Source organism: Melopsittacus undulatus, chromosome 9, assembly GCF_012275295.1.
Source record: "Melopsittacus undulatus isolate bMelUnd1 chromosome 9, bMelUnd1.mat.Z, whole genome shotgun sequence".
NCBI classification, from domain to species: Eukaryota; Metazoa; Chordata; class Aves; order Psittaciformes; family Psittaculidae; genus Melopsittacus; species Melopsittacus undulatus.
In genome coordinates, this window is record NC_047535.1 from 29,078,180 (window position 1) to 29,582,536 (window position 504,357).

General features: G+C 42.5%; 1 protein-coding gene across 1 annotated transcript; it reads right to left on the reverse strand.

The window, feature by feature from the left end:
* Nucleotides 1–79,269: 79,269 nt before the first annotated feature.
* On the reverse strand, nt 79,270–418,414 carry MAGI1 (membrane associated guanylate kinase, WW and PDZ domain containing 1). The gene is given in 25 exon segments (XM_031049169.2): nt 79,270–82,132; nt 85,776–85,914; nt 87,221–87,364; nt 88,242–88,302; nt 88,423–88,513; nt 93,273–93,476; nt 96,418–96,711; nt 99,976–100,168; nt 101,104–101,195; nt 103,834–103,911; nt 109,710–109,926; nt 117,830–117,861; nt 133,886–134,069; nt 134,071–134,507; nt 135,349–135,531; nt 138,040–138,132; nt 139,146–139,234; nt 141,506–141,563; nt 145,773–145,808; nt 149,014–149,096; nt 152,226–152,436; nt 155,284–155,490; nt 167,940–168,059; nt 248,286–248,402; nt 418,061–418,414. Coding segments are annotated over 25 exon segments (4,350 nt in total). The 5' UTR covers nt 418,347–418,414; the 3' UTR covers nt 79,270–81,431.
* Nucleotides 418,415–504,357: the final 85,943 nt, after the last annotated feature.

Below are 504,357 nucleotides of genomic sequence, written 5' to 3' on the forward strand. Positions count from 1 at the left end.
ACTTACAAACCAGATTCTTTCACGAGCTCCCATAAGGTGACCAGTGGAATCAGTTTGACCTCAAAAATCAAAGTTTGCCTTGTAGATGCAAGTTAATTAAACGAAAGAATTCATGAATAGAAGCACTGAGAACAGGCATCCACAAAGCATTAGTGGCAGTGTATAAACCACATGGTCGCAAGCGAAAACATGATATAGAAGTGACATAAAAGCAAGTGACACAAAGAGAAAACCTGGAGAATCCTGATACCACGTTTCAAGCTGAGACTACTCCATGCATGTTAGGGGGTCTGTACAGAGAAAGATGAACACTTGAAAGAAAGCAAAGTACCACAGTTTTCCAGTACTTCCTCCAGTAACTCCATAGATGGGGTTACTCAGCACTTTGCATTATTTCATTCACACAAAGGAACCAAGAAAATACCATTCTAATAAGTTAGCTTTCTGTCTGCTGCTGCAGCAGGAAGGGAGGAAACTTCAGTCTTCGATGCTCCAGGTGTTCAAAGATTTAATAGCTTCCATTAGCAGCATAGTGACTGCTTAAGTTAAAATGAACTTAATAAATAAAAATTTGTGTAGTATCAAAGGTTTCAGATTAGGAATTTAAATACATGGTTACTGTGCATGTTCCTAAGAGAAGAGTCACATAGCGGAAACCTGGCAAGTCTCCAAACTGTTTGCTTCTCTAAGACCACAGGATTACTAGAACAGTCTGTGCTGTGCCCCTACAGCACTTAAGACATTCCTCAGGAGCAGTGAGTTAGGCTCAGGCTAGGCCAACCCAGATCCAAAGAAAAGGCATTAACTCATGCCATACAAGCCCTGTTCTAGGTAAGCAACTGGGTTTTGTTTCCCTGCTTAGCCCTGGTCTGTCTCAGCTACGCTGCCTTCAGCATCTGAATCAGCAACCTTTTTTTCCCACTGCTTTATATTGTCATACTTAAGTCTAAAACTAAACATGCACTGTTGATTTTCTGCGGTACCTACAGCATTACTTAGCAGTTATTACATGTATCAGAGAAAGAGAGATGTGCCTAAGGTGACTTATGTAGGAAGCTTGGGTATGGCCTTCTGTTTATTCACTTTCACTGGCACCTAACTAAAAATGAAACTGAGGTGAAACAAATTTAAAATGCCTAACACATGAGTGAGTTTAGCCTATGCACTGCCATCAAGTGTGTTTGGGGGTTTGGGTTTTAAGTTAGAAACAACATCAACCATGGATTAGCATTAAAACATTTCCAAAATAACAGTATGAGGTAAAGACTAACTGAAAAATGTTAGGAATAAACACTACGCTTTTGCCTAATTGCTCAACACAGCAGCTTTTTTGCAGAGCTGTCTGCAGGCACTCCTTACAAACACCAGTCCATAACCTCAAATATTAAGGTATTGAAACTCAAACTCGGTTCTTCCCCCAGTTTGAATCCCATTTGTGGACTCCCGATGTCAGCACTGCTTCCTTTCCACCACATACCATCAGCTCCATCAGGCTGGAAACCCCCTTCTCTCAAGTGGGCATCCACACTGCTCCAGAGGACAAATCTGAGCATTTGCTTCTGCTTAATGCTATGTGTAAGTGAACATTTCTACTGATTCACAGTTGGTTTTGTTCCCTTTATAGTCAGGAATCAGTTTTTAGATACAGTCTGTGGATGAGTTTGCAGTAAATACGTACTCTTGTAGATACTTGGCTGATAGGGTTATTTTACATTGGAAGAGTCCCAGCCTGCTCATGATCTAATCACCCTTTCACAGTTAGTGGTAAGGTTTTAATGAAAGAGACTATGTCCATTCTTCTTAGAGGCACTAAGAATATTTAAGCATTAAAAATAACTACATAACTAGTTCTCTTGTAAAGGTAGCAGACATATCTGACAGCAAGCAAATCATATTCTCAAAACTACTAAATAACTGTGCTTTTTGCCCCCATAACTGTATGATTACCAACTTCTATAGATCTTGCAGCACCCACCCAGTTAAACTGAAACATAAGCACACATGGCCAGTACAGAACAATAACCAGCAGTGGTTGGGTACAATTACAGGGTATTTCCCAAGAGCAGAGTTCACCTCAGGATACAGTATTCAACCCAGCCCTACATTGTGCTTCAGCCTTTTGAGACAGACAAAGGAAAACTTCATCTGAGAAAAGCAGAGTCTCTGCAGTCTTCATAGCAAGTTACACAGAGATAATCATGTAGTGCAGATAGCCCACAGTGACTTACGGCAATATCATGACAGCGACCCCCAGTCCACCCCATCTGTGAGGATTTTAGAGTTGTGTACACTCAAATGGTTCACAAATACCTGTCCTGAATTATCTGAGTTTCTTTTAAGATCAGTGGAAAAGGCTGTTCTTAGTTGATTTTCCTACCCTACCACTGTAATCTGTCTGTGTTTCATGCTTTTAGTGTATTTATCACTAACAAACCATTCAGATACCCTTCTGTTCAGCAGATAGACCAAGTTTTCTATCTGACTTCAAAGATTATTACCTTGCCTTCCAGAGATGTCACATCATCTGCATTCCCCAGTGAATAGAGGGAATAATCCACGCTTGCAGAAAGCAGCATTCAAAATACCTTTCACTCACTGCAAAAATTCAGTATGTAGCAGCTAACTTAATACCCAGCATAGTAAGTACTTAGAAACAATTCCCCAGCCCAGTCTTTTCCACTGCTAGGAGCACTCCAAATAAATGGAAGTCCTCCTCCTAGCAGAGCTGGAGCAGGAGACAAGGTTCAATAAACCTCAGTCAGGGACTTCATACAAGATAATAGGATAAAACAACATAGCTTTGGCTGATAACACCTTGCTACAAGGTCATACAGCAGAAAAAGTGGAATAGATTCTAATCACAGTAGAGGAGATAGATTTATTTCTGTGGGATCTTCTGAAATGTGGTCATGAACAAAGCATATCAGCTTGGCCAAGTTGTTAGATTGAGCATCCACTACAAAATAATTGAGATTTTACTTCAAAACTGTGGCTTTGAAGCAAATATAGCAAAAAAGTTTGCACATTTGAGTGAGATCCAGATGAACAAGAAATAAAATATTTGTGTTGAAAGCTTTGGGTACAATACTGCAACAGAAATAAAAATATTTAGATTTTATATTACAAACATCCAAAATTCTGGGGACAAAAGGAGAGAGAAACTAATTTTCAAAGGACACCACAACAAATGACTGAAGTGTCCATTGCAAAGTCATAAAACACCAGTGTGCGCTTGGCCAGAAGTGCCCAGCCATGCTCGTTTTTATTTGTCAAATATAGTCTGGAATTAACTGCGGTTCTCAAGTTTCTGCCAAGGTTTATACAAAACCTGAACCTCAAATGTAATGAAAGAAGGTTGAAAGAAGAGATCTGGCAACAACCTTTCAGGTTTTATTCAAGTAGGGCTTTAATTATGGAGGAAAGTGGACCTGGACATCTCTCATCACTTTAATATGGTGTCTTCGAGTGCGACTACATTGTTTAACTCCTTTGAACCAAATTGAAATGTTTATTTTGTAACATCACTCAGAAGACTTAAACAGAATTGGTGTCTTGTGGCACAGAGAAAGGAACAGATTAATCAGAAACCAAATCTAATCCGAAACAACTCAAGATCCATCCCCTCTTGAAATTTTGGCTTCTAAACAAAGAAATTGAGATCTTCCTTTAACAGGTCTTCTCTCTTATTAAGTGCTCTTTTCCCTTCTGTCTCTATAAACCTTTTCCATGTTCCACTATTTGAAACTTGCCCTTGTTAAGCATTTTGAAGTTAGTATCTTAGAGATACTTGGAACAAATACACTAGAACATTTCTATTTGAGCTAGAGTCAGTGGTTTAATGCTGCATATGCCAACCTGCCTTACTCAAGACAACTTCTTCAAATTATACAGAAAGACCCAAGGACTATGAACAATAGGAGAAAGCCTTCCAAAGCCCTCACTCTCTGAATACAGGAGAAATTATGTGTGAATGGAAGATTGGCAGGGGAGAAAACAGAGCTTTTAGCTAATATCTTTCCTTTTCTCATACTCAAACTGTAACCTGCAAAATAACTAGAACTGAGTTTCACTACATTCAGTGCTTAGAAAAGAGCTTGGGTGAGCAGCAGAGCTCTTCCTCTTGGCTAAATGTTTCATACTGCAGTGGTGGCACCTTGAGCCAGCTCACCAGTGCCTGCTCTTGGTGTCTTGACTTAGACTTGAGTGGTTCTCTAATTAATCTAACTGAGGCTTTCTTCTCCTGAATTATATGCCTTCTTGAAAACATTTCCATGTACCTTTAGTGTCCACTCTCCTAAGTATCCCTCCTATTCTTCGCTCACCTGGCTTCATCATTGGCACATCTTCAGTCCTATATATGTTCTTCCCATCTCCCATTGAATTAGTCACTCCTCTTATATCTGAGAAGAGCTGTGCTTTCATTAGTTCATCTTTAATTGTTTCTTTCCTATAAAAGTAGTACCTTATTCTTCTCCAATCCATTCTCCTCCTCCCCCATTGGTGGGTAAAAGAAAATTAAGGCAAATCCCCAATGAAATTCATTTTCATCACCATTGCACTTCTATAATTGATTGCAGCTCTCACTCCATTGTTCTAATGAGAGAGGCAAGAATTCCTTTGCCAGTAGATGGGTTAGGAGATCCTCAGGTTTCCTCACTTTATTAGTAGGATTCTGCAAAGGAAGAATGGACTCCTTCTTGCTCATCTAATATTGCCCAGGACATTGAATCAGTTTCTTTTCCCCTGTAGCAATTGCCCCCATAGGTTTTGGATAAGCCATCCTTGCAAGGTTGGGTAGTACTGAGCATCCCTGAGCTGTGCAATCAAACATCCTCTCTGCTGCTGGAATAATGACCATGATTCTCTGTGCATGGCCCAGACCATAGCCTGGATGCAGAAGAAACAGCAGTGCCATAGAACAATTTCTTGCTTCAAAGAGCTCCTTCACACCTCAGAGTTGTCCTGCTGGCTGGTCCCCTACTTTCACATTGGACCTGTGATAATGATAAATAAGGTGTGGGGGGGGGAAAAGCCTGTTTTCACCACCTGGCAGGCTCAAATGGTAATGTTCCCATGGTTATTTCTCACCACAGTTTCTGTATGAAATATCTTGTGCTTTCTCTCATTGACACCTCAGGTGGACACTCCAGCCAGCAATGTTCTCTCCAACATTCAATTATCAAAGTCAGTTACATAAAGCCTCACCTGGGTTTTCTTTGTAAAAGAAATCATATGCTTGATTAAGCGAACAAATCCAAGGGATGCTGCAGCTTCTCATTCACCTAAGGTTCAGCACACTATTATAAACCAATAAGTGAAACTGGAGATACATTCATGTCATTACACTGCTGGTATCATCACCAACAGTGTAGAAGGCTCTGGACTAAGCTCAGGACCAAGGCTTCAAATGAGACAAACTGCTGTCATGATGCTCAAAACAACTAGATCCACCGTTTTATAGTCATCCAGTGCTAATTTTTCCAAAATATCAGCATTTTGCTTATTAAAAACATTGAACCTAAGCAACCACTGCATGAAGAGCTTGTTTAGCTGTTTGAGAACCATTTTAGGACATGGGTGATTTCATAGGAGGAGATTAGGAGTGTGGGTACTTTGTGTTTAATAGAGAGGTGCATCTGCGCTAAGGGTTTCTTCACCTCAAACTCCAGACAATAGCTACTGTGCCCTCCAGCTGAACACTTCAACATAGGGCTGCTGCTTTGAAGAGCAGGAGAGCACACCAGAGAATCCACAGTGGATTCTTCTCAAATGTAAATCAGAGCAATTCAGAACATAGTTTACATTTTTATTCGGTCATTTCTAACTATGACCATATTTCTTGTCATATGTTTTACTTTAAGCAAATTGCATTTGTAACCTGGTCAGGTCAGTGCTTTTGTGGAGTAAAGCAGACTGACCTCAAGCCCCATTCTGGGGGAATATGTAAAGTTGTGTGATTGATGATACTTCAGTACAGTTTATTGTCTGAAGAGTCCTGTCTGGTGCATGTGCTTCAACTATACAACATACAAACAGCTGTACTTGACAAGGTACAAGGGTCTTTTGTAGACCCTTTGTTCCTTAATTAACATTACAGAATAGCAACATGATAGTCTTTAAAACCACATATGGCTTTACAGCCTCAGTGTCAGGGAAGAAAGTGACTCAGACAATAACTTAACAGAAAAGTCAAAGTATTTGTTTTAAGTCAAAGGAAAACAAACATCCAAGCTGGGATTAAAACTCCAGAGGATACTGCTCTCTCATGGGTGATCTGCATATGCATATGATTTACTGGAAACATTTGATAAAATATTATAGAGCACCTTGTTACTTTGAGATGTTATAATCATGTGCTTTTCCGTTTATGACAAATAGTTGTATTTTCCACTGCACAAAGCCTGTAAATATATAAGTTGTTATAACCAGGAAAAGATACCATTTCCTATGTGGTTGCTCCCTTCATTAAAGGAATAGACCCTATGTTCAACACTCCCCAGCCTGATCTCCAGTGTAACCATCAGACCCTGGCACTACATTGCACTGATCACTATTTTTAATGCACCCATATGATGCTCTTGAAGCATTTTTTTTTATTATTTTCAGGCAGTTCAAGAGATTACTTTTAATGGAGATGTTAATCACAGGCAGCATTTCACACTGATTGATGAAATAGAGAGATCATTTTGTGTTCTTCACTGAAGTATCTGAAAGCCTCTAAAAGCACATCTTGCATCATGAAATGCACTTGGAACAGCTACTTTATCTGTACAAATCACCAGGAAAATGTTAATGCATCTACTCTCCGAGGAAGAAAGGAAAACAGACTCGAATGTTTGCTCCGCTCTAAATAATTAAGCGTATCCAGCAGAATTGAGAGACTGGCATTGCAGATGTTTCTCAGTGTATTTAGTGCAGCCAATGGGCTGCAGATTTCCCAGCTCTCCTCGTTCTCCAGCTGCTTTCAGCAGCTCCACATTCCATTAATGGGGGACAGTCAATTCTGTCAACTGCACTGCCTTGAAACATGATGCAAAGGAAAAAATCTTCTAACTGAATGTCTTTCACTGTGTGAATATCAGAAATTCTGCAGTGAGCAGTGGAAGCCTTTCTCTGCTGGAACCTCCTGCAACCCCATACAGCAAAGCCAAAGCCTGACATTAGTCGTATCTCTCACTGGAGCTGAACCGGAGTATAAAATAGGATGGAATTTGATTAGATACACACACATTTCCTTTTTACATGGACAAGTCTTGCTTAAATTTGTATCAACACAACCCAGCAACTGCACCAACAGAAGTACATGTCTCTTCTGGCATACGTACAGAGATTTATGTATAAAGCTACACACAACTGAACAGTCTTATCACCAGAGGCACAAAACCAACACATGCAAGATCTACAGTACATGTAACATTACATCCCAATTTGTTTTCTGAGCAGAGACATATTTTAAAAACATATGCAAGGCACATTTAGGAACACTTCAACTCCCTGTACATTAATAAGGATCACACCACTTTGTCAACCACAGCATAGCATGCACACAGGCTACTAAGATTTTAACATTAAACTACTTGTACTGCATCTAATGATTACACCTAAAAGCCATTGTTAGAGGCAACAAAACAAATCTCTATAGTACTCACAAGCCGGGAAGTACCCTTGGTTATTCTGCTGTGGCAACATTAGAACTCTTGACTACTGTGCATCAAGCTCTCCTGGGATGAATCCTGCCTAGGAAAAACAAGCCCTTGTCACCAGTTCTGTTGGCTTTACTTCCTTACTCTGGAAAACAGGTTTCCTAGCAGCAGACAGTCCTTATCGGTGTGGACTGTCAAGGATAAAAAACCCTTTGCTTCTTGCAACATAGCTGGATATAGAAGTGTAAACCAACTTCAGGGACCCAGTAAGAGCTTGTAGGAGGACCCAGAGTCTCTCAGAGCTTAGTAGAGTGACAGCAGATTCTTGCTGTTCCCCAGTGGCTGGCTGTTCTGCATCTACTTCTACAGCAAAATGCTGGAAAGGAGAGGACTGGACCAGACCCCAGTTCCAGATCCCTCAGTGCAGCCAAGATGAATTCTACAACTTATTTTACACTGAAGAACTCCTCTAATCCTTTCGTCTCAATAATACAAAGAATCACAGATAGTTTTTAAGAAGTGAGGTATTCTAAATCTCATGCTTAAGTATAAAAGGATCAGAACAAATATCAACACATTATGGTATGTAAACATTTAGTACCTAGATAATATGCTGTTAAGTACAATCCTGGATAGAGTGACATAAATTATATTTATCAAATTAACATCACACAAGTCAAATGAGCCATTACAATTTCATTGTCATTTGTCAGTCTTAAAGTAGTGGAGTAGATTTAACTGTTGCTTTTGCAGATTTGAGGCAGCAAGAACCCCAGCCTGGTTGGGAAGACTATCATCTTTTTGCTCTGACAAAGCATTGAGATATCTGCCCTGCATTGAAGATCATCCACCTAAAACCAATGTTAGAAAGATAGAGGGAAGAGTGCTATGGGAAAGTCACAATGAGATGCATTTGCTTCACAGCTCAGCCAGGGCCCTTCTAAGAAGGTAAAGAGACACCAGAATAAGTGTCCTGAATAATTTTGCCCTGAAGTCCACCAGGCTGTCTCCCCCAGTGTATATAGGTGAATAAGAAAGCAGTAGCATTTAGAGTCAGGGTTATATGTTGCACAGTTTGCATCCTGCTTTCATGCAACTTTAGCTGGTAACTCAAGGAGATCAGACACAGGATCCTGGAGTCTGGCTTACAGGGCCACTTCCTTACTTCATCTACCCTTTGTAAGCCTTCCAGCCAACTTAGTTATGACCATCACTGCAAGTCTCAGGAGGAAAGAGACAAACCAAAGGGGGAATGAACTGACAGAAATTTTATAGTCAAGGCCACTCCAAAAAACACCCACAAAAATAGAAGTAGCAATAAAAGAAACAAGCTGGGGTCAATGTGCCCTTGTTGCAAGTAACCTATGCTCCACCATGCCCTGAAGTATTGTTTAGATTCCCAGATGTGACTGTAACCAGAAGCAGCCATAAACCATCCTCCCTGAAGCCACCACAAACCTCGATGTTCCAGATTTATCGGTGGGTGGGACCAAAGATGGCAAAATAAAATTAATACCAAAATCCACCTCCCTAAATAATTTGTTTTCCCACAAGCATGTTAAGTACATAAAAAAGGAAGGTCTTCAAGAAAATGAATCCTTGTCTCCCTATGCTGAACGCCAAAACATAATACAAGCTTTTGCTGGGAGACATGCCATCACTTGCCCATAACTTGATTTGAATTATACTCATAAAAGTAGCATGGTGGTTTAATTCTAAGAATCATGTTTTTGTTTTGGGATGTTTTCTTCCACAGACTAACACACATTTCTGCATCTTGAAAAGTAAATATAAAATTATTGTGATGTTGGGAAATACATCTAGAAAATATTTCTCAGAATTCCTTACTAATAATATAGGAGCTGAAATGTCAACTATTTACAACAGCTCAGACAAAAAAACCTTTGGCATTTGATCTGTAGAAACCACAACACAGAAATGGCACTTGATAAGCATTATTAATAACTAAACAGCAATTAGAGCCCAGCCCTGGCCAAGACTACCTACTCTGCTCCAAGGGGAATAGTTCAAGATAACAGACTTCAAGGCAAAAAGTACCTGAAAGAGTCAGAATTGACAACTCTCTGCTTTTCTCAATCATCAGCTCTTTTTCACTGAGAGGTGCCTTGACAGAAGGCAATCATTTCTGGCATCAGCGGTGAATGAACTAGCTCGTTATCAGCATTTTTACAACTTCCTGTGCTTAGGAACAAAGTGTCCCAAAAAAGAATTGCTGTGCTTGTTCTCTCTTGTCAGAAGTGCCACACAGCACAGTAAAAAGAGATGTTAGCAGCTTTATTTTGGATAGGAACAATTCAGGTGGCAGTAGGGGTGAGAAGAGCAACAGCAGAGGTGAAGACAGCCCCCAGTCCAAGAAAGGGGAAGGGAGCTCCCTTCTCACCTTCTGAATGCACTCTCAGCAGAGCCAGAGGTGCTGATGTTAGTCCAGTCCCACAGCAACCAAACCCTGAGGGCTTCAGCACCAGTGGGAAATAAAGGTAACAGCAGATATTCACACTATTTCTCACAGGCAGTATTATTTCCTGGCATCCACTACATTAACCCTGTGTAAACCAAAATATCCATGTGGAATGTCAACCTGGTCATGGGAACAGGGCATAAGGATAGGAGACCACAGAAGACACTGCTCAGTGCTCAAGTACATCTCCAAGCATGACTCAGTCTACACTGCTCAAGTCTTACTGTAAGCAAGACAACAGAAATATCCAGCTCTTCAGACCAGCGAATATTACACAGGAGAGAAGCCTTCATACACAAAATGCCTGCTGTGCTGGGAACTGAAGCAGACTTCCCACTGGAGGCAGGTATTTCACACCCTTGAAAGCAATGAGCCCACCTCACCTACATCCTAAAACAGCTTCATTCTTCTCTTGGTATACATCTACCATGAAGTTCACAAAAGGATTCCCTCAGCTGTAACCAATGCAAGTGCACAGCTAATAAGCTTTTTACGGTCCTCACTCTTGGTTCTAGCTGTAAATTGCCTTTATAAGATGTCCCTCTCAATATCAGAAGGAGAGCACAGAAACAGAAGAGAGATCTTGAAGGGTATCATGCTGCAGGAGTCCTGCATTAAAGCACATTATCTAAAGCTAGGCATGGCTTGTAGAGATGAACTGGTCTCAAAATGCTCTCAGCTAATCACTTTTAGTGAGGCTATTTTGCAGCTGGAGGGACAGATGAACAGATGGCTGAAGTGCAGTGCAGCTGACCTGCAGTCAAGCAAAACATAGGAGCTTTTTAGCTCCATCGTGATCTTCTGCAGATGGAGAAAAACATCCCTTGTTCCAGTGTGCTTTCATAGCGAGACGACACTGATTTCAAAGGAGCAAACCAGCCATTTCTGTCTAAATTCAGGAACCCCTTAAAAATCAAAACCCCTGTTTTCATCATAAAAAAAAGCCCTCTCTCAGGCTCAGCAACAGCACATATACAAAACCTCACAGAAGCCAGCTCAGAAACAGAGGGAAGGGAGCAGAAATTACATTTGCAGAGCAGGAAGCAGACACTTTCTGGCAATGGTTCTGCTCAGCCACCAGAGTGCCTCGAGGAGGATTACGCAAGGAATAAACTCAGCTTAAAGTATGTAAACTGATAAAACAGCCTTGCTTTGATGCGGGCTCTGCAAGAAGCATTTCAGCTGAATCAGTAACCTGGTGCTGTTCTCTCACTGCAGTGACACTGCAGCATCTGCAGAAATGTTTTCACATTTCAGCTGTAGTGTTTATTCAAGAAAGTGCAAAGTTTGTGATGCTTATATTCTGGAGATGCAATCTGTGCTGGGGCACTGCTGTAACCTCTCAGGCCTTATCATGGGATGGAGGATAGAGGATTTAGCTTTCTGTAACCAACAGCTTGCCAGATTTATGCATGTATTGTATTTCTTCAGTAAGAATGCCTGACTTTTTATGGAAACCACAGAGAGATCCACATGGAGAAGTATTCAGGATACAACAACTGCCTATTGTGGATTAGATCGGAAAGGAAAGCAGAAGCTGAGCTTAATATATGGAGAAGGAGTCAAGTTTAGTTTGTGGTCTTTTCAGAGCATCCAAAAAACAATCATCCATTTTGAAGAGTCCTAGTGCCTCACAGGTAGTTTTGCCACACCAAAGCTTTTGTACTGGGCAAAATGAAAACATCAGGGAACATATGGTGGATGAGTGACAGAACAGAGGACTGGCTGAATTTTTGAGAGCTCTGGGTTTTGAGCTGACCTAGATCCTGTTGAAGTTCATGTCGCATGCAGCACATTTTTCCCAAATGCAAGTCCTTTGCTGTGCCCCCTTTGCAGTACATCAGTAGTTATTCCAGAGGCAAACAAAAATGTTTGATCTTATAATAGGCTTCATTAAAAACCAAAACAAAGAGTTTTATTTAAGGGAAAAGGTATCTCAAAGCCTCTATCACAGTCAGTATTTGAATTTATTCATTCTCGAATGGGCTGTTACCAATTGCCACAATGTCAATCCAGACAGAAAATACCTTATTTATTTTCCTGGGAGCCTTCTCTGTTTTTCTGCCCATATCAGCAAAGCCAGGCCCTGTTGCCATACTCTCAAGTGACGCCAGTTCTGAGGATTGCTTATTCAGCCAAATCCCTATGAAACCCTGTCACATTCTCCATAGCACCATAGTAAAAGCTTGTATTTTTTTAAGCCTTAAGAGATGCAAGTATTTGGATGGCTCCCAAAACTAAATCAGGCTACTGGATGAGATGTAGCCAACAACTTCAGGTGCTCTGAGCCTACAACAGTGGCCATTATATTCTCAATATTTAAAGCACTTTTGTGATGGTTTCTGTGCCAACAGCTTGTGTGATTCTTGGAGGAGTAGCAGCAGCTCTCCCTTAAAAGAAACCTGCTTCGAGGACTAAGGGCAGTAGCTGCAAAAGCAGAGTTCTCTTTGTGCAAGCTCTTATTTACTTGCATCAAAACAAAGCCATGACAGGGTGCACAGCATTCCCATTTTGACCTTTGTAGAGATTCTCCACACTACCTATGCTGAAAAAAAGTCATTTGAAAGAAAAAGATTGAAGCATGATACTGTGACATTGTGTAGTGCTCTATTGGGGGAGCAGTGCGTGAAAGAAGTTTTAGCTACATCATATTTCAATTGTTTCCATTTAAAGTTGTCTATAACTTTCTGCTGGGGAAAAAAAACATGAAGAAAATTTCAGAAGTGCTTATTTTTGTGCTAACATGCAGAGCCAAAGTTCAGATCTTCCTTTTTTTTTTAATTCCTCCTTACTCCGTTGCCATCAGTGCTCCAGATTGACAACGCCGCAGGAATGAGATGGGGAAGAGAGGCTGATGACAGTAAAAGCAAGAAGTTTTCTCATCTCTGAGTCCTAGAGCTCTTCAAAAGCCTTTATTCTTTTGATGACAGCATCCCAGCTACTTACTTCATTCATTGTGTTTCTTCTCACACACCTTGTTTTTAATTTTGATCTGAGCACCTAATGGGAAAAGGAGCACCTTGAATTTCTGTTTTTAATTTCTGTTTTGATCATGTTCTTCACTATTCTCTTCTGTCTTCTTTCCTGAGCAATATTTCCTTCCTCCTTTCTGCAAACCTGATTTCCCATTATTTCTCATTTCTGTACTTTTGTGATTTATTCTCTCTGTGGTTTTGATCTTTACATTTTGTAAGCCAACAGTTATAAATTCTACCTTCACCAACCAATCCCTTACTGATGTTGACACACTTCAAAAACACATGGTCTCTTCCCTTCTTTGTGTTGGTAGGAAACAACTGCTGTCAATGCTGGCTCCATTTATTTACTCTAAAATGTGGCCCTTCTGATCCCAGATGAATTGTTTATGATGGCTTTTCATGGCAGGAGGTAGCACCTTTTCCCTGTTCCATTTTGACCTTTTTGCCTTGCATCTGTCTTTGTTCCAGCTTGTGGAAACAAGTCACAGCATCATGTGAGCTGTTGAAACAAGAGGCACAACTCAGCACTCTGATGCTGCTCAGTAAGTGCAGAGTCATGGTCTCTCTCCAAGGATGTTTGCCAATTTTTATTACGCAGGAATAGGGTAAGTCAACATGCATGACCTCAGCAAGCTACCAGAAAGTACATGGTCTAACTGGAACAGGGTTGTTGAATCCTGAGAGAGACTTTATTCCGCCTCTCAGTGAAGCAAGGGTCATCTCCCTCGGGGTGAGATGTAACTCAAGTACTGCCAAGACAACCATGGGAATTGCATCAGTTGGGTGGGAATACAGCTCTTGTAACTGATGATGACAAAAGCACTATGTAACAGACTGAACATCAGTTCTGGGGTGCCCTTTTGGCTTTAGATCATACAGTTACTGATCCATGTTCTGTGTGATTTCTCCAGTGGTTTGTCAGTGCATTTGTTGCTGCTGCTAAATACCACTACTTTGAATGTCAGCTAGACAGCCTGCTTTCTGACATTGCTCATATATCAGTTTGCCTCTCCTCCTCAGCTGGAGGTAGGAGCCCACTAAACTGATGGTTGCATTCAAACCAGCAAAAAGTTTATCCCAGCTGTAAAGGTTTTGCAGCCTGCACAGAGGTAACATAGGGAAAACAAAGTGCTTATGTCCCATGCATATACAAAATACTCTTCCCTCCTTTGATGTACTGACTTTCTAAATGACCCACCAGCTCCTCTCCCCCAGGGATTCACAACAGGTAGCTTCCCAAAAAGCAGGTCACTGTATACGTGTGATATATATATATATATATATATATATTATGGGGTCCCACATCAGCTGAATTAGTTCCTTATAGTTCTTTGTGTTGCATTGCAGGTCAGCTCTAGAGCTCACATTTGAGAAAGAGACAACATAAACCATGACCAGACACCCTCAAATACTCACACCCCCTCCTGCACCAGCAATGCTACAAGAAGCTGTAATGCAATGTCTCCAAGGAAGCAGGTTCTGGGATGTACTTCAGTTACACAAGAAGTACTGGCACTTAAAGCCCAGGGCAGCTTATACTAGAGCACACTGTCAATTAAAACGGCTCCCTCTACAGCTCTGGCAAGGCTTTCATGCAGTCGTTCCTGCATGCACAATTTGCATGCATCAGCCTTGCAGGAGAAAGAAGGATGAGTTTAATTCACCTCCATGCAGCCAACATGGACAGGAGGAAGAGGTGGCATCCTGCCTTGTACAGCTGCCTCCTGACATCTGCAGGAGTTTCTTCTACTGCTCCTGCAAGTAGCAGAAGAAATACATATCCTTTACTGAAGGAGTTTTTCAGCAACCTGCTCCTATTTTAAGTAGCACAGACCTCATGAAGACTGAGAATTTGGAATCTCAAGAGAATTTGCTTCTTACACATTACTGGCACAGCCGATACAGCTTTCCAAGTCCTGTACCAACCCCTCCTTCCAACATAATCTGTTTTGCCAAATATTTAGACATCTCAAGGCCCTACTTGAATCTCTGTGAATGTTTATCAAGCTGCTACGTCACTCCTCCATGGTGCTGCCCAAGTGCTTGCCTAGTGTCTGACTCCTGAAGAAGCATGGCTGTTTATAAAAGCTTTGAATGATGCACATAGTGATGAGACACACTGGTTTCAGCACACGGTGTCCAAAGCTTTACTATTAAAAATAGCGTAGACTGCATCACTGCATTTGTTCTGATCTAGAGAATTCATGTACTCTGGTGCCACTAGTAAATAAATGACTGTTTAATATAATGAATGTAAGAATAATTTAATGTTTAAACTGCCTGGAGTTCTTGCTGTTTTTAACTCTTTGCTGTCTCAGGCTAGCTGCTTCTTTATAATAGACTACTAACAGAAAAAGTGGAGATGAAGAGAATGGGGACTTCTGGTCATCTTTGGTATCTCCACATGGTCAGCACTGCCTTGTTCCCATGACGATTTAGAGCCACAAAATGCTGCAGTAATGCTTCAAACCAGCACATCTTCTCCAACCCCCAGGGAGCCCCAGCTGGGGACAACCCACCAGCTCTTGCTTCTTTCATCATAAGGCTTTTTCCTTGGGCTTGTCACATTTCCAAGAATTCCTCATTGGCAGACTTCCTTTCCTCAGGTTATGCAGTGAGACAACTAATTTTCCTTTATAAAGGATTTAGATAGTTTTTTTTACAGCTCTCCTAAGGAATTTCCACTCATACTTAAAAAAAAACCAACAGAACAACAATAAAACCCCTTTTCATTGAACCTTCCCATGCAGAACACACTCACTGCAGATCTTATTCTCTCCCTCCTTTTGCTCCATTTTAAGTTACCCTCCAAAAATGCTCTTTACTTCCTTCTCTGAAAGGCCTCACTTTCTCCTGGCCCCTTCTTGTCTTCCTGCAACTCTTGGTGGGTGGTGCCACTGTGATGCTTTCAGAAAACCCTGTGCTCTTGCCATTGCTGGAGATTTTACTATTTCATCAAACTCATCATCTAGAGTTGATGGGAATCCTGCTGCAAAGTTCAGAGTCACATCACTGTTACTAGGTTATACCAGTAGCTGCATGAAAGGGATCGGTCCATTTTATATTCATGAGCTATATTAGCTTACTTTAGGGTTTACCTAAGACTTAATCTCACTTATAGTAAACTAATACCTAGAAAATGTTCCTTAAAGTCCTGCAGTTATTTTCTCCGTGTCCCACATCATTCTCTAAGAAACTGTTGCACTTGAATGTCCACAATTTCTTTCTTTTTAGATTTTTAGATTCTACCTATTCCAACTTCCTATTTGTTACCTATCATCCTTCCAGAGACTGAGGGAAAAAAAACAACACACAAGCCAAAAAACCCAGCTGCCTTCACAAGTGCTGTGCCAGAGCTCAGAAATCCCAGGACCATTAGAGGTACTAGACAGTACTAAGATATTGGCCCTGTCTGAAAACTAAACTCTTGCAGCCCCAAAACAGAGATTCTGTCCATTTTCTCCTTGCTAGGTGTCATTCATAATAAAGCACTGTATATATCACATCAGAGATACTAGGGGAACCTCAGCCACAAGCACACAACAGGTAGAGTTGCTGGTGGTGCGAACCAGGGGAAGCCAAGGAGCAGACATGAAGGTGAAGACAAGTAGGGCTTTAGTTCTAACACTGCAGTAACTTCATGCTGCAAGAAGAAAAGAGCAAACACACACCTTCCTCCTCTTCAGAAACACCGTGCCACATTTGTGTGGTATTTGTTTGTTTTCCCAGACCATATGGAATTCCTCTCCTTATTTATGTATTTCAGATGAATCTGTTAGCAATAGGTATTCAACAGCTACAGACTTAAGACAGCAGCCACATAATCTCATTTCCAGGTTTGTAAGAAACCAGCACAGATGTAGAAAAGAGCAGATTTCAGTATTTATGAAGTGCTGCCTTTCTGTAAAGAGTGAGAACCTGGTTATCATCATAACTGCTCATCAAATCCAAAACACAGTTACAGGTGGAAAACAATCCAAAACAGTAAGGCTTTAAAAGTCTAGCATTTACAAGGTCAGGTCTATGTCCTTGCACACTAATCTTAAACACACCAGTGTGTGTGTGTAAGTGCTGTAAGACCCAAGGCTACACCTGGACAGCACAGCAAGTGCAAGTCCTAGGGAGCTGCTGGAAATACACATGTCATTGACAACACACAGCACATTGGTTTGGTGAACTATCACTCTGCAAGTCATCACAGCATACACCACAAGAAACCTTATCCCTATATCCCTCAAAGAACTTCACACAGCTGCTGTAAAACAGAGCTATCACACCACCCTCATTATTAGCCCTAAGAATTCTTCAGGGAGAATAATTCTCAGTAGTATGAAAACGTACATTTAGACCAAGTTATAATAGACTTGAATGCATTGATAGTATTTTGGACAGAGACAAGTAAAAGACGCGTGTCATGGACTAGCTAATGGAAAACTCACATCATGGGATGTTTATTTCATAACTCTCTTGATGCACCTTCCATTATTTTTTGATGCCTTCTCCATTTCCTCTAGCATTGGTATCCCACATTCAAACGATGCTCAACCTTGGATTGACCTGGGAGAACTCCTGCTGTATCCTCATTGTTCTTATTCCCTCTCTAAACCCAAGTTTTCCTTTACAGTAGCCCTCCAACAGTCTTTCTATGGAAAATTCTTCAGAGAAGGCAAACTGCAATTTGTGCAGGAGGTGAGGTGACCTGTGAAAGATGTCCTCAAGAACAGCTTTAGGCTCCCCGAAACTGGTAGAGTTGATCTTATAATGTTCAAACTGACAACGGCAGGAGATGACTGTGAAGCATCAGCCTTTCTTCTAGCTCAGGGCCCTGGCATAGGGGAGATGAAGAGTCTGGGGAAAAGCTGTGATTGATAAGAATATTCTCTAATTAACCTTGATTTCTACACATCAAAGCATAGCCAGCTTTTTGCATTACAGGCTGCAAGGTACCAATTACAGCTCAGAGCAAGGAGACAAAACCCACAGTGACTGAGGCAGGTCTGCCAATCCAGGATAGCACCCAGATTTTCTGTTCCAACATTAAATCTGATCTGTAGAGGGGTTTTTATGCTTTGGGATTCCTGGAGAAATTTTGTGATGCAGTATCTCATCTCCCACACACTATAAATTTTTTATCACTGATATGAATGAGGAGGACCAGTGCAAATAAAATCCTAGTATCCACACCTCCTGTTCCTCCACCCACTTCCGCTATAGCTTTGCCAATAGGACCAGTTTTATATGCCCTTCAGAAAGCCTCATCATCCTGTCCTGTCTAATGGCCAAAGAGAACTCAGGCAATTTTCTGCAGCCTAGAAAACAAAATGTTATGGTACAGGTATAGAAGGGAAAAGAAACAGATCCAAGGGGGTCATTAGCAGAGCTGCAACACCACGTTTAGCACTCTCAGAAACCTCCTAGCCCTGGTGTTGCTGCTACTTTGGTGATTATGATCCGTCTTCACAAGACAAAAGGAAGATAAAGTCCGAGAGCTGTTTCTCTTAGTAGGAAAAAGGAAGGTGTGGAAGCAGTACAAGACCTTGAGATATGACATAGCAGAGCCCAATCCAACTGGGAAACATACGCTAGTCCAGCTGACAGACTCTGTAAAAGCATGTCTTTGTGCATGCAGACACAGAGGCAAAAGCCACATTTGCACACATTTTAATTTTGCAAATATGCTGTTTTGTAGCCAACTTTTCCAATAGAGACTTTCAGAAAAGCCCAGCTCCCATGAGTACTTATCTAGCAGCTAATTTGTGCCTGTGAAAACTTCATGTTTCTCCTTTGTGCCCACAAAGCACCATTTTGCAAGAGTCCTCTACAGGACCAATTACCTTCTCTATGGCAGAAACACAGCTCTTACAAATAGCCAGGGCTGCTTTGTCTCCTCACTCTAGGTTCCTTCCAAGGAGCTATTTCTTTAATACTAGTCTCAGTGCAATGCTTCCAGAACTTGTGCTTCTATAAAAACCTTCCTGCAAACCAGCTGACTCTTTATATCCTTCTCTCTAAATCTAAAAAAAAACCCAACTACTTTATGATATCTGGGGCTTATAATAGATGGGATGCATGCCAGGGTGAACAATAGGAGGAAATGAAAGATGAAATTATTAGCCAGGAGTTAAACAGGACATGAAATTGCTGTGAAGTATTCTGGATATATAAGAAGGCCTTTATTTTTGGAAAAAGCAGGAAGATTCTCAAGACTGATTCTGGGTGGGGAAAAACTCTTACAGATAAAGAGACAACTGCTATCCTCTTCTAATCCTTGTTGTTCCACCCCCAACATATTTTAAGGATCATTTCTATTCTTGTACACCCACTACATTGTTCTGCTTCCCTCCCCTGCCCCACTGCCTATGATTCAACAGGGTCTATAATAAAACCACTAGTTAGCAGCAGGACAGGCAAAATCATACTCAGTAAAACAAAAGAAGGAATAGTTTTTGGAACACAAACCAAAGTGCCAGCCACAAACTGACCTGATTTAATCCCAAACTGGGCTGCACACAATTCAGGCTACTTCAGCAATGGGATACAAAGTAAGAGCTGTAAAGCCAGAAGGCTTCACTCACCATCCTGCAGAGAAAATTATGCTGGCAGTGCTGAATATGTCCTGTAGTCCTCCACATGTCCTCTTCCTAAAACTGAGAAAAGTACATACAACTCCTTTCTTCTTCCATTTAAAAACTACTCATCAGTCTGTAGAACACATGTGGTCATTAGGCACTCATAAGAACCTCATGTGGCCCCTTTTTCTATCAGCACTTGATGGGTTTGGAAGAGGAATCAACTCAAGTAGCCTGGCTTCAGCTGAGGAACCCAGTTGACATGAACTGCAGATACAATTTCAGAACAAAGACAAGAAACACTGGAGTTTGTCTATAAGGTTACTTATGCAGGGGGAAGGAAAACTGTCCCAAAAATCTTCTTAGATATTTAGTGGGAACAACTGCCTCAAAAGCTCTCACAGATGTTGGTGTGACCATCCACAATGGAGCTGTGTTTAGAAGGACCTGGAACCATGTTTATAGAAGTGAAATGCTTTCTGAGGTACAGTGAGTTGACATGGCAGGGTGAGAGACCCCCAACTCCACAGCAGAAATACCTGGGGTCTTCTTTGGTTCATGATTTTCCCCAGGGATGCTTCCCCTTTTCTTCTTCAGCTACATCTCTGGGAACACATCTATCCTGAGCCCCAGACTGGACAGACAGCAAGTCCTGGAAAAAAAGAAAAATATTAAGACACAAAATCCAGCAGAATTCCTTAAAATCTGGTTCCCTGTGCTGTGCTGTGGCCTGTGGCACTCTCTGCTGTCCCACCAAGCCCACTATGACCCAGCACTGCCAGTCTTACCTCACCTCAGTGCTTGTCCTCCAGAGCAGCATGAACAAAACCCATCAGGGAGGAGAGAGAAGAAACACAGAACTGGGTGACTTGAGTTCTTTTCAGTCAGGTTGGAGTTCATCAAAAAAATGAACACAGTTTAGGTGAAAAACTTGGATTTCCCTTAGTTGAAACATCGGGTCAGGATGAAGTATTTCTAAATGAGCCAGCGGAGCAACTATTTTGCTTCTTATGCCATTTTCCATACTGTGTTATTGCTTTTGCTCGGGCGCTGCAGGGTTTTTTGCACACTGAATTTTTAAGGATGCTTTTTCCTCTTCCTTATTAATGATGTTACCTAAAGTTGAACCAGAACCCCAGTGGTACCAAAGTTTCACTACAACAAGTGGTGGTCAGAGTGACCTTCATTTGACACAGAACATTCATTTCCCTTACAACCTGCTATAAAAATAATAAAATATAGCTATTACTATTAATCCTCTCAGCATTACTGCTGAATGATGAAGGATATTAAAATTTGAGGTTATTGTTCTTTTGCTGAAAGGCAGAATTCCAAGAAAATTTATATTATTCACTATTTGAAAGTTAAAATTTATCCCAAACAAATCTTCACCCGTGCTGAAAGGTGGAATTGAGGATAGCAAGGCGTGCTCTGTTACTGAATAATAGGTGCACAACCACTATATTAAAGGTGACTCTGTCATGCTGAGACACTTAGCAGCAGCCCTGCTCCTTCTGCAAGCTTATGAATCATAATAACTTTTCAGTTACCACCTTCTCATTCTTCTGGGGAGATTTTATATTGCTCTGGCAATGTCTACTTTAGGTACTATAGAGATGGATCTATTAACTATTCAGTACCTTCCCATTTTCTGCTGGGCACTGTCGGTAGCAAGCAGAACCTCTGGGTATTGTCTGGCTTTTGGTGCCTTTGTAAAGCTACGTGCTGAGCCCAGCTCCCCTTCACAGCCAGAGGATGAATCTGTTTCACAAAATTTCCAGGTAGTGTATCCTCAATGGGCTTTTGACCTAATGATATGCAAACCTTTGCTCCTCTGGAGGAGATTTAGAGAAAATAAGCTGAAAAATATTCCAGGCAGGAATGTTACATGGAAAAGATATATTGGACTAGTTTAAGAGAGTATATTAAGGATGAATTTGAAATAGAGCATTATTTCGCATTAGGTAAATAGACCATCCCTGATGATTATTTAATTTACCTGTTCATGATGGCAAGTGTATATTCTTGTATTCCTGAGCATTGGTCCTCGTTGTATCACAGATGCAGCTTTCGCTCAGTGTCTGTGAAGAATAAGTCCTGACTCATGAATGGTCAATAAATAAATAAATACAAGAGAAAAACTGGATAAACACTCAATGTTTGGGCCAATGCTCAGTACAGTAGCTATCAGGACACTGCCACTTGCAATCTGCTTGAAAATACATAGTGTTCAGTTCAGGCAACACAAGGGAGAATATCAGCTAAAATGGAGTAAAACTCTACCCCAGCAATTTCTTTTTCCAGATTTTGCATGTCCTTCATGTACTCAGTAAAATCACAAATGGTGTCTGATTTTTCCAGGTTTCTTTCTGTTGTTTGGGGTTCTCTCTGCCTTTTTCCTGGTATAAATCTCCTGAATGCCACTGCAGGAGGGGTGTGAGAGCACTCCATCAGCCCAACATTGTTGCCTATCATGTTTGGTAGATGAAGATGCAAGATACATGTGGTCTGAAATGTGATGCTGCCTGCAGGAGCAGGAAGACTTAACCATATGCAGTATCTATGCACAACAAAACCTGAAAATCCATACCAGTCACATTTCCTCCCATCAACCTCACCCACGTCCCAGATTTATAAGCCACTTCGAAGTTATTTCATTCCTAGTAATGCATCCTAACACTGTCTTCAGATGCAGCATGCTGCTTTTGATTTAATCTTGATTAATTATTTTTGTCCAGCCATTCAAAGCCTACTAGTCAGGGGCACTGATTTATGATACAGGGCATGAAATAGGCAGGTTCTATTAGCATTATTTATTGGGGTTTCACTAGTAATTGCTAACCTTTCCCCCAGCACCTGTGAGTGGGCAACCAGATTCTATCATACATTTTCTGTGATGGTTCTTTGTCTGTCTCAGCAGCCTTGAGAGAACAATGATAGCTACAGGTGTCCAACTACAGACATTTAGATAAGACCTAAACACTCTGAACAGTAAATGGAGGGGATATAAGACAGGTAGATGTTTCCAGCAGTGAGCACACCTAATACCTGGATCTCTAGGGAGAAAGAGGAAGGGCTTATTGACTTCTAATTTAATCAGTTAGATGCCCAGAAATAGAAGTGTTGAACACTGACTTTTGTACCTCACAAATCAGCTGAGAGCTTTCCACATACACTTGAGCTTTTGTGCCAAGTTAAAAAATGCTGCTGCTGAAGTTTCACAACCAGTATTTTTGTGGGAGTTAAAAAGATACATATATATGAAAAAATATTGCCTCTCTTCCTCCCCTGCAGAACCAATGATGCTTGTTTGCTTGCAGCAAGAGGGAAAGTAGGGGCAGTCCTGGGATGTGATGCTCACTCCATGTACCCCTTCCTGGACCAGGCTTTGCTTCTCTGCTTTCCCCTTGTCCTCTTTCCTTCAAAAACCAGCTTCTGGCATCTGATTTTTCTCTCTGATTCTGCTGGGGTGTAAATGCTCCAAGATAAAAGGCTCTGGTTATTTATCAGATGAAGTTATTAAACAACAAGCAGGACTGTGTGTACAACTGAGAAACAGAAGAGGGCCTGAAGGGAGCTGGGCTCTGGAGGTCAAAGAACTCTCTGAAACTCAGAAAGTCCAGGAGACCTCCTAACAGACATCACACAGATGAAGTTTAAGTCTTTTCTGTGCTACGATGCTGCTCTTCACTGTGAGCCAGGATGCTGGAGACACTGCCCTTGGCTTATGGCTTCCACTGAAATGTGGAATTTCTGATCCACATTAAAAACTATTTAGATATTCAGTCTAACTTGCATAAACTTGATCAGGAAATGGCCCATTTTTGGCTTAAAGTAATGATGAGCAAATATAGATTGTGAAACCACACTGCTATTTCAGCAGCTTACACTATAGAGCAGAAGCTGCCCTGGTTTGATGGCTCTGGATGGAGTCACACACCTAGGAGCCTTTCATTTCCCTCTCTAGTACAAAGCCCTTTGCATCATGTTCAAACAGGAAGCTTTGGTCAGTGAGAATTAGTGGTTTTTCCTCTGCACCTTGCCCTGAGATCCCATCATTTTTCACAGCCTAAAAAGGACTGGCCTCTTTCAGTGTGTGCTCAGGAGCCCAGTGAGTAACACATAGGAAATGAGGGGAAGGATGCTGGCAATTCTGTGGCATCTTTTGTAATAGATAGGGTCTTAACCCCAGTATCCTGGATAAACTCCAGTTCTGGTAATTGCATTCTGCATAGTCAAAATCCCTCTGCAGTTTCAAATGAATCCATTATTCTTCACTTCCTTTCCTAAATTGCTGTGCAGCTTTGCTTTGTGCTGCTGAGGAGTTGCTTTGTTTCACCTGAGGGATGATGGCATTTCATGGCTGTATGAAATAGGCCTGAGTGCACAGTTTGTACAAGTCAGTGAAAAACTTTGGGATTATTCATAATTAAGTGTCCACTCACTGTAAATGAATGGGTTTATAGTGCCGGGTGAAGCAGTACAACACAAAGCACTGCTTCTCTCTGTACTTGAAAGCTGGTAATAGAAAACTTATACATGCAGTAAGAGACAGAAGTCTTCTAAAATTCCCCTTCCCCAGCTAAGCATGCAAGCTTTAAGTGACTGTCTCAGTCTTTACTTTCCCATACTGTTATTGATTAATTGCTCTGGTTCAATTTCCTTGTTCTAAATGGAAACATTACAATCCTAACTCCAATCTCTGGCCCCAGTACAAACTGATTCTGAATCTTTAAATTGTGTCAGTGGGAGGAGGTGACGGGGGGGGATAGAAGGAAAGCTTTTTATTTTTATTATTAATCTTCATGTGTTCCAGGACTGCCTAATCTCACCCAGATGGAGAGAAACCACAAGGTATTTCTGCTGCAGTCAAACCCAGGAGATGCCTCCGCATCATGAACTTGCTCTGGTATGATCCTGTCCCAGCAGTGTGTCCTGGTAAGAAACAGGAGGATATTCCACAAACATCAAAACATACCACTCTTTCTGGAGCTGAGCCAGTGACCTTTTACAGCTCCAGCTGGTTGACTTCTAACTTTGTTCTCCTTCAAGATTTGGGCTTGTCCTTATTGTACTCATTGCCTGCGGCTTTGCAAGAATGTTACAGGCATCTTCTGAATTTCCAGCTTGTCCTGGAAGGAGATGGTACCATCAAGCAGCACTGTGTCCTGTGGGAGAGATACGCTTTCTAGGAGCCTTAGCAAGGAAAAAAATAGCCAGGACTCCCAAGCCCCGGAAACAGAACTCCTTAGTTAATACTATTCCTTTTGCCCAAGGTTATTACCTACAAAGCAGAAGGTCAATATAATGACATAAGTAGATTTCTCATGCCTTTTCCTTCTCTGTAAGGCAGGTCACAGTCTGCTCCTCAACTGCTCCAGTGCTGTTTTGATGGAAGGCTAAGAATTAAATCAATAGAAAAGATTATACAAAATTATGTATGATGTGGCATCTTGGAAAAACAAAATGTGCTTAATCTGAAACAGAGAAATGCTGGCTTAGGAGCCACATGTGCGTCTCATTTAGAAAAAAATCTACACTGTTATTAAAGTAGCCACAAAGACAGTATTAGCTACAAATTAGGTATGTGCACTGGGAAGCAAGCTTTGCGTACTGTGCAGGAGATGGGGAGCTTACACCGTTAGAGCAAATAAGAAGCTGCAAGATCTGAGGGGTAGACAGGGGTCAACTCAGGACCAGTTGAGCCTCAGTGGTATTTTATGCATAAACAATATTTTGTACATAAACCACGGTATTTTAAGAAGAGTCCTTTAGCAAACAAAATGTCAGAGAGTAAATACCAAGTCTTTCCTTGAAGATTTGGAAGGGAAAGAAACCCAGAATGACTAACAAGCCACAGCTGACAGTGTGTGCACCTCCAAATGCCAAGGAGCACGCTTATGCTACTGCTCCTATGGAGAAATCCAGCATCATTATGCAGCAACCTTGTGGGAGGAAAGAGGACCCCCAAAACCCAGCTATGGCAGACTGACTCCCCTCCCTGCCCAATCCATTGCCTTTCCTGCAGGCCCTGCAGCAGCTGGGGCTGTTGCAAGGATCCCCTCTTATTCCTTAATTCCCAAAACCATGTTGCAGGATGGCTCCTCTGGAAGAGAGAATAAACAGTGATTTGCTTCCCACATGCTCCTTTGACATGTCATCCAAGCTTCTCCCCTTCCCCTTTCAGGAAGAAGGTGATATTGCATCTTTGGTTTCAACATTAACAGTCTTTTAAAATGGCTATTAGAGCTGGCTGGAGTGAACTGCAGAGCTTCTCCCCCAACCCCAGATACTGATTTTGAAATAGGGCATTTTCACAAGCAGTGAAAGGGATTTTGAAAGTTTTCCAGCTATTTTTATTATTATTTTTTAAACAAAACCGGGAAATGAGCAGTGTATTTTTTTCCATGTTCCTCCCTGCCCTTTCTGCAGTGAGAAATGTTCAAAGAAAAAAAAAAGGGAAACAGGAAACATAAATGATAAATTATTCTAAAATGGATTATTTTGACTCAAAACCCTGTCAGAGCTTTGATACAAGAATGCCCCATTGCCAACAGTGCAGTGGGGAAAGGACTGCGGAGCTCAAATCAGATGAGTATTGCCTCTGCCTCCCAGCCGAGTTAATGCTGTTAGCTAACTATCGTGAGAGCGGTATTTACATAACCACCGTCGGTGGGAACTGCACACACAGCGCAGCTTCCCAGCTGAACCCCGGGCAGCGCCTGCTCCCAAGGACCTCGCATTTGCGTAGTGATTTAATTCACAGGCTAAAGATCCTTCCCAAGGCCGACCACAAAATGCCTGCACGGCTGGATTAGCCGGCTCGCTCCTCCTGGGACAGCTTGCAGGGAAACTCCTCTGCCTCTCCCGGGAATGCTGCCCTCCAAGCCGAGCTCAGAGCACCCTCTGCTGTAACCCAGCCTGAGCAGAGCCGGACCCAGTGCACACCAGGCGTGAGCATGGCCCGTGGATGGACACAGAGACGGCTCACATGGGTGCTTGGATGTGTCTATGGTGGAGACTGGTGGCTCTGCTGGAGAGGAGCTGGCTGCTTGCATGCTTTCAAGGAACTCATTGCTATGATCTTAGGGTTCAGAATGGACCTGTTTGCATGGGGCTTTGAGCAGCCTGGTCTAGTGAAAGGTGTCCCTATCTGTGGCAAGGGGTTGGAACTGGATGAGCTTTAAGGTCCCTTCCAACACTATACTGTGATTTTATGATTCTTTTGAGTTTTCTTCACTTTTCTTGGTGCCTAACCATGGCAACAGTGAAGATGTGCGTGCTATTTAAAACATAAATGGTTCTTAATTTAACTCTTGGACATTGGTTCTTGCTATGCCTGTAGGCACTGGATGGTACCTATAAACTCTGTTCCTCATGAAGATATGTAAACCCTGTAACCAAATGAAAGCTGAAATCTTTCTGATAAACCAAACAGATTGAGCTCTGTAAATCTCACACCACAAGGCACGTTTTCCTGCCCATGTATCTTTACCTTGACTCTTTCCTTCCCAGTTCCACAACATCCTTTCTGAGATGTGAAAGGCAAAACTGCATTTGCTATTCCAGTCTCAACATGACAATGAAGCAGAGAGAGGTTAAACCATTCTTGCTCTGTTTAACTATGTCCCTGGTGTCAGCACAGGTATAGGTCAGCAACACTCACAATGCTTTATTTAATTCCACTTCCTTTAAGAAGAGAATACAATTTCCATCCAGAATATCACTAAAAGAAATATCTGTTGCTTATAAGACCCGCACCTTTTATTCAGTCTCAGTAAAAAAATAATCCCTGATCCTGGAAGTGAAATCGTTTTGAACCCCAGTGAATTAACATGACCTTGTTTAGCAAGCATGTTTAAGAAGACATCTGGTATGAAACATTCACCCCTCATTTTCTTTAGAGAAAATCCTATGTACACATATGCCCCAGGAAAGAACACAGTGGTATTTTGTGCTACATGAGACACTGCTTATGCACTTAAAACCTTCCCCGGTGACAAGCAGGAGTTCTTCCTCCTTAAATAAAATACTTGCCTTGCAGTCACAGCAGCTGTCCACATGCTACACATTAATATGTTGCTGAAAAGAGGTCACCTTTGCCTTCAAAAGGAGGTTCTTCAGGGGTCTCTGTTCTGCCATCATCTCATTTCCTGGGAAAAAAAATGAAGATATAGCAATGTTAAGAGACGTATTTACAACCACCATTGATTCTGTTTCAAACTGTTAGTTCCTCGACACCCTAGCCATAAAAAAGCTGTAAGAGCAGCTGCTTGTGAGAAGCCTTTGCACTGTTCCATGAGCACTCATAGCTACTTATTTATGATCAGGACCGTGGAGGAAGAGCAGAGAAAATTGCACTTACACAGATTTCTTGGAGCAGTTTTTCTCTCCCTAAGAAATGAACATTAATTTATTGTGTAAATACAATTTAGGGTCACTCTTTAAAGCAGAGGTGATTACCCAAGGATGGAAGTATAAGTTATTATGTGCACTGAACAGACAAAATGATGTGCTTTCAGAATCAGATACAATCCATACTTTAATGCCAAAGTCAGGCACACGGATCTCAGCAAATGCAATTTAAAAAGTAATTGAAATATCAATATATATCTTCACATTATTTTACTTGCAGTCAGACCATTATTGTAGCACACGTCAACTGCGCTGATCAAGACATCCTACCTGAGCACATTGTACAATCCATCCTGATAAAATAGGTTCATGCCATGCCAGAATGTCTCTTAAGCGGTCACTCCAGTAGTGACAGGAATTAATGCAGAAAATGCACCCCCAAAACCCAAATGTAAGGAACTTTAAGTGGAATTACAGAATCCAAATAAGGTAGTGCATGGAGGATGCATTATTTAGGATGGTTCCAGATTCCAGAATTCTCCCCAAAACCAAGGTTCTTCCATGGGGATATCCTGCAGGCAGCAAACTGAGATCACAGCAGCACCAAAGATGTACTTCACGTTGAAATACAGATGGTTGGGAGCATTGCCCAGACAGGTTGGGGGTTTCTTTTTGTCTACAGAGGAAACTGTTTGGTGTCTTTTGTTAAAACTTGTCTGCAATCAGACTGAAGAACAAAGCCTTGAAGAAAAACTTGATTTGCTGAAAGATATTTGTAGCTGACTCATACCTCAAGATAGACACACTTACCCACTGCCCTGACACAAGCCAGTACACTTTGATGATAAAGCACAGTAAATAGCTGAGCAAGTAGCAAAGAAAAGCCATATGTAACCCTGAGATCACTTCTGTTGCTTCATGGTGCATTACTCCAGGGTTTGCTCCCAGAGTAGGCATGAGGAGAATTGTCGATCTCTCATGCCTTGGTCAACTATCATCCTCGGAGGAAATGGCCTGTACAGATGATTGTGTGTTCTTCTTGCTGCTCCCATTGCCATCGGGGTGTTGCACAGGGAGATATTTTTTGTGACAGATTTGGACACCGAAGTGCCTTTGGAGTTACCTGGACTTTTACCATAACCTGATCTGAGTATCCAGCAATTCAGCATGGGAAGCACAAGACTTTGGACTGGTTCTTATCAGACCACTGCTGTACAACTATTAAGTGATAGTAAACAAGCTGAATTTCTAATGTGAGTACCTTTCTTTTTGAGGTATGTTTGTTGATGAAGACTCCATGACAGGAGAAAGATAAGATTCATTTATAAATATTTCTCATCAGTTATTCTTTCTATTCTCGAGAAAGAGAATCCTCTATTTACCAAGCAAATAGTTTCATTACACTCTGCACAAAGCAATTATGGGATGCTCATCATCTTTCAACTTTCATGGGTTTTTAATTGCTGTGGGAGAAGCAGTTGTTGTTAAACAGCTATTTTTATATGATCCAGGTATTATAACTGTTCAGACAGTAAAATGCACAGTATATTTGTGCTATTACTCTTAAACTTTTTAGCTTCCTGGATTATAGACATGGCCCTTGCAAACTGTCCACTTAGCGATTAAAGTAAAATGAATGTGCTAATATGTTTATGTATATGTACTGCATACAAAAACCTTACATACATAGACGGCTCCCTAGTGCATCCTTTTCTCTCACAGCTAAACCAGGGAGGATTCCAAAGGTGTGCTGCAGCTGAAAACTATAATTCTTCCCAACTGAATTGCTCCAGGCTCTAAACATTCAGGAGTTTGTTAAAAATGTCGTAATATCTACAAATAGTAACTATAACATAGCTTTAAATGTGGCAGAGTCTTAACTTGCCTTCTGAATTTTGGCCCTCCAGCTTTGTACGTTCAGCTTTCTCTTTGGAATTGCATGGTGGACTAAATGTTTATTTCTTTCCTTTTCTTTAATGAAAGCTGAGATTCTCACGAAACACCACAACTAAATAACCTGGAATCACCCCACCAATATTACTAGGAATCCTTCAGATCTTAAATTAGTGACTAATGAACGAGGAAGAGTCACTGGCAACTTACAAATAGGATACACTGGAATGGAGGTTATTCATCCAAACCCTGTGAGACATCTGTTGTTGTGAGGTCCTTAACAAAGAGCTAAGGAGGCCAGGCTGTTCTGAACCACAATTACCCATTTGAAATGTCCTGCTGATGGAGCTGCATGAACAGTATTAGTTCTCCAGCCCCACAGGAACAACATACAGCTCTCTTCTAATACAGTTGAAGGTAAACAATCTCCAGTTTCCCCAAATAGAGCCACTAGTGATGCAATCTGGCTAATCAGAAATTTAACATATGGAATTAACATGCAAAAATAGGAGAAAAGAAAGAAGAAGGGACACAAAATAACCCAAAGACTTCACTCAGCTGAGAGCATTTATCAGGTCCTTAAGGAAAAATCACTGCTCCCAGCAGGCAAACTTCACCTTGTCCTACCTGGACAAATGACATTCACCATCACAGTACATCAGAGAGGATGAGCTGGCAGAGAATGTGATGAATTGCTGTAATTAAAGGAAGAAAAAAGCAGCAAATTAGCTGTCAAAAAGCAGGACTGGAAGACTGCACCTGGGATGAGCTGATGCACAAAGTGTAGCTCCAAGAGAGAGCTTCACTGGCTATTTGGGATGTTCTAGGGAGAAAACTCACAGGTGATCCCTAAACATCCTCTGGGTACTTCTGTCACACCTGGGGTATTAATCTAGCCCACAACATTCCCTATCCTCCCGTTGCAGCCTTGTAGGACAGTACTTCCCTTTGCTTTTCAGCTTGTTGTGTAACGCTGCAGTCTAAATGGCACCTACAGCAAGAGGAGTGAGTTGATACTGCTGAGTGTTTTGTAAAGCTCTGTGGGATGCACTGAGATGCCAGTTGGGGCGCACAAGTGAGTGTTTAATATTGCTGTACCGCTGCCTGCAAATGGTGGTTGCTAGGAGGCAGATATCATACTGAGAAATCTGAAAGGAAGCAACAATTTCAGTTCCAGTGTGGGGCTCACTGAAATCTTTCTATTGACCTTAAATAGGTGATCCATGCTTTAGCAAAGGAAATGGAATTTTTTTAAGAAGTAAAAAGGAATGTCACACAAATGGCTCCAGGTAATAAGGATGGACAACAACAGGTCATTGGAAAGGAAGAATTGACTGGGGAAAATGAAAGGTAACATCAAAGGGCTTTAGTGAATAAAACCCTAGCAGATAAAGAATCTGATTGGGAAAAGGTAACAATCAAAACTTGTATAAAACATGTATTATTCCTAGGCTTCCTTCATTGCCAGGGTTAAATTTGGCAGAGCCACTGGGGTTTTTCCACTCTCTCAAATTATGAGGCCATTCTCACCTAACCAATTTCTTCCACCTGTAAAGTTGAATAAAACTGTTGCTGCCCTTCACCTTTCCTTTTCACCTGCTGTGGCACCTTGCAGTGATTTTAGATACTGATCTGGGCTATAGGAGGTTTAAAGTTCACTGGGCAGGGCTGCAGGAATGTGGTGGGAACCCATCCCAACCCCAACCCTGGACTGCTCTCCACTGTGCACACAAAAACACCCCAGGAGCCCTGAAACACCAGATCTGTTTTGCAGAGGTACAAATGAGAATAAAGGAACTTTCAAAGTGGAATAAACCCTCTCAGATGTGAAACACAGCCAGATAAACCCAATCTCTCCCTGCCTACTGTACCGTTGTAGGACAAGTCCTTTTGTTCAGCAATCCCTCACAGCTCCCTATTAACAAAGCCCCTTGTGGGCTCTCTCTCCTTATCCCAGCTGAGCTTAGGCAGGTTTTCGACTCCTTTCTGGCAACTCCAGTGCTGCTCATGCTACAGTCGTTGGGAGCTGGGAGCATCACCCAGCAAGGCACCTTTCTCATTCTGGAGAAGGACAGAGCTCCATCTATCTGTTGGGGTGTCCTCAAGAAAGAGCAGCAGACAGGACACTGCAGCCAAACACCTGTAATGAGGAAAGTGATGTCTTCTGTCACCTGCTGCCATCTCAGCTAACCCAGGTCTCAGGCGGGGTTGACCTACCAGACACATCCATGCTGGCACCTCCATTTCTTTTTCCTTTATCTGACTTATCTCTCGGTGACATGCCAGGGCTGGTGACAGTGTACCACACACCCAGCACAGTGTGCAACTCACCCCCAAGCACTGAAGGTTTAGCAATCTCTGTTGGCATTCATAAGCTGGTTTATTTTTTGTTATTATTTTATTTTCACTAAGAGGAAGACAGAAAAATGAGTCTGCAGCAAGATGTGTTTTTGTGTGTGACTGTTTTGATAGGAGGTTCATGGGGATAAACGCATATTGCAAAACTATAGAAAACAGTATTTTCATCACCTTCAGGAACTCCCTGGTGAGGTTTCACAGTCTTTGCTCACTGCTGAGAGATTCACACCCACTCTGGTCCTCTGGGAGGGAATAATTTCCTCAGGTTTTGATTGTGCTCAATAAAAGGGCACCTCTCTTTTGCTGGTGAAAAAACCCAAACCTCCAAAGAGAGAAATTCATCTGAGATCCTCAGTCCCTGAGTGCTAATGTGGCTTTAGCAGTATTACACACACTGAGAACTGATCCTTATTTCCAGACACAGCAAGGTCTTCTCTTCAGTATCCACACAAATGAGGAAGGAGTGATTAAAACTGACAGTCCATAAAGGCATAAAAATGCAATTCCTTCTCCCAGTAAAATCTGGCAACTGATTTTTAGCAGCCATGCATGGTTCCTTGCTCACACACACTCAAGTATTTGCCTCAAATAGATAAAGTCAAACTCAGCTTGAAGTTCCCAGCTCTCTGCAGTCATCTCATCTGCACACTGTCATTGATGGCTGTGAAGCTCCCTCATGTGTGTTACCTGGAACTTCATTGGGTGTGACAATAAGCCAGGAGAGCCTTTGCTGCAGTAGATCAATAAAGCGACCAACAAACTTACATCAAGATATTATAAATATTAACAGATAATATTAAATTTTATGTATGGAAAAAATGAAAGTTAATTTTTAATGATCTCATATGCAAGGAATCTTATTAACTGCTGGAGACATCTAATAATTCATGCTGGTGACAGAAGATCCAAACCTCTATCCTACCAATGCTACAGTCCCACTATTATGATCTTTATTTTCCTGTAGCAGAAGAACAGGGAGGCTGAAAGGGAGCATTGTCTGTTCTCCCAGTTGACCCTTCTGGGGCTCCAAATACCAAGCAAACCCTGTGGTCCACCAAACCCAACCGCTGCTGTCCTAAATAAAATTGTGTCAAAGCAAAAGCTCCTAAACAGGAATTAGATTTAGATTGATTAAGAAAGCTATTGCATGTCAATTTATTTAAATATAAATGGATTATTTGGAACATGTTCATTGAAGACTAACAGCTCCTGAATGTAATATGGACACACGGCTAATTATAAAGTCAAGCAGTCATTATTAATACTTCTAATGATCAATTTGTATTCCAACAACATAAAATCATTGACTTTAAAGCTCCAACAGACGTTGTAATTGGGAGAAGAGAATGTGCTCTATGCAGAAAGTAATTACAGCCTAGTGCCTGACTGAAATAAGAGGTATAAAGCTGAGTTTACTGGGGCCTACAAAATGAACCTGAGAACTCAGTGTCTGAGGAGCCAGGAGGATGTTGAATGAAAATGTCATGGAGAACTTACTGCAACTGGGATACAGACATGGGTCTATAAGTGTACATATTGTGAACACAGTGAAGGACCTTAATACAATCCCAGAGTGATAGAGAGGCAACAGGACAAGCAGTCCCTGTGCAGAGATAACATTTACTCAATTAGATCTACTTAAATGCAATAAATTTCCACGGAAAAACAGATCAGTTATAACTTCCATCCCGCATGTCAGACAAATGAACAAATAATTTAATACACTGCACTTGCAATTCTGTGCGGTTGTTGTGTCGTGTTGCTGGGTCACTGCCAGAAGCAAAGTAAACACACTCTTCTGAAGAGACAGTGCCTTGTAGGAAATTTGGATCAAATAAGATTTATTGAGCACTGGCAGATGTCAGGGTCTGGGGAGAGGAGAGCTTCTCCCACCAGACCAAGGAGCATCTCCATAAGGCAGCTTGCTGAGGCTGCCAGGGTTGAGGCTCACACACAGGTGGTTGGGGTGCAGGTGGAAAGCGAACACCCAAGTCATAGAATCATACAATAATTAGGGTTGGAAAGGACCTGAAGATCATCTAGTTCCAACCCCCTGCCTCCCCATCTGGCTGCTTTTCCCGTCACACGCTGCTCCTGCATTGCCACCTCAGTGCAAGATGAGCCAGGATCCCTGGGTTGGCTCTGGGTTTCTGCAGTGGTTTTATTATGCAAAGCAGGGATTTTTTGTAATGCTTCATTTTTTTTTTTTCATGTGGGATATTTTGAGGAGATCCAGGACAAGGCAAAATCTGCAATCTCTAAACCCCTCAAGCTACAGAAGTTTTCTTTAGCTTACTGTACAAACAGCAGTTTGCAATAGCATACAGAATCCAGCACGAAGGCAAAGAAAGGCTCTTCATTCTGCTGGTAAATCTGTTCGACTTCTTCGTCTAGAAGGAGTTGAATACATACTAAAAAAGACACTTTTTTTCCCAGCTAGCTAAAGGGGTTTATTGCTGTAAGCACCACAGATTAGTGATCTAGTGCCTGGTGAATAGTTTTGCAAGAAAAAGCTTTCCCTAAAAATTGACAACAGTTTCGGTTTTATTCCAAATCAAGAACTGGCATCTCCCCAACTCTAATTAACAGGGGTTATTTTTTGCCATCTCCAGTAGCAAACCCAACAACAACTGACCCGGAAGCACAGCAGACACAGTTTCTGCCATGACCTGCTGGGAAGTCACCATTCCCAGCATCGCAGAGCAAGAAAAAAACCCCACACTAGCCTTAATATATTTCTTTTTCCAGTGAAAAGTAAATGTTGTACTAAATCACCTGCTTATCACTCACTAGGCATTTGCAAATAAATCCAGCCCATTTCAAGCACATCAGAAATTTTCCACCAGAGAACTGTGATCAGACACAATATGCTCTGTGAGAACATATTGATTCTGTCTGGCCTTTGGGCAGAAACCATGTCTGGCTTTTTTACATGTCCATCTCCCTTCCTTTCCTGGCTTCACCTCTGCCTACATGCTGAAGTGTGAGGGAAGTGACTCCTGGGATAGCCAGCAGCCCCTGACATCCCCAGCATTGCTTTGGCCTGGGTGCTCTTTCCTAGGACAGGAGTTTGCAGTGAATGCTCAATAAGCATTCACTGAAAATGTGGATGGGATGAGCCTAGTAAAACCTCTGCAAAACAGCTTTTGAGGCCATGAGGGACATGGTTTCTGTATGGGCTTAGACCAAGTCCTATCACAAAAGAGGGAGGAGATTATGGCTGGAGATTCACAGGAACTTTAGCTGAGCATTTTTGGACTCTGGCACGCACTTGTCCCAAGAATCAGCCCCACTTTCACAATGTGCTTTAATCTGACATGTCTTAAAAGCCTTCCAAAGTCTATGATCCTTTGCAGGAAATCCTCAGGGTGCTTTGGCAACATTTCCACCAGGATCCCACTGACACCCAGCAAGATGCATCTACAGTTCCCCTTCCGCTCTCCTTCCCCCATGTGCTGCATCCTGGGAGGATGGACTTAGTCTGGCCCCATCCGTGAGGGCAGCCTGCATCCCTCAACCTGCTTGCTTCCACATCTACCTAACACACAGGACGGGATGTCCCATTTGTCTTTGCTTTGTTTTGCCAGGAGAGGGTGGAAGGAAACTACAGCCAGACCCACAGTCTCGCTCTCCTCTTTAATCTTCAGCCAATACTGACTGTGTCATAGAGTCACCCAAACCTCGAAGGAGAAGAGCATCACTCAGAGAAAAGCTGTATGGCAGTTGCTTGATGTTTCACTCATTCAGAAACTAAACCTCAACAAATATATATACCTTCTATTCTGGGACACTGGCACATCCTACAGCAGGGCTGGGCACTGCAATGACAACACAGCACTCCAAGTGTATTTTAGCCTTTCAGAAAATACACTCAGAGCTCAGAAAAAAGACTTCAAAGCACCGTGACTGCTTAAAACCCCTCAGTGTTAACAGCTGGCTGGTTGGTGTCTGATCTCCGAGCAGCACAATGAGGTGCAATTGCTGTTGTCACTTCACTGTAAACCATTCCTGCTTTGTTGTTTGGGCTTGCATGGGATCCCTGTGCTCCCCCCCCCCCCCCCCCCCCCCCAGCCCTGTCTGCATGTGTTAGCAACAAGCTACCATGGTCCATTCTCAGAACATGAGCTCACTGCAGAAAACTATTTCCTCTTCTTTTCTTATTCCTTTACAAGGCAGCAGGCTGTTCCTGCAGCTCTGCTGAGCTGGTTTCTTGCTCTGAGACCTTGGAATGGAGATGTGTCATGGACAAGTACAGGGTGATGGACAGAAAGTGTTCTTGAGAGCCAGAGCTGGAGGAACCATACAAAAGCTGCAGTAATTCCTTCATGTAGGAAAAGTCAGGACAGATAGCCAAAAGCACAGCACTGCAGGGGACCTCACACTGGATTGGATAGCAGGCAAGGCATTTGATGTCTGATGCACACGATAGGTACCCTGAGTGCACTGCACACGCTACACAGCACCACTTCACACCCAAAGCTCCTGGTTCAAGTGGAGCATTTTGAAAGCGAATGTGTTATGAATTGATAAGGTGTCACATAGTTCTGACGCCATCTCCAGAGATAATATCAGGACTTGTATTCATGCTCCATTCCATCATGCAACTGCAAATACCCAGCTAGCTGACACCCCATGCAGCACGCTCAGCTCACAGTGCCTTGGGTCCAAGGAAGGTGCTGGCAACCCCACACACACCCAGCTTAGATTGCACACCCATAAAATACCAAAACCTCTGTGTGGTTACAGCCATTTGTCTGAACTTCATGGCACCTTCATCCTGCCCTGGCCACCTCTCCAGCCTGCAGAACTGGTTAGGCTTTGGTTATGAGAGGAATGGTTTGATGGTCAACCTGTTCCTCCATGCAAATAAGCTTTCTGCTGTCCATATGACCACTTCACCAGGAACTCCAATTTAGCTGCATTTGCACTAGGGCCAATATTTTGCAGGCACAGTAGTGCAACTGTGAAGTGTAAATTCATACATGTTTTCCTTTTCTTGAGCTTTCTATCATTATACCAAAGAAAAAATGGAATATTTCACTGCCATATTTATTTAAAGAAAAGTAATTAACCTCATGGCAGGACTGTAAATCTCAGAGGAATCAACATCTCATTTAAATGATAAGAACAGCCTTCCTTTCCTTGTCTGGCTATCCAGTGGAACGATGATGATCACTGCATGGTGACATTCATGCAGTGTGTGCTGCGGTTCTGGGAGAGGAAGGCAATCACCTGGAGTTGCACCAGGGCTTGCTTCCCACTGCCCCGAGTCTCTCAGGCAATGGTTATGAATGCTGAGGATGACAGCAAAGCAGGAGCTGAGACTCATCTCTCACAGTCCAAAAGCAGCCCAAAGCAGCTTGAATGCCTACAGAAAAAGCACACTTTACAAAATCAGACACATTCATACTGGTGTCACTTTGTAAAGGATAAGCAGATTCAGAACATTTTTAGAGCAGAAGAGCAGTGGCTCATCAGATGTCAGAACAGCTTCCCAGCATCCTCATCATTTGCACACCCTCTTGAATATCATTTCCTTGAATCCCTGTGATAAACTGCACCAAAGGCTGCTTTGCTTGGCAGTACCAGAAGCACAGCACACAACTGTATTGGGGCATATACAGCAAAGCTGCCATACGCCTTCCAGCCGGTGCTCCCCATACTTGGCTTCCTATAGGCACAGCCCCATCCCAGGGAGCCAGACAAGCACTTTCTGTGATTTAAGTGGTGGGGGAGCTGATCAGCTTCCAAATTCAGAGTAGTTTGGATCTGCAGGCATCACAGGAGGTCTCTGATCCAGCCCCTGCTCCAAGCAGAGCTCACTTCAAATATGGATCAGGTTGCTCAGGACCTCATGCAGAGTATCTGAATATCTCCAGGATCCCACAGTCTCTTGTTCTAGCCTTTGACCACATCCATTGCAAAGAAGTTTTCCCATATATTTCCTTGCAATTTCTTTTGCTGCTACTTAATGCCTATCATCTTTCTAGATACGCTCTTAGCCTCCACAATATGTTCTGCTATTGAAAGAAAAGGCTCCACCAGGAGGGGTTGGGTTTTTTCTTAAATGATAGGAACTAGTCTAATTTTTCAAAAAGGAGGAAATATGGAACAGTGACAGGGGTCTCAATGGATTTTATGTGACTGCCCTCTCCTGCTATGCGTGACAGAGCAGCTTCCAGCAAAGCATCGCATACTGCAGCAAGTATGGCATGGGAAAGCCACACACCATGCAGAGCACACGTGTCAGTGGGGAGCCAGCCCACGTTGCAAGCACTGATTTTTGATGATGGGATAACTCAGCATTACTTAACTCTTTTACTGCTTCTACTAGTTGGCTACCTCGAGTTTTTGGCGAGTGTCACTAGATAAGGAAAACTGAGTTCCTATCCCATTCAGTCACCCTACTTGTTAGGGCCTCCCAGGTTTGCCAGGACTGTTAAATCTATTGTTAAGCCATGCCTGGGTTCAGCTGTGATTCATCTCACTTCATCCCCTACCCCAACTATCTGGTCACCCCACAGGAAGAGAAAATATCCCTTTACAAAATGTCTCCAAAATTAAAACCCCTAAAAAGCATGCAGTGCTGCAGTACCATTTTGCAGTCATTCATATGCTCTCCTCTCCCACATTATAATGCAGACCACCTGCCTCAGAAGATGCTTTGGCAGACAGGACTTCTGGCAACACACTTAAAGTTGCATTAGCTGCCTGTTTATTCAAGATACAAAGTTCTTAGAAATAGGTTAATTACTTTCCTTTAATTACACATTATTTTATTAAATACCAATAATAAAAGGAATGTCTGTCCTAGAGATAAGATTATTCCACATTCATAATTCGGCTTTTTGGGACAGCAGATAAATGCCTCAGCCATTTTAAAATACAAATTTGTCATTCATGAGAGCAATAAGTAATGCAAACAGGATGTGTGGTTACACTGACATTATCACCTTGTCATTGCTTAAAGGCACCTAGGGCATGAATATGTGACACTATAACCTCAGACTCTTTGATGAATTATTGCCCATCACAATCCTATCTAACACAGGGGAATGGATGAGCACTGGAAAGATTTTATGGTTGCAGTTGCAGTACTCTCTGGCTGTAATACAATTACTGGAGTTATTGCTGAAGCAGCAAGAGATGCTGGAAAGTAAGGGAAAGTCTGTGTCCTCCTGGGAGGTAATGTGTAAAGAAACCTTAACGAGAATACCCCATGGGGGATTTCCTACCCTGCAAGTATTTAAACTGCTAATTAATTCCTATTAAAACAAGGTCTTTTGTGTACATCAAAAAATGGTGCCTGAGGCTTTGAGCCTGCAGTGGGATCTCCTAGGACTTTGTACCAGCTGAGTCTGGCAGACTTGGCTGAGACACTGTGAAGCATTGATGAGTTGTTTAGTGGCTTCTACTTCAGAGTCAGAGCACTGGGCTTATGTCAGTGGCTTAAGTCCATTCCCAGGCATGACACAACCACCAGAAAACTAGAGAGCACAAAGCAACCAGCCTCCAGACACAAACAAATTGTTTGTGTGAGCTCAAGCCTTACTTTGGGTGTGCATGTTGCAAGATTAGCCACCACAGTTACACATAAAATGTTTGCTTTCAATACCATGCTCCTTGAAGAGATAACCCATACTCTCAGATCGTTCTTGAGAAGCCAGAGGCTGACAAAGGAGCTCCAGAGGCCACAGAGCTGCCGGTAAAACAGGGCCACGCTTTGAAAGATCAGGTTACTGGTATCCTGCTGGGGATATCATCTGGTTACTGGTATCCTGCTTGTGTTGTGGAGAGGTTCCTCTCCCCATCACTCCTGTCTCTGGAAGGACACCTTTAGTTTTATACACTCACAGCTCTTTCCATACATAATATATATATATATTTTAACTTCTTCTCTTTTATTGCACCATAAAAGGCACTGACTAACAATGGAGTTGTATTTTACTGACATACTACATGGTTGCCAAGCTCCTGTGTTGGAACAGGTTGGTTTGTTCCCGTGGATGCTGGGTGATGTTACATGGCACAAATGCACCAGCAGCTCCATCAGAGACAGTGGGAGCTGTGATATCTCATCCCCAGCCATGTCAGGGATGGGGATCAAATCCCAGGAGGGATTTGATAAAAGACTGACATTCCTGCCCTTTAAAACCCAGATGGAGATAATGAATCAGCGGATCTGCTGAGCTTCCAGGTAAGTGCAAGCAATGCAACCCTGTGCTGAAGGTAGGACTGGAAATCTCAGTGGGCAGCAACAGACACTGTAAGTCACACCTTGAAGGTCAGGGTGGCTGCTGGGATCCCAGAGCAAGACCTGTGCCCCAACATGCCCTGCCCAGCAGTGTTCACAGCAGCTAACACTGAACCAGATGAAGAAGGTGGTTTATGAGCTTGGCTACCTCTTCCACCAGGTAGGAACTGGGCTGGCTCTGTCCTTTCCCGAGCAGATGCCTCTTCACAAATAGGCTAAATTAATCAGCTACCAAGTGTTCCCATGCTAATCGCACCCTTGTGCGACTCAATCCAACGTAACACTGCCCTCTTGTGCTGCAACACATAAGGGGCCTTTGCTGTTAAGGTGGTTTTTTTTCCCCACTTTTCATTGGAGGGAAGGACAATCTCCAAAACCACTTTTCCCCAGTGGTTTGTAAAGCAGTGCCTGTGGTATTTTATCCAAAGAGATCAAGCCGTTTCCAGTTCTCGTCATTTCAAAGCATGGGTGTCTTGCACAGCCTTGGCTACCCATCCACTCTGGGCAGGTGAATTAAAACGATTGGTAAAGGTAACAAAATCAAAAGGCATATGACAATATAACCAGAACTCAGGGCAGAGGAACACTGGAAAAGATAACAAATAGAAAACAGCACTATTATGGAAGCACTCTGCCTCATACAGGCTGTGTTAAATCTTTTTAAAACACTGGTTAATGGCAGGAATCAGCATTTTATTAATAATATATTAAATTTTAGCTCTTTAGATTCACATATCCCAAGTATTAAAAAAACAATCCATCATGATTAACGTTTTACCTAGAAATAACTACAACCAGCTCAGAAATCATGAGCAATAGCATGTCTGGAGCAAGATGCTTTCGCTCCACACAGTCTCCAATAGACTATAGTGAGTAAATTTTAAAGATACACATTTATGAGGCCTGATGTATTAAGATAGATATTTACAAGGCCTGATGGGCAGCACAGCATTTCTGCTGGGGATAAAGATTTCCGTAATATTGAAGATATCCTATCCTCCCATCCCTGAAGTCATCCACTGCTTCACCCACCCAAAGGACACTAACCCATACAATCTTGGCCCTTGGTGGTCCAGATACAGCTGCTGTGTACCTCACACAACCCACTGCCTGCCCTCCCAAGCTCCTGAAACAGAGCTAGAATAGATGGGACAGCCTAGAAATGCAAAGGAACAGGAGCATGCACAAGCACACAGTCTGCACTGCGGAATCTCACCCTGCACTTTTACACCACCATTCAAATTTCTGCAAATATCACCTCTTTCTTCTGCAGAAGGAACATAGATCAGGTCTGATTTTATTTCACTATTTATCAGACTTGCCTTGGACAGCACTTAATACTTGACAGAAACGGGCATTAAAAAAAATACACTTATTTTCTAAAATCAGTAGAAGCACTGCAGTAACCATAGCACTCAAGCAGAAAGGCGTTAGGAGCTCATGGGGAGAGGAAGAAATGATAAATGATGCTCACAGATGAGAAAGAAAAAGAATTTAATGGCACAAGGGAGAAGATGTTTTTCTGACACAATACTGATTCTTTCCTGGGTGTTGCTAGTTAATGGATTACTTGCATAAGCATAAGAGGAAAAAAAAAAAGGAAGGAAAATAAAATAGATGCCAAGATACAGCCACGGACATCCTGCATCATTTTATAATTAATTTTAGAACAGCCTGTTCCTATCCAGCTGCACACTCAGGCATGTACTCAGGTATGTACAGAACACTGCATGTTTTCATGCCGTAATCTCTAACTTGCTTAAGTACGTGCTTACCTGGCGTGCAGAGCAAGCCTGTTTCTGTGGACCTGCACAAATGTTTTCTTAAGCTGAAACCTTTGTTCCTGGATCCTTTGAAGAAGCCTTCAGGGGATAAACATTCAGAAGGGGAAAGGACTGTAAGAGCACTTCAATCAGTGGCCTATAAAATATGTAACCGCTGAAGTCACACCAGCTTACACTGGCTGAAACAGACTGAAGCTCATTTGCTACAATACAAAGCTACAGGGGGAAAACAACCCTCTAAAGTGGATTCAAAACCCAGCTCTTTGCTCCCCTCTCACTGTGATAGCGGACAATCACAAGGGCTGTCCTCCTTTGCCATCAAGGCAGGTCATTACTGCTGTTCGCCCCAGTGCTTGTGAGACCTGTTCACAATCTTTCAGTTGGCAAGAAGAGGACAGCGGTCTTCCTTGGCATCATCTAAATTAAATATTGAAAATGTTTATGTTAGCGAGAGACATGCCTGAGGATTTGGGAAGCTCTTCAGATGTTATTAAAAGGCACTAAGTGGTTTGCTGGCAATTACCTACTATTGTCACCAACTCAGGCTGGATCTGGCATGCCAGAAGCTCCTGCATATATTTTCCTAAACAATAACTAGATAAGAGAAGAAGACACAAGTTTTTCTTTTTTTACCAGCAGCCTTGATATTTCAGTGTTGACATCTCCTACTAAGTATTCATAGTAAAACTTCCCAGGAAAGACAAATTATGCTGCGAAGCTTTTACTGGGCAGAGTTTAAGGTGTCCTGGTGTGAACTGATTTAAAACTTTTGCATCCTTCTTTCTCTACCAGTCAAAAGCAGAAATTCCTTCCAGAGTTACCAAAACTCTTACTATATTGTAGAGATTGATTCTTCTGATAAACCAGTTAAAGCAAAATATAGCATTGAATGAGAATACAGCAGAGTGACCTGCCTGAGATTTAGTCCAAATAAAACCAATGACGTATTGAAGGGCTGTTGAAGCCCTGACTAATATTGTATTTTCTTTTCCAGTTGAAGGTGCCTGATGTCACAACTTGTATTGTGGGGGTTTGTGGATCCTCAGCCTCTGGAAAGGGTTTTTCAACAGCAATGCCCTGGAAAGTTTCCCATTATCTGCTGCACTATCCAGGCAAACCCTTAAGAGTTTGTTTCATATCTTGAACTTACTGCCATAAGAGTAGTATTCATGAGCTCAGCACTTGAGTCCATAATGTGTTTTTCCTGAGGTTACACCTTAAGGCAATCTAGAGATGGAAAGGAGTGAGGATACCTACTTATTAAGAACAGTAGAAGTTTTTACTCAACGAAGTTTACCAAAAATAAGCCATTGGAAATCTAACCTGTGCTCCATAGGGTATACCAAGGGCTAGCATTATTTCCAAGTGCATGTGTGATCTTGGCCAACAGTGGGGACTGTGAGAAAACATTGACAAGCCAGTACCAAGGCCAAAAATCATTATTATTGCCCAGAGTAAATTTAATCTGGAAATGATGTTATAAACATCCTGGTCTGGACCCACTTTTGATTCAGCTTTGCAAATAGACAGCTATAATGCAAAGACTGTTCTGTTTGTAAAGGGTTTTATGGTGTGCTTGCCTATGGCAGCAGGGTATGGGTTTTGCTGACCCCTGAGAGCCCTTGCTAGAGCAATGTGCTGAATTTCAACACCGTCCAAGTTTCCATGTTCACCTGATAGTGAAGAAATACACAGTCCTTGCAAAGCATCCTGCAGCTCTATCTTCAGAGGTCCCAGACCTGTCATCAGGACTGGATTGGTTTTGTGCTCAGGAGCCTGTGAACATTTTCCTTATTAATGTCTTGGTGGGGAATGTGGGAGCCCTGTGGCTTTGCACGAGCTGGGGATGCTGAGATGGGTTGTAGCTCCAGTGGGGATCAGCCCCACACTGCACCATAGAGTGATGTCCAGCATGTCACTCTGGAGACCACAGCATCCAACAGCAGGGATCAGCTGGAGAGAATACATTACTTCTTTCCTTGGCACCTAAAGACACACAACAACAAAGCCAGGCAAGTAAAAAGTACAAAGGCATTTCTAAACTGAATTGTTCTTTGAGAAAAAAGGGAAAAGAAGAAAGAGAAAGGTGGTATATACTGTCAGCCTTTGCCAAGAGCCACGAGGAATAACTAGCAAGAGAAATGCATCTGTAAAGCCTTGATGGCTAAGAAGAAAGATTTTTACACATGCCAACTCCACCGTGGCCACATTTATAGGAATTTAAAGTGTTACTACATGACAACAGAAATAGCTGTATGTTGGCAGACCTTTTTTTAATGTGTTAAAGGGTCATTAATCATCCCCTGGTGTTCCAGCAGTCAGATGTACTTGATATCTTTATTTACTTATAACATTCATACCAGCTTCTCAGCTGTCTTCATTTCCTTGGAAACAGCTGTATTGCCTGTTATAGAAAACAAGGTAATATATATATAAAAAAAGATAAAGTGGAAATACAATAAAGGCAAACACAGAAACTTGAAGGTTCTCAGTAAACACAAACCTCTCTTACATACATGCAGTCAATAAGGTCACTTGTGTAGTAACTCGTAACAAAGTACAGTTGACAATGTGTTATTTTTCTGCTGGAGAATATAATGTGAGGCTGAGCATGTTAATGACTTTTGGAAATGGGCAATGACAGAGATTGATTAACATCAGTTGACAGCCTGTTCCACAGCTCCAAAGCAGGAATAGCAATGATTGATTTGCCAAAATGTGGGGCACGGGCTTTAGATAATAGAAAGGCTACATGTGAGCTCAGTGAGGTTTCAGAAACAGGATTTGAAGGCCAAATGCTTAACAGTAGTTAAAAGCTTTAAGGAAAAGACAGAAGTGTGGCAATATATGAAAAACAGAAAAATTTTAATGAATTTCTTCACAGTCTAAGACCATGCAAACTGTTGGGTTTAGGATCAAAAATGCAGAAACAAAAGAAAACAAGGTGAGTGAGAAGCCAGCAGAGTCTTTTCATATCAAATTAAAGACAGCATCAGTATCTTAAAGCATCAGGTTTCAATGATGAAATCCTCACCTAATGTCAACTAGTGAAGAGTCACTTTCTGTGATGATGAGGAACAAGGCAAACAAAAAGCCACAGCAATTTGTAGGGCTATGTGCTCACTACCCAGGCTGCTCTGGCAATGTAAGAGGAGTACTGCATTCTGAGCCAACAGGGATTCCCCATTTTTAGGGAATAGCATATTTGACAGAGCACATTTCCCCTGGGAATAATAGGGGAGAAGTGATCTCATCCTCATTTTGTGAGGACTGAGGAATGGGAAGTCTTGTTGAGAGCTTGACCCATCCTTCCCATTTCCTTTTACATTAAGGAACACAGCACAGCCTGAGTGCTCTGAGCCTTAAAGGCAGACCAATAAGAGACTATCTATACTCATGCTCCATTTATAATGATTTTGTCCATTGCAGCATGTAAGAGAGAGCAGGAGAGAAGGACTGAGAGTTTAATGACAGATGTCCACCAAAGGGCTAGCCTGCATTAGGGATGTGGTCATGTGTGAAGAGCTGAATTAGCTGACAAGATGCTAATCAAAGCAGAGCCTCTATAGGGATTCCATCACCCACCTCAGATTGCTGCAGCAACTGCCTTTGCCGTGTAATGCACCAACTCAGTTGTATCTTACAACGTGACAGACTGAAAGCTGTATGGTACCGACCTAATTAGGAAAAGAAGGCGTTAAGATAAACAACAACAAAAATGCAAGTGTTTTCACAGAGCACAGAATCTGTGAAGAAGTGGACAAGTGTTTGACTAGGGGAGCTTGGGGATTTCCTGGGCTTCATTCCAAAATGCATTTAAATACAAATGGTGTTATGTTATTATCTTCTTTTTTATAGCAAATTTCATATCCAGCAGGCTCCCAGGGAACTGAAAAGGGGAGCATTCCTTTCCACTCAGGCCTTTCAGACAGGGTCTGAGTTTGGGGATTTATGACCTTTTCAATTCCATGACATTTATCAAGATGCTGCCAAAAAGAAAGGTAAAACTGTCCTCCTCTGAGGTTGGCTCATTTATAAATCAGTAGTATCTACAACTGACAGTTTTTCCTTAGTAAAATATGAAGTGTTTATGGTGTGCAATGATAAGCCAAACTTTGAATATGATCAGCCACCCTTAACCAATAAAGTCTGCAAAGAAACCTCCATCCTTTAGACAGGGTCAACACTTACATAGTGTTGATCATACACCAAAGTATTGATGTGCCTGTCAGTTCCTGGGGCCAGGTTACTGACATGAAGAACTCCTTTGCAGCAATAGCTGTGCCAGAAATAAGGATGGGGAGAGACTGGCAGCAGTGCAACATTTTTATTGGTTGGTTGGTGTTCATCTTGCCTTCCTTTGGTCATCTCCAAGTCAGGTCTAAATGGGTTGTCTTTGATACTTATAAGGCTCCTTCTGCCACCTGTGGATAAAGGCAAGTATCCTTAAAGGGGCTTCGTTTTTCCTTCTCTTGACACCTCATTTAATTGAGCTAGTAGACATAACATTTACAAAAGGAAGAATTTGAGAAAACCTATACAGTGAATTGTAGTTGTAACACTCATGCCAAAAAGCAGTCCTTTTATAAAACATAATCTGTAAAGCCAATTGTGGTTAGCAGCTCCAGATACTCAAATCAGTTCAATTTAGAGACTGGGGGAAGGGGGTATGACCCAGAAAGGACCCTGCAGGAGATGGTTCTCATCTCTCAGAGCCTGTCCTGAGGTCTCTCTAGTCCAAGTGCATGTGTTTGCAGGTGCATTTGCAATACAGAGCCTTCCCTTGTGTGCATCAGTAGTCTCTGGTATTGCCCTGCCTGCATGGAAAAAAATATGTGTTGACATTTACTGTCTTCTTCGGCTTTTAATATCTTTCCTCACTATTAGAGGTCTTGGTGATTGAGCAGGCAGCAGTACTTCTGACCTGAATAATATGTCACAATTCAGACTCTTGGAAGTTATTTCATTTAAGGGGAAGTTGATGGGTCAGGTGACTCCACTGCAGTGACAACCACATGAAGCCCAGGTTTTTTAAGGAAAAAAAAAAGGATCAGACCACTGAAACTTACCTCATGGTTCCAAAGCCTTCCCTAAGCTACCCTCAACACACACCATTTCCAGGTTCAGTGCCTCTTTCTCTCTTCTGGAAATCCGCTATGCAAAAATATATCCACCCAAGCTCTGGCCTTACAAAGTCCCAGACAAGACTCATTTGGCCTTTTGTAACTTGTTCCTTCTTTTAGAGGGTGTGGGGATGTGGTGGTCACCATCACTTACAGCTGCAGTGTGAAAGGTGGCAGTTAAACCCATTATTCTTGATAGGATTCAGCTCAAATCAGAGAAACATCATGCAGTGCTGAGAAAAGAGCCCTGACCATACAAATGTTTAGTACTGCAATCATGTTTTTTAAGCCTTTGTGAGCCATCCCTCAAGTGAATTTTCCCTTAGAAATCAATAGCATTGATTTTGTTTATGCTGGACAGTTTTCATTTGGCTGCATTGTGGTTGCTAATTGACAGGTCAAAATCCGTACTGCAGTTTGAGAGAGAATACCTTAAAAGTTTATATTCATGGGATGAAGTTAAGTGATTATAGTTGTCACTCTAATGTTTAATACCAGAAGGAATCATAAACAATTTTTAATATTTGAGTTCACAATGCAAAACTACAGCAAAAAGAACACTTACAACCCACTGTCATAAAGCTCTTCAAGGCCCCGTTTCCCTGCTCTGAAATGAAAATATGAGAAAGGTCATGGAGAACATCAATTAAGTTGTTTTTCTAGACCAGCAACAAGTTTTAAGTCTTTAGGAGAACTTTCGCTTTTATTATCACTTCTCATTGCTAGGGGCATTAGGAAGGTTTTTCTAGAAGTGTTGACTATATCAGAAAGTTTATCTTTACCACTAGTATCTGACTAAAGTCTACAAACAGAAATCAAAGAGGCCTTTCTGACTTCTAATCAAAAAGTATGTTAGTTTCTGCAAAATATACATGAGAACATTTTGTATGGTAGAAGCCAGTTAAGATCTCATCTGAGAGTTACGCTGTGGTTTGCTCTCATGAACAAAAGGGCATAAAGGTCTTGTTAATGGAGAAGTAAGAACAGTTATCTTTGGAGTTATTCAAGTTTTAAATAACCTTTGAAAATAAGACATTAGTGAACTCAGAATCTGGATTTCAAGATGAAAAGGAAAGAGCTCATCTTTGACAGCCTCTGGTGATAGTATCCCTTACGAATGATTTAACTGTAAGATTAACCAATGTGATGAAGCATTTTAACTATCATTTAAGCTATATTTACTGTGATGTATGGTATGTTTTGCAAATGCTTATGTGAATAATGTCTATCAGTTCTTCATGTAAGTGATGACTGTTGTTCTGCCCTATTGACCGAGAGGAGAAACTCCAGAAGTTCTTGAGGACAAGGAGAATGAGATTTTACCTCTGAGAGGCTGGGCAGGGGCTGAAGAGTTCTGATGGCGAGAGAAGTTATCCTGAGGAATGAATAAATAAGACAGCTCCTTTTAAAAAACAGCCACGTTTCTGTAGAACAGCTTGGCATGCAGGTTCATGCGTTTATGTGTATAAATAGTCTCTGCCTAAGCTTGCTTTAGTCTCTGCTACCTCATATGCATTTTTATGAAGTGTTTCTTAGTCTGGGAAAGTATAAAGGGTGGGGAGAAAAGAAGGGCATTTCCTAGGAACTGCTAGAAGCACAGTCAAGAGTATACCTGAAGAAAGTCAAGGGAGTGAGGAGGGATAACCAGCATAGTGCCGGGGTGGAAACATCTGGCTAAGAGGAGGGGAAAGGAGGGGTAGACTGGGCAGAGATCACAGCTGCTGGGAGCTCCTGAGCCCTGCTACCCATTGCCCAGGACCCCTCTGGTTCTTTCTTTCTCCTCTCTTCCTACTCCATGTACTCTTGGTATTCTATTCCTCCTTTCTGCATCTTTGCTTGGTCCTTAAAGGCTCCTTCAAGGTACATCAGCTTCCAGTAACATCCCACTCAGATGCACACAGAAGGCACACACACATGTCAATTAAACAGCGCTGAGTCAGAGCTGAGGAAAGCTTAAAGCAAAGAGTTCAAGAAGTGCATTAATATAGGGGCCAGGGCCTCCAAACCAGGGACCACAGGATGCCTTGGGGTGATAGGTTCTTGGAAACAGTTTATGATGAACCATATATTATTTAGGGCTCTTGAGCTCTTCAGGTGATCTCAAGAAAAACCCATAACTTTAAGAAAATACTAAATTCCTGCTTCTTAGTGTGCCACAAGAAGCCTTACATTTAGATCTAGGAGTCCAAAATCCTCAGAAAACACACTGAAAAGGAACACGAAGCTATCTGAATTTTATCTCAGGAAGTCAAAGCTTTTCATGATTTCCTGTGATTGTGCTTCTGATTTTTGCAACCTAGGACTGGGAGTTTATTTTCTCCCATTTCTTAGCCTCAGGGAACTGGTTAAAGAAACATTATGATTGCATTTCTGTAACAGGGAACAATCTGGGGCTGGTTAGGCTAAGCAGGTGTGCCTCCCCCTTTCCCTGCTATCTTCCACCTGGCTGAGTAATTAACATTCCGCATTGACTCTTGTTCAAAGGATGACGTTATTCCCTCACTGGATAACAAGGCAAAATCAACTTTCCTCACAAATCCCATTATCTCCTGGAAGATCCTCTCGGAATGCAAATCAACAAGTTTAGCAGAGACAGGAGCCCAACAGCAACCCACAGCCTCAATTTAAATTACCTCCAAGCTGCATGATGAGACAACCTGGATTACTGAGAATTACCTGGGCAGAGCAGTGACTCTGCAGCTTATGAGCTCTTGTTGCTCAGATCAAAGAGGGTTGATGGGCATTTAATTAAAAGATAAGGTAGCCAGCCATAAAACACCAGACTAACCTTTTGAGTATACAACTCAAGTTACAATTAAAGAATGACTATAATTCAGATTTTTGGACCTCAGCAGCAATACACTCCATCATTAAGGGATAAATTGACTGTTGAGAGCAGTGCCCACCTTCCTTTTTAATGCTGTCATAGGGCAAGCTGGCTCAGGTGCTAAGAGCTCACCTGCAATGTTGGGGGTCTGTTGATCCCCAAATCCAGATGTAATCATCTCCAGGGCTGAACCAGAAGCGTGCTGGTCCCAGAAGAAGCCGTCCTCACTCTTACCCTACACATACTTTCTTGACAGGGATTTACACTCCCAGATGCCCTAGGGAAGAACAGCCAAGGAGAAAAGCTCATTCAGAAGATGTACATACGAACACTGGCAGTGCTGTTAAAAGTGTGCTGTGAAACATGACAAAGAAACTAACTTCAGTATTATCTTCACTGAGTTTTCTTGTTCCCAGCACAGTGATGTAATTTATCACACACTCTGACTGTTGATATTCAGTGGTTTATCTCGTAGGAAAACCCCAGTGCCTTGTCACAGTCACACAACGAGACAGCAAACTCCTGCAATTTAACACCCAGCAAACACACTTTTGTTAAAGAGAGACACTGCAGAGAGGAAGCAATTCCTACCAGAACAGCGGATGCAGTAGGAAAAAACAAATTGACTCTGGGGTGCAGATCTGCTTCAGCAGTGAGGTCTTATCTGAAATAGCGCAGCCTGGGAAGTGTTTCAAGACAACATGGAAGCCAAAGCCAGCTTGCTGCCATCTCTCATTTGTGCACCATCAGTGTCTTGGAGCCCAAGACACCAAGATACCAAATTCATGTAATACAGTGCAAAGCCAGAACACCTTAAGCAGTGCCAGACAAGGAGACCAGTGGTCCTGTGCCACCAGTCCAATGTGCCAAGTCCTCACTCCAGCATTTTTCTGATCACTTCAATTGCATTTTTCACACGTTTGGTGCTTAACTTCAGTGCATCGTCTTACTCCATCCCTGTGTTATTTACAGTCTGCACTGAGGATGATTTACATTAAAACCCCAGTGTTAACGTAGTGAGATTTTTTGTATTTCCTGTCCAGTGCATAAAACATTTACAACACAACAAAAATGGCTTCCTAAATCTCTTCAAGATATAGAATCATAGAACAGTTATGGTTGGAAAGGACCTTCAGATCATCTAGTTCCAATCCCCCTGCCATGGGCAGAGACACCTCACACTAAAGCATGCCATGCAAGGCTTTGTCCAACCTGGCCTTGAACACTGCCAGGGATGGAGCATTCACAACCTCCCTGGGCAACCCATTCCAGTGCCTCACCACCCTCACAGTAAAGAATTCCTTCCTTATATCCAATCTAAACTTCCCCTGTTTAAGTTTTAACCCATTACCCCTTGTCCTGTCACTACAGTCCCTAATGAAGAGTCCCTCACCAGCATCCCTATAGGCCCCCTTCAGATTTTGCCCGCTGGATCTGGCTTTTGAGCCCATTTCTCTAGATGGAGAAACAAGTCATTATCCAGCCTTGATAAGAAGGGCAGAGACACTCCCTAAGCATGTAGAATTGAAGTCCCATTTGATACAGAAGCTGTGATACTCTTCATACCTTTGTTTAAGTAATGAAATGTTTAAAAAATATTAAAGGCTCTAAAGATGTTCAAATGTCTGGATACTGGCAAGCTCTTTGATAAGTTAATTTTGCATTCAAAACCAATGAGGCATTGGTCAGAGTGACACAGGTTTTGGATTTACACTGGATAATTCCCTTGCTGTAAGACATTTAAATTGAATCAGTTAAACTCTGACTGCGCTTTGTCACTGGGATGTCAGTGCTAACACATCATTTTAATTGAAGCAACACTGAAGAGCATTTTGACTGTAACTTAGGAAAAGATCTATCAGCTGAGCTGTAACCAATGAGCAACACGTTCACATTGCAAAAGTGAATTTAAAGGCTCATTCTGAAACATAATCCTGGATAACAACAGCCTATGACTTAAAACAGCCACAGGGGAAATGAACCAGGAATCTGTGGGGAGGGGAGAGAAAGAGCAATAGGGAGAGAGTGTCTGCAGAGCTCCAGTTATTCACAGGGGTATCTTGCTGCTCTCAGATTCAAGGTGCTCCAGCCCCACTGAGGTATTCACGGTATGAACCCCTCTGAAGGTGGGATTTCCCTTGGTGAGTAACCAACCTGCAGGACGGCACCTGAGCTGCAGTGTGAAATGCATTGAATTTAGAGGAGGAAGAGATTAGAGACACTCCTCAGACTACTGTGCAGTGAAGATATATCTGCTTTGAGCAGGCACTCAATTCAGAATGAAACTTAATGGAAGGTGGAAGATTTACTTGAAGTTTGTCACCAATCAAGCCATGTCATTTGAGCTACTGGAGCTATTTAAAAGGCAAGTAATCTTATTTGGGAAGATATGTGCAGCTCTATAAAGCTGCTTTATCTCCATTTTGCTATTCCCATGCAGAGGAGACTTACCTGTATTAAAACTGTTCAAAAAGTTGCCAACAAGTTCACTGCCTTGGCTACAACAACATTAGTGCATTTTTTCCCCTTGAAAACTTCAGTCTTTCTTGTCACTGAAAAGAACTGAGCGTATTCCCTTCTCTCACAACACCACCATCCTACAGGATGGCCAGGCAAGAAAGAAATTAGGTAGTTTCTGTTTTCAGACCTTCAAGCAAAGTCTTCCAGAGATGTTCCTTCCCCTGAACACTTCCCTTTAATTTTGCAAAGTACTTCCAGCATAATCACGCTATGCATAAACCTGGCATAGCTGGGATAAACCACACAAACTGTGGTTTCGTAGTGTCGTTAGTATTTCCTTCCCCAGTCAAATCTGACACCAGTTACACAAACATAAAACTGCTCTTTCCCCTCTTTGTAGTGCTTCCTCCAGACGAGGTTTGGCACAGATGCAGAAGGCAGCGGCAGAATAGCTGCAGATGTACATGAAAACAGCATCAGTAGCTCCCCTTTGCATCAGCAAGCTATTCATTGGAGACAGCTTATGGATTGCATTCAAGAAGGTTATTTTCATAAGCATTCTAGTACCAAAAAACTCATTTATTTTTAACTTTCTGAGCAGGATGAAGGGTGAGCAAGCCCAAATAGCAAATATTAATTTTAGCCCATTTAAAGCCCTAAGGCCCGGAGGCCTGTTGGTACTGCAATCCTTAGCAGAGCTGGGAGTAATCAATTGCACCCTCTCTCTGTTTACGCAAGTGGAGCTGATTGATTACTCACTGCTAACATGATTGCCAAAGCCTCAAACGTTTTCCTCTGGACAGTTCTCCAGCACAGGCAGGGCCTGAGGCTAACAAGCTCTCTGCCAACGGGAGGGTATAGAAGCAGGGCAGCAATTTTTAGGTTGCTTAGGTTAACATCACAACTGCATTATTCAAGTGGTCTGAGACCCTTGAAGCTCCCAGAGCCTTTATATGGTATAAGGCACAACTGAGGCCAACACACCACACGTTCAGTGGAGAGAAGCAAATCCTCCCTTCCTTCCACATGACACTCTCAGGGATGTCCTGCCCATACATTTTGTGAGGAGGGAGAGAGGGTTTGCTATCTTATCCTCATCCTACTTGAGGCATCAGGAGGCCATTCCCCCTTCCCTCTTTGTTTAAACTGTCACATCAAAAGCACTCCTCAGGAATATGTTTATCGCTTTTATTGGTCCTATAGAACCCAGGACCTCTGTATCCTACATCAACTATTACCTCCTTTTATTATTTTATTTGCATAGAAAGGAATGCATCCCTTTCATTAATCTTTTTTGTAAATTCTATGCTTATGTACAATGAGAGACAAGTTCACCTCCAGGCCATACGGTGGCTGGAATGAACTGACATCCTTCATGACTATACCAAGACTTAGACTGAATGATGCAGAGGAATAGACTACAGCTCCCTCCCCAGTCAGAGATGCTTTCAGGCAGAGGTGAAGCCCAGAGGCTAGAGCATGCTCACTATTAAATCAATAAACTGTGTAGTTTTCCCCCAAATGCTGCTTTGGGAAATAGGGATCAACAAAAGCATCATTTTTCTCTAATCAAAGGCACCAAATAATTAAGAGAGCTTTTTTATGTCATTTTAATTTTTCACACTGCATGTATTTCGAAACCCTGTCAAATAAGTAAAATAACCCAGAGTCCTTCTGGCAAACAGCACAGACAAAACAGTTGAACTATTCCCAAGTGCCACAAGCTTTCTACAAGAGTCTTTTACAGGACACTATTAATTGTGATTACGGAAATCGTGTTGGCAATTGCTGATGATCAGGAGACTTGATTTATATGGATTCTTCTGCTAATTCAAGACCAATTCCAGCTTTTAAAGTAAGTCTCTATTTGCTTCTGCTGCCCTTTTTTAGCACCTCACACAGCAAAACCAACAAAAGCTGGGAGGTACTAAACACGGATCTTGATTAAATGTGCACAAACAGGCAGAGCACAACTAACAACATAAGCTGTTTCTCCAACCAGATTCTTGTGTCACCTATAGCACTTAAGCTTCAGCAGCTGCTTCCCAGATATATTCAAAGAGAAACTGAATTCTTGCAGTCAGAATACATTTCTCAAGGAAACAGCCCAATCCCCTTGAAAATGCCAAACAGATCCAGAAGACAGTGGATGAACTCCCACCACTTCCATAGGCTTCCATTCACAGCTTGGATCTGTGATATTGTTACACCCACATTATCCAGCAGTGAGAACATGGGTCCTTTTTGTTAGCTTTTGTCTTTTTTTTTTTTTTATATTTTGAGGAAATGTTTTTAAGCATTAACTGTCTCTTATTATAAGCATGCACAAAAATAATTGCACCTTCTGTCCATTACAACGTTTGGAACATTAAGATGAAAATTGCAAGTGCTTTCTAGCTGAAACAGAAAGCAATGTGTTAAGAAAGCTAATGGAGGTTGTGAATGCTCGAACTACTGCTCATAGACACCTCCAACTTTTGCCAAGCAGTTGAACATGACTGGTTCTTTGTTTCTTTCCTCCTTTCTTTTTCCAGACTTGACCTTTCTTGTCTCTGCTCTCCCAAAAAGTGGCCACATTGAATCCAAGTGACATTTCAATCGCAGAGGTGAGCCTCATGCACAATACATTATTAAAAAACCCCACTAAATCAGCAAATGCCATAAAACTTCAGTCACTCCATTTCTGATGCCACTGATCAGGAAAACAAAATCCTTGCCACGGATAGTCACACTGACTGGGGATATCTTGCTGAAGGATGCATAAGGAAGTGAGAGAGAAAGGGTTTTTCAAAGATGAAAAGAATAAGCCAGAATATTCAGCAAGTCAAGAGTTCAGCTGAAATTCATTTCCATTCCCTCAAAAAGAAAAAAACATGGTTTTCTTTCCTGATACCTTCATGTGCCATTTCAGACTCTCATATTCCCTTACATAATTCTACATTCAATGAAAACACGTGCACATGTCATGCCAAGGCATCACTGTGTGAACTTATTTACCACTCAGCCACACACTGACAGGATAGATCTCTTGCAGCTCTTTCCCTTTGGATGATACTGCTGAAAAGTACAGGGATGGGGATATACTGCAGTTTGTGTCAACGAGAGTGGCAATTACCATCATTGTTTTTGCTATTCTGGAGATTCATGCAAAGCTTTGATTAATCATCTGCTTGGCTGTTTAGCAACAACATTCTCAATAACCCTTTAATTTAATAATCAATTTTTTAAATGAATACTTTAATTACATGTAGCTACTAACAATCAGCTGGTCTGAGTTTTAAAGAAGCAGATGAAAGAGTACTGGATATAAGAAGAGCCTTAGCAATTTATGTCACTAAATGGATTACTCCAAAACCAGCATGATACAGAATAGTCAGAGAGGAATTGAAATCCCTGCATTGAATTATAGCAAAGTCCTTAGCACACCAGAGAAAGGATCTGTAGACTATGGCATCAAACAAGATGCCAAACTCAGAAAGAAAATGATAGTACCGGTACCCTTATTTTCTTATATTACAGTAGCTTCTCAGATAGTGCTAGTGGCATCTTTCAAACATCCTCTTGACTCTGCAAGCACGCTCCTTGGATTTGAGCTGCATGGACACAAGGATCCCAGCACTCTGGGCCCTAGCTGTTGGTGAGATGCCAGTGCATGGCTCACAGGATCAGTATGTGGATCAGCCCTAGAGCATCCTCCTTGGCAGTGAAAAGAAAGCAGCATCGTCCTCCACTCAGGCCAGCTTGCTCAGAGTCGAGGAAGAAATGGGTTCACGACAAACATGCAGCTGTGCCAGAGCTGCCCCAGAAAAGCAACTCTACAAGAGCACCTCTTCTATAGCAGAACGACCTTAACAACATTCAGCTGAACAGCAAAAGCTCTCTGCTTGGTGCCAGCAGACCCTGTTGGCCAGCAGCAATGCCTAAGGACAATAGCGAGTCCTAGCACTCATCTCGATCCCTGCAGCCCAGCATCACAGACATGTGCCAGGCACATTTTCAAAGACCCATGAACTTGGGGGCACCAGTCCTAATCTCCTCCATAGGACTGGCTTTCTTCCTCGGGATTGATTCCAATTTCATCTACATTTCAGTAAAATACTGCTGATGTCAGTGGAGACCATCCTGATAAATGCCAGCGTATACAGACACAGGAGCAAATCTTCCCTGCAATCACCTAGGGCATCTGAAGCCAAGAGGCATCTTGGCAGGATACATGAATGGCCTGATTGTGTCCATTTTCAAGAAGGAATACATATGTATAGCGCTGCAATCCAGCTCAGCCTGCACAAGGTTCTGCTCTGCTTGATGAGCAATCAGACTTCTGAGAGAACAAACACATAATGACTGCTTTCAGCTGCTAATGCCACTGCTTTTTCTGGAACAATACAGAGGCTTGAACTGCAAGTTCACATCCAGCCTTGCTGGAAATTAACCGCGAATCAAAGGGGGTTTGCAATTAGCCTTTGGAAAAATCTTCACTAATTCACAACCACAAAAGGGGACACTGGAGCCTGCAATGACATTTCAGGGGGGTGTGGTGGTGTGCCTGTAATAGAAGGCTTTGTGTATTTATTTTAGGGAAAGAATATCTCCTTTTTGGTTTTGGCCTATGAAAGAATTCAGAAACAGTGATATTCCAAACATACGGTGATACTTGCTTTCACAGCAAAATACAATTCAACTACAGCCTCGCACTGTGTGCATTCAATTTCCATGAATGTTACTGGGATTAAAGATTTTTCATGGCTTTTTTGTTGCTGTTTTCAATGAAAACTGGCATTGGTATTTGCACACTTGTGCTGTTCTTGAAGTTTTACAATATTCTATTCTGCCGCAACCCCCAAACCTGCTTAAGGTTTATAAAATTCATCCCCAAAAATTGGATTCCAACATCTAGCTTGCTAGAATTTCTTCAAAGGATATTTACTATTAAAATCACCAGTCAAATGAATTATTTTTCACCCAACCTAACTACACTTCTGTCTGGTCCTCACACATCTGAGATGTGCCAAACCTCAGCTCTGGTCAAGCAAGAGTAAAATATAACATCTTCCTACTTTTCCACCAAACAAATAAGTCAGTATGAGGAGGAAGAGACCTAAACTGTCTAGTATTGTTGGGAATAGTATTATAATTAGTTGTTCATAAATACAAGCTGTAAATCACTGTTCTTGGAGAAGGAAGTGAAATGTTTTGGGGCCATGCTGCCCCTGGTCATTCAGGGGGTCAACACCCACCATTCACTGCTCCTGCCTCAAGACTGCACTCCATGTCACAGCATGGCTCCTAATAACAGCTGGGAATTATCCCCCTAATTCACCCGGTGCTTGAAAACCTCTGTGTCTGCCACTGATAATATCATTGGAGGGACTCAGGGGAAAGGCACTGAAAAGAAAACCCCTCTCATTCATGTTTCTACTAAGTATTTTGGGTTGTTTGCTGACTCATTTTGGAGTTTAGCTTGTAGTAAACCCAAAATTAAGTTACTAGAGAATAATGACCATTAAGTGACTGAGATTGCTTTATTTCTCTGAGCCTTAGCAACAGTGATTTCACTTGCCTGTTGCCATAACAACTACAGCATGCACATCAAGGTCACTAAGCCCACTTTGCTTCTTGCCTGTAGCTATGTCTCTGATGGTTTATATGCCTCATTTTTATTGTAGATTCATACACGATGACTAGGAAGAAAAGGTACTTTTTCATCTTCTGAGTAAACAAGCACATGAAGATGAGCAGTTCTCAAGGTAAGCGAAAACAGACAAAAGACAATTTATGAGAAATGTTCGCTTCACTCTTAATGGGAAAACCATTGTGTATGTATATGAGGTCCAAAATACCTAACATGCAATGAGTCAAAGTGGCAGACAATTGTCGCTTATAAAAGTGAAGAAAGATTTCCTGAGCAGTATGTGGATATGAGTTCCTTGATTTCTAAGGGGACCTACCAGCCTGACCCCAGGACATTAGCACAGATACATCAAGGCCCCTGAAGTGCCACCTCAGATATTGAAGAATTCTGACCTTAATGCTTAAATAAGTATAGTTACAGTGGAAACACCTCATTTAGTGTTAATCTAAGAAGGTGCAGTGCACAGCTGTTCACTGAAGCATGCTGGTCTTAAGTAAGCTGGAACTGGGATGCAGGAGAGGACCACTAAGCTGACTGGTTGATGAACTGCAAAGACCCAGGTCAGGCGAGAAATAGTTTGCCATATAATTTTCTTTAGTTATTTCTTTCACAGATTTTAATGGATGTAATTTTTACTCCAGAATATTCACACCTCACACATCATTTTCATTGTATAGAAGGGTTATAAAACATTTCTTTTAATGCAAGTGAACTGCATTCATTTGTCTTGTAAGTCAACTAGAAGCACTTCTAAAAGAAATTCTAAGCTCTTACATTACCAGAGCATTTTTCTGCCTTGTGGAAGGAGAGAAAAGAATTATTCACTCTGAAAAATATAAATAACTTCACCACTTCCTTTTATAGCTGGTTGATTACAGCCAGTGAATGAAGTATTTAGCTGCTTATTTGTCAGCTTTACACCAAAAACAGCAGCAAAAAAAGATGAAATGTCCAGAACTGAGGGGGGATTTGTGAGGCACTAAATACGTCTGTGAATCAGGACTGATATATACATGTGTAGTAGTTAGCTATAGGACAAGATAGACAGACAGACAAAAACATGCATACATATTGATAGACAGACAGACAGTCATACTGGAGTTGGACCACAAAGCATCAAATTTCACTTTTGGTTTATTACTTACACTAGGCCCAATGAAGACTCTGGCCCAGCTCACCCAGCATCTTGCTATACAAGGTAGAGCAGTAATTTCATTTTTCAGAAGAAAAAGAATTGCTACAGATCATAAAAGCCCATTGGGGCAAGACAAAGACCATGTTCAGGGTCCCCCAAGTACACAGTTGTAACACAGACCTCCTCCATTGATTACCAAGTTCCTAGCTAAACAGCAAGGGATTTTTTTTGGAATTTACTCCAAAGAATGGCTGTGAAAGACCAGACTGCTTTTCTTGGTTGTTATTCCACCCTGGCTGATATTCTTTATCAGGTTAGAAGGCAGAGGTGCTCTTGGTAACGACTACTGCCACATGTGAGTTCAACGTACACAAGGCAATGATTTACTGACTAGCCTAATTCTAGGGCTTTCAGTAATAATCCCATTGCTTATGATGGGATCCATTGCCATCTTAAAAAGACTTGTGACAGCTGTCATGCCCCAAGGTGATGCCTTAGGAGAAGGTGTGAGCTGCCTGCCAGGCACCCAGCCTGCTCCATGGAGAGCTGGGATGCTCTGGGCAGTATGGCAGGACTGGGCAGAGGGGTTGGACATGGCAGGCAGGGTTGGGACAGCATGGGAAGTGGTGAGGAGCTCATGCCAGCCCCTTCCATAGGACATGGTGGGAAGGACAGTGCATCTGGGACCCAGAAGGATCTGCATGAAGCTGGCTGGAATCTCCAGGAAGACATTAGGCAAAGGATAACACAAAGGCAAAGTCTGTCCTGCTGAGGAGAGACTTAGGGTATCACTTAGTAGATCACTATCAAACTTAGGTATTTTGGACTCAGGGTATAAGACTGGGGATAAATTGGTTTTTGAACCCTTTTATTCAATAATCAGATCAAAGTTTATCCTTTTCAAAAGTTCTTTTTCACTGTATGTTCTAGACACCCAGTACTGAGCCAGTTTAATAATTCAAAGCCCCTTTGATGTCCTTAGTGTATTCAGTTTACAGGAAAGTCCCAGCACGTCCACCTCAGAGCCCTGCCTGCCTCCAGGTCCCACCAGAGACAAAATACTAAATAGCTAAAACAGAACCAAAGTTTCAGTGTAAGCCTCCCTTGAAATCAAGGGAGCTTAACCAGTTTACACTGGGTGAGATGCAGCCCATAAAGATCCGATTGATTACAGATATTAAGAGTGAGGCTTTTAATGCCTTTGCCAGAAAATAAGCTGAGATGTATTTTAGGGAAAGAGTAAACTGAAGTGCTGTGGATTCTACCACTTTCCACAGGGTATCTCTTGTTATTACTTTAATAATCAAAGAGGAAATCCTGTTAATCATAAGTTGCAGAGTTGTGTGCATTGACATCTGTGAAATCACAGCTATTGATAATCGTGCACAGGCACGATGAGATAGCAGATAATGCATGTTGTGATTTTCAACAGGGAATTGAACTGGTTGCCTAATATTTGTCATACCACTTGCCCTCCAGAATGTCACACATCTTTCTTCTCCTAGCTGTTATAACAAATGTATTGTTCCTATAATCAGATGTTAACACACAATTAAGGACACCCAAATGTCAAGCACTGACCACCACTGCTTAAGTTAGCAAAGGCTTAAATGGAAAGAAAATGAACCAAACAAGAAGGCAGACCAGGAAGAAAGTAAAACAAATAACTGAGTTAAATCCATCTCCATTAGTGTGAACTTGGATAGCCTGATTTTTGCCATTTTAAAGAAAACCCAAAACAGTCCCAGCAGCCTGAGCTTGCCTGCAACATCAACTGTTTAAAGAACACAGTTCATGTGGCAATGAAAATGCGAGTACAGCAAAATGAGTCTGGTTTTCAGACTCCTTTGTGGAATGAACTTCCTAAAATGGTGGCTATTAGGAGGCTCTTACATCCAAGTGCATATCCATTACCACACATGAAAGAAAGTCACCCTGTAAACTGACTGAAGCCTGGCAAATATTTTAAACCCTTTATGATTTTAAATGACATGCGGTGATCTTCTGTTTTCACATCACTTATTGCCTCTGGCACACACAATTTGTTAGCATGCTTAGGGTCACAAGTCAACAGAGCAACACTGAATTATAGCAGCCAGGAGGGTTTGCATCCTTCTCTCTTACCTGTTCTCTAAAGCCTTTAAACAGTGTATAGCTCCTATAGGTATTATAGAAATAGAAGTGACTGCTGCTGCACAAAGATGCTGGCTAATGGACAGGGACATGGCTCTATCCTTCTTCCTCCAAGCCCTGAAGGAAGCTGATGAAAAGTCCCATGGAAAATTAAAGGTCTTTTTTCAGCACAAAGAAATTCCTGGGTGGAAAGAAAAAAAACCCAACATAATACTTGTGACACACCAAATCTTGAGCACTGTGGCCAATGTGTGAACTTTCCCTGAGGAAAGAAGAGAAAACAAACCACAAAACATAGCTTCAAAATGCAGAGAAAGCTAATGAAACATCTGATTTTGGGGTACACCATGGGGTCAGCAAATCACCCAAGGAGGGTTGAAAACCCCACTGATCTACACAGTGGCCAGCATGGTGAGATGTCTCCTTAGGAAGGTCCCATGAGATGACTCTGAGCTGCCCAGATCAACGCAGAATTTCCAAAGAGGAAAAAGTTTCATTTCAATTATCTCAGATCCAGCAGTGTAGACGTTATTGCAGTCACAAACTTTACATAATACTTCAAGATTAACGGTGAAATAAGAAGAGACTTGACCTGGAAAAAGTTCCAGCTCTGGCAAAATTCTTTTTTTTTTTCCTCCTTATTTTTAGCAAATGTAGTGGTGACTGGATATTATAGGTACAGCTCTGCCAGAAGCACTAGCTATTAGTCACCTCACCATGATTAATCATGTAAGATACTGTTTTTTAAAGACCTCAAATAGCTCCAGCTGGTTGCTACACCAAAATCTTAAAGGGGGACTTGGTGCAAGAGAATGGGCCCCAGCACTGCAGGGGGCACAGGACAGAAGGCACGGTGAAATAACAGGACAGAGCTGGTAGCTAAACAACCATTTTGGCTGCACACCTCAGTCCTCCTTTCTGTAGTTGGGAAGAAAAGACACCTGCTCCTTTTGCTAAGTGCTTCAAGTCCTAGGTAGCTAAAGGCACAATGTAGATAATATTGTTTTCACTCCTGACCTGCTGCAGACTTGTATCCCTGTGCCAAGCAGGGACCATGGAGCTCCAGGAGCATCACTGCAGGCCATCATGGTCCCTCATCATCAGGTCTGCACATGGATCTTCCCTGGTACACTCTCCTCTGCAAGGAGGAAAAAAGCAAAGCAGGTTCAGAGATTTTTGCCTCCCTTTCCCCTTAAATTAAGCTTGTACAATTAATTGAAAGAGAATGAGTCTCTCGGGAAGGAAAGACATAAATCTTATCAATTATTTGAATAAGGTGGAAAGCAGTGACACCAGCAGCTAATGAAGCAAATCTGAATTAAGCCACTGTCTGAATACTATTATATATTTCATTTTTACAAAAGAGAGGCCGTCTGGTGTTTGACAGTGAGATCAATCGAGCCTCCAGTTAATCTCTGAGAAGTGGCATACCTCCTCAGTTGTTCTGTATGCAGCCATTTCATCAGTCCTTACCACTGGTGTAGAAAATAGCACATTGAATGAGCCACTGCAGAAATCTCCTTGTCAAGAACTCATTAGGTCAGCAACTGTCAAATACATGGATTTCAGCAATCAGCTTCACTTGTACAACAGATTCAGTTGCAGTGCTTTGAGCAAAGGTTTACAAATTACCATATAATCTTGTAAACATGCTTCATCTACACCAGCCACCTCCTGACCAGTGAAGTGAAGACCAAGAAATACAACCCTTTCTGACCTCTATTAGATGCTGTCAGCCATCTAGGTGTGATGCAATGAGTGAAGCAGATATTAATATTTCTCAATGGTGATGGAAGGGAGTTCACATTCTGGAAGAGGTGCTGAAAGCAGCATGAGATTGCTTTATGTAATCTCAACTTCTCCTGAGCCTCCTCTGCTTGACTGCACAAGCCCTCTCCCAGGCAGTCCTTTGCAGGAGTGGATGGTCTCAGTGTGTGCCATTGATCAGCTCAGTCTTATGGAGCACCTGACCTTATATAATCCAGCATGTGTCTGATGATACTTTTCAGTTCCCTCAGGTTCAAAACTGCCTTATCCTCATCCATCAGAGTTGTGTTTCTGTGCTAATCCCATTCTCCCAGCTGCCTGACCTGGGAGAGTGGAAAGGAAAAGGTGGGGAGGAAAAGGATAATTTCTTTAAAAAGCCAAAACCCTTTAGTTTACATGTTCTGGAACGTAGGATCAAATTCATCAGCTTTTTCAGCCTATCACATGTACAACTTGTCTTTTTCCTGGCAAAACAGGTTTAATTTTCTTAACTAAGTCACTTTTCAGGTGAGAGGAATGCTAAGTACAGCTTAAGAACAAGCCAAATACATGCCACACACACATACTGTATTTAATTTCCCCTCTCTGCCTCTGATCCTTTCCCAGCTGTGTTCTGATATCTCTCCTGATCACCTTTCTCTCTCTTCCACTAGTTTTTTCCACTGGAATTCCTTTCCCTTCTGCCATCATCCTTCTCTCCCTCAGTGTGTGAACTCAGTTACACCAGCATTGAACTTTCAAACCCATAATGTTCAAGTAGATTTAGAATTAATCAATCTTCATCCATCAATAGCTTTCAACACTAGGAGCTCTGAGGGCAGGGGTGGGGGTGGAAGGCAGGGCCATGATGCATAAGCAGGCAACAATGAAAATGTTGTCAAAGAGCAATTAAGCGTGCTCCTGTGACAGGTTGGCACTGCACTTTTCCTAAGGTGAGAGAAGTCATCAGACATTTACAGTTCACCCAGCACCAGCAAGTGCCTTTCACATCCAGCCTTCATCCCTTCAGCAATCAGAGATGACCCAAACCTGCCTTGTGCCAAATGGTAATTTCATTTTAAATAACATTCATCACCTTTTATCATGGTGTTTCAATTTGCCAAGTCAAATGTCGTGTTCTCTACGGCTGGACAGCCCTCTTTGCTGTGCCATGAGCATAAATTAAACAGACAGATGGAATTTGTTATTATACATTTGAGCCACAAATCATAAATAAACTTCTTTCTTTACTAATATTAGTCTAAAATAATTTGTTCTTATCCAAACATTCACGATGAATATGACAATAACACTATCTTTCAGAGTTCAATCAGAGTCAGGCCCCATTCTAGGCAGAAGAATCTGTTCTCCTCCCATATTGAGGGCTATTAAAGTTATGTTCACGTACACAGGATACAGCACTTCAATCTGGCAGGATTTGCCTGCTGCAATCCTACCTGCTATGAAAGTCAGGGGCTGAATCTCTTCTAAGAAGAGATGAATTGAAAGAAAGCAGCTAAAAAGGCTGCTTGGCAAACAGCATGTATTTCCACTAAGCCCTGAGCACACTGGGTAAGATTTCAATAAGGTGAAATGTATATGGCTGTAAGCCAGATATAGAACTGGAGAGAAAAACAGCATAAAGAATTGAATATCTGAAGACTAATGACTGAGCTGATGCTCCCTGCATGGTTGAAGGGCAGAGTATGCTATTGACTGAGACAACAGAGTTTTTTGGACAATATGGGAAATCAAATGGATGTGAAGGAGCTGGAGATCCAGCATTATTCTGCATCCCATCCTTTCCAGATGAGTGGAGTGAAGCAGAAATTTAATAATAGAGAAATGCTCGTGCCTCCAGTGCTGGGAAAAATCCTTTTGTGTAAAAAAAGAGCTGTGGACAAAACACACTGAGCCAAGGACTAACAGCCAGTTTCTTAATGCAGTACCTACCTGTATCAGAACAGCTCCTGTTATTCCCCTGATTAGGCTACTCATTCTATAGAGGAGAGACCAGCTGCAGTCACACTACTCCTCACCAGCTTCTGAATTTGCAAGCAGAGAGCAGGAACATAGCTGCTGATCTTTCATGTCAAATAATGCAAGACAGACTAAGCAAAAGGCATTTCTTCCTCCATTGGTGGGAGGGGGATATCAAAGTCCAAGCTTGCCGAGCATTTGATTTGGTCCTTAGTCAGCCCAGGAGGTATCAACAGAGCACAGCTACACCCAATGCCAACAGGCTATCAAAGAACATTTCTTATCAATGCCTTTCCAGAGCAGGAAGCAAGGGAATAATTTTGGTCTCACTTTATAGTGGTGTAAGAGTTACTTGACTTCAGAAACAAACGTCTCTGGCAGAGGTAGGCCTGGATCTTGCTGGGTATTGCTTCAACAGCATAAACAAAGTGCTACCCTCAGGCTGACTCCCAGCCTTGACCATCTGTCAGTGCAGCAAAGCTAGAGACAAGACATCACATCTCACCTCCCCTCCTAATCTCTGCGGCAATTCTGCAAGTATCGATTAAGTCTGTGCTATTCACTCATATCTGATATGTCCTTCCAACAGCTCGCTATGGGAAATTTCAAACTGCTTTATTAAACCATCTTCTATACGTTTACCTACCAGCAACCTAATAATGATATTAAATTAAAAAGACATTACCTTTATCTGCAATTATCCCATTATAGAAGCAGATGAGTGCTGCAGAGGCAGTAATCACACTTTTACAGCATAACTACTTCAGATAAAAATTATAAGGAGGCAGGTTTCCTCTCCATGGAGAGATGAAATAGATCCTTTCAGGGCTTTGGCCAGTTCATGACAGGAAGTCAAATGAAGATGTGAGAAAGCTAAAGTCAGTGTTTCCAGGTGACTGGCATTTTCCTTGCAAGAAGCTTCTCTTTTCCCTTATCACTGCAGCTTTGTCACCTGTAGAAGATTATTCAGTAGGTGTTTTGTGTTTTTGTCTCTCAGCCAAGATCCATCTTTCTTCAGAACAAGCAGACAACCCCAGAAAATGAAAGGTCACCTGCTGGTCTCACCTCTTTGTGGAGGGCTTGTCCACCTCTTCTCTCCTCTCCAAATGGTAGCAATAAAAGAGCAGCTTTTATCCTGTAATACAAATGAGAAATGTACTCACATCACATTTCTTGTGTCAAGTTGATAGATCAAATTGGGAATGGGGAAGCCAGATGTAGGTGATGTAGACTGAAGAGCATTAGCTAGATAGATGAGTGAGAAATCAAGTAAGAACTATCCAGTCCATTCGCCTGCAACCCCAGGCAAACGTGAAACCATTTAGTCCAAAAATCACTCCTAAATCTGTTTTGTGTGCCTGCTGCAAGCCATCCATTTCTCATACCACAGCAGGTGTTCCTGTAGGAAAAAGAGACTGGAAGATTTGCTTTTCATGAAGACTTTAGAGCTTCCTGGCTGTCTTGCAGAGCTGGGAGTGACATGTTTAAAATTATTCTAAGGACACTGGATCCCAGCCCCCTTTGGAGCACCCAGAGCTGCAGATTTATTCCTTGCTTGGCCCTTCAGGTTCAGTTTTGTTTCACAAGTAACACTTGGGTTATTTCTACTGAACATTGCAAACTTGTAAACTGGGATTTTATTTTACAAAAAAGAGGACAAAATGTTTATTCCAGCCTTTCGCATGGAACGGAAGTTCTACTTCTCATAATCTCTACCAACAGAGCCTTTATCCAAAAGGAAGATGTCCTTGAATACCCTCTTTTTCTTGATGAGTACAGAGCTTCCCCCATCTGCTATTCGAGCACAGACACAAGCCCAAGCCTTGTGTCAACATGTTCTTAGCCTCCTTTCGTAATATGGAAATGACAGCGGTTCCCGCATGCGAAGCCGAAATCAAATGAATAAATGAATGTCAACAGACTGTGGGTAGAGGCACAGAGGTTGCATAACAGAACGACTACAAGTGCACAGATGCAGTGAAGCCAAACTGGGTGCTGAGTGGATTGTCAGGGCTTGTTTCTGAGGGATGCACCTTGTCATTTCACAGCACAGCTGCCAGCCAGTGGATTCCCAGTGAATTAATAGACGAAAAATAAAGTTTTCTATTCACCCACTACTCACTTAGAAAGAATATTTTGTGACATCTATAAGTAAACTAGATGGTGAATTATTATGGAATGGTTCCTTCCTTTTCCCTGCAGGAGCAAAGTCTGGAGATATCCTACAACATCCTTACTATGTCAGTGTCAAACTCAGTAATTATCTCAAAGAAATAATTATGAGCTGCACATTTGGTATTAATGTCATATAAGGGCATGACTGCATGGATGGGGACTGACAGACTTATGCTCTGTGCCCCAGCTCTGAGCTGGCCAGATGCAAATTAATTCTGTTCCAGAAGTGGACAGTCACATTAGCAGAAGGACAGCTTACTTGAGAAGCAAGGCCAAACTTTTTGCCACTATAGAGTTTTCTGAATGCCACTGTTTGCACCTATTTGGTCTGCCTTTCAGGTGTTTTTCTTGCCTGTGAGTCCTTTAAACTGAACTAGAATGTTTTCTTTTTATCCTCCTTTCTTAGAGAAGGAGATGTTCAAACCAATGCTGCTTTAACAAACATGGCAATGGCTTCTTAAATAAACAGCACACTTTTGTACCTCATTCCTCTCAAAAAGAAACGCTACTTCAGCTTCTTTGTGCCACCTCCCCTCCAAAACTGCAGCAGCAGGAAAGCAATCAACAAGGTTTTAGGTAATATCACATGCAGCAGGCCTGTTTCATTCCGAACAAATGCACAAATAACCTCCAGTTTGAGAAAAAGGAATGCACAAACACTTAGAAGCTAATTCCTAAACCCAGGAAGACAAAGGCAGAGTTAAAAGACTCAAAACACCTGAGCAAGCAAAATAGTCTCTTATACTTCACTAAAGCAAACATGTGAACAAATCGCATTCACTTTTCAACCTGGCAAGCCAGCCATAATATATTAGCTGCCACAGCAATGATGATTGTTCTTGTGCTCTCCATCTCGGCTGATACGCACTCAGCAGATTCATAACTCTTTCAAACTCTCCCAGGTAAACACATGAGAGCTTGATAGAGAATGTGTAGCCAACACATCGACCCCCACACCCATCCCCATCCCAGGGACATGGCCTGCAGGTCAGGTCCAGAAAGGTGGGAAGTTACTTGTACTTTTGGAAGCCTCTTTTCATCTGTGAAGATGGATCCCTTTCATTCACAACTGCCTACAGCATTCTCCAGTTCTCCCACCTTCAGACCAAAGCGCCTGCATAGGGTTGTATGGTGCTGGCCACCAGTGTATGCAACAAGAACAGATGAAAGTGTTGCTGCACACTGACCTCACAAGAGTTTTTGGCAGCCCATCTGTCTTCCCCTTCTCTGTGCCAAGTGGCTGAGGAGCTCCTGCTCAGATTCCCTGTCTAATCCTGAGCAATCTTCTTCAAAGGCTGCACTGTTACAAATGAGGTGGGAAAAACAACCGCACCCAAAGGAATCAAGCAGTTTAGAAAAGCCATCTTCACTCCTAAGCCACAGAGGACTTACAGCCAGCTGGTACCAGAAGATACTGCTGAGGTGGAGAGAGCACCCCAAAGTTCACAGCTGCTGCTTTCAGCTACAGCTAAGGGCTACCCAGGGCCAGAAGTACAGACTGCATTTAGGTAAGGGCAGGTGATCTGAGGGATTCAAATCTTGATTGAAAGAACCCATTAGATTCACCTGTTTGATGGTGGGAATAGCCTCTACGGTCTTTGGCTGTGTTTATCATGCAGGAAATCCTGAAGACACACACACTGAAGACTGTGTTCATGCATACATAATAAACTGCAGGTGTCTCATTGCTAAGACAGCAACCAGCACATTCAGAAGTGAGATTCTGCTCAGGACTGTCACATCTATTGCTGCCAAACACATCTGCCTTTGTACAAAGCACAGCAAATGAGCAACTCTCCTGCAGCCTCTGTGCCAGCCATCTCATTAGTCCTGATGTGAACCCTGCACTGCAGCTGGGTGGGAGTGCATTGAGCTTTGCATCCTCAGCTTCTGCATAGCCATTGCTTGTCCCTCAGCTGGAAGGTCTTTCAAAGCTCAGCTCAGCCCTGGCTCCTCTGCAGGACCCAGATTTGGAGAGCTGCAGCAGCTTCACCATCAGTTCTTCGAGTATGTGCCACCATCAGCAACAACCTCACCCTACTCTGATTGCCTCAGTGAATTCACATCCTGCAGGTCTGGATTCAGTGGGTACTCCCTGACATGATGTGTGTTTCCCTGCTGTACCCAGGTGCTTAGCAAGCGACCCTGCTCAGCACAGTTGGGCTGATCGGTTATTAAGCCCAAGAGCCCGTTTTAACAGCATCCTGCAGATCAGAGGTGTTTCAAATATTCCTAGTGAAATATTCTACCTTTCACAAAGGATAATAGCTCTGCAGCCTGTGAGGCATGACACATGCATCTTGCATCCTTTACACAAAAGTATTGGCTGATGTAGTGCCTTCATTTCAACACTCAACTCAGCCACAACCAAAGGAGACACTTGGACTACTCTCCTCTCAAGTTTACTGCCACCTCTTCCTCCCTGCATCCTACTGTTGGGAGGATATTCTAGAATAAATCCACCATTTTGCTCTGGATGATAGGAATAAAAACAAACTAGAGTCTTCACACCAGTAAATTTTAGGTCCTTGAGATTAGAATGCAATGAATGTGGAGAAGGAAATTCTCCAGACAGTGAATATAGCAGCCTCCTCACCAACACATCTGGGGTGAGGTACTGTGATTATCCTTCCTTCTGGAAACACCATCTCAATGTATTAATCACCAGTGAAAGGGCAAAATATGAATAAATACCCACAAAAATCCAGCAGGTACATTCTCACTAGCCTGAGACCCAAAGTCTGTGTCCTCTCCAAGCTTTTCTTACAAGAAGCAAGCATTATAGGGTACCTTGTTTTGGGGAGTTTCTCAGACACATGTTGCAGAATGGCCTCCTTCCCATTGACTTACTTTTGTCTTTCTGAATAAGAAAAAAAAGGAAGAAATCTGTCACCTTGTCAGTATTAACCCTGATTTCTTAAAGGTCCATTTCTCAGGCCTAATAGACTGCTGCAGTGTTGGCATATGAAGATTTACACTTGTAAAGATGGATACATTCCAGGAACTCAAGGAACTTTAGTCTGTCCTTTAAGCTCTAATGTAGTATAAAAAAAAGCTGCAATCAGGTTCAGGGAGTAACATGCCACACAGCATGGTGACACAGGGCAGTTTTCTATGAGGGGATGCTGGTAGTAAGACAAACCAGTAAGATATGTCAGAAACCAAGGAGCAGCAAATGACAGTACTGCTACCAGCAGCCAGGCTCATGCTGTCTTCCCCCACCCCTTCAGAACCTTCCCCTTCCCACTGAAACTGGGCTTTCTCAGTCACTGGTGGCAACAGCCCTGAGGCTGACCCTTGCTACTACGATGGTGAATCTTACCTGGGATCCAGACTTCCACAAGGAATTGCTGCCTCTTGAGCACAAAGTGTTTAATCTCCTCTAATGCTAACCCACTGACACAGAGCACCCAGCTCAGGGTTCAGTTCTTTGCCAGCAAGTCTTTAACTCAAGCATAAAGGCCACTGAATGGTGGCAGGCAGCTGTGTGCTGATGTGTACATAATTTGATATGGAGCAGAATATCTGCCCTATTTTCTCTGCAGCAAGGGTAGATGAGGTGTCTGACTGGCAGACTCCTATTTAAACCAGTGCAAAGGCATCTGCCCACACATGCTGTCCCCCCACCTTTGCCCATGTCAATGAGAAAGTTTGCCTGCTTCTCCAGCAGAGGAGTGTTAAACCCACCCTTGTCCAAAGCAATGACCTCTGCTGCAATTCAGGCCTCCCACCCTAAAAGGAATATTATTCATACAATAGATCCTTCTGGTCCTTCATGGCCATGACTTCAAGATCAGTCTCAGCTGGTTCTTTCATGTCCACAGGTACCTGGCACATGCTTTCTCCATCCTTTGCCATGTTTTGTTCCACTGCCTCTGCAGAGTCACTCTGATTTACACCATGGACTGCAAGAGGAAGATCAACCTTGTTGACTCCACCAGAAATCTCATACCAGCCCTGAAAACTGACAGCAGCCAGAGGCAGCTCAGGGCTAATGTCACAGCCACAGCACATGGTGGGTAGAGTCTGACCTAGTTTTAACCCTGCTAAATATGCAAAGGAAGAAAACAAGAGTGTGTAGGAAAAGCAGTCCAGGCTTTTCTCTGTTTCCTCAGTACTTCTCTGATGATTTACCTTTAATATTCAGATTACACAAACATTTCCATTGCCAGGTCTTATGGGTGCACCAAGAGAGGAAAAGCATGGTAACATTTGAAGAGCGAGCTATCTGGGGGTTTGAGGTGTTTTGTTTGTTTGAGTTTTGTACAAGCTTATAGGAAAGTGGAATTTTCCAAAGGTTAACATTTTGACAAAATAGAAGAAGATTTGAAAAACTTCTTGCTGTTTTTTGAGCAGAAAACTCTCTTCAGCTGTTTACCTTTCAATTCTGCTTGGCTTTTGCAGTCTTTTTGTTCTTAACTTAGTCACTGAGAGCTAAATGCTACCCTGACTATCATTCTGACAGGCTGGCTTTATTGCTGTTTTATTTAAAAAAAATGGATTTTTGTGCACTTGGCTTTATCTTTGTTTCAATATCTACCTTTCCCTTAGCATTTCTGCTTCACTTCCACCACAGAAAATACTCAAACTTCAGCTTCTCCTCTTGATTCTTTATTAACTCTAGACCATTTGTGGAGTATGCATCTACTTCATTGCTATGGAAACAGTATGTCATTTCAACCACCCCACAGTTCTGTATACCTGGTTTTTGGCACCTTAAGTTTAAAGTACAGAGGTAATTCTCAAGGGTACTTGTGGCACAGTGCTCTGGTCTGCATCTTCCAGTTAGTACTGAACCTCCTCTGTCAGGATCTGATGAAGCTCATGATCTGTGTCCTATGAGTCTGAATACACACCTGTGGTTGAGCTATGAAATACCATCATGGCAAGGCTGGGACTATTGCCCAGCATAGGGCCCATAAGAACCTGTGGCAAGAAAAATATAAACCCTCTAAATACTTGCTACCAGCAATCACAAGAGAGATGTTCTTCTCATCCAACAATCCTAAATGAACGGATGTGCCTTGTGTAAGACCCAGTTTCCATCCTGGAGAACATGAGCACCGCCGAGCAGAGCAAAAGAAGAAATTTAGAGGAGACATGGCAGGGAGGAACCAGTAACAGAACACAAAGATACAACCAGGTTTTGAATGCACTCATACTGCAGAAAGGGCACCGCCACTCGATAGCTCATGTGGAACAACTCTCAGACATGGAGATCTTTGTCAGTTTGGTTAAGAAAAGCTAAGGACAGGAAACCATGAAAACCATTAATCAGAAGACTGCAAGTGGTGCTGGTTTTGGCACAGGCTGAGACAATGCCAGTGATTATGATTCCAGTGAACATTCCTGACCTTGCTTGGGAAGGTTCTTAAGTAAATTATTACATCCCTCCTCTTCTACAGGACTCACCCATATGCTTGTGTGCTTTCCTCAGCAAAGCTTTTCTCTGAATCAGGATCTCCATGATTACAGTCAACTAAGTATTTGAAAAGCATTTTCATCTGGGCTCCAAATAATGAAATGAAATACAATTAATATGGGTTTGGCAGGACTCCGCATAAACAAATGTTGCTCTGGTTTTGAGCACAACTGGAAAATCAGTTTTGGCCAATAGCCTGATGCACAAAATCTGCTGGTGCAGCTTTTCATGATTTTCCCCAACTTTTCCATTTTGCTATAAAACTGTTGATGCATTTCTCTTGTGATAAATGAAGCTCCAAATCTCACAACATCCTGCCTTTAGTATGAGACTTTGTAGGAACCAGAGACTGGGAAAGAATGAATTGCTATGGTTTGCAGTAAAAGTTGATAAAGACAAGAAGCGTGCTGAAAATAAAGGAATCAACTGCATGCCACTTTATCAAAAGAGATACAGCAAGACAATGGTATAAATCATGAGGCTTTAGGAGCTATAGGAGATTTCAGGTAGGAAGGCAAACTGAATAACACAGAGCAGAAAAACCATAGATACCAAAAAATACTGAAAACCAAACCTCATTTTGGGCAGAACTGCTAACAAGCACACATACACTTTCTAATGAAGCCCACAGCAGGCTTCTCATCTCATTACTCACTACTCTACTATGAATTTCACTTGACATTTCCCTCCAAACAGCTATCCTTAAGAATAATCCTTCACAATGAAACGGGGAATAAAGTACATCTAAACCTGAAGGCAGTGTGTGTCTGGTTTTGGCTCACTGAATTAGAGTGCATCTTTTTTATAGAAGAAATTTTGCTGAAAAAGAATCATTAGACTTCATCACTGTAGAACACATGTCAGTCATGGAAAGGATTAATAATTTGGAAATACCATGCAGCTGTGTTAGAAGGATCTATCTTTATTAAATCATAATTGGAATAAGAGGAGTCAGGCTGATGAATGAAATCTTCAGTAAGAAGAAGGATATGATTTTTTTGCAATATGCTGAAGCAATGCAATAGCAAAAGCAGTGATCATAAATACTGATACTAGTTACAAATCAAGATTAATCTCTAAGATAGGCAGAATTGTAAGGTAAAATATTTGAGTTGATTCAGTGTCACACGAAATGGCAATGTTCATCACTCCGCTCTCAGCAAAAGGAAGCAGTCCTCCTTACTTGGAGGTCTTCAGGGAGGAAAGCTCCCTTTGGGCTCTGGGATGCCCCAGAGATGCACACAGGCACTCAGGAGTAATGCAGAGCTGCGTGCCCACCAATTCAAACCACCGAATGCTGGGATAATTCAGCCCAGCTGCCCCCAAACCCCAGATGCTCCAGCTTTGTGGGCAGCTGGAAGGCATCAGCCAGCAGGGCAGCAATGCACCCTGCAGATATGGGGTCCCTCACACAGGCTTGTTCCAGGCTTTCAACACAGGTTCTAGATAATCACAGTTGTGCGTGTTGTCATGTTAAGCACTTCAGAGCTGTTTATAGTTTGCGTATTCTTGCATTGTTATTGCACAATGAAGACTTCCAGACCAAACAGTCCCAAAAGCACAAGGAAATTCAGCAATTGTCAACTTTTAGTCCTGTTAATTGGTCAGAGGAAATAGAAGAAACTGCTTGGGCCAGTGTGTGCTGTGCATGTTAGGAAGGTGCAGTTAGCAGCTTTTCTGATTAAGAATTAAACCTTTTTTAGGGTAGCAGATGCTTATTAAATGACATCAAGTACCATTTGAATGATAGTTTCAAAGGACCGCTGAAGAACTGGTTTAGACTTTCTCTCTGAGGTTCCAGCAAGACTTTTTTTCTGACATCCCCAGCATTTTGTCTAAAACCACCTGTCTCATCAAATTATCCTTTCAACCAGAGAAGAGACTCGAGAAGGAAAACAGATGTCTGATTCATCCTCAACAAGAATAGAGGAAAGCATGACAAGAAAACATATGCCATGCATTTCTTTAACATTTTTTTTTCTTTCTGTTGCTGTTATTAATACCATGCAAATAATGTGCATGGGGATCTTTAAACATCTAATAAATCATCTCACAGAATAGTGAGCTCAGTACAGTGAATCAGCCACACAAATTTTACTACTTCTTTTAGCTTTTATGTCACACCTGGAAACCCAAAGGACATGGTACTATGGTGCACCTTCAGAAAGTGATGCTTGGCTTTGTCTCGAGGTGCTCTGTCCTCAGCTCTTCATGCCTTTCATTAGGACCTATTTCCACTGAGAAGGAGGACTGCTACATACTGACTATGTCTGCTGCTGTGCTGTACAGCAGAGAAAATGCCTCATGTTCTTGGAAGTTAGCCCCGAGTTACACAACTGCAGTTCTAAGGTTATAAAGGCAAAGGCTCTGCCAGCACTCAACACTTCAAAGCAGTGGCAACAATTGTTGGATCAGAGAGGGAAAAAGTTCCCTGTGGGTCCCCAAAGCAAACTGGAGTCTCAGAAGCAAAAACAGGATCCAGAAGAGTATTACTGAGAAACAATGAGAAAAAAAATGCTCATTTATGAGGAACAAAAGCCTGAGTCCTCAAGAAACTCCAAGTTGCTTCCCCATCCAATGTTTTCTCTAGCACATACAGAATGAGCCTTGGCCAACTTCCTCCCCCAGACATTCCTGTCTCCGACTATCCTTAGAAAGAAGCCAGACAGCTAATTCATTGAATCTCATTCATACTAACGGGAGTCACCAGGCTTGGAGGGGCAGTCTCACCACCCAGTTTTCCTGACTCAACAAATTACTGCAGATAAGGTCAGCCACAGATACACCCACACATAATGCTCTTAGCTCATAGCAGATGCAAGGTAATGTCACACAAGCTCAGTCCTCCAATGACAGATAGGAAATCTGAAGACTGAAATTTCTAACAAGTGCAAAGCAAAGAAAGGAAATGCAAGACTGGTCATAGAGGACATGGGGGTGGAGATGAAGCCTGGTCTACAGAAGCCACGCAGGCAAGGTGGAATTCCTACTGCCTCCAAGCCTGACTCCGTATAGTCAGCACCAAAGTCACATCAAGAATGGAACAAGTGACCTTGGTTGAGGCACAATGCCAGCAATTTGGATTTGCTTGAGTATGATTACAGTATATGCTCAGCTTAATTATTTCTCTGCAGACCGTTTTCTGCTCTTCTCTGCTTCCTGCTGCAGCAAACTTCCTCAATAGTCCTAAGAAATTATATGCTGCAAAATTAAAACTAATGAGACTCCTTGAAGAGATGAAACCACCTCCATTTCAACTTCAACATCTTGAGGCTCAGAGTACTCTTTGAAACAGAGGACTTCCAATTCATATGCTGCCAAAGAAGATTTGCTGAGGATAACAGCCTCCTCGTCTGCCCAGTCAGCAACATAGATGGTGGGTGTTTGTCTCTGCTGCTTCAGTGAAGGGCACATCATTCTAGCTCACATTATCATCGAAATGGGTTTATGTAAAGATATTTGAAGTGGAAGGGCTGGAGCATCTATTACTTTCTGCTGACTTGCCAGAGCTCATCTGTTGGTGCCTCTAGGCCCAGATATGCAAAGTTCTGCTGAAATACAGGGGTAAATACTGCCTGAGCCTGAACTCATGCATAAACTTCACTTGCTTTTAATGGCATTCATATCTTAGCTGGTAGGATGTGCTTAGGGCCTTAGGGGTATTTAACTGAGAATTCAGATACAATTCTGCAGACAACCTCCTACCTTTTGATATAATTTGATAATTGTTTTGGAAAAAAGTCCTGCAGTTAGCACAGTTCCACCTGGGAAGGAGCATGTCCGCTCTCTCCCTCTCCCAGACCCTGGAAATAGCAAGAAACATGATGATTTGAAATGTTTTAGAAACACTGTGTTCCCAGTAATAACTGCACTTTAAAACTTTGATCATAGAATCATAGAATAGTTAGGATTGGAAAGGACCTCAAGATGACTATTTATTATTTACAAGAGCATTTTAAAGGGTAAGTTTCAGGTGGCAGCAACAGGTATGTTAATTGCCAAGAGTTCAGTTGGTTTGAAAACCTGTTACAAGAACCTGGAAGAGAACAGGATGCCCTCAAAAGAGAAACCAAGTTTCTCCCAGTGTGTTATACAGGTACAACACTCTCTTGCTGTGAGATCATGTCAATAAAGGCAGTAAGGAAAAAGAAATACATATGCCTTAAGTTCTGAAAAGCAGTCTATGACTTGAAGTTCATGTTTCTGTGCCAGACTGTCATATCATGGTCAATCCCAAGCACTGAGTTTCCCTGGGCATTAAGCAGCAGCCCTGTTGGTAGTACATATTTCATACTCCCCTCTGCCTTGAAAGCCCATAATTTTCTATTTGTATGACACTTTGCTGCCTCTTCATTATATACCCAGAAAGGAATGCTGATGGATTAGCATCACATCCAAACCAGAAACTGGCATCATCTCAGCCTCACATGATTTACAACAATTGCTAAGTAAATTTGGATACTTTTTTAGCTCCTATTCTTCATTTTTTAAAAATAAACCCTAAGAAAACACAATCCCAAAGGCCTAACCAGCACACATTTACACATGGCAGCAGTGGGTCATAAATGACATCTTTTCCTGGTACTATTTATGAGAGCCAAATAAACTGAACACATGATGAGCCATCTATAATGCTCTTCAGCAGAACAGTCAGCCAAGAGACAGAGCTGAAAGCCTGTTGTAACAAAAGGTATCAAAGTGAGGAGGAGAATGGTGTCTGTAATTACTACTTTGGTAATAAAACAAGCACAGTACAGCAGATGGGTTTAACACAAGATCACTAATAAGTAAAACAGTGGCTCAAATGCCAAAAAATGAATATTCAAGAGGGAGTGAGTTGAATGAAATGCAAACATAGCCCAGCTAACCTAGAAGTTACTTGGTACTCTAACCAAAGAGATCAACCCCCACATAACTATCCAAGTTCCCCTCTGCAGTCAAAAACTTTCACACCTGGGTATTAATCATCACTTCCACAAATGACAGGACTGAGCACACTGATGGCACAGGATCCTGACCACGTAACACTGATAAAAAGATGTAAAACTCAAACCCCGAACAAACCCAAAACCTAACAATATCAATTTGCAAAGCTTTTTGACTTACCACTTCATAAACTTTTCAGTTCTTCATCAGAAACACACTTTAATTCATCTTTTTGGCAGTGCCATGATTGTAAACATTGACAAAACATGAGCCAAGTTACAATCTAAAAAAGGGTTTCTTTTCATTTTTAGAAGTTTTGAAAAAATATTTTATCATCAGAAGTAAGGCTGGAATTAATTAAAGTGAATAAGGCTGCACCAAGGAATATGAAGCTGCAGTGCTCACGCTGTAGAGCACGGCTCCAGTTCTCAGTGGGTTTGGAAGCAGTAGAAAGGATGCCACCACTGATGAGGCATCTTGAATAACTTTTTTCTTTTTTTTGGTCAACTTGCAGTATTTTTTTAAAATTAAACATCTCTGTAAAATGTAATTTCAATATTAACTATGTAATATCCTCTTCAGCTCAAGACTCAGCACTTCAAAGGCACACTTCAAAAGCTGGAGACTCACCCAATCAGCTCTCTCAGATCATTTAAACTATCATTTAACATGAACAAGGAGAGTAAAACCAGTAGTAACAGTAGAAGATAAAAATTCTGAACCAATGTATGGCATTACAGTATAATTTCAGGGTAAAACATCACATCTCCTAAAAGATTCAAACTTACAATAACCAAACTCTTTCCTAGTGACCCATCCATAGCTCTGGAGATTCAGACTGCATCAGACAAATCCCTCTGCAGATGCTGTGACTGGAATTACAAACCATTTAGCAGTGACTCTCTCAAGCTGCCTGGATTCCCATCAGGTTTGCTGAAGTATCAGGAAAACATATGAGTGGAGCCTGATAAACTACACAATATTTAAAGTTATTTTTAAAACCTATGCAAACAGTTCTGCATTAAGTTATGGTCCTTACACATTTTAAGAACTAAGAGATGGGAGACATATAATCTTGGTGATATGTATATATATGTATGTATAGGTATATACACACATATAAACCCATATATATGACACCAACAATCTCAACAACAGCAGCTGAGTAGCTTCACCTAAACCCTTAGCTCCTGACTATTTCGAGGAAGACAATTTATAATGGAAATCTGTGAACCTTTGCTTTAAGGTTTGTCAAATAATTACTATACATTAAATGGATGATTAATACATATTTAACGGATGGCCCTTAGAGACTGTAACTTAGTTTACTAATTTAGACAGGAATGAGTAAGTAACAAGTTGTGGTTCCTCCTTTATCTTATCACTACACTCATATGTGTGCTTTGTATGGAAAACTTTATTTGATAATAAAAATAGCATTCACAGACTTTCTCCTTCTTTGTTGCTACATCATATACATAGTGTCTGTTCCAAGGAAAGAAGCTTGTACTGGGTAAGTCCATATCTACTCATACTAGTGTTATGTATAAACCCAATAGGTCAAATAAAGCTATGAACAATGTAGTATTTATATATGCATAGTGTTTTATAAAAAAGATTGGCCCACATACTGCTTTTCATCAACAAGAAAAGAGTATTATGTCTATAGCACATTGCAGGAAATGATGATTGAAGAACACAGACTGCAAACAAGTGCTTAATACATAAGCAGGCCCACCATGAGGAAAGAAATGATATTCAAACCAACAAAAGCTTTAGAATTACTTATACAGTCTCCCATTTTAAAACAGCTTTACATACCTGATTCAGTTTACATTAAAATATATCCCCTGAATCAATTTGTTCCATTTTCAGAAATATAAACACTTAAATCACATTCCTCACAGCTAAATTTTGTCATAAATCCTCTTTTATACAAGAAAAAGGCAACAGTTTTGTTTTTTTTTTCAACAGGCTCTATTAATTACAATTTAAACTGTACATACAATGATTGGCCATCTTCTTTCTTGGTTTTGTTTTTACAGTACCATGGCAACAACAGTGATAGACTTGCAATGGTTTTGTGTTCATATGGAAAATGTGAAACAGTATACATGTACACACCAATGCACTGTAAAAAGCAGCAGTTTACTTTAGTGGTCCAACAGTAACGGCAAACATTTTGGCTCAGCTAGGCAGTAATCCATTAAATCTTATACCAGTACTACAGCAGACTTACCACACAACTTGCAAATTTAAAAATACAACCTAGAAACTTGCAGGTTTCCCTTCTGCTGCTGTTCTTGGATTCAAATTTACAGCATATAACCAGTATAGATAGGCTTCTACAACCAGGTTGTCCCACTGATTGCCTCTTTTTGCCTGTGTTTTTTTTTCTTTGATACATCTTTTTTTTTCATATATTTTTTCCCAGCAAGTGCACTCCTTTTGTCCCAGTAAAGGATGAAGCAGTAAAATAAAAAAATATAGAGCAAGAAAAAGAGAAAGCTTTTGGAATTTGGCAAAGTAAGAAAAGCCCACTGGTTTTGCCTGAGCAGAAGGAATAACACCTGCTCCAAGAGGGAGGACTTTGCTCCCACCGCATTGTGCCAAGTCCTAGGATCCTGATCCCTTCCCTTGCTTCAAAGCAGACAAACATTACCATGCATGCTCAAGTTGCTGTCCATATACATCTAGAAGATGAGTAGGGCTGCGACGGCTGCCTTAATGAAATATCATTACATGCTGCTGAGGCTAATGAGAGATCAACAGTTTACGTTAGTGGGTGACACAGGCATGGTGGTTACCAGTCCTTCTGCCTTCGCGCATCCTGTAGAGGGGGCCTGAAAGTATAAACTGTTCATGGAACAAACTAGAAATTCCTTATCGTAAATCATCTTGTGCTGTGTGGTTTGTGTTTAATTTTTTTCTTATTTTATTATTTTTTATCATTATTATAAATATCCTTCATTGAAACAGTAGTCTCTTCAAACAGTTCTTGCAATTTTAGGAACATTTGTCTCTCTCTTTTTAATTCCTTCAGCAGGAGCGTTCCATTCCTACTGAGATGAACAATTTTCTTCCTTCCCCACCCCCAAACCCTTAAAAAATTTTCTACATACAGTGTAGCAGTGAGTCACTAGAGAACAGTCTGGATCAAATTATTCAAACTTGGTCATAAAATCCTTTTGCCTACATTATATTACTGGCTACCCCCATTTACTAGACTGGGGAGGGGGGGGAAAGTAGCCTGATAGAAGAATTATTCTTAAGAAATCTACAAAGAATGTAGAAACGAAATTTTATAATCCTTTAGGACCAACATTTGGCAAGTAATTAAAAAAAAAAAAGAATACACTGAAAAATACTTTCTTTAATATTATACATCAGGCACAACACTTTTTTTTCTTGCTATAAGATTTCATCTGCATAAAAGGTTTGTAGGATCATCAGGTGCCGGATGTCTCCTCGCCTGCGAAAGCCAGATGGTTTCACAGCTCCCGCACTCTCTGCTCGGCTCCCATGGCATGGGGAAGGCGATGGGGACCCCAGATGCTCCTCAGATGCTGAGGTCGGTGCTGCACTCCTTGTATGGCCGCCGGCGCTGCTCGGGTGGGTGCCTGCGGCTTGGCTCGTGCTTCCAGCCAGGATCTTCCCTCTCCCGGTGGGTGACCCGCTCCTCCCTGAGCCGTCTGTCGGGCGACCGCTCCCTCCGCCGGTCAGACGACTTGGCGCGCCGGTCGAGGGAGTTCTCTCTTCTCCGATCCGGTGACCTCCGCGGCTCTGTGAGTCTCTCCAGCGACCGCCGCCGGCGGTTGGGTGACCGCTCTCTGCGCCTCTCTGGGGAGAGGTCTCTCCTCCTCTCGTGTCGCTCCCTCCTCTCCAAAGTGTTGTCAGCGCTCCTTGTCCCTTCCCTGCGCTTTTCGGGAGACCTCCTCTTCTGCCCATTCACCACCGCCCTCTCCGGCTGCCTCTCGTGCCTCTTCTCCGGCGACCTCTCCGTCCTCCTGCCTGGCACATGGTCGTTAGTTTTAGAAGTCCCATTCCAAGTGTGGTGCTCATTGGGATGTCTGCTAAACTCTCTGCTGCCTTTTAGGTCTCTAACGTAAGTCCGCTTGTCCACATGTTGTGATGATTTGTGAAGGTCTGGTGGATAACTGGACTCCGATGATGGGTGCTGCCGTCGGTCGGATGGCATGGGTTTCATTTCCGATACATTTTGTGAACCTGTGGCGGGACTGTTCCTGTCACTGCTGGGGTCTGTAAGAAAATAACAGCAAAGCGTTTGGTACCGATGCCTTCCGTGGCACTGTGACACCACTTATCACTCTTCAGACTTCATTAGTGACAAAAACAAACAACTGTTAAAGCAGTCAGCGAAGGCTAACTGAAGCTTTTGTTAACTGAACTGCGAACAACAAGAGTTACAGGTTAGTACTGGTGCTGCTCTGTTCGTTAGCTGTGTTTTGGTCGAAGCTGATATCATTTTTATGTTCTTCTGGTCATGGGGCATTTTACAATTTTTTCCCAAGCCCAATTCGTAATGTTTCAGCCACACTATTTTCTTTCCAGTGGGAAAAAACCCATAATATTGTAGTTCAGGTTGTTGGTTGTTTTTTTTTTAACAGTTTCCAATAAAGAGGGCCTTTAGGAAATGATTTTTTTTCTCTTGAAAGAACTGCCTGCCAGGTGTGGGAGGCCTTGTTTCAAAGAGCAGAAAATGTGCAGAAAATAGAATTATTAAGTTTTCACCTCATAAAATAACATTTTCAAGGTGTGAGAATTAGACTGTAATCATGTAATTTCCATTTCGTATAAGACATTACTTAATTTTGCTTAATTCTACCGTGGTATGAAAAGTCCTAGGGTAGATTTTGGTTTTGCCACAATGATTGGAACAACGATGACGGAAGTTATGATTTTCTCATATTAAAGCAATGGAAAGATATTGTAATATGTAGGATGGCTTTGATTAAAACCTAGTCTCCAGTTCCTTATTTTTAATGTAGTGTTTCAGATAAAATAAGGCTGAGCTAACTCTGCAAGACAAACTGCAAAGCAGAGTCAAAAAATCAGCCCTGAGACTAAAAACTAGTTCTGTGCTGCAGCTAAGCTAGAATTACTCATGTTATTTGTAATGGTTGTTTATGAATGATTCATTATAGACACAGCAAATATTAAAGTAGCTGCGCAGGCTTAATGTGAGTGTTGCTTTTATTTGCTTATTATTGTTTTCTTTTTAAAAGTAACCTCTGCACAGCAGCTTGCCTGGCTTTAGCCACGCTTCCTGCAAGCTTCTTGCTGCTGGCACCAAGACACCCACCTCAAAGGGACTGTCCTGGTGGCAAGTGTCAATAACTGAAACCCCTCACAAATACTTGTGGGGATTGATTGTTTGTCTCTTTTTCTCCTTTTTGTCTTCCCTCCCCCAAGCCAAACACGCTACATGCTCATTTGACATCACGCAAAGCATCTCCCATCTGATGGCATTTCCATTCCTTTAGCTTGGGAGGACTGGTGTGTGCATGGGCCATGATTTTGGTGATTTTCAGGTGAAACCCGTGTTCTGACACACATGTGTGAATTTTTGCTTATTATCATTTTCAGGCAGCAGCTGGGGGACCACATCGCTTTTCCATAGCTGTAAGCACATGGCTTGCAGCAACCTGGCTATCGCACGAGGTTTAAATGTGTCCTGTGGTGTACTTACAATTCAGGGGACGCAGGGTGCTCAGAATGAATTGCTGGATACATATAAAATATAGCGAAGCAGAAAGCAATGTGAGGGAATTAGGCCACAGCACAAAAACACCTAATATTGATTTTAGCTACAAACCGTAGTTTGATTATGGCCCATAAGGTAGAAGCAAGACTCCCCGAGCTTGTCATTTCTCATACATGCAGCGATATTAGGAGGTATCATCGCTGAGGAAGGAAGAGCCCAGCACCAAGAAAAGTAAGAGAAAGAGAAAGAGAAAAGTAGAAAATTTAGATTCCCTATAATACAGGTGAAAGAAAGAAAAATCTTCATATTTTATCTTAGAATAAAGAAAGTTTATTTTTCCAGTCAGATTGTCTAGGCTTCACCCAAATATAAGGCTGCAAAGACAGCAGTAGTTATTATTGTGACATAAAGAGACATCTAAGAGGTGATTCAATAACCCAGACAACGAGAGCATCCATTCTAAAAGACAGCTGGAACAGCGACACAGAATGTCATAGAAAAAACATTAACAATCAAACAACAACAAAAAATAAAGTCCACCAGAGACCACAACATTAAAAATAAGTACAAAACTCATTACAAAAATATACAGCCTCATAGAGAAGCACGTTCCAATCGAGTCAGAAAAATATTGGAACTTAACATTATTAGAGGAACCATTTGCGACTGCAGCGAACAGAATGAAGAGAGGAAGGAGTCCCAGACATTACAAGGATATTCTTTACAGTAGTGCAACCCCTGTATATTAAATCCTTGCTTAGAGAATGAATGTTCAGTGGTTTAGCATTAGCCAAAAGAAAACTGGTGGCGGATTTCCATCCTCAGTGCAACAGACATATGCTTTGAGAAGTGAAGCACTTAATTTACAGGGTATTTATGCAGTCTAGCATATGATACAGTACTGTACATCCAAAGGAGTATAGGAAAAGACAAAAGTAGAAAGAACATTACAGAATTTCAGTGCCATCATCAAACCTTCTGGTGTGCTATTTATATTACAGAAGTGTAAACCCATAACTTTCCTTCCGTATTGTTAAACACTTCAGTTGTTCATTGGTTATACTCTGAACTGGTCATTTAAAGTTAAATAATGAACAGAGTGAGCAGAAACTTTCCAACATGGTACAGTAAATGAAAAGAAAATCTAGTTCATAGATAGAGCAGAAGGGTTCTGTTTCTGGTTTTAGGACATGGACTGAATGATAAACACAGAACTTACTGACACAGAAACAACCCAAATACGGGGAGAAAAGTATAAAGGACATCCCTTCAATCATCAGTTTCTATAGAAACCTCACAGACCTTTGGTTGGGAGTAGCCCTCCATCGAGGGCACAATATTTGACAATTATCTCAAACAAATAAGACATAATTATAATATTAAATAGTGTGCTAAGTTAAGCCACCCAGCAATCCAACCTCCAGGGGAAGAAAAGGAAATCTAACGTAATTTTTAGTAAGAAACAAGGACTGAATGTTTCCCCCAAGACAGACACAAGAGCACCTTTTCATAACCTCCTCACCTTTTCAGACCTTACAAAATAACTAGTTGAAACCAGCAGACAGTTTATTGGGGGAGAAAAGGGCTCAGGAGGCCAAATTAATATATTTTTGCAGTAAAGCTCTTTTTTTTATTCTTTTTCTTAAATAACTTTATAAATATTTACATAAATACTAAGGGAAGGCAAAAAATCTCATAAGCCATCTCGGCATTCATGTCTATGGATACAGACAGGAACTAAGAGAAAAACCTAACAAAAAAAAAAATCACTGCTTCAGAATAATAACTCAGGATCCCAGTTTTTGCATTGATTAGAAGTAGAGATTTGAAACAACAATTCAGCCACTGAGAAACAGTTTGGCACAGTTCAATGACATTCCTTGTTTGGCTGGACAAGACAATAAGGTTTATTTGTTTTGCTTTGTTTTCCTCTCTGATCACCAAAAACACTGCTATGATGATCTTGCCTTACACTGCGCCCCAAGTCCATGGAAGCAAGCAAAGGGTGAAATGTGTAGAAAATTCAGCACAAGCGAGGCAATTAATCATATGTTGCAAAGGTTGGTAAGACACTGGTGAGAAAGGAAAATAAAAAAGAATTCCTGCTTCAGATCTTGAGACAAATCATTCATGGAGTGATGCCAGGGAAGAAAGGAATGTTTTCATAGTTTGACCCACCATATTCTGGGACAGAGCCATCTCCACGTTTCAGAAACAGGCGGACCCTGCGGCCACCATTTTTAATCAGTTCAATGGCCCGAGCGTGCTTCATGTTCTTGGTAGTTTCTCCATTGATCTCTAAGATTTCATCTCCAATCTGTTAATGCAATAAAGGAAAAGAGTAAGATTAGAAACAAGCCCCCACGCCAATTGCCACCAACACACCACAAGACACTGGCCACAGTAAAGGTGGAAGCTAAATGTGCCCAACTCTCTCCAGTCGTAGTCCACAATAAACAGTGTGTGGGGCACTGAGAGACATGAAAACAAGAGGGAGATCTTGAGGTCTCAAAACATCCCAGGCAGTGTTCAAGGCCAGGTTGGACAGGGCTTTGAGCATCCTGGTCTAGGGGAAGGTGTCCCTGCCCATGGCATGGGGTAGGAACTGGCTGAGCTTTAAGGTCCCTTCCTACCCAAAACATTCTGAGATTCTGTGATTTCATTACTGTTTTGTAAAACCACACTGCATTACTGTTTGCTCAATAGCTAGAGCTGCATTAAAACTGGTGTCATTTTATTTTGATTATTTACAAATTCTTTGGTCTAAGTTGCTGTTTGTTTTACAGTCTGCTGTAACTGGGATGTTCAGATAGCTTTTTCAGGTCCATTTCTCACTTGGATACAGATACCTACTGTGAACCAGCAGCAAAGCTGCTTTTGTAAATATAATCATTTATCAGGATAGGAAAACGGAGCTTGGAAGAGCTTGTCAAAGCATTGACTTCCGCAGGGCAGCACTGATTTATTTTCATCAGCAGAAGTTTTGGGCCTACAGATCTACTCCTGGCAAAATAATTTTGAAAATGCCCTTTGCATGGTACATCTGGAGAAGGAAAAGTCACATGTGGTAAGATTATAATGCTTTCTCTCTCGGAGCAGCAAGGAGCACATAAAAGTTGGCAATTTGTTTTTCTGTAGGCATTTGATAACATATGCCCTTGTTATAATGTTTATAATTTAGCTGATATGCGAAGATAACAGTTAATACTAATAAAGAAACTACATTACTCCCCACTCTGCCTGCTAGCAGAGAAAGGATCAGGTGAGACGCTCTATTTCAATACTCTACTCAAGGCTGTTGTCAAGCTTTTAAAAGAGACTGGTTATTCCATTTTCATTGCTACATGTATCTCTGTCAGGCTTTAAAAGCCAGATTATGTACTAGAATTTGGAAACCTGCATTAGAACAAAGGGGTGAAGTCTTCCAATGCACACATACTGCTATAGATGGTATGCAAAGAGTGACAGAAGCCACAGACAGAAGTAAATAGGAACCACTGCTCCTTTCAGTTAACGTTTAATTTTGCTCTTAGCTGGCACAGCAGAAGGTGTGCCTGTAAGGGACAGGCAGGGGAGTCAGTTTATTGCAAAGAAACGTGGTTTATAAATCTGTTTCTACGTACCCTCATCTTCCCACATCTCTCAGCTGGACCATCCTCAGCTAGTCGCAGCACGTACAGATCCATATTATACTCCCGTCCACCTCGCAGGCTAAAGCCAAACCCTTTGGCTCCTCTTTCCAGCTCAACAGTGTAAAAATCTTGGTCCTGCTGAAGGGAAAACAACATTTGAGCAAAAAGTTAAATGCTGCTTTATTTTCATTTTGAAATTATTCAGTCAACCAACATTTTAATTTTTGCTACTTACAATTAAAAAATATAAAATCAGTAGAGTTTTCACACACAGACTAGGATTCCCTGCTTCCTCACATCCCACCATACAATTTGGAGAGCTGGTGGTGGTCTGCAAAGGGCTGTTTGAATGAATGGGCTTTGCTATGCCCAATGCATTTTTAGGCACCTCAGTTATATAAGGCTTTAGTTAAATGCCTGATGGTACCTAGGATGAGTCTATGCCATGGTGCTGGCTTTGCCTTTTCCCAGAAGCATGTGCATTGCTCTTCACAAATGCTGTTAGCATAGGGATGTTTTGAAATCTTTAATGGAAGATGTTACTTCTGGGATGGCCAGTGGCAAGGTAAGTTAATAGTGAGACAGATAATCTCCCTAATAAGATGTTGTCTGCAAAAGCTGGGACACTCCAGCTACTGCTGCTTATTAAATTTTCCTCTTTTTTGTCCTCTGTATTTATCATCTGCACACAACAGTACTTTCTGGAGAGGCCCCTCAAAATACCCAATTCAATAAACAAACACATAAATTATTACTGCTGTAAAAATGTCAGCTTTTTTTTTTTAACTCTCCCTAAAAGTCATGATGAGAATGTGTTGGAAATGTTTCACAGCTGAAAAAACAGCCACATGCATTAAGAAACCAATCAGCAAATTCCTCTTTTTTCAGCAAACAGACTGAGGGAGAGCAGCTTCCCAGAAGGAATTTTCAAGGGAAATATATGAACACAGCCCACAGGCAAATTAGAAGCAACAGTCTGTGGTAAACAAAACAATTAAAAAGGTAACTCTACCTGTGCTGCTTGGGGCGGTTTGAAATCAAACTGGGATTCCTGCTTTGGTTTGGTGTTGTTCCTGCTGTAACAAATGAAACAGGAAGAGAGGAAATATACAGCTCATGGGATGTGAAGATGATCAAGAAGTAACCAAAGAGAGAGCATGCCAACATGCTCTCCTCAAGGAAAACAATCTCACCTGGTCTCCTGTGGTATTTGCTGAGGAGTATGTGTGGTTGTAATTGTAGCAATTTTTTCTGCATTGGTCAATAAAGTAGCATTGGAGGATTCTGCAAAATAAATTATTTTTCATTATGAGGGAACACCACTGGCTACTCACTGAGAGAAGTTTTGCTAAGGGATTTCACTGGAAAACATCATTAAGTTGTTTTTAAATAACTTGAGATTGGCTCAAATGTCTTCAATCAAAAAATTAACAGGATAAAGTTTAAGATAAGCCACAGTAATTATGTATAAGAAACTGTACACTCCATTGGAAAAAAATATAAATGGAAAATTGGAATTAGAAACACCTCTGACCATTAGACATACTCAGAATGACTTGGGGAAGAAGAGTAGAATAATATTTTGTCTGATGTCTAATGACATGAATTCCAATCATTAAAGTCCCGAAGTATGGTAGGTTGGGTAGATTAATTTTATAGTAGCAATAACTATTCCATGGATTATAAGCTTATGAGCGCTTCCTCCATCAGAAACTGCAATCTTCAGGAGGATTGAGATGTGGCTTTTATCTAATACCTCACAAGGTGATACTGAATGTGGCTAAACCGCAAATGTACTGAAATTCATCTTTGAAATACAATCCACTTGCTGCCTGAGCACTCAAAGCTGCGTGCAGGGACATGGAACCACCTCTGCCAAATGCATCAACAGCTCTGGGAACTGTTTACAAAAGGGCTCAGTGAGAGAATACTGAGAGAAGGATTAACTTCAAACCTCAGTTTATGCCATGGTAAAGGGCTCTCAGCCCAACACCAGCCTGTGCAAATGCCATTATTTCCCTATGCATGGCAAGAGGTGCTTCCAGGAGAGGTACTCTCCTGTTTCACAAACCCGGGGTGAGAGTTGCTGTATACACAACTGAAAAGTGACTATCCAAGTGCCCCTCACAGCACATCGCGGCAAAATCGCCCCCTTGATATAATGGAGCTTTATCATAGACTTCAATAAGACCAGAGTTAACCCAGAACTCATTTAAAATTCTGCTTAAAATTAAGGTCATGTCAATGCCATTAGCCAAATACTAGCAACACAGTTTTAGAGCAAAGACCTGGAACTCCTGCATATTGAACTCAATTCATGTTCCAGAAATGGATATATTGTATCAATCTTGAACTAAAATTAGTATTGGAGACTTTCAGATACTGAACCGCTCCAGAATTCAGCGGTTCCTGAAAACACCCTTCCCCTCACACAGGAGTTTGAATTCAGGGGGAGAGTCAGTGCACATGCTTAAGCCCTAAAAACGTTGAGCAGTTACACTGATTACATATAGAGAATGACGGGCACAGTCAACAGAAAGACCACTCATTAGGCATGGTATTCCCAGCTAAAGTCACTGCAGTGGCAGGAGCTCACTCCTTTGTGGAACAGTTCTTCACATTGTGAAGAGCCCACATTGTGCCTATAGACATTCTATCCAGGAGAGGACCACAGATTACAGGTAACTACAAAATACTGACCATGACCCACTATTCAAGATCAAAATCCAAACTGAATGCACAGTCACTGGCTAAAATGCTGCACCTCGATTCTTGACTGAATTTCTCTAGTTCCAATCCCACTTAAAGCAACCCCAGCAGCAACAAAACCTGGGTGGAAACATCTGGCTCTCAAACATAAAATTACAAGGTCTTCTACCCTGCCTTTGTTTGCTTCTTAAGCTCCAGGCATCTGGTACTTCATTTACTGACTATGGAGAAATCAGCTGTTATTAAACAGGGTCCAGGAGTAACACAAAATAGGAGAAAAAGGAGGGCTTCTTTCCCAAATTAAGAAGAGGTGGTCGTCATGGGCTTACTTGGATCCTGGGAACTTATTTTATTTCATGTATTTATTTTAATTGTGGGGAAAGGTGAGGGGTTTTTCCTTTCTATAGCTAGCACATGTCAAGGGAAACTCAGGGAGAGGGAAAGAGAAAGCTAAGAACTATTTAAACAGATGGGTGCAATGAGAGCACAGCTCCTTTGCCTGCAGCACTGTGCCCAAGTTAACATGCCCAAACCCTCAGCATATGGAGCTGTAACATCTTCCAGACCAGAGCTGGCTTGTGCCCAGTGGCTCAGAGAGCAAGAGAGGCTCCCGGGTCTGCCTGCACCTCTCAGGGTTGCCATGACCAAAACACACCCTTGTGAGGATGTGCTGCTGACAGCTGGCTTGTGTGACCCTGTGTGTGGTTACACTGTTGATTTTAATAAGCAATTCTGTGTACTTTGTAATGATGCCTTGATGCTAAAACCTGTCTCCATAAGACATCTGCTAAAATGTGTCTCCATAAAACCTCCTCCATAAGAAGGCCCCAAAATATGGATAAGTGTTCTGCATTCATCTAGAACAAAAGCCTCTGAAATCCTCCACAAATATTTGGAGATCAGATGAAGATGGGCTTCAAAGAGAATGCAAGATTCCTACCCTTTAGTAGGTCATACTAAGAATACCAAGTAAAGCAACAACACATCTTTGGTACAGATGTATCTTCACACCACTGTACTGCATCTATCTTTAGCCCACCCTATCCCATGAGTCAGGAGTTGTGCATAATTTTGCTAGCTTTTTAGACACTGGTTCAGGACGCAAAACTGGAATAGAACACAAATAGAGAAAATAATATCTCTAGAAGAATTACAACTGTACATTCTAAATCCTAATTATTTCATTGATTCTTTGCCCTGTATTGCCCTAAAACACCCAGACACCAATTAAATACCTAATCTAAGCTTATGATTTTTCAGCTCTCTTTATCCTTGCATCAGCAGGTAGCATGTTAAAATATCTTAATTTCATTGCCCACATAATCCTGCAATGAGCTGGCTCAAGACCTGTTACAAAGGAAAACCCTTGGTGTTTTTAATAATGTTAGATAGATTAGCAGTGTGAGTTGGTTGTGAGTCTTGTGATAAGCCTTAGTTGCACGTTTATCTGAGATGTATGGCTTCTTATTTATCACACACACACACACCCCTTGAAGTACAGTTAGACCAAAAAGCACCCATAAGTCAACAAAATGAAAATAACAAATCAATAAAAGCACCCCAAGACAATAAAAGGAGAACAAGATTGAGACCAATTTCTTATATCTCATAGGGTTCAGAGCAAAGCTCTCAGACTGCCTGGTCTTACTGGCTTTTGGAAATTAAATGCAGGTAATATTACGCAAAGTATGCAATCTGACCTGGAATTTCGAAGGGACAGTAAATAGAAAGATTTGAAGCCTGTACTGCTGTGACAGAAAAGGGTTGACTCTTTCCCTAAGTTAAAACTTTCCACCTTCTTTAGGAATACATGATGTCAGTCACAGGTACAGGTTTCCATTCTAAACTAAGCAATTGAACATGGTATTCTGTACATGTATTTGTACCAGAGGACTGGCTGAGTATTCATGTCAGCAGGCTATACTATTCTTAAAAAAGTCTTAAACCATTGCAAAATTATTTATTTTTTGAGCATTTTTGCCTTTAAAAACAAAATCATTTATTCAAAGATTCACCTTCCTTCATTTTGATCAGATACAAATAATACAGGCAATGATCAATTCCTCTTCCAGTTTACCTTTCAAAACTGGCACATGCACGCCAGCTCAGATGATAGCCTGCTTCACAGCCATTTTATCACCATGAACACACAATTTGGTGGAAGCAGCAAAGGATCATACACCATTTGACCCGATAGCTACTGAACAGTAGGAAAATAAAGTCTTTATGCAAAACAGACCATCCTAACCAGAGATAAATTATAATCAGATCATTTCTCATGCTGGCCTATTTTTATCCTATACTTAAACACAGCATAATTCTCTGTGGGGTAACCAAATCCATGTTTTCACACTAGAAAGTATGAGACTTAGCAACTGCTGAATGCTTGTCACACAAATCACATTATTTGACTACTTCATTCTGCTTTACAGCTACCAGGTTCAACTCAGCCATACCTTTTCAACCTTTCTTCCAAACTCAATCACACTTTCTCCACATTGAAATGAATGCAAATAATGTCCTGAACAGCTAGCTCTAAGAAATGCTCATTATCTGAGCCATCAAATCTTAGACCCATGGATTTGGCTTAAAAAGAGGGCAATGTAAAAAGATTACTGCCTAATGAATTCTCACTATAAATCACGACGTTCCTGGTCTGTTCCTATTTGGCATCACAGCTAGGAATCAATTTAATGAAACTGGTACATAAACCAGATCCATATTTTTATTAAATGCTTCAGTAGCCTGAAACCAGTACCAAGTATCAGCATATTATTGGGGATCCTGCACTTTCCCTTTGATCTGAAACAGTGAGATCCTATAACTCTTAGGGCAATTGTTATCCTAGGGTAACTCTTACAATGATTGGCTGCAAGCACACAGCAGCACCAGAGTCATCACCATGTAACAAAGTCATTTAAAGATGACCTGAGCTGGCTCTCAAAGCAACTTATCCAGAATAAAACCAAATGTTTTTTTAAGCAGCTTGAAACATGACAAAGTATCTATCCCTTTCCATGGTCTCTTTATAGCCTGCTTGTGTACATACAAAGCTTCAGGAATCCCACATACTAACAAGTGATTCCCAAATATTCTAAAGCTGCATTATTAACCTAAGAATCAAATCAAAGTGTACTGAAATATGCATCAAATTTACAGAATTGCATGGAGAAACAGGACAAAATGAAATATTGTTTTTTTAATGTAGAATCAGCACCACCCTGTTTAAAAACAGAATTCCTATTTCTAGAAGAAGAAACAAAGCTATGTAAGACTGCAAAAAGCCAGGGGACAAAACCAGCAAAAGGGAAACAGCAGGAAACATATACTTTACCATCTCCTGGAATGATGCGCAGGGTAACGGTGTTTCCTGCTTCCTTAATGAGGTTGACGATGTCTGAATGCGACTTGTTGGTGATGGAGCACCCATTCACGGCCAAGATCCGATCGCCTACTTTCAGCTTTCCACAGCGGTCTGCGGGACTCCCTTCAATTATCCGACCTATTTTGTGAGGCATGGCCACACATGCATTTCCCGCTTTTGTATTGGTTTTGGGGGTTGTTTTTGTTTTGGTTTGTTTTGGTTTTTTAATTGTTTACATACGTGGGAATATGGTGAAGGGGAAAAGGAGAAAAAGGGTTGAAAAGGGAAAGAGAAGGTTAAGGGTTAATTAATTAATGCATCAAGAAAAAGTTATTATAGGATAGCTTTGCTGCCAGTGTTCAAAACATTGGCAATCAACTAGTACGAGTGCACAGTACTTCACTTTTTGGACAAGGTGCTTTGTTAATCACTCAAAACTCTCCCCACCTTGATTTCTGTTAATAACTGGTGATATTTTTACAGACTACCACTGCATTCAGCAGTGCCATCATAACCCAAAAAGAAATAGAAACTGTAGGAAACACAACCTTCCTCTTTCAAGATTATGTTGGTGTCAGCCTCTCTGGTCCTTCCCTAAGTCAACTGCAGTTCAAGCTACTGCCAATGTTTTGTTCTTTCTCAATTTAGAAAGATGAAATTGTTCTAGGCCTAAGAGGGAGTGCAACTCCCTTTCCATCACAAAGATCCGCTCTATCAGCGCTGCATGGGGAAGCAACAGTTTTCTTCTATTGTGAATAAAGGTACTACGAAGGAAGGTAAAGGACCACTACAGATGGGCCAATACTGACAAAGGTAACCTGTTTGGTGCAGGCATCCACCTCAGACTCTGTTAACCCTTCCCCTTTTTATGATCTTAGATGGCATCAAAACAGGAGCAGGGAAGGAATAAGGACCTCCTCATTTAAATACCTCTAAAACCACACACAAAAACATTGAGATGTCTGACACACACACAGCAAGAGCACTTTAGGATGAATGTGTTTTGGAGACAAAATTCTACTTCTGTTCCATGCAGTTGTTTGTCCTAAAAACACAGCATTGTCCATAAAATGCAAAATTGGAACACAGGAGATACACAGCTCCACTCAGATAAATCCGCTGAGCTTTTGTACTGCTTTTTTACATAGTTGCCTATGTAAAACCCCGGTAAAAAGAAAAAACCCTATGTAAAAGAACCCCACTGGCACACAGCATATCATTAAACCATAAGGTGTACAGAGTGGTCAACTCATACTTTGCATCCACAATACATTCACCCTCAAGATGCACTTTCCAATCTGTGCCGTAGTCTTTATTTGGTTAGTAGTTTTAGAGATATACATTGCTGCACACAGAACAACACCAGAAAGACCATAAAGAAGAAAAAGCTAAGAAAAGGAATGTGAGGTGAGAGAACCAGGTTGGAAAGATACAATGAAAACTGGCAAAAAGTGTTAATTTTAGTTGCAAAGGATAGGGGGATTATTATCCTACCCTCCCTCCCACCTTCTGTTACTTCTCTTTCTGGTAATACATAGCTCCACTCAGTTTAAAAGCTACTTTGAGTTCCTACTCTATCCAATCCACTGAATAGAGATGACAGAGCCCACACCAAAGTGACCAAGGTGAATTTTAGAACCAGTTTGGCCCATCTCTAAATGCTACCCATGAAAGAGAAAATGACAAAGCAGGTCCAAAGCAAGCACCACGCAGCAGAGGGAACACATCTCATGCAGAGTATTAGGGAAAAGCTGAATACACTTGAAAAAATGAAAGGAAAAACAGTCACAGATCAACAGATCCCCATGAGGAGCCCCTGCACAGAAAACTTCCAGTTAGTGAATGCCTTGGGCTAAAGCAAACAACTTTTTACAACCTCAGGTCAAGGTTTCTCTGCAGAAAAGAGTTAGAGCACAATCTTCATACAGTAAAAGCTATTTACACACATTTGCAAATACTTTTAGAAGATAAAATCTCTCTCTCTTGTTCAGACCGAGTTCAATCTATATTACATTGCGCCTTTGTGTTTTGGCACCAAAATACCTATTCTGGACAATCAGTTTCCAGCAGCAAGGACAATGTGAGGTAGCCTAGCACCTGCGAACTGGCAGAACTTGATGCACTTGGTCTAAACCAGATATTTCACCCTTGAAATCCTTGCTGCCATGACTGCCCAGAACTGAGTGAGGAATGTCCTGTTCTACATTAATTCCAGAAAAGGAGGTGATGATCCCTTGATGCATTAGTAAGGGCATTATTGATGGGCAATGACAGGAAATTTCAGGAAAAAAGCCTAGAAAAAAAGGGGGAAAGGCCACTTCTTGCTGCATGCACCTGTGTGCACCAGGAATACTCAAGGGGTACAGGGAGATTGCAATGTATTTTGTCTGCAAACCACAACCCTGCTCTGAGAGGTAGTGTGAAGATGGCAAAGGCACATGTTCTGGCATTCCTTCTTCCCCCCCTTCCCCCCCCCCGTCCCATGATATTAAGTGTGACATCCGCCTGCTCTGAAGAAATAGATACAGGAAGAGGTGGAATATGTCAAAACATCCTGGTTTTTTAAAAGTATTCTCTATTTTATGTCTCACCAGCAAGGACTATTAATTAAAACTTTCCAGCTATCAGCATGCTCACTCCATAATGAGGATCAGAGTAACCCTGACTGCCAAAGAGAAGTTAATCAGTTTAAGCATTACTGCTTTAAAATCAAGTGCTTCAATTCTACCATAGGGACATATTTCATTGCACCTGCCCCATTTCTGCACTGGCAAACAGCATCACTGGGGACATCCCTGGATGCCATTCTGAAAGCAAGCCCCAGAAAGGCACCCAGCTAGCAGGGAGAACTGGATTTCTGGGGAGCATCAGGAACTGCCATTGGTGACATTTTTGCTCTTCAGGTTGGGATTTCTCATTTTGCTTTTCTCAATTCAGTGAACAAAACCCAAGAGGCAAACGCCTACCAAGTCTCAGCCTCCAATGGAGCTATTAATTACACAAATCAGGACATGCTCACAACTTTTAATTAACCAGATCCCCACTCCCCTCCTTGTGCCGCAGTGCTCAGATCTGCACCGCACTCGAGGCGCATTGGTAGAACCCCAAGACTCACCGAACGTCGTTCCAGCCTCTGGCCTGCTCACCGAAGAGACGATGACGAAGCCGAACCCCTCGTTCTCACCACGGCGGATCTCCACATCGTAGGGCTGGACCACAGTGCTGACCACGCCACTGCCCCCGCCACCACCACTGCCAATGCCACTGGTGCTGCCGCTGCCCGAGCTAACGGTGTTGAGGGAGTTCTGGCTGCCCTGCGGTGTTCGCTTCTCCTCCGTCAGCGAGGCTGGCTGGTTGCTGCTGTGGTGGGAAGAGGCTGGGGATGGGACTTCATTCTCTGCCTTGGGAACTGGGGAGGGAAAGGAAGACTGAGCAGGCTGCACTATTCAGTGTTTAAAAACTGCCGTCCATCCATCAAGGTAAAAAAATAACATAAAAATAAGCCCCAAAAAGCAAATCACCTGCTTCAGTCTATAAATCACAGCCATAATGAACCAAAGGCTCTGTCTCCTTTCGGATGTCACCACCACCAGCACTATTCAGTGATGGCGATGACCACATACACTCATTCCCTTCAGTGGTCATGCAATCAAAGCCTTTCACTGCCAAATTACAGCAGCAGTATGGTTAAACCAGTGTAGTGCTGTGTGCCTGGATGCTCTGTGGCATTTTAAACATGGGTTATGTTAGTTCAGAGGTGCATCCTTTAGATGTCACATCCCCACTTACAGTGCAACCATGTATGTGTGCACAACTATGAGGAGTGACTGTAACATCAAATAGCCAACACCCAACACTTGTATATTTTTTAACTTAATACCATCAGTTGGGTAGCACCGACTACCTTTGATTAATGTGACCTTAAGTAATAATAAACACCCATACTAAAGCAGAACAACTTGTGAACCAAGCTTTTCTGAATGGAAGAACCAGCAGCTATCATCTGTATAGTCTGGCACAGCTGGGGGGAACCATTAAACATTACTAACATTAATATTGAATAAGTGTCTAATAACAGTTGAAAGTGGTATTAGTTTAAAATCTAATCAGCAACTACATGGCTTGAAGAAACCTCAAAAAATTGCTTAGTCCACACTCTGCTCAAGTAAGGGCCAACTATGCTTACTGTCAGTCCTAACAGATGTTTGTCTAATCAGCTGTTAAATATCTCCCTAGGCAATCTATTGGTTGCAATATCTAACTTAAATCTCCCCAGCTGCAACATAAGGCTATTATTTCTGGTTCTATCTAGCAGGCATATGGAGAATATATTACTCCCTTCCTCTTTGCAGCAGCCTTTTGTAATCTTGGGGGGTTTAACATCTCCTCCCCCTTCTCTGCTTTAGGCTAAAAAATCCCAATTTGTTCAATATTTCCTTGCAGACCATGCTTTCTAGAGCTCTCCTTATTCTTACTGGTCCTCTGGACTTCCTCCAGTTGGGCTATCTCCAACTTAAACATGTCTGTCTTGAAGTGCTGGACCATATTGCAGCTAAGCCATCATCTGCTGGGAAATCAGGAGAGTTTCCCCCTGCCTACATTCCAGCACAGTGTTTTTCTTCACCTGAGCCAACCTCAGGTTAAAGCTTGTGGCCTACAATAGCTTCCATGTCTTGTTACTGAGCCAGCTCTCCACAGTCCACTTGTGCAGCCGAGAGCAACATATTGCACTTGTCCCTATTGAACGGATGCCTCCACTAATCAGGTCACTTCTCCAATTTGGTGAATCAAAGTTAAGTGGGAGATCTTAAAAGCAACAAGAAGAAAATGGACACCAAACAAAATCTAAACCTGTAAAACTATGATCCAAAGAAAAAAAACTTCCAAAAATTCTTGGATAGAAGTGCCTGTCTGCACTTATATTCTAAAAGTAAGTACAAAATATATAGTATTCTCCACATTAAGACTACAGGAGTATATACTTTCTCCTGTATGAATCTTAAGATTCATCATTTAGGTGAACACTTTTTGTACTGGCATACAGATGACAGGAGGAATAAGGGACGAAAATTCAAGAACAGGCTTCTCTACAAAGTCTTGCTGGAATTTAAAAGCCTGCAAATATTAGGTGAAAAAGAAGGGATCCTGAATAATTTATCCTAGAGTAAGTGTCTGCATTTGCAATGATTCAGAAATAGCTTGGTCTGGAGTAACAAGCCCCTGAACGAAATACCAAGAGATCTGTCATGCGTCTAAATCTTTTATGGTAATTTCCAGCCTGGAGGCTGTAAAACTGGAAAGAAAATCAGACACAAAACCAGTACCAAAATTCAACTGCTCTTCCTCTTCCTCCCAAAGCTCATCTCCTAAAGCTTCTCTCACATTAGCAGCCCTTAGTCCGGAATGAGAGAGAAGCTATTAGAGGAGAGACACAACCTTGGCAGCATTTCATCCACAATGGAAAGAAGGAAAGAAATGAGGAGTGAACAGTTATTTAATATTGTGCAGAAGAAGCTCAGTCCTGGATAAGAATACAGAGCTATTTTACAGGTACTGTTCTAGTCCTAACTTCCACTGTGGGCCTAATTTTCAGCCTGAATGTTATTTTGATTATCTTTGGGATGAAGTACATCATTGCCTATTTTCCTTCTGATTCCTAAACTTGAAAAGCTATATAATACCCTTTATTTGGAGTAAGTGAGCTAAAGCAAATCTCACATGTGAGCTTCCTAAAGCTCACAAGAGAAGGAAGCACCCCAGTATTACTCTCCAATATTAAGTATAAGGTCACATGTAATTTAGAAACTTGTGATTACTTCTTCATTTTCTTTCCTATCAGGACACTTTTCTGCCACTAACCTGGGTGTCACCATGCAGTGGTATCACTTCTCTCTGCATCTTTGTCTTTCTGCCAGCTTCTTTTTCACCTTTTAGACTTGTTCAGTGTATGCCCAAGGTCTAGCATAACGCAGCATACAGAAATCTCTCTACTACAAAAAACACACAGACCCTGCACTACCAGAATCATACAACCATAGAATGGTTTGGGTTGGAAGGGATGTTAAAGCTCATCCAGTTCCAACTCCCTGCCACAGACACGGACACCTTCCCCTAGACCAGACTGCTCAAAGCCCCATTCAATCTGGCCTTGACACTTACAGTTTCATGTCCTTGAGTTAATCAGCTACATGCTGCAACCTCACTCGAACTTTCTCCTGAGCCTGAGACATCAGCCACCACACGGCAATGCCTTCACTCACTCTCTGCCCTTGCCTCCCCTGCTGTGGACTCTTCAGCATCTTTTCCCTCACTCCTAGTTTAAGAGTGGCTACTAGGCAGCATGGTTATTTTGGGAAGTAAATGGGAAATACAGGCAGCCAGGCACAAGGCAAAGTAAACTGGCTGAAACCGGACAGTTCCCCATTTTATTAGAAACCTTCACAAAGACTGGGGAAGGCAACTGAGATTGAGAGAATCCTGACTGGAAACAAAGTATCTGGCACATATCTGATCAAGAACAAAAAAGACTAAAAACAGGCAAAAGAGGAACAACAATAGCACATCCCCTGGGTCTTCCCAGTGTTACAAAGAGGTTTTTTTTCTTTAAACCATTCCTTGAACAGATGGAGTCTGGCAGGAAAAACTACCCCTGCAGAGCAGCACTGCAGCCTACCTGTGTAAACCACTTTGCGCCTGACGGTCAGATTGACATGACCTTGTTTGGCTGCCTGTTGCATAAGCTGGACGACAAGCTGGTGTGACTTCCCGACAACAGGCGTCCCATCCACACAGATCAGTTCATCACCCGATCTCAGGCGGCCGTCAGCATCAGCAGCACCCAGCGGTACAATGTGACCGATGTAAATCTGTTGATGAATTAGCACAAATAGGAGATAGAAAAGAGAGAGAGAAATACAGTGATAAATAAGGACTAGCTCAACAGCCAGCTGGAAGCAAAGGGCACTGGTAGCTAGACCCAATTTAATAGGGACAAGAAACTATTGACAGATGTCTATGGGTCAGGAAACTTGCTCCTGTGAAAGCAGCTCCACATGAATATGGTCACATTGTGAAACAGTAACAAATTGGCATCTTTTTTCTTTAGGTGGTCTCTCCACTCTAATGACAGCCTCTGGAAATGTGTTCAACCAGACAGTGACCAGAGAGGAAGATGGTTCTGCACTGAAGGCCTTGTCAGGAAAGCAGAGATTGAGTTATCTTTTCAGTTGCCTCTAGGGTTTACAAACTGCACCACTCATCTTTCCACCAACTCAGTGAGCTCTGTGGAGTTAACATGAGAGGAATTCACAGCCTCTCTTCCCATAAATGAGAAAAATAATTTTGTCAGGTAAGTATGCAGAAATTTATGCTGCCACTAATCTAGCTTTGAGCTATGCAGCACAAGAAAGCCTGACACCTTCCACAGGTACTGGATTCATGGTAAAGAAGTGAATTTAAGGAAGAATTAAGCAAAGAAAATGTGACACACTAAGATAAAATACTTGCAGACCTGACCAGGACATTCCTTTCTCAGTGTCCCAGGCAATTTCAGACCTATGTGTTTTCATTTAGGCTATAACAAAGACAGGGAATAGCAGAGAAGCCAAACCCATTTCAGTTATGGGAGGTTTAGTCTGGTTTTTGGAGGGAGAGTGGGGAAGAGGTGCAGGATGTAAACACATTGCCGACTACATATTCTAAAAGAGATACTGCAGCACAGTTCTGCATATCTGTTCATGCTACTGTCATGATTCTGGGAGATACCATGAGATAAAACATGACCACTTCTAGATATACTCACAGGCTCTCCAGGTTCATTTCCACCTAGAATCCTAAATCCAAAACCGGTTTCCTTTCTCCATAGAAAGATATCCTGCTCTTGGTAATCTGGAACTGAAGGGAAAGAAGGAAAACTGTAATTTTTAATCAAAACCACACACCTTTATACCTGAATCAGGACTATTCTGATGTACATGTAGAATGATCTGCTGCACAGTTTTACTCTTAGTGACATAATTCAGAATATTAACAGCTTTAAATACTAAAGGATTATTACTTAAATTACTACTAAAACCTAGGTGGTCATTTCTACTTTCTAGGTGTTTAATTGTGAATTGCCATTTGTTTATCACTACAGTATTTTCTTTCATTAATATTAGCATCATTACCCAGTGCAAAAGCCTCTTCCAAATCTCCAATAAATAAATGTGTACAACAGAGAATTACTCTGCCAGAAACAATACAGCTGCTTCTTCTTTCATGGGAGACAAAAAAGCCACTTGTTGTGACTTCTACTGTTTAATTAACTTTCACAAGCATAGTTTGCTATCTGTTTACTGACACTGCTTTAAATAACTATGGGACAGATCTCCAGCTGGTGTGAAACAGAAGGGCCTCACTGAAAACAATGCAGCTCTCTTGACTCTCACTCACTCATGTACAGGCTTTGTAAAACCACTTAACAGATAAAACCAGCTGGAAACTTTAAAAAGCCCAACCTTACTCATTAGTATGGAACACCAGCAAGGTTTTTACAATGAATATTACAGTACTAACCTTGAAGTGCAGTTGAACAGTAATGTTTTATGTTACCTTATTCATGCTTGCTTTCATCCCTTCTTTAAAAATACAAGATTAATTGCTAACATTAAATCATATCAGAAGACAATGTCAGGTTCATTTAACATTTATTGGTTAGGATCTGTAACATTGACTAATTTTGTAAAGATCCTCTCCCAACATTTATAATTAATGATAAAAAAGCTGCTCCTTTACAAGTCAGCTGTCTACATTTTTAGCAAAGAAACCAAAGTAGGAATGTAATTTAAATAAGTGCTAACACAGATACAGGATGCAACATGTTTAACGAAACATCATCTAAGTATCTATATACAGGAGACAACAAACTGGCTGTTTTCCACTGACGTCAGTGAGCGTCAGTCGGGGTCCTAACTGCATTTTACACTGCCGGTGCCTGTTGTGCAAAGGTTTGAATCTAGTCATCTGGGGGTTTTGAGTGTTGAGATTTTGGTTAGCATTGACGCTCTCACTTCAGTGACTCAACAGGTTTAACCCATAATATGAATTTAAGACCTGGGAATACTAAAAATTTAAAGAACAGATGAATGCTAAGGCACAGATGTTTGCTTTACATTTTCACTCAAACTGGGTTTATCTGTATTTCCACATTGCATTCATAAACTAAGCTAGATCCATGCACATCACCTTACTGAACTAGAGGCTAATTTTTGTCCAGCTACAACTACAGAACAATCAGGCAATGAACATGCTGGAAGCCTAAGTGGTTCATCTGTTCAGGCGAGATGGCTGAAAGCAGATCAACACCATACAGACGTGCGGCACAACAGCAAAACTTAAGACAACGAAGTAATTGGTGTTTGTCACTGCCTTCAGCAAGGGGGAGTGTGAGGAGCAGACACATTCAAAGTGTCTCTCCAGCACTTCGAAGGATTTTTTTGGCAAAGGCTGGCCCCAACCAATTAATAGTGTGTGTTGGATCTGTCAGAGGTAAAACGGCTTCTGCAGAGAGCTTCAGTGTGGGCCCATTTCCTTGGCATCTCTCAAAACCTTCCCATTTGCCAACTCTCCAGTTTCACTGAATGATGCCTTATGTTCCTGGTTTGGGTACCAGCTAGCCAATTAACAGCCACTAGAGGGAATGGCAAGCCGAGGTGTAACGGCGGTGTCAAACCAAAGCAACAAAACCAAGACAAGTCTGTTCCAAAGAAGTGAGTTCATTAATGTAACGCTGCTTCCACCAGAAGGATTACAGAGAGGTGCAACACAGATACAACAAACATACAGACAACACACATTTACACAGAGAGAGTACAAACCAAACTCCTTTTACCGCCTTTTGCGCCAGCAGTACAGTGATTCATCGACACAGCTCAGAAAACCCCATCTACCTCCATGCTACTTACAGCTGAGGTGGGACCCTGGGGCTCTCAACACTGGAGAATTAAATTAGGTTCTCCATTACTTGGTAACGCTTCAGAGGAGCCACATTTGTTACTTAAAGGGAAAACTTCATGGTGGTGCTGAAACTTTATTGAAAGAAAATGAAAATATGACCTCCAGGAGTCATTCATTGCATCTTTACACCTTGAACTAATCTCAAGTATGTCTGACTCTCATGTGCATAGCCCAGGTGAGTAACACTTGCCAGTCTGCTCATCCTGCATTAAAACCAGACCATTTGGAGTGTGTCGCAAAAGTGGTAAGAAGAGTTCTTCTGTGGCCATGAGGAGGAACTGAAGCAGAGGTGAGTGCCACAGCCCACTGGGAAAACTCATGGACAAACCAGGAACATGATAAGCCCCCCACCACCGCCTATGAAATCTGCTGCTAGCCAGGACACAGTAAAGCAAGTACTTTGCACCTTCGTGGCTAACCTTGGCGTACGGCCCTGCCAGACTCCCTTGGTGGTGAAGAGCCCCCCGCCACAGAGCAGCAATGACACCAGAACAAGACATCACAAGACACAGATACATTCTCGGCACAGTCTTACATTCTCCAAAACTTGTGGAATTGATTTCTCTCTCTCTCTCACCCTTGCTCAGTCCAGTTGCAGGCGAAGGTGACATAGCTGTAATATTAATTTTACAGTTTTGCAAAGCTTAATGTATCTGCTTTCTTGTTAATTCATTCAATTCATTTTGATTGTATGGCTCATGTTAGGCTTTCATGCATAAATAGCTAAGGTTATAGCTCCTAAGGATTACAACATACTAACTTGCATCTATTTGCACATGGCTGTGTGCATGAGGCTATGTAATACACATACGTATATGTATTTATACATTTATTCACATGCATGCAGGCATATTGGAAAACCTTTTTTCTTCTCAGAAGAGAACACCTTAAAATATTTTTCTACAAAAGAAAATTGTCACCATCATGACACAATTTTCCAATTGAAATCTTTTTCTAATGTTAAATTCTAAACACCTGTGATGAACAATGAACACAGTGCTTAATTAGAGGTCATTTTAATCAAACTTTTGTATACAAACCTTAACAATTATCTTGCATGTTATATAAAAATCTGCCCAGTGCAACATCAGTTTCAACACAAGATGGATTCAAAAATAACCAGTCTGAGTTTGCTTCAGTCCCCAGCCCACTTGAGACAGCAGCACTTTCAGTGACTCACAGCTTGGCAAAGTATAAAAGTTTTAAGGCCCAGACCCACCAAAGTATATAAGGACAAATCTGAAATTAGGAGTGAGAAGTCCCACTGAAGCTGACGGTGAGTTCCAGTGTTGAAAAGTCCTGTGACTCAGGCACAAATGCAATGAGGTTCTGTATTTGCAGGAAAGCCAATTTCTAAACTACCCCACTGCAGGAGAATTCAATTTTTTTCTGTCTTTTCCTTTTGTTCTTTTCCTAATCTACCCTTCTGGTGGCATGGAAGACTTTCAAAAGATGTCTTCAGCATGTTCTCATCCAGACAGCCAAGTTCTGCTGCTGAGGTTTGGGGAAGGCACAATGCCTCAGCTGAGCCATAGACCAGTCTGCCCATTACCAGCTCCACAGCAGCTCTGCAGCCTTTGCTGCTCATGGAACACGCTGAAAGTCCTGTAGCCCTTTTTAATAAGACATCCTCCAAGGGCATGGACACATGTGTGTGCCCAAGTGCATGATTGTAACTGTTTGTCTCCTATTAATACAACAAAAGGACATAACCCTACCAAGGGGCTTTTACAATCATCTTTTAAGTCAGCCTGATCAGAAGGCGGATGCAATTTCCTGAGAGTATTTTTCTCTTCTATCTTAGGGAGAAAGTATCTAATGTTTGGTATCATTGCACAAATATTTGTAACTCTATGGAGCTGCTGGTGAGTAAGTGCTATACGCTGGGGTCAAGACTTTTTTTGTATTATTTTAATTAGATCTGGGGAGAGAAAATTTTAGCAAATAAATTATGTGCCCAAAAATAAAATTCAACTATTAATGATAACTTAGAATATTTTAAAAGCTTTAAAAATTATCTATCATGTTCTGCTTTACTTTTAATTAAATACTTAAGCCCTTCAAAGGGATTCATTAACACATCTGCAATTCAGATTAATTCATTTTGTTACTGCTGTTTTGACAGATGGCCATATGTAGGATACGGTATTTTGCAAAGCAATCAGGCCACATGTGAAAAAATTGACAACAGATTGTGTTAATCTTTAAGGAAGTTTAATAATACATTGAAAAATAAAAAACATATTATAGAAATACATTTTCAATAACACAGTGTGAGATTTCAGAACTGTGGTTCTCAGCTAAACTATTAAATTGCTGTTTCTCTCACTGAATGCTCTTTATATATGTCATTCCTTTCTCTTGAAACAGCTTCCGTTTTTAAACCGTTGTCCTTCTCTCTGATTCATGTACACAACTACCACCAGCAGCAAAGACTTACTCATAAAGAGGAGCTCAGGCAGCTAAAACTCAGCACCAGCAAAGAGTGCATTTGTTATTGCCATCAAATGATCTCTTTTCAGATTTACTTAACCCAAAGCTGTATTCTCAAAAGTCTTAATCCAGCAAAGAATTGCGACTCTGGGCCAGATTGCAGCAGAGCATTTGAGCTCAGCCTTAGCCTTAAAGCACCCAAGTCCTTTTGTGTTTACAGCTTGAAAATCAGCTTCCTTGGACAGGAGCCCAAGCACTCAGCACCTTGCAGGCTGGATCCCCTCATCCAGGGGAGCTGCATGTGAAGGAATGTGTTTGTTGAATAAAGCTGTAGTTCTCATCTGCTGCCAGTCAACCAGAGTCCAGACACAGCTATGGAGCCATTGCTTCGCTCTGCATTATTAATTCTAGCTTAATTTTTCTTCTATTTTTTTACTCTTCCCCTGAACAGGCAATGTCTGTGGTTCTCCTTTGAGGAATGGGAATACTTCCTGACATTAAGATGCTTCTGGTAAATAAAAAATACATGCTTTTAGAAAATTATGGGTTATCTGGTGTTTTTGAACCAAATTCTGCTCTACCAGTGGCTTCAGTGAGACAAGTCACCTAAGTCAAATACAGTCTACTTTTATGAAGTACTGATCCAAAGAATATCCAAAAAAAAGAATTTACCTATTCTAAAAAATGAAAATGTTCCCTGTGCTTTCCTTGTCTATATTATTATTATTACTGTTAATGAATGATATTAATTAAAGGCAATAGGTGCTCATTACAGATTCAGTACTTCTTAAGAAACATCCTGCAGAAGATGTATTCGTATATTGAAAAAAAACTCTTTATAATATTATTTTTAGATGAATATAAAAAAAGCTGTCTGGGCTGGGGCTAATGAATTCATCTCCTTGTGTCAACTGCACTTGCAAAATTGCAGCCTGTTCTCTTTATACTCAACAATTTCACTAAAAAATGGAACAAAATAAAACACTTAAGATGATCTAATGCTCTAAAATTCTGTCTTTTTTTTTTTCTTTTTAATTCCGTCATAAATTTCAACACAAAGAGTTCTTGCTGGTTTTCATTCCATCTGGGGATTCAAAACCCTGCCTCTCATAAGAATGTTTTATAATCCTTTTCAGGTTTAAAATTGAAGGCCATGAACCAGCAGAGAGTAAGCCCTGGACTGGGCATCAGAGAGAGATGGAAGACCTGAGCTGGGGCTCTTCAGGCAGTGGGGGCTTCTAGGACGCACCAGAAGCCTCATCTACTGGATGAACCAGCCATTTTCAATGCTGGCACTAGGGTGGCATCCTCCTGTTGTACATTAAATACTCCTTTAATTTTGCTCACACAGAACTAAAAGCTATGAATGTCATGAGAGAGGAGATGCTAACTTTAGTCCCAAAGCCAAAAGGAATGGGTGCTCAAGTAAAGAAGAAAGCAGTGATATGACTGTATCACCACCAGCCAAAGAAGGCACTGGAGTTGAACTGAACTGCAGCTGAGTGAAACACGAAGAACAGCACATGTGGAGCAGACAGATGGTGAAACTGGAAGTCCAGAAAATGGTTTTCTTCATTCCACAGGCTCTGATACTCCATGTCAGCAGAGCTCCCTACAAGTGGTCCGAGAGCCACAGAGCCACTGCTTGGGCAAGTCTCAAGGGGATGATTTATATTTGTAACAGAGCAGCCACCAATTGCCCAATTTTCATGCAGACCAAACACAGGGAAAGAAACATGGTGGCTCTCTGCAAGCTCCCAGGGCAGAAAAGGTGCCAGGTCTCAGCTGTGATCCAGTCTCCATTTATGAGACTGGTGAGAGGGATGAAAGGTGACGAAGGAGAAACTGACCACTGACCTCTAAATAAAACCACCTGTCACACTTCGTGATCAGACTGTGACAGGAAACAGTAAATCCAATTGACTTTTTCAGTTAGACAAGGTCTTTCCTGGTTTTCTTCACCTTTCATTAGGCACAGCAAAGCCATGTCACTAAGCAAGAGTGCAGGTTAATCCTCAGAGAATGTGTTTCACTCCAGCTCAGGATGAGAAATTTGCAGGCTTTTGGACACTTCTAGTGGCACACACTTAACAAGGAGACATGGCCATACCATGCTTCTGCCATACTCCAAAACCTGGTCTGGGAAACCAAGAAATCTCAGAAAACACCTTCCCGGCAAGGAAATGGCAATGTGATGAAAAGGGGATAGAAAAGCACTGATGCTCCAACAGGTGTCATCTGGCAGAATGGGCAGGAGGTAAGAACTGAAGCAATAGTCAGGATCAACCCCAGAGATGCTGAACCATAGAAAGGGAAGTTGAAGGGGTGTAGCAGATCCCAGTTTAGCAAAAGGCCCAAGCAGAGAGAATTGTGGCACAGGGAGAGATGTGGTGTGGGAAACCAGCAGGTCAAGGGAGTGAAAAGGCCTCTGGAAGGGCTCTGGCCACAGACAAGGATAAAGCCTCTACAAAATACCTGCAGCCATTGAGGGAAGACGAAGGACTTAGCACATAGTATTGGAGGTGGACACAGAAGGGCAACCTCCTGCCTGTGCACTTCAGGATTTCTCCTGCTCAGTCTCAGGCTTATTGGGAAAGACAGGCAGGAATTAAGGCTACTAAGCTGACACTAATGACTAATTAGTATGAGTTAAACAGCCAATTAGAAATTAGCTGAGGAGCTGCAGGGGGTCAGAGGTAATGCTTATGGGAACCACATGAGCTGTGCAGCAGTAATGCTAGTACCATGGGACAGCTTCAGCCTCGTCCACCCGGGCAGGAGAAGGAGCTTTGCCCACAGCTCTGCAGGGCTGAAGAGTCACCACCCCCCAGCTCTTGCCCCTTTTTTCCTGTTTCAATGAGATGCAGGTGAAACTTCCATCACTGCACTTCTCTGCAGATCAGCACGACTTGGCCCAAGAGCCACAGGGTCAGTACACCTAATCCCTGTGAAGGGAAGGGAAGCAGCACACAGAAGCCAAGACACCTACAAACTGCATTGCTCAGACATTCAATCCAAAGAGATGCATCTTCAGCCAAGAAACCGTGATTCATGATTTGATTATTTCCAGGATGTAAGATAACAAAATGATTCATTTGGTCAGAAAAAAAACCCCACAGCCCTACCATTTTTCATTCTGGGATAATTTCATACTGGTTTTACCAATTTCCAGTTAGCACAATAAAGTCAATCTCCAGGTGATTCTTACAGCGCCAAGACTCTGAAGCTCCTTTTTCTGTCACTAAAGTAACTATTGCTTTTGAAAATTAACATAATACTCTCTTTCTTTAAGAGGCTTTTACAGATGTGATCATCTTCAGCAACACAATTAAAGCAAAGCCAGTGTATTTGTTTTGTTTGCAGAGAAGAAACTGATTGAAAACATATTTATAGTCTTGGAGCAGAGTCAAAGCCCTGCTGAACTATTAGCCAAGTGTGCTGATTATTAATTGCCATAAAAGCCACTTACAATATGCATTTGATATCTGTTATGTTAAAGTGTCTGCTCTGGTCAGAGTAAAATGGCTCAGCTGGATTTTCAACTCCCCTGGGTGAGGCTGGAAAGCATCTGATATGAATTTCAGCAAACTAAATACTTCCTCTCCTTACTGAAATTCCTAAGCATATCAAACAACTCCTTTAACTTCAAAATGGAGTTCAGGATCTGGTTAACAAACTTGGAAATTCTCCTTCAGCCTAATTTAAAAACAAAATAGAAAAGAATATGGGAAAAGACAGTCTTTAATTTTAATGGGGTTTTTGTATTCATCCTTCTTAGAGATGACTTGAATTCATTCCTCATCAGAGAGGAAACTGCCCCTCTTATCAAGTTGCTATCATAGACAAGATACCAAATTAATAAACTGAAGCCTTCTCTTTCCAACATAAACCTAAAGGATTCAGTTCTTCGAAAACAAAATATACAGAGAGCGGCTGCCAGAGCCGTAGCCTTAGCAACCACACCTGCTTCATACTCACGTCGGCTTTCATACATGCTCCTGGACTGGGCCCAGATTTTGAATGGATCTGGCTTTTTCTGCCCAGCACCGTCGGGTTGGTCTGCAGCCGGCGCCTCGGCAGCAGTGTAGTCCGGCAGCACCTGCGTGCTGTGTGCTGGGGAAGCGGTGTGCCCGCTGCGGTGGCTGGAGACACTGTGCTGAGAACTGTTTTGGCTGTCTTTCCTTTCAAGTGGTTGCTGTAAGGGAGAAAGCGAGTGGAAAGAGAGGGAACAAACAGTTATTGGTCCTTGAGTGGGTGTTTTACATCATATTTTCTCCCTTCTTTGATCAGGGTTTCTTGCATGCACATAAGTAAATATCTAAATCACAGTTTTGCTGCCACCAGTTAATGCTGGGTGAAGCTACCTTTCCCCGATGACAGATTCTGATAGGCAGACTGACAGAAAGAGATATGCAAAACGAAATAATTTGTCATAAAAAAAATACTCAGTTCCCTATCTCACACATAAAACAAATCTAAATCTCATTATAGGTTACTAGTTTCAGTGCACTTATTCTTTCCCTACATGAAGGCAGAAAACCTCAACAACCTCTGGGGCTTAGAACTAGATGATCTTAACATCCTTCCAACACTAACCATTCTATGATTTTACTCAGGTGACATTAAGGTCTAACTTGAGCCTGCAAAAAGCTACCAGATTCCACTGTGAGAACTCCAATAGTTCCTCCCAAACAGATTCAAGCCCAACCATTACCATGCAAGATCACTTTCCCTCTGTGGTCCTTGCAACCTCCACATCACAAGTGAGTGGACAACAGAGTACCACTTCCATGTCTCTGCTTCCCAGAGCACCCACAGGATTACAGCACACCTTCACAAACGTGAAAACATCTATTTGCAGTTTGATTTCCTTGTTTTAATTCAGCACATTAAAACAGGAAAAAATATGCCTCCCCAAATTCAAGGCTTATTCAAAAGCAGTTTGTCAAGAGCTCTGTCTGCTCAATAGTTAGCTAAGCAGGGTACACAATTCTTAACTCAAGTTTATAACAGTGTGCTCGAATGAAGTGCAAGCCACATTTGTGTTGCCAGGATTTGTACTACTCAATATGCAGCCAAATCCTTCCTCAATAAGAGCTCCCAAAACTGTACACTAAATGCTCTTTAATGCTCTTTTGAGATGACCTTGGGTCGGCACTAAGGTTGAGTCCAATCTCCCACCTGCTCTGGCACTGGGAACTGGCACATCCCCGGGCTGCTGTGATGAAAAGGGTGGCTGGAAAAGTAGCATTCTACAGGTTGCTTTTATAACAGCCACAATTTCCTGGTTAAAAGGGGTCAGCCACTCATACTAAGAAACCTCTCACAGAAATATAAAGCCTTGTGCTGGCAGGGGGTACCCGAAACCATTGCAACAGGAGTCTCCGCTTCCAGGGACTTCTCCAGAGAAACTCAAGCAGAAGTAGGGAAAAAAGTCAACGGCAAACACACAGCAGATCTGCATAGGAGGGCTGAAGCACACCCTCTATTCTGAACACAAAACCTCAGGTGGCAAGCTCTCCACCACAGCAGGGCTGAATTAATTACAGAGGAGAAAGTCATCATAAAGAAGTGCCACTTTTTGAGTCTTAACAGTAATCTTTTCTGGTTTAAGTTGCACATATTCTTAGGTTTAAACAGAAGAGCCCAAACAACTTCGACCTTGCAAACCCTTCGAGCTGTTGATCCACTAAACAGCATTTTTTTAAATGACACCTCCATCGACTAGAATGTGAAATTGCTTTTGTCCTTTCAAGCAATTCTGAACAAAGCATACCTGCTGTGATTACTCAACTGCAGACTTTCAACTGCAAATATCTGAACCAATTTCAAACATCTTTAACTTTTTAAGTGGTAAAAGAAGCTAATTCACAGGCGGCCCTTCAGTTTTTAAATGAAGCCATTTTAAAACATCTCTGCTGTGGATAATCACTCCTTTGTAACTTAAAAATAAAGGAAAATCAAAGAAAGAAAGAAAAAATACCCTTACAGCTCTCAGTCCAGCCATCTGGATTGTTCTGTTTGTTTGGCCAAACTACTAAAATAACTACAAGTATCCTGTGAAACTTCAGGCCAATCTCACTGGAAATAGCTGGTTTACAGAAGGGACTAAAACGTGAAGCTTTATTCAGCCCTCAGAGAAATGATGAGAACTTTCTGAAAACTTTGATTTAAAAAGAAGCAAAGTTCAAACTTTGACTAGTGCTCTCACTTTATGACATGAAAGATCTAAATTCTGGACAAACTATGAGCTCCAATTTGTATTTGGGTTGGAAATGGAAGCATCAGCGTATCTCAAGCAAAACCACCTCTAATTAAACTAGAGTTGCCATTGCAAATACGCAGACCTTTTGCAAGAAATAGGAGAAAACTTCTTCAAAGGGACAGCTGTTTTTACAAATAATAATGCCTTCATAAAGCCTGAAACATGTCTATTTCGGAGTCGAAGAGGGGAACAGAGAAAGCAAAACACAATCATGGAAATAATGGATATGCGTACTTAAATTAATTCAAGAAAATATTAATCAACTTTCACATCACTGGATGATTCCAAAAAAGTTTGGGCCAAACTTATTTTCATGTGGTGTAGCAGCTTCAACACATCATCATCAACACCTCAACATCAAAAGGACATGGAGCTGTTGGAACAAATCCAGAGGAGGACCACGAGGATGATCAGGGAACTGGAGCACCTCCCATATGAAGACAGGCTGAGAAAGTTGGGGCTGTTCAGCCTGGAGAAGTTACATAGCAGCCTTCAAGTATATGAAGGGGGCCTACAGGGATGCTGGTGAGGGACTATTCATTAGGGACTGTAGTGACAGGACAAGGGGTAATGGGTTAAAACTTACACAGGGGAAGTTTAGATTGGATATAAGGAAGAAATTCTTTCCTGTGAGGGTGGTGAGGCACTGGAATGGGTTCCCCAGGGAGGTTGTCAATGCTCCATTCCTGGCAGTGTTCAAGGCTAAGCTGGACAAAGCCTTGAGTGATATGGTTTAGTGTGAGGTGTCCCTGCCCGTGGCAGGGGGGTTGGAACTGGATGATCTTAAGGTCCTTTCCAACCCTAACTGTTCTATGATTCTATGATCATCAGGAGTTACCGGGGTCCAACTTCCCTGGCCTCTGTGGCAAGGACTGCCTGGATGAAGAAGTTTGTGCCTTGGTGGAAAGGTGGCACTGTCCCAGGAGATGAACTGAACAGATGCCAAGGAAATGATGGTTTCTCCATCTCCTGCCCTGTTCCTAGCTTTGGGGCTGATGCTCCTGGATCCACACCTGACTACTCAGCTCACTTTGCTCACACATAGGCAGGAATGCAGCTAAATCAGGGCAAGAAGAACAGTGGGCAGTTTGGTGACAGATAACTGCAAAGCCAGCAGTTCAGACATCATCCGGAGATGCTTATCATATTTTTCAGTGCAAAGTAAAGCAAGATCAGTGGAAGCATTTTGACTTCTGATAGTAGCTACAAGAGCATGGGGCAGTGAACTACTCAAGCCAGCAAAAACACCCCTGACCTGCCAGATTCTGTGGTCTTCTCCAGAGATGTTAATAAGAATAAATAGCTTTCCAGAAAGATTTTTAACTAAAAGCAGCTAGAAATAAAGACCATGATGACTAATTTGAGTCCACTTAAGCAGACTGCATGATTAGATAAAGGTGATGGGTTAAAAACAGTCATCTTGATACTATATTACAGCCATGACAAAATAAATATAGACTCATAGAATGGTTAAAGCTCATCTAGTTCCAACCACCTTGCCAGGTGGGACACCTTCCACCAGACCAGGTTGTTCAAGACCCATCCAACCTGGCCTTGAGGAATATGGGGAAAGCTGGACCTTCTCATGCCCTACTCTAGCTGCAGGTCTGAGATGCATGCCCTCTGCCAGCTTCCTTACATTGTTGGTGAAACTTCACAGTGCTCATCCTGCAAAACCTAAGATGAAGAAAACACAGTATTGGGAATGTGCTTTTTTTCCTGCTGCCCTTTCCCCACTGGCTGGGGTTAGCAGGAATATCAGTGTGGCTCTCCATCTCCAACATCAGCCACAGGGGCAATTGCTGCAGGAAAGGGGGTAGCAGCAGTCAGGGTTTGGGCACACCTCAGCCTCTCAGGATTTCTTCGCCTCCACTGTGCAATCCCATTTTCAGTCACAGGCATTGCATTTATCCACCTGAAGGGCAGCTTCTCCCTCAGCAGAGAGGCTGAGTGAGCCCACACTGAGCACTACATTGTCCTCTGATTACGGGGAGGGAAGAAAACAGCAAAGGTGTGGTGAGCCAGAGAGCTCGAAGCTGTCATGTTTCAAACGGAGACAAGAGGAAAACTGCTTAGAAAAGTCTCCAAGTGCCTGGAAAATGCTGCAGATACCCCACACAGGGGAGATCAGTTGTTGTAGCTGCTAAATGAAAGAGTAATTGGATGTTACATTGTACAGTGACTGCTAAAACAATCGAGGCCCATGACACAGCTGAGAGGTGGCTGCAGGCAGAGATGGGACACTAATCATTAGCAGCAGCTGTGTATGTCTGTGTCAGGCAGAGAGAAACTGCCACGGAAGAGGCGATGGTGGCAGGGACCATGTCCTGCGGCACAGACAGACACCAAAGCTTTTTGGCACGGGATTCTTCAGGCATAGAACTGCAAGAGGGAAGAGTTGCCGTGGTTTCCTCCCACTGCATTTCAAGGTAGGGGGAAAAACGGTCTTGGGATGAAGAGGGATGTGTTGGAGACTCATGCTGTGGAAGCAATTTCTCCTCCTGACAAAAATAAGACAGGCAGAGCCCCAAGTGCTGCCTATTTACCCAAAATATGTGACAAGTCTCTTGTCAGGGACAGGCTGTGCACAAGAATTACGTTTTTGGCCACAATTCAGCTATGCTGACAATGTATTTATTTACACCCAAAAGAAAAGATCAAATATTTGGAAGAGCTTAGCACTTCCCCCTGCAGTGATCCCATTTTCTGATGATCTAGCTGCAGATTTTGTACTCTTAAGTATTTTGGAGAAACTGGTCCTGGCAGGGACAACAAAAGGAGCTGGAAACGGGAATCTTTGCCCCCTTGTGGAGTGTTTTGATGCAAGCAACTAGATAAGAAAAGTTTGTTTTCATCCATGTTGTATCAGGATAATTGCAGGGGAAATTGCTGTACCAGAGCATTTGCACACTGAAAATGTGTATCCCCAGAGGGGCAGTGCAAAAACATCATCCATTTTCATCTGAAAAAGAATCAACAAGAAATAGAAAACAAACAAGCAGCACAGAGAGCTGCTGTGAGCATGTCCTTGGTGGGGAAGCAGAAGGAACTTGTAAGTGCCCAGTTCCAAGTCTGGCTGCAAACTTTATTTACTAATTTGGCTCTTTCACCAAGGTTGAAAAACTCTCCTTAAAAACTAAGAAAAGGAGCAAAACTCATTAGAAGATACACACAGGCTGAAAAATACAGCCCAGGAAAACAGCTCAAGGCAGAAAATGTATTCCCAGACTGTGTCACAGCCCCAGCACTAACAAACCTCTCCTAGGGGCTAAAACACCTACTCTCAGCTGGGAGGAATCCAACAGCCTAAGGTTGTCCTTTTGGGAATACAGGATTGAGACTGATAGCTAAAAATAGGGCTTGTCTGAGAAAGAGACAGCTGCTGGCAGTAAATTGGGAATGTATCCGCTCTTTGGGAAAGGAGATGAGGTAACAAGAGAGCTTATCACTGTGCTGAGTAAAGCAGAAGAGGACGGAGACCTGAGCTTGCATCTTCCCTGATGCAGCAGAAGAAACAAAGAATGAGCACAAGTTAAGACTTGGGCCAACTGCTCCTGGCCTGGACGTACACTGTCCTCTAACTGCAGCAAATTGATTAATCAAGGAATACTGGAAAACAGTACCCCTGCACTGGGCAAATGGAATGAGGGAAATGGGCAGCACATTCATCCTAAGTCCCATAGCAGACTGTCCCTGTGCAGCCCCAGGGACAGCTCAGCCATCTTCATGGAGTCTTCGTGGCCAAGAGTGTCAGGCCCTTTAACTACACTGAGAAAGGTAGGCTTCGGCAATACCCCTGCTTTCATGCTTATGACCATTGCCTTGTCCACACAAGCACTAGTGTTAAATCCATACTAGACAGCCCCAAGGACAGTTTCCTCCTCTGCAAACGAGTGCCCCAAGGTGCTTTGCTCCAGGTTTCCATGTTCAACGTGTGCCTATCCTGGATGCCTGGAAATGAAGATGTGGCTGTAAGGACTCTACCATCCTCTGCCCCATTAGAGAGTAGTTGGTCATTAAAGCTGCCACACAATGCGGCAGTGTAAAACATCACTGCTAATTGCCAATGCAAAGGGGAATAAGAAGCTCTGCTCTTTTGTGAATTCTGCACTTTAGAGGCAACAGCACCGCCTAAGGTGGTAGTAAAAATTGCTGGTGGGACCCTAGAGCAAGGTGAGAGGGGTTGAGGAGAGGCATGCAAGGAATAGGACTGCTTTCCCAAGGCTGACTAGCTCCTCAAAGTAAACAGTACGGGAGAAATCTGCTGTTGCAAGGCTACACCTGTTTGCAAGCAGTCCCTTTGTTCACCAAGACAGGATTATCCCGACATGGATTTAGATGCTGCTCAGATTTTCATGGTGCATTGCTGACAACCAAAGAGGTGTGACATGCAGGATCCCGCTTCACCTGGTGCCGAGTGTGAGTGTGGCAAAGCAGGAGGCTCCACGCTTTGAAACAGACTGAGACTCATTGATCGGGGCTGGTTTAATGACAGAAGTCAGAGCGTGGATCGGGCGCAGCCACTCCTGCTCCAACCAGGGAAAAAGTGAAGGCAGAGAAAAGAAAGGTGCCAGACACGTATGTGTTTTACACACTCGCTTCTGTTTTTCCAAAGGCTGAAATAACCCCCACGTATGACAGAAGCGAATGCGCAGGGTCTGACATGTCTGTGATTTGCGAAGGGAGCACACCCCGCGCTTCTGCCTCTCAACATTAATGCAAGCTGACAATGGTAGAGGCCTGGGCTCACATGAATTTAATCAGCGCTGCCCTAAGCCATCAGAATCACATTAATTATTTCAGGGCTTTCTTATGGATGAGCAGAGAACTCGTATTCAAAACAGGAGCCGTCTGCTCAGCCCCTGCATAAACCTCTCGCCCAGGTTTGCAGCGAGGTGGGCTGTGCCCAGCTGCAGTTTTTGGCACCCAAAAGGGACTGTCAGTGAAGTTTCACACTTGCAATACAGCAAAGATCTCGCTCTGCTTCCCCAAAGCTTCTCGGAGAAAATTCTCTTTTTCCCCCTCCCTCTGAACAGATAACTGGAAACTTTCAGGCTTTAAGTATTCCATTTCCTTTAAAAATAAACCATTTCCTTTTTTTGCATACAAATAGCACATTAATTTATTCCACAATATCATGCACAGAGCTGTAATGATACCTTAGATCACAGCTTCCATGCTATTAGCTAACATATCATCCAGGTAACAGCTCTAAACGGAAATAGGATCAGAGGGGTGAGAATACACCGTTCTGTTGGTTTGGGGCTTTTTTAAAATAAGGAATCTCATGTCTGCAGCAGAATCCTGCTCACTATGAAAATGCCTCCAGGGCAAGCATCCGGACACCTAACTGTATTCCCCGGGAACCATAACCATGCTCTGTCCATGCTTTGTCTCTCTTGACAAGGTACATGCTTTCCCATTCTGTTAATAATTCAACCAAGGGTACTTGTGAAAACTCAGGGAGTTAATGGAAAAGGTTGGTGCTTATAAGCACCCGACAGGAATTGCTATCTGGCAAGAAGGTGGAGCCTTCCCATCTTTCCAAAAGCAAACAATAGTTTTTTTTTTCTTCTGGGAGTAAGTTAAATGACAGACAAGCTCATCTGTCAAGAAAGAGGATCTGGAAACCCAAGGCTTTATGTACAAGTCCCCCTTCCGTGCTGCCTTCCTCTTTCCTCTCCCCATGCAGCAGGAGCCGTGCAAGGTAATTATGGTTGCAACAGAAAGACAACTTAAAACAATCAAGACCCAAAAAGAAAACAAGCCCAACTCATGCCTTTCTCCTTCAAAGCAGACAAACAGACAACAATAGTAGCTGAAAAGTGCTTACCGACTTTGGGCTCTTCTTTGGGACCGGCAGTCCTGAAAAATGGCAACAAGGGAAAAATAAACATTAGCATCTAAACGATACCTTCCCTGAAAGAAAAATCCCTAGGTGTATCATCCAAACGTAGCCATCTGCAGAGTTATGTCAGCTTTCGCTCTCGCATCGGAGTTACCAGTCTGTTCATATCGAATCAAAGCACAGGCAGAGCGAGCGAGAGAGACAGGAGCAGGGGGGGAGAGAGCTCTATCTGCATTAGCTATGCTGACTTGTGCTGCAGCAGCCGGAAGGCTAGGAGAGAAACCCACAGCCCTCAGCGGCCGCCGAAACCCAGCGCTTGGGCAGAATCTCAAATGCTCCCCTGGATTACGGGAGACTTTAGCTTACAATTAAGCCCAGGCTTTTTCCTTCTGACGCGAGGGCTTGGCGACTGTACCGGACCAATCGCCGTGGTGCAGAGGAAACAGGTTGATATTTAAAAAGTATCTCTCTAGAAAATTGATTTTTTGAAAGGGAAGTGTGCCTTAGCTTGAGCCAGGAGGTGCAGGCTGGGCAAAGGGAAACAAATGCATGAGGAGGAATAAGCTCCTACCCCTAAAAACACGTCTGTTACTGACAAAACATGCTGTTTTCCTTCCTGTCCATCCTCAGTGTAGATCTTTGAAGCCAGAGATTTTATCTATTAGTTACAATTTCAGAGAGCTGTGAGGCTTGAAAGCAGCACTGCAAATGCCTTGACCCTTAGGGGGGGATGCTAGGGAGGGTGGAGAAGGGGGGCTTGCACAGGTTGCAATTGATGCAAAGGAAGAAACAACTGGGAGGGCACCAGGGTTTTTTTCAAGGACAATTTTGCCGTTTGGAGCAGGCTCTTAACTCGCTCTGTGATGAGCGAAAGAACTCAAGTGGGATTTCTATTGACTACTTCTGCAACAGTCCAATTCCCAGAAGCAAAGGACACACTTGTCCTGGGATTTACCTATAACACAGGGAAAGCTCTTCCCTGGGCATCTTGCAAATGCCCTTTTTTTCCACAGTTGGAGGCATGGAATTCCCCATATTTAGCTCTGTGTGACACTCCAGAAAACAAACATAAACCAAATCACAGATTACACTCCACACTAAGTGCTCTAATTCAGACATTTGAAATCTGCTTTTGTCTTTAAGATGTGATTTATGTGGTATTTATGCCGCATTATGTTTTATACCTTATGCATTTTGGTGTGCTAAAACCCATGCCCTCATCTAACTTTGCACAGAGACTAAAATAAGTGATGCAAGTGAATTGCAAATCTGCCTAGGAAGCAGCTCATTATAAGGTAAGATGGGAGATGTTAGCTCTGAATAGGGAAGATCCACAATTAAAAATGATAAACAGAGCTCACTTTGCTGCCTGCTCACAGACTGGGATGCAAACTGTGATGAGTATTTTAAATGAAGCATTTTCAGCTTTTAAGGAATATCTGTGCTCTGCATTCCCAGCCCGCAGCCGATACCCCTCCAGGCACTGACTGATCGAGGGACAATGAAACATCAAAACTGTTTGAACTACACAATCAAGACTGCAGCTTCATTTCTGCTGACGGTGACTGTGTTTGTATAATACACTTAAAGAGGAAAGCACTAAAAACACTCATGGCAAGTCCCATTTTTAACAGGCATCATTTATCACAGAGATAAACACACAGATAGAGAGTCTCCCCCCCTTTATCTCCTCCCATTCCACATACATGCACACACATTTACTCTGCCTTTCCAAGAGATGCTCTTTCCTATTAAATCAATAGGTAGAACAGATCCCCATATACGCACGCACCCTTAACAGACCACCATGAGCCAGAAAGCGCTTCACAGCAATCTGAATGTTCTCTGCAAATCACAAAGGAGAGCTGCAGCTGGGCTGTTGGTTCAAATTGTACCAGAATTCAGTTTTCTGCATCACAAGCTTTAAATGTTAAAATTGACTAAATACGAACCGCTGAATAAACCTTTCCTGCAAAGCTTGTCATTAATTTTGTCTGTTCCAATGCAAAAGAGATGGAAAATGGTTGAAAAATAATGGAAAACACATCAAGGCCATTGTTTGGCGGGTCCTTCAGAGGCCAATGAATCTTACAGTGTCACTGCTCTGTGCCAGACCTTGCTGCAGAACAAGCAGTAATTGACTTTTTACCAAAATAAGTGACTGCAGAACACGTTGACAAATGTTGGTAACTTGTCATGGGACAGGCTTTTATAGCCAGGGGAAGCACCTGCTTGTATTCCTATTGAAATGTTAGCTATTCAACTAATTAGGGTCTCGTTTTAAAACTCCAGTTCCTTGATGCAGCAGGCCAAGAGACCAAATGATAGGTATAATGCGTAGTTTTCATGCTCAGATGACAGAATGGATGTAGTATTTAACACTCACGAAGTGCCTGAATAACCCCCAAATCCTTGGAGCACCACGAGCAAGAAAATACTGAGCTTTTCCAAAAAAGGTTCTAGCAAAAACAATTGCCCAAACCTATGAATTTGTGATGGTGATGACTATGAATTACACATCCAGGTTTTGATCACACTAACATGTCCTGCCTAGACCATTGCTTATGCCATGTCGTGTATGGTACCCTCATCCTCCTGGCTGCCCTCTTTTCTCCTGAAGCTTCACTGTAAGTTTTTTAGTGGCCAAACATGGACTTAACACCCAGTTTGCATCTCTTTAGCATTGTCTAATTGTTTACTGGTCACACTAATGGCATTCACATCCCTGGCTAAGAGAAGCCAAAAGGCTTCTCTGCGGCTCTCCCCTCAAATCCAGTAACAGCAGAGTAACAGTTTATATTGACACCATTTGAATTCCTCTGTGATTTAATGCTTATGGATACCTCTCACTAGTATTTGAAATGCCTCTTCTAATTTTAGGGGGTTTGGGAGGTGCAAAAGTCAAGCAACTGAATGGGGCTGTTGTCATCACAGAGTTAACAGTGCTTTAAAACAAATGAGCGCATCTGGTAAACAATGTCAATATGACCTAAAACCCCCTTGAATGGACTCATTGTAGCTACTTACTAAATGTGCCTGGAATTAAATTAATTAGAAAACACAAATTACTCCCCTCTAAATAACAATGTAATAAAACAACTGCTTAATGAAAAATATCAGTGATCAGTGAGCAATCCACAAGCACAAAAAAAGGGACTGTAATCAAACTAAATTCACAGACTCGTCAGCAAGGCAAGAAAGGCTTCATACAAGGTTAGTCAAAAATGAGTCAGACACAGGGATCTAAATTAAACTAATTATCACAGAGATTATTACATTTATCTTAACAAAAACCCTCTCTCTTCTCTCCAGTACTCCCTAAAGCTCTATGTACAGCTGGCTGCATCCATCTGCTCAACTACATTTTGTAACATGGGGGAAAAAATGCAAATCATTAAGCAAGTTTTCTACCATGACTTCAGCACTCTTAACGCCATTACCCATCAGCAGCAGTATTTCTGTTGCGTGACACTATATTATGTTGTAAGCGATGTGGCCCATGAAGCAAGGCCACAAGCCAGTTTATTTCATATTATCTGGCCTGTGTTAATTTTGCAGTCCTGTGTGGTAAAACTTCTGGAGCTGGGAAGCTGTAAGAACCCTAAACCTACCTATGATGAGCTCATGGAAGAACCCATGGACAAAACTGCGACCAAAAGCATTGCTGTTTCTAAATGTGTGGTGGTTCTCATTTTTTACAGGAACAGTTTCTCAAATCTTTTCTCTTTATGCACCCAAAGTAACACAGGAAAATCACAACACAAATTCTAGTTTACTGAGCATATAAAGAAGAATGCGACATGTGATTACACATCCACACCATAGCCAGGGCCTGACTGTGGTGAGAGCTCAGAAGGCCACAAATGCTCAGAAATTAGCTGGACTGACACCAGACACATCATGTCCTATTCCACAGCCCTGCATTTAAAACACAGTGGATCAAAATGATCAAAAGTTGAGTCTTACGGAAGACCTATCTCTAAGCACCACAGGAGTCATCCAGGCAACCCATCTGAAGAGCTTGGTTACATGGAGGCCAATTGACATGAACACTCTTCACTTTACCACCAAAGAAGAAAGAGAAGTACATATTTCAATGGGATTTCAACTAAAGTTGGAATAATTCAGTGCCAGTTTACACAACCCACAGGACGAAGGCACTTGAAATTGTTAAGAGCCAGCCTAGAAGCCAGACTGTCATCCTGTCTGGTGGTTATAACACCTGTGGCTAGTGCTTAAGATTTTTCAGTTTTGGAGTGGTTTTGTGCATAAAGGGAAAGAACAACTGTGTCTTGATCTTCACTTCCTATGACTGCTTAACACTTCCAGTCTTTGTTGGACACTTTTGTGGACCACAGGCCACCCTAAGTGGAAAGGTCACCCATTTGGTTTAGCCATTACGTTGTCTGCAGCCCAGAATGCATAACAGTTGAAAATCAGTGGGAGATGAATAAAAACACAAGTAAAGAAACATTTCAGGCTGTGTCACAAGGTTAACATTTACAGAGAAAATGTTCCTGCCTGGACAAAAAACACAGCACCAAGCTTTCTAAATAGTGCTGCTTAAACCCTGCCTGAATGAAATCCAAAGACTGTCCCAAAGGAAACAGACACTTGGAAAGATGAGGGGTAAAGCACTGGAGTCAGAAGGTACACAACCATATACCTAGCAGTGCACATTGATCATTGCTTTCTGTGTGCAAAACAAGGAACTTTAAATAATTAATGCTAATGGCCATTAGTGCTGCTGGTGGGGCAGGGCACGGGAGGTTGGTGGTGACAAAGCAATCCCCTTGATTCTGCATGATCCATTGGCAAGGAATTTCTAATAAAGGGCAAATTCTATCTAAAAAAACAGATAGAACTTGATCTTTTCCAGACTGGAGTATGAGCAAGAAAACACACCAGAATAATTTGCAGCAAGAGAGGCAAGCCTATGAAGGCACAAGGAGTATCATCAAAGAGAAAACCCCTACCTTGCCCCTGCCTAACTTTTCTGCTCATCGTGATTTGCATAACAAGAGTGTCACAACTAGAAAAAAATTAGCTATGCAATACTAGCTTTATGCGACAGAATAATTTACACTGCAGGAATACAGCCCTGCCATAAATCAAGTTTGGTAACTACCAAATACAGTGAAAATTGCCATGTTTTTAATGCTAATGTTCAGTGCCAACGTTAAGAAAGCAATGTTTTTGAGAGACCATCTCAGGCATTATTAACCCACTGGCACTGGCAAAAAACATAATGAGGCATAGTATATTATTGTCATTAACAAGAATTTCAGTTCTAGATGCTCTAAAGATGTTAAACTGTATTAGCCTCAATTACCCATTTTTGGTCAGGATGCTAAATAATTCCTCAGTAATTGCAGCCTCAGTCTATTTTCAGCATCTCAAATGAGAATTGATTTTAGAAGTGATAAAGGAGATATAGGCTAATAAAATGCTATTTAATTACTACAAAAAATATAAATTTAACTATGTAGTAAGATACATATGGCAATGCCAAAACAGTATGATAATAAAGAGATTGAGAATTAGTGTGACAATTACCCATCTAACTTGTAGTTGAAATCATGTCAACAGTCCTTATATTTTTATTTTGAATCTCATTAAAAGAAGAATATTTCCTACAGCTTGAACTGCTGGAGTCATACGCTTCGATGAAAAATTTCTGTTAATATTTAAACAAATATGTACACAGACATCAAGCTTCTGAAACTTCACGAATTTGGGAAGGTAAACACCAGAACTGGAAAGTAATTAGAAATTACATGTTCTTTTTCCATAGATATATGTATGTGTGTACACATATATTACATGTATTTTCTTCACATTCATCAGCATGTATGTGTGGATATGCATGAAAGTATTTCCACAAGCCCACTAAATCCATGACTTGCCAGCTTTACTTCTAGGGCACCTCCCACAATCTTTCAGGATGCTGCAAATTTGAGTATGTCCAGTCCCAACCCACCTCTCCTCATGCAGCTGTCCAATAGCATGGCCATGTGGGTACCATAGGGCAGCAACATCTCAAGGCCAACCTCGTGCCACTGGTAGAGGAAAAAACTTATTTTGCTATTGTCACATCATTATTTATCCTGCTTGGCAAGGGTGCTTGTCTTCAGACCTACCACAGCACTGTTACAAGGTGTAAATCCATATGCTCAAACCTGTGTGGCTTATGGCAGTATTTCATATTTGGAGAGAAGACTGCACAGAGGACATGTGCAAATAAAGCCCTCCTGGGAACAGTTTGATGATGCTATTAACAAAAAACATCTCCTAATAATAAGGTAATATATTTATGGAATGCTTAGAGGGATTCAGACCTGAAGGGTGCATATGCACACATGGCACACCAAGACAGAAAATCTTTACTAGAGGACAGGGGTTTTGCAGATGTTTTCACAAAACATCAAATTATTAAATTTAAAATACCGTTATCTATTAAAACAAATCAGTAACTCTACATACTTTCAAGTATTTAACTGCACATCTCAGAAACTAACCCTTAAGGATAAGGGTGGAGTCAAAATCCCTGAGGACTCATATTCACCTGCCACATCCCTACCAGCATTACCTTCACATGCCCCCAAGTCCCAGCATCCTCAGCCACTTGTGTCATCTCCCAGGAACTCAGCCTACTCTACCAAATCTGCCCAGTCTACAAGCACTGCCAACTCCTTACATCCAATTCATGGTACATTGCAGGTCTTCTGGCACAAAAGACACAGCTTTAACAGGGTCTTAAAGTTGGTATAGTCCTACTTGCTAACACTATCACAAAAATAAGTCTATTTGAACAAGAACAAAGAAATATGAAAATGAATTAAAATCCCACTGCAGAATGAGGAAAAAAAATTAAATTCAGAGCAGAGAAACTTAAAGACATGAGGATGGATATTTAAAAACAACCTCTCTTAGAACAAAGCCATTGACTAGTCCATTACAAAGCCATCCTTCTTCCTTAGTTTAGCCCAACTGCTATAGCTTTTAATGACTCCCCAAATGCATTTAATTATGGTGATAAACAAAGACCTTTCTTGGGTTCCTGATACCTCATTAATTCTGTTATGACTAGTTATTATAATGCCAAATCAGAGCAACAGACACTGTACCTACCTGCAACGTGGCTGATAAAAACTCACTATTTACAAGTACATGCACACCAAAATGCCACACAGGCAGTATGTAATGGTAGTAGAAAAACCTGGGTGGAATAAAACCCTCCTTTCACAGCTCTAAGTCTGCTCCATTTCCTGCTGTGCAAATCCCGATGAAGATGTGGAAGGCACATCTCTAGCTAAATCTGCCTTATCTAATGCATAGTATTAGGTTCTGCTGTGCCACCTTGTGTTACATCACATCACATTTCATATAAAACAAGACTGTGTGGGTTCGACTTGCTCCACTTATACCACTTCACGTTTAATATCAAAACATAAGGGGGTAAAAAAAGGGCCAACTTTTGAAACATCAAGCTAGGGAGGAAAAAACAAAGCCTTTGGGAAGAATTTCAGAGCTCTCATCTTTCATTTGCTAAGCAACCTCCTGTTTTGTGCTCCTCTAAGAGCCTACTGCTTTCTGTGAGATAAAGCGGTTCATGCAATAAAACATCCTGATGGGAAGATTTCAGCCATTTTTTTTCTTCCACCATTCAGCAAATGCTTTAGTTTTTCTTGCTGATTTTCAAGCAGATCTAGATTCCCTGTCACAGAAAGGCAGCCATGCGCAACGTGCACAGCACCCCTATTGTGCTGTCAGCATGTGAGATAATGCAGAACAGACATCACTTTGGTATTCCAGATATGTTAATTCTTTACCTCCTTAATAATTACAGTACAGATTTCCTCCTGGCCTGAAAGTATGTATCGTGAAATATCTCACAACTTTAGGAAATTATCTCAGCCCTTGAAATGAATGCAAAATGTGTAACAAAATGCCAGACTGTAAATCGACAACTGTTCTCTCCTGTGCTACCCTTCTGAGAGACTCTGGAGCTCAGATGACGTATACCTGGGGGACAAAAGTTACAGCATAGATAGGCCATGCTGCCACAAAAATGCAGGGTGACTGATGTAGAATTAATGCTGACCCCAAAAGCAGTTTTCATGGACATCTCTTCATTTGCTTACTCATTTTTAGAAAAGAATCAGTGCAAATAGAGTTAATGAAAGGTAGCTGAGAAGAAAACACTTGTGCCTCAAATGACTAACAGATTAGTGTTAGCACTTCGCATGTATCACATCAGCAAGAGCTGGAAATTCTGCAGGCAATTAAAATGTCCCTGTACCAGCGATGCCCATTCTCCTTTATTATCAGCATTACAATATTACAAAGCTATTGGTTTTGGAATCAGGTGCTCATATGATAATGTGCTTTGTTTAGAGTTTCTTAGTTTCCCATGGTTTAGAAAAGGCAATTAGATATGAATACTAGAGGCTTGAAATAAAAAGACAGAAAGAACTCTGATGTGGTATTTTTGTATCTGGAATTTGGGGAGCTTAAGGTAGGATTTTTAAGCACTTGGGCTTTGTGAGGCTGATATCTGAATTTGCTGCTTACTGTTTCAACTGGATGCATTGCATTGTGAAGCTCCAGCACAACCTGGTAATGCTAATTCATTAGCTGCTGCAAATTCACTATTTGTATGAACATTAGTAATGCACATCAAACTATTTGGTGTCTGAGCAAGCTACCTGCAATTACCCTCCAAGGCTGCAGGCATTTGTAAGCATCCAAAACCTTGATGAAACCCTGCTGCCTCCTGGAGTCTAATGGAAGCCTTGCCATGGACTTCAGCAGAACCAAAATTTCTCCCTTTGTATCTTGGTAAGTAGTTATCCCAAAACGTTGCAAATTCAGATCAACAACAGCTAATGTCACTAAGATTAACACCTGTAAAGCACTTGAAGGAGAAAAACACTGTGTAATCCCCAAATATTACATTATTTATAAGACGACCTGATTTTAAATGTTAAGTTTGGCTTATTTTTATCACAAAGAGAAAACAAGTTCCTGCTAGCTTGCTTTACAGAACCAATTACCAGTGTATGGTGCTGCATAACAATACACAGTGTTGTCCCAAAAAGGTGTATCTAACACCCTGAAGCTATTTAAAGGAAAATTAACTTGCACAGTAGACTGAAACACATGCACATAAGCAATTCTAATACAGGGTGTGAACTTCAAAGTTCTTATTAAAAATACCAAAATGTGTAACATTTCCTTTATTTCATCTTTTCCTGACTTCAACTGGGTTTTGTATCTGCTCCTTGATATACTAGTCCCTAATCAGAATAAGGCTGTAGGAGAATAGCAAATAAGACATCAAACCTGCTTTAAAGTCTCATCAGCTTTTTTTTTTTGCCTTGTTAGAATATAATTCCACTTAACAGAGAGAATAACAGTGACTTGGTGGAAAAAAAGATGCAGCTACTCCCAGCTAAAGGTTTTCCCCTAGACCTGTTCCTTCCCTGCACATAAGTCCTAAGTTTTAGCACTGTATTTATGTTAGGATTGTCTATTTTCAGAAAATGGAAAAGCAACATTGCAAAACCTTTTGAAAGCCTTTAATTTCTAATGCAGTTTGTAGGCCAACTTACAAACTTTACTGATCCGATTCCCTTCTTCCCAGGCAAATCTCTCTGAAGGAAATGGTAACAAAAATAATCAAGAGTAAGCAATAGGAAACAGATTTTTAAATGCTGAATAAGATTCCAAATTTAATCAGGAAATCCGTAACTCTGGAATGACAAAGTAATAACCCTGGAACACAAAGTAATGAACTTGAAAAATAAATCTTGGCATTAGAAATGAACATATATTTCTTTGAGCATACCTATGACTCTGTTTAATGTATTAACTAGTGAGGGGTGCCTACGGGCTATCAAAATATCCCCCCAGCTGTTATTTCTGGATGGTATTATTTGTACCATAATACCAGGTATTTTTCAGTGTACAGCTCAAAATAACCTATACTGACAAATTGCTGAGAGATCCAATAAACAAGTTTGATGGGAGGTACCTGAGTAGAAGGGAGCTTTGGTAGCTGGTAGTAGTTGATAGACGGTAAGGCAAGGAAAAAATAAGTGACTTAAAATGGGATTTTCAAATAATGTAGAGGTCAGTTGAGAGCATCAGATGGCAGAAAGCAATTAGCTCTTTCCCCGGATGAGTGAAGAAGCTGCCACAATGTGGCAGGCTGTGGAGTAGAGTAAGAAAAGCAGCCATAAAGATGGCACGATGATTGGTACCAGCAGCTCTGTGCTTAGCAGGAGGAGGTTCAGGGTTTCCTACGGATCCAAACATGGGACAAAGACCTCAGTCTAATGCTCTCCTCCCTTTGAACTGAAAACACTGCTGGAAATCATGAACTTTTCTTCTCTTTCCAGTTTTGGCAAAGGCAAACACGCTCTGTGGTAACGGTCAGATGATTCCCAGGTTGTGATTTTTGTCCTAAATGTAGTTTGGACTCACTTTTTCTCTAATTCAGCAGCTGCTGAGACAGTTCAAAATCTTCTGGCAGCTAGATGCTTAAGTGGCATGACTTTCAACTCACTCTTCACTGCAAGCCTAAAGGGCAAACAGAAGAGAGTGGCTTGCTCAAAAGAGTTCAAGTCTGCACTGAATAGCTGAGTGCAGCTCTAATTACCATGGGTTTACATCATTAGGGATAGCAACTGAAAAGCAGCTCTAATTCCCAAACTGTGAGATACTGTCTTCTTTTTTTTTCTTCATGGCTCTTACTACTAAATGATCCATTTCCACCACTTCTGGTAAGGAACAGAAAACTTCAATTCCATAGGGGAAGAGTATCTCGATAAACAAGTAGAAATACAGTATTTTTACTTATAAAATTCAGACTAATAGATGTTTGTGGTGGGGCAGAAAGGTGAGGTGACGTTCTCTGAAACCTGCAGCAGTAAGAGAGTTCACTCAGCTCAGATACTTAATGCTCAACACTATTGCTCATTTATGCCTGAGCACTGTATTTTTATACTTTGTATCACAAAAAGCAATCTGATATCAATTATACTATATATTATATATACAATGCTATATATTACACTGCTTGCAATTATAAATTGTTATGATATACTGTTCGTAAAATTTTCCCACTGTGTCTAAAAGATCTTGTAGCTCTCTCTGCCATGGCTGGGGGGAGTCTGAAGCTGCAGCAAGCAGCCTAAAGAAAAGGACAGAAAACTTTATATTGCTATGTGATGTTTCAATGGCATGGACACAAGAAACAGAGAGAGAATGATGTCCTCTCATTTTAGGCTACAGAAAGAGCTTTGTAGTCCAGGGTAGTTGACTCTAGCATACACTTTCAGCACGAGGAGTTAACTACTCTCTATGGGAAGTGTCGGAGGCTCCATATCAAAAGCATCACCAGAACAGTAAAGGAAGGACCATCTAGCTAAGGAGACTTGATAGGTTTATTGCTTTAGAGCTTTGTAATTTTGTTCCAATGCTGCAAACCTTTCTCATATATATCAGAAAGACCTTCTTAAGACCACTGAGTCAAGGACCAAATGAGCAGGACAATTGGCACAGAGTTCTCCCTACTTCCACCTTACTGCTCCCTGCAAACACCTTCTGCTCAACTGAACCATGAGCAGGGAATTTATTAGGGACTTTACCTTTACATAGGGGTAAGACACAGGTGCCCACTGATGGGCATTTAGACAGGTAGATGTGGCCTTGGTTCTTCTTCCCATAAAATACATTTAGTTTTGAAACTCTAGCATATATTTTTCAAAAGATGGATTTCCATTCACCAGTTTAATGTGAATTTGGCACTAGGGAAGCTGTTAGAAACTCCACTGATTTGCATATGACACATGAGTGACGTTTCACCTGCATGCTTTTACTTTGATCTGGAGCAAAGTGGGAACACATCTTCAAGGGGATTACGTAGATCAGACTCGAGGTTTATGATATTTTCAACCTTCTACTGAATAAAGATGCTAACTGTGAAAGCTCTGAAGGGAAACTGTCCATTCAAACCTGCATGAAAACTGTTCAGCTTAATTCCTGGAACTGAACACAAATGTTATCACAGTGTTTCTGGATGACCTGAAGACTGATCTAAACGCAAAAAAAAGAGATAAAAAAGGAAAAAAATAATCCTTTTAATCTGAGGTAATTCACAATATACATCAATAAGACACATAAACGTTCTCACTGAAACAAATGTGAGATCTCACATTGTTGACTCCAAAACATACAGCACAGTAGTTTTGCAGAATAACTTGTTCTGAAACAGCCCCTGTCCCAGCATAAACCCAGTTCCCAGAATAAAAGTCCCGTGGGAAGCAGGGAAATTATTCTGACATACTGTTGCTTTTATTACAAATAGGATCTGTGCAGAATGAAGAGGTATCTGAGGATTGCTTATTTCAGTCGATTATTGTGTGTAGACAAGACCTCAGTGACAAATGGATTTCAAGTGGCAAATATTATTACCTTCTTTTGTAGCTTTGGGTTTTTTTATTAAGTACTTTATGTACTTGGTAGGTACAAGGTTAAAATAACCTTTTCAGCTACAAATAATCAAAATAAAGGCATGCCTTTCGTGGCCTTATTAATAGTAATTCTTTAAAATAACTGAAACGTGTAATCACATTGTGTAGTGCAGCAACAACAACATATGCTTCATTCTGCATTTTGCAACTACTAGCACTGGTTTACTTTCCAGTAAAACACCGTTTGAATGATCCTTCTGGGTTATGAAGCATCTCCTCTGCAGTTGCAAGCACCATGGTATATTGCTGCCAAACATGCTAAGATTCACCTTCAGACAGAAAGTCCCTTTGCCCCCTGCAGTTTAACTTAGAGACCCTAATGTGTTGGCATTTTCTTCTTACGTCCAGTTTAAATTACTCACAATTGAACAACCCAGTTTTTCTTCAGCCAACTCTGAGGATAGTATCTTCTGCCTCTCCTACCTAACATTAGAGACAGTGATTTTGTCTCCTCTGCCTCTTCATTTTGCTAATTAAAGATCTGCTCATGCATGCAACCCTATTAGCTCCTCTGCACCCTGCCTCTGCTCAGAGTTCATCCTTTCTGAACCCCTCAAGTGTTGAAGTCTAAGCCATGATACAACGCTCAGAGTTTTATCCAGCATTAAGTATAGGTGAAACAGGAAAACAACAGCAGTAATAGAATTAAGCCCTACAAGAGGAAGAAAAAAAAAAAGTATTAGAACACAGGTAAGACAGGTTTTCTATGGAGCCTCTGGAACACAAAATCTCAGTGACCAGACCCTGTCCTTCTGTTAATGTATTTATCCCCCTGCCCCAATCTTGTATAAGTCCTGCAGATGGCTTTCATATGATGTGTGAGCAGCTGAGCACACAGAGGGGGCACTTCAGCTTCATCCTCCCTGAAATCATCCTTCTGCTCCTCACTCAAAGGCAAAGGCAGGATTTGCCTGCTCCCATAAGCCAGCACTTCAGCTAAATCCACTGTAGAGTAAATATTTTACTGGCTGCTCTCAGCGACTGTGGGTTTGCTTTTAACAATTAAACCCTGTTGTTGGGAGTGCACCAGCAGCTTGAAGCAGGCAGAGCTTTTCCCCTATATTACACATCTCTTTCTGATATGTTTTCTGCCTGATTAGTAATCACTTCTGACAAATCCTTTCGACAGCTCTGAACACCAGCCTTAGTGTTGCAGGGATGCTTCATGCAAAGCCTGACTGAATGCAAATATTAGCCTAATGCGAGGATGCTTGACAGCATCTGAGCATTTTCTTCACTGGACACCAGAGGGAGGAGGAGGAAAGGACAACTGACAGGGAAGCTAAAGAAGAGCTGTTTCAAGAGCCCTGAAGTAGCTAAATGCATTTCTGTAATCGGACCAAAATAAAAGCAGCACCTTGTCTGGGGATGGTATTTCTGACAGGAGACTTGGCAGGAGTTACACAAGGTAAAGTAACAGGAGAACGGAGCTGACTACAGCAGCACTAAGTGCTGAGTGCATTGTAGCCACCTCCATCTCCAAAGTTTTAAACAAACCTGACTGCTCTTGGCTGTGGGGCAACTGCTGTGTGCACCCTGTGGCTTCTGTGCCACAACCTTTTGGCCCAGCTTACTTCCAGGTGTGAAGAAAAACATGTTTCAATGATTAAGTGTGGATCCAGGGCCACCACAGTTCCTGCATCCTGCACCACGAGAGTGTGAAATTTGGAACTGCAAGTGCTCTGTGCTGAGACAGAAATTGCAAGACCTTGAAGGAGGGAGGGAGGCAGTTTACGGAGACTGATACGATATCTATCACCAGGAAGGTGATAGCAAATGCTCAACATGTGGTATCTTGATTAAATTTAATAAAAAAGAAAAAAAGAGAGAGAGATTCAGCAAGATAACCAGGGAGCTATTTACTATCTTATTAAAACTATGCTTTTATTTCCCCATCAAATCTTTTCATTACGCCTTCAAGGCATAAGGAGGATTATTAAATGTCAGCCACAATTCAAATAATTAATGTATGGTGCTACCAGATATATATGTGCTCTCCAGGAGGATTAATAATAGCTGCTATTTTTCTTCCAACCATATTTTCTCCATAATACATATATTAATCATGAGAACGCTGTGCACTTTTTAAACCTCTCCAGTATTGAAAGTCTTTCAGAAACTCACACTTTGAAAATTGGAAAACTCTTAATATATTCTGTTCTCTACTTTTTCATTTACTACCAAATTACAAAAACACAGTAAGCACTTGGAAAGGAAGAAGTAAAACAAAGGCAGTGCTTTCTTCAGAGCTGCTAATTGCAGAATCAATGTCCTCAATTCCTTAAAATAGGTCTTTAAAAACAACAACTTGTAAATTCAGGAAGCAACTCGTCCCCCATTAAAGTAGACTGGCTTTTGTTGCTAACTTACTACTCTCAAAATACTTTAGAAAAGGCACCAGAGAAGTACTTTTTACATCAAACACTCCTCCCAGGGCTGGCTGGGGGCTGTGTTCAGCACCTACTTGTCAGCTCGTCTGCCTCCTTCCTGGTCCCTGCAAGGTGCTGAGCACCAATGTGCACATAAAAATCACTGCCTGTACCATCAAAATCACTGCTGGGGCTTTGCCACTCAGATTCCTGCTGCCAGTGCCAGAGCCGAGAGATGAAGGGCTGACCCCTCTGCTCTTGGGCTTTGTACTCAACATCTGACCTGGACCTTCCCTGCGAGCTTGATACTAACTCTTCCAGTAATTTTAGCCCACAGACTAAGTGTACTAAGTGAGGTGGTGTGTGTTACTGCAGATCACTGTACACTCACTATGTGCAGGGAAAGAGCTCCTGTGGAAGGACTGACCTCACTGACAGGTTACCCACCATCCATGCTCCCATGTGGGCTGTAGACATACTGCTTGGAGTATGGTTTTTGTACCTGCTGGTTGCCTTTCAGCAATACAACCAAAAATGAGCTCAGCTCCCCAATGCACCGCAAATAAGCATGTCCAGAAGTAGCATTTAATTTGCTTACAACTTACAGAAGTTTGAATTCTCTCCTCCACTCCCAGCTGTACCCCAGGTGTAACCCTTACACAGTGAAGAGTCACTGGATAGCTGATTTTGAACACTGCAAAGTACAGAATGTATTACTGGCCTTTTCCATCTCCAAAACAGCTCTAGAAATGTCCATGTCCTATTTAAAATAATTTTTTATGAACATGAGATCAGGGTTTGCTATGTATGTAAAGGTGTAACCATATGTGTAACCATACCATACTTTTGTGCATTACCAGAATGCACAAATGTACGTGCATTCTGGTAACATTCATGCATTACCAGAATGCAGAATGAGCCAATGTACATTACCATGCACATTCCCCCAGTGCAGCATCAAACAATAATTGTAACTATCTATGTGACCTGATAACTGCCAGCTTGGGGCAGTTCCTACATCTCAGGACACAAACCATTTCTACAGAGATGCTTAGGAGATTAGGTCTTCCATGGCATGCATTTCTTTTTTAAATGTCAAGAAGAACTATTACAAAGCAGTTCTGAAGACTTACCTCCTCGCTGCACCAACAATGTGACTTCGCTTCCCTTAGGACATTCAATCAGCATATCCACCACCTGGTTGTGAGTGAGGCTCTGCACATTCTTCTTGTTGACTTCGACTATAAGGTCACCCTCCTTTAGGCCGCGGCACCTTGGGCTGTCCACGATTTGTTTCACTCTTTGGCCACCCCCCCCCCGGACTGTCTGCTATAGTAAACCCAAAGCCCATAGGCCCTTTCACTATATGCACAGTTATGAGTTCAGGTTGTGTTGCTATGGAAGACGCCAAAGAGACCGTGTCGTTGGGGTAACCATGGGGTCCATTGGAGGAGACCTCAGCTGGGCTGCTGGGTCTCGCTTCCTTTGTGCCATTTACTTTCCCTGTTTTACTACTGTGGCTTGCTGGGGAGTCATAATTCTCCTGCCCGTTCACAATGATCGGCTCTTTGTCCAAAATTGCCACGGACGTAACCAGGCTTGTGTTGGGATCATCGGGATCGAAGGGCAGGGGGTATCCTCGGCACAGTTCAAGGTCCACGCTGGCACCGATGGGGATGGACTGGAAGATTTTCACCACTTGAGCATGAGTGTGCCCCAGCACACAAGTATCGTTCACGCTGACTATGACGTCCCCTGCAGAGGACACAGACATATACCAAACACATACGTTTTGTGCACCCTCGGAATGTAGGACTAGAGCCCATGAGCTGATCCACAATACCCATAGGCAAATAGCACCATTTAAGTATCTTTGCAAGGAAAGGGAGTGGTGATACTTGGGCAAGCAAGAATTCTCTGTACATGATGGATTCACTGCATAAAGCCTTTATGTACATAAATGTTTATGAAAGTGAAATTGGAATTGGCTCATGCAAAAAATTAATACATTGAAATGATGGTATATGGCCCATTTAACAACCACTTCAAAGTCCGGCTCTCACTGTTATACACTGTGCTACACTGACATGTTAGAAACAAAACAGAGACACGTGAGAGCTATAACAGACGGCTCTCAAATACCAACTGCTCAAATATAGTGTCATGTCTCAGACATACTTCAGCCTGAGATCTAGGCATTGATTAGGTTATGATTTACTTTTTAACACTGTGGCTGCAACACAGGCATGTTCAATGCAGCCATCACCACAGTGGGGAGCAGTAACCTGCAGCCTGATGTGGGACCCCACAACTGATGGCTCCTCTCTGCAGCTCAACATGGGGAGAGCAGGAGCTGGGAGAGCTCCAGATGGATACTTTGACACCTGAGGTGAAATTCCAGCACATGAAGTGCCTTGCTGTAAGATTCTGAACATGTCCCTCAAGGTATCTCACTTCCCTGCTTGCAGATGGGACAGCTGGATCCTTTCCCCCAAAAGAGGACAAGGACCACAGTCACTTATGAACTGCACATAAAACCAGCCACAAGAACATAAAGCAAAGCAGTGGTGGCAATTTTGATTTAAAGCACCGGTACCTGTTTCCATTTTGCCATCCAGCGCTGCGGGGCCATCAAGCACCAAACTTTTGATTTGGAGAAATTCATCTGGCTCATCCCCTCCAACGACGGTGAAGCCAAAACCCCTGCTGCTTTTCCTTAGCTTGGTGTGGATGAACTTCCCTTTCAGCTCGGAGGGGTTCCGTGTAAAAAAAGGTTTTCCTGTGTAGGAAGTTTGGAAAAATCTATAAACAGGCACATAACAGTGTTTGATCTGGTTTTCCTCTGCCCCTCCCTGTTCTAACAAGTACATGGACAAACACAGCGGTGTGTTGGGATGGGACTGCACTTCAGCATCCTCTCATCTCATCAAACTCCACCCATCTCCTTGGATCCAATCACATAGTAAATGAAGTGAGCAAAAGCCCCTCAGTAACTGGCACTTTGTTAGCTGTGGCTGTGCAGACCAAAGTCACAAGGCTACAAAGGAGAAAACATCCTTTAAAGGATGGAATATGTTAAAGCTGGCAACGCTGGCTTAGATATGTGTCTTATCTCTGTCCTGGAGTGGTTGTATCCATCCCAGGAAGGATGGGAAAGGGCAGAGCACAAATGCCTCCTACAGGAGTCTGCAGCAAGAGTTTCTGCAGACAGGAATATCATTACATTTTTCACCACTCACCCTTCTCCCAGCCCACTACACAAAAAGCAACTTCTGAGTTCTGGCAAGACACTCCGTAACCCTTTAGCATAACCCCCAGCAGCACTATCACCCTGTGACCTGCTCCCATGAAAAAGGGAAGGACGTTGATGTCCTTCTTCAGCACTGAAGTCTGTCCTCTTTCCTTTCTGCTCCTTGCCTGTTGTGGATGAAACACTGATGTTGTGAAGTACGTACGGATCAAAGAGTGGATTGGGACCTGAGCAGCTGTGCTGGAGGGCTGTCAATGTTCTCTGGGAGCACAGTTAAGGGGGAACGAGGTGTTCCAAAGACAAAAGTGCATCCTTGCAAAGCATGCCGCACAGGCTCAGAAAAGTAATCCTGGTTGCTGTACTTCACAGTGCCAACACTATAAACACCTTTGCACTTTTAATTGTTGTTAATGCTTAGAGGGGAAAAGACTGTGCCACTAAGCCCTCTGGTGACAGCTTCAGGATCAGCAGTGTGTATCTCAAAAGCCTCGGCAGCATTGCCATGGGCCTCTGTTCAGACAGGAGAGCTTGAAGGAGTGAGGGGATTTGAGACTCATAAGCCTTTGACTGAGGAAATAAGAAGTATTTTTGAAGATTATTCATGAGAAGGCAGAGTGAGGACCTGCAGTCTTCTGCCTTTGAAAGGGAGCACAGGAACACGGCAATCCTGCACATACATCATGGGCAGATCTTTCCTCAGACCCCAGGCTGCAAAAGGACCCTGGCTATCAAAATACAATCCAACATCTTCAGTAACAAGCACGCCTGAGAGGCAGTGTGCAGCAGGGCTTGGTCCTGATTTCTGGTTCAAAAGGCAAATGGAACAAGCACAGTTTGCTGGTGTCTGCCTACAAACACAGGGTGAACTTGCCCAGCAGTAAAAGCGCAACAGCACCATAGGCTACATCCCACCTACAGCACTTGGGAAGGGATCATGTTTCAAATGAGTATATCTATAAAATCCCAGAGAGCAGGGGCACAAGGAGGGGTACTCATGCCCACATCCCCACCAGCAGTACCACTGGCGGGAGAGATGGAAACCCCTGGACATAGAGCAGGGGGACAGGGAAGGTGGAAAAGGTTGCTGCAAATGGGGAGTGAGAGAAAAGGGAGCAGCACTGAGAAAGGAAGGAAAGAAAGAGAGCAGGAGTCATCAGTGGGTACCAGGACACATCACTCAGAGTGGTGCTGGGACAGGCTAACGCTGTCCTGCAATGCTGCTGCACCATTTCAGTGGCTGTCAGTTGGGAGTGGGTGGAGAGCAGGGTGATGCTTCTAACATCAACCCCTGCATGACAGCTCCTTTGCACTGGAATGCACAGATGCTTTGGCAGCCCTTGCTTCAGCCTGGCAGTGTCAAAGGCAGAGGTGGCATTCACAGATGTCTTTGTGAGGAAGACCAGTGTCTGCCTAGGATCACAGCATCCCTGCTGAGCTCACCTTTGGAGACCATGGCTGACCTGCAGAACATGGGAGTATTTTCCAGCTCCAAGGGACAACCTCCCCATGGCTGTTCCAAGCTCTGACAGGATGATGCCCTCCACCCAGGCTTCTGCTCTATTACCTCTCCTAGCTGCTGGTTCCTGCCTACCAGGGCAATGGCATTTGCTTGCTGTGCAATTTAGATGTAGACAAAGGTGAAGCCAACTTATAACTACATGTAACCAGAGAGCACCTGTACTGCAACAGGTACAAGTGAAAATCTGCCCTTGCTGGCAACCTAATCTTGCAATGTTTCAGCTCATGCTTCAAATTCAGGGTGATTCATATCCTGTCAGATAAGTTATTTAAGACAAGAAACTGATATGTGAGCTGCTGGCTATACTCAGACCACTGACACTAATAAATAAGGCTGTACTAGCCCAAAGTACTTGTACACATGTACAACTTCAAAGTAGGTCTGCAGTATTTGCCCTGGCATGTGACACCAGTCACAGAAATATTTCTTTTGCTGGTGGCTGAGGGAATTTCATTCCAAGGAGGAAAACCTTGTTGCACTTCTACAATTGGTTTAAATTGGTTGAACAAGGTTGTTACCTTGCACTGGTGCTTCCCGAACTGCCTCTTGGTTGTTTGAAACATGGTTTGGAGCAGCGGGTGCTGGGAGAGATGGACACTCCTCTGTCCATTCTAGAGAGGGCAGAGAGGGAAATGTTACTTGTTTCATGACAGCACTATGAGCTCCTGCACGTACACACACTGGGAGTGTGGGCTTCAAGCAGAGGAGAAGCATGATAAGAGAGGAAACAGAGTCATGGACAGAGGGAATAAAATGAATGGGATGCCTAAAAGCCAGTTCTGAAGGAGTCTCTATGTCCAGGTCAACTGATTCATCTTGCTGTGACACCCTACCTCACACTCAAACTTGGGACATGATTTGCTTCTAAGTCATCTTGACTTCATACGAAATCTATTCTCCATGACATTCACAGCATCTAAGAGCTAATGCTGTGTGAAACGGTGCTGCAAGTAGAATACTGAAGCCTAAATTATTTTCCCCTTAGAAACTGTTGTTAAATAACTTGGTGTGAAAGCTATGAAAGTACCAAAACAAACCAAAATGACACAAGCCCCTCACTGCTGTTGGGCTGCATTTCAATAAAATAAAATGAAATAAAATTATAAAAATGGGACAAAAAAAAAGTGTTTTAAAATAATGAAATTAATTCAGATTTACAGCTTGATCTCATCCAAATGTCTTGTGTTAAGAAGTCTCTCATGCAGATGGGTTTTAGTGTACATGTAAATGCTCACTCCTCATCCCTTCAATAGCCTATGAGTCCCAATGCAGACTGGAACAATACCAGCTACAGTGAGTAACTTGATGGAGCAGATGAGAGAGGAAAATGTGGTATTTAATTGCTTCTGGGAAGCCCAGAAACTTTCCAGAAATAAAAGACAAGAAAACAAAAATGTCTCCCCTTTAACAGGGGTGAAAGCTGCTCTGTTTAAATAGTTCAGATTTTCTCCTTTGTCACATCTTATGTGAAGGGCTTTTGTTACCTTTCCTACACACATTGTTTTGCCTTTAAATGCTTAAGGCCATGGAGGGAAGTACAAACACATTGGCACTGTGCTGCCAAGGGAGGGAGGGCACGTTCCCTCCTGAAAACCCCAACCATCACACCCTCTGTGGTGCCAACCTTCAGGTGGCTGTTGCTGTTGTTCAAGCTGTTTCTTCCTCTTTGCTTCAAGAACTGGGTTTTCATACTGCGTCTTCCGGTTGATGTGGCTGGAGACGAAAGAGAACAATAAATTAGGAAAACCTTTATGTGACAAGCAGGAATGATGGACAAGCATGAAACTCCTCTGAGGAAAGGAGTAAAACACCAAACAAATCCAGCAGCAGTGTATGTGGAGTAAGGCTCGCCTACTTGCACCAAAAATTGTATTCAGGCAAACAAGCAGATTCCAGTACTGATATGATGTATTGAGTAGGAATGGCTAATTCCTTCAAATACATTAAAGTAGCGACCTATCTGTGGAAAATGAGCCTGCAGCAGAAAAGGCTCTCTGTTTTATTTCATTGTAAAAGACAGGCCTGTATCATCCCTGCTTTAATCAGATTCCCAGAGGTGTAGTCATTCCTTGGCTTACTGAAATTACCCGAAAAAAGCCTCAACAGAAAACCCCAACATCTGGTAACATCTGGCAGCTATTTCATCAATGCACATTATTAATGGGGGTTCTTAAAAATATTCATGGCAGTGCAGGCTATAGCTGAAAAGCTGGGCTCCAAATGGGTCAAAATCTATTCAGATTCAGCCACCAGCAAACACTCTCAGTGGAAACCACCATGTGGTGACACTCCAGCTGTCCCCCTTGGAGGGCCTTTAGGCTGCTTTTGACCTGTATGAGATGTTTAAAGCCAAAACTAAGAGGAAAAGGAAAAAAGCAGCAGCCCAGCCCTGAACATGGCAGACAAGCAATACACTGTGCAGAGGATTAACCGTTCTACGAAACCACATGGCCACAGATGCCAAGGTGGTAGGGCAGATCTGCAGACTCTGTAGCTGAGATGCTCATCAGCTGTTTAAGAGCAACTTTTCAATAGTGATTTCACTATAACAAAGGAGCAAACACAAAATTATATTAGGTTAAAGCCCATCTTTCTATGCAAAGCAAAATTTACCAGTAAGAACTTGCTATTTATTGTCTCTAGTCCCACATTTTTATGCAAAAACATATAATAATGCCCCGTTATTTTTATATTAAAATAAAAGCCCTGAATGAACAACCAACCACGTCTTCAGGTAATTATGATAAAAGCACTCTAGACAGTTATGTGCAGATTTTTTTCTGGTAAAAATCAATGTTAAAGCCCTGGAAAATATTTAACTAATCAAAGAAAAACAAATTAATGAGTTCTGTAAAAGATTTCCCATTTCAAGTTATGTCCAGAAAATTAAAGAAAAAAGGGATGTATTTTAAAAATTACACAAACTTTTTCATGACAGAGTTGTTTCTCAATAAAAATTATTATGCAATAATAGAGTGCCTGAACTGGGACAGAGACAAATGCTCAAATTATAATAATTTTGCTAGCTTACAGATAGTAAGTAAAATAAATTTATGTCTCATTGCTGTTACTTTCTGTTTAATTTTAGCATTACGGAGTGCCACAAAACTAATGGGCATATATATATAAAGTGACAGGAAAAAAGGCTGTAAAGACCTCTTGGCATGGCACTTAATAGCCGAAAAATATTCTTGATGTCTTTGGTAAATAAATGTCAAGCCTTAATTACACAGTTTGCTAACCTTGTTTCCCTAGGCACAGATGGTAGGGTCAGAAATGAGCCAAAGCAGACAGAAACCGTATTCCATGTCTATTCTGAGGGCTATCATAAGCCATCCTACTAGACAGGAGTATACACATAATTAAAAATTCATTTTATGGGGTCAGTGATGAAACACAACTCAGATCTCTGGTTTCCCAAGGGAGCGATCTGACATCTAGATAAAGAAGAAGCTGCTCTAATTCCACAGAGAGTCCCATTAAACCTGTAATTCTATTCACAACAACACAGTCTGATGCAAGAACCTCTGTCGTGGCTGTTTGGTCACACAGGCTCATCCATTCGAGTGCCTGTTGACTCATAACTGAATTGGTGGCCTGCTCTGCACAATCATATCTTGATCATAGCACTATACCAAGGGGACAAAGTTCAGTTAATTGCATGCTTGCTAATGCTCTCTGGATAAAAGCATTTAGTGAGGTGCTGGGGCTCCTGCATGCCCCAACCCCATGGTGCTCCTGTCACCCTTGAGCTCACCCCTAGAGCTCAAACCCCTCCTCCCAGTGTGCTCCTGCATCCCCTGAGCCCATTCCCATGCCAGGGTACAGGTGCCAGAGCCTACCAGAGGATAGGAATAGCAAGCTAGGGCTGCCCTCTCTCAGCCCCTCAGCATCCCCCAGGCTGTAAGAGGTCTGGGTCTCCTCCTTCTCCATATGAGATGTTACCAACCAAGCACACAGACTGCTGCAGAGGAAAGCACTTACTCTACATAGTAGACACCATATACAGGATCCTCAATTTTCTCCCAACCAGCAGGCAGCTCTGCAAGTAGAAAAAGCATTACTGAAGCCTCCAATGTATTTTTTTTCTGACAGTGTGAAAAACCCATACGTAGCTCAGACTTCAAACACTTTTCAGAATGATCACAACCTCCTTTTCAAGGCTGGTGTAACATGGCACCACCTGTGCTACCAGTGCTGGGTTAGCAAATCAATGGGAAGATGCTCGTGCCAGTTGATTTCCTTTTTGCATTAAAGGAACAAATAATCAATAAAGTTCCTCTCTGGGAATGCCTCAAACGTCCTCCTGGTTTCACCACCATGGGCAGAGCACTGCAGTGAAAGTCGATGCAGGCAACCAGCCAGAGGCATTTTAAGACCAGTATATGGCAATTGGAGAGATGATGGCAGCAACAGAGACCACTTTCACCCCCTGTACCAGGGCTGAGCCATTTATGCTCACCCACTGCTGAAAAAGTAGCTTTTTGACTCTTATCTCAGGGGTTTAACCTGAATTGCTCAGCCATGACCTCAACACAAAAGCACATCTCGAAACAGGACAAACTGAATTTAACATAAACGCCTGGCACATGGAATTCACCCAAGTGGGGCTGGTACAGAGATGTATTTCACAGCACAGCACTTACTGTAAAAACACATATTGCCATAATCACATGTAGCAGATTTCATTTTTCAATTAGCATAATTAACAAAAAAATAGTTCTGAAGATGAAATTAACATTTGGATATGTATCCACTTTTGTTCTTGTTGATTTTCTAGACTGCACATAGTACTTTAATTATAATTAGTGAATGTAATAAAATCACTTCAGCATCCAACTGAGGGTTATTAAAGCTGCATGTATTACTTAAGGGCCTGATCCTTGTCCCACTCATTTAAACACAATGTTCCTGTTGCCTGTGGGTACTGAAATAATCGTTCTATTAACAATGCAGTGTGGTGTCTTTGTGCAGTACTGTGAGTCAACTTGAAAGAAGGCTTCACCATGCTTGGACTATGCAAATGTGGTCCCACCGACTCTGCACATCCATTTAAAGAATGATTTAAAAAAAGCCACTGTCAGATAACACAAATTCAAATATCCCAAGTAATTCTGCAAAATTGAACACAAAATTATCAAGATTTATAGTAAATAATCTACAGGGGGGGGGGTTCTGTTATCAAATACAAAGACTTATTTTCATTAATGGCATCAATTACTGGGCCAATACAATCAACAATGGCCCATTAATTAGAATAAATGCATGGATCTAGTTCTGAATTCATAGTCTTTGACTATAATGCCATAAGGATAGAAATAGCTCCAGACTGGAGATGAACTGAATCTACACAAACACACATGGATTAATTACTCAGAGTTTATGTTTTTGTTCGGAATTGGCTGGAGATCAGATGAAATCAATTTTCATGGGTTTTGCTCCACATGTCCCTTATTCGCGGATATAAGGTACATTTTCCATTCTTCTCATTATTTTATCCTTACTGGGTTTAATATCTTTGGATTCCTTGAGACATAAACAATTAAATGCAAGCCAGTGCTAACTCTTGGGCATGAAAATACTCCTCAGTTTTATCAGCAGATCAATCTGAAATAGATGCTTCAGAAACAGATACTCCTTTACCCCGCGCAAATCTATGTGAGAAGTCAGAAAGCTAGAGGTCAAACCTGAAAGTCTTTTCACAAAGGGAACTCTCAGGTTTGCAGAGGAGTCCCATATGTTGAGAACACTGCGGGACTGGCTTAAAGAGTTTCAGAGCAGTTAAATGAAGACCTAGCTTGTAATCAGGAAAAGCAGAAGTTGAGGCAGCCCTTAAATTTGTTGCACTGTGTTGAAAGTAAAATGGTAAGGAGACCAAGCTAGGGGCAGAAACAAAATAAAAGTGAATGAGGGAGGGGAGAAGGAATGCACAGATGTCTTAAATATGAGTTTCCCACATTTTTTACTGCTAAGTATCTTTTGCTATTTTGGACTAGAACTTGTTTTCTATTTTAAAAGTTTAAACAGTTATTTCTTTTTTGCTTTTATCCTGTTTATTGTGCCAAAATCTTTTCAGTTTTATATCTTTGCAGCTTTCCGTTTATGGAACACATCTCTGTTTTCAGAAGTAACAATAGAGAAAACTGCAGCTTTCAACACATTACTTGTCGATTACATAGATGTACTTTCTGACTTCTAAAAGCTTCTGACAGTTCTCTAAAGCAAAAGGTGGTATTCTCCATAGCCATGCTGCACAGTCTAGCTTCTTGGCAGCTCAGAGCATTTGTCAGCAAGTAAATTCAAAGGACAAATCTCCAATTTTACACTTTTAAGCTGGGGTAAATACATGGATTCCTACTGAGATGCTCTTGTTTAATATCCTACCTCCTACCCTATGGAAGGGATGGACTGATTCCTATAAAAGAACTTCTCCAACCACCAGGTATTTTAGTTGCCATATAGTTGCACTATAAAGGAGATGGAGATGACCTTGGTATATCAGCTCTTACTGCTCCCTGTGAGGCCAGAAGGATCTGTCCAACTCTATGTCAAATCCTATTCTAGAGGTCAAATTTTTGTGTCCTTTCGTACAAGCTTCTGTTAAACAGAGGTGACCCATTATTCCATATTTAACAAACCTTCTTGGAAAAAAAGTTGTGTAAAAGCTCAAAGTTTCAATTTTCTTATATTTAGAACAGAAACTGCTGATAATCTCAGGAGCTGAATATCTGGTGCCAACAAGGTTATACTAACTATGAGTACAGTTAGTGAATAGGCCATATGTTTTCATGCCCTGTCCCTAATGCTGCAGTAACCAGCCGAGCCCTTTGAAAGTCTTTCTTCCCACTGCAACATTTGCAAATCTCAACAGTATATCAATGGGCTGTGAGCTCAATAAAGCTTATCTGCATTAAAACAAAAGGAACATCTCATGATGTTCAAGCAGAACACTTGTGTATGTAAGTGTCTGCAGAACTGGGGTCAGGCTTATTAAATAATGAGTTCCCCTGCACCTATTTTTTCAGCTCTTCCTCTGCACTACATCCTGATATCGGACTAGAAGAATGGCACATTTCCATTTCATTACTGCCTCTAAATTTGCTTTTTAAAAACCTCTCCCTTATTAAGTCACCCTTTGTGAAGACCTTAATGACAAATCTTTCAGGTTGTTGGTGTGCATCCACCTACTTCTGATGTTACTTGGTCTGCTGCTTATTCATATTGAGCTGTGCATAATGCTAATGTACCATGAAAATTACTACAATCTTCTTTACATTGTCATTTCTTTCAAAATCTTGCACTGAAAGAACTTAGGCCTCCAGCATGATTCCAGGCATATTATCCAAAAGAACATTTCCTGTAGTAGTGTTACAAGTTCACTCAATAGCTGCTAGTCGCTGATGCTGTATCAATCACACAGAAGCCTGAAGCCGAATACACTTACTTGCAAGTCATTACAGAAACCAGAGGTTAATTCTCTAGTAATAGAATCCTCCAGTATGCAGAACTATAAACTGTAAATATAGTCCCTTTTTAAAAGCAATAATAATAGACTGAGTGGAAATAAAATCCTATGCAACCTCTTCTGCCTTTCAGCTTTCCAAGTGCACCAGAGCATAGCTGAACAGAAATAACAACTGCCTCTGCCATCAGTATAAACAGAATGAGTACCACTGAGATTAGATATCAAGACAGCATTCTCCACAAAAAGATGCAGCAAATAAAAGTGCATCACATCATTGAAAATGATCTGTTTATAAAATCACCTACTGCGGCAAAAATTTTCAGCTGTTTCATTCACAAGCTCAGCAGAAGCATCCTATGTAATACTTAAACTTTCTAAATCACACTTTGATGCTCTTGCCTGGGAAATGTTTGTGGCCACCATAAAAAGACATCATTAACAGCTTGATTTCAATGCTAGCATCTATAAGCTTTCTCCTGGAGCTTTTGATGCCAGTGGAAAAGCCTCTGACTTCTGCAGGGCCCAGGAAGAATCAACCTTGGACAAATGGGAAGATTAAGGCCCTCCAGCTTTCTTCAAGCTCTGAATCAATAACAAAACCAGCGCAGATCTGAAGCTAAGGGAAGATCGATGCTTTGTGTGGTAGGGGAGTTTTGCTGATAAATTAGGCTTGTTGAAATAAACAAAACTGAAAGATGCAAAATGATACAAAGGAGAAAGCAAGCAATTAAAGCTTAAAACAGTGCAGTTGGAGTCAAACATCAAAACAAAAGATGGATGATTTACCTAGTTCACTGTCCAGTTCCTCCGTGTGTACCCCTTCTTCTCCAAGGGAAGAGCAGTAAATGAGACAGAAAAAATTAAAAGAAAATTTCAGACAACTTCAGCACCAAGATAAAAATTCCCTACAGCAAACAGCAGAACCAGCACTCGTTTTCTACAGCCCGAGCCCAAGCTTTTCATTTATTGCACTTTACTGATCAGAATATTGATGGATCTGATGTAGATACCGAAAGAACTGGTTTTGTATTCTCAAAATCTGTATCAGTTGACTATTTCCACACCACATTTTGACATGGCAAAGTAATACATATGTGGTTTTTTCATTGTGGTGAAGTTTCCCCCCCAGACCTGTGAGGTCCAACCTTCACAATCCCTTCTGTAGACACATGGATCCATCAGAAGGCCAGACCTGAATACTAATGAAGATACCTGAGAGGAAAACCTTGCATCTAAATAAGAACTAATATAGCAAGGTTTTAAAGAAAGTACCTAAATTCATGTGCATACAAGGACTTCAGTGTAACTACTTGGATAATTTAAGACAGGCACGAAGCAAAGCTCCATGTTTAACAGGAGGCACAGGCTCCCACCAAAGTCCAGATGCACTGGTGAGGCATATACAGGAATGGGCCAGTTTTAGCAGGGCACCTGGGACAAAGATCACATAATTTTTCAAAGACACAAAGCCATCAATATTCACTGTTGCTTCATTTATCATTATCTGCTCCATATTCATAAGTTAACAGTGACACAGATGATTAAAGTATTGCTTAGTCTATAAATAATAATAATAATGCAGTCTGAAAATGAAAGATGGTGACAAAAACAGAACAAAGATGGTAAAAACAATTTTGGGCCTAATACAGAAAAGTATCAGCCACGCAAATGAATGATAGAAGCATTGCCTAAGAATAAAGGGAAGATGCAGTGCCACAGCATTGCTTTGGAGAATTTAGACACCTAAAAATACCAATTCCATGACCTGTTTGCTATATGTTCTACCAAAACAGTTGTTTAGGGCCGTTAGAGTAAAATATTAATTACAATTTCCTTTGATAGCCTAAACCAACTGGAAACAACCAAAAACTTGTTAGGGACACGTATCCTGATGAAGAAAAAGACACAAGGCAACTACACCCAAACAAATCTGAAACAACATCTAACATTTATAGAAACCACAAATAGGATGGGATCAAGCCTGAAAGCTCACACACACACACCAAACAAAACAGAGGAGGACTCCCACAGACATCAGTGGAAATAACACCCAACAGTGACCCGTGCCAAAAATGACAGCTTCTATGATGCAGTAAAAATAACCTTCACGCTTCTTTGTGCTCACAGTTTCTGAAGTATAATCATTCTTATGGGCAAAGCAAGACCAGAGCAGCCAGGTAAAAGTGCAGAGCACTGCTATACCTATGAAGCAACTGGTTTAACTACTGAATGTTGAAAATATTAATTATTGAGCAACTTAGTGAATGAGTGAAAGGGTGTGGGGGAAAGATGAAATTAACTGATTTTAAGGACCTGATAAACACAAATGCCACTACTCTGCAAAGTTATGAACTGAATGAAACACAAAAATATCAGCTGAATGTTTCTAATCCCAATAAAATTAATAATTCCAAAGTTTGTTTTATAACTGCTAAAGAGGACAAGAGAAACTGTCCTTTCTGTGAAGAGACTTGAAAATGTTGGATAGAGGAGCTACTGTTTGCTCCTTGCCCTGGCTGGGGGCACAGCACGGGGCATGCTGACCCACAACAGCATGTGCTGCTTGTTGGCATCACTGGGTCTATCAGCATAGTGGGAGTCTTGCTGGTGAAGAAAGCCAGGACAGAAGTTGTGCTCCAGGGAAAACTACCCCCTGAGAAAGGAAAGCTTATGCCGAGATTTAGCAACCTCCTCTTCAAACTGCCAGCAATGCTTACTGCAAGGAGGAGGGAGCTTTGCCTCCATATGCTGTTATTTAATTTTGCTCCTGTTCTGATTACCCACTGACATATCCATTTTTAGGCACAGAGCAAGGCCTTCATTAACCCAGCTCCCTCCGCTTGCTCCTTGACAGACGATGCTAGTTGCTAAGAACCTGAAGCAGGAGTCAGCTTGGTGTGCTGGGTTTTTGCCTGGGCTTTGCACATCCTTCTGGTTTGGGGATACTCTGAACCATGCACTAGGATGTTGGTGACACAGCAGCAAATGCTGCAGAGGCAAATTCTCACCTCCTGCAAAACCTCACATGTGAAAGGATGCAGAGGATGAAAAAGTGCACATGTAAAAATAGTAACAGCAGTTCTGGAGGCCAGATTTGAACCTAAGTCAAAAGGGATTGAGCCGATTCTTTTCCAAAATAAAATCATAATTCTTGTTGAGCTGACTCACACAGATTAGGTTAATCCTATTATGAAAACTAATTTTATAAGGACATCACCAGCAGTGACAAAGGAAACCCTTCCATTTTTAAGATATGTCTACCATCATAGCATTGTGTTAGTCAAAATTACCCATTAGAATAGGTCTCATTTCCTGGTCAGAGACCAACATTTCCACACAGGCTTTCCCAAACACTTAAGTTATTTTCATCATGATGAATTGTTTTTTTGTTCCAGCATCTCCTGAAGTATTCACCTCCTTTAACAGTCCTGCTTTTGGCTGCTCTAAATGGGACAGTGGCTTGCATTTTAAACATCTCAAGGAATACAAAACCATATCAGTATAAATTTTCAGTGCCAAAATCTACACCTTCAAATAGAATTAGTTTTCAGCAATCATAACGCTAAGTGGACTGTCAGAATTTAGCAGCAGAAGTGAGGTAATTGAGTTATTTCTGCCCAAAAACAACAACATAACTCTTTCAATTCATGCAAAGCAGGTAGTTAAAGCATAACACAATAGAGCATGCAGAGACTCAGTCACTTTCCTCCTACACAGCGATCCAAAGAGCAAACATGTTAGAAAGCTTTGAGTCTTGTTCAGCATCAGTGACTATTCAGATGCCTTTGCAAAAACAGCCTCTTACTTGTAGCACCCCTTTGATTTTTCCTAAGTGAATCTAAACAGCTATTTTACATACACAGACAGTGATCTTAAAACATAATGGACATTGTTCTCTATGCACTTACTCGAAAGCCTTTTTTTTTTAAGTATTTCTGAACACTGGTTATTGGAAAGGGGAAAAAGGAAGAAAGCCATCTAGAAATGGACCAAATACATTATTCTTTCACTATTTTCAGTCTCTTACCATCATCTTCACATTCTTCTAGAGGCTTCTGCTGTTTGTTCAGGCACCGTGGATCTAGCCAAGATGTTGTTTTTGTGTTATGGCTGGAAACCAAAAATGGAAATATGACCTTTGTTAAGATTACAGAGCTCAAGTATCAGTGACATAAAAGTATATATCCTCTTTATTATTCAACAGGCCTGAAGGCATACTTTTGCTTCAGAAAAAACAGAATTACAATTCGATGCTTTACAAACCAGTCAACCAAATCACAAGAATCTTGGTATTGAAAACACAAACATGAAAAGTGAAAATACACAAATCAGCATTCCTCACTGGAAGGATGCACATGAAAGCTGCAATACTAGAATATTAATTTCCAAACTTTTGGTGGTTTGTTTCTTAATTCCAGGAGCTGTCTCTGAGCTACTTGCCTCCTGATGACAAGTTTCCCTTCTTCCCTAATCCATGCAGTGATCTTTGTTCCTATGAAAGACTTCCGACATTTGTCTGGATTTGACCCAAGCATTAGTCAAAAACATAATTTCCAGTTAAAACTTTTTAATTGCACTAATAAAAATCTTCTGTCAAAGCTTTTGACGGAAGTTGAACAGCTTTACTTTCAACTCTTCCTATCTACAAGCCCCCTGACAGTACTGTGATGCCAGTCCCCATGGTGAAGGCTGCATAGTAAATAGGCTTAAAATATATGTCTCTAGAAACTATTTTCTCCCATCATTTCACTTGCATATGCAGACAATCTTGTAACATAATGCCTCTTCTACACCCTGATATCACTGTAGACATAACCTGCAAAGATATCCCTCCAGTCCCTGAGGTATCATTTATCTAGCTTAGCCTTTAACACTGCTTTACAGTTTTAAGTTTCAATACTGTAGTAATGCTATTTACTTCTCCTTCAAGGTCTCAGAGAGGTTTACAAACTTAACCTTAGCCTCACAACAGTCTTGTGATGCTGGAAATGTTGTAATGAGGGCTATGATCCCCAAGGAGCTACCAACCAACCAGCACACTTGCATTTTACTGCAAGAGGAGGGGGTTTACCTCCTCCTACTACTCAGCCTTCCTTGAGGCAGCATGAGCTAATGTGTCTAATCCTTTTGTATGCTTCAGAGCAATCGACTGCCGACTAGAAGAGTGAATGGCAGAATTCAGCAAGCCAGGCAAAACCAAGGGGTTCTGCCAACTTATACATAAGAAAGTCTGTAGGCTAGCTGAGAAAGAGGATGGTGGGAGGAGAACAGTAGAATATTTGCATATTTCTTGCAACTTTGCCTTTCTAACCAAAGGCCGTCAACAGTGTGGTTTTCAGCACCCGGACTCGAAAACCCAAAGTACTCTAGATGACAGTACAGGCATCTGAGCCAGCTTGGGTCCACACAGCCCATTAGCTTGTTCTCTTAATTTGATACAAATCAAACTAAAGAGTTTCTAGGCTCAGGGTGTCCTTAGAACTGCAGTCATTCAGGGCTACATCCACACTCACACAAAATCCTGGGCAAAATCACCCCTTCTGCATATGCATCCTCAAAATGGTCAATTTGTGCTGCAGGGAAGGAAGCAGCTGGTGAGCTACCAGATTTTCATGTCAGACAGACAGTTAGGTATGCAGGCTAGGTTCTTCCATCACATACATGATTCTCCTGCAAAAGGTCTAACAAATTATTTAAGGTGCTAGTCTTGCACTGACAAGAGAACGCATAATATGCACAGAGAATATAGCAGCCATGAGGCTGGGTTTGGGGAAAGCAGCAGCAGCTGAACCTTTGGCTGAAGTGTGACAGCGAGGCCACACATAGGTACAAAAAGGGAAGCAACCGGCTGCTCAGGCAGCATTTAGTGCTCATCATCCATCCTCCTTCAGAGAAGGGAACGGCAGGCTGAATGGGCTATTACTCGGGCTGTTTTATATACATTAAAGCCAGAAAGCACAAAGGATGAAGCACCCCGAGGAATAACAAGAGGCAGAATATGGTGTTTGGGATAATAAACACATTTCAGTTTCACCTGATAAGGCAGCTGGGGAGAATTTGCATTGTGCCTTCCAGACTTTAGCTTGCATTTGGGGGTCGGTGGAGCCTCTTCAGGTAATTGAGAGTACTGTGGAAAATGGCCTTTTTTGCAGCAGCCCTATCCCGGCTGGCAGAAGAGCATCTGCAGTGCTCTTCATGCCCTCCAGACCTTCTCTGATGTGTTCTCGTGCCATTGCAGCCAAGGGAAGACCTGCTCTGGCAAACCTTTCCTGGGCCCTCTCCAAAAGTCTCCTCTCCTGAAGATGAAACAGGACTGCTCCCCTTAGTGCCCTTATCCAGCATAATTCTCTGGAGTGCCTGAAGGAGCATTAGCAGAGGAGGTTCTTCTGTACTAACTGGCTACTGGCTCCTGGTACACAGACAGAGGATCTCAGTTCCCAAGACTGCATTAAACAGGCCATCAAATCCGAAATCAATTCTTCACCCTCCTCCTCTACTTAGGCAGCCAAGGACTTGAGAGTTTCAAAAGCTAATTGAATTTTAATGTCTAGCTAAACTCTGTGCAAGAAATCCCTTCCACTAACAGATCCCATTTCATAAGTTACTCCTATCTCAATAAATCTAGACAAGTATAATTAGAGACTATTATTTATGGCCTAAAAAATCAATATCATCATAGAGCTGCTGACAGCACTCAGCTCTTCAGCAAAGACTGCAGAGCACAAGTATTTCTTTTCCAAGCTTCCTGTGCCTACTCTGCACTGAGCTATTCCTTCTGCAAACTGCTGGAGCATGTTAACACACTTGGCCCATTTGCTCTGATGAGAGGACAATATACAAAGTCCATTCCCCAGCTCTGCTTCATGTGACCTGAGAAATTCTCTCTGCTGCATTATGCACAGAGGCAGGCTTCAGAAATGAAGTCTCAGCCCTTTCAATTAGGAGCTTTCACTCCACACGTGAAAACAACTGGCCCATATTTTACAAGTGTCTGTTGCTTTTTTAACCACCCTCATAAAACAAGCAATTCCCTCTGACTTTGAACTCAGGAGTAATTTGGATGTTAATCCAATCAGGAAATGCAAAATCCCTTCAGAAGCAGGAAAGAACTTAGAGCTCTGCAGCATAACTGTATACACTAAATATTTAATACACACACAAAATGCATCCATGGAGATTTACTTATGCCCAGAGAAAGAGGGAGAGAGATAGAAGTAGAACAATAAAAATGTGCTTTACTCTATAAAATAGACTTCTCCACTCTCAGTGTAGGCCATCTCCCAGTTTTCTGGCAGAGGACCTAGGTTATCCTCAGCAGAAGGAGGTAGGTATTGAGGGAGGTTCTGAGATGGTTCCGTGGTGGGAACGTTGGTGTGGCTATCAATCACAGACGGTGGGGCTGTCTCTCTTATGATATGTGGATTATGCTCGTCTTGGTCACCAGACGCTGCTGTGGAATAAACAAGCACAAATAAAATTGAAAAAAAAATCAGTCTTTTTCTCCTCCCATTTGCTTCTCTGGGTTTATCCTTATGGTTTTCCCCTCCTTGCTTTTTTAATTCACAAAGCAGAGCAACAGATGAACCGAGGGCAGAGCCTTTGCAGTCTTTTTGCCAGCAGGGATGAACTTGCTTTACCCACGCACACTCTGCCAGCCAGACCCTCGCCAGCACAAATCAGAAGCTGTGATCAGCTACTGTGTTTACTCTAATAGGCACCAAAGTCTTCCAAGCTGTCTGAGGCCAGGCCTCACTGATGTGGAGGAGTTCAATGGGTTTCTGAGCAGGCTTACAGGTTTGCTCCCGCTGGGCCAACTGTGGGACAGGGATTAGGAGAATTAAATTTCCTCTTTGAAGAATGATCAAAAGGGGAGGTTTTTATAAGTGCAGAAGGTAGCCAGAAGCTCAGAATCAACAAGCTAATGGTGAAAGTCCATAGTGCAGGGAATCTTCTTTAAATTAAAAATTAAAATGAATGCCAGGACTACACCAAGTATCCACGTGTTTGCTGCTCACTACTGCCTGATCTTGCTGTCTGAAGAGGTTTATGCCACAGCTCATCACTATATCCTTCCAGTCAAAGTCACTCAGGAGTATTTTATAGTATATCTGGTCCTCCCTCTAAGGAAACATTCTTGATGCTTATATCCATGCAGTTTCCATAAAACAGTGCTGCTCATTCCCTCCACTCCAAAATGCTCTCCAAAAACCAGGTCTGTGCCCGTAATTCCTTCACAGAGAAGTTTTGGCAATAACAGACAAATTCTAAAACTACCCCGTGGGTACCAAATGAATTTTCTATGTTTGGCTTTTGACAGTGATGAAAATTTATGGCAGTACTTCCAAATCACCTGAGACCACCAGCCCCAGTACCTGTAGCAGGCAACACACTGAGCAAAACAAAGAGACATCAGTGTCATGCTCAACCCCAAACTAATGGGACTGAAAGGGCTTCACAGCCAAGACCTCATCTCCCCTTTCCAGACCAGGGACCATTGACTTCCTCAATTCACAGCCTTGTTTTCTGGGGGTTGTTAACTGTAGCTCCTGCACCACTGTAGTCTGTGTGCTGCTACTGCAAAAAGACAACCTATTGAAAATAACGAACAAGAAGAAGTGGGGGAAGAAACATCTAGACTATACCAATACCCTCAGCTGCCTGTTTTCTATCCTTCCTGGTGTTCAATATTTTTAGGTAGAAGATGACAAGATAAAGAAGCATAAATGAATCATCGCCAGCTGATGACTGAGAGTGTAAACATGCCAATGTTTGAAAAGCACAAGTCACTGAGAGGTCTTCTAAGGAAGCAGGAGCATTTTAATATGGCTAGCACACTATCGTGTGAATTAAGCATAAGGAATCACTTTGGTATATGAGACTTTTTCTTGACTTTGTGCCCATTTAATGGAGGCAAGGGGCCAGGGTTTGATAACGCTGTGACAAATGAGCTACATCTTTCAGTATTTCATCTTGCAAAGGAAAACAGAAAGAGAAGTGATGCTCAAGTTAGCTCAGGGGCACCAAACTGAGAAGGGAAGCAAGAAGGTCAAACAGAATCTCTCATCAGCTTCCTCCCAAAACCAATCCTGTGACAAGGGCTGAGGTTGCTGGCGTGTCATAACATGTGAGAAAATATCCTCAGTGCAAAACTTTGTAGAAGAGATGGTAAAAAGACAGAGACTCCAGTCTGAAAGGAATTAGACTGCCCAGGAATTACTTGGTTGGAAATATGCATATATGTAACAGGCAGCAGCCAAACAGAGCACAACTCTCAAAGCCATTTGACAGTTTGGTCAAATCTAAAATCTCAGCCTAATTCCTTTTAAAGCTCTATACAGATGTTAGGACTTTGACAGATAGCAACCAGCAAGACAGCTAACTATGACCCATTAGAGGCTGGGAAGGAAAACTACCATGGTGGTAGGCACTGAGAGAAAGAAAAAGAAGCTAGTGCCAGTGATGGTGGGCACCCACAGCAAGCAGCTGTGAAAGGCTCGGAGGGGTGGATAAAGCTGTTTGCGAAGTACCTACCTTCAAAGGGAGCTAGGAAGACAATTCAGTGCTTGAAACTGAGCTGAGGAAATGATGGTCTAAGCACTAACCAAATAGCAGGATTGCAGATACGGGGAAAACCTCTTGCTCCTCAGAGCGAAACAAACTTCCAGTTGTTATCTCTGGAAATGCAACTGATCTCCAATAGCATTTTGCTCTGAATCTGCCTGCACAGCACTTGGCTATAAACTGCAGAAGTTTCCAGTGATCTTACAGTCAGTGCTCAATTGTAGCCACAGTGGGAGTCAGATCTATGTTCAGCAAGACACAGAGCCTTCACAAAATAAAAAGCTTGCACCTATGCTTCAGACCTCATTCCTGCAGCAAGCGACCCCCAGCTTGCTGGAAGGTACCTTGTAATTGTATGTGACCGGGTATCTCTAGATGCAAGGAAGGGGAAGTGACAGCAACGTATTTAGGAAGGACCAATATTAACTTCAAATGTATTCCTGGCTGAGTCATTTCTTATTATTTGTAACTGCCAGCCAAAGCTCAACTCACCCTTGAGCTTTCTAATGGATTTGAACTTTTTGAACCAAACTTTTCCTCAGTTCTGTCTCATGCAGCTCAACCCCACAAGGTGTTTTTAGAAGACATGATTGTACATGTGATATCTGGACATCTGCCATTCAGGTGGTGCTGGCTACGATTGACAGCTTTGCAGGAAACCAAACCTCAACAAAATCCCCCTCCAAAACCTTTCCCCATGTATCCTAGCTGATGAACCATGATAGTTTTGTTTTACCTGTGAAGCTACTGCTCATTTCAGGTACATCATCCTCTTCCTCATTCTCTGTATGCACTATGCCAGCATTTTGCATATCATTGTAAGACTTGGTTCGCTTTGGAGTCGACTGCTTGGAGCCAGACTGTAGGTTTTGCAAAGCATCGGTGGAAGTCACTTTCCCACTGAGGGGCTGGCTGGGAGGCTTGGGCGTTCCATAATAGTTACCTAGGCAGTAGAAACACATTTGCATCTTCAAAAAGGAGCAGTTTATAGCAGCAAGAGTTTGACTTTATTTTATTTTCAGTTCCATTAAACTCTGTCTCTCCCCACATGCAAGGAAATAAACTGACACACACTATTCCCATTTTGGGGGGCACATATTTCATCTTGAAAGCAGACACAGAAATATTTCTTGCCTTTAAAGTTACTCTTGTTGAATCTAAAAGTAGAAGCAATGGTTGCATTGTCTAGGTGCACTGAGCGTACAAGGGCTAAAACAAAAGGCAGTCATGGTGAATAGCAAAACTTCATCTTGTTACATCTGAATTTCAATTAGTAGCCTTTTTACATGTGTGCACCCACACAATGCTGTGGCAGATCTGGAGTAAGCCCTGCAGCAAATAAAAAATTCATGACTGCTATCACCCAAAGAAGTGATGAAAGGCTCGGTGGCCTGCTTTAATACACAGGTTCTTTTAGGGTAGAGATGCTGCATTTAAAGAGAAAAGCCTAAAATAAAACTTTGTCAAAGGAGAGAAAAGGAAAGACACCACACAGCACAGCTTTCTTCAAACAGGAAACTCCAGTTGGGTCAACCTAGGTAGAACTGAACAAGCAGACCTCAGAGCAAAACTTGAAGGGACAAAGATGCACCCACAGTTACACAAATCTCAACAGCTATTGCCAGATGTGATGGAAACAGTGCAAAGTGCTTGGGATGCTTTGCTGATCACAGAAGAAACAGAATAAGCACAGGTTCACTGATATAAGAAGACTGTTTAACATCCTTGTTGGTGGCATGGACAGTGGGATGGAGTGCACTCTCCGCAAGTTTGTTGACAACACCAATCTGTGTGGTGCCGATGACATGCTGGAGGGAAAGGATGATAAAAGAAAAGCAAACCCTGGAGGGAAGGGAAGTTCTTCCCTGTGAGGGTGCTGAGGCACTGGCACAGTTTGCCCAGAGAAGCTGTGGCTGCCCCATCCCTGGCAGTGTTCAAGGCCAGGCTGGACAAGGCTTGGAGCAACCGGGTCTTGTGGAAGGTGCCCCTGCCTGCAGCAGAGGGATGTGAACTAGATTATTTTCTGTGATAATTAAGTTGCATATTTAATATTAATTCTCCAGAAAGTGTACATGCCCCTTTATTAACCCTGTTACACTAAATGGAAACCACATGCCAAAGGCAGATTTTGCAAAGGCACTTTGAAAACTCATCTGTGCTAAAAAAGATTCTTTAATTTACTTACACACATATGTATATGTATTTCTGTTGCAGAAGCCATAAGCATCACTCATATGTTGGAATATGACACTGAATTTAAAAGTTAGCCAAGCACTTTATGCAGTAATGCCACTCACCCAACACACTGCTCACCATCACACACTCAAGGTTCACAATGACATATCCTTATTTCAGTTTGGAAGTACTAGTTGCTTATCTCAACTCCTCTTTAGCTGACTCAACTGCCTTTCCCATTAGAGCACCTAGTTCCCTTACAACCTCAAAGCTGTGTGGTTTGTTAGCTTTAGGATAAGACCACAGGGATCATGCATGCCTCAGCACTCAGAACTCAACCTGTGACTTTGCAAGGTCTCCAGACACATCAGGAGCAAGGGAGACCACCTGGGAAAACCACTTCAGACACAATTTGCTGTCTTTCCCACTCACTTCCTCCCAAGAAGAGGAGAAGTCTTTCTTATGGAGCTGAGGCTGGAGAAGTCAGAGGAGGTCCTATCTCCATGCTTTTACAGCTGGAGTATTAGGAAAGCAACACATGCAGGTTTGTCTTAACAAGGTGTGTTTGAGCCTGTATACAATGTCGTGGATTCAGCTCCATAGGAGCAGCAACACTCTGCAATGCTTTCAACTTCTGTTCATCACTTCAGAATCTTAAATGTACATTGATGCATAATTTATAGGGAGAAGGAAATTACTTCTTCTGGAAAGAACCTCTAATGGGGATGGAGGCTTCTCATGCAGGCTGCAGTCTCTGCTAGAGAAATGATTCTTATGCTCTACATACTGCAGGAGTACTTTATGCAAAAAGAGGAGGAATGGGGAAGAGTGCAAAGGGAAAATGCCAGGTAGGTGGGCAGAAACCCCCTCCTCCCATCCTCTTTGGCATTTCTCCTGAAGAATGCTGTTATGCTGGGGTTTTCTGAGGTTTTGTTGTTGTTTTCTTCCCCCAGATAAAATGCATGTTTTCTAAGGATGTTAACTGCTAAGCAGAAAGCACCACCTGTGCGCCATATATGCAAGAACAGCTTTTATTTATGGCACTGCACACCCCTCCTTTGTGGGAAATTTATTTCAGATTTGTTGTAAATGGTTAAATCTTTTTGTGATGGGTGCAAGAAGGTGAATGAAGAGGACATACAGATGTCACTAGTGTGGATTTTCATCTGCCCTGGACAAGAAGACAGCACAGATGTTACCACCTCTTCTCCTATTACAGAGAAATGCATGATTTTATCTTTGAGTTTTGCTCCTTTCCAGTTCCTTTAGCAACAAGCAAGGCTGGAGCTCCTAACAGTTCACAGCAAGCTGCTCCTCAGCAGAAAACCAGGCTTCTCTAAAGCCTTTCACATTTGCTTACACCAAAATCATTAGTCACTTTTCAAACCAGCCATGGTTGTTGGTACTACTACTAGTGAATAATTACTTTTTACCAACACAGCGTGCTGTCTTAGAGGACCCCTGCAAGTGTGTATGACCAAAGAGCAAATATGAATTTGAACCTGAACATGGCTCTGCATGTGTGGATTTTGTTTTGCAGAATATAGGAAATGCAGCCATGGGGGCTGAACTTTCCTTTTTTCTCCACAGGAGGCAGATTCAGCCTGAGTCAATATTCCAAAAAAATCAGGTCTTTTCCATCAGATTCACACAAGAATATTCAGGAAATGTTGGGAAACAACTGAGCTCATGATGAAAAATTGCAAAAGAAAGCTACAACTCAGCTTCCAGGTGGAATGGAGAATAAGAGAAAATGGGAATACTCTTTTCCTCACATTTGCTAGATGCAATCAAACCTATTTCTCTTCTCTAAGTAGTTCTTTTTGAAGACAAAGCACGTGGGCCCAGACGTGGGGGCAGACACAGCAGTAGGAAGGACTAGCACTTGAAAATCATCAAAACTCATGTTTAATCCTATAAATTGGAAAGGAAAGATATTTACCCTATGACTCAGAAATCCAAACATGCACCATTAACAACTGATGCAGTGAACAGCCCAGCAAGTGTTTTAAAACACTCAGTCTCGACATTATTTATGCAAATTGAATCTGTCAATGTTTATGAAAAAACATACATTTAAAAATATGCTTTAACAGTGTTTTGTGAAACACTCGTAAAGCCTAAAAGAAGGGGCTAACTTCATAGCCAGTGTAATTTGTACTGAATATCCAATCAGCTCTAATTATTAACAGCACGTTACATGTGCATACATGAGTATCTGCCATCCCAGAGCATCTCAAAACACTTACTAAACTCAACACAGCAGTTATGGAAGGACTCCCTGTCTTGCTGAACTCAGGTGAAGCTCTGCAGAACTTATGAGGACTGTGCCCTTAACATGGTGTCTCAAAGACAGAACAGAGCAGCCTGTATCCCAAATAAAGGACATTTCTGGATCAAGACAATGGGAAAACCCCTACCTTCCCTTGGAAATGCCAATCTGAAGCAGCCAGAACTGCTTCAGAAATGGCACTTTCCCATGTCTGATTCCTATGGGAACTGGGCTTCCAAGCTTCACCTTCCTCTCATTCACATTTGAATCCTGCCTACAGCAACTGAATTAATAGCTAATAACGATGCATTCATTCAGCAGATGCACATGCTATTAATTCTGTGTCATCACCTTTCACTAACCCTTATTTTATTCAGTCCCTTGGTGCTTACAACTTATTTAAGTACCACCAAAGTTTGATGGCAGCTCTTGCAGCCAAAGCCATGACTTAATCCATGCACTGTAAAGCATCACTTGGGAGAGTGCACAAAAATAACAATAATTATGAAAAAAAAAAACAGAATAGCTATTTGGAATAAGTTGATTTCTTTTCATCTCCTTATCTCTGAGTGTCAGCAGCTTACATATTCTAGCATCACGTGCAATAATTAGACTTTAGTAACAGCTAATCACAATAATAAGACAAGTTATCATCGTAACACCTCTTCCTCTGCCAATTCAAGCAGTGATCATAATCAATGAAAGAAATCTACAGCAGCTTCTACCCTGTCCTGCAGCTTATGTATTCAAGCCATGCTGTCAGCAAAGAGAACTTCCTTTTAAAATTTTAGAAACCTAGTATTACTAGAAAATTTGTCTTGTATTTCAAAATAACAAAACATTCCTATTAAAAATTCCCCTGACAGGCAGAAAATTCACAAACTTGTTTATGTGACCTGGAATTTGAAATGTAATTCACAAAAATGCACCAATTAGCTACCCTTAAGTAAATAACTATGAATCTAATCCATAAAAACTTGCTAAGCACCATGCAATTCAATCCAAGTTGAAAGGACTCCATCCATCACAGATGCTGTTTCTGGAACAGGCAGAACTGAACAAGAACAAGACATAGTCTAAAAGGGTCTAAAGTGGAATGGATACAAAAACAGGTGTTTCACCTTGCAGAGAGGGAAGATGAGACCACAGAGGCTGCTGGGGTTGGGACAGGGTAGCAGACCTGACATGGAGAGGTGTACGAAGGCAGAGAAGCTGTGTACAAGGTCAAGTCTGAGCCCGAGCACTAGTCCTAATGGTATAACATCACTTGAAGAATGTGGTCCCAAAATGTATATTTTAGTTACTCTAATTGGTAGGCATTGGCTCTGCAGCAGCTATTCTGTTTTTCTGGGGGAGGAGAACCTATCTTGCATTTCTGGTGTGATGAGATTTAGGCCTGGGAGAGCATTTGTTTCTCAGGAAAGGACCAAGCAGAGCTCTTGCTGTTTATTGACACCTACTGCGAGGCATAATTTTGCAATTATAAAACTCCCAAGAAACTCAAAAGCCTCTGTGTAGTGCAGAGGACCCTGCATCCACGAGAAGTGCATCTGATCTTCAAAGCTACCACTCTGTGTTAACAAGGACTCCGTTAAAAGCTCGTGCTTTAAAAAGCAGTTTATAGCGTACTGTCTTAATACAAGTGGGTATTTTGGGAAAAAGACTCAGAGATAAGCAGCAAAATTAAGCAAGGCCTTGACAAACAAGACTTTAAATGTAATTATTAATGCAATTGTTTTCTGAGATGCAGCTCTTCTCTGCACTGTACAAGAAGCAAAATAATTGACCCTTAATTTTAGCAGAAGAGCTTCTGCTCATCTAATCCAGCAAGAGTGCTTGTGTTTGATTAGTACAGGATGAATTGATTCCTGGGAGCAGAGCTCCTGCTACAGTGTTTTGTCTGTTCTCTTCCCAGATCACATTCTGCTACAGATTTCTACATTTAGATGACAGATTTGGCTGCTGTCTGTGGGATTCACCTAGCTGCAACTGCACATTGATTAGCAATTGCCTTGAGGAAATTCAGAGTATCCAGGCAACCAGAAGGAGCCGCAGATACAGCATCTGGATCAGAAGCAAAACACAGGCAATGAAAGAGACCTCCAAGAAATTAACCTACAATATATGCAAATACAATTTGCTTTACGTAGTGGATTCTCTGTCAATTTTTGCAATTATTACTGGTGAGGTTAACTGAAAGACTGGACTGGCTTTCTTGTTAAATTAGTCAAAATGTCACAATATGCGTATGTCCTGGGTTCAGCAGTAGCAGTCATTTTTCTCCTTAGTAGCTGGTGCAGTGCTGTGGTTTTGACTTTCAGCCTGAGAACAGCGCTGATAACACCAATGGTTTTAGTTGCTGGCCAGAACGTTAACTCTGACCAAGGACTTTCTGAGTCTCATGCTCTGCCAGGGAGGAGGGGAAGCCGGGAGGAAGCAGAGACAGGACACCTGACCCAAACTAAACAAAGAGGTTTTCCATACCACAGCACATCATGCCCAGGATGTAAAACTGGGAGCAGTTACCCAGAAGGGCTAGATCACTGCCTGGTCAGGCTGGGTATCAGTCTGCAGGTGGTGAACAGTTGTATTCTCTTCCCTTGTTATTTCCCTTATCATTATTATTATTGGTGGCAGCAGTAATGATTTTGTGCTATACCTTAGTTACTGGACTGCTCTTATCTCAATCTGTGGGAGTTACATTCTTTCGATCCTCCTCCCCATCCCTCCGGGAGGGAGGGGGGGAGGAAGGAGGGAGGAGTGAGTGAGTGACTGTGTGGTACTGAGTTACCCACTGGATTTAAACCATGACATCATATTGCATTTTCTGTCTGAAATTTAGCATACACTCTGATTACTGTCCTTATAGGCAATTGCCAGCACCTATAGATCAAATCAGTCTCACTTATCCTGATTTTTACTCTGTTAAGATATCACCAGGTATTGCTACATGCTACTGTTAATGCTCATGTACAGCTGCATCTAAGTATATTTAATGCATGGAAAAATCTCTAAAACAAAGCAAAGACATAGAGAAGCAGTAAGACCTTGGTAACATGGCAGGGAGGTTTCAAACTAGATGATCTTAAGGTCCTTTCAACCCAAACCATTCTACGATTCTATGAGGCACAAGATGGCTATGGAAGCTCAGGGTATATACAGGTATATACAGGAAGCCCAGCTGTATTACAGTAATATTTATATCCACTTGCAAATAGATAAAAAATATTAGAGAACATAAATAAGCATGTGCTTGTGCATGATTTATACAGAGAAGTGGAAGGTTCCTTCAGGTTTATGCAGAGGGCACAAGCAGCTGGAAAACACCCTACCTAGCATAAGGCTGCTGGAATCAATACCACGTTAAGCCATTGCAATATACAACTCTTCTTCCTGCAGATACTTAAAATATTGATATATATACTTCCACCTCGAGGATGTGTCACACTAACACCTTGCCTTTCCAGAAAGCAGCGAGCTCTGCAGCAGCAGGGAAATGCTACAGCTCGAAGAGGCCAGATGCCTCCTGGTACAGAAAGGATGCACAGCTGCATCAGAGATGGGTAACACCAGTGAGGAGTAGCCACTTCTAGAGAGTCCTGAGAACATCCAGTACTAAGAAACAATGCCGAAATGTCCCTGGCTGCCACCTATCAAGGGACTAGTATGAACAGCCTTCAGCACTTCATCAGACTGTGGTAAGAGAATAAATAATCCCTTAATGCCCCCTGAAAAATAACTTAGGAGAAAAACAACTAGTTTGCTATAGATTTTTTTTGACAGAGGTGTTTGGGAACAACCTTTTCCCCAACGTTTTTGGTTTTAAATGCAGCCAAAACAATGAGAAGCAGGACTGCTAATGAACAATTTCAGACAGAGATCACACCATGAAAGTGTATAGAGAGAAGCTGATCAGGAATGCCATCAGAAATTGTAAAGCACTCTAAAACCATATCAGATATTTGAATATTTGCTGTTAGAGAAAGACAGTTACTCAGTTACCACTTTAGCAGTTTGTAGAATGCAGCACTGTCATCAGATGACACCTTAGTATAACAACCCTCATGCTTAACACTGATCATTGTGCGCATGCTCAAGAAAGTGTCTTTTCTTACTGGTGGCTTAAAAAACCATGACAACAACAACAAAAAAGCAAAGTATAAAAGCCAAAGATAGAACAGGAATCTTCCTGCAGTGCACAGATTTTAATAAGTGGATATTCGACATGATACATGGCAATGGTACTAAAGGAGCCGCTATGATTTATTGAGTCAATCTGCGTGTGGAGACAATAATAAGCGGATCTTATCTCATTAAGCGTAACATGTTGTTCTGCTGCACAGACATCCCCAGCATCTGCTACCCTTTCTCACCCCATCTTCCTATCATGTTTTGCATGTCACAGACACAGATTTCATATCAAGGTTGTACCAAGTTGGTGAGACCCACAGGCTGCAAAGACACCAGAAGACCAGCAAAGAAAAAATAGCCATTTTGCTAAAGCAGCTGGGGGAGCAGGGCTGCTGCAGAGAAACCCAAAGAGAGCTAGCACATCAGAAATTAGGCTAAAGGCATCTTAATTTGAACCATGTTGCTGAATACACCTCTCTACTTCAGCTGAAATTCTAACTGCACTCTTAAGATAATTTATTATACTCATTAAGTCCCACAATCAAAGACCCTGTCTACAGTAGCTAGTTTTATACACTTTAAAAATGTTAGCAGGTCACCCCATTACATCTTAGTCATGAGACTAATGCAGATTACTTATTACTTCTCTTGGCAATCACATAACACTTGTCCTGAGAATGAAAGATGATGCCTTGACAATAATACTCCATAATGTAATAACCCTTCACATGTTATAAAGTGCAGCACTTTTTCTTCTGAGGATCACTAAGTGCTGGGCAGGCATTCATTAATATAGCCTTGCCAGACCCCAGTGACACAGCTACCCCCCCATTCAAAATTCAGACATGACACTAATGTCCCTATGTGTCTCTGCACAGCACCCATCTCCACGTCTGCATTCAGCACAACCCTCTGAAATACCATCACTTCCACTCTCTCCCTCCTATTTGTAATAGCAGATAACTGCAGGCACCAGATACCTGATGAAATATTAATGAAGAGAGGAATAAGTGTTGTTTTAATATTCTCTAGGCAAGTAACATGCAGTATAAGAGCAGTTACCTGATCTGTCCAGAGACACTGAGCAGATGGGGAAGAAATGGGAATAAAATCTAGAAGTTGTGGTTCTGCTCTTCCTTGGGGTGCCTGTGAGAGTTCACAACCCAAATGTAGGAGTAATTGCTAAATAATTAGTAATCTACACAATTACTTCCATGTATCCATCAGTATTTTATGCCCTGACGGAGCAGTCAATAAATGCCTGAGATTACAATTATCATGATTTCCTACCCACCAAAGGTCTAAACAACATACAGTCTAAAAAGATTCTTCTCTTCCTAATTGTCAATGGTAATTACTAACTGGCTTGAGCATCTTGGGTGAAGCTTTACCACCACACATGTGGTGCCAAAAGCACCAACACTGGGGCAGCATCACAGCTTTGGGCTGGTCTTCCAGGATTTCAGCTCCAGCTCCTGGATTCATGTCATCAACACAAAGTTTTCATTAGGGAAAAACCCAGGAAATTTCTAGGTGTTATGTTTAAAGTCACCAACTGGAACTGAAAACCTCGGGAATTAAGGATTTCAAATGTCCTGTGCTATCCGATGACAATTTCTGGAGCATTTTTGGTGCTGAACACACAGATGACCAGAAAAGCAATTGCCATGGCTACATTCACCGGGATATTAATCAAAAACTGCCCAGAGGAACCAATTTGCTGTGCACCAGAACAAATAATACTGACATTGTGCAGCCCAGCAGGTAGGCAACACCTTTTTTGTCCTATTCAGCTTGCAATTTCTCTCTTTGCAATTAGAGAATTTTGAAAACCCAGGTTATTCTTTCAAAACCTGATACACTCTCCTACTCTTTTATGTTTCCAACTGTTCTCTTCTGCCTGATCTTTTTCTTTCCAAATCAATAGCATCCATATCAGCATCTGTCCTGTGTATTACTACCCTTCTGATGGTTTCCTGTTTTCTAATCTTTCTCCCCAGAAGCTCTCTTCAGTAACTGCTACTAAACAGATGCTTGTGCTATGTCTTCTCCCACAAGGTTTTCCCCAGTGACAGTGCCAGTATCCAGGTGGCTTTATGCCTTCAAGAGGCAAACAAATGACATCCAGTAGAGCCAAAACTTTACCTTGATCATTTGGGTCAGACTTCCTCTCCAGCTGCTGAAACAGAGCACACAAACCCAGGACATACCTCCGTCTCCTGCACCACCACATGCAGACAAGTTAAGGGCCAGAATAGACCTGGGGAACATCCTGACTCCAAACCTCCAGCCTGCTTGAGCCACGTGAGCTTGTGGCTGCTGGGCACACGAGAACTTTCCCATTCATCATCTCCATGCTATTTCATAGCATTCCTATTCCTTCAACTCTAAATTGCCTACTCTAAACATAAATCAACCCAAACCATTCCATGAGTCTATGAATTATGTTATAATCAAAAGCAACCCTGTCTCTGCAATTGATTCCTACTCAGAACAATAGGTAGCATTATTAATAATAAAAGCCATGCATTAAAGCTATTATTTCATTGTTCTTCAAGAGAGATAAAGAAGATTATTTCCTTTTTTGGAGGTTCCATCCCTCTGGTTCATCACTGGCAGGGTCAAAACTACAATCAACTATGGTGGTGCACCGAAAATCTAAAACAAAAAAACAAAACCAAAAAAGAAGGCAGCAAAATGCAGCATAAACCAAATTATAATTAAAAGAATCTAAGACTATAAAGTTGGGCAATGAACTTAAGATTTGGTTATTAGAAGTCTAACTTACTTTGTGGTCTTTATAGACAAAATTGCTGCATTGAGTCTGAATCACACCATCTCCCAAGAGCTAACCAAGAGCAACACAGTCTTGATCAATACAGTTGTAAAATAAGATTTCCAAAAAAGTACAACAAAGCCATTAAAGAAATCTCAGAAGGCAGCAAAATAATCTTTTGAAGCTCTAAGTGAAAAATGAACTTTATTTATTTCACATTACAATCAAATAGCAATGTGTCTCGATGCATATGTGTACACATGCATCATCATTATTTGCTTTATTCTTATTGATTTTTCCTTCCATGGGCCAGCTCTCCAGAACCACTGTGCACCAGCGTCACCAATGTCAAGAAAGGAAAGACGCTTCTCAGCACTTCTGACAAATTATTCCCTTAAAGTTCAGACACTTCTATCACCCACAGAAATGAAATACGCATCAGACTTCTGAGAAATCAACCTCATCTTCAGCAACTCACAAGAGCAGCAACACATGAAATCTAAGCAGTTTAGCTGCTGCTGCATGTAATCACATAAGCAATGAAACAACCATGTTATAACTATCCCAGATGGGTACAGCACTTCCTGAAAACCAATTCCCAGGATGTCCCAGGAGCCAGCTTACAGACAGTTACCCATTTTGTCTTTCCAAGTGGAAAGGTCACCAGAACAAGTAAGATCAGGATCAGGAAGCAATGGCAAGGCCCTTTTTGCTGATCTATTTCGAGCACCGTGACAAAGGAAACTAATTTAGTGTTATAATTAGAAACACAGAGAGGAAAAAGCTCATTTTGGAGAAGTGCTGCTGCTGGAACGTTAACATTGGTGCTGATGCTGCTAATCAGCTGGAAGAGGTGGAGGAGTGAAACCAAGTTATACATTTAGCATCCTCATGCAAACCAGGTTTCACACTGCAATTGTGAATAAGTGCAAGGTTTACAGGTGACCCTAACACGGGAGTTTTTAAACAAATAGTGTTTGGAGACATTTTTAGAGCTAGAAAACCAAACCCACATGTCACAAGCTTTTTTGTTCATATTTGATAACTACTTTTCAAAGACCATTGGCTATTTGTGTGTAGTTCATATTTTGAAATGTATTTAATGTTTCTTATTAATGGCTGCAAGAATAAGTTTCTTTCAACTTCTAATAATTACAGAAAGACCCAATGAACTTCTTGCAAATGAAAATATGACATGAATGAGCTGGAGTACACTGGAAGGACTTTCAAACCTGTAACATTTCATTGTCTTCTCAAAAGGTACATTTGAAGGCTCTTCAGGGAATAAAATAATATAAAAAATAAAATGATAAATAAAATAAAAATGCAACAAAAAGCAAACAAAAAAACTCAAACAGAAAACAAAAGGAGTTTTCAATGTAAAGAGGATACAGATTGCAGATTTAGTTACACAAATCTGGGCAATTTGCCTTGCATTTCTCTGGAAGTCAAAGCTCTCTTTTTCCCTGCTCTCACCCTAGTGACATTTCAGTGCCCCCTGGCTGTCTCAGTGCTGTTGTTTGTAAAGCTGTGCTGTAAAGAGAATCAACACAATGACTGAAGTTAGAAGCAATTATCCAAGAAAAAAGAAGACAAAAAAGGCCAAAAGCAGTGCATCATGTAGCTGCATAGTGAGAGACAACTGGGTGATGAAGGATGTGTACTTAGGGAATGAAGGGAAAGAGCCAGCAGGAGGGCAGAACAAGTGAACAGGAGATGAGCCATAGTGCATACAAAGAACAGATGCATCTTCCCTCACTGCCTCTCTGTGTTTCCTCAGGATTTTGTTACTGGATATCATATAAGATATCCTTGCCCTACTGATGTTAGTCTTTTGAGGTAGCCAACTTGGAAGGAAAAGGCAAAAGCACAGCAATACTGGGATTCCCTCTCAGGTTACACAGAGACAAGGGAAGTAGAGCACTAGGTAGGAAAGTGAGGTCCTCACTTCAGCTGGTTAACTCAAGGGAGGGTGATGCATGTCTGGTGTGCTACCACAGTTATTTGAAGTGCTTTTTCACTGCCTGTGGTTCCATACCTTCATAAGTTCCTACTTCCAGAAGGGTCCCACTTCGCTCCAACTCCAGAAACTCCTCCACAGTCAGAAAGTTATAGTCCACACCAGGCACTTCTCCTTCTCTTGGAGGGCGGGTTGTGCCTGAAAGATAAAATTAGCACCTTAGTATAGTTGCTTTCCTCTCAAGAGTTAAAAGGGACAGTCAAAAATGATCATAAAGATACAACTGTGTCTGTAAAACACAGCTCTGAGAAAAAAACAAGGCAGATCTTGAGTTGTCGATACCAGTTGTTTCCCCCAAATCCAACGTTTTTTACATTCCCAGAAAGACTGCCTGGCAAAGAAATCTCTCATTTCACATGCAGGAGCACAGCTGGAAGAGGTTGGTTATCTGGGAATATGCCAGCAATTACCTTCCTGTTATTAGCACAGTTCTCATACTTGAGCTTCACTAAAATTGCAGACTGTATTTTCAGAGAAAGAAACTTCTTTCTAGTGTCCATTATTTCTGGTATCACTTTATCTCACAAAATATTCTTAAAATATTAAGAAGAAATAAGATCTTTCCTCCCTTATTTCTTCTTAATATTTTATCTCTATTTATGTACCCTGAGAGTTTTGATGCGCCATTCACACATGCTTGCTAAGGAGACAACCTGCAAACTCTTCTCACAGAAGTTCACCTCTAAATTCACTTCAGTTCAAGAAATACCTTTTCTTTTGAGCAATAATTCACACTGCATCTTTCTCTAGCACTCGACCATTTCAACAGCACCCATGGAGAGCAGGGCTCTGATCACTTCTACTTCGCCAGCTCTGAAACTCTTCTCCCTTCTCACAAGTTTACAGCCCTCAGAAGCATGGTGTAAGATGAGTCATTTCATGACTTTTTGCTAAGGTGGCTTGGGCCACTGCATTTTAGGTCACTGAGCATAGCTTAATTGATAAGGATCAATATCTGTTCAATAGCCTTTATTTTCCATGACCCTGGGGACAGGAGATGGCTGGATTCTGTGCATCCAAGAATAAACATAAATGACAGATTTACAGATGGTACAAGAAACTGAACTTTGGAAGAAACAGCAGTGTTAGAGAGTTGGAAGTGTCCAAGTGCTGTGGCTGCAACCAATCTGCTGGCTTGGGAATAACTTTAGAGATGTAAAAACCATGCTTAACATTTAAGGAAGCATGATTTCTCACTTCTGTGGGACTCCTCCAGCCCCTGGGCTGTGCCTTATCAGTGCATATAATTTATGGAACCCTCTATAAAAGGACTGAAGAAAGTATGAAGAAGTTGAGCTTCTGGAAACTAATTGGGAAGATTCCAGCTTTCAGAAGTTGAAAGAGCATAAATTTACCATGCCTGCATCTGGCAAATGTTTTCCTCAAGTGCCAGGGAAGCGGAAAGTCTGCTTATGCCCTATTCATCTGAGAGACTGTTCAAGAGGTCAGTCATGACAGCGTGACACCCTTGAAAGACTATCACTAGATTAATTTCCTTGACAGACATCCACTTTCTCTAACATCCTCCATTCCTTGATTCAAAATAGAAATTCACTCTTAAATTATTTACCATCAGCCTTCTATGGTCTATAAGCTCCTGTGCTTTTTCTACCATTCCTTCTCTTGGAGTTGGATGAATGGGCAAAGACAGGAGGAGCAAAGGCAAAAAAAGAGATGGAAATGGTCATGGGTATTTTCACTCTACTAGCAGAATTAACCATTACTACTTGAAAAGATTTGATTTCTCTGTTTGTATTCTTGAATCTTTACAGTAAGATTGCAGCGATTTTTACTGAGTGGTTTGTAACAGAGGATGGATGTATTTCACAGGTCTAAATCAAGGAAAGACTGGAACTGCACTGCACGTCCTTCTCTTCCCAAGTTCCTGTGTTTTCATCTAAAGGCAGGTAGCAAAGCCAGGCAGGCAATGCCCACACAGATCCCTCCCTGCCAGGCAAGGAGTGTGCATGCACCCAGAAGGTGGGATGAAGGGTCACAGCATCTCCTCCCTGAGCACCAGCACTGTCCAAGCAGTGAGGACACTCACTGGAGCATCGTGGCTGTAACCACTGAAAGGTTCCCCTAAACCAGACCCACATGAGAGGGAAGGCAAAAGAATAAAAAGCCTCAGCGATAAGTATATGCAATGATGTGCTGTAGCTTTCCCGTTCCTGGAGCACAATGGAAGTGAGAATGAGTCTCTGTAGTGTTCCTCATCCAATGAATGCACCAGTGGCATATCACCCCGAGCCATGCTGCACACAAGCCAAATGACAAAGATCAGGACATACTTTTTCCCAGTAACTGACAACACACATTCAGGAGACACAAAGATCACGGGACTTCAGGACTCATTTTACTTTATCTTTTAAAATCCTTCTTGTCTTTATCGCTCCCCAGAGAATATTTATTAATAATTTTTTTTCCTTCTGATTTTTTATAGCGATGAAATTGCAGTCAGCAGTTTACTAGCGCTGGCTGCCTATTTGACATGACAATTATATCTCTGCCATAATTCCTCTGAGCCATTTTAATGGATCTATTTGTTTCATTTCAGTGTTCTTAATTTCCTGAATATGTTCAAGTCGAAAAATCGCAGATGTGCTCGCTATCAGCGCGATTGCCTGCACCACAGGCTGAATGCATTAGAAACGCCAAGTCGCCGCATAAAAGAAAAACATTACATCACAGAGATAACATTTGTCACCTCGCGTGGGTCCTCAGCAACAAAACCAGACAGCAAATAGAGGGGAAAATAAAACCTACACTGGTTAGGATATCTTATCTGGGCAAAGGCGAAAAACCCAACAACTTCCCATGTTGCTGTCTAGAGCAAAGATTGCTTGCAGATGCTCGGGCTGTTATCCTGCTTCACATCTGAGCAAGTGTTACTGAATGTGATTCAGAAAGGCAGGGGGAAGGGAAAACCCGCCTCCGTTTTTCTTGTAGCAGAATGACAGGCTGCCGGCTGGACACACGCCTGGCAGATGGCATTTCAAAGAGTTTTCATGAACCATCTGGGATGTGTACAATGATTACAAACCACACTTACAACAAAGCCAGAAGGGTTGCTTCACAAGGAGGGTGGGGGGAGAGGGCAGGCAGAAAGAAAGGGTGAAAGAAAAGAAAACCAAAAGGGGCATGAACAAAACTCAATGACTTTTCCCAGGCTCAGGACACTACAAATGATCAGCATCTTCTTTCACCAGGAGCCCTTCCATAGCCTGAAACGAGTGCTCAACTACTGCACAATATGTGTGTGCACAGCCCAACACCATTGCAGGCTGCTGATAAACTCCAAATTGTAATTAAGTCTCCTATCATTAATGTGACTTAATTACGTACAGAGCATAGCGTGTGTGTGTGTCCTCCCTTTAAACTGCATTTCAGCATCCTTACTGTGGGATTGTCATCACTAAAAGAGACGGCTATGGGGATGACTGCTCATTTTATCAGAGCTAACAGCAGGTCAGACCGCTGCTAATGGCAGAATTAATTGAGCACAGTGAGTGCTGTAGATGGCCTATACAAGAGTTAAGATACTCCACTAGAAAAGGCAAGCCAATCATATTTCAATACGTTAACCTGCCTGCCACGTTTGCACTGAAATATTAAGTGGCATCAAATCTTATTGCCATTAGGTAGCAATTTAGCTAATTAATTTGAGCTATGTCCCACTGTGTGACTAGCTCTGAATTGCTAATGCTGTAAGAAGGAACTGGAGGAGAAACCGAGTGGTTACCAACTCCTTCTGCACATTTAATGGTTCATAAAATTTCACTCTTATTTGGCTAGAATGCCCCCCACCATATAAAACTAGCTACAGACAGTAAATTGACAGAGGAATTGCTTAAATATGCTGCAACCACAGCAGACTTAAGAAATAAATAAAACCCCCAAAGCTACTGGTTAGCATTGCAGGTTTTACCTTCTCATGGTCTGAGGAAGTAATACAATATATAATAAGATGGGTGGCTCAGTACCAGGTGTTGGTTTGGTTATTACATCCAAGCTAGCTGCATCCCAGTTTATTGATGCAGCGCTAACGCTTGGGCCACAGAAGAGAGGTTTCATCATGAGCTGAAGACCAAACTTGAGAAACTGCTTTTGGACACAGATAAATTTGCCCAAGCAGAGCCCAGTGTTGTACTTAAGTTAACTAAATTAAATCTTGTCATCCATGCCTACAAAAACTGAGCTGTGGCTCAGATGTACTGATGACTATCAACTAGTATTCTGAATAATTTAAGTGCCAATTTAAAAGACAAACAACTGCTGCTGTTGTGTTGCCTATCAACCACACTGACAATTACCCAACATGAGCCTCAATTATATAGTCTGGACAGATTGTTAATATGTGATTCAGGGGCTGTGCAGCTACTTATCAATCTACGAGGGTCTCATGTTAAGCTGTTAATAGCCACTGATGCCCTGCTGCTAAATTAATCAAAATCTTGCTTATTGTAATCTAAAACTAAGACTTCAAAGAGGTTGTAGTCACTTCAATTACTTTCTTGTTAAAGCTATAACAGTTCTTGAGCAGTAATTCCGTTACCGTACACCAAAATAGCCCCTAGCAAGTCCTTTAGAAGTTGACCTCTCCAGTGTAAAACACCTACTTCTCCCAGTTGCAAACCAATGATTTCTACAAACTCCTTAACCAGTTCCACTGGCTGGCAGTGATAATCTAATGAGCCACCAAAATATAGCAGATCAAAACCAAGTGATTTGATTCTTATCTCTCAATGACCACCTCCATTTGACAACAAATGTGTGAGCTGCACATTCAAAGTATTGATATAGTTGCTACATGCATATTTTATACAAACTCAAGACACTGATGATTACTAACAGGGAACAGAAGAGTAGTAAATAAGGTTTTAATGTGAAGTGTGCAGAGATACTACTGACTCATGAAGCTGCATTGCCAAGCTGTTGTGGGGCTTTGCCAAGGGGCTGTTTGCAGGTGGCTTAGAAGTAAGGATGCTTTTCTTGTAATTGCTCACAAAAACTGGTATTTCAGTCCTTGAGCCTTCATTCAGCCAGACTCAGATTTTCATTCAGCAAGAAGAGTCTGCTCCTATCACCTACAACGAAAGAAATCTTCCTCTACCGAGGAAGAAACACAGGAGAAAATCAGTCCTCTTCCTCCTACAGTGTTTAGAGGTCACCTTCTTCCCTTATGTCACAGGATAATTTGCAGAGCCTGCTTTGGCTCTCCTGCATCTGTCACCTATGGTGCCAGATAACTGCAAGGCAGGACAAACCTCACAGATCTGCTAACAGTGAGCAGAGAAGGGAAAAGACAGAGACAACCTGGTCTGTCTCCAGAAGAGGGAACCTGATTAGCAGCCAAGCTTAAGTCAGAGCTTATCTGCAGCACAGTATTAGAAGCAGCCTTATCTACACGAACGAAAAATAAAGTGTAACCTGTCCTTAAGAAAACATTGCACACAGAACTACATCTCATTGACTTCCAGAGTTATCCAGACTAAGGCTACTGGTTTATTTCCAACAGCAGTAAAAGGAACTGTATTTGGACGCTGCTATACTATATACTATACACATGTGTGATCCCACTTACCTATAGTAATAGGTAATTTATAGTTAGAACTGCATGAAAATAGGAAGGTTTCAGAGAGGTGTGGTCTATCACAAACCAAAACATGCTAAATGTATAAATGCAATTTTCTCCTGAAACTCCAAAATTGGGAAGATTATTCTGGGATTTTCAATGTCTGTCACTTCACTAGCCAGTGACTTGATACCTATAAACCACAAGGACGTGACAAGCATTCAGACTGTGTCGGCAGCTGAGTAGAAATTCAGTCCAAAGGAGAATGTGGTCTGTCATGAGAAATTAATTCACAACTCTGTTAATGATGCATGCACAGGAACAGATGCTGATTGACTCTTCCTGGCCACACAGATAACTGCAGCTCTAAAAGCAACTTTCTGTCATGATGGTCAGCAAGAATGACTGATTAAACCCAGAAAACAGCTGACCAAGGCAAACCTGTCTTTCTACAGACACATTTCAGAGGAATGCATTCTGTGGCTGTGGTCTAAAGTAATCTTCCTTCTGCAGGGGGAGGAGGAAGGGATTTGTACAAAGAGCTCACTATCTCCTCCTACCAACCTTTCCAGCCACACTAAGGTCCCAAAGCTGGGTCCGCCCCAGTAGCATCTTGTGAGGATCTCCTCTTGCTCAAAGGACTGTGCCAGCCACATAGACAAGTAATGGAAGGTCAACTGTCAGTGCATGTGAAAGCCACCCTCACCCTTTCTGAGGCACCACATCTCCCTGGCCATTTCTCTCAAAGAAGCACTGACTGCCTGGAGTCTCCCCGGGGAAATGATTCAGCCAAGCCACACAGCAACAGCTCAGAGCTTGTATACCCTCCAGGCACCAAGCTATTTTTGTCCCTTTTAAATCTATTTTGGGTATTTCTGTGGCCTTAACTGCCACTGAGTAAGAACACTGATAATCTTCAACACTTATCCTCACAATGTTTTGAGGCAGAGAAAGAGAGTTTGTTTCCATTTTATAGCACAAGATCAACCAGACCCAGGCTATCAAAGGTTTTCAGGAGCCTAATTCTAGAGAAATCAATGGAATTTAGAAAACCCTACAGATCAGCATCAGGCCCTAAAAGATTAAAAGGGACAAAAATAACTTGCTGCTGCACTGGGGCTTTGCAGGCTTGCCTGTGTCACCAAACATTATGCCATGACTACGTATAGCCAATTCAGCATGAGGCAGTTTGCTTTTGACTGCAATATCAGTTTAAAGATACCAATAGTTACCTGATGACTAGAAGAAGGTAAAAAACGCTGCCACATTCCCCAAGAAAGCCACTTAAAAAGGACCTAAGGACCAATGCCAAGTATTCAGATTCAGCAGCACCTCCATGACCTGGGAAAGTACCACCGATGGTGCTACTGCAGCATGACAGCTGTTAATGCAGCTACAACCTCCCCATGTGTCCTTCAGAGCATTTATTTGCTTGCTTCTAAGGAAAAAAAGAGCATTCTGTCATCAAATAAAACATAAGAAATAAATGTTCTTGGGTTTGCAATAGCAGCAGCTCGCCTTCTGGATCCCTCTCTTTGAGTGATTGCTGTTACCTCACCAGACACCTGCAGCCAAATCCCTCTCATTTCTCAAGAGGTGGGACACCCATGAAGAAGATTAAACTTCATGAACTAATGAGTTTGCCATTAATCTTGTGTTCATGGAGTCCAACAGCATGACATCCACTAATTTAAATGGTGAACTATGGATGAAAAAGCAAACTATGTACCTCCTTGGTGAGAAGACCTTAGCTGTAACGACACACGATTTTATTCTAATATATGGATTAGTGTAATAAAGTGCAATTTTATAAATCAATAAAGCTGTAGTAATGAGATTGCACTGTAATGTTCTGCTTTTAAATATTGGCACAGAAGTGAATGAAAATTGCCATTCGTGTGTGTATGTGACTTATGGGAAGTTGAATTAGTTAAAAGTAAATTAGCATGGTGATTAGATACTTGCATTTATATTCAGTTTCTCTCATATATACATTTTTAGAAGTCTAGATAATGCTCAATGATGACACAAACCTTTATTTCAAAAGGACCACTTTTCTTCTATGTAAAAATTGTCCTAGCTATATTCAGTAGAAATTCTGTTCCTCTTTGAAAAGGCTAAAGCTGAGGAGGGTAAATGAAATACGTACACTGGCTAATTACAAAGCACCCTTATTAGCTGGTTATTTTTAATCTCATAGAACATTCATTCAAGATGATCTCAACCCAAGCCTAACCTGATGGCTGCTGTTCTCGCTCAGGGGCTGCCCCACATCAGTCATCTCAAGCCCTACCACACAAAGGCACAGCAGTGCTCTATGCTGCATGCCCAGAACAGCTATGGAAAAGCACAGTGTGGATTAAGGTGACTATTGCATATGAATGTGCACATCTATTTTAAATACCACAAGCTAAAGGTATTAAAATCTACTTTGAAATAAGTCACAGATGTGGGATGTAGGGTTGCTCCCACACAAACAGCACTTTTAATCAAACACCTCATTGTCTTATTTGTACTTTCACATTAGCAAGTAGTTTGGCTGAGCTACAACCCATCTTGTTTTATACCTGCTTTTTTCATGGCTAGTTGCAAAGGTATCTGATTTTAGAAACTGCCAAAGAGAAAATGTAGCCCAGTTTGAGAGTTTTGTAAGTCAAGGGTTAGCATCAAAATCAATCTGCGAACTGGTCAGTGGAGGCACTTAACTGTTGAGAAACAGGACACCCATCAGCTCCCTGTCATGCTTGGGTGAGTGGCTGAGCTTAAGACAGCTTAGCATTAAAAACTGGTTTTCATGAGCTATTGGACCTTCATGTGGCTTGGTACAAGTTTTGTATATTTAAGTAGAATAATAGAATAGGTATAAACCAAACTGCATTTAAACCTTTTGCTTAATGTTGGAGACAGAAGACTGGGAGTAGAGGGCTTTAGGAAGGATGAGGGGCTGAGACAGCAGTCGGGACTGCACATACTAGAAACTCTTGCAAGATAAATTTCCAAGTCACAGAGCAAAGCCAGATACAAACCCATCAAGTCAGATAAGCTGAGTTCAATGGCTTTCCAGGAAAACTTTAGGGTTTTGGGAACATTGCACGAAGTCCACCTCACCCACCATGAAGTACTGGAGCAATTTCCCAATTTGGTGGAAGAAGTGGAATCTGAATGCAGAAATACAGTAAACAAGAACACAGTGACCAATGTAAATTGGATTTTTACAATAAAATACTGAAAACTTGTTTGGGAAATATATGTGACTATTGTAACCAAAATAAGAACAAAAAAACCACATCAGAAACTACTGTTATCTATATGTGTGTAAATCTCTCTCATAGTGAGATTAACAGTAGATTTTCTCAAGAGCAAGACCACTTGTTTGTTCCCTACAACAGCACTACTACACAAACTGCCACAACTATTAGAAGGAAAACCTCACCTCTTCCCTTTAAAACTTGGATAGCAAAAAATGTTAATCTCCCAAACCCAAGATACTGCAAATTCTATTTTACTTCAAGGGTTCAGATGTGTTCTATGAACAGATATTGCAATTAAGCTCATAACAAATGGAGTATCCAACCCAGACTGAACACCTGCGGCATTTCAGTTCAGGTTTTATTCAAAGACAGTGTTTGCTTTTGACAGCTGCACACATATGTGCACATATATCCATGAAAAGATATGCTGCACTTTAAAGCCATAGTAATAAATAAGAAATTACTTGATGTCCAATAGCTCAGCTGCTTCAACAAAGACTGCTTACCTCCCTTGCTGTTTGCCTTCTGAGGCTGTTTGTACTGCTAAGTACAACACAATGTGGGTCATCCCTGGTTGGGTGCGATATAAAACTTTCTGTTGACTTTAATTGCCCTTCTAGCAGACCTTTAATTTGCAGTTAAAAGTTAGTAAAACACCTCATCTAACAGCATGTGCCTAAAACTAGATTAGTTCATTAGTTTAATCTCTGTAAGATTTTACCATAGAAAGAGTCACATAAAACACACGTAATTTTGTGAGGCATTGCCCAAAGTGTGTTTCAGTGACCCCATCCAGTCTACTGAAAAGAGAAACTCTGAGAGATTTTTTCCTTGTAAAAACCAAAACAACAAAACACCATTCCACAACACTTTACAGGACATCAATATAGTTATTTAAACCTGTGTTTTTCCCTGAACAGTGTACACAGGAGATACTGTCTCCACAGTATACTTTTGCCCCTAGCCTAGAGCTCCAAAATGCTATAAACCTAATGGACCTCCAGCTGTGATAACCTCATCACACTCTTGGAAAGCCATGAGTCTCCTGTGGCTCTTCAATTTCTAGCTCTGCCCACTCACAAGCCCTTGGTTCAGATGGGTCTTGTTCCCTGACTAATCCTCTTGACCTTTGCTTAGCAGTTTTCCAGCTTCCTATTTGATACTGACAAATAAATGCAAATGCCTCAGCAATAGCAAGAAGTATGCAGATTATAGAAACACGCAGTTATGTAGCCATATGGATTCACTTACTGCAAAACTCAAGGGACGGACTAGAACAGACAGCAAATCTACCCAACAATATGAGCATTTAGGCACTCTTCCCTACAAACACTGTCCCTTAATTTTACCTGTTCTTAACCGCTACCGATTTCTGTATTTTTTCCCAGTAGCTCTGTATGCACAGCATGTTTTAATCCTTCATGATTGCTATCACTTTAGCTGGTTGAAAACATTCTCCTGGTTTACCTTCTATAACATTGTGATTAAGTAACTGCTCAGGATGCTGAAAAATGCCAAACATTGAGAAGTCGATTGCTGTTTGAGCTTCAGATTCACCCCTATTGATAGCTGCAAGCATTAAAATGTAGAAGAAAACAAACACATTAATTTTCATTCCTTACTTACCTCACTAAAGCTATTACAATGTTTTATTATTTACAGTACCTCTGCTGTAAATTTCATATCTACCAACTCTAACACAGAAAGAGCTTATTAATCCTGGTAGTTCTGCAAGTGCAATAAAATCCTAAAGAAAACCTAAGTTACAATACATTTTCCTCACTTTTAATTAAAGCATTCCCTGGTACAGTAAGCCTGCTGGTTAGGTAGCACATAACTCTGCACCTCTGCAAGGCAAAGTTAACTGTCATGCTATCGATAATGTATACAGGCTTCTCCACTTATTTTATTGCTTTTTGAGTCATACACAAATAATAAAAACCTTGCCTCCCAATCTTGTCATCACTTATGAATTTCACAGGATATACACCCACAGGGTGCTTTACTCTGCCTTTCTGAAGCCAAGCACCAACCCTATAAAATACTCCAGTGCTTAAACTGGGGGAAATGACATAGTGTTTGGCTTAAATGATCTTTGCTTCCTTTCATCTGGTTAGGTCTAGTTATACCTTGTCTCTGTTAAATGTTCCTGTGTAGGTGTTTATAGCTCTGCATTCACACAAAACAGTCTGTTACATTACATACTCTGTCAGTTTATTAGCTTCTTGCAAATCATTTTCCGCAAGTGCCCCAATTTTAAATGCCATTTAAAACTCATTTGCTGGTTTACCAATGCCCTTCTGGTATTGTCTGGCCAACACACAATACAAGATACCACATGGAGCCATAACGCCAGCAGCTCCTGCTTTTACTGTGTTGAGTAATTCCAGAGTATCTCCAGGTCCCCACTATCACTGGTTTGAATCCAACATAAATAAACAACACACAAAAATTATCCTCCTGCAAGGATTGTCTGGCAGCCCAAGCAAAATGAGCTGTTCCTTGTCTCACCTCCAACTCCTGACAAACAAAACAAAAACAACACCAGGTTTTATCTTGTACCCATGTCGGCATCACATTGAGGATTAGGAAGTAATCCTCAACATCACAGTTCCTCCTCAGCTTAGAGAGGTTTGGTGGAGGACACTGTGATCTGTTGAGAAGTTTTTCCAGAAATCTGCTCTCGCATGCTACTAGATCACTACATGCCTGGAAACACAAGATCGGATCTAGGCTGTAGAAAACCACTGAGATGAAATTCCATCCAAGTGTCTATATGGTATTTGGCTTCGAGGACAGCCAAGTGATTATCAGAGAGGAGTGTTTTTCTTTGGGACAAAAAATGTCCTATAGAAGGGAGCACCTTACTAAATAATAATAAAAAAGGGTTTAAACCTAAACTCCAGCACTGATTTTCAAAGCTTGAAGCATTTATCCTTCAACAACTGTGCTGAATCCTCCAGATCAGTGATGTAGGTGAAACCACTTTGCCGGACAGATGCTAGTACAGAACGAGTAATGGTACTTGCTGAAAATCCCCTAATCAGTTCAAAGCATACAAGTATCCCAGTTGCTTCAAGACCAATTTCCATGCTTTGTGTTGAACAAGTGCTCAAATTTTCGCAAGATAACAGCCTAGAGGATAGCCTTTCTAGAGGAATAAAATACATTATTATTTTATTATATTTTCTCTCTGACTGTTAAGCCAAAATAGGCTACTTCCAAAATTGAAGGGGAAAGTGCAATTGTTAATGCTTCCAAACAGCCATTTGGCAGAAAGACAGGTTGAAGTTAAGACATTACCCTGAGTTGTGACAAAGTATTTTGCCTATGACACAAATACCATACTCTCCTCTTACTGTTGTGGCTCTTTCACCTGCAAGAATTTTCTTGAGATATGTCAATACTATAAACAAGTGTATTTCAAACTCACAGCCCCAAGACATTCTTCTAAATACATAGTCATTAGCACTCGTATTTCCCTGGAGCCAGCTCCACAACGTTAGAATTCCAAGACCTGAAGCTCAGAGAGATTCATCTCTCCTCCAACTCTATCAGTTCTTCCCAGCCCCCCATCAGAGGCCACACAACTGTTACTCAAGAGAGCTGAAGCTGATTTCCTGGATCATTTTACTCAAATCTCATTTATTATTGAGAATAACAGACACTTGACCTTCCCTGGAGACTTTTACAGAAGTTCAGGCTGTAGGTGAATTTGTCCAACCTGCATAATGCCAGTCAATTCCTCCCAGGCTAAAGCAGCATTCAAAGTGAACAAGGCTGGCAGAATTGAACCTTTTGCTCATAATTAATGCAACCATTGATCAGCAAGAGCTTGAATTCAGATTTTTTCCTGCAAGATAAATGCACGAGGATGAACTTTCACACTTTTAAAAAGTCTAAGACTAAGAAAGCTTCTTTGACTAATAAGAGTCTCTTGCTACTGCAAACCCAAGTGGGTATTTTTCCATGAGGCACACATCAACATCATTCATAGTAAACAGTGCCAGTTGTGACTCTTGCTTGTCACAGATATAGGCACAGCGTCTCTCAAGAGCAGTGTCTGTCAAAGACAAGTCAGTGATCTCCTGGTCTATTCCTCACTTTGTGCGTGAAAGCAATTCCCATTAGCACCAATGGGAGTTATCCATGTGGCCATAAGAAAACACCAGTGAAAGTTCAAGTGCTGAAAATATCTGCAGGCTCTTTAGCTTACACTCCCAGTCTTTTTAGAAACCATGACTGTGGAGCTACCACAATGTGTGAATTTACAAATAATATTGAATTAATCCAGAACAGTATAGATACTAGTCCCCTAGCGATGCTCACTATCTTTATATAGCAGCCTATTCTCAGCCACCCAGCACTTGCTGTCCCTCTTCCCAGGCCTAACAGTAGTGCAAAGAAAAATGGGCTGCTAACAGGAAGTTTATTTTGCACGCTCTGCATTACAGACACAGGTCAGTAATGTCACAGACTGGCTGATGGGACATCTCTGCTTGATGACATCCTATTTTCCCATACACCATTCCCATGCAAAGGACTTGGGTGATACTTAAATATCTATGTAAAAACTAGGTTTTGCAAAGTCCTATATGTTACAGAACACTTATAAGTAGGTTTTAAGAGAGTTCAACATCAAAACACACAAGCTTGGAGGAGGGCTGCCTCTGCCATAGCAGGCATAACACCAACCTAGCTATTTGCTTTCTCGATGCTAAAACACTGTAAAACTAGTTTGTCTTTGGGCTGGGAGAAAGCCGAAGGTGAGGTTACTGCAGGAGAGAAAGTGGTCTCATTACAGGCACATTGGTAGCATCAGCAATCCAAGCATCCAACACAGCTTTCCAAACCAGCTCATTCCTTCCCTTCCTTAAAATCAAGATAGATTCAACAGAAAAAGCAAAATCATAATAAAAAAAAATAATTCTGTAATGTTCCATATAAACAGCTATTTTGATTTTTTTTTTTAATTTTCAGTGCAACACCCTTCCCACTCTCCACTACGAAAAAGGCAAGCTTTGAACTACATAGGTGGTTCACCAATAGCACCTACCACCATTGCTCACCACTACCAATGAAGAATCCCTTCCAGCAACTAATAGGTCCTAACGGTCATTCTCTTTGAAACGATGAAGGGCAGAAAACCAACTCTCGCTATCACATCTTTCAGGGGTGATGCTTTGGCATAGTCACTCTTGACTTGAGGTAGAGGAATGGACTAAATGACCTCCTTCAAGGTCTCCTATTAAGCGTGCAAATCACAGGAGCTGGCAACACTGTAATCATGTGATAGAAATTTCAGGAGGGCAGAGTTGTTCCAAATTATGTCACAGTTGTAGTAAAGTGTGTAGGTAGAACGGCATTTTTTCTTAAGGGTATCCATTCAACTCATTCATCTGCTTAGAACATGCCTCTTTTAAATGAGTTTTTACAAAGTGCACATCAACAACTGCAGTCGCTTGAGGACAGAGCTCAGCAGCCAAGTATTTATGGATTTGTTAGGGCAGGTGCTGCAGCTTGCCAAGGGCATGAGGCTGTACAACTGGATTATGAGCAACACTCAAATTCAAACCCAACCAAGGACATTTGCAAACCTGTGATCAACACATACCAATGTAGATAGCCACACACCCACCCCCACATGCAGGCTTAGATTCATATTGCAGATGAAAGGCTGAGAAGTTTGTGAGATGTTGAGTTTCCACACAAGCAAGCTTGATGCCACGTGCTCAGCCAGCTCCCACCCACTCCTCACCCCCAAAAAGCCTTTGCCCTCCCAGACAGACTTGTACATCACCACCTCCCACCGCTGGCTCATCCTCACAGCATCCCTTCGGGCAGCACAGCCTGGCGGACCTCAGTACTTGCATTTGGATTTAAACAATACCAACTAATTTTAAACTATATTCTGTATACCCATGGAACAGCTGTGCATGATGATCATGGTCCAGGCAGATAAAAGCTGGTAACAGATGACTGAAAGAACACATTTAGAAACACAGATAGATGGAGGAACCAAAATGCCTGCGCTCTTCAGCATTATGTTTTGTGCAGGGTTGCAGTTTCCTGGCTTAGAGCATCAGGAGACTATAGAAGAGTCTGGTGGTTGGGGTTAGGAATTCCACCCTCCCACACAAACACAGAATTTCTGTCCCTCTCTTGGAGAGGGACAGGTGAGACCAGAAGGGAAAAACTCCTGGTTTTTGTATAACTCCAGTTATGCCAGATTTTCCACCAAAACATACTAAAAGCTTTGCAGAGCATGTTAGTTGTTAAACCTCTGCTAAATTAAGATTTCTCCCTTCCTCAGCTCCTTCTAGCCTAGAGCAAAAGGCAACCTCTGTGAGTTTCTCCTGGAAACTGAAATTGCACAGCTACAGGTATTTCTGGGAGAAAAGTATCCTTGGCCCACATGCAATGCATCCATAAGAGTTAATCTATCTTTTAAATACATAACTTGGGCCTTGGGATAAAGTCTGAACCTTCTCATCAGCAGGGATAAGAACTTCAGGTGGGAACAACACTCCCACACTGGTTGCAACAGCACTGGATCATTATGCCACTTCTACTTACTTAGCTAAGTATTAGTGGCTAGAGAAGATGCCAGTTCCTGCACCCTCATGCTCTTGTCACCACCAAAGCAAATGGAAGACTGAATCTGTCACATGGACTGTACTAATTTATCTGCATTAAGAAGCAGGTCTACTTAAACTTGTCAAGCCACCCACACATAAAGATGTTCTTAGTGATTAAATCCTGGTTATTTTTTCTCTTCTTAGAGAAGGGCAAAGTTGGTTACCTCCTTTCCCAGAACTAGCTTGGTTCACACGATAAGATTAAGGAGCAGAACACATCAAAGTCTGCATGATGGGTTCATACCTGTTAGGAAAGCATCAGAGAATACCAGGGTTATGCTCATCACCTCTGGAAAACAGGGGCCTTCATCGCTCACCAAGAGCAGCCTAGGGCAAGTTTCTAGCCTATCTCCATCCCTCCCTGACTTTGCACACCTCCACATGTTCCACATCCTGATTTTGTAATGCTCAATTTGTGCAATATAAATAAGGCTATTTTACAGGGGTCACTTATTTCCTACAGCCCAAACTCAGAAGCAGAGTTTGTCATCAGACATCAGAGTGCTAAAGACCTGTCATCACTTTGTAGCCAACAAGTTTTATGAAGATCTATAAGCACAGCTTCCTGCCCTTGTCTCTCTCCTTGTGCATCTCCCAGAAGAAAAACAAATAGTACCCAATTACTTTGATAAAATTACTCATCTCTACTGTTCATCATGTTTCACTTCTTGGCTCCATAAAAATAAGCAAGATATGCCTGGCTGCATGAGTCTAGGTCCCCACAAACATACAGATAAGGACCAGTAGAGCAGAACAGGAATGCGTTACCCCTTCAAAGCTCTGCTGACACATGATTCTGGGCTTCATTATCACCTCTGGAGTTTACAGCACTGTATGCTATAATTAGAAGTGTGTGAAAACTCAGGCAGAGCATTGCAACTATAGCTGCTCACTCCGCTGGCACGAATATGATAACCTGCAGAACATGGACCAGAACTCTTATCTGCGTTCTTAAAGAGTGACCAAGTCTCATCCATTTCACCTGTTTGAAAAAGACCGCATTGCATTTTTGATGCTCATCAGGCTGGTTCATACTGCAAGGACCCAGGTTAATACCAGTCTCCTGCCTTTAATTTGTGGTTTTGCACATGGGGTTGTGGGTAACAGGAGGAAGAGATGGCACAGCAAGGAAAAGGGTTAAAAATGCTACTAAAAGCTTAAAGAAAAAACAACCATGAAAAGCTGACCTTTGTAAAACAGACTCATATATGAAGTACCATTTTCATAACTGATTAAATATATATAAAAATTTTTATGCAACTGTAATATTACATCGTCAAATATGTATACTCAAATGCTTCCTGGAGTAGAATAGCTCTGCAGGAGCCATTCCTCACCCTTAGTAAATACTTGTGGTATTTTGGCACACTTGCTACAGTTTAAAAACCAGAACCCACATCTATTTTTTTATCTTCCTTGCACCAACCTGCAAATCCTTCAGTGTTTGTGCATGATTGAATTTCTCACTAACTTTAGATGCTTAATGCTTTGGCAAAAATACAACCATAGAATGGCCCCAGTTAGCAACAAGCTTTCTAAACAGGAGATAAATGTTTATTGCTCCAAATCTGCAAACTGCTGCACATTCTCCAGCAAAGCTCAAGTTAAACAATGCATTTATACAACCAACTTCCCAAGGAGGAATTTTTTTGTTCTGGGTTTCTCTACCTGTTTAAAGGCTGATTGCACATGCTTTAATCTCACCACTAGAAAGACTATAAAGCTACATGAGCTTTTATATCCATATTTCAGGACACTGAAAGTATGGGACTGTAATACGGATGCTGACATTATCCAGCTATGGTGGTGCAACCTCTCTACCATAATTACATACAGTTGGAGATAATAGGCACTGCTGATGCAGGAGGAACCTCTGATTGAGCTGGAAATCAGAGAAGTGCTGGATAATCTGTTTCCTGAGTGGCAACAGCAGGCCTAAAGGAGCAGAGCTGGTAAGAAAACAACAACAAAGTCCAATCATGAACCCTTAGAGATGCTCTTACTCCTTTCATTGTTCACATGATTGCAAGCGATCTAAAGGACTCATTCAGGACTTGTGGGAAAAGGACATGTGAGTTACCTAGAGGAGCGTGCGGCACAGATGGCAAGGAAAGGTTTGATTACTGACACTGGGCACCCAGTCGAGAGAGCACAGAACACTGATTTTCAAAAGACCATGTCCCTTCTCAACCCCTTAAAAATCAAAAACCTTTAAGGTATCTCAAGTTCAGCACCAGAAGTGAAAAAAATCACAACACATTTGTGATACTACTTTAACTGAATAACCTGAAAAAAATTGCCCTGAAATTGCTGATATTATATGGAAAAAAAGCCTAATAAAACTGCTTCAATGACTAATTTTTGTTTAAAGAGGGATAGGCTCTTTTCTTCCTTCCTCCTCTTTTTACTTTGCTTTGAGAGGTGGGGAATGGAAGGAAGAGACAAGACTTTTGATGAAAGCTGTTCATTAGGATTAGCATTTTCCTGTACCTCTTTTTTTACCAGATCTAATTTTTAAAATATTTACATACTAAAATTCCCATTTAATGATAATTTTATCAAAAAAATGCTTGTCTGATTGATACAAAAAGTTCCAAATGCGGCACTGTGATTGGCTCTAATTACTATTAATAAATGCATAATGAATGTTGATAAGATTAACAAACCATTCCAAAAATTTGTTACTAAATTCACTCCACAGCATAAACTGCAAATCAGCAGTAATGCCAGCAGGCTATTAATATTCCCAGATTAACAAAATGCAAGCAGATCATATGAGGATGAGCTTGAATTTTGCAAAACAAAATACCTGGGTCAATATTTAGCATAAAAGAAAAAAAGGGTGTAAGTTAATATTTGTGTAGCACAGCGTATTATAAAATAGATACAGGGACTAACATTTACCCTAAAGGAGTGAAGGTATTAAGATAGTGGAGCACATCCTTACCCACAGCATGGGATAGAAGAGGTAAAAGTGGCTCAGTGGTCTTCAATGCCGACAGCCCCATGCCAGCTTGCTGTGGTTAGAGAAGCACAGCGGCTGGTGGTAGGTGAAGATACACAAAACAAGGTCTCTCCTGGTGGAACGGTCAGGTTCTGCTGAGTTAGGGATAAAACTCTCAGGAAGCTGGACTGAACAGACTGTCACAGCACCTCTTTGAGCATCATCCTCACTCAGTGAATCAACCCAGTCCCTCACTGCCATGTCACCAGCAGAGCAGGGAAAAGGGTGCTCCCTTTGGCTGTTCCCAGCAAGATGCCCCACGCACCCCCCAGCAGCACAACTTGTTCCCTCCGTGATGGCTGAGAACCTGTCCCTGTCTCCTTCCCATCCTCCTCTCCAAAACTACCCCATTCCCTGTGGCACAACCATCCATCCGCCCAGCTACCTGGCATCAACTACTGCACCACAGGAGAGGTTAGGGAGGGAATGCACATTTTCTGGTTGGCTTCCCATCTGTCTGATGCCCTAAGGCACTTCCAACCTCATATGTATTTATTTTTAAAGTTACTGGAATTGAAATAAACCCATAGTGTTCATCAATTTCTGGCTTATGCAATCAAAGTCAACTGTGCATTCACAAATTCCTCCCTTCTCTGCAAGGCAATCTGACAGTAGTGGAGGGAAAACGTAATCGGGGAAAATAATCTCCTGTGACACTGTCTTGATTTCCCCAGCAAAATAAAATGTCTTCAGTTTATAATGGCCTAGTAATGAATTAAGCCTTTTGAAATCCATAAAGGAACCTCAGTAATAAGATCTTTAAAAACTGCAGACACAGTGAAAACAAAGAAAAAATAAAAGGAGACTAAATATGCTTGAAATTAAGTGGAGACAAATCACTGAGACACAGATATGGTGAGGAAAAGCAATAGGCACGCCAGGGAGAGGGGAGAGATACCATTCACCAGTCTAAGTTCACACATTCAGCATCTGCTTTCATCACATACTAAACAAAACAAAGTTACTGCAGCTACAGCTCTGTTCTCTTAGCAGAAAGACCTAACTGGAGCTTTAATATACAGAAATACCAGTTTTAAACCCTTTTGTTTGAAGGCTGATACAGGCTCCCTGGTTAAATAAAAGTCTTGCTCCACTACTTGGGAGGTGCCGAGATCCAGGCATTTGCATGGCTTAAAATGGTGGCAGTGGTTCAAGGCTTCTATAACTTACTGTACACAACACCGCAGGAGAGGGGTCTCTCTCCTGGATATACACTGGTTTAAATTTAACAAAGCCAACATAATTAGTCCCATGAGCACCCCTCCAGTAACAGCTTCAGCTCCCAGCACCAGCGAGCTGTATGCTATGCAGTAATTATGCTACCAAGCTGTCAAAGCCTCCTTATCTGCATGCAAATTAGTTCATATGCTATACATCTGCTATAATGACAGTATTAAAACAAGAATTTTATAATGAAGCTATCCTCTTTATAGCAACATAGCACAATTACTTTATTAACATATTGCACACCCATGTCTGTAACTGCTCCTAGTCAAATAGCCAAATTTTCCATTCCCCCACAGAGCAAGATCTTCTTCACTTCCTTCCCCATATCTGTAAATAAATACAAAGAACAAAAACAGGATTTCTAAACTACTTCTGTACAATACCACTCCTTCATTGTTTCTGGGGAAATACTACACCAAATGCCATTAAGTATGGCTAGGTGAATAAATATTCCCATAATGCTCCAAAAGGTTAGGAGATGAAACAGTAATAATCAAATCAGCAGCTGTTTGCTCCCAACCTGGACATCGATCATCTGCTGCTGTCAACTAGGGCCTGTCAGCACCACAGCTCAATGAATGGCAGCAGGACGGGGACAGCATCTCCACCACCGCCCCCAACACACGGATGCAAGAAGAGATGCCAAAGCAAGAAGGAAGCGTGAGGCAAGTGAAACCTTCCCGAGCAAGGAGTGGACAATGCAGACCTGGTGCCTGGGAGGGATTCCGCCTGGGAAAGGCATGCCGGTGGCAGCCCCACCACAAGGGGCTCGGAGGCAGGGAGGGATGCGAAGGAGAGATTGCAAAGCTCAGCTGCTGCCCGCACCTCTGCCTCCGCCCCTTGCTGCGTCTGCGGCGTGCCGGTGCTCCGAGAAGCAGCACATCGGCATTCGCTCTTGGCCCCAGCCATCTTCCAAACGTCAGCGCTGGGGAAGATTCCTGGACCAGAAATTTTGTTCCAGTTTGGTTTTCGGAAGATCCTCAAATCTCCACAAAAATTATGTGGAGTAACTACCCTCAAAGAAACAAAATTCTTAGAGGCACTGGATAAATTTCCTTGTGGGTATTTTATGAGTTCTTCTCCTTGTTACACTGTGTGCAATTGCTCCATTCTTTTATAGTTAAAAAAAAAGAAAATACACAGAAAACTATGATCAGCCCTAAACTTCCAACAGATCTTTACACCTACTTCTCAATTTAGGTCTATTTTTAACCGTCCATCTTTATTACCACAAGCCACTTTGCAGTAAATGCCAGAAACTTGCACTCCAGCCTTCTTGCAAGGACATACCTGAACACAGCTAGCCACCACCCCAAGGCAATGAGGAATATCAATATATATAATAAGGAATATCATTTCTAGGACCTTATTCCCCTTTGTTTGATAGTTTATGCTTTTGACCAACTGATTACTTTTCAAAGTCTACTTGGGAACTAAGCATCCTCCATGAGCAGGAACAAAAGCAAATGGGGGAAAAAAACCCAACAAAAAAACCCTTTTCCCCTTTTCATGTTAAACTTCCCCAAGCACCAGAAAGGTGTGGATAGGTCCCAGCCACAGTTTCAGCACTACTTTGTTCTTCATGCAAATCATCTCTTTCATCAATTATCTTCAAGCCATTTACAAACATGACTGTCATTTCAAAGCCAGGAAGAGATTGGTGAGAATTACCATGGACAGGACAAAGATCTTCAAATACTAAAGAAATCCAAATCTTCTCTTAAACCCTATATTTACAGCTTCAATAGAGCCCTGAGTACTGACACCACAATACATAAAACAACAAACAAAAGAGGTAGCAAAAGGTATAGAGCAATGCTGCATTTTCCCCTGCAAGATCTTGTTTTATTTTTGTCAGCATAGCCTGTAGTTTGCTGTGTTTCTGTGAGATCAAATATTTGATCAGTTTATGAAAGGGATGATATTATGTGTTTGCCTGAGGACGCAGGGCCACTGGATTTCATGACCCTGGACTTTATTCCAGCACTTGGTTCCCAAGAGAAAAATACTAAATTACCCTTTTCCTCTGGGAGAAGGGAAAACAAAATTGGAATCTATCATAGTCCTCCCGCAGCTACTAACAAGATCTTTTGTAGCCTTTGACACCACCTCATGAAATAATGCAACGCAAGCCATCTTATTAACAGTGCGTACCTAACTGAATGGAGAGCAGCCAACCTTATCTGCTGGAAACCTCTACTGCTGTTCTGCCGCTTGAATCTTTCTCATGCTGCTGCTTTTAAGGGTGAATTCTATTGTTCCTTAATGTCCCCCCTGTAAAAGTTGTCTGCAGCTGGGCTTGGGTCATGTCCTCACCTAGCTTTCAAGACTGACGATGTAGACAACTCAAACTGAACTCATTCTTCAGACTATTTTTGCTCTCACCACTGAGCCACAAACACGCTCATCCAGAGCACCGCTCAGGCCAACAGCCACATTATCATCAGATGAATTCTAGGAGCATCAATTTCTCCTCATTGGCCTTAAATGGCTTCTAGAATGGTAGCTCAAACATAGATATCTGCAGCCAGGTGAGATGACAGCTACCTCAGGAGCATAATCAGCCCAGTGTCACCAGCCCAGCTTCCTCAATGGCACTGAATTTTGGTGTCAGCCTCTCCTTGATGCTCTTATCACCATAAGCCTCTCTATATTTACCTAACAGCCTCAGCTTCTTCATCCTAATCCAAGGATTGCCCATCCATCCTCCTCTTCCATCTTTTCTCCCACATCTCTGCACTCTCCTTCAACACTACATTTCTGTTGCATTATTAAAGAAGAAACTCTGCCATCAGCACAGTAATCTGCTAGAAGACAAACCCACATGGAACTCACCTGCAAGGTGTGCTATTTTTGCTGGGACTGCTCATGTAGGTCAAGTTTTATTTTAAAGAATCTCAGCAATATAATTTGGAATGAAAAAGTTCTCCTCTGGGTCGCATCTGTGTTTATTAGGAAGCCTCTTATGAATTCTGCATTTGGAATTTATCCGCTCTTGTTTTTAAAGGAAAATCATGTAAGCATACACAATTCTTGTTCCCTGATTTCAGCAAACCAACTCTATGCTTAGAGTTGACACATTTTAAGTGATATTCATGAAAACGGAAATTATTCTTTCACATCTAAAAAAAAAGTCAAATTTAAAAGTGGAAAAACATGCAAAGCCTTCAAGAATCACCCTAGATCACTTCTTGATCCTGTTACAATTCTGGCCACCCAGTTCATTGAGATAAACATCATAAAGTCTCCTCTTAGAAGCAAATCTTCCCAAAGCCCACTCTATTCTGGCACCCAGTCCTTGAAGAATTTCACAGTTTTCCATGCAGCTTTGGCATTTTCTCTCCCTCATGGTAGCAATATCAGCACAGTTGGGAAATTGAGGTAGCAGAACCAGACTGCAGAAATACTGCAGAACCACCTGAAACATTGAAATACTACAGTGACCTTGTTTTTAACGTATTATAATATACTTAGATTGTACATGACCCACATTACATCTTAGGATTTGGACTTTTTAAACTTTTTTTTTTCTATTTTCTGTTTTTGGTTAAACAATTATGATTTCCATTGCTCCTGAGCACAGTTTCATCACCGTGGTATTTCAATTTTGTAATTAAAACCCTACAGAACCGATCCCACACTGGGAGCATGGTGGCTGCACTCCACAAAGGAGAGATCTGACAAGGGATAAAGTAATTTATTCACTCCTTCCATCATCTCGAAATTAAATACTTCACTAAAGATCATCAGCAATGTACTCAATTTGCAGACACCAACAACCTTGGCAGTGTCCTCTGCAGAGCAGAACAGATGTCTAGTTGATGGGCCTCTTGTCCCAATAGGGCCAGTTACAGCCTTCTCCACTGTAAATGTGGTGGTTTCCGCTTTCCATGCACTCCTGCTTTATGCCTAGCTTGCAAGAGAACCCGATATAGAAATATTGCCACCAACATCGCAAAGACTGTTAACCTGAAAAATTGCTCTGTTCTGGCATTTGTTTTGTCTTAAGTGTATTTAAATTCCTGTAAGTATTTACATTGCAAGCAAGCTTTGTTGTTTTAAAAATTAAAGGAAATAACAAAACGTAAGCTATTCTGAGATTTTAAAGTGCTTAGATCCAGCTACCACCATTTAACATCAACCATAGCCCAGCTGCATTGAGGCACCTCACTGCAGAGTCCCCCTTAGACTAGCTACTCTATTGCAAGCATGGCGAAATACATGAGGAAAACTCACTTCACCTTACCTTTGCCCTGGGCTGAATGCATTCAAATGATCACTTTCTGCAGCTCACCTGACTGCTTCTAACTGTAACATCATCTTGACAAAGACTTTACATTTTAAAGTAGAAAAAGGAAAATAAAGAGTGTAACATCTTCCTCTGGCACACTGGGGAGCCCACCAGCCTACAGCCTTTATGTGGGGTCTCTGAAATCTTTGTTCTTGAAGAGCTTTCCCAGGCTGGTGTTTACAAGTGTGTGTAGGGAAAGTAAAAGTAGTGTCAATCCTAAAAGATCAAAAAACTGTGACTTTGAAAACCTAGTTTGGGTCTCTGATTTCCAAACTCCCTTTATCTGCTATGGTGTGTGCACAACGCTTTGTACTGCTGGCAAAATAAGCAACGATGAGAAGGGGAATTTTGAAGGGCTTCTCACATCCCACCTCTAACCATCCCAAATGGGTAATCCTCACACGGTTTTCCTTTTAATCTTGCTGGAAAAGAAAGGTAGCTTGCATCTAGCAGCATTTCACAAAAAGCCATATGGCTCAGGATGCAAGCAGAGCAAAGTGACTGCTCTTTTTCCCACACCTAAATGAGACTTTACTAGGTACATGAGACACAAAGTCTGTCTGCAACCTTGCCTCCAAATAAGACCACATTTTACGAATTACACTGCAAATGAGATTTATTTTCAGTATCTCAAATACTGCAACGTCAGCCAGAAGATGATAGGAGAAGGCACAGACTTAAATCCACTTTCAGGATCCCACTTCTAAGGTCTTCAGGAAGTTGGACTATTTAGTAGAAATCTGAGAGGTAAAAGCAATAGTCCTGCTATTGTTTATTACCTTGTGTGAAGTGATTAATACAGCAGTTTATTGCCTCAGTTGCACAAAAGAACTATGTGCCAACTCTTCCGGCTGAGGGAAAAGCACCACATTGCTTTGCAATTAAAAACAACATGGAAGAGTGCCAAGGGTGAAAGGTGGAGAAAATCCTAATCTCCCTCAAGCAGAAGCAATGAAAAAGCAGAGCTACGGCACAAAATCTCTTTCTACCTTTGCTTCTGCTGCTTCTGTGTTTATTGACAGCTGCAGCCAGCTTACTGGGAGTCCATGAGATGGTGAGAAAACCAACCTGGAATCTATTAACTCCTCTTTCCAAACCAGAGGGACCATTAAACACTGGTTAATACGAGGCCTTACTAAGTCAATAAATGCTTTTCTCTCTTACATATTGCTATTTCATGTTCCACTGATAACTTATCCCATCCATCTGCCCATAGCAGTATTTTCTCCATCCTCACACTATTCTCTTCTGCTAACACTAACACTGATACACAGTTGCGGTGAGAAGCCCTCAGTACTACACATTCCTTTCCCAGTCTTCTTCCTCTACAATACTCTAAAACCAGAAGACAGTGACTTGCTTGTTGGGGCACCAGGACCACCAAATACTGTCCAAGAAGTTGTTTCACAGAGTTCCTTCCTTTCTACATCAAGTTTGCACAACTTATTGTAACCTTGCACACTGACTTCATGCTGAGTGTCTCCAGCACCCAGCACAGCTCTGAGCCATGACTAAGGTGCCCTTCCTGAGCTTCTTCACACTATATCAAGAACAAAAAACAGTGAGAGATTTAAATCTGCTGTCTGGTGTGCAGAGGCTGTCTTCTTTAGCTTTAAGTTTAAGCCATAGTAAACCCAAAACGAATGGGACTCATCAGCTGTTACAAATAATCCTTATCCACTACAGCCAGTCTGGAGATACACTGGCCATTCTCAGCAGTGGTCTGTTGAACCCCTCTGCAGATTTTCCTTCTTCTGCAGTGGTGCAGAGAAGAATTAGAAAGACTGGTTTAATAAAAACACATGCACTATACCGGAATACATTTTTGCGTTGATATAGAAACTCAAAAGGAAATAGTAAAACACTAAAAGGAAAAAAGAAAGCTTTTAAGTGTGACAGCTTTCAAGTCTGTTTGCATAGTTCTTTCACAAGTCCAGAGGTGGGCTTCTCATAGGGTAGGTTCCATACTTCAGTAACATATAGCTTTTGTTTTTCAAGCTCTCTAGGAAACCCTTCTAAACACCCAATATCTTTGCATCTAGAAAGCTGTGCTTGGTGCAAGGTAAATCCACTCCCATCCTGTCCTCAGCTCTGGGATGCTGAATTTTGTAGGAGGAGGATTTTCCAGCTATCTGTGGGCCATTAAAAATATGTCATGTAAAAGATTAATTTTCATGTAAAAGAATGCAGGAAAGAAGAATTTGTTTTTTCCAGAGACCATTTTTTTGTTTTCCTTTCCTTCAAAGTCCAGCTGAGATGGTGATTTCAAATAGATACGATAAATGTATCTCTGTTACCACAACCACATACTTGCTATACAATTCACACCCCAACACATATTTTACACCAAAAAAGCATATTTCACACAGAAAGGCCACTCTTCCTCTGAAGTCTAGGATTAATTTATATAGTGAACCTTTAAAATCCCTTTTTTACATGTTAATTCCTGTTAATAAAGAGACATTGCAGGCACATGTTTCAGCTTGGTACAAGCTGCAGTGCTCCCCCCAAAAAGGATGCAGCAGAACCCCCATTAAAAAAAGTCATTTAGGAGCAATGTGGCTGCTTCTTTCTAATCTGGAGTCAATATGGAAGCAACCTGTGGATCATGCATAATTCCCTATTCATGTGCCCCTGTAAAGATGAAGACCAGGAAGAAAATAAAAGGATTTTATGACAAATGTATAGCAAAGCCAATTGCAGAGCAGAGCTTTGGAAGCCATCTCAAAGGCTGCCCTAAGGTGCTCACCTCCCACTGTACCCAGCTGCTCCTGAAATTCAGCAGCAGTCAGGCACCGCGGCAGAAACCTTGGCACCTTATCCTCTTCTCTTACTTCTTCCACATATGTTCTCTTCAAAAGGCGTTTTAAGACCAAAGGACAAGCCAAAAACCTGGGGGGACTTTTGATCATTCCCAGCATGGACGGTCTTATGTGGCATTCCAGTTTCTGCAATAGCAGCAAACACAGCAGTGGCATTGCCATTGTATCTCTGCTATAACTAAAGGAAGCTATGATCAGAATTCAAATGAGAGAATACATAGGCTGGCTTTTCTTTCATGTTTTTGCTTTCTTCTGACCCCTCTTCTTCAGGTTTAAAGCAAGCCCTCCTTGAAGCAATCTTGTACAGGATACAACTCAATTCTAAAAACTTTATACTGTCATAACTTTGTATATTAAAGTTGCTAAAACTCTGGAAAAGTTTTAAAAGAAACTGGTGCTGTTGTTGATCAAGATTATAACCTACACTCAATAGATAATACTTTATGGACTACAAAAACTACTCTATTCTCCATGTTTCTCAATTATTCCCAACACACAGTCCGCACAGTTAGATTAACATAAAACCCAAGCAACATCAGAAAGCTATAAACATTCACAATAAATCAACCACTTCCCCTTCATTAGGCATCACACAGTTCATATTATTTCCCCTCTGGAAAAAATCATGACTAGTTACTGTCTGCCTTCAGAAACTAAACAATCAGTAACATTTCCAGAGGGATCATCAGAAATGGATTTCTAATAATGTACAGGTTAAAAGTTTTTCTTGTTCTCCCCTTTCTGCATCCAGCATTTAAACTTTACGGTCCCAGTGACACTATGAAAGGCACATGTGCTTAATAACAAAACTTGTAAAGAAGTACGTCTTAAAACATATAACTACGTTTTTAAACACAGAACAGAGGTGAACTTGGGCAGTCACTTAATGCAGGGGAACAGGTTCTATTTATTCCTCTAGCAGCCAGCCTTAGCACAGGAATAACTGACACACCAGATAAAGGCTCTTATCCTGGGCTGGTTGTATGTAGCACTTCATCAGTATACTCAAAGGCACTTTACTAAAGCAGGGATGTATGGTTATCCCTATTTTACAGAAAAGGAAAAGCTTCCCAAGGTTACAAAGGAAGGTCAGAAACACATATCTACGACCACCACCTATGTACCATAATTCCCATGCTTTGCCCATTAAGCCACACTCTGAGAGCTCCACAGATTGAATTTTTATGTAAACATTTAACTCATTTCTCAACAAACCTATGAACGTTCACAGTATTTTATCTTCTAAGCTGGATTCAATCAGGCAATCCTCTGCTGTGTTCAAGTACACAACACTAATGGCCCATTTTTCTAGCTCCGGAAATGCAGAGTGGTGGTGTTACTTTTGCTTAAGCTTTGGAGGAAATACAGATGGTCCTGATAGATCTCACTTAAATGGGAAGATCAAGAAATATTGCCAGTCTTGACAATGCAAACACAGGTAATGCTTAGTAAATCTCCAGGTGGAGATCACAAGAACCATATTCCTGAGTTAATACATCGACACCAGTTTAAATCCACCCTTATCTTGAAGGCATGGCACAAAACACCATGATACAAGTTAGGGTGACACATACAGCAAAACCAGTCATGGATGCTGAGACATCCTATTGTTCCCTGTAAGAGAGGTGACACCCAGAAGATGTCATCCTGTCTGGACCATAACTCCCCCCCTACCTCCATGCACCACAAAACATGGTTTGTAAGTCACGTTGCCCTTCATCACATCGATTTTGGCCAGACTAGCTGCAGTTGGCAGCCCCTTGTGACCTCCAGAGGCAAAGGGAAGCCTCAGAACACTTCTCATTAGAAGAGTCCAGCTGAAATGTTCTTTTTAGTGACTGCTCTCTTTGGTCTCCCCTGGCAGCCAGAGGCATGCTTACCTTTACTGCCTTCCCTGCTTCTTTAGCAGGGCATCAGCCTGGCAGAATAAGCTCAGCACAGACTCAGGAAGGCTCCACAGTTTTGCAGCTGCCTGTCTGCTTGGCTTTCCCTCTTCTGCCTCAGTTTGCTGTCTTGTTTTATATGGCAAAGACTAAAGAATTCATTTTTATAAAGTGCTCGAACAGGCTATTTGATATAAGCCCCATTTTTCAGAGGTGTCAAATACCTCTGCTCCCGCTGAGTGCAAATGCATCATTGATGCTGAGCACTGGGGAAGCAGGACTCCACACGGTCCCAAAGTGGGAATGGAGCCAGGCTGTCCCATGGCACGCGGCTGCTGGCAGGCAACACACACTACTTGTCCCATCAGCTTTCACTGCATTTCAGGGAGGTAGGTGAAAAACAAGCAATATCATGTTTTAGATGAGGCAACTCAAGCCGATGCAGTCAGTGCCTTGCTAGAAGTGACAGACTGAGTGAAAACGCCGAGATGTTCATAAAAGACTACAGTCCAAAGATAACTGCAGCCTTTATTTACAACCCTCCGTTTCACAGCTCTGTCACTGAGGTCAGCCTCAGAACTTAACACAATTATCACTTGGAGGTCTGTATTTTCTACGGGTTTTATTTTGAAATACAGCAGAGAAACAAATGAAATGAATAAGCAACAGCTTTCTTGGAGAAGGCAACTGAGAACCAATTGTGCTAGACATTGCTGCCCAGACTGTCTTGCCTGGTTCAGTTGTGACAATGTGGAAACAAAAATATAACTGCATTCCACACAAACTCACATCTTCGCATGCAAAAACTCACGCTGACACCACCGTGGCACTCACAGGAAGTGCCTGAAATGTTAGCAGTCACCAGGAATAATTCCAGATATAATGGAGCTACTGTTCCCATTCCCAGCCAGGAGAAGTGCATGGCCCACAAGCACCTACACTGAAAGGGTTGCACTAACAAAGGCAGATCCAGCGCATAAAGATTTAGAGTGTTGTAATGGGAAGTAGTGGGGAAATAGGACACTCTAGGCTCTCCAGAGATCAGTTTCTGTTTTCATGCTTTTTTTTTGCAAGCCAAGAGACTACAGAAAGGTGTTTAAAATACCACACCCAAGCAGTACCTCCGGTTTACATTGTGGACTGAAGACACAGAATTGTTTCACTCATTTTTACAGCCTGCGAACAGCTCCACAACTCTAAAAATACCTGAGTAACTGTCATGGCAGGTAACCAAACACTAATATTTTCTCCTATACAAAATTGCTTCTGACATACGTTTCTTTGTCTGAGAGCCAGAACACCGTTTCAAAAGCAAAATTGCTATGTCTTGACAAAACAGAAGAATGAAAGCAAACACTTTGTGCGATCACCCTCATTTGATGGGGGACTAGGAGAGGTGGAACAACTCCTCCCCATCACACACAAGGAATTTCAAGTTGACAGCCATGCTTTGGAGAAGGTTGGGCAAGAGCAGAAGGTCAGAACCTGCTTGCAAGAGAAAACTGGTTCGCAATCTTGAGTACAAATTGCTGTTAAGATGCCATAATACACTTTTGAAGCAGCTCATTACCAATTTATTAAAACGTTAGGGCTTCTCTGAGATTGCTGGAGATTATTGTTTAAATTGCTATTTAAAAATGTAGTGATTCACAGCATGGATAACTTATTCTTATGTCAATACAGGTACACGTATGGTGTGTGTGTGTATAGCTGTATTACAAAAAAACCCAATAATTCTGTATGCAAAGTAAATGTGTTTTTTTCACATATGAACCATGAACTAGATAAGATCATTTCCAAATAATGAACCATTACTTACCAGAGCACTAAGTGGTACTTCTAAATAAACATAAATATTACCCTGACACTTGGATACCTTATACAGCAATAAACAAGGCCATTAATAAAGACAAGTAGGCATGTCTCCATGCTCTAGGACGTGCCAGACCATCACCTTTCTGAAAGGGTCGGGTGGCTTTAGAGAGAGGTAACAACCTCATTAAAGCCTTTAGTCTGTCTAGAGATGTTCTCATTTGTTCAGCCTGAGAGATGGCTCACTTTTTTTTCCCAAGGATTAACAAACACAAGAGGAGCAGTACTTCCTTGTCCAAGTTATTATTTTCAATAACAAAAACAAATGCTAATTAGAATACAAACCAAGAGCAGTCCTGATGAAGTGGAAATGTTTTTCTCCCCTACCAATCAACAACTGAACCACAGAGACTGGATACACATACAGCAGGTCTCATTTAATTGACTGATACACTAGAAACCTTTGACAGAAAGTGGTCAGTTTGAACTTTGGGCACAGTAATGAGCTCTCAAGCTCCCTCTTAGAACAGGCCACAGCAGTGCTGCATGACTTCATTTAGTTTCATTTTATAACTACAAGCCTGTTCTTTACTATTTTTCACCAGCTTAAATACCACTTTCTCAAAGCGATGTTAGTGAAAAAGAAAGATATGAAACCAATTCTAATGAACTCATGCAAATATAAGCTTGGTGAAATGAAACCACAGACCTAAGCAGAATACTGCATTGAACACATTTGTATGTTTTATGCAAAGCTCATCTAAATTTGAGTAATTGGACCTCATTTGGCAATCTGCACAATCAGTTTGCAAACTTCAAGCACTGAATTTTAAGTATAAGCCTGGAAAATCATTAACATGTGTATTTATCACAGTGGCCCCAATCCAGCACAGTACTAAAACCTGCGTTCAAGTGTTCTGAATGAGGTCTTAGTGTATGTGCAGCATCCAAGAGAGTATCAGGAGCTCTAATTACAGAGAAAAGTCACTGATATGTTCAGATCACACAATTTTAATCTCAAATCAATCTCTAACCAAATCTCAAATCTCTGAAGCTTAAGGCTGGGAACCTTCCTCCTTTTTGTCTTTATTTCTCACACCTGAAAAATGTTCCCCAGATCATAACCATTACTTTATCTCTTTTCATCTCCAGCCATCCCCTCTCCAAGAGTCCCTGTTGCCTGCTGTTTCCCACCTCCTGCAGATGTTAACCTGGTCCTTTTCCTTTCTGTACACACCTGGTCTCCACTGAGCAGTGCAGGAACTGGATGTGCTTTCCATGCTCTGGAACATGGCGAGGCACCAAACCAGTTTATTAAAGGGCAGTTCTCTCATGCTCTCCCCAGCATGTGTTTTGGCTGCAAGGAGAGCTATTTTTCATTTGTGTCTCATCTTTCTTCAACAAAAACTGCAATGGGTCTTGAACTTACAAAACCATTCTTGCTCCAGACATCTTAAAGTCCTATGTATAGGAAAGATGACTGTTTCCCATTCAACTCTATTCATTGTGGGGTTTGGTTTTCTTTTTTGTTTCCTAAAAGCATCTCCTTAAAGAGAAGGTGAAGCACATTTTTCAAGGTGAAAACTGCCACTCTGAATTTGAATCAAAGTCTGAACCCATTTCAATGGGAAGCTTCACAGCATCCCAGCAACTTACTTGAATACAGGAGGGTAAGCAGCCTGCACTTGGCTCCACACAACCAGACCTCCACCAGAGTTTAAACATGGCTGTGTGTCAGGAAAACCATTTTAAATCATAGGCATAGCCAAGATTTATTAAGGCAGAGCTGCACTAGATCACATGCAAGTTCAGTTTCTCTCTATGCATCCTCAGGAAATGTGTTAATTGCTCACAGCTCTAACATAGATTTTCAATACATCTGCAAGACACAACACCACACACACTAGCTGGGGGGAAGGGGAAAATCAGATCCTTTTCAGTGTAGAATCTAGGAATATTTGGCACATTTCAGCATCACAGCTTTATTCCTTCTTAAGCTTCCTTTTACTATCCACCATTCATTACTGGCTGGTACCCCACCAGACCCTGGGTACCCACCAATCACCAAGGTGGTGGGATGCAGCTTGCTCACAGACTTGGCCACAAAGCTCAACTGCCCTTCAGATTCCTCATGGGGACTCCTGCACCAGGACAGGGTACTACGGGAAGGACGGGAGAAACATTGTGTGGTGATAACTAAACACTGCGGCCCAACATCTCAAATCTCAGTGAGTCCTGCCTCCTCTTACGATACCTCCAATCACTGCCTTATACACTGTATCACTGTCACGAATTAGATTTCATATTTTGGTAGGTCATCTTAAGAACCATGACCTGAAGCAATGTGATTTAGGCAAGAATTCAGAGGAGCATTTCCCCACATCAGGACTGCTCTGCAAAGGATTTGTGTTGCTCCTGCAACTTACACAATGTAGCCACTTACAGGTACCTGCTTTCTCTTTCACCACTATCATGATACTGCTGTAGTGAGCCCCAGCTGTAGGCACACAAGCCATGCACAGCAGCATCCCACAGACCTAAGTATCTCTTTATATGGAATAAAATATCCAGGTGAACCATGCTGCAGGTTCAGAACACGCTGCTTTTCCAACCAGGAACTAGCATACCCTCAGTAGATAGGTGAATGAGAAAGTACCAGCTGCTCTGACAAATCCAAATCCAAGAAACAGTGTGTATCTGCTACACTCCTTTCTTTCCTTTCTACACTTCTGTCTTTCCCTGTGACTGCATGGCAAGCAAAGTTTCTACATCTCAACGACTCATTCATCCCTGTCATCTTGTAGAGAATGAGCTGAGGTGGTATTAAATTGGTTTGAAATGGGAAATGTCATCAGAACTGAAGTCTCAAAATGTACCTGAGCAACACTGCTCTTTTCACTACTGAAAAAAGAGAAATGGGAAGAACTAACAGAGTTTAAAGGAAAAAGAAATTGCTAAAAGATAACTGGGTAAAACCACTTTTCAAGTCACAATCCAAGGGAACTGAATTTCACCAGCTTCAACCGAACATGCTGTACTCCCTCCAGTATTCTGTGTACGCTTGTGCTTATCAAGCTCCAAAGTCTGATCATTAAACCTGATCCAAAATGCTGAGAGACTCTTCTTGTCACCAAGGGCTTAGCCAGGTGCCTTTATTAATCACAGCTAACAAATATTTTAATGCTGGGACCTTTGGGAGGAAGGGGTGGAGTGGTGCCATGTGCCTTGTTTCATACGAGGAGATGACAACTCAGATCTGCAGTGCCTGATTAATATTTCATGACTGCGATCCACTGGGTATGCGGTGTAATTCTGGTGCCTTGTTTCACTCTATGTTCATTGCATCTAAAACGTTATTTGCCACAATTTCGTGGAACAACAACAAAAAGGTTTCATTCCCGCAAGACAGCACTGGCTGACCTCTCTCATTGCTCCACGTAATTCATAGGGAGCAATCATTATACAGGAACTGAAAGTGCTTTTCAACTTTTAAGGGAAAAAAATGGTACCACAGATTTACATATAGATAGCATTTCAGAGAAGAAGGATGTCGATTCCTCCTGCCTTGCTTTATTTACCAAGTCATCCTGAGTGGCCAGAAGACAAGCCTGCAACAGGGCACTGCTGAACACACATCTCTGTGTCTACACCAACAATTCAGTGTGCTAGCGTGAAAACGACATTAAAAACTCGTGTGACTGATGAAAAGAGACAATGAAAGCAAAATGCATAACTTTGAGCACAACTCTACAATCCTCAGGGATGTCCACAGGACTTCACAGAGGTCCCTAATCTAATTTTATAGTGAAAAGAAGACAGTAACTTAAAATTTGACAGTCACTGAGGACAGGCACGGTGGGGGTCTGTCCCACATCCAGGCAATCACTGCATTCCAGTTCCCATACCAACACTGGCATACAGCAGACCTATTGCCTTCAGGGACTGCAACAGCAAAGACGGCTGTTCTGAATCAATATCATCTTAACATATCTCAGAAAGCTTTTTGGTTTTATTGCAATGTATGGATGGTGTGGGGTTTAATTCCCCCTTTCTTCTCTCTCCCCCTCCCCCCCACTATTCAGTCATTTATAGCATATTACTCAAAAACTCCATTCTCTCTTAGGAATACGAGTGATGCTTGTAATGAACTCTGTCTTAAGAAGGTATGTGTCAGTGAAAGACTGGGATATTTCTAGATCTCCAGTCTCTTTATGCAGCTTAATGCTAATGAAAGGAAACCATTTTTTTGCACACAGTGAAAGGGAACAGATGGTGTCACAGTTCTGCTGTGGAATTTAAGCAGAGTGACAACCTATACAGCAGATCATCACGATGGGTGAAACTCTTTTTAGGCAATAGCATGGAGGGTTTATTTGTTTTTTATTTACTTATTACTATGAAATATCTTGAAAAGCTTTTTCTTTCCTTTTTGCAATGAAACCCAAGAAAACGGTATGACATTCTCACCATCCTACAAAACCTCAGAAGAACATGAAGATCAAATCTTTACATACACTGTGAAGGCACAGCTGAAAACGAGCACCTCATATTGCAAACTGTGGCCTTCCAATCATGTATCTATCCAGACACCAGTCATTGCCAAGCAAACCAATGAGGGCTTAAAAGGGACAGTGTTGAGCAGAAAACCACTCCTCTGTCTGAAATCTGGTCCCTAGTTCTAATTATGCCTTCAAGGCAAATGATGTCTTTCTTCATTCTTAATGATTTTGTATTTCACATGTTGGTTAACAATAGTCAATGTACAATTCACCCCACCGTTTCCTTTCTAGGTTCAGTGGTTTCATCCTGGAGAAAAACAAAGGTTTAAAAAGAAAAGGCAGATAAAAAAATCATCATTGGAAAATTACCCAGAAATAAGGAATTTTAAAGGGTCATTCTAGCCAACAGGTTTGCTGCTGCTGGTGTTTACTAAATTGCTAGTTGAATTTTTCTGGCCCTAGTGACAACCGAGTTGGACATGTTTGCATGTGCTGATCTTACCAAGAGGATCTGCATCCCAGCAAAGCATCCGCCTCTGGTGAGACAGACCAGACGCAACTTGAAGTTTCACAATTTTTACTGTTTTCATTCCTTCAGATTTATCTTCTTTCAGCTTATTTGAACTGCCTGTATAAGCATTTTATAGCACATACCACTAAAAGCAACAGATGACATGCTCATCCACTCCATAATTCACATTGACAATAGCCAATCTCTGCTCAGCCCATATCCCACAAGAAAAGGGATTAATCTGGCAGCAACATCCTGGGAGAACAACAAAGCTCAGGCTGCTGGGGTGGGGTTCAGAGCTCTGTAGGAACAGTCTGGACCCATGCCACTGTCTGAAACTTTGGGAAGCATTTGCATGATTACAATCCCATTTTTGCACAGGGGTGGATGATATGTGTTCAGAACTACCCAGTTGCAAGCCTCATTACAGTTTTTACAGTAAGATAGAAGAAATCAGCTCGTAGATACATTTATAAACGCAAACAGTCCTATTGGCACATTGAAATATGCTCAATTCTGACTGCAGGGAACAACAGCAATCAGCCTGTAAGACACTTTAGGGCCATTATATATTCAGTTGAGTTTCCATAGATGAGGGGCTTCAGATCCAGGGGAAGCACAGCAGTACAAGTACCACTGTACTAAGTGCTCTGCTGTTCAATGGATGAGCATGCTCAAGGTGTTGTGTTCCCCTAGGTTTGTAAAACAGCAAAGTCTAAAACTAGGGTCTAATATTAAAGAGCATCTCCACTCTCCAATGCAGGCAAGGACCAGCTTAAAACCTCTCACTTAGGCAGGATACCTGTCTATCTATATGTATATGTGGGGATAAATAAGCACTTTCTCATGCAAAAGGAGATGCCAGGGCTCTTTCAGAGACCTAGCACCTCCTGCAACAGAGACCACAGGAACCATTAATCCCAAACAGCAAACCGAAAGCGGCAATACTTACAGGAATAATAGTGCAAAGACACACACAGGGAATGGCAGCACTTTGAGTGTAGAAAGTGGCAAAATATTCACAGTGAGTGAATTTTAAACGCACTCACAGGAGTTCACAAGACATAACTTGCTGATTAACCCATCTGGCAGGGAGGGACAACACCACCCTGCAATGCTTCCTTCGAGGACAAGTGAAACACTCAGGTTTTAAAGGCATTTACAGGGCATTTATTTAACTGTGTCAGGTAAAATCACAACTGTGCTCCAAAGCACCCAGGCTCTTGCTGCAGAAACTCCACAGCTATTACACAGCAAGCGTGAAGAAGCAGAAAGAGAAGAGATTGTCAGTAAATAGGGTTAATCCCTGCAGGTAATACCCTTTCCGTTAAATTGTGCAGCATTTTCCAGTCTGCAGATTCTCAATCCCATTTAACATCTCTCTCACACTGCAAGCAGACACATCTGAGCTCCCACTCTCCCTCCCATCCCACCACCCCCCAAATTCTGCAAGGCTGTTTTTGCAGGCAGCAGCCAGTTAAAACTAAAGGCTGCTGGTACTACCCCGGGAAGCTGTAGGGGGGTGGGTGAGCCGCACAAAAGAGCTCAACACAAAAGGCCATCCTTTTCATCCCTTTTCCTTCTTCATTTTCTCCAGCTGAGCCATAGATTTATTTAATCAACACGGTAAAAAAATAGATGCAAATGTGGGAGGGGGCAGGGGGAAAATATGGGACAACATCTATTTTAACACAAACAATCAAATTTGGTGGGTGAAGAGATGAGGGGAGCCTTCAGCTTTCATCATCTCCCTGCTTCCAAACGAGCCCTTTAGCCTGCTGCTTCCTCAAAAATCTATGCCGCATGCTACAGATATATTCCCACTATTCCCCCCCCCGCCCCCAGGAGAAGATGTAAAGGACCTGACACCAAAAGGACAGCGAACGTCTTTGCTGTTCCCAGCAAGACCCACACAGCGCACATAATCATATGAAAAACATGGCTGGCTGGTGCATCGACAGATGCAAACGAGAAATACCAGACTTAGCCTTATTTAGATCACAGCAAAATTAAACGGGGAGGAGAAGGGGGAGGAAGGGAAATAATTGTGGCTGTGTAACATGGCTGCACAATTTTCAAAGCCTCACGACTGCCAGCTTGCAGGGAGCAGTGAAAATGTGTGCCTGCTCTAAAGGGAGCTGTTCCTGCCACCCTTGCAGCACAGCCCCGTTCATTCAGCTCCCCATCCCTCCAGGCAGGCACGCTGGCCAGCGAGCACGAAAGGCAGGGAAGTACTAAAACAGTTTTACCTGATCAATGTAACTTCACGGGAGCCGGAGGAAGGGATTCCAGGAGAAAGGCAGCAAGGAGGAAAATCAAAATCTGCTTGGATCCTTCTGGCAGTCCACAGTCTCATCTACATGCATCTGAGCAAGCCCTCACCAGCAGCTGCTTCTTTTATCAAGCCCACAGGCACAGCAAATTAGTCCGGTTAGACAGTTCACTCAATGTGGGCTATTCACAGTGTGGCTGTTGTGCGAGCCCGGCTTCTCCTGTCCCCCTGTCCCCGGGTAGGCACCCGCCCACCTCCACATGGCCCTGGATAAACACGGGCTCACAGCACCCACGGACCAAACCACATGATCCCGGACATCACCAGCACGGGCACACGCTGCTGGACCCCTCACTTCACCCCAGCAAGGCAACGAGATCTGGAGGAACCGGCAAAGCCCAAGAATGGGTTTACTTTAAAGGGAAAAACCTCCTTCCCCCCCACCCTTTATCTTTCCCCCCCACTAAAAAGGGAAATAATAAATTGAAAACCAAACACAAAGATCTGAAGATGGGTAATATCCTCCAAATCAACTTAGTTCTGACAATGAAGTGTCACTCTGAAAATAAATGTCATTCAGGCTTCTAGTAAGCACAAAGCACTTGGCAGAGACCATAGATGAAGCCTGATACAGTCCAGCAGAGAGATGCTGACCACACAGCCAGCGCATCCTTGGTCTGTGTAAAGCCATGCATTTTCAATTCTGTTGTTTTATGAAAGAAGATGTGACAAGCCCCCTTTTACCTCCTCCTTTCCCCACCATGAACCATCTTAAAATATGGATATGGAAATAAACACACACACACAGAAATCAAGCTCTAACGAGGTGGCAGTCAGCACTCACAGTCTGCCATCCTTGGGAGCAGGGAGCAAACCTGGTGGACACAGCACACAAGAAGCATATGCCTCTTACATGCACTCATGAGTGCGATTCACTGGGTTAAACACAAAGAAAACGTTTATAAAAGCCATTCTATCTGTCTACCATTACACAAAGGAGAGAAGCATTGAGCCCTTCTCTCTCCTCCCTGCTCCCCAGCCTATCTTTAGGAATAGCAGTGCCCTTTTTCCTCTTCCCCCACCTCCCCACCCCCGCCAACATAGGAAGCAAATATGTATAGGAAGGGATGCTATAAATACACAGACACACATATATATCCTACAAACACAGTTTCCATTGGTTATCTAAACTCTCCCTTCACAAAGTAGCACAGTTAATTTGGAAGAGCTCTCCAAACAATCTGGCTGATGGCTGACAGCTGCCTACTGCATGTCAGCATTTGCACTCAACCAAGAGTGTAAGCCATCCACATACACCAAAGGGAAACACTGATAAGGTATTTAATGCTTAAATAAAAGCAGCTTTACCCCCAAAAAAGGGTTAATAGATACACATCATGGGATAAGATCAGCCAGTTGTGTAGATGGCTTAAAACCCTGGCTCCTGGAACCATCGCACACAAACCACATACAAAACTCCATAAAACCTTCTTCCTAATCTGAAAAGGGAAAGGAGCTCAGTGTTTTTATGGCACTGAAAAGTTTGAACTTACTCTCGAAATTCCTCAGAGGCTTAAGAAAAGAGAGAAGAGAATAAAAGGCAGAGGGAGTAAAGAGTAATAAACAAACCTCATCCTATGCCATTCCCAGCTTCATAATGTTGTAGGGCTGGTGATACCCAGAACAAATAAAGCTTTAATCAGGACTACTGTCTAAGTGTGACTATAGGCAGTAAAAAACATCTCAAAAAAGCTAAGACTGTAGTATGGAAAGCTCTTGGAATGGTTTATAAATTCATTTTAAACTTGGGGAAAGAAACGAAGCACAAAAACATGAACTGAAGGGGTAGGGAGGGAGCAGGGCCTCCGTCAATCCTGAAGGGTAAAGCTGTTCCTCTCCCTGCCAGCAATTTCCAGTCTCAGCAATAAGCTGTTATCTTTAATTTGCTCCCATCTGAGTGGGGAAGTTTGGTACTATCCCTTTGCTCATCTCTGCTCACTCATTACCTCTCCTGCCTGAAAGGTGAGAGGAAGCAGGAGGCAGGATTGAGGTCACTTCAGGATTGCATTACAGAGTATTTATTAAGCTCAGTGCATTGCTGTCCCTCATCCCACATGGGAAGTATGATCCATGATAGAGGGTAAGGGCAGTCTATTCTGCATATGCAAGCAAGCAGCTGGGGTAGTGGGCAGTACACAGCCCGGGGTACACCTTCAGTCCTGAGGGTAGGACGGGAAGCCTTTCCCTTTTGCTTTGTTCAGCAAATACAAGCACAATCAACATGACTGCAGGGAGGTGAAGGATGCTGCACCCTCAGTGCCTCTCCTGTTGATCAGCTCACCAGAGTGAGCATCCTCATCTTCCCGACCTCTTGAGCAAGACCCACTGCTCAGTATCTCCAACTCCACAAGATCAGGGCACAGGGAAAAAGCTAGTGAAAATTCAAGCAGGAACCAAACACTTGAGTATGCACAATGCAAAGATATGCAGGCCAGGTGTGATACAAGTACAGTTAACCAAAGACCTATTTTTCAGGCTTAATTAGATTTTAGCCTTGACAAAAGGCCGAACTGCTCTCCCCTTTTAGTCAATAAGAGTTTTTCACTGTCCTTGATGGCAACAGGACATGGGGCATTAGGGGAAAAAGGGTCCAATTCATCACCTTGAGTAGGTGAAAACGGAAGTCCATTCTTTACTGTCTCATTTGATTCCTAAAAGACAGCTTAGGGCATTGCTAGGATTTAACTTAATATTTCTTTAAAATAATTTGAGGATAAAGTGATTTATAAGTCATTTTTCTCCCCAAGTATTTGATCACTTAAGGGAATTCTAAAATCCCTCAAGATCTTTCTCTCCAGGGATTTCAGAAGCCCTGATGCTCAGCATTCCTGAAGCACCCCCTCAGAGCGACCATGGCTGCAGTGCTACCCTGCTGCAGATAACCCATGTGCCTCTGCATTCACAGCCTCCTACTGAAATGCTAATGATCACCAGGTAGTCCTGAAGTTGGCCAAGACTCTGTAGAAAGGAAAGAAGGGAGGAGAAAGATAGAAGCAACCATAAAGCAGCCTGAAAACATGACATCAGGGAAAAAACAGTTGGAGCCCATATCTACAAGACAATGTGCTGCAGAAGGAGGAAAAAAATCACCCTCACCCTTTGAAGCTGGCTGACAACTGGTTGGTTCCCAACTTCTCTCAGACTCTTAATTCAACACTTCACTGTACTTACTTGTTTCAGGCAGGATAGGAGAGGAAGGAAGAAGGTAAAAGCCTGATCAATGTAGTATAAACAACTCAAAGAGAGGAAGATCTCAGTTCATTGCGTCATCTGTAAATTGGTCCTTCACATCTGTACTCTTGCTAAACAAGGAATACATATGTGTGTCCTTGGAGAGCATATCTGGCTTTTTTCAGGATACTACATGAAGGTGCCTCAATGAGGCATGATTCTGAAAAGCAATATTCACCATCACCAGGAAACTGTAATCAACTACGTGCATTGTTATCCACTGCTTCTTTTCTTCAGATTCATTGACTTTAGGAACAGAACATTTAATCTGCACTGAATAAACCAGGCCTAAAATGTCAATGAGTTCTTCTGGTACTGAGCCCAGGCAGATAAGGTTGCAGAACTATTATCAGATTTTAAAAAAAAACAAAACAAAATAACAAAACCCTCATATCCACAATGTTTTGATATTCCTTCTTGCTTTTACCCAGAATGGCTGGAAGCACGTATTACAGTGACCATCTCTGAACAGCAATATTTCCACTGACAAATGTAAGTAAACTGAATATAGATCTTGAAAATGTCTAGTTTTGAGAAAGTCCAACATGGAAATTTTCCTTGGACTTGGTGCACCTGCACATTTCAGTCGGAAGTTTTTGTTTGTTTTGCAAGAACAGAAGCATGAAAATTCTTAAAGTGTTATGAAATCAAAACTTCTCATTTTTAAACTTCTCCATTGATTTGTATAATAAAAATGATCTTTAAAAGGAATTCCCCATACCATACAGTATAACAGTTAAGCAGATCCTAGTTGATACATAGTAAATAACACTTTTAATAATTACAAAACAGCAAGAAGACAAACCCTTCCAAATAAAGCTTTCTATTAAAGGAAACAGTACTTGCTGTACTGAATCAGGGAAGTGTTTTACCCAAGTGGTCAATAACTAATACTTTACCAGTGCACAACCCACAAGCAAATTATGAGATGCTGTATTTACCTACACCTGAAAAATCCCTTTCTCACCCTTAGGAGACACACAGCCCCCAGAGCACCACACAGAGAGCACCTAATTCTGAGTTTTGCAGATGTAAGTAGAATGAGTGATGCTAAAAGGATCTTTTACAGTTTCATCACAGTGTTTATCACTGTATCCCAGCCTCGCTCATGCTGCAGAGATGCTCTGCAAAGTATCATTTCAGGTTTATTTCCCTGCTATGGAGTGCCTCTCTTTCGCCCATTAGGAATAAGCAAAAAATGGACTGATCATTTTTCCAGTGCTTAATAGATTCTGGCACAACCTGGCCTCTGCTATAAACAAATAGCCTCAGCACATGAAACCCCTGAAGACTGATTAAAAGTAAGCCTGATTTCATCTGCACTGGTTGCATGCAGCCATTAATATTGTTAACACACAACCTTTGTTCTGCGTAGCTGGAGGGCAGCTCACATTGCACTCAGCTGAGGCACCTCTGAAGGTATGTTCACTGCCAGTGACATGTATGATTATGGTAATGATGTTTAATGTTTCTTTAACATAAGGAAAACTGACACCAGTAATATAGAAATTGATTCTTGCAGGTAAAGTGATGCCATTAAGTTCAGGGGTGGAAGTGGATTTGCTGTCAATACAGCCACACAGATTTTTACAAGCACAAAGAATGAAACAATCTGGGCTGAGATGGCCACAGGTGAGGGACCATAAGCAACTGGGTTTTCCTTTGAAAGAGCTGAGTCGTAAGCACAACAATGCGGGTTTTGGATGGAAGATGGAAACATTGGAAATGTTCAAGGAAAGTATGAGAGCAAAGGGGGACCAAGCCAAGAGACCATTCCCTGGGGTCCTCAAGAGCAAAAGGGAACTCCTAAAAATTCCTGTGGCCAGAGAGAGGCTTGTACTTCCCTGTTCCTTACATCATTTTCCTAGCACTGATTCAGTGTTCTAGAATTGGAAAACGATGTCTAGCTTTATGGTCTGGCAGGACACGGGTACATGCACACCATCCACACTAACAACCGTGCTTGGCTGCTCTCTGCCGTGGGTGCTGTACAGATTTACTGTAGTTGTAATTCTGGTCCTTGCTATTTCTTTACAGGCCTAAGAAAAGGATCATTTTAAATCAAAATTAGGTGACGCAAACTCTAGGGAAAACCCTGCAGGCAAAATGATCAGGATAAATTTTAACGTTTCTGTATTGCAGGAAAAATTGTAAGTCTGACATTTTCAGAAAGACGTGAGCTGACAAAAATAGGAGGAACACAAAGCTGCTGTCCCTCCTCCCCATCTTCATGTCTTCTTTAAAAATAAACAAACAGAAGAATAAACCAAGCATTTTAGAAAGTGACAACCACAGCCACAACTCATTTCGTTACACACTAGAAACTCCTCTCACGGACCCATGGAATGCCGCCTTCCTCATGTCTGCTCCTCCTGGCTCTAGCTTGTTAATGTGAGCCAGGCTCAGACATGCAGCCGACTGACATCAGAAGATCTACTTTATGCAATTTACTTCATTTTCAACTGTTTCATTTTAATGACCACTGCAAAGTTGTACTGTAGGCTTAAACCTAAACCCCAAGCAATTCAGATCACAGCTCCCAGTCTGCCAAGGTGAGCTATCCATTTGGACCAGCTCTAAAATGTCATTAATTTTAAACTAGCATGATGCTTCTAAGAAAATAAAGGACATTTGGTAGCAATCTGCACAGAGCTCAGTCAACAGCAACAACAACAACTGGTAATAATAAAAGCTTGCAAGCCAGGTGATTGAGATGCTGCATACTCTGCCCTTTTAGACCTATGTGATTGCAAATCACCATGAGTTTGGCTCATTCCTGCAAGGTGAGAGCATCCTCCTTCCATATACGCTGTACTGTTCAACACCACATCAGCTGTGCCAGCCAGGGAGAATATCTCCTTCCTGGTGGGATTTTAAGATACTTCCCACTTGAGCAGGAATATTTCCTTAAGCAAAGATGAATCAGGGAGCTAGTTTGCTTTCCCAGCTCCCTCACTGCCCCACTCCTCAGCTCCTCGTTTCCAACTGATGCCTATAACTTCATAGGTCCACATAAAGGCAATGATTTCCAGTGCACATTGCCTCGGTATAACACAACTAGACTTTTTACATGTCACTGCCAACAGCTGAGCTTTGCTAATGTGTGAACTACGTACCAAATGACATGTGTCACAAGACGTGTCCCATCAGCAGCTCAGAGGCATGATGTGTCCTGCTCCTTTGTGCCACAGAGCCAGCCTCAAACATCAGCCCCACTGCTAATACCCCTCTCCTAGCTGGGGTTTTGGGTCCCTCCCTGCACCCATGCCCACCCAACCCACCTGGCCATTGTACACTGCAGTTCAGCACACCTGAACTGCTCAGGAGCTGAAAACTGCTCAGAAGGCAGAGGCTGACCACCCAGCCTGTGTAACTGCAGACTGACGGATGATGCACCTGCAACTGGTACTTTTAATTCTGTCTTAAAATAGTATGCTGGGGTAGGAGCTGTTCTTATTAATTGAAACACAGGAGAGACCAGGCTGAGGATTAGAAACCACATGTCTAATTTTTATTACCTAGGAACATGCAATACACATTTATTCTTTCTTTTATTGTTTCAACCTAAAGGCAATTTTCCTCAGTTTGCTACCAAACATCAAATAACTCATTCTTTTTGTTTACACTCTGGTGAAATAGCAAGTCATAGCAAGCCCTTAAGTAGAGCATGGACTCTTTGGAATTCAATACACTTTATACAAGAACCAAACAGCAGCCTTCCTACTTATTAAAAAAGACAAGTGCAAGGGGACTCAGAGAAAGGAAGGTTATATTCCTAAAACTAAAAAAGCTAAGCAAGGACAGCACTGAGATTTGGACCAGAGGCTCCTGAGCTGTCCACCATGACACCTTGGCCATGCTCTCCAGGCCAGTAACCCCAGGAGCTGAGGGGAATGCACAAGTGCAATGTGGATAGGAGGCATGCATGCATAGCCAGATGTTTCAATGTGGGTTGAATCAACTGCAAATCTCCCCCTGCACCTAGAAATCCTCCGTCTGAATACAAATGTACCCCAGCTTCACTACAGAAAACTGCAGTTATGCATGCCATAGACCAGCCCCTTAAACACCTTCCATTAAACTGTACCCAAAGAGAAGAAGTTAATTGATTTTGAGTTTTATTTAAAAGTTAATCAAATAGGTGTGCACTTTTCAAGAAAATAATTTCCCTATCAGACAGCAAACACACCCCCCGGAAAGCCCAAAAACCCACAGCACTTCATATCAGCAGCTGTGGCCAAAACAGTTATTTGAAGTGAGAACAAGAGAAGGTTGGTAGCTGCTATGGGTGTCCGGCCATATTACATCACCAGCAAATGTCCCAAGAAAGGCTGGGGACAATACCATCAGGCATTTGTAACAGAAGATCGGTTCAAATAAATGTGAAGTTTCAAAAGATGCAAAAGAGGACGATTTCTGGCACCGAAACCAGGCTCTTCCCATTACCTCATTTTCAAAGCAAAAGCATGTCTATGCCTTTGTCTCTCCTCTGGTGCAGTTGTAGCTCTGCAGCCAGTTGCATGTACCCGCAAGGAAGCGAGAGTAGTGAGAGCCTGCAGTAAGACTTGTTTTATAGCCAAACTACAGACCAGGTCCGCTTTCTGGAAGATGCTGTACTAACAAAGAATAATGAGACTGGTTCTTGCTCCAAGGAACCTACAGTTAAGTAATAACAATCCTTCACCCACGACCCATCCTGATACACTGTTGTCAGTCATTTGAGTCAGGAAAACATGCATCTGATGCATCCAATAACTCACCCAACCATTGTGAATTACAAGGCAAGGCTTGTGTCGCTGAGCATGGACCAGCAGATTGCCAGAGGCTTCTCAGCAGAGGGAAAAGAGCTCACACTTCTGAAAAATAAACCTCCTGCTACTTTTCCAATGTGATTAAATTAGGTCAGATCTATGCCCATTGTATAGTATTTTGTGTCAGATTTATAAGCACAGAGCATTTACATTTAGAAACCAAACTCTAACAAACCTTGACTAACAGCCTGAACACCAGAGATACAGCAATGAACCCAGAGAAGTTAACACAGCGTTTTAAATCCAAATGCTGTGGTCTTTTAATGCATGATAACTGGGAAGTAAAATATATACCAAAGCATGAAACTAGTAAGCCTTGCACCTGAACTGAGAAAAAGCAACACAGGTACATCAACTACATAAATCCACCCAAACACAGAAAAAAATAGTATTTAGAATTTTAAGTGTTATCAGTGTAAATAGAGGTGAATTATTTATCTCAGCATGATTTTTAAGCTGACTCAACATCCTCTTATAACTATGTGCCTGCTTAAAACTGAAATGTCTTCATGCTTGAGAGGAAAGCCAGATGAAACACAGCGTGAGCCCCTCTGTGTGTGATGATTCTGGTGTGGCAGCTCTCTCCCCAGCCCTGGCATTACACATCACCTTTCTTTGCCTAGGTTTCAATTCCAGACAACCACCACTTTATGGACTTCATCTAGTATTGAGCTCAGTTCAAAAACCACAACTTACTGGTGGAAAGCACCAACCCAGTTTATTATTCATTTTTTCCTTCTTCCTCCAAGTATCCCGTTGCTAATTACAAGGCAAAAAGATATGTTTTCACAACTGGAAAAGCAGCAATCTCACAACTTATCAGAGCAAAGAAGAAACTACACACAACCAACCCCCAAAAGAGAACCTGCAAGCAGGATGGGCTGTTCCATTCCCATCCCTGTGACCACCCCAAAGGGCAGCCCAGCCTGACCTCACTCTAAAACTAATCCTACCAGTTTCAGACACCTTGGACGTGCTGGTACCCAGCTATTAGTCCATGAACCCTCATCCCCATAGGCTTTACCGACAACCTCAGACTTAGTTAAGAGCATCTTTTTGAAATATGGAAATGTGTGGGAAGAAGCAGTGAGAACTTTTAAAAATTGCAGCACTTTGATCCTAATTAACAGAGTTGACTGAAAGCAAAATGTGTACAGCTAATTTTCACAATATTTTTCCACAATCCCTAGACAGAACCTTTTTCCTGGCACTGTTTAAATTTAATGAAGTAAATATGTTTGCATATTTATCCTTTCATTACATGGAAACAACAACAAGGAAAACAGATTGAACTGTTAGCAGCAGTCTTCCATTCCAAAGCAGTCTGGATGTGGTTTTTGTTTCAGTTCATACAATACAACTCAAATCAAACAAGCGATGCAAGGTCACTGGCCATGCAAGTAATTGGTTTTATCCATGAGCCACTAGAGAATAACTAGTGTAGGACTTGACCCCTTCACTTTATTTTTGTCTCTATGGAGAGGTACTGGAATGGTTTTCAAGGAAGACAACATCCTTCTAATGTCTGAAAAACAAACCATTTGCCAGTTGTCCCACATCACTAACAATAAATATACAGCAAATAATGCTACCATAGGCCTAATAGACTCAGGGAATGGAAAAATTAGAAAGGACATACAGATACAGGTTCATTAGGACTCTTGCATTAATTTCCAAATAGGTATTTTAATTTTTTGGAACCTGTAGCCCAGAATCTACAAACAAAAGTGCCCAAGTGGTCAGTGGTCCCTACAACACCCTGCAAACCAGTGTCTGGATTTTACATATGTGGGATGGGAGGAGCAGAAGATCCAACCTATAGAACTGAGCTGCAACTTCAGCAAACGCCATGCAGAGGAGACAGCCAGCTTGCACAAGTCCTGCTCAAAGCTGCAGGCAGGTCCCAGAGTCAGGGCCTATGGGATGTACGTGATTAATATGTGTGCAGATAAAGCAAGAGCAGGAGCTCAGCCTTGCAAGGATGATAAGCAGAGGCAGAAGGTAAGAGATTGTTCTTTGAACCTGACAGCTTGTCCCCAAGTCTCAACATCCCCCTGGCCAGGAACATCCTACTCATTCTCATGACAAAGCACATGGAGGGAGGAAGACCTCCTTCTTATCAGGTCCCTTCAATTTAAATATAGCCCATAAAACACCCATAATATTGCTGGCTAGGAATCTTCTGTCCTGGCAGACTGGGTGAAAGAAAATTGCATCTGGCATCAGAAGTTGCCACATCTTCCCAGTTTTACCTTCATTATCATGGATACAATAATTCGGTAAAAAACAGGTGGTTTTTTTTCCGCAAGGGTCATAAAAGCTAAGTAAACGTGATGGATTTTGTGCTGCTCAATAATCCCTAGTTATGCCTTGATTAATGTATCAATTGCCATTACAAATGCTGAGTATGCATGACTGAAGTGATAATTAAAAAGGCAAGTCGTATTCGGCAGTTGTTCCTCTATCACTACAGAGGTCTTGGACTAGGCTGTTTGCAGCGTTGATTACATTTGCACATACACAAAACCCAATGGAAACTTGGATTTCAGAAACTACAGGAGAAAAAATAAAGAGGAAAGAACTATTACCCTGTCTTCATCACAACATATTAGAGAATTAATGAGCATGCAGTTATTAGCATTTGGTCCACCTGGAAGAAAAGAACAGAGGACACTTTCAACCCTGATGATGGCATTTCAACCATGAAATTTTGCTCTATTTTCAAGTCTCTGACACTCTAGGAGAGATCTTGATTTTGTGAAACTTCATCTGCTGTACAGCTTGCATTACAGCTTTGACATTTAGAGATGAAACTACACACGGGCCATTTCTTACCTCCCTCTTAAATAGCACCATGCAGATGTCAGCTACACCATCAAGCACAAATAAAGAAAACACAAACCAACCCCTTTCATGCTTCTCAGTTTGTTTCTGATCCATCAGTTAGGAAGCTTGGGCTTTTTTGACAAAGTAGTTTTGGTTTTCAGAATGTGAATAAGCAAGATTATTCAAGTGACACTGTGGTAAATGGCATGGGAACTACAAAATCCTGTGTTATCCTTTTGCCAAAAAGGTGTAGGAAATAGTGATGGATCTCAAAAGTAAATGTTGTCTATGTGCATAGAAAGGTTTGCTCTCTGAACTTCACTGAGATCACACCGTCATTACTATATGAAAGCGTGAGCATTTTCCTATATTTTGCAACAACTGTCAAGCAAGTGAAAGCTTTATTTGATTTTCATTCGTATGTGAAGACATGATTTAGTACTCTACTGGAACAGACAATGTCATAAGGGTTTTAAATTGTAATGCTATCACTTTAACATCTTTAAGGCACTTTTCAAAAGATAAACTCATCTGCCTATAATGACTAAATGACACAGTAATGGAGAAGAGCTAAAGATTTTCTTATGGTAATAAAAGGGAATACTTCAGCCAGAGAAAGAAAAGCAGAGAGCTATGCAGTTCCTAGAAACACTTCCAAGAATCTTTCAAAATAATGGAAAAATAAATACATACATCATATTTATACACACAGAGACTAAACTAGGACTGATGTAGGTCTAGATTTCTGACAGCAATGATCACTTCAGAGAGGCAAGATGTAAAAAAACCCTGGAACACTCTGGAGAGTACTTGATGCAGGCACACAATTCCAGGAAGGAACTGGCAGGTCCTAGGATTGTTGAGAGCTTTGGCCAATGCTAGCACTCCATCAATTTCCAAAAATACTTAAGTAATAAAGCATAAGTATCACATATATGATGCATAGAAAAAGCTGTCTCAGCTGAAAGCCCCCAGTAACATGCACTAAAACCCCACTGTTTTCATTAATCCTGTGGAGCACCTTGGCTCTATACAATCTAGTTAGCCTACATATTTCATTCTCTCCTACATATCTATAAAAAGAAAGTACTGAACAAAGTTGTGCCACTGTTTTGCAGACATGAATGGCTTAATTTTAAAGAAAGGGTTTTGTGGGTGCAAACCACAGTGATCTACATTTCCGTGGCTGCAGAATTTGTGAAACTACTGTCAATAGAAAAATTGCTCATCGTAGTCCTATGTGGTGCAACAAACACACAATAAAATGTACTTCCAGGCATGGTTTGCTACTAAAAGCCAATCAAAAAGCAATGAAGACACTCCAACAGAACTACATGAAGTAGCATGGCTCTGTCAGCCAGCACATGAGCCAAGAGATTATACTTTACATCTGGTGGTCTGTAAAAAGGTGCTCGGTGAACTACAGCTCCCCAAGTAGTTTGCAGAATATTGATATGAGGTAAGTCAGAAAGTAACTGCAGCTGGACCACCAGAAAAACGTAAAAGAAAACGTGTTCCTTTAGGTGAGACAGGACAGCAATCCCAATACTGACTGTATAAGATTGTCCTTTGGTTAGATTCTTTATTTATTTTTGCATTTTTCTATTTAAATTCATCACAGTAGCTGATCACTGAGTCAATACTTCCCAAAAGCAGAGCTCTGTTTTACATATGCACTAATGCCAAACAAATTTCTCCATTATAAATAAACAGTTGCAATCCTTCCTTCCCAACTGAGGGCTAGAACATAAATATGCCCATCTAATGAGAATGTAGAACCATTAGTTTTTATTAAAAGCACATAAGACATCAAACCAACGGCAGAAGCCAAAACATACATTATGATTTTGATCTTCCTGTCAATACTTGCATGTACAAACAAGTAGGAGAATTCATACTTTGTTATTCCCACTTAAAAATTGTCACAATCCTGTTTTTCAGTTAAAAAAAAAACAAACCATATATATATATTATATTATATGAAGGACAATTCCTTTGATATTGTCATGTCAGGTCATGTTTAGCAACGCTTTCAGTTGCAAAAGCACAACCTTAAACCAAACATAAATTCAGGGGACCCCCCCCCCCCCCCCCCCCCAATCCATACATCTTATGAAACATCTGCAGCTTTGGGGTACTGGAAGATATGCTCTTAGATTCCTGGCTGTCTTAGGAGCTGGTAATTGCTGTTATTCCCTTGCACTAAGAACAAGATCACTCTCTGGGACCTGGAATGCTGACCATGTTACTGTGACCATATGGTCTTTCTGCATTCTTCATTGTGGACATTTCAGAAGGTCCTACTAAGGCAAAGCTGGGTCACAACCACTTGGTGTTACAGCAAGCCATGCTGCAGCCACTGGTTGGCATACTGGTACCTTCATTTAAACGTGTAACTAAAAAAAGATGACAAAAATCTACATCTTTTTCATCCCTGGATCTGAGGTGGGACCTTGGTTTGGAAGTAAGAAATCCCTGGAGGTGTCTTGAGTTTTCTGGGGGAGAGGAGGAAGAGAACAGTGGTGCAGTGGTGTTGTCAAATGTTACTTCAGCATTTGTGAATGGCTGCATTTCACAAAACACAGCAGGTATATTGAACTAATGATGGCAAGGGACAATCAGATTAATTTAACCTGCTAGGACAGCTAATAAAACCAGCAAACACTAGATTTTAGGGACAGAAAGCCATTGCTGATAAAAGACTTAAAGGACAAGCAAGCTTCTCCCAAGGATTCATTGTAAATAGGGATTTTCAGACCCACTGGATGCTGGCCTTTCTGTTCACCCTGAAACTAACAGTGAAACTCCTCTTTCCATTGACTGGTGAAGAATCAGCCGGAGGAATACAGCTCAAAATTATAACTCTTGCCTTAAAGTTAAATAATAAACTGATGTTTCTTGATAAACTATGGTAACTGCCACTGCAAGGGCATAAATTGCAGTGAGTGCAGCTGCAGTACAGAAAGTTCTCAAATTTAACCATTCAGGAGGCCATAGAGACTGAGAAAATGCTACTTCCACATTCTTCTTCAAGAAACACAAGGTCAAAATCAACATGATGCACTGAAGAGTGTGACTCCATTTATGTCACCCCTCTCTTGTGCTTGCATGCTTCTCAAACCTGAAAAGACCTTGTTCCAAGCAAATACAATCCATTATATCAGCGCAATTAAACTTAAGAGTATCATAAAGTCAGTGAGCATCTGGAAGTTTTGATAAGGTTTCAGTTTATGGACACTTTGGTAAGGGAATTGCTGTTTTCTTTTACATAATGATGCAGCTATTATGGATTGGGGGGGGGGGGGGGGAATTTTGGGGCTTTTTCCTCTGCTTTCAGTTTAACAGTTTGCTACACCTTCATTCAAGTATATGTGCAAGATCAGTGGAACTGAATTCCTTCCAGTTTTAATCTTGAAACATGGTGTGTGTATATATATAAAGAAGCTTTCTCATCGGTTCAACAGCTTGTCTTATCCTGATGCATTGGAATAAAGAGACAGCTGACTTTGGCCATATGTTTCAGTTGTTCCTCTCACTCCCCCGCTGTCTTTCCACACATACCATGACCGTGGACAACCTCTCCTTAAGTGGGCAAACAAATGGTTTAACTCAGATTTGCACAGTGTTTGCTGACTTGTGTGGGCTCCAGGATCCAACTCAGCTTTATCATTGTAGGCAAACATATTTCTGAAAGACACTGCGTAATTAGAACAGCTCAATTTTATGAGATTGATGACAGATTGATGACAGATTAAAGGCCAGGATCTCAACCAGCAGAAATTGGTGTTGCTACTCTGAAATCCATGGTGCTACACTCATCTATGCCAGCTGTGAGAGTGGCCGTGAGTCTTTTACATTGCTTTGTGCCCCCTTAACATAAAGAGATTGTAAAAGTTAAATGTTTTCAAGCCTGTGTGTGAGGTCCATAATCTGATTGTCCAGTGCAGGAGTCAATGACATTCTTGCATTCAGTTTCCACTACAAACTTCTGCCCCACAAATTGATTTTAATTCACAAAGAAGAACATAACTGAATTTCAACTTTAGAGGAACCTTTTGATCCCTATACATACTTCATAGGTGCCAGTGGCTCTGGATTGTCTGTTCCTCACATTCATCTGAAGCTGCTCAGTATGTCTCCTTTATATCTTGCATCCCAACCATGTGAGCTACCTATAGTTTAAATTACTGCTAACTTGTATTAAGAAAAAACCCAGAACCTACAGGCTCAGATCAAAGATCCATTAGCACAAGCCTTGTTCAAGCACCATCCCAATATAGGCACCAAATTATCAAGGACTGAAAGACCAGGGACAGGGATCCTCAGAACAACATGAGTTCAATAGACAAATGTAATTCTTAATCCTAGAGATGATCCTTAATTAAAGGGGAGCCTCGTCTCAGAAGCTGTTCTATACTAGGTCTTGTGGCCCCGCACTTAGCCTTTATTAGATGTTTTTCAACAGGTAACAGGTACCTGCATATGATATCTCACTCTGTAGTCAATGGTGATTCCCACTATGTGGCAGAGAGCCCAAAGACTGTCCTGGACTGTCCCCACATGAGCAGGTGACCCAAGTGTGCAGGGATGAGTGAAAATGAGGCCTTTTACGTCAGGTGGGTCCATGTCTGTTATTATAACCATGGACATTAGCAAATCTCATCAAGCGCTTGTGTGACCTCATAACAGAGGTGAGCTACATTTGTTTTGATCAGGAGAAGGAAAGAGGATAAAAATCCATTAAAATGAACCAGCTGTAAGAGGAAACTGAGACTATCCCACTTATTTGAAGTCAACATGATATCACAAAACAAGAGCTTTCTGATGTTTGGTCTATTTTTAAAAACTTTCAGTTAGTCACAGATGAACCTCAAAACATTCAGTGCTTTTATATGAATAAATATGTTTATCTAAGCCTGTGACCTGTCATAAAAAAAGCTGCAGTGATTTATGCCAGCTGAGGAGGTTAAACTAAGAGACAGGCCTCTCTGGTGACGCTTCAGGATTTTTTGCTGTTACAACTCAAGTTTAGAACAAACCAAAGGAAAGAACCTCTTCTACAAGAAAACACCACAATTATAATCTAGTCTGATTTCTCAAGACAAGCAAAGAATGTTTCACCCAGTGATTCCTCCATCACGACTATAACTTCAGCTTTAACAACACAGTACCTTTTAAGATCATAGAATATCATAATAATAATGATAATCATATTATTATCATATTATATGATAATCATAATAATAATTATAATCATAGAATAGTTAGGGTTGGAAAGGACCTTAAGATCATCCAGTTCCAACCCCCCTGCCATGGGCTGGGCAGGGACACCTCACACCAAATCATGTCACCCAAGGCTTTGTCCAACCTGGCCTTGAACACTGCCAGGGATGGAGCATTCACAGCTTCCCTGGGCAACCCATTCCAGTGTCTCACCACCCTAACAGTAAAGACTTTCTTCCTTATATCCAATCTAAACTTCCCCTCTTTAAGTTTTAACCCATTACCCCTTGTCCTATCACTACAGTCCCTAATGAATAGTCCCTCACCAGCATCCCTATAGGCCCCCTTCAGATACTGGAAGGCTGCTATGAGGTCTCCACGCAGCCTTCTCTTCTCCAGGCTGAACAGCCCCAACTTTCTCAGCCTGTCTTCATATGGGAGGTGCTCCAGTCCCCTGATCATCCTCGTGGCCTCCTCTGGACTTGTTCCAACAGTTCCATGTCCTTTTTATGTTGAGGACACCAGAACTGCACACAATACTCCAAGTGAGGTCTCACGAGAGCAGAGTAGAGGGGCAGGATCACCTCCTTTGACCTGCTGGTCACGCTCCTCTTGATGCAGCCCAGGATATGGTTGGCTTTCTGGGCTGTGAGTGCACACTGCTGGATCATGTTCATTTTCTCATTGACTAACACCCCCAAGTCCTTCTCCACAGGGCTGCTCTGAATTTCCTTTTTGCCCAACCTATAGCTGAGCCTGGAATTGCTCCGACCCAGGTGTAGGACCTTGCACTTGGCATGGTTAAACTTCATGAGGTTGGCATCAGCCCACCTCACAAGCGTGTCAAGGTCCCTCTGGATGGCATTCCTTCCCTCCAGTGTATCAACCAAACCACACAGCTTGGTGTCACCAGCAAACTTGCTGAGGACACACTCAATCCCATTGTCCATGTCAGCGACAAAGATATTAAACAAAACCAGTCCCAACACTGATCCCTGAGGGACACCACTCGTTACTGGTCTCCAGCTGGACAGTGAACCATTGACCACAACTCTTTGCGTGCGGCCATCCAGCCAGTTCTTTATCCACCGAGTGCTCCACCTATCAAACTGATGTCTCTCCAATTTAGAGGCAAGGATGTTGTGTGGGACAGTGTTGAATGTTTTGCACAGGTCCAGGTAAATGACATCAACTGCTCTACCCCTGTCCATCAGTTCTGTAGCCCCATCATAGAAGGCCACCAAATTGGTCAGGCAGGATTTCCCCTTAGTGAAGCCATGCTGGCTGTCACCAAGCACCTAGCATGCCTTCCAGGAGAATCTGCTTCAAGATCGTTCTTTTAAATCTCTAGCTAGTGTTAATGCAAATTCCCAATTTACAAGGCTGAGGTATTTCCAGAGTGAGGAGTGCTGTCCTGAGGGGTCATTGCCATCAGCTACCCGGATCAGAGCAGTAGTTCTTTATCCAAATAACCACATGCACACATTAAAGAAACCTTTCCCATCAAATTAATAACAGAGCAAATAAACAAATTAAAGCCCAACCGATGAACATGAATTAAAAATGAACTGACTGAGTATCCCCCAAGTCAGAGGATGCTCATCCTCTGGAATAACTCAGGAAAACTTGTAGCAAGTGGCCTGAAGCAAATGATAATACTGGTGAGGGGCCACTGTACAGCAGCACTTGTGGTGAAAACCCTCCTTTCTCCTTACTCCAAGAGCATCATGCACAGCCCCAATAAGGCAACAAAGCCCTGATCCAATGCTCACCTGAAATCTATGAGACCAGGTCAATCTCAAGTGCCCTGTCTCTGTTGTACCCACAAAACCAAAATGTTCTCTCTGAAATTCCAAGAAGTGAATTAAAACAATTTATGTAGTTGGAAAACTCATACCTGGAATGCATCATGGCTGTAAAGGCAACATTTCCCCCTCATTTCTTCACACAAAGCTGCTTGTAAGCACACCAAAGAAATACTAAGTGCTAAAATTGCAGGTCTGTTCATTCCAAAACAAGTTTCCACAAGCTCTCTATAGCTGTTCCATTTTCCAGTATCTCTTGCCCAATAAAAGGCAGGTTTTAAACACCAAGGCACCTGTCTGCATTAAAAATTAACTACCTGTAAAATCACATTTTTTTAAAACTAAGTATTTTTTTGGCAGAAGCAGGACTTTCCTTTTGGCCACAGTTCTGTAATGTGCAAATGCTGTAACTGATTGGGGTCCTATTTAGCAGAACATTTTTGTCTGGGCATCCAAATAAATAACACAAATTTCACAGGAACTTCTCAACATTTCCATAGTAAAATAACTCCAAAAGTTTGTCAGTGTGTAAGCCTAGCAAATACCTTCTTTAAAAAATATTAGTATTACTATTCTGTTTTTCAGAATGAATGGCTTTAGGATCATTTAAACATTATCATGTAGACTGACCATATGAATACTAGCTGAGCTGAATAATGCAGTGCATTAGTTCTTTCCATCTGGGTGATGGACAGAGTTTTCTGTTTGTTCTAGACATCTGATATTAGAGAGAAAAAGATAAATAGCAAGCATGGACAGCTTGGCCCAATGCATGGGAAAGCATACTTTTCCCCTGAAATACTTTGCTTTTATTGTTTTTGAGACTAAAAGAATTGATTTCCACAGCTTTTTCTTTCCATGATTTGAAGGATCCCATCGTGATGACAGTGTCACAAGTTTATCCTCCTTTAGTCCAAAAATCTGCACACAGGTAGACTTTAAGTGAAATGAAGGTCTGAGTATTGACAGCACACTCTGGTATTTTAAGCAAGAATGTCACCTTGCAGTTTGGATGTTGCTACAAAAAAAACAGCATATATTTTATTTTATGTATATATTCTTTACTTTTTAGACTGTCAATGAATTAGTCAAATTCATCAGACTGTACAGCATTCTGGAGACCAATAAATCCATGTGCTCAGTGAGGCAGAGTGTACATAGGCAGACAAATGTGGCATTACTTTCCATCTTCTTTTTAACTTCAGTATTAAAGTCTTGACTTAATGCAGCACCATTTTTGCTTCTGATTTTCCAGATAAACCATTAGACTATCTAATACAGCATGTTATTTAGGAAAGCCAATTTAGGTGATGATTAGCTACTGAATCTATTGTAAAAACATAAAAAGCACATAGGCATGATTTAAATGAGAAGTCCCATTTGGTATTAAACCACTCAGCTTCCATTTGACAATATAATATTCAAAGAAACAAATTAGCCTTTCTCTATAGTTCTATGCATGCCTTTACAAGAAAATAAATATTTTGAAAGATTTTCTACTAAAATAATCTTGAGAAAAAACAATGAATGAAGCACTCAGATCAGCCTCTGCCTTGTTCAAAGTACTTCTACAACTTTGGTGTCCTGAGGTGTACTTCCCAGGCAAATTGCATGCAGCACATCTGCTTTGGAATTTGCAGGGTTCTTTTTTAGGAGTGAGCTCTCATTTCTTTCATCTCAGGAAACAGACAAGCATTTGAACTTAATGGCCGTGAAAATGATGTGGCCAGAAGTGCATATAGTGCTAAGAACTCGATGTTACACTGGGGCTCAGAAATGCTTAGGCAAACACAGACAAGTGGCACTTGCAGGCACTACTGGCTTTACTTAATTTTATTTTTGACCAGCCCTTCTTTTGTTTCAGTTTGCTCTCCCTTTTGTCCTTTTAGACATTTCCAGTGGTGCAGAAAGCTTTTATGCAACCTCAACATGGGCCTGCTTTTGGTATGAGAATATACAGCAGAACCATCCTTTTTAATTTTAGCTTTACAATGAAAGTCAGATTTCCAAAGCTCCACCTACAACACAATATTTTGTCAAGTGAACATATTTTTCCCTTCCAAAGGCAGCACCATAAAAGCTGCACTTCAATAATTACATAGTGGTTTTCATCCACCGATCCCAAAGAGTTTTAGAAAAGGAGCATATCATTAGCCTCAACTTACAATGGGAGAAAATAAGGCAAAGAGGAATGAATTCTCACCATTATTTCTATTTCATGGGGGGCATGAGGCACTCGAATGAAACTAGGGTCCCACCACGTCTTCCACATAGTGATGGATAATGGAGGTTTTTGCCTGAAGAGCAGTCAATAAGGGTGCAGCTCAACAACAGCACAAGGAAAACCAAGCCCCAGATCTCCCATCTCCTGGCTGTTCCCTTTTGCTCCCTTCCTTACAGCAGCTAGGCCATTCCAGCAAAAAAGGACATCTCCATTGTGGTCTTAGCCAGGTTTTACAGGCTGGCCTCCCACTCTGTGCCTTTCTCATTGCCCAGGGGACAGAGCTGCCCTGTCAATCATCACAATCTGATGCAGTGAAAACTCAAAAAGTCTTCTAGAGAATGGACTGATAGGAGCTGGGCAAAAACCTGCATAACTATAGTGCTGCCTTTCTTCTTCACTCCTGTCTTTTGAAGAAGATAACAGATCAGCAATTAAAGCAGCCGAGCAGTGCCTGTGCACTAGGCACCATCTATACAGAAATTGCCATGGTCATTGTTACTGTGGGTCAGCTGGAGAATGGTGAAAAAGACTGGTGAATTTAGTATCAGATGGCATTTAAGCTGCAGACAGCCTATGAAGCCCACTGTACTCTAGGATGCCAGCACTTAATTACTAAGACAGCACTGGATCTCACAGTCAGCCTAGGGTGGTACGTATTGGCTTGCAAGGGGATCTCAACAAACAAGTTTTAATAAAACCTTAAGCTAGAGAAGCTTTGAATACACTAGCTGGTTTGGCCCTACTGCTGCACACAGTTTGGGCAGTCTGTAGGCTGTGTCAAGCAGCAGCAGAGACCAAAGGAGCAGCCACATCAATTCCTACAGCATCTTTCCAGAAAGCAGGATTACTCCTTGCTGTTGCTTCATATAACGTTTTGAAATTTATCATTTTTTTTACCCCTTCTTATCTTGAAACACAGCCAACACCTGACAAAACTGCTCCTCAGAGAGCAAAAGGTACTCTCAGGATTGAGATAAACTGCAGAAGGATCAATCACTGCACCCAGCCAGAACACTCTCCTATTAACAAAGCTTGCTGTATCTGATACCAGATCAGAACCCACTGCCACAGGTCTCAATGCATAAAGATGGGATTTGGTGAACCTGACTAGTACAAATCACAGAACCAGAGCTGGCAGCCTCCAAGAACCCCTGTGACTTATTCCGTATATAAACATCAGAATAAAACCAAACATAGTCAAACCAGGAGAAGGCAAATGAGTCAAGGGGGAAAAAGAGAAAGTTTTAACCCAATCATGCTTTCTACTTCAGTGACAAGAGCAGGCCGCAGGTTCTTGAAATACACTTCAGACTCTCTCTAGGAAGAGATTCAAGTACCATGGGGATGGTCAGCAATGTAAATTAACTAGCCTACAAAATATAATAGCATCAGGCTCATTTGAATGTGCATTTGTAAAATGCATATAAAATAAGGAAGGAAAGCTATCAAAAAATAATGTAATTAGGTATGAGGTCACAAAAGACATCAAAGGAGTTTTAGATTTCTTTCACTCCACCCAAGAATATCCAAGGAATATAGTTTCAAAGCTCAAGGCACAAGTGTAATTGTTTGTTCAGGTGCTGGTCACATCCCCATTACTGCTGTTGCTGTAACAGTATTGCCAACCCCAAGCAGCACCAGCCAGGGCAGCTGCCTACCACCATATGAGGAATAGGAATATTTGCTTTAGAAACTCTTCTCAAGTTATAGACAGATGACCAAAAGAAATCAAGTTATCACTGGCCATGCATCAGCACAGGAGTGCCCCAGTACTCAAGTGGAGTTTGAGACTTCCAAATAGCAAAATTTCAAGGTTTTAAACTAACTAATTTCATCTTGCATTTGCTCATGGCAAGGAGCACGTACCCAACCAGCAGCTCAGCTGATGAGCAGAAGCCCATTAAGCTACACCAGCCCAAGCAATTGTACTATGCAAAGATAGCCTCATTTTATGTCACCCTTTGTTTTGGTAAACTCATTCTGTATCAGAAGTGATGGTGTCTGCAATACTGGAGGAGTTGCAGGAGGGAATTTGTTAAGCCCTATGAATATGGAGATAAACTGACTAAATTTGATACACTGGTAAAAGGAGAAAAGAGATCAGAGAACAGTTACCATAAAACCTCATTATGAAAGCCCCCATGAGAGCCATCGGTTTGCACTACTACTATATAAAGACTTTTTGTTATAATGGGGATATCTGAAATAGTGCTTAGTGCAGTGGGACACGCTTTTAACTTCACAAAGAATGTTACAACAGCAACTGTTTAATAAGGCTGCTGCAGGATCAGGTCAGCAGGTAATTCACCAGGAGTGAGCCACTTTTAAATATTTTACTAAAGGAACACACTGAGATAATAGTATTTCATTTACCAGCTTGCCCTTCAAGATGATATAACACTAGTATCTCCTTTATAGTGAAGCAGACCTTTTTATTCGCGAAAGGTCCTTCAATTTAAAGATCTCCCCATGGTGATAGGGTGCCATTTTGCAGCTAGAGATGCAAAGAGTTCTATGTAGAAAGCAACATTTGGGCAGCATTAAAATCTCCCCTTGCTTAGAAATTTAAGCTCTGTGTGTGTGTGTGTATGTGAGAGGCAGACACCTGAAAAGCCCATTTCACACACTCCATTACATGCTTTTACTTTCAGTAACTCCCATTTCAAAGTTTCCCAAACTCTGAATAAATACTATGGATGAAATCTCCCTCCTTAACAGCTTGCTCTCAACTTTGGGAAGGAAGCAGGACTTTGAAATTCCAGGGTGTTTCTTTGCTCCCTTCTGCCTTTTAAAAAAGCCTACAACATTATACAATAAAAAAAAGTCAGCTAATATGCAGTCTTCCAGTTTAAGCTCTTCTCAGCTACCAGAGGCCACAGTCCAGGTTGCTTGAACAGTTTTTGCTCCTCTTTGTGCAGGTATTTCTCGATTATTCCATCCTGATGTTGGACGTGCTATTTCACTTCTAAAACCTGTTTCTCACTTCACTTAGCATGAAGCAGAGAATAACAAGCGAGGCTGAGGGTTACCAAAAGAAGAAAGCAAGTTTGAGCAAGAAAGCTCTATTTGACAAGACTTGCCCAGATAACGGCAAAGTATAATATCTAAAATAGTCAAATTATGGCAGCATCAACTCTGAGATTTCCTAACCTTGGTACCCAGAATTCTTCTCAGATCCCTGTTAATTCAGCTCTGACCAAGAGGTAGAGTCTGGGCTAGAGAAATGCCTCATAGATGGTGCCCAAGAAGGAATGTCCCTACCTTGTATTGGAGCCTACCAATACAAGGCTGAATTGTGCAAAAAGACTTCTGTGGGTACAACATGCTCCCTAATGAATTTATGATAACTCTTCTGTTTCCTCTTATATAATTTGGAAATGCAAGTCAATCAGGCTTAGCTTGTTAGTCTTTTTCAGGACTCTCCTGAATCCAACAGTATAGTTTTAATTGTGTAACAGTACATTTGTTTATTGTAGTTAGGCTGGTGAAGCTCCACAGGCTGGTTTCTCTCCACCTCTTTTGCAGGAATCCCATTTACCCAAACACTGAAGCAGAAACTCAGCAACATGATCTACTGAGGAGCCTTCATCTACAGGGAAGAAATGGGGTTTGCTTCACCATGTGATGAATTCACTGATACCGTAGCACAGTACAGCTCAAAATCAGACTGGACTGCCTTGGAGAAGCACAAGGAAGATGAATAGAGGTCACTAATACTTAGTCACCAAAACCTTTATAAAAGTCAGACCACTTGCACTGCAGCGACCCAGAAAGGCCACTGAACTAATAAAACAATAGAATGCATGAAGTATGAGAAAGAGAAAAATGGGGGGGGGAATTAAAAAGATCCACCCAAACAACGACTAAAGGATCTGATGAGAGGAATTACATCCTCTGTGTTGTACCTTATTACCCCAAAGAAATCTGAAACTTCAAATAATGAGAACAGCAGGGCTCAACCTTCATGTCTCCCAAATCAAGTACGACTAAAGATGAGTTCTCACTAATGGGTAAGCGGCTGCTTCACATAGCGGTGATTAAACTAGCTTGAAGTACCCACATTCCAGCCTCACTGTGGCTTTCTGGACCCTTCCCAGTTTCCCAGTGGTTTGGCACTGTGAGAATACTTTCTGGGGCATTCATCTCCTTGACAAAAACATCATCTCATCAGCAGGTAATGTGCAACATCCTCACTGGCAGTCTCAGGAGTAAAGGGAAGGATTTAATGAGCACAAACTCTGAATCACTTCCTGATTAGGACTCGAAATGAGTTGACTTCATCTTCACCAAAAATAAAGGAAGTTAAAGTCTTTCTACGGAAAAAGCAAAGGACAGTTTTTGCACATGCATCTGCGTGTGGTAAACCCTTGATTTCCCTTCAGAGTTTAGGATGGCAGATTATCACATGTTAAAATACTGCCTTGTTAACACCAGGACGCTAGCACTTGTCAACTGAACTACATTCAAAGTACACCTTTAACGAGCCATTGATGTTACATCACCACACAAGTAGTTTGCACCACTATAGCCTGTTTCCTCAGCCAAAGCCTCTGGTGTTTATTGTGGTCCACATAAGAAAGAGAAGAAGAGGAGACTTTTTCTTCTTCCAGACACTTCCCCACCTTTATCAAGGGCTTGTATTCTGGTGCCAAATTGTTAATGCACCATAAAAGACATGACACACTATTAATCACCAAAGAAGCACTGACAAAACATGTTTCCAACAGCACCTTCTACATGACTATTATTACACTGTTCCCCACCATTTAAATTAATGTAAAAAATCAACACCAGGTTGTTCTCAATGCTAACAGTAAACCTACCAAAGGTAAAACCTGTACCCAGAGAGAATGCAAACAAGGGAAGAGAGAGGAACAATTACACTTTTTTCCCCAATATATCCTGATTTCAGTAACACTGCTCTTTCAGAGCTTTGATTTTTGTTTGCCTGATTCTCATCTTCCATGAACTAAAAGTCAGTGTTGTGCCTTAATGAAAACAAAACATAATAAACCCCCCAAAAACAGAAGAAAATTTCCCAATCTACAATGGATCAAAAGCTTCCTCAGGCAAATGAAGAAGGCAGTAACACTGCTGATTCCAGGTGGGACCCTGCCTCTGGGTAGGGAAAAAACCAAGCTACTTTTCAATGCAGTAAGTGATGCCCACAGCAATATCCCACTTGCTGACAGGACTACATTATCCATCTAGCAGTTTTTTCCCCATTTCAGTATTGAATATTTTCAGAAACTGTATCACAAAGTCATTCAGACACAGCTTGCTTAGGGCTGACTCCATGATTATGTTGGGAATTTTGCCTTGTTGGCCTCAAAGTGCTGGGGTCAACTCTTTCTCTTCTTGGATTTAATTTTCTTAATGAATCATTTGAAATCCTATTGAAAAGAAAATAAAATATCCAATCTCTTCCCAGGAAAGATGTGGGTGTTTCTGACATTTGACATCAACTAAATAGTACACATCTTTAAAGAAAAAGTTTTACTTAAGTTACCACAGGCTCTCCAGTTCATGACATTTTGATCTTAGTTAAATGTAAATGTGATGCAAATTTATATTACAAAATGAGAGCATTTGTATTACACACACTTGCCAAATATATACATCCCATGCAACCATGACAATATAGGGCATATTCATTGAATCATAGAATGGTTTGGGTTGGAAGGGACCTTAAAGCTTGTCCAGTTCCAAACCTTTGAGCAGGTTCTCAAAGCCCTAATCTTACTATACAGAGATACAGTGTTTGCCCTATGGATGAAATCAGTGGCAGCAGGGAGAATTAACTCACGATTAAACTATTGCCCTTTCTTCCATAAGCTTTTCTAACAAATCTGTAATGTGATCAAGTAGTAATTTAGAGTTGGTACTAACTGTCCTAAAGGAAAAGAATTTTTTCCACTAGAAAGGGCACAGATTTTGCCAAAGCACATCTCCCACAGGTAGCCCCAACTTAAAAAACAAAATCTAGGGAAATCCAATAACTTTATATTAGGGAAACAATGTTAACTACAGCCATCACTATCAGCTTCATCTCTAATTGATGAGAAGTTCTGATAGAAATTCTATCAAACCTATGTGAATTCAGAAACTTGATTTGCACATGCCTTTTCTTCCAGATTTATCTACAGCTGAGATTCCCACAGCCATCCTGCAGAGTCTGAGCTAGTGCACGCCTTCAGACAGAGCACAACAGATCAAGGATACTTCTCCAGGGTTTTTCAAGTAGAAGAAACTCAGCTCTCATACTTGAGGAGAAAAAAGGAAGAGTAGGATATTTGATCTGTTATCTTCTAGTAGTCAGCTGGAATTCTACTGGATTTCATCAAGGGGAGGGGGAGAAAGGATCTTACTCATGTGCAGAACAGCAACAGCTCAGGATTAGCTGCAGACAGAAAGACCATATAGGATTAACACAGTGAACCAGTCAGCATGCTTACCAGAATATTCAAGAGCACAATATTCAGGACAGGATTTAGCAGAATTTGACTGAAAATAGCACCACATTTTGAATAAGTTTTATTGAACAGCACCCAGCATCTCTTCACCAAAAGGATTTAATGTGCATTCATTTCAGAAGTATTTCTTGCATAACCATTTGAAGACTCAGTGCACTGGAAGGGATGCAAAGCTGTCAGGAAGGTGTTGATACACAAGCTTCAAACTGCAGCAAGAGCCTTACCTGCAGCATATGAACTTTTAAATGACTGAAACGCAGGGTAAGTATTATTACTGTCAGATAGAGAGTCAAGAGCCCAGCACCATCTAATCAGCTTCTGCTGCTGAATTAATGACTTTCATTACTGCTTTTTCCTTTCTGCAACACTATGACTGCTATGACAGCCTCACTTGTGCTAGGGCTTGTCAATAATGACAAAAGGGACACTCTAAGCTTCAAATTGCAGGTTGGATTACCTGCATTAGCTGAGTGTATAAAAGAAGAAATTCAGCTGGAGCTGAAGTGCTTCTGGAGCAGCTGCCTGTGCTCTTTCTTGCCAGTTCTGCAGCAGCTTCCCAGAAGGAAGTGAAGCATCATTCTTGGATCTATGTGGATCCATCATTGCTTCCATCTGACAGGAGCTAGCAGTCGGCAATAAGTGGAAACAAGCTGGCAAGGGAGAAAACACTCCCTGCTCTTCTGCCCCACTGGGTGAATCTTTCCTTTCTCCTGAGCAAAGTTACTCCTTGATGTAATTTTCCACATTGCACAGGAGCCACACATCTACAAGCAACAGGTTCATAATGTCGCCCTTCACTGAGCCAGACCCTCTAACAGAAAAGCCATTCACAGCAGCCCCTCTTGAGCCTGGCTTTGCATTTTGCCCATATCCCCCTGTGCACTGCAGAGTAGAAAATAAGCAGAATTAACAACATAAAGCTCAAGCTGCTGAACTTGGTCGTTCAGTTTAAAAACGAGCCCCATACATTCACGCAGTGTTTTAGAGTAAGTCTTATTAATCATCTGGGCAAGCACTGCCTTAAATTTGGATGCTTTTTTGGCTGTTAATTCCAGCAGCTACCCTTGTAAACCATTCCCATTCACATGCATACAGACTGATACCCAAAGTGGCTAGAGAATGAAAAGGACAGTAAATAGATAACAACTGATAAGGCTGTTGATGTTACATGATACTGTAACCTAACCCAGCACCAGTGGCTGGAAAGTACTCCACAAGTGCTACTGACATCCCCAGACAGCCGCTCTCATAGCTGGCCATTCAGTTACTGCCTTTATTAATCTATGGTTTTGGCCAACCTTTCACTAGGCACAGAAGCTCGGCAGGATTACACTCTTGGTTTACCTCTCTGAACACTTGTTGGCAGTTTACACAGCAGTAAATAGTCAAAGGTACACAAGGACTAAATCCTAGCTCCTGGTCCACTTGGCCATGCATCCCCAGACATGGAATACATGGAAAGGCAGCTGTAACATGTGAAGCTGCCTCAGCTACTGGCCATGCTTTACCTATCCTGTGAGCAAATGAAGCTGATGACTCTTCATCCCTGTTAACGCACCACTATGTAAAAATAAACAAAGAAAGAAAACAAGCCTTGCCTGCGAATTCCTCAAACTCCTGGGAAAAACTAGAAACCCTTCCCAGTGTAACAGCAGGCACAGATCACCAGCTAAGTTAGCTCTAAAGGCAAATATCCTATTTTCACTGAGAGATGCAGTGTGCCATAATACGAACAAGGAACAAAGACCCCTTTCATTCTGCTGACAAATACAGTATAGCATGTCACAAATCACAAGGGGAGCAGACAACACAATGGCAGCAATTAAATGGGTGTCTTTTTATTAAGAAATACATACAATAATGACAGACTACATACACTCCCCCACCACCACCTCCAAAGCCTGTAAGAATTATGCTGGCTAACATGGCTGTAAATATTTAGGGATGTGACTTCTGTTAACACAGAAATCTATCTTAAGGAGGGGTATAAGAGGATATGTGCAAATGCAAAAATAGGCATTTTGTTTGTTTTTACACATGTTGTACGCCTTGTTTGTTGCAATTCACACACAGCCTCTGCAACTCATTCACGGTTGATGTATTTCTGGAGAAGCTGAAAAAAAATCTATGCCCCTTTTAACTCTTTCACTGCTGAATTTTAACTGAGAAACCATCCCTGCATCCTCACTCCTTGCCCTCTGCCCTGCTGACCCAGCCTGCTCTCTGAGCTTTACTTCCCAGCCTTCAAACCTGCTGAGCTTCAGGGGTGTTTTGCAGAAAACAGGACCCTCCTGGCCCTGCTATGCCTTTAAGATGTGATCAGCCTCTCAGAGCCTGGTCCCCTCATTGCCTGTCAGAGCCAGCACAGGGGACCACTGCCCAGCTCAGCGCACAGGCCAGCACCCTGCCCCATGCCACGACTCCAGGAGCGGGAACACGGCCGGTTCTCGCCTCCTGCTTCACTTCCAGCAGCATGGGAGCAGCTCCTTCTCTATCCCAGATGAGTGCATCCCTCTTGAGGTCTCCTTCCTGCCCCCTCCTCAGTGGAGTCGTCAGAGAACAATTCAGGAACAGACATTTAGCAACACCTGCTGTATCGCATTAATATGCACAGGGATGTATTGATGAGTTTTCCCATCCAACACTAAGACTGCATTGTTCGGGGCGATCCATCAGTGTGGATCACTCCCCCCGGCACGCCAGCCCCACAAGCTCCCTTCTGACATGTCCCCTTGTCTCCCAGCCCAGGCTGACGACCACGTTTAGGAATGCACTTCATTAAATCGGAGCTGCCCCATTCCAACCTGCAATGCGGAGGCTGTACAAAGCAAGCGCCACGCTTCCTCCCGCATATTCTTTCAAAAGCCCCATTGTTCGGCAGGCATCTGGTCCTGATCTCAGCCTATTCGTGCCCACTGACCCCGCTTCTCGCAGCACACCCGCTCGCCAACGGGCCTCACGTAAAGCCTGCTTGATGAATTAAAAAGCAGCACTAGCCATCTGTCCTCCCAGGCTGGGCTAAGGCTGTGCGGCTCCGCTCTGCAGCTCCCTTCCCAAGCCTCCCGTTACAACCCACTCCCTCCTTACACGCACAACCTGCGGCTGAGGAACCTCTGGGTTCGCTCGGGAAGCACAGCCCTCGCTTATCACATTTGCTGCTTTTCATCTCGCTAGCGTCTAGGAAAGAAAGAGAATACAACAGAACATTCTCACTTGCCTGAGTCCTTCGAAATTCAAGCACAAATACAAGATTAATCCTTCCTTTGTGAGGTCTTGTCTTTAAGTCGTGGTATGTAATGATCCTCAGCACTGCAGCAGAGGGGAATAAAAAATGCAGGGATCATAAGCAGGGGGAGGACAGGGCTTACTTACATCAGGGTTTCTGCCACATGACAATAGGTTTGAGAGGGAAGAATAAGCTGGCAGCAGCAGCTGACAGTGCAAAAGGGAGAATGCAGAAGCCTGCCTTTTATATTATTGGTGACATTTCTAACACATGACAACAATTTCCATCTGTATTTAAGCTGGGAGTGTGAGGAAAAGAGCATTACATCACGACTCCTCTGTTCCTAGGGGCTGTGGAATATGTAGGCCAGAGGGATTAAAAAGCACCTGTGTATGCTGGAGAGCTGAAATACCAGGAGGCGGATTCCACCCCTTTCCCTCCCCCCCCCCCACTTTTCTCCCTCACCCTTTTTATTTCTCTGTCACCTTCAAAGTTGTTATTTGAGAATATGCCCAGGGAAGTGCAAAATGGTATTGTCCTAGTTTGCAAGACACAAGAATGGGGGGACTATGTGAATATGTATTTCTAGCTCTGTCTCTCTCTCCATAGGAGATACAGCACTCATTTTTGCAAACAATCGGATGGCATATAGAGCATCTTTGTGTTTTCTGCTGTGCTTGTCCCAAGAGCTTCAAGTTCCTCCTAAAGTACCAACTTTCATCTCCCTTTTTAAACCTGCAGGGATTCCAGTGACAATAGCACTGATTTTGTTTCTTTCTCCTCCTCCTTTCTCTTACAGGCAACACATGCCTGTATCTCTTTAAAAGTAAACATCAACAACAGAAGCCAAAGATATTTTGGAGAAAGCACTTGACTGATTCAGAGCCAGCAGGTGTCCGTCTTGGATGCTTTCCACATACCTCACAGGACAGGATTGCTTAGATGCAGTACTGAAATTCCAAGGGACTCCAACCATGCAAAGAAACCTGCTCTGGCTGCTTCACTGGGGCATGTGCAGCTCCACCGAGGTAGGCAGAGCTGTGAAGAGCCTGGGGACCACATGGCAGGTGCTGATGGGGTGGGCACAGGGTGCTGTGGTGCCAGCCCGGTTACCTGCTCCATGGACCATGGCACAGTGGGGACAGCATACACTGATGCTGCTCTAACAAGCAGAGGTTTTGAACCACAACAGGTAACAGCCATCACTTGCAAAGCAGCTTAGTGCAGGTGTGGATGAATGCGACAGCTCTCAAGTTTATAGCATATATGTGTGACAGGCAACATAAGGAAAAAACATCATCTCTATTCTACTGCCAAACCCAACAGCACAAATACTTCAGCTGCTCTTACTGAAGTACACAGTTCCCAAAAGTGTTTGACCTGGGTGGGAGCAAAACATCACCGACAGACAGCAAACCCCTATTACCTTTATGAGAGAAATGGCCACACACGAACAGGAAACTAGTCTGATTATAAATATATAAAACAGCCTCAGTTTTACAGGACATAAATATTTTCATGCAAATCCTATCTGGCCATGGTTCTGGATCATTATATGCCTCTTGCCTAAAAAAGAAGAGATAAAAACTCTTTGCTCAAGATTCACCTCATCAATCTTTCAACAACTGCCTCATTGAGTCTTAGGCTGGTTTTTGGGTATGTGTCTGGTCAGCTCACGGTCCCCATGGGAAGCTCAAAGCCTTCAATAACGATGGGTTTAGGGTATTGTATACAGTAAGTCTGAAGACTGCAATACAAAAATAAATGACTCTTAATTCCTCATCTCTCATCTTCATGCCCACAAAATAAAATGAGCCTGCGCACGCCACACTGTAACTCTCACTGTGTGATACTTCAGTGAGGCAACACCTAAATGGGACATTCCAGGAAAAAAAGCCTCTTCTTTAACAATATAAATGGAGCATTTTGCTTTACATTTATTAAGAAATACATCTCCTCCATCATTTATGAAACTCTTTCATAAGATTTATAAGGAAGGGGAAGGAAACAATGAAATTACTTATTTTTAATCTGGGGTTTAAAGGTTTTTTCTCTTTCCAAAATAAAGTCCCACACACAAAGAAGGAAATTCAATGCAAACCTCTGTTTCTGTATCATGAATGCCCCTTCAAGCACCAGAGTAATCAATTTCTCAGAGCTTGTGTGGTCTACAGCAAAACCAGAAGAAGGTATTTAAAGTTTATACAGCCTTCAGCATTTGAATGGCTTGCTTTTGAAATATGACATGTTTAAGTTTTACATCTTTTTTTACAATTATGTCTTAAGAAAATGATTGCTTCAGTAGGCAAAAAATTGAGGCAAAGGAGAACAGATGAAATTCAACCTGGTTTCGAGCTGTCTGCCTATTTTAAAATGAGAGTAATTCAAAGTTGCACCATGAAAACTGTTACAATTGTAATTACAGCTCCCTCTGTTATATTATACTCAGTCTTATTTTAATATCCAAACACCTTAATGAAGAAAACACATTCAATAAAGGTGGTGCTCCAGTGCCAAGCAGCAGAGGAGAAGCATCCACACAAATCCACTGGAACAGTAAAGCAAATACTCTTTAGAACTCTCTACCTTTTCTTGAGCAGAAAGAAGCAAACTATAAAGTACTTCAGGATGGGGAAAGAAGTCTTTGCCCTTACAGTAACCCCAACATCCCACCATGAAAAAAGATCATCTTGAGACAAGATTTTACAGCTGGGATTTACCTCCCAGGGTGGAAGAAGTGTGAGATAGAGCACTCTTGTAGGTAAGAACAAACTTCTCCAACAGACTTCTCAATCTTTCATCAGTACGTTTTGGATCCAATTCACTTACCATGTGGGAACAGCAAATGGGGAACAAACTGTGAATTCAAATAACTGTAAACTCAGCAAGATGTGGAAATAAAACACAGATGGTGCACTTCAGATTAAGGGTCAGCGTTTCAGCGTCGCTTTCCACTTTCACGTTGTGATAGGTAATGTATAACAACCACCTTCTCCTCGAGACAGCGCTCTAATTAAGCCATGACTCACTTAGGAAAACAAGGAGGCAAGTGATACCTCCATGGAAGCCTCTCTGCCAGTGGAGATGAGCTAAGGTTACTTAGTTAAACTGCAGCTCATGGGTTTGCTGCTTGAGGATTAACTTTTAAGAGTGGAGTTTTCCAGCTCCCAGACATGTGGCAGCAGGGCTGTGCCCAACACCCATCACAGCCCCTTGCCACAAGCATCCACTTGGTCCCCTCTTCATCCCCCACATCCCCAGTAAGATTTTGCAGATTGCTCTGGTATCTGTTGGCAAAAGCCAAGAACACAACCACTGCTACCAGCATTACCCTGTTCCAATCCTTTTAGTGCCCAGCACTGAAACACCCTTGGAGGTCTGCATCGTGCTTTCCTGAACATTCAGTCCTTTTTATTCATTAAAACCGATTTTGTCCTAAATCTCAGAAACTGAATTTAGGAAGTCCTTACTCTTGCTGAAAAGTGTTAATTGCACATCCAGGGCCCTCCAGGAAAGGGTCTGCTTGTAAGCACAAATTCAAAGAAAAAAATAAAGGAGTAAGTACAGATTAGATGACAAAAGAACTATAAATCTAGAGGAGCGTGAAATGCCAGATAGAGTAGCAGTAGTGATTATAAGGTGACTATTACCTTCAAAATATGCCAGAGGTTGTTTATCAGATCAGAGTTAATGAGGGAGAAATCTAATAGTGCTATAATATTAACTTTACCACTTTAATGGTATCATCAATGTTCTATTATGTGGGCAATTCACAGAATGTCTGTCAACGTGATGCTCCTAACTGTGTGGTTAGTTACACAGGAGCAGCACTACCGCATCCCATCAGCTGCTCCCTTCCAGAAAACAGTGTGTTTGCAGATTGAAGAAGGTGAAGTGAGATAAAAACACAAATATGTAAAATTATGGGAATGCAAAAATGGGAAAGATATTTATGAACATTATGGGATGTTTACATTCCTGGAAGAACTGGGTCCAGCTCTGTTCCATGGTTGAGTTCAGCCTTCCTCCTTCTGCACTGCCATGTAGTGTCCTGCTGGCTTCAACTCAAAACTCTTGCATGTCTTGCAACACATACCTGGATTTAGGAGAGCTGAAAACCTGCTCAATGTTCAAGTACATTTTCAGCTCTTGTGTATTTGCCCCCCTGAACAAAAATACAAAACCCCTATACCTTAGTAAAATATGAACAAAAACAGCATTAAGGGCTCAGAATCTAACAGGTAAATGAAAAGTCAGAATACCCAGTTTCAAGGTTTTGATTGCTAATTCAAGACCTATGAACAGCAGGAGATGGTAATGCTGCATTTATAAATATCCATCTCCTCATTTATTCAAGGAAGAGTTTGCTAAAAGCAGCTGTTTCTTAATTTGGAGTTCCTCCTTTCCCCATCACCTGCCCCAGCCGCTCAGTTCTGAGGTTTGCCACTTCAAATCCCTAATATAGCAATGGTTACCTGCACATTTTTAGCCTATTACAATCTCCCATTAAGCAGCTTTAAATTTGGTAGAAAAATGCATACTGCAGTGGCAGTTGCCATGAAGGTCTGGAATAAGAACGAGGTACCAATTTATGTAATAAGCAATACTGCTTCTTCCTATAGACCCCCTTTTACCAACATGTGTTTATTGTTTTTTCTCCTGGTAAATGAAATGTTAAACCTGAAGTTTAAAGTAGTGCAGGTAGTGAATGAATGATGAAGCATGAAATAAAATTCAGTGATAGGTGAAGCTTCCACAGGTCTTTGATGTTTTCCTCCATCTTTATCTCCAAAAAAGACCCTGCAAGCAGAACTGCTAGCTCACCATTCACCTGATTACTCTGTGATACACGTCTCATTTTGAAGATACATTAGCCTTTCAAAGAGCCATTAATTAAAATAAAGCCTGGGACATGACAAAGCCCTTTAAAAGGAATTCAAGGAACTAGTGTCCCCCTTAAACAAATCTGTTCTGGCAATGATCCAGGAATCTTGACTTCATAACTCAAAGCTCTAATTATCCAAGAGCACATTATAAGAAAAGGATACATCTAGGCGGTTATGAATAATAGGAAACATTTATTTCTCCTTCAACAGGGGCAGAACTAGAAATATTTATTCTACTTTTTTTTTCCTACCTTCCTATTCACTGAGGGTGGGGGAGGAAGGAAATCAATGAAGATTAATTTACAGGGTTACTCCTAGTAAAGGTACTGGGTATGGCTTTCCACAAAGAAAACCAGCTAGCAGAATCTAAACAGCTTTATAAATGATTACACGGCTAATCTCCCCTCTGCTGAAATAAAAAGAGAAAGGATTTAGAGGACAAATACAGTATGCTTTATGTGAAGCAACATGCTAATGTTAAAAAAAGGATAATGGTTTGAAGATGAAATGTAGCAAGTCTGCATCCCCATCAAACCATCAGGAGGTTGCATCTGCCATTGACTTCCTGGTCTCAGAGACTATCAAGGCAGCAAGATACACGAGTGGGAATCACACAGGCATTTCCTCCTCCACAATGCCATTGGTTTTGCCCACAGTACACTGCAGGTAATGCACTGGACAGAAATAATATAATTTAAATGGGATTTTTAGGTGTCCTCTTTTAGGTACTGCCATCTTTGATGATAGAAGCACAGGGCTTTTGTAACTGTGAAACTACCATACATGTCAACACATCCAAGCACAAACATACCTATACAGAGTGATGGGTGCTTTCTAGAGGGAGTTAGTCATGAAATATCGAATGTGAATCACAAATGCAAGTATGAATGGAAAAACAGGTTAAGGAACAGCTACAGATTTAATTTCTCCTCAATTTAAACTGTTCCTTTTGCCTGGAACATTCATTCTCTTGGCTGGTAGCATAATCAATACACTGTAAACCTTGAACAGATACATGATGGTGGTTGAAAAGAAATCAAACTGCCTCAATAAAATCAAACGCTGGGACATCACAAAAGCTCTAATCAGGACCCTGAGACATCATCTGTCAGGACAGAGCCAGTTTTGAAGTACACAACATGGGGCAATTCACCTCCACCCCTTCTACCTCCAAACAGCAGTACCTGTTCTCAGCTCCAATTTATTCTCAGCTTTCCCAGAGACTCACAACCTTAGAAACCCTTACATTTTAAAACATATGCACGTTGTTTGCACTAACTAAATACCCACTCGCAGATGCTTTGCCATAGTACAAAGTGACTGCAATGAAAAAAAAACCCCAAAATTAAGTACACTGGGGACTAACAAAGAAAACTAGCTGTGTAATCTCTTCCCACACTTCTTACCCAAATCTCCTTTGGAAAGTGGCATGGGAGAGCCTATGAAGCTGAGCTCGTCTGCTTTGCAATGTTCTCTGGTGCCTCATGCAATTTCAGCTGGGTGTACAGTGAAACACAAAAAAGCTATTCCTCACAAATGGGTAAGCAGATGGAGAGGTATTTGCTATTGTAAGTGTATTTATTTCCAAATGTAAAAAAAAAAATAATAATGATACCCAATAGCTCCAGTGGCACAAAATGCACTATTGATCTGAAAGGACAGACCAGATGGAAGAAAAGGTCCAAAGTCTCCTAGGTTAAACACAAATGAGTTTCTATGGAAAGGAACTAAACTACAGAAATATTAGCCCTGTTATCCCAAACAGGGCATTTATTTCTCTCTCTAAAGTGAAATCACATCTGGTTCAATAATATGTGAAATAATTATAACCCTGATAACTGCAGGGGACTCTGCTGCAATTCTGTAGCGCTCCCTGGAACACAGCTACAAGGGGTTTCTAAACCCACCAGTTGTGCCCAGAATACAGTCCCTGCTGGAAATATAGGAAAAATTAAATATAGGAAGTATTAAAGTAAAAAACTAGCTGGCATGGAAAATATTCCTCATTCTTCAGAGTTAGATTAAACCACAAGCAAATAATCTCAAGAAAAATTACTGTTACATACTGCTGGTACTTCTATGTTGCACCCTACTGATAAGGACGCTACTTAAAATATACTTAAGTTTTTTTCATACCACAAATCTTGTAAAACAATCGTTTTTCATGTGTTAGGAAAGAAAAGATCAGTTTGCTCTTCAGCACCTTATCGGTGTGGCTTTCCAATGAATATTTCATGGACAATGCAACTTTTTCTCATTACAGAAGCGGAATTACACCTCTAGGAAAGGAACGGCAACAAAAGGTATTGGATAATAAAGAAGGCTGCAGGTCTGGGAAGCTTTAGAGAATTCTGAGAACATTTGTGTACATAAACTGATGATTTATTGCCTGTGAATAAAAATAATGTGCACTGTCAGTGATTGTTTATCCTTAATAAAAATTAGTAACTAAAAATAACCTCGAAATTGTGACTCAAATATCCCCACATGTAAAAACACATGCATTTGCAGCATAAAGGTCTTTTTGCTTCACTCCAACAATTTCCCAGTACACTGATACAATATTATAGTCAATATTCTAAAGAAAACAACCTTCTGTAAGCAGATTTGCACATCCCTTCTACCAATTCATTTTGAGGTTCAGAATACTTACAGGGAGCCCAGCGCTACAGGCCTTTAAAAGCTATCCTGGGAAATCACCTAAGTCTGCATGTTTGACAGCAGTTCCATCACACCTCAGCTTACTCAGTCTTTCTAGTCCTCCATTAGCTGCAGATGATGGTGGTTATGCAGGTAGCAGCTTATCTGACTCTTGGAGCAACTAAACTACCCTTTGGTAGTTCAATTATTTATTAAAACATTTAATTAGACAGTAAGGTTTAATGTGCTCATCTACATCCACTTACTAAAGATTGTCCCATAAATACTGCAGAGTTTCCTTGTTCAGCATTATTGGTATTCCTTAAGGGGACTTTGCCTTTGCACCAGCAGATTGCTTGGAGTAAAAAACTTATTCTTACATTTCCCACTGAAATGTGGGGTAGCTGATGCCAGCCAGGTGCCTGGGTGTCCTTGTCGTTTTCTAAGTCTCCTTACAGATCATTCAACACTTACACTATTGACTTTTATCCATTTCTTTCTCTTTTGCTCCACAATCCCCTGTAAGACTAACCACAACAGTTGGAGCTGCTGTTCTGTAATTGAAGACAGAGGAACAGATCAAACTCTGGGAAGGTGAGAGAAAAGACAGCAGAAATGAAAGTGGTAAATCTCTAACATTGAAATGTCCAGCCAATTAATCTCAGGGCATGTACTTGTTTTGGGAAAGTGAATCAGCTGTTGAATTATGACCTCCTGAGGTTTTAAAATCCAGAAGAGCAGGTAAAAAGAAGAAATTGACACACAGCTTCTAGGCTGACATCTAAGACTTAACTCTAGTCTAGCCGTTACATTGGCCCCGTTTCATCTACCATCAAATAGACCTTGTACTTTTCAGAGTTTTGCTTCTGAAGACTACAGTCTGGCAAAGAAAGGAGTTGCACAGTACTAAAATAAGACAAATAAAGACTATAGATGAATAGTGAGGGGACCATTGATCTGTTATTTCAGTCATGCCTGCACCAGATACACTGTTTTGGCAAGTAAAGGTACAGATGCTAGACTGCCCATAGCTGCCTCTGTGTATCAAATGGGACTGAAACAAGTGGAGAATCAAGTAAGCATGCTCAGAGGAAAGAATTTATAAAACAACAAACAAACACATCAAAACCAACCAACTAAAACACCAAATCCAAACCAACATGCTGAGATAAGTGTTTATGGAAATAGTATCTCCTCTCTGATTCTATTCGATACACTTTAAAAAGAAAACTGCTGTCAGGTTGTTGCGAATAGCAGTAAAGACAAATGGCTAGTACTGCTTGTTTGTTTTAAACAGATGCCCTCTGCCATCACTTCAAAATGAGGAAGATAATCCTGTCTGTTCAGCCTTCCGTGAGCAGTGGTTTAGACACACTGCTACGCTCACTTAAAGTAAGTTGCTATCACATATCTTTCTCAATTAACACTATTGTACGGATATATTCTTACGTGTATTTCCAACTAATTACATTTTACATTAAGTAAATCTTCACATGTACAAGTCCTGTCTGGGGGAGATCTGCTCCTGAAGTACTCTCTGAAACATAAAGGCAGGATGTCAACACATACTACATCATGGACTTTCAGCCTCCCCGCAAATAAGATGTAATGCAAGTCCCACCAACCTCAGTTAACAAAGGTGGACTCAGACACGCTACAAGGTGCCCCAGCAAGATGAATCACACAGTTGGTAAACCTGGTTTTTGGCTATTAAGTGTTTAGGCTGGCAAAACTGAGCTGGAATAAGTGAAATTCACACTAAAAATAAGCTTTGGGCAAAGTTTCTGCATCAGTCAAAGCACTTTTGGTACAGTCATGGCCAATCAGTAATCATGAAATGGTTGCCAATTCTCAGTCCACTCCAAGCTCAATGGAGCCATTAACCAGCCCACAAATAGAGCATTATTTCTGATGATCTTCATTAGGCACATCAGAAATCAGGAAAAATGTGCTGCTTCAAAAGAAAACAAGGCAAAGGGGATAGATAGAGACTGGACCAACATCCTGCTAATCTGGATGATGTACTTGAGGTTTTTGTCTAGTTTTGTCAGTGGATCGTACATGCTAGGAATGCAAACAGATATTTATCTTAACACTTAAGGAGAATAACTTTGCTCAAGTTTAAGATGTTGTGGTTTTCCTAAGCTTAAAAAAAAAAAAGTCTCTGACCCAGCCTATGAAGTTAGCAGTGAAATGACAGCATCAGGAAGAAAGTGAAGGAAATGAGACATAGCCGGTTCAGGTGAAATAAAAGCTAGTTCACTGGCTGAACTACACTAATTCTTTCAAAGATTTGCACACTGTAAATGCATGGTTTCATAAGCATTTCCAAATACCTAACTAAGGTGTCCTGCCTCTCCTCCTTACTTTGGCTCAGTCCTAGATTATGATGCTGAAGTCGCAAATTCCAGAGGGAATGCTTTTAGTCTGTAAATAAATCCATGGGTTTGGTGTGACAGTAACATCAGAGCACCCATGACAGCACAACAACAAAACTTGGAGGACACCTGGAAGCTTGTCACTGCTGTTGTTCACCACAGATCTTTGCAGAAAATGGAGAGGATAGAGCTGAGAGTATGAAGACTCAGAGGAAGCCCACCGGAAGGGTAGAGACCACTGAGGAGCAGAGGAAGACTTCAGCCTGTAAAAGTAATCATGTGGTTCACCTACTTCTTTCAATAATACTTTAATTTCTGGATCCATTTCAAAGTTTAGGGATGAAGTCCTCTGGCCTCTTGGAAAACCATCCCTGTCCACCCATTTAGGCAACGCTCATATCCCCTTTGGGAGCAGACATCATCCCACTCTCTTACCCTCGACTGTTCACAAGAAAATAAAGCAAACTCTCAACCAACTCCCCTAAACTAAAAATCTAAATGATACTTAAGCAGTGTGCCATTGCAATTTGAAACAGAGGTTGAGTCAAATGTTCTGCGTCTTTCCTCCCCTCTACTTGACCTTTACCTTCTACAAAAACTAAAACTGTGTCTTCACTCGGTGCTCGAATCAGCCAAGCACACAACCGGCACGTGGCTGTGTGGGAAACAGAAGCCCTATGGGTTTTCTCACCCCCTGCAACAAACTGATCAGAGCTGAACTACACAGCTCTTCCTGGAATTTCTGGGGATGAGCTGATTAACATTGTCTTCTTCTACTTTGTATTTACTAACTATCACTTCATTTAGCCTTTATATTAGTGCAACAAAAAGCAGCTGTCAAGCCAAGCATGCTCAGTCCAAGTGACCTTGTGTTCTTGTTCATGTTTACCACATAATCAGCAGGGAATTCCATTTTTAAAATACAAGACTTCATAATCCATTAGCACTTGAGATTGGTCCAGGGCTCTGGATTTACTGGTCACGTGTACCAAGGAATAAAAATACGAGTGTACAGCTAGATTAATCTCCAGACCTGTAAAGCATCCCAACCCACCGTACATATGAATATTAGCATCATTCTTAAAAGCAACCGCTGATACCATCATCATAGTACATGAAGACAAAATTAAATGTTACTGCTTTAAAACTCCAAGTATGGAAACACACAATAACTAACTCCACTTCCTAGATTTTCCATTTGTTTAATAAATGCAACATAAGTACTGATGTTCTTATTAATACATCGACAACGTTTCCTCCAGCTATTTCTAAAAGGCAGGAATCACTTTCATTGCTCTTAATTCTAAACCAAAAGTCTCTAGCGAGTCCAAGCAGTTTAGCTCACCATCAAGATCAATACATCAGAGAAAAGAATCAAAGGAAAGCATTTCAAAATGTAACCTTGGTAATGCCCAAAATGTTTCCACAGAACTTACATTTGTTTGCATTATTTCCTGCTTTGGAAATTGGAATAGAATACACAAGCAGAAGGACATTAGCATCACAACATTGCATCTCCCAATCCAAACATTGTATGTGTTCTCCTAGAAGGCACTTTTCACAGTATGCCTTAAAAACCCTGGCAAGTTAGGTGATTGAAAACTAATCATATTTCACATTGACAAAACAGAAAATGGAAGTGTTCAATAGAAAATAATAATTTATATTTACTCTTTATATACATACACAACACTTTAAATGTCATTTGGTCCATGCTTTACACTGATAAAATGAGAATAAACTCAGTGGTGATATACAGCATCTGCTCTTCTAAGAATCAACATTTGTCAGTGTTACCACACTTTTAACTGTGGTCCTACACAGTTCTCCTGCATGCAACACTTAGATTGAAAATGGCTATTGCTCTACATACCACTATATGATATTTGTTGGCAAATACTGATTTTTGAGTGGCATCATCATTATTCAACATTTACAGAAGTCTATCAGGATCAAGAACCTCTGATTCATGTTGAGATAGAAAACTTCAAAATAGTTGGCTGCTCATCTCAGTATCCTGTAACTAAGATGTTTATCAGTTCTTATCCCAGTCTGATCTGAAAGGCATGACATCACTCCCACAGCTCATCCCAGTTAAGCAGAAAAAACATTTCTTTAGAATAGCATATCCTGGCAGCTGGAGAATGACAAACAGCAGTGCTATGAAGCAGGATCATTCTTCACTCCTTGTATATCTTCCCAAAATTGCAAGGACAGCCTCATTTTCAGTAAAGATTCTGAAATTCTAAAAATTAACACCTTCCAAAACATCTCCATTTTCCTTCTGGTTGCTTGTGGGGTTTTTGAGTGAAAAAGAGCATTTCTTTCTCAATTTCACTACCTCTTGCTGCTTATCTCCTACATGAATTGAGGATGACCTCCCCACAGTGGCAGTTGCCTGCTACAATGGCACACAGCCATAAAAGGCTGTTAAATTTCACAAGTTAAATAAGCATTAGAAATAAGGTTCTGCTAAGGAAATCAAAATACAAGCAGGGTTTTTTTTTATTCCTAGGTTTCAATCCAATAAAAGAACACTCACCACAATGGTGTGAATGAAGACTATTTCTAAGGCAAACATTTAATTAATGGCTGGTTTAAAAGGTTTTTTCTCCAAAGTAAGCATCACCATCAACTGATCCCAAAAAGGTAATCATAAAAGCAGAGTTCAGGGATGAACTGTTTTCCTTATCAACCCTACCCGAACCCTATGTGCATACCACCATATGAAGACTGCATCAAAAAAAACCCAGAAATGAAACATGTAATCCACTGGGTCAGTGTTTTGTTACTTACAAGGCACAGCATGGCGATAAAGGTTATCTCTAATAGTTTGCTGCAGATCGTGATCCGGTGATCCTTTCTGAAACCTCTGGTTAAGATAGTGTCTCAGGTCTTTGTTCAGTCTGCTTCCTGCAAAGAGAAAAACAGCCCTTTATTTATTTCCTAAATGCACACAATTGACATTTCCAATCCAGGCAAATGTTAGAGTTCCATTCAAAGTCCCCTAAATTATGGCACGCTGACTTTACGAGTGGAGGCTCATCTTCCTCTACAAATGGCTAATTACCAAAAAACCTCCCTGTAAACAAGAGGTCTCTCTTGTCTCATAATGCATCTTTCTTCCTGTGGTGTTAAACAGATCATCATTCCCTTTTATCACTTCTTTGTCTGAGCAAATGGAGAAAGACAGATGATGTGAAAAAGAAGAAAAATAATAAAGGCAGAGTATTGCTTTTGCAGCTCATTGGAGGGTGAGTGGGGCAGACAGACAGAAGGCAAAGGCTGCTCCCACTGGAGGTACTAATGTAACTGAACATGACACAAAATCAAACAAGTGCTATATTTTGCATTGGTATCTACCCAAGCACACAGCAGGAGTAAGAAAATAATTGATTGAAGGAATTAAGAGCACCCAAAGTCCTTAAAACCAACAGAATAATATGCAACACTTGACTTAGATCTATCTGTTACTTTATTCAGTTTTTTAACACTTTTAGAAGTGTGTGGGAATAAAGATGAGTTGAAAACAAAACAAACAAAAAAAGAAGAAAAACAAATAAAAAGTAACATAGTTATTAATGAACATTGGTACTGACTGAATAGCAAAGCCTTTCTTGTAGCAGAACTTCTGAACTGGAGCAAGTCACTGAAGTCTTTTCCCAGAAATGATTTCCTAGTCTGGAATAACACTGACATTAATTTGACTGAAGAGCAAAAACAGCCACGCAAACACACACAGAGAACAGGGGTAGAAACAATGATGCTCTAAAAAATAAAAGGAAAATGCAGCTGGAAAAGCTTCAGAGAAACACAACCAGGATGATCAAAGTCTGGAGCAGTTGCTGTACAAAGACTAAGAGAGCTGGTTGGGATGCTGCAGCCTGCTGTGGACTTTGGTTCCCAACACACCCAAGGAGCAAATGGGGACTGGCTCTCCCTGCACAAGGACCAGGAGACACCATGGAAAGCTGAAGGGAGCTTAGCTGAAACCCACACAACATTAGCAGTAGTTCACGTTGGCTTTGGCAGATCTCTTTGCTGGAGAGCACTGAAGGTCCAAGAAGCTCATTAAGGAGCTTTAATGGGAGACTGGAAAAGCACTTGAAGACTGACCCACTGGGGCCTGCAGAAAGGGGTATAGGTGAAAACAAATTGATGGCTGGGAGACCTAGGAAAAAAAGTAGGGGAATAGCAAATATTTGCTCTTTTCCTTTCCTTTCCTAAGCATCTCATTCATGGCCAGAGCTGGAGTCAGAATGCTGGGCTGAACCACTGCAGCTGTTTCTGTGGTCTGTTATAATTTGCATTATGATTTTTTGGATTGTGAATATGTAATGCAGAGATCATCTCAATACTGGTTGACACTGAATATAGCATCACAGTTGCAAATTCCTGACTGGAGCATCTAGGAATCACTGCAGAGCAAATCAAGAATAATAATACCACAACAGAGCGCAGCTGGACATGGGTCTGGGAGGCAGAAGTGGTTCCAGACAAATGAGAGTGCAGCCCATTAAATGACCATGGGCAGGAACAGCCTACGTGCCTAATGCAGTCCTGCAACACTTTAACTGAAGGGTTAATTAAAAGCCAAAACTAAACACAAAAAAACCTAATCTGAAATACTACATCAACTTCCAGAAAATAAAAAGGAGATATGTATTTATATTCTTTTTGTTTGTTTCTTTTAAACTAAATTTCTTGTTGAAGAATAGAAAGCTCAGGCAGTAAACTCAGCTATTAAAAGAAGGAAGATTTTTCAGGACAAAAATGCATATTACAGAAATGGCTCAAAACCTGAAATTAAGGCAGATAAAACTGGCTCTACACACACTTCCCTGAGTTACCCCAGCAACATCTCTCACCCCAAGAGCAGATTAGCCACCCATCTTCTAACAAATGATCTCTGGTTATTGCACTATAAAAATGGTTTTTCACATAGGAGGCACTCGGAGGGCTTGATCGACCTGTGGGTTACAGTCTTCCAGTATCCGAGCTGACCTTCTGAAGTTTAGATGTTTGGTTTCATAACACATCCTTATATTTCAGAGGAAGACTGGGGACCAAAAAAAGCATCTCCTGAAATAATAAGGCATCTCTTTATCTTTTGACTAAACAGTCCGTATTTTGATTTGAACAAGAGATAGTTAGACAAGGTGGTTTCTCACAGCAAAAAGAGCAAAGATGACAAGTAGTTTGGACCTAATGGAAGAGCTTATTAGAGTGAAGAAATTAATGAGCTGCATGTATCACATAACATCGGCTTTCTCCTGAAATACTGTGGTTCGTGATTCAACAGATTTATGCCATTGTAATGTCTAGAAGTGAGAAAGCTCTGCTGAGCTAAGGCTTGTTTGACTACACAAAATATGCAATTTACTGATGATATCTGCTTTTAGCTCCCCTCTGTGCCCATTCCATCTAACATCTCCGTCTATTACAGCCCCTGCTGGCAAGTTTGGTTATTTGGTTTATGCAGTAGCTGGGATTTCCCAGCTGAGTCACTGATGCTCCAGTCAAGATGGCAGTTGCAAAAATAGGGGCTATAGCAATACTTACACTCACATGATTGTCCCCTCAGAGAGCTCACAGTGATGCTCATTTCTATTACATTTACTTTAAATAGAGATAAAAAAAGGATAAAGGGAAAAAAAAGAAACCAACCACACAACAAAAAGTGCTTGTTAAGCCACATTTTTGTCGCTAAATTCCAGCAAATTCTTGATGCAAATGAAGGCTTCTTGCAGCCCTGACAATCTCAGCTTTAGGCAAAAGCAGGTCCACCTGATGCACCCCACTCCACAGCACAGAAGAAAATTAGCTGAACACAGAGACCAGCTCCATGTAGGAAGCTGCCAGAAGGATCCAGCTTGGACCATACTGGATTCTCTACCATTTGATTATCTACCACTCTGATTATCTTTTCCAAAACTCTCCTCAGAATTAAGAGAACACACGCTTGGTATTGCCATGATTTAATAGATTCTAGTGCTAGACACAAGTTTGTAAGCTCTGACAAATTCTGTTGGAGCCTAAAATACAGGCACCTGCAATTCCTGGGAATCTGAAGGACGTGGCAGTGATATTTCAGCAACCTCCTGTGTGCAAATTGTAGCAGTAAAATTAATTCAGACCCTCAGGGTCATCCCTTGCTCATGCACCCTCCCTCTGAAAAGAAGTCTCACCATCTGATGGTTTCTCTTCATACACCAACAACCACCAGGCTGGGTGGAAGGACCACACAGAAGTCATCCCTTTGTAAAGTCTAATTCCATGTATAAATTGTGCTCAAGAAAATACCTGGCTCCAGTTTCCTTAGAGATGAGCTGCCTTAACTAGAAGTATGCTACTACCCTTCAAAATGCTCCTCTGTTCTCAAGGAGATTAGATCTTACATTTACTCTTTTTGAGATCCTTTCTTTTCTTCTCTGCTGAAAGCATATAAGGAGATCCTACACTGATAACAGTGGAGGAACAAAAGATGCAACTCAGGAACAGCCATTTCTAAATGAGAAGATATAGGTCTTAAGAGCCAGTGCTCAGCTCTTCCTTTCTGCTGGCTTTGATATGTTGGAAATGCATTTATTTGTACACAGAAAAAAATCACTTTATTTCAGTAATAAAAATTAGGCTGATAAATTTAGCTCTAGAAAATCAGATATAAGAAAACGCAAACAGAAATTCTTCCCTGATAAACTTACCAAAATTTGTATTTTAAAGGTTTTAGAAGGAAAACATGTTCAAAGATGCTTTTCTCTTGTAACAGTTTCCTTCCCTTTTTCCCCCATTAAGGAAATGTGAATACAGAGTCAGAGAATCAACTTTCCACTGCTTCTCTCCCTGAAGTACCACTCCAAATCAGAGATGTTTCCATGTTATTATCAGAATCCTTCTTTACCTCTGAATGAAACAAAAAGCAACTCACTGAATGGCTGTATTCTCAATTATTCTTAATAATACTGCATTTTAGAGTACATTAATCATCTTTCAAACCATTACATCATAACAATACTTTCATAGCAAAAACAAACCCAAAGGGAGAAGAAAAACATCTCCTAGGGGAAAAAAGGCACTGACATACAGTTCTCTGAGAGACAATAAACTCTGCTTGTCAGTTTTGTGTCGATAAATATGTAACCTAGATGTTTTTGTGACTAATGAAAAATATTGACTGCTTCTAGCCACACTTCTTTCAAACCCACAACCCTCTGTCACACGTATGTCCTCCAGAACGTTAAAGCCACTAGAGAAACTATGCTTTGAGTTATGCTCTGATGCTTATTGCTGCGATTTCCAGCTTCTGCAGGGGAGAAAGCTGTATACCAGATCATCTAACGCTGTCTTTGCTGCATGAGAACATCCATCTCTTCCAAAGCATTACCATCAGCAAGCAGCAGTGCAGACCTGGCAGGGGGGGAAGCCTCCTGGCCTTATTGACATATGGGTTTTCAATAAGGAAAGCAAACTGCATAAATGACCAAGCAAAATCTGATATTTTTCAGGAGAAAGCTGAGTGTGAACATTGAGGGGCTGACAGCACCTTCCTGCCAGCTGGCAGATAGTCTGTGCCAGATATGTACATTCTGAAGATGGATTTTGAACTCATGTTTTACACGATCAGAAATGAGCGTTTTAGAGTTTATGTTTATATTAATTATTGCAGCTGGTTTATCCCATTTATGCCTTGAGATGGTCATAGATAATCCTAATAAATAGCAGTACTCTGACAGAGCCCATAGATGCTTGCACAAAGACAAGTCACAGGCTTGGGACAAAATGGTCTCTGACCTATATCACACTTCTAATAAGGAGGTTTACACTAGTATATATTTTTGTTTTACCCTTCTTTGGAAAGAATTGCTACATTGACAGTGACCGATAGCATCTGAACTGGAAAAATCCATTTTCCATTCCTGCATTGCCACAGAATTCCCCTTCTTTTGTTGGGATCTCCGTTTAAAGGCATCTTTAGCAGACGGATTCTCTGCGGGCAGACAAAGACCATTTCAAAACAACAGGGCCATGAAACAATGAAAGGTTAAAGGCCTTGCTAAAGGGATAAAAGTGCAATAGAGTCATCTGGATTAAGACCCTCTCTCACCGCCTTGATGTCTACATGGAGAGGGAAGGGTTCATTTTTTTAAAGACACAAAGATTGCACATGTTGGATTTGCAGTATAAACCCCTGACTATAACACACTGTCTTTCATCTGAAGATCTCTATCTGAAGGTATTTAACAGACATTAATAAGCTGTCATGGTTGGCAGGGTTTTATTCCTGTACTACAAAAGGCAGAACTGCAGATAAGCAAAAAAAGCAACCACCAAAAAACTACCAACAAAACAACCTCAAACAAACACCCTTCTCTCCCCCAAAAAAATCCCATTGCCTCAGAGGCATGAGCACAGAACCTGAAGCTCACATTTTCTAGAGCACCTTGTGGATTTGCAGTCTCAGTTGACTGGCCTCCCAGCCTGGATGACTTCACACTCCTTTCTCCAAGGCTGCTGCTCTACCCAGCAGAAAGGCCCCAGTGCAAACTCAGCTATAATGAGAGCCAAAACAGCTCCCCTTAATTACAAAGTGTATTAAATTAAGCTGGTTATAAAACCATCATCTCCCTTAAAAAAGAAACAAACAAAAAAAAAACACAAAAAAACCCTCAACACCTTTTTTTTTTAAGAAAAGTGAAAATATTAATAAAGTAACTAAAGACAACTTCTCTATCTGTTGTATAATTATCACTAAAAAGTGGGGTGTAGACAGGGCTCCTGAGAATCAGAAGCCACTTATTAAAACCTTTCCATGCAGCACTTGGCACAACAGGAGTGCCAGGGCATCACCACTATGTCTTACAAATGCTTGCAATGGATTTGCCGCAAGTCCTCACATAAAAGTGGCCCTGATACTCACTATTCATTTTATCAATGTCTGCAGAGATTACATTCTATTTCTGGATCAATGAATATCATAATTTTCATGGCAAGCTCCAATAGGCAGCAGCCCATCTTAGAAGACAAAATGAAGGCTGAGTGGATTTTTATCATTTAACAAGACTGTGCTGGTAACCACATCTTCATCAAATATTCCTAATCCCAGCAGTTGTTAGACAAATGCTAATAGTTTGTGCTATATCATTTCATTCTGTCCCATCCTTGTCTTCCAGCTGCTGTCCAAAAGTGATTATAAATAATGGGGCTATAAAAGCCATTCAATAATTAGAAGATTCATTGGCCATATGCCAGCAGTGACAAAAGAGAGTGATTTATGTAAGATGAGTCTGTCACATCTGCCAGATCACAGTTTCATTACGCTTGTGGCTTTAAGGTCACAGTTTAACGCTGTTCCAACAGCCATTTGTCAAGAGGGCGCTGGGAAGAAGAGGTGAAATACATCATGGTTTTGTTTGCTTTCTTGTTTCAACTACTAGGCAAATAAGTAAATAAAGTCCAGTACCTATGTTTGTTATTTCAGGTCTCTTGTGAGGTCAAAGAGACAAGAATATATAGTAAGACAGAAAGCATTCATCATGGTTGGCCAGAGTTCAAATAAGATCACAAATCAAAAAGCATCCAGTTTAAAAGCTTTGAGAATTCAGGTGGTTTCTTAAATTCAATATAATCTAGGCATGTTCTATCTCCCAGCCACCCATGAAATGAAGGCTCCTTGTAAGCCCGTAACATGTCAGTAAATTAATTGCTTCCACATTTTCCTAACACAAGTGAACTTAGAATCCTTTTATGGCTCAGTGTACTAAAAAGATATTTAAACATTGCCATGGGAGTTCATCTTAACAATTAACATGGCTCAGCAGACACCTGATTTGATTCCAATTCTATTTGCTTCTCTTATTTTCCCTCTATTAAAAACAAACAAACAGAAACAATAAACTTTTATTGCTGGATACAAACCAGCCCCATAGAGTTCAGATGTTTGGATGTTCCCCATAAATGCTTCAATAGCCTTGACTGTATTGTTAATGATTGTTTCCACACTAATTTGGACAGTCTCTGCTGACAAAAACTACTGGTCTGAGGCTACAAACTGGATCTTTGTTGTAAAAACTACATCCAGTCCCAATCAGGATATTATTTTAATTCATACCAGCCTGCTATAGCCAGACTCCAGTTAGATGAACTGTTCAAATCACAGCCTAGATGTTCCTGTTATTTTAACAAATCCATATCACAAGCAAAGCAAAATGACTGCCTATCCTTCCTCTACCTTCCCGAAGTCAATCATAAAGTACATGCTAAATTTTATGCTTTAAAAAGCTGCTCAGAACAACAAAGCCACATCCATTTGCAAAATCCTTCCAGTAGAAGGAAATTATGTTAAGCTGGAGGGTTATGCTATAAAGAATTGCACAAAGTTACAGGATAAACCACCTACACAGCAATAAAACTCAACTTTGATGGAGCATGGTGAAGACTCCAGCAGCAGCCCTATCTGCTGAGTCAGCAGAGAGCACTTCAGTGCAGCTAGTAATTCCTGTCAGGAGAATGAATAACACTTGTTACTTTATTACTAACAGGACTTCTTCAAATATTATTTTAGGTGGAAGTCGTGAATCTGAAGGAGATGTATTCACTCAAAACTTTCAGGTCGTGCTCAGAATCAGGAGCAGGAAGGAGTTTTCTTGGCACACTACCTTTTGGTATCCCTCTCAATCTGCATGGGTGAATGAACCAGCACTGAAGTGGTAATTCAGCATTTGCTCCTACAGAAATGCACTTAACAGGTCATAAATCCCAATGAAACTATTCTGTGGGTACCTAGTCTAATCTACTGTATTTGCAGGGCACTCCACCTTATTTTCTGTGCATTAATAGTGATGCATATTTCTACTGCAAATTTAAACAAATAGTGTTTTGGCTGAAAAGTTCCAAAAAAACACAGAGCTCAGGCATTGAGGCTGAAAAGCAGAAATATTATCATTTATACACCAGGCCTGAAAATGTTGACTGCTTGTGACAAATAAGCTTCTGTTGCCCACAGCTAAATTCAGATCAGCAATGCCAGCCCATGCAGCTGAAAGCCCAGCATTTCTCTCCCTTTGGCCTCTTCAAGCTTCTGGTGCCTTCGAGCTTCAGCCTTGAATTTCTCAAAGCTCCTACAGAAGATACCTTCCTTCACTTCTGACATCTCTGCAGCCCAGGATAACCACAACCTGGAAAAGAGAGAGGTCATGCAGTCATGACAGCATCCCAAGAAGGGAAGCTTGGTCTGTCATGGATTGTGTCTGCTGTTAAGATATTCATTATTGTCGTATCCTAGATGAAGCTTGACAGCAGAATGTCCTATAGGTCTGTCTAACATTGACAACTCAATAGCTTTCAAAGAACAAGGAAAAAAAAAAAAAGGAAAAGTAAGTCTCACAGCAGCATATTAAACAAATACATCTTGAAGGTTTAAACCACGACAATATTAAAGCATGCGCCTACTCAAACTCTCTTTCTGTGGAGATTCAAAGCAGAGCCTTGATAGACATAGTTCAGTGATTCAAAAGCTACTGCATGAATGATGGCAGAAATCAGATCTTTCTGCCTCAAGGAAAACCTATTTTATTATTTTCTTCCTCAAAATACTGAGGTTTATTTTTTTCAAGAGCATAGTTTAAATGTATCTACAGCCCTGGATTGCTTCTTTCTTTGAGCAGGTCAAGAATCTTCAGTGCTGGTGGGTGACATGAATGCATGCTGCTAAAGCTGTGTCCAAGTGAAGTAAAAAAACTATTCTGTTGATCTTTGCTGCAGCTTTGCTGCAGGCTACAACAGGTTTCCATGCAGTGGGGTCCTAGCTTATAGTAAAGGCATAAAGACGAATATGAGGACATTTTCTACTCTCTTCAAGCACGCAATGTCTTTTGTGTCCATATTGAGCCTCTAGCACCATGATGCTGAAGAAATGACATCATTTCTCCAGAGAAAGTGGCAACTGTACCTGCCCCAGAGAAGTCCAGGGGGGAAAATCTAACAAATGTGAAGACAAAAATACTTTGAAAAATCCATAGACACACAATGAGGAGAGAGCCTGGATCTCAGTTGGTCTCTGACAATGACAGCAGAGAACAAAGTGAGCCAAGGTGAGAGAAGGGACCTGCTGGCATGACAAATACAGAATATATTCCTACTAAAATGACAAATCTCCAAGATAAACCATTAACACTGATTGATGGTCACACACCCCATGAGGTTGAGTGGGAGATAGGGGAGGTAGTTGTGCAAAGAACAGAGTAATGCAACATCCTCTAGACCTGCTTTCAATGAATTCTGGATTAGCATCACACTAAATACGCAAGACAGTTCTGTGGCCATATCAGGGCTGAACTAGAGGCTTAAGTTAACTGGCTGACAATCAAGCTGTAACATTAAAGCCATGTCCATAAATGCTTCCTCTTGGCAGTGACCTTAAACCAAGTGCCAAGAGTAAAGCCTTAGCTCCAAAAAGCTTTACAGAAAGCCAGACCCAGAGGTGAACTAAGGGAAGCAGAGACATTCCTCCAAGAAGGCGTTTTGTCTTTCACACAAAGACACTGCTGTATTGGGGCTTTCACACTGAGTACTGCAGTAAGGAAGAGCAAAGAGGAGTATTAAGCGGTCACTACTGGCAAGAATCGTTGATGTTGCCACGTAGGCTTTTTATTAACAAGACAGAAAAAAAAAACCTCCTACACATCCCGAGTGAATGGAGAATGAAATCATTGTAGGAGAGCGGCATGGGATGAAGCCTCTTGCCATGAGCAGCTCTGACAGATTCAGGCTGAGTGGTTCACACCCCGTCTACACTAAGCCTTTCCCTCAATGAACACAGGCCAGGCTATGTGAGCAACCTGATCTTCCCATAATACGCCATCAGGAAAGCACAGCCTGTGTCGGAACCACATAACAGCATTTGTTACCAACACCTACTCAGTACAACTGTGTTGCTTGAAGCAACCTGGATAAGGGAGCGTTGTTTCTTTGCTCCGAAAGCTGCCAGCAAGCTTTTCGTTTTCTAGGATGCAGGGAGGGCTTATGGTAGGCAGCAGAAGGTGAAGTGGGGTGGAGAAAGAGGTCTAGACAGAATAGCAAGAACAGGAAAATCAAGATGAAAATCACTTGTGGTCTTTTATGCAAAGGCAACGATCCATTTCTGGAAATCAGATGCATCTCTCTGTATGTCTCCTGAAAGGAGTTACCATATGTTCTAAAAGTAGGATATAATATTTGAGCTGTAAAAGCCAAATCAGCTTGAGAAACAGACGGCACTACAATGCTTTAGCAGAACAAGCCCCACATAACAATATGCCAACAAACTCATTTTCTAGAATGGCACTAGGAAAATATTTGCAAAGTCTGAAACTCATTGCCTAAATACAGCATTTGATTCTTCCAGAAAAATGGAAAAAAATTTGACATATATGCCAGCATTGAGGAATTCTGAGTAGCTATTCATATTCTTTGATTTTTTGCTTGTTCTTCTTTGTACTTTAAGCATGAGTAGTGTTTTTTTTAGTGCTTTATTTTAAACCTGACCTCAGACTCCTTCAGCAATCAAGCTTTTCATGTTCTTCCTTGATTGCTGGAGGGACAAGGTTCCATTGCCCAGCCAGATCACCTCTGAATACTGATCACAGTGTCACAGTTTTCAGCTCTGCCCTGGAAGGCTCCTGGATGTGTCAGTATTAGCAGCCTGATTTCCAGAGGTACTGAGTATATAAAATCTATTAGAACCTGCAATGGTCAGGGTGTAAACACACACTAAATGCATCCATGGTCAGAATATTAGAGTTTCGATGTTATTTTCTTTATTTTTAACTCACAAATAGATATTTCCTCTATTTTCTCTATCAGATAGAAAATGCTGCTAAAAAACTCACAATGTGTCCATTTGAAGTCCTGTCCAAAGCATGTGTCAACTGACAGTCCATCCTCTGGTATGGCTCGATGATGCACACGCAGGTGCACCAGTGTTTAACCATAGAAGAAAGTTACCTTCCCCATGCCTCCCAATATATTCATTTACAGAAGGCTACAGGTTCATTTCCCAGCCTGCGCTCCAGCAATATCTTAGAGACAAGATTTGCCAAGAAATGGAACCAGAAACAAGATGTGCTGTGGTCCTGCCATATCAAGTAAAGGTCCTGTTCCTACTACATTATTTTCTAAGCACGCACAACTAAGCTCGAGATGGATCCCTTTTTTGTTTTAATATATAGTTACGTGTTTGTGGATATATGGAAGAGACACCAAACCACTAACATACAGTACATAAAGGAATCACACAGGCTTTGTGATTTAGAAAGTCAGTCTCTCAAAGCTGAAAATAATTATGAGCTAAATCTGTTGGGGTAGAAACATCTAAACAGAAAAACGTGTCTTAACAGTTGGGAGCTGTGGAAGCACACTTTGCAAGAGGCATGAGAAGCCACAGAAATGGAGTAAGAAGGTCACATTGGTTAACAAACCAACCTGGCTTATAGGGAAAATAACTGCAGCTTTTCTTAATTTCATGTTGTTGACAAAGGGAAAAGAGGATCTAAGGAACTGGATGAGCTCTGGTTAATTATTCTAGCTGCAAATATTTCTGGTTTATTTTTAGTCTACCATTGGAAGTGTTTGCTGATGGTTGGAGGATATTCTCCATCCCTGGAAAATGTTACATCAAGATTGAATGTTTTTTCCTGAAAAGAACATGTTTGAGTTTAAAGAGAAATTGATTCCATCTAGTTCCATAATGTCCTGAGCTATTCCTTGGAAATCTAATTTAGAAAGACAGTGTTGAACAGGCAGGTAAAGGATCTGGAAGAATAGCAGATCCAACAGCAATTTAAAAGAGCTGAGAGCAAAATGGTGCAACGAGCTAAACCTTTTCAATTGCTCAGCTGACCAAGAACTAAACACAAGTTCAGAAAGCCTCACTGGTAAAAGGAAAGTGTTAACGTGCTGATTCTGCTGTAAAAATCAGTTCAATACACAGCATTGTGGGCCTCCCTTTTGTGCAGGAAATGGAAATTCAATTCTAAAATAAGATTTTAAAGCACTGACAGAATAAATGAGTTGGCTGGAGCAAGCAAGCACTATGGCAGGCCAGTTTGTTATGAGTTCTAATAAAGCACTACACCATATCATATTAGGAAAACTCAAATTGACAGCTAAAGAAAAGTGAAAGAGGGCAATGTTGCTGTTAACTATTCCACATACAGACACATACACAGTCACATACAACAAAAATGCTCTGATTGTTCAGCCTGTCTCTTCCACAAAGAGCAACCCTTTGCTTCTGTAGCCACCACATTAAAGGCTGGTCAAAGACAGCAGCTAGAATGTCAAAAAACTCACATTCAAAACCAAAAACCACATAAATTTGAATGCCTTTGGTCTCCAACATAAATCTAATACCTCATAGAAAGCAAGTTTGGAAATAAAAGAAAAAAAGTACATGCAAAAGCTTATTAGACTCTGTAACAAACCTCTTTTTTGCCTTGGCTATGAGGTCTTGTTTTCTTAATGTGTTCAGGAGGGCCTGTATCATGTTTCTGTCACCCTAACTTTTCCCCCCAAGAAACAAATATGAATATTACAGATGGCAAAACCCATATATTCTCAAGCAGGAAATAAATGTTTATATGGGGCATGTAGCAAAATATATATTTCCAGAGACAATAGCTACAAGATTTAGATTTCTTAGTGCAGGACAGGAATTTTTAATGGAAAACATATTTTTGGGGGATAAGAATTTTAATTACAAAGAAACAGCATACAAATGGGTCCTTTAGATTTAAAGCAGAACACTTCTGCAACTGAATTAAAAGGACATGGTCTCTTTTGGTGAAAAATAGAATACTGGAATAAAAAGAAAAAAGCTCAACTCCAGCTTATGGTGGGTTAGACATTTTCCATGGAATGCTTTTGATCACAAAATGGCATTTGTCAAAGTGAAGACATTCTGCAGAAACATGACATTTCTGCAGAAATCAAACATAGTTCTAAGGGTGCCTTTTCAGATTGTGCCTTAGTTTACCAGGCTACCCTGGTCCTGACCACTGGCTCATTAGTTTCCAAGCTCAGTCCAGTCAAGCCTTCTGCCCACATGCTTCATATCTGTCCCCTTCTTATAATCCTTAGAATACTCATACTGCTGGAATAAGAATTAGCACACTAATCTCAAAGTGGGGTTTATGGAAGGCTGCAGTTAGATCCTTACATGGCAAACAAAAAGGAAGCCAAAGAACCAGTTCAGTTCTGAAAACACCAAAAATTGGCACCTCTGGAATAAAGTTTCATACATCCTGATTTGGTAAAAAAGGAAGTATAAGGTTTTTTTTGCAAGGAAGGCCTCCCCTGTGTGAGCACATCTACTTAGCTACAGGCAACACACAACTAAAAACAATTAACTAGGATACACAAGACCAGAAATGGTCAACACAACACTTTCCCAAAATCCAAAGTGGAAAAAACCCCACTAGTTTCATTCCTGCTACATTACTGTTTCCAGCAGCAGTCTTGGTGGCTTTTGCATATATCCACAGTGAAGGGCTTTTGAGAAAGATTAACAGGAAAAGCAGAGATGAAATTTTAATCAGGCTTTGCTGCTGGCATTGGCTCCATGGGCTTTTTCCCATTATGCAGGATGCAAGTAGACCTCACCATGCTTCATGCCCATTTTTGTCCAGTAAATGTCAGCTCTCCAGCCTCACATGGTTCTCACTGATTCACAGCTCTGGCAGGCAATCTCAATGCTCAAGCACCAGTTTTAGTGTCATTGCCAATAAAACCAACAGCCACTTTATTTTTTACATTATTTTGGTAAGTGTTCTGATCACCCAGCTAAAGACAAGAGACGCCACAGAAAGCAATAAAAAGTCAGCACTGTCTAATTCTTCCTCCTTTTTATTCTTATGACTTTGAAGAGCGCTATACTTTCTCAGTTGGTTTGCTAACAAGCATTTTGCAGCCCCGCTTAATCAAATGCATTTGGATGGAGGTCTCACACTGATTCTGAAATGGAAAGCTCTAATCAGCTTAGCCTCAAATTCATTTTACACTTCTCTCACTTTTGGAGGTGCACAGCCAAAGCTCTAGAAGTCCTGCAAAGTTGAAAGACTATTTAAGCCACACAGGTACACAGGAGCCCCTTGCACTCCATCTGTTCCTGGAGGAGGAAAACACTTTGGTGAGGTCTAAAATGATGTAGCAAGAGATGCAAGGAAGCACAGTATGGGCCTTATATTTCTGCTGAGTGAATGTCACTGCAGTTTCTGCTCATATGTTACTTTGGGATTTTTGGAAAGCTACCTCCACTAAGTCATGGGGAGTTTTTCTGCTGACTTAAAAGGACTTTGGGTCAGCACCTCCCAGCTTGGCAAGAAAAGGCGTCAGACAAATAGCATGAAAAGGAATAGCTATTTATCAAAGGAGCAATCCAGAATAATGCACTCTTCCCACTTGAACAGTCCTGCTTTTAGAGCCTGAATCATGGTAGATTAACAAAGGAGGAACTTGGGAAGACAGCGGGACTGGAGTTTCTTTTATAACATCAGTTTTAAGCATAATGCACAACAGGCATCCAGGAGCCACAGACGAACAATTCACACAGGGAACCCAACATCCTCTCCAGGGATAAGCTGAGCCATTGTCCACAGCTTTGTGCCAGTCACACACCCCTGCTAAGAGGCCCATGGTGAGGCCCTTGGGTTCCTAGAAGTAAACTCTGCTTCCGTTTCTGAGCGAGTGCAGCCAGTCTGACCTGACAAACCTACTGTCTTTGACAGGCTGTGGTTTTGCACACTTCGAGTTTTAAAATTATATGTATAAATATTAATCCATTGGTTTAACTTTACATTTATTTGTATTTGGTCCTTCCTTTAAGACACAGCCTGTTTGATAGTTATGCTTTTTCAAGAAGCTTCGAAGACTTGCCCCTTCGTGATACTTGTTGCTGCCTTTCCAGCTCTGCCCAGACCCATAAGCTTCATTCAAACAAGGTACATTCAAAGTTGGGACAAAAATACCATGTACACACAAGCCTACACAGCCAGCACATAAGCAGCAGATGTGTCTACCCAGGCTGACAATTGATTTACTCATAATTCGCAACCTCTTCCAAAGGAACTAGACTTCCTAGCAATCAATGAGAAAATAACCTTGTTGGCAAATAAGCCAAGGTTCTTTTAAATTAATCAGTTCTTTTTCATCCAAACAGTACAGATAATGAAAGAGATGATGACATTTTACATGACCTATAAAGAGTGGGGATTCTATTTTAGGCTCTCCTTCGTAAGGGTGCCAGGATGATTATGTTTTGTTTACTGGACAGAATAATCTCTTATTTGCTAAGGCTTGAATGCAATTTTATACAGCACAAAATTTTATCTTCTATTGTCTTAATTATCTGGAGGGTTGAAACATGAGACAATGGCACAGAACAAAATGAATATTAATGTGTTCTATCTACAATTTAAAGAGAACAGACTTGGAGCTTTCTTTTGCTCATGTGCTTAACGGGCTGCATCAGACTAGTGAATTATAACCCACTTAGCTGTTATTGTTTCTCCAAGTAGCATGAAGGCAACAGACATCAACCTTTTGCAGACTCCCTGCATTTCCAGCGTTCAAAAAATACACAACCTTTTCTTCTAACTTCCCTATACACCATTTGCTGACAAGTTCTTAAATGCCTCCTGCTTAGAACAGTGTGCAAGGCTACATCACTGGTTTTAAAGCTCTTTATAAGACGCCTTTATCACCTACAGCATGTTCTCATGTCAGTGTGAAGGCACAGACAGCAGGTGCCTGCCTTTCCTCTCATTTAACTCATCTGCATCCTAATAGCTAGTAAATTCAGCTATGAATTCTGTGTCTAGAAGAAAAAGGTGCATGCATCCCAGGAGGAGGTGGTGAACAGCACACAGTGACATCAGTGGTTTTCTACCATTCCAGGGAAAAATCAAAGGGAGCTTAGTATGCTGACTTTTAATTAAAACTAACATAATGCATGGCCTGACCAGTTCAGAGTGATTTCAAGACTACCAATAGGGATTGAAAAAGACAGTGCTTACACATAATGCTACATAGTTTAATTCTTCTGCAGTTTCATTCTGCTGTGTCAATGCTGACATTTCTGGGTCCAAAAAAAGGGAAGGTTTATTCTCTTTTTTTCTGAAGAGGAGGAACTGGGTTGGGTTTTGTTTCAGGAGCTTTTTCAGCTCCATACACAGTGTTAGAAATCTAAAATTATTAACAAAGATCAAAAGAGAGAAATATCAATTACTCGAAGGTTGGTTTCTGATTTTGAATCAATATGACAGTCAAGTTACAATGATAACAAAAAAACCCCACAAACATCTATGTTTCAGGGAGAGAAAGGCAAGTTGTCTGAAAACATGGGGAAAGAAGAGTTTCCATAGCTTACCAAGGTAACTCCTTGTAATTTAGTTCTAGTGCAAAAGGAAAAGTAGCTGCACTAAGGCAAATGTGCATCTACAGCATCTTGTACCTATTGAGAAAGTGAAGCAAGTGTCTCAGTTTTGACTTAGCTCTCATGGACTCAAGGGGTAATGGCAAACACAGCAACATCAATATAAAAAAGATCCCTTTCCCCTTATGCTGTTCTACATCACACCTTACTTTAAGGCCCAGCTTGTATGCATCTAAACATCAAATGCATCATAGGTTTTTCTCTTTGGGGTTCTTTTTGTTTGCTTTTACTGCTCTACAAAATCCCCCAAATGCACAATTCTGCGTTCAGCTCTGAATTTAGCCAAGAGGGTTAACTTTATATCCACCTAAGCAGTATTCAGAATATGAAAACACTTATTATCAAGGTGCTTGGGGGGCAAGCCTAGGTTCACTGAAGGACAAGACAAACAGCACTGTACACACCATTAGGTATCACCATTAGGATAATCCACCTTGGGCAGGAACACTCACTGTCTCAAAGCTAGCACACCCCCTAAAGCCAAGAGGCCACAGCCTCATCTGACCATCAGACTACTCCCAGATACATCCACCCTGTAGAATTAAAGGGATTCAAAAGGTAAGGAGTGGGTTTTAAAGGTATTAACAGTGTGAGGAAACCACTCCATTAAACCACAGAGGAGTGTGAATTAGGTGCTAATCAACCCGTCACTGCAGTCTATGGGTGGAGGTTGCTTGGCTGTGCAAGGGTCTGCCCCAGAGCCAGCCACCCCTTGGACACCAGCACTTCACTCCCAGGGAGCAAAGCCCTGAGCCTTTCCTTCCATGGAATTCCAGGCCATCATCAACTGTGCAAGAGATCATATACAAAAGTCTTACTAATATATTTACAAAGTGTTTAAACACACAACAGCATGTGTGGGAAAATTAGTATCTTTTGCTTATTGGATGATGCAGGACATCCATACCTGAGCATCTAAAAATAACAATGACACTTGTTATAATCAAAGAATAAAGCCATTCGAAACCACCCATCTAAAATTTATAGATATATAAAAATAAAAGAAAAAAAACAAACAAAAAGGCAATAAAAATGAAAATAACAGCCAAACAAAATACAACTGAGAATGCAGTTGAGCTGGCTGCAGTAAACCAAGAGCAAAACACATCTGATAAATGATTGAATCATACTGTCTAGCAGATTAGTGTCTACTGAACAGAAGGGCTGAAGAATGCAAACACTCCAGAGTAATAGCTATAAATCAGAGTTTAATGAAATGATAAGCTATTTATGCAAAGCATTCATGGCTATGACAATTCATTTGCACAAAGTGAAAATACAGTAGAAATTTGTCAAAATGCAAATACAACAGACAAAGCCAAAATGCAAAGGGAAGAATCAAGTTCAGGACACAAGGGCTACAATTACTGCAGCATTCTTATAATAACATTTCTCTCCCTACATTGTGATTTTCCATCAAAAGGTGGATCTAAGGAACTTATTAACATGAAGAAAAACGAATCAGACATTATTGAAAAGGAAGCAAGAAATATGCATCTTATAATTTGAATAAGATTTCCTGCTGGAGAACACCTTTATCTTTCCAGGCAAAGTAGCAAAGTGATTTTGCAGGAGAATTTAATTGAGAAATACAGAATACAAAAGGGCTGCTTATATGCATATCTCAGTGGAAGCCACAGAGTAGAAAGTCCTCTGGACAGAAATGAGTATTGCACATCAAACAGTGTTGCCAAGCATCATAGCTTATCTATGAAATATCACATTTAAATCTGTTTCTAAGGAAAGTCACATTGCTTTCCCAATACAAAAGCAGTTACTTTCATGTTACTGCAGTTATGATACACTAAACACAAATATGTCCAAGCCAAAGCAACAGGAAGGACTTGCATTTCATTTTGAAAGTCACTGATCTGGTTATGGCATGGGTATTTTGACCACCAGGTTTAATTTTGAAAGGATTTGAGCAGCTTTACTGTCCAGCAGCCATAAATAAGTGCTTGAACACTTGTTATAGAAGTACAGGAAGTAAAGCACCACTGCAACGCCCAAAGCACAGGCCATTACTCTCACCAGCTTTATTACATGGGCAAACCCATGCAAGCTAAGAAACTATCCACTTCTCTCAACCCATCTGACTTTACATATATATACACGCTTCCTTCCTCCCCATCCAAAACCAGTTCATTTTCCAAAAGAAACACAACAATTAGTTTTGGTCTTCTTATGAATAAGACAAATGGATTAGGTATTCTCTCTGGGCCCAACAACATACATGCAATAGAAGCTTTTGAACACTTCTGCATCCCTTCAACAACCTGTTTTAACAAGAATTCACCTTTTACTTCAGCCTAACTGCTTTAAGAAAAACCTGTTCGATACTACAAGCACTACAGCTCATACAACAGAAAGAATTCCTAAGATCAGGAGAAGGTTGACTTGACTTGGACAATAACAAAGAACTAACCCGGGACTGTAAAACACACACATGCAAACATAAAATTATTAACTCTTAAATTTAGAATAATTTTGTTCCCTTATTAGAGCATAAAAAAAGAAAGAGGACTACAGGTGGTCAAAGGGAAGCCAGATACCTGACATGTTTCAGTTCAGTTCTTCTATCAGCTATTCCAGGAACTTACTAATGTCAAAGGAGTTATGCCTATGTAAGCTAGAGGAGAATCAGAGCAACAGTGCAAGCTGCCTGCATTAAAGACAGCAGCCTGCTGTAGTTGTCAGCACAAGGAAATCATATGTCTCTGGATGGTGTCTTCTACACCCTTTTTTCTTGTAATTCCTCACAATGGATTTTCTCTTCTTTTGCATTTTACAGCTTAAAACTCTGTGAAGCTTGCCAACTCCACCTTGGTTTTTCCTTCCTGGTAAATCATTAGAAATGACTGAAATGGTTCTGTACAAATGGACTCACTGCCATCCCTTCAGCTCCCATTAAATGCTATTCTGAGTATTATGTGCCCTGAAAATGAAAATCATACCCAACTCCTTCCTCTTCCAAGTCCTTCACCTACCCTAAGCAGCAGGCTTAGCAAATTCCTGAGTTCAGACTGAATTCTCAATTAAATATCACAGGAAACATTTTTGCAGTTATACTTCAAATATGGTATGTGTCACAATGTTGTGGGGGAACTGAAAAGAGAAAAGATGAAAACAGCATGGCTTGTCATCACTTCCAGAATTTCATTGAGAAAATAGATCAGAAATATAAAACCAAATAGATGTTTTAGGAAGACAAGGTTCTTTTTATCCAGTATTTACATTTTAGACAGGGCAGAGTGGCAAGAAAGGCTAATGGATAGACTCCTTAACTACACTGAGGTCCATCAGTGGTTCAGATTTGCCCTTTAGCCTGCTGCTTTTTAGAAAGCTCCAGACTGCCAAGTGAGTGATTGCTATTCTTACGGACCCTTCCGGGACCATACTTCAAATGTCATGTTCCTCTTGCTAATGCATGATAAAATGGTTGAAAACTCAGGAAAAATAGTTCTTGCTGTGTAAGTACCAAGTGACTACAGAAGTAAATGACAGCAGGTGTGAGACGTACATGATGTTGTGGAAAGACAATCTTTACATAAAAAGAATACCTTTTTTAAACCACTTTTTTCTTTTTTCTTTTTTTTTGTCTAAAAGAGACTGGATCTTTTTAAAATATCCCAAATAAAGTTATCTTGCTTTATAACTTACTGTGCCTTTCTTTTCTTCACCAAACCCTCCTGTCTGTTCAGATAAGAAATTCAATGAACTACCAGACATCTTCCAACATTATCCACGCAGAACCAAGTACTTTGAGCCTCACATTATTCCGGTAGCAATAGCCACAATACAGATATATAGATATATGTGCTACATGGACCCAGTTACATCCTTTTCTTCTATGTAAAGATACAAACTTATTTTGGGGACTGATTTGTATTTGTTCTAACTTCTCCAATGCAGAATCAGACGTTTCAGGAATAGCAAGGATACTGAGAAACCCACATAACCACTGCCTTGCATCCTCAGGTGACTGAGCATAAACAGTTTAATTGCCCCACTGCAGACCAGTACCTGACCTAACAGCCTGTTTGCTTTGCTGTACAGAACCTAAAATAACCACAAAGAAGAGCAAATGTCAAGAGTTACTGTTATTACCATATGTAAAGTGCAGAACAAAATTATTTTCCACCAGTTCTGCTATGAAGAGAGCATAATTCTAGGATAACAGCTTTCATGCTGAACAGCATCACTGAAATTAAAGGCAATTCAAAGCATTAAAAGTTTAATAAAACAATGAAGAGAAAGCACAAAAGGCTGCTGTAGCAACACAAATGAGCAGATCATACAAACTGGCTGATGTGCAAAAGGGGAATGTGTTCCAGTCTTAACACTGAAGAAGGTTGTTAAAATGGCTGAAAACCCTATACCCTCCTCACTGCAACTTAATGCTGCTAACATAAAGCTGTAGAAAATGACTAACATGAGTTTGAAGCCTTTTCCATATTGTAGGATTCAAGTCACATCTGGTTTTTGATTAAAAAAAAAAATCCCACAACACCACAACGTTAAGAACCTATTTTTAAATACATATATATATAGATACACATATATATCTTACCATACACTGTGGTTATAACCTAATTCAGTCATATCTGTAATGTACATTGTGGATATTAATACAATGCATTCTATACAAAGGGCAGGGAAGGACTCATACAAGAAAAACCTGATTTAAAAGGAATATGGAATGCATGCAGACAGAAGAGGAGGAAAAAACAGCCCACTTGAGGCCACCCAACTGCACAACCTGAGCTCTCTTTCCACTCTTGGCCTTGGAAGAGACATTGCAGAGAGCAACAGGACTACCAGTGGACATACAGAGCACTGGGTTAGAAACTACTGGGGAACAGGTCAGTTCTAAAACTCTTCATGAACACACTCTTATATTTCGATTCCCTCTTCTCGGCATGGTTTTATCACACAGCACTATAATGATTCATTATGCTATAAATTATTTCAAGACCAAAGACCAGGACTGTGCATTGAAATGCACAGGGCAACCATGAAAATCTCAAAATCTGTCAACAAATGAAGCTCATTTGGAAGAAATCTAATACAAAGGGCAGCTATGAAACCACACAGTGTAGAGCAGCGGGGAATTGGTGCTATGGCACGAACTTGAAAGTAACTGTCAGTTTAGCATTTTGCGTGATTGAAAGCCATACAAACCCTGAGGTCTTGAGGCCAAACAGAGCTGTCTGCCTGAGACAGGAATCCCAACCACATTGTTACCAGGTTCAGTCTGCGCCTAACTGGGAAAACATTCAGAGGCACCGGAACCTGCTAAGGCAAGGGAATGAATTAAGGTAGAGATTAAGTCTTCTCTTTCTCACACAGCCCAAGGTTTTGCTTGGCTAAAGAGCTAATAAAAGAAACCAGTGACAAAGTAAAACACTAGAAAATTCATCATTCTAAGTGAAGCATACTAAAATACCCCCCAAAACATCACATTTAAATTGTCATTTTTCCCTTCTACATGGCTGTGAAGGAATCACTTCTCATCTGCCTCTATGATTAAGAGGGGATGATGGCACCACCCAGAATATGCTGCCAGAGACATTCATTGCTATTTTAAAGTCAGTATTTCTGCCCATTTATCTTTCCTAGCACACAGATGTGAAGTTCCAGGTGGTTCAGCTGCCTGCTTTGGGCACCCAAAAACTTTTAAGAGTTATCAAGAAGTCGTATTTATACACTGGCATTGCTGTACTGCTGCTAACAGAAGTAATTGTATAACTCTACATTATCTGAACATAAACAGCAGAAGTGCATGGCATTTTTAAAGAAAAGCCATCCATCCCCTCTCCCTTGCTAGAACAAATTCAGCCACTTCTCAAAGTAACAACAGGCCAAGACAGATCTAAACTCTTTGAAGATATTGATTCATAGCCTACAGCCTCAAGGACTTTTTTACTTGGAACAACCTTCAATAAAACTTGCACCAATTTCTTTTCTGTAATGCAAACTGTCAGCCTCTAGATTGCAAATGTTCAGTTTCCCACATTTCATTCACTTTATTGTAGGCAAGGGGCTTTGTCCTACCAAAGCACGGCTGGGAATGCTTTGGTTGTCATTCTAATTCAATACCAGCTGCAAGAAGAGAACCACTGTTTTTCCAAAATAAAGGCAAAAAACACTTTATAGCTTCTGGGTAAGAAGGTTAAATTTTGACTATAAAAGTTTTACTGCAATGGAATCCACTTACACTAGCAAAAGTATCATCAATTTGAATCTGAGCTGCCTTTACACATGCACTGGTATTCTTTTTAATATTCATTTCATGACACTTCTGAGTACATTTGATCCCTTTGATAGCTTCTTGGCAATACTTTTTCATTAGTGTTATTATCTAAAAATCTTTTAATTTTCATTTTAATACACATAAACTCATTGTGAAGCCCACTTAAATACTGCTAAAGCCACTTGGAATAAGTACCTCAAATGTACTAATCTTTACAAATCCTACCTTCTGAATACACCTTTCTGACCTGCAGACTGAGTGAAATAAAGATGACGAGGAGCACATAGGTATTCTTGAGCAGTAATGGAAAGTTAGTTTTCCCCTTCCCTCGGAAAGATTTCACCTTCGAAAAGCCAACAGGGATCTTAAGTCTGCATTTAATAATACTTTTCTTTAGATGTTCATTTCACAGGAGAATCACAGGCTCTGAATGAATAACTTTCCAAGCTGAATGGCAGTGTTTTGCTCAACAGTGACTTTTCTCGATCTCAGATCCAGAATGTTCATCACATACCTAACATGTGATGAAAATCTGCAAACGCAGAAAACCACAGCATACCCTAGAAAACGCAAAGGCTTTAATGTGACAGATGCATTATACAGAAGATCTACTTTGAAACATTTACTCTTCTGCAACCTAGAAAAATTAGAAGAACCCAAGTTTCTGGGAAAACAAGATTAGAATCACACTCAGGTCAATTAACTAACTACAATATGACTCATTTTAAATTGTTTCCACATAGCTCCATGCTTGGGGTTTGCTTCAAGAGACACCACCTTTTGATATTTGGTACCTACTGTTGATTCAAATTAGATTCAATCATAACAACAGTCTGGGACACCCTGTCTAGAAAGACTTAAATCTATTAATTGATATACTTGAAAAATAAATAATACTCTGCTGCTTTGGAGAAGTCCAGGATGGGAAGAACAGAGCTGTCATCTGCCAGGACAGAGATAAATTAACATGCCTCTGTCAGAGACCCCCATACAGGGCATTGTATTATGTACAGTTTCAGGATGTCTTAATAGCTTCTTGCTCTCCTAGAAGCTTACCTAAACCAGCCTAAATTCCACACACATAATTCTTCATCCTGCATAACAAGGTTGTTGCTTCATTGACAAATACAGAATGAAAAATTCAGGCTTTGGTTATGAAATATGTTAACCAAGAATCAAAAATGATTAAACCCAAGCAACATGAGGGAAGTGATTCACTTTGCATTCATGAAATGTTAAGTCATTTACATAGCAAGTGCAGAAACATCTCTAACAACTATGCTAACTTCTTGCCTTAGGGATCTCCAAACCTCTCCTTGGTCTCTCTACCCAGATGCTTTCTTGTAAGAAGTATTGAGGCTGGAGTTAAAGTACTGGTTGAGTGGAAAAGGTGAAATGTATGAAGGAGAAAGTAAGACCTGACATCACACAGCATCAGTAGTTTAACAAACAACATTGCTGTTGCATAGTGATCCATTGGTAATATCTTTTTACTAAATAAACTCCAGACTTAAAGAAAGATCTCTGTCAATTTAATGATTTTCATTGTTGTGAAGAACTAGAGCTTAATGTCAGAGGTTACTTGCATCTGGCTACGCTGCTGGTAGGTTTTAAAGCTATATGGAAAAAAACAACACTAATATTCTTCAGTGTGACATGAAATCTTTTCAGCAAAAGCAGCAGTGTCATTCTGGGACACCCTCTGCAACAAAACAACCTATTTGTACACTGCCTTAAGAGCACTGGCAAGTTAATTTAGCAGCTGTACCTGTGATTCCAGCTGTGCCCAGACTTACAGCACAGCAGTGTCTAGGGATGCTCCTTTGCCACAACTGTTTATACTATTAAGCTGTTATAAGGGTCCCTGGCACAATTTTGGCCTCTGCCAATGATTATTTCCCATGCAAACCTAGGCACAGTTTGAGAGCTGGCATCATTTCCAGTCTTACGGGAATGTTTTATAGGTTAAGAGACTTTCAATGGTATGGATGTGGGTCACTGTACCAGCTGGCCTTATTGCCCAGAAAACTCACAGGCATGTCTACTAGCACAGAGGTAACCTCTAATATGTTATTAACTGCAAAGTAAACATTGTTGTGCTTCCCCCCACACCCCTTTTTTCCCCCCACAAAAGTTCTCAGGACACTCCATGACACTGAAAACTAGTGTTTTAGAATAAATTCTGTGTTCAATGACAGTCATTTCCAGTATCTAGCTCTCAGAATGTCTTAGAAATTCAATCTAAATAAGCAAAAGCTTGTATCATTCAAAGTGCTCTGATAAGCAGCTGCTGAAAACTTCAATGCTTCTGATTCAGAAAACTTAGAGAAGCAAAGGCATTCATATTCTGAAGCTACATTTGTAAATTGTTCAAGCATCATACCATGACAACAATCTTACAGGATAAAATAATCTTTAATAACAGTGAGAGTAAGTTTAAATTCATGCTTCTTGCTTCTAACAAGCATCAAAGCTGACCAGCCATATGACTCAGTAGCAGTCTCTAAGTACTAGATGTAGAGCAGTAATGCTGCAATCCCTTACATATGTGAGCAACTTGGCACAGACAAGCTGGCTCATATAACCACTTCTTATTCATTTCCTATATCCCAGCCCTTCATGATGCTCCTTATGGCCATATCTCGTATCTTAATAGACCCTATTATTGTCAGTAGTGCTCCCTGCAGAAATCTGCCCAGAAGTAATTTGCAGGATCACAGCATATTCAGCCACATTAAAACTGAGTAAAACTACTCTAGATGGAAAGAATTTCCAACTCCAGCATTCTCCAGATGGACTGCACTACAGCTCAGGAGAATAATGAAGGAATACCTCTGAGCATACATGAGCAACACAGATAACGTGTATGTGGACTGATAAACACCACAAGAATGGCAAAAGTCATTCCATTCCATTCACTTAGACTGGGTAAGGAGTCACAGAGGAGTGACAGGATGAGAACTAAAACGTTTGGTGGCTTTAGCAGAACCTGTACCTGTAGCAAGCATCCTGTTGTCTAGGGTGCCTCCCTCCTCAGCATCCTCCTTCAGAACACAGTCTCCTCCAGACCACAGCCCACACACAACACTGGGTTCAACCTTGTCTCAAACGAGATCTAAATTTCCCCTCAGAACCTGGAAACTAGGCTCCTGCAGGGCTCTGAGTAGCACTGTTGCTCCTGGAGAACAGAAACATCTCCTTACAATAGAGGCAGCTACAGAAAAATCAAGTGGCTTTTTCTTTTTTTTTTCCAGCCCATGAAAAGAATTGAACCACAGCAACAAAGAGAAGAACTTATTACCATGGTTATTGCTGCTATTTCTAGACAACGTGAATGGGCTTTCATGAGAGAATTTACAGACTCTAGGGCAAGCACACTGTTAGTAATTGCAGTTGCATTCTGCCACTTGAGTATTTTTGGCATCTGAACTGTCAGAAAGCATTTGATAGAAAAATGTCTCCACATCATCTGTGCCAGCAAGGAGGACATTATATGCTGAAGTATGGTGTGAGAAGTACTTCCACCTTTACAAGTGAATCTTCCGCAGCTCATTCACCCCAAACCTCTTCCTGGCTTTTTGCAGGACTAAGCATTGAGGGTGTCACACATAGGCTGTCACATCCTTCAAAGAGCTTTTAGGTTCTACACAGCAAAATATCAGTGTTAAATCCAACTGCTGCCTTATCTGCCTTCCACCCAAAATGTACAGTACAGCCTTCCTCAGCAGATCACTGCAGTGTCTTTTCTTTCCCGTTTAAATCTCTTCCTATCTCTAACGCTTTAGCTATCAAAACTGTGGCTCTCAGCAAAGCAAACAGGAGCTGCAGGAGTTTCAACGCATTTGAAAATTGCATTGCTAAAAAAAGAGGCTCTGATAACACACTGGAAAATTCTTGGCTGCAAATTAGAAACCAAGTAAAACCAGATTAATCTTACAGTTCTCCAGGATTCTTTTCAGAATTCAGTTTGTTTTTTTTTCTTACGATCCTCATCAAAATGCATTATTTACTATTTTTTTTTAACTTAAAATACAATTATTCCAACTGTCTGAAGTTTCTTCAGCTTGAACACTCAAGATGTCACTCAGCATTTAGGTACCACCTCCTTCCAATGTAGAAGCTTCTAATTACATTGGATCCATAAGCACATTTGTCACGATTTACGAACCAACGTATCTTCACTCCAAGCGACTGGTTCTAATCACAAAGAAACTGTCCATCTTCATTTTATCTCCTGTTTGTTCAGTCCTTTTTCCTCAGACTTGACTAATTTCTCACCTGCGGCAGAGCTTGTGAACTAACAATTTCCTTTTAATGAGTGTGCATTCAGAGTTGTAATCAACCAGAAACTCACCCATTTCAATGCACTCCTGTAAGGTTGCAGAAAGGGGAAATAGGTGTTGCAGTGGGTTGCTTATGCTACTTATATTCTGTCTAATGAAAACTGTGCCAGGGAAAAAGAGCAGTTTGCTCACTTCAAATTAAAGTGCATACATTATTAAATCAATTATACATTAAATAAAGTACCACTAAACCTTTGAATAATACAGAGTAAACAATAACTGATTTTGCACCTGCACACCTTAGGAATTTGGAAAGCAAGTAATACTAATGGAAAATGATAAGATATGCAAGAATTAAATGCTTCCAAGAAAGGAGATCTAACCACTGGTGATTACACCTTGTCACTGAACTGCACATTACGACTTCCATCCATTCTCTGCTGACAGTGACTGAATACGAAGTCTCTGGCAGTAACTTTCTAAGCCAAGGAACTTTAGCAGTTTATGTAAGAGTATTTTAAGCCAGAAAGATCTTATACTGTCTTTACTGATCACTGAGGAAACACAGTTCTTCCAAAGGAAAGATGCTGTCTTGTTGCCAGTGGGATGAACAACTCCACTGTTTTGCCTTATCAGAGGATAACTTTTGCTACAGGAATTGGATAGATGAACCAGGACATCTAGGTTTTATAGGCAGTTCTGCCTTAGACTTCTCATATGAAGTTGATCTTCTTCAGCTTTAGTAAAATGGAGATAATACTGTTTCCTCTAGATTCTGGCTGAGCTGGTGAACTTTCAGAGGCAGACCTGCTCACTGCTGGTGCTCTGTGTGTTCAGCACAGTCACGCTCTAGCCCTGCCAGGTGGTGAAGCACAACCAGGATGGACTGTGGTGCTGCCTCCACCGCTAACAGCTAATTCCCCATCCTCACTCCTGCCTAATAGGCTGCTATATTTGCTTGAGAGCTCTGCCTCAACATCTCCTATAGATGCCTTCAATGTACAAAAAACTTCACCCATGAACTCCAAGGTAAGGAATGCTGCTGCTTTTGCCTGGCCACCACTGCAGCATTTGCAGTCTGCTTTCATTTAGCTGTGTGGTCAAAAGCAGTGTGGTACTTCGATGAAAGTTTAAAGCAGCCTGAAAAACTTAAGTGAAATTAAATATACAAATAATCTAAATAAGATGGTTAAACATTTAAAGGTGTATACAAAAACAGGCAACAGACATACAGTCCATGTGTACAGAGATACAATTAATTTTGGGTTCTGGAAAACTAAAGATACAACACTAAAATGCACACCACTAAGTGCAAACTCTACCAAGATTATATTTTAAGAATCAGTGGACTGAATCAAAATACATAATTCACTTTGTATCTCTCTATTGCTTTGCAGAGCTGTAGGGCTCAAAGGCCCTCATTGCCACCTTACAGAGTTTGCTCCAGCCTACCCTAAGCACCTTCAAAATCGGACTATAAATAACTGAGTTTAAAACTGGACTAGAAATGAATATACCTATAAAAACTGGGTATCTTCTGTACAATTCAGACCTTAAACTGCAATTTAGGATATTGCACTGGAATTTTTCAAACCCAGCTGAGATTGTGTCTTTGTTACAAAATCTGATCTTTTGCCAGTTTGATTTCATTAACTCAAAGGCCAACATACACAAAGTAGTTCAACCTAACTTTAGGCTTCTTCCTCACCCTTAAAAACTCTCTTAATTCACTTGTAAATGGCAGAGCCCAGTTTGTTACCTCAGAAAATATAGAGCCAAAGAGCACTGGACATACAGAGGGCAATATCTCACTTAAAAGCAGGAGTATCTTGTCAGCAGCTCCCACTGAAATTCTCTCCTTTATGCATTGTGGTTCCTTCCTGACCACTTATAAACACTGTTCAAAGCATTCCCAACTTTGCTGAAATCTTTGAAGAAATTCTCTATAAACCAAATAACAAGATCCATTAAAATCCCCCCAATTCTCTTTCATTGCCTGCTTACTGTAAGATGCACAGCAATCGTCAGGTTATGTTTTATGGCATCCTGAAAAGAAAAAAATGCCATATATATTCAATGATTTTATTAGCAGTTCCACAGACTGATACACAGTCAAGTTCTCTCCTTTGTCAAAATAAGGTATGCTATTTGCTGTTACCAACCTCCAGAAAAATGCTGGGTGAGACAGAATTGCTGCTATTCTATGCTTGCGGATTACTCGCAGGGCTCATACTGTGCAACCCTAGGCACGCTTGAAAGATAAACTGCAATTTTTAATGTACTGCCATCAGGTTTTCACTGAATACCCTCCTCAGCCTCTGGAAACAAATGACTCTTTGTTTCGGAGCCTTGTGATCAACTGGGATGGCTCTTCTGTGGCTATTTCAGCTATGCTGGCTGTGTGCTTTGCTGAGTACATAGCTTTGAAGAAAAGACATCTGTAACTAAGGAGAAATAGCTGATGAAGTGCCCTCTCCCAAACTAGCATGCTATTATTTATCCTGATCAACAGCCTCTCCAAGGAGGGAGAAAAGCCAGCCATGGTTCCAGCCCACAGCTCTCACAGGGTTAGGCTCAGTGCTGTGCCTGCACCTCTGGACCATGTTCCTGGCTCTCATCTCATACTGCTCCTCACTCACAGTCACTGACAGTGAAACCCAGAGTTGACACAGCCCATTGGGTCAGGCCACCTCTGTGCATCCTGCCACCATAGCTAGGTGCAAGGAGAGAGGTTACAGACTGTCCATACTACACCAACTTAATTGTGCTTAGCCTGTAAACAAGATGAAGCCCAAAATCTGACGAAGAACACATACACCTTATCTGAAAGTGTAATTTCTGCATCTCAGCTTGTCTTTCTGGCCAGACACCTGGAAATTCTCCTCTAATGGGCATGCAGCTACCACCAGTGGGGCTGGCTAACATTTTTGGCAGCAGTGATGGGAGTGAAACAAACCAAAGGCAATGGTCCTAGAAACCTCAACCAGCACTACCCTCCCTCCCTAGTCTTGTGCTGCTGCTCTCCCCAGCCTTGGTGCCAAACATAACCAGGCACATGCAAAGAGCTACAGGCCAGCAGCACTGCCTCAGGGTCATGGCAACTCTATCATGACAACTCTAGCACTCTACTATGAGAACTGCTGTTACAACAGAAGAGACCCCACTTAAAAGAGAATTGCTGTGATGTACAAATCACACTATTTAGGTGGAGCTGCAGCCCACAGGGACAGAACCCTAGGTATTCTCTATGTGGGACATAAGAAATATCTTTTCCATTCTGAGCCATCAGTGAGGATACACTACACACTGTGCTCTACTTTGGGGACTGCTGTGTCCAGCACAGCAGAAGAGTGTGAACAATACTTATTTAATGACATCCTCCTCCTCCTCCTCCAAGTTATTTATCTTGTCAGTCTCGATGTCAGTTACTAACAAAATCTTTGACATGACAAATGTAACACAGACTTCCATCACTCCTTCACGTAGAGATGAAGGTGGCAAACCAGCATGTGAGGACAGGGCTTTCAGCAGGAAAAAGCAGACCCTGCTCTCAGCTCTGTGATGTCAAGGAAAGGAAAAGGCTCCCTCTTAAAAATCACATTATAACAGTTGGTTTGTAGACAGTTCACTAAAGCCAGCTCAAGTTAATAGAGAAACTACCTCTTCTGATGAACAATTAATTTCTATAAAGCCGAATTGCTCAGCAAAGAGGCCTGATTTGGTGCATGTGAAACCACCAGTAAAAAAATCAGTAAGTTCCAATATATTCCAGTAGCTCAAGCATAAACTGTGATGTTACGCCTTTAAGTCACAGAACTAGGTGTGAAAAGATAACTGTTGACAGAAATAACTGGGTTTAACTTCCCATCCTGTCCACTGCAAATGACAGTAGATGAAATTACCAAAAGCTGCATTCCAAGACAGCTGCCACAGCTCAGCTGTTGAGCCACAGTCACAAATCTTAGACTAGTATCAAGCTTGACAGATGACACCATTAAATGTTTAGTTCCCAGCATTAGGGGAGAAAACAAGATACAGGCTTTTTGAAAACTGAGACTAACATTGTGCTCAACAGGAGCAGCACAGGAACAGAGGTGAGTGCTTTGGAGAAGTCCCATGCTTTACTCATGCAGTATTACATCAAAGCTTCCAGTCCATATTCCACGTAGGCCCACAGAAGAAAACCAGCTCACTGCTACTGAGCTCCTCCGCTATGCAGGATTTGTATTTCCACTCAAAAACTTTCAGGCATCCATAAGTCAAGAGAGATTGGGAGAAAAAAAATCCCTGAATTAGACCAGTCCTCTAGTGTTTGTTAATTTAACTTCCAGTTTTTCAGCCCCTGCCTGATTCAGAGTCTGCATCAAAACCACTATTTCCCTTATCTGTGTCTTGCTTCAGATTTTCTTAATGTACTTAACTGTACACAGAGTGTGGTTTGGATAAATCCTGTAATCTAATCAATCAGCTAATTCCACTGCAAGCCAAAAGGCGGCAGTGAGGGAAAGTAAATACTAAAATTTATCATTACATATTTCTCTCAAAAATAAATCATCACCTAATGGATTGCTAAATTCATGCACAAGTAAATTACCAGCAGATAATTAAGAATTAATAGCCTTCTGCGATCAGAGATTGCTACTCATAATGAGCTGACTGAAAGATTATGAAAGAAGGCTTTTTCTACGAAATAAATCAAAATACAAATGCTTCTATACCACAGTCGGTATGAAAACTAATAAAGAACATCAGAAATTAAATCATATTTACTCATTCTCTCCATGGTATTTGAGAATTTCAAGTAAAGAGTAGCTTTTTTTCCATATTTGTTTCCACTGCAACACTACAACCATTCTGGTTTTCGCCTCAGCCACAAACACTGAATGAATCTCTAATACCAAAGAATGGCTTCACCTGTTTGCCATTATAAACCTGCTCTCTAGGATATCCAAGATGAGACTGTACATGGAAAAAAGTGCAAGGCTTACCTGTACACACCATGCAAAATCCCATCCAACATGTTTAAAGACAAACATGTAGATACACACAAAACATACAGTATAGCTAGCACCATTTCATATAAAACAATAATGAAGTTCATTAATGCACCTGTAAAGCCAGCTGTATCAGGATACCTCTGCAGACCAGGATCATACATCCAAGACCTTCACCACCAGACAGCAATGCTGGTTAAGGCCTCCGGTACCCAGGCAGCTGTTCTGCATCAGCAACTACTGGTAACACTGCCAACACCTCTATGAACTGCTTTTGCTCATCCAGCTCAAAGTATGCTTATCAAGGTATCGCATCCTTTTAACAGGTAGGAAACAAGGCTACCACATCCAAACATATTAGCAGTTATGCTTTTGGGTGCCAATGTTCTCTAATGCAAAAGCCATCTAAAACAGCCTTGCAGATACTTTCAGAGACTATAGTATTACATTGATTTACAATATACAGCAGTGCTCTCAGAAAAAGGCTTATTCCTCATAAGGCTGCAAGTCAGAGAAAACATGAGCTTGCATTTACAGAAGGCAGAACATAGATCTTTAATGCTTTGTTTTACCCTGCTAAGGCTTCAGCCTCATGACCTTTCAGACCATGATCAGGGAACAAAAGCAGCAGTTAAAAACCACGAGCTTTAAGAAGGAGGATTATATTTTTTCCTCCTGACTTTACTGGAAGACCATCAATATTGGATGAACTCCTTTAGATGTTCTGTGCCCAGAGCCACTGAATACCAAATGCTACAGTAGCTACGCTTCAAAGAGAATATTCTTTCGTAAGCTGAGTTTTAGCAAGGCCAGCTCCCCATCAGACTGCTGCCAAGAGTCTTGCCAAGAAAACACATCCATGGAGCCTGTGCTTCATTATTTTGTGATGAATACTCCACAAGCCAGCGTTCAAAAGTATACCATAGCATTAAATGCCACAGGACATGGCAAAGACAAAAAGAATAACAATCAGAGAAAAAGCAGTCACTTGGTGTTACCAGTGGTAAGGGATGGTTTTTATTCATAATTTGGTGTTCCTCTCAGAAGATGCTTGCATGTGTCTTTGGAAACCCCTGCAGAATAGTTTATAATGTAAAAACCCATGTAATATTGACTTCTGCTCTCTGTTGTTATCCTCTGGACCATAAGCTTGTGGAGAAGTAGGAGGCACATGCAGCTGAGACAACGATGCTGTCTCAATCCGGTAAATAGATCCAGAACCAGAATTAGAAAGGTAATTCTTATTAATAGACCAGTACTAATCTTTCTATCCTGCAGTATTTTGGGGGGTGAGAGCAGAAGGGATTGAAAAATTTCCCCTTTTCTGTGTAATCTGAGATTTATAGTTTCTACCCTGTAGGCTTACGTGCACATCAATGCACTGCTGCTCTGGCAAATCAGACTTAAAGGAAACTGCCTCCAAACAAAGAGCAGCAAAGAAAAAACACTATCCAGTCTCAGTAATCACAAAGCATGCTCAGTCTGCCCCAGCCCTCCTAGATGTTAAAGACTTTGAGAGAGATGTGTACTTCCCTGGATGACTTTTCTCACCTCTATCTATTTACCTGAAACAGATTACTTTATTGATGCACTTTAGGAATGGGTCTTTAAATCACTATTTATCCATGGAAATTAAGATTTCCTTTGTCACTGCAATTTAACTCCAGTTTAGAGAACAGCTGAGTTACTGCAGCCCACCACACCAACTGCTATGAGGTTTACAACCACATATATGACCAGCATAGATGTGGTTGTAAAACTCATAGCCTGCCGTAGAAGTTTTCTCATCTCTTTGACAGCAGATGGCCAGAGATGTTCTTCCACAAGAAAATCCTAAGATTATTTTCCAAGAAACTTAGTTGGGCCAAACAGCTTCACTATTCTTCCTGTAAATTCATGCCGCCTCTTGCCTAATTAGATGAAGCAGTCAATTGTTTGCAGCCTCCTTGCCATCCATCTCCCACTACAGTACAACAAAACTGTCAAATAAGATTTATTGCCATAAAATTATAAGAGCAATTCTAATCAATTCTCACTATAGAAATGTTAAAAGTGCGATTCGACTTTCCCTTTTCTTTAGCATGGTGGTTCAGTGAGCAGCAGGTAAGAGCGGACCTCTGCAGAGCAGGCCTTTGCTCCAAGCAGCGCCCTGGCCACCTGGATGATGCCCAAGAAGTCACTGCATTGCTACATCCTCAGCATCCTTTTCTGGAATAATAATACTCTTTCCAGAGCACAACATTACTGATTATTTGTTGGTTTAATTTTCCTTTTCATTCTATTATTTCAGTGATGAACCAAACATAAGGCATACAAATGAGTCAGAGAAACCCCTCCTCTTCCTCACCTCCTTCATGTCTCCAAATCTCTAACAAATGCCACCAAGGGATTTCTGTGGTGGGGGGCTGTTGAAGGCTTTTTTATGCAATTAGAAGCCTGACACACCAGAACAGGAAATTTACAATCAACTCATGGACTGGCATTTTAGTGATGTTACAAGCTTGCTTCTGTGGCTTCAACTGTCAAACTGCTATGAAACTGAATTACCTATAAGATGGTTGTGAATTGATTGTGTACGAGACATCCCATGGTGTCTGTCTATGCATATACTTCTAAATTGGAACAGCTTCTTGATGTGCCATAAATCTAAACTCCAGTTTTCTAGCAGTATTTTTAAATATCTACCAGTACATAAACACTTTTAAGTAATCCATTAGAGAAAGATGAAAAACTAATAGCAGCAATACTAACAAAAATTAAAGTATTCATATACCAAGGACTTTCACAAGATTTTCTTAATAACAGATCTCATGCCAGTACTGCATCCTCCATCCCAGTGCTTTAAACACATAATCCCCTCGTTGGGACTACACATGTCACACCGGTGAGATAGAAGATCATGGCCCACACAGCTAAATGCACAGCAGTGGAAGTGCTGTGATGAAATCACAGTATCAGTGAAGACTGTCTTGAGACCTTTAAAAGAAACCTGTCATGTGAATTTAATGGCTTGAATTTTCCTGAGTCTAAAGCAAACAATCAGTTGTATTTCCCAGCCATACCAGTATGTTTCCCATGAGGTCAAGTATAAGATAACCAGTAAGGGTAAAATGCTTTCATGTCCTGCAGTCCCTCGTAAGCTGTTTCTCTGAATCCACCTCCAGAACAAGAAGTCAATATGCGGCTGGTTTTCTGCCCACTGCACCCCTCATCACTCATTTGATATTTACTTTATTTTTAATTAAAAAGACATATAGTCCCTTCACGGGCACTAAAATAGAGCAACTGTTTAGAAAAATCAATATAGGCAGGGTTGTGGCTCCCTGTAGAAAGCTTAATTGTTGACAGCAGATCTGCAGCAAAAGAGACAAGAGTATGAAGAGATCCCCAGTGTTCCAGCACGATGCACTCCCAGCACCCCAGCAACAACTGCATCCAGTTGCACTGTTTCCAGGAGCCTTTACTCCAGGCCCTGTGAGCTCTTCTGTTGAAGAGCCCAGACAGAATAAATTACAAGGATGTAGTGGTCACCATATAGTAGTGACAGGAGACTGAAATACTACTCTAAGCAGCTGGAAATACAGAGAACTGTGTTGGTTCTAAACCTGGCTGGCCTGAACATCCAGCTGGAGATGGAGAAAGCAGAGGAGGGAAGCAACAAGTAAACATCATTATTAACTGTGGGCTCCTCTGAAGAGTTCAATAGTGCCTTCTTACTAGGAATGAAAATTTGACTGGTTCAGGGGAAAAGGAATGGCTAATAAAGTCCCTGCTATTCATTATACAGATGTGAGAAAGACACTTATTTTGCTGGAATGGCTAGCTTGATCCATTTAGCCTAACATAAAGCTTTCACTCCTAAATGAAGAATTTTTGGTATCTGACTTCAGGGAAAACATGCAGCTAAGCCTCAAAATTCAGTTAAGGGTATTCACTTTTTGTTGCTTCTTGTTTAGACTCAGAACAAGTTTCTCAGATTTGCTAGCCTCAATAGATGGCCAATAACTCATCTAATGTACAATGTAGTTCAATAGCTGGCCCAGGTGGAAGGAGCAGGGAGATTGCAACATGCCTGGTAGGGCACAGTCTCAATTCTATCTCATTGGGCAGTTCCTGTTAGTCTGCAGTGATGGCTAGTGATTGAATACTCCAGTATTTCTCTTCTAGAACCCTTATCTTTAGTTACCCAGAGTAACTTCAATTGTTTTCTGCAATTCACAGAGAAAAATGCATCTAGAAAGGGGAACTTGGAACACATTTGTAAATAAGCTGAATTAGAATAAAATACATCTGACTTCATCAGCAATTTGCTCTCATAGCTGTGATGAGTTGCAAGACCCTGAATTTTGTCTAGCTACTCACGTAGTTGAAAGGAGTAACACTATATTTATTTTGGTGGTTTCCTCGTTCACCTATATATTAAAAAAAAACCACCCAAGTCTGACATAACTGTATTGCAAGGATAACACTGAATTTTAAATTCAGACACTTGGCATTGGCTCAAAAAATGAGTGAGACGTGGAGAAAAACATTTAATTTTAACCCAAATGTCTCTCTTCTGTAATCAAAACCTATTCTAACTATATTTCCCTGGCTTATTAATTACACAGTTATCTGTACAAGTCTTCTTCCCACAAACTTTTTGTGGCTGAGTATGTCTTCAAGCATCTGGATACAGATCAGAATTTTCTTTATTGTCATGAATTTGAAAGGTTGGAAGGGGTGTCCTGATTTCATCTGCCTGTACTGGCTGGATGTAAGGTATTTATCCCTTGAAAAATGAGTATTTAGGAAGTAAACAAATAGTGCATGTCATGAATATGGTAGTACATCCTTCCAAGTACTGTCTGCAGTTAAGCATCAGCTTCTCAGCACTAAAGAGAAGCCTCTGAAATTATGCACGAACCCAAAAGCACTAAAAATATGCACAATGGGGCTGCAACATAATAGGTATCCTGACGATACTGAACTATTTTAAATGACATAGCAAAATTAAATTTCATTGCAACTCACTTGATTAATCAAGTGGAAACAGCAATACTTTTAACGTTTGCAAAACCCATCAGCAGACTGCAAGCAAAATGTCTTTGCATTTGTCTTGCCTACATAAAGAGATCTTTTTCTTAACTGCAAACATAGGAAGCCTTTATATGAAATCTCAAAAATGTTTGTTCCTAAGACAGTGTAGCACTTGTTTCTAGCAATTGCTGACCCCAATAAGAAAGGCCTTCAAAGAATGCTAACAACTCTGTCTACTGAAATACTGAAGAAACCAAGTCATTTTTTCCAGACATGTAAAATTAAATAAACTGTCTCACTGAGAAATGTTCACATAGGAAACAGTAATGAGATACAGCAGCAAATCTTGCTGCAATGGTAATTACATTGGTCACAATTGAAAAAGGATGATCACCAGCACACAGCAAGTGCAGTAGCCTTGGAAGGACTATAAGCAATAGCCAAGTCAAGTCCTTACATCACAACTTAATATCCTCACCTAGATGAGACACAAAAACATTGTTTTGGTCCCCAAAACAGACCATGAAGGCCACCACGGCCATTGGTACATCCTCTATACAGCTGCCAGCCCCAGCCCGTGAGAAAGGCATCCTTGTGGTTTTGCCCTGTTAATGCTGCACCCTGTATGACAAGTATGGAGCTGCTCATGCTGGGTACCACCATAAGCCTGGAAGGTCAAGGTTAGGAAAGCCACAAAGACATCACTCCTGATCCCTGTGTTTGGATGCGTGATAGAAATTTGTGCTTCAGGAACTAAGTCACACTTATACAGTGCCACATCCATATGCTTTATATATTCATACATGGAGCAATAAAAATAAGGCGTAATTAAAACAGGGGAGAGTCCAGTATAAGTTTTTAAAGCACAGCGAACTTATGCTGTTTCTTGCCAAACCAAACTCCTGAGGTTCATCATTTTTTTCCCCCCTTCAAGCTGTCCTTCCTTTCACCTTGCCTTTTATGAGGCCCTATTCGGAAAGGTGATCCCTGAACTCACAGACTTAGTCTTTCCCAAAGCCCAGAGACAGAGCAGTTCACTCAAGTGTAGGCCATCAATTCTGGAAAGAGACCTCTGTGTCTGGATTCAAAAGGAAAGCTGCTAAACATCTTTCCAAAACCAACACACTTTTAAATGTGTGCTTAATGTGTGGATTAAAGGGAGCTGGCCTGTGCTGCCAGCTCAAGGGGAAAATAACAGCTCTGACTTAGCAGTTTAGAGCACATTAATGTAAAGCCACGAGGAAATCTTTCGCTTGCATGCGTAGCCAGGACATGAACATAGCTACGGTTTGTGCTTTTTCACTTGCGGCTAGCAGGCTTTTGGGACTAAAATAGCCAGCTGTTACTTTACACATCTGGACTTCAGCACTGCTGCCAATCCGTTGTTTGGGTGGCTTCAGGTTGATGCCATACCAAAGAAAAGAAGACCAGTGCCTGGTAAATAATTCAAACACGCAGCCACCAAAGTGGCCACATGCCTACCCAGAGGGAAATTCATATTCAGTCTGCAATGGGAGAAAATCCTTATTGACCAAGAGCTATTTGAAATTTCTTGCAGTTTTTATTCTGGTCAGCAAACTGGGGAACCTGCTTAGATGCACATTTCATTTACATTCGCACGTGCTTTTATTGCAGAAAATCGAGTAGATTGGATGTTGACATTTAGAGCTAACACATAAGATTTGCCCTTTTGAATTTTCTAAAAGTCATGGATAGGTCATTTTGGCTAAGTAGTTTGTGCCTAGGAGTTCTGCCTAAATTGCAAGTGACTGGGAAGTGTTACATCCAAAACATGGAAGAATCCGGAAGGGACGTTCACAGATCTGAATCTGAGACTACGTGAATTACCTGAACTCCTTAAACTGGCATCTCCTGAAATACTGGACCACATAGGCACATCATTTGCATTCCTTCTGAACCACCAACTTGAGTGGCAAGACACTTAATTTACTCACGTTTGAGTGAGAGGCAAACCAAGAGCAGTGTTATAAGCAATTCTTAACACATTTCAAGTTTCAACCATTCACTCCTAGAGTATGCTATGGTCATTATTTTCTTTAGGTCTTTGTACTATAATCACAGCTCATAAAACAGTCCTAACCACAAGTCACAAAGATAGAAGCTACTCCAGATGTGTGATTTATTTTGAATAGGTGATTTTATACCACAGACACAGAATATACACCAGCAATTACAAAACAGAGAAAATAACTTGTGATCCCAGACCACTAGACTGCAAGTCAAGATGGCCACATCTTCACATAATCATTTGAGGAACATCATGCTGAAGGCCACCATCTACATCAAATCCAGTCTCCTGAAATTGTAGGTAACCATGAAATTTTGCCTGTAAGAGCCCACAAAATATTTCTCTCTCCACTATTACTCACCACAGCAAAACCTCTAGCAAATGTCATGCATTTAGTGGCACAAGGCTGGCCACAAACTGTTTAATGTGCCAGATGAAGAACATGGAAAGGTCAAATGCAGTGTCAGGATTGGGTTCCTGTATTTTCAGGGAAGCTGAGTTGGTTAAGTATCCAAACGGATTTTAAAGCTCCTAAAAAAGGCAGGCTCTCATCACCTGCTATAAAAACATGCATAGGCAGTCTCAGTTCAGGAAGAAATTCAAGAACTGAGACAAGGTCTCCTTAAATCTTAAAAGGCACAACTTAAGCTTATTCATAATTCATTGCAACCTTTCAGAAATGAAGTATTTGCTGTTATTGAATGTATATTCTTTTTCTTGTGTTTGACTAACCAAAAAAAAAAAAATCTTACACTAATCTTTCTTAACGCTCCCTTTGCACAACATGTACATTACACATTGCTCTGCTTCAGCTACATACCGCCAAACTCTACCATCAACCACCAAAAACTGCACCAAACACCAATTGCTGGGGTACCTTCTGTTACACAAATACACAACAAACAAGACAGGCCAAATAACCATAATACGACAAGAACTAAAGAGTTTTTTGTCCCCAGTTTGGAAACCTCATCATAACCCTGGACATCTGAGCTCTCATTCCTTTACTGCCAAATGCCTGAACTTATTGAACTCTTTTGGTATTTTTAATTTCACATATTTATTAAGTGTTCCTTGCCAAGACTAAAAAATAAGACTTCTTGCTGAAGCTTACCATTTGAGATAGGGATACATTTCTTACACTTATTTAACAGGCTAGAACCAAACTGATTGTGCTCTTCAGCCTTTGGGAAAAATGGACCTATGGGAGGACAAATGCTGCAAATCTGAAAGACTTTGTTCATCTATTAATCCTGCATTTCGAAAGCCAAGAAACTAAGCATCGTTAACTTACCAAAACTCTAAATGCACCATAGTAACCTGAAAATGGGATCATAGCATTAATAAAATGGTGAGAATTATTTTGATCTGAAAACATGTGAGGCAACAATTCAATAAAGAATGCCATGTTTGAGTTTCTAAGTGATGATCTCTTTAAAGTAAGACTCAGCCATTTAAAATTAAGGCTCAAATATAGCTCAGTAACCAGAGAGTCAGGATTTTGATTCTGCAGGGACAACACTGATGGTGTTTTAATTAAGCCCTCTGCTAATCCTCAAGTCCTGAGTCTCAGTCTAATTTGTTTGGAGAAGGGTGATGTATTTTAACAAGGGAAGTCATGTGCCAATTTCAGATACTGGTAGGGTTACATAGCTTTACTTTTACTTGAAAGCAGGTTATATTTTTGCTGACTTACATTTTAGTCAGGACTGTTACCATACCCTGAGAAACACAGAAAAAAGGGGGTTTTGCCAAGCTAACAGTGTTTTTCTTTGTTGCTGAAAAAGCAATGAAATTACAAAGTTGCTATTAGAAATTTGGCAGTTACAGTCCTTGTCAGTTTTCCTTGGTGGAATTATATTTAGCATCCCTCAAACAGCTTGCAAAAGCCTGTAGAAGTCCAGAAATCGAATCCTCTGAAAGAGCTGATTTTCCACAATGACAATGAAGGTTTCATGCCCATGCAGTCAATTTGACCAAGTCACCTTCGCGAAATACAACTTAACTCTACAGAGGAAAAATCTCCTCAGATATTCTGTATTAAACACAGAGGGAGATTTTATTTAATCGTGTCTGGCCACCTTTTGATACAAAGATCAGTTTTTTGAGAGTCAGCAATGCCCAAACATCAGCCATTATAGAAGAGCTGCTTTGAGGACTGGGAAGCATATGAATAACGCAACTGATCATATTTCTCTAAAGAAACATGCCTATTGAGACTGAGAGAGAAACGTACCTCCAGAGACAGAGCAACCACAGAAAAGAAAAAGAAGATCCATCAATCTCTTCAGTTACTTTCTTTTAATCTCTTGCTCAAACCTGCCATTTACCGGGACTCCAGCATACTTCCTGTGCATCCTCGTGCACTCAGAGCTACCCAAAGGCTAATTTTCCTCCGGTTTGATCCTTTACAAAACCACTCTGAACGCTGAGGAACACTAACACACACAGCAATTTCTGTGAACAAGCTTTGTCATCCATGTTGCCCCTCCAGCAGTCAGACAGGAAACTGCCTGTCTTCCCAACAATGGTTTTGCAACTTGTACTACATGTATCTATACCTATAACCAGCATCAGACATGAAGCTTGAAATCCAGTCACCACAGAAGTGAGGTATGCTGCACCATCTGAGGTTACATATCAAGCAGGATTTGGAGGAAATGCAGGCAGCTGCATATCTGTTGTAAGAGGCAGGAGTCCACAGGTGAGCTTAGCAATATCAGGGAAGAATTGCTTTGGGGCTGGTGAGACCCTCAGTGAGGCAGGAGCAAATTGGATGTAGGGAGACTTCTGCTGGTGTCTGGGACTTCTGTTTGGGTGCTGGTCAAGGAGCATGAGGTGGTAAGAAATAATGGAGGAAGATGGAAAAACTAGGAAAACATAGGGCATCACCAATGCTGAATTAGGGATACAGTTTTACTGAAAGCCTAGGGAAGGTTTGGGAAGGGCCACTGTGATCCATATGCACAGGCTGTACTGTGAACATCCCTCCCTTATCTTTCCCTCTTAGAGAAACACCAAACCAGAACACTGATACACAGATAACTGCAAGCAAATAGCATGGTTTCAGAGATCCAGATGGTTCAGTGTGTTAGGACTTTAGCTTCTGCCCCCTTGCAAGAGCCAGTAGACCCCTCTTCATCTGACAGGCTCTTCCTTAAGCTAAGTGGGACAAGTTGATTACAAGCAGAGGGGAAGAGGCAGGTCTGAGAAACAGACCTGTAGTACTCCTTGATCAGCAGCTTTTACATAGACCTGGATCAATCCACACTGATAAGCTGTAGGACTGTGGGCATTAAATTCAGCCACGTCTCATAGCAGTCACAAACAATCATGGTGCAAAGTCAACAGTATCGACAATTACTGCAGTGCATGAATTCCAAGACCTCTGCTGTGTGATCTGGAGGTTACTGCTGCAAAGGAGGCGCAATGAGTATTAAAAAACATTTTAGATATAGTTTAACAAATCCAAATTTCAAGCCTGACAACATTTTTATCAGGAAATAAAACTGATTCAATACAAAACTTAAATGAGGTTCCTACAAACCAGTGCTTCCCTGACCTGGCATTTAAATCCACAATATAATTTGGATGTAGCACTTTAAAATATTGGCATGAGGATCCATGTTCAATTTTACTGTGTATTGTTGTTATTTTTTATCACAACTTTATCCATATAATGCAAAAAATCTTCTAAAAACTCCATCAGAGATAGTTCAGCCAATGTAAATACATGAATAACTTGCCCTGATTCCCCCCCCCCGCCCCCCCTCCCCCCCCCCCCAAGTCCTTTCAGTTTATTGCTGCCTTAGACCACACTCCATTGAAACAGCTTGATGGAAGCTGCTCCTCAGGCATCCATGATTTCTGCATCGACTACCTTCTTATTGGCAGAACTTGCCATTTGCTGTGACCGCGGTGACTTCCGCGGGTTACTCAACTCCTAGTTTAATGCAATATCGCCCTCTTATTCCTCTTTCCCCCATCACTTTTGCACGGGCATCAAAGCTGCAGCCATCACCATGGAAACTAGCTGGAGAGTTAACGGGGAGACAAACCGAACAAGCCTCATCCGAAGCTAGCGCAGTGCCACCCACTGGGTACTTGCGTTCGGCGTACAAAAGCGTGTGAGCAAATAAGCACTCATTGCAGCAGCCTGCATTCAGACCCACATACATGCATTTTTGGAGACAATTATTCTCTCATCACATGGCAGTATTTGCTCTTAGGACCGTGATCACCCTGGTGAAATTCAGCCCCTCTTTGCTACCTATACAACATAGGGATCTCTTGTTTTCATGCAAGTTTAATAGGCAATGTTCTCATGCACGATACATTGCTTCATCCTCTGCAATGATTTACTTATTCCCAGAGTGCAGACATGGGCATCCTGGAAAACAGACCCATGCAATACCAGAGAGAGCTGCAGGGTTGGGTTTCACCAGGGAGCAGACCATGAACCTGCAGCTTCCCTCTGCAAAGTATGAAATACCAAAGAGGATTTGGGATTCCAGGGAGCTGGCTTTTGTTGATCCATATTGCTTTGTTACTGGCCAATAGTAACCAATACCAGATTTCACTTTAGGAAGATCTCCATGGTGATCTGAGCCTGCTGACATCAGCTGTTTTTTGGTGTGGATGCAAGAGCAAAACAAAGATAGCCTAATTAAAGGCAAAAAAGACCTTAAAAAATTGGACAAGGGATGAAGAACTCATGTACATGCTGCAGTTCAGCCCTCCAAACAGAAGCAAAACACTGAAGAAATCTCTCTGATGTAGTTTACATCATTAAAATAATTAAGAGGAATGTTGGCTTTATGGCATGCTCCATAATTTACTGGAAAAATAAAGGAAATTAGCTGATGGGGGAAAAAAAGAAAAGGTGAATACAAATTGTAAAAAAAAAATAAATCCATAAATCCCTAAATCCCAAAGAATCACAGTAATTTTGACAGGGATTTAAGAGAGATTTTTCAGACCTGCTGCAGTATTACGTACCACCTCTCTAGCACAAATCTTTAAAACAACACAGGACGAAAAAAAAGGGGAAAGCATTCAGACCTGATCTGTTCTTTTCTAGAAGTTCCAACAACTTCCATTTCAAAATACCTTTTTAATCAAGTAAAATGCTGAGATTTTCACAGATCTGGAAGGATATTTTTTAATTTCATCTCATGTTGCTGAAAATGATTGGATGCTCATTTCCTGCATGGCTTTATTTTTTTTCCTCTTTCTTTCAATAGGTTTTACAAACACATCCACACACTTATATCAAACCAACACTCCAGAAATGAATTAGATTTTGTATTTTTATCAGGTGCAAGCCAAGCAAGAAAATAATTTAAAGTAGCAGGTGATTATACCAATGAAATATTTAGGGAAATTGATGGCACCAAACCCACCCATTTTTATCTCAGGATATTTGTGGTTTATATAACTGTGAAAAAAAAGCAAGTTTTGGAGTTATACAAAGTTACAGTTCACTCTTACAAATGAGAACACAGGCAATGATTTTCAGAAGGCTGGCTGAGTACAAGCTGCTGTCTGCAGTAATATTTATACTGGGGAGGTATAGCTGTGAAAGAGCTGTCTTCGCCAGCGCTGAGACAGCCCTAGAGAAATAGCAATACTGAAAGTCATCCCTTCTCCAGTGTCAGCACAGAGGCTGTGCTGTGAGGGATGATGCACAGACAGAGGTTGGGCTGGTGCTGAGGCACTGCTGGACGATGCGATCGCTCACTTTTCCCTGCCAGCCTAAGTGTGGTCTTGTATTTGTTGGCCTTCTCTTAGTCTGAGACAAACCTCCATGGACACACATTGCCTTTTCATTTCCTGATTCTACTGTGCAGAGTCCTGGACGCAGGAGAGATCCCAAGCACTTCTACAATGCAAAAATTACCAGCAAGTTCAGAGCCCACCATGCTCCAGCTCCCACTTAACCACAACTCCCAGACGAGCTTGTGAGCAGCTTTCCTAAAGAGGAGACAGGAAAGAAGGGCTGGCAGAGATCTGACAGGAACAGCACTGGGAAGCCTCCCCTGACCCAAGTTTTACTCTCAATACCATCAGATGAAATTAAGCAGTAATTTGGTCTATGGACGTTAACTTCAGAGTGAGCAATACAGACAAATGCTTCTCTATAGACACTTCAGTAATGGCTGTCATCTGCATTCCTATTATTTCCAATCATGAAGCAGTTATCTGAAAGCTACGTCATTCCAGACCTCCCCAAAGTATTCGAAATTATATTGATAGATTAAAAAATTGGCTTGGGTGAGAATGAATGCACTGTGTATTGGAATACAGATCTTCAGGATGCTGAATGTTGGATTTTTGTGCCATTGTACCCCCCAGCTTCTGTAAATATGTCGGTATTATGGGAATAAGTTTCAGGTCCTTAGGAAGTCTACATATTCAAATATAGCACGGATTTTTGTATAAATGCTAAAAATAGAAAGCAATGCCTATAGGATCAGCAAACAATTATCTATAAACACAATATAGGGGCTGGAGTGGAGACATATTTTAATCTATGCCAGACCTAAACCACCATTTATGTGACAAGCTGCAGTGTTGAAAAGCAGTTTTGATGCCAAATAGAGTCCCTGTGTTGGTGCCAAGGCCAAAAGAGCAAGAGCAAATGGAGAACTCGCACTACTTCCCTTGGGGGCCTTTCACAACAGCCTGCAGACAGCAGATGGGAAAACACCGCTGAGTCCAGGCACAGCTCCTGTGCCCTCCAGCAACCCTAACAAAAACTCAGGTGCTGCTGCTTGTACTACCAGGTTAATCCCATCTTTCCTGTGCACATTCCAGGGGGAAAGCTTGTCTGGCTTGATCCCCCGCTGTTCTTCTGCTCCAGCCTCCAGCAAGGGTCGCCTTGGACTTCCTGAACCATCTAAAGGGCCACATATTGGACAGCAGCTACAGGGTTTCTTCTGAATGCAAGATGTATAATAAGTTACTGGACAAACACAGAATACATATTTGGAGGGTCAGACAGATTATTAACAGGTGAGAGAGCTTTAAAAATACCTCATGGCCTTGCATGGAATCAGCAAAATGAAAGCTATGTGACTTGTGCCACCTTGATTTAGAGAAAAGAAATTGCCTGCTAAAGGTCCCAGAAGGGAAGACTTCAGACAGAAGGAAAAGGTGATTAGTTCACATATTTGCCAGCTTGCCACTAAACAGCAGTTGATGACAGCATTAGAGATAGGAAGGAGCAAGGAATTAAGGGATAAGAAGCACTGCTAAAGTCACAGGATAAACCCTGCATGGAAAAGGACACAAAACTTGATGTCAAAATACATAAAGCAGTTTATCTTTGAGGCAGAGGCAAGAATTCCAGCTTTCTATCTCACATTGTAATGTCAAGTTCTCCAAAGAAACATTGTGTGTGTGCGTGTGTGTGTGTGTGTGTGTGTGTGTCTGAGTATATCCTTAGCCAATATGAGGAACAAAGGTAAGTGCCCTTCTGAGCATCCTATTCACTGCTGACAGTTATTATAATTTCCCTCTGGAGGTATCAAGATGGAAATAAATGTAAAAGATACAGTCACTCTAGGAAAGTACATACACTGAAAACTACTCACAGCAGTTAGAGTAGTCCCTCAGTCCCATAGACTGGAGTGGTTATGGTAGTACTTCCAAGAAATACTGCTGAAAGTAGCAACATCCAAAAGCTGAAATTAACTTTACATATTATTGCTACATAGAAGGTATGTTTCTAATTCCAAACAAATTAAAAGTGAGTTCCAAACTAGGGCAAAATGAATAATGAAGATATGGAAATCAAAGGATCTGGAACAGAACTTAGACGTTAAGCGTTCCAGGGAAGGACAGATGCCAATACACACATTAAACATGGTGACACTTCCCTAGAGGATTACGGTAATACTTCACCCTTAAATAACACACTCAAAGCACTTCACAGACATTAACTAATTAATTTTCAATCCTCATGTGGTTGCAAAAATTATACAGTAGGGAAATAAGGTCAGATCTTCAGAGGAGATCAAGCTGAGATTAAACAGTCTGCCCTAAGGCTACACACTGCCTTGACAGCAGAGGCAGGGTTACAGCTCCCATGCCCAATCGCCCCACCATCACCAGAAAGCCTTTCGAAGGAGACTGACAGCCCCAGACATCTCCAGCAGCTGACCAAACACAGCAAAAGGCTTAGGCAAGCTCAGATACATCCCCATGCTCAAAGATAAATCCATAAACACATCTCAAGGAAAGAGGTGTTAATGATGCACCCATAGATCTCCCTGCCTCCCTAGGTTTGCAGCTATGCAAACCAGCAATGCTGTGGGGTTGTAGGACAGGTGCTTTCACAGCTCTGTGCTGGTACCTCCCCAAGACTTTCTCCTCCCAGATCCAGATTTGTGCATACCAGGTACCAGCATCACTTTGGCTTTATGGGAGGCTTCAAATACCTGGGGCACATTTTACAAATACTGTAGAGAACAAGGTGCAAACTGCTCCTGGTCAAGTCCTATCCACCAGTGCCCTGACAGCCCCATGTATTAAGATGAATGGAGAAAAGCTGACTCAGGAATCCTAAAGGCACCGGAGCAGGCCACAGCAGAGGATGTGCTGGCCCTCTCAGTCTCCTGGGAATCAGATAATTCCCAGAACATGAAGAACAGGTCTCCAAGCACAGAAGATGATCAACCCATGCATCTGGCAGCAAAATGAATCCTATCCATAGTAAAACCATGTGGCAACAGCTCTGTGCTGTTGCCCCCTGTGAACCAAAACAGGCTGTGATGCTTGCAGCAACAAAATCAAACCTATTGCCTGTCTGAAGTGTCTCACAAGCCATCAGTGAGACTGAAATTAGGCTTTATCCTAATGCAGGCCACACTGAGAAGGAACAGGGTAATAACAGCACCCCCCTCAGTAAAAGACCCCAAAGGAAGCACTAGCGCAATCCCAAACAGCATCCCTGCTCAGCAAGGCGCTGTGATGGTTTCAAGTGCTTTCAGAGCAAGAAAGCTCTACAAACAGAATGGCTACAGCAAGTCTTTCCTGCATGCTCTGAAAATAAAGAAATAAAACAAGGAGAGTGTGCTGGTGGTCTGGCCAGAACACTTCCTCCAAAAAAAAAAACCAAGTTCTGCCATTTGTTGTGGCATTTAAACAGCTGCTGACAGTAAAAGCCATCAATTTTGCCTACAGCCGCGATGCCGAGCAGTATCGCCTCTCAGCTATTTTAGAAAGCGCTTTAGAGTGCTTTGAAAGTAGTAAGGCACTATTAAAAGGTTCAGTTCTCATTGCAGCACTGTCAGATTAATAAGTTAAAAGCTTGGCTACTGGAAGCAGCAGTATGTCTGCCAATCCTGGGCTGCCTTTGTGTGAAGATCTGGAGTTTAGTTTTGTGAAGTAAATATGTGTCTAAATTTCTAATGACATTAAGAAAAGGCAAGTGCTAGAAAACAGCTGGACCTCACAGCTCTGGCAGAAATTTATTTAAAAAGCCAAGGGTCTGAATAGCACCATTTTTTTCTCCTCCTATGGATACTGCTGTGGGATGGGAGGGGCGATAGGCTGTGACAGACTGCACCAGTTCCAGCCCTTGTGCAGAGATTTCCATGCAAATGATCTGTTAAATGTCAAGATTTACTTGGGAACTAAAACCAGTGGTAATAACCCTGTGCTGCCTCAGCAAAACCAAAAAGGAGTAAAGAGCTAAAGGTAAGAAAAAAAGGCATTGGCTCAATGTCATATCCCACATGACAGGGTGGCTAACAGAACATGTTTCCATACACTGAATAATCCCCAGAATAAAAGTGTTCAACACTTTGCAGACCAGCACAGTAGTGCCATACAATCGACTACCAACCACAGCGAAACAGAATGCCAATTCATAAAAGTGTGGGGAATCAGAGAAAAAAAGCATTATTTTGACCCAAAAAATGTATTTCAAACATTTTACTTGGAAATTGTACAGTTCAACCAAGGCCTTGAAGTTCAGCAGAACTAGATGGAGATGACTTACTGTCCTTAAGCTGTGGGTCATGCAGTTCTGGGACTTTCCAACAGTTCCAGCTTACACTGTCCACCCAGCACTGTGGAATAGCAGGACGCTTCCCACATTGCCCTACAGCAACAGGCACAGGAACATTAAAAACTGCTCGTGGGACCTGCATGGGACTTCCCTGCAGCCATCGGGCAATTCGTCATGCAGTCACAGCTGGGGACAGGACAGGAGAGGGGTCAGCTTGGGCATTAAAGCACCAGCTCCAACATGCAACAAAACCAGCCAGAGCAATGAGCCAATAAAGAGAGGAGGAAGCATGATGGAAGGGGTGAGGGAGGCAGAGAGCTCAGGATTAAATTGTGTCCAAAGGAGTAGAGAAACGGTGCCTGGTGTCCAGCGTCTGGCTTGGCAGCAAAGGCTATGCAGACTGGGAATGGGAGAGAACAGAGGGAAGGATCCCACCAACATCAGTAGTAGAAAACTTGGCATTAACTGAGGAAGGTGACTTGGATGAAGATCAGTATAGCCAACAAGTGAAGGTGAGTGACTTGCTAGACAAAGATAGCAAGGAGCTGTGAGGAAGGTCACAGGGGCAGTGGGTTCTGTGAAGACGAAAAAAGCACGCATGCAAAGACATAAACAGAATTTCAGCTTGAAGGAACTGGCAGTTCCTCTGTCACTGGCATTTACATTGCATTTCCTCCAGCCTTTATAAAACCTGGCTCCTCTAATTCATTCTAATTCACTCTGTAATGCCTCCACATGGCTCTTTCAGTGTGTGTGCGGCAGTCGAGAAAGCAATAGTTGGACAGTTTCTGACTGGAAGGAAATGTTTTAGGCACAGCTCAAAGCCTGTGGGAGTCAGGAGAAAGGGTTGAATTTGGCCTTTAAAACAAACAGGATGCCAGGAGAGTCACATGAATGCTTAAAACAACTTTTCTGCCTAAACAGAAGATGCATATGCCCGAGTTCGGTCTTAGCTACTAGCTGGAGCAGGCTGGTTTTAATTAACAGCAGGTGGTGGTTCACTCTTTTGGCAAGAGAGCAGATGTGAGTCAAAGTTTTAAGATATTAATGCAGTGTTTGCCTTTCTCAGTAAAAACACAGCATTCTGTGAACTGCTGTCTAGAACTGCATCCATACAAACACTGCATGGGGACTTCGGGTCTAGGCGGACAGTTGGCAGCACAGGAGCCCTAGCATCGGTGAAGGCTACCAGGATCCAAGGCTGTAGCAACAAGAGCATAAGCCAGGAGGATCAAGGGAAGTGATCAATCCCCTTTACTCAGCATTCAGACCACAGCTAGAACCCTGCCTTCGATCTTGGGGGCTCCTAATACAAGCAAGATGTTGATCAGCTTGCACAAGTCCATCTGAGACCACCAAGATGGTCAGTGGCTGGGGCATGCAAGCTGTAAGGAGAGGCTGAGTTAGTTTAACCTGGAAAGGAGGAGACTCAGGAGGACCTACAGAGGCAAAAAAGTACCTATGCAGGGCTTACAGAGAATACAGTCCCACTTTTCACTGAGGTACATGGTGGGAGGATGAGATACAACAGTCTGGAGTAGACATATACTGGATATAAGCACCCTGAGTATAATTAAGGATCAGAATGGGAGCTCTTGGATGCTTTCAAGGCCTGACTATGCAAAGCCCTGAGCAATCTGGTCTGAATTCAGCACTGTCCAAGCTTTGAGCAAGAGGTTGGCCTACACAGTCTCCCGGGAATCTTTCCAACCCAAGTGACTTGATGATACTCATCAAAAGTTCAGTTAATACACAGTGCACTTGTATATAAAGGCAGTATATTCCTAAAACACTGAATTACAACACAATTGTTAAAAAAAAAAAACAAAACCCCCACCAAAACAAAAAAAACCCCAAAACCAACCCATGACAACAACCAACAACAGTACAGACCATAGCTACAAAAGCTCTAATCTGTTCTCACCAGCTTCTGTAAACCTGTAATTACCTTGGCAAAGACAACAGGCAAGGACTGTGGAAACCACAGCCATCTATTCAGTTTAAGAGACTGGCCAGCTGAGTATTCATCCAACAGACTTCCAGCTGTACAGAAGTGTGATAAATAAACAAAATCAGATGCTTGTGCAAGTCAGCTCAGGTGCCATGACTTGCTCCATAGAAGAACACAAACAGAACAATGAAAGAAAAGCTACTCTTAAAATAAGGCTGATCTCTGAAATGAGATAAAGTCACTGACTGCAAAGTGTCTTTCATTTCAGAGTACAGGCTCTGCACTAGTCTTCCATTCAATTTAGATTTCCACTTTGGCCAGTTTAGGTTTTATCACTGCAAGAATAATATCATTCTGCCTTTCACATTAACTCAGGGGTTGGGTTTTTTTTTTTCATATAATGTTTCTCACAACTAGATATCCCACAGTTTAATTAAATTAAGACTGAAATAGCATTGTAAGAATATAGGCCATTTAGTACCTGAGACACTAAGCATTTATTCTATTTCATAAAGAAATTAATTATGTGAAAGTCATTAACAACAATTGTAATTCCATACAGTTTTAAATTATGTTTGGAATTGGAAGACTTAAAGTTCCCAACTAATTTAAATTCTTCAAGATGGCAAAAATTAATTAATTATGTCAATATTCAAAAAATTAGAAATTGGTGCAAGAATTAAATTCTCTGTTAAATTTAAAGGTGGTAGCAGCACAGACAGTGAAAGCAGAATAACCTATTTCTATCCTACTTTTTTATCATACAAAAGCCTGGAGGTTTTTTGGATGAGTTACAGTCCAAGGGTTCAAATTGGGTACTGGTAAAATCAATGGGGCCTTGGAAGTGGTTTCAAGAAGGGCAGAACTAGGCTCTGGTTTCTCCAGATCACACCTTCTCCCTTTGCTGCAGGAAAACCTCAGCTCTGTCTGGAAGAAATTTTTGTCAGCCTGACAAAAATTGAGACTGATAAAAAAAGAACTGTAAGGAATGATGAATCCAGTAGTTCAGGATTGGACACCCTGCTGTTAACGATCATCACTGCCTCCACAGTTTATGCATATTAAAATTATGCTGACACTTCTCCTGAGGAAATAGTTTGAAAGGGGACAGGCTAAAGGAATCTTTGTTGCACAGCATGTCTGATAATTCACACACTGCATCAGCTGGGCAGGAGAGCCAATTTCCCAGATTTGGGTTCAACTTCTGCAAGAAAAACATCCACTCCCATCTCCTTTATCATACTAAAGGGACATCTCTGTTGGCTGACAGCATTGTACAGGGAAGCAAAATGAAGATGCAGGACAAATTCCAAACCCGCATTACACCCGTACAACCTTCTTTGTCCAGGTCCAGGGCTGTACTTTGGATCTAAACGGTAAAACATGAGCTCTGCTAGGACATTGTTTTCCACTGTCAAAGCCAACCAAGCACAGAGGGTTCATTTTGTTTCCAGGAAAAAGACACTGATTAATTAAAATGCAAAGGCATCTTCCTGCCAAGATATTTTCCAGCCTTATGTTCAGCTAAGAATAATTAAGGCTTGCCCATATCATCCAAAAGACCGGTAGCCATTCTCAACATGCCATCATCTATCACCCAACACGAGTCCATGTTTGCCGAGGAACAGATTGCAACTGAGTAGACGGGCAGCGCATTAGTCAAGAGTTTTACTTGTGTCTAACTCTCACAGCTTCTCCAGTATAAAAGGCCAATAGCTGCTCTCTTGCTCATCTCTTGCTGCTCTCACCCATGCCTGGTTAGCCTATAAACACTACCACTGAGAGCTTTAAATAACTGCTACTTCTTGTCCTTATCTGCTGCTCATTGCAATGCTCTGGAGAGAAAAGGGGTAATTTTCAGGACAGTGGGATGGAGACCCAAGTACTGTCCAAGGCTATCTGTGCTCCCAGATCACACTGAGCCATAGGAGCTTCTATGACACCAGCTTAAATCCCATTTGACTTCATCTACTTCCAGAATTAAAATGGCGACCTCCTTGTCTTACCAAATCAACTATTTTGGAAGGAAATATGTCTCTCACTGTAAAAGTCTCTTGATATAAAAAAATGCAACCCTCAAGCAGCTGCAATGAAGAAAATCAATTTTAGACTCCTGGTGGCTACCTTCCTGCAAAGCTTTATTATTTTTCATCAAGTATCTACAAGAACCAGATCACATTTCTAGCTTTCTGTTCCTCTCCTGTGTAATGAAGGAGAATCATGTATATTGCTTTCATTTAATTTACGCTAGAAATTCAGAGTTATTGATTGTAATTGGCAGACTCCCTAGCCATAAGAGACTGGAAGCAACATTTTAATGCCTTTTGTATTACTTAGCACAGAGAGTGACCCCAAAAAAAAAGGAGGGAGGGCATGTGCAAAATGAAGCTTTGAGGCAGAGAGAGAATATATCACTGTGGAGACAAAATACTGGGTAGCAATACTTAAATATGCAATACAACACAACTAGAGCTGTAACAATTAGAGCCTTTTGTAGCACTTAGTTAAAGAAATATCTGTCCAACTTACTGTCTTAGAGATATCAGAAAGTTCTAGAGTAATCAGGCAACATTTGTATACAAAATTAACCGAAAACCTTCTATGGAAGGACCAGAAACTATTCTTGCATTTGGATAGTACTGAGCAAACAGTTTTGCAAAGAGAAGGAATGGAACAACAGAATTTGGAGGAAATGTTTTGTTTAGATATTTTAAAAGCAATAATTCAATTCAGAAAGCTGCCAGAATATCAAACAGGATTAATACTAGAATACTTTGCATGATTTGGTAGCTTACAAATGAATGCACAGAGCCAGCATCTGTCAACTCCCTTAGGCAGCCTTGCTTAACGGAATGCAATTTCTTACCTGAAAAACATAAATAAGCAACATGCATTTACAATTCGCTCTGCATAACTTAATATGTTATTTAGTACCCTAAATCACACATGAATCCAGCTCCTCCTATTAAGCATGCAAAGATACTGCATCACTAGAATGTTTTTTAAATCAACAGTACTTTGCAATTAAAACAGTACAGATGTAAATATTTATACCAAATACAGAGACGTGATTAACATTCTTACCAGATACAAGCTCAGTGAAGTACAAAGCTTCCATAACTACACCACCTCCTCCCAAGCCCCTCCAGTTACAGACCAAAGGTCTTTGATCCCCCACAGGCAGCCAGGGAAAGGAAGGCTGCTCTGAGCAGCCCAGAGGCTACCCATTTAAACCACAGCAACCTCAGACCTCCTAAAGGTCCTCCTTCCCACAGGGAAAGCCCTCTGGGACATAAGACACAGCATGGCACACGTTCTTTTGGAGCATCCTCCCCTGCTCTGGGGTTTCACAAACTGATCCAAACAATAAGACACAGCCCTGGCAGGAGAGGACAGGTAGGAGACCAGTCTCAAGCAGTGCATGAAGCTTGGTGCTGCACTCAGGGGAAACTTCAGATAGCATTTTCATTTTCCCTCATGTCCCACTCATATCCAATCTCCAGTTCCTGTCCACCAGGATCTATTAGTATTGAACGTGAATTGCATCCCTGAGGCTCTGCTCAGATATTAAACGGTTTTGGTGCAAGTCTCAGCAGTAAATAGGAACAAACCTGTAAGCCTAGTATTATCTGAATCCACAGGGGCCTAGACAGAATCCATATGGTTGCCATGAAATCCTTGGCTGCTGTCACAGATTGATTATACTAATTTGTAAAAACAGTTATTAATGTATAAAGCTTCCACAAGGGACAAACCCCTCAACACTGAAAAGAAGCCATCGATAAAACACTGCAGCTTTTCGTTAACATTGTCAGGAAGCAATGTAAACCCAAGTCAAACAGACAAAGTGCAAATGCCTGCAAAGCTACAAGAACAAGGAGTGACAAAGTGGTGCCTCATGTGGGTCCTTAAAACCATGCCCGTTATTCCCCTCTTCCTCCTCAAAATACCTTACAATTCTGCTATTGGAGGCAATGGAAGAAAACTTCAGAGCCTGGAATTTGGCTTTTGGTGCATATACGAAATCCTCAAAAAGACCAGGAAAAATGCCTGATTTTCTAGTAGCTCCAAACAAGCCATCCTAGCTCCCTGGGTTACTCAGGTAGAGTTATGGGAATGATTTCTAACCCTCCCTCACTCCACATCAGCTCTGGGCAGCTTCGTCTCCAGAATGTTTTCAATTGTGCTTTAATTATGCAAACATGCTGTGGACTTTCAGGATAGAGCATTAGCTTAAGTTGAAAGGAACAGTTATCCATCAATCTAATCAAAGTATTTGTGAAGCACTCATTTCTGCAGTACTTTAGCTCCTCCTATGAGGAAAACATCCCGTATTTATTAATCTGAAAAAACTTCAACCTCGCAAAATCTGGGACAGCTCCCTGCACCCCATATATTTAAATGCTCCATCCCTGGCAGTGTTCAAGAGCAGGTTGGACAGAACCTTGGGCAACATGGTCTAGTGCCAGGCATCCCTGCCCATGGCAGGGGGTTAGAACTGGATGATCTTCAGTTTCTTTCCAACCCAAACCATTCTATGACTCTACGAGATGCAAATTACTGGAAGCACCTAAACCTGTATCTGTAAGCAAGGCACTTCAAAGACAACTCTAACTGCTGTGTTTAAGAATTACCCAGCACTTTATTAAGGATGCCTGAACCCACATTAACCAGTGCACAAAGGAACCTTTTAAGAAGTTACTGCAAAAAATTGCCAAAAAGGATTCGATCAGGGATGAGAGAAAGCAGCCCTGCTCCCTGGTGGGCAGTGGGAGCAGTAGCAGGTGGAAGAAGGAATCCTGCCAGTTCAGACCATGTTCAATACAGCCCTGGATGAGGGGACCAGACCAGAGAATGATGCTCCCTCCAAGCTGCTTTGATGTGCTTGATGCAAAGCACAAGGGAACATGCAACAGATGGAGGGATGACCCTCTCTCAAAGCTGTCTTATCTAGCAAACCCAATCGTTCAGGGAAAGACTGGACAGGCAATACACTCCTGAGCTGTATTTGAGGAGCAAGATGACCTCGAGTATTAGTCTAGGTAAGGCTGGAGAGAGAAGGGATTTTTACATGCAGGCAGAGATGTAAAGAGGGAACTGACCACAACGACCTGCTTCCTGTCACTCAGAGCTGTGCACCATAACAGCAGTGTGTACAGGCAAGAGACTATCTGCATTAGGATTTCCTAAATGCACATGGCTTCTTCCCTACCCTGCTAATCTCATAATTCACAATTGCTGTATTTAATACACATAAATGCCGAGTGCTCCCCAGGAACTATCATAGGCCACTGTGGGAGAGCAGGGCTATGCCAGACAGTCATTGCATATAATTGCATCAAGAACTGTTGATGTTCTTCATGCTAATAAGAAAACAGAGATGGGCTCACACGTGTTTGCTGGCTGCTCTCAAATGCCTGCATATCAGTCACTCTCTTTCAATGACAGGACATTATCCAGCCCCACAATGACAAGCAAAATGATTATCAGATATAGATCCAGATATAGCACTGCCACAGAGCATGAGAAGCACAAAGTCTCTCCTTTACCCATTACGTTTAAGCATAATGACATATCATGCTGCTTGCCTGGCTCAGTTAAGCTCAAATGCTGGTTTCTGTTACAGATGTTTTATGCAGGAGGGCTCAAAACTGACAGGTTTTAACCATGTTTGATGGAATTTTGACACAGACATTGCTGGCTCAGCTCAACATTGTATGGAAAGAAAAGCAAAATTTATTTCAACTCTACAGGCTCCGATGTTGCGTTAGGAAATGCCCCAAACCTAGTTGTTAATTCTCAGCATCATCTCTTGGTTCCCCTGCAGAGGGGAGATTTTGACTCATCCCCCTTTAAATACAGGGGATTGTTCCTTCCTGCAGAGCACTGCTAACAGACACGCTGAGCCACTGCAACCAAGGCTGTCATACACAGTGAGAGGTAACATTAACACATGACAGTGACATGTGGCTCTCTTTGCACAGCACCATTTCAGTGTCACAAGAAACCTGATACAATTTGGGGACTTCTATAGGAAGTGTGACATTCCCACTTAAGATGCATACATCTGGGACAAGGAGCAGAGGGACTCATCAGCTTGATTTTGAGTTGGCAGAGTTGTTCATAGCCATGAAGGAATTATCCAAATGTTTTCTATAGAAAACTACAAATAAACCCTGCACCTGCACTTCCTTGGTATTTGCCACTGCTTGTGCAAAGAGCCTTTCAGAGAGATGTTTAAAGGTTGTATTTCCCCAATCCTACTGCTGGCATGGGACCATAAGGAGATCTTCAGGGGCCCCCATCCCAGGGAGGTCCCAGGAGCTTGGTGAAGATGCAACAGTCCTGGTAACATCAGCCCCACAAACTGTACTCCTTGGATATGCACCACGCTCACATCAGTACATCATCAGAGAGGGAAATTGGTGACAACTCCTGACTTCGTCACCAAGGTCAACCCCTGCAACTCACTCTACACCTCAATGCTCCTTCTGTACCCTCCATCTGACCCAGAGAGACCCATCTCTTTGAGGATGGGGCTTAGGGTGCACAGAGCAGACCCCCTATCCCACCTGAGGCACAGCATATAAAGAAGTAATAACAAAGCTGACTAACTATTAAATGGTGGGTATTTAAAAAGACTTCCCTTTCCTGCTCATTTCAGAGCAAGCCAAACATTTAGACATGGAATAGATACAAGCCTGGCATTGTTATACGGCAAAATATAAAGGAACTGAAAGGGACAAGTCTGAATATTTAATTGATCTTTCCCACACACTTTTAATTTTTTTGGTGATTTCTTGTATGAGAATATCCTGGTGATGAATGCACTGTTTATACCAGAAATCCAGTAATAAAAGCAATGTTCTTAAAAGAAAGCTGAAATTATTCTGATATGCCTTTATGAATGCAACACAGGGACTTGGGGAAACTAGTATCAGCCATTGAAATAGATAGAAAACTAAAATATGAAACAATTAGACTGGCTTGCATCAAGCAGGTTGGAGGAGTACAGCTGCTGCAGGTTCTTCGTTGCAGCGATGTTATCTTAACAGCTAGCCAGAAGACTATGGCCATAGCCAAACAAGTTCACATGTCTCCATGATTTCATGGTATGCAAGTATTAGAAGATAAAACGGGATCTTTACATTATTTCAAAACTTTAAAAGAACACCACATTGTTAATAACAGGATGAAGAAGTTGCCTTTTTGAGTGTTATTTTAAATACTCAGTGTTATTTTAGCAGCAATAGCTTTCGCTAGCAGCTTCCCGAACACAGCCACGCTGGGAGGAAATTATTTTCCTAACATTTACTTCTTCCAAAGGCTAAAAAATGTCATGGCTAAAATAGTCATGACTGTAACCTTAGGTACAGACTAACACCTAAATACAAAGCCTTAGCTAAGGGTGCCAAAACCGTAGGCAAGTTAAGGGTTTACTGGTAGGACACAAAGAAATGCCAAAGGGAAACAGCAACAGTTAACATATCTGCAGTTAAATTAATATTCCAGCAGCCTGGAGAGCAAGTAGTTTCTCAGCTGTTTGAGTAAATATTGACAGCAAAGGAGGTCAGTTACCTGAATTTCTGATGAAATCTGTAAATGCTGGGTATTGAAACTTTCCTGTGTTAAACAGGGCCAAACGTTTCCTGAAACCATAACTGCAGCTCCTACACTGGTTGGCAAATTCCTGCTCTGGGGGATGAGTCTCCAGCACTGCGTGTTGCAGAAGACCGGGTGGACGGATGGATTGGAAAATTGCTGTACAGAATAGGTAGCACTAAACACAGCTAGAAACACTGCTCCTAAGGATTCAAGGCAAGGTAATGAGATGAATCAGATTCAGATCAGGGATTCATTTCTCTGTTTCTACACTGAAGCTCAATAGAGGACACAGTGAAAGGTACTTAAGAGAATTCATTATCACCCAGCTCACTGCAATGCAGACCTGTTACTCACAGGTGGCTGCTAACAGACCCATTGTTCTGCTGCAAAGGGTCCCCTTCTCCCTGCCTTAACACAACCAAATGGGTCCTCAGACAAAGGTCATTCAGCCCTCATTATTCACAATAAGTGCAGCCTTCCCTGGTAGAGAAAGTAACTTGCCACATATCTTTCTGCACTTAAGAGGAAGGAGATGGGAAACACTGCCCTGGTGTATGCCTGCTTAGCCACAGAGGGCTGTTATCTCCCTTTTGCAGGGGAAGAGCAACTACATTAAGGTGGTGGGATGGGGCAACTCCCACAGGGTCTAACCTAAGTTTTGGCAAAGTGACTAAAAGCTGTTGGAAGTGCACAAACAACTAATGAGAAACATTAAGCACCAAAAAATTACAGCTCTAGAGCTTCAGGTTGACTTGTCCCCAGCATAGAGTTATGTACAGCACAGATCCAAGACCTCCAGCTGCTGAATTACCAACTCGTGCCAATGCAGCAATGAATTCTCAGGTGTTGGCAAGAGACACCAAGCCATTTTGTTAATGAAACCCTCAGTCCCTTCTGAACTGTTCTGAATTTTCACTACCAGCTCCTAAGAGTTTATGTTACCATCATGCTAAAGCCTCAGAATTGCCATCCCTACATCCCAATGCTGTCAATAAATTACCTTCAAAGTTCAGGGCAACAGAATGAAACACGGACAAGCTGATGCCCAGAGATCCATTGCTATGGAAATAAATTCTCCTTTACTGTGTAAAATTCTAGGAATGTGCTGTTAAAGTGATCAAAAGCTTAGTATTGGTGCCACTAAATCTCTGAGGGTTACCATTTCGGGTGCCTATTAAGGGTTTATATTTATGTTATAAATCATCTTCTCGCATTCCACAGAGAGAAATTTTAGCACTAGGATAATACCCCTTAACTAGTTTCTATACAAAAAGTACTGAAAAACAGTAATGGTACTATTAAAGACACCTACTTTTGGCTTCCTGAAAATAATGGCATGCTACAGAGCCATGAAAAGAGAAAATGATAGCAGTGCTAACCTGTAATAATTACACTAATAAAGAGAATATAGCACTGAAGAAATTATGGGGCAAAAGACACTAATATTTCTGTGTCTAGCTAAAGCACTAACCTTTCGGAGAATATATTTGCAAAGTATATAAAAAGTTCCAGTTATTTCAAAGGTTACAATTATCATGTTCCCTTATTTAAATTGACACCAGTTATTACTATACTTGCTTGGTCCAGAGTCTGAAAAATACAAGGAACATAAATTGTAGATATAAAATTATAGTGTTATTTGTTATTACAGTGTTATTAAAGTGATATTTACGGAGTTCAGGCTGCTTTTCCCACTCCGTAGTGTAAGATTCAGCAAGGAACAGAAAAAGTCTGACTTTACAACAGATTCAGCTAATGGATTTTAAACTTCTGAGACTTTCAATGAGATGAAGAGAACAGAAACAGAAGAATCCCATGAGCAGAGGCACCCAGACACGGAGCTTTGGTGATGAGATGACAGATACTGTTCTTCGTGTCACCCTAGGGAAGCTGTTGTTGGTCCTCCTGCCCTAGCAGCTCCTCAACCTCCCTGCTTCCATCTGTAACCACCTCCCTTGTAGACCCTAGGCTTATCCTCTTGATACAAGCTCCTCTCTGCAATGTGCATCTCCATGGAGGTCCCAGCCTTCAGGTGGAGACAGTATTAAACTTGCTCTGAATGAGCAGCTGGGTTATGTGAGAATTGAAGAGGCATCTCCCAAGACTCAGAGCGCTGCAGGCAGGAAAGAACAAGATGTGTCTAAGGGAAAGTGAAGGGTCTAAGTCTTCTTGCCAGACATCTCACTGGTACACACATGACCCTTCAGATATTCCACAGCAGCAACACAGAGGCAGATCAGCCAAATTCTCTTTTTTCCCCAATCCTAGACAGCTGTGGGGACAGAAAAGAGACCCTGACGCAGCACTACTACCAGCACACTACCACACATACATAGTGCCCACAGGGCATTTCAACACCAGGGATATTGTTCCATTTATAACCATGGGTAACATGCATGGAATTATGGCAGTGCTATTATTACTAAATCGCTGCATCTTGTAATGTAATGCCAGAAATCTAATTATTTTCACATTGTCAAAAATCACTAAAATCGTTGATATCTCACAGTTATAATCTACTACTTCATGTCAGTAACAGCACAAGACAGTTTATACAAAGCCTCTACCATTTGGCTGATCTGTTAAAATTTCAACGTAAGGAGGAACAACATTGTTTGCTCATAAACAAACAGTAAAACCACCTTCTGCCTCCCAGTATATTAATTGTAAAGCTATGCAGTGCTTGCACCTTCACTTCCTACCACAATCATCTTTACCAAGAGCTGCCAGCAAAACGCAAAGAGGGAGAAAAACACGCAATTTGATGAGCGCAACCAAATTTAAAGAGTTTATACACTGCTGCCTCCAGCTCTGCATCACACATCATTATTCACCCCAAGAGCATCAGTGGATGCATTAGCAGAAACCGGTTCCCCCAGACGCAGCTGAACACACAACAGATGAAAAAGCAAAGTTTTCCTGCACTTGCTTCAACTGATTTAACAAAATTTTAGGAAGAAGAATTTGAGTGTAACCTAGCCATCCGTAGGACTTACCCCCCCTTAAGCAACAGCAAGCATGGTTCAGAAGAAAGCCAGCACAAAAACATGTAATTAAATGCAAAAGAAAGGACCCATGGGTAAAATGCAACGTTAGTTCAAACCTAAAGTCTGAACAATACATAAACAGGCACAATAAGGAGGGTATACAGTGCGCATCCTGAATTCCATGGAAGTGCCGGCCCTAATCATAAGATTATATATATACACACACATTATATATACATATATTTTTATATATATATATATAAAGATAAGCAGTTTGAAGAGGTTCACTTAAAGTCTGACAAGTACTACCTGCTCCCTCTTACTAATATGGTGGGAAATATACTCATTTTTAGAAAGGTCCAGCTCATGAAAGGCTCAGTAAAATTAACCTTCATCACCAGAGTGAAATCTGCTATCTCTAGCTATGAGCCATCACATCTCCTGGAAGACAGTGCCAATGGCCCATCTCTGCATTAAATATCTGTTGTCAGGAGCAACTGGTATCATTTGAGGGAAGAAACAAAAGACAAGAGACAAATACTTCTTTGCAGCACTGGACAAATCTACAAGGCCCACAAGAGGGGATACTATTTCAGGAGGACTTCTGTGGCTCTGATGTCTCCAAAACTTATCTCACCTGACCATGAAGGGCTCATGACCTTCTGTGAGAGACTGTCTTTGCCGAGACAGTGATTTCTTGTGATCTCTCAGATGCAAACTGAAGTTACAATGTATTACGCAGAGGAAATGGTCCTTCAACAAAGGAGGGTGGGGATAACTGCCTCATCCATCAGGGTCCCTCCTTGGTAGGTCATTCTCTGGAGACTGAAATGACTACAGAAATGCACTTTCTTCTTAGTCACAAACTAATTTTCAACCTTACACTGCAAGTTGAGTTAATCTAAAAGAAAGTACCATAGGCTGGGAGAGGTTATTGAGCATCTCCACACCAGCTACCTGAGAATGAAAAATACTCAAGACAGTGGCAACAGCCAAACCTGCAATTCCTGTTACTTTTCTGCTTATTTGGAAGGGTATGATCAACAACAGAGCAGGAACAAACATCAACCCTTCAGTTAAACCAGGCAAAGAGCACATGGGCAGATGCAGTTTGGGGATCAAGCAGCTGTTCTGTTCCTGCAGCTGCTGTAAAGTCTTCGTTTCTTTCTCTTTTTTCCTTTATCTTCCTTGGATTTGAAATTCATACTAGCTACTAAAGAAAACTGAAGGAAAAAACTACTCAACAAATGACCCCTGTAACATTCATTTCATTGCCTGCTAACTAACCTTACTCATAAATCTCATTAGGGCTCTCCTAAGTGGAAAGGCTGCACAAAAGACAGGTGAAAATGAGAATAAGTTAGATGAAAGTGCTGAAAACCTAGGTAGAAGACATCATTAAAAAAATACAAAAGCATTTTTAAATCTAAATGTAGGGTAAAAATTAAACTATTTCAAATATAACAAGATCTGAAACATTCCAGCTTATTTTGTACACTGTGCCGCAGGAACAGAGTTAACGAGGGGTGCAGTGGCCCAATGATAATGCCAAGTTCAACAGCATATACAGCAGATAGCTTCCTCCTCCAAAATGAGGAATCATCTGACTTAAAAATGTATGCAGGAACACGTGTAATAGATACAGAGTACACAGCCAGTCTGACTCCAAAAGGTAGTTCACTGCAATGAACCCACCCTACAGCAGTTCTTGAAGGACTGCAGCACGTAGGGATAGCTGAGGAGGAAGGAACAGCAGAGAAGAGCTGTGATGGACTGACCACAGCCCTGTTCTGCCTGCAATGCTGGGGGAGTGGAGCATAGAGGAGTTGAGAATGATGGAGTGACGTTGAGCCTGGAAAAAGGGCCTGCTAGGGTAAAGGTGTTTATGTTTTCTTTGATTCTCACTCTCCAAACCTGGTTTAATTTGCTATAATTAATTTTTCATCACATTGAGTCCGATTTGCCTGTGACAGTAACTGGTGAGCAATCTCTGCCATTTGCTAAACCCACAAGCTTTTTGTGGTGTTCCAATAAGCCATTAACTGTCCAGCTCCTGCTGCAGCCATAATTACAGCGTAGACTCCATTACCAAGTAACCTTCTGCCACACAAGTCAGAGGTGAGAGCTGAGGCAACCTCATCCATGTAAAGAGAAACCTCTAAAAGAAGGGGCAAACTAGATAGGACCATCATCTACCTCCATGACCAGATTTCCCTTGTGTGCAGACAGAGCAACACCCAATCACCTCCATCCACTGAACAATCTCTGGAAAACAGGGCTCACACCTGGAGTTACGAACCATGAGTCTGCCAGAAAAGGCTTTATTTTCCCCCCATAAATCATTACTGAAAAGTATGACTCCCAATTCAGCAAGGAATAGGCCCAATTTTACATGTGTAAGCAATGCTGCAGAAGACAATCACCTGCAGTGTGTTCATGGCCTCATCTCATTTACAACTGAAAACGAAACAGAAACCCTTGTAACTTGTTTTATGACAGTTTCTGGTTCTGTTGAAATTCAAGGGAAGTGTTGCTTGTCCTTTTCTATGCACTGCAACCATGGTGTGATTTGGTGAGTGCACCTGTAAAAGACAGACTCCCAAAGAAAGAAGACAGACGCAAGAAAAGTAAATAGGCACTTCCATATGTCACCATGTTCTTAGCCACTGCTGTCTGTGGGAATTTGATGGATTTGCTATTTCCACCAGGCATCAGCAGAGGGATGAGACCTCCATTCTGGCATACAGGGCTACTGAATCAGAAGACAGTATCAGCAAAATGAACAAACATCAGTTCCCACTATTGTGAAGCTTTTCACAGATGCTGGGACTTGTGGCCCTGCCATTATAGCCACTCCACGTGCAGGAAGAAATACTCCCTGCAGTGTGGAGGGAGTCTATGGAAGTGAATGGCAACTTCATGTTTTGCACAATTTGGATACCTCATTGCTGAGTGAAGTGCCCAGAGAATGCATAATGTCCGTATACACATAGACGTTATACACAGACCACTTGTAAGATGCTGGGCTGTCACCTGAGTTTTCCTTCTCTTTACAATCACCAGAGCTTGCAACACATTAACCTGTTTTGACTCCTTCCCTTCTCCCCAACTCAGCTCCTTTCAAGCACGTTGCTACAAACAGAAACCACAAACCACGACAAAGATGCTCCTTAAAGCCTCATCTCCTTAAGGTCTTCCCACTCCACATGATGCACAACTTACACAAAGCAGTGACACACATGTATGAAGGCAGAGTGAAGTCGAGCACTCCCACTCCTGCACACACTCATTTGACCAGATGTGCTACTGAAGCTTAACTAAAAAGGCACAATTAGAAGGGGGCGCTGCAGGCATAGATAATGGTCACATTCTCACCCTCACCATCATGAAGAGGAAGAAGACACTTCTCTGCAAAGGCAGCCTTGCTCCTTGTCCAGGTAAAAGATCCTGCCCATGTTTTAACTCTCATGTGTAGAAGGACCAAAATAGCGAGCAGATTTAATCATAGCCCAAAGGATGACAGAGGCATCACACAAAGTTATTACCATGCCATCCTGTTTTGACAGCAGTAGTGTTTCAATCTTGAGTTTTATTTTGTTGCTGTGAAAGCAATGGCTTTCACCCAGCTCCAGATAGCTGGTCCCTTGGGGTTCTCAAACTTTATGGCTTAAAAAGCAGCAGCAGACTAAAGTTCATGACCAGAGCTAGAAACCACAATGTGGTGGTGCTCTGAAGGGTTAAATCACAGCTGGCTAAGAAAGAAATCCAAACCATAGATTCAGATTTCACACAGCTGCTTTCAAAGTTCCCTCCCCTCCTCTATTTAAGCCTTTGTTTCATTAGTTTTTAACCATAACAAAGATGAAGTACAACACTCTCTTAGTTTTAAGAATTGCCTTGATTTAAAGGCCACCGTACACCAGCACCTAATTATACCAGAGGGAGGGACGATTTTAATGTGTTGGCTTTTAAATCAGTAACATTGCACTAGTTATAACCCCTAATATAAACACTGGGATAGTGGCAGAAAGATATCTTATAGTGCTAATAGCTCATTCCTCTTCCCATCTGGAAGCAGGTAGACTGCTGTAAGGCCATGTTACCACACCACAGCTACTCCTGTATCAGGGCATTGCATGGCTGTATTTCTAACAACTGTTACACCATTAAACCAGATGAAGCCAAAGCCAGGCAACATTCTACTTTGCTTTTTACTCCTCATCAAGGCAGCAAACCATCTGCCAGACCAACATCAGGAGAACCTCTGGTGTTACCACAGCTCTGGGCTGGGGTTCAGGGTTTCAGGGTGCTGCCTGAAGCCTTTTGCCCAGCCACAGTGGTGCTGGTCCAGCTCCATTCCCATTATAGGATTGTGTTTAACCACAAGGGATAAAGAGCCAGAAAAAAACCCATACAGAAACACAGCTGTTTTGGCAGCACAGAGAAGGCTTCAAGAGCAGACTACAGAGCATGAATGTGTTGGCAAGGGGCTGCTTTTACACACCTGGCTTCTCACATCACGCCTGCATGCCCAAAATGGAAAACACAGATGGGCCTCGCAATCTCCATCCAGTGACCCTTTGCTGTTCAGCAGGGCATTTCGACATGTGTCTAACTTTAAGCTTGTACTTAAATTCCACCTTTAGACAGGACTTAATTACATGCTTGAATGCTTTTCTCATCTCAGAGAAGTGTAAATACATAATATATGTAATTATATATAATACATATATAAAGATAATAATATGGTACCATAGAATCATAGAATAGTTAGGATTGGAAAGGACCTTAAGATCATCCAGTTCCAACCCCCCTGCCATGGGCAGGGACAACTCACACTAAAGCATGCCATGCAAGGTTTCGTCCAACCTGGCCCTGAACACTGACAGGCATGAAGCATTCACGACCTCCCTGGACAACCCATTCCAGTGCCTCACCACCCTCACAGTAAAGAATTTCTCCCTTATATCCAGTCTAAACCCCTGCTGTTTAACTTTCAACCCGTTACCCCTTGTCCTGTCACTACAGTCCCTAATGAATAGTCCCTCACCAGCATCCCTATAGGCCCCCTTCAGATACTGGAAGGCTGCTATGAGGTCTCCACGCAGCCTTCTCTTCTCCAGGCTGAACAGCCCCAGCTTCCTCAGCCTGTCTTCATATGGGAGGTGCTTCAGTCCCCTGATCATCCTCATGGCCTCCTCTGGACTTGTTCCAACAGTTCCATGTCCTTTTTATGTTGAGGACACCAGAACTGCACACAATACTCCAAGTGCGGTCTCACAAGAGCTGAGTAGAGGGGCAGGATCATCTCCTTTGACCTGCTGGTCACGCTCCTTGTAATGCAGCCAGGATATGCTTGGCTTTCTGGGCTGCGAGCGCACACTGCTGGCTCATGTTCATTTTCTCATTGATGAACTGGCATCCAAGGCAAGCAAGACCTATTTTGCTGAGCTAATGTTGGGACTCAATCACATAAAATAACACAAGTTAGGGAAAGTTTTCTACCATCACATGCGAAAGTCTTTTCCTTCAGCAGATATGCACGTATTTCAAGCTGGACTTGCAAACATGTCTACCTTGTAATTTGTGCTATGCTTGAGTAGAAAATTGTAGATGTCCCACAAAAGATGAGGGAAGAAATGAGTAAGACTGACTGGATATCCAGGAACACTGCATGCTGCACTGTCTGCAACAGAGATCCTCACTGGGCTACAGCTACATCCCTGAGATGCAATAAGCAGCCATAGATTTTATTATCTAATCTGGCTGAGTACTCCATAGGATTATGTTGTCCATTAAAATCAGGTGCTGCTCCCTTCCTTTGGTTGCAAACAGTATTGCCAAAGCAAGAAGTCTGAGAGCAAAAATACAGAACAAACTATTACAGATGAAATTAAATCACTAGGAAAGGAAATCAAAATATTATTTAGGTTTGTCATTTTATTCATGGGACATCACAATGAAAAGGTAAAAAACTCAATACCATATGACAGAAATATGCATTATTGCGTTGCTCATATGATAGCAATAAAAGTAATAAAAGAACATAAAGCTGACTAATCTGCAGAATAGCTTTAAATATAACTGAGATTACCCATTTTATTGGCCAACATCATCTTCATTTAGAACTAATAAATATACCACCAAGAAAGTACAACTAAAGCAGTTCTGTAAAACTCAAATTTATCTTTTTTCTTTTTTTAAAAGAGGTATAAATAAAGCTTTTTTAAATAAAATAACCAATAAATAAACCCCCACATCTGTTGCAATTGTATGAGTCTGCGAGGAGATTTGATTTTGTTGGCAGGGACGTAAGAACTTTGGGCATGCATAGCACTAAAATAATGAAATCCAGCTTCACCCATCAGACTGAAAACAGAAAGAGAAAAAAAGATGATAACAATGAAAGCTGGTGCCCCTCAGTGGAACCACAGATTTAATAGAAACCATGTTTCTGTGTTGCCTACAGCCATGAGCAGATGAAAGACACTTGTGTGATTAGTTAACAAGTGGTCATTTAATCTCCCTTGACAAACCCTCCTTTTCAATTTCAGGTTCTCCTGTTACCACTCGATGTTTGAAAGCCTTGTCCCAGTGTGGACCTGGCTCTGCACTGATCACACACATGTGCATTCCTAGGAAGAATGCAGATACCTTCACTTTTCCCAGTAAAGCTAGCAAGAACTTTACTCACTCTCAACAGTATTTTCTTCTTTTCTTCAGCAGTTTAATACAAGCATGACATTAGATTGATGCTTTAGTAAACAGTAATACGTGAAGCTTCCAGTACATGGGAGGTGCACAATCCACAACACCCAAATCCAATACCTGAGTGGCTCCAGGATTCAGATGCTAGAAAATGTTGCTATAAAACAGAAGTTCACCAGATCTGCTATTCCATGTGACTTGCTCCATGCCCTTACACAGTAAATATCAGGAAACTCGTATTTTCAAAGATCAAGAATTTACTCTGATACATGTCCTATTTACCTAAAGTAAGAGCTTAAACATGAGCAGCTTTTCAAGAGCACAGCACACGGGATGTAAGCATATGCTTAAAATACAAATAGGCTAAGAGAGGCAAAACTATGTTCACCAAGTTTATGCTATGCAGCATTCTCTTCAACGTTTATGGTTGTTATTAACCCTGAGCTTGCAACACAGGTTTTAACTTGCAAAGCATCCTTTATGAACACAGCCTTGTCAGAATTAAAATAGGCAGTGTGTGATCTCCCAAGTTGAGCCTCCAAATAGGTCTGGCTCTTAGTCCTGCCCTATTCTTAACTTCTGAGAGAAGCCCTCATTATAGCAATGTATAATCTGCAATACATTTAAAGTACATCCTATTAAAAGGGAACTTCGGGTTGTGTTACGCCTTGCAAGTAGAATTCATGAGATAAAGCAAGAAAAATCCATGGCCATCTCTTGCCCCCCTTCCCTTATCAAACCACTTCATGAAAAATTACTCAAAGGTTCCTTTAAGGCCAAGGAACACTCCCAGCCATTTGGTTTCCAGCCACTTACTTCTAAATGGATTGATGGGAGCAGTGCAAGTTTCTTAACTTCCACAACAGTAGCAAGTTACTCAGCCTCCCTTTCACCTCATCTACCCAATTTATGCTCCAGCACACATTACTGCAGATACGACCTCCTCCATCACTGATGTTGCTTGTATTAACGCAAACAGCCTTTACAGCTACATGTGAACAAATTGATTCAACTCATCTTGAGTTGGCATTGGAGGTCTCAACTTGCTTCTAGAAAGGTTTAGAGGAAGTATTTTTAGCTGTCCTAGCCTGCAATAAACAACATTTCTCCTGGGCAGTATTCGCGTTTCAAGTTTGATAGCTCAAATAGTGATGATTCACCACCTGGTCTGCTGAATCAGAAACAGTCATACTCTCAATGACTCTTCTCTGATAAGTCAGTGAAGTTACAGATATAGGTTTGGTGCACAAGTTGATAAGATAAAGGAGAAGTTTGAGTAGTTCAAGCCTCCTTTAGTACAGCTCTTCAGGACAAATGTGCACTGCAGAAGTCGCTCATGTGTTTTGTTCAACAGGGGCTTTTAAGAATAAGGCTTACTTTATAATTCAGGATTTTTCATTTGAGTATTACTCAAAAATAACAAATTAATGTCACACTGCTGCTCCTTTGCCCCCCAAAATCCTATTTAGTATGCATATCTCTAACTCAATGAGTGTCTTTCATGCAAAGCAATACAGATCTATGAAAATGCAACTTGTCTTTCATAAAGAAAAATGTTCACGTTTCCTAAAAGCTGGTGTCCAAGCTGCTACAGAGCACTATTGGTCACAGGTTCAGAGGTGGTGCAGTTGCTCGGCCTGCAGCACAAAATCTCACATTGCATGCTGCTCTTCAATGTAAATTAATGCTTCTTTGCAATCCAGTTAATGGATTTGGAGATTCAATTTTCACCTGACTGTACCTGAGATGAACAACCAAAACAAGCCAATGACAAGGTCTTGCAGTATTTAAACACAATATATCCCACAAAACTCAGGTGAATGACCAAAGGCTACCACTTTCAAAGCTGCTGACATCTCTCACCTCAAGGTATCAAATCCCGGAGCGTTACCCACCATCCCTTGATGATTAAGGATCATATCTCACAGCCTAAGCAAAAACAACCCTATAAAGAAATGAGTCAAAGAGGACTATTTATTTGTACGGACATCAAACATTTATATACAGGACTACGAGACTTCCATGGCACCTCTATTCTGGAAAAGGATGTCCACAAATACATCAATAAATAAAACCAGCGTGCAGAAACTGCCGCTCACCACAAGAGGGCACGTTTTAAAAACATAAAGCACAAAACTCTTACTCAACAGCAGATGCTACTCCAGTTGGGGGGATGAGGGAGGGAAGTGCACAGGGAGCAGCCGGCACAGAAGATTCTATAATGTGAAATGTCAATAAGGGCACTCAAGCCTGAGACAGGACAAGCATTCATGTGACAAGCTGATCATTTCTTCACTGGCACCAGTGTGGTGCAGACACTAAAGGTTCGCCGCTTGTCTGCTGTCAGCTGGAAACGTCAGCTGCAATTTAAAAACACTCACAAAGTCAACTCTATTTCTGCCAACGATTTATGCAGTTAAACTGCACTCAGAAACACCAATATTAAAGTACTCTAGGAAAATACGCATTCACCTTCCCCCTAAACTCCAGAATAACAGACGCTACCCTGCCAGCTTTATTTCTGCGCTGCATTTGTCAAGAGCACGCTGGAAACCTGCTGCAGACAGAGCAGAAGTGCTTTTCTGTTCCAAATGCTGCACATTAGCTGAGAAAGCACATCTGCAGAAAGGTCATTATTTCATATTAGAGGTCTGTAAAACTGACTTGCATAGATTCAGACCTCTTTTGGTACAAGTCTTTTAAGCACAGAAGACAGCCCATTACCTACTTTAATGAACAGTGGATTATAATGCAGCCACTACAAGAGTATATTTTTCCTCTGTTCACAATATATATCACTAATATAAATATTGCATTTCCTCAACATTTTATGAAAAGCATTACAAATAAAAGGATCCCTTTACAACAGAATATAAAATTACATGTTATTCTAAGAAGTTGCTGGAGAACACATCAAGTCATTTCAACCTAAAAGGAAACAGTACATTTCAACCATGTTAAAAGCACACATGATACACTCACAGGTCCAGTTATTATCCTTTTCTTATTAGAAGGGAAAAAGTTATTCTTCTTCCTGAAAAACATTTGTTCAAATAAAGAGCAGCCAATACTGGCTCCAATATCTTATTCTTTATTCCATGTCATCCCATTCAGGGGGTTCTGTATCAATTTGCCTGCTAATAACCCTTTTGAAACCATTTCAAAGGAAACTTGTTCTCCTCAGCCACTCTGATTTCTACAAGTCTGACATCAGGACCGTGTACAGTGAAACAATTAACAATGACTCTTTTCTACTCCTTGCCACCACAAAGGCTGTTGATAATAAAAACCCTGTTGATAATAAAACCTCACTATTTGTGTCAGACTGTCTTTATATTGAAATATTGCTGCGCACAACACTAAAGAAACCAGCCATTATCATTCAGCTTGCAAGGAAATCTGATGAATTCCGTGGGACTTCCCACACCAGAGCAGTCATTCAAACACATATTGGCAGAACAATGAGCATAAGCCAAAATACATAACAGTCCTATTAATGCTAAAATTATCTAGCAGCAAAGGGGTATGAGCAGCAATATCTAGCTGGCAAAGATATTAGGCTGATGCTCAGTTATTCCTTAAATTGAGGCTCTCAGAGGACAATCTTCCACACCAAACCTAGATGCACAATGCAAACTGTCACTGTAAGAACCAGGGAACTCAATCTGCACTTCTCTGTGGGTTATTTCTGTACCAAGATACCTGAAGAAAGCACTTAGCAGCAAATGAAGGCTCTTCAGGAGCTAATATGCATCAAGATTAGGGGATCCTACAACACAAAAGGAAGGATGAGTGTTTTCCTTTGTTTTATGAGGTCAGAAAGTATACGAATTGAAATATTGAATAGTTTTGCTTCTAAAAGAAAACAAACAGAACAATTAAGCAAAATTCCCTCATCATGATTATAGAGCTTATTCACCATCTCCAGAAGATGGTGCCATAGTTTAGAGATTGCTGTCCACCCTGTTTCTTCTGGAGCTCACCATTTTCCTAGCACACAGCAGCACACAGCTGACATCTGATGTGACACTTCACAAACCAGCTCATTAGAAGGAAAACAATGGTTGGATACAGGACTGTCCATAACAGACCTCTGCCCCATCTGCTCCATGAACACCTTGGGCAGGCAGGCGTCCACCAAGATGACCACAACTCCTCCCAGCATGGACTATGAGCCCGAGACCCAGCTATCACACAGCAAGCCTAGATGTGAGACTTAACCTACATACTCCAAACATCCCCAGCCATCACTGTCTTTCCCAGTTTCTTGTCAGTGTTTCCCCTTTCCTTACAGGCTTAACTGACCATAAACTATTTTATCATTAGGCCTACAGACTTCAGGTCCGCAGCAGAAGCACTGCTTCGCTGCACCTAGAAAAACCTGAGCTTTCAAATCAGACTTGTTTCAGCCCTCGACTGGCAGTGGCTAATGTCAGTCACCTCCTTTGGTGAGCATCCTCTAAGCCAGCTTTTGCTCACAGGATGAGTTCACATGGCCACAGATGTTTAAGCTGTCCAAGGCAGGACTGTCACCTACTTATGTGTCTGTAAAATGACCTTGACTTGGGACCCCAGTTAAGGTCCCTAAGTGGTACAGCAACACCTAGCTATGCTGAATTCAAGGTGTACAGCCCTCTATAATCGCTCACCCTTCTTTCCTGCAAGGGATACAAGGATTTCCTGGCAAACAACTTTGCTACTTTATCTAAATAATGAATAAAAAGCTCCAAAGGGTTCAAATGGCATTCACTGTTTGGGATCATCACCTCAACACATCACTTCAACAGTAACAACAGCACTACTGTCATTGCAGACTGGCTGCTGTTACTAGTCTACCCCAACAAAGGGTATTTCCAGTTAGAGGCAGGCAAATTCAGTGACATTCATCCATAGAAATATTCCACTAGATATTGTCTAAAAGATATGATCTTATGTGAATTTCTACAGAAACTTCTGAGATGCAAGGTGAATACAGAGTATTAAGCCCTTGGCCCTGTTTGTACAAGTTCTGAGTTAATTAATGGGTTTTTAAGTATACCACACGCAGACTGAGCAGGCAACACCACCCTTCATGCTAAAAGAAAGAAAAAAGCACTTCAGTTAAACTATTTAGCCGAAAATCATGATAGATTCAGCAAGGGGCAGCCCCTGGAGTCACAGCGGTGCTGGCTCCAGAGGGAGCCACTGTCCTGCTTTTGCCAGCAAGAGGTCAGCACACACCAAAAAACCTTCCCAATGAAAAAGCAGAGAGTATAACAAGGGGAGTCTCTTCTGCGTCACCTGTTGAACAGTGGAATTACAGCTACTTTCCTAGCAATAAGTGACAGCAATCTTATGTGTTCTACTACTGTGATCAACCCAAAAGAGCTTGCTTTATAACAAACACAAATGGTTGAATGTTAGCAGAAGACAGCCAGTGTGGGTGTGTGCACCCATGTGTGTAACAAAAAACAAGTTTACATTCAAAACACAGGCTATGGGGTTGAAATGCCCCTTATTGAGAGAGCCTAGAGGAGAACAAACCAAACACACAGAGCAAAATGACAACTGAGGAGAAAGCAGTCCATTTTAAAGACCTGCAAAATAAAGACCTAAGAGCATCTTCTACTCAGTTCCTCCCAGACACCTGTAGTGTTGTTATTTGTTAAACAACAGAACAAAGCCTCCTTTTGTAATTGCTTGAACTACGCTGAACTTAGACCAGGCTCAGCTGAACAGCCTCTGATGATTCTGGTCACACAAAGCAGATGAGAAATGAGCAGACTGGCAGGGTCAGAAAGGTGGGTCTCCACACCTTGACATGGACAGTGTGTACAGCCCAGAACAAAGACACAAGTTCATTGTTTCCCAGCGGAACAAGTTCCGAAGCAGCAAACACATCCTCACTGCAGTGAGGAATGGGATCCATCCTTGGGCGATATATGCAGCATAGCTGAAAAACAGCTTGGTCAAAGAGCCACCAAGACCCCTCAGGTGTGCCATTGCCTTCACTAAGCTCTATAGCCAGGTGTTGATCAGCACCCAAACTTCAAAGACTACCAATTTCACCTCCATAAGTTACCAGAAGAACTTAGTTGTGTTGCAGAAACATTCGGGGTCATATACCATTTCAAAGCTTCCCTAGATTTACTGCCCCATCTTGGTAGAGGGGAATGGTCCGTCTCAAAGCTGCACCAGTTTTAATCCAGAGCAGAATATTTGCCTTGATCTCTTCTCAGTAGTCAAAGTGTGGAGGGGTGAGCAAGTTACGGGCAGACACAGCCCAAATCCATTTTCTCTTTTACAGTGGTCCGAGTACAACTGCCAACTAAAATCAAAGTTTAGTGGTTTTCTGTCTGCATAGCAGCAATCAGCCTTTGAGAGCAGAAACTAAATCCCAGCAATGGGCAACAGCCTGGCTGGCAAATGCTCGGGCTTCCAGCTAAGCAAGAGAGCGTGTTTTGCAGATGATAAAGCAACATGACACAAGTTAGAGACGCTGGTTTAACTCTACCTGCTGCATACCATTAAAAACATAAGATGTGTGTCTCTGCTACAGCCCATTCACTGGAAGCCTAATGGACTTAAGTTTAGCATATTGCTAACCAGGACTTAGCAGACAAGCACACTGATTTTCTCACAGGAGACTGCCAAAGGAGTGCTCCTATTGTATAACACACCCAGGCTGCACAGAGCAGCAGCAGAGGCACCCAAGTTCTCACTTCCAGCAAACGTGGCACATGCCTATCATAACTCAGCCTCCTCCATTCCTGTTTATATCAGCCCCTCAAACACCACCAGGGAGCAGGACATCTATTACTAGCCAGTTATGACATCTGCCCATTCAGGTGAAACTGGCCAAGCAAAGCATGGATGTAACAGACCACACAGAGATGGATGGTAATGCAAGAGGTGGTGGCTGCCAGCTCTGCTCTGCCTCTGAGCAAGTTCAGATCTTTGCTCTCCACCAGCTTCTTTATCCCCAAAAAGGAACATGACAGGGCATGTACCAGCTTATCAACCATGAGGATGCTCACTCCTTCCCAAGGGAAACCTTGTAGAGCAAGCGAAGCTCACTACCATCTTCACAAGCTCTTCTTTAATGTCTGTCTCTTACCACTAGCTTAGACAAGCAAATTGGAAGTGAAGCAAAACTGGACCACTTAATGTGCTGACTTACAACCACCACCTGAAAAAGGCTTTGCTTTACCCTCTATGCCAGCTCTCCTCCACCCACATCAATAGCCCTTCTAAATGCAGGAAGGACCTGAAACACCTCACCAGCAGATGTGCTCTGTAAAAGGAGTGTGGCTGACCTCAGGCACTTCTCAAGTGCAGCAACCCAGTTTTGTGTTATACAGTGAAAATGCTTCCAACAGGTTCCTCATGTTCCAGTACTGGTAATTGCGTGCTCACAGGTGAAGATCTACTCTCTAAGGAGAAACCAGCAAAAAGCATCCTCAGAGCTACAGCTCCCTTCACTGCAGCCTTCCTAAGTCCCCTCTGCCAGATAATGAGGTGGGAAACTACAGCCCCAAACACAGCATGCTGCTCTAGAACAGATCAATAACTTCATTTTTTCTCATATCAGAATGCCGTTGTGACATAACACTGTTTTCACTGGGAATCTATTATCATTCATTACACTACAATGAGCATTTGGGGCAGAAATTCCATAGAAGAAGAATTATATTACTGGCTGGATGCATTTACTAGATCAAGCAGAATAAAAAAATCTAAGAATTGCAAGTACATGTATTTAAATGAAAAGCTGCCTTTGCTCAAGTGGAGAAGATAAAGACAGTGAAACATACACACAGAAAAAAAACCAATAATAAAAATCAAAATCCTTTTGAACAGTCTAGATGGTCATTTGGAAATAAATCTCTATTCTTAATACCTCCAAACGCTGCTATGTCAAGCTTATTGCCAGAAGAAAGGCTGCTTACAAAGATAATTCTTTCATTAATGTCCAATGAAGTATTTATATAAAGAAGTTCCAGGCAGAGAGCAAGACTTTCTCCCTCCCCCATGTGCTATTGAATCAACCTTCCCTAAAAGACATAATCTGCTGAATTAAGTAGCTCACAGAAAAAGGAATTTAAAAAAGAGGACAAATTAAAAGCTTGACATGTTAATCTCTGTTGCTTTAATTATTGTGTTTAATGTCAATTGGAGAGAAAAAAGAAATAAAAGACTACAACAAAGCTGTGTTTCCTGGATGCAGTGCGCTCAGCAGGACTTCTGCCAAAAGCAGTGGTTTTTATCAAAACAGCTTCTGATTAAGCTTTCCCTCTCCCTCTGACAGTCTTGGGTGTTTTCGTCTTTTTGTTTAGGGCCAAATTAGCTACGTGTTCCAAGGGTTAATGCTCTTGAAATTCTTATTATAGTAGTTATCTGCTCAGAGCTGCTATGTTAAGTTTAAACATACAACAAATCCCAGTACAGTATACCAGTACTAATAAAAGTGATAAAATAGCATTTCTTTGACTGTGCAAAGTCATTGGTAGCGCAAAGAACCATGGCAGACTTAAGGCGTGCTCATACTGGCGTGAGCTTAACTTGGAGATAAGCAAGAGAAGTTTTCCACTGCCAGGATAGAGCTTCGAGTCTGGCTCCTGGCACTGCAAAATTGACAGGCTCCTACAGGGAACACATCTTCCACTTGATTCTCCACATCAATAATCTGCGAGAGAGATGCTGGCTACAGCTGAACACTATTTTTGGTTGATTGATGGCTTTAGGCAAAAAAAAAAAAAAAGAGAGAAAGTGAAAGAGAGGAGGGGAAAAAAAATCTACCTCTCCCTTTAGTGTTATTTGATTCAGTTCCTTGCAAATGACCCCATTACAGCAGCAGGTATCTGACCAGTACTTCGTGCCAGAGGGAATTACATTCATCACTGCCTCATCTGTGTGCATCTTAGAGGCACTAAGAGTCACAGTAGTCATGAAGATTAAATACTTTAGCAAATAACGAACCTGGTACCATCATTTTCCCTTCAACAAACCATAAAGTGGAGGGTCAAGTCAACTGGACTGCTCTTAACCAAAGCAACTGCAAGCTTTGGCACCAGGTCCAACACTGCACCAAGGCAGAGACACCTCCAAGGCTTACCATCCTTTCCTTCTTTCATAACTGCCACATGGAGGAGAGCTCACTGCAGCTTGCCCACTGCACATTCAGTTCACACATCTATAAGAGCTCTGAATTGCAACCCACTGATCTGCATCTTGTCCTGATATTCAGGCTGGCCAGGAGCTTGTAACCAGGATTTTCTTTGCTCATGAGGTTTCCATACACTTCAGACTCTGGAGAACAAGAGAACAGGACAGGACTGTGTGCTTGCAGCACAAAGAGAGTCAGCTTTAAGAGCATTCATAGAAGTGGTAGGATAAGTGGTCCTTACCTCTTCCCCAGTTACCACTACATTTTAAGGGGAAGAGATTGCAATTTCCACAGCGACTTCTACCATGGCCTCTTAGAGGAAGTCAGCAAAGCACTTCATGAGAGGAAGTACAAAGCACTCTTCGCAGCACCCTTCTCAGTTGCCAGCAGCGTTGTCCTAATGGTTTTACAACCAAAGACATGAGTCAGAAAGATCACATCTTACTTGCATGAGGTCAGGCTCTTCATGGACTGTCAGACCCAAACCTCTTTCCCACCCCACAACCTGTTGCCATCAGCTTACACTACCTTTCAGTCGAGCTGCACGGATTCATTAGTGCTGTAATAGCTTTCTTTATCTAAGCTGTTTCTTCTGCAGCACATCTCTGAAGCATAAACCAAGCCTTGGAAAAAAACCTAATTAGTGTAAGACAGCACTGCAATGCAATTCACAACCTTAACAGCCTCTAAGTTTTCAGGAGAGAGTGCAGGAGGTGATAAACACTGGTACATTGAGAGCTAATGAAACCCCTGCAATTCTTGTGGTAGGGAGACCCTATTATATAAGGCTCTAGATTTAAAAGGCCATAAGGAAAAGCTTTTTAATTACAATAATATATGTAAACACAACTGTCACTTCGCTTCTGTGCTTGTTTAAGACTTCATTGTTAATTAGTTTACATGAAGAAGCAGAAGAGTGTTAAGAAAAAAAAAAGAAAGGTTATTTGCTTTAAATATTAACATTTGCTTGTTAATGTTGATAAAGGCTCATGCATGAACTGTACCACAGTTCAAAACCAAGATGTGGAAACTTCTGTCTTGCTATGCTATGAAATCTGCAAAATGCAGATTATGCCATGTAGAGCAGACACAAACATTGCAACCATTTCCTTAATATTTCCTTAAATACTTCTCATTAAAGCACTGGCATAGGAGGGAAAAGCAGCAACACACCACTGAGCTTCAGCCAGAGCTCAGATGAAAGGCAATGTAACAGCAGTGCAATTCCCAGTCTGTTTGACAGTTCTGCTTCCAAGAAGCTGGGAGGAACCCAGGCTCCCATCATCCTCACATGGTGTTCCAGCCCAGCCACAGCCTCACTGACATCTTGTAGCAGATTTAGTACAAAAGCATGGAAATCTAGCCCAAAGGAGAAGAGTGTCAGGAGAACTGGTTCTGCCTGCAAACCACTGTGCAGCTGCATGGGCATCTCACTGCCCATCACCATGTCTTTGCCTCCTCCTAATTTCCCCAAATCTCTCCCATTTCTATTTAGATTCTGCAGGAACATGGAGCTTCTGCTGTCCTGTGCTCCTGAGAGTGCCTCATCCTCACTCTGCTAAAAGTACTTACAGGAACAAGGGAAAACAATTTACACACAGTTTAAAAGCAGCTGCTAAATATAGTTCCATTTCTTCCAATTCTTCCAAATTGAAATGGAAAAATGTAGATTTTTAGTTTGTTTTTTTTTTTCAAGATACTGAGCTTCTGCTGAACAGCAAGAGCCTGCTCTCTAGGCCCAGCAGCTTAGTCTGTCTGACATGAACTGGGGCAGGGTAAAAGCTTCAGAAATAGCCTAAGCCAAGTACCACAGAGTACTTGGTACTCAGTACTTGAGAGTGCTGAAAAATAAACTGATAGATATTCCTATGATGTTTAGGAAGATTACTAAAATATTTGCAGCTAGTCCTGGAAGCTATTTCATTATATAAGTAATATACCATCTTAATGTTCTATTACAGGTTTTTTTCAGTCATTGAGATTTTCATGATGCCCAGTAGCCTAATGAACGATCTTGAAGTTGGTTTTCTCTAATGTTCATTAAACCCCTACAACAACAGCACTGAGAAAAAGAGTTTGTTACCACACTCAGGATTAGCTTCTAATTGGAGCTGTAACAGTGAAGCAGTAGCAGAAAGCAGTAAGGCTCTAAGGACTAAAATCAGTATCTTTTGACGCATCTCTAGTGCAGCAAATTTATTTAACAAGTAAAGCTATGTCCTAGACATCTGACAAATACATATGAACTAATACAAGCTGAACCCCATTGAATAAATCCATCAGTCAACTATCAAGACAACACATCTGTCCTTCTGAAGGCACTTTCTTCATCTGAGGAACAAATTTACTTTCCCACAGCGCATCGCAATTTGGCTCCACCCAACATCACCACCTTCACACAATGGGACCAATTCATTGAGCCAATTACAGTTTTGGGAGTAACTGAAGAAGAAAGAGACTAGGACAGTTCTGCTTTGCAATGGAAGCCTGGAGAGCTGGTACTAATAGTACACAGTACCTTCAGACAGGATAAAGGACTACACAATGTGCCAAGGACTCCACCAGCTCTGAACTTCCTGTCAGAAAGCTTAAAAAGGTGGGAGGTACCATGGGGAAGCATCTAAAATGAGAATAAAATAGGTTTGGGCAGCAAGAGATGCTTTTACGTATTTCCTTTTACTATTCCAAATTGAGTACAAATCTTTCATTGATGCTTGATGCAACTCCCATGCAACACCACACTACCCCTCCTAGGAGCTTCAGGACTCCAGCACTAGGTGGAATACCCTTCAGAAAGAAAAACACACTGCAGGCAAAGGCAGCAACACTGCTGATGAGGACATGAGGTATTTCTTCACTGCTTTGGCAATTTCATTTGACTACTAAAGATGACAGAAAAGCCAGTGAACCATCAAGTCAACTGAAGAATACACTGTAGGAAATTCACATTTGTGCCCATCTGCTCAGCCTCTAAAAACCTAAGTCCTATGCCTCAGATATACATAAGGTTGCTGGCTCTGACTGATTATAAAAAATACATGCTTCTACTTCAAAGTGAGAAACAGGGTTTGCCTCTGCTAGGAGTCAACATCAAATCCACATAGTTGCCTAAACAGGTCTCCGATAGCATTTGGGTTCTTTGACCTGTATTACTAATACACAAATCCATCATAACAGGATTTATTGTTAATTTCTACTAACCTTCACTAGCTCTTGCTTTGGTTTTAAATGGTATCTAAGGAATAGTATCATCAATCCCTTCACAGCAGTAAGTTGCCTGAATAAAATATAAGCATAGATTCCTTATCTAAGGTTTACTTTACCCCTACTAACACAGGTCAATCTAAATACCCATGTGTCTATTAATAAACTCTTTTCAAAACTAAGTACATCATGTAATTTATTTCTGCTAAGAAGCCAATAGCATATCACAACTTGCTCTCTTCCACCAAAAACATTTTGGAAGAATAAGCTTAAACTCTTTATTATATTTGCTTTCTTGTTAAATGTCTGTTTGAACAGTCTCTGAATTTAGCATACATCATATATAGTCATATTTGTTAACTTTGTCCCTTTCTCCCTTTCTTTGCACAGATGACAGGCCAAATATATATAAAACCAGATCTGTACTTCTCACACAACATGCCTGAGAGATGACCAAAACCTGAATATAGGGTTCAGACTGTTCAGACAACAAAATAGAAAGAACCTCCTGGTTCAGATGAAAATATTTCAGTACCACACATTTCTAATGAAGAAACATTACCTACAAAAAACAGCAAGAACCTACATTCTCTACCTCTGACATTCAGTTTGTACTTCTAAACCACCCTACAACAGTAGCTTGCCTTATGAAGACACCCCCGAGGCTGAGAGAGGCAAGCACTCAGCTGGGGCAGAAGAAGCATTGGCAGAAGGCATGACTTCTGCTCCCTTTAGGAAACCCCTTTGCATATAGGTCCACAAGAAAGGAGATGGAGAAGAACCTAAAATCCTCTCACCAACAAAATTACCCATTACCCCTTCCCAACTGCACACTAGGGAGCAAAGGAAAAGTCCTGAGCAGAAGCCCATGTAAGTCTGTTTCCACCATAAAAAAACCATAACAGAAGAGGATAAACAAACTGCCAGCAAGGCTTACTGCAGGACAAGCTCCAGTTTGCTAAATAACTGTTACAGGAGCAGAACAAAAAAACTAGAAAATACTTACAGAACTCCTCATCCATACACCTGGAGTTACTAATCTAACAATGAGTAGAAGGCATGAAGAAAGCTAACACACCTGTTTCACCCTCTCCAAAGAGGTAAAAGGTCTTGGTACTGTAAATCACACCTTTTCCCTGGGTTTTATGAAATATCTTGATGTTTGATGTTGCTCAATTCCCATCTTCACAGCAGAGAAGCTTCTTCATTGATTGTTATTTTTCTCTCAGACTCAAGGTCCCTCCAAGCAGTTCTAACACCATACAATCTCCTGCCTTTGCATCTCACCCTCCTACTGTCATGAATGACACCTTCTACTTTTCTCACTGTTGCTGCTGTTGAACTTTTTGCAGAACTGACAGATAAGGGCCTGACAGAAATATCTTTGGACCCAAGAGAGAAATGAGATTTGGCCGAGTACTTCATGCACAGGTGGAGACAAGTACCTTCACATGAAAGAAGGGAAGTGTTTCTATCCCTCTTCCTCCCAATATCTTTTCTCTTTCAGAAAAATACTGTGTAAGAACCAGAGATGAAGGAGGCAGGAATGTAAAACAAAAAAGAAACATGTTATTATTTGGTATAAGTCTTCTTTGGTTCCTAAAGGAATGAATAAAGTAAAATAAGACGACATTCAATACATGTAGCTTTCTCATTTCACAATATTGGGCTGATGCCCAGAATTGAGAGAGTGATGCGAGTTCGCTCGTATGAGCCAAAAGAAATAGTTTTCACTTGCTGATAGTATCCTTTACAAGATAACATTTACAGTGTTCACCACAGATCACATCTGATTCTTGCAACATCTCAAATTGAAAAGAGTTTCTGGTTTTATTAGTTTTGAACAAGCTCAGCTTCCATATCACTCACTTTTCCTTGAATGCTCCTTTTTTACCTGGCTGTAATCTCACTTTGAACATTTACTCAACTAATTTGCCTTAATTAAAATGAGATTACTCCACTTAGGTAGTGAAGTGAACTGAAATCAAATTAAAATAACTTTAATTTAGAAGTGTGTAAACACAGAAGTTCAATGAGGTTTAAATAATCCTTTTTAAATTCACACCTTTAGATAATCTAATTCCACTTTCCCAAGGACCCCTGAATGGACATGTTCTGTGTCAAGATGTATCTTGGGGGGGAGGGAAACAGTGAAGGGAAGAACAACATCCATAGAAAAAAAAAAAAAGATAAAGGCAATCCTGGCTACAGATCACTGCAATAGGATGAGATCACTTGTTTTCCTGCTTTAAATACCCTGCTAGCAACAAAAGTATGGGAGAGGATGGGTCCATCTGCACGCATCCTCAGTATATCTTTTCCACCACTTACACAAGAATGCAGAGCAATAAAAACACAGACATGAGATCCCTTTATTAAACGAAGAGACGAAAAAATATAGGGAAAAGAGCACCAACAGCGACCAAAAAACAGATAGGATAAATTAAACTTTATCCTAAGGTGAGACAGAATATGACAATCGGCATTTATAGAGACAACTGGAAGATTCACATAGATCAGCAACGTTGTGTAACACTGCTGAGATGCCTGTGTCATCATGCCTGGTCTCATGGGAGTTATCGGGAATCCTTCTGCCCTCCTTTGAGTGGGCAACATGAGTTGCCAATGCACACAGGGTGAAGCCAAGGTACAGGCTGGGTGTTTTACTTGAAGCTCCCCAAGCTACCATGCGAAGCTTCCTAAGCAAGACAAACACAGTGCAATATTAGCGACCCTGTGGTTCTGAACTCCTTTGGCTATTAAACCATCTGTTATTAATAGGTGGTTGCGGCTGCAAATCTTTGGTTGACTGATTTGAACATTGCTCCAAACCCTTACCCGTGGTTTGTCTTTTTACTTGTGTTGAGCAGCCTCTTGGCGCTAGAGGTTGCTCCGAGTTCTTGATGGTATGTTCTCTGCAATCTTTCCTGCCTGATTTCCAAAGTCCTCTGGCTACGATTTCTTCTTCTCCTGTGCACTCGCTATCTGTCTTCAGACCATAAGATTTGTTTTTTTTTTTCTCTAGTGATATCTGTTCCTTCTGAACATACCTGAAGACACCCCATGTGTGCAAACCGTGGATGCTTGTGAGTGCATGCTGCAGTCTGGTGCATGCTCGTGCACAGTTAGCCCACCAACAAGGTCCATCTGCAATCCATCCCACCCAGGCAGCACAAAGCCTGACAGCCTCCAACAGCCCACTACATGTCTGCAGAGTGACACACGCAAGGCTTGCCAGTTCAGACAGCACTTGCCAACAGGTAACACAGACACCAGTATCTAACATTGCTATTTTCCCACACCTCTGCACATAAACACAACAAGAGGAGACCCAGCACTGCAGAAGCATTGTGAGTTTGAGCTGGCAAAATAATGGTGCAGAGCCTGGCCCTGCAGCCATGCACACTGATGATGGGATGAAGCAAGACTGCAGCAGCATGCACACAGGCAGGCATGTGTCTGTGCTGGCACAGTTGCACGCAGACCCATTGCTCTCTGTTTGCATTTTACTGTCCTTCTTATCACTGCAAGGAGCACTGGCAGAGCCATGCACTGCACAGCCTGCGGAAATCAGCGAGCCTGCTTACGCACATGCTTATGTGCCGAGTCCAGGCTTAAAAGCAAATGTGTACCCGAGTATGAAATAAATCTATTTATGGCACTGGAAGCCGTGCAAGCTACACACATTTGCTACTTCTTCACTAACTTGAACTGCCATTCTGTGCTGATTAGACACTGACAGCAAAATAAAACTAGAGTTTTCGTACGCAGACTGTCACAGACTAATTCAAAGACAATTTCAAATTAGGCAAATAAAACCCTGTCTACAGTTTCCTTCAAATACAATGAATGGCTGGGTTAGTTCAGTCATTCGTATTTTCAGCTCAGAATGTTAGAGACTTTTTTCTTCGTGCTCCCCTCCCAAATATAAGAAGTCCCTGCAACACAAAGTTTATCACTGAGTCACTTGCACCTGCATAATCCTGTTGATCACTAATTTGAGCTGTAACTTAAATACTAGAAAAAAAAATAAAGGCTGGGGAGTGAAGGGCAATAAAATAGCATTCAGGAAAACACAAAAATGCTCAGCCCTTAAATAATCCCAGGGCACCACCTGGATACACAGACCTTGGCAGGAAGAGATTTCTAGCAAGCCAGGGGCACTGGGAATTAATTTCCCTTCTCCTCCCAACACGAAAGGTAGAGGCACAATCAATTTGTACCAACAGCAGAACTTCTACTGGGAAACCGTAGGGAGCAGGTTAATTGTGAGATTGTGAAGAAAAAAATAACATTTTCTATGAAGCAATTAAAAGTTGCTCTCACGAATGCTCAGAGTCCTTTGCAATTTACTCAAAACAAATATGTTTCCCTAAAAAGAAGAAAAATGAAATCCCTCAGCCTTCAGCACCGGTTCATTATTCCCTCTAGGTTCTTCTAAAACAAGCACTTGCAGTTTATTTTGCAGCTCTGTAAAACTTGTGCTCTGACATACCTGCAAAGATCTCTCCCTTACAATGACTATGATAAATAAAACAAAAGCGTTTTGCTGTGATTTCCATACAGGATCCCTAACACTTTGCAAATGATGAGGATGGCAGGGAAGAGTCAACTCTGTGCTTACACCAAGTTAGGCACATGGAGATGCTCCAAGTTATCATCACCTCCCAGGGAATGAACAGTGGGATGGAAAAGCATCACACCTGATTTCATGAGTGGTTAAACATAGATTTATCAGGAGTTTTCAGATGAGGCTGATAAACTCTAGAAAGGGCACAGAATTCTCTGCTCAGACCAAAGCTGGTACTTCACAGAACTCATCTACGGTGTTTTTCTGGACTAGAAGTAGTACTGCAGCACATTGGCAGCAAAACCACCCCTCATGCTGGTACTGACAGTGGGCTGCATTTCACTTGCCACACCAGGACCTGCATGGCAAAGCCTGCTGAATCCCACCACAGCCACCTCCTTCCCCAGAACACAGGAGAGATGCTGCAGCCAAGCCATCTCTGAAAGCAAGCATGTGCATTTTGGTGTGAAATGCATCACTGCAAGGAAAGCAGCCAGGCTTCCCGGCCCGCCTGATTGCTTCCAAGGCTTCCTGCCAACATCCAGCAGCACCAGCTTGCAGGGAGGCAAAGCTGAGCTTTTCAAGATGGGAAAGGGCTCCCAGACAGACAGGGCTGGTTTGGTCACAGAAGAAAGCAACACTCAGTGCATTCTGCTGGCTAACACACTGGTGCTGTAGTGCTCTGTTTCACAAGAAAAACAAGTAAGATGAATGAATAGGGCTGTAATAAAGACTGCTCGAGCAAGGGACACATCACCACAACCCACTTCATAAAGAAATGGAAGTTGCAAGTGTGTAGTGAGGTAAAAATAATAAAATAATACAAAATAATTAAAATAACACCAATCTATAAGTAGGTAACAAAAATCAGCAGCTTCCATAAATTGCAGAGAGGAAGCTGGTAGCAGCACAGGGGCAGTTTTGTGACCAGCCTTTGGCATCTTCTATCAAACACCTCTTTGCCTTTCAGACTGCCCCAAACAGCTCCCAGCCACCCAGCAGGGACTTCATAGGGGACAAAACCATGCAAAGACCTTGTGAATTAGAAGGAGGCTTTTGTAAAGGATATTAAAGCTCATGCTTTGGGGATTAAGCCAGACTTTATCTATTAGAGATCAGGATGTGGCTAACAGTAGGGGACAGATTATCTGTAGACTCGGGAGGATTTACACCTTCTGAAGCATCTGTGCTGGCTATTGTCAAAACCACCCTTCAGCCTAAGCCAACATGCTCTTATGGACAAGAAAAGCAGAGTTTTCTAGGTTGCATACAAGGCCTCCGAGTGTCAGCATGTAAGACTTTTCAAAAGACCTGCAGTAATTTGGAAGAGCAGAAATTAAATATTGATTATACTGGGCCTTGCAGAAGTTAAATTTTTCAAGCAAAAACATGAGCTGGCCCTCGCTTATGAAATCTGCCCAAGGCAACACCCATCTCTAAGTCTGTTATTTAATGCCAGCCCAGAGATCTACACGGTGGGCAAAGTCCCCTGAAAACACCCTGGATTTCTACAGGTTTCCTTTAGGGGGGAAAAGGTGCATACGAGGTCTCAGCTCATGAATAAGGAAGCATTCAGATCTTCATTCAATCCATCCCTCCATTAATAGCTGCTATACATGTTGAGAAAGCTACTCTTTGGGACAGGGCCATAGTGTAGCTGTCTCTGAGGTGCCCATGTGTGCAGCAGAAGAGAGTGCACTCTGCACAAGGTTACAGTAATTGCACAATATACTTAAAACTCTTTAATTTACCCCAAGTTCTTTAACTGTGTCCCTCACAACTGAATGACTGTCCACTGACAGTAACAGCACCAAAGCCAAACAGCACATTAAGTCTCCAGAAATCTATTCCAGAAAAATACATCAGTCCAAATATTCCCAAAATTCATCGTTCAGAGCAGCTGATAATCACATTCTCATAAAACACAAATGTTCAACTGGAGTCAGTTTTGTAATATATTAATTAACATAATTTTCATCTGTGGTGACAACAGCCCATCTGCTACTCTGGCATCACAAGACACTCTGAGTTTCAAGGCACTTTAAGCTGTTTCTTGCTACACATGGCTGATTTTCATCTGAAAACTAAGCAAGAATTTCTTGTCTCTTTTTGGATAGGCACTTTCAAACAGGCAACAAACTAGGTTTTTGGACTGGTAACCCAATCCCCTGTATCAGCGGCTCTTGGGTCGCTGCAGCGTGGTACAAGGCACGTTACTCCTGCATCCATCCCAGGATCCTGGCTCAAAGTCAGAGGACCCAAGCAGGAAAACCCACCTAGAGAAACAGTCAGCAGGACTTCCACTACAATAAATTAAGTGCAAGCTTCAATGGCAGAAGCTATTATCTGGATTATCAATAATATTGGCCAAGGGACACGAGACTTATGACTTCCACCTCTACAGACACAACTGTCACTAACACAGACTTGCTGAGCTGTGGCCAACCAGCAAACTCAGGCATTTCATTTTTATTTCAGAGGGGGTAAAAACACCAAGAGAAAACCATCTCTATTTGTGCTGACTGCCTCCACCTTTCAGCTTCACAGTAGATATGGAAGAATAAAAATGTGGGTGAGGTTTTCCTGTTATTGTCACTTACAGGCTCACGTAAGTCAAAGTGCTCATTTACACCACTCCCAAATAGCACCTGAATCTGCAGAACCCCAGGGTGAAAAAACATCATTTTGGCAAAGACAAGGGTTTAGGAAAATCACTCACATACTGGGCAATAAGCCTGCTGAACTTCAACGAGAAATAACCACTTCACAGTTAAAAAGCAGGTTCATTTACTTTGTTATTTATAGCTTAATTATGTAGATCAGCAAGCTATTTCCAAGTCAGACCTGATAAGCTGCAACGATTTTATACACAGAAAATCCCTTGGAAGATGAAGTTTAATCCCCAGCTTTGAATCCAAGATGAAAAATGACAACCAGTATTCAGCTCGGCAGGCCAGTGGTTTCTTAACTATCTGCACCCTCCGAAACCCACATCAGCGCTTCAAGAACCACACAACATTGCTGTTCCTAGAAGCTGTCATCAGTAGCTTTGACATCTGCCAACCCCCCTTCACCTCAGTGTTTGCCACTGAGCACAGCTGGTCCCCAATCCATCACAGATCTGAAGTTTCTGAAGGAGAGGATGCCCCATCTTTTATGGGTCTCTAAGATACTGGGCAAGTTGATGGTGATGGCTACTAGCAGACACAACCAGACCACTGGTGGATGTTTCCAGGCTTCAACACGGAACATTTTCCAAATAGAACCTTACAACACTGATAAAGGTCATTTACCAGAAATCAATATTTAGGAACAGACTTCCGAGTGCAGCAGATTGACACTGGTGACAATGGTATTTACCTTCATTAAAAGTAATATTTGCAATAATGGAGTGTTATTTTTGCTATGTGTGACACACGCAAAGAAACCTCAAACTATTTAAATGTAAATGAGAACGTTCATATTTGACACCAAGGCTTTGCCATTCGTTATTTGCCAGAAGTATTAAAGGATTTCTATTTACCAATTTCAGCATGCAGTGAACCGTGCGTGGTTTCCACCAGGCATTCAAGCAGGCCCAGCATTAGCTCTCACCTGACCCTTCCCAGTCTCCTGTCCCCATCCCATAGATTACATTAATCCTCTTGTCTGTTCTTTCTTTAATTAAATGATACAATCTTTCAGGCAGTCTGCACATAGATATCAGCAGATAAAAATTTAGAAAACTGAGTGTACTCACAGGAATAATCTTCCATGTTAATTAGGCCCCAAAATCACAACAAAATGTTGTGAACCTGACATTATTAAGGGAGAAGCCCGTGGAGAGAAACTGTAACCATTACAAACCCAAATTTCCCAAGTTTCAGATCCTGGCTGTTGCCTTTCATCACCAATAGGCATGGAAACAAATGACTTGACATAGCTGAGAGACTGAGATCTTTAATGGGCATGTTAAATAAGTATCTGCCCAGACAGGTTGAAATAAAGTTGATCCTCTCTGGTTACAAAAGACTTGAATTCCCAAAATCTCTTCAGAAGATGCATCGGATTACTTTGTTGTGACATTTAATGCAGGGATCAGTTCCCTGCCTCAGGCACCAACCTGCAAGGAGAGCAGTTCATCTAGAACCAGCAGACTTGCTGGGGAGAGTCAGACTCAGAAGCTGGAAATCAGTTGATAAGCACTTAAAAGGCCTTGATGGGTTTTGATGGATGACACAAAGAAGTCACATAACTAACCTCCTTTTCTGTTTTCCCCTCCAATAACATGATTAATTACACAAAAATCTCCAAGAAACTGGTCACTGCAACAACTCAGCCAACAGCTTATACTTGTTATGACAAGGAAATTACCTTTTTTTTACTTATTTACTAATGATATTTCAAGAGTAAACAGGTTTTTAAGAAAAGAAATAATATATAGTTACAGAAATTCTTTAAAGTGACGCCTCTATAGCAATTTAAAAGTGACAGCCTGTTAGAGAACAGGAGGATCGTGTTATTTTTGTATGCTGCTAAATAGGTAAAAGCCATGCCAACACAAATGAGAGCTGCAGCTTCACTATTACCTATCCACATGAAATGTGTGAGCACACAGACTACCACCAGCAGCACGACAAAGCCCCACTGGGTCCCACACCAATTCTCCCCAATGCAGGGAGGACAAGGATCGGTCCAGGGGTAGTCAGAAACACGTATGCTGGAACACCATCTAATACAAGGACAAGATGTAAAGCATGATGTAACTCCTAGCATCTTCTTTAAGCACTCACTATAATGCTACTCTTGGTGAACGGTTGAGTGAGAGGGAAACAGACCGGCTTGCAGTGCTTTTGGATACTGCCATACCTATACACCAGTGCTGGCAAATGGACCTGCACAGATTATGGTTTCTTATGAGGCTTTCAACCACTAATGCAGTGACATTTGGAGCGGTTGAGGGAAGGAAAGAAAATTATTTCATTAAATTCTATGACAGCATTGTGTAAGACGTGTCTCCTCCTGGATCTGAACTAATGACCGTGAGGTCTCTTCCGGTTTTGCACCTCAGACAAGTGAAAAAGGAAGCTTTCACAGAGCAGCTAATGGAGCACCAGCAAAATATATCTTTACCCTTCACCAAGGACAGCAGCTTAGTAGCTCAAGGAGATGACATTTATTGTACAGTCCAGCAAACTTTTAAACAAATAAAAAGATTTGAAAATATAATGTTTGATTGAAGAAATTATGAACTTCAAGTGCTTAGTATAAAGGAACAACAGTTTGCAGTTAGTTACCTAAAGCTGATGGTGCGGTATGTTTAACCTCTTTCATAATTCAAGGTGGTACATGTTTTTGCTATTAAAGACATTGTTCATTTGAAGCCTAATCATTTGGGAGATAAGTCATAAGTGCTTTCAAGTGTTTTCAGCCACATTTCCATTGTCTTACAAAATATTCAGAAGCCTCTCTTCCAGAAGATCCACACAAACACCAGGAGAGTACTATGAATAGATTGAACCAGAATGTACTACGCCACAGTGGCACTTCTCCTAGACACAAATGAAGCCGCTAAGAGACGACAAAATGACTTTTTGTCTTACAGGCATAATTATTTGCTACCTTTAACAACGACACACATCATTCTCAATAAGCAATCTGAACACTTGAGTGCACTGCATGAACCTAGCTGCAGGCTCAGAGCACCAGGGTCTAACATAGATTACAGCCTCCTTATGCCTAGCTCCTCCTCTCCCCCAGGGCCAAATGGGTCTAATAGCCACTTACCGATTACTCCCGCAGGGGTGGCCATCAGCATGCATTCCCCACCCCAAATACTCAAGCTCCCAGCTAGATCCGTGGTGGTACTCTTTTGCCACTCTATTGCTGTGCCATGTAGCTAAGTGGCTGCAAAAGAAGAAAAAGCTTCATGCTGTGTGATATTTCTGGGGATGACAAGCCTTTAAAACTTTAAAGCACCTGAATAAAAGCTTTTGTGGTCAGGCAAATGGCCCATATGCTGGCAATTAAAGTATATACGAGCAATATGGTTGATTGTCAGCCACAGAATACAAATGGTCTTTCTGACTTTCAGAAACTTAGCTGAATCTCCACACACTTGTGCAAGACTCAGCAGCCCCAGCACCCCAACAGGTCTCTGGGAAGATTTCCCACAGAGGGCCTCCACACAAAGGAAGGCTGTGAATGCAACACTTTCCATGGTACAACCCGAACTGCATCTCAGGGCTTTCTATCCTACACACCCTCTTGTTGGAAAGGTCTCCACATCCTTTGGTCTAGGATCCCAAAGCACGCTGACCCAGCCCAGAGCTAGCTCTTCCTCTTGTCCAGCTGGCTCCAGGCTCTGCTCCCTAGTGTAGGAAGTCAAGACACAGCCAACTGCAACCACAAACCAAGCTTCTACTTGCTTTAATCTCTTGCATTTTCAGCAACCCTGAATTTACAGATGTTACGTGCACTGAAAAACGGAGCTGGGTTCTTTTTCCTTGTTCACATATATTTCAAATAGCCAAACACCTCTGTTTTCTACATAGAATTTTCTGCCCCCCTTCAGACCACACTGCTTCACTAAAGCTCATCATTAACAAAACAGTCAGCTAAGATGACATGCTGCAAATGCCACTTACTCCTTAGAAAACAAATTTGGTAATAAAACCGTACCTACTAACAGGTCACTAAAGACTAACCTAAATTCACAGACAAGCTTTACCCCGAATACACACAGTGTTGTTTCACACACAGACATACTGGTGTCACCAGCATGTTGCTATGCTTGTGGCACTTGTGAAGACAACAGTGACATCTGAAATGCATGTATTGAATCTGGCCATTCATAAACACAGACATAAAACTCCCAGGCACTAGTTCAGCCCATGTTTTAATTCCCAGCGTATCGCTTGTGTCTGTTTTAACTTAACTTTGTGTTTCTTGTTACAGTTAATAAATAAGATATGGCTCAGCATGACTAAAAGCTTAATTCCGCCCCCCCCATTGCCCATACTATCTCCCTATGATAAAGGCAGGTCCCATACAAAGTCACAGTAGAACTTAAGAGTCATGGCCAAAAGGGGTCTTAAACAGGGAAAGCCACCATTTTTCACACGAGCTTTGAACAAGAAACACCAAATCCCACCAGAAAGCTTTCTCATTACATCCCAAAGATAGCTATTGAAATCCTGTATGTGTGAGTGGAATAACTTCCTTCTCATTTCTTGAAGACAGGGAAGGGGGAAAGAAAGAACAGAGGGAGGGAGTGAGGGAGGGAAGGGAAAGGAAAACAGAAAGAAAAAAAAAAGACAAAAGACAGGGGGAAAAAAGGGGAAAAAATGGAAAAAAAAAGTCTCTCCAAAGGCAGCATTCTTCTTATAATCACAGTTTGGATTCATCCGAGTTTTGCAGAAATGTATGCTCCTTAGTTTGCAGATCTGTCATCAGCTGTGACTATTTGGAACATCCTGTCAAACTGAAAAATGAGATGGTCAAACTCCTGGGTACAGAAATAATTGCTTTTACGTTGGCAATAGCTTTGCTTAATTTCAGAGGAAAGCAGACTCTGATAAACTGTGTTCCTTCTTATATTTCCAAATGTGTGATGTTACAGTTCATTTAAGTTCCCCTTTGTTATCGATGTATCCTCAACACCACTCAAACTTAAATTCATTTCACTTCCCTTCTTACTTGAAATAGCCATCGCTATTGCTGTTGCTGTAAAGAAACTAGAGTTTGTACGGAAGCAAAACATGGAAGAATGTAGGAAACCTTGCCTTGAATCCTCTCAATCCCACTGTATTTTTAACATGAACACCTCCCCAGCAGAATTCCACATGTACGTGAGCCAGTTATGTGGCTTTCATCTAAAGTTAAATCATTCCTCCCTGTCTGAGCAAAGAGCAGCTATAGCACCCCAGCTGTAAATAGAAGACACTTAGATATCTATGATACAGGCAAGTAAGTCTTGCAAAGAAGTCTCAGTATTTTAAAGAGAAGACTAGTCACCACAGATTTCCCAGGGCAGGAATTAGAGACAGCCCCTGCAGTTGACCAACACATTTCAGAGCTCCCAACGATCTGCAAATACTTTCTGACCAAACTTCGGTAGGTTTTATTCTCCTTAGAAATCAGAGCAATACGCCTCCAGAAAACACAACACCAAAACAAGCAACAAGGGGTAAGGGAGAGATGAAATCGCTGATAGATATTGGTGGTAAAACTTCGATGCAAGCCTATCTTCTGCTCTCTTCAGTCTTTACCACACTGGGACCATCTGTTAAACTGCAGCCGCTGCCAAACTGCAAGATGATACCCCTGATAGTAACACAACTCATTATACACCGATTTGTGGAACAAGAGCTCAGAGGGGCCCAGCACACAATCTGGAAATAAAGAAAACCACCACCAAATCCATCCACAGAGGTGACATTTAATACATTTATGCATTTTATAGTGGTCTTAAGTGTGCTCCTAGAAGAGACAGGGAAGATACTCTTATTCAGAAGGAAAATTCACTACTTCCATCTCCCAGTCCGCTTTATTATATAGCAGCCTGCAGCAAGTGCTCTGTTTACAGACTGGCGGCAGCCACCAAGAGAGCAATGCTTGAGTACAGATGCCCCCAGGGAGAGACACTCACTTCTTTCGAGAACACCTCGTAGATAGAGCCAAAACACTTAGCCTGAAGCTGTGAAGATTTTACACTTGTCAAGTATTCAGGTCACAGTAGAAAATACTCCTTTTATCTACTCCCTTTCTTCCCTGCAGGCTCCCAGACCTGGCCAGCAATTCCTCCTTCTCTGAAGCTGGAGCTGTTCCCCATGCAAGCTCACCTCAACTTCGAGTGGGGATGCTGGGAGCAGTAGGGCTGTGCAGGAGGCCAGCAAGAGGTAGGGTTCAGAGCAGGGAGTTAAAAGTGCCTGCTGGCCTTTTTTTTTTCTCCCTCCCCATCTCAGGCTGAGGTCTGTCAAGGTTTTTCACCCTCAAGCCTTGCAGAAGCATGGCATCTTGCAGTCCCCAACACCAACCTGTATGTCCCAGATAGACACATAGAACATGCACTGCAGCACAGCTCTGCCGGTATCTCTGCACATCATGGCACCTGTGGCCCCCAGACTCCTCCCATGGGAAAGGCTCTGCTATCTTGGCTACTGCTCAAAAATTTCCCAAGCAACAGCCACAAGAAATAGCAAAGGACTTCTGGCACTCTCATTGACAAGAAGCCCATTTAGTCTTCCAGGAAAGCCACAGGGAGCCAAGATGAGAGTGGCCAAAACGCCTGCACAGATGTGAACAGCGGGTACCCAAGCTTCCCTGACCGCCAAGATGGACAACTGGTTCCTTCCCTGGTATGTTTCCAAAGACAAATTATCTGTCCATAAAAGGTTCTGTGTCCCTGAGCCCACCCCTCACACAAACGCCCTCCTGGGGCTGCCAGGAGCCCAGTGGTAAGGGAAATTTCATGCTTTATGGAGGTGAGTTGGTATGGATCAGACAAGAGCAATAAATGAGCAACACCCAACACGCCAACCCATCCTTTAAAAACAAACAGCCACATGCATCCTTCCAGGTGCTAGTTACTAATATAAAGCACTGGGTTTATCCAGTACTTTGCCAAGGAGTTTAAGCTGAACTGAAATCCATTAAAATTATGAATCTGGAGCTGACAGTGAGGAAATAAACAAAACAGGATGACAACTTTATGTTTAAGAAGCATGTTATCAATCTGGGAGAAGAAAATACACCCTTCATTTTACTCAACCAATGGAGTAAGTAGCAGAAAATGCAATTTATTTTCAGTACGTCACACACTGAGTACATACAATTCTGCTTAAGACCCTCCCCCCTCCCTTGCTCCAATTGCTCAGAAGCCTTGTACCAAGTTAAAATGAGAATTAAATATTTAAACAGCTTGTGTTTGCAGGAAAGAATGGTGTCAATGAAAACAAGCCCAATTAGTTGATCATACTGAATTGATAATAAAAACCAGCATATGAAAGCTCTATTTTTAATGGTATTTAAAGTGACAGTAATTAAACATTTTATTACAGCACGAATAAAATCTTGTCATGTTATTATTACACATTACTACAACAGTGACAATCAATAAATTAATACACACTAATTACAACACTTGACTACAGCACCGATACGGGAGGGGAAGGAGGGGAAATAATGATCAAATCCCAGTCAGAAGAAATGGGAAGGATTTACAGCTCTCTAACAGCAGCACTACAAACAGCACATTAAATCTCAGACAGATGTTTCCCTATGCAAACAAAGGGCTCAGTGACAAGACCACGGAGGAGTGCTGTTGCAGTTTGCAACATCAGGCAGGCAGCCAGGCATGCACAGAACCACACGCACACAATTCACACGTGTGAAACGCTTTCTCCTAAGCGATGCTGCAGTAATCAACATTTGGTTCTAAGTTGTGCGCTTTAAAACGCGCACAGGCTTTTAGACTACAAGAAGTTATTGTGTTTTTACCTGCACACAGTAAAAGCTGACCAGCCAAGCAGTTTCCTGCAAGCAGACCTCTTTTCACCGTTCCATGTGGTGACTATGGTCAAAAGTTATTAAAATACTGAGATTTTAAAGCTGACCTTTACACTAGCTCCAAGCTCAGTATATGAAACAGATGAGGGTAGATGGGGGAAAGGACATAGTGAAAACAAGATGTGCAAAGTCTCTACAATAACTAGCGTGTACTGTCACTGCAGCAACAGCCTGGAGGGTGTTAAAATGGCTCAGCTAACTTACTGCAGATTGCAAATCTCATTTAGCACTGAAATGCATTTGGTCTTGTCTCCAGATACCTATTACTGACCTGCTTGCGATAACCTGACACTTGAGAAAGGCTGACAGACACCCTCTAATTAAAAGGGATTGAAAGTGTACTTATGGCAGCACAGCTGGCCACAGGGAATAAAACAACCAAAAAAACCACAAAACAAACAAAAAAAAATCAGTGCTTTCCTTCATAAACTTGGAGCACTTCTATATAAAGGATACAGACAGTGTCATCCCCCACTATAATTTAACTGGAGCTAGTCCACTATCAGTTTGCCAGGAGCTGCTCAGAAGTCAGTCCTACCATGCTAGAACCCTTCCCACACCAGCTCCTCAGCCAGAAGCTATGAGTAAAAATAATTCATTTTCTTCTCTTTAGACATTGCCAACGGTCATCTCTTTTGACACACTTCTTTGGCACAACACTTCAAAGTTGCATCATCCTTTCAATTCCGCATTTAAAAGGCCTCACTGCACTCAAACACTGATGCTTTGGAAACATGACCTTGTCTCTGCTGAGAAATAAATACTACTTTGGACTGCCTTTCCTTCCCCAAGCTGATCATCAAATCTTGTGCCTGCCACTTCATGAGATTCACTGCACACTTCAGATTTATGACAGAGTATCACAATTACCACTTGATATAAAGGGTGTAAAGGGTGCATCAGTGCACTGAGCTGAAGAACTTGGATGCGCATTCTAATTCCAAATGGAAATTCTGCTGTCTGATGTCACTTTTTCTTAACAGTGAACCTGTTCTTCCACTCCCTACGTGCAAGTCCTACAAGGTCACCCAGAGATGATGATCAATGCAATGCAACAGTCCAGGTTATGTTCCCCTTCCTCGGTGCAACTGTATTTCATATGGGTGCAGCAATGTGATGCTTTGTCTACGTACTGCTGTGAATTTCTGGTGCAGATTCGGAAAGCACAAAGCTTTGCATCCAGATCTCATACAAAAAAAAAAAAAAAAAAGCAAAAAGCTCTTAGAGGAAAAAATAACCCAAGAAAAGCTGTGAAGCTGAGCTGGGTGAGGAGGACAAACACATTTCCAGTGCACTGCTCAGACCCAGGGGGTCAATGCTGAAGTCTGAATGCCAGGAACTGCTGGTTGGGATCCAAGGGCTTGTGTTACATAGGTCAGGTTTGATGACATAACAGTCCCCCTGACCTAAAGTCAATAAAACATATTAACTAAGCAAGATTTTATAAATGAAACATATGCATAAAGCAGTAACAAAGGATCCTCTGAACCCTGACTTGAAAGTTCTTTCCTAAAGGGAATAGTAAATATTTTTAGAACTACATTTGCAAAAGACAGATGCAATCCAGAATCAAGTCATTAAGCCTTCAGACTCGCAGTGTCTCACTGTAGGAGGGATGAAGTAGAGAAGGAAAAGAGCCATTTCCAACAGAGGGTGTAATTGTACCTCTGGCTGCCTTTGAGTTAATGTCTAAAAGGTTACCCAGGTTGAGTTTTGCTAGTAGGTGACATGGTATGCTAACAAAGTAACTATGACTTCTAGTACTTGCATAGGTATAATCATCCTGTCTAGCATTTACTGTATTTTAAATTCATATAGAGCATATAGAGATGGATATACTACATATATACACTACACTATACAATAGTATACATAACTTATACATAGTACAATTCTACAGTATTTACTTCCAGGCAGCACTTATAGGGAAAGTCTATAATATCAGTAATGCATTGGGTACAAGTGGAATACTCACTGCAGGGAAAACGTTATGAAAAATACATGTTTTAGGAATATTTGAAAAATCATCCCTTTATCTTGCTGACACTGTGAGAGGTGACACTGTCATTTATAAAGTTGAACAGTGTGATTTAGAGAAGGTGTCATGCTTCACTTCTGCAGCATGAGCCATTTGTTAGGGAGATAATGCATCAAGTTTCCTCCAGAAAAACACAACTACATTAAGCTAATTTTAAATCTAACAGCTTTGTTACTTCACTTGAATCCTTAATCACACTGTCTTTCAAACAAATGGTCTTGGCTCTGCATTTCTCCTCTCTCCTGGTATTTTGTTAACACAAATTCTTAAAAATGGTTTCACCACCAGTGGGATGCTACAACACCCCTGTGTGCTACAGCATCCCTGGATGTCTCACCTTGGTGGCGTTCAGCAACAGCTTCACTCCAAAGATACTGCTCATGCACTGCCTTGCTATTCACTGAAGACAGTGAGCTCCCACCTCCTGTGAGCACACACATAGTAGATCTTTGCTGTTTTCCATGACTATGGTTTTCCATATATAGGTCTCATTTTTAACGCCATTAGTACAATTAGGAGGCCCTGTGCCTGTCATGCATGAAACAGGTATGTGATCAAAAAGCACTCAAGCAGATGCAGTGGGCCCCCCTGCTCAGTAGGTGCCCACAGCTGCCTTTAACAAGGCTGCTAAGAGGAGAGAGCAAAAGATGGTCCAAACTGCAGACCTAAACCCAGGAAAGCAAAGTAACAACAAACAACTACTGCTCCTGATGAAACCCTCCTACATAACCTGCCTTGCTTCCATCATCACAGGCTTTTCCTAAGAATAGATTCATGTATCTCTATTTCCTCATCTTTCCCCGTGCTGAGGGCTTCCCAACGACCGTGTGTTTCTGCAGGAGAGCTGGGCACCATTGGGAGCTCTGAATTTAGAAGGCTCATGCACAGGGCTAGAAAAAAAGCTGGTACGGAACCCATCTATCAAAGCCTCAGAGCCTGAAGTGGGATGAAGACATGTATTCTTAACAAATACCACAATCCCAGTGTTCTTAGACCAGACTACACCCTATGGCTCTCCAACAGCTGACAGCAATTTAGGAAGTCAGGTTTCCCAGGTCCCAGGCAGGGACATGCTTCTCCTTCCCTCCCCCATGCTTTCAGGCCTTTTTTTGCATACCACCATCTGGCAAGCTGAGCACACATAATAACTGCCCCTTTGAAATAAAGGCAGCAGAAACAAAAAGTCAAGTTGTGCATTTCCAGCCCGAGGGAGAGAACCAACAGCCTTTGCAGCTCCCTCCTCCTTTCCAAACCCATTACGAAACACCCATGCCCTTGTTGGCTGCAGTGATAGGAGCCTAGCCTTCACATCCCGGTCCCAGAGAAGGTGGGATGTGAAATTCCAGGCGCAGTGCTCACCTGATGGTGATGCTTCTCCCCGGTGCTGCTAATACAAACCAGGCAGACTCCTCACTCCAGTCACATTCCCTTCCCTGCCCCACTCTGCACTTCAGATGCCTCTGCAGAAAATTAGCAACTTCACAGGATCACAGAATGGTTCGGGTTGGAAAGGACCTTAAGATCATCCAGTTCCAAACCCCTGCCATAGGAAGGGACACCTTCAGGGTTGCTCCAAGCCCCGTCCAACCTGGCCTTGAACACTGCCAGGGACGGAGCATTTGCCACTTCTTTGGGCTACTTGTTCCAGTGCATCACCACCCTCATAGTAAAAAACTTCCTCCTTATATCTAACCTGAACTTCCCCTGTTTAAACCCGTTACCCCTTGTCCTATCACTACAGTCCCTGATAGAGTCCCTCTCCAGCATCCTTGTAGGTCCCCTTCAGATACTGGAAGGCTGCTATGAGTCTGCATGCACCATCGATTGTTTTCTTTTTCCTTATTTAACTGCATCTGCCAAGACATTTGCAAAGAGTGAAGGTGCCCAACCCAGTCTGCTCCAGGACATCCCTTTGGGATCAGACAACAAGGCATACCTCCAAGGCCAGGGCCACCCTGCTTTAAAACCAGTTGCCATGGTTTTGTAAAAATAACTGATCTTGCCCCGTTAGAGCTTGTGGCCTTAATTCTTCATTAAATAAACCTCTCCTTGGAAAAACCATTTACTCTATCAGGAACACCATGCATTTATTACTGGCACAGACAGCAGCCCATAATGTTGACAAATGCTATAATGATTGGTAAAACACTTACTGGTATTGCAGGCTTCAGGCTTAATTTCCAACAGGCTGACAGCACATGGTGATAAACATCACATTTATTTGCACTTGAGCAGGAACAGCACATGCAGAAGTGGCCTCTCTGTGCCCAGGTAACGTCAGCTGTAGCTCCAGGATACTCCAGATCTCACATCACCTTCCAATTTCTTACGTCTTTGGTCTGGGCCAAGCTTCAAAGGAGACAGTGGAAATTCACAGCACCGCTTTCCCATGCGCAGTGAACCCCAGGAGTGCAGACGGGTGGGAATTCAAGCGAGTCACAACACATTTCTTTCTATGAACACCATGATTCACCCCAGCCAGGGATGCTCAGGGGAGCCAGCTGCTTTTGAAGAGAAACACTACTTATTTTAAGGGTGAGAGGCGTGCTCGCTCCTCTGGTACCTGAGGGGAAAGGATCCAACTCCACAGCACATGGCTGAAACTGGGAACACAGTCCCAGGCATCTGTCTGCCGGGTGAATAAGCCCAACAAGGGTCACCAACTGCTCCATAATGAGCTGTTATCATGCCCTTTCCCCTCTTCATCCAAACATTTCAGGCTTGGCATAATACTGACATGGAACAGGGGCTTTCCTAAGGTCTGAAAGAGGCTTCTCTATATTAAACAACAACAGAAGTAATTTCTTATTTTGCTGTTGCCTGTAATCTAATCACCACAGCAGTACATTGAAACTCATCCTTCTGGGTTTACCAAGGGCACAACCTACATGTTCCTGGTTAAACTATCCCTTCTCAGAGGCAAATAAACACCCCCTGCACCAGCAGAGCATGGGAAGGAGAAGAGAACCACACTGTGGGAGATCCATCCCTTCAACCAGCTCAGCTACTCTTTCTTCTGATGGGACAGGAGAGTTACTGCTCAGCAGGGCATGCAGGAAACCCACCTAGATTCATATTTTATGGATGCCTACATGGGTCGCTATACATAGAGCTGTTCCAGATGAAGGTCTGCAACTGTGTAAGCCTATAACATTGTTTTAACATTAAGGAAAAACAGGTTTCCTCAAACAACACTGGCTCACCACAGAGAGCTATCACTGCATGGGTAATTCATAATGGGTCTGCATTTCAACAGCAACCAGCAAACAAATGACTCTGTCATTTCTGTTCTGTCAGAACATTTCAGTAGTATGACAAATAAGTTCAAAGTATTTTCAAGGCTTTCTCAAGCTGCTTTCTACTATCTCCAAATATGCACCCCAGGAAGTTAACATATGACAGTGAGCACTTGTGAATGTCTGCCTTCATAGCTATAGCTAACTAGACTGAGCAGCATCCATGGCAAGATGAAGAGCCTGGGCACTGAGAGCCTGGGAATTTCACAACGGCCTTTAGCATCTGTGCCAAAAAATACCAGGATACTGTTATGGATGTTGAGAACAGGATGCACATGGAAGGGGGAGGCCAGCAGCCACTTCTTTATCTCCTTTCTATTTATTCCTGGGTCAGCCTTGGAGTTCAGAAGGGCAGAAAACAACAGCAGTAACCAAACACTATGAAAAGCCAGAGCCCAAGAGAAGCAGGGCTTCTCTGGCTTGTTCCCTGAAACAAGTGGATATTAGTTTTTTGTCAGTTTAAATATTGTATTCTGCTTACTGACTGTCAGTAAATTTACAAACAGTTGGCAGCTTGGCTTATGACCAGGACCCAAAGGAACATCAACTGTAGCAATTTAATGGCCTGTTCTTATCAGCAACAGCAGCATCGTTTAAAGTATTTCACATTGCTGGTAAATTTATCTTTAAAGAGCCCCCAACAACAGAAGAGATGCGAGTTTTACGTTCTTCACCCTGCTGCGGCCTCATATTAGATAATTATTCATTCCACACACCCCCAACTGCTTCTCCAAAGCTTTGAACTTCGCCTCATTCCAACTGCTAGGATTGCAAACCCAGTGATGAAAATAGACATCTCCTGGCTTTTCCACAAACAGCAAAAATTCCTCACTCCCTTACAAAGGCTGTATCCAGCGTTCAAGCTGTGATGAGTCAGCAGTGCTGCTATGCCAAAGACACTAAGCCTGGACATTCTTGAATTCTCCAGATTTCTCGGTGCCAGAACTGAATACACTCAGACAGATAAAAGCCTTAAGAGACTGGTGGTTTGAATGCTTTTTAGGGCTTGCAATACTCCAATACTCTTAATTATGAGCCTTGTATCACATTGCATGTTCTGCCTGCACGAAATACTTCAGCTCCCATCAAAGAGGTGGTGAGTTTGTACCTCCTGGATTTACATCATCTCTTTTTCCCATCCCCTCACATGTGGAGCAGCACAAGGATGAGCCCAAGCTCACATGGCTGTGCTGAAACCTCTCCAGTGCCTGCAGGCACAGAGATGTGCTGGCACAATCAGACTGCTCAGAGCTACATTTACCCATCAGCAGCCACAGGCAAGATGCAAAATCACCAATAAAGCTGCTGAAGTGGCTAATTTTTAAACGACATTTCCATCCTGACCCAGTGTGGTCAGTTTGCCAACTCCAAACAGCGTTTGCCAGCATTTGCTTTGCCCCAGCACCATGATACACCTCCACTGACAAAACACTCCAGCCACCCGCTGCACCTACACAAGGAGAACATCCCAACGAAACAGCACACTCCAGCTACATGAAGTAGGACCTGGTAAAATATTTCATTTACCATAGTCTCCTCCATCTCAACCATGAACTATCGAAACTTAGCCCCAGACTGCAGTAGACAGACCAAGAGCTCACTGCAAAGAAATAAGCCTACAGAAAAAGCCAGTTAGTTAAACTAACCAAGAGATTGTACAGGGTGAACCGAGTGTGGGAAATACATTAAGAAGGAAATTGTATCAAAATAAATTCAGGATACCCGTCCAGGAATGTGAACTCTTGCTTTGCATGCAATTACATAGGAGACAAATCATAGCTCTGGCTGAAAATGTAAACATCTCTATAAGCAATAGGGGAGGAAAAGCAGGGTGTCCAAACTAAAAGGCTCTTATGCCATTAAAAGTAATCACTAAGCAACTATTAGCCAGTCTGAAAAGAAGATGAAAGGATAACAGAGGGAGATATGGGGTGGCAATTACACTAGAAGTAAGTCTGTATTTATTTTTGTTTTTATTAAAACTCCACAGATATTAATAGCCAGACTGTACTGCCAGGAGGAAGGAGGGGAAAAAAAAGTAAAGCAACAAAAGGGCTGGTATTAGTCCCAGGTTCCCCAGACAGTCCTTCCCCACAGCCCCAGAGACAAGAACCATCTCATGGCCACCCCAGCTCCAGACCATCAGATGTCATCTGAGAGCATGCAAATCATGAGTGGGAGACATTTGGTTATAGTAATATGGTCCTTTTGGACCAGCTTATGAAAGGAGCAACAGCATCAGAAGAATTCTAGCAATGGCAACAATTAAAATAAAACTTGCCTGTCATAGGTCTAGGTTTTAAGGACATTGACATCTCCTGAAACAAAACTCAAGTAAGTCATCTGCTATCATCACCATTTCATAGGCAGGGGAGCTAAAGCACAGAAAAGTGGAATAACTCACCAAGTCCATTCTGCAGGCCAGTGCCTGCAGTCCTCCTTCCATCAAACCACTCTGGTTTTGCCACATATGAAGGATTCCTCAGGATTTTATACAGTGCTTCCCAGCCTCAAACACAAATGCTACATCAACACTCCACCGACTTCAAGAAATATATGCAGGATACCCTGTCTACTTGCTACCTCCATGAAAGCTGAAATAATGCTTGTTTCTAAGGAACCACCTCACTGAAGAATTAGCATTACACAGCTGCATCCATGGGAAGATGTGCCGGACAGTTACATGCTACAGATCATTATTAGACAACTACTCAGAGCGGAAAGTGGAGCAGCTGTTGACTCTATAGTACTCCTTTTAAATCTGCCTACTAGAAAACCCAGGATCTGAATCAACATCAGTCCTATTGCCAATATCACCTCCAGAATTCACAGACAACATGCCAGCTGACACCGTTCTAGCTGTAAAGCACAGTAGGGTTCATTTTTAAAGTATTATAAAAGTGTACCAGCTCAGGGAGCAAGGTGACCACAGAATTATGCATTTGAAAGCATCTACCCTTCCTTACAAATATTATCTACGTTACGTTTCAGAAAAGCCCTGTTTGAAACATGTGGTGAAGGACCAAAAGAGATGTTTCCAGGATTTCCTTAAGACCATGTTGGAGGACTGTTTGGTCTGACGCCTCAAAAGACTAATGCAATTTCTGTCAGCACCTCTGGACCAGTTGGAGGTGGGCTCAACAGAGGCTTCCCTCTATCCCTGCCACACTCAAAACCCCAGTACAAAGGGGGATTAGTACTAGGGTAAAAATACGTATCAAAAGACAATGATGGAGCTCTGCAGGACAAAGCTTGTTATCTTAGCTACGTGCTGGTCACTGTCTAGGATGACAAAACCACCAAGTCCTCAACTATCCTCACACAATCACACTACTGTTCTATATTCCCCTTTTCAAAACATTATACAGTAAAAGCTATCAAATATATAAAACAAGAAAACACTGGTGCTATTTATAACATTTTTCTGATATTTTCTAATCTGAGCTGAATAGCAAGTGACAGCTATTGAGAAACACAGTAATATTTGTATAAGCAAATATATACTGGATAAAATGCTAGGAAGACAGGAATGAAGGTTATACTGCCAGTATGGCACATACTCCAACAGCACGCTGCCAGCCCAGGACTCAGCAATCATATGCACCTTCCCTGCAGCAGTATTAGCAAAAGCATACAGACATTCATCTATAAGTCCCTATAAAGAACACTGCTTTCCCACAAAAATCTGTTCATTTTCCAGGGCACAACAAGCAAAACCAGATAATGAAGACACCTGCAGGTGATGCTTGAAAGACATGGTGAAAACATGGGGGAAGAGTAAAACTGGATTTCTAACACAGAGCAATCTCAACTCTGTTACAGACCTTTTGCTAATGGCACAGAAATTGATTTTATTTGGATACATCATATTCTTAGACAGAACATTTTAAAACTTCAAGCAGAAACAGAATGATCTGTAATGTGCTGACTGCACTGCCTCCCAAAGCAATGCTAACCGGGCAATCTTATCACAGCAATACCCACCACATGCACACAGGCACATCACTTCAGACAGCTGCAAAGTCAGATCCCGAGATTTCTTCTCTCTTTGCCCTTCCAGCATCAGTTTCCTTCATTAATGCCTACTGCCCCTTCTTAGGAGACCTGACCAGCACCTAGAATATGTATTTTCACTTTGCTGCTGGAGTAAATATTGTGCCAGTTGGAAAAAGATACTTTATTTTGTCAGGTTAAAGAAGAATAAAGAAAAATCAGAAAGAAAGCAAGCACTCCACTGAAGCACTCCAGAAGAATGAACCTGGTTATTCTGTTACATTTGACAGTTGTTAGAATTCACAACAGCACATACAGCAATGAACACATTTACTTTGAAACCAGCAAGAAATAGGGTTAATAAGCCCTGACTTACAATTCACAAGTCATCTGCAAGTGAAAAGACCAGACCTTAATTCCTGTACATAGCAGCCTTCAAATTCCACCACAAGTCCCAATTTCAGGAGTAATCTCAGAAGTCAGGGAACTTGTTACTGTTTCAGCCAGGCACGAAACAGAGTGCGGAGCTTAACTGCTAAATAAATGATTCTTTGCAACAATTAGAAATTAAATTAAGTCTTTCTGGAATCTTACTGCAGCCCTGGCAACACGCCCCAGGCTCCACTGCCAGCTGAACTGCACACAGCAATCCAGATTTACCAGAATAAAACTTGATCGGATACTGAATTGGGATGGGAGTACATTCAAAACAGCCAAGGGTTTTTTTCAGCCTGCATATGAACATTACAGTCATATGTATTTTTCAGTCATCACTTTTGACACAACTAATTCCATTTTCATTTAATGACCTGGGGGAGAAGAGGGGTTTTTTTCTTGGAGCAGCAGTCACTGGAAACAAAGAATGACCGTCTTTCACAAGATCAGAGACATATTTGCACATAAACAGCTGAAGAAAACGGGACTCAACAGTCTGCAGATGCCCATGATATAATAAGAACAAATAAAAAGCTTATGACACTGTAACTCTGCAGCAGCAAAAGCATAAATCCTGCTGGAAGCACTGGAGTCAGATGGCCTTTTAAATCACTCACAGGTTCTAAATTTCCTGGCAATGGACTACAAGCTGGTATTAAACCACAAAAACCTTTTGCCAAACAGATACTGAGGTAATAAATAGCAATAGTAAAGCAGAGACAGACAGGCCTTTGAAAGAAAATCAGTATCTCCAAGACAGGGCACAGATTACTGGACCTGGTCAAGCAACTGCAGCAGATACTCAATGCTGGAGGCACCCTGCAGCACCCTTTTCCACCAGTCCTGGCTTTCAACCATGCAGCATCACCTGGGAGCAAGAATCATAGAATACCAGGTTCAAAGGGAGCCCAAGATCGTCTGGTCCAACCTTTCTTGGCAAAGCATGACCCAGACTACATGTCTCAGCATCCTGTCCATGTGAATTTTTAACATGTCTACTGTTGGGAAGTTCACTACTTCCCTAGGCAGATTATTCCAACTGCTGATTGTTCCCAGCCACTGGAAGGAGGAGATGGCAGAAACTATGACAAAAGGGCTCCGATTCAGTGCCCAAGGACAACACCATGAAACATGCAATAAACTGTGGAGCTGATTGACTACTGGCAACAGTCAAATTATGGAAGAGGCCCTCGGTGCAAAGGGGACAGGTAGGGATGTGCAGACACTAGCCCTGTTAGCAGCCCCTGCACAAGCAAACACTTTGCTAAAGACCCCATATCAAGCCTCTACATTTGGTGGATAAGACTGAGATATGCCGAGTCCCATCAATGCTGAGCTGGAGGAAGAAGGGGTAGAAGAAAAATACCAAGTCATTGCTGAAAAACGTAACACTTACAGTAAATCCCCATGTCGATTCTGGGCAATTTGTTTTCATCTGTTTCTATGTCTAAGCACCTAATGTCTAAAACCCATGACTAAGTTCTCACTCCCTCCTCCAACTATATGCACCCTCTCAACACTTTTAATAGCACAGTGATATAGATTGGATCAAACACAGTGTTTCCATTAAGCCACAATATACCACGTATCACTTCATGAGTCTTTAGTATTCACAGGCAGGCGCTTCTCGCGCAAAGTACAGCTATGCTGTCCTTTAGCCAGCAATTACAATCAAAACAGGCTGCAGCAGAAATAAATCTGTGATTATATAAATGCCAATACAAAAATAAATAAATAAAAATCAAAGATAACCATTACTGTATGGAATCCAATGATTAACACAGAGCACAACTACAGAAATATTTTCTTAAGCACATTCTCAGTAATCCCACAAAACGTGTGCAGCATCCCTGCACTGAAGGGATAATTTGGCACAGGTTTATAGCACTTCCCAGCGTTACTCAGCTGTAAAATAGGGGATTCATTTTACAATCAGAACTGGATGAAATTCAAAGTGAGGGTTATTAATACCTGACAGCCTCTAAGTTTTTCTCTGCTTAAAGAAAGTAGGAGGGTATGTGATTTCTTTATTGTTGAATGCATTTAACAACAACAAAAAATGGCTTTTTTAATATAGAATCTTACTCACCACTGTCACTTTTCCTTAGGAAAAAACAGCATTAATAATACAGTTCTTCATTATTTCAGTTTGGGTTAGAGTTTTTTTGGCCATAAGTGGAGGGGGCAGCTCTTACAGCGAAATCTTTTCTGTAGACTAATCACAGTCTCCAAGCCTATGATCATGCCCCCTTCCTCAGCTAAGCCATGCTGGCCTTGGTAAACACACACAGAAGCAGGAACCCCAAAGTGCTCGTTAAATCATCCCATTAATTCACAAGGTGACACCGTACCAGGACTAGAACAGTAACTCAATATGACATGGTGGTCGCACAGAGAAATTAAAGACATTTTACACATCCAGGTCTAGTCTTCTATCAGTATTTACAGGTAACAGATTCATATGGATTTACCGCCTCAAGGGATCCTGAGATGACCTATTTCCATCTCCCTGTGTAACACAGGCCACATCATATCAATCAGTTCCTCCCTGGCTTCTGTTTTAACTAGAGCATTTCCCTATACATCAATCCTTGATTTAACGCCTTTCCACGACAGGGAACCCACTGGGTAACACTTGATAAATTGCTTCAGTGGTTAATTACCCACCCTGTTAAAAATAGTATATTCTATTTCCTGACAATGCATTACTTGAAAAATTACAACAGATCTTTAATAAAACGGCCTTTTTTAATCTGTAGCTATTTAAGAGTAGAGCAATAAGAACATAAACTCCCATTTTATATACTTGAACAAAAAGGACATAAAAGAAGGTACTACTGTAGAGAAAATATGAGGAAGAGATATTTAAAAAGACTTCCCAGAAGAGATACAGACACATCCCAGTTCACTCGCTCAGATGGACCAGTTGGCTGTGAAAGAGGATTATTTTAATATACTGTATTTAAACAGTATTTTATACAGTAGTTCTGCAAACAGTTAAAGATGCTAAATCCATGGGCAATGAATCCTGGGCATAAGAATTTAGACCCCTGTGATACTCTCGACCTTTAAAAACAGCCTCCCATTTGGGATAACAACGCATGGGCAACAAATATGCTCCTTCTCATAAGGAACAGGTCCTTCCAGCCAGGGCAACAAGACCAACCTGGATGCAGATGATTATCTGCTCAGAGAACTTTCATGGCCATCTTCATGTCTAAGCAAACACTGAAAGAAGTGGGAATTAGCTGCTTTCTTCCCTATTTCAGTATCTACTTAGGATGCACCAGAGCACTGTTAAAGCTCTCTGAGAACAGTAGGATAAATGCCTCCAGGACTCTTGGCCAAAAAAACCCATTTGCCAGAAGACACATTCACAAAAAACATCTATTGCAACTATACAGGTAAGAAAGTTATACTTAAAGAGCATGTTATATATGAAAAAACCTTGCTTTGCATAAGGCCTTATTCAAAGGTCACTCAGACCACTTGAAAAGCTCTGCTTCACCATTAACTGCCCAGGTAAAGTGAGGATGAGCTTACAATCTAATGAGGCATGTCAATTCAAGCTAAAATAATGAGGCTGTATTTATTGTGATGAAAGCAAGTGGAGACCCTCACTGGTTTGGCTTCTCTTAACGAAGTATCTCAGTTAGCAAAGAGTTACAAGTTCATTTTTCTGCATATGTCAAGTATTTAAAGACATAAAACAAACGGAGCGTGCATAAGCTTCTTCTGATGCATATAAAACACACATCATACTTAACCTTGAGACATAAAATGATTGGGCCTGAGCCAGCATTTTTAAGGCTTTTAGGATCAAACTCTTCAGAGACTAGGCCATTAATAATAAGTTTAGAAAAAGGAGGAGAAAAAAAAATAAGGGGAAGCGAAAGCCTTTGCTTGTTTAAACAAATCTCCATTGATTACTCTGCAGTGTGCAACAGCCCACATCCCTGCTGCAATCCTGATCAAGAAGCATCAATGTCCAAGACACACAACACCACAGGGTTCACAGAAAGCAACAGACCAACCTAGGACTTAGAGACCACTCCAGAAACGAAGCCTTTCATGATTCCTGAGGCACAATTTGAGAGTTAACACCATTGATTTGGGCCATAGGATGGTTTGAAAGCCTTGGTTGGAGATGACCTGGAAACTTGGACAATTCCAAGCCAAAAACCCACAGCCACACTTTCACAAATGAGAGGAAAGAGTTAACAGCAAAGAAGACATTTAAGTAGTTTGTTGGTTGGAGCTAGCAGACAGGATTAACAAATAAGAGGAGTAAGAAGAGGAAGGAGTATAAGTGTTTCAGGGCTCTTAAGCCTAAACAGTAGCAGTAATTGAAATTAAACAAAGAATCCCCTTTCCTTCACCCTTTTCTCCTATTTACAGCCCAAACTACTGTCAATGTATTTAGTATTTACTAGGCCTGGCTTTGTGAGACAGCTCATGTTTTTCAGAGACCGTTCCACCTGACTGTGCAGCACCATTCCCTGCTGATGCCATGCTCCTAATTACACAACATTTGGGCAACGATAGGCCTTGTCCCCCAAAACACTTCTTCCCTGTCACTCTGGACATCAGCCAGAAGCAGCACTGGTGAAAGCAGAGTTCTACTCCAAGCCACCTTTCCTACCCAGCTTCACAGCATTTGACAAAATGGGCAATAAACGCTCTTTGGGAGGACCCAGACACAGCAAAAACCCTAATGGAGCAAAAGGAGTTACAAGTTCAGAGGTGGCTCAGACTTTTCCTATAGTTTTAAATATATTAGTACCCTGATAGTTATTAAAAGAGTGCCTTCAAGAAGCAAGTTGGCCTCCCTAAAAATCTTTGTCTTCAAAACCTAGTATTATTTTTAAATCTTAAAGAATCCAGGCATGATGAATGCTCTCTCAGCCCAGAAACCCTCTGCTTATTATCAAAGGAATTGCTTAATATAAAGTCATTGCAATTGTCAAATGCCAAGTGTGCAGTTAATATGCTGATACCAAAAACTGAGTAATACAGCTGGTGAGCATCCTAAACCTTCTGCCAACTTACTCATGGTGTGAATATGGGAAAAAGAAAATCCCAAACCAGTTTGATATACAGCTTTAAGCTGTCAACAGATTTTATCCTAAATAGCTTTTAAACCAAACCAAACAAAGTGCATGGCCAGCTGTGCTCAACTCCAGGTTTACTGGCAGCCAATTAATGCTTTACTAATTCCAGCAAGTACTAACTCCTTCCTGATTGCTGTTAGGGTATAAGGCTGTAAAAAAACACTCCACACTGCTTTAAAGGAGGTTTCCCTCCCTGAGCCTAGGCAAGGATGCTGCAACAGGCAAGAAGGAGGATGCTGCGGAGCTTAGCTCGCTGCTTTGGGAGCACCAAGCATCCGTTGGAAAGGTCAAGTGTATTGATTGTGTGCACAGGGGTGTGGAGGAGGCCAGAAACCCCAGGTTTGCTCTTGTGCCTGTCGGAAATTATCCTGCAGAAAGCAAGCAGGATAAAAGGTTAATGAAATACAAGCTGAGGAAATTCAGCAAGGACACAGATGACTGTGCCACAAGGCCCTGGGGCTGGCTATGCTGGCTGGGGCCCTTTCTCCAGATAAAGGGCTGCAGAGATGACAATGGAGTTATGAAAGCAGAGTGACGTAAGACTGTTTGTGTCTCCCATGAGAGTGGTTAACGTACCCTTGCAGGCACCATCACCTAATTCCCACTTGGGAACAAGTCCCCACTGTGCTTCCTTCTGTCCTCTATCCGGGAAGGAGCTGAAGAGTTTGCAAGGAAGGAAACATATGGAAATTGGGCAATGAAAGCTTACGTGACATAAGGAACGCAGTGAGTACTGACTTAGGTTTTCCTTGAAAGAAGCAGCAACGCCACTGGTGTAGTGAGAGCAGAGACCTCAGAGATGGGGAGTCCCCAGCACTGCAGCACCTCCCTAGCCAGGCTGCACTTGCCCAGGAGCTTGAAACCCAGTCCTGGAAACCTTAATCCAATGTCTCAACTTCAAAACAGGCTTTTCATAGTGATATGAAAACAAATTTAAACCAATGGGATATGCCAAAGTAGCACCTTCATTTGGTACCACATTTAAGAGCATCCTTATTGTCGAATCCATCACCATGTTTTATTTTGTATCAGGCAATACACTGTTCAGCCTCAAAATCAAAATTACCAGTATGAAGTTTTGAGTTGGGTATGCAATTATTTTGGTTTCTTTTCTTAAAAGGACAACTGATTTTTCTCATGCACAAACTTTCCTGTACCCTATTTATACCATCCCTATGGATTTCTGTGAAGCATTTACAAAAAAGGGATTAGCACCTCTGGGTTTCATATGCAACGATTAGAACTATAAAATGAATTTTCCTAATCCAGGGGTTTGAATAATTTTCATTGAGTACAGATTCCAGATCCAAACCCAACTCTTTCTAGTGTTACCTAATCAGAGTATCCAAAATACACAAAGAAATAGAAAGGGAGAGACACCAAAAACCAAACCAACCAAACACCAACAACATTCATGGAGAATTTCACTATTTCACTGCTTTACTCAGATAAACAACCAAGGACCTTCCCACCACAGCGTGAGAACCATTTAAGGGCATGAACTCAAGGATATCTATGCACTATAGAAGCTGCCGTTGGACCAGTCACATGCGGTAGGTAGAAAAACAGTTTGATATTTGGAATCACTTTTACAACTGGCACGTTAAGGCGACAGACTTAGGAAAATATGAATGCAACGCAAGACTAAAGCAAACAAAGAGCCTCACATAACTCACTGCAAGTACTCTGCCAGCACTTCACCAGGTGAATGAAATTAGCAACCTGACAATTAGCAAAGGGAATAAATCCCTGCTCAAAAGCAAGCAGAAAGGAATTTTCAAGCGCATGAATACAAATACTTGGCTTCATGCTTGCTGTTGTTACCCCTGCAATATGTTTAGCCATTTCTCTATGGCATATAGAGCTCAACCCAGTATGAAAACAAATCACTGACTGTCTTGGCAGATTAGCAAACGTCAGATCAAATTAGACCTTCCCCTAGACTATGCAGGGGCTGTACGAATTTATCACAGTCTCACAGATTCTTTGCTCTCTTGACATGAATAGGTCAGAACAGCCCAGAGACAAAAGGCAGGGAGATCTGGAGACTAAAAATGCACAGTTTTGGAAGGCTGTTTATTGTCAGGCTTTGTTTTACCATTAACCTCATGCACAGAGAAGTAGTTTTGGAGACGGATAATGCCACAGGAGATAACAAGAGAAAGCAGCTTTCTCTTCTCCAAGGCTCTCCCTGGAAGACACCACAGGGCTGACTAAGAGTCCACCTCCCATGCCTGAAACCTCTGCTGTGCTGTGAAAACATAGCAGGGAGGTTTCACATTACTTGTAGAAACTAGAGATTATCAAGTGTTGTATGACAGGGACACATCCCTCAAGCTTTGCTGTCAGGAGATACTACAAAGAGAAGGTAAAGCCTCTGGGCTCTAGTAGAAACACTTCAAGAAACAGATGAAAAGAGAAAGGGAGGATCTCTGTTACAAAGGACATAACTAGGATGGATGAGAGAGACAACCCAAAGTTTCCCCTAAACCATGCTGGCTCTACCACCATTAGTCAAGCACAGAAAGAAACCCAAGAAGAGCCACCAGTGATGCTGCGGCAGCAGCACAGGAACACCAGAATACCCCAACCACAGCCAAGGTATCCTCACAGGGAAACCAGCCCATGCCCAATCCAGCTGCTTTTGTCACCCACAGACTATCACAAAGATGCTGCTGGGAAATCATGCAGGGTACAGGCAGCAAGCAACATCAGTCGGTATTTCTAGGATGGGATGGTACCTTTCAAACTCAGCAGCACACCTCACAGCAAGGTTTGGACATGAAAATACATCAGCATCTCTGCTTGATGGAGAAAGACAACTTTCCTGCCTGAAGCGAGGGGCAGGCAGCACAGCAGCATTGCAACATCATCTCAGCATCCATATCCCACCCCTCTCCCCAGCACCCTCAAACGGCACTACAGCTCAGACACCTATGGCAAAGTTTCCAACATCTACAAGTGTTTCAGAAGGATTTAGAGCCCTTGCTCACCTCACAGCATCCACTGAGCACGCCCTCTCCTCTCCCCAGAGCCGGCTGCATTCACTCACACTGCCCCGCTCCTGCAGCACTGTAGAGGATGCCGCCCTGACAAGCTCATCCTGCAAACATGTTCTGTAGGTTTAAGAGCACACTCCTGTGGCACCAGTCAGGGGTGTAAATGCCGACCTTTCCCTCTCCAGTCAGTCACCTGGGAATCGTTCCCACTGCCCGACAAGATGACTGGGGTGGGAGGACTCTAACATTTATCACCAGCCCTTCAAAGCAGAGCAAAACCTCCCCAATCATGGCCCCTTGATGATCTCCAGCACATGCAGGTGTAGGTAATGAGGGAAAACAAGTTCAGGCTGAGTTCAATAAGGTATTCAAGCCCATGCTTAGCTCTGGGAGCCACACATCCTCCCAGCTTCATAAGCCCTACCCAGTGCCCATGGACAGGCTGGTACATACCTCTGCTTCTGCATCAAGCCACAAGCAACAGGAGGTTTTGAATTGATGCATTCACTGAAGGCATGCCCAGAGCAATCCTTACTGGGATGATTCGTGCTGTGAGAGCCCTTCAAATATGGACTTCCTTTACATCACATTGTATCAGTAGTTAATGACTCTCAATTACACAAAGTGCTTTTTCAAACTCTTGGTACAATCAGTTCCAAACCTCAGGGAAGTATCTGACAACCTGAATTCTCATTAAGAAGATACAATTATAAACAACAATCTAGTTATTTGTAACAGACACACTGTTTATAAAAACAATTGTTAGCTGTCTGTAAGGCAGGATCATCTTGTGCTTTTTATTTAAGGAACACAATGGTAAAGAGCACAGAACCATAACAGCACGGAAAGCAACTGTGCTTGGAGGGCTACTTTGCCTTTTCAAAGGGAAATCAGGAGCACAATAATGTTTTATTGTTACTCTTTCAGAATACACAAGTGAACAATATATTGCTTAAATACAATTTCTTGTAAACAACGTTAATAGGATAAACAAACAATACCTTAAGAAATAAAAGGAATTTATATCCCAAAAAATCAAGCTATTACTTTGGCTTGTTGATATGAAATAAACTATATCAGTGCTCAAATCTTTTAGGAACTATAACCACAATGATCTATACGGAAAGATCATGGCAAGGAAACAGAACCATAACATAAATATTTAGGATTTCAATGCAGCAAAGAACACACAACTTCTTAGCCCCAGGAGGAGAGGGTTAGAGCAGGGCCCTTTCTGACAGCCACCAAACACCAACCAGGGTAACAATGTCACTGCTTTCAGAGAAATAAGAAAAGCAGGAGGATAAATCTGACAAGAAATAAAGGAATTACCCAACAGCTTTCCTTGGTGGGACTTGCAGCTTGTAAACCTAACTTCCAAAAATACAAGCTGGAGCCAAAGCTGACACTGGCGCGGAGCACACACACACGTGCCAGGCTGACGGATAGGCAACCCTGCCCTGGCTGCCAGCAGACCAGGAATTGCACGAGGAACAAACCAAATCCACCCGAGCTCCCAAGATGGCTCCGAAGGATGGACTCAAGAGAGGGAGCAAACAAAGACCTGCAGCAGCCGCCCTGGGGGTCCACACTGAGAAACCCCTTTCAGCTTCATTCACTCTTACCCAAACCTCTTCCTTATGTCTTAAGGAGAGGAAAAGAGCCTGCTGCCCTGGGTTTCACTTACCCTGTGCAAGCCCGTGCTCAGCACTCCTTACCTGCCGCCTTCTCACTCCGGTTTGGGATTCCCAGCCAGAGACACACAAGCTGCTGGCAGAGGGTGTGATCCCAAGGCACTCCTCTGCTTCATACCTGGGCGCAGGACACTGAGCATGCTCCGGGATCCTCCCCGGCCAGGTTTCAGGGGATAAAAAAAGAAGGAGAAAAAGCTTCCCTACAAGTAGATTAGAGACATCCCAGCAGTGGAGGAGCTTATCCTGGATCTGTTTCAAAGCATTTCAGCTGGAGAGCGGATAAAGCAGTAAGCAAAGTGCACACAGCCATGGCTCGTTTCAGCCACTGACTTTAAACCAACTCATACAAATAAAAAGTCCCTCGGAGCAAAACACGCAAGATCAGTCCCAGGCAAAGCACACCTGCATGCTTGGTTGTGCCTCAGTTTCTCATCCATAAGGAGCAGCTGTGAAGACCTACTTGTTCCTTCTTGTGCTTGCCTTGCCTGTAGCACATTTGGATAATGTACAGCTTTTTACAAGGCATTTTTACAATACCTAAGACAACAGGGCCTTGACCTCTATTATGGCTGCTAAACAGTATCACGTTGCTTACATCACTGTAAACCCCAGAAGTTAGGCAAGTAAGGAACAGCTCCCAAGTGACTGTCAAACAAAACTCTCTTCCAGTATTCAAACATTGCCAGTAATATAACCAAAGCTGCTGGAGCTGAGATGTGAAATCTTATAGATCGGAAAGGGAAATGGGCAGAAGGATGAGAACAGCAGGCTGCTTTCCTGCAGCTGGAAGTGCACATTTGCTTCAGGGACTATGGCTTCCCTGGAGCTGAAGGTTGCCAGGAATCTTGCACCAGAATCTGATCCAATTTCTATATAGCTTCCTTATGTCACCCGCACTCTAGCATGAAAACCCATGGTTGGCTGAACAGCCACTGCTGTCCCACTCAGAGGGTTTGCTCTGCCCACTGCAGTGCAGGAACCCTCCCCCGACACGTCCATGTCACACCTCAGGTGAAAATCCTAAATCAGACTTCTTCTAAATGTGCTATTTATGCATGATCCTGGTGCCAATCTGGCCAGACAGCTGGGATGGCGACCAAGGCTCCTGCAGGTACCCATGCGGTGGCTAGCATTCCCACTGGCCAAGCTGGCACATGGACTTGCACATCCGGTACAGAAATGCCTGCTCTTGCTATATCTGCCTTGTAAATTATGTGATTTCCCCAGGTCTTCCCGATCTGCAAACATGCCATTTCGAGTTGGGACTCTCAGTGTAAAAATAGCCCCGTCACACTGAAGGTAGACAACCAAAGTCCAGCATTACCAGTACCTTGACCTCAAGCACCCAGGCAAAAGCTGTTAGCTGAGCACAGGAAACATGGATGTGATCCTGCCCTCTCATTTCTTCAAGTCACATCTGGTGCTCACAAAAGCTGTGATATCAGGCTGATTCATTTTACATGTTTAGCACAGCTTAAACTACCTGGAGGTGCAGCATCAGGCTGGCTGATGGAACTGAGCAGATGAGGGTTAGACATGAGGGTAGGACATGATGTTGAGGATGGAGGATCTGGTGGTACCAGGCAGGGACCAGGCAGCCTCGTGCTTCACCATGCATGGGAAGGTTCAACACCCAGCTCTCAAAACCCATGACATTCAAAGATGTCCAGTTGAAATTGGGTCTTCCTTAAAAAGACCCAGCCCAAGAGGAAATGCCATTCTTCACTAGAATGGCTTTGGTCTGTACTGGATGGAAAGAACAAGTGTTGTTCACATTTTAAATTTTCAAGCCAGACAGGTACAATATGTTCCAAGGAAGAAAGATTTCTGGCACAGTGAAAGGAAGAACACACACAATAAATAAAACATCCAACACTGAGGAAGGGCCCTTCTGACTCTGCAGTCCATAAAAGAAGCTTATCAGAGTACAGCAGTTCCCATATGGGACTGAAAATAAGTTACACTGGGAGAAAACTTTGGCCATGTCAAGGTTTGGGGAGTCTTTCTGGGTTTTTTCTGCTTGCTTTGTTCTTTTCATCAGCAGTGGTTTGATTCCCTTGTTAAAATGTATACTCACACCACCCTTTTCACAGTAAATCAGACTTTATCAGTCCCATTATGCCTGCCCCTGAGTACCCCCAGTCTACCCCACCCCCTTATGTAAATAAGACATATATCACCACCAACATGGCCCCACTATCCTGAATCTGACATCACATCATTTGTCAGCAACCCATCCATTACTTCACCTCCTAACCTGGTGCTGTCCCCAAGGCAGGCACACAAAGTCCCTACAGGGGCAATATCCCAGTCTCGTGCACAAGGACTTGCTTCTGGGAGCGCAGCACAGCTCAGAGCCACCCAACAGGACAGTCCATCCTTTGATGACAAGGCCACCCAGAGCTGAGCACGTATCACCCAATACAGGAAAATGAGGAGCCTCCAGGCATCCCAAAGAGCAAAGATGCATGGTGCATCTCTAGGTACCCACAATTACATCAACAGCTTGGCAAAGAGCAAAATCCGTGTTTCCCCAAAGAAGCTACACACAGTTCTCCAAGATTTTGCCTTTAAAAAGTTAATCACTGCAGTGAATCAAGTTTTATTAAGTACAGCAGAAAATAAACTTTAAGATATAATTGTATGCACTCATAGTAGGAACTTTAGAAAAGCAATGCTGTTCAGCATGCCAGACTGCTGCTACCTGCCCAGTCCCAATACACTCAGTTCTGAGTGGATGCAGCACTGAACTTCTGCTGAACAGCTTCAGTGCTCCCAAGACTGATGATTTTCACACATATCTGATGATGTTCTAGAAAAACTCAGCTCCTGCAGTCACGTAATAAAAGTAGTAATATGCACTTTCATAATGTAAAAAGGCTTTGGGGTCATCATTTGGGTCATGGGGTCATTGGGTCATCATCCCATCTGCCCAGGGAACAGAGCATAAAAATTAACCTTTACATTACAAAACTGGAAAAATCCTAGAAGACCCTTCCATGGTTCCCATTGCTTTAATCTTGGGGGAAGCAGGCACTAAATAAACTAAGTTATTTTGGGTTTTGAGCTCATCTCACAACTTATATGAACATCTAAGCTGTTTGGTTATATTTTTTTCCCCCAGAAATTTATGCTGCAAGTAACGGAGCAGTGAATAAATTCCAGGTAATTATGAGCTCTCTACCACTGCTTCACCAATATGAAACAAGGAGACACGCAGAGAATAAATTCCCAATTATTCCTTTAGATCTTCCTGTCACTACAGAGCGCTCTGTCTTTAAAATAATGAAATAAGAAATTAAGCACAACTGAAGAGCTGTAAATGCACAGACAAAAGGGTCCGTGTTCCACTGCAGGATCTTCTCCCCCAAACCCTAGTATTTCAATTGGGCTTCTAGGCCTGATCCCCCACTTTTTGAGGTGAAACACCCACTGTTCTCCCACTCATTTACTGGACCATCATCTGATCCACCTTCAAGCCACCTTCAATGCTGCAGGAGAGTCTCAGAGAGGTGGTTTGGAAACCTCCTCTTCCTGACAGCACCAGGACCAGGCCAAGCTGCCCGCTACCCGAGTTTGCCATTACCCACAGCAGAAGGTGGCTCTAAGCACTCCGTGTCCTCACGTCAACTCTTCAACCTGTCTCATTAAGATGTTCCTTCCCTCTGCCCCCTCCTTGCTGTTAACTTCCGCAAGCAGTAATGGGCTCCTTTGCAAATCCAGTGCGCATTTGACAGAGCTCAGTGAGCTTGAAATGCTAGTATTTTCATGCATATACAGAAAATCAAGTTTTAGCCTAAACAGAAGTGGCAGCTTCTAATTTAGACTCTACCATTTGACTGCTAGGCACAACAAAATGCCTCTTTCGCACGTAGGCAAACGGTCTGTTATAATGCCTTCTCAATGTGCAATTTCAAATAAAGGTGACCAACTTTGGCGTTACACAGAGTTACACGGGTTCCCCTTGCTGCTAATGCTAATCCCTTCTGCTGGGGCTCACTCCCCAGCAGCCCAGTTGTATTTTATGGATGAAATTCCATTTCCTCTGCTAATGCCAACAACCAGTCCCTGAGAGCAAGAATTTCATTAAGTTATTTCATCCGCAGTCAGACTGCCCATGGGGGCGAGGGAACAGAATCCCACAGGATCCTGAACACATACAGGGCTTCTCAGCTGCTCTATAGAAATACTACATGTGCACACCTATTTAAATGTACATCCACACATGCACGCAAATAAAATGCAGGTTTAAATCATGCACACTGTGCCTGCAGTGAAGAGTGCCTTGTGTTCGTATCACCAACAGACCAAGGAAAGCTTTGACAGCCCCACATGCTTGTAGCCAGTGGGGTCCTGCAAGCACCCCACAGCACTGCTGCTCTGCTCCCCAGGCAGGATCGGGACCTGCTGCACCCTCACATAGAACCTTTTCCTTGCAGGAAATCAAAGCCGTCCACTTCCAGGCCCTGGACCACAACCTGAACCAGGCACAACCTCACTCCAGCAGGAAACATCCCCATCACACACATCCCGAGGCTTGATGCACACAGCTTTATCCACTCTATTTTTCAACCCGCTGAACTGTTAGGATACGTTTAGCTGTTATACATGGACCCCAAATCCATAATCCCACCCTCAGCAGCTGTTACATTCGCTGTGGTATTTACAGCAGATGTTATGGCTCCATATAAAGGTAAAACAATTGAGACTTCCGAAATCGGGGCTGGGGGAAGGCAAAGGAGAGCCCAACCCCTGCAGCCAGCTGCAGCCAGGCTTGGACAATCAGCTGCACATACAGCACCAGCACATGCAGAAAAGAGCCACATCACAGCATACAGCAGCTTAAGGAAGTTTCATGTGTTACCATACTGGCATTAAAAAGCTGTCAGCTTCCAGTGAGTCAAGCAGCAGAGGCTGAAATTCAATGTTGAAAGGATGATTAAATATAAGTGACTTAAATTATACATTCCGGTTGTGGAACTGACACCATTTAAAACATCATTTATTCCCCGTTTCCTCTGACACTGTTTACTATCTACTAAAGATGAGCGTTTTCTTACAGGCACTCAAATACCAAACTAGGGATTTATAAATTGGAGATAATTAAAAGGTTTTGCATTACAAATAGAGTAAAAAAAATTACATTTCAGGGCCACCTGAGATCTCTTAAAGAATCAAAATGGACATTTTATACCTGAAAACCTGTCTGCACTCTACCAAGGCTGATAATTGAGGCACAAGAAGCTTGGAGCTGTTTTACAGCGGATTTATAATCAAACGTGCTGAGCTGGTAGACAACCTGAGACAGACTTGGGACCCATCATTAATTCTTCCACACAGAGCTCTGTAATCCAAAGCTCTAGTAAGCTCACACAAATAAATTGCCTGTTTCTCCTTGATAAATATACAGTGTGACTTTCAAGATGTTACCTTTCAGATTTCCAAGACAAGGAGCTGTGATTTTCTTCGCTAGCAATGACAGCACTTTACCAGGATCACAAGAGGAAGCACAAAGGATTGCCCAAGGCCAAGAGAACTGGGAGAGCCCCTTCCCCATCCACTGCCCTTCCCAGAGGCCAATTTGGTTGGCCCAGTTCCTTGCAACTGGGTCATGCTGTGGCCTTGTGGTCAGATACCACAACCCAGAGCATCGGGGTATTTGCCTTTGCCTTGGACAGAAACGGTGCTGGCAGTGCCAGCAGTAGACACCAAGCTTATAAACTATGACAGCAGATCATGGACTTGTGCATGGGCATCTCAGTAACTTCAACACAGGCCTTTTTAATGTGATTTCCTCCCCTTCCCTGAAATTCGCAAGCCAGAAAAAGCAGTATCGATCTCGCTGCCTGGCAGAAATAAGATAAAGATGAATTAAGCACAGAGATCTCAGGGAAGGAGTCTCCAAGGAATCTTTTCATTTGAACAAGGGCCTTTAGAAAATGTCAGGAGAAAGAGGAAGAGAAAGAGAAAAAGATACATAGAAAAAGCCTAATCCTGGATCTCCACTGTCATCTTGCTTTTTCCTTGTGCTCACAGGAGGCCAGAGCATCATAGCCTCAAATCAGAAGAGGCTGCAAGATCAGCAGGGAAGAGCTGAGGCTGCAAGCATAAGACAGAGGGAGGAGAGAAAGACGCAATGCAAACAGCAGCAAATATAAACAGTGACTCATGACACACAGCAGACAAACAGCACTATAACAGTTTTTGCAATTGCAATTATAACCACAATAAACATGAACGACAGTCCAGCACAACGGAAGGGAGGATGACAGTGATGGGAGCAGGGTGTGGGACTCCATCCCATTCACATCTATTGCTCACAAAACATCCCAAATGAGCCGCTCCAGAAAGAAACAAGAGAGAAGAGAAAATGTATGGGACAGCAGCAATTGCTTGTGATCTACATCTGTGCTTGAAGTTTTCATGGCTGCACTGAGAGCAGAATTTATATCCCAAAGCCAAGCAACAGCCCGCAACACTGCTACTGGATTTGACCCCTGGCCCCTGAAAGCACCTCTAGCAGCAGAAAGAAAAAGTCCAACCAGTGGGTTAATGAGCAAAATAGACCTTGTGTGATGGGTGGATGGACAGAAGGCAACAGGGCAGGGGAGCAATCACACCATCAGCAAGAGGCACCGGTTTAACTGCTTTGCAAACCCTCCAGTGAAGCAGAGCCGCAATTTCTTTCGCTATTGCCTCATTACCCTCATAGTGAGACAATCTCCCCCAGTCCACACCTTGAATACTTTTTTCAGGCCAATCCAGGTATTTTCCCCCTGTGGGTACTAAAAGCTGATGATCAGTCTTCTTACAGAAATCTTTTATGCATCAGAAAATGTATTGCCTGCACTCGGGCTTGTATTTCCAAATGCAATTCCTTCAGTTTTCCCCCTCTGGCCTCCTTTGTTGAGCCTTCCCATCTGTGTGGTTCACCTCCAGACTTGCAAGGCTTCACTGCCCGGCACCCCTCAGTGCAGCAGGAAGCAATTATCAGCCTTGTCTTACACACAAAGCTTCTGTAATGATGACTCAGACAGAGATTTGACCCCTTTCCTCAAACCTCAGGACGCTGGTGACCTGTTTGAGCAGGCCATCCACAATAGCCCCCCCCCCACCATGTACCACTCTGCCCACTGTTCCTCTTCTTGCATTCGGTCATTCACATCCTGCTCCCCTCCAGAGCCACCACACCTTCCTCTTCCCTATACCTCATCATGCTGCCCAATGAGCTCTTAGTAACATAAGCAGCCACCCTTGCCCACTAACTGGTTATCCCATTAAAGAGGGAAGTTGGGCAGATTCACCTCTTTGGTTTTCCTTACAAGTCAGATTTTCTTTTGGACCCTCCTTCCTCCTCCTCCTCTCTGCTGTGCACAAATTGCTCTGCAACTCTTTTTGTGGAAACAGGGTCAGATTCTCTAATCCTTCTCATTTTCTGGCTCTTCCCTTCTCCTCACACTGAAAGTCTGGTGTGGGCTTTTGCTTCTCTTCCCTTCCCACCACATCCCCAGGGGACACCGATGGCAAACACCAATGGTTCAGAGCTTGCAAAGACCAGGTTTTCCTCAAGTCATCCAGAATAACTCTACCAAGCTGACAAGTAATGGATAATATTTCTCTATCCACATTCCCTTATCTCCCCTATTTGAAAGAGTTACACGTCTGTGTATGTAATCAGCACTGCAGCCTTGTGAGGACTGAAGCAGAGGAAGCACAGAGCACATCCGCCTCTTGCGACCCCTCATCTCTCCAGCCTTGCTCTGCTCCTCTATGGCCTTTCTCACACATTCCATGGTTTTTTTGCAAGAATTTGGAAGCCTTCATATAAATAGTTTTTCCACTAGAGGGCACAAAGACAATTTCTCCTAAATGGAAACTGATGTCAGAAGGATTAATGAAATCATTACTAACATCTCACCAAAGATATCTCTAACTCCAAGAAATGAACACTTAATAAATTGAGATGTAGTTGCAAGTCCCCAGATACTACACCACCACCAAATGTCTCTAACAGGTAGAGACTGAAACCCTAGAAATCCAAAAGCAACACTACTTTAACAAGATCTTGCATACAGTGCTAAGTACTTTTTATCCAGTGATTGCTGCACTGCCCACAATTTCTCATTAGCCACAGACACAGCAATGGAGACAGAAAATCCATCCCAGTGTTTTTTAAGTTGAACTTATCCAAATTTAGCTTCAAGTCAATTAACTTCTTTGTACTTTTGTTTCCTAGATTAAAAGAAGTTGTCTACCAACAAAGATCTTCTCTTTGCAGATAATTTTAGATCATAATAAGTCACCTTCTGACCTATCTTGGGTAAACTAAAGAGATTTTAGCCTTTAAGGCTCTTCTATGCAAGCCAGCTTTTCCAGCTTTAAAGCTTGTCTTGTAAACTTCTTACAGGTTGAATCTATAACCCTGACACTTTAACCAGTTCCTCACCAAACAATAGTGCTGCCCCATGAAAACGTATAAACTCAACATGAAAGCAATCAAGTCAAACATTTGACTACACAAACCTAGTAAGAGGGACAACAGTGATAATATCAGAGCATCATGTATGTTGAGAGTGCCTTAGGATTCATCACGCTCCCTAGCCCCAACAGCTTCAAGTACAGCAAGCCCTGCATGGACCTACCTTGCCGACTCCAGCAGTCCTGACACCCCGTCCTCTCAGGGCCCAGGCCAAGGAGATGTGCAAGCACTTGGTAGCCCACTCGCCCGCGGGTGCCTGCACGTACCCCCACGCTCCCCTCCATGGCAGGCTCTCCTTCAACACACACTCACTGCTCCAGCCCGATGGCAGCAAGGTTTGCTTTCTGCCTACTGCCGCCTGTGGACTTCCACTCACTGGAAGGTTTGGCTTGAGCAGAGTCAGCCCAGAGGCTTTTGCTAATGGAAGAAGAGAGACAATAGCGATACGCAGGTGCTTCCTCCCATTTAAAGTGTTTACTTGTGCAGCTTAACACAGTGACGCTATTGTGAATTAGGTCTGCATGCTGGTTTACAGAGTTCAAAAGGGAGCACGTAACAAAAGGAACCCCAAAACACTGCTTATTAATTTAAAGTATTTTTTTCTTCCCTTTCAGACTCTGCTTCCTTTGCCAATGCCAAGTAAGAGGTGTTTTCCAACCATACAATAAAAGCAGTTTCAAATGGGAAATGATACATACGATATCAAAACAAAACAAAGAATTTAACACAAAAGCAAAGGATTTATCAGTACATCTCCACAGCCTATGCAGTAGGCTTCTTGTGGCATGGAGCCTGGCAGCCAGCAGAGAAGGCTGAACTCAAGGCAGGTATAACTGCATACACTTAGAGAAAAATCAAAAAGATCAAGCAGGAAGGTAGGGTATAGCTAAGCCACAGCACAGAGCTAAGGAAAACATTAGCCTGAAAGAGGAACAAAGGCGTATTTGTTTTATGAGATAAAGCAAGCAATTCAGCTGTATTCCACACTAAACCTTCTGGCTTAGGACCAAAACAGGGAAGGAAAAAAAATAAGGGAGCATCTGATTCTCATTTTGTTGTCCTAAGCTCTGAGCTAACATTACATGACTCAAGATGTTTACTAGAGGTGCCAGGCACTCAAATTCATGGTTGGATCTTGTACATAGGAAGTATCGGATGTGCTGAACATCTTGCAGTTCCCTCTGCAGCCAGGGAAGGCTCAAAGATACTCAGCACTTGGCATTTTTTATTACTGTTACTGTTGTTATTATTTTACTGCTAAGACGCCTTTTTCTGCTGTCTAAATGAACTCAGAAATCCAGCTTTATAGACATTGGTTTGTAAAATCTCAGTCCCCCAAAAAACACCAGCATTCCACTGTTTGAGAAGCTGCAAATAAAATACCATCATATTTAAGGTTCTGCAACTTAAAACCGTGCCTTATTTTCACATAAAGCTATAGTGCAAAATGCCAGACATGCTGAAAGCAATGCCATGCATTCTTATTCAACCCCATTCTCTTAGCATCTAAATAAACAGAATTGAGTCCTTTTGTCCAAGTGCCATATTATTTTGTCCTCTCCTCATGGCTGCAACTATTTTAGAGGTGTTTCCATTGATTTGCCTCCTTGGTGGGAACAGACCAAACAGATTCGGCACTTTGCTATCTTCTTCGGAGATCTGGTGGGATGGTTGCTCAGAGAATGTCAGATCCAGACTCCTCCTATCCTTTAGCATCAGTGAAACTAGAAATGGCAATTGAAATCCCTCACTCCTCTGTTCCATCCCAAGCATGTGCTAGATGGTAAGTGGCAAGTGCTACTTCCGCCAGTGCAAGTGACTAAGTACAGCAGTGACTTAAACCCAGCAGGTTAGTCATTTTAGAGTTGCTCTTGCGCAGATGAGCAATCATGTCCAGATTACAAGACTTGAAGTAACATAAGAACATAGGCAGATGTGTGCTAAACACAGCTGCAGCAACTCATGAACTCAACTGTTGACTAACAGTTTGGACCAAACCCATTTTACCTGCACTGAAACAGCCTGTCAGCACTTTCACCCCCACACACACTGTCATTGGAAACAGCACTAGCAAACAGCAGATGGGCTTCATAACCTCTTAAACCACCCTGTCTGTTCTGGAAACAAATCTCTGCAAGCAAAGGCTAAATGAGCATCTATAGTCACATCCAAGTTATCCACAAAATTGAAGACAAGGCATGGTGTGCACTGTGTTCTCAGGTATGAACTCACATCCAGGGTACCTGCTAGGCAGTCTCTGCCCCAAATCTCTTAGCATCACCACCAGCAACTCATCCTGAATTGCTCCCCATGCCTTCCAGCAGCCCTGCAGAGGGGGACCAGGGACCAGGCAAGGTGACAGACAGGAAGACAGCACTCCTCCTTTTATTGTTGGTTTTAGTCTCAAGTCTTGCTGGGCACAAGCAACCCACAAGTTTTATTTTTATGGCTTTCACTGTACTGCTGCATGCAGTTCCTGAAGGGACATAAGACACCACTGGTTCAGAGGAAATCCAAGTGAAAAACAATTTAATGCACATTCACTAAAAGTATCAGAAAGTAAACAGGTAAAAGCTATTTCATTTACCAGCAGTGGTTTATGGATGCCCGGAGACCCTGATGTTTATTACATACTGCCTTGGGCAGGTGGAGTGATAGAGACAGAAGAATTTCTGCCTGTAAAATGTCTTAAATGTCAAAATCCAAATGAGTCTTTATGAGATCTGCTACTTGTACTCACTCCAAAGCTGCAGGAAGGGGGGCAGCCAGGGCCCCAAGAGATTGCTGAGGACCCCCAGCAACCTCCAGGACAGCAATGCAACTGCAGGGCTTGGTCCCACCAGGGCGAGATAGAGGAAAGCTGCCCCCTCCCAGCACCACCACTGGGCGCCAATGTTCCAGTGCACCAAGCCCTGCATGGTTCAGCTGGATGGTGGGATTGGAGGGGACAACTTGGGAAGAACATTAAGAAAGGCTTTTCCAAAGCTTAGTATTGATAGAAGAGTCCTGCCTTACAAATATCAACTCTGAGGAAACACCTCTGTGGAGAGAAAACACTTTGCAAAATCCAGCTCTTTTGTAGTTCAGATTACTGAGAACAGAAGAAACAATTCACCCACAAGACCTGCATCCTGAAAGCAGCAATGCACAGCTGGAAGCAAACACAAAGTTGGCAAGTAGAACAAACTGAAGGTTTTCATTGTGGCAACAAAGCTTTCAGACAGACCAGCAGTAACACTGTGCGCAGGACACTGCTGCATCACTGTTATGACTCCTCCCAGCAGCATACACAAAACATACCTGAGCTGCACCCATTTCCTATAGCCTTTTTTAAACATTATGGGCATTTTTTCCTCTGTAATGCTTCTTGCTCTCAAGGCTGCAGTAAATAAGTCAGTTACAACCCCCTGCCGCTTTGTCTCCTATGGTGCTGCCTCAAGTCACTGCTTTTATGTCTGTTAAGCTACCAGTGTAACCACTTCCAGCTTCAACAAACACTTTAAAAGTAACCTGTAGCTAAACACTAGGCTGAATGTAGAATTTTATATTCACAAGAGAGGAAAGGAAAAGCTATTTTCTACAGTTAACACCACCTTCCTTTCACTTACTTTCTGTCTCCAGTATCAGCAAAGGGAATCCTGGTTGCAAATCTCTTGACCAACAACTCAGAATTGGGCCTGGAAAGCCCAGGAGATGGTAGACACTATGGTCATACCTTTGACTGCCGCATAAACAGGCACGCTGGCCTTGGACACAACAACTGCTGAGGATGTGAATGCTGGTCCATAACAAGCTCTAGTGTCACCACACTGGTTGTGGACAGTGTTGTGGTTGCACCCCACAGAGGGAGGAGACAGAAGAGGACCAGGACGCTCAGCTCCAGGAAGGTACATGCCAAAGAACATCCATCTTTTGAAGGAAGAGACCTTCCTGGCATTGAATCACTTCCCTCACTTCAGGTCCTGTCCTTAGTCCCTGCCCAAAGCACCTCGCAGAGCACATCCAGGCATAACTAACATGCTGGGTCCCAGGCTGTAGGGACACCTGACAGGGGAATTGCCTGGGCACACTGCAGGCTCAGGACTTGAAGTGAAACCTTAACATGGCCCGTAGCCATTCAGAGAGCTCCAACAGAGCTATGTGTCACTTAAGCACTGAACTGCCCTGCTTCGAGGCACTGAATTCACTTCATCTATGAAGAAAGGACAGTTTGCCAGATCACAGGCCCATGTACTCCCTAGTCCCCTGTAGGGAACAGCAGCAGTGACTGCTTTGGGAGGAATCCCAGAAGAGGACAAGTACATGGCAGTACTTCCCCAGGGAGCACCCCACCTGGCAGAGGTGATGGCTCAAGCCAGAAGTGTTATCTTAGCACAGGCCTGGTTGGGTTTCTCCTGATCACTCTCTCCCTTGGCTTCACCCAGGGAATGTCAAATTCAGCCCATCACTACGATAAAGCACTAGGGAGGATGGGGGGTGAGGAGGAGAAGAGATACCTGAGCCAACTTCAAAGGTTTGTTATCCTTTGAACGCTTCACTTATACATAATTGAAAGGGCTATATGTTTGCACTACAAGAAAGATATTTTTCCCCCCTCTCTACCAGACCCATCAGATGATAGCCTTGGGGGAGGTTAGCAAACTTGGAGAATTGACTGAGAAGCAAAGTAAACCACTACTGACAGCAAGTGGACCAAAGCCCAGATCCCTGAGAAGTTCTGACAATGGCAGGACCCAGAAAAAATAAGCCAGCCTTGACCCAGCATCAGGGGAGGCCGAGAGGAACACGTGCATGTGTATTTTATTTCACACTAACCTCCATTTGACCAGTTATGCAAATAAATCTCTTGTTTGTCCTAAGCACACTTCTATAGACTGGGGGAGAACTTGAAAGACTTAGCAATATAGTGACCTGCTTGTCACTGCATTGTGACTGAACTCAAGGGTTACAAGAAATAAAGTATTAAGCAGCAGGAATGGCACATACAGCCCATAAAATAAGGGAAAATGCATTAAAATTTAATCCAAGCTTAAAAGAGAAAAGAAGAAAAAAGTGCATAGGGACTTGATATGTGATCTTGATCACTTCAGTTCCTTGTGGGAAGTCTCCGGACATTATATCCCAGGGCAGCGAGACACAGGAGCAATGCACCACAGCTCTATCTATTACAGCTCTAGCATAAACCCAACAGGGATCAGACACATACTTACGACTGCAGGGAGCATGGCACAGCCCTGCAGCCTTCATGGCTAGGGAGAGCACTGTGCACACACTCTGTGCCAGTGCAAGGTATTTGCCTGATGAAAAGAATAAGAAGATGTTCATGACACCCTCCTGCTCTTGATTCTCCTAAGGCTCCATTACTGAGGCTATTCAGAAACTGCTGTCACAAAGATTCACTTAAGCCCAGTTTCAGCTTTCCTTCTTTTAAATCAGTATAGCTCAGACATTCACTTATCACTAAACCTTGCAGCACCAGATCAGCTTAACTATGCCAATATTCGAGCAAGCCTGATGTGAACTCTGTTATTTTCTAATCGGGTTTAGTTAAACAGCTATTTGCTTCCATTATAGGCAATGCTTCAGAGCAACAGCATGTGGAGTCTCTAGATTAATATGGTAACTGCAACAAGGGCTTGTGAAGGGGTGTAATTCCAGCAAGGTCAGGAATGTATGTCAAACCCCTAAACCCTTACTCACATAATTTCAACAACCCATCTTCTGCATCTGGGAACAGCATCCTTCCAGCACCCTATGCAACACCGAAACAGAACGTTTTGTACGACTGACCACAAGCAGCTGAGAGGATCTAGCTGAAGTCACACTGCTCCTTGGGGTGGGTCAGAAGAAACACAGCACAAGTCAAGTGAAAAATAAAGAAAATTTGCAAACAGCTTAAGATGTTTTCCCCATTGGAGGCTTACCCACCCCTACCACCTCTCCTGCATGTACCACCCATGGCAGAAGATGCTGGCTGTTTTGATGGCCAAGGGTTGACCTGAGCCTCCCACTGGGAAGTTCAGCTCAGGCCTCTGCAGCACAAGATGCTGCAAACCAGCAATGCAGATGAGAGGGAGTCACTTCTTCAGTGCACTGATCCATACAGACAGCAAGAGGCAGGGGAAGGCAGAAGGGGGGGGAATGCACTGAAAATTCTTTTGACAGGGTGAAAAATGAAAGCAAAGTGAAACACTGCTCAAGCTGTCAAAACAAAATCACAGCAAGCCAACTGAAAAAGAAAAACCACACAGCTCAACTTGCATCTTCTAGTAGGCAATAACCGGTACATTTGTTTTCCTGAAGATAAGTGGGTGAGTTAAATTTGCCAGACAACATAGAGCAGAGCTGAAAAGTAATCGCATCAGAAACACAAGGGATCCAATCTAAAAACAACCAGGACATTAAGGACTTGCCTGCTTCCACCTTGCAGTCAAACAACTCAAAGAAGTTTTTGGAGTCGCACTATTGAACCAATGGAAGAACGCCAAAGTGCTTGATCAAGACAAGCCTTGCCCTTTCCCTCTCAGCTCATCATTCAAAGAGGAGGAATGATCATGCTCTTAGCAGCAAACAAGTCAGAAACTGGCATGGCAAAAGGTCCTATGCAGTGCGTTTTTGGTCATGGTGGTAAAGGTCAACGTAATATTCAGAGTACAGAAAACCCATTAAGCTGGTGAGAGAGTCATAACAACGGTACCCAGAGGGTATTTTGAATGGTGAGACAGCTTGTAATTAGCTTAGGTGGGCCAACCTAATTACTCATGGCCTGAGGAAGCATCTCCCAATGCAAGAGGGGAACAAGATATGTATTTATAGTTCTTTCCTGATAGCCCATTATAAGCTTTCAGAGATGAATGACCACAGCATTTTACTGTTTTCTTGTAACCTGGAGATGCAAGCAGTAATGACTGAATGAGCCAGAAGAACAAAGGCAAGGGCTGCATGGGGCTAAAGGCAGGGGGAAGGAAAAAGAAAATAATCACAAAAAACCCAAAACACAGACTTGTGCTACACTACAATGTGACATTGACATTTACTTGCTTCATTTTGAAATGGGCAATTATATGCATTATGAGTATGTCCATAAAAACCATTGTAACAAGGCTTCAAGCATTAAAAATAGGAAATAATACAGTGGAAACAGTTAATATAGATATGTTACACCCCATATACATTCAGAACTGCCTTCATACACTAAAACCTTAAAAACATTCTTCCAAATACATTAGCATTATAAAAAGAATCACTAATTCCCACTATGTTTCCATTCCAGCAGACCTGTGCTTGCTCAGACCTTTATTATTAGCCATAACAGGGTTGCAAGTGCACACAGAAATTAAAGTGGGACCTGGCACAAGATAGATAGGAATAAGAAGGGTTTTTTTACATGTTTCCTTTTTCTGTTTCTTATTTATTATTTTCAGGGCATCTTCTAACATGTCTCAGTCCCCCCAAGCAAATACGGCTTTTTCAATTGCAGCTGCTTTGTTATAAGCTCTTCTCTTTATCACTGTTGGTTGCCTATATTTGCAAGAGCTGAAACTCCACCACTTCTGTTTTACTGATTCTCCACCTTCTCCCTCAAAGTTTCCCCTTTCATTAGAAATTAACTCTTCTGTGTTAAAGATAATTCTCTTTATAGCCAAGTGCTTGGCGTCAAGTAGCCTTATTCAACAACACTCTTAAACAAAGCCAAAAAGAGCAGCCTTGTCCCACACTGCAATTCTGATGCTATGTTATATGTACTTCCTAACTTATCAGAAACCCATCACGTTCTTCCACACAAACCTAATCCTGCAAAATAGTTCCCAAAACTGGGAGACTGGAAAACAAAACTTCATGTTAAAGACACAGTATTACAGTATACACCTTTTAGTAAAGCCCAGCTGGAAATGACTTGCACTTTAACAGGTAAAATCTGGGAACTGCCATCCCACCAGTAAATGCCATGACAAACCCTGCTTCCTTCCTTATCTGTAGCCAATAAAAGACGAAACACTCTAGAAATTAGTCACCTCCAATTGCCACCATCAGCAAGAACTTTAACACAGAGCATATTTTCCAATGATACTGACCCCTGCAAGAGCATTTACAGAAACGGGTCTTTTTAACTAAAGACCAGAACAACTCCTGGCACTGCCAGCACTGGAGAATGGCTATTGTTCAAACCTCCCTCCTCCTCAGCCCATGGAAGAGCCCCACTTTTGCTGCCCAAGCACTGCCCTCCTGCTTTAACAGAGCTGGTTGTTACACAGGATTGAAGAGCAAACATATCATCAGAGAAAAATGTATTTAGGAAGAGCAGATTACCAAAACAAATGGAAACAGTGAGAAAGATAATAGCAGATTTGCACTGACAAACAGCATGCAATGATGGCCGTGTCTAGATGCCAAGCCAGGGAGGGCACCCTCACCTGATGAAGAGCTGTCTGGTTTCCACTGGATGGTTGAAACCATCCACCACAAACTGCATTTCAGATGGAGAAACCTCCCCTGCATGTGGCCAGCCAGAGGCACACCCAGCTCCTGCACCACTTCAAAGCAGTAGAGGCAGATTCCACTGTCATCAGCTGAACTCTCAAAGACCATCTCCAGCATCCAAAGTGGCATTTTCCAGTCCCTTTTATGGCCTGAGCAAGAGACCATCTCCACTCCTAAGGGGCTGGCCTCTCAGCTGCCAGGAGGCAGGGCAGAACAGAGAGCTGCTCATCTGACACCCATCCAACCTGCCAGAGGTGACAGCTCCACTACTCCCTTCCCAGAAGCATTATTGCTCCCATCACCTATAACCACCCAGCACAATGTGGGCTTCATTGTGGGACTGCACTGCCACAGATACTGAATTAGCAGCCTCATAAGGAGTTTCTCAGATGCCAGAAAGTGAATGGCCCCAAATGCTCAGCAAGAGTTCCAGGCCACCCAAGCCGAGCAGCCTGGATGAAGCATGGGAATAAGGTATATTAGCAAGAGCTGAACATGGAGCATCTCATCTTCAAGGCTGCAGCTTTATTATTTCACACAGAATTAAAGCACTTAATAACATGCATACATTGATGGATAGCAAATTGCAACAAGAGTTATAGGAGAGCAAAGAAAAAAGGATGGCAAACTAGCAAGATAAAGCCAATCCTAAAGGCATGAAATTCCTGTTACTCCTGGATTAGCCTGTACTCCATTTATCAACTACCCTGGTGTTTTGGGTTTGCTTCCCCTAATTCTAGGGAGGCACTTTAAGAAACATGGCATTTCTTCCCTCTCCAGAAAAAAAAGGGAAAAACTTCATCTGCACTGCATATTTTTAAGATTAATGATCCAAGGTCAACCTTTTGAAAGGAGTTGTAGGGGTGAAATATTTTCCCAAACCACATTTCACTGAAGGAGGAATTTCATCTTGACTTGGGATACTTGTTTTTAATCTAGGTAGGTTCTGAAGCTTTTTTTTGGCACTTTAACCAATATCAACCCATTAGGACTCCAAAGCTTGATTAAATCAACACCCTTCAAGTCAGTCCTCCTTAGCAAAATGACAAAGGTCAAGCACTACAGAAAAAACAATGATCTCATGATAGACAGAAAAGGGGTACAAATATTGTCCTATTCTTGCCCTGCCAAAAAAGAGAAAGCCAAAGCCAGTAGTGCCTCACAATAGCACATAGTAGCTGAGCAAAGTTATGGAGGAGATTGTCTGCTCAGCCAAAACACTTCTTCACTTGGGCAGGAATCAGTACAGGACCCTCACAGACCTCTTTGTCACAGGAGGCAATTAAAGCTCTTCTGGATCTCTTCTGGCTCAGATGAGCTATTTACACACAAGCAGAGATGGTTTTGTGTTAAGTGAACCTGAGGATTAAAGGAGCACTCAGCCTGAGGGCAGTGCCTGCTCCTCCAGCCCCATCAGCCCCGGGGTGTGCTCCCATGCTCAGTATTAACATCAACCAGTGACTCAGAGAGAGGACATTATGGTCCATCTGCATCAGGCTGCTTTGGCTTGAGGAAGGCAGGGTCTCGAAAGGGTGGGCACACAGAGAAAGGAAGGCGAAATAAAACCAGTGTCTTTCTACTGGCAAAAATCTTCTGGGAGATGCAGAGAACCCCATTGTTGCTGATGCCAGCAAGCAGGTCAGGATCACTAAGTCTCAAAATCCAGAATTCCACCTCAAACCTGTGCCTTGTGCTTCCACTCTGCAAAAGAAACCTGGCAGAAGAGATTCCTCCAGAAACTGCTGATCTCTGCAGGCTCCAAGAACATGTAAAGAAACTTCTACACACTGAGGTTGGAAGCGTAACAGCAACCAAAGAGGGCTGTTTGTTTTTAAAACCTGCTCCCAGGCCGAAACCCTCAGTTCCAGACTGAGACAAATGCACACAAAGGTGTTTACAAGCCTCTCCAATGAGAGTTTTATAAACGGAAGAGCCGACGCAAGCTGAACTGTAGCCTTGAGAGTTATGAGCGCGATACCCCACTCTTCCTGTCTCTAGAGGTGACCCATCTCTTACATGTCATTTCAGCCTCGCGCTCAAGCGTTAATTTGGGACCAATGACTCACAATTCCTGTTTTCCAGAACATCCAAACCAATATTGCAAGGAAATCTGTTGTGGTTTTTCTCCCCCCATCCCTGAGTGGCTGGGTAAGGACAGGAAAGGCAGGAAGTAAAAAATTGAGTAAAACATGGATAAACAGCTCTGTTAACCTTTCCTGAGCCCTTCCCAAATTATGTGCAGCAGAAGGTCCCCCCTACACTGACCGTGCAGAGGCTTGGCATCAAAAGGCCAAGTGCCCATTGAAAATGCTAATGATGCCTGCTTGATCTGGAGCAGAAATGAAGGACAAACAGACCCAAACACTCAAACATCCCAGATGCACTATCACATATCACCCTTTTCTAGGAGTTGCACCATGATGCCAGGCTGCCGCGGGCTCAGGAGAGGAATAGTTTCAGGTTTTATTAATTCCAAAAATCAAGTACATTGAACTGCCTGGCTCCACAAACACTGAAACTTGGCATATGGGAGGGGGTAGAATAGGAAAGCAAAGAAGGCAGCTGATCATGTGAAAAGGCTGGGGGCATGCCAGCATGGCTATCTCCAGCAGAACAACAGCTCTCTTACTGAGCCCCAGCTTCCAGCACAGTCCCATGGAGCACGTTACTGCAGCAGAAGCAAGGACCTGCTACAGATATGAAAAGCTCCCAATGGTTCCCAAAGCTGCCGTTCGCAGGAGGATGGTCTTTGCCTTTGCTGCTGTTTGCACTTGGTTGCCAAGGATGGAAGCTTTTAAAACATCCTTCCTATTTAAACAGTGCTGAAAGAACAGGGCTCCACAGGTGGAAACCCATTCAATGGTCCCTGCGGGTGCCTAGTGATGCAGCAGTGCCCACTGGGTCCATTGCCACCAGGACCAAGATTCTCTTGAATAACAACATAAAAATGCAGACCATGCAAGATTTCTAGTGGAGACAGGCTGCAGGCTCTCAAATAAGGTGGGACCACATCACACACAGCTTGTACAGACACCAAGGGCCACCTTCCCCATGCCCCAGGGATCTCTCAGCTCCACTTCCTGCTCCTGCAGGTGTAACCTTGGCAAATGAATCCCAGGGGATGTCTTTGCCATCTACCAGTAAACAAAGGGATTAAGTGATAAAATTATCTACTACTGACTCACATAGAAACTAGAGCCAGCCTACACTGCTAGTAGAGAGGAGAGCATGCCAGTGTTAAAGGTGCCTTCAAGACCTCTCATCAGCTGCTTTTCCTTTCTGAGAACTCACCTTTTCTGAAGACATTGCAGAGCCTGTAATTCCTACCAAAAGTGACATTACTTCATTTCCTCTGGAAAACAACAGCTCTCCCAGCCCCTCCTTCCCCCATCTTTCTCTCTCATGAGCAATGTGCTTGGATCTCCAGGAAGGCGGTAAGGTCAGAAGCAAATGCCTGGATTGCTCCCAGATTAGCAGCCCAGAGGGAGGAATTCCAACCGAAAGCATTTACAATATTCTTGGTATTAAATGATTTTGGCCAAGATGAAATTTGTTAAAGTTTGCACTTTTGTTTTTTCCAAAGCTCTGAAGTCATTTCTTTCCCCAAAGCTGCCTCCACAAGCTGTATTTGTGGGAAAGGGAGATTTCACACACAGAAACCAGCACAGCTAAATAACAAACTGAGGCAATTGTTCAGATGCTGAAGCCTGATCAATTATTCTGCACAGAAGCAAAGTATCCACATTAGAACGGCAAATTGTTGTACCTAAAATTATGGTTGTGTCATCCTAATTTCCAGAGATAAATCCTGCTTCAGTCAAACCCTTTTCTACATACAAACAGGAAAACTAAACATCCAATCAAGAAAACATGTAAGAAAATAAACTTCATTGCAATCTGGGCAGACAAGAGCTTTATCCCCAAGATTTCTGAATGATTTTAGTAGGATCCAAGAGCTCCTAGATGAGGCTGACAAGAGCCCATTAAATCACAGAACATTTAACAGTTTCATTCATTGCATTTGGCCCTCCCCCTCTTTCCAACACAAATCAATCTTATTCTTACTTTTCTTTTTATTTCCCAACTTCACCGGTTCTGCACACAATGAATTTCCATCACAATATTGGATGGTGAGCACCTCATCTATTAAAATGCCGTCAGTATCAGCTCTGTAAGTGATGATTTCAGAGAGGAAATAACATTGCTTCTCTTCCTCCCCGCTCTACAGCTTCACGTTTTCTCACAAGGAAAATGGCACTGTGCTCTCAGACTGGAACTGATAATAAACACTATCGAGCAAAGAAAGGCATAAAGGGCTGAATGAACCAGTTTTAACTCCTGCAGAAACATGCGTTTTCTAAGACTAATTCTAAAGAAAGCAGTGCCTGGGGAAATACTGGGGGAAGTGGAGGAGAGGCAGAAATCACAAGGTTTTGGGGGGCGTTTTGGTGCCAGATAGAATCCAGACCACTTTCATCCACCAAGTTTTTTAATCTAATGAATAAAGAAACCCTCCAAAGAACAGTCAAACCTCAACAAAGCCTGGCTTGACAATGCTTCTAAACAAGCTGGAGCAAACTCACAGTGCATGTACATACTTCCCATTCAGAAGTGATATATTTGCCCTGAGAGCAAAGGTCCTGCCCTGCACTCCGAGGCACCGGACCTGAGTCACTGGCTCAGCATAAAGGCAGCAAATCCTGTCAGTTCAGGCAAAAGGTTAAATTCAAGCTTGCAGATTGGCACATGCCTTATTTGAGAGATTTTAAAATGAAGTAAGAGCCACCAGGTCTTGGACAATTGCAGAGAGGGAAGTGTGGAAGAATTCAGGACATCCACGACATTGGACTGCCTAACAGTCCTTGGCTGAAAGCACTCAGATATTCCCACTGCTGTGATTCCATGCAGAAGCACAGCGGTATGATGAGTGATGGCCACATTATAACCACAGAGATATTTTAAACATTTTGGATTATTATTCTTTAAACAGTTTAGTAACTGGGATGAACACCACCACCCCCAGCACTACAACACTCCTGTGATCCCTGTGTCCTGCTATTTATACGGAAACCATGGATCTGGGACAAGTGAATGCAGACCAGTAACAAATGACCAAACACTGAGTGCTGGGATTTAAACAGCATCCAGAAAGGAGCTGCAAATAGCTCTGCAAAAGTGGATAAGGAAGGAGGAATCCCTGCTCTTATAAACCCTCAATGCTTTGGATGCTCCATGCTAAACATCACTGCTGGCAGGCAAGACCATCCTGGGGCTGGATGAGACAAGGCACAGGACACTGGGTGGAGTAGCCACAGGAATGACTCCTAATGTGCTCCAGAGAAACCTTCTTCCCAAATCCAGACTTAATATTGATTTATATTCTGAAGCATGAAGCCATATGCCATCCAATATTCATCATTTCAAAGGGCTTGGGGTTTGTTTTAGGTGGCTTTTTGCCTTAATCCCAGTTGCTCCAACAGTCTGTGTATATTTAATTACTGGCATCGTCTCAGACGCTGTTGAATTATGGCCCTCAGTAATACCCTGTGGCAAGGAGCTCTGCAAATTAACAAGGGGGAAACCATTCCCTGTTTCCTTTGGAGTGCAGTGTTAAGGCTGCATAGTTAAATTCCCAGAGGCTAGGAAATGAAAACATTAAATATTCTAATAACATCACTAAAGAAGTCGTGTTTTACATATATGTCATTCCAATGAAATATTTTTCCTGTTTAATCATTTAGCTTTAACGCAGCTTGCGCTGTTGTTCAAGGTTCATGCACAAAAAAGAGAAAGGCAGGATCTCACACAGGAATCCCATGCAGGATATAACATTACCAGGCAACCACTGCTGCAGACACTCAAATTTCACATTTTTTAATTTTGTTGATTCTAACTAGACAAGCTTAATGGCACAGCAATTATATAAATTACCTGGAATACATAACACTGCATTTATACATAATAAATGAAGTGTTGCAGAGGAAACGCCAATGAAATATCATAACAACCTTTTATTCAAGTTTCAGTCTTTAAAGAAAAAAGACAAAATCAAAGGCCATACAACTGCAGCAGAGCAATGAGCAAAACCAGCTTCTCTGAGAAGCTTCTTCCCACAGACCTCTGCTTAACTCTGAGCAATTCAGACATTTCCAGAAGGATGGCACCTGGAAACCCACAGGTACATCTCTCCCATCACTGTCACACACCAAACTCAATTTCTCCACTCTGAAGTCCTGGGCCAGATGGGCAGGACCATAACCACATAACATGAGGAAAAGCGAAGGGGAAAAGGGAATTTCCCATGTAAGAGCTGTCACATGGAATGAAACAAACTCCCTTCCCCACATCCATACCCCCTTTTTCTATTTTTTAAGTCAAAAGGAGCTCTCCCAACACAAGCCAAGCACAGATGCAGTGCGGCTGAGATTGTCCAGCAGCAGCAACCAGCTAGTCCGACGCTGTGACAGTTGATGCAAACATTTTAAGCTAATAAGATTTCACAAGCATGACACAGATGCAGGGGCAGTACTCAGTTCAAGCAGATGCTGGTGTGATGGTCTTGCATTCCTGTGTCCTTTTAAGACAGAGGCAAGGTAAAGTTCAATGAATGTGGATGGGAGTTCTAGCATCTTGGAAAAAGGTGTGAGAGCAAGGCTATCACCTCCATAGCATTTCTGCCCCGGACCACTAGATACACAGAGACATCCTGTCCTCCTCTGCACCACCTTGCTGCACCTCACACCTCAATTTTATATACTTTTGTATTAGTCCTATAGAAAAAAAAAACCCCTCTGCTCCAGTTTTCCAATGGGCACCTTGCAGGCTGCTCCAGAGGCAACCCAGAGCAGAGCCCCTGCCTCAGCAGACAGTGGGCTCAGTCCCTTTGACAACACGTTTCCTGGCAGCACCAAGCATCCTCTGTAAAAGCGAGGTTTGGAGTGACTGGCATTACTGGGGCCCCCTTGCACAAAAGCTGCTTGTATTTTACATTTATTTGACAGTAAAATACTTGGTATTGTTGAGTTTCTGCCAGACCACTGCAAGAAAGCACTTTGCTGGAGCAAAGCTACCCCAAACATGCAACTGGGATGAAGTTCCCATATCACTTAACACCACAGCTCTCCTTCAACCCATTCCTCCCAGTGAGACTTCTAAAGCAACAGATGCTTCCAACTCATTTTCTTGAAGAAAGAAGAAATAAAACCCCTAAAAGGCCAGCAAACCACTTAAGGGAGAGTACAGGCTTGAAATAAATACATGTATTCAAGAAAAATCAAAACATAGGCTTTGATTGCAGCCAGAAGAACAAAGTATCTGAGCTCAGCCTTCAAAGACAAGGAAATTCAGCAATAACACTGACTCTCGTATTACTCATCCCTACTGTGCTGGGTTGTTACAATCCATGCAGGCCACCCAAAGTTAAAAAGACCTCCAGAAAAATATGCAACTCAAAGGGATATGTTACAAGCAAGCCCAAGGCAGGCTATGTGGTTGAAACGAAATGCACAGCATCCATCTAGTGTTGTATATGCTGTTCCTGAACTGCAATTGTCACACTCATCTGGTTGTAATTTACAAATTAGCACTAGGTAAAAGAAGAACTTCCTCACACCTTGAGATCTGAAATACCAGGGTTTTTTTCACAGAGTTAACTTCATCCTCCCTTACCTTTCAAGAGTCAATAGTTTCTCACGATGATAGCGTATCACTGGCAGATATTGAAGCTCTCAGCTCTGCTCCCTTTCCCTTAGGTGGCAGCCTGATGTGCATTGAAACCAATCTTGTCACTGGGAGGAAGCAGTAATCCTGGTTTTATCTGAACCATTCCTACTGCTGTTTGTGACACATCAAATGTTAGGACAATGGGTAATGGTTTCAGACTTTAACAGGAGAAGTTCAGGTTAGATATAAGGAAGTTCTTTACTGTGAGGGTGGTGAGGCACTGGAACAGTTGCCCAAAGAAGTGGTAAATGCTCCATCCCTGGTGGTGTTCAAGGCCAGGTTGCAGAGAGCCTTGGGCAACATGGTCTAGTGTGAAGCATCTCTGCCCATGGCCAGGGATTGGAACTGGATGATCTTCAGGTCCTTTCCAACTCCAACCATTCTACAATTCTATGAATCACACACAAAACACAGGTAAGGAGCTGAGAGGGAAAACCATTCAGTAAATGGGGTTATTTTACACCAGATCCGACCAGAGCATCGAACACTGAAGATGTGAGAGCAAAAAGGACAACATATGAAAAGACCACGCTGCTGAAGGAAAGCACATAAACCCATGTTTATCAAATAACAGCACTTTGGCCCTATTTTGACAGATGCATCACCCCCTTTGCATGAAAAGCACCAGCTAGGTCAGCTGAGATCTCACATACACTGTCTGATGGTGATGCCCTCCTGGAGGCAGCACTGATGATGTGGGTATCAAGGGACCAGTGGTCCCCAAGGAGGAACACGCACCCTCACAGCGATCCATGCCACTGGCTGTGGGATGCAGAGGAGACAGAAGTACAGCCGCTCTGGGTTCCCACCACTGCTCAGAACAGTGCTGCAACGAGGTAACATGGGATGACTCACGACTGCTGCGAGAGGGCCATTAACTACACCTCTCACATACGCAGTCATGCTCATACAGGCCTTTTGCAGGGTTTCCCTTGGGTATGACTGAGATAAATACTCGTGTGGACAGAGCAGGAAGGTGCTTTCAGCCACATAACCTGGGAAATCCAAAAACCAACCTAAGCTCTTTGATTGAAGCCTTTCTCCACCACAGCCTAGGTCAGGAACCGTTTTCTCTGGTTATGTCCGCAGAGATCCATTGCTCAAATGCTTCCTTACACTTGACACAGTGCTGGTTAAAGCTAGGTTTAACAAGGTTTAACACAAAACAAGACCAAAACAGCTTCCCACAGGTCTGGAGATGATATGAATCAGCTCGCTGAGTCAGTAGTAAGGCAACCCCAGACTCAACCTGCCCCTATACCCGCCCTACAGACTGGCCTAACCCATTGATGCGTATAAACTGCCATCCCAGGCACCAGGACACCCTCCCTCCAGCTTCCAGTGGACCTGGTGGCACAGGAAGGGACATCTTCAGCCACCACAGATCTAGCACACCTGGGTCCAGTCTTTTCACACTGTAAAATCCTGTCTGCACCAGGAGACCCTCCAGCTTCATTTATCTTCCACCACACAAGGTCCTCATCTACATGGTGACAGCTCCTTATTTAAGCACTCTTGTAGCTCAGTTCCCAGTGGCTTCCGCACATCACTCAGGTTGTATGCTGACAGTTGCAAGCAAAAATTACAAAGTGCTGCTGGAACTTGTAGCAAAATGGCTGGGAACCAACATTTTCAAAGGTGCTTCTGCCTCACCCTTTTGCTAAAAACAAAGTGGTTTCCTTGTTGGGAAAGATAATGAATACTAGAAATAAGAACAGTTTTGAGCAGAAGCTCTTAAAGCAGAAAAACTAGAACTTACCATAGGAAATCAACTTTCCTCCCCCCATCAGACTTGATTTGTTGGATAAACAATCTTTTCTCCAACAAAATCAATGCTAATTTCTCCTGCCTTGTTTTTTCACCTGTCATAAGAATGACCACGCTCTGCTGGGCTGCTTTGTGCCCAGTGCTGAGCCGAGTATCACCCCAGGGAGCTACTGGTGACCCCTCAGCAGCTCTTGGCATGAGATGCCACTCAGTTCAGCACAGTTGGAGATGTGACATATAGATACGTGTGTACATACACACACTTTACTACACCAACAGTCCTTCCTGCAAACAACAGTGCCCTGCAGCAGAAGTGACACTGCTCTGCAGTGATACAAAAGTATGACTTTCCCCTGGGAAGGAGGCAAAACCACATCTGTAAACACTAAAAACAAATAGAAGAGAATATTTCACACAGAAATTTGACTGATCTTAGCAGCTACTACAAAATGACTTTCTCAGAGAACTCGTGTTTAAAAAAACAGCCAACAACTTCAGAGTAAACCCTGTAAGTCAATTAAATACTACTCTGTGGCATGGGCAATACAGTGTCACGGATCATCCAGTGCTCAAAGAGTGGAACTGTTGATTTTAGTCAAAGGCAGCAGTCTGGTAGTAAATACAACATCGTGTGTCCTGGTCAACAGCTGACTGGTGCCTTTAGAAAGTATGTGCTCCCCCAAGTACAGAATTCATTATAAAGCCATGTCAGGTCACTCAGTTGGAAAACAATTATTTCACTTCACAACATTAAACAAGAGGCAGTGCCCCACCTTCATCAGTATGCAAATTGCAATGGGTTGCTCGCTTCAGCACTGGCAGGTACCCAATATACTTCTCAGGGGCGAGATGAATGAATATCACCCTGTAAGAGTCCAGTTTGGCAACAAGGAAAATGCAGCAGGTGAAGGTGGGTGGCAAAGAAAAAACACAGCCCTAGTGAACAAGTGCCATAGCAAACTTCCTAATCTACCTGAAGCCAAACACAGTGCTCTGGGAGGAACTGATAATTGCAGCACCTGCCCCGAAACAGGACCACATGTGACCATGGAAACCTGTCAAAAGCCCTATGGAGGATACTGCACATGGAAGTTCTGTTGGAAGACGGTCACTTACGTATTTGGGAATAGGCTGGTTGACTGCTTTTCTTTTTAAGGGGTTTTGGTAAAGGCACTACAAAACCTTTGGTAAGGTGTTGGTGGTGGCAGGTGGTTATGACTTCAGAAAGTTTGCACTACATATTTCTGGGGTAAAATTCCCATATTTCTCCCTGCAGGAAGGATCTTGAGCATTCCCTGATCACCCATGTCTGGGATACCAGACTGCCCTCAGCTCCACAAGCCTTTTGTATAAGGTTCAGCTGTAATACACACACAAGAAAAATTATCCTAGGAAGACTACAGAGATTTCCGTGGGTAAAGTTATACATATCCTATCTCCCAGATAGTAATTAGCCTTCTCCAAACCAAAGCATACTCTCATTTACCATTAGGTAACCTCTCTTCTCCCTCAGATTTACCAGGAATGCAGTTCAGAAGGTGCCCAACTCACAGCTGCTTACATAGTTTGTCCCAGGTGATGCAGCCCTCCAGCCTATTTAAATGATCTCTGCAGCATTAAACACTGTCTGCAACAAACCTCACTTCTGTAGAAGACAGCCTCATCTTCCCTCTACAGCATGTACTTACAAAACACACTGCAGGTTGGCGAGCACACGCATTAGTTTTGAAGAGTGTAATGAAGAAACTGGATAAAATAAGAAATACCAAAACAAACACCAGATATTCACCCCCCACTTGCCCACGAAACACTTGAAGCCCCAAGACACAGTTTATTACATCCAGAGCAGCTGTGCACGCTGAACTTCCTTTATTGCTTTGGGGACTTGCATCACAGTTACCTTCAGTTTGATAAATACTCTCGCACAGCATAATAAAACATTGTTGGCATAGAGAAAAAGCAGAGGGATATCAAATATAATACATAGACGTGCATATAAAAATGTATTATATACACATTTGCATATGATACATGCTGACATTTCCTTATCAACGCAAACAGCCTTGCCCTGATGCTTCCTGAGGCTATGTGGTGATGGGAACACCGAGATGTGGATGAGAAGAGTTTCGCAGCCAGACCTCCTTGTCACGCAGGTATATAAAAGACACTACTGCAAATCCCAGACATTTCCCATGTTAGCTATCGAGCCTTTGCCTCCAATTTGACCTGGCTCTGGTACGCTGGAGCCATTGACAAACTCTGGCTCCACAGTCTGCTGCTGATGTGCCCATCACACCTATTTCAGAGAAGAGCAATCTTCTTGCAGATACAGGGGGACCTGTTTGCACCTCAAAGCAGATTTAAATCTTCTGCCTCAACACCCATAAAAATAAATAAATGTTATGCAAATCTTCCTATTTAAAAGCTACATGAGATGATTAAAGTAACTTTGCTGGAGTTGCAATGGTTAATAGCCCCTCCCCAACACCATGCACGCTCACACAATTATAGTAGTTAAAACAAATCAAAGATGCTTCTCCAAGCCATAAACAAAGCCCAGAAGTCTGCGGGCCCTGAGCAGCCTTAGAGGCAGCGTTATCATTTTTGCACAGTTGCAGGGAGTTCTATTTATATAAACACCCTCATTGTTTCTGCTGCAAGTGCATGGATTGGAGTTATCTCCCTTATCTGGCTCTGTCCTTGAGATACAGCTTGCTTGCTCCATCCTCTCCAAGCTGTGATATAGCTTTCCAACTCCAGGCAAGACCAGAGATGGCTGAACTTCACAGAGGCAGTGATTTACAGCCTTGCCCAGATTTCTCCCCAGTGAATGCTTCTGAGTTGCTTGCACCACAGGGAAAAGGCAGAAATCTCAGAAAGACTGTGCTCCAAAAGGGCTGCTCTGCACTTTGGGTACCTCTGTACCAATGGGACTACATGAAAGGGACAGGGGGAAAACCAGAGCCAGCGTGTAGGACTGGCTGGTACAGGAAAGGATGCTGTAACAGCCTCAGCTGGCACACTGATACTTCTCAGTCAAACAGTACATTTGGGGTTTATGTCCTAAACTTCCATTCCAACCACCCTTTACCTACATGGGAGCCAGAGTCCTGGGGATGAAGGCTGCTCTTGACCTGGGGTCGTGTATGTCCCCACACTCTGGAGCCCAAAGCCACCAGTGATCAGAAGCAGCAGCAGACTAGTTTTCAAGATCATGAACATGGGCCACTGCATCACCAGTCACAAGCTGCCTCTTATCTTCTAAAAGCAATTTCCATTTTTTTTCATTATTTTTAATAGATTTACAGTTTTTATTTGTTTTGAAAAAGTAACTTGCTATCTATTTTCCCTTTTGATTTGGCTTTCACAGCTCTTTTTTTTTCTTTTGGGAATGACATTTTATTTGTCCTTCCTATGAAGTTTTAAATTTAAAGCTCTTTCACATTTTTAATCAACTGACAACATTCATTTCCTCTGCAATTTAGACAAAGTTTACTTGTATCAGTTTCTCGAGATATATTTCCTCTTGCTGAATAAGGCTCAAACATACTCATTTCCTCATGATGGATTATTTTAATTAGATTCTGCCCCTTTTGAAGTATGTGTCTTCTCTGGATGCTTTCCATCTCTTGGAGTTTCACCTTCTGCATTGCCTTATTGCCAGGCCCCCATGCTGCATTCCTCACCAACCCAGCTCTCTGCAAGAGCGCGCAGGAGGCACTCAGAGTATCTTCCTATCAACAGACATTCAGTTTAGCAAAACATACTGGTTTATCTGGTTTCGCTGCTGAATCTTGAGCTCCGATCTAACCTGGTTTAGATGGTTAATAAAACTTTAAAGACCAAATAAACGAAACTACTTCAATCCAGTCATGCAAAGACATTCCTTACTTTTAAGAATGCCTTCTACATGTTTTGTGTTTTCCAAACCTCTGATGAGAGCCTGCCTAAATAGAGGCCTTAAATACAGGCAGGTGATGAGGCCCAGCAGGCTGATGGGGGAATTTTCAAGCCCAACAGTTTGCAGCCATTGAAACACTCAATGTCCATGGAAACACTCATAAGATCCTCAGTGGTTTTTGAAAGAGAATTAATTTCATCCCTCATGGTCCTTAATCTCCAGAGATGCCCTAAAACACATACACATCACAGCTTTCAGCCAGAAAACTTACCAGTAAAGGTCTGGTATCAGGGAGCACTTCACCAGCAAGGCCAAGAGTTTGTTCACAAACCTCCTAGGAAAAAATGAGCAAACCACAGCCACCACTGCAAGGAACTGCCTTTGTGAGGAGGGAGATGGAAATAAAGGGGTGTGGGGGGAAGCTCCTTGCATTGCCGGACATTTTGTGGTCATGGTGTAACCAGCCAGACAATTCCCATGAGAAAAGCCGACAAAGAAATACTGACTGGATAATCCTGTATTTAAGAATGTCCTAATGTATGTTGCCACATTTTGCCTAGGCAGTACAGGAGTGCAATTGTGCTCGCCCAGTTTGATGCATCGTAAATCATGTTTCCAGTGGGTAAACATTAAAACATATTTTGGCAACCCTTTGTCTTTTCACCAACAACCACAGATCCGAGATCCCCAATTCTTCAGTACTTTTCTAAATTCCTAACTGCACTTCCTAACCCCCTAAGTAAACGTTTTGCTTTTCTAGAGCTCATCTGCATGGAACAGCGACATCTTTTGTTGACAAATTATGTATCTGTCAACAAACATATTGACAAGTACATCTGATGATACAAGGGCAAGGACAGAAGGGACCAAACCAATTTCTGGTCCTTCAGCCAAGATGCAGAAGTAATTTCAGCTGACAAGCATTAGCCATCTCCTGTTTAATTAGGTTCAGCAAAACCACCATTGTTTTGTACATCTTGAAGAACTGGGTACATTTCTGGGGTACTGAAAGGCCAAGGTACCAGAAATTAAATTAAATCCATGGGTATGAGCTCTGCTTCCATGTCTTTTCCACACTGCATTTTCCCCATTTGCATCTGAGTTTGATTTTAAGCCATTATCATATCGCTGCAATGAAAAGAATAACTTTCCCATTAACCACAACTAAATACATTTTAACAGTTCAGAACAATGAATCTGAGACACAAATCACTGCAGCCCTGCCAGCTTGGTAGAGTCATTGAGTCTCAGCAACAAAAGGTTTCAATCAGATAGCCAAAACTTTGGTCCATCAGATTTAGATTTGTCCTGAAATGCAAGACAGACTTTCCTCCTTCCCCCCCCCACCCCCCCTCCAGAGCCAAAAAGCACAGAAAGCGAGCAAATTAAAACCTGCTGCATTACTCTGTAACATGCTACAAAGTGTAATAAAAAGCCAAATGTCTCTTTGCCCTCCCTTCCTCATCAAGCTGAATTATTTTTTTAAACAGTCATGTAGTTGCAACTCTGCCTACATCTCCAAAAGCTAAACAATTCTGCCACAATAGGGGTATTCTGTTCGCTCCGAGAAAAAACCATCTAATGAAAAACTATGTTGGTGGTTGAATCCATTTCCTTTAGGAGGAGTTGGCTGTAATCTCAGTGGGACTTGTGGTTTCAGCTATTCATACTGCTCATAGCAGTTTCTGTTTTTTCTCAAAGCAATGTAACCCAGCAACACAGAAAAAAAGCTGTGATTAACTTCTTCTGAGATACAAGATGTCATGGCACTGCAAGTCTCTTCTTCACTGAAGAGAATCATAAATCTCTGTTGAGCTGTCCTTTTTGCACAGCCATCTCACATCTCAGGGTGAGCCTGAAGGGAAAGTTAGAAGTCACTGAAATTTTCTCTTTTACCCAAGAACAAGTTGATTGTGCACTCGTAACTCTCAGAGCAGAGATCATCCTGCAGAGCTGCAAGGAACTGCACCTCTTGGACCCTAATCGATAGCTTCAGCTCCTTGCCAGCCACAGGACAGCTTTAAAATTAACAAGCATTATATTAGCTGACTTTACCAAATGAATAGCTATCAATTGTCTACACACACAGAAACCATTTCCTTTAATTTGTATGCAAATGTCCATATGTGATGGAATGAAACTGTGAGTGAACATCTGTGCATAAAAATGTTACTTAATTATGTACTTTTTGAAAAAAAATGCATTAAAAAGCTTGTGTCAATCCCAGTAAGTGTAAAAAAAAAAAAAAAAAACAAAAACCCAAACCAACCAAACAAGCAAAAACCCAACCAAAACACCAGCTAAAGCAAATAATAAGAGTAATGTTAAGGGAAATTCATTACTCTTTCCCTATATGGAATTGGAACCACAGAATGGTTTGGGCTGGAAAGGACCTTTAAGCTCATCTAGTGCCATCCCCTCTCAATGCCAGACCAGCTTGCTCCAAGCCCCATCCTACCTGGCCTTGAATACTGCCAGGGATGGGGCAGCCACAGCTTCTCTGGACAACCTATTCCAGTACCTCATATGAGGCAACCCAGCCTCTCCCTCATCTCTGAAATACAACAGCTACACAGTAAGGCATGTAGGCTCTGTTATCAAAGACCTGGTACGACACACAGCCAGGCTGAAGAGACCTTACCCAAGCAGCAGCATCTCCAGACCCCAGCAGATTTTAGACCTAACTCACTGGAAGAGCCACCATAGCAGCAGTGAATCAAGACTCCTGCCCCAGCATAGCTGCTCCATTGCTCTTTTCCAGCCCCAGCAGCCACGATCCGGGTGCTGTTCTGGGACAAGCACCAGCCTTCCTCTATCCAAGCACTTAACTAATGCATACACTGATGAAGTCACTTCTTTATGCTCTGGGAGATTTTGTTTTTAATGACAGGTTCTGTTATCTATTGTGTATATTAAAATTGGCCTTTCATCTCTTCTATTAATACCAGATCCCCAAGTCAGAGATGAACTGGGTGACACTAAGAGCCATACTTTCAGATCAGGGCATCTCTCTGACAAGGCGTTTGACATGGCCTCTTTCATGTCTCAGGACTGCAGGAAGAGGGGGGGGAAATATTGCCCAGAACTCAGGGTTTCCAGCCTGCTCTCCAGCAGCAGGTATTTATTAGTACTCCGTCCTACAATGTCATTTCCCAAGCACTGAGGTGCTGCAGAAGAAAGGAAGAGGCCATTCCCCACTATCAAGAGCTACAAAATATCTTGAGGAAAAAAAATGGTGGAGGATAAGCAGATGGGCAGAAGATGAAAGCAAAGCAATCCTATGGCTGAAAGCCACAACTTTCACGTTTCACAAAGTGGCAGGTGATTAAAAGAATAAATTAAAATCAGAAGACAAGAATAAATTCACATAGCCAAAGTGGCGTCAAGCAGTCACTACCATCAAGACCAAAGAGCACTGCTAGCCTGTTGTATATTGGTGCACAGAGTGGCTCTGACCAGGAGTCACAATATTTGTGCCTGAAGCTCCTGAGATTTCCCCCTTCCCTGCACAGCCACAGAACCTGCCCCTGATGCCAGCCAGGCAATAAAACCAAACTCTCAAACTGGGCACCTCCAAAGACACATGGGAATGGGGTGTCTTCATTCCAATGCACTCCTCTCCAGGAAGCAATCCAACTATGAGCTCTTAATGACTAGTGTTGTTACTCACAGACCCCACAATGAAACTGCGGGGGGGGGGGGCGACACACAGGACTGAGGTTACCACGCTGTGGTAATAATCAAATTTAAGGGGATTATAATCATTATAAGCCAATCAGGGTAGAATTATATATGTTTAATTAGAAGCTGCTGTGCAGTTAAGGGATTAGAATCCCCCAGCTGTTTGCTGCTAACTGCAATGAACAGTATCCTATTTAAAGTGCAAAGTACATACTTTCACATGGAATATATATTAAAGAAATTTTAAAACTGCCTTTAAAAATACTCTACAGTGTAAAGTCTTGTTATAGGTCATCCTTTTTGCTTTCCACATCGGAAAGTTGTTGGGATTTTAAGCCCATAAATTCTTATATTTAATCTTATACTGAATATAGGCCAAATATAAAAACGGAATCATTTACAATGCATTCTGTATATTGTTACTTCAAACCATATAGTAGTTACCCGTAAATCCTCCAGCATTTGGTATAAATACACAGTGTTTTCCTGCTCATTGTAGGTCTAGAAAAAGACATATTTCTGCAGAGCTTTCAGAGGTATTCACTGCATGAATAACAGAGATTGAATAAAACTTGTCAATTGGATTTTCTTGTAACAACAGATTGCAGTACAGGATTCCCAAGCAAAGAAACTGATCTCTGCAGTTTCTGTACCCACCCCTGCTCAAACTGTTGTATTTTCACATCATTCTTCAGCTGCATTCGAACTGAGAACCCTTCTATGTTATCACAGAGAGACTCCAACAGGCACCAGTCCCCAGAGATCTTGCTTTGTTTAAAAATAAAGCAAACCCAACAGCCAGTTCATCTGGAGAAAAGCTGGTTTTGTTGAAGGGTGTTCGGTTTAGAAGGAGGCAGATCAGAGCCTGCAGACGCTTGCCAAGAAGAGTTGCTCTCTAAGCACCCAAATTTGGCAGAAGTCTACAAAAAACCTAAAATACCCAAACAGCAAAGCAGTTGGTCTTGTCATCAAACACATTCCTCAAGTTCCCAGTGTTCAACCAGCCCCATTCTCCACAATCCAACAGCATTGTGACATTCTGGTAGAACACAGAGGAACTGCATCCAAGCACAGGCAGGCCCCTCGTTCCCACACCATCTCCCACCTCTGTTAATTCTTCCCTTCCACTAATGAAAATACCCAACAGTACATGCTGGTTGGGAACCTCCTGCAAACCATTCCCTCTCCCACGAAAGTCATATTAACAGAAGTCAAATCAATTCAGAAAATGAGAAGATTCACAAGGATCAATAACATTTACTAAGATATAGGTTTAGCATGGTATTGCTGAGTGTCAACAAGGTTTCTTTTACCTTCTGCATCACCTTATTTTGAGCAGACTATGTCCACTGAGCAAGCATGGGTTGTCTCCTATACACGCTCCCTGGGACACAGCAACTTTCTCCAAGGTTACAACAGCTCCCCATCTCATGGCTAAGGAAAAACTATTCTTAGGGGGGTTAAAACACAGAATTAGGCTCCTCAGTAACTATTTGAGGGTATGCCTTAAGGTATCCCTACAAGGTTTCTGGCTCCAGCACTACCCCAGGCTATGGTAACTGGACCCTGCTGTGATGCTCTGCCCAGTGCAGGCTGCCTGCTGGTCCCCAAACCTTGTCCCATACTAAAAGGGTGATACTTCCCTTCCTCCACAGCAGTGAGCATCTATAACTGTTCCAACACATCTCTCATTGCAGACAAGGCGCAGCTTCTATTACTGCAGAAGACAAATGACTTTAGATTCAGCTATTTCTGATACAACTGTTCCCCCTGAAATAGCCACAATACAGTCCAGACTGCATACCCACTGTTAACGGAAACCACTATTTCTAAGACTTTTCAAGCACTAAGAGTCCTGAATAATGTCCTCTGCTATCTCCGGGGACTTTGACTAATGGTCAGCAAAAGACAACTCAGAAAATCAAACAACCAGCTTAAAGATCAAATACTCTTCTGCTGACTCAGACTAACACAACAAGCCCTGGGAAAAAAAAAATAGGCCTCCTTGAAAAGCCAAGAGCTTTTGGGTCAATCATCTGGTCTTCCAGATAGGTGCTGCTGCCAAGTCTGTCTCCACCAACACCACCCAAACCCCATGTATTGATGGCTTCAGACCAGTGTTACCAGTGGTGGGAGCTGTATAGGACTTAATTTCTTTTCTTTCAACTCTAAAACTCAGCATACCAACAGAGCAAGTGCAAAACATATCCAGGGTAGAAAGGGGCCTAAAAAGACAGCTGTTACACCCATAATATTAGCATAACAAACACAGCTCTATCTAGCCAAGAGGACAGAGTCATCACCAAAGACATTGGCAAGAAGAGGTGTGCAAGGAAACCAGAGACTTCCATGGAGCTGTACTCCAGCACGCAAAGAATGGACTGAATTAATTGCCTGTAGCATGACACAGCTGCAAAATCCTAGAGGTTCTGACTGCTTTGCAGCATCATTCTTTCAACTCTGCCCCATGCTGGGACTTTAATCTGCGGGGCTGTAATGGTGCTATCAGCAACGTTAGAGGCGAGACTAAAAATAAACACGGGACAAGAAAAATGCAAAGCTCCTCCTCCCAGTGAGGTCTGGAGGGAAATTCCTGAGTCAGACTGCTCCATCACTTGTTTACTTGTTACCAAGTACGAATTTTCACAGCAGCGTGTGTGGTTTTCACTGAAGTTTCCAAGTTAAAAATCAACAGGGCTATAATGTCATAACAAAACTAAACATCATTAACGCTCCCCTGGGGGATGGGGTTCTTGCTGCTTCCCTGCTTATGCTGCACACTGCATTTCCAGGGCAAATACTGAATTTCCAGGTCAAATACAAAATCACTGAGGGCAAAAACCACCCGTTGGGTCGTGGGATGAAGGACACCAGCTCCCAAAGTAACTTGCAATGAGGCCAGCATCTTACTCGATCCATTAGATCTATTTACCTCTGGATAAAGAAGCTGTCATGCAATGTCCAGAAGAGCTGGAGGGTTTGTTCCTCTGCAAAGCACCTCTCGAAAGGTCTTCCCAAGTGCTGAGAGGCATTTTGGGAAGGAGAGGTCACCTCTGTTCCCCGTGGCACCCATGGAGGCTGTAGCCACGGAACAGCAGCCACAACAACTGACTTCAGAGCTATATAAAAAGCTAGCGCAAGGATTTGTTTACGAAGAGCTAAAAATTAAGTCTGACTTTAAAATAGTGCAGTAACCAGTAACGGCGCAGAGGGTCATGTTCTTCCATCTCTGCTGGGTCCCCCACTGAAACCTCCTCTTTGCGCAGCAGCATTCCCAAAATGGTCTGCAAACATGGCAGAAGCTCTCCATGAGGGAGGCAGGCAGAAAGCTGTGGCTGCAGGACAGAAGGAATATGCTCGTGAAGGGATGCTCAGCACTTCCTACAGCACCAGTCAGTTTTCAAGCCCAACACTGCAGCAGAGACCATTCCTATCTGCAGCAGTTTGGTACAGCACATCCCACAGTATTTAATGAAAGTTTTAGGAGGTGACTGCAGGTTCACAATGCTTTCAGAGAAACACACACCCTCTCATTTCACAGTATGCAATTCTCCATGTCACTCTCCTTGTTCCCCTCCCCACCCCTTGAGCACAGACCAAAGGAAAATAGAAGATTTGAAGCTTTGCAAACCTCCAGCCTAAACCAACATCCTGTAAAACTACAAGTTAAAGGCAGGAACACTTCACTTCCAAACCACAAAGGCTGTAATGAGTGTGGGTTTAATTGGCTGGTACAAGAGCTGCACAGCCAGAATCAGCAGCTGGCAATGAAATCAGCCCTTCTGCAGTGCAGATTGCTAAACTTTTGCCCTTGTCTGCAATGTGGTGTGTCACGGAAGCAATTCAGTACCCATAAAAAGAGTTACAGAAGTATCTAAGAAAAATGAAGGGTTAGCTCAGAACTGTCAATACACTAAGGTTCTTCCCCTAAAAACTTGTAGTTGTACAAGTATCTACCGCTGATCCTGTAGTGATAAATTTCTACATGTGCATTTATGTAACATCCTCCATAAGAAACCTGTCTATTTTAGGTACCACTTAAAACCTGGCCCTTTACAGCCACTGATTTCAATAGGCTTCTTCAAAATCTCATTATCTGAAATTAGAAATTAGTTTCTTTCCTCATCCAATCAGTCCCAATTGACAGAAGTCTCTATCAAGCAACTGCGACACCTTTCCTTGCTTCATTTATTTAATGTATCATTCACAGTTATTCACACGTACACCCAACTTCTTCACAGGCTTACAAAGCACACAGCAATTTCTGCACTAGTTTGCATCTAACTTCAGAATATCTGAAGAAAAGCCAGATTAGGAGGGAACAGGATTTTACAGCAAAGCTTTCCTTTCATCTGGCACAAACTCCTTCGAATCTCATCAAGCTGATGTAGCAAACTTTCAAGCCAAGGTATTTCACAGAGTTAGCAGGGGCGCATTGCTGTCACTTGATAGAGTAAATGGAAGTTTTCCAGTTTACACTTGACTTAAAACCACCCTGTTCCTGAAGAAATGCACACTAGGCAGAGTCAAAACAAAGAAGACATAATAACACAACCCAAAACCACACCAACAAGAACTTCAGGTGATATGTGCATACATCTTTAAAACCAAAAAGCCAGGCTGACCTAAATAAAAGCAGTACATGTGAGAAAAGCAAGACAATATCATCCAGCAAGCAGCAGAGGGATTGCTGCTATAGGCCTCTTCCCACTGTGAAATCCAGAGCGCTGCACTCATCCACACCAGACCGCTTCTGTCTTGGCTAAGGCAAGGCTCAGGCCAGAAGCTCACGTCACTATTAGGAGTGCAGCACTCGAGATGAGATGCAGAACAGAACTGTAACTCCTCAGTTGGCTTATTTGGGCACAGTCTGTGTCTTTCTGTTTTTACCTGCACAACTTTATTTCAAACTGGGTTTTGTCCCCAGGGCTCCATATTAAAGAAGTTGCTCATATAACGAATCAAGAGTTGGAGGCTTTGGACGTGCCAAGACAAATCCCACCAAATGTAAATTGGTGTAATATACAGATTTATGCTTGCTTACAGGGCACTAGAAACAGAAAAGCAGTAACTCTAGCTGCTGCACAGGCTCCCAACAACAGTGATGATAAGCATTGCTTTTTTAGGGATGAAAGGAGATTCTGCAGGAGGAAGATAAATCAAAACATGGCATTTAAAGGGGAGCAGTGCAAGAACCAAGCCCCGGCAGCTCCACAAACACCCATCTCTCCCCAGGCAAACAGACTCAGGTGTTATTTAGTACTTAAGTTTTGTAACAGTTTTTATTCTAGTTAAAATTGCATGAGTGCTCGTTAATGTTAATGTTGTGTGATTTGCCATACCCATACCTAGGGTCACACTGAGCCCTGCAAGCATACACCTGGCATGTTTGCAGCAGGACTGGTCCCTGCTCACACAGCTTCACCCTCCATCCACAGCTCCTGCCTCACTATGAGCTGTAGCAGGACTCTGACGTTAGACTTGACCTTACAACCATCCAGCATCACTCACCCCACAATAGCCACTGCTACCACAGCCCCAGCGGGGACAGTGAGCAAAGCGGAATGGGGCCCCTTTCAAGCACCAAGGCTGAGACCATGCATGTGCCCTCTCAGCTTGCACAGCCTCATGTGGAATTCGGGTCTGTGTGTTCCAAAAATCAGGCTCTTCCTCCCCACCTCCCCACCAAAAAAAAAGGAAAAAAATCAGTCTTGCTGGTCTGATGATTCCTACAAATGCTGCTCATCAGTTACCTGCACCCATGTGCTCAACTTGCATTCTAAAGGCATTTACTCCTACATTTTGGTGCATTATCTTGACCCACGGTATTAAATCCAATGGTTTGAGCTAACTTGCCTCAAGGCAACAAGGACTTTTATTAGCACACCTCTGGTGGAATATTAACTCCAGCGTTTTGCTGGGAAGAGACTGCATTTCATCTGGATTACAAGCAGAGAGCAGGAAAGAAAAAGTAAACATGGAACCTTTGTTAAAGACATGGGTTAATTATCAACCATGGGTATGAAAGAAACTGTGAGAACATGACAGCAACCCAATCCTGCTTGTGCCCATGCTGGCTGTTAAAGCAACCCAAATGCATTGCAAGAGGAAAGGGATTAAAGCTCTCACTTCGTTACATAAATAAAGAAGTTGCTTCTGTAGGAGGTACCTGCAGGGTATTTGGGGTGCACTGATCGTGTTAGCCAGAGATGCAACAGCCAGCAAGGCAGGTTTAAAATCCATTAAAAAAAAATATTCTCTGTCTGATATCAGGGAGGTCTGCAGGGTCCAGGAATGGATCAGACATTTCTTCACATAACAAGAATAGCCGAAGGCAGCATCTGATATTCCACAAAAGGAAGCAAACACCATAAATAAGGTATATAAAGCCTCCACACTTCCAGGCATAAACTGCCCTATGCCTACAAGAGATCAGAACACTCTTCCAGGAATGGGTTCTTCTACCAGCAGGTGCCAGTTTCTAATGCCATCCTCTAAATCAGATTATATTAACCAGCATTTCCAACAGGAAAGCAACTGGGAGGAGAGCCCGCCTGAATCTGCAGTGACACATCCTACCCACGGGAAACAGCATCATTGTGGCAGCAAGTTAATTTCCACACCACCAGTGAGAAGAAAAATAATGAATATTTGTTACTTTTTTGTTGCATTTGTTACTTTTTAAGTTACTGTTTCAGAGAAAAAAGCAACACTAACAGAATGTTAAAGGTAACAAAGAACAAAAAAACCCCAAAATAGCACATCAGCCCAAACCTGGCAATAATGAAGGGGTCTTAGCAGATAAAATAAACACAGTGTTAAAAGAAAAGCGGGTAAAAATAGAAGTGCCAGGATATGACATGCCTTCACGTTATAGAAAAAGCATCTGGATTGTCCTCAAATCCCCTCCTGCCTGTTGTCTAACTCGGTAACCATCCCTCTTAAGCAAGAGGGTTGTCTCAAGCAGAGCAACGCTGATTTCTTTTTTTATCTGATGCCCTTTGGGGTAAAGCACCTTCCAGGCACAAAGGGAACGGTTTGTGTCCTCGGTGTCCTGACCTGGGTGCAGCCCAAAGCCTGCCTTTTGGCCACGTTTGGAGGATGCTGGCAGATACAACCTTCTGCTCATGTCCCTGGGGAAGGACCTGTCTCCAGCCAGGGGAGCTTCAGCAGGGCTAGCAGAAAGCAGCCCTGCAAATGAATACACTGGTGCAAGTCACTCCAATTGAAAGGAAAAGCACAAAGCCTCATCTCAGCCATTTGGAGTCTTAGCATGCCTAAGGAGACCCAATTCTCTGCTGCACCCTCTTTCAAAAGCCCAAACGTGAAGCTTGCCAATACATCCTCACAGGACACACATCACACAACATGTTGCTCTGTGCTGGGTAACTAGAGCACAGTGATTACCTGAAATCCTTCCTTTCAGAATAAACCTTTTTACTTAAGCAATTTTTCACAGCAGTTACAGACAACTGTATCACTCAGTATCTTGTACCTGTCCACATATATCCATCTGCTAAAGTGACAGCTACAGAGAAGTAGTTGCAAACATTTAAGTAAAAGATGTTTTGTGTCATTTTGTGAAGCATTAGCATTGCTCAATGCTTTTGACAGACCTTACAGTGACTTGGCTGTGGATGCAGATTTTCCAGCTTAAATTATGAACTTCACAACACTCTGAATATCACTTCGGAAAAGCAGAGACCTTGGAGTGTTCTTCCCATCGTCCCCAAAGTGTAAACCAGGAGATATTTGACTTTCCACATCTAAGCTAAGGAGAAGTGGGGGAAACCCCCATTCAGTAGAAAACTGAACAAAACCCCAAGCAGCTGTGAGTATTCCATGAAGTCCAAGGCAACGAGTGTGAGCCTTAGGACACAGAAACAGTCAGGCAAGTGCACAAATGCCTTCCACGTGTTCTGGGTGGAAAGAAACTGATTTTTTTCAAGACTAACATGGAAACTGCTTTAAGCAATTTGTCATTTTCAATAGAGCTTCTGCAGCAAAAGAGAGATTTCGACAAGTTAAACAACTTGCTAGCAGAGCAGCTGCATGCAAGGTTTAAACCACCTCTTGCTGACTTCTTAGAAAAGGAATATTTCTAATTTTGCCATTCAGGATGGCTTTGAAATGTCACTGCTGCTTGATCTGAGCAGTGAAGAGGAAATGCAGAGCTGAGAGAAGAGAAAGACAACACAAATACCAGCCTGTATTTTAACTTGGTTTCAAGCAGCCTGGTGAGCAGGTGCTAAGAAGTGTGAATATTGCTCATTTACCTCCAAGAGGGGTAAGCTGCAGCCATATTTCCTGTAAATGTTACAACTTAAAGCTCACCTGGCTATTAGAAGGCATCAATGGGAAATATCATCTGGAAGAAATATCACCCTGAGAGCACCTTTTCGCTAAGCTTGAGCTAGAAACAATGTTTTTATGGTAAAAAGTCCTGCAAACATGATACACTGCAATGCATAATAATGCTGGGATCTCTCCTGCATCAGGGACTTTGAGGAAAAGCAAAAACACAATAAATATTCCCCACTGGTTCTTCTACCAGTTCAGACAGCTATCAGAATTCAGCAATGCTGCTGCTGTGTCCGAATACATGACAGGTCTTGTCCTTCAGAGGCCTTGATGAAGTTCTGTTTATCAGCTGGTGATGCTAATGGGAAGATTTTGCTCAGGGAGGGGCAGGCTCTGCCTGATGAAGCCCACAGGTTGATGGGAAGATGCTTGTGTTTTATAAAGATAGGAGCTGAACAGCACTATTGTTTGTAAAACCTACCTCCATCTGCAATCAATGCAGGAAAATAGGAACACCAGTTTTAATTAAATGGCTTTTTAAAAGCCCCTAAATTCTTAAAGAGACCTTTTTAATCCTCCTGGGGAGCTCACACCCCAGACTGGGAGGGCAGGAGGTGCTGCAGGCAGCAGAAACTGTCAGAAATCAACCAAGGAATCACTGCATCCCACACCTCCTGCACCAAGCTCCAGCCAGGCAGCTGATGTAACCTTCCCTGCCAACTCCATCGCACTGTGGAAAAATACTTGTGCTCCCAGCCAGGGGCAAGATCCCATCCGGGCAGCTACCGCTACGGCAGATGCTACACTGAATGAGGGAAGAGTACTGAGAATAACAGCTAACTGAGATGAGCCAGTTTGGGAGACAGGGCTGCCTTGTCTTCCCCAGCATCCCTGGGGAAGAGCAGGCAGCACCACTAAGCAAGATGCAATGACACTCACCCACTTGCTCTCAGTGCTCAAACCAGTGCAGCGCTGGGCACAGATGATCAGGCTGAGTTATGCACCAGCCACACTAAATCAATTTGAAATAGATTTTTGGCTAATCGGCTGCAGCCTTTTAACATCAATGAGCTCTTCGGGATTGTGACAACTTGCCCGGCTTTTAGGCAAGCAGCAATTTCCACACTGATTTAGGCAAGCCTCAGCACTGATTATAGCATCTTTTACATCCAGACAGACAGAAAAAGCCCTCTGTGATGTGTTACATCAGCACATGCTTATATTTAAGCACTCTCATTTTTATGGGGGCTTTTCTCATCTCTAACAATTTCAGCAGATCCAAATTTACACACTGATAGCTTCCCAATCTTCAGTGTGACCAAGATATCCCATCCTAGATGAGAACTATATAAAAAACCCCCTGTATTTAGCTCCTGGAAAAACTGATACATGTGTATTTCCAGCATCAACTGGAAAATTGGCAACAGAAAACAAAACTAAATGAAAAAGCCACCTTGTGTAGTCCCAGTGTCATCTTTTTTGCAGATAAAACTTTCAGCCTTTGACATGTTTTACAAGCACACATTAAAAAACAACCTTATTAGGTATTTGAAATGGAAACACTGTCATGGCAAACCTCCACCTGAGCAGGACGGCCTGGTGATGCAGCAGGGAGCTGCTCCAACTGAAGTAATTTATCCATTTCCCCTGTTTTAAAGTGGATCTGGGAAGCAGGAGAGCTCCACAGCACAGTGATGGGGAGCCAAGATTTGTGGATCCACAACATTGCCACAAGCATACTGAGTGAGTCACACCCTTTGTGCTTGGCTTCACTGTCCGAATATCATAGAATGGTTTGGGTTGGAAGGGACCTTAAAGCCCATCCAGTTCCAACCTCCTGTTGTGGGCAAGGACACCTTCCACTAGAGCAGGCTGCTCCAAGTCCCTGTGTCCAACCCAGCCTTGAACACTGCCAGGGATGGGGCAGCCACAGCTTCTCTGGGCACCCTGTGCCAGCGCCTCAGCACTCTTATGTGGGGTCTTTTTAGCCCTCACTCTCCTAATCCTACAAAGCATCCAGGTAGGGACAACTCTCCTGGGTTCATTTGCTGCCTGGCACAAGAGGGACCGAAACTTCATCAGGCTTGAAAGATTTCCATTGTGCATCCAAGAATTCACCACTTCTCCCACCCTCATAAAGGAATGACCTTCTGTTAAAGTGTAACTGTCACCTGCCTCTGGAATGAGGGAGCTAAATACCATTTTATTGCCTTTAAAATGCCAGAGACCTGCGTGCACTATGAAACTGGGCACCTTTCCTTGAGATAACGTTTATAGACGTTCTCTGTTTCTGCTCCTGCGCTCCCTCTCAAAATGATTCACAGGGATCACAGAGGTCTGGACAGCAGCTCCCTACAGCACTTGTCAGGCAAAGGGAATGTGGATCTTCTTCAGTAGCCATACTGCACAACCCGATCAGAAAGCACGAGAGGTCTCATGAGCAATCCCTTTCAAAGCCAAAGTGTTCCTGCAGATGATTTACAGGACAAGTATCACTGAAACGGTTTCACCATGGGAGCACCACAGAAATGAATCTAAATGTTTTTATAGGATCAGAGGCTGCCCAAGCATCCCGTGATGTGGTAATGGGCATGGGAACTGTTCTCAGCCAGAATGGTGGTGGTTTCATGCTCTTCCTTTTCACCTTTTGAATACCTGTGCCAACAACACATTTTGCTACTTATGGCAAAATCCATGGCATTGGCTGTGTAGCAGCCTGAGCTGCTGAAGCCATGGGATTAATTTCCATTAAAAAGGAGAAAAGAAACTGTAAGAGATTCTGGAACTCTTCATTGAAACAGCATTTGACAATATGAATGTTAGAGTGCAAAAATTAGATGTATGTTTATATAAACACACCAGTCACATGTTCCAAGAGCCTCACCCAAGAATTCAAACTATTTTGATAGGTGATACTGTATTTTCACAAGCTCCTCCTCTTAGGCTGGGTGTAGATATAAAACTTTCCCTTACAAGTAACATCCCTGAGCAGCCAACCCTTGGACAAGCACAGCCCTGGATTCCTCAACACCCATCTGGATTTTGCCCTGCACCTCCCACAGAAAGCCAGAGACAGCTATTGGGGGTTTAATTCCCTTGCTCCACCTGTAGTAAATGAAGCTTCCTGTGACATGAAGGATTTATACAGACTATGGTTAAGTTCAGACAAAAATACCTCCATGTAGCATTAGGTCAATCTCAGCATGTTCATATTTCTTCATTTAAAAAGGGGAAAATAAAAGGGGGTAATACAGCTACAGCAAATGTAGAGAAGTATTTGTCATCTCCACTTGGAAACAGCTGAATTAGTAACAGCAGATAGCAGATAACAGGGAGGACTTCCATAGTGCACACAGACTACATACAGTTAACAAAACACTATATACTGTGGCTAAGCAAGTTTAGTATTTGCACATAAAACAAATAGACAATACTGGGGTATGGGCAGAAGACAATCTAGTAACAGCAAAAGAGCCATCTCACCCCAATAAACAAACAACTTACTGATTTTCTTCAAAACCAACCCAATCCGTGGTGCACAGAGTGCCCCACTGTGAGCCCAGCAGAGCTCTGGATGCACTCATGCAGACAGGCTGCCGCTCCTCTCCGGCACAAGCAGCGCACATTGAGAAGATATTCTATATTAGTCACTTCATTGTTTAAGGAAAAATGCATACCAGGAAAAAGTGAAGGACATGATTCTTTGTTTCGCATCAGACTAATAAACTCTCTTTGGCCCTTAGGACAAGGAGAGAACAAAGCTTGAGCTGGGCTAGTGGCTGCCAAAACCCCATCAGGCATCCTGCCCCGCAGTGCCTTCCCCAGGCACCAGCACTGTGAAGGGGAGATTCAGCTTGGAAATGACAATGTCCCCAAACCCAGCCAAACCACAGACTTCTCCTGCCCAGGCTCACTGGGGATCAGTTCCTCCAGGGTTGCAGAGTGCCATGAGTCCCCAGCTGTCCCCAGCAGCCTAGAGGAGTATGAGTTATTTTAGGCACCACATCCTAACAGGATATTATTCAACAGCAAAGTTGCAACCTATATTATACATTGATACAGCATTTAGAATGTCCAGAACAAGATGACAGTGCTCCAGACTGCTCTGGGACCAGGGTCTGTCACCAGCTGGAAACATAGCCATGGTCCTGGCTGCCCCTGCAGAAAGCACTGAGCTGCCTCTGCCTTTAGAGACAGCCTCAGCATCAGTAGTGAACCAGGAAACCATTCCTCAGCCTGATGTTTTTGGTACCTTTCATGTATCTCTTACTGCTCACCTCATTCCACCTTTCCTCCAGCCATCCTTGGCTTCACACAAGGCTCCAGTGAACCGTTCCTCGGCAGGTCCAAGCCCCAGGAACATCCTCCTGTATCCCTACCACTTATACTACTAAGTGGAAGTTCTGCCTTTGGGAAAGGAGAAGGACAGACATGTTCTTTGCTCTTTCTTAGTGAAGCCTTTTCACAGTTATTCTGTAGGCTGGGTCCCACCTGTCCAGTTCAGCCTGTTTGGGAAGTATCTTTCTTCCTTTCTTTCATGCATCCAAAAAAATCCGAGACATCTGTGTCTGTCATCAGTTTGGACTAACACCCACTTAGCACAGGATCTGCACCACTGGAATAGGAGAAGCTGAACATCAAAGTTGGGGTTTTTCTGGAAGTACACAATACCTGCACAGCTTTGTTTGTGTTGAGGGAGTGGCTGGATTTTAGGCAGCTTCTTTTTCAAAGGCTTTTTGTTAATAACTAGATGAAAAAGCCGGAGTTGAGGTTTTCCCCTTAAAAAACAAACTACTGTGATTAAGGATATGAAGAAAGAAAAGCCGGTCTCTTCCAACCTAATTGTACTGAGGCACTGTCTTCAGGGCTCCAAAATTACAGATGTATAATCCGAGACAATGAACTCTTTAGTCAAGGATTAGCAACCATGCAAAACCGATTCCTTATTCAAATGTGTTGCAATTGTAAGGGCATCTGTTCCACTTTGCAAGTCATCCCAAAGGCTTTGTTTGTTTTTTTTCCTGTTCCATTATGAAGACAGGGTGCTTTGCATTATTTTCACACCATGTAATAAGCGCTATTGTTTAGTCTAACAGGGGACAGTCAATGAAATCCGACAAATATTTTTACCTTATTTTTCTTTCAAGCTATGATACAAACCCTCTCAAATATAAAAACAGGAACTGCTCATAGTCAGAAGCCAAGTCTGTAAAAATGTAACCCAAAACATCAGGTCCTTAAATAAAACCTGGTTTGTTTCTCCAAAGTCTACTGGGACAGTTAAAAAAAAAGCCCATGTAGGCTTAAATAATATTACTAACATAAAACAGCTCAGGACAAATGATGCCAAAGCCAGGAATGGGGACTAACAGAGAGAGTGGTGCCATCATTCCAGCCCATAGCAGCAGAACTGCTCTGGAAAGCATTTAAAACGTCACCAGAGGGAGGATGGATGGAGTGTCTGACCTTTGGGAAGTGAAGGGTGGGTCTCACAAAAATACCCCAGCTACCCTGAGCCACACTGCTCATGCAGGGCCAAGAAGGATGCGGGCCCACCTATTTGGTCTAGAAGGAAAAGTAAAGAATGAAAATAAGGGAAAGAAATTAAACCCAAATCTGCACCAGCCCAGTGCAAAAGCTGCCAAGCTGCTCTGGAAACAGGCAGCCTCTTCCACAGCTCTCTATCAGATCAGTAGGAAACAAATTCTGGTTGATAGCCCAGGCTTAGGTTTGTTTCCCAACACCAGATCCTTGCAGGGAACTCCAAACTTAACCCATCAAACACACATGGCTCTCTAGGGGCTGCCTTACCTGTGGAACTACCACAACAGCAAGGCCAACGCAAGCAGCGAGAGACCAAAATATAAAGTGAGAAAACAAACTATCAAGTGTCAAGAGACACAGAAAATGATGATGGGGTGAAAATAGTGTTTCTGCAGGAGCTGCTCTTGCGCGCTCAGCAGCGCTGTCACTCAGTGCTGAAGAGCTGCTGTTTTCTGTGTCCTGAAAGCTGTGCCTCTGGTGACAGGGTAAAGGGAGCGGATAAGATCTTCATAGACCACAGAGGGATGACCCATCCCTGTGCCCTTGATGCAAAAAGGTCACTTAATACTTAGTTCCTAAAAGGCAAAAATAATTTTCCTTAGCTGAGCTACAGTAAAACTTTGCAGAAATACAGACCAGGAGGATTCTCTATTTTGCTGCTCCAGTAGTTGGGATGCGGAGCTGGAAGGGGCTCAGATGGGATGGAAGGGTCCAAGTACCCATCCTCCAGGTACCACCAATTTCTCAAATCAAGAATCCCTGCCTTCAGCTGTTTTGCCTCAAACTCTTCACAGTCCTATAAATTTATGGCACTTGCTCATACAGAGCCAGTACTCCGTGCTTTTCACCAAGGAATTAGGTCACTTGCAGCACACAAAGATCAAAACCCATGTGCTTTGATTTATGAGTTCCAGTCAATGTCAAAGGAAAGTGTAAAGAAAACCCCAAACACCTGAAATAACCAGCAAGTACGGCTTGTGTCTGGGCTACAGTAAAGCAATGTAAATAACAAACTTGCTCAATTATTCTACAAACCCTCAACAGTGGCCCCAAGGATCCTACCCCTGCCCTTGCTAATGCAATAGAAAAAGCCTGTGAGGCAGCAGCATCTTCTCAGTTTCCACATTGCCTTCTGAGTGACGCTGAAATCTAACGACCAAGGGACGTGTTGGCCCATATCATCAGTTCTTCACAGCCACAAAAGTGCTACTCAGAAGATCTTTACACATTAACATAGCTGCCCTTGGGCAAATGTTTTCGCTGTGCATGCATACACTGACAAAGGAGTAGAGGCATTTCTCAGGCATCAGATAAAGAGATTCCGAAAGTCAAAAGAGATCCATGAATGATCACAGCCTGAACCAGAGAAAAATGACAATCTCAAACAGGGGAACACAATGAGCTATTGGTGGTTTGGCTTCCAAACCTATTAAAAGTAATTCTTGCATTTCTAACAAGATACGTGGAAGATGAATCTTAAATCTCACAACATCAAGTCAGTAATTTGCTCATGCAGAAGTTGTAACTTGGTCTTACAAAGCAGACTGAAACAACACTAAGGATGGTGTTAACATCTTATTTTGCAATGATGTTGAATGACTGCCCGTAATTAGACCATAATTGTGATTTAATTGCTCTGTGATCTGACGGGCCCAATAAAGAGTCCCATGTCAATGGGTGGAAAGACTAACTTTATTGTGGAAAACATAATCCCATTTCATGCCATTAACAGGATCATATTAATTCCTGAATATTTTGTATAACAGCAGAGATGTGGCACTCGGGTTCTAACATCCATCTCTGGGTGCTACCTCACAGCTCTGGAGAGGACGGATGACTGGTTTATCACATAGAGGACCAAATTCTAAATCCTGACAAGCACTACACTGTCAATTCAGGCACAGTAAAGATAAGGTCTTCCTAGCAGCAGTATTTCAATACACAGACATACACACTTTACAACTGCTAAACCCAGTACTACTTCAAAGAAAGAAGACTACCAGTTTGTAGCAAAATATATTAGAAGTGATGCATAAAAGAGATTCTGCCTTTTCTTATTTTATGTTTCAGTATTAACTAGCTCTGCACAATGCTCATCCCAGCAGGTCCTCATTGAAAACAGGCCTTATGAATCTGAAATGCATGAATGTCTCCCAGGTTTTTGGGTGGAAAATCTTTCACTCCTCTTCAAATCCAACTGGGTCCTAAAAGAATTTGGATCAAACAGAAGAAGGACTTACAGAATTCACCACGCAAGCGACTGCACTCAGCTATGCAAAGACTAAAGGAAAACGCTTCTGGAGCTCAGACATGACACTGCAGAAGTAGGAACAGCAAGAGCTCACTCTCTAAACAGCTTTTCCCTTCACTGGCCCAACAGAGGCAGCTGCCTTCATGTTAAAGTGAAGGAAAGCACTGCTACATCTCAGAGAGGCACGCAGCATCAGCGCTCACTTTCAGTCTCTGCAATGCCAGGCACCAGGATAACCTACTTAGTGTGGGATGGTCAGTGTCACCCGCTGACAAAACGACACTGCTTCCCAGTGCTTGCTGAGCTACTGAACACAAAAGTTTACCCATGCATCAACTTGTCTTTATTTCTTATGTTCTACAAAAAAAAATAATAAACTGCCAACAAAATACCAAAACCAGCATTTCTGTCAGGAAAATAAAGGTAAAGGTCCAGCTACGAGCTCACACAAACTTTCTGGCAGAAGCTGGTCTTGTTCACATTAGTATGTCGCTGATTTCAACATTCCACAATTGCCTTGTATAGCATATGCCAGGCTGACATTGAATGGTTGAGGCACAGCACTGTGCTTCTTATCTTAGGGTCAAGTTAATGTTTGAAAAGAAACAAATGCAGCTGATAGCATTGGGTAAACAGTGACTGTTTCTGTTTGGGATCACGCCTGCTCCTGTTTGCCTTACATAGGGCTAAAAACCCCCCACAGCTCCTTCCTGCTGTGGGATCATCCCAACTGCAGCATACTATGAAAATCATTGATAGCATAAACTGATCTCAGCACCTCCTGGTTTCAAAGCAATTGGTCACTGAAGAGCTCTGCTTCCCTAAAAGGTCTCAGGATCCCAAGTGTTGAACTGAGAACTAAAAACAGTTTCAAATGTAAGTGTACAAACATATTAACTCTGACAGTTTCCCATAGCAAGCGTCTGGCTTGGTATGGTTTGGCACAGGTCATCTAACCGAAGGAACAAAAGAAATAAGAGGCTGCAACTATTGTGTTACGGCAACGCAGCTTTACATAAGCACATGTGACCATTGCTTCCATAATTCAATCCATTCTTTCTATACTCCCAGACCAAGTAATAACCAAAATTCATCTATTAACTCCACAGGAGTTAATCTCCCGTTTCATCAGAATTTAGGCACAGATGTAAGACGGAAACAGTCAGTCATAAAAGTACTACATGTTAACTGAGGTTCTTTCACACATTTGACAGTTCTGAAAGTTACTAAGATACATGGCAGCAGATTCTTCCTCTCTCTCCCCCAAAACCAGGCAACTGTAGTGGTATATTTTTTCCTCAAACGTAATACCAAACCAGGGTGCATATGGGGAAAAGAAAGGGAAAGCTTCATTGAAGTTCTTTAGCTTTCTTTGTGGCATGAGCAAATGACCAAGAACATGAGCAGTATTAAATACTGTTATTTCAGTTCAGAGAACTCATATAGGTTCTCCCCTTTTTGTACTTTGTGGGAACTTACACAAACTTACAACCCACAAAAGCAAGAAGTACTGCATATGGACCTGCAAGTCTATAAACTCGAGTTCAGTGATAAAATCCATGCACAGCCTGTTCCACCTGTGTTTCACATCCTAGTCACTTGTCTTCCACCAAGTACAAGGTCAGAACAGTTGTTCTCTCTGTCCGTGCTTGTAGACTATTGACTTACAGTAGATTTCCTGGTTTTCCAGCCTTGTAAATGTCATACGAAAGAGACAAGGCAATAAAGCATACACATTTCCAGGTTAATATTGCCCTAGCACTTCAACATCAGTAGATTAGGCACTAAGAACTGCGACGAAGAGGAGAATCATAGCTAAAAATGCATTTACAGTCTTACCTTCACACTCCTTTGCTGCCTGCTCCAGTGCCACACAACTCATATTGAATGACACTTGCAGTTCCCACACTGAGATTTTTAATCAACATAGCAGTAATGCATTTTAATTAAACCACTCTCCTTTTCCACTTACGATCCCAATCCATGAGGGAGTTCCCTGCTCTGCACAGAACAGCACACAGATGCCAGGCTATCACCGACAGGCGCAGGGAACTGCTTTCCAGAGGACATAAATATATTTATGTTTCTATCCTACATTCCTTTCTAATAAAGCATGGGGAAGGGAGAAAAAAGAAGAAGGGGAGAGAAACTCCAATCCCATAGTAACCAAGGGTTTGGTTCTCACCTCCGGATGAGGATGGTCCAAAGGTTCAAGTGCCCTGCCTGACTCCAGGCAGGGTTACGAACCTTCTTCTCCCAACTACCAGGTAAACCCACCCAGAATACTAAAACCCAGATCTCTCCCTCTGCTTTTGACCATTTGTTGAAGCTGAGACACATCTACCACTAAAATCTGTCATTTCTGATCTATTTCTATGTCCAAATAACAAAATAACAAAAGTTTACTCACAAATTGGGAAGGGTTTATTTGTCGGGGCTTTTTATTAACAAACCTTCCTTCACCCACCAACACAGGTGACATTGCAACATCAGAGCCTAGATTTTTAACACTTCTGCTAAAACAATCAGTATGCAAATACATAAATAAAGCAACCAGCCTCATTTCCTCATACTTTTCTTCATGCTTACCCCGCTCCTGCCCTGGTAGGGAAGGCAGCAGCTCAGTTTCCCTCCCTGCTGGGAAGTACCCAGTAAAGCTGAGAAAACACAGCAGGGAAAATGCACATTTGTTTAAAGAAAACTGGTTTTGTTGGGAGTTGGACACTGGAATATTTCTCCTGACTCCTGGAAATGACTAACAAGCAGACGTGCCTGGGTACCTCAGCTCCAGGGCAGTCTGGAGCTGCCATTGCCCTGGAAAGCAGAGCAAGTGCTGAGGGAGTTGCTCAGCCTATGGCTCAGCCCCTCTCTGACACCCATCACTGTGTGTTCTCCAGCACTGAGGTTCGAAGAATGGCTGTGAAACAAGCGCTGCAGCCCTTTGGCTCAGCTCACCAGTGATGCTAAGAACAAGACTTCAGGTGATGGTCCTGCATCAGGCCATCAGTTCTGCCCACATCAATCAGCTGGGTTGAACCAAGTATAGAAAGAAACCTGTCTCACACCACCAGGCGCAGCAACCCCCCAGCTTTGGGATGCATACATGTGTTGATCAAAAACTTTCCTGTGAGGAATCTCTTGGACAATCCAAAGAAAACTTCCCTTCCTTCCTTCCCTCAGAGCTGACTCCAGGGCACTCTTCCACCCTGAGCGCCTCCAAGAGTGTGGCTGCAGTCCTGCCCATCCTGCCCACTCAACCTCAGCGGCTGCGGCTGCACCAGCAGCTTCCAGGCACTGTATTCTAGTCCTGCCTTGGAAACCCTAAGCCCATCAGCCAGGCCTGTTACACCAACCTGTTGAGCCACTGTTGCGTGTACAAGGATGTGAAGTGTCTTTTTTATTAATCACTCATGGGAGGAATCTTCCTATCCTATCCTCTTCCCAGCAAGCTGCCTGTGCAGCCTCCGCTGCAGGGCTGAGGGCATGGACATACCTTCACCTAAGGAAAACTAAGCAAGGGAAAGCAATCCCGAGCAGCCAGAGAGGGAAAATGCTCTAACAGCTCTTCCCTCCGCAATCCCACGCTGCACTTCTTGAACAAGTCTCCACTCATCACATAGCAGCGCGGCTGCTCCAAAGGATGCTCAGCTCCTGGAGGAAGGAATCTCCCCCAGCCGCGGAGCTGCCTCAGCCGCTCCATGGGTCATCCCCGCACACGGGGTTTACCTCTTCACCCTCCGACACCCTTGGGTGCCCCGCGGGGAGCGCCGGAGGCTCCGTGTTGCCCTAGAGAAAGTCTCACGCAACTGCTTGACACGGGGAGAGTCCCGACTGAGTCAGGACGATGAGGAACCTGTGCGTAAGTGCACACGAGTGTGTGCGAACCTACGCGCACCGACACACGCAGCGTGTGGCTCCTTTTCGGGGTCCTGCTCTGCCCCCGAGTGCTGATGTTCGCCTCTCCCCTTCGGATCACACTCACTCTTAGCCACGCAGCACCAAGGAGGGATCCTCCAACAGTCCCTTGGGCAGCCCGGCTTGTGTCCCCCTCCTGCCCCATTCCGCCCCGTCCCCAGGTGCCCGCACCCGTCCCCGCTCGCACCTTGCCGGACGGCTTTCACCACGATGGGGTCCTTGCAGCTCCGGATCACTTCCAGCACGTCGTAGCGCGGCAGCCCGGAGACGCGGACCCCTTGTACCTCCAGCAGCAGCTCCCCTTCGCTCAGCGCCGCCTCGCCGTCCCCGGCCACCGCGCCCGCGTACGGGAACTCGCCGTGCTCCGCGCCGCCGAGCAGAGTAAAGCCGAGCTGCCCGCCGGGCCCGCGGGTGAGCGAGCACAGCCGCACCCGCCCGGCCCAGTGGTTCTTCTTCTGGACGACCCGCGACATGGTGCTGCGCGGCCCTCCGCGCCCGCGGGAGCGCGGTAAGCAGGTGCGCAAGGGGCGCCGACCCGCTGCTTCATAGACCGCGCCGCCGCCGCCGGCCCCTCAAGCCATCACCGCGCATGGCTCCGCACTCGCGGAGGGTGCGCACCCGCCTCCCGCCCTCCCCTCCGCGCGTCTCTCTCCCTTCTTACTTAAAAATAAAATTAAAAAAATAAATAAATAATTAAAAATTTAAAAATTTAAAAGCGCTGAAAAACCAAATCCGGGCGGTCCCGCCCCCCCCCCCCCCCCGCGCTGCTGTTCGGTTCTGCTGCCCCGCTGCGCGGGACGCGGGGGCTACTGCGCGGCGCCTTTAAGGCGATACAAAGACCCGTTTGTTTTGTTCCACTTGGGCCCGTCCCGCTCCGCTCCGCCGCGCTCCGCTCCGCGCCGCCGGCGCAGGCGCCCTCGTACACCCCGCCCCGGCCCGGCACGGCCCGGCCCCCGCCCGCCTCCCCGCCCCCGGCACGGCTCGGCCCGGCCCGGCCCCCCCCTCCCTCCATCCCTCCCGCCGGCAACTTCTCCATAGGGAAAAGTCGGTTCCAGCGCATCCCGCGGCAGAGGCAGCGCAGCTCCCGCATGGCGCTGGCGAGCGCGGGGTCCCGCACACGGGCGGGTGAAGCTCATCCGCTGTGGGTGCTGGTGTTTCGGGGGAGGAGGGGTGGAAATCCTTGGCTTTCCCTCCGAGATCTCCAGGTTTTTTCCTGCTCACCTGTGCTTTCCAGGGAGCTGTTACGGGAAGCAACACGATGAGGCAGAAGTCCCGAGTCAAAACTTGCACAAGACAGTCATGGTATCAAAGCACTTGCACAAGGCTGAGTTCAGAACAGTGCTCACACCCTCCATTCTTCACCTTTTCAGTGCTTGAATTCATGACTTTCACATTCTGTTTTCCCTGTGTAATCACAAGACAGGCAGACCTATACCGAGGTCCATCTGCTGGGGAAGGGGACATGCATTCACTGTTTACTCTTGGCCACAACTCCTCAAAGTGACCCAGAACTGGCACAAAGCTCAGAAGAGGAAAATAACTCAGTGTGCACGTCCCAGCTGTCCCTTCCAGGGCATGCTCCATGCTCCCAAACCTGAAACCAGGCCTCATTTTGAGCAGTCTTATGCATGACCGAACCCCTTCCAGCAAGCAATTCAGTTGTCAGATGCATGCGTGCCCTATTTTGCTGCTAATTGGGGCTGAGAAGTGACACAGAGAGACAAAGAGCTTGGTCTCACTCCCCACACTGCCCTAACACACACTCTGCCAGCACAGCCCACAGACTGCTGCTGCCATCCACATTGCTCTCTCATCACACAGCTTTCAAGCCATGTGTGTACCAAAGTGATCTGCAACACAGGACAGGCACTGGACTCGGGGAGCCCACAGGTAGTAGCTGGGGATGGAGCTCAGCCTAGCATCCTCTGGTGCTGGCCAGGTTGATCAGCCAGGCTTAGCTCACAGACCTACAAGGAGTGATGGGGGTACCTTCCCTGCCCTTATGTCTGTCCTAGATGAAGAAGCCTGTCCTTCTCTCACACCCTGCTGTGCTACAGCGACAAAAGCAAAGTCTCTGGCCCAAGTGGCACAGCCACCTTCAGGCAAGGGAACAGAAAGCTTTGTCCAATGTCACATAGCACAGCGGTGAGTCAGCTCCATGCCCTGCGCCTCAGGCACCCCTGTCCAGGTCTCCATTGGAAGCAGATGGATTGCCAATGCTCAAAGTCGGATCAAGTACCTGAGCCCCTTCCAAGGACTGGGGCAGAGCCTGCCTTCCTGGGTGTGAAGGGCAAATGCAGAAATGAACTCATGAAACTCTAATTACCTGCTGTGTCTGGCCATGGTTTACTTTTATCTCTCTAAAAGGCTTCTTTAAAGCCATTTGGATCTTTAATACTTCATTTTCACACTTACAGCTGTGCTGACCCCCATGTTTGAGCCTCAATAACTGCCTTACATCTGCTTTCTCTGTCTCTGTAACCAGCCACCCAATCTGTCACTTTTAGGATGACAGCACACTTTTTATTGTATCTTCACCAATAAAGACTGGATCAGTGATCAAGGTAAATCCGTTAGGGAATAAATGCTCAGGGGGGCCACAATCCATGAGGAGTGGCAGCATGGCTGGCGGGGAAGGGTTTATATCCCATCTGTACATGAGCTGATAGTGGTGTCACACATGTGAGCTCATAGCGAAAGGAGACTCCTGTTCACAGCTGAGAGCTGGGTGTGACGCATTTTCATCACCATCACTTTGCAGGATGTGTTATGTGACAGCCCTACTAAGCTGGAATTCATCTGGGATCCATGTGAGCATCACATGAGCTGTGGCTGCCCTGAATAGATCTTACAGAGCTGCTCATGCCTCATGGAAAAACTTGGGTAAAAACACTATTTGGAAAAACAATTTTGCTAGTAAGATTTATGAGATGACAGATTTCCAAGGGCCATTTTCCGTGTGCTTACAAACACCGCAACATTAAGGCAAGTGTGAGCTGTTCCCATCGTAATCCCAAAGCTGCGCTCACGTCTGGGCCATGGTGTTCCCAAAACTGTACTTGCTGGTAATTAACAAAACCCACAAACGTCAGCCAGAACTTTCACTTGATTTTAAGGCTTTCCCATCATTTTTTTGCCCCATGACCAACTTCCTACTATTTTATCTCCTAGTTGCATCTAGTAAGGACCAGTTGGTCAAGCTGATATTCGGGATAGCCCTAGATGCTGGAAGCTGGCATCACTTGTAACAGCTGAAACACAGCCAAGATTTTTCATTGTCTTCATTCCTGACCCTGTGACTGCCCAATACCTTTGTGCTGCAACAAGACGATTTCAGGACACCTCTATTAAAGGAAGGCCTTGCTCAGCCATTAACAAGCATTGAGTCCATGAACTGTGGCAGGGCTGCTCCTGCCCAGAAGAGTCCCTGACACCAGCCTGATGGATGATCAGGTCATTACACTGTACTAAAACCTGTCTTCGCGTTTAGCTGTGCAGTGTGGCCTCTCTCCCAGGGGATGGTTATCCTGCCTTTGCAGGGAACTGATTTAAGGATTAACAGACCATCTTCATATCTAACAGCTACAGTTCTAATAATACTCTTCTTTGTGCACGGGTCTCTAAGCACTGTATAAAAGGGAGTTTATGAAGCTTCACAGGGCACCTACCTGGGGAACAGCTTAACATTAATACAGGGCAGGGATAAGCTAGGGCACGTCACTCATCCGAGCAAGGCTCACTGCAGCCATCCTACCTCACCTGCAGAGGCTGGTCCAGCCTCACCTCATGTGGGACAGCACAGACTCTACCAGCTCACAGCCTGTGACAGCACTGTAAAACCTGATTCAGCCTGGCTCAGAGCTTTAAGCAGAGACCGATTCCTTTGCTCTTTTCTCTACAGTCACCATGGTTTGGTCCCCAGCTACCAGCAGCCTCCTAGTCTGTCAGGATGAGTGGGGTGCTGCAATTTTCCTTCTTCAGAAGGTGCTTAACATGCTTTGGGTCCCCCTGCAAACACAATAGCAACTAAAGCGGTTCCTTCAAATAGGATATTGACCCATGGTCTTGGTCTCATAAGCATCTCTGAAACTTTATGCTGTGTTCTGGATTTTAAAATGGGTCAAAGCTCCCCAAGGCATCAAATCATTCGTTCATAGCAAAACTACAGAAAACCACAGTTTTACTTGTCTGGGGATGAAACACCCTGTCTAGTCACTAAGAATGTTGTGGGTTTATGGCAGTTCAGAGCCATCCACTCCCACCAGAGAGCATAAGGAAAGATGACAATGATTAAGGCTACAAACAAAAGTACAGATTAAGAATAAATTCTGCTGTATTAAATAATTTCCAGCTAAACCCCAAGCCCCCAGTACTTTGACATCACAGGCCTCAAGGCTTTGAAAGCCTATGCATGTGGATCCTGGGAGAAAAAAAGACCTTAAATAAGATCCAGTCTTTCAGACACAGAGGTTTCCTGTTGGGACACTCACACTACCAGCATCTGTCAGCACTAAAGCCATGTATTGCTGTATTTCTCCAGTAGGAATTGTTTTTCACAGTAACCCCACCTAACTTTTATTGAAGACCTTTCTATGTGGCATCCAGGGTTTCCGGACAAGCTGGTACTGCTGTCTGATAGCAAGGAGAAGCCTGCCATTACTCCTGGCTCTGGCAAACATTTCAACAGATGACCCAAGTCCAGATACTGATTGAACTTTGTATTTGTAGGAAGCCTTCCAGGTATCAGGACACGACCAGTCCTTGTTAGAGCCACAGATCAGGTACTACCTAAGGCCTTTTGCAGAGTTGGGCCAGCAGGCTTCATCCCAAAAGGCATCACCATCCTGCCTCCTACAGCAGGGTGGCTGAAGCCCTATCCCTCAGCTCACTCACCAGAGTGAATCTGTGATCAGGGGATTCTAAGAAGGAAAAGGCAACTCACCCCTTACTGGGATCCCCTGTGTCACCTTCCTCTACAATTTATTTCAATAATATCATACACAGTGGAACATAAAGCTGAAGATCAATCCCATAACCATATTAAGACACTCCAGAGTGTATTTTATAGAGCCACTAATACACTTCTTGGGTGGTTAAAGTCACACAGAGAGCATAAGTTAACGGCTCCATAAAACATGCTCTGTCATATCCTATGGTTTAAATAACACACAACAGGCTGGGTACGTTGGGATGTTGTAGAGCTTGTTGGGTGGAGGCACCAGGGCAGAGTGACTGCCTGCAGGCATGCCTTCCCAGGGATGTCAGCCTTGGGGAGTCTTACGGATGGTAGGAAACCAACTGTCATTTTTAAAAGCAAGATTCTACAAAACTCTGACACAATTAAACACTGTAGATCTCATTCGCTTCCATTACCATTTGCATTCCTGAGCTTTAGCCTCTTTCAGGCATATCCTCCCTGCAGAAGCCGTTGCTGTTCCAGGATATGATTGCTGTGGGTGCGGCTCTTTGGCAAGGAGGGAGTCAGGCTGCTCCCAGCCTTGGAAAGCTCTGGAGAAGTCCTGAACAGAGAGGGCACAGCATGTTGGCTAGAGAATGATCAGATTGGCTTTGCAAGGGAAGCTGAGCCTGCCACATATTTCAACTTTCTAAAAGAAGCCTAAAGGAAACCACAACACAGCATCCATTTGGGGCAGATTTTGCTGGAGTGGAGGACCCTGCTACTCACGGACACATTTCCAACTATGATTTCCCAAATCAATTATAAAAATAATCTTGACTTTGACTTTTCCTAGTCTTCCTTGACTAGGATCTAGTCATAGAAAGAAGTTCCTCCCCCCATTCTGGCAGATATTAAGTCTTACCAAGTCACATTTTTCCCTAGGAATGTTTCTCTTGCTATTTTAATGGTTCCACATGAGTTATCAGAGACTTTTCAGTCCCTGCCCTGCTAAGATAAGCTATTCCAATTCACCTGCCTCAGCTGATAAACCTCCTCCTTTTTGCTTCTGCTGCTCAAGAAAGGAAAAGGTCTCACCTCTGACTCCTGCTGAGAGCACAGCGTAACTGCCCAAGGCACCAACAGCAAAACTCACTTCAGCCCAAGTCTCATTGTCTCCTCCTTTATCACCCTCTTCCTTCCCTCTGCAGATACAGAGGGCCACATTGCATCCTCAGACTCCACCATTAGTTCTTTCGAGGCTAATGGACATGCCATTCCCTGTCCTTTCCCCACTTCCTACACAGTGCCAACTATCCATCCCATGCTCCATATCTCCTCTCTATTTTATTATTTGTCCTCAACACATAAAACTTGCTACTTATTCCCCTAAAAATCCTGAAAACTAGCAGGAGACAGCTAAATCAGGAAAGATTTTACTGTAAGTCTTTATAGCACCATAAAGAAGAGGCAAAGTCTGAACCTTTCAAAGATGCTTCATGTTGAGTATGTTGATAGTCCCTTGTGATGGATGTATATTCAAGTCTAATGGCTTAAACACAGAATAGGCAAGAAGGAAAAGCTCCGAATAACCCACCCTTCCCCACAGCAGTGTTTCAAACAGCTTGAGTGGAGCTAATTAAAGATGTCAATCTCACTATTTGGTTGGGAATATTACTAGCCACAAAGACTCAGCTTCCCAAACCAATCAGCACATGGGATTGAATCAGTGCAGTGTCTTGTCTACCAGCTCCACCATGCAGGGGTCTTCCTCAAAAGCAGAGTCAAGCACAGAATATTAATAGCAATTCTGATATGGAATAAGAGCAGAAATCTCTTTTTCCCCAGTAGAAGATCTGATTTGGAATACAGAATTTATTTCATGCTTATAAAAAGTTTGCCCAATTACCCTCCACAAGATTAAAAGAAATATATTTAAAGAATAGTAATAAGTCACAATGATGGGACTAGTTGAGGATGTGGGAAGGAGCTCCTGCTGACCAGTATTAATGTGCGACAGTGGGGAGTAGCTGAGGGGTCCCTCTCTGGGTCATAGTTATGATTCTGGCAAAAGCCACTACAGATAAGGCAGCAACGCAAAGCACAGCCCTGATCCCGCAGCCATCTGGGGACTGGCTTTGCTTTGCTCATGAGAGTAATTTACAGGCATCAGACAAGCCACATGTGTAAGGCTGAGCACACATATAGATGTTCTCAGAAGCAGAGCCAATTAACACACCACAAGATATCACTCAGTGATTTGGAAAATACACAGACCCTGTCTTGCTTTTTGAAGCACTGAAGCAGAAGAACCCATGGTGGTGTCTGATGCTGTATCTTTGCAGAAACATCCCTATCAACTTACTGCTTGCTGGTCCCACAAGAACATTTTTATGTTAAGCAGCATCTACTGCATGTATGAGCTTAGTCCAACAAAAGCAGCGTCTTGGATACAAGGCACTACCCCTGCAATGCCATACCCCCTATGGAAAGATTATGATCATCATTACTATTTATACATAATAACAGCCAGAAGCCTTGGCTGGGATAAACTGCTCCCAGGGCTAACTCAGCCAAACATAAAGGGAGATGCTCCTTTTCTCCAAGCAACTCCAAAGAGGGATTCGGGGCCTGGGAGCAGGTCAGTGGCAGTTGGGATTAGGATTCCTGACTCCCTGCTTGGCGTCCTAATATTAGCTTGCATTGTCTCCAAGACAGTCTCATCATTCTTTCACATGAACCACAGGCCTGAATTAGCATGTCTCGCTGCATAATCTGCCAGCCTGTCCTGTGTGCTAAATTAGTCGGGGACTGAGCAAACATCCTGGGAACAGCTCTTGTATAGTTTATGTGGGTTAGTTATTCCTACAGCATTGTCTGCTCGATATTTTCCTAGCATCATCACAAAAGTATGATGGGCCAGATCCTGGAGCTGTCGGCTATCCGCTGGTTCGTGCTCCAGCCTAGCATTGCTCTCCAGTGCGGCACAGAGATTAAAGCTGGCTCTGCAGGGAGCCAGCTTTGGGAAGAAGTGTTAACAAATAAACTCCAGTTGGGTGGCAGATGAGCAGACCAAGAAGCAAGCAGCAGTGCTAGGGTTTGTACAGCCTCCAGCCCATCCTCTCAGCACACACCGACCTCCATCGTGTGGTATTTACAAGCTTCCTTCTTTGTTTTGTTTCTCTGGTGCAATGGGCTGATCAGTTTCATCCGCCACATGGATTTATCTCTTCATGCCCTCCAACTTGGAGCTCAGGGCTGTCCATAAAGACACACAGCACTCAGCGCAATGGGGCTGTGGGCTGATTGTGTTTCATGCCAGTGCCTGCAGCGAGTTTCAGTCGGCTTTGAGTCAAGTGCCTCCTGCTACCAGGGGCTGATGGCATTCATTTCCACCCGGATCATCAGCCTTTTGCAAAGCAAAATCACTGCCTCTGTGGAGCGAGGCTTTAATCAGAAGCAGAAAGATGTGGCAGATTCACAATAAACCCTGGTTTGACTCTGTAGCCATTTACCTCCTCCCCAGGTAAGGGGCCAGTTGCAGGACAGAGCGTTAAGCAGAGAAGCAGGTGAAATCAGAAGGGAGGGGATCATGGGAAACCCTGGACCTCTGGGTGACCAAGTCACAGGACTAGTGGACTAAGGTGCATGCAGGGTCTTGGACAGCAGTGCTGAAAGACAAGCGACTCATTGAATATTATCCCTTTCTGGCAGTGAGATCAGTGCAGTCAATTAGCTGTAAATTCTGAATCATGTCCCTGGCAGACAGGCCTGAAGAGGAAGCAGCTCCACCTTCCTGCTCTGCCCAGCAGAGGTCAAGGCATCCACTGCATGGTTCTGCTGACAGCAGCTTGCCAGACTCATCATGGGCAGCCACTGCAGCGGGGATAAATCAGGATACTGATCCCATCATACAGCAGGAGCAGCTCAAGTCCCAGCCCTCAGCATGAGGTCATGGAGGCTTTCCACAATTCCAAGACCACTTAGGAAAACCCTGTGTGAGAAATCCATCCACACAGAACCAAGTATGGATGAGCATTTCCCATACATACCTCAATATCATTTTATTGCTAGGCTCATTTCTTTCTTACTGCTGTAGAACTAAGCCTTAACACCCTTGACTTGCATCGAATTAGCTTTTAGTCAAAAATCCAGATCCATGGGAACAGAGTTGTGTTGTACAATGACAGCCAGTGCACTGCCCAGCAGAGGACCACAACAGGGAGAAAAGGGGCCATCAGAGGATAACCTGCAGCGAACTACTTGTGCCTGTTCTTTGGAGCCATAGCTCCCTGATGACTCTTTGGATATAACAGCATCTGAACCAACAGAGCTGTCTTTGCACTTCCAGTATGTTGGCTGTAATGCTGCTGTTGGCATCTACGTTCCCGATTTCCACCTCCTGTGTGTGTCACTAAGCCCTACGTCCAGCCTTACCAGCTGGAGATGAGTCGTCTTCATCCTCCACAATACAACAGGGATTAGACTCAAGGCGTATTAGCAAAGTAGAAGGCTTGCTTTGGAAAAGGGCCAATTTCAGCATGTCGATAATTTATGAAAACACATGGCTCTCCAGCCAAGCAAGTTTCAGTTCCTCAATGATTCAGCAGCAGCGTTACAAGGAAATATGGATGTGAAAAGTCCCTGCAGGAATTCCTGTATAATTCTACATTAAAATAAAGTGTTCCAAGCCCAGCAGTAGGATGGAAATTGGGAATTAAGCATCATTCCTTCTGTGCCTACAGGGAATCCTAAAGATGGGAAAATTTTAGTGGAGTTTTCAGGGCAGGAGGGGAGAAAGAGCAAAGGGAGGGTGAAGACCCTGGGTTGGAGAAGGGAGGGAAATACAGCCCTGGGTTTTGTTTTGGCCACTTTGCACAGGCTGCAGCTCTGTTGTCACTAAAAACATGAAAATCCTGTGGGCAGGTAAGGGAAAAGTTGGAGTGAGAAACCTCTAAAAACACATTTTGCAGAAGGCAGCCTGGGAAATGGGAAGTATAAAGAGCCAAGGACAGCTCCCAAGCCCATCTGAACACTTTGGGGTTTGGAAGTGATCCATGTCTATTTTAAAAAAGGATGAGAAGAAGAAATATAAAAGGAAAAGTACCATGCAAGTGCCCAAAGCAAATTAATTTCTGAAAGGGCACGGCATGCCAAAGATGAAATATTCATCTCTTCGTCTCTTCTGACCTCCTCAAATTCATTATCCTAATGAGAACTTTGGTACCAAAGCTAGCTTTTGCCTACATGCAAAGTCAGCAGAACCAGATGGCATTTGCACAAGGTGCAATGGCTCTTCTGAACAGATTCCAATGGGCAATGGAGTGAAGAGGACTATGAGCTATAGAACTACTGCAATGGCATTAAGTTATTTCAAATGTAGCTACTAAACAAGCTCCTGTTTGCTCAGAAACACTTTTCAAGAGAGTACATGCCCAATTTCCCCTTTTATCATCAGCATCTGTACATCCTCCAACACCCACTTGCCCTATGATGCCCAGAAGCACTTTGTGAAGTCGAATGGCCATTTCTGAGCAACCTGAACTGATGCTGGACTCTCACCCTGTCAATGCAGAACAGCCTCTTCCCCTCTAGTGAGGTTTTCCAACCTGATCCTGGCAGAGATCTCACAGTTGCCCATGTGCAGCTTGGCAGCCACCCCACAGCTCAGAGGTGCTCTGCATTCTGCAGCAGGCACCCTTCCCATGAACCCAACCTGCCTTCACTGCTGTCACTTCTCCACAAACAGCAGTTTTATCCTTCCTTTCATAAAGAAAACCCATCTACATTTTACTGTACAGCACAGACCTCATCCCCTATCCTTACATCACAGGAATCCCACCATGGATTCCCTGGCAGCCAGGGCTGGCTGTTGTAAATTCCCTGTATTTTAAGTCTTCCTGGTTTTAATTGCTGCTCAGCATTGACATTTCAAAAGGACGCTTCTTCGCTGCTTCTTGTGTGGAGCCTGTTTGTGTTTTCCTGCTCACTGCTGTCTCTTCCCTGGAGCCCTCGCTAATGAATGCAGCATGCTGGTGATCTCTCCATTATAAATAGTTTAATATTTTTAAATAAATATGGGATGGTGCCATGACTGTGTGGGTATTTCATCTAGCCTGCAGCATGAGCCGGAGCTCACAAAGGCAGCCACTGCTTTATTTGTCATTCTGTTGCTTGTTTGTCATAAGTAAGCAAGGGAAGGGGCCTGGACCCTGGCTCTGCAACGTAGAGCAGCAGATGTGTTATTCTAAGTGTATCACAAGGGGCTGCTCCCCGTCCTCATACAGCAGATGGAGGCAGTAAAGAGAAAACTTCGGGGCTGTTGTGCAGTTACTTGAAATCAACAGGGTTGCAGGATTGTTAGCTGAGTAACTGAGAGAATCAGAGGAAGAATGGGAAGAATTCTGTTATATGGGGTTTTAATACTGGATTGCACTAAAATTAACACATCAGTCTGACTTTTATCTGATATAATTTATTCCTAAAGTGGGAGCAAAATTTATCCTAAGTAGTAATATTAAAAATCAAACTCCAAACCAATAGTGACAAAGGAAAAGAAACAGAAAGAGCCTGAGTTCAGGTCAAACTTTTCAACATGCTAATTATGTTTTCAGCCCATCAATTTCTGTTGTCCTGATTTCCCTTCTTTCCTTCTGGGTGTATCTGGATTTCTGCTCTATGTAGATCATGTGGGCTAGATCTAAATTTGCTTGTCCCTCACAACCAGCTTCACCATCAGTAAAATGATCCTAGAGAGTTGACCCAAATGGTACCCAAGGATCGCCTTCATACAGACAACTCCCAAGTGGCATAAAGCCAGGACTGATGCTCCACATCTTCTATCCCCAGCCTACAACTTCTCTGAGCTACGGGGCGTGAACAGGGACCATTGCCAAGGCAGTAATTTACAGCAGTGCAATCCATCCCCATGGACAAGGAGGAGCAGTGATAGCTGATACCAGCTGTTCCCCAAATGTTTCCACCAACAAATCTGCTTCTGGGCTTAAAAACACAGCTTCCAGATTTGAGAAACCCACTTTTGTGATTGCAATCTTCCTCATGCAGCTGAGCATCCATCAGGCTCCTTGTGCTGCTGCCTCCTTGATGGGCACCTCTCCCTTACACCCACTTCACTCAATCTGGCTCCAAGGATGTGCCTCCTCCTTTTTGCAAGCCACCAGATGCAGATAAGCACCTTTTCTTTCCACTGAGTAGCCACCTGAACTCCAAAATGCCAAAGTTAAGTCCCATCAGCCTTCCTTCCTTCAAGCCTGGCTTGGTGGAGAACCACTCAGCACATTCACAAAGTGGCCCTTTTCCACAGAATAGGAACAATTAAACAGCCTCATGCAAATGGATGGGGAATGAAGGTCATGGTTATTTTTAAGTGACTTTGCTCAGAGATTAATGAGGAGGCAGTCTGAAGCTATGCACGGCTTCTTGGCTGCTATTTCTGACCCCTTTCCTTCCTGTGCATCTTCCGTTTGATAGTGGTGTCCTGCAACAGCAGTGTTGAGGAAGGATGCCTCTTCACACACACTAAGCATCACACGTGCATTTACCCTGAAATGGTGAGTGCTGTGCATTAAAACCCAGTGCTTGCATGGCATGGGCTACAATTATTGGTATTAGGAATGGCAGAGTAAATGGGTGCTCTCAGGAAGAACAGGAGATGGTCAGCAGCTCTCCTGCTACTGGATTTAGAGGGAAAAATGCATTGTGAAAGAGATCCATCCTTCTTCGCAGAGATGAATGCGACACCTGCCTCAGGCCAAGAGCTTGGAGTGTGTGAGCTGAGCTCAGGAGTACAGCAGAGAAGTTATAATTACCTAATTGCCTCTAAATTGTGTCATTTATTAAGTGCTTTGCATGGTGCCTTGGCCTCTGGAGGAGACAGGCCCTGCCCTGGGCAGCTCTCCCCACGCCACCCTGCCCATCAGACCATAGCTCCCACGAGCTGGGAGAGCAACAGCCCCTGCTTTTCCTTCAGCCTCTCCTCCATTCCCCAGCAGCCAAACACCTATATTAGTTCTGTTTCACTAACTGCCTGAATAAATATATATGTGTGCCCTGTAGATTTTACCTTCCCCTGTGAAATAGGGTGGGCATAAGTGCTGTGTTATTAAACACTGGAAAAACAAACCCAAAAGCACTGATTCAGAAAGGGGGGGCATGGAAGGGGGGTAGCAAACCATTTTCCCCATAGTCTCTGAACTGCAGTTCACAAAATACTACATTTCTAATTATAAGCCCAGAAAGTTTTAATGTAAAAAAAGTGACTTGTGAGACAGATTATAGGGTTTTTTTACTCATTATAATATCCCCCGAGTATAATTTCCTTGCCCTTAATCTTGAACCTTAAGGTTTTCACAGGTAAGTAGGTAATTAACAGAAATCTGTCATGATTATACAGCTCTTGCAGCACTGGTTGTATTAGAGTTGGATTCTGTTGTATGCTGAGCTGCCACCAAGGAGGTGGGAGGCTGGGTACCCTGCAGTGCCTATGGATCACACATTACAGGCACACTGAGAAGCTACATCCTTGCTCAGGAGAAAGGATTTATAACCAAAATCCATGGGCAAACTTGGAGTGTGATGCAGGGAAATAGAGGGACAAATCTTTGTGGACATCACTTCCCCAGTGAGAAAGAACAGCAGATCTGCCCTAACCACATTATCCTTTTCTCCGTGCAGCCAAGCGATACCAACTGCTCTGCGTCACTGCAGATACCAGCACTATGCTTTAGAAAGCCTTCCTGGCAAGCTAGCGCTGGTGGCAATGAGAAGATACACAGCTCTCAGATGGCTCAAAGCAATTCTCCTCCACTCTGTGGTGCACATCAGGGATGGGTTTTGTGAAGCCAGCCACACCATAGGAAGGAATGACTTGTTGAACAGGTTTGGATCCACAGGGAAAACTAGTTCCCTTTCTGCCAGGCCCCCAGGTGAAGCATCTTTGCTTCTGCAGTGCAGGGGTCAGGCTGGCCCCTCTCAAACACAGGGAATCTTAATCTTGGAAACAAGTAAATCAACCTCCAGGTACCCTCAGAAGAAGAGGAATAGGTCCATTACATCAACAGAAGTCTCATTTGTAGCACCTTGCACTGAGAGATGCAGCTCAAGGCATGTTTCATTTAAAATAAAAAGACTTTCTGTAAGTTATTTCCAATTTAAAGGAGAAGGAATGAGGTTATTTGCCCAGATTTATACACCTTACCAAGGCCAAGCAAGGCTTAACACCCAGATCATCTGCCTTCCGGCCCAGCTGGGCTGACTGACGACCTCCTTTTCCTTTGCATTTAAAATGGGAGTACATTAAGTCCAAGGTTTTCTGCATTTATCACAAGCACAGTCATATGTGCAATGCAAGGCAGGTGAGACTGGAAGCAGCTTTCCTCTTCATTTGTAACACTAATGCCTTACAGCCTTCTGATCCTCAAGCCTGGAAACCAGCACACCAGGAGTAGGAAGCGCAGCAGGCAAAATCTTTCTTCTACAGCCCTAAGATTGAGTCCAAAGTCACAACTTCAGAGGAACCGAGTGTGCTCCAACATGCAAGGAAGAAATAAGCATCACCTTGCAGAGCCAGCCTTCACCTCTGCCACCCAGTCCATGACACCTCCAACAGCAGGACCTTCTGTGTCGAGGAACAGCAAGGGATGCAGCAGCAGTTAGGGACCCCAGCTCACCTCTCCTGCCTCAGAGGCTGCTCACACGCAGGGTCCTCCTTCTCCATCCCAGCCAGAGCTGGATGCTTTGCTCAGGGGACCTGGTGATATTTTCTCCAGACCATCTTAAGCAGAGAGAGAAGTTCCTGGTTCCCATGGGGAGCTCCATCAAACCAAGCTCTGTGTGAGCAGTTGCCGTGTACATAACAGCAGCTTTCCTGTATGCCACTGCCAGTAACAAACTCATTCCCCTCTAAAGCTGAGGATGAAAAATAAGATGTAAAACCAAATTAGACTCTGTTTACGTACATAATTCCCCACTCATCTGGATAAGAGCATGCCCGTGGCCTATATTATGCTGCATCTGATTCTCATTAGGTGCTTGTGATTCCTTCTTGATAGGTTTTTATTGCTTTTCTTGACACACAGAGCTATAGCAGGGCTGTTTACTCTCTGCAACTGCCCTGGTGTGGCCATCAACTGCACAGCCTGCCGCAGCCCACTCTGAGCACATCCATAACACAGTTTCTCAAATGACAACCCTGTTGTTTAATAACCAGAAATAAAGCCAGAGCTCTCCAAAGTGAGTTTTGTAAATTGGCTGCTGGGGCTTTATTTACAGTAACAGAGACTGAAGCATAGGACAAGCTTCAGACACAGCCTGTGCCTGGCCCCAGGCAGCACAACCCTCCAGAGCTAAGGCTCTGGACCAAGCCAGTACCTGGAGCTTTACAAGTTAAGCTTTGTATGACTACGACTATAGTGTTTGACTCTGTGGGCAGCTTTCCAAGACAAGATATTTTGCAATACATTTCTCTTTCCATGAATTACACCACTCCCTGCTCTCCTGCACATTGTAGCCTCATCCATGTACAAAAGCAGATCACGGCCTGTTGCTGGGTGAGCAGGTAAGGAGACACAAAGGGAATTTGGCTAATTGGGTGTTAAGACTCATCTTAAGTAATTTCAGTGTTGTGTCCTTCAGGATCATGGTTTGACCAAAGAAATTAATATTCTGGATCTGCTTCTGTGCATGTCCAAGTTCTTTCCTATATTCACTGTCACCTTCAATTGAGGGGAACATTATCAGATATAGCTCTTGATGCATATCAGAAACATCTATCTAGATAGTATTCCTGCTTGTAAAATGCAGATTTACCTTGCAATAAAAATCCCTGCAGTAACCAGCCAGAGAAAGATTTAATATACTTACAGATTTCTCCTGCAGACAGAGGAAGAAGAAAACTACAGATTTACCCTAAATCCAAACGTATTAATTCTTCAGAGAGTGACAGAGTTATTTTCCTACAGAATCAAAACTTTAATTTTCCATTCCATTACAGCAGCAAAATACATGGGTTTGAGTGGAAGAAAACCCCAAACAGAGAAGCAAACAAACAAAAAACCCAAACCAGTTTTTGATGTATGACTGAGATATCTTGGCAGCCTTGATTTTCTGATTGTCTCTAAGTAACCAGCTCTTGTGAACAAGAGTAGGCAAAAGGAAAAGTAGTTTCTTACCATTTTTATGGCTCATTGGGGTGGAAGGGCTCTGCAGGACCACCACAGCACCTACCAAACCCCACAGGCTCTCTGGGGATACAGCAGGTTCTGGGAACATCACTTGGGCTACCAGCTTGCTTCACAGGATTCCAAAGTCTTATTTGCGTGAGACCCCCTTCCTGCTCCTCATTTTCCTCCTTAGCACAGAAACAAGTGTCTGGCACACTGATCTGCCTTTATACCCCAAACCCACAACCAGCCCAGCAGCCAGTGGCCAGCATTAACCCCCTTAAGTTCATAAAGCAATTAGAACTGGGTGAGCAGTGCCCAGAAATCTCAGTGAAAGGTCTCTCAGGTTTTTAAACAAACCCATTCCAGCATGGGTTCCTGCTCCTGGTGTATCAGCTTCCCACGTGGATCCCAGCACGGGAGGTCAGAGGCAAAAAAGCTTTTGGAAAGGGTGAATTCTAAGTGACAATTAGAAGCTGGATGCAAATCCTGAGCTTAAGTGAGGGTCTGTGCAAACAGGAAACACTGCCAGGCCACGTGAGTTAGCTGGCTAATTAAGTCAGTGCAAGCATTGGGTCCATGAATGAGCTATGGGTCAGGGATTGTGGAAGAGAATGCATTCATGGAACTGATTATTTGAAGGGAGTTGTGATCTCTCTGCATGTAATTCCATCACACCGTGAGAGCTGGGCAAGGAAATAGCTTTGCATGTGGAGGATTTTGAAATATTTCTTTAATTCAGGACAAGAGCAATGCAAATTGAAAAGGGAAAGAAAACTCGGATGAGGTCCATCCCTCTCAGATTAGTTTGAAATGTGTTGTTTTCTCTCTGGTCTCATTATAATTCTGGTTTATAGTTATAGTGAAGAACATGGTTCTGACTGGATATCTGGAAAGCAATTTCATCGTAAACATTAAAAACATTTCAAAGTGTTAAGAAAGCTTTATTGCAATGTGACTTTTTCCAGGTGAAAAAGAGATTTTCAACAAGTCAACATTAGTTTTTGGGGGGCGGAGGAATAATCTTCCAGTTAAAAATCCATGACCCTCTCAGTCCTTTATTCACTGCATGTTACTGACCTCTAAAGGCAAGAGCTCTGGATGAGGTTAAGTTTTCTTAGTTACCTTATATGACACAACCCATCAAACAGTGTTTATTAATTATCCAGGCACTGGAAATAGAATATGACCAAGTGAAGTGGGACAGGAGGGTTGCAGTCCACATCCTCCACATGTCCTCAATCCACTGTTTTCCTTCTTTCAATGATCTCAGTTATCTTAAATGGGATCAGTCAAACCCAAAGCATTTCTCCAAAGACAAGATTGGGGAGATAAGATTTCGTTTGACTCTCAAAATCACAATGGGGTGGCTCAGCTCTCCATGATAAGAGGCTGTAACACAAGCAGGGCACAAGGGCAATAAGGGTCCCTGCTCTCTGAAGGCTTAAAGTGAACTAATGTGCATTTGGCCCTGGAGGAAATACCATGTGCGTAAGAACCTGGTCTGACCCCAGAGCTCCCTTTTAAAGTCCCCCAAGGGACGATCTTAAAGGGTTGCTTTAATGTGTAAGTATAAAGTAGGCATTGATTAGAATTTATTAAGATTTAAGATAAATTTGGCATACAAATGCAAGAAGAGTGAATTGGTCAGTTTTGATCATTTTGGAAGCTTCTCTGCCACATCTGAATGACATTTAATCAAATCTCCCATAGGAAATATTTGATTTGCTTGATTGAGTCTGAATAAATGAAGTTATAAAGTATCTGAATGATGATGGTGTGCAGCAATGGAGTTCACAGTGGCAGCCTGCTTGAAGTGGCTGGCACAGGATGTGGGACACCCACTTGAATTATCTAGGTGTTGGGAACAAAAAGAGACCATAGGAAGAGGGACACAAGGATTGCAGTCTGGGTCTCCTACAGCTTCTCAGTCCACCACTTTTATTGTTTTTGAGCAAATGCTATTTGCTCCCTGTCTGTGTATATGACTGCCACATATCTCACCCTGACATAAGCGCCTTCCTGAAAGTGATTAGCAATTTCTGATTGCCTCTTTGATTAAGGTGAATGAGAAGTTTCGACAACCCTGCCAAAGCCTGGGAGAGGATTATTCATCCTTCACTTGTGGCTGCTGAAATTATGCTAAAATTAGTCTTACACAGAAGGTTGCTGGAGCAAAAAATCCCAACTTTTCACTACATGATCACTCTTAACAAGGCCTTCCACCCCAGGGTCTCAAATCAATTTCATTAGAAACTCTGAACTTAATTAGACCTCAGAACAACCATGGCACTGAGGCAGATATCTAACTAATGGAGAAGTGTCTATCAGGGGCCAAATTCAGTCCTGGCCAGGCTGGCAAAGGCATTGAAAAAGCAGGCAAACAAGCTGGAAAAAGGCTGAAGCAGAATATGCCCTGGTAAAACACTGCAGAGACACGACCTCCATCACAGACTAAAGTGCTTTGGAAAGTATTCCTTGGAGAAAGAAGCCCAAAATGGCACTTGGAGCATCTTGTGCTGCTGCTGCCAGGCTTCCTGGGTCACTTGTGACAGGACAAGGTGGAGCCTGGGGCGTTCCTGGGTCTAAGAGGAGGGAAACAAGCAAACCAATGTGTCCTCAAACCCAAGGGCTTCTTCAGGTCCCCTACAGAGAAGAGGTTCTTTTTAGAACAGTCTCACATGCAGGCTGCACGGGTCATCCCTGAGGTCTGGTCCAAGCAGCCTGGCAAAGCATCGCATGGGCAAAGGAAATAGCATTGCAGATAACACTGAAATAGCAGCGTGTCTCAACAGTTGGCAAACTGTTGGAAAGGTGACTTTATTTTGCTCTATGCCCAGGGACAAAGGACTGGCAATTTAATGACAGGGAATTGTTTGATTCCTGACTTGTGATAGAGAAAGCGGCAGAAGCACCACCTGGCTTTTTGCAGCAAAGAAACAAGGTCAAGGACTTAGCTCATCCCATCTGCAGTATTTTTACACTGCAATTTATACTACAGTGGGAACAAGAGGCCTTGTCAGGAATTAGGACCCCCATTGTCCAGGAAAAATGCAAGAGGAGAAGCAGCATGTACCTCAGAGCCATTGTGCTACAGCTCCCCAGTGTTCTTCAGTGAGAGCCTCTCAATTGATGGGGTATCAAGGGGACAATGGACCTCAGATGGACCTGGTACTGCAGCCACATGGAAAGACCTCACAGCTCTTCTAAGGAACAACCAGTGTGGCTTACTAGACAAGGGCTGGGGGGGGGAAGAAAGATGCAGATGTACCAGGGGTCCAGCTCACTGAGTAGGAAACAAGATCCATGGCTCATTGTGCTGGTATTTTACAGGAATTCACTCCCTTTTCCCCAGACACCTTTGCACTTCACTGAAAGTATCATAACACTAGCCTAAAGCTTTTTGGATGCTATAAGCATCCTCCTGCATGAATTATGTTGTCAGTAAAAAAACAATTTCCATTCCGAGTTACATCAATATCAGTCTTCAAATGATGATTTCGGCTTTGCATCAGTGCCTTTGACAAGCACAAGCCCCTTGGGTCTGGTTTGGCTGTGGCTCACACATTTTCAGTGGAGTAGCACTGGGAACATGGATTTCCTCCCATCCTTCAGTCTCCTAAAACCTCAGGTAGTTTGGGGAAATTGGTGCTGGAGATGCAAAGAGCAGTTTGCAGCAGGAGAGGAGAGCAGTGCCCTGCTGCATCCCTGTTCTAGCTGTCCTTGAGAGGAGGGCCACTCTCCTCTCCTGCCCTAAGGAAGCTTTTCCCTCAGTGGGGACACAAGTATTTTCCTTGGATATAGAATTTAGACTCCTTAATATGAATTGAATTACACCCTGGATAGAAAAAGAAGTTGGGCAAGTAGAGGCAAAGATCTTAATTACAAATACAATGAAGGAAGACCTTATGGTTTTCCTAGGCTGAAGCCTGATCAGCCTGGGATGGACTGTTAGAGAGATGTGTGTTACTTAATGCGGTATTTGATTTAGGCAGCTTACCAAAGCCAGACTCCTTCAAAAAGGAAATGGAGTTTTGCCTGGGAAAAGGATGTTCAACTGGCCCCAGAAACTCAGAATATTCCTGATGGGAAGTTAAAAATAAAAAAGGGAAAGAGAAAGAAAATGAAAAAGGAGAACCCCCTCTGGATTTAATGTATAGTTGTTAACAAGGTATCCCACAGGTAGGACATGATTTATTGAAAACTAAAGAAACTGTCCTGGTTTTGCTAGAATGGAGCTTTTTGTTCCACTCGGGGCACTTTATATGAAACAGATGCACAGTCGATAAATCAGGCTGTCCTGCAGGAAGATAGGCTGCATTTTCTGTGTAAATTATCATGCTCTTTGCAGGTAAATGCTATGGATGAAAATGGGGGTATTCTTGCTTTTTAAAAACATCAGTTACTATTGTTGGAGGAAATAAATCCTTTGGCCCCTAGGATGTAGCAGTGGAGAGAACAGTCAAGGCAAATCTCCCTACAGAAATCACTTCCAGAGTTAGAATTTGATTCAAAGATGAGACAATGGGAGTACCAGAAATTTATTCTCTGCAGGATGTTCTGCTTTCTCAAGTTTCCCTTGGCTTTTTTCAAATGGCTGCCCAAAAAAGCAAACACATTCCAATACTGCTTTTGAGCTGATAGGAGCCACAAGTCCATTTGCAAACCCTTCTTCTTATTATTGGCAAGGGCATTAAATAGCACTTAGGCAGTGATTTCCAGTGATGCTGCGAGGAGACGTAGCAGAGAAAGCTTCAGGACTCAGCAGGCAAAGAAGGAATCATCTTTGCTTGAGAACTGGTAAAATGTGTATCCAAAAAGCTGTAACACGGGTGGCATTTAGTCAGAATTTAGAATGCCAAAGGATATCACTGGTTTTCAGTAAAACCCATGAGGAGTGATGCCACAGGAGAGGATTTACTGGAGTTTGGTGCTTATAAATACATAAGACACAAAGAAGTTCACCAACTGTTGGTCCTGTGCAGTTGTAGTTTTAAATGCAGCATTCCCTTGCCTTGCTCTCCATGACTTTAAATGGCTTACTGAAAATGGGTGTTGTTTTATTGAAAATGTCAACTACCTAAGCTGAGGCTTAGGCAAAGTCAGCGTTTTCCTGCATGGAGGCCCTAAGGAATTCTCTGAATGGAGCAGAGCTGAGGGCGCATCCCCCCTTTGCTCTATCCTGGCTCTTTCCTTTCTTTTCTTCATTTAAACTGCATAAGCTGCAGATAAAAACTATATAAATAGTAATTCTATATATAGTCCTGGGATAAAACTGTAGTTCATTTATGACAGCTGACAAATCTAAAATGGGCAATGTAAGGGCATTACAAAATGATTAAACCTAAAGTTCTCTTCCCCCCTGGCTACAAGGCTGCATTAACATTACATTACCCACTGAATAATGCAATCTGCTGCAGTTTTCTGCTAGTTCAAAAATATAGCCAAAATAGCCCTTTCCCTTCTATTTACAGATTGTGTCTCAAAAGCCGTCTTCCTTGTGGCAGATACAGCTTCTGCTCACTTCTGCTTGCTCAGAGTCAATAAAATATGAATCCTGTGGAGTTAAAGTTGGTTGGAAGCATATTCTTGGGTTTAAGCCATATAAATGGCATGTACGCCAAGCTTAGGCCCCTGCCTGTGGGATTTCAGAGGTATCAGACTACACATCCCTGGGGTTGAGACTGGAATCAATACTGGGTACTTGTGAGAGATGTAATGGATTCAATCTGACCAAAACTTTAATTACATTTTTCATTATGATACTGACTTTTTTATTTCTGGATCTCCTTGTGCTTAGAAAGAATATTTCGGAGCATTACATAAGGGGTTGTTGAATATTCCCATCAATTTGCTTCTTAAGCCACGCTGCCTTTGTGACTTACTGTCATAATGTGATTTCAGGACTCAGCTGCTTCCTTGCTGCTTCTCATTGTGGCATGACATGAATGACAAGATGTGAAGCAAATAAGTATGATGAAGAAAAAGGAGCTTGGCAGAAAAATGTAGGGTTTTCAATTTGTTTTCTCCCAGCATAAACAATTTTCCCTGTCCAGGGAACAGCAAACTGATATTTAGGAAGCAGATTTTGAGGGCCCAGAAAATGGGAATGGTAACTTTGGTCCTGCCATTGCACATATGAAAAGATGCTTCATCCTTTTGCAGGTCAAATTCTGCTTTATGGCACTGACAGCACTTAATACCCCATGGTCCCCTTCAGCTCAAGAGGATAGTTAATGAGAGCCACATTAAAAATGCAGCAACTTTCATCCTTCCTTGCCTGGGACTCTCGGGAGTTAGCCCAGGGCATACATTTCATCCAGCCTCCCAGAGAAGGAACCTGAGCAATAACTCCAAGGGGAATCCCCTTAAAATAGGTTGTGTTCAGATCCTGTAGCTGATACCTATTTGTCCAGAAAACTCAAAGCCATGACTGTAATGAAAGGCAGCTATCAAGCTTTCTTTTTAAGCATCCTTAGTTCAGAAGGAATAGAAACAGCATCATCCCATTACACAGAAAGTCTATTTTCTCTGAGAAGGAGAGGAAAAATCAGTTTTCTCTCAAAAAGTACCATTCTGTCAATATTGCTCCTGCTCACAAAAAGGAGCTGTCAGACAATTCAAGCTAAAATTGGCATCCAACTAAAGTCTCTGTATCAGGATTAGAATGGAACTGAGCTGGAAGCACTCACAGGATTGCACTTTCACCCAAAGTTTTCCAACTGCTGGTTTGATCCACATGGCATCGATCTCTTTCTGTCTTTGAGAGGCTTAATGGCTTTTTCTGCTGCAGCAACACACATAGAAAGGAAGAGCAAATGAAGAGCAGGGAGGCTTCAGGGCACCCCAAATCTCCCTCCTTAAGCAGTTGGTGCTTGCAGGGTGTGAACTGGGACTCAGGCCCTCTGTAGAGCATCTCCATCCATTAGCACCCCACAGAGAGGGAACAGAGGTGTCTGAATTACTGAAATGAAGCAGCTGCTCTGGGAGAGAGGGATTTAGGGGAGGATTTTTCCTTCTGTTTGGAGTTACCTAACTTTGAGGAAGAATTGAGGAAGTTTTTCTATATTGGGTCTTAATTAAAAAGCTCAATTGAAAACTGTGTATTTGTGCTGCCTTGGAGTGCTGTCAGCAGCAAACTACATTCAGGGCATAGTGTATACCCCAAATTCCTGCCAAACCAATGTCTCCCATTTTTCTACTTGCTGCTGGTGGCTAGGGGTTTGTTCCTTGGTAGCTACACACTCTATATAGCATTTGTCCATATGGGTGCTGATCCCAATGTGATCAAACCAGGAGTGAAATGTAACCCTCCTCTATTCCTGCCACATTTAGACTTCTCCAGGATGCTCCTCTTCCCTTTGCCATCTCCAGGATCTCTGCAAGGATCACTGTTCCACTTCTATGCTGCTGCTGCTTTCATGGGTCCCCTTGCCTTCCCCATCCTGCTGTAGTCCCTCATGGGTGATGGTGCCCAGGGATGTGCAGCCACATGAAGCCTCCCGGCACTACTAGCACCATTAGCATCCTGCAGCCCCTTTGGGGACACATTTCTTTTGACATCTACTTTGTCTTGGGCTCACAAAACTCAGCAGCTGCACAGGGGCAGAGCTGATTAAGCTGTGAACCCCCTTCCACAAATCCCCTATTTGTAATATGCGATTTGTTTGCTAGCACCTCGATGTGTTATTGCTATCATTAACACTGGTATATAAACCCAACTGCTTATTTATCAAGTACAAGTAACAGCTTTAGGATTCAAATAAGTCCTCTGGTTTTCTCTACTCACGGCCAGGCTGTGTGCTGTGGGAACACCCCACTTTGCATAGATCGGGGCAGGGCTGCGAATGTGTTGTCACACATTGATGCTATTCTTTTTCCATGTGGTTTGTTGCTGCTTTTTTGTACTTGCAAATAGAAAGGAAGTAGTACAGCCACTGAGAGAGCTTTTAAAGACAGAGGAAACAGGATTTGATAGCCCCATTCAAATAATTTCCCCATCAAAATCCTGGTTTCTGCCTCAGAGCTAGTCCATATCCAATCCATCAGATGCAGGTGAAATCCCACAGGATCAAGGATAGTTGTGTAATAGCATGTGCATTGGAAAGGGGAGAAAATTCCTCCCAGAACTTGGTCAACACTGGTTATACCCAGAGCACCACGTTTGAGCACCCTGTGTTTTAGTGAACTGGCTGCAGTTCAAGATGTGCAAAGACATGCCACCAGGCCCCTTCTAAATATGACTTTGAGAAAAGATTTACATTAAATCTATAAGGACAAAATAAGCAGTGATAGTTATGTCAGTTCTTTAATCCAGCTACAGTAACTGACTCAAGAAAAGCCTCCTTTAAATCCCACTGCCTTGCTGCAGGCAGTCGTTAGCTCTGATCAGGAGAATGGGACAGACTAATACAATTGACCAGGCACAGTGTTGGTGTTAATGCAAATTAATGAGGATAAACATAAAAAATAGGTGCATGGATGGGTGGGAAAGCACGTTTAAAGAATAGGATTTGTAGACATCTCTCTGAAGGACTGCATTTAAGTGTGTGATAAGCCATATAATAGGGCTTACAGCATCAGTATCATTTGCTTCACTATTGCAGAAATGGGGAGAAATGGGTCAAATCCAAATTTCTTTTCACCTTCCCTCAAATAATATAAAAGAAATCCAATTTGCTCAGCTATGGCAAATAACCCAGTGCTCTGTTCCTTCTGTGTGCTGGGACTGTATGAACACGTTTTCAAGGTGGGCTTCCATTACAGACTCCCCTCTCCCCAGGCTGCTATTACTCTAATTGCCCAGACCAGCTCTGCACCCATAAACCTTGGTCCCTGGGGGCGCTGCCCATGCAGCGTGGAAATACCTAAGAGCATCTTCTGCCTCCTGGAGGACCTTATATACTGAAGCCTGCTCAGTGGCTTAATGCAGTGATACTACACTGTCTGGAAAATTAATATGCCAGCATGTGTGCCCAGTGAGGAGTCCCTTAATGGAGACTTCTTGCCTTTAGCATGGTAATGACGTTAAGTATAATCTGACATACAGCTGCAGAAAAGGTCTCTGAGAAGCTTAAAAGCACAAGTGCTGGAAAAAAACCTCAAACACTTTCAATATGACTGCCTGGTGATTCTTTTGTCTGAGGGTAGTGGTGTATTTGTTGTACCATATTCTAAGAAATCACATCTCTCCTGAGCTCTCATTCAGCATAAGGAGCGTGCCTAGTCTCCTGCTGCCTTTTACTACATATGTGTTGACTATAATAGGACTACCTGGTGGACAGCTTCACTGTGCTGAACTTTTAAAGAGGCTCTCTGAGGATAAGAAGAATGGCTGGTAAGAGATATAGGACTTGCTCAAATCCAGACAACCACTGAAACAGCACTATAAAGCTAATCAATTTAGTAGAAAGCAGAAATCCATCAATGAGAGCACTATCCAGACAGCCTGGCATGGATTAAGGGCTCAGTTCCCCCCACCTCACATCCAAAGGGTTGGTAGTGTTTTGTACCTCACTGTCTTTGAACTTTGCTCTCACACAAATAACGACACAAGGGGTCTGGTGGTGAAGCATCCTCGTATCAACTGAAGATTCTGGCTTTCAGGCTGCAATCTGTTTTCTTCCCCTGCAAAGTCAGGTGTGCAGCATTGGTGTTTGAAGGGTGAGGGTGGAAAGGTATAGAAAAAGAAGTTGAAGTGTTCAACTGTGTTGAACTGCTCTGTAGTAGGTGCACAACAGATGCTGTGTGTACCTGACATGCCTGTGTGAACCTCTTTATCTGCAGGGTTGTGTGGCTTAGCAAAATGTATTACCTGTAATAGTGTGTCTCGTATACACAGCTGCCTTTCTGGATGTATTTTGAAAGGTTTAATGATGTGTGGCTGAAACCTAATGCTATCTTCCTAGTGGAATGCAATGGAAGGAGAGCTCACACACATTAAGACATCTTATCTGTATTGGCAATTAATAACATAGGAATTAAAACAAAGTATAAAGCCTAAGAGTTTCAGCTACAGCCACAGGATACGGGCCTGTGATTGCAATACAGGTTTCCATAACGCTTTGCTGTAGTGAAATCCAGATGTCAGGGGAACTCCAACTATTAGATGTTAATTTCTTTTAGACTGTGGGCTTCTCGGTGCTTTCTGAGTCCCTCAGCTGTCCTGAAGTTCATATATTCATGTAATTATAGTGCTATAGATCTTTCTCTCAAGCCTATAAATCTGTTTTAAATTAAAGTAGCCAAGGGCCAGTTGCTTGAGTTACCAAATGTTATGGTGCAGACTTGTCTGGACACATCACAAGCATTTATTTGTTCCAGGACCCTAAACTCAGTGGTTCACCTATATTGTGACTCAGACCTTCATGGAGCATCCAAACCAAGTTCACTAATGCTTATAGTCAATTTGACAGCCTGGTAAACCATTCTCACCAGTGATTTCCTGTAAAGAAATACACAGATTTAGGTGGCAAGTGACAAAAACTGTGCCTTCTCCAAGGAATTTGGTTGAAAAGTCTCAAACTAACTTGGCTGGTTATCGTAAATTGTCTTTGAGTAAAAAAAAATCAGTAGAGAATCTGGATTGGATTTGATTATCCAACCTGCCAGAAATGGAGAATATTGAAACTGCTGCTTTTTGATTTTGCAGAATTACTTTGACTAATCCCCCTTTTTATTCTGTAGAGAATAAAAACCCCAAACAACAAAACCAACAGAGGCCGAAAGTAATTTAGTCTCATTGCTTCCTTTTCAAACATGAGAGATCTTCCCCTGATAACCCTTGCCATATTGCTCTTACATGATCGTGAAAAGACTTAGAGCTTTTAGGAAAGTTAAACCCCTTCCACTGCTCTTCAATACAATGATAAATTGCTTTTCAATAAGTTCACAGCGTGACTTCACTAGGCAGGAATATTATTTGCATTCTTCCATAAAGAGCTCTAAATTAAAATCATTGGCTACCTTACATCATTTAAGACACAAAGAAATCGCTGTATGATTAGAAGTGGGTCACAGGCAAGTGACTATAAAATTGAAATATAAATGAGTGATTTCAGGAGACTATCTTCATCACACATGTCTTGTTGTACGTATTTCACCCTCCCTCGAGTTTTAATGAAAGTACCACACTGTCAGCACTTAGTAAATATTAATATAATAATATATGCCATAATTACTTTCCAGACATTACTAACATGTTCCAATCTGCATAGAGCTTGACTCTCAAATTACACCAAAACCTTAAAGAGGAGGAAAATGGTTTCCTGTTCCTATACCATTTACAGGAGGGACCAGGTTAGCAAAAGGTTTTGTACCAGCGTGGGTCCTTGTCCTCTCCGGAGGCAGAAGAAGATATGAACCAAGTGACTGGTGCTCCCTTCAGGGGCTTTCTGCTTCCCAGGGCTGGAAATTGTCTTACCCCAGCCAATAACAAGCAGCTGCACGTATAGCTCCACAGGGGGTTGTTTGTTTAGGCACAGAAATGCACATTGTAGTATGAGAATGGCCCATCATTTCAGCAGAGGGACCTCTGGGGAGAAACTCAAGGCTGTGTCCTTGGGCTGGCTGCTGCAATGCTGCAACTGGGAGTGCTGTTCTGGGGAAGAGAGGGGCTGAGCTCATGGAGAGGGGATTTGGGAAGAGATAAGCAGTCGGAAAGGGAAGGGCTAGTGGCACCGCTGTTTATCAGAGCCCATCACCACAGGCACAGGGACCAGTGATTAACTGGTCAACTGGGGCACATCAGGCAGTTTCCTGATTTCACATTGTATCCTGTTATCATGCAGAAGCGTTTGGAGAAGGAAACTAAAGGTATGAGAAGAGACAATGAAGCTTTTCGTGAACAAGAAAAGGTTTCAGTGCCATGGCTGCTGCAGACTCAAGATCAGCAACCTCTGGGTGGGTGTATGTCGTGCTGCTGAGCACACGTGGAATGATAGCAAGGCTCTGTTCAGCCCAACCCACAGCCTCTTTTTGTCTGATAAAGCCCAAGAACCTGGTATGCACTTTGGGAACGATACCAAAAAGCCCTGTAACAACTGCACAGCTTCTGCTGGAAGGTGTTAGTGGACTAATGTTCTGTAATACCCAAGAGGTCAAGAAAAGTATCTCTTCTGATCTCTTTTTTAAGCTACGTATTATTTCCACACCAGTGCCTTGGACATTTGAAATAGAATCGAAATATGTTTAGGTTTAGTATTTTGGTCTAAAACTGGGGGTAAGTGAAAAGGGGTTCTTCTTATGCAGCTCAGTTGCACTGCAAGGGAAGGGAGTGAGGTGCTTCCTGGTCTTGCAAGCAGCACATCAGGTGGTGGAAGACAGGACCAGGACTGGAACACACATGCAAACTGACCCAAGCATAAGAAGGCACCAAAAAAGGTCTTTTTGACTGTGGGACAGCATAAAACCATGAGCACTGATATCCCTTTGCAGCCAGGATCCTTAACTGGAGAGAGCAAGATCTCACTGTGATTAGCTTGTAGGTCTGACCTGCAGACTCCCACACCAGTCACTTATATGCTAATTGTGGATTTGCACCCTGGTGACAATCTCAGGTGGGTTGAGGAGAGGGGCCAGTGTACAGCACTGTTTGAGCTGTCCCTCCTGGACAGCATTACCCCTCTGGGTACCTCTTAGAAGCACAGAGGCACTATTCTTCAATGCCTCCCTCTTGTGTCTGGAACATGCACTTATAGAACCAAAGCAAGGAATCACCTTTGCAAGCCTGTCTGAGCAATGTGCTCTTTAATTCTGCTAAGTTTAGTTAATGCTCGGGACCTAATGCAGGATGGCCTCATTTTTAAAACCATTTTTAAAAGAAGTGTATGTGTATATATGACAATTGTAATAAAACAATAGTTCTAATGGGAAGCAAAGCCAACACATTTGCAATTTCATTTCCCATAATATGCAGTAATTCAGCCATCCCATCATGAGATAAGAATTACGTTGACAATTATTTTCTTTTAATAGCTCTGTTTGCTCTGGAGCAAATTCTTTTCCTTGTCATTACAGCTTCTGGCCTGCAATAAATGGCTGGAAACTGAAAAAGAACTTAGAGGCAGCAACCTGCCATCACCCACATAATGCACTCCATGACCATTGCTTCAGTAGATTGAAAGAAGCATTTCACACCCTGGGCTGTAACGTTACCCGTGCACTACTAATTTAAACAAAGGCATTAGAAGATTTGGAAGCTTTAGTGCATTCAAAGAATCATTAATTAATATTGCTAATTTATGCCTTACACTGAGCATGGGAGCACAGGGTTGAAGCAAACAATACACAACAATAGTGATACTAAAACTATGTACTTGCAGGAGGCACACAGAAAATACCACATATGGTTGATAGAGCCAAAGATTTATGACTGTGGGGCCAGAAGGGTTAAACTGGCTATTGGATATGACATCTGATGTATGTCTTAATATGTATTAGAGCTAGAAAAGCAGCATGGACAATCCCACCCAAAGCTAATCCCATGTTAAATTCGGGGCTGCACTGATGAACCTCTGCTGACAGTAGGAACAGGATTAAGTATCCAGTGGGGCTCTAAGTAACAGCTAGTTGTTTGAAACGCGGATCCTGACTGAGATGTGAGATCTTACTGACTTTGTTTGACTTCAGGTCTTCCAGTGGCAGCTTCTTCAGTTTTGAGTTTCTGTATCTGTCACACCTAATGTAAGCTTTCATTCTTTAAGTGTCTACAGCTCTTTAGCCCTTTCCAGTGCAAGAGATGCTTTGGAAATGTGTATCAAGCTGCTGGGTAGGAAGTGTGGCTCAGCAACTTTTCCAAAATCCAGGAGTTATTTAGTCCTTATCCACACTGGTAGCTGGGACCATCACTGTCCTCAGGCACATCCCAGCTCACCATGCAAGCTGTGGCTCTCTGCCCTCCCTGTGGCCACGTAGCCCATCTCTATGAGCTTCTAACTGTGTTAGCACAGGATGCCCAACACCATGTAGCAGCCTGTTCCCATCTCCCCTCTCAGCACAACCCAATGAATGTAAATCACATGCAAAGCATGACCACAAGACAGCGAATCTGTAAATCTCTAAAGGTCACTAGCAGTGGAAGCACGTTCAATTGAAAAGTGTCTAGAAGTGTTTCAGCTCCACAGAATAAGATGCATGACCAGAAATACCTGCAATCAGCCCAGCATCCACAGGAAGCTTAGGTTTTACAGTCCTTGTTCTGAGAAGAAAAGGCTGCAAAACCAAGCTGACAGCAAAAATCCCCTGTGTCAGCCCCAGCTCTGTGATCACACACAGATCCTGGTGCACACCTAGATACAGAGCTGGTTAAAATGGCATTTTGCACAGGCAATTAATTGTGCTTAATGTTTAGCAGAATCAGCACAGCAGTCTCAGCATGCCTTATCCAATTGTTACCTATCGAGATCCTCTCTTCTGCTCCTAAATGAGAATTGGTTTCATTGCATCATCTAAATGTGATGGATATTTTTAGATCCGTAATTTTCCATATAGAGCTAATGAGGCCACTTTTATTCTACCCAATACAACACAAGAGCATCAAACTTACCCAGACACCTCTGGGACAAACAAGACCACAGGACTCCTTCCCCATGGAAATCCTTAATTTTAAGTCAGTTTTTTAGCTTAGTACGAAGATTTCCAGCTTTTAATTTGGCATTCAACACGCGTTCACAGTCTAGCTTTCAGCCATGATTTCCAAACAAACTGACTAAAGCCTGAAACTGTTGCTCCTATTTTAAGACAGGAGGAAAGCCATCCTTCTGCATTAAGTACTTTTGATCCTGATCTTTGAAAACATCAAGCAAAAAAGTACGACTTTATCATCTGGCAAAGACAAAGTGAACATTTACAACAGAAAAAAATAATGTAAACAATCAACATATCTTGATCTAAGACCACACAATATCCTCAGTGTTTGTGCTGAAAGTGAGAGCATGTAAAATTCCCTCTAATTTAGGAGCCCAGGTTAGCCACAGCCCTGCGGGATGCTGATCTCCCCTGCAGCCCCACTTCCTCCAAGACCCTCTTATCCCTCCCCAGAGCTCAGACTAAGACTGAGCCAAAAGGAAAAGTGCTGAGAGGGTGACTTAAAACCAGTTTAACCACTCTGTTCTCAGAGCTGGGCTAGGAGCAGGTAGGTTAGACTGGAGAACTTGACCCATCATGTTTAACCATGCAGTCCTGCATGGGATGAGAAAGCAGCTAGCTCGGTTCCCACCTGTGAGAGAGAGGAAAGAGGACACAGCTTAACCCTTTCAAAACTTAACTTCTGATCACACAACTGCTGTGAAAAACCAGCCTGACAAACACAGAGCTTCTTGAAAGGGCAAAGGAAGCCAGGCACATGGCAAGGACACACTATGGGAAGAGGGGACATAATACTAAAGTTCAAAAAGAGGAGCCATGCTCAGCTGTGCCCACCTTGGGCTGGACAATGACAGAATGGCATATGCTGAGAGGCAAGGTGGCTGTCCTTATGGCAGCAAATGGCCAAGGGCATTTGTTTGTCTCTCCCATGTCCCCAAGCTTGTTCCCTGCTCATTGTTCATTGTTTAGTCAAAGCAAAATGATTCATTGAAAAACAAATGCAACCCAACCACTGTACTAAATCAAATAGCCACGAAAGCCCCCAAATGCTGCTGGACATGTGTGTCATTGATCCAAGAGCTTAAGGATCAATGGAGAAATTTACTAATGAGTCAATGAATCCCTGTGATATTTCATAAAACAGAAGAATCTCTTCATTTAAATTAGGCCCATTCATTTTCTTGAGGACCATGGGAAGGATGTTTTCAAAGTGGAGAACACCCACAACATCTGTTATTTCTAACCAGGACTGCAGTTACTCAGCAGTCCTACAAAACAAAGCATATATTTCTTGCTTGCTTTAATTGCTCTTTAGTTTCTGCATTATTAATGACCTGTATAAAGTATCCAAATATGCCTCCCAAAAGAATATTACCTTTAGTAGCATTACCTTTAGTAATACTACCTCAGTTGAAAAACTGTTAGTGTTCACGTGAGCAATGATTTATGTCTGCCTAATAATATGCTAAATCAGCAGCTTCACCAGCACAGCATTCAACCTGCCCATTCAGAAAAGCATCTGTAACATTTAAAGGGTACCATTGATCATTATCTTAGTTGAAATACAAGTCTTTATGGCTAAACTTGAATTGACCTCCTGGTGTAATAAAACTTCCAGGCAATCTGTAACAATTAGCAGAATTCGCAGCTGTCACAACGGATGTAATAACAAATTCTCTTGTGATCTCGATTGTGGAGAAGCACAACGCAGTTCACACTCTTTGGTAACTGAGTGTGACTTAAGGATCCTTCGGCTTTGCTTAGGGTAAACCTCTTCACCATATCCCCAGCTCTGGATTCATGCTGTGTTCAGAGGGCTCATTGCACACCCTATCCCACAGGGCAATGCTGCAGCAAGTCTTCACCAGGATCACAGCCCAGAGCATCTCCTGCTCCCATATTTCTGGCCTGTCCAAACTGCAGCCTCCAGAGGGGTTGCTGCAGCTCTCCAGACTGATGCACAGTAAATCAGTTCCCAGGGCATAATCCATGAATATAGGTAGAGCCATTACTTTTCAGGTCCCAATTTCCTTTGAAAGCATTCATCTCAGATTTAGGCAAACGAATTAAATAACCCTGAACATATTGAACTAAAGATTCCAACCTATTTTCTGGATAAAACTCCAGATGCATTATTCAGTGAAATAATCAGTAGGCACACTGCTCACTCAGAGCAGTGGCCAAGAGCTGAAGGAGCACATGTGGGCAGGCACTGCACAGCCACCCAGCTCTTTGCTAAAGGGCTTTTGATTTCTCAAGGAGAACAAAGCCACTGCTCTCCCGTGGGCTCTGGTGTGATATCTGAAGGATATCTAACAAAATGACTGAACTCTGAAACAACGCAAACAAACATCAGCCACAAACTGATCAGAAACTTCGACTCATTCTCTGATCTGCTACAGACACAAACCTTCTTTCTAAAGCAGGGAAGAAGAGATGGAAGTTATCCATTTGCTCCTGACAGGAAGCAGAACCCAGTTTCTTAGAGATTGCTTGCTTGTGGGAACAAATAAATCCTAGGTGAAAGATTTGGATTATTCTATGCTCACTAACTGGTTTCCATATCTAGCACACACTTGTTTCAGAGTGGTGCCGTGAGAGACATGTAATGGGGAGAAAACTCTGCAAACTTCTTTTGGCTTCAATGGGTCCCTGTTGTCTACCCGAAGGCTCTAATTCAGCCAGTGGATTACTACTTTTATTCCATGCATCTTCAGAGAGCTCACTTTCTAAAGAGAAATAGAGATTCATGTGCACTGATACATCTATATACATGCACATAAAGGAAACTAAGAGTTGTGCTATTTTACATTATGTTATGCTGCACAACAGAAGTGGCTGATACCACATTGCAGTGATTTTTATGACGTTCACTGTGGAAGGGTCTGTGCTACATGTTACATTGAGGTTTGTGGGAAGCTTCCTTTAAATCTGTGGCATGGCAAACTGCTCTACTTGAGGATAAATATAAGAGCATTTAGCTCCTTATGGAGCTGGAACAGGAACCAGTGCCCATGGAGGGGGGGCAGAGGAAAGGTAGAAGTTGGGAAGGGCTTTGGATGTGAAATTGTTACTCATTCTTTGGGCCCGAGGGAGAGACGTGCCTTACTTGGCAGGCAATGCTAATGGAAATAAGGAGTCAGGTCTTTCTAATGAGAAGAAAAACACCACACAATTTATTAATTTAGGCTCCTGGAAATTAGTTTGCTGAACATACTTAAGGACTAAATGCAGGTGTTAAGCCCGGCCATTCCCACACTAAATTACATGCTCTCACACACATAATCACTGTCTATTTAAGGTTTTCCCATATTGCCTGCTATTATGGTATCTAGGCAATGGTTCCCATACTAGTAACTTGACACCTATTTTTACGGTACTGCTAAAGTACTAAATAGTACTTCTGTAGTCTGTCCTAAAATCAATTCCTAATGTCACCTTAGGAGCAAAAGTAAAACTTGATGTATTTTTCCCCAAAGGTTAATATCATATGTTTCTGATTGAGTAAGAGAAAAAAAGAATGTTTCCTTACAGGATGGATTTTGTTATGTCTCTTGTACAGGGCATGGAGGAGGGGAAAACCCTTAGAGGATTAGTAACAAGCTGGACCAAGACCCCACTTCACTGTGTAAAACCAAGCTAGGGGAGAAAGCTGCTCAAGAAACTGAGATAATTTGGTCTTTTCTGTTTGTGCAGCAGTGGGCAGGTTGCCCACATTGTAGGTGGCAGCATGGCCAGCACCAGTGGAGAGGTCAGAAGCTGATACGACAGATACCAGACCATTGAAAGGAACAGCACAACCCTTGGTGACCACCAAAGTGTGTGACTGAAGCTTTCCTTACTTTTTAGCTTCTGCCTGGACATGAAGAAGAGGGATTTTCAGTCTCCCTGGAGTCAGGTAAACACATGCAGTAGGAGCACTTTTCCAGCTTTGCCACCAAAGTGCATCCAGCTCTGTACAACTCTCTGGATATCTTACTCTGAACGAGCAGGCAAATGCTGTGCTATGATATTGTTACATGAATCAGCTTCTGCTTCTTTTCAGTGTGCTTTAAATTGCATGATAGAGCATGGGCCTTAATAGCTAGGTGATGATTCATTTATAATGATACCAGGACAATCCAAGTGAGTTTTTACCTTTTATCCTAAATGTAATGCACTCCAACTATTCTGATTTCAGCTAGGTCTCAGCAAATTCAATGATCGGATCAGTATTCAGCACTTTTCATGCACAGATCTAAGCCCAACTGCTACTAAAAGTTTAACGAGACCAGCTTTTTGCATTAACTTTATAACAAGAAACACAGCCTCAGTTCTGGGGGAGGGGGTTCTCTCTACTGGAGGTAAAGGGCTTTAGTCTTAGCTGATGGAACACCGCACAATTCAGTGTGCTTTAACACTCACGAGAGGAGATGAAGAGATTCAGAGGGTCTCCAGTTGTGGCTGGAGATGAGTGAGCTGCAACGCCCCTCTCATCTCCAGCTGCTCAGCCCCATTAAGACAAAACTCAGATGCATTAAGCACATTCCTGATACTGCTTTTCTGTGTAAGCAAACACAGGCAGGAAGAGAGGCTATGTGATGGGGAGTGGGACATGAGACAGTCTTTTAGTGTAGATGCTGTCCGTGATACGAAAGGAGTTGGGGAATGCTCGAGTTATACAAACATTCCTGAAATAACATGAAAACTCTAGCAGATGTTTCCTCTGCCTAATTTTCCCTCTTTCTCTTCTTTCTGTGTGTGGCTTTGCAGATCTCGATGCTTTGTAAAACTCACTTTAATGCAGACTAAAGGACCTGCATTAAAATGTCAGGTTTTATTTTTCCAAAAGACAACTGCCAGAAATGAAACCCTAAATGCTCATTTCATAGCCAGGCAAGGATCTCCTGGGAACCACAGGGAATCCCACCCTTATTTCTGATTAGATTTTTGACAGCAGCATAGGAGCCAAATTCTCAGTTGCTCAAAGGCTTTCATCTTGATGAGAATCAGACTTGGAGAAGCTCTAAGGTATCAAATCGTATTTACTGTCTCTGTTAGTTATTGGCAAGGCGTCTGGAAATACCTTGGAGTTAGTGTTTTGATTAGAACTCAATCATAACTTTTAAAAACACAGATAGAAATGATCTCATTTTTGAGCCAAGAACTCAGCAGAACTGAGGAAGGAATAACTTTGAGCAACAGTTTATACAAAGAGCTTTGGGAAGGATCAAAATCTTCTGCTGTGCAGAGCAAGGTGATCCCTGACAATTTAGGATCAGGACAAGTCCCTTTGTAGGCTAATTACTCAGCATGCTCCTAGCACAATTTGCTTGAGCTCTTCTTGGTCACAGCTGGGGCTGGTATATCAAGGTAGATGCTTGATTTCCACACTTTTGTGGTGAGCGGGATGTCATTTGCTCCTATTGATCTCAACAGCAGCAGTGGGTCAGCCTGGCCCTAGAAAGGTTCACTCTGAAAACTCTCCCTCAAGTGACCAGACACGGTGATTGTGAGCTATTCTTGTACAGAAACATAGATGGTGACTGGGGTGGGAGAATAAGCAATAGAGAGCTGCAAAGTGAGGGGTACTGTGACCTGGCAGAGGGGCGAGACCACACTGCTCCTCCTTGGGTGGGCCTTTGGCTATGCTCTTCCCTTGCTTTCCCCCCTTTACCTGCTCTACTCACAGCTCATGCTGTTTCCAGCAAGAGCTGTTTCTGTTTTCTGCTCTCACAGCAGAAAGGATTCTTAACCTCACACTTTATGAAATGCAACACACAGAGAAAAGGCTAATAAATGACAGATGATGAAAGCACCCTGCTCAGATACTGAGAGCACTGGCCCATCCCATGTGCAGGGACTCATCTATGAGAAGGGGCTGTTTTCCAACTGCATTTTCCATGTCCCATCCTTGGCTCTGGGAATGTATTATTCTGTTTTCAAAGAAAACAGAGATGTGAAGCTGGGAAGGGGCTCCTGGACAGCCCAGGCTGCAATGGGTGGATTTGCCCTCTGCTGGGTAAAACCAGACCCGCTGAAGCTTTTCTGATTGTGGATATTCAGGAACCAGCAGATAGCTTTGTCCCAAGGAAAATTGCATTTAGAAAACAGCCCCAGCCAAACCAACATTGTTATTGTTACCTTACTCTGCAAGGTAGCTGCAAATTTCCATTCAGGATCTCAACAAGCTGGGAAGGAGTGGGGCGAGTAGCAATGATGGAAGGTAAAGGATAGGGAGACACAGATATGCATGGCACAATGTAGAAAAGGGAAAAGTGGCAGGTTGTGTCTGTCCTTTATTACATCCTTTATTGTGACTGTCCTTGCTTCTTCCTAACCCCATATACTCACACAGATTTCAAATGAGCATATCAAGATGGCAAATCCAAAGTACATTTGAGAGTTATTGATTTAAATTCAGCAAATCAAATACATCTTACTTTGAAACCTATCTGCAGTAACAGGATATGCCATCTGCTTCTTGCAGTGGTAAAGGGCAGAGACTTCAGTTCCAGAGACATATGAAAAATGTGATGGTTTTTGCCCATTTCTCTCAGTTGTGAACTTTCAGAAGCAGAGACCACTGCCTTCAAAATCCCATGGAGAATGAGATACTTGGAGCTCCTGCCAAGGGTGGGCATGGGGGAGAGGGTGTCAGGGCTGTCCAAAACCACCCAGAGGTTTGGCACAGTGGCAGGTACCTTGTACAAGGGCAATGAGCGCTCAGTGTTGTGCTGGTGTTCTGGGGAAACATTAGATGACCCAGTGGCTGAGCCTGGCTTTGTGGCCTTAAGGAGCAGGTTTGGATGGGAAATGAGAACAGCTCTCCAGAGGCAGAAGTGTTCTCTTTCTCCTCTAGCACATTGATAAAGTCCAGCATGTGCTTTTTGGTTAGATTCAGAGAGGAGGGATGGTTCCACTGGCCATAATGAATATTCTTGTGTCCTTCACTCGCATAGAGGCTCAGGCTGGCCAAGCTCACTCTATCAAGGTCCTGCTGGAGGAAAGAGAAATGCATTAACTCACTGCCTCCAGTTTCCAACCCTTCATAAGACCAGATTTCTGCTTCAAATAATGTCAAGGATTAATTACAATCAGTCCATAAACAATATTTTCCCCCTTTCATGTATATTTCAAAAGCCATTCCTGAATTTGGGGTTCAATCCGACAAGTTCCTGAAGGGTAAACAAAGTCCTAGGAGGGTAAACTATTTATCTAAGGTCACCCATAGTGGCAGTCACAGAATGAGAGATGAAACAAAGCAGTTCAGACCACCCGTGTACCCCCACTGAAAGAAAACTGCAGTAACTCTGTTTTATCATTCATCAACTCAAAAGGCTATAAACACAAACTCATCCAAGGCATCAGCTCCTTTTGACTGATTCCAGCCCAGTGCCATTTCACATAGCTGCAGCGTGAAATCTAGTGATTTCATATTGGCTATGCTGCACTTGGGAAGACAATAACATTAATTTTTATTGTAACAAACAGTCTTAATTAAACTTGCAAAATAAATACATAGTTGTGCAGCCCTTTTCTGTGCTGGAGCTTGGCATTCATCTTTATTATTGTTATTAAGTGCTAGGAGATGAGACCATTTTGATGAATAATAACTAACAGTGCATACCCAATCAATGCATATCTAAAATATATGTTTACAAAAGGCAGCGGCACAAACGTATGACTTGTGCTGTTATGGCCAGCTAGATTAATGCCAGTAATTCATCACGTGCCGTGGGGATTAGAGAGATGAATAAGAATACTTGTCATGTCTCTCTGGCAAGCAGGCAGCAGTGCCTGGTCTGTATCCCAACCTCTCTGCTCCCACACTACATCCTCAGAGTCTTGAGGTGACGTTCAAAGATAAAATAAGCCCCAAAGTTTGCTGTTTATTGTCGCTTACAGTAATTGTTTCACAGGGAATAAAACCCAGGAATAAATTCTACATTCTTTTGCCCATTTCTCAGAAGAGATGAAGTCTTAGAAAGTTTCAGCTTTCTCTGCTTTTCCAGTGATTTACAATTGGACAAATGGGAGTTTATATCCCTTTAGTCCAAGTTACTACTGTTAGCAACAGCTCTGAACTTAAGACAAAAATCTTTAAAATGGAAGTTCAGACAGCCCATGGTGGAGGTCTTGCTCAGAGCTCTGAAGATTCCCCAGGTCCATATATCTGGGGTACATACATCAGTGAGGTACCATCACTGTCACCCAGCTCAAGCTCTCACGTAACAAAGACCTCTGAAACATACACAGCACTTCCCAGCTTTAATCCAGGAATCTGTGGATGATGCAAAGCATGTATGAGAAAGAAATCCAACCTTAACTGAGAGATTACAATGAGCACAGTATTTACCACATACCCCCATAAGCTGTTCCAAAGTTTAATTAACTGTTCATTTACCACATCCATTGAAGATTGTTCGAATGATTCATTTTAGGCTCAGCTTCACTCGGTTGAACAACCTTGCTGTCCTTAAGATCTAATTTCAGTATTCAGCTCTGCCACCAAATGACTCCTTCCCTCTATGCCTCCATTCCCATCTGCCCCTAACAACACATCCTTTGTCCATCTTGTCTGGTTTGATTATGTCTCACTTCCAGCTAGGGGTTTTCCTGCAGACACACAGCATTAGCATGCTAGCAATCTGCTCTCAGCTATGTCCTCTACTTGCTATACAAACATTTGATAACAACTAAAATGCTGGACTTTACGCTGAATTTAGTCTCCTCAATAGGCTGGATCATATCCACCCAGCTGTGATATAACTCAAATCTGGTATGTTAGCTCAGACATATATCTTTACAACTAAAAATATCAATTACAATACATTTGCATTCAAAATTATTCTCATTTCAGTTAACTAATTCAAGAGTCAACCCTCTGAGTTTTATTACATACCATCTAAAAGGGCTGGGAGATGGCTATATGCCCTATTAGCTCTAGACAAATATTCACCAGCATTTCCCCAGCAGCTAAAGCTAAGAGGAGGAGGTGTATGGGGGCTTAAGCTGTGCAGACCCAGCACTTCTGAATGCCCATGCTGCCCATGTCTTACACCAAATTTACTATAGCACAGAAAAGTATCTCCTCTGCAGTCACTCAGTGTATCTTATGTGTACACACTTGCCAGCACTCAGGACCCTGCTGAAGGCTTCACCTCACATTGCAGCTGGGCTCCCAAACACAACTTCAATTTCAAAGCACTCACAGGAAGCGCCTGTGGCATGTGGTGAGTGGTGGCACAGAGAGTAGGTGACCTGGCCAAACCCATTGCAAACCGCTCCTGTGTATGTGGAGAGCATCCCTTAATTATACAGGGGTTGCACTGGATTCAGTTCATGTGTGACACTGCTGGAGATGAGGAGCAAGACCCTCAGGAGTACAGGCTGATGAAGTGTCCTCATGCTGCCCTTCTGAGCCCTCATGCACAAGTACAACACGCTGGCTGATGAGAGCATCTCTTTTTTCCAGCTCTCTGACCTTCCTCCTCAGCAGTGAACTTTCTCCACACATGGGACTCAATTTAGGGTACAAAAAGGATGTTATCCTTTTCCCCCTGTTCCCTTTATCACAGCCTATTTGGCTTTGCAGTATTGTCATTCAAACACTTGGGCAGTTGGATCAAGCTATGAGTGTACTTAGGCACATCAACCCATGAAACCACCCCCTGCAGCTGCAGCCTATGGTAGTCATAACGTTGCTTGCCCTTTTGAAAAGGAATTAAATCCCCTCATGCAAGGGATAAACTAACCTGGCCAACAGGGGTCCTAAAAACGTGGCTAAATGTGCTTCTAATGCAGAATGTGTCTCTCACTGAGAAGACCCACTGCCTGGAAACAGTGATTCATAGTGAAGTTAAAGTCACTGTGCGTTTTATTCTCCCTTGTACCAGTTAATATGAAGCGGTTACACTGATGAATCTTACAAAGAATCTCCTAGACATGATATTAATCAGTGTAGCTCCACTGAAGTGATGGAACTGCACATATTTCTATCAGCTGTGGAGCCAGCCCTATATATTTTCTGGAGAAATAGCAGGATTTAAGACAATGAAGTGGTGTCTAAATGACTGAACCAGAACCAAACCCCAAAATGTAGGGGAAGGGAATGCAAAAAAACATTAATCTAAGAATAAAATCATATTTTTTATACAAACAGGCAATTTCCACTAATTTATAACTATGACACTCCTTCACTCACTGATACATATGGGAATTTTGCCACAGATATCACTGTGGTCAACCCAGTATGAGTCTCAGTAGAAAACATCGAATCCAACTCAGTCACACCTACATTTTCTTATGGGATCTGTGTATGTATTTTACCCACCACAGGCATCTTCCCCCAGAAATACACAGTTTACATGCCTTTGGTATTCTTCGTGGTTCATTACTCAGGGTAATTTATGACAAGTTTATGCTGCTACAGTACATCATTTTGTAATTTTCTGCAATAAAACCATTGCACTGACTAGTCTTGATTCTTTATTACATTTGAGGTCACTTGAAAGGGTGATTTCATCTACTGAACATTAAATCCTGCAATAATTCAATACTTTCAAGTTATCTGAAAGCAGGACTCTCCTTCTCTTCTGCTGGATCATGTGGTTAGCTCTGAGTAGCCATAGCTGGAAGAAACTACTGTCATGGTTGCAAAACACACCTTGGTGGCCATCTCTGAAATGTTTAATATAGTTAAAGTAGCTTGTATGGATATGCTGAATGCCTGATCTTTTATAAACAGTGGGCAAACTCACATTTATAGAAGGGGCTTTGGGAATAATGGACCAGACCATGGTCCAATCTCAATGGAATTTCCTTCAGTGGGAGCTAACCAGGATTTTAAGCATTTTTCCATCATGGTTTGCACAGCTAAACCATTGGAATCCCTTGAGAATCTTTAAACCTGATGAATTTGCTGCTAGAATACTCAAGGAAATGTAGCTGCACAGGAACTGGTTAAGTAATAACACTAGGACGGCTTTAATATTGCACCATATCAGTCACAGAAACACAGAATCACAGAATCACAGAATCAGAAGCACAGAATCACAGAATGGTTTGTGCTGGAAGGAACTTTAAAGCTCATCCAATTCCAGGCCCCTGCCAAAGGCAGGGACACCTTCCATTAAGGCAGGTAGCTCCAAGCCCTGTGTAACCCGGCCTTGAACACTGCCAGGAATGGGGCAGCCACAGCTTCTCTGGGCCTCTGTGCCAGCCCCTCACCACTCTCACAGTAATCAATTTCTTCCCCGTATCTCATCTCAATCTCCTCTCTGGCAGGTTAAAGCCGTTCCCCTTGTTCTGTCCCTACAGGCCCTCGTAGAAAGCCCCTCTCCAGATTTCTTGTCAGCTCCTTTGGGCACTAGAAGGCTGCTGTAGCCTGGGGTGGATGGTGGAGGCAGTGAAACAGGCTGGCACGCAGCAGGAAAGAGAAGAGGCTCCAGCAGAGACTCCCTCTCCTTGATTGTGCACATCCTAAGCAAGAGCTAGTGAGATATTTCTGTCCGTCCCTACCTGTTGGCACAGCTTTTCACTACCCTGTGCTGAGAAATCAAGGCTACTTTACTTCAGAGTTCAGCCACATCCAGTTGAGAGAGGAAGATGATAATGAACAGAAAGCTGGAATATCTCCAGTGACTTGCAGAAGAAGCTGCAATACACAGAAATGCCTTGATTGCAACGGCTGATGTCTGGCACATGCTGAGGCTTGGATTTTAGCAAGGGGCAGGGGTAATTGCATAAGTTTTCTTATCCAGTAACTTGGATAGCAAAGAGTTTGGAATAAACAGATGACTCGGATGCTCTGAGAAGTAACAGGCATGACCTCTTCTCTTTGTTTTAACCAGTGCTTTGCTATTTCATCCCTGCACTTGCTCCAACTGTCAGCCTGTGGCCTCCTGTAGTCCCTGCACAGGAGAATGTGGATGCAAGATTTCATGGGTGATCTTCACTCCTCACCCACAGCTCCTCACCTCAGGGGGGAAAAGTAGCCTTGAACATGAACTTTTGATTAATGAAAGAAAGAACCCAGGCACTCTCTGCTTGTTTCAGCTGAGTTGTTAGTTATCAAAATAATTTGTGCTCAGTCTAGAGTGATTCTCCGCTTGCTGTAAAAGTCTGCATTGCTTTTTCCTTCTGAATTTCAATTAGGTGTCATTACTGTGTACTGCCCACTTTTTGCTCAGGATAGATGCCTCTCATAACATACTGCAATTGCTCAATGCAGTGAACTTACTCTCTTTAAGAACTTGAATCATACTAAGTGGCTTTACTTACCATCTGCTTTTTTGAGTTACTTACTCTTCTGCTCATGCTGTCTGCAAGAGCCATTTGTTTCCTTGCCTATAAATTAGTGGTCCAGAAGAAACTGCAGTGTTGTCAACAGATTACTGAAATACAGTTCTGAGAATGGACCTACAAAAGAGGTTGGAAGCAAAGCTTAGCACAGAGCCAAACTGTCTGTAATTGGATTTGGAGACCAAAATCATTATAATGAACAGAGTGAAAGAAACAAACAGGATCATTTATTTTACTTGATTATTAGCAAAACTCCTCAGTTACATGGGATAATTACTGGCAAAGATTTACATACAGCAAGTGTGCCTGAAAATGTGTAAGCCCATTTCTTTTTAGCAGATCCACTACTGGCATACCAATTACATGACATAAAATGCATTGAGCTTGGAGAAATCCCACAAGGCTTTCAACAGCATAACCTGCTAGCCTTTCCCTGCTCTGTGCTTGGGATTTCTTGCCGGATGTCCTGATTTAAGCAATGAATACACATTCTCATCAATCTGTCATGTATGTTTACAAAATTATCTCTAGAGAAGCTTATAGGTTAGCCTGGAAATGAGAAGTGACAAGAGATCAAGATCTTCAGTCCTCACTCTGGTAACATACTAATGGATCATAATGGGTGATGTTGTGTAAGCAAGGTATGTGAGTACATCTCCATTAAGAGCCTTTCTTATCATCCTGCATTTTAAAAAAGCAAAGTTTTGAGACTTGCTAGAGTTTTCATCCATTAAAATAAAGAATGAAACTCCAGCTTGTTCCTCTGAGACTATACCATCCTAGGGGTTGATTCAAAGCCTACTTATAGAATGGAATTTGCTGAATTCAGAGTTGGACTCCAGTAGGTGAAAAGCCAAAATGCAATAAAGGTAGATGCAGGGATGGAAGGGAACAGCCATGCCCATAAGTATATAGAGATTCACCTCTGGAGGAAGGAGGAAGGTGTTTGGTGGGCTGGGTGTTGATATTAAGAGGTTCAGACATAGAAAAACACACATGATTTGCACTGGCCTCACCTGTTTCTAGGCTGGCCTGACTACCTTATGTAGAAAAAAGCATTAAGACCTTGGCTGTGCAGCACCTGCCAAAAATCCCTTCCTCCTTTGAGCACCCCTGGTTCTCCTGCAGTGCAGGGAAGTGGAGCGGCAAGAGGAAGATGGACATGACAGATGTCCAAGCTTGAGCCATTCAACTCAGCTTTCACATAAAGTATCTGGGTTAGAGAGCCCATTGCCCAGTTTGCAGCTCTGGGTGGTGCTCCAGCTCCTGAGGCAGTTTGCAGTGACCCAGAAAAGCAAGGTGTTAAGGACACCAGTCCATCTCCTTTCCTCCAGACAGGCATGGTGGGAGAGAACCCCATTGAGCTGTACTTACAATGCCAATGAGGCTAGGATAGGGCTGGTGATGGGTAGAGACAGGGTGGTCAATGCTGAAGTTTAAGGGTAGCAGGGAAGCACCTCTTCTGGAGTGGCAGAGGGCAATACAAGCCATAAATTGCCCAGTATTTACAATTCCAATACAAGTAAATCACTCACTGAATTTAGTGGACTTGCACCAGCTGAGAAGGCAGAGCAAAGGAGAGAGTAGCACAGGAGCAGGATAAACAGCCACTGTCCCCACATCTGGAGGTCTTTTCATCTCCAGGGTTAAAGATCCCGACCCACTCACAGAAGAACATATGGCCTGAAATTGGATCTGATGCTGTAATTTAGGGCTGCCCCCACACAAGTTTCTCAGCCATGTTTATCTCTAGCTCAGGTATTGTGTGTTGCAATGCAACACCATTACTCATTGTCTGCTACAGAGGGTTTTTTTTACCTACAAATATAGTGTAACGATCTAATACTTGACAGCAACATTGCTCCCTCATTACTGTTTATAAAAGCAGAGGAGATATACATGTATACTGCAGTGTGACTCACTGCACCATCACAGACGTCTTCAGAGGGAAGTGATTCTTTTACTGTTTAGGATGTTAGAGTCCATACCTTAACTCTTCCTAGACCTCGGGAGGGGGACCTAAGATCTCCTTGATCACATATCTTTTGATATGAGCCCTAAGGCTTAAAGCCTCACCTTCTTCAAATGTTTAGACTCCCTATGTATTAGAATCAACATTTTATGTGTTTAGAGGTATGTATTTCAGAGAAGCGATCTGTGAAATCAGAATGATGAGAACTGGGAACCATCAGGAAGCTAATGTGACAGGCTGGTAACAGCTGAATGACATTTTATAGTTCCAAGACTCTTTGCTGCAGACTTCACTCCTGTGCTGACAATAGGTGACGTGTCCTGCTCTGCCTTATCCTTACCCCAGACCCTGCTGACAGCCAGTTCTAGTCAGCCTGTGGAACACACGTCTGACCTTTCTGGAGGAGGTATAAAAGCAGATGGATGTGATGTTTGCTGATGATGCTTTTGTCTACTTCATCTAAGTGCCTTAAACATATTGGGTTCGTGTAGCACCTAACTGGAGCTGCTGGCTGAAATGGTTCTTGTGTTGCAGAGATGCTTCACTTTCATGCCGTACTTTCTCGTCTTATGATACTCTGGAAGAGATGGAAAAGAAGAAACACAGATAACCTTGGTAACAGAAGGTCTCTGCTGAAAAGGGGAAGGAAGGACACAGTCTACAGTAGCATGTCCTTCAAACCCTTCTATGAGGCATTTTGCAGCCCCACTGAGTCACAGTCATACCTGCTTAGATGTATTAGCCTGAATCTATTTTCAGCATTTACAGTGCAGTTGCACCTTAGATTGGTGCCTCATTGTGTTTGACATGATACAGGACACACAGAGCCAAGACTCCAAATGATGGACCCAAACAGCACAGCTATAGGTGAACAGAGCATGGTATGGATTGCACGGATTTCACCTCCCAGCCAAACTTTGATTCTTTTCTAGTTGTTCCATTCCCTCATGCTGCTATCTTTGTCTGTTAGAGAGGCACATCTTGTGCCTTTTCCCTCGTCCCATTTTAGTCCTAATACTGCCAGTGGAATGGATTAATGGCACACTATTTTCAAGCCTAGTAATCTTTGTCACAAAAGTGAGTGCAAGCATACAGTGAAAATGAAGATCTACCAGTCCTGCTGCCTGATGGATGGCTCACTCTGATAGCTAATGCAAAGGAGAGAACAGAAGATGACAAAAAAAAAGAAAGAAGAAATCCCTTTCTTATTTTAATACCAAGAGCAGTACACAGCCCCTGTATCCACGTTTTTGACGTAGACTATAATGAAAATGGCAGCATGCTGGAATGTCATTGTGACTCCTTGATGGGCTGTAATTCCACAGCTCTCCATGGGCACAGCAGACAGTCAGCACTCCGTCTGCAGGTACTTGGGTTAAAAATGCCTGTCACTCATTCTGTGTGTGGTATTGTGGCATCACCTAGATGGTATTTCAAGCTCCTTATGCCACACAAGCTATTGTATATCCAATTTTCCAGTAGTCAATTGGGCAGGAAGTCAAAGTGCAGCATGACTTGTTTTCTCAGTCAGTAACCAGCCGCATTTGACACATTCATATCTAACACCAGCTGGAAAATGATGCACTGAAATTAAATTCATTGCACACATCTTCAGCCGCCACACTGCAGGCATGTTCTTCACTGACCTTTTCCTCTGTTCCACCTTTCAGGCACACCACAAGCCTCCCTGAGCCTTCACAGGAGCAAAGAGAAGAGTGTACTTGTTTTCTGTACCCCCTGGCAAATCTCGTCTTACTATTTCCTTTTTTCAAGCCAAAGGCACAGCTGGATACTGCACAGTTAAGATGTTGTTATCCTAGGAATCACCTAGGAAAACTTGGTTTATACTTTAGCCCTGCTAGTTCAACTTTTTGTACATCTTGAACATATTGTTTGTGTGCAGATCCATCCTGGGAGCAGAAACAATCTTCATCTGAAAGAGGATCTGTGTGACTAACATTACACAGGAACAAATAAGGCTGTGTGATGCTGGGGTGAAGGATACAGTGCTCTGCTTCCATTTCTCCAGTAAACCAGCTCTGCTCGTTAGTAGGAGCCCTTTCCTTGATGAGTTTCAGGTCAAGCCTCATGAGCTAAGCACTTTTCCTTTCTACCAGCATGTGGAGGAGGAATCATATTCCCTTTCTTTCCAGGGGAATGCCATAGTTACACCTTGGCCCTGCCAAAGCATTGGATACAGGCAGGAGGAGGAGATGGGTAGTCCAGGGATTGCCCTCCTGACTTCTGAACTCAGTAGTTTTAGCCCAGGACAAGGCTGGCCCAGGACACCTCCTCCTCCAGCTTTGGCAAAGGCAGTATGAGCCCATCAAGAGTCTATTCTGATGGGCAGGTATGTAGGACTCACTCTTTCCAATAGGATGGGGCATGAAGCAGCACTTTGGGCCCCTTTCCAAGGTGTCTGCCCTAACCTTTCAAAGGGATTACTAATCCTCACTTGATTGTTTCCTGCTTTGAGCAATTTACATAGTTATTAAGTCCAGCCCTCATTCTCTTCACTAAAACATGCAGAGGACAGGGCTGAATGAGAAGTGAAATTTGATTGCTTTGTATTTTGTCTGCCTGTTCCTATCGGTAGGGAGCAGCTACACAGCCTGGCAACAGTTTGCAGAGAGCCTGAAATGCTCCAAAATTAAAAAGACCCAGGTTCACACTTCTCCTGACTCCTCATTCTCACAGAGAAAAGGGGAAAAAAGAAAGACAGAAGGAAAAGAGAAGATCATTTGTTTGCAGAATATTTCTGTATGTGTGTGTTTTGCAGGTTAATTGGAAAGGGTGTTTCTATGCCAACAAGGGCTGAGAACAGACGGCCAAACTTGGAGAAGCATCCACCCCCAAGCAGGCATTTTGGATGCATGGATGATGTGGCCCAGTAGCTAGCACAGGGAGCAGCCCAGCAAGAGATGGGACCCCTTGACCACAAATCTCCCTGTTTGCAAGGCTTGCACTTGACTCTATCCCTGCCCTTATTCACCCTGGCAGATCCAGCAAGAAGGTGATCTGGATGCTGACCAGAACAGGCTGCAGAGCAGCTCAGCAGCCAAGTCACCAGCTGCTGGAATGGCTGCTCTCCCTCTCCAGCAATAGGAAGGCACCAAGTGTCACTCACCTGTGTAGCTCTCAGGGACTGCTGTGATGTTTGCCTTGGATAGTGGGTTTTGACTTTAGGATTTAGAAGCAAATGCCATATGAAGGCACCAAGTCGCTAACACTTTATTAACCTGTGAGGTATTCATATCAATAGTTATCTGCTCCAACAATAATTTAGTGACCTGTGAGATATTCATATCAACAGTTATCTGTTCCAACCCTCTGCCCCCAAAGATATTTAAAGTTTGGGGGTGAGCACAGTGTTTTAAAGGGAAATAATTTTAATAAGTGCATATCAAATCTCCAGATAAAGTTAAAAAAGAAAACTATGAAAACTTGGCTTCAAACTACTCAAAGAAGGCAGAGAATGTTGAGGTTCTTCATGACTCATTTTTCACGCAAGAACTATAATTTAAGATGGCTTTCAGGACTGTCTTGGGAGGAAGATCCTGCTTCACACACTTTTGCATTCTGAGACGTTTGAAGTGCAGATGGGAAAGGAGGCGGCTTAGGCATGCCTCTGGATGAGAAGCTACAAATAAGCTCTAAATGGAAGCCAGATCATTTCTTGTGGATCTCTGGGGTGAGCAGCATACTCATGGTGGTAAATGGGTCTCTAGGACATTCAGGTCAATCTCTCCTGGCTGAGTTCAGCACCTTTGCGCAGGTTTTCAAAGCCAAAAAAGAAGTGTCCTACAAGAGCAGCTGAAGTCTTCCAGCTGGACTGATCAACATCCTTTGGATCAGCACCCATTTCCAAACTGCAAGTGGTATGTTCATGGGAAAAAGAATAACCTCCCTCACTGCAAATTCAGGTGGTGAAAACAGCTTAGAAACATGCGTTGGGTGGGTTCTGTTATAATGGCAGAAAGAAAATCAAACCTTTGGAGCTGCTGAGTGACACATACCCCAGCTAACTACAATGTCACTGCAGTACCTTGTAGCTGAATTCATTTGAATCATCAAATGAACAGGTTTCACTGTTTGCTTATCCAGGTTTTCCCACATGAACAGGGAAACAGAGTGGGTAGGATCAGGACATCATAACCTGCAGCCAGCCCCTGCGTTGTATCTGTGCTCCTCAGGGTGCTTTTGGAGCTTGACAATGCTGTGCCTTTGCTCAAAGCCCTTTCTGTCTTAGCCCATGTTTGCAGTGACTACATCAATTTTTGGTTTTCCCAAGTTAATATCAAAAGATATCACTTCAAGAGATGGAACAACTACAAACCTGTACCTTGTTTAACAGCTGAGCCACTTTTCATACAGGGCAATGCAGCACTTTGATGCATGCCATGGCCAGTAATGGAAGCCACTGAACAACTCTGCTCCTTCCTTTGATCTGCTGAGGTGCCCATGAGCAGGGTCAGCACATTTCACAGCTTTAACACTTGCCAGCAGAGAGTTAATCAGCGCCTTTAATATTCATCACAAAACCACCTTTCTAATGCTTGTGTTGTGTGCCTGTGTATCTGTTATTAATCAACACATCTGTGCTGTCTGCACTGAAAAGCTTTGCCAAGGTAACTTTAAAATCATAGTTTCATTTATTCAAAGCAATGACATAAGCTACACCAGCAAAAAACACACTGACTCTAGTTACAGTCACAAATTATCTCCAGGACTGAGCTAGAGATAAAAGCTTTGCCAGCACAGCAATGCTCCTTAGGGATCCCATTTTTTCATGACATTTCCACGCCAGCAGAAGTCATGTGAAGGCAGCTATGCCAGCATAAAGTTTCTTTTGCCAGCAATGAAGTGTTGGCCAAAAAAATTAAACACTTCACTCTTACTGCTTTCCCAGGAAGGATTTCTAGCTTAGGCTCAGCTGTAACTTGAGCACTGGGGACAGAGTAATCTACTACATTTGAAATGTCTTCTCTGAAGAAGCAAGGTAGGCAAGGCACCTCGAAGAGCTTCTATTGTGAGCAAGTCTGTTCTATTCACAGTGCCCTGACATCATGTAGTTTCCTTCTTTGCTTATATAGCCAGAGCCTCTCCACCGGAGCTCTGTGCTGAAGAAAATGTTCCCAACAAATAATTCAGGAGATAAGCAACTTAATTTGTGCTTAAGGAAATCACTTGCCGGAGAGCTGTGAGGCAGCTAACACCACCAGCCTCCTCTGGAGCTTTGCTGGGCTTGTTCCCTGCAGTGCGATGGTGCTTAGTGCTGGTTCATAGGCAGCACTGCACCCAGACCTGGGAGCTGCAGTATCAGCTACAGCAGAGAGCAATACAAGAGATAAGCTGCCCTACTGCCATAACCTGGACCCTAAGCAAGTGCTGTAGGAACTTCCAAACAATACCTTAACTATGGGGTCACACCATCCAAGATGACCAATTCTTCATCACTGTTTGCTTCCAACTTACACTGTGAGCTCTGCTCGCCTCCATCAGCTCCAGAGCACTGACCAGGGAGGGAGGAGGCAGCGCTCGTGTCCTGCTTGAAATTCCTCGGAAACACTGCGGATGTGGTGTCTGTGCTTTTGGCCATGGTATCTGGATTGTAATGGTTTTGGTTTTGCTATCCTCTAGATGCAGAGCAATAAAATTAGCATTCACATTCAGATTTATAACCCAGTAAAGGCAAGTTCCCTCTAATAAAAACAAGCTCATTTATGAGACCAGATTTCAGGCATGACTTGCAAAAGGGAAAATAACATCCTGTGTAATTCTAATGGCTCACACCTCAGTGGGCAGCCATGGCAGATATTTTCCTGCAGCTCTGCTTCTGCTCGGAGCCTTCCCTAATCTGTGCAGTGTCTGTGGGTCATTCACAAAGTCCTCTGGTGCCACTCTGAGCTACTGGCTTGGATCTGCAGGGATCCTAGTACCATGGTCTCTGCCTATACATCCTGGGGAAGGGGAACAACTACAGACCCTCCCTCTGCTTCCCATCACACATTGCTAAGCACCCTGGGGCAAGCTTTATGGTTGAGGTGTCAAACAGTGACCACATAGGCTGAGCAGGGATAAAGCCCCTTATGCTGCTGCATTGTTGTTAGTGTCCTCAGTCATTTAGACATCATTCCTGGGACTGTATGTGATGCACACTTGCTGTGGTACATTGTGCCTGGGTACCTCCCCATGAAGTGAGGCACCTTCTTGTCCCCTGTGGGCAAACACAGTGTAAGGACTGATCCGTAATCCACCCACCAAGCAAAATGAAGCAAGAAAAGATGAGTTTAAGCCCTGTTGTTGCACATGCCCTTTCTAGAGACACTAGGGAAAGGATTGCCTCTGCTTGTTACTGCAGCATTCCTCATGCTCCCTCTGGCTCCCATCGAACAGATCGCTGTGTGAGACTTCACCATTTCACTTCCCACTGCAGTGCTTCTGCTCTCACAATTCCCCCATCCTTCAGCCAGAAGCAGGAGACTCGGGAAGCAGGCAGGAAGGAAGCACCTAAGGGTGGTTGTGATCTGGCCAAGTTGGAGGAACAAGGGGATACCTTAAAGCATACACCAGGATAGATTTTAGCCTCAGACACAAAGGGTTGTGAATTGTGCATCAGGAAAGCCCAAGACTAAAAGTCTTCCTCTTGCTGTATTTACTATACCAATAAAATATCTTCATAGCAGCTGGCTGTAATGTAAATCCTCTTTAAGAACTAATGGCTGTGCAGGGGACCATTAACAAAACAGCTCCATTACTAAGGCTTTTGGTCAGAGACTGCTTGTATTGTTACTCTGCAGGGAGGAGGCTGCATGGAGCTGCTCAGAGACTGCTTTGCTCAGGGCTTTACTGCTGTGCACCACACTGGCTCCCTGCCCCACACACCAGATAATGGCTGGGTTTCACAGGGGTTTTCTCTCCAAATCAGTGTTACTCATTAGAAAACAGCGGAATTAGGGCCACAGGCTGGTTGCTGGCCATGGAGCTGATTTAGGTCTACCCCTAAATGTGACCCCACTGCAGACAGGGAGGAAGCTCTGGGCCTATGTCTGTGTCTAAACACTGCTCTGAGCCCAAATCCCTTCTTGTGCTACATCACAGTGCCCTGCTGCACTTCTGTGCAGTGGTTGTGATACACTGCTGACCAGCAAACCCCACTTTGGCAGCCTTTTTCTCTGTCAGTTCATGAACCCTGGATGTATTTGCAGGGGCTTTGCAATGTATCACTTTCATGGATGCATTTAAAAGAAAACCCTAAAAATCAGCTATCACCTGAAAAACAGTGATTATTTGCAGAATCAGCTCCTTTTGAAGTAGTAATATCATCATTTGCCTCTCTCTGTCCCTGAGGCATCTGCCTTTAATCTAACAACTTGCAGGCTTTCCAAACAGTGCCTGGCTCTGTGATGCTAAATTCCCAGCATGCTGCACTTGGTGGAAGCTCTTCCACACTGACAGAAATGGAGAGGCCCCTGTCCACCTCACCATAACCTGGGATAAGACTCAGCTTCTTAGTGCCATATGTCTTGAAAGCTGTGAAAGGGTAAGCACAGGGCAGGCCGAAGAGCATGACAGAAGTGATCAGAGCAGAGAGCCAAAAAGTGACCTGCTTGATGTCCTCAGTCTGATTTTGCCCATGTAGGAGGATATAGGGGAAACAACCAAAGCACACTGCAGGGACAAGAGCCTAGGGTGTCGCACTGATCAAACGGCATTTGCCTCTCTCTTTCTTCCAGCACAGCACTGTTCCTCAGCCTTTCCTCTGCGCAAGGGATTACTGTGCTGCATGCTGGCTCATGCAGCACATTGGCACGGACCTTACCCAAGCCCTCGTGTGAATCAGCCCACAAGCAGTGGGACTGATACCCCTGCACCATGCTCACCTTCAGCTTCCCCATCAGCATCCAGCGGTTTGGGCTGTGCCAGCTGTGTCATGCTCCCTGCCTGGCCAGCAGCCCATACTCATTTGCTTGTGCCCAAGCCAAATGAAGCAGATAACTGCTGGCCTCACACTGTGGTTGCTCCTGTTGCAGTAGTCTGGGTCACTCTGCTCTGCCTAAGACCTAAATTCTTCAATGCTTTTGAGGTCTCCTCACTGGTCTTCAACTGATCTGGTGCTGGCCAGTGGGTTCAGCAGGTACTGGGAAGGACAGGGGAGGGACAACAGACAGTACAGTCCCCTCAGTTCTGATTTCTATCTTCAGCAGCCACAGATGAGGCTCCCATCATAAGGTTATGGATGTTTTGGAGCTGTGGCCTGCCAGCCTTTGCAATGCCATGGGCTCCACAAGTAACAGTGGGTTATTTTCCTGGCAACGGCACAGATGGTGAGCCCAGCACCCTGTGATTGCAACCTCTTTCAGAGGCTGGAACCCCATGAAAAGAACTGAGTCTATCACAGAGCTGTGGCTTCAGATTTATGCTTCGCAATCTGCTTTCGGGCAGAGACGTTGGCACAAGGAGCATCCTCCTGCAGGATTCTGGCTGCCTGGCAGGATTTCATCAGTTATGTTCATGAAATCTGCCCCAGCCTGCACCTGCTGACCTTGTCCCCACGGCTTGCAGCATGTCAGATGAATGCAGGCTCGCAGATCCATCACTATCTTTTCCGAAGAACAGGTATATCATCCATCCAGCTCACCCTGATGATCTTCATGCAATCAGCATGCAGATTCCTGTTAGCATTTCTTAGATATTCAGAGAGAAAGAGTGTCTTGTGCAAAACCAGAGAAAAGATCTCCCATGGAAGAGGTAAATGAAAAATAGCTGCACGTTTGCACAAAAGCTCTCCTCCACTCCTCGTCTGGCCATTTAAATGGGTAATTGCTGCATAGTTTGTATCTCCCTGCTCCTCCATAGGTGTAATGGAGAAGATGAAAGCCTAGGTTACCCAATATAAACCAACAAGGTCCTTGCTCTGAAGTCTGATGGCCTCACTACTCCAGAGCCAAATCATCTCAGTGACCATATCAAAAGAAAGAACTGTAATGATGAGCTCAGCCCCAGTGAGAAGACACAGCAAGAGCAACCGTTCTGAAATGGAGCTCTTTCTTTGTGAATTAAAAACATCCTCTGATTTGGCACAAGCGACAAGGAAAATATCCTTTTGGAGAAAAAGTAGAGAAAGAATTGCCCTTTAAGTCTGATAAAATAAGAACATAAAGGTGGCCATCCAAAGAGTTTTCACTGGCTGTTAAGTAGATGAGGAGTTTCATGGTCTCATCTATATTATTCTGTTATTGAGATATCCGAGATAATTAAAATGAGCCAGCAAAGGGTGGATGGTCACATAAAGGACCTGCTCCAAATGGAAGTCCATTTACTAATGTACGTAATGATTAGCAGAAAGCACATGGCAAAGCATGCTCCAGGGCTCTGTGAGGTTATTTAGAGGAGGACAGTTTTCACACTAATGCTGGCTATTCTCCCATTCCAAAACTCATCAGATCTTCACTATAGATCCCTACTTGGTGCATCTACAAATTGTTGTGTCTCCTGGCTGAATGTCCCTCCTTGGCTATCAGTGTTTAGATTTGCTCATGATATGGCTGAACTCAGTTGTAATTCCAGCCCATATTATCTCACATTGACTGTGCCTCAAGTGTTTACCGTAGGGAGTTGTTATTTCCCATTTTTACAGCCTACCAAAGTTTTCACCTTGATCATTAGAAACCCCAGTGCACAACAGATGGCTGATTGACGCCATATCATTTGGCTTTATCACAGCAATCTTTCTGTCTCTCTTTTTTTTTTTTGGGGGGGGGGGTTGTATGTGTGAATCTTTTAGCATTTCAAAGGTAAAATTCATTATAAATCCCACAGTAACTTTGTGACTGAAAATCCCCAACCCCATCATCAAGAATTGACCTTGGAATTAAACGAGTTCCTCCAAAGTTTTGACTTGAGAAAATGTTCCTGCATTTCCATGCTTGGTGAAACTCATCATGTGAGTAGGCAGCCGTGAGATTTTCTGGGTCTGCTTTCCAAGCTTGGCTAATCACATAGCTTTAATAGCAATAAATCACTATTTCAACAAAGGGCTGTCTCTTCGGCAGAGACGTGCAACTTTTACTTACAAAGGTATGGATTATCGTGTTTATTAATAGACATATTCTGCAGCTTTGTCTTGTCTTGTGTACTGCAAGCGGTGACTCGGCCCCATGCCATCGGCACACAAACATTATTAATGAAACCTTATTCTGCCACATCTAGACAGATTATGAACAAATGATGAGGAGGGATTTGCATACAAGCAACCCCATAAGGAGCACATGAGAGAGGATCATAGCTTCTGGTAAATTAGATATGCCATTTCCTTTGGGAAAAAGATCTGAAATTCAGGTCTAAACTTCAGATCTAAAATAGCAGAAATTGTATTATAGACTCAAATGTGGCATGCACTAGCTGCTGGCATTCACCTGGCACTGCATTTTGTCAATGACTGGGGAATGCCAGATTACTTCCAGAGGAGGATTTGAAGGGCTGAGAGAGCCATGCTCACTGCAAGGGATGCACTGGGTTACATAATCAGTGAGTGGGGCCATCTGTGGAGGGAGCTGCGCTCTGTCTAGTCCCAAGATACAGAAATATAGTCTGCAGGATACAGACAGCAGGGATAAAGAGAGCTCACCAGTTTGGTGCTGAAAATACATACAACTGCAGCTATTAACTACAGGCAGTAAATTACTTACGGGAATTAAACCACAATCATTCTTGAGTATCTCCTGACCTCCTAAGGGATAAGGTCTCTGCTTTTCCCGAGTCTCCAGCTTTTCCCAGGGCACTTGTATAAGAGTGGCAGTAGGGCTCATTCACTGCACAGCAAAGCATTCCACTTTGAAGCTTTTGTCTGTGTTTCATGTTAACAGGACATCCCTCATCCACCCCCAAATCTCACTCCTGGTTGGGAATCACATGTGAAGACATCTGTCTCCACCAGTATTTCTATGTTGCAAGGCTCTGCTGCAAAAGGGAAACCAGCCAGCACTGCTGATGGTTGTCAGATCCCTCAGATACCTCCATATAGGGGTGCTCTCGGTACCTGTCTCTTTGCAAACACCACGAATATAAGAAGAATCCTTGAACGATCGAAGTGTCAGATAATGGAACTCAGCCATGGAAAGGACTGTCCTGAGACTGTGGTTCTGCAGAATAGTCAAAGTGGGAACTCAAACCACATAGAAAATCTTTGTAGCATTGACCATGTAGGTTTTTCTATGAGATAAGCTTTCTGTGTAAGACTAGCATGATCCCATTACAGTATCAGGAGCTTTGTATGAACCTACACAGCAAGATGCTGTAATTCCCTATTGGAAAAGGTTTGAGATAACTTGAAATAGTCAAGTACAGGGAAAGAGGAGCAGCTCAGAGGCACATAATTCACCTGCAGCATCTTACCTACCAGAGGCAGAGAGCAGCAGTCAAGCAAACAAGTAACACAGCAGAACCCAGCCTCTGGGGTGGCCACCCTGAAGTACAGAGCATGGTCTGATCAATCTTTGAAGCACCATTCTCATCATATCTATTATTCATTAGACACCACAGAAAGGGGACTTTCAGTTCCCTGTGGAGCTTCGATTGGCTGACACCATCTCCTAATACATTACATGAGCACCATCCCCGCCAGGCATACCACCAAGTATCTGATCCCCAACACAGGAGCAGAAAGAAGCATTATGGCTGCAAAAAGATGACACGCTGGGAGGTTTCATTATGCCACATTTGACCTTCCAGGCTTTCCTAATAGATTGTTCTTGTCATCAGGGCCTAACAAAATGCATTGCCTTGGTGGCATTTGCTGCTAGCAGCAATACAAATCTTAGCTCCACTAGCTTCGTTTGGAGGTCCAGCACTCTGATTTAGAAAGTAAATTCAGAGACCAAAAAGCTTATTTTTTTTCCTCCAAAAGATTAGATTTTAAATCCCTTTGGAAGAAGACATTTGCAGCTCAGCAGTCCTTTTAAACTACATTTCTTTCTAGACAGGGAAGAAATTGAAGTGCATTAGAAAATGTCCAACCAGATCAGTATTCTTACATATTGGTATGCAGGAGGCTGGAAAAGTGCCTTTTCTTCTCTATGCAGTTCAAGAAAGGCCCTCCAAGGACTTTTGAAGCCCTTGCCCTGCACATGTTGTGTGCTTGTGCATCCCAAACATCCTCCTCATTATTCATTGAAGACTCTCAGCTTTATGTTTTAATTTTCAATTCCATGCCACAGCTAGCTGCTAGCTGCTGTTTGTGTCCTGTCTCACCAAAGTTCAGTAGTCAGCAAGAGAGGTCACTTTTCCAACGATGTACTTTAAGTACTATATCACTTCTTGATGCTCCTATTGCTCACAGTTTAATTACACTGAAGATAGCTGTGATAATCCTGAACTAATTCTGTTTTCTGAAGGTCACAAAACCCTGTCCTCCTCTCAGCCTCTCATAAACTCTGTCAGACATAAGATCATCCTTGATTTCACTCTGAGGTGGCTACATTTCAGAGAAGAGCATATGAGCACCAATATCACTGACAATGATGGAGAATTATCTTCAGTCCAATTATTAAGCCACGATCTTTAATCCACTGGTCTTGGATCATGTGCAAGCAGAAGCATTGCTGGGGGAATGTCCCTAAAGGCTGTGTAAATATTCATCTTTACCTCCTTCATAGATAAATATATACATATTCTTTCACTCTCAGCCCCTCATTCAAGACCTGGCATGCAATTGAGTAAAAAGGCTGTATTTCCTTTACTAGGAAAATTATCTTGGAAGAAATATTGCATCAACTGGGGTTCACTAATGCACAGCCAAAAGCTGTCATTAAGTGATACATCATGCATTAAAAGGTAAAGTTATGGGTTCTAAAACAGTTTTGGTAAAGGAAAATTAAACTTACACTAAATTACCTATGGAAATCACTCACCTAAACACTGACTTAATTCATTACAATTGGTGCCATTATAGTAAGTACCAGATATATTCATAACTGCATGGCATTTATCTTCAGTTAATGACCTGTAGGGAGGTTATTACATAGGTTTCATCGTTTGGTTACAGTAAATGGAAGTATTCATGGAGCTGGCTTGCAATCTCACTCTCCACCCTGAAGAACAGGTATTGCTGAGCCCTCTTGCAGTGAGACTAAGGTGTGGACCAGCTGGTAGCTCAGCATCCACCCAGTGCTGACATACCCTGCCTGAGGGAAGAAGCACCTCATTTCGGTTGCTCTGTCCAGAAGCTATAAGGAAAGGCCAGGAGCTATGAGGCAAGGTTATGACTACTCCACCCTCCTGCTACTGCTGGTATGGGTCCCTTCAGCATGGTGTATTTGTGAAGAGCAAGCCAGGAGCAAGCTTTACCTCAGGTTCATTGGTATCACACAAGATTTCTGAGGTACCTGTGAGAAACACACAACAAACACATCCTACCCCTAATGAATGGTTAGCTATAAGTCTACTTCTGCTTACAGAAACAGGAATTAATGCTGACTCTGGTGGCAAATGGGTCCATGAACGGTCAGAGCAGTGAATAATCAGCCCTTCTCTCTGTTTACAGGATGGACAAAATAATAATAAGTTAGTAGATTACAGCAGCCCACCCATTTCCCTGTGGGCATTAGGTTTTACACACAAGTCACTAATCTGGTGCTTTTTACCCATGTTGCTTGTACTGGAAGCAGCTGCATTGCCAAATCCTAGAAATGTGTTCTTTACTCACAGCTAGGTTTTGGGAGTCATGGTCCAAGAGGTACTTGGCTGAATGCTGTGCAAAACAGCTCATCTTCCATGGCTGCTTCTTTACTCTTGATGGTTAAGTGTTCTTGGTTTTCCTAAGCCTCATCAAAACAGTAGGTGGCCCAGCAGGCTGAAAGACCTGTTGTTGCTATCCGTTCACCTCCAGGTCTTTCGGTTCTTCTGGGATCTCAGTTCAAGAATGGTGGTTCACGTCACCTTGGTACCCTTAATCCAACTCTTCCTGTCTCTAACCACAGTTAATGCTTGTGAAGCAGATAAAGCAGCTGCCTGTCCTGGCAATTAATGAGTTTTCTTTGGCTGGTATTTTATCTATTGGTCTTTCCTCTCTGGACTAATTTTAGAAGTTGGATTCAGTGCCAGCTTCACAAATGGTCTTTTTATTTTGTAGAGGTGCTTGTCTTTGTTCACCAATTACTTCATTAGAGGTACTCTCCAAATTCCATCTCTACTTACACAGCCCTCACAATTTTCCTTGGTTTCTCTTTCCATGAGTATGTCAGAGCTCAGAGCACCCATGGTGATGGAATGTGGGAACACTGATGAGTCCGTAGGAGGAACAAGGGCTGCAGCACCTGGGAAATGGTTTGCTGAAAGTCTCTTCCAATCGCAGCCACATTAAGAATGTCCCCCTTTGATGAAAAATGAGGGTGTTCGTGATGCTGGGAGCTGAAAGGAAGAGAGGGGACAGATGTTTCACAGGCAATACACAATGGGGAGGAGTGGCAGTACACCAGATGGTCGTGCTGCTCTTCAGAGACACCTTGGCAGGCTGCAGAAATGGGCCAACAAATGCAAAGTCCTGTGCCTGGGAAGAATAACTCCAGGCAGCCGGACAGGCTGGGTGCTGACCGGGTGGAAAGTAGCTCTGCAGAGAAGGTCCTCAGGGTCCTGGTGGACACCAAGTTGAACATGCACCAGCAGTGTGGCCCTGGGATGATAGACTGAAGCATGTGATATATGAGAATAGGTTGAGAGCTGGGACTACTCAGCCTGCAGAAGAGGGAGGCTCAGGGGGATCCTATCAGTGTATATAAACACTTACTGGGGAAAGTAAAGAAGACACAACAAGACTCTTCTCAGTGGTGCCTCGTGAAGGAACAAGTGGCTATGAGCCCACACTGAAATACCGGAAATTCCACTTAAACATAAGAAACAACTTACTGTGAGGGGTGGTTGAACACTGACACAGGTTGCCCAAGGAGGCTGTGGTGTCTCCATCTTTGCAGATGTTCAAAGCCCAGTGAGACACAGTCCTAGGCAAGCTGCTTTGAGTAGATACCAAGGGGTCTCCAGAGCTGCCTCCCAGCCTCAGCCACTCTAATTCTGTGATTTTTGCTGTCTCTAAGGCAAAACTTCAACTATTTTCAGCAGGGTAAATTGTCTGCAAATGTTTCTGACATTATCTGAATTTCTACTGGTGTTCCTTCTTTCTTTTTAGGAGCAATAACCATCTGTTCCAATCCCCTGAATGAAAGCTTTTACCTCCTATCAGCAGGCATGGTAGGAAAGAAGCAGCAAAGACTGAAAAAAGCTTATTGTTTATTAAAGTTTGACTGAGTTTATATCCTTTCTGGAAGTCTGCAGTCTTGTGTGTGCTGGCTATTCTCCTGGATATCCTTCCTATGGGTTTAAATGGCTCTTTTTTTTTTAACTCCTTAATAAATTCTTGGTCTCAACAAAAACTCGTGGGGGCAAGAATTCTCTGAAAACATGTTGCATTAATATGGAATATATTCCTTAGAAAAAATCTGAGTCCAGGTGTGATGGACTGTGCAAAGATTTGCTTGCATTTATCAAAATCTGTGACCTGAGGCCTGGGAATGGAGGAGGGTTGGGATTTGACCAGCATGGTTCTGACCCTTGACAGAAGAGTGAGATCCATGGGGACAGGAGCAGCATTTCATTCCAGCATTGCTATTGTTCTGGTTTTATTTAAATTGGAAAGGTGAGAAAGCTTGGAAAGCTGCCAATGTTCATGCTATAGTCACCGGCAAGGTAAAATGTGCCTTGAAAAGATATACAGCTCTTCTTCCACAGCTGCATTTGCTTTAAAGCTGGAGTTAAACCTCTCCACAGAACAGATACAAGGAGCATGGATTGCACTGATTCCTGGCCTATATGGTGGGGAGGAAGTTTGGCATTTAACACCAGGCCCAGCCCTGCTGCAGGAAGGGAGTGACTGCTTTACATGGCTTAATGGCCCAGAGCACTGCGATATGCAGCAGTTTGTTAAATTATAGCTAATGTTCAGCTTTATTTCTTTGTGAGAAATGGCAGCCAGTAATGAAGGAGAGCATTTAGTCAATGGTAATAAATAAAAATAATTTCTTTCTTAAGAAAGAAAAAAACAGAAAAGAAAAAAAAAAGGAGCCAGAGCTAGGCAATCAGCTCTTCTTTTCTTCTTGGATAACATCACCAACAAAAATATCCAAGAGCTTTAAGGAACCACATGCCCACACAGAAGCTTATTGGTGTGATAGAGCAGATTCTGCCTTGACTTGGCTCCTCCATCTTATGCTTAAACCTTAAGCCTATCCTCTGTCAGGCATGCATTATAAAAGATTTTAGTTCTCTGCCCACATAACACCTTCTTCCCTCTTGCTTGAGCCTCCTGCTCTTGGCAAGAGCGAAGTCTCCTACAGAAACAGATGTTTCCCTCTTGCCTATCAAGGACACATCACTGAGGCTGAGGCTTTGCATCCATTTGCTCATAATTCCAAGCCCCCCAGATAACCCCTGCTACCACAGCTCCCTTCTTTCCCCCAGGAAACCCCTGCCCCTTCTGAGCAGCACTGGGAGAAGATGCTAAAGTGAGCAAAGTTTTCCCAGAGTATACTCAATAGCTTCAAGGCCAGGTTGGACAGGGCTTGGAGCAACCTGCTGCAGTGGAAGGTTTCCCTGCCCATGGGAGGCGGTTGGAATTGGATGAGCTTTGAGGTCCCTTCCAGTACAAACCATTCCGTGATTCTATGTCAAGGCTTTTGCTGTATGTCTGCTCCCATAAAAATCAAACCAGGTTACTGAGATGCTATGTGAGCTCTTACTGACTACAACAGTAACTTGCAGGATCTGTTAAGAATAGACCAAATGTCTAGGGATGCTGCTGGCTCTGCCTGGTCCCTGTGTATTTGCTCATTATTTCTTTGTGTGCTCTTCCCTGCAAGGTTCTGCTATCAGTGTTTGGAAAGATGGTATGTACCAGTTACTACACTTGCCTTCCTCTGTTCTGTGCCTCATTAGTTGCAGCTCTTGGCATGTTGATGAAATGTTATCTCCCAGATAAGCTGTATACACACTGTATGGTTGTCTTGACTAGTGCAGTAACACTTGGCCTCTGTTTCTATGGGAAATAACTGAGTGGAAAGGATACCTTCTGAGACATGATTAAATTATGTCCTTGGAGTATTGCCTCCACAAGCAGTGGTGTCTGAGCAGGGATTGGAGGATGAGCATCCCACTACTGCCCTCTTCCCTGCTGGGTACCATCAGCACATGGCCATCTGATGCAGAAGCACACGTGTGGTGTCCTGACCTGACAGCTGAGCAATGGCAGGGACAGCAGGAGACCTGATTTAATAACCAGGTGTGCTGCCTAAGACTGCAAAAGGCAGGAACAAGCTTGGGAAGGTCATGCTGCAGTGGGCTGTAAGAGACTGACATGGAATGAAGGATCTCCCTGTGCCAGAAGCACACTTAATACTTTTGTGACTTGGGGGAATTAAGTTCTCCCTGGGGGCACCCAATCTTTCTGTGACACTGGGCCACTGCCCACTTTACATTTGAAAGGATGCCTAGGACTACATGTGGGTTTGTCCAGTACCTGAGAAGTGGGAGTGCCTGGATCCAGTGAGGATCCAAGCACATCATGGGACAAGTTGAGGCTCACATCCAGCTTTGAAACAATGTTCTTGGTATCTGTATGCATCTGTATGCCAGCAGAGCAGCACAAACCATTTCCTATGAACCCATCATGTGTTTTCTCTGCTGCTCTTGCACTGATTCCCCGGTGCACACACACAATATGTGGGATCTTTTCTGCAAGCCCCTCAGTGATACCTGACTATCAGCATTAATATAGTAGGAAAAGCACCACAACACTTTTCAGCACTGACAGGAACCAGGCTTGATCCAGGAGAGCACTGTATATATTCAGCAAGGATCAGAAAACCAGCTTACCAAGGAGCAAACAAAAAAAGCTCATCATTTAATACCCTTGTCTTTTTGCCTTCTCCCCAGGATATGAATCTGGACCCTTTTGATGTTCTGGGTTTTATTTCATTCAGCTCTCTAGAGGGTGAAGAGACAGAGATCACCACTCCAACAAGACAAACATGGCTAATACACAGGTAAAGCCACTGCCAGCAAAGGGCCCAACTTGCTCTAAGGCCTCTGAGCAATCTGTGCTTGGTGATCTCTGCCAATGGTTAAAGTGGCTCATCTCCTCTCTAGCAGAAGTGTTTTGTGTTCTCCATAGGAGGGGGAAAAAAAGGAGAATAACTGCATAAATTATCAGTGGAAGCAATCTCTTCCCTGACAGTCTTCCCTGTCTGCTGTGCTCCTAAAGGACCAGTATATACCGACTCTAATCAGGCCTGTCTGCTCGTGTCGGGAATTTCAACAAGAGGAGGGAGAGGAGAGACTCTGCTTTCCAACCAGCATAAAAATCTCCTGTGGCAGAGACTGCTTCCAGCGGGTTTAGGCCCTTTACCCCCATTAATCAGAGGAAAAAGTTGCTTCTAGGCATTACCTAGTTACCTTGGACTTTGTTTTCAGGAGTAACAAGACCACAACTGCCTCCTGCTGAGAATCTGACTTACGTTTGAACAAGGCTGATTTTCAGCTGGGACATGCCTGGTTCTGCCTGGATACTGTCCTGCTTTTCCCATGGCCCACGCAGGGCTGAGTGTGACCATCTTCATATCACACAACCGATGCAACCACAGCACAGCTTCACTCTATTTTCAGTGCAGAGAAACAGCCTTATGAAAGCACCCTTTACAGGTTTCCTGTCCTAATCCAGGGAGAAATCACTCTCATTGTTCACTGAGTTTAAGGAATTGCAGAGGTTTGTACATTCCTCTAAAGAGCTTGCAAGCCCTGCAGAGGCAGTGCCTGTGTTCTGTGCTTTAGCACCTGCAAAAACCACTCAGATCAGCAACTTGCCAGAGCCACAGAATACATAAACCTGGTATTTTTGCATCTGCTTAGTGTGTGCTGTTAGTGGGAACAAGCTGAGTAGGTTCATGTCTTTTTTGCAGGAGAAAGTGGATGACTCAAAATCCTTTCCCTTGTATTTTTAAAAGGAAGCCAAGAGAAGCCATTTCTCTCCCTGCATAAAACATTCAGCAGGACCCCAGCTCATTATTTTCCACATTTTTTTGTATAAATCTCTAGAAGCAATGACTGCAGCTGAGATAAACTGCAGCCTATCAACTATTTGGACTGAACTGTGCCCTCCCACAGTGTCAGCTCAGGTAGAATCAAGCATCCTCTTTGGGCTGGGTGTACATGTAAAGCTGCTTTCCTTGGTTCTGACTGGTATTTCCCAGCCCTCAATAGCCATAAGAATTTGGGGACTGCCTGGAGAGATGGGATGAGGCAGAAAGGGAAAAAACACCAATGTGGAGCTGTTAACTTGTCTGAACGGCTGGAGTATGACTCGAGGCGGGAATCGAAATGCCACTCGCAAGTGCACATGGGGTGAGAAGAGTGTATTAAATCGTCTCCTTTTCCTACTTGGGCACCACCTGCTGGCATGTAATTAAATTAGCATCACCAGCCAGAGAGCAAACTGCACTCCTTGGGAATATGCCAGGGTTTTTCCAGATTATTAAACAAGGTGGAGAGGAAAGGTTCTGTAATCCCCTTGTGCACTCCCTGTACCAGCACATAGTCACTGTAAATACATCTCCCTGTACATCCCTTGTGTTTTTAAGAGTGCAGTGTAACACTCTCATGGTGTTTTAATAGAACCATAGAACCATAGAATGGTTTGGGTTGGAAAGGACTTTAAGATCATCCAGTTCCAGCTCCCCTGGCTGAGAAATACTGGTCCAGCTCACTTGGGCATCCCAGAAGGAGCTGCAGCAAGAGCTCAGCCCGGGAGCCAGTGAATTGATCCCAGCAGGGATATGCAAGGGGGATATCGGGAGAGGACTGTGGTCACATCTCAAGAGCTGTTGATAGGTTTCTGGGAGCTTTGACTTCACATCTGACACAGATCCAGCTTGCTTTGCAATGCTCAAACAGCATAAGCTGACAGAAGGGAAAGGAGATGGGGTGGATGGGTGGTGAGAGAGAATGCACGCGGGGAGTGAAGCACTAAATAACCGTGCCAAGGGTTCAGCCTGGCCAGCTACAATAATGCAGGGCACTGCAGAACATAGTGCTGGCCAACAAATGCAGACAACATGTATCCACAACATGGGGACTAGCAAGCCTTCCTCTTTGGAATTGTGCTGCTCCCTTTCCCTTGCAGAAAAGGAGGAACAAGTTTGCTGGCTCAGGACTCTTCCCATGGCAGGTAACACAGCCAACTTATTCTCCCCAGGCACCCAAAGTCATCTGCTGGTTCATATACTGGTAACAGGGTAAGAGACAACCCATCGTAGCGAGTGATCACCCCAAGATATTCCCTACTCAGCTTTTGGCTGAGAGCTTCACAGCTGGTCCCAAACATGCTGTTCTGTTCCTCCACATTGAGAGAAAAAGGATAACCAGGTCTTGGACTGGGAAGGCTGAGGGGAAATGAGAAGTGACATCCAAAATTCCTCATTGCTTGCAAGATGTGAGTACACCACAGGAGGAAGCAAGCCAAGAAGAAATCAAATTAAAACCCATGCTTGTGAGAAATTGTGCCGAGAGTGAAAAACCTCCAAACTATCATTTTTGTTGCAATCTGCTGTTGAAGGCTTGTGGTCTCGCTGGACCCCCGGTACTGTGAGAGAGCTGTGTCAGGTGGCGCTCAAAAGGGATGGGGAAAGCCCTGTGAGATATACAGGCAGTTATGGGCATATTTATAGAGTATCTACCCTTATTTGGCTGCAGAAATATGTGACCTTATAAACAGCAGTGCTCTGGGGAGCCTCAGACCTGCTGCAGGCCAGATCTCAGTCCATTTCCTTGGCTATTTGATGAGAGAGACACAGGAGTGACTTCCCTGAACACAACATGCATATGAAGCTGTCCAGGACATCAGGGACAAGCTCCCATGGGCAGAGGCAAAGTAAGGACCTGACCCCAGGGTAAAACCCAGCTTGCCTGCTCAGCCAGCTCCATGGGAGCATGCATGGGATGCATGCAGAGAGCACACAAAGTAATGATGCTAAGGGTGTATGGTTAAGCCCATCCCATCCCCATGGTGTGTGTGGGGGTCCTGGGCCAAACACAGCCCCTTCCCCAGGGAGCAGGAATCACTTAGGAGAGCTGGAGTGGCTGGAAAAACAACTTTTGGGACTTGGGTTGCTGGTGTTGCATGCTGTTGGGGTGGCCATGGAGAGAAAGGCTATCCTGGACCACAACTTTTTATCCCAAATGCTCCAGCTGGGTTATTATGGACACAGGGCTCTCAGCAGGGTATACAGTGCTTTACTCAGTAGTTCATTTACTCATCAACTCATTGATAAAGAGCTTGGCCTGAGTTAAGTTGCTTTGCCTTCCTCATCATACCCAGAGCATACCATACTCCAGAGCATCAGCTGCTGGTGAAGACCCAGCTGCATGGGGAAGCAATCACAGCCTATGGGGATGCAAGGGGACATGAGCTACTCCCCATGAAAGGCTTCTCCTCACATCAGATGCTGGGAGATGAAATGTACTGAGAGATTATGGATGGAATTTCTGTTATTAAAGAATAAAGGTAACTTTGCCAAAAATACCATTTCCTGGAGAATTCTTTGCAAGAAGTAGAAGGTAATAAAGTAAAAATGTTTCCTCCTTATCAGACACAGGAAGGGAAAACCAGGCATTTAAAAGCAACTTCTGGGAAGGCCCCTGCAACATATAGGATGTGTGGAGCTGCAGGTGGGATTCATGCAGAGGGAACAGAGGAGTGATCTGAAGCTGAGGAAAGAATTTCCTACATCTCTGCTTGTGTACAGTGATGGGCTTTCACTTGGCAGCCCCCTGCCTGCTCGGTCATTCCAAGATGTTTCAGACCCCCATATGGGTAGGAGAAAAAAAATCTCAAAAGGGTCAGAAAAAGGATTTTTTTCAAACAAACTGGGATTACTTCCTAGATTTCTTCAGCATGCAGAGAAATGTGTGCCTTCACGTGCTCCCTGCAGTAACAACAGCTCTTACAGACCCAAAACAACCCTCCCAAAATGCAGCTGTACCAGCATTTAGGATGAAAACTGCGCTCACATCCAGAGGAATGTGGAATTCCCCTGGTCACCATAATTTCCTGTGGATCTGAAGGAGATGGTTAAAAAAAACGCAGATGGAAGCACTAAGATGCCGTACGTGATAGAGCTGCAATTTCCCTGTTGGATTTGGCTGATGGGGAGTGGTGGGGCTGCCAGTGGGCACTAGGTAGAGCTCAACACTGCCTGATCTGCAGGGGAGCAAACCTTCCTTGGTTTGCATGTAATGACCAGTGCAAGCAGGGGCTGAACGAGCCTCCAAGGCAGCATAGGGAAAAAAATAAGTAAGAAATAAGTGAAAAGGACTTTAAATGTGTTGTGTGAGCAATGAGGCTTTCCCTGTGCTGGCTCGGTCTGACAAGCTCTCCTAGTCCAAGTTTCAAAGAGAGCTTTACACTAGGAAAAATACAGTGAAAGGCTCTCTTTTATATGTTTTTTAAAGCCTGTGAAATCAAAAAGCTCTTTGAAGCTCCAGGAGCTCTAGACATTGTCAAAAAACATCTGCTTCTATTTTCCTGCTGTATTTCTCCTTGATGGGAAATTAAACCAATCAAACTCCGGTCATGGAGGAGAGGCAGGACAGCTCTGTGCTGATAGCCTGCGTGCTGGGCTGGGACCCGGCTCTGCAAGTAGGGATTTGTGGTACCTGCACAAACCAACACTGCTGGAATTCCCGAAGCCAGGCTTTGCATCCCCTGCTGCGATGGATGGGGTTTGGTCTGGCTTGCTCAGGATGCCTGCTCCAGTTATGTGCTGCCCCCAGCCCCAAAGCCCAGCTCCCCAAAGCCAGCAGCATTTGCTGATCATCCTCCTTCTCTGCACGGAGAAGTCTTTCTGGATAGCTAATGCTGGAGGACACCTTTGCCCTCTCCTTCCCACAGCTCAGTCTCAGGAAGCTTTTCCCTTAGTTCAGCTCCATCTGTGATTGAAATGAGAGCTTGATGGACAGCAATGCTGGCCTCAGAGAAGCCACAAGGAGTTGCCTCCATGCCCATAGCAAGGGAGGAAAATGCTGGCCAGCCCCCAGCCATCACATAGCTCACTTGGAGTTTACAGTGTTGAAGCAAGCTGGAGAGAACATCTGTGGATGTGTCATCTGAAAGCATTTTAATGAGAGGAAGCCCATTTTTCAGTGCTAAAGCAGAAGCTGAGAGGAATATTACACACTGTGAGCATTGCTTTCTGCTTCTTTCACAGCAGGTCTGAACCATTTCATCTGGTGTGCTAAGAAGTTAGTTTAGATCTCCTGAAAAACAACCCCAGGAGTAAGAGCACATCTACCTTGCTGCTTCTGCAGGTAACTGCTTAATAGGAACATCTCACTGCTGTCAAAGAGAAATAAACCAACCAGGCCTGGAGGTCTTCTTCCTAACTGTTATCTGCAAGTGCCCACAGCTGCTGCAGGTAATTTCTAGCACCCTGACTGCTTATATGTCAGAGCTACAAAAATATCATCATTGCGAACAACCTCATTGTGTAAGAAATTAGTATTTACTAAGCTGGAATTGATCCTATAGGGACAGCCAGGGTAGTGTGTTCTGTGTCCCAGGACAGTCAGAGCCAATTCAGCTTCAGTGGTGGCCAGGTCTGGCACCCCTCCATCAGCTGGGGTGAGGGGGTTCCTTCTGTGCAGATCCTGTTCAGTTAAATACCCAGCAAACAAAGCAAGCTGGGCTCAGATGTGCAAGGGGAGAGAGCACGTAGCTCCTCAAGCTGTTGTTTCTCCTCCCACACACTGGGATGAGTAGAAGATGTAATGGAATGTATGTCCAGACTGAGAGGGCATGGAGGAGAAGCAAAGAACATCCTCTAGAAGAAAACCACGTTTAAGCAGAAGATAATAGGGAATACCTTATGTAATTCTGGCAAATCTGCTCAGAGGCAGTGCTTGGGCAGGTGAGGGGCAAAGCTGGTGTTTCACAGCCTCACCCAGCCTTCCACCACATGTGAATCCTGAGCTTAATAGCTATTGGAAGGGAAGGGACCACTACAGCTTCACAACTTCAGTTCCTCAGCCCTTTTGTCTTTCTGACATCCAGCCCCAGCTTTCAGTGATTCTGATTTTGCAATGGCAGCCTGATTTTTACTCTCCTCAGAAAACTTCAAATAGCCTCTAACTACAGCTCCAACTGCTGCAGCTGCTGGCTGTGAACTCCCTGGTTCTCCAAGGATACTCACTCTCATCCTGCTGTGATAGGCAGGGTTGGGACTTAAAACCAGAACAGAGCTCTTAGCTCTTCCCTGTGGCTATTGTGTGCTTCCAGACCCTACACTCAGGTTTCCCTCCTGTTGGAGGTGGGAGCTGGAGGCTCCTTTCCTAACCAAGAGGCAGCACTGACATGCGATACCTGCAGCATAAAAACTATTTGGGAAATTGGAATGCAGGGGATGAAAAGACCAGTGTAAAAGTCTGTACTCAGCTTGAGGCTGAAAATCAGTGTGTACCCCATTCACTCACCTGATTTCTCCGCTTCCCATTAGCTCTGAAAGGGCCATCAAGGAGCCGCAGCTGAATATTATTTCTGTATGGAGACAGGAAGAGTGACGAATTGGCATTCAAAATGGATATAGCTTTTGCAGCAGGGAAGAAATTTGAGGGAGAGAGACTCAGCAGTGAAAAAGAGAGGTTGTAAGATAAAGATTCAACCCCCAAACACTCACAGAAACACAAGGGAAATGGTTTTTAACAGCAAGGCCCAGCAAAACCCAGGATGCCAAATAGGCTGCAATGTAGTGTGAGCTGCATCTAGTGGCCAAGGAAAGTAGTGCTTTTCTTTGAAGGAGCAGTTCAGCTTGGTAGGAAAAGTAATGACCAAGTCCAGAAGTAGAACTAGCACTTCTCTCCTTGCTGCTCGAGGCTGGACCCAAACTACAATCGTCCTGCCGTAGCAGAAATATCAGCTCCCATAACAAGTCTCAGCATTTCAAATAGCATTGGTTTGGAAGGTGACATAGGTGGCCCTCCTGGTGGAGGCAGTAGCCCTTAGAGCCTGACTGCAGCCACCTCTTTGGGATCGGTCCCAATAAAACCAGCCTGCTGCTGCTGCCTGCACCACTCACAAACAAGGCATCATAGGCAAAGGATTTGGGGCAGACAGGTAGCAAACACAGTGCAAAGCAGAGGAATACATTAGCCAAGACAGCCTGAAGGCCGACAGCACCAAGTGAGTCTCTTAAGCTTTGTATTCTTCTCAGGCCTATATAAACCCTGGCTGCACATTATTAGGATCCTGAGCACTTCCTTCCATAAATCTTGACAGTCTACTGACAACTCAATTTGAAAGCCAAGGTGCTTCCTTGATGCAAGGCTTCTTTCTAAACAGGAGGCAGAGCACATCAACCCACACCACGATTCATTACCCTCAACTCAGAACACACAGCAAGTCAGGGATGAAGCCATGACATTTTGATTTACACGGACTAATCAAAGAAAATGCTATTAACTGAGGGGCAATGGATTGTTAAATAAAATGACAGAAGGAACATAATGTCAAAGCACCTAGTTCTGACTCCTGGAACACATAATTACTCTTCTTATCTATCCCAAGTCTTTGCTATGAAAGTTAAAGCAATCCCTCCAGTTCAGGTACAACTATAAACACACTGAGGACCTCATCCAGCTACCATTTAAGCATTTAGAGCATGGCAAAGTACCTGAAACTCTGAATAAAGGACTTTCTCAAGAGTACTCAGTAATAGTGAGCTCAAAGATCAAGACCTGGGCACTACCTGCTGCAAAACTTGCAATAAATTGCCCTTGACTGAGAGCAGAGCTAGCTTTGGGGGGGCACAGACAGGAGGGACGTGCTGCAGCAAGTTGCCAGAGCGCAAGAGCAATATCTGTGGTTGTAAATATTACACTTCTGGCATCTCCATCCAATCAAAAGACCATCTGAAAGCTGTGCATCATTGTGAAGAGAAGGGGAGCTGAAACTGAAAAGCAAAAGAGAAATTCACAGCAGCACAGAAAGCCATCAAGAGCCATATATCTCTCTATAAATCCACTGTAACAACTATATCCCTCTTACAGCACAAATGGAGCAAACGCAGAAAAATCCCAACCCATGGAAAACTTCTTTTGCCATAGCCCCTATTAGGGCTAGCTTTAGGTTGTCCCCCTCCCTCCAGGGCCACCTAACACCTTTCACTACCACCTCTTAGCCCTCATCCCTAATAGAAAGATGTCCTCCCTGTGCTGCTCCAGCTCCATCCGTGAAGTCCCTTCCCACTCTGGTCTCATCCTGCCTAGTTATCATTAAAGCCACTATTGCCTCCTCCACACCATATGCCTGTCCTCCCCACCATGATTAAGAGGGCATGTGCTGGTACTTGATTTTCCCAGCCTACTACATTCAGGGCAGGAACTTTCTGAGTGGAGCCAGAAGCTGCCTGTCTAAGCAGTTTTATTCAGCAGGGATCTAATTAAAAGAGCCAGGGGATGGAGACTCAGGCAGAGTCCAGTGTGCTCTTTGTGCTGGTTTTGGCTGGGACAGAGTTTGTAGCCCTGTGGAGCTTCTAGAAACCAGGCACCACTGTACAACAGATCCTCCCTCAGTCTCTATTAACATGGTTTGCTATAGCTGTTTGTCCAGGTCTTTTTTTCCCCCTCCTCCAGTTTTGTGCTTAGCTTACCTGTTTTGCCTTTCCATATTTGTTCCCCATATATAAGGCAAATAGACTGCAGTGCCAAAGAGACCAGGGAGCACTCAACACCAAAGGAATAAATGCAAACACACAACCCAGAAATGTACTCACAGAAAGGCAATTCTGAATACCACTTGGCACTAAAATAACTCACAAGGCTCATCCTGAACTATATTTGCAGCATGGTGAGCAACAGTACATAGAGCAGAAATGGTGCACCTTGTGTTTATCTTCTCATGAGCTCTGAGGGCAGGGATTTTGGGCTGTCCTAACTCTAGCTTTCATCCCCTGGTGTTATCTCAGGCTGAAATAGCTCCTATGGCTCTGAACTCCCCACATCACCAGCACCTTTTCTTTGAGAACTTGCAAATGATAAAACAGTTTCTCCTCCCATCCCTGTTATCAGCTCTGCTACTGGCTGTCCACCTGGCTGCACAACACACAAGCGCTCTGTTGAAGTCCAAACAGGCTCTTTCAGTACTCTTTTTACCTAGGCTGGGTTCTAACTGAGCACAGTTACATAAGAGCCCCTACAATCTAGCCCATTTCACTTAAGGCAGTTCTAACCAAACAATAACTTAAAGCATTTGCAAAAGCAAAACTTAACAACAAAACAAAACTTTGACACAACTTGACCATAAAGCAAAAAAAAAACCCCTCCTGACTTCCTGTTCTATCTCTTCATTCATTTCTCTCCAGCCTGGATCATATTGCTTTCTGAAATAAACATCCATTCCCATTAGTAAGCAGCTAATTTCTGACTCCTCTCTTTTCCCCTGCTTCCTTCTCAGGGAAAAAAAAAATACCCTTTCCTGCCTGCCTTTTAAAGGGATTGTCTTCCACAGCCAAGCCAGTGACTGACTGTTTCCTGGATGATTTCGATCAGCTGGAGAAAGGGGCATCACAGATAAAGCAGAGACCAGTTGCATAAGGAATGTTTACCAGCCTAAGGTACAGCAGTCCTGTTCCAAACTAAAAGCTTATTGAGCTGAGGAGCTGATGTTATGCTATGCTGCTCCTAGAGCACAGCTAATGAGATAAGCTGGAAATAAATAGGTGAGCTTTTGTTTTATTTTTGCTCTCTAAGGTCAAAATACAGCAAAGCTCTGTTTGTTGCAGTGATTAGTTTTCAGGATGAAGGAGCTGATGTATTGATTTTCCTTCTTGCGCAGTAAGTTGATTTTACGCCTTTTCAGAGTATTTTTTTTATTTGAAAGACTGTCTGTGTTCCAATAGGCTGCTAATAGCCAGGCCTGCAATTTAAGCTGTGGGTTATGAATGGTTGATTATGCAAGGCAACTTTGTTTCCTAATTTTTATGGACTTTTGCACACAAAAATCAACACAAATACTGGTCCTGGTGACTTTGGAGTGACCCTGAAACATGAATCCTGGTCATGCCAGACATCCTGCATTGTGTTCAAGGCTCTGAATGCAACTCTCTAGCAACTCATTCTATATCCAGGGAAGCAGGTTTCAGTTAGTACAGCAAATGCACATTTGCTTCCTTTGCTTCACAGAGGGATTCTGCTATCACAGATGGATTAGTGCTCTCTTTCCCCTCAGTATCAATTCTCTTAAATTATCAGCCTAAGATCTCCTGTTGGATCTGCTGTACCTAACCTAACCTGCTGTGTGGTTTCTGGGGTCATAGGAAGTGCAGGAGTAGGGACTTGTTTGGGTCTGTGTAACAGGAGCATTAGCAAGCAGAAGGAAGGAGAGAAAAAAGTCTGCTGATATCAGTCCTAACCTGGGGGAAATAGTCTTTGATTGGCCTCTGGGGTTCCTCTGGTTGCTGAATGTCTATGGCATGGGAAAATGTTGGTGAGAAATCTGTCAAATAAGCTTTTCTCTTGAATCAATAAAACTCCTTCCCTCTGAAAGGGATTTCTTGGCTACTGCCATACAACTAGCATTGAGAGAGAAAAGAGCCATCAAGTTTAGATGCCAACAGTGTCAGTTTAATGCTAGAGGGAAGGACTTCCTTACATGTCCTAAGCCATTTCTCCCTGTTGTCACATTTCTGGCCTGACCAGAAGTGGCCATTGCTTCTGCCTCTCTTTGCTCGGAAAAGTCTCTTTAACGTTGGCTGATGGGAGAGTTTTGCTGCTGGCTGATGCTGCTGTCTTGGCTGGCAATTGGCTTTCTCAGGCCTGAGAGGTGAGGCAGGGGATTTCTCTTGGGAATGATCTCCATTTCCCTCACTGCAAAGGAGCAGAGGACTCTGCAATCCAGTACCCTGTCCCTTCCCTGTACTCCTATGTCTTTATGGCAGGAGTATTTCTGTTCTTGTCCTGGGGCAGCAAAATTTGTTTTGACTGATATTACTGAGTAGTTTTAATTTTAAAATTACTTTATCATTTTGAGAAGGGTGATGAGATGTTCTGAGGGTTGGTCTGGATGTCTGAGCTGCAAGAGGAATTTTGAGATTTGATCAAAGTCCACTGGAGAACATATTTAAAGTATGCTGAAAATGAAAGGCAAGTACTCAAAAAAGGGTTCAAGAGCATTAATACTTTCAGCCTGAGGCTGTCCAGAGCCCTTACAATACATTGTGTCAGTTTGAAGAAATAAGGCACCATTATGGCTTCGGCATCAAAAGCAATGTAATGGCTTTTCTTTGCTGTCAGTGGGTTAAAGGCTTTCTCTGAACTCCAGTGTTTTCAGTGGAAGATGTGTATAATGAGCCTGGGATGGGGCAGTCTGTCACAGATCATTCAATATCTGCCACAAAGCAGAGCTGCTTCAACAGTCCCTGAAACAATATTTTTCTAGTTGAAAATGATGTTAACAGCATGTTGAAACTTTAAGTAGGGGAATGGGAGGATTTTAAGGTGACTTCTTTTGGAAAGGCACAAGAGTTTTCATACACTTCTCTTTTGAAAGGCAGAAGATCAAAGAGGAGCGTCTCATTGTGTTTTTTTGAAATAATTTTGGAAAGTGTAATAGAAAGGGAATGGTAATTCAATAGAAGTAAAGAGCTGGAAAAGGTATTTTAGAGGAAAACTAACTTTTTTTGGCACCCTGGAGAGGTTCTACACATGTTCCTCACCCCCACACTAGGGAAGTATGAAGTGTCTTGAAGCATGGCTGGTCCAGCAGAGCTGTGCCATGAGCTTCTCCAAGGACAGCTGAAGATGTCCCCAAGGCAGGGAGTTTCCATGTTTGATCTGTGCCAGTTCTGTCGAGTATCGCAGAGTGCTAGGAGCAGAATTAATGCGTTATCAATTTTCCTGTCTCTCTGGAAGAAAAACATGGAAACCAAACATATCACTTAAGCTTCCTGTGAGAGCTATTATTAAATCAGCTCAGGGCTTTTCTTCCAAGATCATAAGCCTAGATGACTTTCCTGTTCTAATTCAAGTGGTAAAGTAAGATAGCATTGTGGCCTTCAGTCTCTTCTATTTGTACATGTGTCTCAGGAGATGAATTATTTATGATAATGTAATTATAGAAGTGAACAAACAAGTGCATTGCCCATTATTCTCCTTTCCCCCGCAAAGAAGCTGCAGTCTCTCAACAAGACACTAGATGGTAGTCTCGGTTCAGAAACATTTCAACGGGTGTTCAGCATTGCATTGCAGTCACAGTAAATCGCGACTGTTTTCAGCTCTTTGCAACACGAGATTTGAGGTGAAGCAGTTGTGATGTTGAAACGTTATTGAAAGCAGTTCTTTGCAGTTAGGTTCAGAGGCTGGTAACCAATTTCCAGCTGATCAGATTTCTCCTCTGATAATTTTGCGATTAACCACTACTGATCTACCTGAAAGCCAGTGAAATCTCAATGATGGTGTGAGCACAAGTTCTGATCAAAAGAGAAACTTGGTCTCTAGGGTATCTCAATGACCATGGAATTGTCCTAGCTTGCAGGCTATTACATGAAGTTGTCCTAATTCACTTTTGGGGTGGACAGATTGTGACCCGTGAAGTCATGCGAATTTCATCCTAAATTATTATGTTGGTGTCTTTGCATAAATCATGAAACATTGACTTGCATTCTCTGCTAGGGCTCCAATATGCTTTTAGATTAAGCTTGTTCTTTGAAGGAGGTGGGCTAGAAACTTTAATTTGTATGTTCCATAGCCAAGCCCCAACACCCTGTAAGACACTCCCCTTCACCTGCTTCTCTTTCCTGAAAAATCAGAATTGTTAAGGCTTATTTTACAGTTACTGCAGATATATTTATAAAAAATAAAATCCACATATGCCATTAAACTTTCAAGAGTAGAATACAAAAGAATTCAATAGCAGCACTGAAGCAGAAGATATTTAGTTGGCTTCATTTCCCACTGACCAATATTCAGCCTATTTTACAAGTGCCAGCTGGGGATGGAGCTTCTTCCAGCTTTCCCTGAATCAAAGGAACGATTCACTTTGGCACCAGTGAGGTTAAGACTCTCAGCCGTGCTCCTGCTTGCTTTGTTCATTTATGTTTCAGTGTGAGGTTAATAAAAACTGCATGTGGGATGTGGAAATAACGGGTTTTAATTATTAGATATCACAGATTGACTGAGGAATGAATTCAATTCTCACTGCTGAGGGACTGGGAATGGAATGCAAGGAAAAATCAGGCATATGTTACTCCTGATGCAACTCTTTTGGTTTCTACAAATTGCAAACTAGTATTGATTTTTATACATAAGCTATGAACAAAAAGGAATTACAAAACTTCTCAGCAGCCTGAAAAGCCAATATCGACCAAGCCTGAATGGCATTTCGGAGAGCGATGCTTAGCTGATGGAAATAAATAGCAGTAAAATAGCTTCTCACTTGTAATCTTTATCTAATATTGTATCAGGTCTGTAATCCTTTGGAAGTGTCATCTAATGCATCACTGGTGACTGCAGAGATGTGCACAATTAATAAAGAAGGTGCCTGGATGTGGAGTAGCTATCCACCTCCAATCTTCTTGATAGGTTTCAGTTTGATGTATGATATTCCTCTGATGAAAGTACAAAATCTATTAGCTCAAAAAGTGAGTCTTACTCTTGAGTTCCAGCAAAAGAAGTCCTTTGCTCAAGGCCCACTTTCATACCATCAATTTGTCTTTGTCCCAGCATGCATCTTCAGCTGTAAAACTGTGTGGTCATGCTATAACTCTTCAAACAGGGATGGATGTGGGGTTGAAAATGCAGATTAGAATCAAATCTGGCTTAGTATTTTGGTACCTTTTAATACCTGCAGCAGAGGAAGGGAGTAACATGAAGCAGAGGGGTGTGAATGGACAGGCTGCACATGAACGGAATTCTAGCAGGAAGGAGAGTAGAGCATGGGTAAGGGGTGATTGGGATGCTGTGGGATCAGTCTGTTCAAACATGCAGATACAACTTCCTACTACCATTCTGGTGACAGTAGAAAAGAGCCTGTGGAGTACTTGCTGGGTCTCTGAATGCATCTAATGTTCTGCTTAAACCAGTCCCAGGTCTCCCTTAGGTTGAGCAGAAAGTGAGACCCAGCTCCTTGCCTCCCTGGAGCACTCTTCAAAATGCTGGATTCTTTTCTTTCAAGGGAATTTCAAGTAATCCTCAGTTTCTTCAGTAACCTCCAGTACTGAGATGAGAGATCCTACTAGGCAAGCACTGCTGTCATTTTTAGGCTCAAGAGGATATCAAACAGTTTGTACAACCTCTCCAAGTATGTAAGCTCCTGCTAAGTATGGAAGATTGTTGCTTGCTGGAGGACATGGGTGTTTCAACATACACTTTGTCAGCCTGAAGCTTGAATGTATCTGTGACCAATGGCAACAAGAGCAGCCCCATCCCTTAGGTTAGAAATGTAACTGTTTGACTGGTTTGAAATTAAACTGAGAAGCAGGAGTTGCATATAACCAGACTAGGAAGTACTTCAGGTACTCCATATCTTCCGATCCAAGATGAACTTTGATAAACTTGGATTAAAAATCCATTTTCCTTCCTCTTTTGACTTGCAAATGAAGGTAAACTTGTACAATCAAATCAGATTGGAGTTTGCTTTCAGCTGAAAAGTTCACCACGGTCTTAAAAGACTAAAGCCAGGATTGTAATTGCATATTGTGGACTGCCCCTGCTGAAAAAGTTTTCCTGATTTCAGAGCAAAATCCTACTGAGTGAGAAGGGGTTTTGTACTAAATGAATGGTTAGAAATGCAAAAGTTGATGTTTCTCATTCAAATGCAGGAAGGATATTGGTTCAGATCCCTCCTCCCTCCTTTGAAATACTGTTTACCTACATCAGAGCTAATAAGGTTAATGTGTTAGATATTCCCCCCAGTGTAAATTGCATTGGTGGGAAGAATACTGCCTGAATAGAGTCCTCCAGCTCTATTCACTTGCTTTCAATGTGTCAAATTAATTTTGCCACATGGGTAATAAAAGCTGTGCTTCTGTGTATTTCTGTAAACATTGTATGATTTAGAAAGTGTTTATAATTTCTTTCAACAATGGAACTTAAACTGTGCACAGTCCAATACCAGCGAGTAATTTCAGAAGCGACTGAGGCATGTAATTGAGTTTGTCAGAGTAATTGTATTTTGGAATAGATAGTGGTGTGGGGTTTTTTTAGTAGTTAGTCTTGTATTTAGTGTGCTGATTAATTCTATTAGAGGAGTTAATTAGACTGAGAAGGTGGGGTTGTGAATGGATACAAATCACTTTAAAGCTCTGCATTTAACTCAGAGTTGATGATTCTGTGCATAGGGAAGGGTTGCCTCTCCCTGCTTTGGACTCAAGTGTGTGATTAGAGCTCATCAGTGCAGCCCCAAGCCTGCTTACAAGGACAGGGGATGATTATGGATGCAATTCTCTTTCCTTTCAAGTGTCAACCTCCAAACTGAGGTACTGCAGGGTACCTGCAGAGTTGACCAGACAAAAAAAAAAAAGCTCCTGTGCATACTCCATAGTAATAATTACAATATCTATATTTCTGGCACAGCCTCCCCTTCTTGTTTCCTGTAAAGAATAAAAGACAATAAGGAATAAACAAGCACCACTTAAGGGCACTCTCTGGCTTTGCAGACTTCAGAAGAATTTGGGTCCAAGTCTTAGCATGAGAGATTGATTTTTCTCCTGTGAAAAAAAGAGACTTGGATGCTGGAGGTGTGGCAGCTGCAATAATCAGCCCTGGAGGCACTTGAGCTGGGAGCTGAATGCAGGTCTGCTGACATCTCCCAGCAGGAGCTGGCACATCTTGCTCACAGGCAGCTGCATGGGCCCTGCCTGCCCCAGAACAGTGGATGATCTGTAGAGGAGCTGGCTTGTCTAGAAGATGCAGCTGAACTTGCAGCTACACTAAAGAGAATCTGTAGCTCTGACCCAGACCCTGTGCTCATGGAAGTTATGAACTATTTTAGTAGAGCATCACTAGCTCTGGGATAGCAAATGGAGGACTGAAAGACATTAATTCTTCCTATCTGTTACCTGGGTGCTGTGCACAAAGAAGCAAAGCCTTAAGAGTGACTGTGGAGGAGCTGACATGGCTCTTAGTCTTCTGCATCTTGGTCCATGTAGTGTGGACCAAGACAGCTCAAAATGTGGGTAGGCTGATCTCAAGCCCTTATATGCCTCTCCTTCAACATAGTGTGCCCCAGAACGCTTCTAGATGTGTGGTAGGAGGAAGTGATGAAAGGGGTGATGGAGACTTAAACTAGCTTTCTCTAAAGCCAAAATATGTGAAATATATACAGAATTGATGGGGTTATTTTTAAGCAGCAGTGTGTATTTTTTTAATCAGTTGTAATATTTCCAACTAGACAAACAGAAAACACTTTCAGAAGAGCACTGAAACTCTCCTTGAGGCACATCTGAGCTGGACATAAGTTGAGGCCCATTATAAACCAAACATACATTTTGGGAGCTGGTGTAAATTTCTGGAAAAGGAGTCTCAGTCTGAATAGATGTGAATGAACATGAACCGGCAGTGTGCACTTGCAGCCCAGAGAGCCAACCGTATCAAAAGGATCATGTCCAGCAGGTCAAAGGAGGCGATCCTGCCCTTCTCCTCTGCTCTCGTGAGACCTCACTTGGAGTATTGTGTGCGGTTCTGGTGTCCTCAACATAAAAAGGACACAGAACTGTTGGAACAAGTCCAGAGGAGGCCACGAGGATGATCAGGAGACTGGAGCACCTCCTGTATGAAGACAGGCTGAGAAAGTTGGGGCTGTTCAGCCTGGAGAAGAGAAAGCTATGTAGAGACCTCTTAGCAGCCTTCCAGTATCTGAAGGGGGCCTATAAGGATGTTGGGGAGGGACTATTCATTAGGGACTATAGTGACAGGACAAGGGGTAACAGGTTAAAACTTAAACAGGGGAAGTTTAGATTGGATCTAAGGAAGAAATTCTTTAATGTTAGGGTGGTGAGGCACTGGAATGTGTTGCCCAGGGAAGCTGTGAATGCTCCATCCCTGGCAGTGTTCAAGGCCAGGTTGGACAGAGCATTGGACAACCTTGTCTAGTGTTAGGTGTCCCTGACCATGACAAGGGGGGTTGGAACTAGATGATCTTAAGGTCCTTTCCAACCTGAACTATTCTATGATTCTAAAGAAGGATATTGTGAAAGGGAGCAGCAATCTGGACTACACACAGTCCAGGTCAACAGCCTGAAGGAATGATGATGCTGTGTCAGGGAATTGCCCCCAGGCCGCCTGGTCAGGCCACTATTGTGCTGTCAGTAAAAATGCCTCTTATCTTCCAACTTCTTCCATGTACAGATAAAGCAGCCTGGTCAGTACAGGGCATATTTTAATAAGATTCAGAGTGGTAACATCTGGCAAATTCACATGTCATATGCTTCTTGTTCCCTGCACACAAACAGCCTATGTTCTCATGCTTTTGTGTTTCTCTTGGATAATGCCTTTTCTGCAAGAGAATACAAATGATAGGTTATCTGCTGGGAATGTCAATGGTACTCACAATGGCATGATGCAAAGAAATGATCAGAAACTTTCACTGTTGGGAAACTTCATATCGGAAACCAGCTTTGATAAGCCCACTGACAGGAGAAGAGCTGGAAAGTCTCTCGTGCTGCAAAACAGAAGGAAAAGGAAGAGGGCCCTGGAAAGTCACAGGAAGGTGAACAAGAATTTCTTGTCATCAGCCTCCTTCCGCTGTTCCTGGGAAAGACCTCTCTTCTGCCTCTCAACAAGGGCTTGTGCTCCACAATGTCAAAACACAGAAGATGTCTTGCAGCAAAGAGGAGAGACTGAAGTATCTCGGTATTCAGTGACTATTAAAGCAATAGTTCGAGGCTTTGGGTGTTTACAGATGCAAATACATGCCTCCAGGGATAGTCTAAAATGCCCCAAAAGGGTAAGTCTCTGCAGCTGACAGGATTTATGAACCTGAAAATGTTTAGGTGGGTGCAAAGCCCCAGTCCCATTCCCTCCTCTTCTGGAGCTGCTCTTTCACCTTCCTCCAGGAGCATCCCTGTGGGTTAGAACTGTAATGGGTGACTCAAGTACTAGAAACTGGAAAAGGAAGACTGAGGTTAGGTAGCCTTCCTCCCTTGCTGTTGACCTCCTCTTTAGGGATAGGGCAGCACGCACATCCTGTCTCTGGTTTGAATTCAGGGATGGGACTCTTTGTGGAACAGTCACCTCCATCCATTCCACTACTATCCCTGGCCCTGCAGAAGGGGAAAATGAAGCAAGACTTGATGTGGTCTTATAGGACATAGGCAGCATTCTGAAGCGGTTCCAAAAAGGGGTGTGCAGGAGCTTTGGGGCAGGCAAAGTACGCCAGCAGATAGTCCTTACATGAGTCTGTACTCCCTTTGTCCCTCTGCTCTGTGTCCCTACTCTGTCATAAATGTACTTTGGTTTCTTTGTCCATCTCTGAGTAGCCAAAACAGACTGAAAAAGACTTTTCTTTGAATTAAATGATACTAAAAATGAATTATTATATCAAGTATAGAGTGCCAAACACACAGCATGCTTTTTTTAAAGCAAACTGTTATTTGTACAGTTTACACTTAAGAGAATAGCTGTAGTTTACATGCCAAAGTTCAGCAGTTCAAAAAGCCCTTGAGCTCTTTTCTTCAGTAGCACCTCCCAATAGGTGGATCGTTTTGGCCACAGTGGCTGCTCTATATGTCATTGCAAGCACTTCCTATCAGCTGTTGCTCCCTGGGAGCTAGAGAGGAAATTTAGCTGATAAAATCTCTGAGCTGGGCGGTTGGCAATGAACAGATTTCTCTAAAATATTGCTCCTTGTCTGTACAAAACCAATTGCAATTTACTTCTGCTAGAAGCCTTCTGGAGCTGAGCAGTTGAGGTGAGGGTCATTCTTGAGCTGGAGCCACACACCTCTCCCAGGAGCCAAGGCTACTGCATGGCACTACTGGACCACAGCATTGGGATAAAGGATCCATCTATCCCCATGGAACAGGAAGGGGTCAATGTCCAGCTTTCCAAAACCATGAAATTCAAGGAAATCCAATTTTGAGTCTTTTCCTTAGAAAGGTCCAGCAAAACAGTCCAAGGGGTCATGCTAGGCCTCCACCAGGATGACCTTGGTGTACAGATGGTCTGTACTGGTTAGAAGGGGAGGGACAATGCAGTCCAGCACTAGTGTCCATTCCTTCTCCTAGGACGGAACAACCCACCCCATGTTTCATTAACACTGGCTGCAGCCTTTGGAAGAGACCAGATCTGTTAATCCTCTTCTATAAAAAGGCAGGCACTAAACCACCAGAATGACTCAAGCAATTCAGTGGCTGAAGGAACTCAGTGTCCTGCTTCCAGGCAGGTCCACTGGGACCATTTGGAAAGGCACAACTGTTTCAGAGCTTAAGACCATCCTGTTGCAAAGTTTTTCTTAACTCTGCTTCCTGAGTCAACTAAGTCATTGCATCAGCCCATAAAATGAGCTGAGAACAGATGTCAGCGATTCCAGTGTCGGGGCTTGGACTGTAACCACAAATGCAGGCATAATTAAGATTTTCCTCCATTTCTCTTATGTCCTAAATGGAAAGACTAGATTAACTCAGCTGTGCTGTAGGACTAAGTGCAGGAGTCTCTGGAACACGTGCTCACATGGAAAAGGTCACTATGTTGCCACTGAATCATTATTTCACTTACTTTACCCAGAAGTTAAATATATGTTTGCTATCTTCCCCAGCCCTTTCATCTTCAGTAGTCCAAGGCACAATAAATGAGGAGCATCAGAAAGTTGTACAGTTTAAGGCTTTCTATCATTATTCAAAATCCATATTATCATTAATCACTTTTTTTTCTTAATGAATTTGGGGACTGGTGTTTCTGCTGCTAAGTACTCAGAGGAGTTATTAAATTTCTGGCTGTCTGGTTCCCCCATCTGTTTCCATAAAAATTTACTGCAATTAGTATTTCAGCAAAGTTTCTAAAACCTGCCAGATTTCTTAAGAACAGAGAACGCTACTGTAAGTGTGAGGGGGAGCTTCTGGTGTCTGAGGAGCAAAAAATGATCTAAAATTCACATTAAACAAGCCTTCCCTGTAGTTTGCAAGAGGGTTAAAGCAGGAAAAAAGGGAGACAGACAAAATGAGGAGAGGATGGAAAAACTGTTGCCTGTCCAAGTCCAGCTGTCCGCTGCTGGCTCAATATTAGGGTAATATTTAATTCTTTTTCATCCTTCTGAAGCAGGCAGCTCTAGAAGCATATGCAGGGAAGTGGGCAGAGGGCTGCAGCAGAGCTGCTGAGTATGCAGAGGGTACCAGGCAATGGGGTGGCTGCTGAAGGTGAGTATCAGTCCTAGGCACAGGACTCTGCTTCCTTGAGTAAGGGCCTCAAATTTTACCATAATGGAGCTCTGGCCAAGAGCATTGTGCCTTATTCCTGGCAGAAATAAACTGCAGAATATAAGCTTGTGCTTCTCCAAGACTATGGCAGGAGTGTGTGCATATCAAGTGTTAAAAGGAGGCTGGTGCTGACCTGGAGAAGGACCAGTGTCACACCTATCTAATGCATGGAAACCACACTGCTCTCTGATGCACTGATCTCAAGGAAGTCCCTTTGCTCTGCATTAATTTCGCAGCTCTGCGTCTGTTTCCAATAAAATGGGACAAACGATTTGGACGGACAAAGGGTTATGTTTTGTTCCTATTCTTTCAATTAACAGGCCCCTCCTGCCACAATAGGCTCCTATGGTGCATCACAGCCTCTTGGGTGCCATGTGTCTGCAGAACTGAAATTCCCCCTGCAGATGGCCTCCCTGACCCCACTATGTACCTGCTTAGGATCAAATTACAGGGATTCCTGAGTCTTTATTTTCACTGTATTGATGCCAGGATAATTTTTTTTGCAGCTGATAAATTTCAATCTGCTTTTCAGAACAGCGGGATGGGCTGGTTGTTTCTCAGGAAGAGCTGCAGGGTGTTGTCCGAGCTGAAGCAAAATTCACATCCAAGGAGAGTTCACTGACTGGAAAGGGTTGGCTCAGATGTGCCTGAATTGCCCAGGAGAAAGATGAAAAACAGAATGAGGAGAGCAACTGCTTTAATAAATAAACTGGAACATGTGTGCAACTGGTACCAACAGGGGCTGATACATGCCAAGAAGTCTGTTTTTAACATCTGCTCTTCAGCAGCCTTAATTTGTTATGACCAGATCAATACATCTTCTGCTGCTGGTGTCAGACATCCTTTAGCAGCTAGAGAGTGGGAGAAGAAATACACACAAACAAGCATTTAGACATGTCCACAGATATATAGATACACAACTACAGGCATTTTTGTACATGTGCATTGTACCAGTGGAAGGATTGACTATATGAAATTGATTCAAAATACTGCTTAAGTAGCCCTGACAAAGAGGACCTTCAGTGGCTGATACTCATTCCCTATGATCTCTCTTTTGTTGCACAGTATAAGCTAGATGATTGCTGTGTTGCTGGCAGCTCATATCCCATACAGTGCATCTAAAGATGCAATATGTTTTTTATCATGCTGTAATTCAAAAACTTCTAATCTTTTGCCAAGGCTTTTATGCACTGCAAATGCTGAGGGAAGCAGGTGAGGTAGTGTAGGCATAATGGTCATTTTTAAAAGTACTCTTGCCACTCTTTACAGAGAAAGAGAGAAGGGAACAAGTAGGTAAAAAGAAGGGCTAAACAAAAACTCAGTGGCTAACAACCTGCTCTGGAGCTGGCAGACTCAGTATGGACACAACTATCTATTCTCTGGTACAGGGTATTGCACCAGTAGTGCTTGGGAAAAGCAGTGTGGCTTATTCCTCAGCTCCCCAAGCTTGCCCTTCATCCACAGCAGAAATCAGGCTTGGGAGAAGGTACAAGACCACAAACAAGCTGAAAACAGAGTTGAATGAAGGGATGGGACCACAAACACCCATTGTTCGTGTGCAGTCAGATGCTTCATTTGCCCGGGCTAATGTTTTTCTGCTAAGCCCAACTTTTTCACTTGCAGTGGAGAAGCTGGGGAGCACCTGCAGTGTTTTCTGGCAAGAAAGAAAGGAGACAAGAAAACAGATCTCTTTTTTCACTCAACTTACTCTGCAAGCTCAGAGGGACTCCACTGAAGGACGTAGCATGAAGATTAATGTTTGCCTTGCGGCATCAAGCAGAACTTGCTCATTTAAGACAGGACAGTGGCTTGGAAGAATAGGAGGTTGTGACCTCTACGATGCAGCAGCAGCTCTCCTGGTAGAAGGTGATAAATAGGAGTCACAAAGTGTATTTGAAAGCTTTGCACTGCACAATATGAAAAATGCTTGCTGTGACCTCAAGAACCTTTACATCCAGAGACCTCTTGGGCACATGTGGGAAATGAGGTCTCATTTTAAATGCTGCCATCAGTACGTTGTATGGGGATAGCAGTAACTCTAAAGGCATGCCTCATTTACTGCAGATGTTGGATTTTTCCCTCAGTATTGTTCCAAAGCACCTAATTTAATGATGCACCTAATTCAATGATGGACATGGACTTGGAAAATGAGGAACTTTCACCTTTTGTGTTTGTTTAGTCAATTACCAGAACATCAGCTGCAAATGGCGGATTTCAAATCACTTTTGTTTCTGTCTAGACAGCACAGTTCTTTTGGAAACCCAGGTACTCTGCTGGGCATTACTATAACTGCTCACAGTCCAGTCTTTGCTATATTACAACTGAAATATGTAGCCATGTCTCCTGCTTCTTCCAGGAATCAGAGTTTTCAGGATCACTTCCCAGGACAGCAAACTGGCTTGCTTTAGGCTTCATGAACATTACAGGCTTTGGAGTAAAGGTTGTCAGCCAGCTCTAGTGGGGACATTACTATCACCAGCTGTCAAAAGACTCCACTTATTTGATCATGTCCTGATCTGAAACCAAGAAGTGATCCTTGATGAGCACAACAAATCTTAAATTAAAACTCAGGACTGATAACCCAACAAATTATTGTAGAAATCATTAAGTTAGGACTAGGAAACCAAGGAGCTGCCTTAAAATCAAAGGAGGCTGAAAAATATAATACATTCAGGTTCTTTCTATTTTTGCCTGCAGAGCTCTGAGCTTTTCACTTAAATAAAAACTAAATGAAATGAAGACTGCTCTAACATTGCTTCTACCTGGGGACTGAGGCAGTTCAGAACACAGTGTCGAATAAGAGCTGTAATAAATTTGCTGGAGTTGGGCTCTCCATTTTGATCTCAGTCACTATGCTGCTGTGGGCAGAGGTGTGGGAATATGCAGGTGGGTGCTTCCCACCTGCAAACACCATCAGCAGTCTGATGAAGGGGAGCTGAGCACCTGAAGGCAGTCACTGATGCTGAGCCATCCTCAGCTACAACACCCAAACCTCACCCCATGTGATGTGCTTGCAGTCAAGACTGACTTGAAGCCTGCTGATGTTCTGGTTCCACATGCACTGCAGTG